The 576,716-nt window shown below is 44.8% G+C and overlaps 1 protein-coding gene across 1 annotated transcript; it reads right to left on the bottom strand.

Annotated features, from left to right (window-relative positions):
- Positions 1–108,795: 108,795 nt before the first annotated feature.
- TCF20 (transcription factor 20) lies at positions 108,796–354,505 on the bottom strand. Its single transcript, XM_030207030.1, is given in 7 exon segments — positions 108,796–109,931; positions 115,706–115,796; positions 139,091–139,140; positions 178,248–178,304; positions 178,307–178,340; positions 264,027–269,548; positions 354,492–354,505. Coding segments are annotated over 5 exon segments (5,697 nt in total). The 5' UTR covers positions 269,535–269,548; positions 354,492–354,505; the 3' UTR covers positions 108,796–109,931; positions 115,706–115,748.
- Between the last annotated feature and the right edge of the window lie 222,211 nt (positions 354,506–576,716).

Raw genomic sequence — 576,716 nt, forward strand, 5'->3', positions numbered from 1 at the left:
CGACCAAGTCTAAGGACGACCATCTCTAAGGACAACCAAATTTCAGGATTTGGGCATCCCTGACAATATTATCGAAATGAAAGATGGACATCCTTCTTGTTTCAAAAATACGGGTTTCTCCGCCCCTGGATGGGGATGTTTTGCGAGGACGTCCTCATCAAAACTTGGACGTCCCTTTTGATTATGCCCCTCCACGTATACCTAGTGGGAGAATGCTTCTAGCCCCTGCAGTCTTATGGCATCACCTTGCTAGCTCTGTTCCTTTAAGCATGAAGTGCCATATGCATCTGCCCTGCCCTAGATTCTCACAGGCTTTGACACTGGCCCACAGCCTGGGCCCTCACATAATTACCTGGAACAGAAAGGAAAGGAGCATATGTTTGTGTTTGACATTTGATAACTCACTGAACTTTTTCAGATCACAGCACTTTACAATTAAAATAATATCAAAGTAAAAATAGCATAAAATTGACAGAAAAGCCTAACACAACCAGACAAGAGCTCATACACTGATTACAGGACCAGCCCTCATGTCTATTCTCATCTATATCAGCCTTGGAGGAGAGTGAAAGAGCCAGCCGGGGGAGGTGGGGGGTTGAGAGCAGAGGGGATTGGCGCAGCTGGAGTGAACAAAAAAAAGAAGATGAGGAAAACCTCTATCTTACAGCTCTGCTCTCTAAGTCCAGGTGGTGTCTCTCTGGTGTTATGCGCCTGTATATCCCTGTCTATCTGAGTGTAGTATAATTTATTTGCCCCAGCAGGCTGCACTGCAGTCTAAGTATGTGGCAAGAAACAATTTTCCTTCTAAATAGCATGAAAGTCCACCTCCCATGGGGATGTGGGTGGCAATATATAACAGGGTGCCTATGTTAAAGTTGTGACCCTAGTAAACTGAGATAACCTTGGTGAATGAACCAGAACTTCAGAGTAATTGCTAAAAGAAAGCAAAGCAATGGCATACATAAATATACAAGTTGCAATGCAAGGAGAACCTCAATCATATGTCAAGTGTGAGATGGAGCAAAACAAATCAGGAAGATAATAATTATATGTACTCTTGAACCCTTCTAGGCAAAAACCCTGTTAATTATACTATTGGTGAATATGGACAAGTACCATAAATCAAAAAAACAATTTGGAACCACTAAACAGCTTACTAAAAAGGAAAAAGGAAAAACACATGCACTGAACATGTTCAAATGACAGTCGGGAAGGTGAATGCAAACCTTTATTCTTTAACCTTGACCGCATTGACTTGACCCATAGACAAAGAGAGTTTTGAAACTTTCACATTCATCATCCGATTGCAACACTGTCAGTGATTTATGTTATTGTATGCCCCTGTAATTTTGTTTATGTTGGCTGGACAAAACGTACGGACAAGACCAGAATCACTCAGCATAAAAGCTGCATCAACAGACAAGTTATTACTGCACCTCTAGTCCAACGTTGGATGATGGCAGAACATACAATTGATGATTTACAATTTTTGTTCTTAAGACAGTGCCAATCAGGTGGTGAGGAAGAGATGTTGATAAAATCCTCTTGCGAACAGAACAACAGTTGCTCATTATATTTGAATTGAACACCATCCAACCCCATGAACTCAATCCAGAAATTGAATATAGATACTTTTATATAGGTTTGCTTTCACTTTGCCAACTTCCTCTTGAGAATAGAATGGTTTATTTTTGAATTGAATATTGTCTAACCCCATGGGTTTAATCTAGAAATCGAATATAGATACCTACACTTTGCCAGCTGTGATCTGATCATGTTCTGTATGCATTTTTTTTTACTTTTTATTGAGAGGTTTAATGGCTCTAAATTGTCTTTTGATTTATGGTCCTTCACCATATTCACCTCTAAATTTATATTATGTAAATGTACTTGACTTGTTTAGTGATTCCAAATCTTCTTTTCACCTTGTCCATATTTATTTATTTATGACATTTATATCCCACATTATCCCAAAGCAAACTCTACTACTGCTACTACTGCTTATCATTCCTATAGCGCTACTAGACGTACGCAGCACTGTACATTTTAATATGAAGAGACAGTCCCTGCTCAACAGAGCTTACATTCTAATTAGGACAGACAAACAGGACAAACAAGAGATAAGGGAATATTAAAGTAAGGATGATAAAATAAGGGTTCTGAACAAGTGAATAAGGGTTAGGAGTTAAAAGCAGCATCAAAAAGGTGGGCTTTTAGCTTAGATTTGAAGACGGCCAGAGATGGAGCTTGACGTACCGGCTCAGGAAGTCTATTCCAGGCATATGGTGCAGCAAGATAAAAGGAATGGAGTCTGGAGTTAGCGGTGGAGGAGAAGGGTGCAGATAAGAGATTTACCCAGTGAATGGAGTTCCCAGGGAGGAATGTAGAGAGAGATGAGAGTGGAGAGGTACTGAGGAGCTGCAGAGTGAATTCACTTATAAGTCAATAAGAGGCATTTGAACTGTATGCAGAAACGGATAGGAAGCCAGTGAAGTGACTTGAGGAGAGGGCTAATATGAGCATAACGACACTGGCGGAATATTAGTCGTGCAGCAGAATTTTGAACAGATTGAAGAGGAGAGAGAGATGGCTAAGTGAGAAACCTGCGAGAAGCAAGTTGCAATAGTCTAAGCGAGAGGTGATAAAAGTGTGCATAAGGGTTCTGGTAGTGTGCTCAGAAAGGAAAGGGAGAATTTTGGTGATATTATAGAGAAAGAAATGACAGGTTTTAGCAGTCTGCTGAATATGTGCAGAGAAGGAGAGGGAGGAGTCGAAGATGACCCCAAGGTTACGAGCTGATGAGACAGGAAGGATGAGAGTGTTATCCACAGAAATAGAGAATGGGGGAGGAGGAGAGGTTGGTTTAGGGGGAAAGATGAGAAGCTCAGTCTTGGTCATGTTTAGTTTCAGATGGTGCTGAGCCATCCAGGCAGCAATGTCAGACAGGCAGGCTGATACTTTGGCCTGGATTTTGGCTGAGATTTCTGGTGTGGAGAGGTAGATCTGGGATCATCAGCGTAAAGATGATACTGAAAACCATGGGATGATATCAGAGTACCAAGGGAGCGCGCTTGTGCAACTTACATTGCACAAGCGCACTCATTTTGCCATTTAATGTTTCTTCGAGCCACAGATGCATGTGTCTTGGCTGCTTTCATCAGGGCGAGTGCCATTTCTCTTTGGTGTGGTCCACTTGAGAAAAGCCCATTGCTTGCTTTAGTAATCTGTTCTGACTAAGGTTTTGGCACGCTTTTGCCTTCAAATTTCCCTTTTGCATGTACCCTCGCTTTGTTCTAGTGTGATTCTGCGATACAGAAGCACATCACTTGGTTGCTTGTGAGGGTGAGTCCTTTTATATTCCCTCACCATTGTTCCTGTGGATGCACAAACATATATCCATCTATCTATTCACTCTTAAGGTGTGTGCACTCAATATTTCATGATATATGGAGGAATACATTTATAGACAACTTTGAAATTCAACAGATGTTCTGAATTTGTCTGTATAAGCCTCCCTGTCATTGGTGTGACCCCTGACGCAGGTGCGGTAGCACCGAAACACGGCTCGTGTCGGGTCTTCCTCCAATCAAATTTGATCATTAAAAGGTTTTTCAATATAAGCTTTGTGTCCCTTTCGTTTTTAAAGGCCCTTTGTGCTGTTTTTTTGCTTGGACTTTGTTTTGTGCTTAGTTCTCTCTCTTTGTTACACTCAAATTTAAGATAAACATTTTTTAAGTTTATACCACTAAAATGTTTTCTGGAATGCCAAATTAGAAAAATAAGGCCAAGCTGAATAATGAGTTACAAAGCATTTTTCACCATAGAAGTGAGCCTTACACTTCCAACTGAAGTAAAAATAAAGAAAACTCAAGGCTTAACCATTTGGCACAGCGGGTGGTTGCCTAGAGCAGAAGCTTCTGGAAGTGGCAAAGAACAGCTGCAATCACACTCCAGAATCATCTGAACTTATAACCTGGATTGGCCACTTTTACCGGGGTAACTTACTTTTGTAAATTGCTCTCATTGACACTGACTTTAACAGGAAGCCTACGTGAAAATTCTAATAATTTTAAATCTTTTGTATAAAGGCAATATATGTGCCTATCTGTGTCTTTCTAAAATAGGCCCCCAGAATCAGCTCCAATAGCATGCACAAGTTATACCTTGTACGAAGCTGCTGTAAATGTGTACCCATGTACAGAATTATATCAAATACACACTCACATCACAACTCTGTCTTCACTGCACTGAAACCATACCCCTGGGAACACCTGCATGTTCTCCTGTAAGTGCATATAGGGGTAAATTCTGTAAGTGGCATTTTAAAAAATTGGTGCTGAAAAAAATAGCGTTGAGCTTAAAGTTAGGCACCACTTATAGAATAGCATTTAGTGCCAGGAACCGTGATTACTTTAGGCACAGCCATTTACACCAACGAAACCCTGTTGTAAATCCATGCACCTAAATTAGGTGTGGATCCCCTAAATTCTATAACACACATAAATTAAAGGAATGCCCAGATCCACCCATGACCCTCCCATGGCCGTGCTCCCTTTTTTCGACCCATGTGTAAAATTTACACATGGATCCCACGCCTAAATTTAGGCTCTTAACTTTTCATTGAAGCCAATTAGCACCAATAATTACTTGTTTAAAATTCCAATTATTGACACTAATGGGCTCATTATTCAATTAAATTGCACACGCAATTTAAATTGCCATTTATAGAATTCGTGGGATAATGACTATGCAATTCTATAAAAGGCCTTTCCTACACATAAAACTGGCTTTGCTTGCAGAAATACTTAATAAAATTGCCAACATTTAAAAGCTCGAAATCCAATATCCCCTGATTTCGTCAACTTCTGCACACAATTTGATGCATTGAATTCAAAGTTGTGTGTGCGAGTTATAGAATACTGCCAGTTATTGTTAAATGAGCTGCTAAGAGGTGCTATCATCCAATAATTGGCTATAATTGGTGTTAATTGGCGCTAACTGGCACTAATTAATATGCTCGTAACTGCCCTTAGTCAGCATTCCACAAATTGAGCGCACACAATCCGTATTGTGCAATTACAAGAGGGGCATGGACCTAGGAGGGGAATGGATGGGTCAGTAGCAAGACCACCACTTAGCCAAGGAAAGAAGACCAACTTTTTCCACATGAAAAACGAGATGAGCAAGGAAAGGTGGAAGATCCAAGTCACAAGATGACCATAAGAGTTTAAAAGTTTATTCTCCAAATTAAAAATAGGATGTGTTGGTATAAATGATCCTACACTGACCATGTTTCAGCTGTGAAGCCTTCTTCAGGGGTTATAGTATGCCCTATCAGACGGACTCTACACTTGTCTTTTGATTGTACACTTGTCTTTAGATTGTTTAGATTGTCTTTAGATTGTACACCTGTCTTTTAGATTGTAAGCTCCTTGAGCAGGGACTGTCCTTCCATGTTAAATTGTACAGCGCTGTGTAACCCTAGTAGCGCTTTAGAAATGTTAAGTAGTAGTAGTAGTAGAAGCCTTCTTCAGGGGTCCTGTAACCAACGCAGCTAGCGCTTGAAAGAAATTCTGATTGAAAAGCAAGATGCATTTTTTACAAAGTCACAAAGAGGGTAATGTCTGCGTGCATAAGTGGTAGACATAGGCACACAGGTTCTATAATACTATTTATTTAGATTTTGCTCACACCTTTTTCAGTAGTAGCTCAAAGTGAGTTACATTCAGGTACACTGGATATTTCTCTGTCCCAGGAGGGCTCACAATCTAAGTTTGTACCTGAGGCAATGGAGGGTTAAGTGACTTGCCCAAGATCACAAGGAGCAGCAGTGGGATTTGAACTGGCCACCTCTGGATTGCAAGACTGGTGCTCTAACCCAGGGGCGTATCTGGAATCCGGCGGTAGGGGGGGCCAGAGCCAGAGAGGGGGGGCACATTTTTGCCTCCCCCCCCCCCCCCCCCGCCGCCGCCTCTCTCCACCCCCTCCCCGCCGTCAACCCTCCCCCGCTGCTTACTTTTGCTGGCGGGGTCCGACCCGCAATCTCCATATTTCGGCTTCCTCCGTGGCCATGTGCTTCCAGGAAGTAACGCTGCAGCGCTGATTCGTTGAATCTAGTTCGGCGTCTGACGTGCTGGGACGTCAGACGCCGAACTAGATTCAACGAATCAGCGCTGCAGCGTTACTTCCTGGAAGCACATGGCCACGGAGGAAGCCGAAATATGGAGATTGCGGGTCGGACCCCGCCAGCAAAAGTAAGCAGCGGGGGAGGGTTGACGGCGGGGAGGGGGGCCAGGGTGAAATCTGCGGGGGCCCAGGCCCCTGTGGCCCCACGCAGATACGCCCCTGCTCTAACCACTAGGCCACTCCTGTGAATTATGTGCCTGTCAGCAGTTAGGAGGGAGCATTTGCACCAGCTATTGAGTTAGTGTATGTGCTCACACCTACAGTTAGGCGCATAACTGCAGATTTACATTAGTATTCTATTGCCGATATAGAATTCATGCTTAGTGCTCATCTTCCCAGCATCTAACTTTAGATGACATGTGGAGCTTACCTCCTATCCCCCTAATTCTATAAAAGTCACCAAAAATTGCATACTTAAATTTAGGTGAACACCAATTTGTGTGCGCAATTTAATTAAATAACAAGCCAATTAACCAATAATTGGTTTCATAACAAGCAATTATTGGCACTAATTAAATTTAAATGCCCTTTGCACACGTAAATGTAGGTGTGGCATCCATGCCTAAAATTTACACAGATTGAAAAAAGGGGGCACAAAAATGGGAGGATCATGGACGTAAGAGAGGAGTTCCTAAAATTAATGTGCATTGTTATAGAATAATGGGAATATATGCCTAATGTAGGTAAGTACATTTGCAACACATTGGTGCAAATGGAGATGGGACAGGTTCCGTGGGATTGGAGAATGGCGGAGGTGGTCCCTCTTCACAAAAGTGGTAATAGGGAAGAAGCTGGAAACTACAGGCCGGTAAGCCTCACTTCGATTATTGGAAAAGTAATGGAAGCCATGCTGAAGGAAAGGATAGTGAATTTCCTGGAAGCAAATAAGTTGCAAGATCCGAGACAACAGGGTTTTACCAAAGGGAAATCGTGCCAAACGAATCTCATTGAATTCTTTGACTGGGTGACCGGAGAATTAAATCAAGGACGTGCTATGGACGTAATCTACTTAGATTTCAGCAAAGCTTTTGACATGGTTCCCCACAGGAGGCTCTTGAATAAACTAGAAGGGCTAAAGATAGGACCCGAAGTGGTGAACTGGAGTAGGAACTGGTTGACGGGCAGATGCCAGAAGGTGGTGTAAATGGAGTTCACTCGCAGGACAGAAAGGTGAGTAGTGGAGTGCCTCAGGGATCGGTGCTGGGGCCGATTCTATTCAATATATTTGTGAGTGATATTGCCAAAGGGTTACAAGGTAAAGTTTGCCTTTTTGCGGATGACACTAAGATTTGCAACAGAGTGGACACCCCGGAGGGAGTGGAAAGCATGGAAAAAGATCTGCGGAAGCTAGAAGAATGGTCTAACGTTTGGCAATTAAAATTCAATGCGAAGAAATGCAAAATGATGCACTTAGGGAGTAGAAATCCACAGGAGACATATGTGTTAGGCGGGGAGAGTCTGATAGGTACGGACAGGGAGAGGGATCTTGGGATCTCTGAGGACCTGAAGGCGACGAAACAGTGTGACAAGGCGGTGGCCGTAGCTAGAAGATTGCTAGGCTGTATAGAGAGAGGTGTGACCAGCAGAAGAAAAGAGGTTTTAATACCCCTGTATAAGACGTTGGTGAGGCCCCACCTGGAGTATTGTGTTCAGTTTTGGAGGCCGTATCTTGTGAAGGATGTGAAAAAAATGGAAGGGGTGCAAAGAAAGGCTACGAGAATGGTATGGGATTTGCGTTGCAAGACGTATGTGGAGAGACTTGCAGACCTGAACATGTATACCCTGGAGGAGAGGAGAAATAGGGTGATATGATACAGACGTTCAAATATTTGAAAGGTATTAATCTGTAAACGAACCTTTTCCGGAGAGGGGAAGGCGATAGAACGAGAAGACATGAAATGAGATTGAAGGGGGGCAGACTCAAGAAAAATGTCAGGAAGTATTTTTTCACTGAGAGAGTGGTGGATGCTTGGAATGCCCTCCCGTGGGAGGTGGTGGAGAGGAAAACGGTAACGGAATTCAAACATGCGTGGGATAAACATAAAGGAATCCTCCTCAGAAGGAAGGGATCCCCAGAAGCTTAGCGGGCGGTGGGAGGCAGGGCTGGTGGTTGGGAGGTGGGGATAGTGCTGGGCAGACTTATACGGTCTGTGCCAGAGCCGGTGGTGGGAGGCGGGGCGAGTGGTTGGGAGGTGGGGATAGTACTGGGCAGACTTATACGGTCTGTGCCCTGAAAAAGACAGGTACAAATCAAGGTAAGGTATACACAAAAAATGACACGTGAGTTTATCTTGTTGGGCAGACTGGGTGGACCGTGCAGGTCTTTTTCTGCCATCATCTACTATGTTAAATGACTATGTTATGTAATTGAGAAAAAATAGTAAAAATTGGTGAAATTATTACTTCAGTAAAAGTTAAAGTAACAAATGTTATCCTGTACTTTTTTACAAGTAAAAGTGAAAAAACTTTTATTGAAGTACAATAACCAGTTACATTTACTTAGGTTCCTGTTTACTAAGCCGTGCTACAGGCATGCTAGCATTTTTAGCGTGCACTAAAAATTAGTGCGTGCTAACACTAGAGGCCCCCTTAGGAATATATAGGTCGGTGTCTCTAGCGTTAGTATGCCAGGATTTCTAGCGTGCACTAAAAACACTAGCACACTTTAGAAAACAGGGCCCTTATTTACTATACAACACTGAATATTGGGGGTAGGGCACAAGGACCCAAGAGTTAATTAGGGGGAGAAGAAAGGGATGCAAGGGTGAAGGTGGTGCCTAATACCAATGCATCAGTCTTAAGAAATCTTTGACCATTTCTTCATTGAAGCAGTAGGGTTATTAAAGTAAAACACATTCATCATTACCTATTACTGAGGAGGGAAATTAATTTCACAGACGATTGAATGCCAGTTCTTCTGGTGGCGAAAATAAAACTAAAGAGAGGTCATATAGTGATGCTGCTGAATCAGCAATTTGGGTATTAAGTAACCAGGTGAAGATCTTTGGAAACACATCAGTATTTCATATGCATCAGATCCTGCCATGTGACCATATTCTACTCAGAGATTATTTTGTTTTGAGAGGATATGTACATTATGATAAAACTGATGCTGACATAGGGGTCCTTTTACAAAAGGGCAGTAGGGCTACCACGTGGATAGCACTACCACCAGGCGTGCCCAGGCACCCTGCAGTAGTTCTGTTTTTGGCCATTTCCCACACTAGAAAAGAATTGTTATTTTCTAGCAGGGGGACGGGGAGTAGGCGTTCCCCGTGGTAATCAGGTAGTTACCCAGTTCCTAACAAGTCTAAAACCCTCCTCCCTGCACCATCGTCTCATCCACGCATTGAGACTCCGGAGCTCTGCCTGTCTCTTGGGTCCTGGCCTCCAATTTTTAAACCGGGTTTGGTGGGCATGTTTGGCAGGCATGTTTGGCCACATCAAGCCTTGATATATCTTTGGCTAGTTTAAAGATAACCAGCTATGTCTGAATATCGACATAGCCAGTTATCTTCAAACCAGCCAGAAAAAAACCCAGATATTCAATGCCGGTCACCGGAAATGGCCCAGCATTGAATATCCAGGTTCAGTGTGGACCATAGGAGACAGCCCAGCTATCTCCCACAGTCTGAATTTTGGGGCCACTGATTTCAGTAAATGCAAACAGAAGGGGAAGGATTAGGGGGAATTGGGGGGATTGAGTGTGAAACTTGAGTGTGTTTCAAGTTTCACTGTTTATATTAGGGTTCAACCACACCGCATTGTTTAGTTTTATCATCTAAAGGTTGGGGGAGGATGGAGGCTGGTATGGCCACCTAGCTTGTTGTTAGGGTTACATCACTGATATACCTCTTTACCACTTTTCAGGCCCGTGCAGCTTAATGTCATAACGTGGAATGTGAGAAACATACATTCATCTGTCAATAGGCAGAAACACTGCAAACTCTTAACAAACAGCAAGCTTCCATCGCCTTCCTGCAGGAAACCCAGTTGGATGCCCGAGAGCATTCTAAGCTTCATCGATGGTGGGTGGGGACTTCCTATGCCTCAAAGGCAGTGGGGAAGAAGGCGGGAGTAATTATCTTGATTAGGAAAGATGTTCATGTGCTGACTCACACAGTTATTACGGATGATTTGGGCCGCTTTGTGTTGACTTTGTTTACCTTGAATGAGCAGAGATTGCTGTTATGTAATATCTATGCTCTGAATACCTTAGATAAGAAATTTTACACCAAGCTGCTTAACCATTTACACACATTTGATCGAGTGCCCATATTGGTTAGGGGAGTGGGACTTTAATGGTGTACTAGATCCTCCCATAGACCATTCCCACCCCAGAGGATGGGACTTGTCTCATAAACAACGAGGAGTATCACTACTATGTGATTTGTTGGACCTGGTGGATGTGTGGCAAGCATTGCATTCCACAGACTGGGATTATACTCATATCTCCCATGCCCACTCTACCATGTCCAGAATAGACTATCTATTGGTCTTGAGAGAGATGTTCCCTCATGTGGTAGCTGCCACCATAGGGCCTATTATTATATCAGATCATGCCTGGGTGGAACTACAGCTGTGTCTTGGAGATTCTGTTGGGGAGGCCTCTCAGTGGAGATATCCAATTAGACTGTATAAAGATGAAAAGTTTTTATCTTTTTTACTCTCTAAGTGGAAAATGTATGTGGAAACCAATCAGGCTCATAGGAACAGTGGCGTACCAAGGGGGGGGGCGGTGGGGGCAGTCCGCCCCGGGTGTCAGTGGGTGGGGGGGTGATCCGCTTCGCTCCCGCTGCTCCCACCCTACCTTTAAAAAAAATTTTTTAAGCGTCGTTGCAGGCAGCGCCTCGCGTCTGCCCTGCAGAAGTAAATCTCTTCGCTTCGAAGTTCGTCGTCGTCGGGCCTCACTATGTCCCGCCCTCCTCTGAGGAAACTTCCTATTTCCGCGAGGGCGGGACATAGTGAGGCCCGACGATGACGAACTTTGAAGCGAAGAGATTTACTTCTGCAGGGCAGACGCGAGGCGCTGCCTGCAACGACGCTTCAACATAATTTTTTTTAAAGGTAGGGTGGGAGCAGGAGAGTCGGGTCGGGGTCCTCAGATGGGAGAGGGGTATTGTGGGGGTTCTCACATGGGGAGGGGGTTTTCATATGGGAGAAGGGGACTGAGTGGGGAGGGGGGTCTCAGATGGGAGAGGGGTGTTGTAGGGGTTCTTACATGGGGAGGGGAGGGGGTTTTATATGGGAGAAGGGGACTGGGGTGGGGAGGGGGTTCTCAGATGGGAGAGGGGTGTTCTGGGGGTTCTTAGATGGGGAGGGGGTTTTCAGATGGGAGAAGGGGACTGGAGTGGGGAGGGGGTTTCCAGATGGGAGAAGGGGACTGGGGTGGGGAGGAGGTTCTCAAATGGGAGAGGAGAGGGGTGTTCTGGGGGTTCTCAGATGGGAGAAGGGGTGGGGAGGTGTTCTCAGATGGGAGGAGGGAAGGGGTTCTCAGATGGGAGGAGGGGGCTCTCAAATGGGAGAAGGGGGCTGGAACTGGGGTCTGAGAAGGGGTCATGATGGAAAATGGGGCATGCCTGGGTCAGGTGGGAGAATGGGTCGGGCTGAAAAGGGGGGCAAGGCATGTGGATGAAGGTGGCTGAAACTGAGGGCTGAAGGAGGGTAGGTGGGATAAGGGGGCTAGTACTGGGACTGGGGGCTGAAATTGTGGGGACTGGGGGCTGAAAAGGAGACAGGGAGAAGTGGCTGGGGCTGAAGCTCAGGACTGGTGATAGAAAAGGGCTGGGGTTGAAACTGGGGGCTAAAAAGGGGACAGGGAGAAGTGGCTGGGGGCTAAAGCTCGGGACTGGTGGGAGACAAGCACTGGGGCTGAAACTGGGGACTGGTGGGATAGTGGGGCTGGAACTAGGGGCTGGAAAAAAGGGGCAGAGAGGGGACAGATCCTGGATGGAAGGGGGAGTGAGAGGGAGGGCAGACCCTAGATGGATGGGAGAGGGAGGGCAAATGGTGGATTGAGCGGACAGAGAGAAAGGGCAGACAGTGGATGGAAGCGATAGAAAGGGCAGAGAGTGAATGGAAGGGGGAGAGAGAGAGGGCAAACAGGGGCAGATGGTGGATGGAAGGGGCAGAGATAGAGGGCAGATGTAGATGGGAGAGAGGACAGACATTGGATGGAGGGGACAGCAGAGAGGGCAGACACTGGATGGCAGAGAGAGAAGAAAGACAGATGCTGGATGGAAGAAAGACAGTGAAAAGAAGATGAGGAAAGCAGAAACCAGAGACAACAAACAGTAAATAAAATATATATTTTTATTTTTTTTGCTTTAGGATAAAGTAGTATTGTAGCTGTGTTAATGTTTATAATAGAACATGTAAACAAGGTAATCTTTTTATTGGACTAATTTTAATACATTTTGGCTAACTTTCGGAGAACAAAACCCCCTTCCTCAGGTCCGGATAGGATATTGTAACAACACTATACTGTATTGACCTGAGGAAGGATGTTTTGGCCTCTGAAAGCTAAATGTATTAGTCCAATAAAATGGTATTATTTTATTTTCTAGATTTGTTTTATTTCTATTTGTTAATTTGTAAAGTGATGATTGGTACTTGTTAGTTTTTTCAAATTTACATCTGCTGTCTTTATGTTTTGCACAGTACTAGGGGACATTTTCTGTTTCTGTGGTGTTGCATTGTATGCAGAGTCTGGCATCTTGGGGGTTCAGTTTAATTTTTGTCTAAATAGAAAGTTTATTATTGCTTATTCTATAGTGGATTAGGGTGTATCTGTGTTTGTGAAAAAGACATGGCTTTCGGTTGGCATTGACTGTGCAAGATGGACGATCTGTGTTATTCTGCCTGGTTTTGTTTTACAGTAGGTGAATTGATGTTCTAGTGCTCACTGTAGTGTTTAAGATGCTTTCCTTTTCCTTGTGTGACTTGTAGAAATTACTGCTTATGGTATGCTAGAATTGCTCTATAGGTCCTGAGTGTTTTGTATTCTCGGCATGCCTAGTACTAGATTTTGGAGAGGGGGGGTGTTAAAAAATTACCAGCCCCGGGTGTCAACTACCCTAGGTACGCCACTGCATAGGAAGACTCCCATTCTTTTTTGAGAAGCTGCTAAAGCAGTCCTTAGGGGTGAGCTGATTGCCTATTCTAGTGATCAGAAGAAGACTCGGTTCCTCAAAGTTTTATGGTTGGAGAGACAAGCCACCTCCTTGAGATGGCAATATGGTAGCAACTCTAATCTTTCCTCCAAGACATGGTTGCTGGGGCTCAAACAGGCTCTAAATGAATTGATACATCAGAATGCTCAAAATTCAGTGGGATATTATAAATACAAATTGTATAGATTTGCAAATAAAGTATAAACTGTGTTGTTTCTGACTTTACTTGTTTTGGACTGCTTTGGGTCCTGTTAATCTGTACATCTGCTGTCTTAGCAGAGTATAGAAGAAAATGATTTATTTATTTCCCAGTTGTGGGAAATAAATAAATATATTGTGTTTCTATATAACATAGGTGTAAATGTATAGTTCAGGCTCTAACTAGCCCTTTTGTAACAGAAAGAAGTACATTATAGCTGCTTGAATTATTACTTGTAAGAAGCAGGAACAGGAGATAGGGGAGGAAGGAGGTTTGTAAAATACTGAGACACAGGAAAACTTTAGTCAGGCCCCAGAGCTGAGATAAACTGTTGCATGAGGCCAGGAGGTGGGGAAATGGACATCTGTGAGATAGCAGAGAACTATGAACAAAGAAACTACAGAGAGGAAGTTAGGGAGGGGGAAGAGAGTGAGAAGTCACAGCTGCTGTTAAACAGAACACTAGCAGACAGACAGGTGACCATCGGCCAATGAGAAAAACTTAGGGGCAGGCACTTGAATGTAACTATAAAATCTGTGGAATCTCAGCAAGAACAAAATGCCCCATTGGATGTTTCTACTTTATTAGAGACTTCTGAAACTGACCAAGCTAGGCCAGCGACTTTGATTGCTACCCTAGCTCTATCATCAGATAAAGCTTGGCTATTTAGATTGTTCTTTAGAAATAAAGACAAATTATTTCTTGGACTTAAAATTAATTTGTTCCCAGATGTTTCAAAGGAAACTCAAAAGAGAAGAAAACAATTTCTTTTATTAAAATCAGCAGTTCTTCAATTGGGAGCCGTATTTTATTTGCGGTTTCCATGTAAATGTGTGATTCGATATAATTTGATGAAGTATGTATTCACAGAACCCTTACAATTAACATCCTTCTTAGCCTCTAAGAATACAATAGGAGTGAAATAAGAAGTTTTCTTTTTCTGTTAGTTCTAGGTATTATTTGATTTTGTTAAATTATTTTCCTTTAGTCACCTCCATGTATTATATCTTGGATTCTCTTTCTGGTGGACTTGAGTAATATATTTCATATTATTATTACTTTTTTGTCTTTATTTTCTTATGTTTTTGTAACTACAGATATCCTGAAATATTTACTTTTCTGTTCAAGGTTATATATCTTGATATATTTTGTAAAATGAATAAATAAAAAAAAAAAAAAAAGAAAAAAAAATAAAAAAAAATCTGTGGAATCTTATAGAACTTGTGTGTGTGTGTGTGTGTGCTGGCTCGCAGTTTAGAGCCGCAGGGACACACATCCATTCTTGCAAGGATGATTTTTGAACAATAAATTGCTTAATTAAGCCTTGGTTCATCAATCTGATTTTGTAAGTCATATTTTTGTATAGGTTCTCAGGTTATTTGGGGGCTATTTTTAACACGCCCTTAGGAATCACCTTTGGGTTTAAAAAGCAAAAACATGTGCATGTAAGAACTGCATAAATGAATTAAAGCAAAGTTTAAAGCAAATGCCATTAACTTATAATACTTGGTAGCAATAATGAAACAGTGATAGAATATTCACATAGCAAGCAGCCTGAGGCAACAGATTTATTTTCCACTGAACATAATTAACTTTGTATAAATTTGGTGGCTAATACTGTGCTGAACTGGACAATTAAGGCATATTTAGACTGACGTTGGACAGAACTTCTGCATGACAGAAACCCTTCCCTCATTATTCAATACCTCTCTGTGAAAGAGTAGTAATAAAATGGTGTGCATTTTTATAATATACCACTGCAATTCATAAAACAAAAGGAGTAACTTCCCACATGCTATCTTTTTCTTTTAATGTAGGCACTGGAAAAAACATATTTTAAATGCTCCCAGGTTTGTAAATGTTTAGGTCTTTTTACCACCTCTCCAAATCTCCATATATCAGTTACCCACAATTTGTAGAGATAAAAGACCAAGGCTACGTGCTTATGAGAAAGTATTTTTATTCACTTACCAAGTATAATGATACAATTAATATTGTCTCATGGGAGGATAAAACTACTGCTTAAATATGCTGGCTGTATCTATCGCTCCAACATACTGGACTGAAACAGCTATTTTTATACACTTGTGTTTAACAATGATTTACAAGCCTTCAGCCAGTTATCTTACTCGGGATCATCTGGTCTTCTTTCAAACCTATATGGTTTCTCTCACCTGCTAAACCACATTCCCATGTTTGTTTATGCTTCCTCCTTTCCCAGGCCTGTTTGCCTGTAAGGATATCAGATCAGATCATAAGTTCCTGGGCCTCACGATTTATGGCCTTTGCCCTTTGACTCTACTATACCCTTTGACTCTACTATGTTTATTATCTACAGGTTCCAACCTAATTCATGTTTAATGTGGGATAAATGTAATAAATAAGTAAATAAATAAATATATAGAAAGTCTGAATGTTGAGCACCTGATTCTCATAACATGATATCTATTTTAGTGGCCCATTACCAGGAAAGAAAGAAATCTCTGCACAAATGTAACAGTGTTAGGGTGTCCCTTTAAATAGCTCCTCCAAATGACACACTGATTATAATTTATAAACAAATTACTACTCTACCTATGAAAAATTATTCCATTATACTTCCTCTGTGTACATCTGTATGCTACACAAGTCAGTATGTTTGAAAATATAAGTGAGATTAAGTAAAAATGCTACCAACAATAAAGAACAATGTGGATGCTATAGCTCATAGGTTTGTTTGCTTTGTTTTGAGTGTATGGCGATGATGGCTATGCAAGGAAGGGGAAACAGAGACTACCCTGTCTTCAACTCCCTCCCTCCTCCCATCCATCTCTCTTCCAGCCCTGGATGTCCTCCCCACACATACCTCGCATTACCCTGGTGGTCTAATCGCTTGCCTCTGGACAGGCAAGGTCCCCATGCTTTCCTCCCACTGCCACTGATCCCTTCTCTGCGGCCGCTTGTTTAAAATGGCCACCGAGAGTTCAAGGAACAGCCTCGCGAGACTGCCACTTGGAGTCTTGGCAGCCATCTTAAACAAGCGGTGGTGCCGGTGAAAGTATCACCGGCAGCAGGCAGGAAAGCATGGGGACCTTTCCTGCACCGAAGCAAGCCACTAGACCACCAGGGTGATGTGAGGTATGTGTGGGGAGGACATCCAGGGCTGGAAGAGAGGTGAATGGGAGGGAGGGAATTGAAGACAGGGTCATCTCTGTTTCCCATTCGCTCCTCGGTTCCATTCCGCTCCTCTCTGCGGGAACCCCGCAGGACCCGGGTCCATCCCCGTGGGATCCCCGTGGACCTTAGTCCATCCCCACAGGATCCCCGCATTCCTTGAGGGGATCCCCATGAGATTCCCGTGGTATCCCGCTATCCCCGTTCCCGTGCAGCTCTCTAGTTCCAACAGAAGATGGATAGATTAGACTAGGGGCCATATGTAAAGAATAGAACAGGAAACATAGTTAAGGAAGTGATATAATGATTTTTATTTTGAAAAGTTAAGTTTTCCACAGTGCAGGAATCCAGATTTCTGACAGGAACATGGTTAGTGTGTGCACATAAGAAGATAGTTTTTCTTCTTTATTTTTCTGTAAAGATAGTCCCAGGTATAGAAGATCATCTCCAGAAGAAGAAAGATTTTTTTTTCTCCCTTTATTTTTGAGTCCCAAGTATAGAAGATCATCTCCTTAAGAAGAAAAGAACAGAAGAAGAAGGGCCGGCCCCAACTCTACAGAGAAAATAAGACATTGGAAATCAGATAAGTGTGCTCCAGCAGTGCATACATAAACAGCACATTTCAAGATACACTTAAAAAGGTGATTTATTTGAACGAAAGATACTGAGTTCAAGCAAGGTATATACTTCCCTGGAAGAAAAGGGGTTTGTTTAGGGTGTTTACCTGCATTAATTTAGGATTAAAAATCCGTTCACCTGAGGGAAGAAATAATTAACCCTTTAAGTTCTGGACTATCTGTACTGAGGGATAAGCTCTCAGAGGTTAATAAATTGTACTACTTTTCTGATACTACTACTACTACTATAAATCACTTATATAGCGCTACCAGCCGTACGCAGCGCTTTACAATTGAACATGAAGAAAGACAGATACTTGTACTGTTTGAAGAAATTTCTTATCTATTGAAGAAATTTCTTATCTAGATAAAGTTGGTTTAAGGGAACTGCCTTTAAAGGAAAACTTTTGTGAAAGAATTTAACTTCTGTTAATTTTAAGATTCGGCTAAGAATTGTTTATCAGATTGTTTACCCTTCAAGGTGCCTGTTCATATCTAATTGCAATTTAACTAAAGGTAAATGGCTACCTTATAACAGATAATCAGTCAGGACAGAATGTAACATCTTTTCTCTGCATACATCCGGCAATCCTATTTCTTTATTGATATTCTATTTCCAACTTCTTTCTTTGAGGAAGAAGGAAAAGGTTCTTTTTTTAGTGTTAAGACCCAATTCAGAAATTGAATCCTGAGGTAATAGGACATTGTGACACTTTAAGCTTTAAATTTAGAATTGGTAAGTAAGGTTTGCTTTTTCTGATGATGGGTCTCCTTACATTAGCTTTAAATTCTAATCTACAGAAGGAACATTTAACCACTGTTGTATAATGTCATGATTTCTCTGACTGCTGTTGACATTTATGAGTTCTGCATAGCTCATCGTTCAGCAGATGAAAACTTTAACAAGGCAGATTCAATTAATGGCTTTCTTCATACTAGTGAGAGGTCACAGGGCTTGTTGGCTGCAAGCAGCTGAGCTTTTCTGCAGGTCTGCAACCCCTTCATCTGCTGGAGCGGGAGGTGGAAATGTATAATCTCTATTCTCCTGTTTGCCATGGAACCGCTGCTGTCTGCTCTATTTCTCTATCCTGTTATATACATCTGAATTATTACTGCTTTTTCTCTTTTCAGTTCAGAGTTCTTACTTTTCAGAATTTGCATTTTTTAATCAACAGTATAATTTAACTTCCTTCTTTATCTTCTCTTACCTGTCCTCTCATTACATCAGTTTGCAGTCCATTTCTTACCTTCTCAAAGGCAGGAGCAGAGCAAGAATATTAAGCACCCTAGGCAGTTTTAGTTGTGCACACACTGTTTTCCGCTACACCCCCCCCCCCCATACTAATACAACCCTATCTACTGGTGGCAGTTCTAGCATAAATAATTATTTATTTATTTATTTATTTTATTTTATTTTATTGCATTTGTATCCCACATTTTCCCACCTCTTTGCAGGCTCAATGTGGCTTACAATACATCATGAATGGTTGAAGTGTGTAGAGAATTGACATATGGTATTACAGAAGGATCTTCCATGATAATGATAAAACATGATAGTAACATTACATAACAAGTAAACATTCTAAGACATGACATTCAAAGAGTAATTCTGTAAGGGGGCTCCTAGATTTAGGTGCTAGGAAACCCTAGTGTCTATTTGAAGCCTATTCTATAAAGTAAAGCTTGTACCTACTTTATTAGAATACTAGCATGTGGCCAAAAATATGCCTAAATTTTGAAGTGCAAATATGTATACCAGCCATAGAGATGGTGTAAATTCTCATGCTTGCAAAAGACCACATAAACATAATATGATTTTATAATCTACATGTAATTATGCAGATCACCTATGCTTTAACCCATGTGAACGCCAACCTGAAAATTACACACCATCACATCTAGAATTCCACTTAACAAGAAACTGTTCCCATACACATATCAATGACTAGAAGACTGACATTTATGAGCATCCTTGCCTTCCAAAATTAAACACCTCCTTATAGAATTAACCCTTCAATGTACACGACATACAAATTCTGGAGTAACCTCAGCAACAGTAACACAGATTCTCTACCACTAGGCAATCTTGATCTAACACAAACCCCAATAAAAAATAGATTCCAAACCTATACAGCAAGCCTACTATACTAAACTGCACCAATTCACAGGACTCAAATCATAAGAATAGCCATTACTGGATCAGAACAATGGTCCATCTAGCCCAGTATCCTGCTTACAACGGTGGCCATCCAGGTCACAAATACCTGGCAGAAACCCCAATAGTAGCAACATTCCATACTACTGATCCCAGGACAAGCAGTGGCTTCCCCATGTCTATCTCAATACCAGACTATGGACTTTTCCTCCAGGAACTTGCCCAAACCTTTTTTAAGCCAAGATATGATAACTGCTGTTACCACTTTCTCTGGCAATGAGTTCCAGTGCTTAAATATTCACTAAGCGAAAAAAATATTTCCCCTATTTGCTTTAAAGTATTTCCATGAAACTTCATTGAGTGTACTATATCTCTTCCTCTGGAGGCCAGTATCTGAAAAGAGGTATTATCAGCCACTGCCATGCATTCCCCTCCCTTACCACCCTCTTCAGTTTCTTGAAACCCTTAAGCAAACTCCCAGGAGTTTGGGTTTCTGCCAGGTACTTGTCACTTGGCTTGGCCACTGTTTGGAAAACAGGATACTGGGATAGATGGACCATTGGTCTGACCCAGTATGACTACTCTTATGTAGGACCTAAAGGTGCAGGAAGCAAAGAGCAGCCAAGCACGTGATGAGTATTTATGGACAAGGGAGAGTGCTTGCTGAGGTCAAGGAGGGCAGGGGGCAAAGTATTTAATGCAATTAATGGATTGGGAGGGGGTAATTTTAACCTCCCACATTATCGAACATAAGTAGTTAATGTACTGGTATTGATACATTGTTGGGGTTCAAAAATACATGTCTTATGGGGTGGGGCACATCTTGCTTGGTTGCCTAGGGCCAATTCAAGGTTTAATCCTGCCATGAAGATAGCTCACTATTGTTTCCTTCATCTACTTACCCACCACCAAGGTAAGGCTCTCTGTTATCTCTTTTTGTGAAGGACCATAACCGTCTTAAAGTTCTCAGGGGCCACAATCATCTCCAAAAGTCTATTGAACAGAGTCTTACATGGATCCACCAAACCTTCTCTCTCTAAGCTCCTTAATATCCTGGGAAGTACCTCTTCTGGTCCCATAACTTTGCAAGTTTTGCAAGTTCCAAATGAGCAGTGTTTATTTCATGAGTGGTGTGGTATCTGCTCTTGCCAACTATCAGTAATCTTTATCTTCAGAGAATAGAACTTAGAAATATTTGCTTAGCATTTCTGTCTTTTTGTCCTAACCTTCCAAGAACTACTTCTTGTCACCTTTCATTCTCCTTTCTCTGACTTACCTGAGAAAAACTGTCAGCTTCTTGTATCGCTTTAGCAATCTGTTCTTCCACTTTCACATTTGCTTTTCTCGTTTCTTTCTTCCCCTCTTTCTACTTTACCAAATAAACTTTCCTTGTGTTCTTATTCTTTAGATCCTTTCGTGTTTCTGAATACTAATCTTTGAATAGGTACATTGAGTCGGAGAAACTTACTGACTTCACGGTAAACCTGGAGGACATAATGGAACAGTTCAGCAAACTGAAGAGTAGCAAATCTCCTGGACTGGATGGTATTCATCCTAGAGTACTGATAGAACTGAAAAATGAGCTTGCGGAGCTACTGCTAGTGATATGCAATTTATCCTTAAAATCGAGCGTGGTACCGGAAGATTGGAGGGTGGCCAATGAAACGCCCATTTTTAAAAAAGGTTCCAGGGGAGATCCGGGAAATTATAGACCGGTGAGTCTGACATCGGTGCCAGGGAAAATGATAGAGGCTATTATTAAAAACAAAATTACAAAGCACATCCAAGGACATGGATTACTGAGACCGAGTCAGCACGGCTTTTGTGTGGGGAAATCTTGCCTGACCAATTTACTTCAATTCTTTGAAGGAGTAAACAAACATGTGGACAAAGGGGTTCCTCAGGGTGGGTGATAGGATTGGGGTCATTTCAAAGGGGGGGGGCAAGGATAGGTCTGAGGGGCCCTGGGGGACATTAGCTTTTCTGCTCCAGTTCAGAGGGTGAGCTACCCTTTCTATGCTCCTCAGATCTGGCAGTAATTTTCTTGCATTGTGCTCCCTTAAAAACCTCTGCTGCCATTTTACTAAGCCACGTAGGTGCCTACGAGTGCCCAACGTGCACCAATTTGGAACTACGCCTGGCTACTGCAAAGCCCGGGTGGTAATTTTATTTTTTACGCTCGTCCACTACGCGTGCCAGAAAATGTCTGGCACACAGCGCTAAAGGGCTGTAATCAGTAGTGTACGCATGCTGACGATTACCACCTGGTTAACGCGGAAGACTTAACCACTAAGTCAATGGGTGGCAGTAAGGTCTCAGGCACAAAATGGAATGTGCCAATTTTTATTTTGCTGCATGTCCATTTTTGGCCAACAAAGAAAAGGTCTTTTTTGCGGGTGCACTGAAAAATGGACCTATGCTCATCCAATACACGCGTCTACACCAGCGCAGGCCATTTTTCCAGTGCACCTTAGTAAAAGGACCCCTCTATGTATCGGGGCGGAATAGCTAAAAGCCTACTTACTATTTATTTTAATATGCTGTTTCTGCAAACATGCTAGCATTGCTCTTGTTTACTGTGCACAGTAGCTTCCTGCATCCCCCCCCCCAGTATTTCCTACTGTGTTTGCTATTTAGCCAGGTTTTTTCCTTGTCATCTGGTCTCTTTTTCTAAACTTTTTTTTTCCCTTTTGTTTTGCAAATATATTTGTTCAGATTTAAGGATGGAGATAAGCTAGCTGTTTGCTTCATATGTCAGCTTGTTTTGAGTATTTGGGTCTGTTGATGTTGCTAAGTACAGTAGAGTCTCGATTATCCGAAGTAAACAGGACTGGCCTATTGTCAGATAATACAGAAAACATGAATGATGCATAAATAAGAGGCCATTTAGCAAGTGTGTTTCAAATATTGTTTATTAACATTATTCAGCAACCAACAAACAACCAACAGTATTGTATTCTTTTTATATCTTCAAGTTTTTGCTCTGTGGACACTACAACTTTTTTCCCTCTTTTGACTTGCCATTTCAAGGAAAACAGGAGTGGAGTAGCCACCTAATGGTTAGTGCAGCAGCCGGAGAACCTGGGGGATTGGGTTCCATTCCCACTGCAGGTTCTTGTGATTCTGGGCAAGTCACTAAACCCTCCATTGCCCCAGGTACAAAATAATTTCCCATATATCAAGTCCTATCCCCTTTCCCTTTCAGGTGAAAAGTCAAACAAATCTAATAACAATAAAAGTGCTGTAAATATTAAAGAAGAAACCAGGTATGTTCAGTTGAGTGGTGGTTGAATGTATCTGCATTTGATAAGGCTGAAATTGGTGAGTGAATAAGGTTAGGATAAATTAACTGCAATAAGTACATAATGCACTATAAGTGGTCAGCTAGAAGATAAATGGTTTAAATTTGAAAAAGCTTTATTGGTTAAGGTCTGTTCTTTTTCAAAAGTTGAACATTTAGATTTTAAAGGCCTGGTAGGTCAAATGTTTTCTTTGAGATAAAGGGAGGGGGGAGTATAGAATTGAAAAGGTCAATGATGGGGTGAAGTACCATATACATAGAGTGGAGGAGTGGCCTAGTGGTTAGGGTGGTGGACTTTGGTCCTGAGGAACTGAGCTCAATTCCCACTTCAGGCACAGGCAGCTCCTTGTGACTCTGGGCAAGTCACTTAACCCTCCATTGCCCCATGTAAGCCGCATTGAGCCTGCCATGAGTGGGAAAGCATGGGGTACAAATGTAACTAAAAATATACTTGTGGCAGACAACCTTTTCTAACTGAATGTTATCAAATTGAAATTGTATATGTGTATTCTTTATGCGGTCATGAATATAAGTGTTGACAAATCAAAAGGTTCCAGACGAGATCTGGTTGGGGCATTAAAGACTAGTAAGCCTGAAACAGATGTTGAGCCAAAATGGTGGAGACTATTATAGAGTATAAAACTCCATATTGTATCTTTGGTGCTATTGACCAATTCCAGAGGGGATATAGTATTATTACTATTTAATCCTTAAAGCTGTGACTGTACTACTAGGGAGGGGGGAGGGGGAAGGCTGTGTGGAGAAGGGAGAAAATGTTAAATCTTGGATGCTGAATAGTATGTTGTTCATATGCAGCATGTTCTGATATTTCAAAATTTTGTAATGTGAAATGTATCGAATATGTTTAACATGCTGGATTTTCAATAAAAATTGTTGAAACATAAAGAAGAAACCAGGAACAATTTATTGTGACCAAGAATCTTACCGAACAATGCTGCCTTTCAAATGAATGCAACATTGAGAAGAAAGACAAAGCCGCGCACATCTGAATGACAATGCTATGACGCCAGTGGAGGCCTGCCAAATGGTCGGATGAGACTACTGTATGCCAAAAGGCTTGTGATGGTGGATCTATTTGTGTTAATTAGTGCTTTGAGGCCCAAACCACATCCAGCTTTGGAGCTATGCAATTGAATCATACACTGGTTCTTATAGATTACCTGGTGACTTTGAAGGAATTCTAAAAATGGCACTGAAAATTTGGAGCCGATAAAACTTGGCGCTGCACAGTATTCTATAACAGACATTCCGGGATTGTTGCCCTATATAGAATAGAGCGTAGCACTGGGATTTCTACTCAGCATTGGGTACAAGGAGTTACACCAACTGAAACCAGGTGTAAATCCCAGCACAGAAGTTGGGTTCAAATCCTGCAAATTCTATAACACTGCACACATTTTAAGGGAACGCCCCTGGCCTGCCCATGTCCCCGCCCTCTTTGCAGATCCGTGGGGAAGCACACACTATTCTGTAACTGGGTGCATAAATGTGTTTTACTAAGGCTAATACTGGGTCAGAGCAATGGTCCATCTAGCCCAGTATCTTTTTTCCAACAGTAGAAAATCCAGGTCACAAGTACCTGGCAGAAACCCAATTAGTAGCAATATTCCATGCTACCAATCCCAGGGCAAGCAGTGACTTCCCCCATGTCTATCCCCCGTGTGTTTTCACACCATTTTGGCACCTTGCATGTGTTATAATACTTTTTCATGCCAAAAATTTGGCACAGTAGTGCTTAACATTCGGTGTCATATATAGAATTCCCCCTATAAGTTAGGTGGTATACCCTTTCTCTGCCCCAATACTATCCAGATAGTTTGGGGGTATTTATTTCGTTTGGCCCTATCCATATAGAGCTGCTGAAAATTCAGCAGTAGCAGACACATATTTTGCGGTGGACAAGTGGAGAGTAATTGTATAACAGGTCACCAAGGTGGAGAGGCCAGCTGGGCGCCTCTTTTCTGGATACACATAGGTGGCCATGGCCATGATTTTAGAAACATATCCATGTGCAAATGCTAAGGATTGATTTGTACACAGAAAGGAAGTGGAACCGTGGATCTGGAAGAGGGATGGGTGAGCTAGTGGCAGGAGTAACAGGAGAAGGACTGGATTGCAGAGTAGAGTGACTGTTCTTTGCTCTACTCCAGGCACAACCCCCTTCCCTGCTTCAGGCTCAACCCCCTTCCCTGCTTCCCTCTTCCTTGGAGTCTGCCTGGACAGGAGGGACTGGAGCAGATGACCCCCGCTGCTCTGGAGTCTGAAAAGGGGGAACTGTTTTCCAGTTTTCAAGGCTGCTCCTCCAGAAATTAAATCCTGGTGCATACCAGTTTCAGAAAACCACTATTTACATATGCAGATCCACACCACACAGAGATTTCAAGAGAATGTTGTTTGTGCAGTGCTAAAATCTACATGTGTATGGAGGAAAAAATCCACATAGGGCTTTACGCCAGCTCAAAGTACATACAGTAAGTACATAAGTATTGCCATACTGGGAAAGACCAAAGGTCCATCAAGCCCAGCATCCTGTTTCCAACAGTTGCCAATCCAGATCACAAATACCTGGCAAGATCCCAAAAAAGTACAAAACATTTTATACTGCTTACCCAGAAATAGTGGATTTTCCCCAAGTCCATTTAATAACAGTCCATGGACTTTTCCTTTAGGAAGCCGTCCAACCCTTTTTTAAACTCCGCTAAGCTAACCGCCTTTACCACATTCTCTGGCAACGAATTCCAGAGTTTAATTACACGTTGAGTGAAGAAACATTTTTCTCCAATTCGTTTTAAATTTACTACATTGTAGCTTCATCGCATGCCCCCTAGTCCTAGTATTTTTGGAAAGCGTGAACAGATGCTTCACATCTACCCGTTCAACTCCACTCATTATTTTATAGGCCTCTATCATATCACCCCTCAGCTGCCTTTTCTCCAAGCTGAAGAGCCCTAGCGCTTTAGCCTTTCCTCATAGGGAAGTCGTCCCATCCCCTTTATCATTTTCGTCGCCCTTCTCTGCACCTTTTCTAATTCCACTATATCTTTTTGAGGCATATAGAGATTTTTTTAAAGTTCTTATTTCAGTCAGGGCTGTACACAAAAGATTATGGGAATCATTGTCCGTAATCGCTTATTGGTTATTTCCACCTCCAAATGAAACCAAGTTAAAACCATGGCCTCAGTTAATGAATTGGTAGTTCTTACACATGTAGGTTTATAAAATGGGGCAGCTACCCACAAAAGTGGAGCTATTTCATGTGGAAATTACAAAATCACCATTTCCCATGTGAGTGCCGACACCTGCTCTAGTCATATACGCTGCTGGGTTTGTGCAGTTTTCTTTTTTCATGTATAAATTTTAGGACAGTTCATGTAATGTGATTAAGCACATTAAGATTTTAACTTGCACTAATAAATTTAACTCCATTGATCGCATCATGCCGCAATCTCCTATAAGAAGGAAGAAAAATGGCTGAAAGTTGAATATGAAAGATGTCATAGGGGAAGAAGTGAAGAAGGGAGGAGGAGAGAAAAGAAATAGGAGAGAGGAGGCCCTGAGTTCAGAGCACAGACAGAGGAACAGAACCAGAGTCAAGGAATAAGATGATTAGAAAAATAAAATCACCAGACAACAAAGGTAAGAAAAATGATTTTATTTTCAGTTTAGTTACTGAAGTACAATATGTCAGTTTTGAGAATTGACATGTGCAGTCTATATTTTGCAGTATACAAGTGAAAATGTGAGGGGGACTCTGTATGCGATTAAGCTCACAATCAAATATTTTCATCGCGATAAAACCTTTTGATTGAAGAACAGCCCTAATAATTTTGTAAAATGGCTGCCTCCACCACACAGACTGGCAAAATACAGATGCGTTCATGCAGGGTATTTTAGAAAAGGCTCTGTATCAGCAAATCTATTTCTACAATACCACTGAAATTGAGCACGTCTCGACCTGGGCATCTCAATTCCAATCTCTTCTGTTCTATGTAAAATGGGTATTCACATGCCTTTAGAAAACTGACCCATAAAAACTGAATAAATTGCAACACTGATATAAACGTACACATCCATTTTATAAAGAACGTTCATATATCTTGATTCCACCTGCTCTCTACCCAAAGTCCACCTCCAAACAAGCCTGCACCAATTTTGTGTCTTCTTGTCATCACACCAGCACTCAATGGTCTTTATAAAATGAGTCCCTAACCCCCAGATTTCAAAAATAGTGCACAAATTTGTGTGCACAAATTAATTGAATAACAAGCCCTTCACTATCAATAATTTGGTGTTAACAACCACTTATTGATGTTAACTGGCACTCATTCAAACTGTAGTAGCGTGTAACTCAAAAGGGTGCGTTCCATGGGTCTGTTGGGGATGTTTCAAAAAGTTGCACTTGGATTTATAGAATACGGCCTGAGCACACCTAACTTGAGCAGCAGCATTTACACCAGGTTTCAGCAGGTGTAAGTCTGCCTTGGGAATTGGCATTAAACACGATTCTATAAAGGATGCACACCCTTTACAGACTCACACTTAGCACCAGTTTTTTTCGGCACTGAATTTTGAGCGTCATTTACTGAATCCAGCCCTAAGCATATAAGTCCCTTTGAATATTGAGCCAATGGCTTTTTCAAGAAGCTTATGCATATTTTTTATTAACCGTTTATGTTCAGGTCTATGTTTTCTCATTTGTCACTCAACTTATTATCTCAATTCACATTTATTTAATACACTATAAATCTTGACAGCTAAGCGGTTTACAATCGGAAATCTAATAGACAAGAAAGGAAATGGGGAGCAGTAAAAGGAAGGCCTAGGTTACATAAGGATATAATTAAACAAACATAGTGGAGGAGAAAGTAAACATAAATTGACGCCATCTAAACCACAAAAGAGAGGGAGGATGTGCTGACAGAACATATGCACAGTGAGACTGTCTGAGTGTGGCTACAGGAACCAGCTCTTTGGTCATGTAGCTTCAGGAAAGGCCTTGGTAATGTAACAGAAAGAACCTCTACATGAAATCATCCAATCAAGCAAGAGGCTGACTAAAGGACGAATCCACCGCTGGAGATAGTGCTTAAAAGACTCTTTTTTACTTGCCTGCATCAGGAGTCTCGTTAATATTCTAAAAAACATAGAAATGTCATGCACAAGTAGTATACATATATGGCAATACATACTATATGTAACAATCAAATTTAAAATATATAAAATGTGTGATAAGAAATAAAATAAAAAAATGAAGACGTATTTTTTTTTTGTTATTTTTGTTACATTTGTACCCCGCGCTTTCCATATCTTTTTTTTTAACTAATGAAATAATAAACAAATAAAATTTGTTCATATGAAAAATTAAAACATCAGTGGACCAACAAGCTTAGTATCAATAAGAGTATTGTATGGCATCTATGGACCACAGCAGTAAAACTTTAAACACCAAATAAACAGTGAAAACACTATAATTTAAAACATGGATCGGACTGCATATATTCATTTAAGTGTGCACCAGGTCAAAACTAAAAAAGTGTGCATAGGTCTGTGAAAGTAAAAAACAAAAGAAAAAAGATAAAGGATAAATTAAAAAAAAAAAGGAAAAAAAACTAACGTGAACATACATACATAGTAACATAGTAGATGACGGCAGAAAAAGACCTGCACGGTCCATCCAGTCTGCCCAACAAAATAAACTCATATGTGCTACTTTTTGTGTATACCTCACCTTGATTTGTACCTGTCCTTTTCAGGGCACAGACCGTATAAGTCAGGATATCACTAAATAACCTTTCTTCTCCTCAACCCCCATTGTACCTGACACACATGAACCTTATTCAACCACAATATCACCTTGTATTTGTTTCTCTACCGGACCTGGCGAATGCCTTTACGGTACTATGTAAGCCACATTGAGCCTGCAAATAGATGGGAAAATGTGGAATACAAATGCAAGAAATAAAATAAATAAATAAATATCCAAAGAGTACATATAAAGATAATTCAAAAAGGAACTAAACATTTTAAGAAAACTATTGTAGGTGCCGCAAAGAAAACAGTAATAGAGAACCATTGAAATAAAGCGAGAACATTAAAGGCTATATTGAAAAAACAGAGGACAGCACCACTTCCCGAAGATATATGCTATGCAAACAAAGCTGCCCAAAAGGCATCTGTTCTATAAAAATGGCAAAACAAAGGGCAGTTGACACTGTCAAATATATACATAGAGAGAGAAAGAGAGATAACTGAGTATATAAAACATATACTGCTAGAAATCCATAAATGACATATAAAAACAACCAGAGACAGCCGAGCAGGAACCAGTGCATTAAAGATCGGCATAACAGTATGAAAGATGATATTCAAAAGAGTCTGACATTAGCATGTGCCACTGCAAACGCTAAAAAGCGAAAACATGTAGCTGCCAAGTAAACTATCACATGAATACAAATCGACAGATTGCCAGCACATCTGAAAAATTCCAAAAAACCTGAATGAATACAAAACATTAAAGCACCTGTGTGTGAATATCGCTAACCAGAGGTGTGCATACAGAAAGGCAGAGACTAAGTAAGGTGAACCAAATACATATGTGCCCACTAAAAAAAAAGTATACTCTCTGCCTGTTTCCTAAAGAGACGACCAAAACAAACAGTGCTTAAAGGGAACTGGCTGAGTATAGAGAAACTTAAATGTGGAAAAAAGGAGCAGAGACCGGCTGTGGAAAAGGCACCAAACCATACATTTCGAAAAACAGCTCAAAAAAAGGCGGATCTGTACATTGCCGCTTAATGTGTAATATAAAGCTATATGACCAGACCATGCATTAAACAGACTGTGGTCAGTAACATTTACCAAGTGAAGATACTGGACAAACCAGCCTTCCCCAATGGAATCTGCTCAGTGTGTGAAAAGAGATACGTCAGCACCGACGTCCATTTAATGGACATCTAATGCATATGAATGAGTGTCCCATACATATGGAGGATGCCCTTATTACTGGGCTAAGCACCTGCTTTAATCTTGTAGTAGTCATGTTAAGCCAATTTACCTCAGACTAAGGAGCCCTTTTTCGAAGCAGCGGTAAACCCACCATGGGCTTACTGCCAGGGCCGCCGAGAGAGGGGGACAAAATTCCCTGGGCCCGGGCCTCCGGGGGGCGGGCCGGCACCGCCGCCGCAGTCCAGCCCGCTCGCCCTCCGTCGCTCCCTGGCATTGAATTTAAGTGCCTCACCTTCGAAGGCACAGCAAGCAGCAGCAGACCACTCCTTCCTTCCGTGTCCCGCCCTCGCCTGATGTAACTTCCGCGAGGGCGGGACACAGAAGGAAGGAGTGGTCTGCCACTGCTTGCTGCACTTTCGAAGGTGAGGCGCTTAAGGTCAGTGCAGAGGGCCTGGGGGTGGAGAGAGGGCCCAGTGGAGGGGGGCCCGGCGACCTCGGGTGGGGGGGCCCGGGGGCGGCCTTGTCCCGGGCCTGGCCCAGTCTCTCGGCGGCCCTGCTTACCGCACACCAATCCGGAACTACCACTGGGCTACCTCAGGAGCACAGCGGTACTTTCGACCCCTAACGCATGCCATTTCTGGCGCTACAAAAATATGTCCTATTTTTGTAGTGCTGGAACTTAAACCAGCAGTACGTGCTGCCCGATTACCGATGGTTAACGCGGGAGCCCCCACCGAAATGGCCGTACAGTAAGTGGTTCATTTCCCGCACATTCATTTCTTTTCCCCCAAAATTGACAGCTTTTTACCTGTTGTGGTAAAAGGGGGCCTCAGCAAGCATCAAAGACATGCGCTGATGCTAGCGCAGGCCACCTTTTACCGCTGCTTCATAAAAGGGCCCCTGAATGCTCTCAGAGCAAGGCAGGACCACCGAGAGACTGAACCGGGCCTGGGGTAGGGCCACCACCGCCAGGCCTGGGGCAGGGCTGCTGCCACCTCCTCCCCCCCCCAAAAAAAATAGTCATCTGATGGCGCCCCCCCCCCCCTCGATCGCTGGTGCTGCCACAACGAATTGAAGTACCTTAGCTGGCGGGGATCCCAAGACCCTGCCAGTAGAAGACATCTTCTTCCTCCAGTGCTGACTGCCTGCCCCTGTGGCTGCTTTTCCTCTCAGAGCATGCTCGGTTTCAAAACCGAGCAGGCGCGCCTGAGAGAAAAAGCAGCCACTCAGCAATGGGCAGAAGAGCAGCACTACAGGAAGCTCAGGGTCCTCCCCAGCCTCCAAGGGGGGCCCGGCACTGGAGTTTTCTCTCTCTTGCTCCTGTTAGGACGTGATCACTCGGGTCCCGTCAGAAGCAGGAGAGAGAGAGAGACCTGGCTGGCGCCAGGTCCCCCTTGGAGGCCCGGGCAATCTTGCCCCCCCTCTTGGCAGCCCTTGAGTAAGATGGTACAAAGACAACTACTAACCACCTCTGAACTTATAATGATTTCAGAGAACTTGATTAGGAAATAATAATGGTTTTGTTTAGGAGAATCAAATATGTTACACAATTCCCAATAAATACTATACTAAAGATGACACAGTAATCAAAGTGCAATAGTAGAATTTTATTGCACAGATGTAAAGTTAAAAATGTTAAATTGTTTAAAATCAGTTAAAACTTGTTTAAAATATTAGAATAAATAATTAAAGCACTTTTCCATTAAAACCATTTAAATTTAAAATCTTGTACTCTGTCTTAGCTGGATCCAGTCACAATATATTCTGCTAAAAACTACTTAAAAAGCAAATGTACATTAAGATGTGCAAGAGTACTCTTCAACAAACAAGTACATGTAAACTTTAGTTCACAAACATTTGGGGACTAAAGTTTACATTTCAGTTAAGGATATTTCTTTGTCTTGCAGATTTAGAACCCAGCATTAAAATTCTTGTCTAGTAAGTATGTATGTGAATGTCTCAGTCTCTGAGAAAATGTTAAAATGTCATTTAAATAATTCTTCTTGCTTTTACTTATCTGTCTTCTTTTCATCTGTTCTTTATCTTCGCCCTATAACTATTCTTAAATAAAATAAAAAGGGCCCTGTTTACAAAGGCGTGCTAGCATTTTTAGCACACACTAAAAATTAGTGCATGCTAATCATATACAGTGGTGGAAATAAGTATTTGATCCCTTGCTGATTTTGTAAGTTTGCCCACTGACAAAGACATGAGCAGCCCATAATTGAAGGGTAGGTTATTGGTAACAGTGAGAGATAGCACATCACAAATTAAATCCGGAAAATCACATTGTGGAAAGTATATGAATTTATTTGCATTCTGCAGAGGGAAATAAGTATTTGATCCCCCACCAACCAGTAAGAGATCTGGCCCCTACAGACCAGGTAGATGCTCCAAATCAACTCGTTACCTGCATGACAGACAGCTGTCGGCAATGGTCACCTGTATGAAAGACACCTGTCCACAGACTCAGTGAATCAGTCAGACTCTAACCTCTACAAAATGGCCAAGAGCAAGGAGCTGTCTAAGGATGTCAGGGACAAGATCATACACCTGCACAAGGCTGGAATGGGCTACAAAACCATCAGTAAGACGCTGGGCGAGAAGGAGACAACTGTTGGTGCCATAGTAAGAAAATGGAAGAAGTACAAAATGACTGTCAATCGACAAAGATCTGGGGCTCCACGCAAAATTTCACCTCGTGGGGTATCCTTGATCATGAGGAAGGTTAGAAATCAGCCTACAACTACAAGGGGGGAACTTGTCAATGATCTCAAGGCAGCTGGGACCACTGTCACCACGAAAACCATTGGTAACACATTACGACATAACGGATTGCAATCCTGCAGTGCCCGCAAGGTCCCCCTGCTCCGGAAGGCACATGTGACGGCCCGTCTGAAGTTTGCCAGTGAACACCTGGATGATGCCGCGAGTGATTGGGAGAAGGTGCTGTGGTCAGATGAGACAAAAATTGAGCTCTTTGGCATGAACTCAACTCGCCGTGTTTGGAGGAAGAGAAATGCTGCCTATGACCCAAAGAACACCGTCCCCACTGTCAAGCATGGAGGTGGAAATGTTATGTTTTGGGGGTGTTTCTCTGCTAAGGGCACAGGACTACTTCACCGCATCAATGGGAGAATGGATGGGGCCATGTACCGTACAATTCTGAGTGACAACCTCCTTCCCTCCGCCAAGGCCTTAAAAATGGGTCGTGGCTGGGTCTTCCAGCATGACAATGACCCAAAACATACAGCCAAGGCAACAAAGGAGTGGCTCAGGAAGAAGCCCATTAGGGTCATGGAGTGGCCTAGCCAGTCACCAGACCTTAATCCCATTGAAAACTTATGGAGGGAGCTGAAGCTGCGAGTTGCCAAGCGACAGCCCAGAACTCTTAATGATTTAGAGATGATCTGCAAAGAGGAGTGGACCAAAATTCCTCCTGACATGTGTGCAAACCTCATCATCAACTACAGAAGACGTCTGACCGCTGTGCTTGCCAACAAGGGTTTTGCCACCAAGTATTAGGTCTTGTTTGCCAGAGGGATTAAATACTTATTTCCCTCTGCAGAATGCAAATAAATTCATATACTTTCCACAATGTGATTTTCCGGATTTAATTTGTGATGTGCTATCTCTCACTGTTACCAATAACCTACCCTTCAATTATGGGCTGCTCATGTCTTTGTCAGTGGGCAAACTTACAAAATCAGCAAGGGATCAAATACTTATTTCCACCACTGTAGATGCCCATAATATTCCTCTGGGCATCTACACGGTTAGCACGCGCTAAAAACGATAGGGCACCTTTGAAAACAGGGCCCAAAGAGTCTGTCTCCTTATATGTGTGCAGCTACAAAATGGAAGCCTGTCCGTTTCATGAGCCTGTACTGTAAATTCTGACCTAAATAAAATAAAATAAATCTCCTGTTCTGGATTCCTGACAAACTTTATTTTAATTTACTTTTCCTAAATCTCTCTATGGATAACAGGTCCTCTTCATGGCTGCTGCAGAGTTTTTTGTTTGTTTGTTTGATTTTTCTTTTAGTGAAGACTCACTTTCACTTACACACACATTGAACCTCAATCCTCACCAAAATGGTGGATTCTCTGGGAGATATAAACTATAATAGATCTTCTTTTGCCTCCCTTGAGCTCAGGTGAATCCTAATTGTTGACTCAGGGCCCCTTTTACAAAGGCACACTGGCGTTTTTAGCGCAAGCTAAAATAAGTGTGCAGTAAACGCCAGAGACGCCCATATATTCCTCCGGGCATCTTTAGCATTTAGCGCACGCTAAAAGGGCCTTTGTAAAATATCCCCCTTAGACTCAGAAACTAACTCAATAGAGAAACTTTGTATGGTTCCCAATTTCTTTCCTTTCTTTAGCTCCCAATTTTAAGCTGAAAATCATTTATATTTTTTTTTCTTCAGGAACAGTACTCTATCAGTTCCATATACAGTTATACAGTATCTCCAATCTTTCAGAATATCTTAACTCTCTTTGGATAACAACAGAATAAATCTGTCAGAAAATATTTTTCTATTCTTCAGAATTTTGAATGAAGTTTCTCACTAAATTATACTTCCTTCAAATATTTCTCATATTTAACATTTAGTACCAAATCCCTTAATCAGAGAAGAATTAAGGTTAAGTTTTTCTTCTCAAAAATTAAATAAACCTCCTCACAGGCTCTAAATATGCATAGTTACTTCACATTCAAACATTTCTTGATTTTTTTTTTTTTTGTTACATTTGTACCCTGCACTTTCCCACTCATGGCAGGCTCAATGTGGCAATGGAGGGTTGTGACTTGCCCAGAGTCACAAGGAGCTGCCTGAAGTGGGAATCAAATGCAGTTCCTCAGGACCAAAGTCCACCACTCTAACCACTAGGCCACTCCTCCACTCAAACATTTATGTTTATTCTTCAAATTTCACTCTCTCAACCAGACACCCTAAGAAACATCTCTTCTCTCTCTAGTGTCTTCCGTTGCTCTCCACAAGGGCTGTTTTTCCCCAGCTCTTTTCTTGACTTGTGCAGCCAATCAGGAAGCAGCTTTCATACAGTTCAAACCTCAGAGACATTCTACATACTATATTTGATTAAAAGTACTACTTAAAACCTTCATTTTTGTTTTCAAACCCCCTGGAACAGCTCACAGCCATACATAAACATGAATTATGTGAAAATCCCAACTTTTAACACCCCAAATTCCCCAAAACTGGTGACTACCAAATCACGACAATCTGCATAAAAATTGGGCCAAATGGGAGCTAGCACACACTTTCCCTAACTCCCAGCACCTCTATTCTTAATTTTGCAAAATTTTTAATGTACTTAAAACATTAAATGTAATTTGCAGGTGTCAGTGCAGCTCTCCCTTGGCGCTACTGAGCATGCTACAACTTCAGGCCATCTCTGAGCTCCTAATAGCCCTCTCCACCTCCCAGCATTCTTCAGGGCTTAATTTATGGGCTTTATCCCATCCGTGATTGCGATTAAAACATTGCCCCTCTGACTCCACACTCATGCTGCTTATTTTTTAAATATTTTTATAATTTTATTGGAGGCACATTGTGTTGGAGTATGATACTTATGATATGATACTTATGCTGACCCAGAATATTTGTTTTCTGACATGCAGAATGTTTGTTTTGACCTGTTGCTACCAGAATATTTGTTTGACAGGTTGCTACCACAACGCTCCGTTGCGGTGAGTAACTCACTACAGGACTGTGCTAAGAAACAAGTCCAAAGGCTGGTGTTTTCATCAGAGGGTGCCTGGGAGAGAGGAATGCAGATTGGCCACGCATTGTTCTGTTCTAGGCACACTTGTTTGTAAGCTGTTATAAAAAGAGGGGAAGCCCTGGCTGAAACAAGCTCTGTACTTGGTTGAGGGACGCCTTGCTAGTTCTGGAATTTTCCCGCAGATCTCTAGGCGGTCATCGGTGCTTCCCCGATTGATGTTGCAGCTCAGATGAAGGCTACAATCCTGTGGTGATGTATGTATAGTGCATAAGAGTGTTATGTAATATGTGGGTGCCTATTGATGTGTGAACTGCATAAGAGTGTTATGTAATATTTGTGTGTCTATTGATGTGTGAATAAACAATCTTTAAAGCAATATCCGAACCCTTGATTTGCTACACACATTAATCCCCTGACTCTGGGAACTTCCCAAAGCCATCAGGGCCTACTCCCAGTTGAGCATGCACGAGTGATGTCATCCATGTTGTCACTGCGCAGTGCGTAATTGTGGTATCTCCCACCATCTTCTTCAGCCCACAGCAGACCTCAAACAAGCCTGGGGTTTTCTTGAATGCTGCCTCCAGCCTCCTGCAACTTCTGGGCAGCCCAGAACATTGCTAATCATGACACAATCACAATTCATATGACGGACCTACCAGCACCATGGGGCCAACACCTCACCCCTCCAAAATGATCCCCTAACCTGAGCAACAGGTAATTTTTAATACAAATATATTTTTTTCCTCTGGTTACATTAAAGAGATGAGTTTTAAGGAGCACTTTGTATTTAAGGTTTCAATAATTTTATTGATGATAAATGCATTAAACAGAACCATAACCATTCAAATCTGGCCTTTAAGTATTGCAACATGCTTGTGAACATAAATGTAGAGAACAGGCCTCATTAATCATCAAGGATTTTGCCTTTTCTCCCCCCCCCCCTCCCCCTCCCCCTCCCTCTAACCTATGGTTCCCAGTAGATAACAATCCAGCGGCTCAAACAGCTCGACTCAACAATTGTCTTATTAGGTTACAAAATACAGTACGTTACCCAGATGACAAGAGGTCCTTATACAGTATTCATTAATCTAGCTATCAAGCCCCATCCCTCTCCTGCCCTCTACCCTCCCATCCCTACCATCCCCCTCCCATACCCTCCTCCTTTAGTGGGCAGAACCAGATTCTCCTTGTGGAGCACTTTGTATTAAAAAAAAGGGAGTTCACACTTAATATCAATTGGAAGAGAATTCTAAAGTGAAGGGGCTACAAAAATGTGAATTGTGGGCTTCTTGCAACTTGATTTGTAAATAAGAGGGTACCATAAACAGTTTTGGTTGGTAAAAACACAACATACTGGGCGCTCCTGGATTCAGGGTCTGACCTGGCTGGAGCCTCCCAGTCTCCATCAGTCCCTTACTTGCTTAGCGCACGGTGCCTCCACCTGGGGAAGAAAAGTGTTAGCGGGTGGGATTACCCTCTTCTCCCCCCAGGAAAATCCAAAACAAGGAGAACTGCTGTGAATAGGGCCGGCTCAGTATGCGGCGGCGGCCAAAAAAGCAAACAGGATGCTAGGAATTATTAGGAAAGGGATGGTGAATAAGACCAAAAATACTATAATGCCTTTGTATCGCTCCATGGTGTGACCTCACTTTGAGTATTGTGTTCAGTTCTGGTCGCCGTATCTCAAAAAAGATATAGCGGAATTAGAAAATGTTTAAAGAAGAGCAACCAAAATGATAAAGGGGATGGAACTCCTCTCGTATGAGGAAAGGCTAAAGAGGTTAGAGCTCTTCAACTTGGAAAAGAGACGGATGAGGGGAGGTATGATTGAGGTCTACAAAATCCTGAGTGGTGTAGAATGAGTAGAAGTAAATCAATTTTTTACTCGTTCCAAAAGTACAAAGACTAGGGGAGAGTTGAGGAAATTACATGGAAATACTTTTGAAACAGGAGGAAATATTTTTTCACTCAATGAATAGTTATGTGTGTTCATTAACTAAAAGCCATTTACACATTTGCTATGATAAATATTTCTTTTGCAGAGGTAGCAACCATTTTTATTTTGTGCCCTTTTTTGTCTACGCAAATATGGTAACCTTGTGCAGGGGTCCCTAGAGGAAATGGAGGCCCCTGCATGTTTTGAATTACTTGACAATTTACATTTACTTTATGAGCAGCCCAGAAGAAAATGTATATCTCTGTTCAGTTTGAAACATCACTATCTGGCAACATGCTGTCCTTATTTCAAGATCATAGAAGCGTATCCAGATTCTAAGAGTCTTAAAACATATCTGCCCCCTTCCTGGACCTTCCTGGAAGTACTCCCTGTAGCCCTGTGTGTTGCAAGATGTCCAAACTGTTCTTAGTTGTGCCTCCTTTTCCTGTCGGGAAGCGGAAGTAAAGTTACATCTACTTCTGTTATATTTTTAACTATCCTTCACCTTTGGGGGGGGGGGGGGGGGAGTTGTTTATTTTTATTTTCTTGCTTCCTCTCTCTGTGTTGTCAGAACCAGCCTTACCAATTGTGGGGGCCCACAGGCAGTCCAGCATGTCCCCTGTCTCTGAATCTCCTACCTTAAAACACGCGTGTCTCCTTAGAGGGCTCAGGGCAACGGCAGCAATTTACATAGGCTGCCTGCTGCCAACCTCAGAGCCTGCTCTGTGCTGCGTCCTGCCCCCTTCTGATGCAACTTCCTGCTTTTATAAGGGCAGGATGCAGCAGAGATACCAAGAAACATTAAATTGTTGATCTGATGTCATTAAAATCGTCCATAGTACCTAATGATTGAAGGGTGGCCAATATAATGCCAGTTTTTTAAAAGGTTTCCAGGGGTGATCCAAGAAATTACAGACTGATAAGCCTGACTTCAGTGCTGGGCAAACTAGTGGAAACTATTATAAAGAATAAAATTACAGAACACATAGACAAACATGGTTTAACGGGACACAGTCAGCATGGGTTCAACCAAGGGAAGTCTTAACTCACCAATTTGCTTCATTTTTTTGAAGGCGTAAATAAACATGTGGATAAAGGTGAGCCGGTCGATGTACTGTATCTGGATTTTCAGAAAGCTTTTGATAAAGTTCCTCATGAAAGACTCCTGAGAAAATTAAAGAGTCATGGAATAGGAGACAACGTTCTGGTGTGGATTAGGAATTGGCTATTGGACAGAAAACAAAAGGAAGGGTTAAAAGGCCATTTTTCTCAATGGAGGAGGGTGAATAGTGAAGTCCCGCAGGGATCTGTACTGGAATCGGTGCTATTTAACATGTTTATAAATGATCTGGAAAATGGAACGACAAGTGAGGTGATAAATTTGCAGATGACACAAAACTATTCAAAATTGTCAAAGCACATGTGGATTGTGAAAAATTGAAGGAAGTCCTTAGGAAACTGGAAGACTGGGCATCCAAATGGCGGCTGAAATTTAATATGGACAAATGCAAAGTGATGCACATTGGGAAGAATAATCCAAATCAGAGTGCACCTTGGGGGTCAGCAGCCAAGAAAAAGATCTAGATGTCATTGTAGATAATAGGCTGACATCTTCTGCCCAATGTGCAGCAGCGGCGTTAGAAAAGGTTCAACTAAGAGTGACCAAAATGATAAAGAGGATAAAACTCCTCTCATATGAAGAAAGGCTAAAGTGGTTAGGCCTCTTCAGGTTGAAAAACAGAAGGCTGAGGGGGGTTATGACTAAGGTCTACAAAATCCTGAGTGGCATAGAACAGGTAAAAGTGAATCGATTTTTCACTCGTTCAAAAAGTGCAAAGGACCAGGAGACACTCAATGAAATTACATGGAAATACTTTTAAAACAAATAAGAGGAAATGCTTTTTCACTCAAAGAATAGTTAAGCTCTGGAACTTGTTGCTGGAAGATGTGGTAACAGCAGTTAGCATATCTGGGTTTTAAAAAAAGGTTTGGACAAGTTCCTGGAGGAAAAGTCCATAGTCTGTTTTTGAGACATGGGAGAAGCCACTGCTTGTCCTGGAATTGGTAGCATGGAATGTTACTACTATTTGGGTTTCTGCCAGGTAGTTGTGACCTGGATTGGTCACTGTTGGAAGCAGGATACTGAGCTAGATGGACCATTGGTCTGACCCAGTATGGCTATTCTTATGTTTGCCCCCAGTTAACATTTTGAAGATCCTAAAGCACCTACTATATTAATACACAATCTTCCATGCATTTCACTGAGCAAACAGGGCAGGTAAAGGGCACCCAGCCTAAAGAGACAGGCATTTTGAATTAGCAGTTCTCTCTAGTATTGACACCAACCTACCTTCTAGTGAATGTCATTCCAATTAATGCTTGTTTTTTTTCTCCTCTCTCTCTCTCTCTCTCTCTGAAGAGAGCTAGGGAATGAAAGTCTGCTAGTAGAGAAGTCATTTGGGAAAGGTCATTGAAAACATCTGAGGTAATAACTGGGTAACTCAGAGGAGCTGTTTCTTGTCAGAGAGAGAGAGAGAGCCACACCATTATGACCCACAGACACGCATAAGAATAAGTTAACTAAGGCTAATTTATGCCAGAAACTGTATTTTCTAAACAGAGAACACTCATATTTTGAGTTGACTAGCTGCTTATAAGAATAGTCTACCTTTCTATATTTAAGGCAGACATATTACAGAAAACTATTAAACCCTATTAAGAAATCTCTTTTGTTCCATGATGATATGCAATTTTAAGACAGGATTTCAGTCCTTGAAGCTGTTTTTACTCGTTCCTTATTACCAACTGTAATGAACAGGTTTTGATCAGTTTTAACTACGTTGATAAGTCATTGATATAATTATATAATTTTCTGCATCCAAAAGCAGGACCAGGGTAGAATTAAAGCAAAGGCAAACTAGACACGTGCCTAAGGCCCAAATATATAGGAGGAGCCCTCTCGGGCGTGCTAATTCATTGGCTTCCAAGGCAGACTTTTGCCCTGGTAAATCATCCGCTGGCAGAAAGAAGGGGGGGGGGGGGGTTATGTTCCAGAGCCAGCACTGTAGAAGATAGTCTGTCTACCCCCCCCCCATACATTGTCCACTGCCATTATGATGGTAAGCATAGGCAGTCGGTGGCCCAACTGTTTGTGGAGGCTAAAGGGGGCGGGGTTAGGGTGTGTCCAGGGGTGGAGCTTAAATCCATAATTGTCTGATAACACACAGAAAAAATAAATAAATAAAAATAAAAGTAACCATTAATACCTTTTATTAAATTTAGATATTAGATATGTATCATATGTCAAAGAATAAAGTGGTTGCTCAAAGCATATACTAAGCACAATCGCTCAACTGCAAAACATTATGCAAAACATTATGCAAAAACACACTCAGAACCTTACTGTACCATAAATATTACACTGGGCAGAACCTAATACACCAATATACCACCCATACGGAAAATGCAGACTGTCAACAATATGAAACAAGGAATCATATCATCACAATTCTCATGTAGAGCCACAAAACACCCTAATTCATGTTTAATGTGGGATAAAATGCCATAAATAAGTAAACAAATATAAACTTTTAATGTTGAGCACCTGATTCTCAAAGTGGACATATTCCAAACACTATAATGAAAATAAAATGATCTTTTCTACCTTTGTTGTCTGGTGACTCTTTCTGATCATGCTGGCCCAGTATCTGATTCTGCTGCTATCTGTCCTCAGTGCAGGTCAGGAAGTCATCCTCGTTAAATATCTCCCTGGCAACCCAGGACACCTCCAGCCAACCCCCCCTGCTCTCCTAGCAGTAAGGTAAACAAATTAAGCCATAAACCAATTTCTACAACTGGTTACACAAGGCTAGAGGGCTTTCACTGCAGCTCCTGCTGTGAGGATGGAGGTAAATCAACAATTTAAACCCCTCAGAGCAGTGGGACTCCACAGCTGATCCATCCTGCTGCAGCAAGGAGGCTTAGCCTCCCCAAGCCTCTTATACCGGGCGTCTATGATGGTAAGCCAAAGGCCCACAACCTCTTTATCTCCAAGTAATTTTAGGTATCCATCAGCACTCTTGAAGCTTGTATTATAAGTTTCCCTTTATCCATAGGCCTGTAGCAGTGCATTTTTTTTCCAGCAAATGTCACTCAATGCTGAGCTCTCTTTCAGGGAGGGGTTTGAATAAAGAAGTAGATTGGGCAGCATTAACTTAAATGTGTGCATGCGCGAATTTAGAAGGTGACATGGTTGCTTCAAATCATTTACACCATCTTGTGCAAGCAGGCAATTTCCTGCCTTGCTAGTGAGTCCATTCTTAGATGATATTTTTTTTTAATTTTTGTTGCTGTTGTTGTTGTTGATTCTAACTACATAAACATTTTTTTTAGGTATCCCCCTGAAGAAGCCATCACTGGTGAAACTAGGATCCAAGTTGGGGATTTGGACTTTGTGATTATACACTTTCTCTATCATTTGTTGGAGCATGTGGTGTGGAAGGCACTATTGTAGCGGATAAGGAAGTCTGAAGATTTCATCGTGTCGATAAGATAAGTGGGCAATAAACTTTTGCCTTTTAATCATTTGAACTGCTAGCTGGACATTCCGCACTTAGTGCGATGATAGAGAACAGTGACCGTTGATCTTCAGCATTTGAGTTGGTCGTGTTGGTTTTTCTGAGCATTAAAATTTTTGTTTTTTAAATATTTGATTTTTGTTATTATAGAAACAACCTGAGTCTTATATACTAATTTCAGTGGTGGGGAGGATCATTTGAAGAACCCACCTCACAATAACCAGGCGCCCCCTGTAGCCATCCAGAGAATCTACAAAAAGGCAGCATTGGTATGCAAAACCTAGGCTCTTTCATTAATACTTGCAGACAATTTTAGTAGGCACAGGAAAATATGCTAGTACTCCGTATCCCTGAGTACCTTTGAAAAAAACACCAGCCCATAGTGACATGATTGCACCCCATCTTTATAGTAACCAATAAAAACTTGTGTATACCTTGGGGGTGGGGGGCAGGAATTATTCAAAGAAGCACTAAGCAAAGTGCACAAACACATTACAATCATATAAAGGTGTTTAATAAAATCAATAAACAAAATAAGACACATAGAAAATAAAAAATAGGCAATGGTTGAAATTCTTAGTTTTAGAAACACCAATCACTTTTTATAACTATGCATTCTATGGTGAGCAGCTAGCGTGCATAACAAAAAACCCAGGGTGTTTAGACACTTTAGGCTTCTTTTACAAAACTCCGCGCGGCAAATGAGAAAAAGTCCATTCAATTTCTATAGGCTTCCTCTCACTTGCTGTGTGGGAATCGCTAGCACAGCTTTGTGAAATGAAACATTTTGAGAGCTTGGGGAAGGGAACTCTCAAACAGACTTCTAGGATGTCATCACATGCACTTGGGAGTCATATAAGCTTGCTGGAGCAAACTGAAAGGGGTGGGTCATTTCCACTGGGACAGGCTGAGGAGCAGTGGGCTGATGAAGCCTTGCAAACAGAACCTATGGAGGTAGGATAACTTTTTTTGAGGGGGTACTGGGGGTACTGAGTACCGGCACCTTTTTCATTGTCTGCTAAAATTGACCCATGATCCCCAAGTTTTAATGAAAGAGCTCAGGCTCTACCAGGGGCGTATCTGCGTGGGGCCACAGGGGCCTGGGCCCCCGCAGATTTCGCCCTGGCCCCCCTCCCCGCCGTCAACCCTCCCCCGCTGCTTACTTTTGCTGGCGCCGAGGTCCGACCCGCAATCTCCGTTTTTCGTCTTCCTCCGTGGCCATGCTTCCAGGAAGTAACGCTGCAGTGCTGATTCGTTGAATCCAGTTCGGCGTCTGACGTCAGACGTCGAACTGGGGTCAACGAATCAGCACTGCAGCGTTACTTCCTGGAAGCATGGCCACGGAGGAAGACGAAAAACGGAGACTGCGGGTCGGGACCTCGGCGCCAGCAAAAGTAAGCAGCGGGGGAGGGTTGACGGCGGGGAGGGGGTGGAGAGAGGCGGCGGCGGCGGCGGGGGGGGGGGGGGAGGGAGGCAAAAATGTGCCCCCCCTCTCTGGCTCTGGCCCCCCCTACCGCCGGATTCCAGATACGCCCCTGGGCTCTACACACCAAATCTGCCTTGTTATAGATTCTGTGACTGGTTGCAGGGGGCCTGGCTGTGGGGTGGGTACCTCAGTGATCACCCCACCCCTGAAGAGTGGCCTGGCATTTGAGTACCGGCATCTATTTTGCTAGAAACAAACGCACTGCCCATAACTGAAAAATTAAACCCAATGGATGTATTAGAACAATGGCAAATACTTACCTGAAAGATTGATTTAATTTATTATTATTTTTTTAATTTCAGCATTTATATCCCACATTTTCCAAAATTAACTTTGGTTCCACGCGGCTTACAATAAAAGTCACAAATAGATTCTCACAATTTGATCACTATAACATCAAATTGGATCAGAGGACAAAGAACAGGTCCTAATCAAAAGTCTTTCAAAACCACAATTACTAACTTCATTAAAACATTTTCTTAAAAGGGGGCTTAGATGTGTCCGAAAGCTTAAATAACTGTTCAAACCTCTTAAATATTTAGGCAGAGAATTAGATTGTAAGCTCTGTCGAGCAGGGACAGTCTCTTCATGTTCAAGTGTACAGTGTTGTGTACATCTAGTAATGCTATAGAAATGATAAGTAGTAGTAAGTAGTAGAGAATTCCACCATTTTGTTCACTGACAACTAAAGCCTGATGAATTCTCTTTAATTTCCACATCATTCAAAACTGTTTTGTTGTAACATTTGCAACCTGTTTTTCAAAAGTCATTTTTTGATCTAAAATGACCCCTAAAACCTTCAAATTTTCCACCAGGAGAAACATAACCCCATCTATGTTAATGTTGGTATACTTTTCCTTGCAATAAGGAAAAGTTACCGCCAGAAACTGTGTTTTCTCTCTAATGTCAGTTTAAATGCTGGAGCCCAGGATTCCATGATATCCACACCTAATCTGATCCTGTCCATTATTTCATTCAGGCCTTTATCAAATGGAATATAGACACATCATCAGCGTATGTAAAGGGATTAAAACCTTTCTTTTGCCAGGATCCTCGCTAAAGGTATCATCGTTATATTAAACAATCTAGGCGAGATAGGTGATCATTGAGGAACCCCACAAACAGCTTTCCAAAAGGATGACATTGTATTCCCCATCATTATTTTCTATAACCTAGATATCAAAAAACCCTTAAACCAGTGGTTCCCAAACGTTTTCAATTCACGGCACCCGTGGAGGAACATTTTCGAAAGGGATGTCCAAGTTGCGATTTGGACGTCCTTGCAAAATGGCAAAATCCAGGGGCGGGGAAACCCCTATTTTTGAAACAAGATGGACATCCATGTTTTGTTTCGAAAACACCGTCAGAGACGTCCAAATCCTTAAATTTGGACGTCCCTAGATTTGGACGTCTCTAGATATGGATGTTTCTGACTTTAGGCAATTTTCAAAACCAAAGACGTCCATGTCAAAAATGTCCAAATGCAAGCCATTTGGGCATAGGAGGAGCCAGCATTTGTAGTGCACTGGTCCCCCTGACATGCCAGGACACCAACCGGGCACCCTGGGGGCACTGCAGTGGTCTTCATAAAATGCTCCCAGGTACATAGCTCCCTTACCTTGTGTGCTGAGCCCCCCAAAACCCACTACCCACAACTGTACACCACTACCATAGCCCTTATGGGTGAAAGGGGGCACCTAGATGTGGGTAAAGTGGGTTTGTGGTGGGTTTTGGAGGGCTCGCTGTTTCCTCCACAAATGCAACAGCTATCCACGATTCTCTCCAGTGGTTATCTGGTCATTTCAGGCACCTTTTTGTGCCTTATTTGTAAAAAAATGCACATCCGGGTGAAAATGTCCGAGTGTTCGTCAGGGACGTTCTTGTTTTTTTCGATTATGGGTCAAAGACGTCCAAGTGTTAGGCAAGCCCAAGTCCCGCCTTCTCTATGCCTCCGAAATACCCCTTGAACTTTGGACGTCCTTGTGACGGACTGCAGTTGGAGACGTCCTAAATTGGGTTTCGATTATACCGATTTGGACGTCCCTGGGAGAAGGATGTCCTTCTTCCGATTTATGTCGAAAGATGGACGTCCTTCTCTTTCGAAAATGAGCCCATTAGTGTCCAAAAAATTTTTTGCAGCATCCCCCCCCCTCCTGGCCACACAGGTCTCTACCCCCCGCAACACACATCATGTCCAATATTTCTCCCTCTCTCCCCCATGCACCATCTCTCCCTTCCCTCCACCCCTATATCCAACACTTCTTCGTCTCTGGCCCCTCTCCCTTCTCCTTGCAGCATCTTCCCTTCCCCTCGACCCTCATATACAAGATTTCACCCCTTCCTCCCTCTCCAACTCATGTCCAACACTTATGCCCCTCATTCCTCTTGCAGCTTTTCTCCTTTCCTCCCCCACTCCCTCCCCACCCCCACAATTCTCCCTCTGCTTGAACAAGTCCCCAGCAGCAACAACGATTCCCACAAGGTGCCTGTTGCTAACCCAGAAGCCTCCCCTTGGTTTCATGATTTTTTAACTTGCCGTTCTTACAGGATCAGAATTAATTATGCTTACTTTTGTTTATCTCTTTCTCTCTGCCAGCTGCGTACAAAATCTCTCTCACCGACGGAGGACCGCTGTTTTCCTGCCACACATGGCTGGGGCAAGCTACCGATCACAGCTCAGCTGTGATTGGTCACAGAGCCTGTCTGGCACCTAAAAGGGTGATCCTGATTTGGAAACAAAGAGCCTCACTCCTTGTTCCCCAATCGGGATTGCCCTTTTAGGAACCAGACAGGCTCTGTGACCAATCACAGCTGAGCTGTGATTGGTAGCTTGCCCCAGCCATAGTGTATATAGGTTTCCTTGAACTTAGCTTTGTTTAAAATATGTTGAAATTAAGCGATGTCCCGGTGCTTGGCTGTGAACCTCCCATCTGCCTTAAACCAACTAAAAACTTCCCCTTCAACTCCAATTTTATCCAACAACTCTAACAGTATAGAGCAGTGATGGCGAACCTTTCAGAGACCGAGTGCCCAAACAGCAACCCAAAATCTAATTATTTATCGCAAAGTGCCAACAGGGTAATTTAACCTGAATAACAGAACTTTAAAAGCATTTGGCATGCTTTTGAATAATTAATGTGATTTTTTTAGTGTACTGGGTACTGCAGAGCCCACCCCCTCTCAGAAACCTGCCTTCATTATATATAAAAATTTCAAATGATCTCAGCTTACCTAAAAAAACGTTGTTAAAAAACAAATTGAAGTCTCGAAATGGATAGTTTCTGATTGTTTGAAAGTAGCTGCTGTGCAGTGAACGCCTTAATATGAAAAACCGCAGAGAAAAGCTACAGTGAAAAATACTGAAGACCAAACCAGTACAAAACGAACCTATGGAGAAATATCAATAAAACTTTCTGAATGCCCTGGGGACTGTAAAGGGGAAAAAAAAGGGGGGGGGGAGAAGAAAAAGGGGATAGCGCTGCTAGGTAGTTATACTGTGGAATTACTGTTGGAAACAATCATTCAAATCGACAGTATTGAAAACAGCTGGTAAGTAGTAAACTCCTTGGAAAGGGAGCACTTGACTCCTCCACTCCAAGATAAGTACTGTGGAGTAATGTGCAAGTGGGCAACTGAGAACTGTATATATATAATTTTCAAGTCAAGCAAGTGTTATTGCTGTGTAAGGGCTGTTTTGGTCACTTCAGATGGCTTAGCAAAAAGAAAAGAAGGACATTGTGGAGAAGATACCTGCTCCTGAGCTGAAGAAACCACCTCCTGCTCACTTTCCGCGGTACTCGGCTCTCCCGCAGGTAGAGATGAACCCGCTACTGTTGCTTGGGGATCCGGAACAATCGACGCTCCCATATCTGACGATTGATTCAGAGCTTCCTGATTCAGAGCCTCCTGGCGAACTGACTCTACTCCACTTCCTTCCTGACCCACGACGCGACCCGGCCGGAGGAGAAGCAGCAGGAACTAGCCCCGCCCCCCGTAGCACAGCATAGGCTGGCGCCGCTGGCCACACCGCCCACCCACATGGCACGTGCCACACACATGTACAAGAGCAGAGCGAATAGCGAGGCTGCCTGCGACTGTCCCCCCTCTCGGCGGCCCTGGCGACTGGGCGCACGTGCCAACAGAGAGGGCTCTGCGTGCCCTCTGTGGCACATGTGCCATAGGTTCGCCATCACTGGTATAGAATGATCAGCCATATCAAAAGCAGATGACATGCTGAATTGTAGAAGAAATGCAAAAACATGGAACTTTTTTCTTGTTTTGAGTGCAAAAACCACCATGACGTGGAGGATAGTCCGTGATTGTTTCTTTTGTCTATCATGGAATCCTGTTTATTCTAGGCTACTTCAGCCTTAAGTACCATCTAAATAACTAATTCAAGGACTGTGTAGTAAACAAGTTGAGTATCTTATTTGCTGTGCAGGAAAAGAGAGACAGAATCCTTGGTCTCATTATGACCTTAATCACCAAAGACTGAAATGGAGAAAAGATTATGAAAGTTTCTAAGGACTGAGAAGCATCCTGAAATAATTTCAATAATTACTTTCCTATTTTATATTTGAATGCTTGAAAATTGAACTGAATTTCACCCTGAGAAGGAAAGGGAGTAAAATTACAGACTACTGCAGCTGAGAATATTTGGGGGAATTAAAGGGTCAACGGTCATGGATTTCACATACTACTTTTCCGTGGTACAACCAAAGTGGTTTACATCTATCATATGCAGGTACTTTGTCCCTAGTGGGCTCACAATCTGAGTTTTTGTACCTGGGACAATGAAGAGTTAAGTGACCTGCCTAAGGTCACAAGGAAGCCACAGTGGGAACAGAACCCAGTTCCCTAGGCTCTCAGTCCACTGCTTCCTTGGTCTGGCTATAGTGGAGTTTGGGTCCTTAACCCTTCTGCCATGTGGCTGGAATACATTATAAATGGAGGAGTGGTCTAGTGGTTAGGGTGGTGGACTTTGGTCCTGGGGAAGTGAGGAACTGAGTTCAATTCCCACTTCAGGCACAGGCAGCTCCTTGTGACTCTGGGCAAGTCACTTAACCTTCCACTGCCACATTGAGCCTGCCATGAGTGGGAAAGCACGGGGTACAAATGTATAAAAAAATACAAAGAAGCCAAGAGATATAAAATAAAGATCTGATGGACCAATATACTTTAAAAGACCCAAAAGCAAGTCATTGCCAGCTGTCCACAGTGGCCAAGAACAGAGCAAAGAACCTAATGAAGGTGGTCTAAAAAAATGATGATGCACAATGTTTTCAGCAACACATAACGAGCAAGGCATATAACGAGCATCATACTAGTACATAGTGGTTCTCTGCATTTATTTGTTGTGCTGGGTTAGTTTTGGTTTGATTTGCTTTTCTTTTCTTTTTGGTATTGAGACTGAATTCCAATAAGGCATTTATCAAGAAATTGGAAGAAAACATGGGCAGCCATTCCAAAATGCTAGACAATTTAAGGTGAATTATTTAGTGTATAGGTTTGAATTTCTGACAGGAGCACTGCAGGAGCCCCATGAAAAGGGAAGACTGCAGCCTATATAGAAAGAGCATTATACTGAGGAGATTCAATTTCAAGATATCCTCTAAGTCATAGCGGGAGAAGCTCTGACTTATTTACATTTTCTAACCCCATTCATAGACTTATGCCTAAGAGGAAGGGAGGATACTGGGCTTCTACCCACCAAACACAGGCTCCCTCCATGTGCCAGACAGACATCTCCGGCTTTGCCTGAGATAATGCTAGGGGTGTTCCAGTTGAAAGGTCACAAATTGCTTGAGTTAGCATTACAGCCAGCAGCCTAGGGCAGGATTCAGTTGTTTACCTCTCCTGTTGGACTTACATCAAGCACGGCAGGTTTGTTGCAAAAGCCACTTCTGGGAGCATGGAAAGCGACCAGCAAGAGGGAACTAATTTGGTGAAACCTGCAGAGTTTATATTGGAGGCAATATGTCTGGCCTGTAAGTCTCTCTATAAGGTTTGCACTGGAGTTATCCATCTATTTAAGTAAATTCCACCAGGTTGCAGAAGTTGGAAGAAGGATATGGTTCTGGTAATAATAAAGTTGAAGATTTAGGAGCTCAAGTTCAGCAGGTAAAACAGACTCAAATTTCATTAGTGCAAGAGAAGATGATTTTACACCCAAAAGTAGATAATTTTGACAAATATTGTATACATTTGAACTTGAGGATTTTGAATTTTCCCCAAATGTTAACTGCTACTCCTAAGGATTTGTTTTACAGATTCTTGAAGGAGATTTTACACTATTCTAATTCTGGTCTTCCTTCTCTACAGAATATATATTTTCTGCCAGTTCCAACTCAGAATCAATCTATTGGCCCTGGTGAACTTCCACTGGTGGGAGTATCCTCTGATAGTTTAAATGTGTCCGAAACTTCTAGAAAGTTTAATGCAGGTGTCCAACCATGGCCCTCGCCAAGTCAGGCTTTCAGGATTTCCCCAATGGATATGCCTGAGATCTATTTGCATACAATGGAGGCAGTGCGTGTAAATAGATATTATGCATATTCAGTGGGGAAATCCTGAAAATGCGACTCGATTGTGGCCCTTGAGGACCGAGGTTGGACAACCCTAGTCTAATGGATGAGGTGACTTCTAGAGCAACCTTATTGGTGTAATCCCCTGGTAAATTAAGTTTGAAAGTTTCCTCAGGGGGATTACTAGATTGCCGTAGAACTCTCCAGAGTCACTGGATTAACACAGTTATTAAGAAATATTTCATTAGAGAATTTCTTTAGTAGTATTTCAGAATATTCCACTATGTTTCTTTTCAAAGTTTGTCATTGATATCTTATTGAAATAAGAAAAAAAAAGCAATATCCTGAAACGGAGCCTCGTTATAGAAGGGGATTTTATCCTGTTTATATCACAGGAGCTCTTTTTTAAATGACAGTTCTATTCTCTGTCAGAACCCTTTTAAACAAGGGTGTTGTATCCTTTTTATATTTTGGGAGCTCTTGCTACAAAAGGTATTGCATCCCAGTTGATGACAACAAAAGAAGCATTCTACCCTGGAACCTTTCACAACGCTGGACTGAGCAAGTGATCCCGATAAACCTGTGCACCCACAAAGTTGTTGCGGATAAAGGTAGGATGGTTGGTGAGAGGGGTTTTGCTGCTTTAAAGAAATTGTATTTTCATGATTTTTTTTTATTATTATTATACCCTGCTCTGAACATTTTTGGAAAGGTGAAAGGAGATGAAATTACAAACTAAGGGCCACTAGCAATTCCCGTGCAGCAAATGAGAGGAAGCCCACAGAAATTGAATGGGCTTCCTCCGATTTACCAAGCAGGAATGGGATCGCTAGCGAGGCTTTCTAAAAGAGGTCCTAAGTAACTAGGATAATGGGTACAAGTCAGGTGAAGGGGAGGAAGGCTGCGTGACGGAAAGTCGGGAAAAGATAGAAAGTCAGACAGATGTAATAACAAAAGAAAAAAACGTATGTTGTTATGTTGTGAAGGTGCAATGGATTACAAATAAGAAGTGGTTCTTTGTTGTGCGTGTGTGTGTGCGTGTGCGCGTGTGTGCGTGTGTGTGTGTGTGTTGTAGCAGAACACTGTGGCTCCACCAAGGGGGGAAATTCTAAACTACTATTCTATAACAGGAGAGCTGTGGGAAAAATCTGTAACCTTATGAGAATTTCAACAGTCTATGCTGCTTGCTGCCTGTATTTTTCAGCACCAATTTTCTCTAGACCCCTGTCACTGAGCAGATGGACAGCTTAGAGCCAGTTCTTCTCTGACCTTTCTGTGAACTTGCTGTTTTCTGGGTTGCCAGGAGGCATAAAAGTTTGCAGCCCAACTAATGCCAAAAACTCACAAAAAATAGTGAAACGATGTAAGGTGAGGAGAACCGGGGGGGGGGGGGGGGGGGGGGGGGGTCCGATGTACTCTGCCTGATTGCCTCCTTCGTTGGTCCATCTCCTCCTCCATGTGTAATGCTCAGCTCAACTGGCTGGCCCTCGTTCTGCATCCCCCCTCCTCTGTGCCTGCCCAACATGGTGATGATAACAGCACATGACATGACTCTTCCACTGCCCTCCCCTAGTCTTCTCCCAGTGGCTGACTGCAATTTGCAATTCTGGAGCTCCATCCAATAGGAGAGACTTATGACTCTCCTATTGGATGGGGTCCCAGAATGGCAAATTGCAGCCAGCCACTGGGAGGGGACGAGGGGAGGGCAGTGGAAGAAGCAGATGCAGTCGCAGGTCACCCAACAATGGCGGAATCATACAAAAATTTGCAACCCATATATGCCTTTTTTTTCCCCAGCAGGTGAGGCAAAATAAATACACAAATGCACGATTAAATCGCGGGGTTGACAACCCTGCCTGCACCTGTCAGGAAATCACATGTCCTGGCATTAAAAGCTTCCAGAGAGGGAAAGAACTAAGAGAACAGTGTATATCTCCTATCAAACTGAGCTCTCTTTTTCATCAAGCACTGCCATTTCCTCCCCTCACCCTCCCCACTGACAGTTTGAACTTCGTGGGTGTGGCTTGGATCTCTTTCAGGGAGAGAAAACTAACAACTTATAGCAGCAGCTTCAGAGAGCATTTTCCATCTCACAGATAGGCTGCAGAGAATACCTTCTCCTGCTTTAGACTTAGCCTGGCCTCAGAATGACATCCTATAGTATATCTCCTATCAAACTGAGCTCTCTTTTTCATCAAGCACTGCCATTTCCTCCCCTCACCCTCCCCACTGACAGTTTGAACTTCGTGGGTGTGGCTTGGATCTCTTTCAGGGAGAGAAAACTAACAACTTATAGCAGCAGCTTCAGAGAGCATTTTCCAACTCACAGATAGGCTGCAGAGAATACCTTCTCCTGCTTTAGACTTAGCCTGGCCTCAGAATGACATCCTATAGTATATCTCCTATCAAACTGAGCTCTCTTTTTCATCCACTGGGAGGGGACGAGGGGAGGGCAGTGGAAGAAGCAGATGCAGTCGCAGGTCACCCAACAATGGCGGAATCATACAAAAATTTGCAACCCATATATGCCTTTTTTTTCCCCAGCAGGTGAGGCAAAATAAATACACAAATGCACGATTAAATCGCGGGGTTGACAACCCTGCCTGCACCTGTCAGGAAATCACATGTCCTGGCATTAAAAGCTTCCAGAGAGGGAAAGAACTAAGAGAACAGTGTATATCTCCTATCAAACTGAGCTCTCTTTTTCATCAAGCACTGCCATTTCCTCCCCTCACCCTCCCCACTGACAGTTTGAACTTCGTGGGTGTGGCTTGGATCTCTTTCAGGGAGAGAAAACTAACAACTTATAGCAGCAGCTTCAGAGAGCATTTTCCATCTCACAGATAGGCTGCAGAGAATACCTTCTCCTGCTTTAGACTTAGCCTGGCCTCAGAATGACATCCTATAGTATATCTCCTATCAAACTGAGCTCTCTTTTTCATCAAGCACTGCCATTTCCTCCCCTCACCCTCCCCACTGACAGTTTGAACTTCGTGGGTGTGGCTTGGATCTCTTTCAGGGGGAGAAAACTAACAACTTATAGCAGCAGCTTCAGAGAGCATTTTCCATCTCACAGATAGGCTGCAGAGAATACCTTCTCCTGCTTTAGACTTAGCCTGGCCTCAGAATGACATCCTATAGTATATCTCCTATCAAACTGAGCTCTCTTTTTCATCAAGCACTGCCATTTCCTCCCCTCACCCTCCCCACTGACAGTTTGAACTTCGTGGGTGTGGCTTGGATCTCTTTCAGGGAGAGAAAACTAACAACTTATAGCAGCAGCTTCAGAGAGCATTTTCCAACTCACAGATAGGCTGCAGAGAATACCTTCTCCTGCTTCCACCCACCCTACCCCTCTACCCACCCACCCCTAGAGTGACATGTCTTATATAACCTCCCTATCAACCCACTCATTACTTTACCTCACCCATTTCTATTCTTCTATCACCTTCTCCAACCAGAGTTACACCTAATCACACTGACCACCCTTCAACATCTTCTGTCCTTCTGTGACTGTTCTCTTGTGCTTGACTGCTTAAATATTTTAAATTTAAATGCTTTACTTTTTGTCTATTAGATTGTAAGCTCTTTGAGCAGGGACTGTCTTTCTTCTGTGTTTGTACAGCGCTGCGTACACTTTGTAGCGCTCTAGAAATGTTAAATAGTAGTAGTAGTAGTAGAAGTCTCTGGAAGCTTGTGGAACAGTAGGAGGGTTTTTGGTAATACGGGGAAGGGCCTGATGGCAGCAGTAGCCTCTCCCCCTTAGTGTTATAAGCCCTCTGCTTGTCTGCCAAATTTGTCTTAGTTTTTATCTCCCACCTTTGACCCATGCCAATAGAGAGATTGCTCCTTCCCAGCCTGATGCAGTAACCTGAATGCAAAATCAGCCTGCTGTACTCCCACGAATTGGCACTTCCAAAGCACTTTCTAAAGCAGCAAGGATTCATGATCAAGGGACAAGTAACAGACCCAAAACCTGGTTGCTGGCTTGTTTTAATGGGCGGTATAGGGAACTTTCCCATCCCTGTGTAGTCCTGGGAAAGAAGAAAGGATTCATTCAGACTACCTGCTGGGTCATCCAGCCATCCTGCCACGTCCCTCCATAGCAGGCAGGAGGGGATTCAATTATTAGACATGTAGATAGCTGGGTGGCTGGTGGACGTGAGGAACACCTGGTCACTTGGCTGCCTGGTGCGAAGGTGGTGAACCTCATGTGTCACCTAGATAGGATTTTAGATAGTGCTGCGGAGCAGTGGCTTAGCCAGACCTGACATTTTGGGTGGGCCCAGAGCTAATATGGGTGGGCACTAGGTGTAAGTAGTGTTTCTTGGGATACTCCTTAATAATGCCTTAGAGTGCACTTGATGATGGATTTCTAAGTAAACAGCCTGAGCTCTCCTGCATTAACACAAACCACATACCTGTTTCATGGAACACCGACATTTTTAAATATAATGATTTTATCCCATATCTTAAACTTGACCAAATATGACTGCTATAAGGCAAACATGTCAATGGCACATATCCTTCAAACTTTGCTTTGTAACAAATGCAAATGCCTGATTAAGCAGTATTCATAAAACAGGTAAATTCTGAAACTGACATTCCCATTTAAAAAGCCAGAGAAGTCAGACTCATATAAATCCCCACACGAACTACATGCACACAGAATCTTTTACATCAGTCACATGCAGAACACAGACCACCCCATATCAACTGCAGAATAAAAGACAAAAAAAATTAGAAATCGCAGAGATGCCAAGAACACAGACCACCCCTTACAAATTGCAGAATAAAACACAAAAAATTAGAAATCACAGAGATGGCAAATTACCCAGTTCCAGGCTTGAGATTTTGTGCAGTCCTGATTTAAACTTTATAACCCAAATCAGTGTGGGATTTGCAGTGCCTGATTCTGCCCATGGAAATCAGTGCTGCAAGTCCCATAACAATGGAGTGGTCAGAAATGCAGGACATTGTATAATGTTTCTTTAATAGATTCTGGCACATGGAAGGACATAGCCACATATCTTTCAACCTTTAAGGTCTCCAATTCAATTACAACAACTCCTTCAGATTTTCTCTCTTTTTGTTGCACCATCACATCGGGTGGAAAGAAAGCATCCCTGCTATACAAAAAAACTTCAGGTTTCATATGCTGATACAGTTGCACCATTAAGGATGTCCTGGGAGGCGGAATTCAGTTTGGATGCGTCAGAATTTGGTACACTTTCTTGGTTAACTCCCTGCGTCCCACTAAGTCAGCAGCGATATCCCAATCCTCATATTTTATATTTCACAAAGCCTATTGGACTCCTGCTTGTGTGGCAAGAATCACTAAGAGTGTCAACTTTAGCTGCTGGTCTTGCCAGGAGAGGGATGTCTCATTAACACATATGGTCTTCTACTGTAAGAACATCAGAGCTTACTGGCAACTTATTTGGACAAGAATGTGTCTTATTTTTCACCTGCCAGAGACTACTGCGCTTTCTTATGAGGTTGTGATCTTACGAGCCTCTTGTCCTAATATCCTCCTTCTGGAGTCCGATAAAAAGTTGTTCAACATACTGTTAGCTGTTGTTCTGCATTTAATTGTCTCCAATTGGAAAAATAATGTGTACCTCAATTATAATGAATGGTGGAGTTACATTTGTGTGATTAGGAAATATGAAACTATTTTGGCCTCTAGGCATCGACGAATTAAGTCTCAGAAGACCTGGGCTCATTTAGATCACTTTTGTAAGGAGCCGCATAGCACCACTTGATTTTGTGTATCCATACTGTGTGTTTCCGGGTATTGCCATGGCTCTTTGATCTTCCTTTGTGTTTATTTGCGGGGGGGGGGGGGGGGTTGTTTGCTTTTGTGTTTATTTTTGAGTTTACCTTTGTATTATCGGTATGAAAAAGCCTTTAATAAACATATTTAAAAAAAAAAGAAAGAAATGCAGGACTGTCCCAAAATCTCCAGCCTGGAACTGTAGCCCGGCATCAACCCTGCCTTTCCCCCTCCCCCATAGTTTGGCATCAGCCGCGGGAGAAAAGGCAGCGACAGCGATCAAAGCAGTGGCATACCTAGGGTAGTTGACACCCGGGGCTGGTCATTTTTAACACCCCCCTCCAAAAGCTAGTACTAGGCATACCGAGAATACAAAACACTCAGGACCTATAGAGCAATTCTAGCATACCATAAGCAGTCATTTCTATAAGTCACACAAGGAAAAGGAAAACATCTTAAACACTCCAGTGAGCACTTGAACATCAATTCACCTATTGTACAACGAAACCAGACAGAATCAGTGGCGTTCCTAGGGGGGGGGGGGCGGTGGGGGCGGTCCACCCCGGGTGCACGCAGCTGGAGGGGGCATGGAATGAACGACGGACAGGCGTGCGCGGCACCCCCCTAGCGGCATGCACCCGGGCGGGGGGTTCTTTCGTGGGGGGGTGTCCTTTCGCCGGGGGGGGGTCGTGCTGCATCCGGGGGGTGCTGCACCTGGGGGCGGGGCGCATCGGCGATCCGCCCCGGGTGTCAGCCCCCCTAGGAACGCCACTGGACAGAATAGTACAGATCGTATATCCTGCACAGTCAATGCCAACTGAAAGCCATGTCTTTTTCACAAACACAGATACACCCTAAACTGAACCCCCAAGATGCCAGACTCTGTATACAATGCAACACCAAAGAAACAGAAAATGTCCCCTAGTACTGTGCAAAATATAAAGACAGTGGATGTAAATTTGAAAAAAACTAACAAATACCAATCACCACTTTACAAATTAACAAATAGAAATAAAACAAATATAGAAAATAAAATAATACCATTTTATTGGACTAATTCATTTAGCTTTCAGAGGCCAAAACCTACGTCCTCAGGTCAATACAGTATAGTGCTGTTACAGTATCCTATCCTGACCTGAGGAAGGGGGTTTTGTTCTCCAAAGGTTAGTCAAAATGTATTAAAATTAGTCAAATAAAAAGATTACCTTATTTGTTTTGTTTTGTTACATTTGTACCCCGCGCTTTCCCACTCATGGCAGGCTCAATGCGACTTACATGGGGCAATGGAGGGTTAAGTGACTTGCCCAGAGTCACAAGGAGCTGCCTGTGCCTGAAGTGGGAATTGTTCTATTTATAAACATTTATTAACACATCTACAATACTACTTAATCCTAAAGCAAAAAAATAAAAATATATATTTTATTTACAGTTTGTTGTCTCTGGTTTGCTTTCCTCATCTTCTTTTCACAGTCTTCCTTCCATCCAGTGTCTGCCCTCTCTGCCGTCCCTTCCATCCACTGTCTGCCTTTCTCTCTGCCCCTTGAATCCACCATTTGCCCTCCCTCTCTCATCCATCCAGGGTCTGCCGTCCCTCTCGCTGCCTCTTCTTTTCGGCCCCCAGTTCCAGCCCCATTATCCCACCTGCCCCTCTTTTTCAGCCCCACTATCCCACCAGTCCCCAGTTTCAGTCCCAGCCCTTTTCTCCCACCAGTCCGGAGCTTCAGCCCCAGCCACTTTTCCCTGTCCTCTTTTCAGCCCCCAGTCTGCACAGTTTCAGCCCCTGCCCCTTTTCAACCCCCAGTTCTAGTACTAGCCCCCTTATCCCACCTACCGTCCTTTTCAGTCCCCAGTTCCCTTCATCCACATGCCTTGCATTAGGGCCCCCCTTTTCAGCCCCAGACCCATTCTCCCACCTGCCCCCTTCTCAGACCCCAGACCCAGTCCCCTTCTCCCATATGAGCCCCTCCCCACCCCTTCTCCCATCTGAGCCCCCCTCCCCGACCCAGTCCCCACCTGCCTACCAGCTCCATCGGCGAGCCAACGACCCTCTTCTGCCACCGGCATCCAGCCTTAAAAAAAAAAAAACCCCGTGAGACGCCTCGCGTCTGCTGTGCTCTGTGCTGCTGTGAAGGCAGCAAATCCCCTTGTCGCGTCGGCCCTTCGTTCACTGTGCCCCGCTCTCTGATGTAACTTCCTTTTTCCGCGAGGGCGGGACACAGTGAAGGAAGGGCCGACACGACAAGGGGATTTGCTGCCTTCACAGCAGCGCAGAGCACAGCAGACACGAGGCGTTTCACCTGGGTTTTTTTTTTTTAAACTGGATGCTGGGAGACAGAAGAGGGTCATCGGCTCGTCGATGGAGCTGGCAGGTAGGGACTGTGGTGCCAGCAGAGCGCACTCCCCCCCACCTGCTGACACTCGGGGTGGGGCGGACATTGGCTGGGCAGGCCTGGACGGAAAGTGGCTGGGCCTGGGCCCGTCCAGGCCCGCCCGTGGCTAAGCCCCTGCTGTGGAGGAGCCAGCTGTCTTGGTACGTGTGGGTACCAATGGCATAGGAATGTGGGAGAGAGGTTCTGGAAACCAAATTTAGGCTCTTAGGTAGAAAGCTCAAATACAGAACCTCTAGGGTAGCATTTTCCAAAATGCTACCTGTTCCACGCGCAGGGCCCAAGAGACAGGATAGCTCTGGAGTCTCAATGCATGGATGAGGCAACGGTGGAGGGGGGAGGGTTTTTAGATTTGTAAGGAACTGGGCAACATTTTGGGGAAGGGGAAACCTATTCTGGAAGGGGAGTTTCAGGGGCATGACATGGCCGTGAAATGAGCAGTGTTAAGTGATGCATGGGTTTTGGGTTGTTTTTTTTTTTTTTTTTTTTGTGATAACAGATATCAAAATGACTGCATGGCACTGGAAAGAAAAATGTGATTTAGACCTGCTTTAAAAGTGTCTAGGTCAAGGGCAAACCTGTCTTTGGATCCATTTGTGAATTTGGAGAGTGGAGAGCTGGAAGTGATCGTTTGTGAGAAAGAGTGGAGAGTTGCTGAATGGTTTGTTACCTTTGTTTGTTTGCCTCAGTCTGAACCTTTTGACCCTCACATTTCCTGCCTTGCCTCCTCTGTGTTTCACCTCTTCAAACCCTTGTTCACACCTGCTAGCCCCGCAGCCACACCCATCTTTTGCTCTTTATCTGGCCCCCTTCCCCCATCAAACCCTCACTGTCCCCAAACCCAGGCATCTCCCATTCTATCCCTCTACCTGCTTGCCTTCTGTCTATCATTGTTGCTCTGTTTGTCCAGTCCCAGTTTGTCACTGGACTGTGTGCTGCTGCTGCTGCTGCTGCTTCTGCTGTGTGTTTTTGTGTGAGGACTGTTGGTATTGTTGGGTCTCACTCGGAGCAGTAGGTGGAGGTGTGCACAGTGGTGTTACTGGGGTTAGTGGGTTGCAGCTGTGGTGGTGGGACACCTGCATGTAGGGTTACCATATATCTGGGTTTCCCCAGACATGTCCTCCTATTGTTGCAGGAATGGATGCATGAATGTGTGATACTTCAGGAGTCAGACAGCACACACCAGTATGAGAGAAAAATCTTCTTTATTTGCCAGCAAACAAAGCAGGACATCAGTTCTAGCTCTCTTCTCTTCTCTTAGCTCTTTGTGTCTTTCTCTCAGCTCTCTGTGTCTTTGTCTCAGCTGCTTCTCTTCTTATGCTGTCTTCTCCTTCTTCTGTCTGTTCCTTCTGTCCTTCTCTTTCTTCTGAGCTCCTTCTGACGTAAACTGCTTCTGCTCCTACTTAAATAGGGTCCTAAGCCCTCCTCCTAGCCTAGCCCCCTTTACTCCCAATTGGTTAAGAAATTGATTGGCTACCTTGCCTCAACCAATCATTACTTTTGAAATATCAGTTACATAGGTTCCAGACATCCTAAACTGACCTCTGACCTGGGGCCCCTTAAGCCAGACATTTGGTCTCTTACATGTTATTATGATTGATTTCTCATATTCCTAGTACTAACTGCTAACTAAACTCTGGCATTCATTAAAGAGGTCAAAAGCCAATCTTAATTAATAGCATACATATCAGGTTATTACTTCCAAGACCATTCCTGCATTTTACCTATAATTAATCAAGGAGAAGAGAGCTGACTAGTTCTGACCTTTTTCACCTCTCAGCTCCATACACAGAACTAGCTAAGACCATAGTTAATTCAAAACACATGTTGATCTCCTCACAGCAGTCTTTGCTTGAAATGTCAGACAAAGAGTAATACAGGATTTAACAGACATTCTACATAGACACAAAACTTATTAATTTACACAGAATACAGCATATTCTAAAATAAGCATAATCAGATATATCTATATCTAAGCTATCTACATATTAAGCACTTCTAAATAGTATTTCAGCCTATTCTTAAACTACAATATGTCATATGTCTGGCTCGTGCCTGCTTACAAAACTATTCAGTAAGCCTAATAATTTACAGATGTGCCAGCTAGCATTGGCAATTCACAAGGGACAGAGTTTCATTTCTCACTGACCTTTCCTAACCTTAGCTCGGCCAAACTAGACTCTAATTAATTCCAGCCTGCATTCCTTCACTACTTTGCTGGCAGAGTGAAAAGAATTCAAACTTCAAGCTTTTAATATCATTTCTTATATATATATAATTATTTCTCAGAGTTAACACTTTCTTTGCCCATGGCTGCCTCATTCCCCCCTTTGAGACTAAAATCAGCTTATGCAGAAATAAGTCTCACATCTCAAACTCTGGAGATTATAGTGATCCTAACTAGGAATAGACTTGTGAATCACCATTACCCTACTTGTTAAGGTTCGACGGCATACTGCCGAAGCACATGAGGCCAAGAAACAAAACAAAAACCCTGCTAAAACTAAGACTATTAGGGAAATGAACAAGGGACGTATCCAGGAGGTCAATGACCACCACCAGGAGGTAAGATCTAACCCTCCTCGGTAATCCTCCACATTAAGGCTAGCCAACTGTAGGACTTTATCCATGGCATGCCTAACTACATGCGTCCTATTTATGACAATAGTACAGCACTCTGAAGAATTTAGCACTGTGCAGAGACCACCCTGGGCTGCAAAGAGATAGTCAAGACCCATACGGTTATACCTAGAAACTATACTTAATTCATTAATTTGATCCTGCAATGCATTGACTACCACGTTCAGCTCATGAACTAAAACATGGAGTAGAGATTGAAGTCTCCGGGTAGCCATACCTAGTTCAGTAATACCCGCTACCGGGCCTCCAATTGGAATCCAGGCTGTGGCAGAAAGGGCTACAAGTCTCTTTTTAGTCAGAGGATAAGTAGAATTAATATACTGGAGGGCTAATTCAATCGCCTCATCCTCTGTGGCAACGGAGGAGGGTAAGGACAAAGCCTCTCGCTTAGAGCGGTGCGGGGATAGCGGCTTAAGAGGAATAACTTTAGGAAAATAATTCAAGGTTACCAATACACAAAAATCATATGTGGAGGGAAGAATCATGTGGAGGACATTATCACAAAGCCAGTAATGACCAAGGAGAGGGTGAGGAAAGTTCCCAATAAATGTTGGCTCAGGCTGGACAGGGTACTTAGGGTGCCCATAATGCGAGCCCCTATCCCAGGGGGAACGAAGACGAAATGGAGACTTTGCACACCATAGGCGCCAATCCCCAATTGTGACAGGCTGCTCATTTGTTAGTAACTCTTCATACCCCGGGGACTTATGAAAGTAGAAAATAAGCTTGGACACTATAGTCTTCTCAGTGGTACGCTTAGGAGCCAGATAATCACCTGGGTCATAATCTACAGGTATGGTAGCAGGGCACATAGGAGTACCTGGAGAAACTACCCACACAGATTCTCCTTTTTCTGGGAGAACATTAGTATAGTTACAGGGAATGGGAAGAACAGTTGAGATGCTTCTTGTTAAACAAAACACTCCAGAAGCTGGATAGGGAGACGTAAAAACTGGCCTTAGAGAAGATTCAGAGGGGGAAGTAGCATTATAAAAGGACCACCAAGTATAATCCTGGCTCCAAGGACCTGAACTCGAAAAGTAGGGAGGTATAAGAGCTGGGAGTTGCACAGGAACAGGAACAGCTGGGACATCTGTGGTATAAGGAGAAAATCGGGAACACACAATACAAGGGGAAGTAATCTTTGCCTGGCTAATTAGTTCCTGGACTGAGTGTAACCAAAGGTTGGAGCGAGTTGGGATATTAGGAACAAGGAGGCAAGGAGTAGAAAACAACAAAAGCATCCAAACTACTAACATTTTCTTTCTTCCTAATCTAAAACAAATACAGCAAACTAATTAAGCAATAATATTTCAACAGTCTGTGCTAATCACAGATTACTCTAATATAGTGTTCTCAGTCTTTGAGTTCTTATACCAGTTGGGATAGACCCTCAACTGACAAGGATCAAGCTTTCAAATTCCAAGAAAGCCAGAATCAGGCAAGAAAGAGTCTCAGTGTGAAGCCGAAGTTCAGCCGCTCCTGCAGTATGCAGTTGACCCTTCTTTTCAGCTAGTAGATTCTTTGGTTCGGGTCAAGCGCAACTTCAATGGCTCCGCTGGATCACTTTCTGCTCTCCACTGTCTAGGCTCCGTCTGATCCGTGCTGGGCTCAGTCTGATCAGCAGACTTAATTCGAGACCAATGGACCCATGGAGTAATCCCTGCGACCTTCACAGCTGTAGGGGTAGAAAGCAAAACAGTAAAAGGTCCTTTCCATCGGGGCCCCAAAGGCTGGAGCTTCCAGTCTTTCACCCAAACTCTATCCCCTGGCAGGAAGGAATGTACCTGAGCCTGGAAGGGGACAGGGTTTATTTCTCTCACATAAGACTGAAGCTCAGAAATTATCTTCCCCAAGAGGGCTACCTGCTCCTGCACCTGGGCAGACCCTAAAATCCCTATGTCTCCCTTAATTCCCTGTAAAATGGCTGGGGGCTTCCCATACACAATTTCAAAGGGAGAGAGGGCTGTTCCTTTAGTTGGGGTGCATCGAAGGCGAAAGAGGGCTAGTGGCAATGCCTGTGGCCATTTCAATTGGGTTTCCTGACAAATCTTTGCTAGGCTATTTTTCAAGGTTCTGTTTGCCCGCTCAACCTGCCCTGAACTCTGGGGACGATAGGCACAATGCAATTTCCAGGTAATGCGCAATGCGCGGGACAGGGCCTGAAGTGTAGCTTCAACAAAGGCGGGACCATTATCTGAACCTATGGCAAGGGGCAGTCCATACCTGGGGATGACATCCCTAAGGAGGGCTCGAGCTACTTCTGTGGCTTTCTCAGTGACTGTAGGATATGCTTCCACCCACCCAGAAAAGGTACAGACCATGACTAAGAGGTATCGGAACCTACCGCTCCTGGGCATTTCTGTGAAGTCTATAACTAGGGACTCAAAGGGTGTTAGACCTCTAGACTGAACTCCTGGTGGAATACGGGGTCCCTGACGAGCATTATTCTGGGCACAGAGAGTACATCGGGCAGAGGCAGTGGCAACCAGACTATCCAATCCTTCCAGCACCACTACTCGACTGAGTAGACGGGCTAGTGCTGTTTTCCCTAAGTGTGATAGGTCATGAGCTTGAGACACTACAGGCCAAGCTAGGTGGCGTGGCACCAGAACTCTGGTATCAGGGAGATGTAACCAGCCATCAGGTCTCCTTACTGCACCTTCTTCTTGAGCCCATTTCTCTTCCACTTGGGTATATATAGGTGTCCATTCTTGCAGTCGGATTTGGAACAGGGGAGTCACAGTACTTGCTGGGGGTCCTCGAGCAGCTTCCTTGGCCACCCGATCAGCATGGCGGTTCCCTCGGGCCACTGGAGTATCTATTCTTTGGTGTCCCCTGCAGTGAATAACAGCTACCTTCTTAGGGGCCCACACAGCCTCTAGCAGCTGAAGTATTTCAGGTCCATACTTAACAGGTTGGCCTGCAGCATTTATGAGTCCCTTTTCCTTATACAAAGCTCCATGAGCATGTAGAGTTGTGAAGGCATATTTGGAATCAGTATAAATGTTGGTTACCAGTCCTGCTGCTAACTCCAGAGCTCGTATGAGGGCCACAAGTTCTGCTTTCTGGGCTGAAGTTCCTTGGGGCAGGGCTCTTGCTTCTATCACCTTGTCCTCTGTCACCACAGCATAGCCTGCCAATCGCTTGGAGTTCTCCACATAACTGCTTCCATCTGTGAAATAAATTACATCTGGGTCCCTCCACGGAACATCTTTAAGATCTGGTCGACTGGAGTACACTTCATCCATAGTTTGGATACAGTCATGATCTGGTGGTCCCTCAGATGCTGGCAAAAGAGTGGCGGGATTAAATGTAGCCACTGTTTCCAGGTGTATCCGTGGATTCTCACACAAGCTGGCTTGGTACTTAACCATACGGTTATTTGTAAACCAGTGGTTGCCCTTATACTCCATGAGGGTGAGAACTGCATGGGGGACTTTAACAACCAGTTCTTGCCCCAAGGTCAACTTATCAGCTTCCTGGACCAGTAAGGCTGTTGCTGCAATGGCCCTCATGCAGGCTGGCCATCCTTTAGCCACTCCATCCAGCTGTTTAGACAGGTATGCAACAGGCCTCTGCCAGGATCCCATCATCTGGGTCAGCACACCCAGAGCAACCCCCTGTCGCTCATGGACATACAGTGAGAAAGGTTTCTCCACATCAGGAAGGCCTAACGCAGGGGCTTGGAGTAGGGCTTTCTTTATGGCAATGAAGGATTGTTGAGCAGTAGGTCCCCATTCAAATGGTTCCTTTTCACCCCCCTTTGTGGCTTGGTAAAGGGGTTTCGCCATCAATGCAAAATTTGGAATCCAAATTCTGCAGAATCCGGCTGCTCCCAGAAATTCCCTAACTTCTCTTCTGGACTTGGGTTGGGGAATTGCAGCTACCGCTTGCTTCCTACTAGCATCCAGTCTCCGACTTCCCTGGGAAATACAGAAGCCCAAATACTTCACTTCTGACTGACAGAGTTGGGCCTTTGAGCGTGAGACCTTATAGCCTGCATCCAAGAGTAGCTCCAGCAATTCTCTAGTAGCCTCAAAACACTCTTCCTGGGTCACTGCTGCAATCAGGAGGTCATCTACATACTGGAGTAAAACTCGCCTGGAAGGCTCAGATTTAAAAGTCTTAAGGTCTTGTCCTAAGGCTGTCCCAAAAATGGTGGGGGAATTCTTGAACCCCTGTGGCAGGCGGGTCCATGTATACTGAAGCTTCCTTCCTGTTACTGGGTTTTCCCATTGAAAGGCAAAAAGCAATTGACTGGCTGGGGCCACCCGAATACAAAAGAAGGCATCTTTTAGATCTAGTGTTGTGAAATGGGTAGCCCCAGAAGGTATCAATCCTAGCAGGACATATGGATTAGGCACTACAGGGTGTAATGAGATAGTGGATTTATTGACCACTCGTAAGTCTTGGACTGGCCGGTAGTCCTCAGTCCCTGGCTTCTGAACTGGCAATAGTGGCGTATTCCATGGAGACTGGCAAGGACGAATAATTCCATGGGATAACAGACGATTCAAATGTGCTTGAATCCCTTCCAGAGCCTTTCTGGGAATTGGGTATTGGCGAAGATGGATTGGCCGGGCATTTGGAAGTAAATCTACATGTACAGGAGGAATATTTCGGGCCAACCCTGGGGGATTATCTTCTGCCCATACCCCACTGACCTGAAAGCTGTCTGCCAGGGGTAGGTCAACTTGGCCATGCGACTGATGCAGCCGCCATTCTTCTTCAAGAGGGCAGCAGAAACTCAATATACCCTTAGGGCTGGATGTTGGGGGCCGAAAGGAGACTGAAGTCTGGCCATCAGAGTCAAAAGAAATTTGGGCCCTAAGCTTGGACAGCAGGTCTCGACCTAACAAAGGGATTGGACAGTCTGGCATATACAAGAATTCATGAGTGACTATGTGTGAGCCTAATTGGCATCTACGGGTTGTCAGGAAAGGCCTCCGGTTCTGCACCCCCGTGGCTCCCACCACTCGGACAGTTTTTCCAGACACAGGCGCTAATCGCTCTGTCACAACAGAATGTTCAGCTCCTGTATCAATCATGAATGGAATTGAGCGGCTCCCTATAGTTAGCTTGACCATAGGTTCCTGGGAGCCCAGTTTGTAGGAACCCGGTCTGTCCTATTCGTCCCATTCTGCCATCTCGGCTATCCCGATGATGTCAGATTCAGCAGGCTCATATCTTCCCTCTCGAACTCGGCCTCGGCTTCCTCGATCTCCTGGTCCCCTTCTCAGTCCCTGGCGCCTCTGGGGGCATTCATCTTTCCAGTGCCCTCTTTCCTTACAATAGGCACACTGGTCCCTCTCCAATCTTGGTCTGGGATTCTCCCCCCTTGGCCGGGATTGATTGAAGGAATCTCGGGGCCTGGCTGGTGGTCCGGGGTCCCACTTTGGCTTCCCATTAGCTAGAGGTCGACCTCGGTTAAGGGTGGAATTAGTAATGGCTGCCGCTAAAAGGTCGGCCTTCTTCTGCATCTTCCGGTCAGCCTCTCGGCGCACCTCCTGATCTCTATTAATGAAAACCTTGGTTGCGATCTCAATTAGCTGGGTGGTATTCATCCCTGCGAATCCCTCCTGACGCTGCAACTTCTTCCGGATATCTGGCATACTCTGGGCCACCAATGCGCTATTCACCATTCTCTGGTTTTCTTGGGCTTCAGGGTCAAATGGGGTGTATGTTCTGTAGGCTTCAATTAGTCGCTCTAGAAAGGCCCCAGGGGATTCAGTTGCCCCTTGGAGAATTTCAGAGACCTTTGCCAGATTAATGGGCCTCTTTATGCCTTTCCTCATACCTTCCAGCAAGTCCCGGCAATAGCCAGACAACAGTTCATAGTGCTGCCCATCATTTGGATCCCAATCTGGAGCTGCGCGAGGAAACCGAGCTCTAACCCATCCCTCTGGATCCTGTGTCCCGTCGGGAACACGCTCTCGCGTGATGGCCTCAGCATTTTGCAAAATCTTCCGCCTCTCCTCAGTTGTGAAGAGGGTCAGGAGAAGTTGTTGACAATCAGTCCAGGTTGGGTTATGGGTGGCCATAATGCTAGTCACTAGGTCCACCACTGCCTGAGGCTTTTCAGTATAAGAGGGGTAATGCGTCTTCCAATTCAGGAGATCAGTGGTTGTGAAGGGTACATACTGATAGGCCTGTGCCTGTATAACCTGACCCTGATTATTAGGATCCGGTCGAGTGGTAGTTACCTGACGAAGTGGCAGAACTCTCGAGGAGGTGGGAATGGAACCTGAGGTAGAGCTAGGAGCTACCCTCCTATCATGCTCAAAGGTAATTGCAGCGGGTCTAACCCATTCAGTGGAGGTAGGTTGAAATCCTGAGGGATGGGGAGGGGTACTCATAGACTGAGAGGTGGTCACAGGTGAGTCAGTCCATTGAAAGGGATGCCGGGCCCCTAATGAGTGGGTAGGGGTACTAGAGGGAGAGGCTGGGCTGTCAGGAGTTGAGGAGTCAGGGAGTGGAACCCAAAACGGGTCTTCAGAGGTTAACAGGAGAGGATTTGGCACAGAAGGGTAGAGGCCAGGTGAAAAGTCCAACCTAGGGTGTGGCAGGTTTGGCACAGGAGGGGAAGAACTATCCGGAGAAGCCTGTGCTGGAGAGGCTTGGGCTGGGCGGCGTGGATCTCTGGGGGTGGCACGGAACCCCAACAATGGGCCATAAGGTGGTGGCTCAAGATCTGAGGGGTCATCAGAGAGTATGGGTTTCTCAGACAGGGTAGGGGCGGAAGCCACCGATTGGGTGGTAGGCTTCCTAGGGCTCTTTCCCTCTTCTAGTTTAGATTTTCTAATCTTTCTTTGAACACGGCCTAACATGAATTTTACTGGGGATCCCATATAAGTTTTCAACCAGGAGGGAGGGTCAGTCACAAGGCTGTCCCAGGAATCTATATAAGGGAGTTGTTCAGAATATTCTGGTTCTCCTACAACTATACTGTAGACCTTCCGGATTACTTCAATATCTAAGCTGCCACTAGGGGGCCACCCCACTCCCATAGATGGCCACTCAACTTCACACAAGGTTCTTAAAGTACCTGAGCTTAAAGTCTGTCCATAGTCATTAATTAAAAAACCTTTTTTAAAATTTCTAAGCATACAATCTAGGGGGGTAACAATTTGTCTAGATGATGTCCCACCCATAATGCTTACAGTTACAACACACAAAAAGGGGGGGAATTTTTGAGAATGCAGTAAGGGGTCTGCACTCTCGAGACACTAGGTAGACAGACAACAATCGCTTCCTTCCGTTGCTGACCAATTGAACTCGCGTTAATTGGAAATGCAGCTATAAGAAGTCCGCACTCATTTAATCATTCACTCATCACACATTCCATACAGAAAATCCCACCCAACAATTTCAGATTTCTCAGATACAGATAAGCTCAAGCGTTTTCGCTTCTAGTCCCCGCGACTAGAAGGTACTAGGGCCTTCGCTGAGAATTGATCAGATTCTCCTTCCTCAATTTTCTTGAGGGGCTGGTTTTACAATTTCCTAGCTAGGATTACAATACAAAATACAGAATACATACCCGGCGAATGTTCTCCAGTCAGTTAGGTGCTGGGATTAATGCAGGATTCAGAATCCCACCGCTGCCACCAAGAATTGTTGCAGGAATGGATGCATGAATGTGTGATACTTCAGGAGTCAGACAGCACACACCAGTATGAGAGAAAAATCTTCTTTATTTGCCAGCAAACAAAGCAGGACATCAGTTCTAGCTCTCTTCTCTTCTCTTAGCTCTTTGTGTCTTTCTCTCAGCTCTCTGTGTCTTTGTCTCAGCTGCTTCTCTTCTTATGCTGTCTTCTCCTTCTTCTGTCTGTTCCTTCTGTCCTTCTCTTTCTTCTGAGCTCCTTCTGACGTAAACTGCTTCTGCTCCTACTTAAATAGGGTCCTAAGCCCTCCTCCTAGCCTAGCCCCCTTTACTCCCAATTGGTTAAGAAATTGATTGGCTACCTTGCCTCAACCAATCATTACTTTTGAAATATCAGTTACATAGGTTCCAGACATCCTAAACTGACCTCTGACCTGGGGCCCCTTAAGCCAGACATTTGGTCTCTTACATGTTATTATGATTGATTTCTCATATTCCTAGTACTAACTGCTAACTAAACTCTGGCATTCATTAAAGAGGTCAAAAGCCAATCTTAATTAATAGCATACATATCAGGTTATTACTTCCAAGACCATTCCTGCATTTTACCTATAATTAATCAAGGAGAAGAGAGCTGACTAGTTCTGACCTTTTTCACCTCTCAGCTCCATACACAGAACTAGCTAAGACCATAGTTAATTCAAAACACATGTTGATCTCCTCACAGCAGTCTTTGCTTGAAATGTCAGACAAAGAGTAATACAGGATTTAACAGACATTCTACATAGACACAAAACTTATTAATTTACACAGAATACAGCATATTCTAAAATAAGCATAATCAGATATATCTATATCTAAGCTATCTACATATTAAGCACTTCTAAATAGTATTTCAGCCTATTCTTAAACTACAATATGTCATATGTCTGGCTCGTGCCTGCTTACAAAACTATTCAGTAAGCCTAATAATTTACAGATGTGCCAGCTAGCATTGGCAATTCACAAGGGACAGAGTTTCATTTCTCACTGACCTTTCCTAACCTTAGCTCGGCCAAACTAGACTCTAATTAATTCCAGCCTGCATTCCTTCACTACTTTGCTGGCAGAGTGAAAAGAATTCAAACTTCAAGCTTTTAATATCATTTCTTATATATATATAATTATTTCTCAGAGTTAACACTTTCTTTGCCCATGGCTGCCTCACTTTCTAGGTGGCTGTCAGGCGTCCAATCATTTTTGTAAATTGTAACAGTTTGTCCAAAGAGTGGCCAAGTCAGGTCACAAGTACCTAGCAGAAACCCAATTAGTAGCAACATTCCATGCTACCAATCCCAGGGCAAGCAGTTGCTTCCCCATGTCTGTCTCAATAGCAGACTATGGATGTTTTCTCCAGGAATTCAAACCTTTCTTAAACCCAGATACACTAACAGCCGTTACTACATCCTTTGGCAATGAGTTTGAGAGCTTAACTATTCGTTGAGTGAAAAAATATTTCCTCCTATTTGTTTTTAAAGTATTTCCATGTAATTTCCTTGAGTGTCCCCCAGTCTTTGTACTTTTGGAATGAGTAAAATATCGAGTTACTTCTACTCATTCTACTCCACTCAGAATTTTGTAGACCTCAGTCATATCTCCCCTCATCTGTCTCTTTTCCAAGCTGAATAGCCCCAACCTCTTTAGCCTTTCCTCATTCAAGAGGCATTCCATCCCCTTTATTATTTTGGTCGCTCTTCTTTGAACCTTTTCTAATTCTGCTACATCATTTTTGAAATACGGCGACCAGAACTGAACGCAATACTCAAGGTGTGGTTGCACCATGGAATGATACAAAAGCATTATAGTATTTTTGGTCTTATTTATCAACCCATTCCTAATAATTTGTAGCGCCCTGTTTGCTTTTTTGGGCGCCGCCACACACTGGGCAGAAGATTTCAGCATATTGTCTACGACAACATCTAGATCTTTTTCTTGAGTGCTGACTCCAAACGTGGACCCCAGCATCGGGTAACTATGATTCGGATTATTCTTCCCAATGTACATCACTTTGCATTTGTCCACTTCAATTTAATCTGCCATTTGGATGCCCAGTCTTCCAATTTCCTAGGGTCTTCCTGCAATTTTTCACAGTCCGCATGTGTTTTAACAACCTTGAATAGTTTTGTGTCATCTGCAAATTTATCACCTCACTCGTCATTCTGATTTCCAGATCATTTATAAATAGATCCAAGTATAGATCCCTGTGGCGCTCCACTATTCACCCTCCTCCATTGAAAGAAATGCCCATTTAACCCAACCCTCTGTTTTCTGTTCAGTAACCAATTCCTAATCCACAACAGAACACTGCCTCCTATCCCATGACTTTTTAGTTTTCCCAGGAGTCTTTCATGAGGAACTTTGGTCAAAAGCTTTCTGGAAATTTATCAACTGGCTCACTTTCATTAACGTGTTTATTCATATCTTCAAAGAAATGAAGCAAATTGGTGAGGCAAGACTTCCCTTGGCTGAAACCATACTGACTCTGTTCCATTAAACCATGCTTTTCTATGTGTTCCGTAATGTTATTCTTTATAATAGTTTCCACTATTTTACCTGACACTGACATCAGGCTTATCAGTCTGTAATTTCCCAGATCACCCCTAGAACCCTTTTTAAAAACTGGCATTACATTGGCCACCCCTCCAATCTTCAGGTAATATAGACGATTTTAACAGGTTACAGATTACTAAGAGCACATAAGCAATTTCATATTTGAGTTCTTTCAGTATCCTTGGATGCATGCCATCCTGTCCAGGTGATTTACTACTCTTTAATTTGTTAATTTGGCACAGTACATCTTCCAGGTTCACTGAGATTTCTTTCAGTTCCTGAAAAAGTTGTTACTTTGAGTTTTTGTCTCTGCAGCAAGTTTCTCTTCATATTGTCTTTTATCCTTCTTTATCAATGCTTTATTTATTTATTTAGATTTTGCTCACACCTTTGTCAGTAGTAGCTCAAGGTGAGTTACATTCAGGTACTCTGGCTGTTTCTCTGTCCCAGGAGGGCTCACAATCTAAGTTTGTACCTGAGGCAATGGAGGGTTAAGTGACTTGCCCAAGATCACAAGGAGCAGCAGTGGGATTTGAACCAGCCACCTCTGGATTGCAAGACCGGTGCTCTAATCACTAGGCCACTCCTCGCATAACTTGCCAGTGCTTGTCCTTTTTTCATTCTTTGCACAACCTGCAAAAAAAAAAAAAGAGAAAGCTCTAACAAGTGCCACATTAAATCTGGGCTTAGTGCACAGGAAAGCTCTGGGTTAAAATTGAGGTAAGCCCAAATTTTACCGCACTTTAATAAAAGAGCCCCAAAGTTATTTCACAGTTAATTAGCTGACTTTTTATACTATCTGCTTCAATCCAAAATTGGAGATGGCAGAATATTAAAGCTTTGAGTAGAACAGAATAGAACAAATGGTTCAAGAGTTATTAAGAGCAGCTGACGGACTGACAAGATGACTTTATAAGAAGAGTTTGCCTGTAGACTAAACAAGAGAAACTAGAAATTGTCATCCCTCTGTCAATTCCTAGGTCTTTTAACCTTTATTTTTTATGGAGGTGGATTTTTTTTAAGGTGGTGAAAAACTGATTAACAGGTATATAAGCAAAATAAACCATAACCAAGCAGCAAGCAGTTCTTTCTATTAAATGAGAGATTATCTGCCTTTTTTGGTACACTGCTGACCTCTAGCGGCTATCTTTACAATTACTCTGTTTGCTTGTAGCTAGAAAAAGTTCAATCGGGCCAATATTCAGTGCTATTTAACTGGTCAGGAATGGTTCCTAGTCGGTTAAATAGCATTTAGCTAGCTAACTGCTAATATTCAGCAGGAGACAGCCAGTTATATCCACTGAAAATTCATGGGTTAGCTCATAGTGGCTAACCGGCTATAATGCGCATATTCAAGCAGCCAAATTGGACCACCTAAATAGCAATCCTATCTTTGGCTGCTATAAACTTAATGGCCAGAAATGAATATTAACTTAGCTAGTTAAGTTTGAGCCAGCCAACCCCCCTACCCCCACACAAAGCTATTCAATGCCAGTCACCAGAAATAGCCCAGCACTAAATATCCAGGGTCTGTGTCAATTGAGGCACTTATGTGGGCTGCCTCCCGCGAGCTGAATATTGGACCTAATGTATTTTATCAACTAAAGTTCATTTTGCTATGTGAAAATATCAAAAGAACTGCTGTTGCTCCTTGTGATTTTAGGCAAGTCACTTAACCCTCCATTTCCATAGGTACAACCTTAAGATTGTGAGCCCTCCATGAACAAGGAAATGCCTAGAGTACCTGAATGTAACTCACCCTGAGATACTACTGAAAACGTTGTGAGATAAATCCAAAGAAATAGACAGACATGCATACAGTGGGCCTCGGTCAATCCCCCCACCCCCTACCTTGGGTTGGAGGAGGGAGGTGGCCTCCCTCTGCCGCCTGCAAAATGGCTGTGCGCAGCCCTGCCCAGTGTATCCTGGGATGTGGTGGGCGGGGCTTCACACCATATAAGGGAGTTTCTTCCTTATATGGTATGAAGCACTGCCCAGTGCATCCCAGGATACACTGGGCAAGGTTGGCACAGCCATTTTGAAGGCGCTGAAGGAAGAGGAGGGAGGTGGCGGAGGGAGGCCACCTCCCTCCTCCAAACCAAGGTAGGGGGATTGACCGCGGCCCACTGAGCCACCAGTGACTTCTTGCCAATGCTGGGGGTGGGGGTTAGGGGGGCTGGAGACCTCCAGCCCCCTGTCGCTGGAGATGGGGTCCTCAGTCACCCACTGGGCCACCAGGGATGTCTGAGAAATGCTGGGAGGGGTTAGGGGGGCTGGAGACCCACTGGATCTCCAGCCCTCCCTGAACCAGCGTGTCACGTTTGGGACCGTTTCCTTGTCTGTGCTCACCTCGCCCTCTGGTGGCCAGACCTGGTGGCTGCAATGGATTGTTTGTTTACTGTCACCCGTTCCAGACTTCAGCCCAGTTCAGTCCAGATCGTCCGGGCTGCCAGAATTGCTTTCCTTGTTTGTACCTGAACAGCACCCGTAGTTGCCTTGTGATTGCTGCAGTTGAGCTTTAGCAGCTGATGGGCTTTAATAATCACCTAGAAACTTCTGCATTTGCCTTTGCATCGTCTAAGGTCCCTGGTATGTGAGTTTGCTCTGTGCACTTCTGCCTAGTCCAGTTTTATTCTGAGTTCTTGCCTGGTTCTTGTTTGTGTGTAGTTAGCTTTGGTTTTATTGTTTAGTTCCTAGTCTTGTTTCTGGTCTGCATTTCCTTGTCTTGTGTCTGTGTTCTTTATTAGTGGCTGCTTGGCAGCTTTTAGTCCTGACTGCCTCCTGTGTTTCTGTCTTAGTGGCTGCCTGGCAGCTTGTAGTCTTGACTCTGTTGTGGGTTTCCTGCTGGTATCCACTTCCTGCCCAGTCCGGTAAGCCCTGCCGGCCACCTGCACCCAGGGGCTCAACTCCTGGGGAAGAGTGGTCAAGTGCAGGTGAAGCCTTGCTCCAGTCCTGTGTTCCAGTCCAAGTGTGTTCCTGCTTTGCTTATCCCTGTCTGCAGTCCCTGCTTTGTGTGTGTGTTAGCCCAGTGCTGGTTGGGGGTGGTTTTGCCTGCCACTGCCGCTCCTTGGCAGCGGCACAAGGGCTCACAAACCTAGTTGCTGCTTTGAGACCTGACACAGTGTCCGTTCCACCATGCTTGGAGCAGGGGTAGTTGAGGTCTGGTGGTCCCATGATCAGAGAGAATTGCATGTTTAAATTTGCATGCAATTATCTCTGATCATAGGTGCGATAAAGCCCCACACTGTTCCAGTGCTATTTTTAGAGTACTGTTTGGAACAGCGTGGGGCTTTTGATCATTTGCCTGCTAGTGCATTAGATCTACATAAACAGCTGCCAAAAGAATCTTATTTTGTAGTAATTGTGCCACTCTTCATTTCATTAAAGCAGCAATGCCATCTGCATTTAACCCTTCAATTTGAAACAGGTGAAATTTCAGGTTTTTTCACTCCTTCATGAATACACTGCAAACAAACTTTTCCGGAGATGGGAAGGTGGTAGAACTAGAGGACATGAATAGAGGTTCAATGGCGCAGACTCAGGAGTAATGTCAGGAAGTATTTTTTCACCGAGAGGGTGGTGGATACATGAAATGCCCTCCTGTGGGAGGTGGTGGAGATGAAAACGGTAATGGAATTCAAATGTGCGTGGGATAAACTGTTTAGAAGGAATGGATCCAGGGAATCTAAGAAGAGATTGGGAAGCAAAACCAGTGCTGGGCAGACTTTTACAATCTGTGCTCTGATCGTGACTGAATAGTTATGGATGAGCTGGAGTGTAAATTTTAAGAGGCTTCGACATTAGGTTCAGAACTTTTAGTACAAGAACCGTGCTAGGCAGACTTCTACAGTCTATGCCCTGAAAATGGCAAGGACAAATCAAACTCGGGTATACATATAAAATATCACATACCATTTAAAATGAGTTTATCTTGTTGGGCAGACTGGATGGACTGTTCAGGTCTTTAGCTGCTGACATTTACTATGTTAAGTCCTCAGCTTGTAATTTTTTAGTCACTGTAAATGGGTAAGGAAGCAACTCTTCCGATTCTGTCACCTGTGTCCATTGACTTTCACTTAGCATCACTTAAGGGTTAGCCATGTCTACAAGAAAAGGTTTCAGGCCAAACAAGTGCTGAATGATTAAGTAGGTACTGCCCCAGTGTGTGGCTTGATCAATAATTGCCGTTTTTCCAGCGCATCTCTTCAAAATGGAATCAACTTTAGGTGTTTTGTCAGCAAACTACTACTACTACTTATCATTTCTATAGCGCTACTAGACATACACAGAACTGTACACTTGAACATGAAGACAGTCCCTGCTCAACAGAGCTTACAATCTAATTACTTTGCTTACCTTACCAATCAGAGCAGCAACATGACCTTATTGCCAGCTGCAGCATGTGCACAGCACAACGCAGAGGGGTCAAGGACTGGCAGAGCCAACAGCCTGTAAACTGCGGCTCCATGAGTGCTCAATGCACCCCATTACTGCTTGGAGGAAGATGAGGGGGGGGGGTGCGCCACTCCAGGTGGCAACCCAGCTAGGTACACCACTGGTGGAAGTTAAGATGTATTAGGGCTTGTTTTGAAATAATGGCACACTTGGACTATTGTTACATTCTATATGTTGGATGTTCATGTATCTGTCTGACCTCGATAACAGACATTGCAGAACACAGCAGCCCAGCTATGGAAAACTTCTAAATTGGAAAGTGCCATGCCATTACTTTGTAATCTCCACTATCTTCTGATAGAGCACACAACTTTTAAGTTATACTGTTTGGTCTTTTTAATCCTATATAGCATTAAAAGGTATAGAGATTATAAATGTAATCTCTATACTTAGCAAGAATTGTATTAGTAATTCTAGATATTATCTGACTTTTCAGTTTCCTTCACCTCAATATATAATTTATAAGATGGAATTTTCTTAACTTCTCTACATCAAGCAGCAAAATGATGGAATATGCTGCCAAAGATTATACCCTATAAGTCTAACTATACAATCTTCCAAAAGCTGTTAAAAACTTGGTTAATTCAGAAGTTTGCATTATTAAAACTAAAAAATTATCACAAATTCAACATAACTATGTATGCTCTATTTGCCCTACTCTTTGTTTATAAGCCACAGTTAACTAAATTTTGGGTATGAGCTGTAATAAATGCAAAGGAGGCAAGTTTTTTTTTTTTAATTGAAAGGAAGCTCTGGAATGAGGGGGGCATAAGTTGAAGGTGAAAGGGGACTGACTTAGGAGTAACCTAAGGAAATACATCTTCATAGAACGGATGGTGAATGCATGGAATGACCTGCCAGCGGAGATCATAGAAATGAAAAGCATGGGACAAGTACATAGGATCTGTAAAGAAGAGGAAAGAATAGTAGATGGCATGACTGGAAAGACCGTCTGGTCTTTGTCTTCATTGATCTCTGCTTCCATTGCCTAGCTTTCTAGTTTATCTCCCATGTCCATTATCACATTTGTCTCCCTTATGTCCCAATGTCTGGTATCTCTTGTATCCCTAGTCCCCCCTCCCCCCATGCCCACTATTTTCTGTCTCCATAATCCTCCCAATGTACAGCTTCTCTCACCAGTCCCTCCCCCTAAAAAAAAATCATATGACACCCTGTCCCATTTATCAGCATCTCTGGCTTCTAATCGTATTTTGCATCTGGTTTAAAAAAACTGATACTTGCCCACAAGACCATTTATAATTGCCACCCTCCTTACCTGGCTTTGCTCATTATTTTCACCTGTTATGCTCTTTAAATATTCTACGAGCATAACTGGATACCGCTAGACACCAAGACTTTTTTTTTCTTGGCACATTCCCTGTAGAATCTCCTTCCATTTACAGATCCAAAAATCTGGACTGCTCAGGGATCGGGACATTTCTGATTTTTGGATTTTTCAGTCCTTTCAAAATTCTATTTTAAGGAAGAATAAAGAGCTGAAAAGGCAAATGTTTTGTTGATTTATTCAATAATAAATACAGAAAACAGGAAAAACACACTCAAGTCTCAAAAATAATGGGTACAGTATGCAGTGTTTATTTGCTCATTTCCACAACTTCTGTTGCATTTGCTGCACTGCTTGTCAATGGAACACTGGTTTGATAGTTTTTCCTTAAATACTTTCGTATATAAGGTTGCTTATGACTTTGTAATTTCTTTGTGATAATTCTGCACCATGTGCACATACATCATGTCTTGAAGACCAAAGTTATGGTTCTGTTCCATTCCATGAATTTCTGTAGTAGCCAGAGATATATTTTTTTTTCAAATTTGTTGACCTGCCAAATACTTCTCTTCTTTCTTATTGGAAGTTGAGTGATATGGTAGCGGTGTTAATCCACTTTTAAAGGTAATAAATAGAAATAAAACATAGAAAGTAAAAGAAAATACCCTTTTTATTGGACTAACAATACATTTTTTGATTAGTTTCAAAGGTAACTCTTCTTCAGATCAGAAATAAGCAAATGTTGATAAACAACAGTATATATGTGAAACACAAGCACATTCCAATGAAAGTCTCACAGGAAGAAGGTGGGGTGGGTAAGGTGAGAAACAGGGGGAGCTGGGTGGATGAGAGACAGAGAGAGATGCATGGTAGATAAGAGGGTAAAAAAGCAGTAGAATTTTGTGGTTTACAATGGGCTAGAAAACCCAAATCTTTGTGAAGTCCTGTCTGGTGGCTGTCAAAATATTTATTCATTTTGACTTCAAAGGTCTTACATTCCTGGATCATCTTAAAGTTTTCGTTTAGTATTCTCACAATAAAATCATTAATACAGTGTTCTGGCTTTGTAAAGTGCCCTGGTTGGCACTGGCATTTTTCATATGATGGCTATGTAAATTAAATCTCATCTTTAGCATCTGGCTTGTTTCTCCAATATAGCACCCTTCTTCACACTTTTTATATTGAATGCCATACACCACATTTGAAGATGAGCACGTGAAGCATTTCTTTTTTTTTTTTTTTAATTTTTTATTTATAAATTTTCTTTTAAATATCAAGCATTACATCTTGAAATACAGAAAAAGACAATTTAGTTTCTTTTTCATAACAATATCAATAAAGGAAAAAGAGGTAGAAATATCAAAAATATAGGATAGGAAATCAATACTTGTCTATAGTCCACAATATCGGGGGGTTATCACAATTTCAAGGAAAAACATATAAATCAAATTTAGAAATCAACTTCCAACTTTAACTTGGCGGTTAGTATAGGCAGGCCAGGTAATATATATTATTTATGGGGTTGAAGTTGTTAGAGTCCCTAATAATGGAGACTGTGGGTCTCTCAGCTTAGCTTCCAAAAAGGAATTCAGTTGTTTCACCTCAAAAAATACATATTTGATTGAATTCAATTTTATCACACACTTGCACGGGAAGTTCAGCCAAAATAATACCCCAAGTTACAAAACCTTTGGTCTCAGTTTGAGGAATTCTTGTCTTTTCTTTTGGGTGGATCTTGAGACGTCGGGATACATTTTAATTTTACAATTTAGGAAATCTGGTCTTTTGTTCAAGAAAAATTGTTTAAGTATCCAGTCTCTATCTGGTTGAAGTATGAAAATCACTTTGAGTGTCGCAGTTGTCAGGCCCTCATTGTCTCCTTCAATAATTTGAGTCAAATCCAAAGTTTGAACATTCATTTCATCTCTTTGCGATAAATCTTTCTTACGAAATGGTTCTACATAGAAAATCTTTGAAATTGGTGGATGTGATTTTTCTGGAATCTTTAAAGCTTCAGTTAAATATTGTTTGAAGGTTATCAATGGTGAAATGGGAATCTGCTTAGGAAAATGTATCAATCTGAGGGCATTGGAACGTTGGTAATTTTCTAATATTTCAATTCTGTTTTGAAGATACAGATTTTCTTTAATTAAGTTAACTTAGTAACATAGTAGATGACGGCAGAAAAAGACTTGCACGGTCCATCCAGTCCGCCCAACAAGACAACTCATATTTGCTGCTTTCCGTGTATACCCTACTTCGACCTGTACCTGTGCTCTTCAGGGCACAGACCGTATAAGTCTGCCCAGCACTATCCCCGCCTCTCAACCACCAGCCCCTCCTCCCACCCACCGGCTCTGGCACAGACCGTATAAGTCTGCCCAGCACTATCCTCACCTCCCAACCACCAGCCCTGCCTCCCAACCACCGGCTCTGGCACAGACCGTACAAGTCTGTCCAGCACTATCCCCGCCTCCCAACCACCAGTCCCGCTGCCCACCACCGGCTCTGGCACAGACCGTATAAGTCTGCCCAGCTCTATCCCTGCCTCCCAACCACCAGCCCCGCCTCCCGATGTTGACTAAGCTCCTGAGGATCCATTCCTTCGGCACAGGATTCCTTTATGCTTATCCCACGGGAGGGCATTCCAAGCATCCACTACTCTCTCCGTGAAAAAATACTTCCTGACATTTTTCTTGAGTCTGCTCCCCTTCAATCTCATTTCATGTCCTCTCGTTCTACCACCTTCCCATCTCTGGAAAAGGTTCGTTTGCGGATTAATACCTTTCAAATATTTGAACGTCTGTATCATATCACCCCTGTTTCTTCTTTCCTCCAGAGTATACATGTTTAGTTCAGCAAGCCTCTCCTCATACGTCTTGTAATGCAAATCCCATACCATTCTTGTAGCTTTTCTTTGCACCGCTTCAATTCTTTTTACATCCTTAACAAGATTTGTTGAGAATTTTTTATTGCAGAGGAATTTACTTCCGTTTCTTTGCCCAGAGATATCAATCTCTTATCCATTTCAGATATCTTTTTTGAATCAGAACTGAATTTCTTATCAAACTGAGTAAACCTTTGTGTAAATGAAGCTTCCAAACCAACAAGTGCTTCCCAAATATTGTCCAACGTAATTTGTTGAGGTTTTTGAGGCAAAAAAGACTTACTTGGAAGTTCCAAGGTAGTAGTTGAAGTTAAGTCCGATTGACCTCCCACTGCTCCTCGTTCTTCCATAGGGACGCAATCTCCTCCACTCGCTCCTGCTGCTTCCGCAGCGGGGCTTGCCGGCGTCTCAGGCGTCGACTCAGCGCCCGTGCCAGGAAACCCTGTTGCATCCTGCGCCTCTGGGGTTCTCTGAGCTGAGTTCAGCGCCACAGCCGGCATAGGAGGGAGATGCCTCATCTCGGGACTGAACGATGTCTCCTGGTCAAGCTGGGGGAATGGGAGACCTCTCCCCAATCCCTCCGGCAGCGATCCCTGTCCCGTCTGCATACCTGGCGAAAAGAAGCGGTCTATTGTTCCTGCTCCAGGTAAAAGAGGAGTAGCAGGCCCTACTCGCGGTTTTCCTCTCCGTTTAGGCATGGTTAAATAAGTAATTGTAGAGAAAATCAGGAGTCAAGAGCGGATATCAGCAGAGCTTCTTTCAATGCCTCCTACACGGCCGCCATCTTAGATCATGAAGGATTTCTTTATGTTTAACATTTTTCTTTTATGAATGACTGTGGGATCCTGTGACATGTTATTGGGGGTTGAAAGTGGCTGCAACTTCATCATCATCTTGTGTGTATACACTCTTCTACTACATCTTCAAGTTGGAGTAGAGGGTTGCCTTCTGGAGCTAAGTTAACAGATGCTAGATGCCTTCTGGCTTATGAGGAAAGCTTCAAAATCTGTCATGAATAACTTTCACCATGCTCTTAGGCTTGACTGCGCTCAATGCAGGTCATGATTGCATCTTTGACTGTAAAACTACATTGAATTCTGTAGGGTTGACATTCTTATTCAACATTGTCATCATTAAAATCATTTTTATATTGACATTTAAAGTTACTTATGTCTCCTTGATCCATGGATTGAATCAGTGAGGTTACATTTGGTGGCAAGTAGCATGCAGAAATATTCCCACAACCAATTTGATTCATACCCTATAGTTGTCAAGAAGTAGCAGGCACTTTGTATTTGCAGGCTTCCCCAAATTTTTTAAGTTGGAACAAACTCATGAACCTTTTGTGAAATATTTTTTTGTCCATCTAAGCATTTCTTTGGACTTTATAGGTTATAGGCAGGTGTACAATTTCTTTAAGGGCTTGGGGGTGCTGAAATTTGCCAATCACCAAAACATTAATTTATGCTGACATGATCCATTCGTACATATAAGAACAGTTAATCTTTCCTTAAGTTTAAAGCCTACACCATTTCATTCTTGGTTTCCAGCCAAAGGTTTTGTGTAAACCCCCATTTTATCAGCATTGTACACTTGAACAGGCGCGAGATCATGATCACTCACCATTTTTTCAAATGTTTCCTTTTTATGCAGCTTGTGTATCAGCCAACTGTTTTTCTCCAGCAATTTCAGAACTTGAAATTCCTAAGCCATTCATCACTAAATACACACTCTGATTCAATGTTCTTTTGTTCCTTACATTGGCCCAGAAATCACCATACCTTCTGATTGTTTTAACAAAAATCATTTGTGCAAAACTTTGCGATTTTCCAATTTTGGCTTATGTAAACTTTCTTTCAGAAATTTTATTGTAAGGTTCAGAGGAGCCTGTCTAGTGCTGAATTTTATTCTTTGCCTTTTTTTTTATATTGTAGAGTGTAAATTTCCCAATGTCATGTTTCCATTAGAATGGCACTGCTCACACCACTTTCTAGTTTCCTATTGGCAGATGATCAAAAGCATCGCACTGTTCCAAACAGAGCTCTATAAACAGAACTGGAACAGCTTGGGCCTTTACTGCCCCTATGATCAGAAATAACAGCATGCAAACACAAGGGCTGGAGGTCCATGGGATCCCCCTGCAACTATAAGACACTGGTGGCCTAGTACCTCCCAACCCAAATTGGTGACATGGGGGCTGGAGGTCCAGTGGACCTCCAGTCCTCCCCCCCCCCCCCCCCCTGACACAAGCCAGTGACTGCGATCCCATTTCACTCCCAAAATATTCTCTGGTGGGCCAGTGGACAAAAACTCAAGCACCCCCCCAACCCAGTGGTCTAACAGCCTACCGCCCAGTACCTTAACAGTGGGGGAGGGAGTATAGTAATACACTCCCTCTTCAAGTGCTGTCTTGAAAATGGCGGTGCCCTGCCCTGCCTAGTGCATCCTTGGAGGAGTATATTTAGCATGCATTTGCATACTACTTGTGGTCAGAGCTCACAAGCATGTTGTTTCTCATGCTTGGGTGCTGTGACCATGGAGCAGTAACAAATGTGGGCACTAGTATGGCACTAATAGCCTCTTGTGCCCATGTTTGCTTCTGATCATCAACCCATTAGTTGTCACTCAATTTCAACGTGTTCTTCCTTCTCTTCACACCACAAAGTTTATCTACTTTAGGAACCATGATTGCTCGAGATCAAACTGGCATCTGTATGGTTCGTGTTGTCACTGTGTAATGTATCCTTAGGGCTGTCAAGGAGATTTTAGTACACACTTAGACTGTTCCCCTTCCAGCATCTCTCCTCCCTAGGCAATCTTACCCTTTCAGCATCTCTCAGTCTGTCCTACCCATGCAGTCTCTTACCCTTCCAGAGTCTCCAGTTTCCAACTGAGAGGCTCAGGCCTCCCCCCCCCCCCCCCCCCCCCCCCCCCGATGGTCTGGCATCTTTCTCCCTCTCTCTTACCCTTCCAGCATCTCCAATTTCCAAAGGAAGGACCCAGGACCTATACCTCCCCTTCCTTCTCTCACCCCTTGGTCTGCCATCTTTCTCCCCATACTCAGCCCTGCCCACAGCTCTCTCATTCTCACCTGTTCTTAAGTCTTCAGTGATGCAGCACCAGCTTTCCCCCTCTGACTTGTCCTGCCCATTCTGATGCAACTTCCTGTTTTAAGAAGGATGGGACAGGGCAGAGTGAAAGACATGGTAGATGCTAGAGACAGACTGCTGCTGTAGCACTGAAGCCATCAGAACAGGCGAGTGTATGAGCGTGATCAGCCAGGTCCAGGAATGAAGAGAGGAATGCTGGACCATGTGTAAGGGGGTGGGGGGGTGGGATTGAATATGCAGACCAGATTATCGGGCGGTGTGGAGGTCCGGATTCTTGGGAGGTCCGTAGTTTTAGACTTATACAGTATAATCCAGCTTTAATCCTCTTTTTCTATGTTTACGAGGGCCATCTTTAGTGAATCAGTCTTGCAGAGGTAAAGATGAAGGAGAGGTCTGCACATGGTCCATGGCAGAAGAATATCAGTGCTGGGAAATTCAGAGCACAACACCTGGGTTGAAGCTGAAGTTACAGGCTGTTGCAAGATTTTGGATTGAACGAGACAAATGGTGGTGCAAGGACTTCCAACCGCAGAAGAGTCAAAGGTGTCACACACTTTCTAATCATGTTGCACCATCAGCCATCTATGCAGTCAGCATTATTGTTAATGACCACTGTGGCACCATACTTCTTTGAATGACTCTTCTGCTCAAAGCAACAGGAGTTTTGTAGGACCACATGTCTTGAGTTAACAAGTCTTAGCTGAGACCTTCACCTGCTTCAAAGAGATACTATACTCCCCTTTTTTTAATAACTTGACTTTTGGCTATGGCATGAGAGAAAGCAAAGTTACGCACCTGTGCAGGTATTCTCCTAGGACAGCAGGCTAAGTATTCTCACAGTTGGGTGATTTACTCATTAAGATGGAACTCCAACACTACCTTAGCAAGGAACTTAGGGTGTGTTTATGCAGAGAACTACTCTATGTTGAAAGTTAGTGCAAGATGGTGGGTCCACTACTAGGGCTTGAAGGTCACCAACTTTGCAAGCTGAAGTGACCACCACCAAAAATATATTCCAGGTCAAATACTTCAGATGACATGAATCAAGTGGTTCAAAAGGAGCTTTCACCAGTTGGGTGAGGACAACATTGAGATCCCATGACACAGTGGGAGGTCTGACGAGGGAGCTTTGTCAACAGCATCTCTCTCATAACTGGAGGCTGTAGAGAATTGAGCTTACCTCCTACATGTTAAGCACTAATGGTGCTGAGATGAACCATTACCGAGTTGGCTTGCAAACCAGACTTAAGAGGTGCAGGAGATAGTTAAGCAGTTTTTGTGTGGGGCAAGTGAGAGTATCTAAGGTCTTTTGCCCTCACACCAGACAGCAAACCTTCTCCACTTAAAAGAGCACACACTTCATATTGGAATCTTTTCTGAAGTCAGCAAGACACACAGACATAAATCTAAGGACCTGAATTCTACACTCTCAACATCCAAGCCATGAGGGCAAAGGATTGGAGGTTGGGATGCAGAAGGGATCCTTTGTTCTATGTGAGGCGGGTCGGAAAACCAATCTCCATGGACCATTATAGGATAACTCTAGAAAAGGAAATAAAATTTGCCTCACCCAATAGGGAGCAATTAAGATCAGAGTTCCCTGGTCTTGGCTGAGTTTCAACAAACTATTCTCTATAAGAAGGAGGATATACATACAGACACCTTCCCTGCAATGTAGGAGAAAGGCATCTAACGCTAGTCTGCCATGTGATTTGAGCCTGAAACAGAACTGGAGGACAGTGTTGTTGAAATGAGTGGTAAAAGATCCACCAAGGGAGTGCCCCATATTCGGAAGGGCTTATGGGCTGTGCCCATGTTGAGACCATTCATGTGGCTGCAAAACCTTGCTTAGTTTATCCACCAGTCTGTTCTCCTTGCTTGCCAGGTTGATGGTTCTAAGGACCATTGCCACATCCCCACTGCCTCCTGACACATGGAGTAAGATCCTGTATGGCCCTGCTTGTTCACACAGAACATTAGAACCTGGTGATTTGTTTGAATGAGAATTTGGTTCTGTAGCCAATGGCGGAAAGCCTTTAGATCATTCCAAATAGCTTTGAACTCAAGGAAGCGGATAAGGTAAGTCGTTTCCCGAGCAGACCCAGTTCAGTATGTGTGAAATCCATCTACATGAACTCCTCCCCCCATCCCAAGTTGGATGCATCTGCTGTTAATACCTTCTGAGGCAGTGGAATTTGGAATGGTAGTCCCCCAGTCAAATTCATCCCAACTGTCTACCAGAGAACAGCCTGAGTAAACTCTGAAGGAGTTTGGATGACATCCACTAGGTTCCCAGCCAATTGAGACAACTGAGAAGCTACAGTCTACTTGGCCTCTTTCAAATAGATTGGAGAACCAGTTTCACATTAGTTTCCAAAAAAGCCTCCAGTGATCTGCATCAACTGATCATCAAACCTCAGGATCAGAAAACTGCAAAATGATGAAACCATAACTGCAATTCTGTGAGTTGAAGTTCATACCTTTTACTTATATTCTCTCTAAATTTCTGATATCCTGTTGAAGCTACCTCTCAATTAAACTTCCAAATAATTTCAAAGGAATGAAATACAGTCATTTGATCTGCATCTCTAGCAAACAGAAATGCCTGTTAGATATTAAATACTGGATTTAAAAACTATTTACCTTTTGTTTAAAGATTTAAAAGTACAAACTATAAATAGAATAAACAGTTCTACTGACTGATTCTATATCTATCAAAGAATCTAAACTTTGCTAGGAAGCAAAACTTCAAAGGCACTCAGACCCTCATCAAGTACTGTCTGCGCATTTAACACAACTGTTAATTGCAGCCAAACTGCCTTTTTATTATATTGAATATCCAGAGAACTCTGAAATCTTACCTACTTTAAACAAGAATGTACTTTGGCCTAGTAAACCAAAGATCATCATACATCCCATTAACCAAAAGGCCACAAACTCAACAGGCAAAACTCTTCCTAGCTATACACACACAAAAACCTGCCTACCACTATTAAGTAACCCCTAAAACCACAATTACAACCACAACTAACAGACCAGTACTTGGAAACTTGGGCCTAATACATGCCAGATCAGCCAACAAAATTTTCCTATGACCCATAATGTCATCAGTGAATACCACTTAGACAGTTTAGGAATTGAGACTTGGCTGGATGAAAACAGAGGCACACACCACTGTCTGAGCTATGCCCCACAGGATTCACTATCTTGCACCAACCAAGACGAGGGAAGCGGGATGGAGGGGTAGCAGTCCTGATCGGAGACGAACTGTGCAGTCTCTATCCCCCACCTGAGTTAGAATGCCTCCTAATCCAGCTGGGAGACACGGAACCAACGTGGCTGCTCATGGTCTACAGAGTACCTCGCAACAATGCATCATCTGTACAAGAGCTACTGAATCTGATGACAGAAGTAACCCTGAGCTATCCTAGGTTACTGATTGTGGGAGACTAACCTACACATTGAAACTCCAGACACCTCTACTGCTGGCTTCTTTGATATGATGGCAGCTCTAGGATTCATTCAGGTGAGCAAATCTTCAAACACAAGGATTTTCTAATCAATTTCTGTATTAAGGACCACATAAAACACATGGGTCCAAATCCAAGTATGGAAGGAAATCCGAGACACAAGAAATCTGACTGCTGATAACTTCCTGGAGGTCTTGTCCTACCCCCATATGGATAGAAAGATGCAATGGCAGCCCCACTATTAGGCCACCTGAGGTGGGGGGGGGGGGGGTGAGGGTCCTCATGCAGCACTCTTAGGAGGCAGCATTGTCCCCCCTTCCCTCTCCAAATCCCTTCACCAAAATCACCTTTTTCTTGTTTTTCAAAAGAAGGCGGTGGCAGCGACTCCCTTAGGTTGCCCTGCCACCAGTCCTGGCCCCTTCTCTCTACTGCAGGCAACCATCCTCCAAGGAAACATGAAATTATGTTAGAGAGGCAGAACCCCCGCAGTAGAAAGGAGCTGGGACTGGCAGCAAGGCAATCTATGGGAGTTGCTGCCGCCACCTTCTTTTGCAAAACAAGAAAAAACAGAATAGGTAATTTCAGAAAAGGGGGTTAGGGAGGGAAGGGGGGAGGTGGTGGAGGAGCCGGAGCAGCAGCTCATTTTCTGTTTCAGGCAGCAGATTATCTTGGTCTGCCCCATGAAAGATGATGACTGTCAGAATAGGTTGATATCTGGAATGCATGCTTCTATAAACATTCCCCATGGTTCTCACCAGAACTAAGCGTCTTTAAGCATCAAGGCCATCAACTTGAAAGAAAATGGCAAAAATCTCACTTAGATGAAGACAGGCTCAACTGTAAGAAAAACATGGCAATGTACCACCAGGCTTTAACAGCCAAAACATACTGAACAAGCTGCAAATTCAAGCAACTATTTAAAATGGTGAACAGCCTACTGCAACCCCAAAACAGAACCAGCCTTGCCAGTCACAACTAACCAGCAATGATTTTGCCACACAATTTAACAACTAAATTAAAGATCCCATCAAGACTTATAGATTGTCCCATCAAAGCTCCCACCAGCTAATTAAGAGAATACGCCCTCTTCCTCATAATGCACATCCATCTAAGGACTCATTCAACCAGTTCAGAGAGGAAGTTCTTGAAAACAATCATGAAAGGCCTACAACCTGCCCTCTTGATCCCTGCCCATCAAAGATAGCACAACGAGCAAGCATAGGCCTCATTGAAAGGGCCACAAAAATTGTTAACACTGAAGAGCAGCTGCCAACAACACTAAAAAGAGCTGTGGTGTGCCCCCTACTGAAAAAGAGCTCACTCGACTAGAAGAAACTCGAAAACTACCAACCGATCTCTAACCTTCCTTTCCTAGCAAAACTTACAGAAAAGATAGTCTGCTTTCAACTTGACGGGCTAACTGAAAGTAATTGGCTAGACCTATGTCAATCTGGCTTCCTGGGTACGGAACAGAGACAGTTCTTGTGTCCCTGCTTGATGATCTGCACAGAAAACATGACAGGGAATCTACCTAGATATTAGTGTTGCTGGATTTCTCAGCCACCTTCTACACTGTGGATCATAATATCATGCTTACAAGACTAGCAGAAACAGGTATCTGTGACAGTATTTACATGGCCCAATACCTATTTGTCAGACAGACAACAATCTGTTCTGCTCAGCAACAGCATATCATTACCTTGGCACTAAACTGTGTAGTGTCACAGGGATCCATATTGTCTCACGTTTTAATTAATATCTACCTCAATCCTCTGGCTGAACTGCTTTGGTCGATGGACATAAAATTCTACATCTATGCTGATGATGTACAACTACTCATGCCCATTGAACCAGATCTACCCACAGCTCTGAGTAAATTGTCTGCCTGCCTAACCGCAACTCAGGAATGGGCAAACAACAACAAACTCTGCCTGAAACCAAGCAAAACAGAGATTCTTTGGCTACCTAACACAAGTGGACAAATACCTGACTTCCAAATACCTTTTGGAAAGTACGAACTCCCCCTAAAATCACAGATCAGGAATATTTGGATACTGCTAGACTCATCACTCACTCTGATCCCAGAAATTCAAACAACTTCAAAAATTGTCCCTATCACCTATGGCAGCTAAGAAATCTCTATCCATATATTGGAAAGATGAGTCTGACCACAATGGTCCATGCCATGATGGCATAGATGTTAGATTATTGTAATGCCCTGTACACTGGTAAAACCAAAAACAGTTTGTATCAGCTCCAAGTAATTCAGAATGCTGCAGCATAACTGATAGAAGTCTGCAAACAGCATGACCACATCACACCTTTCCTGCAAAAACTACACTGGTTAACAGTACCTTACAGGGCTAAATTTAAAACTCTGTTTGATTTTCAAGGCCCAACGACAAAATAGGCCAGAATAAGTTAGTCCTGTATACACTTCTCAAGGATCATCACTAATCTATGCCCTCATCAAAAGAAATTGTATGATGCGATACCCGCCAGTGAGCCTTCTCAGTAGCCAGAGGGGCTACGTATAACTCGAGACTACCTCTACGTCAAGAAGCAGGTAAAAGTCTGGCTCTTCTCCCAAGCCTTTAATATACAGGGTAACTAACTATACACCCATTCTGGATCCGGACTAGCTTGCTACACACACTGTAACTTAGACCAGCTCCTTATATCTTGATTAGCTGTACAAGGAATTTGCCTTTAGTTTAGCCACCCATTTATTTATCCCAACTGATTCTGTACCATGCATCTAAGCTGTATTGTAGAAAAGCATTAGTATCATAGCAATGTTATTTGAATATTCTAACTGTAGGCAGAGGCGTAGCCAGGTTCTGATCTCAGGGGGAGCAGACTTTTGTAAAACAGGCGCCGGTTGGTGTCAGCTAGACAGCAGTGTCTTGTGTTGTTGCTCAGGTGCTATGGCAGGCAATGATTAATACAGGCTGTCTCTGTTGCATCCTGCCTACAAGGAAACAGTAAGTTACATCAGGAGGCAGGACGCAGAAGAGGTCCCTCGACTGGCCAGTGCAGGCAACCTGTCTTCTTAACTACAAAGTAAAAATATTCAGGAATAGCACACACATTCCTTCCACTGCTAGACACCTTGTTTAAATTAGATGGGCTTTTGTTTGTGTGATGACTGGCAAGGAGGTACTCCAGGACTGCCCTAGAACACAAAACTTACCACACCATAACAGTCCTAACCCACCTATCAGAAGAGAGTGCTATATATATTACACTGGACTGTGGAGCACCAATATACCTACTATTGGAAAACTGGAACAAACTACACTGTTACACATTCCTACACAGACACTACATACTAGCAGAATCCTTCACCTCAGTCACACATGCAGAACATGGACAGACCCTCATCTATATAAACATAAGATTAGCCATACTGGGTCAGACCAATGGTCCATCTAGCCCAGTATCCTGTTCCAACAGTGGCCAACCCAGGTCACAAGCACCTGGCAGAAACCCAAATTGTGACAATATTCCATGCCACCAATCAAATACAGAATAGGGAGCCACAAAAAAAAAAAAACCCGCCAACAATAGAATTAAAATAGAGACCCCCCCACTCTCTGTCCAAGGAAGCCAGACTCACAGTGCAATACTAGTAGAAAAGAGACAGAAATGCATTTTCTCCTGTACATTTTACAAAGCAGGTACATCTCAGTCCTTACAAAGTATTAAATAAAATTTTCTACCTTTGTTGTCTGGGAATTTGGCTGGTCCCAGTCTTTTTATCCATATTCCATGAGTCAACCTTACAAATTCTTTTCCAGGCTGGCCTTTCCATTTCTTCTCTCACCTCATAGTAACATAGTAGATGACGGCAGAAAGACCTGCATGGTCCATCTAGTCTGCCCAAGATAAACTCATATCTTGAATTTGTACCTGTCTTTTTCAGGGCACAGACCGTATAAGTCTGCCCAGCAGTATTTCCCGCCTCCCAACCACCAGTCCCGTCTCCGGTACAGACCGTATAAGTCTGCCCTCCCCTATCCTAGCCTCCCAACCACCAACCCCTCTTCCCCCCACCTGCTCCGCCACCCAATTTCAGCTAAGCTTCTGAGGATCCATTCCTGCTGCACAGGATTCCTTTATGCATATCCCACGCATGTTTGAATTCAGTTACCGTTTTCATCTACACCACCTCCCGCGGGAGGGCATTCCAAGCATCCACCACCCTCTCCGTGAAAAAATACTTCCTGACATCTTTTTTGAGTCTGCCCCCCTTCAATCTCATTTCATGTCCTCTCGTTCTACCGCCTTCCCATCTCCGGAAAAGATTTTTTTGCGGATTAATACCTTTCAAGTATTTGAACGTCTGTATCATATCACCCCTGTTCCTCCTTTCCTCCAGGGTATACATGTTCAGGTCAGCAAGTCTTTGGTCATACGTCTTGGAACGCAAATCCCATACCATTCTCGTAGCTTTTCTTTGCACCGCTTCCATTTTTTTAACATCCTTCGCAAGGTACGGCCTCCAAAACTGAACACAATACTCCAGGTGGGGCCTCACCAACGACTTGTACAGGGGCATCAACACTTCCTTTCTTCTGCTGATCACACCTCTCTCTATATACAGCCTAGCAACCTTCTCGCTACGGCCACCGCCCTGTCACACTGTTTCGTCGCCTTCAGATCCTCGGATACTATCACCCCAAGATCCCTCTCCCCCCTCAGTACCTATCAGACTCTCCCCGCCTAACACATACATCTCTCGTGGGTTTCTACTCCCTAAATGCATCACTTTGCATTTCTTCGCATTGAATTTTAATTGCCAAACCTCAGACCATTCTTCTAGCTTCCTCAGATCCCTTTTCATGCTTTCCACTCCCTCCTGGGCGTCCACTCTGTTGCAAATCTTAGTATCATCCGCAAATAGGCAAACTTTACCTTCTAACCCTTCGGCAATGTCACTCACAAATATATTGAACAGAATCGGCCCCAGCACCGATCCCTGAGGCACTCCGCTACTCACCTTTCCCTCCTCCGAGCGAACTCCATTTACCACCACCCTCTGTCGTCTGTCCGTCAACCAGTTCCTAATCCAGTTCACCACTTCGGGACCTATCTTCAGCCCATCTAGTTTATTTAAGAGCCTCCTGTGAGGAACCGTGTCAAAAGCTTTGCTAAAATCTAAGTAGATTACGTCTATAGCACGTCGATGATTCAATTCTCCAGTTACCCAATCAAAGAATTCAATGAGATTCGTTTGGCACAATTTCCCTCTGGTAAAACCATGTTGTCTCGGATCTTGCAGCTTGTTGGCTTCTAGGAAATTCACTATCCTTTCCTTCAGCATGGCTTCCATTACTTTTCCAATAACCGAAGTGAGGCTTACCGGCCTGTAGTTTCCAGCTTCTTCCCTATCACCACTTTTCTGAAGAGGTACCACCTCCGCCGTTCTCCAGTCCCTCGGAACCTCTCCAGTCTCCAAGGATTTATTAAACAAATCTTTAAGAGGACCCGCCAGGACCTCTCTGAGCTCCCTCAATATTCTGGGGTGGATCCCGTCCGGGTCCCATGACTTTGTCCACCTTTAGCTTTCCAAGTTGTTGATACACACTCTCTTCCGTGAACGGTGCTATATCCATTCCATTCTCAGGTGTACTTTTGCCAGTCCCTCGCGGTCCTTCTCCAGGATTTTCTTCAGTGAAAACCGAACAAAAGTATCTATTTAGTAAATTGGCTTTTTCTTCATCATTATCTACATAGCGGTTCGCTGTATCTTTTAGTCTCACAATTCCCTTTTTAGTCCTTCTTCTTTCACTAATATACCTGAAGAAATTTTTGTTGCCCCTCCTTACATTTCTAGCCATTTGTTCTTCCGCTTGCGCCTTCGCCAGACGTACCTCTCTCTTGGCTTCTTTCAGTTTCACCCGGTATTCCTCCCCGTGTTCCTCTTCTTGAGATTTTCTATATTTCTGGAACGCCAACTCTTTAGCCTTTATTTTCTCAGCCACTTGCTTGGAGAACCATATTGGTTTCCTTTTCCTCTTGCTTTTACTTACTCTCCTTACATAAAGGTCTGTGGCCCTATTTATTGCTTCTTTCAGCCTGGACCACTGCCCTTCCACTTCCTGTTCGTCCTCACAGCCCATCATCTCCTTCCTCAGGTATTCCCCCATTTTACTAAAGTCAGCACGCTTGAAATCCAGGACTTTGAGTTTAGAGTGGCCGCCCTCCACTTCAGCTGTTATATCAAACCAAACCGTTTGATGGTCACTGTTTCCCAGATGTGCACATACTCACACATTTGACACACTATCCCCATTTGTGAGCACCAGATCCAGCATCACTCCCTCCCTCGTGGGTTCCGTCACCATCTGTCTGAGCAAAGCACTTTGGAAAGCATCTAAGATCTCTCTACTTCTTTCCGATTTGGCAGATGGAACCTTCCAATCTACATCCGGCAGATTGAAATCTCCCATCAACAGAACCTCTTTTTTCTTTCCTAATTTTTGAATATCTGCAATCAGATCTTTATCTAGTTCCTCTAATTGTGTGTGTGTGGGGGGGGGGGGGGGGGGGGCTGTAGACAACACCCACGTGGACAGAAGTTCTATCCTCTCTTTTTAAGGTGATCCATATCGCTTCTTCTTTTTCCCAGGTCCCTGTCATTTCAGTCGCCATGATATCATTCCTCACATACAGAGCTACTCCTCCACCTTTACGACCCTCTCTATCCTTCCTAAATAGATTATAGCCTGGTATGCTTGCATCCCATTCATGGGAACTGTTGAGCCACGTCTCTGTGATTGCAACAACATCTAAGTCTGCTTCCACCATCAGGGCTTGAAGGTCGTGAACTTTATTGCTTAGACTACGAGCACTTGTGGCCATTGCTTTCCACCTATATTTCTTGGTATGTGTTTTAACATTAGTGATTTGGGGGTGTCTTTTCACTTTGGGTACCTTCATGTCTTTTTGTTCCAACTTTATTGCTTTTTCCTCTGCTTCAGTTCTATTTTCAGGAGTATTACAGTGCTGTAATGGAGCAAAAGAATTCTTTAGTGGCAACACTTGTGCGGGTGGATGCTTCTTTGTCACATGACGAAGTCTGCCTGAGCCTACTGTGAACCATCTGTTCTTATGTGGTTTTATTCTTTGAGGGAGTGGTGAGAAGCTATTTCTCTGTGCAGTCCTAGAAGCTGGTTTAATTGTATCCAATTCTTGCATTACTTTCCTGAGCTCTTGTTTAAAACTAGATAGTTGAAGACAGATAGGGCAAGCTTTAAGTCTCCAGATGATTGGCCTTGAAACTAAAGTACCACAATTATTGCAGAGAATAAAAGTCATCCTGATTTCTTGAATTGGGTATGAACAGGTGTACTTAGTTGGGGTTAACAGTCTGTAAGACTGCCTGTGTATGATTAAGTTAATGAGGTTTGGTTTGTCTATAAATGAGTGGAAAACCCTGGGGTGGGTGGGTGGAATTATAAGTCCCAAGTGCCAGCTAACTACTGTTAAGGCAATTCTCTGGGTGGGACCACAATTTTCAAATGATTTAACTTCCAAATTTGCCCTTAGCCAGCAAGTTGAGAAGTTTGGAATTTAAAAGGTCCAAATTTGTTATACTTTGGAGGAGTTTGCTTCAGGTACAGAGAGGTCAGCACCTGAGCAAAGTTAGACTTCTCTACATCTGTTTGGCACTGATCTTGCATTTTACGACCCCACTATCAAATAGCTGTGTATAGAGCTGCCACAAGATCCAGTTCCAGAAGAGAGATTTTTCAACCAGTCCTAGTGTGAACTCACATCCCAAATTCATATGGGATTTGCAGTCCCTGATTCTACCAATCAAAATCTGTGCTTCAGTACATCCAAAATGACTTAAGAAAATGCACTTGGATCCCTCTACTGTTGTTTGAACAATTTATTTTCTCATTTGCTTTGGTCTCGCTGTCTCTGTTTTTCTCTGTTTCTTCTGCTATTACAGGATCTTTTGCCCATCTGATTTCTTCTGTCTCCAAGTGAACCAACCTTCTTTCCTCTGCACCACTATTTATCCTGTCCAGCATCTCCCTTCTGTGTCCCTTGTCCCTATCCTACCCTCAAGTTCAGCATCTGCCATTTCTGTGTCCCATCTCCCCCCTTTTTCAGAATAAGCCTACCTGGTCTCCTCATCTCTCCCTTTTCTAGCATTTGCCATCCAGGTGTCCCCATCTCTCCCTTTTTCTAGCATTGCCCTGTGTCCCCATCTTTCCCCTTTTTCCAGCACTACCCGTTACCATCTTCTCCCTTTTCCAGCATTATCTCTTTGTCCCCATCTCACCCCTTTTTCACCATTGACCCCATATCTCCATTCCTCCTTCCAGTGGTCTCCTCCTCCCCTTCTCAGTAGTGCCCCTCTGTGTCCCTATCCCCCTCCTTTTCAGTAGTGCCCGTGTCCCCATTTCTTAATTTTCCAGCACTGCCTCTTTGCGTTCCAATGTCCCGCTCCTCTCCCTGTCCAGTATTGACTGTGTCCTTTTCCCTCCCTGTCCAGCATTTACCCTTCTCTCTCCCCATGTTAACCTTCTTCCCCGTCTCTTTCAGCACTCCCCATCCTCCTTGGGGCCACATATCTCCCTGGCCTGCTCCCACAGTCCATCTTCTGGCAGCTCCAAGAAGGTTTAATAGACAGGAGGCCAAGTGACATCAAAATGTTGAAACCAATTAGGCCAATCTCACTTTCCCCTTCCCCACGCAGCTGTCATTGCTGTACTACTACTACTATTTAACTTTTCTAAAGCGCTACCAGGGTTGTGCAGCGCTGTACAATTAACAAAGAAGGACAGTCCCTGCTCAAAAAAGCTTACAATCTAAAGGCCAAAAAGTGTAGTCAATCAAGATTGAGGCAGTCTAGATTTCCTGGATAGAGGTACAATGGTTAGGTGCCAAAAGCGACATTGAAGAGGTGGGCTTTGAGCAAGGATTTGAAGATGGGTAGGGAGGGGGCTTGGCGTATGGGCTCAGGATGAGGCGAGGCAGAAAGGGTGGAGGCTGGAGTTGGCGGAGAAGGGTACTGAGAGGAGGGATTTGTCCTGTGAGCGGAGGTTACAGGTAGGAGCGTAAGGGGAGATGAGGGTAGAGAGGTAGTGAGGGGCTGCAGATTGAGTGCATTTACAGGTTAGTAGGAGAAGCTTGAACTGTATGCGGTACCTGAACGGAAGCCAGTGAAGTGACTTGAGGAGAGGGGTGATATGAGCATATCGGTCTAGGCGGAAGACGCGCAGCAGAGTTCTGAATGGATTGAAGGGGGGGATAGATGGTTAAGTGGGAGGCCAATAAGGGGTAGGTTGCAGTAGTCAAGGCGAGAGGTAATAAGAGAATGGATGAGAGTTCGGGTGGTATGCTCAGAGAGGAAAGGGCGGATTTTGCTGTTATAGAGAAAGAAGCGACAGGTCTTGGCTGTCTGCTGGATAATGGCAGAGGAGAGGGAGGAGTCGAAGATGACTCTGAGGTTGCGGGCAGATGAGACGGGGAGGATGAGGGTGTTATCGACTGAAATAGAGAGTGGGGGGAGATGAGAAGTGGGTTTGGGTGGAAAGACAATGAGCTCAGTCTTGGCCATGTTCAGTTTCAGGTGGCAGTTGGACATCCAGGCAGTAATGTCGGATAAGCAGGCCAATACAACTCTCAAAACAAAGCAAGCAAACCTATGAGCTGCTGCATCCACACTGTCACTCTTTATTGTTAAAAAAAATCCTTTATCCTCCACATTTTAAGACACTGTCTATCCTGCTGGATAGTGACAGCACAAGGAAAGCAAGTTTGGTCCAGTGAAGACTAACTCAAAATAACCTGTTTCTTTGCTGGGCCCTAGTATTACCATATTAAAAATGCAACTATACCATGCCTCTGTAGCTATGTTCCACTAATGTTTAAACATTTCTTGAAAGGATTATATAAACGTAGGATGCATGACTAGGGGCACAAACATACACTTATTTATTCAATATCACAATTGCTCATGTAGAGCTACAAAACAACTTTTTAGGGCAGATCGTTTTCCTTTTATTATCAACCAGATAGAGATAAGAGTTTTCAGTTTTGGCATGATATAAGTCATCACAAGAACAAAATATAAGAAAACCAGTGGACTGAATTAGGGGCTTATAGCCCATTTATGTTTAAACAAAAGAGATCTGCATGAAACAAAATATTTATTTTGATTTATAAAACTACTTGCCCCTAAAACACGTTCAAAACAGAATAATCCCTTTGTGTATCTAAAAGGTAAAAGTCTACAAAACAGATGATGTGATTCCATGTGCCCCAATGAAAGGAGAGTTTAAATCTACTTCCATTTAATTTCAGTATATTCCATCATCTTTATAACACCAGGCTTCCGAAGGCAGATTACAACTACAGTTAAGATGAACCCATCAGGAAACAGGATAGCCTCACTGAAATCTGGACATCTATATATAAGAACAGTGAAAAAAAATAAGCACAAACTATAGAGTTTATAATTGCAGTTTCTACTAGCTACAATAATTTTTGAAGCTGTTTTAGTGATAATTGTTATTTCTTTTCTCATCCACCTTTTAAGATGGAGCAGCATTAAAGAATGACAAGGTGGATGCAGCACCTCATAAGTTTGCTTGCTTTGTTTTGAGTGGGGGAGGAGAGGGATGGAAAGTGGAAACAGATTACAAATTGGCTTCCTTACCCCTTGCTTACAGTGGACTAGATAGGTTCACTTCCACTCTGGTGTTGGGCAGCGCTTTCTCCCTTCTCCATCCCCTCCCGAGTTTTGCATCTTTCTCCCTCTTCTGCCCGCTCTCCCCATCCGCGTGGTCTGGTCACTTTTACTGTCCGAAGCGCCGGTCTCCCTCCAGCACTGGCGGCGATTCCCATAGTCAGCCTTCTGACAGCATGCGTTGTCGGGGCCTCTCCTCAGACACGTCCCGCCTCTGCGGAAAACAGGAAGTTGCAGAGTAGGCGGGACACGCCTGAGGCCCAGATGACGCACGCTGTCAGAAAGCTATGGGAATCGCCAGTGCTGGAGAACGGCGCTTCGGACAGTAAAAGTGACCAGACCACGCGGATGGAGAGAGTGGGCAGAAGAGGCAGGAAAAGACTGGAGCCTTGCTTGGGAGAGGGCAGAAAAAAATATTGGCAAGAGGCCATTTTTTCTACAAACCTTTTTGGGGGAGCAACCGCTTCCCCTGCACCCCACCTAGCTACGCTACTGATTGTAGGCTTAATAGAATTCCATCTCTATTATGATCACATCATATTATATCTGTTATTTGAATTTCAGTGTTGTTAAATGTGTATATTTTTGATCGTTTCATGGTAGTCCTATTATTAGGTTCCAATTTGCTGTTTTCAAGCTTTCCTCTTTCACTGTATTTACATTTATACTTGTTCATTTATATTTTATTTTGTCACATTTATATCCCACATTTTCCCGCATATAGTAGGCTCAAATTGGCTTACAGAGTTCCGGAGAGGTGAGGACAATACATAGTAGTATTTTACTATTGTTATGCTGCTTAACATCAAAGTTTGATGTTAAACTGTACCTACTGTACACTACCTTGGGTGAATCCATGAAGGCGGTTAATAAATCCCAGTAAATAAATAAAACAGAGATGTGCTATGGGAGTGACGTGTACTGTCAAGCTATGTGGCCCACTAATCTCAACATCTGCCGAGCTGTGATCTGTTTGCTGCTTCAGACCTGCGAGGTGAGAGTTATCAAGGCCTCTTCTCTTGTCTGAGGAAGAAAAGCCCGAGCTGAACTAAGAATAGGTGGGACTTGGGGTAGTTTATCATGATCCCTATCAGTTCTAATACCCAAATAAGCTAGGCACACTGACTCTGATGCACCCTCCTGTGATGTGTTCTTGACCAGGCAATTGTCCAAATAAGGAAACAGACTCCCTATCTGTGTAAATGTGTTGATACTACCGCTAGACACTTGGTGAATACCTTAGGAGCTGATGTGAAGCCAAATGGCAGAACGTCATACTGGAGTTGATGTGAAGCCAAATGGCAGAACACAGTATGGTAGTGGTGTTTCCCTTTTCAAAATCTGAGATACTTTGACTGGGAAGTATTGAAATGTGGGTACAGGCATCCTTTAAGTTCAGAGAACATGGTCAATCTTATTCCTGAATCACAGGGTGAAGGGTGCTTTGGGAAATTATCCTGAATTTTTCTTTGAGCAGGAATTTGTTCAGGGCCCCTAGGTCTAGGATGGAATGAAATCCTCCCATTTTCTTAGGAACAAGGAAGTATCTGGAATAGAATCCCTTCCCATTTGCCCCTGGTGGCATGGGACTGTAGCAGGGCAGAGATTTCATCTACAAGAACCTGCTCGTGCTGAGAGCTGATTTAAGATGCTCTCAGTGGACAATTTGGTGGTCTCTGATGCCAATATAGTGTATAATCGAAATGGACTATTTGAAAAACTCACTAGTCGTAAGTTACTAGGGCCCACCTCTGATTGGACAAATTCAGCCTCCCTCCTATCAGTAGTCCGTCCAAGATGATTCTAGCCAGTCGAAAGCTTGTCCTCTGCTTCAACTGAGGTGCTGGCTGGGAATTCTGCAGTCAGAACTGACGAGACCGACAATGCTGGGCCTGGGATTTTTGGGCACAGTGAGAAGGCAGCAGGAACCTACACCTCTGAGAGACGTAAGGTCGCTGTCTAGGTCCACTCATAAACCTCCTAGGAGAGGCTCCAGCTGCAGGTTGCTGAGACAGGGACTGGATGGCATCAGAATGTTTCTTGACAAGGTCATCTAAATGAAGACTCCTATATAATATATCTCGCGTCAAATGTATGTTTAAATTTATAGGGGAAAAGCCTCAATCCCGGCGTGCGCTCCTTGTGTTGTAAAACAACGTAAGGGAGCACCGCCCGATCATCACTGGCTAAAAAACCCCTGTTTAAGTAACCCACTTCTGTTTCCTATTTTTCAAAACAACTTAGATTGATGGTTACTTAGCTTCACTGCTGAAACTCTCTTAAGCAGTAAACCGGAACACAGTCGTCTGAACCCAATCCACGGCCCGACTCAGCCCAAGTTTCGCCTTCTTCCTCAGGGTCCGTGGGTCAATCAGCTGTGTCTATCGAAAAATATAACACATAAATCATATATTTGGCGCTCTTTAGTGCGAACAGTATCGCCTCCAACCTCAACTTCATGCTTCTTACTTCAATCGGCTTTTCGCTTTTCTCAATGTGAACTTTTCAAGATGGCGTCGATATTTATAATGGATGACATCAGACGCTATGTTTGGGCTCCGCCCATCTTCCTGCTGGGCGGGGCTAACTTCCGTAAAACTTCTCCCCCTCAGATCAAGTGTCTGTACCTCACACATTTACAACAGCCACTCTAAGACGGAACTGATCAAAAGAACTGACTCCATTCAATTCTAATGTTTAAACCGTCCGGTTGTAAAGAGTGTAGACGGTATATCCATCTCTGCTCCTGTTGTAGGAGGACCAATCTTCTGTCGCCTCCTTGTATATCCCACTTAATTTGTTGTAAGATGACACATTTAAGCGCGTCAAAAGTGTGATTAAATTCGATGCAATGCATGGCTAAAGGAGCGGTCTTCTTTTGTGTGTTAATGTTGCTCTTATGTTCTGTGAGTCTAATAGTGAATTTCCGTGATGTTTGTCCCACATACACTTTCTGGCAAGGGCATACGATGGCATAAACCACCCATTCTGAGCTACATGTAGTATTTTGATGAAGGATGTGGAGTTTCTTCGTCCTCGGATCTATAAACCCCTTCGTGTTAATCATTATATCACACATGTTGCATTGTCCACAACTTCTATGTCCCACTATCTGGGAATCTGATATGTAAGGTTTTCTAAGAATGGCCGGTGCCAGAATCTCTTTAAGGTTCCTGCCTCGGCTATACGCCAGTCTCAAATTAGTGTTCTGTAGTTCTGGCAGAGTCTGAATTATATGCCAGTTTTTCTTCAATATCTTAGAAAACTGGGTTGCTTCACTTGTGTATTTCAATACACAGGTGACATTATCTTTTCCCTCATCTATCTCTTTTTGTCTGGGAAGGAGAAGATATTCACGGTTGTTGTATTTCGCTCTTCTGTATGCACTCTTAATTACCTTCATTGGATAACCTCTCTCATGTAAACGTCTCCTTAGAATTTTCGATTTCTCTTTAAATTCTATCTCACTGGAACATATGCGTCTGTAACGTAGAAACTGGGATATAGGTAAGCTGTCTTTCAGTTTCTGCGGATGACAGCTGCTATACTCTAAAAATGTATTTCTGTCAGTTGATTTGCGAAACACTGTAGTCTCCAGTTTCTTGTTATTCTTAGTAATTAATACGTCAAGAAAAGACATACTGTAAAGATCTTGTTCATATGTAAAGCGCAGTGTAGGATGACAAGCATTCAAGCATTCTAGCGCCTTCTTCAGTTCTGGTTCAGTTCCTGTCCAAATGCAAAATACATCGTCAATGAATCTTAACCAAATTTTCACTTTCGCGAACCATGTGGACGTATATACATGTTTTTCTTCAAATCTGGCAACAAATAAGTTGGCTATCGAAGGGGCGATAGTCACGCCCATGGCTACCCCAGTTCTCTGTTTAAATAGCCGACCTTCGAATTGGAAGTAATTATTTCTCAAAGCTATAGATGCTAATTCAGTTATAAATTCTGTGGGGACATAAATCGTTTCTCGTGTTTCCAGAAAATGTGTTATTACCTCTAAAGCCTCTTCCTGGGGAATAACGGTGTAAAGGCTAACTACATCCATTGTGACCAATCTCCAGTGATCTTGTAGATCTCCCAGCATTTGCATCCAGCTCAAAAAATCTGTGGTGTCTCTAATATAAGATCTAGTTTCCTGAACAAAAGGGCGTAAAAAGGTATCTACATATATTGATAATGGCTCTAATATGGAGTTCCGGCTAGAGACTATAAATATCGACGCCATCTTGAAAAGTTCACATTGAGAAAAGCGAAAAGCCGATTGAAGTAAGAAGCATGAAGTTGAGGTTGGAGGCGATACTGTTCGCACTAAAGAGCGCCAAATATATGATTTATGTGTTATATTTTTCGATAGACACAGCTGATTGACCCACGGACCCTGAGGAAGAAGGCGAAACTTGGGCTGAGTCGGGCCGTGGATTGGGTTCAGACGACTGTGTTCCGGTTTACTGCTTAAGAGAGTTTCAGCAGTGAAGCTAAGTAACCATCAATCTAAGTTGTTTTGAAAAATAGGAAACAGAAGTGGGTTACTTAAACAGGGGTTTTTTAGCCAGTGATGATCGGGCGGTGCTCCCTTACGTTGTTTTACAACACAAGGAGCGCACGCCGGGATTGAGGCTTTTCCCCTATAAATTTAAACATACATTTGACGCGAGATATATTATATAGGAGTCTTCATTTAGATGATTGTTGATTGTTTTGACTGCCTATAGCTCCAATATTGATTAGTAGTAGGTGTTTCTAGTAAGAGTTTGGAGCACTAAGAATGACCTCACAACCTCAAACGTGGAAGTCTGGACATTGTTTTACCTCTGAACACGTAGAGGGTTCTCTACAAGGGGTATCTTTGCTGCAATTAGAGGACGGGTCGTCCCCCTCAGCTTCATGGAGTGTATTTCAAAATTTGACTCGAAGACTAATTAAAGCAGAACTCCATGGAGCTACCATGATAGAGTATTGCAAGAAGGAATTGATCCCTAGAGGACTAAGGATTAATAAAGAACCGCGATTATTCCTAGAAGATAAAACATTTAAGGACAAGTGGGCAGGAATATTGAATAAATGTTCCTTAGACCTCATGGTTTTGATCATAGATAAAACAAAAGAGGTAGCGACAGAGATTAAGACAGACATAGAAGCCACAATTGATTTACTTAAACAGAGAGAGACGATGGAGAACTTTAATAAACAACAAGATGAATTAAAAATTAAGTTGGATCAATTTAGATACGAAATACAAAGAACAAAAATCAAAAAATTTCACAGAGATGAGAAAGATCTAGCAGATAAAATGATTTATCCTTGGCTACATAGAGAACATGATATACAAAGATCTGCCTTCGAGGAAGGCGGACCAGATACAGTAGATACAGATTCCAGTGCATCCGGAGGTGAAACACGTTTTTTAGGACGAGGGAGAGGCAAAAGAGGACGGAGGAGGGGCAGAGGCAGAGGCCCCCGACGAGGAAACAGACAGGACCGGAGTTATCCCGAAGAACCTATGGATCGACCCCACACACGATCACAACAGTGAAGGAATCGGTAGTAGTGAACCTATCTAGATATAGATTATCTATAGTAGAACAAGAGGTATTGGCTAAAGGCCTAACCTATGTACCAACAGTGACTCACGATTCATTTCAAAGTCGGGTTGATTTAGAAAGATTTTTGAGGAATTTGCATATTAAGGTATTTTTTGCTGGGGATGAAACTAGAGTAGAAACATCTAGGGTAAAACTTAAGTCGAAATGGGTGCCCCCCACTCCCCCCGAACCAGCTATTATTATTTTCAAACAATTAGTCATTAAGGAGTTGGAGCGATTGGAACTTAGAAAAAATAACAAATATTATAATTGTACTTCACAAGAAAGACTAGCGATTGAAGCACTTAGGAACAACACAGAAATAATAATTAGAAAGGCTGACAAGGGAGGAGCTGTAGTTTTGCAGAATAAACAAGACTACATTACAGAGGCATTAAGACAACTTCATAACCCGTTAGATTATGAAGAACTAGAAGCGGACCCCACAGAGAAGTTACAGCAAGAGATCTTTTCGATAACTGGGGTGGGCTTTGCACGTAGTTATATAACACAAAAAGAATTTGCATTTCTAAACAAAAAAGCCCCACGCATTCCAGCCTTTTACACCCTACCTAAAATTCACAAAAGTCTACAGAATCCTCCCGGAAGACCAATAGTCTCTAGCCGGAACTCCATATTAGAGCCATTATCAATATATGTAGATACCTTTTTACGCCCTTTTGTTCAGGAAACTAGATCTTATATTAGAGACACCACAGATTTTTTGAGCCGGATGCAAATGCTGGGAGATCTACAAGATCACTGGAGATTGGTCACAATGGATGTAGTTAGCCTTTACACCGTTATTCCCCAGGAAGAGGCTTTAGAGGTAATAACACATTTTCTGGAAACACGAGAAACGATTTATGTCCCCACAGAATTTATAACTGAATTAGCATCTATAGCTTTGAGAAATAATTACTTCCAATTCGAAGGTCGGCTATTTAAACAGAGAACTGGGGTAGCCATGGGCGTGACTATCGCCCCTTCGATAGCCAACTTATTTGTTGCCAGATTTGAAGAAAAACATGTATATACGTCCACATGGTTCGCGAAAGTGAAAATTTGGTTAAGATTCATTGACGATGTATTTTGCATTTGGACAGGAACTGAACCAGAACTGAAGAAGGCGCTAGAATGCTTGAATGCTTGTCATCCTACACTGCGCTTTACATATGAACAAGATCTTTACAGTATGTCTTTTCTTGACGTATTAATTACTAAGAATAACAAGAAACTGGAGACTACAGTGTTTCGCAAATCAACTGACAGAAATACATTTTTAGAGTATAGCAGCTGTCATCCGCAGAAACTGAAAGACAGCTTACCTATATCCCAGTTTCTACGTTACAGACGCATATGTTCCAGTGAGATAGAATTTAAAGAGAAATCGAAAATTCTAAGGAGACGTTTACATGAGAGAGGTTATCCAATGAAGGTAATTAAGAGTGCATACAGAAGAGCGAAATACAACAACCGTGAATATCTTCTCCTTCCCAGACAAAAAGAGATAGATGAGGGAAAAGATAATGTCACCTGTGTATTGAAATACACAAGTGAAGCAACCCAGTTTTCTAAGATATTGAAGAAAAACTGGCATATAATTCAGACTCTGCCAGAACTACAGAACACTAATTTGAGACTGGCGTATAGCCGAGGCAGGAACCTTAAAGAGATTCTGGCACCGGCCATTCTTAGAAAACCTTACATATCAGATTCCCAGATAGTGGGACATAGAAGTTGTGGACAATGCAACATGTGTGATATAATGATTAACACGAAGGGGTTTATAGATCCGAGGACGAAGAAACTCCACATCCTTCATCAAAATACTACATGTAGCTCAGAATGGGTGGTTTATGCCATCGTATGCCCTTGCCAGAAAGTGTATGTGGGACAAACATCACGGAAATTCACTATTAGACTCACAGAACATAAGAGCAACATTAACACACAAAAGAAGACCGCTCCTTTAGCCATGCATTGCATCGAATTTAATCACACTTTTGACGCGCTTAAATGTGTCATCTTACAACAAATTAAGTGGGATATACAAGGAGGCGACAGAAGATTGGTCCTCCTACAACAGGAGCAGAGATGGATATACCGTCTACACTCTTTACAACCGGACGGTTTAAACATTAGAATTGAATGGAGTCAGTTCTTTTGATCAGTTCCGTCTTAGAGTGGCTGTTGTAAATGTGTGAGGTACAGACACTTGATCTGAGGGGGAGAAGTTTTACGGAAGTTAGCCCCGCCCAGCAGGAAGATGGGCGGAGCCCAAACATAGCGTCTGATGTCATCCATTATAAATATCGACGCCATCTTGAAAAGTTCACATTGAGAAAAGCGAAAAGCCGATTGAAGTAAGAAGCATGAAGTTGAGGTTGGAGGCGATACTGTTCGCACTAAAGAGCGCCAAATATATGATTTATGTGTTATATTTTTCGATAGACACAGCTGATTGACCCACGGACCCTGAGGAAGAAGGCGAAACTTGGGCTGAGTCGGGCCGTGGATTGGGTTCAGACGACTGTGTTCCGGTTTACTGCTTAAGAGAGTTTCAGCAGTGAAGCTAAGTAACCATCAATCTAAGTTGTTTTGAAAAATAGGAAACAGAAGTGGGTTACTTAAACAGGGGTTTTTTAGCCAGTGATGATCGGGCGGTGCTCCCTTACGTTGTTTTACAACACAAGGAGCGCACGCCGGGATTGAGGCTTTTCCCCTATAAATTTAAACATACATTTGACGCGAGATATATTATATAGGAGTCTTCATTTAGATGATTGTTGATTGTTTTGACTGCCTATAGCTCCAATATTGATTAGTAGTAGGTGTTTCTTGACAAGGTCAGCAACATCCTCCACCTCTTCCCCAAAACGATTGTCTCCCTGGCAAGGTACATCCGCCAACCTCTCCTCAACTGTTGGTTCCAGGCCAGACACATGCAGCCATGAGAATCTGCACAGAGTCTGGACAAAATATCAAATGAATCCTAAGTGCCCCTAGCTAGATACTTCCTGCATTCCAATTGCTTTCTGGCCAACTGGCGAAGCTCTGTGCCCTACTCCTGAGGGAGAAAATTTGAAAAGACTTAGTGTACTACATAACAAAGATTTCAAGTAAAGGCTCGTATAGAGCTGGCAGGACTGGATACATGCATTGAGGCCTGAAAAATCTTCCTCCCAATCGAGACTACTGTCCAAGCCTCTCTACCTGATGGAACCGAGGCACGAGTCCTGGAACTCCTAGCTCATTTAAGAGCAGAGAACCAAAGCGTGGTGAGGCAGTTGGGCTCTCTTGAATCCAGGAGCCTTCTGGATATGATACTGTGCGATCTGTACTGAGAGGGGAGATTCCTAGTTTTTCGTCTGTATATCTCTAAAGATAGGGTGAAAGGGTGCAATGGTACTGTGACCCCTTCCTTACGAGGCGACTAATTGTCCAGATAACATCTCTGCCGTAGCTCCTCCTCAGTCTCCATCTTAACTGGGATGGCCAAAGTCATCTCCTTAACGAAACTAGTGAGAGAGATTCTCAGGTGAAGATTTACATCTTTCTCTTGCGGTGGGGAGGGATCAGAAGGGACCCCCACAAGACTCCTCTGAGAAGTAATGAAGGCCTTCTGAATCCCATGAGTGGCCCCAATCAGATGCATCTTTGTACTCAGACCAGGCAAGTCTGTGCCTACCCTGGCTCAGTGGAACCATGTCCATGCCCAGAAGAGCACCGAGGTGCAGTACTACCCTCAGACTCTGGGGTAGTTTCCTTCCCCGACATCAAGAGCAGTGCTGCATGGATCGATGTTGACATCGATACCTTTTGAAGTGCTGATGCAGAGGATCTCTCCACAGGCATGGATGAAGCTTCAGGAAGAATGTGGGACTGATCTGCAGTTAGCACAAGAGCCCTCAATGCCTGAGCAGATGCCAACTGCAGTATCTGCACCAGTTCCTCCCTGCGCATAGCTTGGTACCTCTCATAGAGGGAAGTCATCAACAAAGGCGGTAGAGCCATGACAGAGGCAGACAGATGATATCGGTGCTGAATTGGAAGCGGGAATCTGGCTGCTTGGAGACTTGCACAATGGCACCTCTAACCAAAGAGGGGGAAAACTTCTGGTAACGGCACTTCTCAGGTATTGCCAATGCCCCAGAGCTCCCAGCACCATGCATCAAAGAGGATCAATGCTTATGCTTCTTGGGCTCTCTCTAATACTCACTATCATAGTCCTCCAGTACCTATGAAGACGTTGTCGAACCCATACGTGCCCTCTGTATTGGGTCTGATGCTGACCAGTCTCAGGGCCTTTCAGCAGCTGATGCTGACAGAAGTGGAGAACTCCTCGATGCTGGTGCAGCTCTCAGTGGTTGCTGAAGTTTTAGCAGCCATCGAGTTCAATGCTTCCAGTGCCGATGTTGATGGATTGGCCTTCTGTCCTGACATGCCCTCTGTGTCCTCAGCTGCATTTTTAAACAGAGAACAAGCGTTAGGGTCATGGTTAGGTCCAAGGCACCAGATGCACCGAGAGTGTGGGTCCGTTACTGAAATTACCCAATTACATTGGGTGCAATGTTTGAAGCCACTGGAGGTCTTCTTGGACACCAAGAATCAAGGCCAAAATTAAATTCCTCAATTGTAACCCTCAAAAAGTGGCAACGTTCAAACTGAGGTTAGCACTCCAGCCTAATTGGGCCTAGCAATTTGCAAAAAACAGAGAAAATTTAAAAAGCCAAAAAAAACTAAAAAAAAAAAAAAAAAAAGTTTATAGAGAGGACAAGGGAGGTTTGAACAAAAAACAAAAATAAAGTAAAAATTACTGCAAATAATCACACAGTGAGAACACAATGCCGTCCTTCCTGCTTCATGAAAAAACGAAGACAGACGTGCTAGAGCATTGGGCAAGAAAGCACCAGTGCATGCACTGCTAAAAATTTCTAATCTTCTCACAAGTCAGCATCTGCACCAGGTTTCATAGGATGACATCACCCAACTATGATAATACAACTGGCCTGCCTGTTGTCCTTGAAGATCAGAATTATCCTCCATGGATGATCTGTTCTACTGTGTAAACCAGCCAACTTCTGCACAGAAGTTTCCTTCTGAAGATTCAGAGTCACTCAGCTTCATAATATTCACCGAGAAGAAACAATGCTTTTGGCTATCAGAAAATCTTGCACTCTCACTTTTCGTATCTCTGTGTAGGGCCCTAGGCAGAAGACATATACTTTACAGGTGTCATTGTCTGATAGGGTAGGCACAGAATCCTGACTTATTCTGTGCCGTGAGGCTTATTTAATAGGATTTATTTACCACAGTTTTTAAGAAATTCCCCAAGGCGGTAAATGATCCACACTTAAAAAAAAAAAAATAGAAAGTAATTTTTTAAAGAATCAGTATTTTAAGGGAAATTAAAATGTAAGTAAAAAATAACAGAATGAAATATGATGAAAAAAAATGAAGATCTCAAAAACCTTTAGAGAGCTTTGTTTTACATCTGAATGAAAAAGCAAAACAAAAGCGAGGCTATTGAAAACAAAACACAAAACAGAGAATATTGCAAGGACTGCTGTGTATAGGAAGGGCCACAAATAATCAGAATGCGACATTATTTCTGAGTTCTGGGAAAGCCTTTCCATCTTGGTGCCATCATGCATTTCTTTGGATGATTACATCTTGCTTATTGACAAAACAAATGGTTCCCTGGCTGCTAAAAATTCTAGCATTCAAGTATTTTTTCACACCTGGTTATTACAAAAAGCATGACTTGCATAGTATCTTTGTATCTGGATACACTTATCTTCATAAATCTGAGGGACCCTTTCATTATTTGGTGGTAGGGCAACCGCCAGGTTTGAATGCAGGAAATTGGCCCTACCACTGGGCACGTTGAGGAGCGGGGCAGTAGTTCCTGCTTCCAGCGCTAGGAAAGTTTTAAAAATATTCTACTGCTGGAGCCCTCACCACCTCCTAAATAGGAGGTGGTAAGGGCTCCATCAGCAAATAGCCGCACGCCAATGTGTTTCATTAGCATATGACCATTTACTGGCCCTTTAAAGAAAATTACCTTTCACACACAGCGGTAAAATGTGGCCTCAGCACATACCACCGTGGGCCACCTTTTACCGCTGTTTGGTAAAAGGACCCCTAAAGCTCTGTGATGGATCCTGGCCTATAAGAAGGCGCACTAGAGGCTATGATTCTTCTGCAATGTACATGTAAAAAGAAAACACAAGTAAGGTTAAAATGAACTTTATTAGTTTTTTATTTATATTTTTTCATCTTTACTTTTTTATTTTTTTTTAGTTTTATATTTTTTAAGAAAACTTCTTGAATTTTTCTGTGAAACTGCTACCATAGTTTAAATTTTCCATGGCGAAAGTGAAACCCTTGGGAAAGATGTACTATCCCTTTTGCCATTAAAGCCTTAACAAGAACTTTTAAAAACTTAATTTTTTGGATTTTTTTAAAATATATATAAAATACACAATATACAAAACGTCAAGAGGCCTTGTGGCCTTCCCCAGGCCTACCACTATCTGAGTGGTAGGAATCCAGAGGTGCAATTTAAACCAAGATTCAAGAAGACAGATCCTAGGGATTTAATTTGGGGAAGAAAAGGAAGGAATAAACAGTCATTTGCTCAACACCAAAATAATAGGTCTAGTCTGTCAAATAAATTCATGATTTCAATGATGGTAAACAAGAGATGAATGTCCCTTTACACTCTATAAAATTAAATTTGGTTTCTCTCATGCTCATTAATTTCAGGGTCATATTACCTATAAAATAATCCTTCATAAAAAAAATAAACCAGATTAATATGAAACTTCTTATTTTATATAGTGGGAGGGGTGCAGTTTGTTCTGTTGGTGTTTTTCCTTTCTATTGTAGATGTCTACTCCAACCTCCACAAAAATAAAAACTTTTCACAAGAAAATAAAAGTGTGAAGGCTGCTAAATTTAAAAAGTCATTGGCATTCCATAAAAGCTTTTATGTTTCATGTTTTGTTTGTGTATTTATTATTTTAAATATAGATTTAATCTGGTTAAAAGGGACAGCACATCTTCCCTTTAAAACAAAGTCATTTTGCCAGGCTAAAAAATATATATATGTGTATTTTTTTGTATCCTTCCCCTTCAACTTTCCCTTTCCCCACCCCTCCCACCCCTCCCTCACCCAAATTGTCAGGATGAAATTGTGTCCATGGAAACAGCAGATTCCAGTCTTCAAGATCCCTCTCCTACAATGCCGATAGTCTTGAAAATGATGCAAATGTAGTTCTTTTTTTAAATGAAGGAAGTGCTGGCATTGGACAGACAAACAATGGGTGTGGCTGGACAGCAGGGCAGAAATTTCCACTGGATTGTGAAGGGCCTGCTTTATCTTAACAGCTTCACCTGAAAGACAAAAGAGGTAGTGCCTTCACAGCAAGACAATTAGAAACAGTGCATCCAAAATTTAAAAGGGGGAGGGGGGAAATGAGAACTTATTCTTATCAAAATATGTCAAGACCTAGTTCCCCAAAATACTCTGCCACCAACTCTATAATCACTGTTTTAATAAATACACAGAAGCAAAAACAAACCCACATGTTTCTTTGCCCAAATGTATACAAACCTATGAAAAATTCATTAGGCATATCAGAAAGTCCAATCTTATAAACAAATATGTATGTTTGAGTGTCCAGGAATTTTCCATTCCCAGATATAGCTGTTTGCATATATATTTTTTACGTTATATATTTTACATTTCAAAACTTGTCATCTGGCACTTGCCACTGCCCTATGCATGGTAATATAACCCATCTTAGTGACTGATAACTTTCCCTCTTAACCAGGTAAGTGACAGATAGCCACACATACCCAGATATTCAATGCTAGTGCCCAGATATGGCCCAGCATTAAATATCCAGGCACAATGCTGGAAGTGGCCAAAAAAGTGTTGACTGGCAGCAGCCAAAAAAGACGCTGAACACTGATGGCTAAATATATAACCATGTCAGGTTTTATCATCTGTTTTTAAGATTACATGCAATATTAATAAACAGTGGAAAATGACTTGCTGAATTTCCCTTTTGTTATACATCAGCATCAGAACATCTATGAGTTCACAGCCACATTACTTAACTATTCCCAACTCCTGTTTTTTTCATAGCTCTATAACTAGCTAGCGTTCCACCTGAGGAAGGTCTGTCTTGACCAAAACGCCTTTTTCCAGTATATAGGGCGTTGGGAGCTTTTTGAGAACCTTACAGCGCTGTTTCTGCTTTTTGCTGTTTGAGATAAGTAGTTGCTATTTCATTATATTATATTGTTTTAGTAGCTAATATACTTTGAATGAAAAAAAATAGTAAAAATTAAAATAGGTGCCAGAAGATTTGAGGCAAGTGATTGATGAACTAAGAGGAACTTGGATCTGAAATAGCTGGGGCTATAAGAGATCCGATAGCCCATTATATGTGTATTTGATGCCTCCTTGTCTGTTGGTGTTCCTTTTTGTAGGATATAAGGGTTGAAATAATAGTTTTTGCTTTCCCCTCTTTTTGATGATTTCTGCTATGATCACTGCCATTCTGCTGTTTCTCTTCTACCACTATTTCCTGTTCCCTTGTATCCACGATATCCCACATGATAATTACTTCTTCATTCTCCACAATTCTCCTAGGGTCTAGATAAATTATAAATCTATATAAGGGTCAAGCATAGATATTTTCTGCCATTAGAACTTTGTCATGTAAAAAATACCAAACGCAATTCTGGGTATCCAACAAAAATCGGTTTCAAATTTCAAAATTAGCAAACTATAACAGAAACCCTGATTAGAACTTTAAAGTATTAGAAATATTCTCATTTACTCATATTGTATAAATAATTACTTTTTGTAAAAAGCTCAATAAAATTGTATAAATATTTATTTGTTGTGCTCAGTTTTTTTGGTGTATTGCTGTAGACTAAAAGTCCAAGCTTTGCAGGGACACCACATTTACATCATAGCACATCCTACCTCCATCCTGATCACAATATTTAATTAATGGACAATATCCAGAAAATGATGTTAAAAAACTAATGTTCAAAAAAAATATTGAATAACAGCTACTTAGCTTAGGTAGAGATTGTGCAGAACCAAAGATCTTCTTCCTGCAAAGTTCTTGTCCACTGCAATACTTTTTTCAAAAAAATTACTCCGTTACACGGCCCATGTAGGGAACTAAAATCTATGAACAGTGATTCTTTTGATCTTATGTCTTGCACGGAGTGATTTTTTTGAAAAAAGTATTGCAGTGGACAAGAACTTTGCAGGAACTTTGGTTCTGCACAATCTCTACCTAAGCTAAGGAGCTGTTATTCAATATTTTTCTTGAACATTAGTTTTTTAACATCATTTTCTGGATATTGTCCATTAATTAAATATTGTGATCAGGATGGAGGTAGGATGTGCTATGATGTAAATGTGGTGTCCCTGCAAAGCTTGGACTTTTAGTCCACAGCAATACACCAAAAAAACTGAGCACAACAAATAAATATTTATACAATTTTATTGAGCTTTTTACAAAAAGTAATTATTTATACAATATGAGTAAATGAGAATATTTCTAATACTTTAAAGTTCTAATCAGGGTTTCTGTTATAGTTTGCTAATTAGAACTTTGTCACCAGTTACACAGCGAGTTGTTTTCAGCCTTTTCTCTTAGATAGAGTTGGCCAAAAATTCCATCCCCAAGTTTTCAGCCTCCATTTTCCAGACCAGATCCCTCACACCAGATTTCATTGTATGTTAAATATCCCAGGAAAGAAATAACAAACCTCTCTCAACTTTTCTTTTTTTTTTTAACATATTCTTCAAATGCCCAATTTGAGTTTTACTGAATGATGCATGCCCTTTTTTATTCTTCCAGGTTGACTTTTACTTAAACCCAGTTTAGTATACAGGAGATAAGAATATAAGAACTGCCATAGTAGTGGGTCAGACCAAAAGTCCACCTAGCCCAGTATTCTACTTCAAACTTTGGCCAAGTATCTAGCGAAATCCCACAAGGTAGTAAGATTCCACGCTACCTACCCCAAGGATAAGCAATGACTACCCCCTGGTCCACCTTAATAACTGTTTACAGACTTAGCCTCCAGGAACTGGTCCAAATGATTTTAAAACCCTGCAAAGTGTTTTTCACCACATCCTCTGGCAATGAGTTCCAGCGCTCAAAAACATGGAAAAGAAAATAAGATACCTTTTACATTGGACATAACTTAATACATTTCTTAATTAGCTTTCGAAGGTTGCCCTTCTTCGTCAGATCGGAAATAAGCAAATGTTGGTAGATGACAGTATATATAAGTGAAACATCAAAGCATTTCAGTGACAGTCTAACAGGATGGGGGGTGGATAGGTGAGAGACCGGGAGATATGCATGGGAAGATATTTCTTGGGAAGAAATACGTTTTTCCAATTCCTTAAGCTGAAAAATTCTCCATAGTAGCAGACACAAAATTGACACAAACCTTGCGAGGGCTTCAAGGGCAGTCCATACCGACTCCCCAAAGGTTTAAGAGTGGAATTAGACCAATTAGCGCTTCCGCTCCCTCTTCCTCCATACTTGACTTTGGTGGCTGCTGCACAGTCACATGGGCAGGCTGAACAACTTAAACAGAAACCGACGATTGTCTGGGAGATCCCCTTTCCAGGGTTGAAATCCTCAGTGGATAACCCTGAGCAGGGACTGGCGAAAGCTGCACCTCCAGACCAGGTGGGGACTCCATACTCAACTGAGCAGTTTCCCTCAATCTGCACTGCTCCCGGCAAGGCTGACGAGGACTAAGCAACACTTTGCCCTCTGAGCCAGGGCTCTTCTCCACCCCAATCTTAATACATCTGCATGTTGAGGTGCTGGGCTCTTGAAAGCAGTAACAGTCTGCCTAAGCATCAATGTTGTCTGTTCTGGGCATGAAGGAACCCTCTCTTACCCTTTTCGCTTCGGCATAATAGCACACAATGAGGTTAAGGTAACATGAAAGAGCTAACACAAACGGCCTACTTCTGTACCATCTTGGACACATCCCTTGTTTATTTCTTCCTTTAAAAAAAAATCTTGTTCTCATATTACTTAATGACAGCTTTTTTTCTGACTATAGAGTCTGAAGAACAGAAATCTGGGTTGGTGATTCAAATTCTTCACCTTTTAATTTAATATTTTTACAGGTGAAAATATGAAAAACTGACACTAATGCAATGGGAAGATCTTAGAATAAACAGATAAAAAAGCAAAGGCAATTTCTCCAGTAACCTGTTTTCAATATTTTGCTAAGAAAGATTAAGGATCAGAGAAACTAATATTGATTATAACCAGAGATATTGCTCTACTGAGCTGAAACCATCCAACAGAAACTGGATGTGATGGTGTATGCATGAAATCAAAACTAGTAAGAATTCAAGAAAGCACAGAGGTTTCACAAGTGTGATGGGAAATCTAAGGATCAAACGGGATCTGTGGCACTCGATCTTTTCATTTTGTAGCATACTTTGAAGTTTGGCACATAAACCAAATTTGTCATCACTTTCATTGCCCAATCTCTCCCATTGGCATTTTTTTAACCTCTGTTATGAAGGGTGGTACAACAAATACTAATAAATAAAATACCTGTGGAACCTCATTCTCTGGCTTCATTCCGACATCCAAATATGCAAGGTCAACAGGTCATGCAAGATGTCAGGGTTCCTTGCATTCAGATATCAGATTGAAGCCAGCAGAGGAGAGACACAAATTAAGAAGTACTGCTGTTCTACCCTGATAGCAAAAAAAAAAATACAATTAAATTTAAAAAAGGGGGGTAAATGGGTTGGAGGTAAGGCTACAAAATTTCTGGTGGACGTCTGGGACATTTGTTCTCTGTAATGCTGTGAGCAAATCACTTCACTTTGGTGTGGAGGATGGGGGAATCCAATTGAGTTTCTCCATGGATTATTGCAGTAATCTATTTTCAAACTATACTGAAAATACTTAAAAGCACATTCTTTAAGTTTTGCTAACATAAAACATGTTGGGGCTTGATGGAAAAGCCTCAGGGCTGGCAGGTATATAAGATAATTATACATCAGAGGGGGGAAAAAAATCAAAATTATCCAACACAGCCAAACTATTCCCAACATATAAACGAGATATGTTAAATTCAGCTTATGTACCTGGAGGATGATTTTTACTCCAGGAAGCATAGTGCTACTAAGCTAATATGTACTCACCGAACTGAAAGTAATACACATTTTTCTTCATCTAGGATAGAAGACTATACTAGGGAGAGCAAGGGCTCTTCTTTGAGCTGAAGTGCCTGCCCTTATCCTACTCCTCCCCTCCTATCCTAGAAAATCAGATTGGCTCTTCTTTGTTCTGTTTCCTCCAGGCTCGCCTTCTCTCCTCCTGGCCTCTGCATACTACCTGGGATGAGACTGGTCTGAAGTAGAAAGCCAAGGGCTGTTTTCTGGGGCACTACCCAATAGCAAGACCCATGAGTCCATGCCTAGTCACACCTCTGGCTGTCACCAAGGCACACAGATTGAGAAGCACTGATCTATGATTATTACAACAGAAGGAGGCTGGGCATACTAAATGAGCTACATGGTCCTTATCTGCCATCATATTCTTTGAATAATTAAATTTGGCAATTACTAATCTCAAAGAGAATTTTGGCAATACAGGTTAAAAGGTATTCACTAAGTTATCCAGTATTGTTCTAATTTCTCAGAAACTGCAGTGCTTTCCGAAACGGTGGAACCAGACTGATACGTACATATACCGGGTCTTTATTGCAACTGCAGAGAAATACACGATTTGAGTTTCCAAGTGATCTATGCAGAGGAACATATATAATCAAGGGAAAAAAAAACAACTTACTTCCCAGAGGGATACCTGTACTGCAACAGAAAAAGCGGATTCCAAGGTCAGCTAAGCTATGATAAAGTATGTTACAAATTGAAACACTACGAGAGAGCAAAACAGATTTCTAGACTACACTTTCTATGCCTTCCCTACCCAAGCGCTTGGTTCAACCCCTGCCAATAGAGCCTACAGCAGAAAAACAGGTTATGAGATTTGGTATAGCAAATAATCAGCTGAACAAGTCTCACTGATACTTTAAACAATCAAGGGAACACCTGTAAAAATGAGTGAATCTTTCAGACTCACCTGTGCTTCCAATAATATCCATTTTTACGACAACACTGCCCCCTCACCCCCGCTCCGACTGCTCTGCTGAGACACCTTTCACTGTCTTGGTCTGCAAGGAGGAAACAGGATTGGAAAGAGGTGGGGAAAGATCATGTATAGAGAAGCAAGGAAGTAGATAAACCGTGCATACAGATGAATAGAAAAATGGTATAAAGAACCACGCAGAGGCACGTAGTGAGAGATGGAAAACCAGAAAGGGAGGTTACAGAGGACATAACAAAAGGTAGGAGAAAGAGAAAGGAAAGTTGATATCAGAATCACATTACAAAAAGACGCCCATTCCTGTTTTAGTTTGAGAGACTTTTTAGAGTTTTTGTTATAATGTATTTTGTGACTGACACTATTGCAAACTGTTTTGACTGTCTTTAGAAAAGTGGTATATCAAATGTAGTAAACATCAACAAATAAAATGGTTTGTCTAATGAAGGCATATTTCAAACTTCCCATTTAATAATTCAGCAAGAAGTGAACAGTCATTTTAGACCATTCATTGTTAATTATTATATAGAATTAGAAGGTAGTAAGTTGAAGCCTAGGGAATCAATCAAGCAAGAAAGGCTAGACTACAGAAGATAAGAGTTACTCTAAGGATGGGGTGAGTATGGTGGTCTATTCTGGAGGAATCCTTGTGTGTAACTCACACAATTTTCCATTTTCTCCTATAACTCATCCAGTAAGCTCAACAATGGCAACAGTATCAGTAGCCACATTGTTCCCTGGAGAGAAATGGATTATCTGCAAGCCAAGGGATACAGGAGCTGCTTCTCAATGCCACTCATGTCAGGATTTGAAAATTTCACCTCTGCAGCACATGTAGCTCTTGCAAACACTGATAAACAGGATGTATATGTCTTGCGCCACAGAAGCAGTTTGACCCCCCCCCCCCCCCCCCAAGGGCCTAAAATAAAATCTTGTGGTCTTTGGACAGATCCCATGTGTTAACATGAAAGCAATGCCTGTCCCTCTCCTTAACAAAAACAAAACATTTTTGTTGCCAGACTTGTGTCCAAACTAACTAGTACCAATGTCACTGCAGAACTCTGAGCAAGTTACAGGACCCCTCAACCTTTGCTCTCTCCTTAATGTTTTCTCTCTGTCCCAACCATGGTGCTAACACCTTCGACACTGTCACATGCATGTTAACATTTGACAGTTTTACATCAGTTTATTTAATTAATCAAAATATGTGCTGTTTTTCTTCTGTCTCTCTAACATTAGAGAACAGGCTAGAAAGCATATTTAAAAGTGTTCTGACTTTAAGGTAATAATTACATTCACTCTTTCCACTGCTTTAAAAAGACTACCAAAGAAAACAACTGAAGAAAAGCCATAACCAAATCTTTATTCTAGTGAACAACCTCATGGTGGCACCAAAAGACTAATCAGGGAAAACAGTACATTCCATTTATTTTCAGCCAAATGACATTATCAACAATTTTCCTCTCTCTAAGATTAAGCTGAAGAAGAAAGAACTCCTCCTGAATCGCCTACAACTTGGCTGTTAACCTTTACTTTCACATATCCATGAGGACTAACACAGCAATTAAAATTCTTTACTTCTTCAACAATGGTTTCCGGAAAGGCTTCCCAAGAATAAGAAAAAGGGGCTACAAAGATATAGGTGCCTGCCAAAAGTGGTTTCAGCTGTAAAACAAAGGAATACCAAACAGGATCCAACTAGCCCACAATTATGCTGCATATTTTTCTAGGCACCTTAGTTTGTTTTTTTATTTATTTATTTATTGCACTTGTATCCCAAATTTTCCCACCTATTTGCAGGCTCAATGTGGCTTACAGAGACCTATTATTGAAATGCCATACCAGGGAAAAGAATACAGTTGGTATTGTACAGAAGTTGAGGAAAACAAGAGGATTTGGTCAGGCAGTTATAGAAAAATACATTGTGAATACAGGTAGATAGGTGTTGTTTAGTAGATAATTATGGGTTTTCCTGATAGGCCTTGTTAAAGAGGTAGGTTTTCAGAGATTTGTGGAAGTTAGTTAATTCGTTAATCGTTTTCAAGTGCTTTGGTAGTGAGTTCCACATCTGTGTACCTATGTAGGAAAAGCTGGTCGCGTGTGTTAGTTTGTATTTTACTCCTTTACAGCTGGGGAAGTGTAAGTTAAGAAAGGTGCGGGAGGATCTTTTAACATTTCTGGGTGGCAGGTCCACGAGGTCTAGCATGTAGGTTGGGGCATCTCCGTAAATGATTTTGTGAACAGTCGTGCAGATCTTGAACTTGATACGTTCTTTAAGTGGGAGCCAGTGTAGTTTCTTTCTTAAGGGTTTTGCACTTTCGTATTTTGTTTTTCCAAATATGAGTCTGGCTGCGGTATTCTGTGCTGTTTGAAGTTTCTTGATAGTCTGTTCTTTACAGCCAGCGTAGAGTGCATTGCAATAGTCCAAGTGACTTAATACCATTGACTGTACCAAGTTACGAAAAATGACCCTTGGGAAGAAATGTTTTATTCTTTTGAGTTTCCACATGGAGTGGAACATTTTCTTAGTTGTATTCTTTACGTGAGTTTCAAGTGTGAGATTTCTATCAACTCCCAGAATTTTCAGATTGTCTGAGACGGGGAGGGAGAGGTTTGGGGTGGTTATGGTGGTGAATGTATTTGTGTTGTATTGTGAGGTGAGTATAAAGCATTGTGTTTTTTATGCGTTCAGTTTCAGCTGAAATGCATCCGCCCAGGAGTTCAGGATCTGGAAGCTCTGGTTGATTTCATTGGTGATTTCCTTTAGGTCATGTCTGAATGGGATGTAAACTGTGACATTGTCTGCATATATGTATAGGTTGAGATTCTGATTGTCTAATAGCTTGGCTAGGGGTATCATCATTAGGTTAAAGAGTGTTGGTGAGAGGGGGGAACCTTGAGGGACTCCGCATTCAGGTATCCAAGGGGCTGATGTCGCCTCTTTGGTTGTTACTTGGTATGATCTTGATGTCAGGAATCCTCTAAACCAGTTAAGAATGTTACCTCCAACTCCAAAGTACTCCAGGATGTGTAATAGTATTCCATGGTTGACCATGTCGAAGGCACTGGACATGTCAAATTGTAGGAGGAGTATGTGGTTGCCAGCTGCAATAGTTTGTTTAAATTTATTCATTAATGTTATTAGTACTGTTTCTGTGCTGTAGTTCGATCGAAATCCTGACTGAGATTTGTGTAGTATTGAGTGTTTATTTAGGTGATTAGTGAGTTGTTTTGTCACTACTCCTTCCATAAGTTTGGTTATCAGCGGGATAGATGCTACTGGTCGGTAGTTACTTACGTCACTTGTATTTTTCTTTGCATCTTTAGGTAAAGGAGTAAGTAGAATATTTCCTTTGGGAATAGACCATTTTGTAGCATGTAGTTTATGTGTCTCGTGAGGTCTGTTGTAAATTGTTGAGGGGCAGATCTTATAAGGTTACTAGGACAGATGTCTAATTTGCATTGTGATTTGGCGTACATTTTGAGTGATTGAGAGATATTTTTGGTTGATAGTGGGTCAAAGTTGGTCCATGATCGGTCTGCTGGATATTCCCCATGGATTGGATCAAGACATTCAAGGAGGTTTACGTAATCAATTGTATTGTTGGGTATCATAGTGCGCAGCTTTATAATTTTCTCTTTGAAGTAGTTTGCAAGGTTGTTTGCTGATGGGGTATCTGAGTGGCCTAGTGTTAGGGTGGTGGACTTTGGTCCTGGGGAACTGAGTTCGATTCCCGGCACAGGCAGCTCCCTGTGAATCTGGGCAAGTCACTTAACCCTCCATTGCCCCGTGTAAGCCGCATTGAGCCTGCCATGAGTGGGAAAGCGCGGGGTACAAATGTAACAAAATAAATAAATAAATAAATAATGTTGTTAGAAGTAACCGGTGTGGTATTTAGTAGGTTATTTACGATTTGGAAGAGTTTGTGTGTCATTGTATCCTGGTCCTATTTTAGTTATATAATAAGATCTTTTAGTTTGTCTGATGGCGTATTTGTACTTTCTGTGTAGCTGCTTCCATTCGTGGAGTGTTGAATCATCTCTTTTCTTATTCCATGCTCTTTCCAGTCTTCTGACTTGTGTTTTTAGTTCTTTCAGCTCTTCATTAAACCACGGTATTGAGCTTTTTCTGTGAGAGGTTCTGGTTTGGGGTGGTGCTATGTTATCTAGTATGATTCTGCATCTGTTGTCCCAATCATGGAGGAATTGGGGTGAATCTGTTGATGTTGTCCATTCGTTGTCATAGAATTGTTGCCAAAATATTAGTGGGTCAATTTTGCCTCTCGTGGTGTAGGTTGATTGTTCTTGTTTGTGTTGTGACTGTTTTTTTTCGCCATTGAAGGGAGAGGTTCGCTTTGTAGTGATCGGACCAAAGTATTGCTGTCCATTTTGTTTCTTTTAGTGTAAGTTTAGATCGTGTGAGAATTTGAATGTAATTAAGTCTAGTGTGTGTCCTTTAATGTGCGTGGGTTGCATGTCTGGCCAATGAAGATCCCATAACTGAAGGAAGTCTTTGCATTCATTCACGTTTGTTGAGTTAGTATCTTCAAGGTTGATGTCGCCTACTATAAGAAGGTTTTGGGTAGAGATGCATGTGTTCGAAATGAAATCCATAAAGTGTGTTTGACAATCTTGCCAGTTGCCTGGTGGTCTGTAGAATAGGATGAGGTTTAGGTGGCCCTGTAAGGTTGAGTGGTTAATTCTGACTGAAGCAATTTCAAACTGGGGAAGTATGGATTCGGCTGTTGTTGTGACAGTGAATTGGGATCTATAGATTATAACTATGCCTCCTCCTCTTTTTCCATTCCTTGTCCAGTGAGTGATTTTGTATCCTGGAGGGCATAGTTCTAGGATTATGGGGTCTTTTGAGGTCATGAATCCAGGTTTCGCTTATAAATAGAAAGTTGAGTTTGTCTGTTGTGATCCAGTCGGTTATTGTCGTAGTTTTGTTGACTGCAGATCTGGTATTTATATAGCCCATTTGTATTAGTTGGTGGGGTTCCGTTAGGGTCTGAGATGTGATGATTTTTATTAATTGTCTATTTTCTTGGGATTTGAGGTTGTTGTATCCCTTCTTTTCTTTCTGTTGGTTGTTTCCGTAGGTGGTAGGCTGTCCATTCCATTTTTTTTGTCTTTTGGTTAGGTGTATTGTACTTGGGTTGTGTGGATGGTTCGTATATTGTAGGAAGATCATTGTCTGCGAGAGGGGTTGTCAGTGCGTGGTGAATTAGGTAGAGACAGTAGATGGTTAAGAGTAGTTTGTTTGTGTTCATGTTGACGTTAAGCGTGTTTAGTATTCAATCGTGCGGTTCAGTGTATTACAGAATAGAGCATAGGAGGTGGTTTGTGTGGTCAGCTGTATCAGGTTACAGGTCTAGATTTCGTACAATGCTATAAGATGCATAGTAAGTCATCAAACAATACAATGCTACCGTGACTCACTGATATAGCCCTACCTAGATTATATAGAGTACTGAACTAGAAAGTTAGATACATAAAAGGCATTTAAACAACATTTGGAGGCTAGAGTTCATCAGACGGCTCAATGCTACAATGACTCAATGCTACAATGGCTCAATGCTACAATGGCTCACTGATTTAACCTTGGATAAGTTGTGTAGTATACTGAACTATAAAGTTTGTTCAAGAAGCCCCTCTGCATTCAGCAAATTAAGGAGCTGATTTGTGCAGTTATTTTACCCCACAATATTAAGTTTGTCGGTTCTCAGCTCACTTGTCTTGCCAGTCTCCTCGGCAGGACGGGCTGATAACTGGTTCTGGTGCCGCACGGGGGTCTATTATGGAGGTAGGCCCATCCGAGGATCGTTCAATGGTCCTGGTATGAACGTCGTGTCGGTTGGTCGCTGGCTCGGGGTTCTCGTCGGCTGGATCTCGCTGGTTCTTGTTGGATTGCGGCAGTGATGCTGGTGTGAACTTCGGGTTGGTGGTCTACTGGCTTGGAGGTTCTCGTCGGCTGGTTCTCGTTGGTCTCCGCTGGATCGCAGCACTCCATGTGGAGTGGGTAGGTCGTTGCGATTTAGTTCCGCTCACTTGTTAGTGAGCTTGAGTCGGTGCTAAGGTCATGCAGGTCTGCGTTGTCTTCCTGAGTCCTGGAACAGTGCAGACCAGCGTGTTGTGGCGTGCTGTGGCTCGACTCCGGGGCCACACGGGGAGGGTCGGACCTATTTTTCAGTGGTGGTAAGTGAATAAAAGGTACTTGCCGTTGTGGATTCCCTCAATGAACTGTCGAATTGGTCGGATGAAGGCTGCCATTGATTTGCTGGGTTCGCAACTAGCTGCAGGTCGCGTGTGTAGGCCCTGGCCGCTTCTTGGTATTTTGCGGAGATTCGAACAAAGGGCATCAAACAAAGGGCGTCCGGGACCCGGTTCAGTCCGTTCGGTTGGATCGCGGTAGAGTCGCGGATCTGGTCAGGAGTTGTCGCTGCCGATCTATCGGACTCGGACCGCTTCGTTTGCAGGTCGTTTGGCCTTTTTTAGCTGGTTACGGGTCTATGGAGCTCGCTGCTTCCATGACCCTTAGGTTGCGGCCATTTTAGATTATCTATACTAAGTTATCTATACTAAGTCCTATGGCACTGTAAGTGGCAGGACTGTAGAATACATCACACACACAGTGGCTCCTCCCCCACCACTGCCTGCAGACAGCAGGTAAGACAGTTGTCAGGCTGGTAAAGAGAAGACTGACTGATGTGGAGAAAGTCTAACCTGGGATTTTTTTTCAATCACAAGCTTTGGCAATCAGGCTTAAGAAAGCCAAGAAAGTTTGCAGTTGCTAGGAAACCTGAGTTGGCAGGCAGAGGCAGACAGCAAGGTTGCTAAGGAAACCCAGAGCAAGGTGGCAGCCTGAGACAGAACTAGTTGGTTAGAATGGTGCTTCCCAACTTTGAGCTCAAGGCACACCTACATTAACACAAGTTGAAAAGTGCACACATATCGTGATACAGTGGTATGTCTCCCCTTTCCTCCATTCACGGACAAAGGCATATCTGTGTAGGTGACTCAGATAAAACAGCCATTGTAAAGTGCCTCTCAGTAGGGTAGCAGGAGATGTCTGGATAGAAGGCCATACTGTGCATGACAGATAATATATATGAGGAAGGTATATGTGAATTAACAACATGATGTGTGTGTGTGTGTGTGTGTGTGTGTGTGTGTGTGTGTGTGTGTATATATATAAATAATTTCTTTTCCACAGAAGAGTTTAAAGAGTTTAATTTTTATATGTGAGGAGTTGCATTGCGCAGGCATGTAGGCTTCTTTCTGTGTCACACTTTTCCCTGTCCCTCCCACTCTCTTGCACAATTTCCCCTCCCTAATCTTCACTACCCTCTCTTGCACTTTCCCTTTTTCCCGTTCACCCACCCAAAAACTCTCCCTCCCCTCCTTCCCAGACTTGTATTAGAGGGCAACTGAAATCTCAGAATGGATGCTGCAACCTCCCACAGCAGAGAGGGTGGAGGCTCATGGTGGGGGAGGGGTTCAGTTCCAGCTGAAAATGAACTGGTATTTTTGGCATGAACTGAAGCATACTAAACCCAGATTTTGGGTCATTTTGGAGCCAAAAACAAAATTCAATCAGCCTCTACCTTGCATTCTCTCCTTGCCAACACTTTCTACTCCCTCCGTCCCTTCTTCATTCTTTATCTGTATGTGTCAGACTGATTTTTGTCTTGGCAGTATAATAAGAATTTATGCTGCACTTTTACTGATACATGCTCGGTCCCTATTTGCCGAGAGTGCACCATGGGTCATCACACTGGCCACAGCTTTATCTATCTCGTGGGCCCTCATCACTGAACTTCATTCTCCTTCTCTTCCTCTTAACTCTATCCCTTGTTATGCTCCACCCATCACATCACTCTTCCTCTGTAAACACTTTCCTTCTATTATGCTGTATCCCTCACTTCTTTCCTCCTTTCTAACCCCTCCCCTTCTCTGTTGCTGTTCTCTCTCCTTGCCAGCATGACCTGGGGACCGCAGCCAGCTTTTCATTCCCCTGCTCTTAGAGGTTGAGAAGTCCTATGCAACTGTCTGTGCGTTCACAAACATACAGATGAGATGGATGGACAAATTGACCCCCCTTAAAATGCACTATCACTTAAGTATAACATGCCTAAAATAGGCAGTGTGGCACACCAGCCTCCAGATAGTAAAGATATGGAGAGGACTCCAACAGACAAACAAAAAGAAGAGCTGAAAGCACCCCCAACACACACACATTTTAAAAACAACAGGAAAGAGGGCATGAAAATCCACTGGACATTATAATGAAGCACCATTTAGGGACTCTTGAAATTAAGTAACTGATGTGTGTGTGTGTCATGGCAGGAGGCTCTGGCGACTTGCCTACACCACCATTCTTTAACAGACTTGAGGTACATACATACACACAAGAAAAATGCACACACATAGTATGCAGATACCCACTGCTGATTTTGTTCCTTCAGCTGTTACCTCAAGTTCCTCAACATTTTCAACACTTCCTTGGGTTCAATTTGGCCTTATAGTTATGCATTGAAGAATCTCACCTTGGGAGTCTCTCCTTTCTGCTATTCTTCACATTCTCGGCTATTTTAACCTGTGCACACTGTCCACCTACCTCTGCTCCTTATCTCTCTGCTGTTCACTGTCTACAGACTCCTGCTCCTTCCCTTCTCTTAGCTAGTCGTCATGCAAGGGACTCCTCTTTTTCCCATCCCATCAGTTCTTTGCTGTGAAGAGACCTCCCCAATCCTGGGATCCTGCTTCCTTTATTTTCAAGGGAAAGCAGAAATCTAAGAAACGCAGGCAGCTGGTTTAGTTAGTTACCTCGGCTGCCACTCACATCACTCAGCAAGCCACATGTCATTTGTTTAGGACATGGCAGAGGGAAGGCCCCAAATTCAGGCTGTGTGAATCACTGTCGGGCAGTGCCAATTAAGTTGCAAGTACCATGGCAGAAGTGAGAGAGGCAAAAATCAGATAACTGCCAGACCCGCGGGATGGGGTGTGAGCAGAGGGAAGGGAGAGAATTGCTGGATCAGTGGTGGGGAGGGGGGGGGGGGCAGGAGGGAGGTGCTGGACCTGTGGTGGGGGAGGGGCGGGAGGGAAGTGAGAGAGGTGCTGGGACCCGTGGTGGGAAAGGAAAAGGGTGCTGCCTGTCAATTCAGGACTTGTGATTTTAAAAGGAGACACATACATATACTCAGAAGAGAGTTCCTGCACATTTAAGTCATGACTGTTTCAAATTACTCCGCAATGCTGAAAACAGAGCCTCAATGCTGATCCACACCTAAGCATTAAGCGGTGGTGACTTTATTACATATCTGATCAGACCTGACAGCACACTGTCTGGAAATATTGGGTTAGAGCGATAGGTTGGTCAACAGGGAAAGCAGAGCTGAAATCCTGGTATGGGGAAAAGGGTATGAGACTAGTAATAAAGTTTGCTTCTTTTTTTTTTTTCCTGTTTTCTGTGTTTATCAATAACCTACAGTTCATCTTTTAAACCCAATCTAAGTTACCAAGCACAGAGCAAAATAATGTCACTTATACAGATATATGTCCTCTTCTGTCAGAAAGAAAGTTAAGTGGGACCTTTCCTCTCTACATAGTTTGGTTCTAAGGGGACTGCTTCAAACAGACCCTTTGGAGCTAACCCAGTAATCAGATTGTCCTTAGTAACCTTTGCAACTATTCTACTTCCTCACACCTTAATTAACACCTAATTCAGGTCAGTAGCAGTGTTCTCTCCAGCAGGCAAACAACATAAAATAACTTTTTTAGGACAAACTTTGAGCCTTGCTACTATCCTTTTTAATACTCTTGACTGTTAAGTTTCTACCTCTAGAGAAAGTTCCAGTTTAAAACAAAGGGGCCACACTTCAGCCTCTCCCAGACCGGCAAGTCGTCCAGGACAGATACTTTGACAGCAACTATGCTCTGCTGGAGTCAGTCAAAAGCTTGTCCCTGGTTTGGACTGGGGAGCAGCAGGAGGCCTTAGATGCACGCAGTTATCAGGAACGAGCTTGCTGGGGCTGAGCCTGAGAAAGCTGGCGAGAGGTGGTGGCATGCTTATGCCTCAGAGTAGTAGGCACCCCTCATCAACATGCCAAAAGAATTCCTAGATGAGGAGGCTGATGCAGAAAGCGTCCGGCAGGAGAGAGGAGAAATGGTATAGTATGTTTCTTGATTTGGTCAGCAACCTCCTCAACTTTCTCTCCACAAAGGTTATCCCCCCCCCCCCCCCCCCCCCCCCCCGGCATGGGGCATCCGCTAATCTCTGCTGAATCGCCAGTTCAAAGTTAGAAACACACAACCATGAGAGTTTTCACATTTCTATACTTTCGGCAGAGAGCCAGGATGCCACATGAAAAGTGTCAAAGGCACACCTAGCCAAGAACTAATGACATGCCTTCTGCTGCATGGCCAACTGGCATACCGACTTGGCCTGCTGTGGTGGGAGAGAAATCAGCCAAATCTAGCAACTTGCACACCGAGTCCCGCAAGTACACGCTTGTAAAGAGCTGGAAAGATTGTATACGGGACACGAGCACAGAGGCCTGGAACACCTTCCTCTGAAAGAATTCAAAGTCCTAGCTTCTCTGCTCGGGGGCGCCAAAGCATAATCTCTAGAACTCCTGGCTCTTTTGAGGGCGGAGTGGAGGGGAGGGTTCAGAGGTAACCGTGGGAAGGCATTTAAGCATGCATGGTGGAGCATGTCTCGTGCTTCACAAAGCGCTTGTAAAGCTCATCATAAGTTTCGGACCGAGCAATGCGGGAACGTGTTGCCCACATGAAAGAATTATGAACTGCTTTGTTCTCGGAGAATTGAACTCGCCTATTATTGTGTTCCCCAGTTTGTTAGTCAACCTCCTATTTTCTGTGTCAAAGAGAGGACCCTAACATGTCATTGCACTTTTAGTGGCCTTCAGTCCCTGGGAGCTTTTTATGCAGCCAAGTCAAAAGGACAACTATCTATTCTGGAGTTGTTACTGCTCAGAAAAAGGAGTTCTGTATGCACATCTATCCTACCTGAACCTTAACCTTCCTATAAAATGAGATCTCCTCCTCAGCTAATATTTGGTAGTTTGTACAACTTCACTATTCCTAAATTTCACTAACTTCTCCAAATCCTCAGCAAAAAAAGGAAGTCTGCAAAAGTGGGTCTTTGAAGTCTTATCTGTGGACCAATTGGGCACCATGTGCTGTGTGAGAAAAAGGCGTATGGTTTTATTTTGCAATGGAAATTTACTAACTAGCTTGCAAGAGAACCTAGTATAGATGTGAAAGCATGTGGAAATGTGTGTGTGTGTGTGGGGGGGGGGGGGGGGGGGGGGGGGGGGGGGGGGGGGGGAGCAGCCTTTGTCTAAGGATGAGCTTAACACATGAACAGCCTGATATGTGAGAGAGAGACCAGCAAAGAATAAAAAAACGGGCAGGGTACATAATTTGCACTGGGACTCAACACGGACCAAGCAGATGCCAGACCTGCCCAAACAGACAACACCCTGCCATCTGGTAACAGGTCCTCCTAGCCATGAGGTACAGGACTAGTGTGTGTGACTGCAGTATGATTTTTATTGTATTTTATTCTATGCTTACCTAGTTTGTACATAATTTATTTTTTTTACTCTTTTTGTCAATCAAATTCTCGGATATTGTGACAGTGGTCAAAACTAATGCTGCCACAGATCTGGTCGATATTCTGACAAGGTTATACAAGTCTTGTGCAACATAAACCATACCTGCTTCCAAGTGACTTGTATCTCTTGTACTGTGATCATCTAGCTCTGAGTGTTAAACCAAGTGCAAACAAGCTCTAGACAAATAAGCACTAGACATGGCTGCCTGCAGACCCAGGACTGCTACCACAAAGGCCCGCTTCTATGAAGACTTGAGCTTGTGACCCTGCATATCTTTCAGCACTTTAATGCCCCTCCACAGAGATGGTCATTTTCTTGTTAACCATCATGCCCAAGGTACCCACCTTCAGTAGTTTCAAATTCTTTTCCCCCTCCCACCCAGACCAACAGGTAAAGCTTACTCATGGCCCTGCCTCCACTGAGGCCTGCCTCCAGAGCATCTCAGATCAGGGCTGTATTGCCTGGTACATTTGGAAAAATCTAGTTGCTTACAGGAATCTTACAGAATGTATACCCTAGACCCTTGGACTCTGTGTATAGGGAGCTCAGAAATACTGCAAGATCATAACCAAAAGCTCTTCTCTCCAGAACAGGCAAACCACTGTTGAGTCATCTTTTTCCTCTACAGGGATCATCTCCCTAGTGAATGCCTCTCACCACATACTCTGCATTTTTCCAGTCCAGCCTCATATCAGAGGTCCACAAATATGCCTCCTAGTCCACTCAGATCCCCAAAACAGGCCCTCTGCTTTTCTGTGAAGCCTCCTCTGACATGCTAGGATAGTCCCTGATCACCTGGCCTGAAACGGAGTCTTGCACTTTGCACAATAGAATACGGAGAACAAAACAAATTCTGAAGAAAAATCTCTGCTGCATATTTTGTTCCTGCTCCAGAAAATCCTGGGGGAGTCTGCCAGGACATCTCCCTCCCCAAAGCAACTCCTGCCAGAGAGGGAGAAATAGGGGAGAGATCTGAAGAAAATGGCTGACTAGACAATATAAAGTCCAAGGACTAGCCAGACAGTATTACCAAATCAAAGACAAGGATATTCTTAACACATCATTTACTGGAATAAAATCCACTATGGTTTTCTCAGGGAGCATGTGGCTCCATAAGGAAAACGAGGTACTTGCTGCTTCCTCACCAATCTGAGGTTCTGACTCAGAACATATCCTGACACTGCAACCAATTGGAACACCCAAGCCAAGGCTCCCCCACAGCAAACTAGAGTTCTAGAGGCATATGGTATTCAGAGTTTTGTTGCTGTTGTTGAGACACTCAAAGTATTATATCCCAATCCACAAGCACTCATTTCTGTTTATGGGGTTACCTCTGCTCCTTTTCCTATATGGTGGGGAACCAGGCAGAGATGTTCTCTATCCCCACTTTTATTTGTTCTAACCATAGATTCTGTAGTCTTGGAAATTAAATCTCACCCAGAAATACATAGCTTAGAGATGGGCATCTCCAATTTTAAAATCTCCGCATTTGTGGATGTTGATGGTTCACATCCTTAACTCTCGGACATCTCTTCCAGCTTTGATGGAAGTTTTCGAGTAATACGAGGACTATTCCAGGTTTAAACTGAACTTTACGAAACCTTTAGCGCTGGCATCTAGGCAAGATCTTCAAGATTCTTTGCAAGGTGCTTTCCCTCTTAAATGGGCTGATTTTTCATGCCAATATCTTGAGTAACAGCTCACCATGCATACTTCAGATATATAACGTCTTAATATAGATTGTTTGCTGCGAGGTACTTATGATACACTACTTCGTCTGAGACACCTCTCCTTCAGTCTACACTGTAGAGTTAACCTATTTCAGATGACAGAGTTTCCATGCTGGTTATACACACTTCATATTATTGCCTTTAAAGCTTTTACAAAGGGATGTATGATCTTTGTATAAACTTAATTAAATTTTGTTGGGGTGGGGGGCTAAGCCCAAGATGCCCTTTTGGTTCTTTTGGGCTCTTGGAAAGAGGGGAGGTTTAAGGTATTCCTGACATTAAGAAATACAATCGAGCATGTCTGATGTGCACCATTTGGGGAATTGGCTTTTGGGTATGCAAGATTATACGCCTGTGCTATTGGAGCACCAATATTTTTGACCCTGACATCTTCGATATCTCCTCCATGTCCCCCTGAGCACCTTATCTCCCTCGATTAGATCCAACATTTTCTTCCTTTAGTCACAGTAGATGAATCCATTAACTGATGGGTTGTATCCACCTACCAGCAGGTGGAGACAAGAGAACACTGAAAGCACATGGTGTTCCAGGACGCCCAACTCCCTCTGCCTTCAGTATATGAAACCTGCCCGCTACAAAAGGTAAAAATTACCTGCTTCTCGCTCCGAGCTGTAATGAACTGGTGTCCCAGTGAGCAGCTGCAATAAACGCTGATATAAACGTTGAAATAAACGCCCTTAAAGGATGTCCAAAATTTTTTTTTTTTTTTTTTTGAAAGGAGCCAGCGGGAGGGGGGAGAAAAGGAGGGACCTGGCACCACCAGGTTTGCACTTGCTCAAGAAGAGCCCTCAACCCCAGGTACTCCACAAAACCTAAAGATTAGGCTTGGAGACCTAGCCAGAGCTGCTGCTGTGTGTGACCACCACCTGCTGAGATAGAGAACATACTGAGGAGTTTCCGGCAGCACATGACCACATATAGGGAGGCAAAAGGATTGCTCTCTATCTCCACCTGCTGGTAGATGGACACAACCCACCAGTCTATGGATTGTCAGCATGATATGGAAGCTCTGTTAGGACTGTCTCTTACTTGTGTACCTCTAGTAATGCTATATAAATAAGTAGTAGTAGTAGTAGCAGCAGCAGCAGCCGAGACTCAGGATTACAGCAACCCACAGAGCTCCCTCTTCCTCATAAGGAAATTACCGCTATTGGCAGGGAGATATACCCTGCACTGCTTCTTCACAATAAAGGACCTCTACTTTTGTGTATTTATTTATCTATCCAGCAGAGAAACAGTCAAGGAGGAGGGGGAGAAGAGAAATGGTGAAAAAAAGAAAGGGGAAAATCAAGTGCCAGCAAGACCCATCTAGGATGGGGAGTGACCAATATTCCTCTGGGTAATACTCATGTGTGCTTGTTCCTGGCAGGACCTCAGGATTCCCTCCAACCACAAGGCTCAACCGGGAAACCAGTTCAACTGGGCCCAGGAGCTCCCTTACTACTACTAATCATTTCTTTAGCACTACTAGATACACAGCAGTGCACAAATTATATGCTAGTACTTTCTCTGTGGGCTCACAATGGGAGATTGACTTGCCCAGGATTACAAGAAGCTTCAATGGGAATTGAACCCGGTTCCCCAGGACCTCAGCCCACTGCACTAACCATTAGGCTACTCTTCCACTCAGCAGACCAGTTCAGCCAAATGGAATGACCATCACCATCTGCTGGAGACAGAGAATACTACAGATCTAGGGGCTCCATAGTGCTTCATGGTAGGCCAGAGGTCACAGCTTTGTCTCCATTTGCTGCCTGAAAGGAATCATCCATACATTCTAGACTGGTCTAGTTGATAAGGAAATGTTCTGCCAATGTCTTCACCTCAAGAGGTAACTACGTTCCTGGCACATACACAGGCAGATGATCAAAAGCCCCAAGCTGTTCCAAACAGTCCTCTAAAAATAGCACTGGAACAGCACATGGCATTATTAGACCTATGATCAGAGATAATGACATGCAAATTTAAGCACACAATTATCTCTGATCATGGGGTAGAAGTGCGGGAGAACTGTGCCTGAGCATGCGCTCAGCACAATCCTCCCGCACTTGTTTGACAGGTCTGGGCTGTCAAAATCCCAGACCTGTCAAACACAGGGGCTGGAGGTCCATGGGACCACCAGACCCCAACTACCCCTACTCTGAGCAAGGCAAAATGGGGGCTGGAATTCTGGTCCCCCCAACGACCCCCCCCCCCCCCACGCAGGTTCAAGGAGGGCTGGAGATCCGGTGTGAAGTCCCGCCCAGTGCAAACAGGATATACTGGGCAGGGCGCCACCATTTTGCAGGCGGCGTCGAAGGAAGAGGACGGAGGCAGGCTACCTCCCTCCTCCAACTAAAGGTAGGAGGTGGTGGGAGTTGGGGGCTGGAGACCCACCAGATCTCCAGCCCTCCCTGAACTGTGTGTGTGTGTGTGTGTGGGGGGGGGGGGGGGGGGGGGTCTGTAGCCCACTGGGCCACCAGGGACCTTTTAGAAATGCTGAGGGGAGTTGGGGAGACTGGGGACCACCCGGATCTGCAGCCCTCATTGAACCTGGGGGGAGGGATCGCACTGGACCTCCAGCTCACCGTCGCTGGGGTGGGGGGGGGGGGGGGTCTTCGGTTCCGGGGGGGTTTGCTTCGTTGGGGGGAATGGGGGCCTGCTAGCATGCAAATACATGCTGGACAGGGCTCATCATTCCTCCCCAATGGTCTGCAAACCTTAACGTCAGCTCGGAGATGGTGTAGGGTTTGCTGCAGCCAGCGACTCAATCTTTAGCGTGCTGGTTGCTAATCATTGGGGATGAATAGGTTTAACCCTGCTTTGCATGCTAGTTGCGTTCAGAGCCCTTGAGCGCGTTGTTTCACGCGCTCAGAGACTCTGGTCATGGGGCAGTAGCAAACGCCGGTGCTAGTATGGCACTAACAGCCTCTAGCACCAGCGTTTGCTTCTGATTATCCGTTTGTCAGTGCACAAAAGATTCCAAAAGTGTTGGAGGAAAAAAGACTTACTATTGTCATTACTTAATTGCAGTTGTGTAGAATGAAAGCAGATAGAGATAAGATAACCTGCATAAAGTCATATGGAGTCAGTAAAAGAAAGGATAAGATTTCCATTCCAAAGAGCTCTCTTGACCCCATAGTTCAATGCTGTAACTACAACACACTATCTCCTCCATAAAAAGAGGGAGCATTTCCTTTGGCAGTAGAAATCCTGTGCTTGTCATGGGTAGTAGCAATGCAGGGCTAAGTGACAAACTTCAATCTCCAGCAACTAAGTGCCAGCAATTACCACGTAGCATTATGTGCATGTTAACTTTCCATTAGTCAGTGGATTCATGGCTTTAGGACCAGTTTTATGCAGTACCACCAGATGTTGTGAGCATAATGTGAACCACTGTGGTGCTTTTATGTTAAATTAATGGGTAATAAAAACTCAGTATGTCCATGAAATAATTTAAGTGTTTTGCATCAAAAAATGTGTTCTCAAACATGATTTTTAGTGAATGACATCTATGACAGCTAAATTAAAACCTGCAAAGATTGAAGGAGATCTCTTCATGACTTATAGAGGAACTGGCTTTAAGTTGAACCAAGAGTTTGATTCACACTTCCTTTAGTAGCTGCTTCTGCTGATGGTCATGTTATCTTATCTTGAGGGAGAAGTTACTGTACCACCAGCAATCCCAAGTGAAGATGGGTATATCAGTGGGAGAAGGCAGCAGCTCTCTCTTCTTTCACTTGGTCCACATGGGGTGAACAGCCCCACATTTTTACTTTCCTTTGCTGAAACCTGTCTCACCCTGGGGGAAATTACAAAATCTTGTGCGATTATGTGCAAATTTGTAAACATATATAATCACACAATTCCCTGGTGTGTAATTACAGAGACACTTCTTGCGACTTGGATGTATCTCTTACAAACCCAGGGAGCATAGTCAGCCTTTTTTCTGGAAAAGCATTAAGCTTCTTTTACAAGAAATTTGTTCAAGGTCCTTATGTCTTGGATAGGACAGAGTCCACTGTGAGAATGACTGGAGGAAGAAACAGCCACTGCCAAGAGCTCCATGCTTTATATACCAACAAGGACTGATGTCTTCACCTTTGCTTGACACATGACATTGGAATCGCTCAATGTTGATGTCAATTAAACAGAATGCTTCACTTGGTTTCAAGGGGAATTGACAATTGTTGAGACCAATGGCCTCTATCAATGCTCAATCTCAAGGGGGATCATTAATAGATTCATAGTACTCGTGCAGCTCCAGGTCTTTTGATGTCAATGCCTCCGATACCCTTGGACCTAAAGAGCTCTTTCTGTTGTGTCTTACAAAGACCATTAGGTGTCATCTTCTGACAGGGGGCTCAACTAGGGATATACTATTCAGGCTTGAGGCACAGCACTTGTCAAGTCATTGTTACTATCCTGCTCTACCACATACTTTTGTTGAAGCTATCTAGAGTCTTTGATTTCTGAATCATCAGGCAAAAAAACAGCTACAACAAAATCAAATGGGTCATTGTTTAAAAATGAGACCATACCAAGCTACTACAGGTGCAGTTCCACTAAAAAGGGAAAATTAGGTTCTTACCTTGGTAATTTTCTTTCCTTTAGTCATAGCAGATGAAGCCATTACGTATGGGTTGTGTCCATCAACCAGCAGGGGGAGATAGAGAGCACTCAACTTTTCACAGTGCCTCATGGCCAGCCAGCTCCACTGCCTCTTCAGTATTTGAAGCTTCCAAAGCAGTATGGCAAACCGCAACGGGAATAACGAACTTTCCTCACAGCGAACGATGGCCCCTTAACAAGGGCATGAACTCAAAAGCAGGGAATGAACACATCCTCCTGGAGGGAATAAACTCGTCCTCCTTATTGTATAACTGGAGGGGATACACGCAACCTCCTGGAGGGAATAAACTCATCCTCCAAAACATAAACTGGAGGGAATTGACTCATCCTCCTATAAGTGAACATGAATCCTGAAGACTGTTTTCCAACTTTCTCCCAAGGAAGGAACTTCAAGAAACAAGAACAGAACCTGAAACAGATTCACATCATACAGACAATCATACAGGGAGGTCTCATGGCTTCATCTGCTATGACTAAAGGAAAGAAAATTACCAAGGTAAGAACCTCATTTTCCCTTCCTTGTCATCAAGCAGATGAAGCCATTACGTATGGGATATAACAAAGCAATCCCTATATAGGGTGGGAACATGTCACACCACGCGCTAGCACTTGTGCTCCAAAACGCGCATCCCTCCTAGCAGCCACATCCAGCCTGTAATGTCGGGCAAAAGAGAGCTTAGAAGCCCATGTTGCTGCACTGCATATATCTTGCCGAGCGAGGATATCTCAGTCTGCTGAAGAAGCACGGGACTGGCATTTGAACTTGTCGCCATAAGATCCATCATGGGCTTGCCCCATTTGGCACATATCTGCAGGAATACTTCGTCGGCTAGTTCCCATTCTGCTGGATCGATCTGATGCCTGCTTAGATAATCGGCTTGCACGTTGCTCTGACCTGCAATGTGAGCTGCCGACAGAAACTGAAGATGCAGCTCAGCCCAGTGGCAAATCTGTTCGGCCTGCGCAGCCAGTGCTCTGCACTGAGTGCCGCCTTGTCGATTTATGTAGGCCACTGCTGTCGTGTTGTCCGACATCACTCTGACAGCCAATCCTTCCAGGGTCACTTGAAAGGCCAGAAGCGCCTGAAACACCGCTTTCAACTCCAGGCGGTTGATGGACCACTCCGACTACTCGGGTGTCCATAGTTCCTGGGCATGCTTCCCCTTGCAATGTGCGCCCCAGCCCTTCAGGCTGGCATCTGTCACTACTAGACACCAATCGGGGAGCGCCAGTGGCATTCCTCGCCGCAGCATGCTGTCTGAGAGCCACCACTCCATGCTGAGTCGGGCCGCAGGGAGCCAAGAAAGTCTGCATTGATAATCCTGAGAAACTGGAGACCATCTTTGAAGTAGGAAATACTGTAGAGGTCTCAGGTGCGCTCTTGCCCAGGGCACCACTTCCAATGTGGCTGTCATCGATCCCAGCATCTGGACAATGTCCCAAGCTCGCGGGCGGGGCATCCTCAGGAGCAGACGGACCTGATTCTGAAGCTTGCACCACCTTAGCTCGGGTAGGTATACATAGCCCAAGTCTGTGTCGAACCTGGCCCCCAAATATTCTAGAGATTGTGAGGGGGTCAGGTGACTTTTGGCCATATTGACGACCCAGCCTAGAGATTGAAGTACTGAGACCACTCTGGCTGTAGCTTGATAGCTCTCTGTTACAGAGTCTGCTCTGATGAGCCAGTCATCTAGGTACGGGTGAACCCTGATACCTTCTCACCTGAGCAAAGCAGCTACTACCACCATTACCTTCAAAAAGGTTCGGGGAGCTGTGGCGAGGCCAAAAGGCAAGGCCCGGAACTGGAAATGTTTTCCCAACACCGCAAACCTCAGAAACTTCTGGTGTGGGGGCCAAATTGGTATGTGCAAGTAAGCTTCTTTCAGGTCTAGAGATGTGAGAAACTCTCCTGGCTGTACAGCAGCAATGACGGAGCGCAGGGTTTCCATGTGGAAATGCCGCACTATCAGGGACTTGTTTAATTCTTTTAAGTCCAGAATAGGGCGAAAAGACCCACCTTTTCACAGCACCACAAAGTAGATGGAGTATCGGCCGTAGCCGTGTTCGACGGGAGGTACCGGGGACACGGCCCCTAACTGAATCAGACCTTGCAAAGTCTCCTCTACCGCCGCCCATTTGGCAGCAGAAACGCATCGGGACTCCACAAACACGTCTCTTACTGGGGTGTTGAATTCTATTCTGTAGCCATCTCTGATCAGGTCCAGAACCCACTGATCTGAGGAAATATTGGCCCACTCCTCGGCAAAGAGGGAAAGACGTCCTCTGATGACAGGAAGCGAGGAGGGGGCTGGCGCACCATCACTGAGAGGGTCGCCCCTGAACTCCAGTCCTAGAGCCGGTGGCTGCGGAACGCTTGTCCAAGCGAAAGGAGCTCCTCTGCTGAAAAACGGGCACGAGAAGTGAACCCAGAACGCCCCAGGCGGTACCTTCTAGCGTCACGGAAGCGAGGTCTATAAGAGGAGTGGACCGCCTGGCCCTTGGAGGAAGGCCTCGGCCTATCTTCGGGCAAGTGCTGGGGTTTAGGATCTCCCAGGCCTTTAACAATTTTTTTTCCCACTCCTCACCAAATAGGAGAAGGCCTTGAAAGGGCAACTTCACCAACCTTTGCTTAGAAGCCATGTCCGCTGCCCAATGTCGTAGCCAAAGAAGACGGGGAGCCACCACTGCTACTGCCATTTGTTTAGCCGAAGCTCTGACAATATCATAAAGGGCATCAGCCAAAAAGGACAAGGCCGACTCCAGCCGCGGAGCCACATCCGAGAAGGGCTCCGCTCCATCTCCGAGCTGTTCCACTGCCTGTTGCAACCACGCCTGGCAGGCTCTAGCAGCATAACAACTGCATGCAGATGCCCGAACAGTAAGACCTGCAATTTCAACAGACCGTTTAAGTGCTGCTTCCAGCCTACGGTCTTGTATATCCTTCAGGGCAACTCCTCCTTCCACAGGGAGGGTAGTTCTCTTTGTCACCGCAGTGACTAGGGCATCTACTTTAGGCATTGCAAAGCGAGCCAAACGCTCTTCACGCAGAGGGTATAATTGCCCCAGGCCCTGGAAACTTTCAAAGGTCCCTTGGGGTCAGCCCACTGAGCGGAAATAAGCTCCTGGATGGAGTCATGCAAAGGAAAGGCTCGAGCAGGCTTTTTGGTACTAGCCATCCTAGGATTCACAGAGGAGGCCGTGCCACTGTCAGGCTCTTCAATAGAAAGGACCTGTAGGGCATCTGAAATAAGCGCTGGCAGCTCATCACGGTGGAAAATCCTCACCGCGGAGGGATCATCTAGATCCTGTGGCAATTCTGCACCTGACTCTGGCTCCTCAGACCACGAAGGCCTGCCAGAACTCTCCGAATCCTCACAGCCCGACCACGAGGGGGGGGGGGGGGGGGTTCGAGGTGCACCACAATCTGAAGGGGAATTAGCCCTTCTACGCTTTTCTTTATGCCAATTATCATGGAAAATAGCCTCAGCGGGCAGTCCCAGGCCACAATCCACCGGGGGACGGGGGGACAATAGAAGGGGCCTCAGATGACCCTTGAGGGAGAGCTCTTTTCAGCATGTATGCTTTATGCAATAACACAAATCAGGGGAGAAAAACTCGCCCTGGGCACCCAGATCCCGTCCGGGGCTAGCCGCTCCCTGAATAGCCTCAATTCGAGGTCCCCCCCCCCCCCCCCGGGCTCAGGGCTCTCCGTCTCTACGGAGGCCACGCCATGCGGAGAATTCAAAATGGCGTCCGCTGCCAGCTCTGAGCGGGAAGAATCATCGCTCGCCATGCTCGGGCCGGCTTTTACGCCTGTACAGCACGATTTACAGAGCCCCGCTGCTGATTTGCGCTTGCCACACCGGGAACAGCGCTTTACATTCTCTGCAGCCATCGGCGAAAACGGTGGGAAAATTCAAAATGGCGGTTTCGCGCCAAAAACGCCCCGATCGCGGGCCCACCCCGGAGGAGTTAGAAAACACTCTTACCTCACCGGACCAAGTATCACAGCTTCGGTCCCATAGAAGAATCAAAGGAAAACCTCTGTTCCATTTTTTTTTTTTTTAAGGTTGTGAGGAAAGCAGAGGTAATAAGAACTCCGGAGGCTCAGATGAGTGGGAAAGGCAGGGAAAGGCGAACCAATGTGCCTGCATCCACTGAGTGGGAAAGGACAGGGAAAAGCAAGCTAATATGTCCACATCCACGGGGGCATGGGTAAGGCAGGGAAAGGGCTAACCTATGTGCCTTCAAAGTGAAGCTGCTATAGCCTCTAACACCCCGGCTAACAACTGGCAAGCCAGGAGCCACCCCCAGGCAGATTTTTGATGGAGCTCGAAGAAGCTGCAGACACCCTGCTTGGGGAAATAGAGAATACTGAAGAGGCAGTGGAGCTGGCTGGCCATGAGGCACTGTGAAAAGTTGAGTGCTCTCTATCTCCCCCTGCTGGTTGATGGACACAACCCATACGTAATGGCTTCATCTGCTTGATGACAAGGAATCAAAGATATCACTAGACACAATGAAGAACCTACCTAGACCATTCTAACAAGGAAAATGGATCCCTTTGGTTTCACCTTAACATGGAAAACAATCCTTAACCAATAAGCATTTTACTGACTCGAAACTATGAGAAATCAAGTCAACTGGGTACTGCAGAAGAAACAGAACTGAGGTGGGCCCACATGGCAGGGCAGACACAAGCAGCCCTGCACACATAGGGTTCAATACTGCAGAAATCTTTGAGAGCTTTGATTACTTTTTCTGGCCTGGGCTCTAACAGATCCTCACCCAGGCATAAGGACTACATACCAGCTTTTCCTCAGAAAAACAGCAACATATGCATGGAATTTATACCGACCCCGTTTTCCATGCATACCAAAATGTAATATTTCACAAAGGAAATGCTGATTTCAGCTTTAACCTTCAGGTCAATATATTTTGATAGCCACTAAAAAATTACAATTCATTACCTCAAAATTTGCAAGAGCCAGTGCCAATCTGTTCTTGCATCAAGTAGAAAATAATTGATTTTAAATAGTGTAGTGCCTCACTGTTCAACTCTAGGAAAGAGAATTTAAAGAGCTCTATTTGTGATGAAAAGAAAAATCCTTCACAATTGTTTTTACAGTCATTTTCATAAAAGCAAAGTTACTCCAAATAGGATTATAACAAAAGTATACTTTGAGCATAAGGCCAACAACTGAGGGATAGTAATGTTTCTTAAAAAAAAAAAAAAAGATGCTGGTATTGAAAGATCTAGGTCTAGCTCAGCATGGCTTGTTCTTATGAAATAACCTTAGGGTAAGAATCTTAGAGCTGTCCAGCAAAGGCTGTGCCAATAAAGAAAATGTTCTTACCTTGTGCTTTGGGCATCGCACAGAGAAATTCTCTTCTTTTAGTAAACAATCTGCCAAGGAGGAAAGATAGAATGATTAATTGGAAGAAAAACTTTAGCAAAGTAACAACTTTATGGCACAAATTTCAATGGCAAAGATGGCTTAATAAATGCACAAAATTCATTAGTTTGGTGAAAATCTGTTAGTAGTTTATCACATTGAGGCTCTTATTTCAGAAGCATCCCCAGATGTAAATAGCAGTTTCTAGAAGTATAAAAACATCTCCACGTGTGAAAGTCATTTTAGAAAGGGGGCTATTTACATATGGTGATTCTCAGCATGCTTACATGGCCAGGAGGAGTGGTAGGAGGGAGGGATTCCTCATCTTACGAGAGTCCACTGATAAGAAAAATTGTAGACATCAGCATTTATACCTGTCCTCAGGCATCCAGAGGTTGCCCCCTTCTCTACAAGTTACAACCACCGGCAACAGATGCCCCTCCCCACAATTTCATCTATCCAATCGTCCCCACCCCACCTCCATACATCCAATATTTCAGGTGTTTCATCCTGCAGAACACTGAACACCCCCCCTCAGAGCTTCCCCATATCCAGCAGACTCCCAAACCTCCAGCCTTAAATCAGGAGTCCCTGGTATCTAGCAGAAGTAGGAGCAATGCCTCCAGGGTTGGGGTTTGGGGAGGGGGGTGATGATGGTGGCACAGCCTTGGGGGGGGGTGGGGGGGGGTGGGGCGGGGGTTGTTGTTGCCAGGAGTTGGGTGGACACAATGTGATTGCAGAGGAAGAATGTTAGGAGGTATTTGAGTCCACCAGCCCATGCTTGGTGGAGAGGGATCAGGGCAATGTTGAACCTAGGAGCAAGAATTTCAAAAGCCTGCTCCCATGCATATTTGTTTTCCACACAAGCAGCTTTTTGAAATCACTGCTCCCAATGGATGTGAAAGAAAATACAGTCCTACATCTATTTTACAAGAGGTTCTTCTAAGGACAAGGGCCAAGCCTCTTGTAAAATATACGTAGAAATTCAATCTGGATGTCAATCACCCTATACACGTCCTAAATTAAGGCTTTTAAAATTTCTAAGTATAATTAATCTAAGTTCAAATGCAACCATCTATCTATTGACTTATTTTCCCTACATAGAAGATATTCCTGCAAGAAGAATACATTGCCAGATTTTCCAGCTGCACCCTTTTTCTGCCATAAATGGCATTACAAATTAGTACTCTGTAGAAAAAAAAATGTTAGATTAATTTTCCATGTAAAAACCCATATTCTACAAATATATATATATATATATATATATATAACAGATTTATTTCTATATACTTCCTCCTTTTCCTCTGCCCTCCTGTAGCTCTTATAAAAACTTTCAACTTTTAGCAAAGGTTTTATATACAGTTGTCCCTTTAAATATTTATCCTCCACAGCACCTATGCTTTCACGTGTATCTGTCCACAACTTATTTCATGGCACAACTCTTTTTTGACTCAGCAGTTTCCTTCTGATCCTCTGGGTTTCCAGCTGAATCTGAAACAAGGCCAGTATGTGGAGCCATGAGTTCTCATTTACAACTATAGGGGGATTCGTTTCCTATTTTATATCTTCTCTCAGTTACAGAAATGGCAGTCCCAGGCCAGGGCCATACATCAAAGCACCTTAACAACTTTGCAATCATGGGGCCTAAATCTGGTTATCAGGTGTCACTACTGTGCAATCACCAATTCCCCCTTCCTCATATGTCCCAAGGCTTTGAATGCTGCCTATACAGCAGGACTTGAAAAACACAGTTGCCTAGAGACCCTAGCAACTAAAGGCTGGTGAAGGTAAAATTATGTATAATCATACCTGATAATTTTCTTTCCATTAATCATAGCTGATCAATCCATAGACTGGTGGGTTGTGTCCATCTACCAGCAGGTGGAGATAGAGAGCAAACTTTTGCCTCCCTATATGTGGTCATGTGCTGCCGGAAACTCCTCAGTATGTCGATATCAAAGCTCCATCCGCAGGACTCAGCACTTAGAGAATTACACCCACGAAGGGACACTCTGCCCAGCTCACCACCGCCGAAACGGGGGAGGGGAATTAACCCAGCTCATCCCCACACAAGTGGGGGAGGGGAATCCGTCCAGCTCATCCCCGCGGAGCGGGGGAGGGACACCACACCCGCCGATGCGGGGGGATCTGGCTTATCCTGCAACCGCAACCGCGGGAGGAGCTGACTGACCCTAACACCGCCGAAGCGGGAGGGGTACAAAGCTGCCCTACAGCCGCACGAAGCGGGAGGGAGTGCCGGCAGAATTTATGTCTCAATCCAGCCCCGTAAAACGGAGGGGAGAGGAATGCAGCAGCTCACTGTAACACAAACTCGTCTCAACTCTTGAAGAATCCAAGTGAAAGAACTTGAACACGAAGTCTTTCTGAAATAACTGAAGACTAAACTTGAACCTGAAATGCAACCAGAATAAAAACAGTACAGATATCTGGGAGGGGCTATGGATTGATCAGCTATGATTAATGGAAAGAAAATTATCAGGTATGATTATACATAATTTTACCTTCCATATCATCAAGCTGATCAATCCATAGACTGGTGGGATGTACCGAAGCAGTACTCACCCAGGGCGGGACATTGAAATCCCTGACCTCAACACTGAAGCTCCAAACCGGGCCTCCGCCCGTGCAGCCACAGTCAAACGGTAATGCTTGGAGAATGTATGAGCCGAAGCCCAAGTTGCCGCCTTGCATATCTCTTCCAAGGAGACGGATCCGGCCTCTGCCATCGAGGCCGCCTGAGCTCTCGTGGAGTGAGCCTTCAGCTGGATAGGCGGCACCTTCCCCGCGGCCACATAAGCCGCTGCAATGGCTTCCTTGACCCATCTTGCCACTGTAGGCTTAGCAGCCTGCAGACCCTTACGAGGACCTGCAAACAGGACAAACAGATGATCCGATTTCCGGAAATCATTGGTCACTTCCAAGTATCTGAAGATGACTCGTCTCACATCCAGATATTTAAGAGCAGAGTACTCCTCTGGGTAGTCCTCCCTACGAAAGGAAGGGAGACAGAGCTGCTGATTCACATGGAAGCGAGAAACAATGTTGGGCAGGAAGGAAGGCACTGTGCGAATAGTCACTCCTGCCTCAGTGAACTGCAGAAAAGGCTCTCGACATGAGAGCGCCTGGAGCTCGGAAACTCTTCTGGCTGAAGTGATAGCCACCAAAAAGACTGCTTTCAACGTCAGGTCTTTCAGAGATGCCCTCGACAAGGGTTCAAAAGGCGGCTTCTGCAATGCTCTTAGCACCAGGCACCACTGAGTGCAGAGGAGGGCGCAGGTGATTAACTCCCTTGAGAAAGCGCACCACATCTGGCTGCAAAGCCAGGGAAGCACCCTTCAGGCGGCCCCTGAAGCAAGCCAGAGCCGCTACCTGGACTTTAAGGGAACTGAGCGACAGGCCTTTCTCCAGACCTTCTTGCAGGAACGCCAACACTGAAGAAATTGGAGCAGTGAAGGGAGAAAGTGAGCCTGCTTCACACCATGCTGCAAAGATACGCCAAACCCTGGCGTAAGCAGTAGAGCGTTTCCTCGCTCTCAGCATAGTGGCGATGACCTTGTCTGAGAAGCCCTTCTTCCTCAGACACTGCCGCTCAATAGCCAGGCCGTAAGACCAAAGGGAGAGGGATCCTCCATCACCACGGGACCCTGATGTAACCGGCCCTGCTCCACTGACAGCCGCAGAGGATCGTCGACTGAGAGCCTGATCAAGTCCGCATACCAGGGACGTCTGGGCCAATCCGGACCCACCAGGATTACCCTGCCGGGATGCTTTGCCACCCGGTCTAGCACCCTGCCCAACATGGGCCAGGGCGGGAACACATAGAGGAGCTCTTGTGTCGGCCACTGTTGGAGAAGAGCATCTACTCCCAGGGATCGAGGGTCCCGTCCTCTGCTGAAAAAGCGCGGCACTTGGCAATTGGCCGATGACGCCATCAGATCTAGGCTCGGCTGGCCCCAGCGCTTCGTGATGTCCAAGAACGCCTGAGCAGATAGTTGCCACTCTCCGGGCTCCAAGGTATGGCGACTGAGAAAGTCCTGCCTTGACATTCATGACTCCGGCAATGTGGGCCGCTGAAAGCTGCTCCAGGTTCGCTTCCGCCCACTGGCAAAGACTCATAGCCTCCTTGGCTAGAGGGGCGCTCTTGGTACCTCCCTGGCGGTTGATATAGGCCACAGCCGTGGCATTGTCCGACAGGACCCGTACAGGCTACAACACCAGTACCGGGATGAACTCCAATAACACCAACCGAATGGCTCTGAGTTCCAGGAGGTTGATAGACCACTTGCCTCTGCAGGAGACTAGAGCCCCTGCGCTGTCCTTCCCAAGCAGTGGGCTCCCCAGCCCATCAAAGAGGCGTCTGTCGTGACGACAATCCACTCCGGGGTCACCAGAGGCAATCCTGCAGACAACTTGTCTGTCTGCGTCCACCAGCTCAGCGCCTTGCGCACTGCTGGGTCCACGGGAAGGCGCACAGCATAATCCTCCGACATCGGAGTCCAGCGCAGCAGCAGAGATAGCTGTAGTGGTCTCATATGAGCCCTGGCCCAGGGCACTACTTCCATCGTGGCCGTCATAGAGCCCAACAGCTGCACGTAGTCCCAAGCCCGAATAGGAGAGGCTACTAGGAACTAGTCCACCTGAGCCTGAAGCTTGACAATCCGATTGTTTGGCAGGAACACTCTGCCCACTTGGGTGTCGAATCGAACTCCCAGATACTCCAGGGACTGAGTCGGGCGCAGCTGGCTCTTCTTCCAGTTGATGATCCATCCCAGGGAGCTCACAAGAGCAACTACCCGGTCCATAGCTTTGCCGCACTCTGCATAAGAGGGGGCTCGGATCAACCAGTCGTCCAGATAAGGATGGACTTGTACTCCTTCCTTTAGCAGGAAGGCCGCTATGACCCCCATTACTTTGGAAAAGGTCCGCGGAGCAGTAGCCAACCCGAAAGGGAGGGCTCTGAACTGGAAGTGTCGTCTCAGGACTGTAAAACGCAGAAAGCGTTGGAGAGGAGGCCAGATGGGAATATGCAGGTACGCTTCCTTGATGTCCAAGGAAGCCAAGAACTCTCCTGCCTTCACTGCCGCTATAACAGAGCGGAGAGTCTCCATGCGAAAGTGCCTCACTTTCCAGGCCCGATTGACCCCTTTGAGGTCGAGGATAGGCCGGACAGAACCTCCTTTCTTTGGAACCACAAAGTAAATGGAGTAACGTCCCTTGCCAATCTGATTTTTTGGCACCGGAACGACCGCACCCAGGCGGATCAGGTTGTCCAAGGTCTGCTGCACTGCCACAGCTTGACCGGAGACTTGCAGGGAGAGAGTACAAACCCGTCTCTTAAGGGTTGGCAGAACTCTAGCTTGTAGCCGTCTCTGATGACTTCCAGCACCCACGCGTCTGAAGTTATAGTGGTCCACTCGCCCAGAAACGAGGACAGCCGTCCTCCAATCTGCACTGGGGCGTGGACCAAGGCCCCGTCATTGGGTATGAGACCCTGGGGGAGGACCGGAGGGAGCACCTCCGGGACGGCGGTCTCTGCGAAAGGAATGCTGCTTGGGGGAGAAATTCCTCTTGAAGGAAGAGGGGGCAGAGGAACCCGACTTGCCCGGGCGGTACCGACGGGCTTCCAGCAACCGTCCTCTGGAGGTACCGGGACGAGTACTAGCCCGAGCCCTGACCTCTGGTAATTTCTTGCCCTTAGACGTGCCGAGATCGGTCACGATTTTGTCCAGCTCGACCCCAAAGAGCAGCTTGCCTTTAAAAGGCAATCTAGCCAGGCGGGATTTAGAGGCGTGGTCAGCAGACCAATGTTTCAGCCAAAGCCACCGCCGCGCAGAGACTGTCTGAGCCATGCCTTTAGCTGAGGCTCTCAAGACATCATACAGCAAGTCTGCCAAATAGGCTAAGCCCGATTCCAGGGCCGGCCAATCAGCCCTCAAGGAAAGATCCGAGGGCGAAGCCCGCTGCACCATAGTCAGGCACGCCCTGGCCACATAGGAGCCGCAAACTGAGGCCTGCAAACTTAAAGCAGCTGCCTCAAAGGACGACCTTAAGGCCGCCTCCAATCTTCTGTCTTGGGCGTCCTTTAGGGCCGTGCCACCTTCCACCGGCAACGCCGTTTTCTTAGTCACCGCAGTGATTAAAGAATCCACGGTAGGCCACAGATAGGCCTCACGTTCACTCACAGCCAAAGGATAGAGGCGGGACATAGCCCTAGCCACTTAAAGGCTCGTTTCCGGGACATCCCATTGAGCCGCAATTAAGGTGTGCATGGCATCATGCACGTGGAAGGATCTAGGCGGGCGCTTCGTCCCCAGCATAATGGCAGAGCCAACAGGGGCTGAGGGAGAGACGTCCTCCGGAGAGGAAATCTTCAAAGTGTCCATGGCCTGTAAAAACAGGTTGGGCAAATCCTCTGGGCTAAAAAGCCGCGCTGCAGAGGGGTCATCCGCTCCATCCGAGCGGGGATCTATCTCCTCCAAGGAATCCGCAAAGGACCGTTGGGAGACCTCAGACACGCTGCCCTCATCTACATCGGAGGAGACAAAGTCCTCCAAGGCCTGGAAATCAACCCGAGGGCGTTTACCTCTGGGAACCTCAACCTCTTTATCAGAAGAGGGAGCAGGGGCAGCGTTTTGCATGAGGAAAGCCTGATGCAGCAGCAAAACAAACTCGGGGGAGAAACCCCCCAGACTGTGCACTTCCGCAGCCTGGGCAACAGCCCTAGACGCACTCTCAACCGGCGCTCGCAATAGCGGGGGAGAGACATGCTGCGCATCCAAAATGGCGTCCGGCGCGAAACTCCGCGAAGGAGCCGCGCGGGAAGAACGGCTCTTAACATTAGCCGGTTTTGTGCCGTCGCCCAAATTAAGGGCGTTCATGGCATTAATGTCTCCAACCTCAAGGGCGGCCCCCGAAGAAGCCGTCCGAGCCGCGTGGCCGGCCAAGATGGCGGAGGCGAGGAGCGGGGGATGGGCGTTTATGGCGGGAAAAACCGCCACGCCGGAGGAAGGACCGGGACATTCATCGGTCACTAAACTGTCACCCATCAAGGGCGAATCAGGCTGTAAAACCCCCGCATCCCCTCTAGAAGCGCTCCAGCGATCCGGGGAGCGACCCTTTGCGCCCTCGCCCTCCGACGCCATATGCCACGAGGAGAAGAATCGGGGAACCCCCTGCCCGCTAGAAAAAGGTAAGATTACCTGCTTGCCGCTCCGAGCTGTAACGAACTGGTGTCCCAGTGAGTAGCTGCAATGAACGTTTAAAGAAACGTCGAATTAAACGCCTTTAAAGACGTTTAAAATTTTTTTTTTTTTTTTTTTTTTTTTTAAACGGAGCCAGCGGGAGGGGGGAGAAAAGGAGGGACCTGGCACCACCAGGTTTGCACTTGCTCAAAAGAGCCCTCAACCCCAGGCCTCAACAAAACCTAAGGATTAGGCTTGGAGGCCTAGCCAGAGCTGCTGCTGTGTGTGACCACCACCTGCTGAGATAGAGAACATACTGGGGAGTTTCCGGCAGCACATGACCACATATAGGGAGGCAAAAGTTTGCTCTCTATCTCCACCTGCTGGTAGATGGACACAACCCACCAGTCTATGGATTGATCAGCTTGATATGGAATAGTGCAACGTATGGCTTCAGAAGCTTTTTAAAAAGTACCATGGCAAATGACAGTAGATAAAAACCAGTATGGCCCATCCAGTTTGCCCAGAAATGTGGCTGAAGTTGTACTTGCTGCTCTGTGCAGGCACTGCCTTTTGTTTTTTAGTATTTTAACAGCTGCTCTATACAAGTTACCTTCCTCTATGCAACTTTTTTTTTTTTTTTTAGTGTGAAAGAAATTTAAGCTTTTAATTTGTGTTTTGCCAATCATTTACATGGATGCAGATGGCAGGATATATCACGAGACTACAAATCCCTATAATCCTGTAGTTACCTGTAATAAGCTTTTTCAGAGTACATGTCCAGTTCCCTATGTCTTATGGGACTTTTCCTATTGGCTTGCCTGTTCTAGTTGTTCCCCCTCCCCTTTTCTCTAACTCTCCAGACCTGAAGGAGGATATGCAGTATATTTCCTTTCTGGATCGAAACTGTCTATGCCGTATTCTGTTGTATTATCTTTTCAAGCTATTGTAACTCTATCAAGATTTCACCAGTTTAAAAGTATAAACAGCATTACTCTCAGCGTGCTGTTGAGTTCCTCCCAGCTTCTCTCTCACATAGAGACAGAGCTGGTTCAGAACAGACTCCCAGTTTACAAGTCAAAAACTCTTGTCCAGCACATCTGAACTCTTAAGTTGTGGAAAAATTGCGTCTTACCTGATAAATTTCTTTCCTTTAGTCACAGTATATGAATCCAGAAACTTGTGGGTTATGACCATCTACCAGCAGGTAGAAATGCAGGACAACATGCCTTCTGGTCGTCCTTCAGTATTTCATAACAAAGCAGAAGGTAAACAGCAAGAACTACAAACATGCCCTTCCTCCCAGAGAAGAACTACACAGAACTGATACAGAAAACACGTGAAGAAACAAACCTGAACAGTAACCTGAACAGAGATACCAACAGGAAACAAAGGTAGAAGTCTCCAAGGGCAGGCTTCTGGATTCATATGGTACGACTGAAAGAAAGAAAATCATCAGGTAAGACATTTTTCCTTCCTTGTCGTCCCAGCATATCAATCCAGAAACTTGTAGGATTGTAGCAAAGCAGTCCACAAATACAACTAGCCACGATATCAACCCGATATTGCTTAGCAAAGGTATGCATAGAGGACCAAGTAAGCTGATCTACAAGTCTCATCAAGAGAAAGTGAGACACTCAGCCAACAAGTAGAAAGAACCCTTGTAGAGTGTGCATTTACAAACAGAGGAGGAGGTTTGCCAGAATGAACATAGGCAGAAAAACGGCTTCTCTAATCCACTGAGCAAGCTTAGCCTTTGAGGCGGCATTACCTCATTTGTAACCTCTAGATAACATAGAAGAATCCGAAGACATCCAGAATACGCAAAATGCTATATTCCCGGATGGAAACCCCAGCTTCAGAAAAGCTCAGAAATGGATCCCTAAAGGGCATGGCCTGCAATTCCAAAGTTCTTTGCGCTGTTGTAACAGCCACTAGAAACAGTCATCAACATAAGATCTTTTACTGGACCATTCTTTAATGATTCAACAGGACATTTTCTCAACACTCCAAACACCATAGATTCCACTCAGGACAGGGGGAATACAGAGGAGGTTTGAGGTGATTGACACCTTTAAGAAAGCATACCACGTCAGGATGTGCAGCCAATGAGGAGTTGAACAAACACGCTCTATAACACCACCACTTGAACCTTAAGAGAATTATACACCAGGCTTTTCTTAAAACCTTCCTGTGTGGTGGCTAAGATTTGTGGCAAGGAAGGCAAAAGGTGAGACATCTCTTTTGGAACATTATGCCTCAAAACGTCTTCAACCTCATGCATTTGCTGACGACATAGAATGTTTCCGGGCCTGAAATAAGGTAGAAATAACCTCCTCTGGATAACCCTTCTTTCTTAATCTCAACCTTTCAATAGCCAAGCCATAAGACCAATGGGGGACAGATTTTCCATCTGAATGGGTCTTTGAGACAGAAGAACCTGACTCATGATTTTATCAATTTTCAGCTTTTCAAGTTGTTCATAAACAACTTTCTTTCATGAATCTACACCATTCCCAAATGTATCCTTGGACAATCATCTGCAGACCTTCTCCAGGTTTAAGTCCTTGAGCACCAAACAAAAGAATTTGCAGAGAATTTCCACTTTTCTCTCATTACTTTCTACACATTGGTCCTCAGCACCTTTGAATTTTGTAACTCCAACCTTCCTCCTCTTCCCAATATACCTGAAAAAAGTCTTGTCACTTTGCTGTACATCTTTGGCCATTTTCTTCTGCCCATGCTTATGCCATTATGATGTTTTTGTTTCTTTCAGCTATACATTTACTTTCCTTACACAAAGATCTGTTGCCCTTTTTACAGCCACTATCAGTTCAACCCATTATTTTTCCACTTCCATTACTTCCATCCATCCTGCCAGCTCCTTCTTCAGATACTTCCCTGTTTTATTTGTCAGTGTGTTTGAAATCCAGGACTCTGAGTTTAGTATGACTAGACTACATCTTGGCCTTTATATCAAACAACACTATGTAATGATCCCTACTACCCAGGTGGGCGCCCACCTGGACATTAGAGACATCCCTTTTTCCTAGCAGCTCAAGCTCCAACGAGTGGAGCAACAGTCACCCCAAAGTAGCTGTGCTTTACAAACTAGGCCAGCAGCTTTGCCTTGAGTGGGGGATAATAACAGGGCAAAATCACTGAACACTACCGCAAGCTTCTGCTTACCTGGGCTACCACTAGAAGCCTTTTCTATTTCCTTCCACCCTGATACTGAACAATTATCCTTTCCAGTCCAGAGAAAAGCAATACTTAGCACCTTCAGGAGATATCTACTCCTCTGCCAGCTCCAGCTGAAGCCTGAACTGCATAGGTGCCCCACTATCTGGTAAGAAGATGTTGATCTTTGATGGTTCAAACTGATAAAGGTGGCAGCTGCACAGCAGAAGTGCTGCCCTCAACCTGTGGGCTGAAGACCACTGTGCCAAGGAAGTGCTACAGACAAGCTGATTCTTCCAAGGCTTGCATCTCTTTAGGTGCAACTCCTGCTTCTAGGCTTCAATCTCCTCAGGGGCATCCTCAGCTGACCCAGAGAACAGAAGACCTAATCTAGGATTTGAATCCAGGGTTCTGCACTGGTCCTTGGGCCAATCCAACCCTTATTTTATGCCAAACTTTCTCTTTTCCTGCTAATTTTTATTACTTTTTACTAAAGCAAAACAACCATTACAAAATTAAAAGTAGGAATCATTCAAGAGCCATTGACATTTGCCAGTATGCTGGTTAACAACCGTATCGGTTTATTTTACATAATTTAAGAAATCAATGTGATAGAAGCTTCCTGAACTGACGCCTGGTGTCTGCTCTCCTCTTCCAACCCCTCTTACTTCATTTTATCAACTTGCTGCATTTTTATGCACACTTTTTTGGCTCTACAGTATAGACCAACTATCCTGAAATCAGCAGACTGAACACCTACCTTGTTGCCATGTCAGGTCTGAAAAGTGGTATGCTGATTTATTGACTTGATGCAGTTTATATTAAAATAAAAAAATAAATAAAAATACAATACAGAGTATTAAATTCAACACAGTAATCATTTCTTAAAAGAACAAACATGCCTAGCAGAAAAACTAAAAATGGTAAAAAATACCACAACTACACAAGGACCATAGCAAGGCTATCATATGCAAGATAGCAGTAGAGATAACAGCGTCTCCTACACAAACACCCACTCCAGTAGTGGAGCTGCAAGAACTGGAAATTAAAGAGATTAACAAGGCATCTAGGATGACAGGCTATCTAAATTACATACCGCTACCAAGGACATTGAAGGTTGCCTGGATTCTCAAGCGAGACTCATCCAACATGCTGAGGAAAGAACACCCCGGCAAGAAGACCATGTGTCTGACATCAGTGGCAGAGTGTCTGAGCTGGAAAGGAATTGTAAGGCACTCTATGCACAAGTGGAAGATCAGGAAAACAGAGGCTGCTGGAATAATACTCGGATCATCGGGGTCCAAGAACAAAGAACTGGATGGGCCTTGGCTAAAGGCTGCAAGAATTCATCGAACTGGAGTTTTCAAAGAGGATCGGGGGAAACCTCACCCAGTAAAAGCATGGATTTTCAACTATGCAGAAAAAACACTCAGCTGATAGCCAGATATAAGAACAAACGGGTCATAGTAACACAGTAAATGACGGCAAATATGGTCCATCCAGTCTAACCATGGATTTAAAATATATAAAAATCAAACAAGTATATTGTGGCATATAGCTGAATATCTTTCATTAAAAAATGAATGAAACATGGTTAATGGTTTATATCCATGAACTTTTAGTACAAGAGTGCTGGGTCATGGATATAAACACGCAAAACCTCTGATATTCCAAGATTTTTTTGCAAGGGTCACCAGTCAAAGGAGACTTCTGACCACTATTGAACACAATTGTTTGAACAAGGCATCAATTTTGCTCTACAATATCCACCAAAAATAAAAACGCACGATACCACCACCTTCATACTGGAAACCCCAGATGTGCTGAAGGCCTTTCTCGACAAACATCTAGCATAAGCCCCCCCCCCCCACCCCGGGCTTCACACAGCTCACTTTTAAACCTGAATGTTGACCTTATCTGGGGTAAGGTGAACTGGAATATGACTCTGTTTGCAGCTTTTACAATGGTTTCTACTTTACTATAGCCAAATCTTGGTTATATAAGGCATAATCAACTTGCTTGATCATGGTAACTCTGCTCTGTTTGTATTTTAAGATCTGTGCTGATTTATAAGTGCTGACAATGTGGGGTAAGGATAAATTATCCCATCTGAATAAGTTCTGCCACATGGACTTGGTGGTAACAGCCATGCAAAGCATCAGCCCTCTAGTATGAAAAAAACAGCCATGTGGCAGCAAACAGGAAAAACCTCCACAACAACCTGACACGATCCGTGTTTCAGTGTCGCAAAACGCCTGCCTCAGGGGTCACAAATGGTGTTCTAAAAACAAAAACCCATATAAATCTGTCATACATATATAATAAAACATAAAAACATACTATATTTAAATTAAACAAATATAGATGGAAATGCACAACTTAGCTTTAACCTAAAAATTTTTAAAGGCAGACATATTGTTTGAAAATAGGATATATGTAAACTTAAAAAGTTCAAAAACATTAACAATGGACAATACATGTATATGAAATATACATATATAAAACATTATAAAAAGTATAACATATATTCATTTATGAAAGAAACCAGTGGACCCACACATAAGAAACAATCAAGTATATTAAAGCATATAGCTGAACATCTGTCATTAAAAAATGAATGAAACATGGTAATAGACTTCTATGAAGGTAATGGTACATGGAATATGGACATGCTGTGGAACATGGATTGAGTACAATGTTGAAAACAATAGTAAATAGAGAAATATATAAAAGCAATAAAATATGAAAGCACATAAAAAAATGAAAAATAAAAGAGAAAAAGTTATAGAAAATAGGACCTAGTAAAGCATATGACCAATTTTTGAGGTATAAAAGGGGGAGAGAACCATAGAGAACTAATCTATGGTATTGTACAGGTTGAAAATTGTTTGGTCAGTGTACTCTGTGGTAAGTGCCATTCTAAGTTGCCAACGAACATGCACTCTGTAAAAATAGACACAGAGGGCAAGTAACTAGATTTTATAAAGCAATGCCGTTTACTAATAGGGGGGGGTACCAAGTGTTTCTAAAAGACGAGAGTAAATCGATGCTCCAGGGCAAGCTTATAGATGGCTATGATGGCCAGAAAACAGTGAAAAAAAATTTAAGAGCATCATAAGAAAGATACTACCTTAGATCATACAAGACTCATAAAAATAAGAAATCCCTATACCAGTTCATGGTAAAAAACGAATATAACTAGATGAGAAGGAACCTGAAGAAACGCTTAGAAAAGGCGCCAAAAGTACTAATTAAGAGGCGGCTGCCCTCTAAAAAAAACACATGTCCACATAAAACCTTTTTCAAATAGATGCTGAAGGTCTATGTTCAACATCTATTTGAAAAAGTTTTTACATGTACTTGTAAACCACACATTACATTTGCCCTTTAAAAATACACATGTCCACATAAAACCTTTTTCAAATAGATGCTGAACATAGACCTTCAGCATCTATTTGAAAAAGGTTTTGTGTGACGTGTTTTTTTAGAGGGCAAATGTAATGTGTGATTACAAGTGGAGGAGTGGCCTAGTGGTTAGGGTGGTGGACTTTGGTCCTAGGGAACTGAGTTCAATTCCCACTTCAGGCACAGGCAGCTCCTTGTGACTCTGGGCAAGTCACTTAACCCTCCATTGCCCCATGTAAGCCGCATTGAGCCTGCCATGAGTGGGAAAGCGTGGGGTACAAATGTAACCAAAAAAAAAAAAGTACATGTAAAAACTACTAAACAAATTAGAGGAATGAGGAATGCCCCCCCCCCCCGTGTGGCACAAGATGCAAAGGAAATAGGAGCTGAAAGATGGAGTGCATCTTTGTGGGATTGCTCAACAAATAGAGGGTTTACAACCACTTAGCTTTTTGTGCTTTCATGTTCACTGGGCACATATATCATTCTCAATAGCAATCATGGTAAGGCTTACAAGCCTTTCTTGTGAAATACTTGATCGCAAATAATCTTTTATGATTTTTAACCGTGAAAATGATCGCTCACCACTTGCCAAACTGACAGGAATTGTCAGCAATATTCTTAGAAACAAATTGCTATACATTGCAAAATAAGATAGCAGATGTAAATTCTCAAAGTGGACATATTCCAAACACTAAAATGAAAATAAAATGATTTTTTCCTACCTTTGTCTGGTGACTTTCTTTTTCTGAACATGCTGGCCCAGTATCTAATTCTGCTGCTATCTGTCCTCTTAACTCCGTTTCCAGGGCTTCCTTTCCATTTATTTCTTTACTTTCCTCCTTTCTTCTTCATTTCTTGCTCTAAAATCCATAAGTAAAAGCTGGGTCCTTCGCAGACTTGACTGTCCAGTGGATCCAGCTTCTGCCTATTTTCTCCATGTGCAGTTTTTCTCCTCTCTTCCTTTTCCCTCATCTCATCTTCTTCCTCTCTCTTCCCTCCCTTCCATCCCCAGCATTTCTTCTCTCTCCCTTCCCCTCCATTCATGCGCATCTCCTTCCTCTGTCTTGCCTTCCCTCCCCTCCATCCATGTCCAACAATTCTCTTCTCTCCCCTCCATGTCCAGCAATTTCTCCTCTCCCTGTGCCCTGCCCTCCCATCCATGCCCATCCTTTGTCCCTCTCTGCCCTTCTCCCCTCCTCCATATCCACCAATTCTCCTCTCTCCCCTCCCCTCCATTTCCAGCAATTTGTCCTCTCCCTGGGCCCTGCCCTCCCATCCATGTCCCTCTCCGCCCTTCCCTCCTCCATCCATATCCAGCAATTCTCCTCTCTCACCTCCCCTCATTTCCAGCAATTTGTCCTCTCCCTGGGCCCTGCCCTCCCATCCATGCCCCTCTCTGCCCTTCCCTTACCTCAGCTCCACACCGCCCTGGGGTGGGGCTTTAAATCTTTTACCTCCGACGGTCACAGCAGTTGAGCAGCGTCAATGAAAGCGCTGCCGACGTCTCCAGCCTCCCTTCGCGCTTGCTCGTTCATTCCCTCAGTGTCCCGCCTTCTTCTGACGTCATTTCCTTGCGAGGGCGGGACACTGAGGGAACGAACGAGCGAACGCGAAGGGAGGCTGGAGACGTTGGCAACGCTTTCACTGACGCTGCTCAGCTGCTGCAACCGTCGGAGGTAAAAGATTTAAAGCCCCCAGGGCAGTGCGGAGCTGAGGTAAGCGGCGAGGGTAAGCACCGCGATGGCGCCCCCCTGCGGTGCTTACCCCGCTTACCGTGTTGGCACGGCCCTGCCTCTGTGTCTATTTTTACAGAGTGCATGTTCGTTGGCAACTTTGGTCAGTGTACTCTGTGGTAAGTACCATTCTATTTTCAACCTGTACAATACCATAGATCAGTTCTCTATGATTCTCTCCCCGTTTTATACCTCAAAAATTGGTCATACACTTTACTAGGATCCTTATTTTCTATAACTTTTATTTTTCATTTTTTATGTGCTTTATTTTACTGCTTTTATATATTTCTCTAATTACTATTGTTTCCAACATTGTACTCAATCCATGTTCCATGGTACCATTATTTTCTTAGGAATCTATTACCATGTTTCATTAGTTTTTTTAATGAAAGATGTTCAGCTATATGCTACAGTATACTTGTTTGTTTCTTAGGTATGGGTCCACTGATTTTTTCATAAATGCATATATTTTATATTGTTTTATATATGTATATTATTCCATATACATATATTGTCAATTGTTTTCTTAATATTTTTGAACTTTATATTTTAAAGTTTACATTTTATGTATATCATATTTTCAAACAATATGTCTGCCTTTAACAATTTTTAGGCTAAAGCTAAGCTGTGCATTTCTATCTAAATTTGTTAATTTAAATACAGTATGTTTTTATATATTATACTAGTAAAAAAGCCCCGTTTCTGATGCAAATGAAATGGGGGCTAGCAATGTTTTCTTCTGTGTGCATGTGGGAGTATGTGTGTCCCTGCCCTCTGGCCTCTCCCCCCTCCCCCCTCTGAGTCCTTCACTGTTACAGAGCCAGCGATTTGATTACGTGCTCTGCTGTTTTCCTTCACTGACTGTGTTACAGAGAGGGCGGGGCAGACACTCATAAGGAAACCGGATATCTCGCCCCCTTCACACTTCCGGCTGGAGGCTTCATAGAACGTTGGTGTTGCCTTTTATATAGAGAGATATGTATGGCATTTATATGTTTTTTTAGTACACCATTTGTGACCCCGAGGCAGGCGTTTTGCGACGCCAAAATACGGACCGTGTCAAGTCCTTTATTCAAGCAATCAATAAAGTGCCTTTCAAGCACTATCCCCTGAGTTGGACTTGTCTTTTGGTCAACAGCCATGTGGCTCCATCTCTGAAGTATGTCCTTGGACTACCTGACATGTGCCATTTTGCTTGCTCCCAGGACAGTCACTCACAGAGTCCCTCATGGTGGGCTACAGTACCTGCATGCCAAGGAGCCTGCTTCTTTCTTCTATTTTCTGCACTTTCCACTTAGGTTGATGTGGGAGTTTTCCACAGAGGTTTATGAGTCGGACTAAGTGCAGTGAGGCTTTCTTATTATTATATCTATTACTGAATACACAGACTGGTGGGGAGGGGGACAAATTCATTTTCTGTTGGGTACATTTGGATTTAAGAATGGGAGCTGTGATCGTTTGGGGGTTGCATGTTGGAGGATGTGTATGCGGGAGAATCAGGGTTCTGCTTTTGGTTGGGGGTGGGGACTAGAGAGCTGCACGGTTTCCGTCCCCGCGGGAATCCCGCGGAACCCGCGGGATTCCCGCGGGGACGGAGGCAGTTCCTGCGGGGTTCCCGCGGGGATGGAAGCAGTTCTGCGGGGTTCCCGCGGGGATGGAGGCAGTTCCTGCGGGGTTCCCGCGGGGATGGAACCAGTTCTGTGGGCTTCCCGTGGAAGTGTAAGCTGCACCTGCACCAGCCTCTCATCTACCGAATACCAATTTATTTGAGTGCTGTCTCTTCCTCCTCTTCTTTCTTGCTTTAACAGCATAAATGTGGAAAGTCTTCCATTAAGGAGGTGGTAGAGTCACAAATGATGACGGAATTCAAAAAGGCGTGGGATGAACACAGAGGATCTCTAATTAGAAAATGGAAGTTATATAAAAGCTAACCTTAAATGGCTGCATGTGTGTGGATATGTCAAGTGACACTTAGATGGCGACTCTGGCTGTGATGATCTAGAGCTGATACCTGGCAGACTTGTATGGTCTGTGTCTCATACATGGCAATCTGGTGTAGGATGGGCTGGAAAGGGCTTAGACAGCAACTTCAGTGGCTGGAACATAAGGACAGTGCTGGACAGACTTTTACGGTCTGTCCCACAAATGAGAACATGAATAGGCTGGAGTGAGCTTCGATGGCAACTCCAGCAGTTGGAACATAAGGATGGGGCCAGATAGACTCCTGTGGTCTTTGTTCCAGAAACACGAAAGAAAGACCATAATCAAGTATATAATATCACACTCGTTGATTTAATGATGAATTGATCATGAGTGTGACTATTGGGCAGAGTGGATGGACCGTTCAGGTCTATTTGCTGTCACTTACTATGTTACTGTTAATCCTCTTTGCTCCCAGGCTGGTGCACAGACCTCAGCTCTGACACAGGCACGAGAATCAGATGTCACCTGACCTACTGGCGCGTGCATGTGGCGTGAATGGACTCATCCTCAGCACACACTGCCAGTGAATCAGAGACAAATCTTACATGTGCGCACCAGAGTGTTCCAAGTTCCAACTTCTATTCCTTCCTTGCCTACAGTGCTGTGGCTCAAATCCAGAAAGGGAGCTGACTGGAACTTTCTTTTATGTACTATTAAATTCTTACGGGGATGGGTGGGGATGGGTTAAATTCTTGCGGGGACGGGTTGGAATGGTTTTAATTTTTGCGGGGATGGGTGGGGACGGGTAAGATTCCAGCGGGGATGGGTGGGGACGGGTAAGATTCCAGCAGGGACGGGCGGGGATGGGTAGGATTTCTGTCCCCGTGCAACTCTCTAGTGGGGACTCTTGCCAAGGCATGTACTTGGGAACTACTACTACTACTTAACATTTCTAAAGCGCTACTAGGGTTACGCAGTGCTGTACAATTTAACATAGAGGGACGGTCCCTGCTCAAGGAGCTTACAATCTAAGAACTATTGTATAGGCTCTCTGGAGCAGGCTATTTGGGTGGGCTCAGCTGGAAGGTTTACTCAAAAATATAAATATATACGGTAAGCTGTTTTTTGTTTCTGGCATTGCATAAACATGGTATTGGCTGATCTAAAAATCTTATCTCTCAATGTGGATGGCATACCTTCCCCAGTAAAAAAAAAAAAAAAAAAAGGCAAAATAAAACTAGAATCTTGCAAGCACTTAAAAGAGATCATGTTGATGTTGCACTACTACAAGAGAACTATCTGAATAAAAACAAGCACCTAAAACTCCAAGAAAGATTGGGTTACAGAGCTTTTCTACACTGCATTTAATAGCCATCTGTGTGGAACAGCAATCTTGGTCCATAAGAAACTAGTATTTGTCCAGCATACACTTTATCAGGATTCAGAGGGAAGAGTCATTTTAGTGACTGGAAAGTACCAAGGAGTGAAAGTTTTTTTGTAATATATATATGCATCAAATGTGTACTTACACAAAAGTTTGCTCTCTACCTTCGATGATTACCAGTTGATTGTTGATGGAGATTTCAATTCTAGTAGTGATCCAACCACCAACTGTAATCCCCACCCCCCAACCAAAAACTAGCTTAAAGATCAAGAGGGGAGAGATGTGAATTTATTACCCAATGATTTAGGGGTGCTATATATGTGGCGCATTTTGCATGGTGATGAATGTGACTAGACCTTCTATTCTCATCCCCATGATGTCCATGCTTGGTCCAATAATAAACTACATACTGCGCAAGCAGAAATACAAGATTTTGTATATTTCTATGAATCCCTCTATAATAATGGGTTGTTTGATAAGGAAGCCAGTAACGCTTTCTTCCAATCACTAGACTTACCACGATTATCTAAGGACCAACTGCAAATACTCAATGCTTCCTTTATGGGGAGGGAAGTTCAAAGTATCATCAAGAAACTTAAATTGGCTAAGACTCTGGGGCCGGATGGTCCTGGTATGAATTTTATAAAATATTGCAGGATATAACTGTTTAGTCCTTTATCTCAAAAGACGACCAAGACATGGGCCCTTTTATGAACAACATTTTCATAACTGTCCTGCCAAAGCATGGGAAGGATGCATTACAGGTCGGATCCTATCACCACATTTCCCTTGTGAATCAGGATGTAAAAATCTTGGCCTCCATAGAAGCGTCCAGGCTGAACAGATTTCTCCCTCAACTGATCCATCAAGGACAGGTAGGCTTTGTCCCTGGCCGGTTTGACTTGGCCAATATTTTAAAAGTTCTTTGTATACTTCAGGAAGGTCAGAGCTCCACTAGGAATGAGATCCTGGCTATCCTGGACACAAAAAAAACCTTTACAAGGTGATACAGAATTACTTATTTTGGGTCCTGGAGAGGTTCGGAGTACAGGGAAAGTTTCTAGAGTGGATGAGAGCACTTTACAAACGTCCAACTAATTCTCAATGATTCTCTGGCTCAGGTGATACATTTGAGTAGGGGCACCTGTCAGGGTTGCCCTCCCTCCCATTGGTTTGTCCTTTCCTTAGAACTCCTGGCAGCTAAGATTTGGCAGGATGGCACACAGGGGCATCTAGGTAGGCCAACATGAGTATTGTATCAATATGTTTGCAGATGATATGCTCTTACTTATTGATCAAGCCACTACAAATGTACTCTGTTGTCATGGATATCTGCAAATTCCAGTCCTTCGCGGAGCTGAAAATAAATTCTGCAAAATCAGAAACCTTGCCTATATCCCATTCGTGTGCCTGCAGAACTTTCCCCTTCCATGGGCAGGCATGGGGGATCAAATATTTAGGTGTCTTTCTTAGTGCAAATTTTGATTGGCTACACAGGAAAAATGGGATTGATAAATTAGAGTTTATAAGACAACTTTGCAATAAGAGGAAGGACTTACCCATTAACTTTTTGGGGAAGGTGGCACTGACCAAGATGGCCGTTCTTCCAAAATTGCTGTATCCCCTTCAAATGATTCCTGTATGGGTGGGCCCCAAGGAGGAAAAGCTTTACAGATCGATCACTGGCATATTTAATTGGCACTCTAAGAAACTGAAAATAGGATTTTCTAAGCTAATCTTAGAAATAGGGTATGGGGGTGGGGGTGGGGGTGGTTTGGCTCCTGGACCTACGTTTATATAATGCTGCACCTACGTTTATATAATGCTGCAAACTCTAATGTGGAGGATACATGAATTACACATGAAACGGTTCTATATGCCACAGTTGATTTTTGGGACAGCTGGTGCATGCTCTATGTGATTTTTAATGTTCTGGCATGTAAAGACAAGAGACTAGGGGGCGAATATCTATGTGTAAGCTCTGTGCAGGGGATGGTCCTGGAGGAAGTATAAACTGGGTGGAATGAGTGGATAGACCCCATTTTAACCTTAGTGTGAAAAGCGAAGATACTTACCTGTAGCAGGTATTCTCCGAGGACAGCAGGCTGATTGTTCTCATCGGCAAAAAATTTTGCAAGCTAAAAATAAAAACAAAGTCTATTGAGAGAGTTCCACTGTGCAGGCAGTGCGAACCACGCATGCGCAAACGACTTCCCTCCAGCCGCACGAGCGTGCCTCTTCAGTTTAATCAAAAAGCATATAAACAAGAAACAACAATAACAACAACTCTAAAGGGGAGGAGGGCGGGTTTGTGAGAACAATCAGCCTGCTGTCCTCGGAGAACACCTGCTACAGGTAAGTATCTTCGCTTTCTCCGAGGACAAGCAGGCTGCTTGTTCTCACATGTGGGGTATCCCAACAACAAACACTGGTCAATTGGGCCTCGCAACGGCGAGGACATAACATAGATTGACCTAAAACCAAAACTAACTAACTGAGTGCGCACCCTGGAACAGAATCAAAATGGGTCTAGGGGGGTGCAGTTGGACTCTAAACCCCGAACAGATTCTGCAGCACTGCCTGCCCAAACCGACTGTTGCGTCAGATATCCTGCTGGAGGCAGTAGTGAGATGTGAATGTGTGGACTGATGACCACGTTGCAGCTTTGCAAATCTCTTCAATGGAGGCTGACTTTAAGTGGGCCACTGAAGCAGCCATGGTTCTAACATTATGAGCCGTGACATGACCCTGTAGAGTCAGCCCAGCTTGGGCATAAGTGAAGGAAATGCAATCTGCTAGCCAACTGGAGATTGTGCATTTTCCGATGGCGACTCCCCACCTGTTGCGATCGAAAGAAACAAACAACTGGGCGGACTGCCTGAAGGGCTTTGTCCGCTCCATGTAAAAGACCAATGCTCTCTTGCAGTCCAAGGTATGTAAACTGCTTTCGCCAGGGTGGGTATAAGGATGGGGAAAAAATGTTGGAAAGACAATTGACTGGTTGAGATGGAACTCCAACACCACCTTAGGCAGGAACTTAGGGTGTGTGCGGAGGACTACTCTATTATGATGGTACTTGATATACAGTGCATGCACTACCAAGGCCTGAAGCTCACTGACCCTATGAGCTGAAGTAACAGCCACCAAGAAAATGACCTTCCAGGTCAAGTACTTCAGATCGCAGGAATTCAGTGGCTGAAAAGGAGCTTTCATCAGCTGGGTGAGTACGACATTGAGATCCCATGACACTGGTGGAGGTTTAACTGGGGGCTTTGACAAAAGCAAACCTCTCATGAATCGAACAACTAAAGGCTGTCCAGAGATAGGCTTACCTTCTATACGGCGATAAGCACTAATCGCACTAAGAACTCTTACGGAGTTGGTCTTGAGATCAGAGTCTAACAAGTGTAGAAGGTATTAAAGCAGGGTCTGTGTAGGACAAGAAAGGGGATCTAGGGCCTTGCTGTCACACCAGATGGCAAACCTCCTCCATTTGAAAGAGTAACACCTCTTGGTGGAATCTTTTCTGGAAGCAAGACTTGAGAGATGAATTCTAAGCTCTCAACATCCAGGTCGTGAGAGCCAGAAACTGGAGGTTGGGATATAGAAGCGACCCCTCGTTCTGGGTGATGAGGGTTGGAAAACATTCCAATCTCCACGGTTCCTCGGAGGACAACTCCAGAAGAAGAGGGAACCAAATTTGAAGTGGCCAGAAGGGAGCTATCAGAATCATGGTTCTGCAGTCTTGTTTGAATTTCAGCAAAGTCTTCCCTATTAGAGGTATGGGAGGATACGCATACAGAAGGCCTGTTCCCCAATGCAGGAGAAAGGCATCGGACGCTAGTCTGTCATGGGCCTGAAGATTGGAACAGAAGTGAGGGACCTTGTGATTGATCTGAGTGGCAAAAAGATCCACCGAGGGGGTGCCCCACGCTCGGAAGATCTTGTGGACTACACCCATGTTGAGTGACCACTTGTGAGGTTGCATTAACCTGCTCAGCCTGTCGGCCAGACTGTTTACGTCTGCCAGGTAAGTGGCTTGCAGAAACATGCCGTGATGGTGTGCCCAAAGCCACATCTGGACGGCTTACTGACACAGAGGGCGAGATCCGGTGCCCCCCTGCTTGTTGGTATAATGCATGGCAACCTGATTGTCTGTCTGAATCAATATGATTTGTGGTTGGACAGCCGGTCTCTGAAAGCCTTTAGAGCGTTCCAGATCGCTCGCAATTCCAGGAGATTGACCTGAAGACCCTTTTCCTTAAAGGACCAAGCTCCTTGAGTGTGAAGTCCATCTACATGAGCTCCCCACCCCAGGAGGGATGCATCAGTCGTCAGCACTTTTTGTGGCTGAGGAATTTGGAACGGACGTCCCAAGGTCAAATTGGATCGAATCATCCACCACTGCAAGGAATTCCGAAAGTCAGTGGACAGTTGGATCACATCCTCTACACTTCCTGCAGCTTGATACCACTGGGAAGCTAGGGTCCATTGAGCTGATCTCATGTGCAGGCGTGCCATGGGAGTCACATGGACTTTGGAGGCCATGTGCCCCAGAAGTTTCAACATCTGCTGAGCTGTGATCTGTTGAGACACTCGAACCATGGACATTAGGAAAAGGAGGTTGTCTGCCCTCGCCTTGGGAAGATAAGCTCGAGCTGTCTTTGTGCTCAACATTGCTCCAATGAATTCCAATTTTTGAGATGGGACTTGGAATAATTGATCACGAAACCCAGTAGTTCTAGCACCTGAATAGTCATTCGCATGGACTGTAGAGCGCCTGCCTCTGAGGTGCTCTTCACCAGCCAATCGTCGAGATAAGAGAACACATGCACTCCCAGTCTGTGTAACGAGGCTGAAACTACCGCTAGGCACTTTGTGAACACTCTGGGCCCAGACGCCAGACCAAAGGGCAGTACACAGTTCTGAAAGTGCTGAGTTCCCACCCAAAATTGAAAATACTTCCTGTGAGCTGGGCGTATCGAAATGTGTGTGTAAGCATCCTTTAAGTCCCGAGAGCATAGCCAATCGTTCTCTTGAATCATGGGAACTTTTCTCGAACCAGATATTTGTTCAGGTCCCTTAGGTCTAGGATGGGACACATCCTCCCTGTTTTCTTTTGCACAAGGAAGTACCTGGAATAGAATCCCCGCCCTTCTTCCCCTGGTGGAATGGGTTCGACCACACTGGCCTTTAGAAGGATGGAGAGTTCCTCTGCAAGTACCTGCCTGTGCTGGGAGCTATAAGAATGAGCTTCTGGTGAGCAATTTGGAGGTTTGGATTCCAGATTGAGGGTGTATCCTAACTGGACTATTTGAAGAACCCACCGGTCAGAGGTTATGAGAGGCCACCTTTGGTGAAAAAACATCAACCTCCCTCCTACCGGCAAGTTGTCCGGTAAGGACACTTTTACAGAGGCCCTCGCTTCAGCTGGGGAGCAGAATGGTCCTTAGTCGCACACTGTTGACGAGAACGAGCGCACTAGAGCTGAGCCTGGGTAGGCTGTTGAGAAGCAGGAGTGTACTATGCCTAGAGTAGGTATAGGGGGCACTCCTCCTCCCTCCAAAAAACCTCCTAGATGAGGAGGCAGTATCAGAAGGTGCCCGATGGGAGACAGAATCCATAGCACGCCTTCTGTTGTCTGACCACCTGGCGAAAAGGCTCGGCCTGCTCCTGAGGGAGGGCATCAACCAAGGTAGACAGCTGCCTCACCCAGTTCTGCAAGTGAACGCTCGTGAAGAGCTGGTTAAGACTGGACACAGGAAGTGAGTATAGCGACCTTATATGTCTTCCTCCGAAAAGAATCCAAGGTCCTAGCTTCTCTGCCTGGGGGTGCCGAGGCATAGTCTCTAGTACTCTTGGCTCTCCTGGGGGCGGTCCACCACCATGGAGTTGTGGGGTAACTTGAGACCTCATCAACCCAGGTTCACTGTGGATCCGATACTGGGATCATGGGACCAGACAGAGGGAATGACCAGTTTCGCATAAGGACTTCCCAAAAGTACCTTATGCAAAGGAGCCGTTACTGCCTCCTTAGGTGGAAAGACGTAGTCCAGGACCTCAAGCATCTCAGCCCTGAGCTCATCCTCTACTTCTGCAGGGAATGGAATGGCCTCAGCCATTTCCCATACAAACGATGAAACGGAGAGGCTCTCGGGAGGACACAGTCTCCTTTCGGGTGGAGGGGAAGGTTCAGAAGGAATCCCAAAAGACTCATCAGAGGAAAAGTACCTGGGATCTTCCTTCGACTCCCATGAGCACTCTTCCTCAGTATTGGAAAGCACTTCTGTCAGGGACCTCAGAGACTGAGTCTGCCTCGATGCCGAGGACCGACGTTCTCGATGGTGATGTTGAGGGGCCGACTCCCCCATGGACTGCAGTGAAGCTTCCTCCACCGACGTCGATGGGGAGTTGACCTGGGTGGCAGCCGACACAGGAGCTGCAAGCGGCACCGAGGTCGGGGGTGGGAGGGACACCGCACAGAAGGTGAAGGGCCAGACACAGCTGCAGAAGGTGGCATGGCAGGTGCAAGCACCCTCGACGCCGAAGCACACTGGCGCAGCAGTCCTTCCAGAAGCTCTGGAAATAAGGCCCAGATGCGCTCGTTGAGAGCCGCCATCGGCGAATGCTGGGGGGGGGGTGGGGGGTGGGGGGGGGGGGGGGGGGGGGCAGTGGAGCAGTCTGTGGCAGAATCGGTTGAGATTCAGGAGCAGGAACCGGACTGCTAAGAGGCCGATGCAGAGGTACACATGGCTGCTGAGAGGCCAAGACACACTGAGAGGTGGAGACCCACTCAATGTCTCACTGCTATCTTGAGGCCTGCTGCTGTGCAGGCCCCCCCCAGGACTGTCCATTTTGAGACCTGACCCCGAGGCGATGTGAGGATTCGACGTTGTCCTTGGCAACAAGGAATCTTGGTGACTGGCATTGAGTGAAGGCGAAGAAGCACCATTACCATTCCCCCTTGACACACGGTGCCGGGAGCTCCGGGACGTCGAAGGATTTAGCACCCGAGAAGCATCTGCGCCGGGAGGACCGCTCTCCCTCCATACAGGGTTTCAGGGCTCTGTTCTTTCCTGGTTTTCTTCTTATCTCTCCCAGCGTACCTTTAGTGTATAGTGGATCCTCCTCTACTTCTATCCCACTGTCAGTTGGTGTACCTCGGGGATTTGTCCTGGGACCTCTTCTTTTCTCCGTCTATACTTCTTCCCTTGGTACTCTGATCTCATCCCATGGTTTTCAGTATCATCTTTACGCTGATAACTCCCAGATCTACCTCTCCACACCAGAAATCTCAGCCAAAATCCAGGCCAAAGTATCAGCCTGCCTGTCTGACATTGCTGCCTGGATGTCTCAGCGCCATCTGAAACTAAACATGACCAAGACTGAGCTTCTTATCTTTCCCCCTAAACCAACCTCTTCTCCTCCCCCATTCTCTATTTCTGTGGATAACACTGTCATCCTTCCTATCTCATCAGCTTGTAACCTTGGGGTCATCTTCAACTCCTCCCTCTCCTTCTCTGCACATATTCAGCAGACTGCTAAAACCTGTCGTTTCTTTCTCTATATCATCACAAAAATTCGTCCTTTCCTTTCTGAGCACACTACCAGAACCCTCATCCACACTTTTATCACCTCTCGCTTAGACTATTGCAACTTGCTTCTCACAGGTCTCCCACTTAGCCATCTCTCTCTCCTCTTCAATCTGTTCAAAATTCTGTTGCACGACTAATATTCCGCCAGTGTCGTTATGCCCATATTAGCCCTCTCCTCAAGTCACTTCACTGGCTTCCTATCCGTTTCCGCATACAGTTCAAACTCCTCTTATTGACCTATAAGTGCATTCACTCTGCAGCTTCTCAGTACCTCTCCACTGTCATCTCTCCCTACATTCCTCCCTGGGAACTCCGTTCACTGGGTAAATCTCTCTTATCTGCACCCTTCTCCTCCACTGCTAACTCCAGACTCAATTCCTTTTATCTTGCTGCACCATATGCCTGGAATAGACTTCCTGAGCCGGTATGTCAAGCTCCATCTCTGGCCGTCTTCAAATCTAACTAAAAGCCCACCTTTTTGATGCTGCTTTTAATTCCTAACCCTTATTCACTTGTTCAGAACCCTTATTTTATCACCCTCACTTTAATATTCCCTTTTTTCTTGTTTGTCCTGTCTGTCTGTCCTAATTAGATTGTAAGCTCTGTCGAGCAGGCACTGTCTCTTCATGTTCAAGTGTACAGCGCCGCCGACCTTGGTACCGATGCCAATGGACCGGACAGAGCCCCAAAAAGTTTCTCGCATTGGGCTTCTCGAGCAAGTTGATTCCTTTTCTTCATACGAAGACATAGGGCACAACGAGCTGGTCTACGGTTGGGCCCGAGGCACTGAATACACCAAGAATGGGTATCTGTACCTGAGATGGTCTGGTTGCACCGAGTATAACGTTTGAAGCCGCTGGGACTCTTTGATGACATGGAAGGGAAGGCCGCACCTGCAAAATCAAATGGCTCAATTATGCCTATAAAAAGAGAAAAAAAGGAGAGAACCGGCCGCTACGAAAAATAAAGGGAACTTTAAAAGGGGAAAAAGGAACCTAAGAAAATAAAGGGAGAAACTTTTTTTTTTTAACAAAGTGAAAACAATCTAAACAATAAACCCCAAGTCGAACGCGAAGGCTTTTTCCCGGGCACGAACAGGAGCCTTAGATAAAAACTGCTGCTCCTCACGCGGAAGGTAAAAAACTGAGAAGCACGGCTGCACGATCAGCAAGAAATCAGTCTGCGCGTGCGCGCTGCACACGCACCAGAAGGCTCTGGCAAACTTTTATTTTTTTGCTCTATTATGCCGATTCCTGGGCCAACACGGATCGTCGACCCAGTTGTGAGTATAATCCATCCTGCTTGTCCTCGGAGAATATGCATTACATTTTCAATGTGAAACAATAATTATAGAAACATAATTAATAATTAAGAAAAAGAAATCAAAGTTCCAATTGTATAAGTCTTCACATTCTTTGTTACAGCAAACCCAAATTAGATCCTGCTCAAAATATAGCCTTAAGGTGGCCACAAGTTAAATTGAACTCACTTGCGTCCAATCACAATAGCTGAACTGATCCTAAAATCCTTGATGAAGAATCAAACTGTTCTGTTTTGAAGCAAGTTCTGAACTTGTTTGAAAATGAGCTACTGGAAGAGTGATAGGATAAAAGTGTTCAAAAGGTAGTGATTTGGAGGAAGGCTACATGAAAATGTAAGTGAGTTTGATTATTCCTTGGGGGCAGTAAAATGGAAAACAGTTTAGCTCTACAACATCTCTCTAAAAGTCTGGCCTGCATAGAGGGACGGCAACAAGAAATCCTCTGCTGAAGGAAAGCCATATGATGCAATGCATAGCATTCCAAAGAAACACAAGACACTGTACACATAAGAAGGTGGTTTTCTGGTCTGACACCAAGCAAAAAAATTTATTCACACAATGCTAAGGCGATACAGTGTGACGTAAAAACCTAGTACACCCTTCCCACTATCCCATCCTTATGTGGTAGTGGCACCAATTATATCATAGGGATGCTTGCTTCAACAGGGACAGAGAAGTCTGTGAAAATTAAAGGAAAGAGACGTCATCCTGGGGGGGGGGATGTACCAGATTGTTATAAGCCAGGAACTGGTGGTAAGATTAATTTTTCAGCAGGACACCGGTCCTAAGCACATAAAGCAAAATGAAGTGGCCCAACAAACAACAAAAAAGAGTGAATGTCCTTGAGTAGTCCAGTCAAAAACCCTGGCCCATACCAATAGAAAATCTGTTGCAAGACGTAACTGAAGACTGTATCCCATAGACTTGAGCTATTCTGTAAAGAATGCAGCTTCTGCCACAAAATTGGTAGATACTTATCCTAAGTGACCCATGGCTCTTATTGCTGCAGGCCAACAGGTACTGTCTCAAGGGATGTGCAGACTTGATTTTTTAGCCTTAAATTACCTTTTGAGTGTTTCCTGTAATTCTGTTACCCGTGCAGACATAAGCTGCCAGGCAGGTCGGTTTTGGCTGCCATTTGATCATTGCGCTGACGGTTGGCTCCAGTTGTCTCCCGTTACCCTGACTGACTAGCGAGCTGGAACCGGACTACTTTCGGCAACTGCTTAGTCATCTCGCAGACAGCTGAAACCGGATTACATTGTGTCACTACCTGCACATCGCACTTCCCTTTCCGGGGCTGTTGGTCTGCTTTCTGTTGTCTTTCCCTGCACGCCTCGCTGAATGAGAGTGGATCCGGCGCTGCATCCTTCGCTCTCCATTCCTGCGTTTACAGAGAAGGTGCCCGTCGCGTTGCTAGTCAGTTTGTAACAACTGGTCAGCTGTTTCTTGGAGTTGCAGCGATGGAGATACCTGGCTGTAGTGCCCCAGCGGTTGAGCTGCGGAGGATGACCGTTTGGGCCGCCATATTGATTCTGCTCCGTGACTCCGTCGCTTGGGATGCCTGCCTCCGGCTTCACTTGTTCCACCTGGGCCTGTTGCAGTCCCGACTGGGATCGACTTGCTGGATCCATCTGTGTCAGCCTAGACTTTTATCTTTCCCCTTGGCCCGCCAGGACTTTCGCCGTTCATCTTGCCGCCATTATTTTTTTTCCCCCTTCTTTCCTCTTTTCCCTCTCTAATTACTAAAATGTAACTTTAATGTATTTATTTTAATTGGTCCATTGTAATCCGCTTTGGGGCCGCATCACTGTGGCAAAAGGCAGGGTATAAATGTACTGAAATAAATAAAGTACAGCATATGTTGTGTGGATCACTAAAGCAAACTCCTACTTTAATGAATTTTGAACTGAGCACTGGTATGGATGCTACCAGCAATGATGGTTTAGGTGCCAAATATTTTGACTCTTCCACTGTGTCATATGTATTTTCAGCATCCAGTCATCTGATGACTCTCAAAGCCCAGAGTTTACATCGACAAGGCTGACTAGGATTGTGGATTTCAGCAACAAAACTTTTTTTTTTTTTTTTTGCCATGGCTGCCACTTTTACCACTGATGTCCCTTGAGCCAAGACTTGGGGCAAAAGCAGATCTGGCCTCTTTGTCTTGTAATGTGCTTTATCTAGTGCTATTTTCCATGGCATGATTCTTTTGAACATAACTCAGTCCTCTAACAGGAAAAGGAGTTGATCCATTCTCCATTAGTGATAAGCTATTCAATGGGGAGACATCCAAAGAGGGCATCCATCCTGTAGTCCAAAATGCCAGGCCCTCAGTTGACATTCATATGCAGTTGGTGCAGTCTGGTACATTATGATGTGGTCCAATGAATGCATAAGCAAACAATATTAATATCCAACTGTATCTGAGTTCCGAGAATGCCATATCAGTGTTGTTGGCCAATGTATGGCTGTTTCATTTGCATCTCAGGATAGGCTCAATATTCAAAATGATTTAAAAAGGCAGGAGAGGGCCCTGCCCAGTTAAGTTGTCCTGAGGCAAGTCAGAGCAGATATTCAGCGGCATTTAACCAAGCAGCACACTGGAATATCTGCTCTGACTGCCACTGTACTATCTGGTTAGTGCCAAGGTGGTCCAGGGGCAGAGATGGAGTGAAGCTGGGAGTTATGCAAGGACCTACGATATTCAGTGCCAGTGGCTGCATAGTTAACCAGGCATGCTGGGCTGCATAAACAGTGATCCTAACTTTTCCCAGTTTGTAATGAGGGCATGCCACTGAATATCAGTCATATTTAGCAGCACCAGAAGCCCCAATTATTCAGTGTTGGTGCCCAATAGGACCCAACATCAAACATCCAAGTACAATTTAGCCAACAGCGATCAACATTTAAATAAACATTGGCTGCTGCCGGCTCTAAACATTGACACCCGAGAATCTTGAGCAAGGTTTTCAACTAGATCTTGAAAAAAGTTCCAGATCACCTCCTTATGTGAAATGCTAATCCTCCCCTCTTCCATCTATACTGTTTCAATCTGAAAACCTGACACAGAAACATGAAGGCAGATAAAAGCCAAATGGCTCATCCAGTCTGCCCATCCTCAAATAACCACTAACTCCTCTTTTTCCTAAGGAATCCCACCTTTTCTTAAATTCTGGCACAATCCTTGTCTCTAATGACCTCCACCAGGAGGCCATTCCATGCTCTACCACCCTTTCTGTGAAAGAGTATTTTCTTAGATTTCTCCTAAGTTCATCCTATGCCCTCTCATTCCAGAGTTTTCCTTAATTTGAAAAAGGGTCACCTCCTGTACATTAATGCCACTGAGGTATTTTTTTTTTTTTTTTATAAATCTTGTTTATTCACATCGGTACACAAGGAAACTTAAAACAAACATGTAAAATACAGTATAAATAACCAGTCCTTACAACCAAAACAGTTCCCCTTTTTTCCTTTTTTATTTCCCCCCCTTCCCCCCTTTTACCCTCCCCTCCCTCTATCCCGCCTTCTCCTCCCTTCCCTTGACCTATTACCCCCCCTCCCTTCCCTTACTTTCAAGAGTTTAATATTCTACTTTTTGTCGTTGCAGTCAATGTCTCCCAAAATGGGGCCCATATCTTACAGTAGTCATCTCCTTTTTTGGAAGCTAAGTCCGTAATTCTTCTCCGTTCTAGGGGAACACATGTGGATCATAAGTGCTCTCCACTGCAATATCGTTGGGCTTTCTGGAGACAGCCAAACTTGCAAGATCACCTTTTCCCCCTTTAAGACTGTCCTCTGTAAAAGGTTTCCATGCCAGCCGGTTTATGACTTTGTATTGTAAATCTATGAAATAATTGTCTCGGGGAGTGGTGCCATTTTACTTTCCACATGTCTGACACCTGCTCTGCCAGGGCTTTCCAGAATTTATGTACCTTTTGGCATGACCAAAACATGTGGCCTAGATGAGCATTTGCTAAACCACACTTTGCACAGTCATCATTGTCTCTTAGTGTCGCTTTATAGGCCCTGTGTGGTGATACGTAAAGGCGTAGTATAAACCTATATTGCGTTCTTGTCAGCATGCATTTTCAGTCAATTTATAGGTCCTTTGTACACAAGTTTCCAGCTGTTCCGCTGTAACAGTTACTCCCAAATCTGTTGTCCTCTGTCTCGCTTCTTTGCCATATTCATATTTCTTTACATGTTCCCGAAGAAGGCAGTGAAAGCATTTAAGTGGTATCCGTGTTTGATCATCCAGACCCAACATTATGTTGTATGTCCTCCCAGCTTCCCGCGCTAAGCGATGAGCTGGGAAGGGACTGAATATAGTGCCGTAGTTGCATAAATGCGAATGCATCTTTCTTGTCCAGCTTGAACTCCGTGCACAAATTTTCAAATGGCTTTATCGTACCTTGCTCTGTCACCACATGGAACAGATATCTAACTCCATGTTCCTCCCAGTTCTTGAATATCTTGGACGTGTCCCCCACAGGGAATGCTGGGTTGCCCCTAATTGGTAATAATGGTGAGGACGTCGTGTTCAGTGCATAATGCTTTGTCAACCATCTCCACGTCCGTTGCAGAGGTCGAAAAATTGGAGCCGCCGCCCTCACAGTCTTTTTGGTGTCTGAGGGCATATGCAACCAACTTGCAAAGTGTTGGTGTCGAAACCATTGTGTCTCTGCTTGTGTGTTTGTAAAGTATTCCTTGTTCCGAAACCAGTCGGAGAGGTGCCGCATTGAGCTCGCCATTGAGAAGAGTCTTAGATCAAATAGGCCCAGTCCTCCTTTATCTCGCGGAAGCATGACTCGCTTGATGGACATTCGCGCTCGTTTGCCTTGCCACAGATATTTATTGGAGTTGTTATGTAGCCATCTCTCATCTTTCCCGCTCAGGTACATTGGCAGCATTTGGAAAGCGTAAATCCATGTAGGAAACAGGAATCATGTTATAGAGAGCCACTCGTCCCAAGTGCTTGCCAGCATGGAAGTGTCTTCCCCACTCTGTTCTTCATTTTGTCGATATTTAAGGTGTAAAGTGTTTTGAGGTCAGCCGGAATTTGGACCCCCAAGTATGTTACTGCTCCTGTGCCCATTGTAGTGGAAACGTTACCCTCCCATTCTGTTACTAATTCTGGACCTATAGGGAGGGCTACCGATTTCTGGGTATTCAAGGTGAACCCTGAATGGAACCCAAACTCCTCTATAGTCATTAACAGCCTCGGTAACGATGATTGTGGATTTATCAAGGTTAGAAACAGGTCGTCCGCAAAGGCTAGTACCTTCACAACCTGCACCGGGAACTGAACCCCTTCTATGTCTGGATCCACTGCTATCGTGCGCAGCAGTGGCTCCAAGTATATTAAAAACAATAGTGGGGAATAACGGGCATCCCTGCCTTGTGCCCGCCTGTACCTCATTTAGGAGATTTGACCCCGTTTACTAGAATCCTCCGGCGAGGAGCCTTCATATAGAGTTTTAACTGCTTTTAGAAACCAGCCATCCCCCCCAACATAGGTTAGCACTCGAAACAGATAATCCCAATTAACTTTATCAAAAGCTTTCTCTGCATCGAGACTGGCCATCAGCATCTTGTCCCTTTGTGTCCTTGACTCTGGGCAATTGACAGAAGGACCTTCCTCACATTAATTCCTGATGTCTACCCCTAACAAAGCCCACTTGGTGTTCCCCTATCAACTCCTTCAGCTGAGGTGCTAACCGTTCCAACCAGTACTCGGACCAATATTTTTAAATCTAAGTTAATAAGTGATATTGGGCGGTATGACTCAACTCGGTCTTCCGGCTTACCCGGGCTTGCGGATTAGTGTGTATCATTGCTTCATTTCTCCAGGAGGTGAAGGAGCCCCTCTGCACCACTGCCTCATAGTAATCTACCAATGGCCCACAAATGTGTGCCGGCAAAATCTTGAAGTATTCAGCTGAGAATTCGTCTGGACCCGGGTTGAACCAATGGGAGGGCTTTGAGCAACCGTTTGAATCTCTTGGGCCTGATTGGTCTGGAGAGCATTTCTCGCCCCATTTGTGCCAATTTGGGCATTCCAGAGTCCTCTATATAGTCAATGGTTAGTTGCTCCTCTGGGCTATCACCCCTAGCGTACATCTCAGTGAAATGCTTGTGGAAGGCCTCTGTGATTCCCTCTATATATGAACCCGTGGGCCCTTCCCGGGGAGAATAGATGATACCAGTTTCTAGGCCTTTGCGTTTGTGCCACTTTGGCCAACAATCTACCCCGCCTTATTCCCAAACCTATGGAAATGTAACCGGCTCCCTGTCATCTGTTTTTGGGTCTGTTCATGGATAAGGGAGTTAAGTGCCACCGTTGTGGCCGTTAAGGCATCTCGGTTTTCAGTTGTTGGGTGCTGTATGCATTTATGTTTTACCCTCTTCAACTCCTGCTCTAGGCTGATTATGCCTGCCGCTATCCGTTTTTTTTCCTAGCGCTCATATAAGCTATTATCCCCCCTCTGACCACTGCTTTGGAGGCCTCCCATAGTGTTACTGGGGATGTGCATGTTTCTGCGTTCGTGGCTATATATTGGTCCCATTGCTCTCTAATGTACGTAGCAAATCTTTCATCTTTATAAAGTTATCAATAGAAATCAAACAAAATAAAACATGGAAAAGAAAATAAGATATCTTTTTTATTGGACATAACTTAATACATTTCTTGATTAGCTTTCGAAGGTTGCCCTTCTTCCTCAGATCGGAAATAAGCAAATGTGCTAGCTGACAGTGTATATAAGTGAAAACATTCAAGCATTACTATGACAGTCTGACAGGGTGGGAGGAGGGGGGTGGGTAGGAAAGTATGCATGGGGACATCAAAGCATATCATTGATATTCTAACAGGATGGGTGTGGGCTAGGTGAGGGGAGGGTGATCAACAGAGACATACAGCTTTATGGTTTATAATGGGCTAGGAACCCCAGATCCGTGTTAAGTCCTTTCTGTTAGGTGTTAAAAATATCATCATTCTGACTTCAAAGGTCTTACGTTCTTGTATGGTTTTTAAGTTACCTTTCAGGATTCTCACTGTGAAGTCAAGTGTCCTGGTCCTGTAAAATGTGACCAACAGGCGTGGGAACCCTGCTGGCACCAGTATTGTCATATGATGTCTATGTAATTGAATCTTACCTTAAGCATCTGGCCTGTTTTCTCCAATATAGCCTACTTCCGTTACATTTTTTACACTGAATGATATATACCACATTGGAAGATGAGCAAGTGAAAGATCCCTTTATGTTGAATATCTTTCCTTTGTGGATGACTTTGGGTCCTGTGAAATATTTGGCATAGTTTGCAACTGGATAAATTACAGGGAAGTGTGCCCTTCTGTTCCTTTTCAGTCTGTGATGGAAGTTTACTTCTGATTAGCTTGTGTTTTAAATTGGGTGGCTGTCGGAAGGCCAGTACTGTGGGGATGGGAATATCTCTTTCAGTAATTCATCCTCCTGGAGTATAGGTTGTAGATCTCTTATGATTTTCCTCAGTTTTTCCAGCTCTGGATTGTATGTCACTACAAGCGGGATTCTGTCTGTGGATTTTTTTCTTTTTGTATTGTAGCAGATTCTCCCTGGGTGTTTTGAGGGAGGAGGCAATATTCTTGGAGATTATGTTGGGGTTGTAGCCTGTTTGAAGATTCAGTCAGGCTTTTAAGGGTGTCTGTTTCTGTCCCCTGGGTCAGAGCAGATACGGTGGTATCTTGTGGCTTGGCTGTAAATGATGGATCTTTTGTATGTGAAGGATGGAGCTGGAGTTGTGGAGGTAGCTGCATCTGTCTGTGGGTTTCTTGTATATAGATGTTTGTATACAGCCATCACTGATTGAGACCGTGGTGTCCAAAAATTGACTTTTTCTCTGGGGAGTAGTCAATTTTGAATCTGATTGGTAGGATGGTATGTATTGAAGGCAGAATAAAATGTTTCAGAGTTTCTTCACCCTCCGTCCAAATCATAAAAATGTCATCGATGTAGAGGTTTGGTCTGGTGGTGTATTCAGAAATGTCTCTTCCAGCTCAGCCATAAAAAGGTTGGCATATTGGGTGCTGTCCTGGTGCCCATCGCAGTGCCCATTATTTGCAGATAGATATCATTGTTAAAGTGGAAAGTAGTTGTGAGTTAAAATGAATTTGATTAATTTTGTAATAGTTTTCTGGTGAGTATTGATGGTCCAGTGTGGATTTTTTTTTAGGAGTCTTCCACATGCAGCTATGCCATCCGCATGTGGAATGTTGCTGTATAGCTGATTCTACATCCATCGTGACCAGAAGGGTGTTAGGTGGTAGTTGCTTGATATTTTTCATTTATTCAGAAAGTCTGTGGTGTCTTGTATGAAGCTGTTAGTTTTGTGTACGAGAGGTTTCAGAATTCCCTCTATGAATCCAGATATTTCTTCCGTGAGTGTGCCAATACCTGTATGATTGGTCTGCCAGGGTTTTCCCGGTTTGTGGATCTTGGGTAGCATGTAGAATGTGGCCACGGAAGGTTGATTTGGTATGAGTTTCTTTCACCCAACAGAAAGGGACTTAACAAGGATCTGGGGTTCCTAGCCCATTATAAACCATAAAGCTGTATGTCTCTGTTGATCACCCTTCCCTCACCTATCCACACCCATCCTGTTAGAATATCAATGATATGCTTTGATGTCCCCATGCATACTTCCTACCCACCCCCCTCCTCCCACCCTGTCAGACTGTCATAGTAATGCTTGAATGTTTTCACTTATATACACTGTCAGCTAGCACATTTGCTTATTTCCGATCTGAGGAAGAAGGGCAACCTTCGAAAGCTAATCAAGAAATGTATTAAGTTATGTCCAATAAAAAAGGTATCATCTTATTTTCTTTTCCATGTTTTATTTTGATTTCTATTGATAACCTTAAGAGTGGACTAACACGGCTACCACACTCCTCTATCTTTATAAAGGAAAGAGGGGAAGCTCCATGTATAGCCCTTCTCCCCGGAAATGTCATGTACCACATCTATCCAAATTAATGAATGATCTGGCACTTCCGCGGGGCCTATCTCCACTCGGTCAATTCTAAAAAATAACGATTGGTCCACTAGGACATAATCCAGTCTGGACCACGTCCCGTGGGCTTTTGATTGATGCGTGTAATCTGCGGTGGATGGGTGCAATAACCTCCAGGGGTCCACCAATCCCAACTCTGTTCCCAGCTCCTGCAAACTAGCCCTCTCCTCGAGTTCTCTCCTTCCCGATCGGTCTAATTGTGGGTCCATGACTTTATTAAAATCACCTGCCCATATCCATGGCACGTCCGTGTATTTGAGGCCCAAGGAAATCAGCGTTTGGTAAAACGTGGCTGCATGGGAGTTGGGAGCATACACCGCACACATGTAAACCCGCATTCCCTGTACGTTTAAACTCAACAGCACCACTCTCCCCTCCTTATCTTTATATATCAGTTTAGAGCTACACATCAGGCCTTTTTTTATTAGAATCGCCACCCCACTTCTTTTAACCCCCGAAGACGAGTAATAACATTCTCCCACCCATTTTTGCCTTAGCTTTTCATGTTCTATGTCTGTTAACTTAGTCTCCTGTATGCAGGCTATCGAGGCCTTATGATGTTTAAGCTGATTTAAAATCTTGGTCCTCTTGATGGGAGACGCTATGCCTGAAACATTCCAGGAGATTACTCGTAAAGTGGACTTATGTGCCTAGCTCCTTCTCTGTATCTTCCATCGATTCCCTTTGAGAAGCTACCCCAGGGGCCCAGCCCATCCCCTGTGGTTCTATGCTACCGTTCTCCTGCCCCTTAATTCGCAATACGGATTGACTTTTTTCTTCTTTGACTACAACTCCCGATCCACTGAGGTATTTAAACATCTCTATCATATCCCCCTCTCTCCTGCCTCTCTTCCAGTGTATACATATTGAGGTTCATAATCTTGTCCCTATATGTTTTATAACAGAGACCATCTACCAGTTTTGTAGCTACAATCTAGACCGACTCCATCCTGTGTATATCTTTCTGTAGGTGTGGTCTCCAGAACTGCACACAGTACTCTAAATGGGGCCTCACCAGAGGCTTATACAAGAACACTACCACTTCTTTTTTCCTGCTGGTCATCCCTCTCCTTATGCTCCTGAGCATCCTGACTTTGATCATCGCCTTTTTTTTTTTTTTACCTTTTTGGCCACCTTAAGATCATCAGACACAATCACCCCAAAGTCCTGACCTTCTTTCTAAACAGAAGCACTTCACACCCCCTATATTGTATGCCAATATTCCAGTCATGGGAGTCTTAGCACATGCCTCTGTGACATGTAAACCTACTTCTACCACTAAAGACTCCAGGTCTGATATGTTATTGCCTAATATGATAGTAAAACACAAGGAGAGGAACTGTTTTTTTTTTTTTTTTTTTTTTAACTATGATAAAATAGCTACTACTGTAATGGCTGCTATACTTGAATGTAACTAACTTCAAGCTACCAATGAAAAGATACGAGCTAAATCCAAATAAAAAAATAATGGTATTTATTTAATAGCATTGCTTTGAGTGCTATGCTTATGGTAAACAACTATAAGTTGTGTAACAGTCTGTGGATGTTTGTTCTTTGGGCAGTTAACCAAATACAATAAACTTGAATCTGGCTGAAGTATACCGTATTTTTTGGACTATAAGACGCACCGGACCATAAGACGCACCTAGGTGCTCCGGTGCGTCTTGTCCGAGTTCGGGATCGCCCTCCCCCCGGCCGTCACCATTTCTCCCTACTCACGTCACGCGATCTTCCCTGGTGGTCTAGTGACGTTGGGGCAGGAAAGAGCCCCCTCTTTCCTGCCCAGCGCGCTGCTCTCCGTTCTCCTGTATGCTGCCTGACGGTCTTGGCGAGATTCAAAATGGCTACCGAGAATTGAAGTCTCGGCGGCCATTTTGAATCTCACCGAGACCGTCAGGCTGCATACAGGAGGACGGAGAGCAGCGCGCTGGGCAGGAAAGAGGGGGCTCTTTCCTGCCCCACGTCACTAGACCACCAGGGAAGATCGCGTGACGTGAGTAAGGAGAAGTGGTGACAGGGCCGGGGGGAGGGCGATCCCGAACTCGGGGGGAGGGAGAGCGATCCCGAACTCGGGGGAGGGCGGGAGGGAGGGAAATCGCTACCCTTCTGACTATAAGACGCACCTCCCATTTTCCCTCCCAAATTTTGGGGGAAAAAAGTGCGTCTTATAGTCCGAAAAATACGGTATATGTTTTTTGTAATCCACCTTGATTTAAGGTGGAATATATGCAATTAAAAAAAAAAAAAGTATAACCTTCTATACAGTTGGCACATTGCAAACTTAAAAAAAATAAATTTTAAAATTAAACTGCTCTTACCTGCCTCCATGGCACAGGGGTAATGGTATCGGAAGGAGCAGCCCTTGTTATAGCAGCAAGGGTGGCTCCAGACTCCTGGCAGTGGGAACATTTCTGGAAGAGGAAAAGCAAAAGCATTATTAATGTAATCAGGAACCACTGTCTCTACCACCTTCCCAGCATTTAAGATGAAGCACAGTGCACAGCCTCCTCAAAAACGTGCTGCAATGGTCAATTGTTTGAGTTTTTCAATGTCATCATACTTACATTCCAGCCAGCAAGGAAAAAACTCTGCTTTGGTTGTATGTTAATGTCCTGAAGTCACCTTCTCAGACGACTATGCATTCTTCTCAGCATAAAAATTATGACCATTTTAGCCATAGTTGTGGCTTTCACTTTGTAATGGAGATATTCGGAAAGCAAAGATGCTTGCTTGTTAATAGGTGTACTCTGCAGACAGTAGGGTTAACCAAAGGCACAAGTGGGTGATGTCATCTCATGGCACTTGGACAGTACAGCGCTTACAAAGGCCAGAACTAGTGTAATCCTCTGATCATACACAGAACTTTTCCCACATTCAGCAGTCTCTTCAGTTTGATTAAAGCTTAGAACCAACTCTTGCAGAGATGGATGGGACGATGTGCTTGATTAATCCTGCCGTCTATGGAACACCTATTACAAGGTAAGCCATTTTGCTTTTCTTTGACAAACAAGATTGAATCTGTCATGCAAGAAGGTGACTCCCACATACAGGGTTGCTCCCATGTTTGAGAGAATTCTTTCATTGTTCAAGCACAATTCATGGAAAAGTGTATTCAAGAGCTCAATGATTCATATGGGCATACTGTTCAATACTGCTTGACCCAAGGCACTATCCCTAATTGAGGGTTGGTCCAGGTAGCAGAATGCAGTAAAAGTACAGAACGATTTCAAGACAGCTATCCTAGTGGAAGTGTGCTTTGACAAAGAGAGATAAATCTCATCAAATCAGAGAGAGAGCAGCTTAATTCTAACAGAACTGAATATAGAACAAAAGCTAATCTGCTACCGTATGCTTTGCCACATGAATACTAAATCAGTGGAAGACAAAGATGAGTAAAGCTGTGTAGACTGTTTTTACAGTCTAGATCTGTGGTTCCCAAACCTGGTCCTGAAGGCACCCCAGCCACTTAAGTTTTCAGGATATCCACAATGAATATTCATGAGAAAGACTTCCATGCACTGTCTTCACTGCATGCAAACTGCTCTCATTAATCATTGTCGATATCCTGAAAACCCGACTGGCTGGGGTGCCTCCAGGACCAAGTTTGGGAACCACTGGTCTAGATTGTGGCAGGTTTCTTGTGTTGATACTTATGAGGTTTAGAACAGGAGGTAGGCAAGCTACTTCCTTGCTTGATGTAAAAGTGTGTGACTATCTTTGCTCAAAAGTTAGGGAAGGGCCCATACCACCACCTTATGATAAAAATGTGTGCATACTTCATTCAAAACTAAGACGCAGTTCACAAATCCTTCTGACCAAGGTGACCAACGAAAAGTACCTTCCATGTGAAATACTTTAGAGATAAAGATTTCATCGACTTAAAAGGTGGGTGTGTGAGGTAAGAAAAAAATATTCAGGTTCACTTGGACTGGCGGCTTTTGGATGGGAGATCTGATGTGAAGATACCACCCTCCCCCCATGAATTGCAGACAATGAGATACGGATAAGCTAGAACTCTGAAGTATGTAGGTGTCAAAAAGAAACTCAATACTTGAGGGTGTAAAACAAATCGCCTAATGTAGCCGTATTTCGTCCACTAATAGGGCTGAATCAGGGTGTTTAATACTGTCAAAATGAGGCATGATTTATATATGCAGTTAACCTCTCGGTTTCTACGCAGACTACACTTTTCAAGAGGCTGGACAATCATCAGGAACAGATGGTGCTAAAAGGAAATTCAATCACTCAATCTAACAAAGCTACAATACTAAAAATAGCATATCACCACCACTTTACGATATCATTCTCTAGCATTCAGGACACATTTCTTGAATAGGTGTATTTTTAGGCTGTTTCTGAATTGCATACAATCAGTTGCAGTTAACAGAAGTCCTAGGAACTCCTTATCTAGTCTTGCTGCTTGAAACGAAAGAAGATTGAAAAACAAATAGCAAAGTAAAATTGTTGATAAAGAGGGATAGGCAAAAAACTTAAAATTCCTAGTAGATCTGGTAGAAATATTTAAAGAATAATGAATAGGTATAATGGTGGTGCACCGAAAATTGTCTTAAAAGTTAGACATAAGAATTTTTAAAAGACTCTGGAATATACTGGTAGCCAATGAGTTTTTATGTAGTAAGATAAGAAATATAGGCACCATGTTAAGACATATATAGCTAAATAACTGAAAATCGGAACTAAAAGTAACTCAATTAAAACAATGTGTTATAAAAGTTAGTATAAAAAATATTGTAATTGTAAAAACTTAGAAGACAAAAAATACCAATCCATATACAAAAATACAACTACAAAGGCACTAGATTGGAGACAGTTCATTCAAATGGTTTTTAAAAATATACATACCCAGAAAGGTGTGTTTCAGTAGTTTCACCAAACTGGTTAAACTAAAAATTAGAACTCTGAAGACTCATCCAGACCTATGAAATCCTGATCTTTAAGGACATTACCAAAGTGGAACAGAAAAACAGGATATTTTAAACTTTAACAAATAAGATTAAAAATCTACAGAATCTCTTAGGAGACTCGATTGTTATCAAACTAGCAGATAAAGGTGGTGCGGTCATAGCCTATTTTCCACAGCTAGGGCAAGTGGCTTCCTCACAGAAAGAGAAATTGATTTTTTTCACAGACCTCTATCTAGTTAAACCTACCATTTACATTTTACCAAAAATCCATAAACAAACACTAGGTACACCCATCATTTCTGTGATAGGTTCATTACACGAACCACTTTCCATTTTCGTACACCAATTCCTCAGACCATTTGTTTTCAAAATTCCCTCCAAAATATAGGATTCCGCTGTAATTATGTTCCTTGCTTAGAATTTTAAGATAATGCAGGATACAAATAAATGTTATTAATATTATCAATACTCTTAATAACATGATATGTACAGATAACATACTGCTGGTTACCTTAGATGTGGAATCACTTACACTAATGCCCCTGAAAATGAAGTTCTAGATATTATAAGGAAAACGATAAGTAAGAGAGATTTTTACGTAAGGGCTCCAACTGAATTCATTGTGGAATTGTCTACTTTAGCACTTACAAAAATGTCTTCGAACAAACTTTTCACCAAGTCAAGGGCACTGCTATGGATGTCACTATAGCACCATCAGTAGAAAATCTTTATGTGGCAGATTTTGAAGATCGTTATTTATCAGAACATCCATATAAAAACAACACTGTTCTGTGGAAACAATATAGAAATGACATCCTGATAACATGGAAAGGAACAAAACAGTTTACACAAGTTTGTTGTCTGGCTTAATTAAGACAGCAATTTGAAATTTCAGATGAAATTTGATAAAAACCATATCCCATTTTTAGATATTTTTTTTTGTTACATCTTAATTAGATATAAAAATATAAAAATAACAATCACTGATCTTTACAGAAAACCAACAGATGTCAATAAGTTACTGAACTTCACTAGTAGAACCGTTAAGATTAATTTGTCATATGGCCAGTTTCTAAAACTGAGAAGATATTGCTCTGAACCTCATCAGTTTAAAAACATTCTGCAGAAATGGGAAGTAGTTTTGGGGAAAAGGGTTATCCACCACAATGTACCGACAAAGGCTACAGAAGAATGGCTGCAGTTAATCTTTTAGAATCTACTGAAAAAGTACAGGAGAAAAAGTAGTTTGTACTACACTATTCACACATCAAAGGACATCATCAAGATTTTAAGAAACATTTACATATTGGCCAAAATTTGGATCATTTTTCAGACAGGAAGACTTATGGTGGCATACAAAAGAGAACCCAATCTGAGATGCCCCCCTTGTACATTCAACTCTACCACAACCCACATCTGTTAGATTACCCATGGAACATTTTAAATGCGGTGCTTGTGTAAATATGAAGATGGATACCTTCATACATCCCAGAACAGGAGTACTATTCAAACAGACATTTTTCCAACTGCAAATGTATGGGAAAATTAGGTTCTTACCTTGGTAATTTTCTTTCCTTTAGTCACAGCAGATGAATCCATTAACTGATGGGTTGTATCCACCTACCAGCAGGTGGAGATAGAGAACACTGAAAAACCACAGTGATCCTTGGACGGCTAGCCCCAACTGCCTTCAGTATGAGACTTCCAAAGCAGAGAGTGAACCATAAAGGTAGAATAACAAACTTTCCTCATAGTGAACGAACGCCCCAGAACAGGAGCAATAACCATACAAAGGAGGGATGATCTCAACCTCCTGTACAAGAACATCATGTAGAAATTCTGAGAACTGGTTTCCAACTTCTCCCAATGAGATATATATCTGCATAAAAGATCTGAACAAAAAAAACAAAGTCAGACAGGGAGGGATCATGGATTCATCTGCTGTGACTAAAGGAAAGAAAATTACCAAGGTAAGAACCTAACTTTCCCTTTCTTGTAATCAGCAGCAGATGAATCCATTAACTGATGGGATGTACAAAAGCACTCCCTAAGTAGGGTGGGAACAGGCCACACAGCGAGCAAGCACTTGTGCTCTAAAAATCGCGTCCTGCTCGCTGCAACATGCAGCCTGTAATGCCGGACAAATGAGAGCTGAGAAGCACAAGCAGCTGCACTACAGATCTCTTGAAGACAGAGTGCACCCATTTCAGCCCACGAGAAGGAAATCGCTCGTATGGAATGCGCCGACGTTTCAGGCGGAGACCATCCTGAAAGCAGATACGCAGAAAAAATGACTTCCTTGAGCCAACGGGCTATAGTGGCCTTAGACGCCGAAGTATTGAACCGCAGAACAGACTGTAAAATACCTACATCATTTATATTGGAATTAGCTTCACTGGCATTGAAAAATAATTTTTTCCAATTTGAAGGGAGACTTTTTAAGCAGATAACAGGAGTTGCGATGGGTGTTACTATGGCACCCTCAGTAGCTAATTTGTTTATAGCAGACTTTGAGGAAAAATATGTCTATGTGTCACCATGGTTCAATAAAATCACGTTATGGTTAAGATTCATAGATGACATTTTCTGCCTCTGGACAGGAACGAAAGAGGAACTTGAAGATTTTGAAAAATTTTTGAATCAATGTCACTCCTCTTTAAAATTTACTATGCAATGTGATTAAAAAAAAAAAAACTCTGTCCTTTCTGGATGTCTCTGTCATTAAAACGGATGCAGGATTTCAAACAACCATTTTTTGAAGAGAGACTGATAGAAATACTTTGTTGTATTATGATAGTTGCCACCCAAAAAGTTGAAGGACAGTTTACCCTTTTCACAATTTCTAAGCTACAGACGGATGTGCTCGGATTTATCAGAATATAAATGCAAAGCTAGAGATTTAAGTAGAAGATTGAGAGATAGAGGGTACCCAAGAGAGTGATATAGCAAGCCTATAAAGGGCTAAATACAATAATCGAGAATATCTCCTTATACCTAGGCAGACTACTGAAGAAGATGAACAAGGTGTATAACGTGTGTTTTACGCCATTCTACTATGGCGAATAAGGTTGCTGATGTGATAAGATCTAATTGGCATGTTATTCAGACATTGCCAGGCTTTGAACACAGTAAATTGAGGCTGGCATACAGCAGAGGTCGGAATTTAAAAGAGATTCTTGCTCCTTCAGCTTTAAGACAATTTCCATGTACACAGGAGCAGGGCCGTGCCTAGGGTCTTGGCGCCCCCCCCTGCAGCCTATCAGTTGGCGCCCCCCTGCAGACTATAAGTTGGCGGCGGCGGCCCTCCCCCCCCCCCCTTCTTTCCCCCAACATCCCTTTCTTTTTTTTTTAATTTACCTCCGTGGCGGTTCCGGCAGTGCAGCATCAGGGAAGGAGGCGGCGCTCCCGACGTCTAGCCTTCCCTTCGCTATGTTCCGCCTTCTTCTGACATCATCCTTGACGTCAGAAGAAGGCGGAACACAGCGAAGGGAAGGCTAGAGACGTCGGGAGCGCCGCCTCCTTCCCTGACGCTGCCGGAACCGCCACTACGAAGGTAAATTTAAAAAGAAAAGGGATGTTGCGGGAGGGTGAGCGAGGTGAGCATGGTGCGGCGGCGCCCCCCTACCATGCTTACCTCGCTTACCGTGTTAGCACGGCCCTGCACAGGAGGAGACTGAAAGAGGACACGGAAGATGTGGAGAATGTAGTATGTGTGATATTATGCTGAATATCAATGAGTTTATAGATCCCCAATCGAAGAAAAAATATATTTTACAACAAAGTACTTCTTGTTTATCAGATTGGGTGGTTTACTCTATTATTTGTAGTTGTAATAAACTATATATAGGTCAGACGTCTCTTATTATGCACTAGGTTGATCGAGCATAAAAGCAATATTAATACTAAGAAGATGACAGCACCCTTGGCAGCTCATTGTAATAAGGAAGGGCATTCTTTTGAAAGCCTAAGATGTTTTGTGCTTCAACAACTTAAATGGCATATAGGAGGAGGTGATAAAAACTCCTTTTATTAAGGCAAGAACAACGCTGGATCTTCCGTTTACGTACATTATACCCATTTGGTATAAATACTAAAATAGAATGGAATAAATTCTTTTGAATAGGACGGAAAGTAGTATGACATCATCTGATTGACATCTTGGAGGCTGGGTTTTGAATTGTAGGCGTCTTGACGTCGACCTATATAAATCGCAGCCATTTTTTGAGCAGCTAGAAGTGGAAGCGGACAGATAACGGAGCATTTTGTAAGGATTACTGAATGGAATAATTTTTGAAGTCATGTTCTTGAGAAATTATGCTGATGTGTTATGGTGTGCTTTCCCTACAGATCTTATCAGTCAGATACCACGGACCCTGAGGCAGAATTCGAAACTTGGGCCGAAGTTGGGCCATGGAAGGTGTCTCAGCGACTGTAAAGTTAAAGATAAGTGCATTAAGATCCATTTTTTAAAAATACGGACGGTTCATATCTGTTTACGAGTATTAGAGCAGTAGCCATACTCGTGAAATAAAAGGAGGTTTTTGCCCGTGATGATTTAAGGGACCTCCCTAATGTTGGTTTTATCAACGACGGAGTGTTCCCTTACAATTTGGTTTTTCCTCCTATTTAAAAATCACTTGTATGCATCAGAAGTACTTGAGGATATCATTTATTGGTATATGAACTATTAATTGTTGGATATCCTGGATAGCTCTTTCTTGGGATTTAGACAGATCATAAAGGGCGTCAGCCAAAAATGACAGGGCCGACTCCACCCGCAGGGCAACCCTCAGAGAGGGACCCCGCACCATCCACGGGCTGTTCCACCGCCTGTTGCAACCAGGGAAGACATGCCCAGGCTGCACAGGCACTGCAAATAGACGCCCTTAAGGCAAGGCCCGCAATTTCAAAGGACCGCTTCAGCGCGGATTCCAGCATGTCTTTCAAAGCGACCCCTCCCTCTACTGGGAGAGTGGTCTTTTTAGTCACCGCCTGACCAACGCATCCACTTTAGGCATCCCCAAAGGGGCCAAGTGCTCCTCACTCAGAGGGTAAAGCTGACCCATAGCCCTGGCCACTTTCAAAGGCCCATCGGAGCCAGACCATTGAGCTGAAATAAGCTCTTGGATGGAGTCATGCACCGGATAGGCCCGAGTAGGCTTCTTAGTACTTGCCATCCTAAGATTAACAGAGAAGGCCTCGCCTTCAGCAGGATCATTTTTTTGTTACATTTGTACCCCGCGCTATCCCACTCATGGCAAGCTCAATGCGGCTTACATCAATCGAGAGGGCCTGCAAGGCGTCAGTAAAGAGAGCTGGCAGCTCGTCGCTGTGGAAAATCCGAACCGCATTGGGATCATCCAAATCCAGTGGCAAACAGGCACCCTCCTCTGGATCATCCATCCCTGAGTGCCTGCCAGATCCCTCAGACTCCCCACAGCCCGACCACGGGGAGGAAAAAGGATATGCGCCACTTTCAGACTGGGAATTTACCCGTCTATGTTTAGCGTGTTTCCAACGCTCGGGGGAGGAAATAACATCTGAAGCCCCCGGGGCATCAACACCCAGAGGGAACCCAGGATGCAACGCAGTGTCAGACACCTGCGACAGAGCTCTTTTCAGCATGAAGGCTTTCTCAGGGGAGAAAAACTCACCCTGACCCTCCGCCTCCGAATTAGGAGAAACGGACGTTGGAGCTCCTCTGGCAGCCTCTAAATGAGGCGTCCCTCTGCACTCAGACTCCTCCGCAACTGCGAGGGTCGAGACATGCGGCGCTTCCAAAATGGCGCCTGCTGCCAGCTCCATTGAGCGGGAAGAATCATCGCTCGCCATGCTCGTACTAGTGTGAGCATCTAAGGAGCACGTTTTGCACAGCCCCACTGCTGATCTGCGTTTACCACAATGGGAGCAGCGCTTAACTCCCTCAGCAGCCATCGCCCGACTGGACGGAAATATAGCAGTAAAATGGCGACTTTCACGCCAAAACTTGCCCCGTTTGGAACGGCATCCGCGGGACCTCCCCGGAGGAGCTGGACACCACTCTCACCTCAGAAAACCGCGTCAACGAGCTCCGGTCAAGCTGTACTGAACCAGAATCTCTGGAAAAAGCCTCAGAACAGCCACGCAGTAAAAGAGCACTTTTTTTTTTTAACGCTGTGAGGAAAGTGGGAGGCAGGCAGCAACAGAGGGACTCTGCGAGGACGGGGGAATGGGTAAGGCAGGGAAAGGGCGAGCCTATATGCCTTTAAAGTGGGCACCACCAGCCACAACACCCCTGCTCAACTGGAAAAGCACAGAAGCCACCCCAGGCAGAATCTAGGAGCTGATCAAGCTACGTCCACACCTGCTGGGAGATAGAGAAATATGAAGGCAGTTGGGGCTAGCCACCCAAGGGTCACTGTGGTTTTCCAGTGTTCTCTATCTCCACCTGCTGGTAGGCGGATACAACCCATCAGTTAATGGATTCATCTGCTGCTGATGACAAGGAACAGTGTGATATCTAGCTGTACACCCCCTGTGGACTCCTTTACATTGGTAAAACAAAATGCAGGCTGAACATCAGAATGATAGAACACAGGAGAGCCCTTAAAAGATCAACACAAGGGGGGTCACGTGATGCTTTAAGGCAAGGCAGACGTGGTTCCGCGTTCTCCCAAGCCCCGACTCGATCTTTTATCTAAAAATCCCTGCAAACTACAAGAAAATACTACCACAACTTTGGAATTGCGAGGGGGGGATCATATGGAAAAATACTTCAATTCCCCGAACCAGACAATGGCGCCCAAAAGCTCCAGGAAGGAAAAACAGAAGCCAAAAACGGCAGGCGGCGCTGAGGCAAGTCCGCCGCCTAAAGACTCTACGGTGTTCTCGGCGGAACAGCTGCGGCAGTTGGCGGAGGTAGTTGGAGCAGTGATCGAGCCAAAATGGGACAAAGTACTAGAACGACTTGCGACGATGGAGGCGCTCATCACGGACACAACGAGGAGGACTGGAGAGCTTGAACAGCGGGTATCAGCAGGTAGAGGGACTCTAACTCCCAACACGCAGCAGCTTTAAGCAATCGGAACTAAAATGGAGTCCCTAACAGAGAAATTGGACGAACTTGAGAATAGGTCTTGTCGAGCCAATTTAAGAATCGTGGGCCTACCGGAATCGGTGGGAGCTTCCGTGCTGCCTTCAGTGCTCGAAAAGTGGCTGTCTAAAGAATTCGCTTTAAGGGACCACGCGGGGCCCCTGTGTCTGGAGAGGGCTCACCGCGTGGGTAGGCAGCAAGATGGCCGACGCAACCTGAGAACAGTAATCCTGAAAGTACATAATTATGTACATAAAGAGGAGATTCTAAGGGGATTCCGGATGAAGCGGAATGAAACCAAATTTGATGGTAACCAAATCCTTATCTTTCAAGACTATTCTGCAGCTTTGCAAGAGAAGAGGAAGCTGTTTACCCCATACTGCAAAAGACTGCATGAAATGAGCGTTCAGTTTATGTTGGCCTACCCTGCAGTGTTAAAAGTCAAAGACAATGGTCACTGGAGAGCTCTTGGAACTCCTGAGGAGGCACAGAAGTATGTGCAGCAACTGGAGCTGAAGGACCGGGACGCTGCAGGCAACGGCTGAATTGCACACAGTCAAAGTAATGAACTATATTGATCAGGACTGGAATAATGAGCTGAACTGTTAGAGCTGCAGGGTTGGTATACTGTTTATATACATTAGGAGTCGGGGGCAGGGAGGAGACAAGGAAAACCCCTGGGACCATTTCAATGGGTAGTATATGTGTGGGTTCAAAGGGAAGGGAGGGGGGAGAGGGAAGGGGATTAGGTTAAACAGGAGGGAGGGGAGAGAGGGGGGGAGGGTCATAAGGATGCGTAGTAGTGCTGTGGGAGTGTGTAAGGGTACGAGAGGGGGGATATTATTGGTGAACCACATGGACGTAAGGGGAACCCCTGCTCTGCATGGAAGTTGGATCCCTTGGGGGGAGGGGCTGGCCCCCGGGGATGATCAGAGTAGCAAGTCTGTTATCTCACTTAATTTAATTCTGGTGACTGGCTGATTGCACACAGAAAAATATTCTCCTGGAATGTCTCTGGAATTACACTCCCCGGTGAACGGTACAAAGTATGACACAGTTGAGGCGCAGGGGTGCCACCATCGCATGTCTCCAAGAGACCAAACTTACGGACACTGAACACAAAAAATTAAAGCAACAGTGGGTAGGGGAGTGTTTTTATTCCTCTTCAGGGGGTAAGAAAAGTGGGGTGGCCATTTTAATTAAAAAGGGTATTCCATGTCAGTTCAAATTAATTCACAAGGATGCTGAGGGCCGTATAGTGTTAGTGCAGATGAACCACCAGGGCCAGCAATATTATTTGTGTACGGTGTATGGCCCCAATGAATACAGCCCAAGTTTCTTTCAAACTCTTACTGCCCTAGGCCTTCAACATGCGGACGCTCCCTGGATGTGGGCGGGGGATTTTAACCAAGTACTTAACCCTGCCCTGGACAGATCTTCCCCTAGGGCTTTCCGGAGACTGGGGAGAGGGAAGGGCATAACAGCACTTTGTCACCAACTCCACTTAGTAGACCCTTGGCGGGTGCATAACCCCATCACTAGAGATTACACTCACCAATCTAAAGTCCACCAAACCAGGTCAACAATCGACTATATATTGATTTCCCAGGCTTGGTTCTTTAAGGTCCGGAAGGCTGAGATAGGCCCAGTAGCTGTCTCTGATCACGCAATGATCTGGTTGGCATTGGATCTGGCCGCGGGTGTATCCGGGGTATGACCATGGAGATTTCCGTCATTCTTATACCAAGACAAGCAGTTCATAGAACATTTGCAGACAAAGTGGCAATTTTATGTTGGCACTAATGCCGACTCATGTGATTCCTCAATTACATTCTGGGAGGCCTCTAAGGCTGTTATAAGAGGGGAGGTGATTGCTTTCCTAAGTGCCAGGGCCAAGAGAATGGCTGCAGGGGTGCTCCGCTTAGAAGGGGAGTATAAATTAGCAAAGAAAAAATTCATTGCTGATCCTTCCAGGATAAATAAAGACAAGATGGACGATTCCCTAGTGGTGCTTAATTCTCTTCTCCATGAACAAGCGCAGAAACATCTATCGGCGGGCCGCCTCAAGTTCCAGTGTTTTGGAAACAAATCGGTTAGACTCTTGGCGAGGGTAGCACGGTCGAACACCCCGTGCCAGTTTATCCCCACGATCACCAATCAGCGGGGGTCACAAGTTTCCACCCCACACGCTATTCTAGATGGGTTCCGAGCTTTTTGGGGGGATATGTATGCCACAGGAAAACTGCGAACGTGGGCCCTTGTGAGGATATCTAGACGATGCAGGGATGCCCAAGTTGAGGGTACTACTACTACTTAACATTTCTAGAGCGCTACTAGGGCTACGCAGCGCTGTACAAATTAATAACTAAGGACGGTCCCTGCTCAGAAGAGCTTACAATCTAAAGGACGAAATGTCAAGTTGGGGTAGTCTAGGTTTCCTGAATAGAGGTGTTGTGATTAGGTGCCGAAAGCGACATTGAAGAGGTGGGCTTTGAGCAATGATTTGAAGATGGGTAGGGAGGGGCCTGGCGTATGGGCTCAGGGAGTTTGTTCCAAGCATGGGGTGAGGCGAGGCAAGAAAGGGCGGAGCCTAGAGTTGGCGGGTGGTGGAGAAGGGTACTGAAAGGAGGGATTTGTCTTGAGAGCGGAGGTTACGGGTAGGGACATAAGGGGAGATGAGGGTTAGAGAGGTAAGGAGGGGCTTGCAGATCGAGTGCATTTGTAGGTTAGTAGGAGAAGCTTGAACTGTATGCGGTATCTGATCGGAAGCCAGTGAAGTGACTTGAGGAGAGGGGTGATATGAGTATATCGGTCAAGGCGGAAGATAAGACATGCGGCAGAGTTCTGGAGGACTGAAGGGGGGATAGGTGGCTAAGTGGGAGGCTGGTGAGGAGTAGGTTGCAGTAGTCAAGGCGAGAGGTAATGAGAGAGTGGATGAGAGTTCGGGTGGTGTGCTCAGAGAGGAAGGGGCGAATTTTGCTAATGTTGTAGAGGAAAAAGCGACAGGTCTTGGCTATCTGCTGGATATGCGCAGAGAAAGAGAGGGAGGAGTCGAAGATGACACCGAGGTTGCGGGCAGATGAGACGGGGATGATGAGGGTGTTATCAACTGAGATAGAGAGTGAAGGGAGAAGAGAAGTGGGTTTTGGCTGGGAAAACAATAAGTTCAGTCTTGGCCATGTTCAGTTTCAGGTGGCGGTTGGACATCCAGGCAGCAATTTCGGATAAGCAGGCTGATACTTTGGCCTGGGTTTCCGCAGTGATGTCTGGTGTGGAGATATACAGCTGGGTGTCATCAGCATAAAGATGATAGTGGAAACCATGAGATGAGATCAGGGAGCCTAAGGAAGAGGTATAGATTGAAAAAGGGAGGGGCCCAAGGACAGATCCCTGAGGAACTCCGACAGAGAGCGGGATAGGGGAGGAGGACGAACCATGAGAGTGCACTCTGAAGGTACGATGGGAGAGATAAGAGGAGAACCAGGAGAGGACAGAGCCCTGGAACCCAAAGGAGGACAGTGTGTCAAGAAGTAGGTTGTGATTGACAGTGTCAAAAGTGGCGAATAGGTTGAGGAGGATGAAGATGGAGTAGTGACCTTTGGATTTGGCGAGGAACAGGTCATTGCAGACTTTGCCGTTTCTGTCGAGTATAGGGGGCAAAAGCCGGATTGAAGCGGATCGAGGATGGCATGAGAGGAGAGAAAATCAATGCAGCAGCTGTGAACAGCACGTTCAAGTATCTTGGAGAGGAAGGGTAGGAGGGAAATGGGGCGGTAGTTGGAGGGACAGGTAGGGTCAAGAGATGGTTTTTTGAGGAGTGGTGTGACCACAGCATGCTTGAAGGTGTCTGGGACAGTTGCAGTGGAGAGAGAGAGGTTGAGGATATGACAGATGGTGGGGGTGATAGTAGGAGCGATGGTGCTAATGGTGGGGATGGGGTCTGAGGAACAGGTGGTGGATTTCGAGGAGGAGAGGAGATGGGCGGTTTCCTCTTCGGTGATATCAGGAAAAGAGGAGGCGGCCTGGGATGGTTGGTAGAGAGAGTGGGTTACAGGATGAAGGAGGAGGAGAAGGTTTGGTGGTGAATTCGAGGTTGATCTTCTGGACCTTGTCACGGAAGTAGTCAGCCAGAGATTGAGGAGAGAGTGAGGGGGGGGGGGGGGTGGGAGCAGAGGGCGGCGAAGAGACGATGAGGATTAGAGCTGAGGGAATTAGTCAATTGGGTGTAATAGTCCTGTTTGGCAAGGAATAGGGAGGATTGGAAGGAGGATAGCATGAATTTGAAGTGAATGAAATCAGTATGGGTGTGAGATTTCCTCCAGAGGCGTTCAGCCGAACGGGCGCAGGAGCGAAGGTATCGGGTGCAAGGGGTCAGCCAGGGCTGGGGATTAGTACGCCTTGTGGGACGGGAGATGGACGGTGCAAGGGTGTCTAGAGCAGATGAGATAGTGGCATTGTAAGTGGAGACAGCTATGTCAACAGATTCGGAGGACATGATGGAAGGGAGGAGATCAGAGATACTAGAGGATAAGGTAAGGGGGTCAACAGCCTGGAGATTTCTGGAAGTAGTATTTAGTGTTGGGCGAGAATGAGGGGGAGGGTGCTGAAGTGTGAATGTGATTAGGTGATGGTCAGAGAGAGAAGAAGAGCTGATGCACGGAAATTGGAGGGTGAGCAAGTAGAAGAGAGGACGAGATCAAGACAGTGGCCAGATTTGTGAGTAGGGGTGGAGGAGTTCAGTTGGAGGTTGAAGGAGGAGGTAAGAGTGAGGAACTGAGAAACATATGAGTCGGATGGGTTATCAATGTGTATGTTGAAGTCACCAAGAATGAGGGATGGGGATGAGGGCTCAAGAAAAACGGAGAGCCAGGCATCGAAGTCGGTAAGGAAGGAAGGGAGGGACTTATTAGGGGGGCGGTAAATGACTGCAACTCTGAGTGGCAGTGGGTGGAATAGATGGATGAAGTGAACTTCAAAGGATGAGAAGCAGTGAGAATGAGGTAGGTGGAGAGGTTGAAAACTGCAGGAGGGCGAAAGTAGAAGCCCGACGCCGCCTCCGTGACCAACTGGGCAGGGCGAATGGGAGAAAAGATAGCCTCCGTGGCATAGGGCCGCGATTGAGGCAGAGTCATCAGGGGTGAGCCAGGTTTCAGTTAGGGCGAGCAGTTGAAGGGAATGGGAGATGAAGAGATCATGGGTGAAGGGAAGTTTGTTGCAGATTGAGCAGGCATTCCACAGGGCGCAACAGGCCCTGTCTAAACCACTCCAGGGGACAGAGGTGCAAAAAGTCATCAAGAAGCTAAAGCTGGGGTCTGCCCCAGGGGTAGATGGCTTCTCTAATGAATACTATAAAATCTTGGCACCCCTGCTCTGTGGCCCTGTAGTAGCTTACTATGACAAAGTGATAGACTGGGGTTTTTTTCTCTAAGGGAGAAAAAGAAGCACTTATTACCCTGATTCCCAAACCTGGCAAGCCAATAGACCAGATGGAGTCATATAGACCTATATCTCTCCTCAATGTGGATATAAAAATCTTGGCCAGGATATTAGTGGACAGGTTGGCAATCCACATCCCATCTCTAATAGGGGAACATCAAGTGGGTTTCGTATGGGGCCAGCATGCAGTTACCCATGTGCGGAAAGTATTGTTAGCAATGGCTTACGGGCAGGCTACAGGGGATCCGCTGCTATTAGTGAGTCTTGACGCAGCCAAGGCCTTCGATAAAGTCAACTGGGACTACTTGTTCCAAGCCCTTGAATACATTGGGGTGGGAGGGAGGCTCTTGGCTGCCATAGAGACGCTCTACCGGGGCACCACGGCATGGGTATTGGTCAATGGACTCCGCTTGGATGCTTTTATAGTGGCAAGGGGCACCAGACAGGGGTGTCCCCTGTCCCCATTATTGTTTTTATTGTACTCAGAACCCCTTTTGCGCACTATATTAAAAGATTCCAATATAAAAGGAGTAACATGTCGTGGGAAAGAAATAAGGGTACTTGCCTTTGCAGTTGACCTTTTCTTGACCCTTACTCAGCCTACCATCTCGGTCCCCCATCTAATAGAGGTTATAGAGGAGTTTGGGTTTTTTTCTGGCCTTTCCCTATATTTACATAAATCAGTAGCTCTCCCGGTTCAATCTGTGGTGAGGGAGGAATGGGTGGGGGACTTCCCGTTCCAATGGGCGGAGGGGGTGGTCCGGTTTTTGGGTGTGCTAATCCCATCTGATCTCTCCCGTCTGTCTGAGATAAATCTCGGTCCACTGAAGGATAATTTAGCGACAACACTGCGGGGGGTGGAGGGGGTTACCTCTTTCACTACAAGGATGTATAGCTTTATATAACATGGTCTTGTTCCCTAAGTGGACGTATATTTTACAAATGTTCCCGCTTACTTTGGGTCACAAAGAGGACACATGGCTTAGAAACAGCTCAATGGGTTTTTATGGCAGGGAAAGAGAGCACACATTGGGATTAAGACATTGATGCGGCCGACAGGGAAAGGGGGACTGGGACCCTTGGACCTGAAATTATTTTCGATAGCCAGTTGTTTGCGCCATCTGTCAGCTGGTTCCGATCCACTGAACACTTTTCATGCACTAAAATTGAGACGGCATTGACAGAACCGCTACATTTTGCATACTGGCTACAGGCTCCAACAGACCAGTTACCTCCTCTGGGTCCCTATAAATATATCTTGAATCCTTTGAGGAAAACATGGCACTGGATAAGTAAAACCTATAAGTGGGATAGATTGGTGTCGCCCCTGCTGCCAATTCGAGGTAACCTGGCATTTCCGGAGGGAGGGTCCTCGGCCCTGTTTAAAAAATGGTCAGCGCGGGGGATTCATTTCCTATTCCAGGCAGTAACAGAGCAGGGGTTTATGAAACTGTTTCAGTCCCTATGTGAGGAATTCGGTCTGGAGGGGGGTGATACATTTGCATATTTACAGCTATGGCACTATGTCCAATCCTTGCAGACTGGTTCCCTGGCCAGAGGTGTGTGGGAGTGGCAGGACGATTTGTTGGGGCTGGAGGCGCAGCAGAGAACCCCACTGAAATACTATCATGGCTGCTTGCGGGACTCTAACATCATTGGATACTACTCTCATATGCGCTCGATGGACTCAAGAGCTTCACTGGTGCTTGGAACCGCAACAAATGGAGCTCTGTTTGAAATCGTCCCAGAGAGTGACTGAGAACGCAGCATGGAGAGAGTTGAATTATAAATTCTTGCTGCGCCTTCATGTCTCGCCCCATAGAGCTTTTAGAGCAACCCTGCGAGAGACAGATGATTGTCCTAAATGTACGAGCCCGGGTGCTTCCCTGGGCCACATGTTCTGGTCTTGTCCAGTGGTGCGCTCATTTTGGTTGGCAATGGGCAGACAGGTGTCAGGCATGTGGAGGGTGCGGTGGAGGCATACCCCGGGCCAACTGTTTGATGTCTTTTCGGTGCAGGGACCTCTACCGGAGGGTTTGAGAGCCTTTTTAAGGAGAGCTGTGTTGATGGGAAAAAGAACCATTTTGCAGCAATGGATCACCCGTGAGGCCCCCTGCATATCGCATTGGCATAGTGCCATGATGCAATGCTGCTCGGTGGAGAAACAGAGGGTCCGTGACCTAGCCTCTACAAGGGGAGATCATTTTTGTAAGACTTGGTCACCGTTCTGGGACTCACTAACTCCCACAGCAAAAAGCAGTATTCTGAACTGTTAGGGGAGGGAGGGGAGGGGGAAGAGGGGTGGGGTGGGTAATGGTTAGATGGTTCCTCAATTATTCATAGGTATTGGCATGTGTTGTCTGTTCATTCAGAATTTAGGGAACGTCCCAAAGTGGCCTATACAAGACAGGCCAATATAGGGGAACTACTTAAACGTCACACACGTCAAAATAGCTTGGGTAGACACTCCCCCTGTGGTAGATGTGTATATTGTTGCTATTCAGCAGATATTAGTATAATTAACATCCCACATAGTGATAAAAAATTTTTTCTGCGACAAAATACCACATGCACTAGTGAAAGTGTAGTCTATTGTATATGGTGCCCGTGTGCACTTTTTTACATAGGCCATACAAAAAGACAATTGAAGAATCGTCTGGCGGAACATATTAGTAATTTAAGATTAAAGAAAAAAGAAAGTCCGCTAGTAGCTCATTGGCAGCGATATAATCATACGATAGAACAACTTCAGTGCGCTGTATTGACGCAGATTGTACCTAATAACAGAAGTGGGGACATTAGCGCTCGTCTACTGCAGGTGGAACAGCGATACATCTACACATGGGGTACAGTAGCACCGAATGGCCTCAATTTGGAGGTCGAATGGGTGTGACGATACGACGTTACGTTTGCTCTTATTTGGGTATTTAACGCTGGCTTCCCTGTTCATGTTTGAGTGTTTCCGGTGATGCGGTCCTGGGGCGGAAGTCCGGCCGATTCCCACGCGGTGCGCAGCCTGAGATAACATTATTAGTAAGTGCAATTAAATTGATTTGAAAGACATTTAATATGTAAGTTAGGTTTAAATATACAGGGACATATAGAAGATAAATGGTATTAATGTTCTTGCAGTTGTGGTTCCTCCTGACGAAGGAGACGAAATGCCGATCAGCATCGAGGAACTGGCATAGAGAGATGTTTTCAAACTTGGATACACGCTCCTAGCCTCCATTTTGTGTGGGTTTTGGACATTTTCAGCGATATTTACTCTCAACAAATAACATCACTGTGGTTGGCAGCACAGTCCAACCCTACATACATTTGTTTTGATCGATGCTTTAATGGAACAATGAACAATAGATCACGCGGGTTTCTTTTAGAACCCACGTATATTATGGAAGTAATGATTGAGTACTTGGCATCAGATTAAATTTGTTTTCATGACTTGATGTACTGGTCTTGAGAGAATCACTGATAACCACACATTGTTGTGTATAAATATATGGATGGCAGTAACGTAAGGATATTCAAGTGAAACCATGTTATATAATATATGTAATGGTGAATATATGTAATTGTGTATGAGTGACTGATATATTTATTGTTAATAAAATAAAAGATTGTTTATAAGTTCTGGAGTCTTTAGTGGAGATACATTTGAACTTGTCGCCATAAGATCCATCATGGGCTTGCCCCATTTGGCACATATCTGCAGGAATACTTCGTCTGCTAGATCCCATTCTGCTGGATCGATCTGATGCCTGCTTAGATAATCGGCTTGCACGTTGCTCTGACCTGCAATGTGAGCTGCCGACAGAAACTGAAGATGCAGCTCGGCCCAGTGGCAAATCTGTTCGGCCTGCGCGGCCAGTGCTCTGCACTGAGTGCCGCCTTGTCGATTTATGTAGGCCACTGCTGTCGTGTTGTCCGACATCACTCTGACAGCCAATCCTTCCAGGGTCACTTGAAAGGCCAGAAGCGCCTGAAACACCGCTTTCAACTCCAGGCGGTTGATGGACCACTCCGACTCCTCGGGTGTCCATAGACCCTGGGCATGCTTCCCCTTGCAATGTGCGTCCCAGCCCTTCAGGCTGGCATCTGTCACTACTAGAATCCAATCAGGGAGCGCCAGCAGCATTCCTTGCCGCAGCATGCTGTCTGAGAGCCACCACTCCATGCTGAGTCGGGCAGCAGGGAGCCAAGAAAGTCTGCATTGATAATCCTGAGAAACTGGAGACCATCTTTGAAGTAGGGAATACTGTAGAGGTCTCAGGTGCGCTCTCGCCCAGGGCAACCACTTCCAATGTGGCTACATCGATCCCAGCAGCTGGACAATGTCCAAGCTCGCGGGGCTGGCGGCATCCTCAGGAGCAGACGGACCTGATTCGAAGCTTGCAACGCCTTAGCTCGGGTTAGGTATACATAGCCCGAGTCTGTGTCGAACCTGTCCCCAAAGATATTCTAGAGATTGCGAGGGGGTCAGGTGACTTAGGCCATATTGACGACCCAGCCTAGAGACGGTGAGTACTGAGGACCACTCTGCTGTAGCTTGATAGCTCTCGTTTACAGAGTCTGCTCTGATGAGACAGTCGTCCAGGTATGGGTGAACCCTGATAGCTTCTCGCCTGAGCAAAGCAGCTACCACCACCATTACCTTCAAAAAGGTTCGGGGAGCTGTGGTGAGGCCAAAAGGCAAGGCCCGGAACTGGAAATGTTTTCCCAACACCGCAAACCTCAGAAACTTCTGGTGTGGGGGCCAAATTGTTATGTGCAAGTAAGCTTCTTTCAGGTCTAGAGACGTGAGAAACTCTCCTGGCTGTACAGCAGCAATGACGGAGCGCAGGGTTTCCATGTGGAAATGCCGCACTCTCAGGGACTTAATTCTTTTACGTCCAGAATAGGGCAAAAAGACCCACCTTCTCGCGGCACCACAAAGTAGATGGCTTATCGGCCGTAGCGTGTTCGGCGGGAGGTACCGGGGACACGGCCCCTAACTGAATCAGACCTTGCAAAGTCTCCTCTACTGCCGCCCGTTTGGCGGCAGAACCGCATTGGGACTCCACAAACATGTCTCTTACTGGGGCGTTGAATTCTATTCTGTAGCCATCTCTGATCAGGTCCAGAACCCACTGATCTGAGGAAAATTGGCCCACTCCTCGGCAAGAGGGAAAGACGTCCTCCGATGACAGGAAGCGAGGAGGGGGTCGGCGCACCATCATTGAGAGGGTCGCCCCTGAAGTCCAAGCCTAGAGCCGGTGGCTGCGGAACGCTTGTCCGAGCAAAAGGAGTTCCTCTGCTGAAAAACGGGCACGAGAAGTGAACCCAGCAGAATGCCCCGGGCGGTACCTTCTAGCTTCACGGAAGCGAGGTCTATAAGAGGAGTGGACCACCTGGCCCTTGGAGGAAGGCCTCGGCCTATCTTCGGGCAAGCGCTGGGGTTTAGGATCTCCCAGGCCTTTAACAATTTTTTTTCCAACTCCTCACCAAATAGGAGAAGGCCTTGAAAGGGCAACTTCACCAACCTTTGCTTAGAGGCCATGTCCGCTGCCCAATGTCGTAGCCAAAGAAGACGGCGAGCCACCACTGCTACTGCCATTTGTTTAGCCGAAGCTCTGACATTATCATAAAGGGCATCAGCCAAAAAGGACAAGGCCGACTCCAGCTGCGGAGCCACATCCGAGAAGGGCTCCGCTCCATCTCCGGGCTGTTCCAATGCCTGTTGCAACCACGCCAGGCAGGCTCTAGCAGCATAACAACTGCATGCAGACGCCCAAACAGTAAGACCTGCAATTTCAAAGGACCGTTTAAGTGCTGCTTCCAGCCTACGGTCTTGCATATCCTTCAGGGCAACTCCTCCTTCCACAGGGAGGGTAGTTCTCTTTGTCACCGCAGTGACTAGGGCATCTACTTTAGGCCTTGCAAAGCCAGCCAAATGCTCCTCACGCAGAGGGTATAATTGCCCCATAGCCCTGGAAACTTTCAAAGGTCCCTCAGGGTCAGCCCACTGAGCGGAAATAAGCTCTTGGATGGAGTCATGCAAAGGAAAGGCTACAGCAGGCTTTTTGGTACTAGCCATCCTAGGATTCACAGAGGAGGCCATGCCACTGTCAGGCTCTTCAATAGAAAGGACCTGTAGGGCATCTGCAATAAGCGCTGGCAGCTCATCACGGTGGAAAATCCTCACCGCGGAGGGATCATCCAGATCCTGTGGTAATTCTGCACCTGACTCTGGCTCCTCAGACCACGAAGGCCTGCCAGAACTCTCCGAATCCTCACAGCCCGACCACGAGGGGGGGGGGGGGGGGTTGGAAAGGAGGTGCACCACAATCCGAAGGGGAATTAGCCCTTCTTCGCTTTTCTTTATGCCAATTATCAGGGAAAATAGCCTCAGCGGGCAGTCCCAGGCCACAATCCACCGGGGGGGAGGGGGGGGGGACGACGACAATAGAAGGGGCCTCAGACGACCCTTGAGGGAGAGCTCTTTTCAGCATGTATGCTTTATGCAAAATCAGGGGAGAAAAACTCGCCCTGGGCACCCAGATCCCGTCCGGGGCTAGCTGCTCCCTGAATAGCCTCAATTCGAGGTCCCCCCCCCCCCCCCCCCCCCCCCCCGGGCTCAGGGCTCTCAGTCTCTACGGAGGCCGTGCCATGTGGAGAATTCAAAATGGCGTCCGCTGCCAGCTCTGAGCGGGAAGAGTCATTGCTCGCCATGCTCGGGCGGGCTCTTACGCCTGTACAGCACGATTTACAGAGCCCCACTGCTGATTTGCGCTTGCCACACTGGGAACAGCGCTTTACATTCTCTGCAGCCATCACCGAAAACGGCGGGAAAATTCAAAATGGCGGTTTCGCGCCAAAAACGCCCCGATCGCGGGCCCACCCCGGAGGAGTTACAAAACACTCTTACCTCACCGGACCAAGTATCACAGCTCTGGTCCCATAGAAGAATCAAAGGAAAACCTCTGTTCCATTTTTTTTTTAACGTTTTGAGGAAAGCAGAGGTAATAAGAATTCCGGAGGCTCAGATGAGTGGGAAAGGCAGGGAAAGGTGAGCCAATGTGCCTGCATCCACTGAGTGGGAAAGGACAGGGAAAAGCAAGCTAATATGTCCACATCCACGGGGGCATGGGTAAGGCAGGGAAAGGGCTAACCTATGTGCCTTCAAAGTGAAGCTGCTATAGCTTCTAACACCCCGGCTAACAACTGGCAAGCCAGGAGCCACCCCCAGGCAGATTTTTGATGGAGCTCGAAGAAAGCTGCAGCCACCCTGCTTGGGGAGGCAGAGAATACTTAAGAGGCAGTGGAGTTGGCTGGCCATGAGGCACTGTGAAAAGTTGAGTGCTCTCTATCTCTTCCTGCTGGTTGATGGACACAACCCATACGTATGGCTCATCTGCTTGATGACAAGGAAACAATATTTAATTTAAAAAAAAGATCAACACAAGGCATACCTCTTGTAGAAGATATCAAGTTCTACGTTCTGGATAATCCCACCCTTCCTTGAAGAAGTGGTGATATTGAAAAACTGCTAAGGTCAAGAGAGACTTATTTTTAAGTTCAATACAGTAACTCCGGACAGTCTCAATCAGGAGCTGGATTTATCTGTGTTTCTATAACCTGACATTACAATTACTTCCAAAAGTATCCACTGTCAAGCCAATACTCCTATGTATGTAATCTATAACTACAGTTCTAAGTTTATCAATTCAATTCCACATATACATCTGTAGTTTCTTCTACTTAACTCTTTATTGTAAGGGTCGGCATAATAATCTCCTCTACGACAGAATAAGAGACTGAGCAACACACTGCACAGAATCTCCACTGCCTAAGATGAGTACAATATCTCGTGTAAGAGTAAAGAACAAAATATAGAAAATATAACAACAACAACAAAAAAAATCTTATTAAGTATTGGGACCAATGAAGAACTGGGTATGAAACCTACTTCCCAATTATGAGAGAATTCTCTCAACAAAGTCTACCCTCTGACGGTCCTCAATAACTTACAATAAAGAGTTAAGCAGAAGAAATTACAGATGTATATGTGGAATTGAATTGACATTACAATTACTGCCATATGTTCAATGTCAATTTTTACTTATTTATAAGGCTTTAATATGCTTTTGAACTATTTAACCACACAGGCACTAATCTTAATTTTATAGTTTTTTAGAACAGGGTGTTTTGCTCCAAAACATCTTCTCAATATATTCAGATTTTTAGAGTTTCTGAAGGGCTGCCTCATTTCTTGAGCAAAGCACAACATATACCCTCAGATTCTATACATGCATGCCCAAAACTGGGTGACAATCTAAGATGTACACCAGGGCTTTCTTTGAGGGGGTACTTGGAGGTACTGAGTACCTTTTCCACTGTCTGCTAAAATTGACCTATGGACCCCAAGTTTTAATGGAAGAGCTCAGGCTCTACACACCAATTCTGCCTTGTCATAGATTCTGTGACTGGTTGCAGGGGGCCTGGTTATTGTGGGGTGGGTCCATCAGTTATCAACCCACCCATGAAGGGTGGCCTAGCATTTGAGTACCGGCACCTTTTTTGCTAGAAATAACACACTGTGTGCACCTAATTAAACTAGCCAAGGAGCCAATCAGATCCAACAATGAGGTGTTAATTAGCACTAATTTGGAACTGGGCACATATTTTGTAATATGCTAATTAATAACAATGTGCGCCCAAATCCCAGTGTGCAACCTAAAAGGGGTGTGGTCATGGGAGATGCATGGGGCGTTTCTAAAACGTGTGTGCAGTGTTACACAATACCGGGGATGTGCACCCAAAAGGGGCACCAAGAAGTACACCTGGTTTCAACAGGCGTAAGTCCAGGCGCTCAAATTTGGACACCGAAATCGGCACTCAATACTATTCTATAATGGGCACTCATCTTTGCATGCTCATTATAGAACAGCAATGAGTGACGATTTTTTTTGCCCCTATTTTTGAGCACCATTTACTGAATCTAGGCCATTACATTTTAAGATTATTTTAAGTGATTTCACAACTGTTGAAATCCTAAAACAGCAGTGTTTCGGATCATTTTAATGTTATTCTATTCATGCGCTTTTTGAATACTCTTTGGATATCTCTCTATATAAAAGGCAGCACCAATGTTCTAATGAAGCCTCCAGCCGGAAGTGTGAAGCTGCAGAGATAAATGTCCCTGATGCAGCCCTATTAGTGGGTGAAATGCAGCCACTTCAAGCAACTGGTTTGTTACACCCTCAAGTGTTGATTATTTCCTCTGCTACTTTGGCATCTGCAAACTGCCTTCCTGACTGCTTTCTAAGCTAGAACTCTATCAAGATGACAGGTCGCTTAGGCACTGACATGAACTCAGATATATGCAGACCCAACTTGTAGAGCAGATACAGATATTAGAGTAATGTATTTGGTGGACATTAATGGGCCAATGCTCAGAACCTAATACCAGCACTAGAGCTGATTAGTGTAGGACTAGTGCCAGCATTAATCTGTGAAGCACTTTCAGAGGACTCTGGCATGGGGAACAATGTGTGCACCAAAAATTAGCGAAAATATTATTTAAATGTAATCAAAAAGATGTTAACAAGGTCATTTCTTTAAAATCTTGTTTTTTATTTAATTTGGAAGCAGACGAAAGCCAATGCAAGCCCCTAAGCACTGGTAGCGAGACACAAACGTTTGCAAGTCAGAGCAAATCCAAAAGTGAAAGCACACACTGGCACCCATTTTCTGTGCTTAAATATAAGCTTTTCAGGCAGAAACATTTTTGAAAAGTTATATTTAAAGGTGCAGATGAGTGACGCTGATGTGTGCTTTCCTTCCAGATTTGTCTGGCACATGTTTACAAGATCTCATGTTCCTCCTCTTTGCTTTCAGTCAAACAGCGCGCATATCATTTGCATCTTTTTAAGGTTGAGTACTGGGAAGCTATTTCTCTGCGCTGCTCCCACGGTAATGGTTGAGTGGTGTTTCATATAGTGCCTGAGTTCTGAGCATCAGCCCATAAAAGAGGCCCTGACTTCACATACATTAGAAAACCTTTTCTGTGACACTGATCAATCCTAGTTTTGCTATTCAGATACAGGACAACCTTGAACCTGCCTTTTTAGGGATAGAAACACACACAGCTTGAGCTGTGGTTGAACATAACAGCTTCCTTACAAAGGAAAACCAATTTTGTTGAGGCTACTGTGGCACTATGAGAATTGCCTGCATAGAAATTACTATGGAATACAGAGGAGAGGGAATCCAGGAGCACAGAAGCAAAAGCAAAAAAACAGAAAAAGCACACGGAGCCTTCAGAATAGAGAACGTCTCAATTTCACTTTATTAATCAGACTTTGGCCTTCACAAGGTCAGGTTTTCAGGATTTCCATCATGAATACGCTTGAGATCTATTTGTATACAATAGAGGCACTGCATGCAAATAAATCTTATGCATATTTATTTGGGGAAATCCTGGACTTCAGGACCAAGGTTGGACACCCGCTGCTGTAGAGTTTTGGCTATTAGGGGTATGGAAGGATATGCGCAGGGATTGGGTTTGGTCCTTCCCAGTGCTTTTTTTTGTAGGAAAAAAAGGTGCAGGTACTCATTAGGGGCAGGGTCACCATCTATGGCTCCACCCTTATGGTAGCCACACCCACAGTAGCCACACCCCTTATACCAGCCATGGCGCATATCAACAGGTATCATTGAAAATACTATACTAGTATAGGAGAAAAAAATAACTTGTGATTTTTTTTCATTATAATTTCTATAAGCTGATACAACTCCAGTATACCCAGTGCAAAATAAGACAGCAGATGTAAATTCTCAAAATCGGACATATCCTAAACACTAAAATGAAAATAACATGATTTTTTTTCTACCTTTGTTTTTCTGATCATGTTGGTCCCAGTCTCTGATTCTGCTGCTCTCTATCTGTTCCTTTAACTTCGTTTCCAGGGCTTCCTTTCCAGTTATTTCTTTACTTTTCTCCTTTCTTCTTCCTACATCCATAGTAAAGTTGGGTCCTCCGCGAACTTAACTGGAGGAGGTATAGAGTGGATCCAGCTTTTACCTATCTTCTCCATCCATGTGCAGTTTTACTCCTCTTTTCCCTTTCCCTCATTTCCGTCAGTATGCATCGCCTTCCTCGTCTTCCCTCCCCTCCATCCATATGCATCTCCTTTCTCTCTCTTCCCTCTCATCCATCCATGTCCAGCTTTCTTCCTCTCTGCCCTCTATGTCCAGCATTTCTCCTCTCTCCTCCACTCAATCCATGTTCCTCACTTCCTCTCTCTTCCCTCCCCCTCCATCCATGTCCAGCATTTCAACCCTCTAGTCCATCCATGTCCAGAATTTCTCCTCTCCTCTAAATCTATGTGTATTTCCTCCTCTGTCTTCCCTCCCCTCCATCCATGTCCAGCATTCTCCTCTCCCCCTCCCCTCCATGTTCATCTCACCCCTCCTCTCCATTCATGTCCAGCATTTCAACTCTCTCCCCTCCGTGTCCAGAATTTCTACTCTCTCTCCTAAATCCATGTGCATCTCCTCATGTCTTCCCTCCCCTCCATTCATGTCCAGCATTTCTACTTACTCGCCTTCCCTCGCCTCCATCCATGTCCAGCATTTTGCCTCTCTCCCTTCCCCGCCATCCATGTGCATCTCCTTCCTCTGGCTTTCCTTCCCTCCAACATTTCTCCTGTCTTCCCTGTTCTCCACTCCACCCATGTCCAGCATTTTTCCTCTATCCTCTCTCCTCCATTCATGTGCATTTCCTTTCTGTCTTCCCTCTCATCCATCCATGTCCATCTTTTTTCCTCTCCACCCTCCATGTCTAGCGTTTCTCCTCACTCCTCCACTCCATCCATGTTCATCTCACTTCCTCTCTTCTCTCCCCTCCATCCATGTCCAGAATTTCTCCTCGTTCCCTTAAATCCATGTGTATTTCCTCCTGTCTTCCCTCCCCTCAATCCATGTCCAGCATTTCTCCTCTCCCCTCCCTTCCATGTTCATCTCACTTCCGTTCTCTTCCCTCCTCTCCATCCATGTCCAGCATTTCAACTCTCTCCTCCCGTGTCCAGAATTTCTACTCTTCCCCCTAAATCCATGTGCATCTCCTCCTGTCTTCCCTCCCCTCCATTCATGTCCAGCAATACTACTTATTCCGTCTTCCCTCTCCTCCATTCATGTCCAGCATTTCGCCTCTCTCCCTTCCCCTCCATCCGTGTGCATCTCCATCCTTTCTTCCCTCTCCTCCATGTCAAGCATTTCTCCTGCCCGCCCCTCCATCCATCCATGTCCAGCAACTCTCCCTATCCCCGTCCTCCCCTCCATGTCCAGCGATTCTCCTCTGTCCTCCCCTCCCATGTCCAGCGATTTCTCCTCTCTCCCCTGCCCTCCCCTCCATGTCCAGTGATTCTCCTTTGCCCCCTTATCCTCCCCTCCCCACGATTCTCCGCTGCCCTCCCCTAACCATTCATACCCAGCGATTTCTCCTCTCTCCCCTGCCCTCCCCTCCCATTCATGTCCAGCGGTTCTCCTTTGCCCCATTCTTCCCTCCCATTCATGTCCAGTGATTCGCCCCTGCCTCCACCTGCCCCCCCTTTTCAGCCCCTGAGTTCCAGTTCCAACCCCAGCCCCATCTGCCCATGCTCAGCTCCCCGACAGCCCTCCTTTCTGTTCCTGCCACAGCCCTAAGTTTAAATCTTTTATTTTACCTCAAGTCGCGGCAGTGAAAGCTGTAGGCTCACCTCCAGCTTTCCCTTTCCTCTCAGTGTCCTGCTCTCATGGAAACAGGAAATACATCAGAAGGCGGAACACAGGGGGAAGGGAAGGCTGGAGGCAAGCCTGCTGCTTTCACTGCTGCGACAGTAAAATAAAAGATTTAAATACAGGGTAGCGACAGGAACAGGAAGGAGGGCTATCAGGAAGCTGAGGGCGGGCAAGTGAGCCGGCCCTGGGAAAAAAGGTGCTGGTACGCCATACAGGCGCAAAAAAGCACTGGTCCTTCCTATGGCAAATGTGCCTTGTTGAAGTCAGTTATTGTAATTAGGATAACAAGTAAGGGGTACTCTTACAGAGTTTTAAATACATTTCATTACCTTCTAAGAAGAAAACACTAAATAAATCACACAATATAAAACTAAAGACATTTTTATATTAGGCTAACATCCTTAACAGCTTAGGCAAGTTTTAAATTAATGAAAAACTCAAAAATACTAAGATGGAGTCAGCAGTCCAGCAGCGAGAGGGGTGTTATCTAGTCTTTTGCACTGAGTGTCACACGTATGATTATCTCCTAATTGGTGAGCGGTTATTTGTGTGTGCCCAATGCAAAGAGCTCCTAGCTCTCAGAGAACGTGTCCATTCTCTTGAGGCTAGAGTTACAGCCTTGATGGAGCTGAGTAAGACAGAGTTACATAGAGAAGACCTACAGGGGTGTTGTAGGGAAGTCCCACCTCCAGTCTGGTAGCCCCTGTGCTGCCTTGAAGGAGGGAGGTCTCCTAGAAGGAGAGCATCACCCTGGTGAAGTAGGAAGTACTCCTGTAGCCAGGACATGCCCACCAGGGGATGTAATATCCTCTCACACCGAGGATATGTTTCTAAGTTCTGCCCGTGAGGGAAGGGTTATGACAGCTGTTGTAGTTGGCGATTCGATCAATACGCATATAGATAGCTGGGTGGCTGGTGGACATGAGGATCGCCTGGTACGAAGGTGGCGGACCTCATGCATCATCTAGACAGCATCTTAGATAGTGCTGGGGAGGAGTTGGCTGTCTTGGTACATGTGGGTATCAATGACAGATGAAAATGCTCGAGGGAGGTTCTGGAAGCCAAATTTAGGCTCTTAAAAAGCTCAAATCAAGAAAGCTGAAGTCCAGATCCTAAAGGGTTGCATTTTCAGGGATGCTCCCCCGTTCCATGGGCAGAACCCAAAAGGCAGGCAGAAATCCAATGTCTCAATGTGTGGTTGAAATGATGGTGCAGGAATGAGGGATTTAGATTTGTCAGGAACTGGGCAACAATCTGGGAAAGGGGGAGAATGTTCCAAAAGGATGGGCTCCACCTTAACCTGGATGGAACCAGGCTGCTGACGCTAACTTTTAAAAAGGATATAGAGCAGCTTTTAAACAGCTGATGTGGCTTCCAAGTCACATCTGGCAACCTACCTTTTGGAAGTAGTCATAGGCTTGGAGAAGATCTAGGTCAGAGCCGGTGCCAGAGCCGGTGGCGGGGCTGGTGGTTGGGAGGAGGGGATAGTGCTGGGCAGACTTATACGGTCTACTACTACTACTACTACTTAACATTTCTAAAGCGCTACTAGTCTGTGTCAGAGCCGGTGGTTGGGAGGCGGGGCTGGTGGTTGGGAGGCGGGGATAGTGCTGGGCAGACATATACGGTCTGTGCCCTGAAGAGCACAGGTACAAATCAAAGTAGAATATACACAAAAAGTAGCACATATGAGTTATCTTGTTGGGCAGACTGGATGGACTGTGCAGGTCTTTTTCTGCCGCCATCTACTATGTTACTATGTGACTAGAATTGGGGAGGGGGGGGGGGGGGAGACGACAGTCGCCTAGGAGTGCATGGTTTGGTGTGGAGTATCCTTGAGGGATACTAGTTAAACAGGACATTTAGAGAATCCCAGTAGAGAGGTTTCAACAATGCTTAAAGTAAACCAGGTGTGCTTAATGAGAGAGCAGAATAAAGGATCTGAAGTGCCTAAAAAATAAGATGGGAGAGTTAGAATATATAGCACTAAATGATGAAGTACATATAATAGACATCTCAGAGACTTGGTGGAAAGAGATGATTGGAACACTGTGTTAACAGGGTACAAATTGTATTGCAATGATAGAGGGGATCAAATTGGGGGGGGGGGGGGGAGAGGGGGTTGTGCTATACGTTATGTTCAACGTTTTATTGATGATGAAATAATATGGTATAACAGATACCATAAAATATAAAACTTCAACAGTACAGTGGAACTTCACATATAAGTATTGAACAGACCATCATCACATTTTTATATACTTCCCCCCTCCCCCCACCCTCTCTTTCACCCTCCCTCCCCCCTTCTGTGTATGCCAACCAATATTGGGGATAGTGAGTTTAGGCATTCAGACCATGTGTACTGCCAAGGTAGCTCACAATAGATTAAGGAGCAAACTTCGCCCCCATGGACTAAGTCCTTGTATATATCGGCCCCATATTGACATGAACTGTTTTTTTTTTTCTTTCGGGGCTCCCTTCGCCTCTCTGGCTTCCCAGGTGGCCAACTCATGTATCTGGTTCCTCCAGTGCCAATACACTTCTGTAGAATAGTCTTGTGTGCCACTAAACATACCTTGCGACACCAAACTCTTATTTCCTTTTGCCTGGGTCGCAAAAGCTGCTTTTGTGTCTAAGACATAATGATCCCAGGTTCCACTTACCGAGACCTGTGTTATTTTAGTTAGATAACTTTGGATTTGTCTCCAAAAGGCACATACCCTTGGGCAGCCCCAAAAAACATGGTATAAGTTGTGAGGTGCATGATTGCATTTTACACATCTAGTATCATTTGTGGCCCTCATATATCCCCATTGTTGCCCTGACATATATGCCCGCATAACCACCCTATATCCACACTCTCTTAATCTCTCATCTATAGTGAGTGACGGAATGCGTCCCAGCGTTGCCCCGATGTCCCATACTCTTAATGACCTCCCAGAGTCTCTTTCCCATTTTTGTTTGATGTATCCTAAATTATTTTGTGGATAGCGTGACACTAGTGCTCTTTATAGGATTGAAACTGTCATTCCCGCTATCTCTAGGTTTTGAAAAAATGTGCTTACCAGATGTCCAAGTTTCAGTCTTAGGGCATGCTGGTTTAGATGTAGAATGTAATGCTTAACCTGAGCATAGGCAAAGCGGTCTCCCCAAGCATTCCCTATCTTATCTCGTAATTCCTCAAATGTTAGTAGGCTCCCTTCTGGTCCCATCAGGTCCTCCACCCTTGTGATTCCTTTATTTCCCCATCTTATAAAGGTAGCATTACTCTGCCCTGGTTCAAAATTCGGGTTTCCTTTGAGTGCTAACAGTTCCGATGTTGCTGGTGTGCCCCCCATGTTGACAGCCAGCCTTCTCCAAGCCATGCACATGGGTTGTAACAGTCGACAACGTTTAAACTGGGTCGGAATCTGCCTCTGATTGAGATGTAGGAGGGTAAAATCATAGGGAGCAAAATATTCTCGCTCCACCTCTATTGGCGTAAATATATTTGATTGGCCTATCCAATCTCCTACATGTCTCAGCAGGCAAGCCTGGTTATATAAAGCTATATCAGGCAGTCCCATCCCCCCCCCCCGGTGCCAGCCTCCCAGTAACGCTTTAAACTGCATCTTGGGCTTCTTTTTTCCCCAAGAGAATCTACTGAAAAGTTTTGTGATTGTCGCTAAATCTTTTCATCGTAGCCGACTGGGAAGCGTTTGCATGAGGTATAACCACTTGGGAAATATCACCATTTGGATTAGATTTATCCTGCCCCTCAAGGACAGCGGGAGGCCGTCCCACCCCTCTAGTTTGGTTCTTGTCCCTTCTAACAAAGTGGTGACGTTTAAGTCATGCAATTTCTCCAATTCCATAGTCAGTTTTATCCCTAGGTATTTAAAAGATCCTTCCGCCCAGCTTAGTGGAAAACTTTGATCCCATAATGATTTCACTGTTGCTGAGGAAGCTAAGGCTTCCGACTTAGTCAAATTCAAGCTAAATCCTGCATAGTCACCGTATTCTTTCATCAATTCCATGAGTACCGCAAAAGATGTTCGGGGTTCTGTCAATAATACCAATAGGTCGTCCACAAAAGCCGCTATTTTAAATACGGTCTGACCCACTCGAACACCTTGCACTGTTGGGCTAGCCATTATATCTCGAATCAGCGGGTCCAGTGACAATACAAAGAGTAACGGGGATAATGGGCACCCTTGTCGGGTTCCTCAGCATATCGGGAACTCCTCTGATTCCATCCCATTAACCTTCATCCATGCTTTTGGATTACAATAGAGAGCCCGGACCGCTGTCAGGAATCTACCATCAAACCCATAATTTTCCAGCGTGGAGAACATAAATGGCCAATACACCTTATCGAATGCTTTTTCTGCATCGAAGCTTATAAGCAAAGAGGGGATGTCCTTCCTCCGTCTCTTCTCCAATGCCCCAATTATTTTCCTTAAGTTTTTGGCTATAACTCTGCCCTCTATGAATCCAACTTGCGCTTCGTGCACTAGCTTTGGTAGTACTTTTTTCATTCGATTGGCCATAAATTTTAGCTAATAATTTAATTTCCACATTGAGAAGTGATATGGGGCAATATGACTCTGGTTGTTGTGGGTCTCTACCTGGTTTTGGGAGCACCACTATTTGCGCTACAGACAAGACCTCAGGCACTCGTTCCGCATCCACCATTGTATTAAAATATTTGGTGAGGGTCGGTGCAATGAACGCCCATCATTTTGTAAAATTCTATGCGCATGCCATCGGGACCAGGCGCCTTAAGAAGGATGCCCTGTCTAATAGCCAGTAATACCTCTTCATCTGTAATTGGTTAGTTCAACTTATCCTTTCTTGTTGACTGAGAGGGTTGCGCTATACGTTAAAGAGGAAATTGAATCAAATAAAATAAATATACCACATAACACAGATAGCAACGTGGAATCATTATGGATAGAAATTCCATGTGTGAAGGGAAGGAGTATTCTTGTAGGGCTGTACTACCGTCCCCCAGGACAGAACCAACAGACGGATGAAGAAATGTTTAACAAGATAAGGAAAGTTGGCAAATTGGGCAATGCTATAGAAATGGGTGATTTCAATTACCTCAATATTGACTGGATAAATGTTACATCAGGGAGTGCCAGGGAGAGAACATTTCTAGATGTAATAAACAACTGCTTCTTGGAGCAGCTGGTCCAGGGACCAATGAGAAGGGGAAACATTTTGGATCTGGTCCTTGGTGGCATGCAGGGCATAGTACGAGAGGTGGCCGTGTTGGGTCCCCTGGGAAACAGTGATCATAACATGATCTAGTTTGAGCTACTATCTGGGATGAACTCGCAAAAGAAATCTACTGTAGCTCAATTTAATTTTCAAAAGGGCGACTACAATAAAATGAGGAAAATGGCTAAAAAGAAACTAAAAGGATCAGCTGCAAAGGTTAGGACACTAAATCAACCATGGACGTTATTCAAAAATACCATCTTGGAAGCCCAGTCCAGATGCATTCCACATATTTGCAAAGGAGAAAAGAAGAGAAAACGTCAGACTGCATGGTTAAAAGGTGAAGTAAAAGAGGTCATTACAGCCAAAAGATTGTCTTTCAAAGAATGGAAAAAGGACCCAAATGAAGAAAATAAGAAGCAACATAAGGGAAAAATGATAAGTAGTAGTAGAAGATACTTACCTGTAGCAGGTATTCTCCGAGGACAGCAGGCTGATTGTTCTCACATGTGGGTCATCGTCCGCGGCAGTCAAGGAATCAGTAAACAAATTTTGCAAGCAAAATAAAAATCAAAGACTTTCGGGAAAGTTCCGTCGCGCGGGCAGCACATGCGCGAACGACTTCCCGCCCGCCGTGTGAGCGTGCCTCTTCAGTTTCATCAAAAGGCAATATAAACAAGAAACAACAATAACAACAACCCCAAAAACGAGGAGGGCAGGTTTGTGAGAACAATCAGCCTGCTGTCCTCGGAGAACACCTGCTACAGGTAAGTATCTTCGCTTTCTCAGAGGACAAGCAGGCTGCTTGTTCTCACATGTGGGGTATCCCTACCAACCAGGCTCACTCAAAACAATGAACATTGGTCAACTGGTCCTCGAAACGGTGAGGACAGAACAAAGATTGTCCTGAAACCAAAATCAACAAGCACAGTGCAGCCTGGAACAGAACAAAAATGGGTCTAGGAGGGTGGAGTTGGATTCTAAACCCCAAACAGATTCTGCAGCACTGACTGCCCAAACCGACTGTTGCGTCGGGTAACCTGCTGGAGACAGTAGTGAGATGTGAATGTGTGGACTGATGACCACGTTGCAGCTTTGCAAATCTCCTCAATGGAGGCAGACTAAGTGGGCCACTGACGCAGCCATCGCTCTAACATTATGAACCTTGAAATGGCCCTCTAGAGTCAGCCCAGCTTGGGCATAAGTGAAGGAAATGCAATCTGCTAGCCAATTGAAGATTGTGCATTTTCCGATGGCGACTCCCCTCCTGTTGGGATCGAAAGAAACAAACTGGGCGGACTGTGTCCACTCCACGTCAAAGGCCAATTGCTCTCTTGCAGTCCAAGGTATGCAAACTGATTTCGCCAGGGCGAGTATGAGGACAGGGAAAAAATGTTGGCAAGACAATTGACTGGTTCAGATGGAACTCAGACACCACCTTCGGCAGGAACTTAGGGTATGTCCGGAGGACTACTCTATTATGATGGAACTTGACATACGGTGCATGCACCAACAAGGCCTGAAGCTCACTGACTCTACTGAGCTGAAGTAACAGCAACCAAGAAAATAACCTTCCAGGTCAAGTACTTCAGATGGCAGGAATTCAGTGGCTCAAAAGGAGCTCTCATCAGCTGGGTGAGAATGACGTTGAGATCCCATGACACTGGTGGAGGTTTGACAGGGGGCTCTGACAAAAGCAAACCTCTCATGAATTGAACAACTAAAGGCTGTCCAGAGATAGGCTTACCCTCTGCACGGCAATAAGCACTAATCACACTAAGATGAACTCTTACGGAGTTGGTCTTGAGACCAGACTCTGACAAGTGTAGAAGGTATTCATGCAGGATCTGTGTAGGACAAGAAATAGGATCTAGGACCTTGCTGTCACACCAGACGGCAAACCTCATTCATTTGAAAGAATAACACCACTTGGTGGAATCTTGTCTGGAAGCAAGCAAGAGTCGAGAGACACCCACTGAAAGACCCAAGGAGGCAAATTCTAAGTTCTCAACATCCAGGCCGTGAGAGCCAGGGACTGGAGGTTGGGATGTACAAGCAACCCCTCATTCTGAGTGCTGAGGGTTGGAAAACATTCCAATCTCCACGGTTCCTCGGAGGACAACTCCAGAAGAAGAGGGAACCAAATCTGATGCGGCCAGAAGGGCACTATCAGAATCATGGTTCCGTAGTCTTGTTTGAGTTTCAGTAAAGTCTTCCCTATTAGAGGTATGATACAGAAGGCCTGTTCCCCAATGCAGGAGAAAGGCATCTGACGCTAGTCTGTCATGGGCCTGAAGCCTGGAACAGAACTGAGGGACCTTTGTGATTGATCTGAGTGGCAAAAAGATCCACCGAGGGGGTGCCCCACGCTCGGAAGATCTTGCGGACTACGCCCATGTTCAGAGACCACTCGTGAGGTTGCATTACCCTGCTCAGTCTGTCGGCCAGATTGTTGTTTACGCCTGCAAGACAAGTGGCTTGGATTAACATTCCGTGATGGCGAGCCCTAAGACACATCTGGACGGCTTCCTGACACAGAAGGCGAGATCCGGTGCCCCCCTGTTTGTTGGTATAATACATGGCAACCTGAGTGTCTGTCTGAATCAATATGATTTGGTTGGACAGCCGGGTCTCTGAAAGCCTTTAGATCGTTCCAGAACGCTTGTAATTCCAGGAGATTGATCTGAAGACCTTTTTCCTGAAAAGATGAAGCTCCTTGAGTATGAAGTCCATCTACATGAGCTCCCCACCCAAGAAGGGATGCATCTGTTGTCACCACTTTTAGCGGCTGAGAAATTTGGAACGGACGTCCCAAGGTCAAATTGGATCGAATCGTCCACCACTGTAAGGAATTTCAAAAGTCGCGGACAGTTGGATCACATCCTCTACACTTCCTGCAGCTTGATTAAGCTCGAGCTGTCTTCGTGCTCAACATTGCTCCAATGAATTCCAATTTTTGAACTGGGGTGAGATGGGACTTGGAATAATTGATCACGAAATCCAGTAGTTCTAGCACCTGAATAGTCATTCGCATGGACTGTAGAGCACCTGCCTCTGAGGTGCTCTTCACCAGCCAATTGTCGAGATAAGGGAACACATGCACTCCCACTCTGTGTAGCGATGCTGCGACTACCACTAGGCACTTTGTGAATACTCTGAGCCCAGACGCCAGACCAAAGGGCAGTAAACAGTACTGAAAGTGCTGAGTTCCCACCCGAAATCGAAGATACTTCCTGTGAGCTGAGAGTATCGAGATGTGTGTATAAGCATCCTTTAAGTCCAGAGAGCACAGCCAATCATTCTCTTGAATCATGGGAAGGGTGCCCAAGGAAACCATCCTGAACTTTTCTCAAACCAGATATATGTTCAGGCCCCTTAGGTCTAAGATGGGACGCATCCCCCCTGTTTTCTTTTGCACAAGGAAGTACCTGGAGTAGAATCCCCGCCCTTCTTCCCCTGGTGGAATGGGTTCACCCGCACTGGCCTTTAGAAGGATGGAGAGTTCCTCTGCAAGTACCTGCCTGTGCTGGGAGCTATAAGAATGAGCTTCTGGTGAGCAATTTGGAGGTTTGGATTCCAGATTGAGGGTGTATCCTAACCGGACTATTTGAAGAACCCACCGGGCGGAGGTTACGAGAGGCCACCTTTGGTGAAAAAACATCAACCTCCCCCCTACCAGCAAGTTGTCCGGTACGGACACTTTTACAGAGGATATGCTGAACTGGAGACAGTCAAAAGCCCTGTCCCTTGCTTTTGCTGGGGAGCAGAATGGTCCTTAGTCGCACACTGTTGACGAGAACGAGAGCGTTGGGGCTGAGCCTGGGTAGGCTGCTGAGAAGCAGGAGTGTACCTATGCCTACAGTAGGTATAGGGGGCACTCCTCCTCCCTCCAAAAAACCTCCTAAATGAGGAGGCAGTAGCAGAAGGTGCCCGGTGGGAGAGAGAATCCATAGCATCATTATGCTTCTTGATCTGATCAACTAGATCCTCTACTTTTTCTCCAAAAAGATTGTGCCCCCGGCAAGGAACATCCACCATCCGCTGTTGGACAGAATGATCCAGGTCAGAGACACACAACCATGAGAGACTGCGTATAACTATACCTTGAGCAGCGATTCTGGATGTCACATCAAAAGTACCCCTGGCCAGGAACTTGCGACACGCCTTCTGCTGCCTGACCACCTGGCGAAAAGGCTCAGCCAGCTCCGTAGGGAGTGTCTCAACCAAGCTGGACAGTTGACGTATCGAGTCCCTCAAGTGTACGCTTGTGAAGAGGTGGTATGAATGGATCTTGGCAGTGGGCATAGCGGCCTGATACGCCTTTCTCCCAAGAGTCAAGAGTCCTAGCTTCTCTGCCTGGGGATACCAAAGCATAGTCTCTAGTACTCCTAGCTCTCTTGAAAGAGGAATCCACCACCATGGAATTGTGGGGTAATTGGGACCTCATCAATCCAGGTTCACCATGGATCCAGTATTAGGACTCAGCTTTCTTGGGAACCACAGGGTCAGACAGAGGGGCGGACCAGTTTCGCATAAGGACTTCCTTCAGTACCTTATGCAGAGGGACTGTCACAGCCTCTTTAGGTGGAGAGGAATAATCCAGGACCTCGAGCATCTCAGTCCTGAGCTCATCCTCAACCTCCACAGGGAAGGGAATAGCTGTAGCCATTTCCCGAACAAAGGAGGAAAAAGACAGACTCTCAGGTGGAGATAGTCTTCTTTCCAGTGGAGGGGAAGGGTCAGAGGGAATACCAAAGGACTCATCGGAAGAGAAGTACCTGGGATCTTCCTCTGATTCCCAAGAGCACTCCTGCTCAGTGTCGGATACAACCTGTGTCAAGGTACTTCGACACTGGACCTGCCTCGACGCCAAGGAAAGATGTCCTCTGTGGCGATGCAGAGAAGTCGACGCCCGATCCAACTGCGGCGAAGCTCCCTCCACTGACGTCGAAGGGGAGTTGACCTGGGTGGCAGTCAACGCCGATGCTGCAGGCGGAACCGCAGTTGGAGACCTCACCATAGGAGAAGGACCAGACACCACTGCAGCAGATGTCACGGAAGGCGCAAGCACCCCAGACACCGAAGCTGACTGTCGCAGTAAGCCTTCCAGAAGTTCTGGAAACAAGGCCCGCATACGCTCGAGAGCCGACATCGGAGAATGTTGCGGGGCCGGTGGAACAGACGGTGTCAGAATAAGTGGAGGCTTGGGAGCAGGCTGCCAAGAGACTGACGCATCGGCACCTCCTGTACCAAGGGGGAGCGGTCCTCTGGGCGCCAATGCTTCTCGGGTGCTGACTCTGACGCCCCGGAGCTCCCGGTACCGTGCGTCGAAGGAGAACGATGACGGTGCTTCTTAGCCTTCGCTCAACGCCCTTCGAGACTCCTCGGTACCGATGAGGACATGGAATCCTCATGTCTCCTTGGGGCCGGGTCCAACGAAGGTCGGTCCCGGGGGGGCCTGCATAACAGGAGGCCTCGAGACAGGTGGCGACCCACTCGACTCCTCACTGCTCTCAGTGCGAGTTGGTCTTTCAGCAGCCATTACCTCTCTCCTCGACGTCGATGCCGACGCTGCCGACCTCGGTACCGATGTCGAAGGACCAGACTGAGCCCCAAAAAGCTTCTCTCGTTGAGCCTCTCAAGACTCTTGGGTCTGTTTCTTCATATGAAGACACAGACTACAAGCGGCCGGGCTATGGTCGGGCCCAAGGCACTGGATGCACAAGGCATGGGTATCTGTACCTGAGATGGTCCGGTTGCACCGAGTACAACGTTTGAAGCCGCTGGGTGTCTTCGATGACATGGAAGAAAAAACGGCTTCAGCGAAATCAAACTAATCAATTGTGCCAAAAAGGAAAAAGCACAAAAAAGGAAAAAAAACCCGACCGCGCAGCCCAAAGGCTGGCCATGTCGAAAAAGAAAGAAAACTTTAAAAGTGGACCAAAAGATAAAAAAAACTACGGGAACACTCTTTTGGGTCATTCCATGTCAAGTAGTCTGGTGGTCCCTGTGCAACCATTTCGATGAAATTTTCTGTGAACATTCATACATGTCCCCAATGAACACTGGTAAAGTTTTACGTTCCCTGATGCAATACTTGCTGAGATATGTTTGACCCCATACTGCAGCCTTCTATGGTATGACTCCGAGATTTCGGCAACTTTGAGACACTGTATCTCTGGCAATATTTTTGTTGAGAGAAACAAAACTTGGCCATCTTGTACAACGTTTTGCGCTCTATTAAACAAAATAATAAAAAAAATCTTCATGAGCGATTTCCATGAAGAAAACTTGGAGCAAAATTGGTCCGAAAAATTTGCGGCACGAAAAAATTGTAAAGTTTGGCCTCTGGAATTAAAGGTGTGATAAATGTGAAACTTTGCACACAACAACTTATCAAAACAAGGTTTTCGAATATAAAATTTCATTCTCCTAATATTTTCCATTAGTTCACAAATTGAGTGTAAAGTTGATGGTTTTTGCAAAAACGCCAAAAATAGGGTATTTTTAGCCCTCTTTTACAAAAAAAGACCTTTGGAAACTCTTTTTAATCATTTTCATTAGAAAGAGCATGTTTCAAACCCCTTAAAAAAGTAGGGTTGGTTTTTCATCGCTGGCATATAAGGCCCTAGAAATAGAGACAAAGTTGAGGGCACTTCTCTGAAATCAGACCACTTGACATGGAATGACCATTTTGGTTTTTTTTTTAATCTCTAAGAAAAAAAGAAAATAAAAGCGAAAATCAGTCGCTAAGAGAAGTCTTCTTCCTGGGCCTGACGGATCGCAGTGAAAAAACTGCCGCACCTAACCGCGGAGAAAAAAAGAACGGAAGAGGCATGTTCACGCTGTCCACGCGACGGAACTTTCCCAAAAGACTGATTTTTATTTTGCTTGCAAAATTTGTTTACCGATTCCCTGGGCCGCCGCGGACGACAACCCACAAGCCCTCACCCTTTCTATCCTATCTGAATTAATAATTTTATGACCAGGAGGGCAAAATTTTAGAATATGGGAGTAGGAAGGATCCGGCAACCAAGTTTCAGTAATAAAAATAATACTTGGCTGTCAGTCTGAAATTAAATCCACAATTAAATTGGATTTATTGCAAGCTGAACTTGCATGGAAATAAATGCATTCAGTAATATCTTCTGGACAAAATAGTGTCGAATTCTTCATTGATATCTTAATTAAGTTCTTCTCTTATCAAACCCAACAATCAAGATGCAATTACCTTCTTTGCTGAGGAATTGGTGCTTAGACACCTCCTTAATTTAGTTCAAATTTAATTCAAAGTCTTATAACCCATTGCTTTCAACATAATGTTGTACAGTGCAGGGTACAACAACAAAAATATTATTCAAGACACCTCCACCCACCTACCATACCAAACAAATCTACTCAATTATGGAATCACGCACCCTCATCTGCATAACAACATTGCAGTGGCGTAGGAAGGGGGGGGGCGGTCCGCCCCGGGTGCACACCGCTGGTGGGGGTGTCGGCTCCGCTGGTTCACTGCTCTCTCTGCCCCGGAACAGGTTACTTCCTGTTCCGGGGCAGAAAGAGCAAGGAACCAGCGGAGCCAACGCAGCTCCCAGCGACGTGCACTCGGGGCGGAGCAGCCCTCCTGCCTGTCCCCTTTGGTAAGAATGCGCGCGCCGAGGGTGGTGCGCCATGCTGCACCCCGGGGGGGGGGGGGGGGTGGGTGTGCAGCGGCGAACCGCCCCGGGTGTCAGCTGCCCTCGCTACGGCACTGTAACATTGCCTAAATAAACTACATCTTTATCTACTGAAAACAGCATAATTCTGAAGGATTTTCAAATCCTCTAGTAATTTATTCTCTAACCCAGGAGCCAACCTGCAAAGCGAGGCAAATGTCCACACAAGTCAGAGATCCTTTGTAGATGTAATACCAAATTACGATGACCACTACAGCATAATCGGCGACCTGGTTCATACAATTGCAAAAGTTCCCTCAAACGTTGAGGGTCCAATACCTTGGAAAACACCAAACATACCTTAAAATGAATATGAAGTTCAAGAGGCAGCGATGTGCACTGTAGACTGTTGCTCCTACTCAGACCAGCATGGTAGTGCTGAGAACTTTTGTTGAGAAGTCTTTGCCAGCACTGGTACCTGCTCTTAAAGATGTACAGCACTGCCTTTTTTTATTTAATTTATTTATTTTATTTGTTACATTTGTATTCCACATTTTCCCACCTATTTGCAGGCTCAGTAGTAGGCTTATATAGTACCGTAAAGGCGATCGCCAATTCTGGTATGAACAGATACAAAGTGACGTTGTGGAAGAATGAAGTTCTTGTGTAGCAGTCCCATTAGGGAATCATAGGGAGGAGAGTTAGTTTATGTCTAGTATGAGCTTAGGTTTCGTTGTGTTGCAGGGTTCAGGCATTTAAGTTGGATCGGTAGCATATGCCTTTTTGAACAGGTAAGTTTTTTTGTTGCATTTGTATCCCACATTTTTCCACCTATTTGCAGACTCAATGTGGCTAACAATAATACATCATAACAAGCCAATCAAGATTAGATAAACAATTGATTACATAAAGAACGAGTGTAACAGACATAATGGGTATAATCAATTCAGTAAATCCTTTGAGAATAGTCCATTTTGTAGCATATAATTCATAAGAAGTGTGAGGTCGGATATAAATTGTTGAGGAGCTGAATTTAGAAGCTTGTTAGGGCATATGTCTAGTTTGCAATGGGATTTGGCAAACTTCTTGAGCATTTGGGAGATGGAATCATCCAAAAGTGTATCGAAATTAGTCCAGGTTCTATCTGCTGGATGTTCACCAGGTAATGGGTCTAGACAGTCAATAAATTTTACATAATCTATGGAATAGGTAACGTGAGTCGTAACGTAACAATTTTCTCTTTGAAGTATTTAGCAAGATTATCTCCATGTTTGTGCTATTGGAGATAATCGGTGTGGTATCTAATAGTTTGCTCACTAGTTCGAAGAGTTTTTGTGTATTATTGTAGTCTGGCCCAATTTCATTTTTGTAGTATGCTCTTTTGGTTCGTCTAATAGTATATTTGTATTTTCTTTGAAGATGTTTCCAAGCATTGAATGTGGAGTCTTTCTTTTTAGTGATTTCCAGAAGTTTAGGTGGTCATATGTTGTTTTCACGGCGTTTGGTAACGTGTTCCATAGTTGTGTTCTTATGTAGGAAAAGCTGGATGCATAAGCTGATTTGTATTTGAGTCCTTGGTCACTATGAAGGGATGGGAAATAAAAACATCTAATGAAGATTAACTGCTGGACCACACAAAGTCATGCAGTACCATAACAGATGACAGATAAAGACCAGTATGGTCCATCTAGACTGCCCAGTACGGTGGTTACAGTTGTACCTGCTGCTATGAATAGGTTACCATCCCTTCTATGCCTTGTGGTGTGATGATCATTTAAGTTTTGGATTGATTCCATCCTCTTGCTATATGTGCCTTCTCTCTGCTTATCACATTTGTTTTTGAATTCCATCATGGTTTTTGTCCCTCATCTCACTCTTCGTGAAAAAATATTTCTGTTACTCTTATGTTTACTTCTTTGCAACTTCAATTCATATCCTCTAGTTCTACTGCTTCTCCATCTCTGAAAAATATTTGTTTATATATTAATACCTTTCAAGTACTTAAACATCTGTTTCCTATCTTCCCTGACTCTCATCTCCTCTAGGGTATTCATATTCAGATCTTAAGTCTCTTCCCATATAACTTTTGGTGCAAACCCCATACTATTTTTATTATCTTCTGAGCAGCTTCATGTCCTTAGTGAAATACAGCCTCCAAAACTGAATAGTCCACGTGGGGCCTCACCAAAATCTTGTACAGGGACATCACCACACATCTGTTCTGATGGTTATACCTCTCTCTATACAACCTAGTATTCATCCTGCTTTGGCCACTGCTTTGTCACATTGTTTTGCTACCTTCAGATCTTCAGACACTATCACCCTAAGACCCTTCTTTTGGTCTATACATATTTGTGTCTCACTCCCTACAGCTTCTTGGGATTTCTACACCCCAAGTGCATTACTCTGCAGTTCTGCATTCAATTTTAAATTGCCAAAAATTAGACCATTCTATTTACTTTGTCTACTCCCTATGAGATGTACATTCTATTCCAAATCGTCGTGTCATCAGCAAATAGGCAATTTTTTCCTACAAAACATTTGCCAGTGTCACTCAAAAATTATTGAACAGACATTCTGCTACTCACTTTTCTTTCCTCTGAATGAATTCCATTTACCACTACTCACCAGCTTCTACCCCAGTTGGCCACTTTGGATATTAACTTCAGCCTGCTCAGTTTATTTCAAGCCTCCTATGAGGAACTGTATTAAAAGCTTTGCTGACATTCAAGCAGACTATTATCCAATGCATGTCTTCAATCCAGTTCTCTGGTCACCCGGGTCAAAGAAAATCAACCAGATTGCATCTTCCTTTGGTAAAAATCACACTGCCTTGGACTTTGCTGCCCTTTGGATTCTAGAAAGTTCACAGTTCTTTCCTTGAGCAGCACCCTCCATTACTTTTCCAACCACCAAAGTGAGACTTACCAACTTGTATTTACCCACTTCTTCTCTGTCAGCATTTTTTGTGAAGAGTGATCACATTTGCTCTTCTCTAATCCCGTGAACTTCTCCCATCTTCAATGATCTATTAAACAATTTTTATGAGGATCCACTAGAATCTGAGCTCCTTCAATATCCTGACATGCATCTCATCCAGTTCCATGACTTTCAGTTTTTCAAGTTGTTCATAAACATTTTCTTCCATGAATGGTGTGATATCTGCTCCATTCCCATATTATTATTTGTTACATTTGTATCCCACATTTTCCCACCTATTTGCAGGCTCAATGTGGCTTACATAGTACCGTGGAGGCATTCGCCATCTCCGGCAGAGAAACAAATACAAAGAGTTATTATGGTCGAAGAAGGTTCACGTGTTATAGAAATATTGGGGATTTGCAGAGAGGAAGAGTTATGCAATGTCCGTTTCAGGCTTTGGTTTTGTTGTGTTGCGAGATTTAGGCATTTAGGTTGGGTCGATGGGATATGCCTTTTTGAACAGGTTGGTTTTTAGTGATTTCCAGAAGTTTAGGTGGTCGTACGTTGTTTTCACGGCTTTTGGTACTGCGTTCCACAGTTGTGTGCTGATGTAGGAGAAGCTGGATGCACAAATTAATTTGTATTTGAGTCCTTTGCAGCTTGGGTAATGGAGATTTAGGTATGTTCGTGCTGATCTGATTGTGATTCTTGTTGGTAGGTCTATGAGGTCTGTCATGTAGCCCCGGGCTTCTCCGTAGATAATTTTATGGACCAGGGTGCAGATTTTGAAAGCAATGCATTCTTTGATTGGTAGCCAGTGTAGATTTTCTCAGAGGGGTTTGGCGCTTTCGAATCGCGTTTCCCCAAATATAAGCCTGGTGTCACGTCTGTGGCCGTGCCCTCTCTCAGACTCACCTTATTTCCTGTGGTCAGCTTCTGAGCTGGCTTGTCTGTTCTTTGTGAGTTAGTTCTGTCTCTGTCTCTGTGTGCTGGCTGTATTAGATTGTCGGTGTGCTGTTACCCGTTCCAGATTTCAGCTCAGTTCAGTCCGGATCTTCCAGGCTGCCCGACCCTTAGTTGCCTGGTGATTGTTGCACCTGAGTCTCAGCTGCCTGCTGGGCTTATTAGCCATTTGGAACCTCTCTGCCTTTGCCTTGCGTCTAAGGCCCTGGTATGTTGGTGCTTGTTGCACTTCTGCTAGTCCAGTGTTTGCCTGAGATTCTTGCCTGTTTCTAGTTAGTCTGTATTTAGTTTAGGTTTTGCTTGCTTTCCTTGCCTGGTTTCTTGTTTGTAATTCTGTATTTTGTTTCTGTTTGTCTGTGTTCTGGCTTTGGGGCTGCTTGCAGCTTTTGTTAGTCAGTGTTTGTTCCCTGTTTAGTGGCTGTTCTGCAGCTTTCTGTTCTGCCCTTTAGCTTTCCCTTCCTTGCCCAGTCTCCTGCCTTGCTGCCCATGTTCCTCCCTTTCCCCTCTGACCCTCAGTCCCTGTGCTGCCTTGCTGTTATCCAGTCTTGCCCTATCCAGCAAGTCCTGCCGGCCACCTGAAGCCCAGAGCTCAACTCTGGGTGAAAAGTGGCCAAATGCAGGTGAAGCCTGACTGCTTGCCTGAGATTTGCCTAGTCTCCGGTGTGGGGTGGTTTTGCCTGCCGCTGCCGCTCCTCGGCAGGGGCCCAAGGGCTCACAACCTAGTTTCCAGTTTTGAGAACGTGACACCTGGCTGCTGTGTTTTGAGCAGTTTGAAGTTTCTTTAGGAGGAGTTCTTTGCATTCCGCATATATTCCATTGCAGTAGCCTGCATGGCTTACTACCACTGATTGTATCAAATTGCAAAATGTTTCCCTCAGGAAGAATGGTTTCATACGTTTGAGTTTCCACATTGAGTGGAACATTTTCTTTGTTGTAGAGTTAACTTGGCCTTCAAGTGTAAGGTTACGGTCGATAGTAACGCTGAGGATTTTCAGGCTGAGATAGGGAGGGTGTAGTCTGGGGTGTTTATGCTTGTGGGCTTGTTCGTATTGTGTTGGGATGAGAGGATGAGACAGTGTGTTTTATCGATACTGAGTTTTAGTTGAAATGCATTTGCCCATGAGTCCATGATGTTTAGGCTGAGCTTGATTTCATTGGAGATTTCTGTCAGGTCATGTTTGCAAGGTATGTATATTGTGACGTCGTCTGTGTAGATGAATGGGTTGAGGCCTTAGTTGGCCAAGGACTTGGCTAGTGGTGTCATCATTAGATTGAAGAGGGTCGGTGATAGTGGTGACCCTTGAGGTACTCCGCATTTGGCTTTCCATGGTGATATGTTTGAATTTGATTTCACTTGGTATGTTCTAGTGGTTAGGAAACCCTTGATCCAACTAAGTATGTTTCCATCAATGCCGAAGTGATCTAGGAGTCTTAGTATATTATATATTATTTATTTATTACATTTGTACCTCGTGCTTTCCCACACACAGCAGGTTCAATGCGGCTTACATAGTAAACAGAATTACAAAGTCTTGTAAGAAAAATAATATAATTTGTAATAAGCATAATAATAGTAAGGTTTTTATGGTTTACCATGTCGAATGCACTAGACATGTCGAACTGAAGAAAAGGGAAATGGGACTTGATATACCGCCTTGCTGAGGTTTTTGCAACTACATTCAAAGTGATTTATATATATTCAGGTACTTATTTTGTACCAGGGGCAATGGAGGGTTAAGTGACTTGCCCAGAGTCACAAGGAGCTGCAGTGGGAATCGAACTCAGTTCCCCAGGATCAAAGTCCACTGCACTAAACACTAGGCTACAGGGAGAAGAATGTTTTTGCCTGTTGCTATTTCTTGCTTGAACTTGGCCAGGAGAGTTATGAGTACTGTTTCAATGCTATGGAGGGGGCGAAATCCTGATTGTGATTCATGTAAGATTGAGAATTTGTTCATGTAATCAATGAATTGTTTGGTTACCATGCTTTCCAACAATTTGACTGCTAATGGGATAGATGCTACTGGGCAGTAATTGCTGAGTTCACTTGCCTTTTTCTTGGTATCTTTTGGAATCGGGGTGAGTAGGATGTGGCCATTTTCCTTAGGGAAGAGACCTTGATGGAGCAAGTAGTTCAGGTGGGATGCGAGGTCTGCTATAAAGCGGTCGGGGGCGGATTTTATTAGGTAGCTGGGACATGTATACAATTTGCAGTGGGTGTTGGAGAACTTATAGATCGCATGGGTTACTGTTTCGGTGGTGAGGAGGGCGAAGTTTGACCAGATTCAGTCCGCTGGGTATTCTCCAGGGGTTGGGTCCAGGCCGTTGATGAGGTTTTCGATATCAGTGTTGGCAAGGGGAAGTGTTTTGCGTAGATTTACAATTTTTTCATTGAAATATTTAGCAAGTTTGTCTGCAGGTGGGCTGTCTGTGTTGGTTGAGGTGACCAAGGTGGTGTCTAGTAGTTTGTTTACAAGTTGCTATAATTTCTTCATGTCTTTGTAGTCTGGTCCTACTTTTGTTCTGTAATGACCTTTTGGCCTGTCTTATTGCGTATTTGTATTTTCTTTGTGTTTGTTTCCAAGCGTTGAGCATGTATTTGTCTTTTTTTTTTCCATGCTCTTTCAAGTTTCCTGGATTGTGTTTTTAGTTTTTTCAGTTCGTCGTTGAACCATGGTATTGAGATGCGTCTTCGTGCTGTTCTTGTTTGTAAGGGTGCTATTTCATCTAGTATGTTTCTGCATCTTTTGTCCCAGTTAGAGAGGTAGTGTATGGAGTCCATTTGTGTTGTCCATTCGCTATTATATATTTGCTGCCAGAATGTTTTCAAGTCTATTTGGCCTCTTGTGCTGCTGGTTTTGTGTTCTTGTGTACGGTGTGAGCCCTTCTACCGCCAATTTAGTGAAAGGTTTAGTTTGTAGTGGTTGGTCCATGGTATTTCTGACCATGGACCATTTAGTATCATTAGAGCCATTAACGAGCAAATAGTAAACCCTGGCATGCACTAAAGGCTTCTCCCAGCCATCTTCTGATCACAGTATCAGCTAACGAAAACGGAATGCAGATGAGCAAATTAGTATTATAATGTGTAGAAACCGTATTGTAATGAGATGCACTACCATTTTCCAATTCCCTTACCGTGGAAACCCCTAACAGGAGGTCTGCACAAAAGCTGCAGGAAGACGTCCAGCTCATTGTTAGACGTCCCTGACGAGCACTTGGATGGTTTTTTTCTTCACAGAAGTCCTTCCTAATTAAGCCTGTCTTTAACATGCAAAGCAGTAAACAATGGAAATGTTACAAAAGCGAAGAGCAGTAGCAGTTAAATTAACTGAGGCTCTTTTCAGCATTGTTTCTCTTCTGAGGTTCAGGCTGCTGACAAGTTTCCTGCTTGTCAGGGACGTCCTTTTTTTTTTTTTTTTTTGCGTGAAGGACGTCCATAAAGGACATCCTTGGCATGCGCAGAGCAGCCGGCATAAAGCTTGGCTGCTCTGTGCATGCTCCACCGGCCGACTGGCCGACTGTTTACCAATGGAATAGAGAATGCAAGTGAGCTACAACAAGCAGCTCATTTGCATTCCTTTTCCTTGATGCATGCCCATTCCTTACCGATTCGCTAAGGGAATCAGTAAGGGAAGGGCTTTAATGATTTTTTTAGTGCATCTTCCCCTAAGGCTGGTGCTGGTCCCGTAGAGTGCTTCGACAAACTCCAGTAATTTGGAACATGAGGACAACACTGGGCAGTCTTTTACGGTCTGTGTCCTGCAATCAACAAGACTGATCTGGTTAGGCTGGAGTGGGCTTTCTGTTCTTCCCAACCTTTGATTTCAGCTCTTTCCTTTACAAATTCCAGTTTGCTTCCTTGAAGTCAGGAAGGTGACCATTTTCACAGATTTTACTCTTTGAAGTTCTTAGTTCTGGAGCCTCTCTCTGTCTGGCTTCCTTTGTTCTCAAGCCCTGCTCCCAGATAGGACAAAAGGTATGTTAATCAGGAGTAATTAAGAAAACCCAGGGCTAGCAGGCAGCTGAGCACCATATGGTCCATTTGCCATCCTTAGTGATTCCTGAGGGAGTGGGGAGTTCTCAGAAGTCAGAAGCTGGTTTCATATTAATCTAAGTATGTCCAGCAATCCTGACATCTGGGAAGAAAAGAAGTTATTTGAGATATATAAAGCAGAGCACAGGGCTCTGCTCTCACTTCTCTCTGCACACACCCATCTCCAGTCACCAGAGCCCCAGCTCTGGCCCCCCCTTTCTTCTCCAGCTCTACCCCAAAGCTTTCTCTCCCAGAGCACATGGCTCTTCTTTCTTTCTTTCTCTGCTTCCCCCTTCTTCTCCAGCTGTACCCCAAAGCGTCTCTCTTCCTCTGAACTCCACTATCCTTTCTTTCTCTCATTGATTCTCATCTAAACACACACACAGATACAGCATTTTACTATTTCCCTGTACTAAGTGCTGTGAGCCTATATATATATATATATATATATATATATATATATATATATATATATGCAAATACAATATACTTTCTATATATATCCAAAACCCGTGTGGATTGTGTATTCTTTGGGAACCCATTGCCTCTGTGAACTGGACCCAGCTGCCCCTACGAACCCACTGCCTCTGTGAACTGGACCCGGGACCATACCTAGACAACGAATGCTGACAAGAGTGACACTTGCTACCTTTAGAGAATAGTCAAGTCATGGGAGTCCCATATGTGCCAATTAGAGTCAGATCTTTTTCTTCCTCAATTACTTCTAATAGGAAAACGGGCACACCCAGAACCTCGAGCCAAAGTCTTCAAAGGGCAGGATTTCAGAACAGTGACACCAACTAAAGAAAAGAAATTATCTGGTATGACAATTTCTTCACTTGGCAACAGCTTACACTGTTCTGAACCAGCAGGCCGATGAAAGAGCCTGCAGATGCACTTCTGCCCAGCGGCAGAGACTCGTCACCTCCAGGATAGGATGACTGCCCAACTTCGGGTCCCACCCTGCCTGTTGATGGACACCACCACTGTCGCGTTGTCCAGTATCACTGTGACTGCTTTCCCTTCCAGAAGCAGAGCCAATCAGACCAACCCAGGTCTCCAGGTGGTTGATCGACCAGGTGCCCTATGCAACTTGCCCCAGACAGTGAGCACCCCAGCCAAGGAGTGACATCTGTGGTGACCAGCACCCACAGAGGAGGATCTGGAGGGATTCCCCCCTCCTCAATAGGTTCACTGGACTGTCCCACCAGGCCAGACTGAGCCTGGCCTTGAGCAAAAGTGGAAGACTGAAGTCCTGAGGGGTCAAAGCCCACTGGGATAACAGGGCCTGCTGCAGAGGGCTCATATGAGATCTCGTCCAAGGAATCATCTACAAAGATGCTGCCATGGAACCCAGGAACTGCAAGTAGTCCGAGACTGTGGGTTGTGGAAGCTCACAAACTGTGTCTATGCCCACAGATTTTCCACACTCTCATCAAGGAGAAACACCATACTCCGGCACATGTTGAAGCGAACTTTGAGTCGGAAAGTGATGGCTCATGGGGCAATTCATGACCCAACCCAAGGACTCCAGGAAGGTGACCTGATCACTGGTCTGACTGGCCTCCACTGCCGAGTCTACCCCAATCAGCTAGTCATCCAGGTAGGGGTGAACCCGAACCCTCTGGTGCCAAATGTGCTGCCACCACCTCACCTTAGAAAACATGCATGGCCCTGTAGCCAGGCCAATGGGCAAGGCCTGAAACATGTTTGCCTAGAACACAGAAGCACAGATATCTTCTGCGATGATCCACAATAGGGACATGGAGATAAGCCTCTATGAGATCCAGAGAAGTCAGGAACTCCCCCAGCTGCACCTAGGCTATCACTGAAGGCAACATCTTTATCTGAAAGTGTTGGACCCTGAGACAAGCATTGACCCCTTTAAGGTCCAAGATGGGATGAAAGGAGTCACCCTTCTTCCGGATAGAGGACAATGGAAGTCCTGCGAGGCCGATGCACATCAAGACAAGACAGCCCACTGCAGAGGGCACATAAGAGCCCTTGCCCAAGGCACCACCTCCAGCATAGCAACTATGGAGCACAAGAGCTGCAAGTAATCCTAAATCATGGGCTCCGGGAGATCACACAACCGGTGCAACTGCACCTGGAACTGCTCTGTCCACTCCTCCAGAAGAAAAATCAACCCTCTGACCGTTTCGCAGCAGGCCCCAAGATACAAACAGGAAATGAGACAGAGCAACTTAACTTCCCAGCCCCGGGATTCCAAGAAGGAAAAGACTTGTCAGGTTGCCAAATTGGCCTCCGAAGAAGAGTTGGCCCACATCAGCCAGTCGTCCAGCAGGGGGTGAACCCATCCACCCCAATGCTAGAGGTGCGCAGCCACCCTCTCCATCATCTTGGAAAACATGTAGGTGCCACAGCCAGACCAAAGGGCAAGGACCAAAATTGAAAGTGTCACCCCAACACACAGAAGTGTACATACCTCTTGTGATGATCTGCAATAGGGAAGTGGAGGTAGGCTTCCGTGAAGAACAGGGAAGTCAGGAACTCCCTCCACCTGCACCAAGGCAATGACCAAGTGAAATGTTTCCATCCAGAAGCACTGGACTCACTGGACACCCCATTTTCTAGGCTGCGCTCTGCTGGCAGAACAGGTTCCACCACTCATATAATCACAGAGATGCTGAAGGATAAGAGCAACAGCCTAGCACTTTAGAGCCAAGCCTCAGGGACAGGTCATGAAGGTGTCCAGACCGGATGTACAAACTCCATAACCCACTGATCTGAGGTGATGCCACTCAGTGCAGAAGGCAAATGACCTGCCTCGGACCGGAAGCAAGGAGTGTGGCGTACCCTCATTGGGCAGGTCTAGCGGCTACAGTCCCACTTGAAGGCCCAGTTTGCATGGGGCCTCGAAAGGACGCTAAATGGACCTGAAGCGGCTTGCCTGCCCCCTTAAAGCCAAGGCTTGCTGTGCAACAATGACGCAGCTCACTAAGACAGAGAGCGACGCCTCTCCCATATCCTTCACCAACTTCTCCAAGTCATCAAACAGCAAGCGCCCCCTAAAGGGCAGCTGACTCAAAAGCTTCTAGGAAGCTGCATTTGCACCCAGTAGCAAAGCCACAACTAACAACCACCTCCAAGGCTGCAAGAAGACAGACGGACCACATTGTACAGAACGTCAGCCTAAAAAGGCTGTCCTAGATCTGGGTGAGAAGTCTCAGGGGATCCCCAAGCAACCGCTGGAACCAATGCAGCATAGAGCTACACAACCTCCACAAATAGCCTGAATGCTGGGGTTCCCACTGAAAATACAAAGCAGAGCTACTGCTCCACATTCTTTCTGTGGAGCTCCCTAAGGGCTGAGCCCTTTTGGACCCATACAGATGTTGCCTTTGTGACCACTGTAACCAAGGTGTCTACCTTCAGGAAGGTTGAACACTTCTCAACTTCATACAAATCAAGAGCCCCAGCGATCCCAAGGGGACCATATGAGGACTCAAACTCTGCCATCATCATGCGGATGAGGGCTTATAGAGTGGAAAATAATTTGACAGCCCGCTGCAGGAGGTTTAAGCATAGCAACCTTGTTTAAGAGACAAGACAGCTCCTCACAACAAAAGAGCTGGAACCCATGGGACCGCTCTTCTACAGCCTCCCAAGAGGGAGGGTCCTCAGAACCGGAGTCTATAGAAGACTAGAGCCCAAGAGAACCTCAGAGTCCTTTCCACTTCATCCAAAGGGCCTGGACTCTCCGGAATGACCAGATATATTCTACGGTGCTGAAACCCCAAAGAGGGCCCCCACCGATCCTCTTGGGACCTCCCACCAAGAGAATGAGGATGAGGGTTAGGGCTAGGATTAGGTCTTGCGCAATCATTTGAGTGAAGCTGTGGAGCAAAAAAAAAAAACCCCCACCTGGGCCCCACCGTGCAGATGGACTTGGGGTGGGCAGGAATAAAAAAGCCCATCACATCACCAGAAATGAATTCTCCCTTTGAGTGAATTGAAAGAGATGGTTTCTAAGTGCCAATTTGCCTCGGCAGAAATACTGAGAGGAATGTATCCATTTGAGCTTAAGGGAGGGGAGAGGGGAACAACACATGTAAATTGCTCACAGAGACACAGGTGGTCTAAATGAGCTACATTTACATACTATAAAATAATCTATTATCCCTGCTCAGTTGCTGGTTCTGCATAATGCGCAGCTTGTGCCAGACAGCATGCTCTACCACACAGCAGACACGTGCGAGCTTGCCCAACTGCCTCGGCCTACTTCAGTCTGGGGTTCCAGCCTCTCTCAGCCATCCTTGGCTCTCTCTGGATGTGCCTAGAAGGAAATACCCTACTTAGTTCTTTACAATAACATTAGCCCCTGACAAAGGGCATAAACCTAGCCAAGCGAAAATTAAATTTTTTTTTTTTTTTTAATATGTACGCTCCTGAAGCAAGCACTTTTAGAAAGCCTGGAAGCTACAAGGGGATCCTGTAGGAAGTACACCCAAACAGAGTGAAGGGACAAGAGTGGTGGGGTCCCTCACCCCTCGAGCAAGGCCCCGCTGGACCGAGCCAAAGCCTCACACAGTGGCACTAAATAGTGCAACTGGGATCTGTGGAGCCAAGTTCCGAGCTCAACCAGGTATGGTCCTGTGACCTGGGAGCAGCTGCTAGGCTCGACTATGCTGTGCAGCCAAGGCCAGCAGAGCGGGAGTTAGGAAGGGATAATACCCAATTGTGCAGAACAGTGGAACCGATGCTAAGAAAAAAATGGTTAATTCTTTCACAACCATGCACACCCCTCCCCCCTCATTCACTACTCAATCCCTATTCCTGTTGAGGTAGGTCTTAGCGATTCACATGTACACTTCAGTTTTTTTGGTTATAAATTCTACTGTGAAACCTAGTGACAACCATATAGCTTTCTTTATGGTGGCTATGCATGGCGATATCTAGTTAATGAATCATATAGTTTGCTACTGGATACTAATCAAACAAAATAAAACATGGAAAAGAAATTAAGATGATACCTTTTTTATTGGACATAACTTAATACATTTCTTGATTAGCTTTCGAAGGTTGCCCTTCTTCGTCAGATCGGAAAAACTGAAGAAGGGCAACCTTCGAAAGCTAATCAAGAAATGTATTAAGTTATGTCCAATAAAAAAGGCATCATCATATTTTCTTTTCCATGTTTTATTTTGTTTGATTTCTAGTGATAACCTTTAAGAGTGGACTAACACAGCTACCACACCTCTCTACTGGATACTGTAAGGAAAACCATCTAGACACCCATATTCACATGCCCCTTGCATGCATAAATAAATTATGCAAGTCCCAGTCACATTTAAGCCCCACAGTAAGGATAGGTCTGTGGCTAGTGCAACTGTTGGCATGTAAATGCTAAGTGCATGGATACTGGGTTACATAATTTATCTGGATTTTACTCAAGGTGACTTACATTCAGGTACACTGGGTATTTCTGTTCCTGGAGGGCTCATAATCTAATTTTCTACCTGAGGCAATGGAGGGTTAAGTGAACTTGCACAAGATCACAAGGAGCAGCAGTGAGATTTGAACCGGTCACCTCTGGATGTCAAGGCTGGTGCTCTAACCATTAGGCTACTCCTCCACTCCTATTAGTATTCTATAATGGAGTCTAGGCGCCCAAGTGCCTATATATAGGTAATCTGGGGAAGATTTAAAACTCTAGCACCATTTTTGTAAAATGTTTGCTTAATTTTTTGTATCTTAAAGGCAATCTCATTCATTAAAGCATCTTCTAGCTTGCCCCCAAGGGTGGTCAAGTTTCTTTAAAAAATTTCAGACCCATAACTTTAAAGCAAGAGTTCTGCATTTGCAAAATTGCCTCTTCAAAGAAATTTGTTGGGCTGATTACCTAACGTCAGCTCTGAGCTGGTGTAAGATTACCAGCACTAAGAGAACCCTTGTTCGGGGCACTCTTCTTTGAGCATTGTACTGAACCAAATTACCTAATTTAAATTAGATTAGCATGCTACTTGTGCTAATCTCTTCCATGGTCATTGTTCCCCATGCTACAGCCCTCTGAGCATTCAGCACTAGCAAATGTGGGCACTAGTTCAGGCACTTTCACCCGCAAATGCTTCTGAGCATCAGGGTACCAGTTTCATTTTATTCTTTCCAATAACATTTGGGTACCACTCCATTCAAAATTTTCTAGCTCTCATCACTGTGTACCTTTTCCTTTGATGGGAACTACACAGATACATACACACACATAGCACATGGGTTGAAAAGAATTCTATGACCTATGGTTCACTTGATTTTCATACTTGCTATTCTTTCCAATGCAGAATAGTGAAAAGTAATTATATAGATCTGTTCAGGGCAAAACAACTTTTCTAAAACTGAAGAGAACGGACTCTGTGGAAAGACCCAGAGAAAAGGCAAGTTTAAAAAAAAGAAAGCCAGAATGGACCAGGGGTTCAAGAAATAAAGTTTCTAAAAAATAATTTCTATGGAAGAAGCGATTACAGCAACCATATATTTAACTGTAAAGTCTAATGGTTAGATAAATTACACAGAAGAAATTCTGTCCCATACACCACCCTCCCCAAGGCACAGGAAATAAACAGGGAAAGAGACTGGAAAGAATTCTATGAGCCATATTCTGCTTGTTTTCTCCATTTGTTCAGCTTAGAAATAATCCTCTCTCTATTTCTCTCAATATATATTTAACCAATGACAAAGCTGGATTATTGTAATGCACTCTTGTCTACAATGGCCTGACTACAAAGAGTTTGCACAAGCTTCAGCTAATTCCAAATACTGCAGCAAGACTGACAGAAGTTGCAAGTATTGTTATCACATCACACCATTTCTGCAAAAAAAATTCACTGGCTACCAGTACAATACAGGGCTAAATTTCAAACTCTATACCTAATTTTCAAGGCTCTTAAAGGAAATTGCCAGAGTACTTTAACAGGATATGTTGGAGGTGTGGATGGACTACTGGACAGTGTTGTAATTACAAGCTTGCACTCTCAGCTGCAAACTATACCGGATGAAGTATATTCGTGTTGTTTGGGGGTTGTCGACCCTTTGACTGTGCCTCCATTACACTAGAGTCTCTCCTGCCTAATTTTTTAAAGCTTGTCTTTGGAAGAACAGGCATCCGCCTAGAAGAATGTATTGTCTTCCACGATGGGTTATGTTGCCCCCCTTCATACAAGGGAGCTGTGCTTGTTGAAAGACAGGTGCGGTGATGTAAGAGGTTCGGTGATGTGAGAAGTTATGGTGGAAACACTGAATGACGCAGTTGTTGGTATAGGAGTGCACAGAAGTATTATAGGGTCAAGGTGAAACAAGCGAAGCAACTTTACTATTCTACTCTGATACGAAGTGATGCCTGTCCAGCACATAAAATGATTATTGTGGTCACCGCCTTAACTGAAAAGTATTTGGTTACACAGGCCTCAATTCCTTTAGTAGGTAGTTAGCTAGCTACATTTTTTTGAGGAGAAAACTGTTAGGCTTAGGCAGCCTTTGCTTACAACAATGCAGAGGATATAGTGCTGCCTTCTGGGGGTTACAATGGTGAATGAGGAGCCAAAAGCAGAGTCAGGTACTTATGTCTTCTTTTCAGCCGGTTTTCTTAATCAAGCTTGGGCAAAATTACAACACAGGTGCACAGGTCATTTACAACCATGGACCCTATTCTGCCCGGCTAGCTTTCTATTTTGATTCATGGTGTGTTACCTTTTGTACTGGAGATGATGAACCTCAATTTGGGTGCTGGAGAGTTGCCATCTGAATGGAAACAAGCACTGGTGCGGCCTATTTTAAAAGGGCATCTGATGAACCCGCTTCAACTGGAGAACTATAGGCCTAATTTTATGGCACAATTAGTGGAGAAGGTCATCCTGTCTCAATTGGTACACTTAGTTGAAGCTTCAGATGTTTTACAACCTAGAGAAACCATTTTCTTATGGACATAGTACGTATACCACCTTGGTGAGGTTTGTCAGTGAGGTCCAGGAAATTCTTGATGAGGTGACCTTGTTTTGGTGGTTTTGTTAGATCTTGCCTCCACATTTGATCTGGTGGATTCTTCTCTCCTCTGGGTTGTAGTCCATAGGGCTCCGCAGTACTGTGCTTAAGTGGTAGTCAGAGTTCTTGTCTGGGCGTACGTTTACAGTGGTTGATGGTTTGGAGACTTCTCATCCCCAGCCTTTGGTATTTGAGGTCCTGAAGGGCTCCTCACTTTCGCCTTTATTTATTGTTCAACTTTTCTTTCTCCCTTACTCTAAGTTATAGAACATTGTGGTGTTAGTCCTTACACAAGGGACAATTAGGTTCTTACCATGATAATTTTCTTTCCTTTAGTCATAGCAGATGAAGCCATTACGTATGGGTTGTGTCCATCAACCAGCAGGGGGAGATAGCACTCAATTTTTCACAGTGCCTCATGGCCAGCTAGCTCCACTGCCTCTTCAGTATTTGAAGCTTCCAAAGCAGTATGGCAAACCGCAATGGGAATAACATGAACTTTCCTCACAGCGAACGATGGCCCCTTAACAAGGGCATAAACTCCAAAAAAGGAGGGAATGAACTCATCCTCCTGGAGGGAATAAACTCGTCCTCCACTTTGTATAAACGGAGGGAATACTTGCATCCTCCTGGAGGGAATAAACATCCTCCCAAAACATGAACTGGAGGGAATGAACTCATCCTCCTGTAACTGTAACAAGAATCCTGAAGACTTTTCCCGACTCCCCAAGGAAGGAATATAACTTCAGGAAACAAGAACATCACCTAAAATCAGAATCACTGCAATACAGACAATCATACAGGGAGGGCTCATGGCTTCATCTGCTATGACTAAAGGAAAGAAAATTATCATGGTAAGAACCTAAATTTTCCCTTCCTTGTCATCAAGCAGATGAAGCCATTACTTATGGGATGTAACAAAGCAATCCCTAAATAGGGTGGGAACAAGCCACACCACACGCTAGCACCTGTGCTCCAAAACGCGCATCCCTCCTGGCAGTCACATCCAGCCTGTAATGTCGGGCGAAAGAGAGCTTAGAAGCCCATGTTGCAGCACTGCAAATCTCATGAAGAGATAGTGCTCCAGTTTCCACCCAGGAAGAGGAAAGCGCTCTTGTGGAATGTGCCATAAAGGCTTCAGGCGGAGCCCGGCCAGATAGCAGATATGCAGAAAAGATAGCTTCTTTGAGCCAACGGGCAATAGTGGCTTTAGATGCTTTAAACCCTCTGCGAGGACCTGCAAACAGCACAAAAAGATGATCAGAGGTCCTGAAAGAATTTGTAATTCGCAGATACTGCAACAGAGCCCTGCGCACATCCAAAAGGTGCAACTGCCCAAATGAATCTGGAAACTCCTCCTCAACAAAGGAGGGAAGAAAAACAGGCTGGTTTAGGTGAAACGCTGAAAGCACCTTAGGCATGAAGGAAGGCACGGTCCGAACCATGACCCCGGACTCTGAGAATTGCAGAAAAGGGTCTCTACAGGACAGCGCCTGCAGCTCTGACACCCGTCTCGCCGAGGTAATGGCCACTAAAAAGACGGCCTTCAGTGTCAAATCTTTCTCTGAAGCACGCCGAAACGGTTCAAAGGGAGCCCCCTGAAGGGCCTTCAATACTAAACCCAGGTTCCAAGCTGGACAAGGTGCCCGCACGGGAGGACGGAGCCGAAGCACCCCTCTAAGAAACAGTGCCACATCTGGATGAGCAGCTAAGGACACACCTTCAACCTTGCCACTCAGGGAGGCCAATGCTGCCACTTGCACCCGCAGGAATTATAGGCCAAGCCTTTGTGTACACCATCCTGCAAAAAGTCCAGAATCGGCGAGACAGGAGCCCGCAACAGAGAAAGCGCTCTTGAAACACACCAAGACTTCAAACTGGCGCCAAATCCTGGCATAAGCCACGGAAGTGGAGCGCTTACGGGCCTGCAGGAGAGTGGAAATTACCTTATTTGAGTAGCCTTTATCTCTCAATTGCGCCCTCTCAATCGCCATGCTTGCACCGCCTTTGCTCGGGAAGAAGCACATAGCCCGAGGCTGTGTCGAACCTGGCCCCCAAATATTCTAGAGATTGCGAGGAGGTCAGGTGACTTTTGGCCATGTTGACGACCCAGCCCAGAGATTGAAGGACTAAAACCACTCTGGCTGTAGCTAGATGACTCTCTTTTTCTGAGTCTGCTCTGATGAGCCAGTCGTCTAGGTAATGGTGAACCCGGATCCCCTCTCACCTGAGAAAGGCAGCTATTACCACCATTACCTTGGAGAAGGTTCGGGGAGCTGTGGTGAGGCCAAAAAGCAATGTTTTCCCAACACCGCAAACCACAGAAACTTCTGGTGCGGGGGCCAAATTGGTATGTGCAAGTAAGCTTCTTTCAAGTCCAGAGACGTGAGAAACTCTCCTGGCTGTACCGTCGCAATGACGGAGCGCAGGGTTTCCATGTGAAAATGCCGCACTCTTAAGGACTTGTTTAGCTCTTTTAAGTCCAGGATCAGGCGAAAAGACCCGACTTTTCGTGGCACCACAAATTAAATGGAGTAGCGGCCTAGACCTTGTTCGGCGGGAGGCACCAGGGTCACAGCCCCTATCCGGCACAGACTGTGCAAAGTCTCCTCTACCGCCGCCCGTTTGGCGGCAGAACCACATCGGGACTCCACAAACACGTCTCTCACCGGGGCATCAAATTCTATTCGGTATCCGTCTCTGATCAGGTCCAAGACCCACTGATCTGCGGAGATTTTGACCCACTCCTCGAAAAAGAGGGAAAGTCTTCCTCCGATGACAGGAAATGAGGAGGGGGCCGGCACACCATCATTGAGAGGGTCGCCCCTGAACTCCAGGCCTTGAACCAGCAGCTGCGGAACGTTTGTCCGAGCGAAAAGAGTTTCTCTGCTGAAAGCGGGCACGCAAAGTGAACCCAGCAGCACGCCCCGGGTGGTACCTTCTAGTTTCACGGAAGCGAGGTCTGTAAGAGGAGCGGACCGCCTGACCCTTAGAGGAAGGCTTCGGCCTATCTTCGGGCAAGCGCTGAGGTTTGGAATCCCCCAGGCCTTTAACAATGTTTTCCAGCTCCTCACCAAACAGGAGAAGGCCTTGAAAGGGAAACTTCACCAACCTTTGCTTAGAGGCCATGTCCGCTGCCCAATGTCGTTGCCAAAGAGTGCGGCGAGCCGCCACTGCTACAGCCATTTGTTTAGCCGAAGCTCTGACAATATCAGAAAGGGAGTCAGCCAAAAAGGACAAGGCCGACTCCATCTGTGCAGCCACTTCAGATAAGGTCTCCGCTCCATCACCGGGCTGTTCCACTGCCTGCTGTAACCAAGCCAGGCAGGCTCTAGCAGCATAACAACTGCATGCAGACGACCTAACAGTGAGACCTGCCAAATCAAAGGACCGCTTCAGAGCTGAATCAAGCCTGCGGTCTTGAATATCCTTCAGGGCCACACCTCCTTCCACAGGGAGGGTAGTTCTCTTTGTCACAGCCGTAACCAGGGCATCTACTTTAGGCATTGCAAAGCGAGCCAAATGTTCCTCACTCAGAGGGTATAACTGCCCCATAGCCCTGGCAACCTTCAAAGGTCCCTCGGGGTCAGCCCACTGAGCCGAAATAAGCTCTTGGATGGAGTCATGCAAAGGAAAGGCTCGAGCAGGCTTTCTGGTACTAGCCATCCTTGGATTAACAGAGGAGGCTGTGCCACTCCCAGGATCTTCAATCGAGAGGGCTTGTAAGGCATCTGAAATAAGCGCTGGCAGCTCCTCGCGGTGGAAAATCCTCACCGCAGACCACGGGGGGGGGGGGGGGGGGGGGAGCGCCACACTCAGAAGGGGAATTAGCCCTTCTGCGCTTATCAGGAGGATAAAAAACAGGCAAAGCCAACTCCAAAAGGCCAGGATCCACCAGGGGGGGCAGGCAGAGGGTCCGAATAACCCTGTGGAAGAGCTCTATTAAGCATGTACGCCCTATGCAGCATTAAAACAAAATCAGGGAAGAAAACTGCTCCCTGACCGCCCGGATCCTGCCCAGGGCTATCAGCTCTATTAGCTCCATTATTAGCCTCACCCCACCCCACCCCCCCGGATTCAGGGCTCTCCAACGCAACGGAGGCCGCGCCATGTGGAATATCCAAAATGGCGTCTGCTGCCAGCTCAGAGCGCAAAAGATCGCCACTCGCCATGCTCGGGCTGGCTCTACCGTCTGTACAGCACGAATTACAGAGCCCCGCTGATTTGTGCTTGCCACATTTAGAACAGCGCTTTACAGTCTCCGCAGCCATCGCCGAAAACGGCGGTAAAATTCAGAAATGGCGGTTCGCGCCAACAATGCCCTGATCGCGTGCCCACCCCGGAGGAGTCAGAAAACACTCTTACCTCACTAGACCGAGTATCACAGCTCTGGTCCGGCAGAAGAATCTCAAGAAAAAAAACCTATTTTCCAAGATCACTGCGCTAAAGCGCGACGCAACTTTAATTATTATTATTTTTTTTTTTTTTTAACGCTGTGAGGAAAGCAGAGGCAAAAAGAGGTAAATAAAAACACTCCAGAGGCTTAGATAAGTGGGAAAGGCAGGGAAAGGCGAACCAATGTGCCTGCATCCACTGAGTGGGAAAGGACAGGGAAAAGCAAGCAAATATGTCCACATCCACGAGGGCATTGGTAAGGCAGGGAAAGGGCTAACCTATGTGCCTTAAAGTGAAGCTGCTATAGCCTCTAACACCCCGGCTAACAACTGGCAAGCCAGGAGCCACCCCCAGGCAGATTTCTGATGGAGCTCGAAGAAGCTGCAGCCACCCTGCTTGGGGAGATAGAGAATACTGAAGAGGCAGTGGAACTAGCTGGCCATGAGGCACTGTGAAAAATTGAGTGCTCTCTATCTCCCCCTGCTGGTTGATGGACACAACCCATACGTAATGGCTTCATCTGCTTGATGACAAGGAATATGCTGATGATGATCTTGCTAGCAGCCAGAATTTCCAGCTTTACCCTCGAGTTCAATGGTTTGCAAGAATGTTTATGTCTGATCTCCCGTTGGTTGAGTACTCACCATTTGATAATCAATACCAGTAAGACCGCTGCCTGTTGAGTCATAGGACAGAAAGTTTGTCCTTCCATTCCAGTGACTGTTGGGCGAGTCCGTTTTGGTGGTTGACAACTTTAAGTACCTGGGGGTTGTGGTGGATTATCGTCTTAGTTTTGATGCTCGAGTTACCACAATGGTTTGCAGGGGATATGCTACATTACATAAACTGTGGACTGTAAGGGCCACAGTAAGGGATTATGTGGACAAACAAGCTTTTCATACTTTATTGCGTGCCTTGTTTGTATCTTCCTTAGATTATGCTAATGAAGTTTTAGCAGGCTTGACATCGTTGAACCTTCAAACAATGCAGAATACTGCTATTCATATATTGGGGCAAGCCTATAAACACAAGCATGTGACTCCATTATACCTCCACTTCACTGGCTGCCAGTGTAGTTTAGAATTTTGTTAAAGATATGGGTGCTTGCCCATAAGGTCTTTTACAAAAAGGTTCCACTGCCACTGGAAGAATTACATGTACCTTTTACTCCGCTCGACATCTCAGTTGATCATTCTAGCTCCAAAGAGAACACATTTGGAGTCCAATCTGCGAGGGGCTTTTTACTACTTTGCCCCATTCTTGTGGAATGGGCTCCCACAGACATTGCATGAGGGAACTTCTCTGAAATATTTTATGTTTCAACTTTTTTATTGTATTATCATAATAGCGGACCATTATACAAACACCAAAATTAGTACATATACTTCACAGTCAACTAAGTATAACATCAACAATATTTTTGTAATAATTTCCCCCCCCTTTTTTTCCCTTCCCCCCCCTCCCCATTCCTCCCCTCCAATAAGCTGACATATTATTGTGAAATTATTGACACAAGAAAAGAATAACATCATTTACATAATAAAGTATAATAATATCAGCCTCCATTGTCTTATGTGTTTTCATTTGTTATCCTTCGGTCTCAGCTGTATAATATAACCAATATCACATCTTGATCAAAAGATCCCCCTCCCCCCTATTAACCTATAAATGAGTCTTCTGTTATCACAATTGATACCCAAGAATATTACAGAGTGTTAAGAATTCGACTTCTCCCTCTGTGAGACATCCCATCCAAATAACACCCCCAAATTTTTAGAAAGCGCTCTTTTCGCTTGTATGTCCCTTTTGCCTCTCTCGCTTCCCAAGTAAGCAATTGGTGTACCTGGTTCCGCCAATGCCAGGTCGGAGGGTGTGCAGAGGTCCAGTGCTGCATTATGCATTTTTTGGCAATGAGACATACTTTGCGGCACAGCATTATTTTGTCTTTGTTTAATCTGGGAAAGGTGTCATGTTTATCTAATACTAAACACAGGGGGTTCAATGCTATATCACAATTGACAATTGTAGACAGAAATACAGCTATGTGTCTCCAGTATCTTTTTATTAAAGGGCACACCCATATCGCATGATATAGCGTATTATCTGCCCTCTTACATTTCAGGCAGGTAGCGGTATGGATGCCCCCTGACTTGTATAGTTGTGTCTGGGTAAAATAAGCCCTATGCAGTATACGAAACGCACATTCCCGAAGGCTTGCCCCTCCTACTATTCTGTGTATATCCTGTATTTGTTTTACAATATTCCATCCTGTCAATGCTCTGCCTATATCTGTTTCCCATTTCTGACGAAGTTGGCTAAACTCTCTCCCAGGCATCAGTCCTCACAATTTCAAATGTATGCTGGAGATCGACGGAACCGCTTCGGTTATTTCTTCAAAGAATTTTCTAACTTTCTCACCTAATTGCTTCTTAATCTCGTCTGTATTTAATGTGCGCACATAGTGCGTGAGTTGGCAATGCGCAAAATGATCCCTCCATTGTGCAGTAATTTGCATTTGTGTTACTGCTTTGATATGCCCATCAGCCCCCAGTATATCTTGCATGGTTACTATGCCATTTCTTTCCCATGTGACAAAGGTTTGATTCTCTATCCCCGGCACAAACATCGGGTTGCCCCTAATAGTTAGTAACTCGGTGTTAGAGGGGTCTCCCCCCAGGAGTTTCCCTATATATCTCCACGCTTCCCTGATAGGCTGGAGCAAAACACTATGTTTAAATCTATGGGGGAGTATTTTATTCTGAGTGTGTAATAACGCTATATAATTATATGGGGCAAAGTACACCGTCTCATACTCAAGTGGTGTATGATCCGATGTATTCATTAGCCAATCTCTAACCTGTCGTAGCAAGCAAGCCATATTATAGTATTTAATATTTGGAATCCCCATTCCCCCTTGTCTCCACCCTCCTAGTAGGAATTTCTGTTGAAGTTTGGCCTTTTTCCCAGCCCAACAGAACTTTCTCAGAATTTTATAAAAGTATTTTATGTCAGTTTGCTTGAGTTTTAGTGGTAGAACCTGTAAAACATACAGCCACCTCGGCATTATCACCATCCTTGTTAAACATATCCTCCCTGTCAAAGATATCGTAAGGTTATGCCAAGAATTTAACTGGTGCATGGTCTGCTCTTTGAGTTTGCTAACATTTAAATCATATAGGTCTCTTGTATTTACCAATAGTAGGATGCCTAAATATTTAAAAGATTTAGTTGCCCACTTTAACGGGAAATCTATGGGCCATAAACTATGGGCGTCTGCATTTATAGCTAAGGCCTCTGATTTGTCAAGATTTAACGTGAATCCCGAGTAATCTCCTAACACCCTAAAAATTTCTAATACATTACCCAGCGCTTCTCTTGGGTTCTTTAAAATAATTAGCAAGTCATCTGCAAATGCAGCCACTTTGGACATCTGATGTTGTATGTCCACTCCAGGCACTGCTGGGCAGTCTTGAATATCCCTAATTAGAGGATCCAAATATAATGCAAAAAGTAAGGGCGATAGCGGGCAACCTTGTCTCGTTCCCCTGCCTATATGAATTGCCTCAGATAAATTCCCATTGACCATTACCTGCGCTAGAGGGGCTGCGTATAAAGCTTTAATCGCCTGTACAAACTCGCCTTTTATACCATACCCCTCCATCACCTCATATAAGAAAGACCATTCCACTCTATCGAATGCCTTTTCAGCGTAGAAACTAATCATTAAAGCTTGTTCATTAGTGTGCTCTAAATATTCCAATGATGTCAAAATTCGTCTGAGGTTCTTGGCAACCGACCTGCCCTGCACAAAGCCAACTTGAGCTTCATGGATTATTTTTGGTAGAACACGGCCTAGTCTATTTGCTAAAATGTTTGCGAATAGTTTTGCTTCATGGTTAATAAGCGATATAGGTCGATACGATGTAACTAGTTGCGCATCTCGATTAGGCTTTGGAAACACAATTATACGTGCTAGATTTAAATGCTCAGGTAGTGTGCCATTTGATATCCATTCATTGAACACTTTAGTTAATGTAGGTACAATCGACTCTCCCATTAATTTATAGAATTCTGCTTTGTATCCATCGGGACCTGGCGCTTTGCCCGTCTTGCTGTGTCCTATAGCCCATGTGATCTCATCCTCACTAATCTCCGCGTTCAATAGATTGCGGTCATGTTCATTTATCTGTGGGATCTTAAGGTTTTGAAGATATTGCTTGCCTGATAGTCTTTCCTGTTCTGTGGAGCTATATAAGTGTTGATAATATGTTTTAAATGCCTGTCTAATTTCTTTATTAGAATGTATCAAACTCCCCTCTTGTGTTTTTACACTAGTGATATTTCTGGAAACGTATCTAGGGGCAATAATTCTTGCCAGAAACTTCCCTCCCTTATTCCCAAATTTATATAGTTGGAATCTATAATATGTTTGGGATTTCACTTCCCTGTCGTGAAGTAAGGAATTGAGAGCCGCCTGTATTTCCAGTATCTCCTGTCTAAGTCGAGGGCAAGGATTTAAGCCATATTGTCTATTCACTTCTCGCAACTGTTTCTCAAGTCGCAGGATTTCCCTATCTCTTGCACGTTTGTATTGGGTAGTAAAACTGATAATTTCTCCCCGCAAGACCACTTTTGCAGCTTCCCAAAAATTGGTTGAAGTTGGTACTGTTTCCTCATTAAAATGTTTGTACTCTGCCCATTTCGTTTGTAGATGTTCTCGAAATCTCACATTATTTACTAAATACGTTGGGAACGTCCACCCCCGAAACTTCTCTTCTTCCATCCCCCCTATCCAATTCATATGTACCGTCGCATGATCCGAGATAACGCACGGTCCTATATCAGCGTCTCTAATTGTGGGAAAGAGTGTGCTTGATGTTAATAGGTAATCAATCCTGGAAGAGGTACCATGGGCTCTTGACATATGTGTATATTCTCTGATCCCAGGATGCAGTGTCCTCCAAATATCTATGAGATCTAGTGTGGTGCATAGTTCAGGTAATCCTCTAGTTTGTGTCAGGTGGGTTGTTGCCGGAGGGTGCGAGCGATCTAATTGTGGGTCCCAGGTCATATTAAAATCTCATCCCAGTATTATGGGTAGTGATTCTAAATGTACTATTTTTGCCACCAGTTTTTTGTAAAATTTAAGATCTAGGACATTTGGAGCATATATACTGCCCAGTAAGAGTTTTTGTCTATTAATTGTGACAATAGCTAACACATATCGTCCCTCTGGTTCCTGGATTATCTTATGAATGTGGCTTGCTATTCCTTTTCTAATTAGAATTGCCACTCCCCTTTTTCTCCCCATCGCTGCTGTTGACACACATTCCCCCACCCACCATTTATTCAGCTTAGCATGTTCTTCTGCAGATAAATGTGTCTCTTGTAATAAGGCTATGTCAGCTCTAAGCCGTTGGAGGTGTCTTAAGATTTTTGATCTTTTTATGGGCGAAGGGATGCCTCCAACATTCCATGTAATAACCTTAATTAGTGCGTCTGTTTTGGCCTATTCATCTCCATATTTGCGTGATCTTGATGCCCGAGAGGAGCCAGCCCAGCCTCCAGCCCCCCCCCCCCCCCTATTTCTAATATTCGATCGAGTAGTCTATCCTTCTTTTCAGGTATCATTTCTGTTTTCTGGTAAGTTCTCCTATAGCCCCCCTCCCTCCTCCCCTCCCCTATTCCTTCCCTTTCCCTGTGTATCCCCTCTCCCCCCCTTCTATCCCCTTCTATTCCTATTGGAATTAGGTCACCATCGACGCCTTTCCCTTTTTGTCTGTTCTAATTTGTATTTAGTATATTCGTCATCTTCTATTCATCTTAATTTCCCCCCTCTCCTCCTCATGATCTTCTAGCCACTCTCTGTAGTTCCTACCCTTATATCATTTATCCCCTATCTTATGTGTCTTGCTATTGCTTCCCTCTATATATTAACTCGCTGATGAGTCTTTTATATGTTTTTTTACCCCCTATATCGATTACTAACAGATTTCAAACTTTAACCATACAGTGCAAATTAACTTGAACATCAATGCAGTGTTTTATAATTACTCAACATTCTTCTCTTCATCTCTGTACTATCTGCTATTAGATTAGCTCAGTAAGTCTATGATGGTCATCCTCATAAACTTATATGGTTTTCACAGGCCCAAATCAGTGTTACACCATCTATGTCCCTTTGCTGCCGCGTTGCAGCTTCATTTGTAATCCAAGGCTCCTGTAGTGATAGCATAATCCACTATTTCAATTATAGTCCCACGTGTATGTTGTGGGTCCTTCCAACTAAGCCCCAACATCCACTTTATAGCTCTCTTTAAAGTTGCTTCTTATGTTTTGCTATTTCCACAATAGTTGTATCCATCTTTAATCTGAGATCCTGCAAATCAATTTAATAGTAGCAACGGTACAGCTTGACACATTTATTCATCATACCTTTCTTCGTCTCTGTATTAACTGCTGCCAGATTAGATCAAGATGTTTGTTGTGGTTAAGTTAGTGATCTTAGATGGTTTTCATTGTCCCTCTTCAAAACTGTTCAGTCTGTGTTTCAGTACTGTCTTACTGTATCGTCTTTTGTAATCTCAGTTACCACTATAAACGCAGAATCATCCATTGGGACCATGTTCACAATTGAATACTGTATTTTATCCTTTCTGCATCTTAGTGCTGTTTTCCGCTGTATATGCCCATATCCGTTCTGCTATGTTTAGTTTAACACAGTCTCAACTTTAGAGTGAAAATATTATTTATTACTGTTGTCCTTCTGTTGAGGTTTCTTGAATTTAGTTCCATCAATTGGTGCACTGGTTATTTATCTCCTCTAGTTTTATACTTTCTTCGTGTGGCGTTTCAGTTTTCTCCTTCCAGTTGTTCAAGAAATTCTTTCGCCTCCTCTGCTGTGGTAAATATTTTATTTCCCGTTTGGTGAGTCACTCGCACCTTCGCAGGATACATCAATGCGAATCTAACTTTTCGCTGTATCAGCTCCGAGCACACTGGGGAAAATTTCTTTTGTTGCGCCGCTACCGCGGCCGAGTAATCTTGAAAGCATAATACCTTCCTATTGCCGCTGTGCAGATCTTTTCCGCTTCTCAACGCCTGCAAAATGGCTACCTTGTGGGCAAAATTAAGTATGCGGCATATAACTACCCTGGGCCGCCCTTCTGCTCCCTGCTTAAGACCCAGCCGGTGTGCCCTTTCAATTCGCAACGGGCCCAGCGCAGTCGGCAACTGTAGTTCTTTGGTAAGCCATGTCTCAAGGTATTTGGCCAGGTCTCGTTCTCCCAGGTCTTCAGCGAGCCCTACGAGGCGAAGATTGTTACGCCTCGATCTATTTTCGAGGTCTTCGATTTTGTCAGTGTAAGTAGCGATTAGCTTTTGTAAGCGACTTACTTCTGTTTCCACCTTGTCCACACGATCTTCCGTATCGCTTGCCCGTTGTTGGTATTGCCCCATATCCAATTGTATTTGCGTTACGCTGTTATGTAGTTGTTCCAACTTGTTATCCAGCGCTCCCACCTTTTTCTCTAGGATGGCTTCCAGTGCCTGAGTAACTTCCCCAACAATCTCGGCTGCCCACGTGGATCCAACCGCTGATGTCCCCGGGCTCGCCGGAGCCGCCATCTTGTCATCGGGTGGCAGAGTCTTTTCTCTCTCTTTTCTGGTGATCTTGAATGTCATTCTCCTCCAAAGTAGTAATAAACTTTTCTCCGTTCAAACGCCCTTCTTTTACCTTCGTTTGTGGGGTATTGTATCAAATTTTGACGACGAATTTTTGATAAAGAGTCTAAGGGAAGGCAGGAGCTGCGCAGTTAGCGTCTTCTCCCGCTCATCGCGTCACGTGACCTCCTATGAAATATTTTAAATGGCATCTTTAAGCCTATTATTTTCAGACTGCCTTTGGTCCTTCATTACCTGGGGATTAGGATAGGTGGTTTTTATGATGGGTTTTTAGTAGATATTTTGGTATGTGTGGTCTTGTGTGCTTCAGCTTTTTTCTTTCTTATATTGTAGCTCTTTTCCTTTTCCATTATTATATTATGTACACCACTGTGATCTTGTATAAAGCCAGGCGCTTATATGAAATGAATAGCAACTGTAAACTTACTGATCTCCCTCCAAGGTCACCAAGGTCCTCCAAAGGAATATCCCTAGGCACACCCTTTCAAAAGGGCATCACACAATGTGACACTCACTGGTAGGCCTTCTCTGGAATAGCCCCTACACTTTGGAATGTGCTCTGAAAGGTTTCACTCAACCCAAGACTATCTTTACTTCAGGAAGCAGGTGAAAGCTTGGCTCTTCTCCTAAGCCTTTAATGGAAGGAGCAAATAGCTTGCTGGTCACACACATACAAAAAGGCCAATACTAACTGTACATATTGTAGTAGGATTTGCATATCCACTCCTGAGACTATAAGCATGCACCTTTTTCTAACTTCAACATCAAATTTTCTTTAAATTAGTCCCCTTTGTAAATTTTCTAACCCCTAACACCTTATCTGTCCATGTGTTCCACTTTTGAATAGACAGCAAAGGGTGTAAGCAAATGTTTTGTGTTGACAATTTAAGAAGCAAACTATACCATATTATGTACTGTTATTTAAATAGTTCTACTGCTCTAGCAGTCTATGTTTGAATTATTCTTGATGTACACCATTGGGTGAATTTCTTCAAAAAGGCGGTTAAATAAATCCTAATAGATAAGTAGTTCCAGTTACTAATTGTGCAGTATTAAACAAATAGGGAAAAGCATATAAAATGTTGCTCATGGAATTCTGTTTGTGTGTTATCTACGAGTCCCTCTGACCTAGAGATAAGAAGGGGGATAAGACAGTTTTAATGGAGCAGTTTCAAAACTTTTTTTTGTTTAGAAGGAACAAATAAAGAAATCAAGTGTGATAACGTATTTAACCATTAGATGTCAATGTCAACAGATTTGAAAGGATGGATTTTTAACCATAGATCTCTACCTCACTGCAACAGGTATTGCCATGCTTCTCCAACACTAGTTGACAGTACACACAGCAATCAGAACCAGCTACATAGTTCTCAGATACCATACACAGCAACTATGAAGAAAGCAAGATGAAATGCATATTGAATTGAACAGAGCCAGCCCAGCAGTACCTCCCTCCACCCCCCCCCCCCCCCCCCCGGGTCTTGTTCTATTAACCTTTTGGAGCAAAAGGACCAAGACAGTGCCATGACTAGATGTGTAAATGTCTGCTACCAAGGCCCTGTGAATTTACCTCGTTTCTCTGGTTGTGTTTTTCAATTTAGATGAGCAATACACTCAGTCCCTGAAGCTACTCAGGACCCAGTGAACCAGCATTAGGTTCTTGCTGTGACACCTCAACTGAGGGATGCAAAGGAGGGAGAAGAGGGGAGCACACCCCTACAAAGAAGAGCTGAATTCAGCTCAAGCAGACCACTCCTCCCTGCATCTACTGAAGCAGACAGAGAATGTTGTTTGAGAGAAGGCCCTGCAAGGTGCTTCTTTAGAGCTGTGGTAGAATCACCAGTCAGTTGAGTCAATTCCAGGGTTCATATTTGAAACTTCTACTCTTAGAATTTGAGTTTTATCGCAAAATCACAGCAAAGGACTTTAACAGGACTACATCAGAGGTATTAATGGAGCAAGATCAGTAATGTTTCTTCAACTATTTGGTTTCTACGCTTTTGGTACCTGCCCTGCTCTCAGCCACACCAACTACTTTTAACTTCCCATTCTCTTTTTTTTTTTTCCTTTGTTTGTTTTTCGGTAGACCTTTATTGCCCTAGCTGTTTGCTGGGAGCATAAAGTCTACCAATTTCTTTTTTTTTTTTTGCAAATATCCTACAGGGTAAGCTCATACACACATCCCCCACCCCCCCGGGCCCTGTGGAGGCTTACGCCAACACAGCTCACCAAGCAGAAGCCTATGTGCTAGTGATTGATGCTGCAGAGGGTCAGTACCACTCAGAGCTCAATAGGGGTAAGGGCTATGGCCTGAACCCTAGGAGCAGTACCAGACCAAGGTTTCTACCAAAGGAATGCAGGTCATGGACTGCAACCTGAGGAGAAGAAAACCTGCTGCACCAGTCTAACAAACACCATTTTCTGGAGGTAGAGATATCCTGGCTAGTGACTTAGAAGGATTAATGTTAGTCACCTTAGACATTGAATCACTATACACAAATATCCCACAATTAGAAGCGTTAACCATCATTGAAGAAACCATTAGAGATAGGAAAACTAATATCAGGATCCCTAACCGTCTCATTATGACTTTAGCCACCATAGCTCTCACTAAAAATTATTTTGCCTTCAATGGCAATTTTTACCTACAGATCAAAGGCACAGCTATGGGGGCCAGTATGGCCCCCGATATAGCCAATCTCTATGTGGCTAGATTTGAGAGCTTGTTTCTTGATGACCATCCATATAAAGAAGAGATTAAATTATACAAAAGATATATTGACGACATCTTCATCCTGTGGAAGGGTAACATAGAATCTCTCAATGCGTTCCATAGTTGGCTTAATAGTTTAGACACTAATTTGAAGTTTAAAATACAATCTAGTACTGAATGCATACCATTTTTAGATGTGCTAGTCAGGAAAGAAAAATATTGGCTGACCACATCACTATATAGAAAACCTACAGACCGTAACTGCTATTTACATTATACTAGCTATCATAATCGCGCACTAAAAGACAATTTACCTTTTTGCCAATTTTTGCGACTTAAATGCATATGTGCCAACACAGAAGACTTTTTGGAACAGTCAAAAAATCTCACAGAGAGATTCATTCAAAGGGGATACCCCAAAGCATGTGTTAAAAAAGGTTTCAATAGAGCATGTAATAGAACAAGACAAGATCTCTTACAAACTGGCAATAAGACCAAGGGAACTCCTGAAATTGTATGTAATCTCCGCTTTTCATCATATAGTCATCAATTTAAAGATATCATCAAGAAACATTGGCATATCATACAGACACTTCCCTGCTTTAGCAATATTACACCAACATTTGCTCTCTCCAGGAATTCAAATTTGAAGGACCTTTTAGTTCCTTCTGCCCTTCCAACACTTGATAGAACAGTTGAGGATAAGGTAGGTCATCGTCCGTGCAACAAATGTTCAGTTTGTATACATGCGCTAACTCTTCAAGAATTTGTTCACCCTACTACTAAAAAATGTTATAAACTCAATTTCAATAGCAACTGTCAAACATCAAATGTGGTATATATTATTTTATGTCCATGCAGCCTTATATATGTTGGTAAGACAAGTAGGATGATCAAGGCTAGAATTATAGAACACCGTAGCTGTATCAAGAGACAAATTAAGACAGCACCTCTGGTCGACCATTGGATACAGGCTGAACATAAATATGAAGATATTAAATTTTTCATTTTTAAGACCTTTAAAAGTGGCTGGAGAGGTGGGAACTTAGACAACACACTTTTTAAAGCAGAACAACGTGCTATTTATGAATTAGATTCAATAATCCCGAAAGGTTTGAATAAAGAATTAGAACTCATACATTTTCTATAATATGTATTCATATAATAGTACTAGCTTATATTTTTGAATACATATGCATCCCTTGAACCTGGCTTAAATTTAACTCATCCTCAATATAATTGATTACTAATTCCATTCTCTAAAATATCTTTTTCATCTGGTCAAAATCTTAATTATAATACAATTTTATAATATACACCCATATAATAACTTTGGCTCACTTCTAACAGCATTGCTTTAATTTTTAAAAAAAAATTTTCCCCCTTTTTTCAATTTATTATTTTTCTTTATTTGGTTTAAGCTTTTCAATTTACTAGTTTTCTTTATTTGGTTAAATTTTTAAAATATAAATATATATATATATATAATATCAACATGTGTATACATATAATAGAATGTTTAAATTTTGATTCGGTTCTTTTTACAAAATCAATCATGGCTGATTTATAGTGAAACACTACATAAATCACTTCAGATACGATTCATTTTCTCCTATCAATTACTCCCTTTTCGTATACCCCTTTAAAATCTTTTTTTAAAATGCAAATATATACATTTCATGTTTATATAAATGGAACATTCACTTTTCCATTCATATAACTCTTCATATCTGTCTTTGTTTAAAACTATCAGCTGTACGGTTCTTTCCAACTCATATACATACCGAATTGATTTAGATAGCTCCGATTTGATATCCTAAAATGTTACTATGACATTTACAATTAGCACCCGTTAAAACTTTCAATTTGTTCGGCTCTACAACATCATTACAGGACATGCAAATAGACAGAATTGATGATCGTTTAATTCCAACGGTCATAATTAGCTCTAAATACTAGCACTTTTACTTTTGGTTCTTAGTTTAATCCTCACACACTTAACCATATGTATTTCATTAAAATATAATATCCCATAGACTTGCTCATTTTTATTAGACATCTCTAATTAAAAAATCGGTTATATTTTTGGCGATTTTAATACATGGACGTTCTAAGACATCAAACCCCTCCAACTTCTATTATTTTACATACACCATTAATTGATTGAGACGGTTTAAAGCGTCATTGTGCTTTCTTTCAAACATCGTGAAGCTTAGCCATCATAGGCTCTTATGCGTGGCTTACATCACTCGCGACGTCAGTCCATTCATTATAAATAATAGCTGACTTACCATTGCTGATTTTCAATGTCTATATAGATAACACTGACCAACCCACTTTGATCGCATTAGCGGTAAGTTCTCAATTTTTTTTTTAAATCTTTTTCAAATCTTTTCTTAAGACACTTTCTTGATAAGATTCCGCTTTGTTTTTCAACATTTGCCACTGTTGGCTTTTAATGTACAAGCAAGCCTATGCAGATAAATTTAAAATCTATATTCTTATTTTCTGATAACTTTCTTCATAAGTAACATCCCTATCGGTTTGTTCTTTAAACACACTGTCTGAGTTCAATTAAATAACGTTGTTCGGATCTTATGTTTTTTCCCATTAACTATTTAAATTACTGTCGAACATTAAAGCTAAGATTACTGTGGATATCGCTAGAACAACGGAACCTTTGAAATATGGTCTTATCAACCGCCATCCAAATAGCACCAATGTCAGTATTATTAGCGCTCATCGCGACTATCATCTCCAAGAACACCTTTTCATCTATACACCATATATATCTTAAAATTTATATTAGATTTTTATATTTAAAAAACATCTCGTATGTATATCTTTTTAAGACTACATTTCGAATTGTATTATTCATTTTTGCCCAGATTACCTCACTTTTTCTGTGAGTTTCCTTTGGATGAATACCAGTATAAGCCAGCTTGAAGGTATGATTATTAATTTATATTCATTTAAATTTATTTTCAAAAAATCGGGGTCTGCACAGCTACTTATTACCTTTTTATATATATTTACATATCTATATATACTTATATTTGTATCTCTACATGTACTTAATTATATATACTCTTTTCATTTTTAATATGTCTTATTATTTAATGTAGTATATATCATTACACTTTTTGCATTTTTTCCTGCATGCATATTACATATTATGCATATATTACATATTTTGATTAAATAATATCAAATACATTTTACCTAAATATTATTCTAAATGTAATAGATTTTATTTGATTTTATTCTACTTTTATTTAACAAAACTCATCTGCGATTATATATATTTTATAACCCCCTTTTTTCAAATAAAATGTTGCTCCAAGTTAATTTTATTATACATAATACACTTTTATGTGTTCTCATTATGTTATTATGTTATTATTATACATTTTGTATCCTTGTTTTAGACCCCTGAGGAAGGCCTTTGGCCGAAACATGGACCGTGTTGGGTCACAATAAACGATTTTGGCTTTTACATTTGTGGATTCAGTCTGGTCTTTCTGGACAGCTTCCGCTCACTTTTGTTTTACTTTAGTTCCAGGCTACACCAGCTCTTATACTAGTGAAGTCACAGTTCTCTATCTCCATCTGCTGGTAGGGGGGTGCAACCTATTGGTCTGGACTGGTCTAGCAGGAAAAGGAAGCAGTCATTTTTGCTGCTCAAAGAAAGTGAATGAAGACAAAAATTGAAGACAAAAAATAAAGAAAAATGTAAAAATATTGTGGAATGTTAGAATCCAAACTGGTAAGCAGACGACAGCCAATATAACAGTGATAGAACTAATTTGCCGAAGTGTCAATACCAGGTGGTAGCTGGAGACAAAGAATTGGAAAAGATCATGAAGTACCAGGACTTACAAACTAAAATTGGAAGAATCTTGGGGGGGAGGGGGGGTTAAAGCAATGGTGGTACCAACAACAACTGAAGCTTTGGGAACCACAGAATCTTACAAAAAAAACTTAGAACTGCTAAAACTGGAAGGACTTGCACCTTACCAGCTACAAAAATTTGCATATATGATATAGCAATACCTCTACAATTGTCAGGAATGACAAATTCCAGGAGGACACAACCAGTCAAAAGGCTGTGATAGCTTTTCAAGCACTGATGATACTATGAGATAGTATAAATTTCACAATGACCCCTGCTGCCTGAGGGTCGTCAGTGGGTTGAGATCCCGGGGAACCAAGTTTAATTCCCTCTACAACTCTGTGTGACCCTGGGCAAGGCACTTAACCCTCCGTTGCCTTAGTACAACAGTAGTACAATGTACTACCTAGACTGTGAGTCTAATAGGGACAGACCCAGCAGTACCTGTGAAAATGAAGATGTAAACAGATTAGGTCTAAGCAGTATATAAATACTCTGACACCACCTGAGAAGGAACTTAGGGTGCATGTAAATAACTACTCTGTTGTGATGAAACTTTCTGCAAGATGGATCAGCAACTAGGGCCTGAAGCTCACTGACCCTGCGAGCTGAAGTGACCGCAATCACACACACAACTTTCCAGGTCAGATATTTCAGATGACAAACGTCAAGTGGCTCAAAAGGAGCTTTCATCAAGGAAGCAGCTGGAGACGTCTGAGAGAGGGACTGGAAGGTATCAGTGTGTGGGTTTTTTTTTTTTTTTAATGAGTTCAGCAACCTCTTGTACCTTGTCACCTTGGCAAGGTAGGTCCGCTAATCTCTTGAACTGCAGGTTCCAGGTTGGAGACACCAAGCCATGAGTCTGCACATTTCCACACTTATGGCAAAGAGCCTGGACACAATATCTAAAGTGTCATACCTGCCCCTGGCCAGATATGTCTTGCACACAAGCTGACTCTTGGCCAACTGGCAAAACTCTGTGGCCTGCTCCTGAGGGAGAGAATCCATGAGACTGAGTGCACTCCATACCACAGAAGTCAAGTAAATGCTTGTATAGAGCTGGAAGGTCTGGATGCAAGCAATAAGCATAGATGCCTGATAAAAGTTACTTCCTACTCTAGTCTACAGTCCGGGCCTCTCTACCTGGGGAAGCCAAGGCATGAGTCCTGGAACTTCTGTCTCATTTAAGGGTGGATTTGACTACCAAGGATAAGGGAGGCAATTGCGCCCTTTCAAATCAAGGAGCCTTTTGGATACCATATTACATATCCACCACTTTCCACCTTCTTTGGCACAACTGCCAAAGGAAAATCCCCAGTTTTTCATCACTGCATCCTCCAGGATAAGGTGTAACAGAACTGTGACTCCTTTCCCTTCGGAACAGATTCATAGTCCAAGACAGATAGCACCATAGCCCTGGGCTAGTCCTGTCTCCAACTTAAACGGGATGGCAGAAGCCATCTCCTTAACAAAACCAGTGAAAGACCCTCAGGTGGGTATTTATAATTTTCTTAAGATGAGGAGGGATCAGAAGGGATACCAAATGACTCCTCTGAGAAGTAATGAGGATCCTCCCTCTGACTCAAATGAATGGTCCAGATCAGACTCTTCGAAATACTCTTGATGGACTGATTGAGTCTGCATCTGCCCTGGTTCAGTGGGACCATACCCACAGACTCCATGGAAGTTTCCTCACCAAATGTTGAGGGTGGTACCATATGGGTCAATGTCAATGACCGACAAGGTGTCAAAAACTATGCCATAGGCAGAATCTGGGCCTCAAGAAGGAGCAGAGACTGAGCTGCAGCTGACACATGAGCCCTCAATGCCTGTGCAGAACACAGCGGGAAAATGTAGATACATACCTGTAGTAGGTATTCTTCGAGGACAGCAGGCTATTATTCTCACAACTGGGTCGTCATCCGCGACGGCCCAGGAGACCGGGAAAACAATTTGCACCGCAAAAACAAGAACTTTCCAGAACGCTCTGTCGCGCGGGCCGAACACTCCATGCATGCGCGAATGGCTTCCCGCCTGCGACGCGAGTGTGCCCTCTTCAGTTGAATAAAAAGCAAAAATAGAAATGAAACAACTTCAAAGGGGAGGAGGGTGGGTTTGTGAGAATAATCAGCCTGCTGTCCTCGGAGAATACCTGCTACAGGTATGTATCTACATTTTCTCCAAGGACAAGCAAGCTGGATTATACTCACAACTGGGGTATCCCTAGCCCCCAGGCTCACTCAAAACAATAAACATTGGTCAATTGGGCCTCACAACGGCGAGGACATAACAGAGACTGGCCTGAAAAGAAACACAACTAAGTGAGAGTGCAGCCTGGAACAGAACAGAAATGGGCCAAGGAGGGTGGAATTGGATACTAAACCCCAAACATTCTGCAGCACCGACTGCCCAAACCGACTGTCTCGTTGGGTATCCTGCTGAAGGCAGTAGTGAGATGTGGAAGTGTGGACTGATGATCACGTTGCAGCCTTGCAAGTCTCTTCAATTGAAGCTGACTTCAAGTAAGCCACTGACGCAGCCATGGCTCTGACATTATGAGCCATGACATGGCCCTCTAGAGTCAGCCCAGCTTGGGCATAAGTGAAGGATATGCAATCTGCTAGCCAATTAGAGATTGTGTGTTTTCCGATGGCGACTCCCTCCTGTTGGGATCGAAAGAAACAACTGGGCGGACTGTCTGTAGGGCTTTGTCCGCTCCACGTAAAAGGCCAATGCTCTCTTACAGTCCAAGGTGTGCAACTTGTCTTCACCAGGGTGGGTATGAGGACGGGGAAAGAATGTTGACAAGACAATTGACTGGTTCAGATGGAACTCGGACACCACCTTCGGCAAGAACTTAGGGTGCGTGCGGAGGACTACTCTGTTATGATGAAACTTGATGTAAGGTGCATGCACTACGAGGGCTTGGAGCTCACTGACTCTACGGAACTGAAGTAACAGCCACCAAGAAAATAACCTTCCAGGTCAAGTACTTTACATGACAGGAATTCAGTGGCTGAAAAGGAGCTTTCATCAGCTGGGTGAGAACGATGTTGAGATTCCATGACACTGGTGGAGGTTTGACAGGAGGCTTTGACAAAAGCAAACCTCTCATGAAACAAACTACTAAAGGCTGTCCAGAGACAGGCTGCCCTTCTACATGTTGATGGTAAGCACTGATTGCACTAAGGTGAACCCTTACAGAGTTGGTCTTGAGACCAGACTCTGACAAGTGTAGAAGGTATTCAAGCAGGGTCTGTGTAGGACATGAAAAAGGATCTAGGGTCTTGCTGTCACACCAGATGGCAAACCTCCTCCATTTGAAAGAATAAGACCTTTTCGTGAAATCTTTCCTGGAAGCAAGCAAGACTCGGAAGACACCCTCTGAAAGACCTAAGCAGGCAACTTCTAAGCTCTCAACATCCAAGCTGTGAGAGCCAGAGACTGGAGGTTGGGATGTAGAAGCGACCCCTCGTTCTGGGTGATGAGGGTCGGAAAACTATCTCCACGGTTCTTCGGAGGACAACTCCAGAAGAAGAAGGAACCAGATCTGACAGGGCCAAAAGGGCGCAATCAGAATCATGGTTCCACGATCTTGTTGAGTTTCAGCAAAGTCTTCCCTATCAGAGGTATGAGAGGATACGCATATAGAAGGCCTGTCCCCCAATGTAGGAGAAAGGCATCTGAAGCTAGTCTGTCATGGGACTGGAGTCTGGAACAGAATTGAGGGACTTCGAACATGGACATAGTCCGCAAGATCTTCCAAGGGTTGGGCATCCCCTCGGTGGATCTTTTGCCCCTCAGACCAATCAGAAAGACCACTCGTGAGGTTGCATGATCCTGCTCAACCTGTTCTACAGACTGTTGCTTACGCCTGCCAGATACGTAGCCTGCAGAAACATGCCATGATGTTGCGCCCAAAGCCACATCCAGACGGCTTCCTGACCCAGAGGGCGAGATCCGGTGCCCCCCTGCTTGTTGGTATAATACATACAAACCTGATTGTCTGTTTGAATCAATATGATTTGGATGGACAGCCGATTTCTGAAAGCCTTGAGAGTGTTCCAGATCGCTCGTAATTCCAGGAAGTTGATCTGAAGATCTTTTTCCTGAAAGGACCAAGCTTCTTGAGTGTGAAGCCCATCTACATGAGCTCCCCACCCCAGGAGGGATGCATCTGTTGTCACCACTTTTACCTGCTGAGGAACTTGGAATGGACATCCCAAGGTCAGATTGGATCGAATGGTCCACCATTGAAGGGACCTGCAAAAGTTGGTGGAGAGATGGATTACATTTTCTAGATCCCCTGTGGCCTGGCACCACTGGGAAGCTAGGGTCCATTGAGCTGACCTCATATGTAGGCATGCCATGGGAGTCACATGAACTGTGGAAGCCATGTGCCCTAAAAGTCTCAACATCTGCCGAGCTGTGATCTGTTGAGACGGTCGAGCCAAGGACATTAGTGCCATGAGATTGTCTGCCCTTGTCTGGGGGAGATAAGCTCAAGACGTCCGTGTGTCCAACAGAGCTCCAATGAACTCCTATTTCTGAACCGGGACAAGGTGGGATTTGGGATAATTGATTACAAACCCCAGTAGCTCTAGCAGTCGAATAGTCAACCGCATGGACTGTAGAGCGCCTGCCTCCGAGGTGCTCTTCACCAGCCAATCGTCAAGATAAGGGAAGACATGCACTCCCAGTCTGCGTAGCGATGCTGCGACAACTGCCAGGCACTTTGTGAAGACCCTGGGCGCAGACGCAAGGCCTAAGGGCAGTACACAGTACTGAAAGTGCCGAGTTCCCAACCGAAATTGAAGATACTTCCTGTGAGCTGGGAGTATCGAGATGTGAGTATAGGCATCCTTTAACGTCCAGAGAGCATAGCCAATCGTTTTCCTGAATTATGGGAAGAAGGGTGCCCAGGGAAACCATCCTGAACTTTTCTCGGACTAGGAATTTGTTCAGGGCCCTTAGGTCTAGGATGGGACGCATCCCCCGTTTTCTTCTGCACAAGGAAGTACCTGGAACAGGAGCCAGTCAAAAGCCTGTCCCTTGCTTTTGCTGGGGAGCCCTAGGAGCCTTAGGCGCATGCCGTTGACAGGAACGAGCATGCTGGGACTGAGCCTGGAGAGGCTGCTGAGAAGTAGGAGTGTACCTACACCTATTATAATCATAGGGAGCACTCCTCCTCCCTCCAAAAACCTCCTAGATGAAGAGGTGGTAGCAGAAGACGCCCGGCGGGAGAGATAATCCATAGCATCATGGTGCTTTTTGATCTGATCAACCATGTCCTCTACTTTTTCTCCAAAAAGACTATCCCTCCAGCAAGGAACATCCGCCATTCGCTGCTGGGTTTTATGATCCAGGTCAGAGACACGCAGCCATGAGAGTCTGTGCATCACTATACTTTGAGCAGCTACTTGGGATGCTACATCAAAAGTGTCGTAAGTCTCCCGGAACAGGAATTTGTGACATGCCTTCTGCTGCCTGACCACCTGGTGAAAAGGTTCGGCGAGCTCCGGAGGAAGTGCTTCAACCAAACTGGACAGTTGCCTCACCGAGTTCCACAAGTGGATGCTCGTGTAGAGCTGGTATGTTTGGATCTTGGTGGCAAGCATTGCGGCCTGATACGTTTTCCTCCCAAAAGAATCCAAGGTCCTAGACTCTCTGCCTGGGGGCGCCGAGAGCAGAGTCCACCACCATGGAATCATGAGGAAGTTGGCCCTTCACCATTACAGGCTCTCCATGGACTCTGTACTAGGACTCGGATTTTTGGGGGACGACTGGATTAGAAAGAGGGAACAACCAATTTCGCATAAGAACTTCCCTGAGAGTATTATGCAAGGAGGCTGGTTGCAACCTCAGTAGGCGGAGAAGAATAAGCCAAGACCTCGAGCATTTCGGCCCTGGGCTCATCTACAACCTCCAACCTCCATAGGAAATGGAATGTCCTTAGACATTTCACAAACAAAAGATGAGAAAGAAAGACTCTCAGGTGGAGACATTCTTCTTTCAATTGGTGGAGTAGGGTCAGAGGGAACCCCACATGACTCTTCCTCCGAAAAGTATCTGGGGTCTTCCTCCTCCTCCCACGAGCACTCATCATCGGTATCAGACAAAATCTCCCTAAGAGCAGCCCAAACCCGAGCCTGTCTCGACGTCGACCCCTGCCTTGACTCCGGCGAAGCTTCCTCCATCGATGTCAAGGGGAGTCCACCCGGGTGGCAGCCGACGCCGATACCGGAAGTGGTACCGGGAAAAGGGAGCTCACCACAGGCGGTGGCCCAGATGCCACTTCCGCAGTCGGTACAGAAGGCGCAAGCACCCCCAACACCGAAGCAGACTGGCGCAACCCTTCCAGAAGCTCTGGAAGAAGGGCCCTGATACGCTCGTCGAGAGCTTCCATCGGAAAAGGCTGGGGGCTGGTGCAGGAGTGGGTGGTAGAATCTGAAGGGGCTCGAGAGCCGGTACCAGGCTGCCAGATGACCGACACAAAGGCACTTCCTGTATGGAGGGTGAGCGGTCCTCCCGGCACCGATTCTCGGGTGCTCTCTCGGCTCCCCGGAGCTCTCGGTACTGTGCATGGAAGGAGAACTATGACGGTGCTTCTTAGCCTTCGCTCGACACCCGTCATCGAGACTCCTCGGTACCGAGGAGGACGTGGCATCCACATGCCTCCTCGGGGCCGGGACCGACCTTGGGCCTGCACAGCAGTAGGCCTAGAGATAGGTGGAGACCCACTCGATGCCTCGCTGCTCCCAGCGCGATGCTGTCATTCGGCAGCCATTACCTGCGTACTCGATGTTGATGCTTCCCCTGAAGCCGACATCGCTGCCGCCGACCTTGGTACCGATGTCCATGCAGATGTTGAAGGACCGGACCGATCCACAAAGAGCTTTTCGTGTTGAGCCTCCCGAGACACTTGGGTCCATTTCTTCATTAAAGAGCACAGCTTACACGCAGCTGGCAAATGCTCGGGTCCAAGGCACTGGAGACACCACACGTGAGGGTTGGTACCCGAGATGGTCCGGTTGCAGCGAGTACAACGCTTGAAGCCACTGGGAGTCCTTGATGACATGGACGGAAAAACAGCAGCTGCGAAATTAAAAGACTCGATCGTGCCAAATAAAAAGGCACAAAAAGGGGAAAAATGACCCAGTCGAGCAGCCTAAAGGCAACCGCAACGAAAAAGAAATAGAAACAAACAGGTGAAGAAAAACTAATAAAATAAAGGTAAAAAATACTTTTTTAAAAAATATTTGTTGAAAGACCTACAACCATAAAGTGAAAAAGGGGAGCGGTAAACGCTGAAAAAAGGGTCTATTAAGCCGTAAAAAAAAGAGCGAAAGAAAAATCGTGTCACTCTTAGACGTGGATCAAAGAAAACTGAAGAGGGCACACTCGTGTCATGGGAAGCTGTTCGCGCATGCGCGGAGTGTTCGGCCCGCACGATGGAGCATTCTGGAAAGTTCTTGTTTTTGCTGTGCAAATTTTTTCCCGGTCTCCTGGGCCGTCGCTGAAGACGACCCAGTTGAGAGTATAATCCAGCCTGCTTGTCCTCGGAGAACATATGCACCTGTTCCTCCCCAAGAATGGTCCAGTACCATTCAAAGGCAGGGACTGGCAAAGACTAGGGAGTCGGTCCAGAGATAACCTGGGAAGGTGTCATGTGGAACCGGAAGTGGAAACATGTCTACCTGGAAGCATTTTGGTTACCAGGAATGCCGAAGCCCCGGTGGCTCCTGGCCGTAAGCTTCAAAGAGGACTGATACTGATGCTTCTTAGGCTTCCCTTGATGCTTGGAGTCACAGTCCCTCAGGGCCGATGAGGACTACATTGAACCAATACTTGTCCTCAGTGTTGGGTCCAATGCTGACCGGGGTCCTGGGCCCTGCTATCGGTGCCCTATGTTGAGGGTGGTGAAGGACGTCTGATGCCAACTACCATTTGGAACTACATGGTGTTATGGGTCAATATTTATAAACTGATTTGAGATACCCTTGAAAAGTCTTCATATGCTTGAATGTTTTTCACATTGTCTAAAAAAACTTCAATACAAAATGCATTAAAGTAGGAGTTTCTTGCACTAATCTATACATGTTCTCACTTTTTAAAATGAGAGAACAATTATAGAAATAGTCAAAAAGTAATCATGAAACAAGTATCTTGGTTCCACAAGTCATCTGACTCTTAGCTGTCTTTACAAAAGTTGCCTTAACAAGGCCCATAATAGTTTAAGAGTATGGAGTGAATCTGAAGCAAAGATCTAAACATATCAAAGTTAACGTTTTTGAAAAAACTTTGAGATAAAGTTATTTAGAGGTAGAGATTAGTGGGGAAGGGTAAAAAACTTTGTTGTTGTTTAATTCTTGCTTTACAGTTGGATCTATTTTTGTAAAGTATAAACAGTTTGGTAACATTAAGACAATCTCTATCAGGCTATCTTTCTAAAATCAGAAGCTGTAGATTAAGGAAGGTGACCATGAGGCTTAAGATTGTTTAAGTTTTTATCACTTCATAATACTGTCGTTCAGCATTTCTTTCCAACCTAATGGGTCTAAAATGTCTGTCTGTCTGTCTGTCTGTCAGAATAAAATAACTCTCCAAAAATGTTACAGAATGGGATGAAACTTGGCATGAGAGAAAAACCAGTAAAAAGATACGAGTTTGAAAGTGGGCTAAATCAGACTGGGGATTCCTCCCCCCCCCCCCCCCTCAAAAAAAAAAAAAAAAAAAAAAAAAAAAGACTACAATTTCTTTTAGCTGAAATTTTCCAATTATCCACAAGCAGAAAATTGAGTTAATCCCAATAAAGAAAAATACCTTTGGGGTGGGGGGGATTAAATATGGTAGATCTCTAACTCAATTACACGGCAGATGGGTGGGGGAGTAGTAGAATAAGGGAGCAACAAACAGCTGCCATGTCATGCTTATACGTTTTGGCTTTATGTCTAACCTATTTTAGCACCTATATTAACCATTATTGTCAGTTACCAGATTAAGCAATTTTTGACATCAAGGAAAAAACCTTAACTACAATGGGACATAGAACATGTAACTAACTCCCAAATATTTCACTAAACATTTACAGGAATATCATGGTGGAAAAAAGAAGCCCCCAAATCATGCATCTCTTGAGGCATTAACAACAGTTAACAACACAGTTGAATGGCTTTAACCAAATCTGGAAAATTTCATATTCTTTGCCCCAAAAATAGTGTCTTGAGATTATGGAAATAGACACTTCCTTATTGTCCATACCAGACCAATCTAAAACAAGTGGGTGTTGTGTCCATCAGCCAGCAGATGGAGACAGAAAAATAAAGTAGTTCCGTGTGGTTTGCCCCATAAGGGCACTATGCAAGGATACAATATTTAGTATTTTTCTGTTGACAGAAGATGGCGACAGTTCACAGTGAAAGTTCTGGGCTGGTCAGACCACACTGGCTCCTAAACTTTTGAAACCAGATTTCATATCAAATCATTTTGCTTCCCCTCCCACCCTTGCCCTCCTCAAAAAATAGCAACTTTGGGGGTTAATAGCGATCATGTAAAGTCTATGTGCCATCCACACATAAACCACACTGCTGCCTAACCACCTCACACTGCATAATTTCCCAACCCCCAGATCAATTCTTTAGACACCTCCCCCAACATCCCATTATAACACACATTCCTAGTCCACAAACTGCACCTTCTTGTATCTACTCACATCTCATTAATATTCATAATACCCTCCCCCTCCTCCAAATGTCTACCAAAGCCTACATGTTCTTAGTTCCCAGCTACCTGACTTCCTCCATACCTCTCCCACACTTTACAGAAAAGTACATCACTTCTTGCTCTCACAGAGAGTTTGAGAGAATACCCCTAAGATTCCTAGGGATGTCTGTGGACAGTCCTGCCCCTCTTTTATCCACCAGTTCATTAGTTGGTGTAATGAGCCCAGCCGCTGCTAGTAGGCCAGCTGCTGCAAGGTCAGCTGAGATGACACAATAATAATCTTCTCCTACCACCATGCCCTTTGTGCCCATATCCCATATACATGTTCCTCCTCCCAACCCCATGGTCAAACAATACTATGTGTGTGTTTTAAAGTGAGTACTCTTGGCTGTGGCAGGAAGCCTCAAAAACTGTGATGGAACTATAGAAAAGCAAATTTGGGCAAGCTTGAAGTAAAGACACAGAAAAATATTTTTGGGAAAATACAAAGGTATACACATTTGTTTAAATCAAACAAAATAAGATATTTCATGGACACTACCCATGGATAGGAAAATAATTCCTAGGAGAGAACAGCATTTCATGGTATTTATGACAATATGCAACAGTTTATTTTATTTTTTTACTTCTAACCTTAAAAATGTATCCATACCACCAATAAGTTACTATCTTCATTACTTCTGCCTTAACCAAAATTAGGAAAATTTTAGTACTCACCATTTCTCTAGCTAGTTCCACAGCTTCCTGCAGCCCGTAGAGCCTGCCACAGACCAAGTAGATGCTGCTAGCCCAGAGGACACAAGCCTCGTGAACCCAGAATTCATTGCTGTCTAGAGGTAGTTCTGGAATTTGTATCTCCTGCTCAGGGCCACTGTCTGAAGCGGGGATGGGGTCATTTGAGTCTAAAGAAGTCTTTTCACAACCATCAGTGATTTTTTTGTTACAGGGAAGGGCCGCCGCTGCTGCTGCTCTGGTAACAGACCCCAATGCTGTGCAATCTTCTGAGCGATGTCGCCTTTTAAAGCGGGGGTGGGTAGTTAAGCTCCTCTGCTCCTTTGCCTCCTCCTCAGAGTCTGACTTGGAGGCATCAGAGGCACTTTTGTGTCTAACTTTGACTTTACTCTGTGTTTCTGTGGCTCTCCTGGGAGGGGGATTCTTGGGCAAACTGGCAGCATAATCCTGGGTATAGAAAGGCCCAAAAAGGTCCCCCAGGTTCTTGAAATTTGCCCACTTCCCACACAAGCAGCAGACCAGGTGCCCAAAGACAGTTGACTCTGTCACAACAGGCCCCTGAAGCATAAAAGATGAAGTTGGCAACACTTTGCTGTCAGCATTTGGCTGGGGTGATGTTGACCTCTGACTTTTCCTGCCCCTACCCAACTTATTTTGCTCCTCATCCTCAGCATTAATAATAATACAAGAGGCGCCAATGTCATATTTGTTCTCTACATGGATATAGGGGAAGAAGGACTTGCTTTTGGCATCATTTTTATCTAGCGGCTGACTGGCATATTTTAATTTGATCTCAGGTTCTAAGGGTTCAACTACTGGAGCAGCTTGTTTCACCCTCCGCCTCCTTTGTTGGCCTCTGGGTTTCCTCCTCTCCCTTCTCTGTCTCTTGGGTTTGGGCTCCCCATCTCCTGCTTCCTCTGGTTTGAGATTTTGCTGCTGCTGCTCCTCTTGTGGTGACAGTGGTGGAGAAGGGAGAGAAGGGAGAGAAGGTGGAGGGTGCTGCTGCTGCTGCTGCTGCTTCTTCTGTTTGTTGACACTCCCAATTGGTCTACCCTTCTTCTTTCCTGATGGGAAATAGCCCTTTGGAGGAAATATTTCTTGCTTAGGTGTCACAGCTAAAGCACCTAGATTTTTCTCAGTGAAGTTTGTGTTGGGCTCATTAGCTGAAACCCTTGCAGAGGCATTTTTTAAGTCCAGGTGGGCTAAAGGTTCTGCTTCAGTTAAGGAGCCATCCTGTCTATCCTGACTACAGACAGACTTCTGTAGAGGGGGAGATGAAGTGATCCTCAACAACTCTTTAACAACACTTGCAGAATCCTCAGTTTCACTCATGATTTTATCATCTCTTCTGCACCATTCTTCCACAGATTGAGACAAAGGAACATCAACCTTTGACTCCTGGCACCCTGGTCCTGCCACTGGTTCTCTTTTATTTTTATCTAGTTCCAGCTCCAGAACTTCTCCAGGTCCACAATCCGAGTGGACACTTTTGAGGGAAAGGTAGTCATCAAGTGTGACAGCATCCGCTCCGCTGTCAATACTATTGGATTGCGTGCTTCTTCTGACATTGGGGGAGGTAATTTTCTGAACAATTGCCTCCAGTTTCAGTCCTCGCCCCTTCCGTGGTGGAAGAATTTTAGTCTTGGTGGGGCTGGTAAGGGAAACAGATGGAGAATTCCTCTGGTTGGGGCTGCCAGCATCCTTGGGGTTGTCTTCTTTTGGAGGTGATCTGCCACCATCACAACTCTGAGGGAGACTAGAATAAGAGTTGTGGGCCTTGTCCACCCCTTTTGGCAAAGTAGGCAAGTGTACTTTTTCATCCATATTGTTGTTCTTTGCCTCCTGTGACTGGCGCTTACTAGGGATAGGAGAGATGAATGATCGAACCCTTCGTCTCATGATCAATGGATTTTGATGAGATTGATCCTCTTGACCAGGCAGTTTGTGCCCATTATTTCCAGGTCTAGATAAATCACCACTGGATTCTTCCACTCCTTGTCTATGCTCATCAGTTTGTTGGGCACAGAATTTTTTCTGGCTGGCTGCTCCTTGAGGGCTGGTTTTCTTGACAGGAGGTACCTGATGAGAGAGATCCCAGCCAGACTCTGATGTTGGAAGTTTCTGACTATTGTATTTTTGTTCCACAGTCATGCTTGCAGGAACACAGTCACTTGTCTTATGAGAGCGGCACACATCTTTGTTCCCAGTGTCATGGTAAGTGCCAGACTGGCCATATGGCATTCCTTCTTTGTCATTTTTCAGGGGACTCCTTACACGATCATGGAACTGCTCTTGTCTAGGGCTCTTCCGTGGTCCCTCTTGTCTGTGTTGGGCAGAAAGCATCAATAACTGAGATGAACTACCAACCCAATCCTTGTACTCATCTTGGTAATACATTTGCCTCTTGTAATGGAGTGGAGAATTTAAACCAGAGTGAGGTTCACCAAAGGCACTGGACCTCATGTTGTGATAAACTGAAGCCAAAGATGGATTTTCAGAGTTCTGAAAAAATGAAGAATAGAAGGCCTCCCTGCTGGCTCGATCTGAAAGATTCATCTGTGCAAGCATATTATGTGGATCCCCCAGCCCTCTGCTTCTACCTGGTGACATCTTCAGTTTTTCAGCCAACTCATAAGACTGTGAAGGTGATTTTCCTCTGCTGCCTTCACGACTACCCATCCTACCAGTTGTCCTTCTCAGGGGGGCTGATCTGCCATCCTGAGTGCAGTCTGAAGATGAGTCAACAGCCGAAGCACCAGGGCTGGCATTGCCTCTGGAAGAGTCATGCTTTAAGCCAAAAAAATAGAATAGCTCTGCAGACTTTTTGTTGTTAAGATTGGCTGGTGTCTTAGACTGCTCAAAATCATCTTCCTTCATTGATCCACCCTGGCTCTTCAGTTTGGAGTCCAATGGTACAAGACCTCCTGGGAGAATGACTGACTGGCCTACACCTGGAGTGAGCCTTTCATTTCTCCCTATCCTGGCATCAACCATCCTTTCTTGTGCAGACATAGAAATTTGTCCCATAGAGTGGTGAGTAGTCTGGTCCCGACCAAGCTGCCTAAGTGGGGAGATGTCACATATAACTGATCTCCTCTCTGAAGATGCAGTTCCTGTTTCATGAGCTGTGGTTTGTGCCTCTATATCAAATTTTCTAGGGATGGGATAGTCTGCAAGATTGATCTGCTTCATCTCAGTTGTTCCAGATGACTTCCTCTCCCATGGACCCCAATGAGGGTTCTCTTGAAGGGATCCTACATTTTTGCTAAGAATGTTTCTATTGGGTATTTCATTACTTTGATTAATTAGGATGTTGGGCCTCACAGTGCCTTCTATTGGTGATGGCTCCTGAGTATTCCTTGCATATCTCCTTTCTTGGTGGTGATAGCCTTGTAAAACCTCCTGCAGAAGGCTAGGGAACTTTTCATTTCGACCATGTGAATATTTCTTATCACTGTGCCCTGGAAAGTCACCTCTCTCTTGAATTTTGGGATACTGAGAGAAGCTAGCAACATTTCTTGGCATAGCAGATGTAGACGCATCTTTGTAGCTACAACCCAAAATTCCGGGAGATTTGGAAGGTTCTGCTCTTCCTGAAAAACTTGAAACAACATTGCTGTGGCTAGACTGGTTACCTTCCTCGCCATTGTACTGGGTGGAAATATCACCACTCTTGTTCACTTTTTCAACCTCCTGTTGATGATGTGGTGTAGTCCCAGTCTCTTTCATCCCACTAGCAGCATAAGGTGTTTGAGCAACTGGCATCTCATCCACTACAGGGCCTGTCTTTTCTACTCTGCAAGCCATTGCCTCCCTTGAGACAATCACACCCACAGACTTCTCATTAACTTTTGGGGGATCCACCTTTGATTTTTCTTTTGCCTCTGAACAAGCTTCATCTTCCTCAACCATGGGGCTGGTGATTACTTTGGAAGGCTCACCTTGGCAGCTCTCTGGTGGTGAGGCATTAGCTTTTTCTGAAGTTGTCCCCTTGAGTGTAGTTTCTGAGCTGGTACTTTGTCCACTCAGCTGCCTTACTCTCTCTCCATGGTCCTCAGAACTGCTAGAACAGCCTCCATCTAGAGACTCTGTAAGAGGGGACTTCAGTTGTTCCTCTGCCTGGAATGAAGCCTCTGAATTTGTGCAACTGTCTGTTTTTTTTGAGGATCTCTTCGAGTTCTTCTTATGAGGTACCAAAGCATCTGAAAGCAGCATATGCTGCACTGTATTGGGTAAATTGGCAACCTGGCTGCTCAGGGCACTAAGACTACTTAGCCCTGGATCTGCGAGGCGTTTTTCTGGCAACCCCTCAATCCCAAACCCTTTCAATCCCCCAGAATGAGTGTTGGGGCTAGACATCATTGATGGTGTTGGGCTAAGCTGGGGCATCATCTGCAAGATACGGCTCCTGGATGCTAAAGGCATATTACTCTGCCCACACTGAAGGTTTTCTCCACCTGGCATGAGAGGGGAAGGTGTTGAGCTGCAGCTTGGTGACTGAACTACAGATGCAGCTGGAGATGGGTTAGATATAGGACTGAAATTCTGTTGGAATTGCATAGGTGACCTCACTGGAACATCCGACTGACTGTATTGCCCTGCCTGGCCTTGCAGAGACAACTTGGATGAGTTGGAATACTGCATCATGTGCTGCTGCTGCTGCTGCTGTGCTCCTTGGGACATCTTTGATTGCTCAAAGCTTTTCAACTGCTGTGTGGGATAGTTGTAACTTGACTGGCTCCCATAGGGCTGCGCACCATGGCCATCATATTGTGAGCTAGTGTTGACATAGTCATCATACGCCTGTCCTGATTGGCTGAAGCGCTGTGCTGAGGGAAACGAGGTGGTGGCTGTGGTAGCAGAGGACTGATAGTGCTGGTTAAACTGGCCCACCCGTAGTTGGTATCCAGTAGAAGAAGGCATAGCTGAGGATCGCTGCAACTGCTGCAGGTGGGTAGTACTAGAAGCAGACTGGTTGGTTGTCTGTTGCAAAGGCTGATGGGCTTGGTACAACTGTTGTCTTAGCTGTTGTACTTGCTGTTGGCTGGATGCCTGTTGCTGATACTGTGCACTCCCTGGTGAGAAGGACCCTGTGTAATCTTGCTGGTACTGGGAGATGCTACCTACAGAAGAGTGTTGTGTTGGAAATTGGCCAACATGCCCCTCATTTACATACTGGTTCCCAAAACTACCACTCCCTTGTGGAGGTCCATAGCCTTGAACTGGTCCTGAAGGTCTACGTTGAGAGGTCTGCTGACCAGAAGCTGTATCCTTGCCTGCCAAGTAGTAATATTCCCCAGCCTCTTTACGGTAGCCTTGGTAGCCCTGATGACCGGGGCTTTCAGTTGCCATGGCTGAACCAGCTCCTGTTCCTCCACGACGGCTGCCGAAACTGCTCTGGAACATCTGGGCCTGCTGGCGGGACCCAAACTCTTCTTGAGGGTAGCTTGGCTGGTTTCCGTGGTAACTACTCTGCTCCCGAAAGGACTGCATGCTGTTGGGGCAGCCTGAACATTTTAGAAAACAGAGAAAAAAAAAAAAGTCAGTCAAATCAAATTTGTTTAAATCATCACCTAAAAAATAAAAAAAATATCAGCAAATCTACGTCAACACAACAGTTTTCAAAACATGCATTCAGAATCCTGGAGAACCTACATAGAAGGCTAAGGAAGAACCATATAACTGTCTTTTTCAGTATAAAACAAATGTATATATTCATCTGCAATGCTTTATGATTATTATTAATTGAGGCTAGATGTGTATCTCCATGAAAACAATAAAAGGGCAACACAGTTAGACCACACTCTTGTATCTATCTGGGCACTTGGATAGGAGGACTAAACTGGCTTAAGTCAAATTTCCAGATTTTCATACAGCAGTAAAGCAACAAGAACCAGTGGCCAAACCAAACTGTGGTTAGCAGAGACTACTGGATTTATGTCAAATTTAAACTTTCAGAGCCATACATTTCTTTTCAATGTTTCAGTTACCATTTTGCAGACAAATTATGCCCTACACCTTGTATCATCAACAGGTAGATATTTTTATTCACCATAAACAGATCTGTAACTATCATTCTGTCAGCCAATGTTTACAAACAGACCGTGGGAGATGGTGGAAGCAGTAATACTTGAGAGAAGTACTTTCTGCTCCTCTCTCCAGTGTACCACCTCGCATCACGGTTTCCAGTGGGGTGCTAAGCAACTCCATGAAAGAAAGTAGAGAACATGGTAAGGGAACAGCAAAAGAGAAGAGAAGGGAGCGTCAGCAAAAGAGGAGAATGGGAACAAGAAGAACTGTTCCACTGTTTGGAAAAAGGTTTGGCATAGACGAAAGGGAAGTGCAAGCAGACCTTAGGGCAGTTAAGAATAGCTGTAAATGGAAGGAAGAGGAGAAAGTGATACGTGTAGGTGGGAAAGTCTAAAGGGGAGAAAGCAGCATCAGTCCACCAAAAATCATACAGTAAACTAACTGCAATAATTTTTCAAAAGTGGATTCCAAAACTTGTGTCCAATTTAAATAGTAAAAAGTCATAGTAAACTATCATCCTCCTTTTTGACATTTTAATAATCTGAATCAGAGAGACACAATTTTATTTCCAATCGTTCAAATGGTTATATTCATCTTTTTTTTTTTTTTTGGGGGGGGGGGGGGGGGTATATATATGCCCAATATCTCAAACATATGCATTCCATGCTTCTTACATTAGTATCACAAATGCCAATTTGGTGCCAGCCTTTTTCTTTATATAGAACTTGCGTCAAAATCCTTCAGCATCAACCACAGAATCCAATCAAATTAGCATCATCCATTCAAGTTCAGCATTCAAACCAAATGGACTAACTGTGTGTGTAGCAAATATATCCAGTCTCTTTATGATTCAAATATCACTCAGTTTCTTCCCTCCCATCTCACTGAAACACTATCATCTTTAGTTGGATGATTCTTATCCTGCCAGTTTTGAATAAGACAATTTTATTCACAATGTGGGATTTATTCTCATTCTGCCTCAACTTAATTGCGTAAATATCTTCCAGCATGCACTAACTGACATGGGCACAATTATATAGATGGGAAGTATTTTCTCACATGAACATATCTTGTGCTACATTTTGTCATTTCATCTGTGTATCTTCTCTAACAGGTCCTTCCATAGTATTATCACACCATTACCACCAACCACATTTTTGATGACAATTCAAATTTCTCCATTTTATCTATACCTACCCTGTTGTAATGCAATTGTAGGGGGATCAGAAAAATTATATATGTTGCTGGTTCTGTGAGGACCCACGGGCATGTAAGTCAACAATGCATGGTATGGTACTACAAATATCAACAATTTACTCACTACTTTATCTTTGTGTTGTATAAACAATTTATGTTCAGCATATCATTGTCACTTTCAGGGATACTGGCAACAGAGGTAGCATAGCCTCTGAGAAAACTGTTCCATAAGGGCTCCAGATGGACTTTTAAAACTATCAATGGTATTACAAATTCACAATAGCCTGAGAAATTGGCTTTTGGTACCACTTTCAATTAACATGGATTTCTTATATAAAGAAATGATTAGGAACCTTGTGACTTTTGTCACTAATCAGTGCAAATTTCCACAGTCTACTTTTATTAAGGCAGCTTTGTTATTTTTTTGGATCTGCAGGACTTGTAACAAATGCATGAATCAACATCACTATTTTGATTAGAACTATTGTAATGATCTTTCTTGCAGCCTGCTCAAGTATCAATTAAGGCATCTTCAGTTAGTTCAAAGTACGGAAGCCTGTCTGTTGCCGAATTTAAAACCAACTGATCACAATACTCCAAATTTTGGCAATGCTCCACTTACCACCAGTAGAGTCCCAAACTCACAGTTTAAAGTACTATATTTGATTTTTAAGTCCTTGTTTTAGGATGGTCTGTTATATTTGATGTCACGAATATGAACCTGAAAAACAAATGCAGAGTGGAAGAAAATCCAATCCAAGAAACCAGTCAGAACTCACGGAATGAGGACTTTATTAGGACCCTACACGGTCCATGTTTCGGCTATAAAGCCTTCATCAGGGTTCTAAAAACATAACAAATAGAATGAGAATAATATATATGTTGAAAATTAAAAATTGAAATCATGTTGAACACAACATGGAGAATATTGTCTCAAGTAAGAGCATATTACACATAACATAGAAAACAATGTCTCAAACAAAATAAAAACTGATATTTAAAAACTAATGTTTTAAAACACAGAAAATATAACATTAGCCATGTAAAGTGTCCATATGCCATCTAATGAATTTAATTTAAAACATCTTTAAAATTATATACATACACTATGGCATTTGGATGAACTCACAGAGAATGTCATTTATGTCATCCAGAATATCTCTACAAATCTCTCTATATATTTATTAATCATATATTGCTCCATTTTTGTTACCAGTACAAAAATGCTGGAATATATTAATCATAGTGAACTATATTAATGTATTACTGGTATATATATATATATGTGGGTGTATAAACTAATTCATATTATTGATAAACATAATAAAAATAATAAAAATGCAAATGTATATAATGAAAATGTATGTATATAATTATACGTATAAATCAAAATTGGAATTACAAAAGTTAGAAATTGCAAAAAATATATAATATGGATATTCCAAAAACATACACATACCGATATGCTGATGTTCTATTGAGCATATGATACTACTGGAGCACTGAAAATAACACTGTGAAATGGTAAAGATAAAAGTAAAAAGATGAAATAACAAAATGAACAGTAACAATACCAGACATAACTCTGTGCCAGACATGTCACTTAAAACTAAGTGCTGCTAATTAACCAAAATATGTAATATGCTCTTACTTGAGACAATATTCTCCATGTTGTGTTTAACATGATTTCTACTTTTAATTTTCAACATATATATTATTCTCATTCTATTTGTATGTTATTTTTTAGACCCCTGATGAAGGCTTTATAGCCGAAACACGGACATAAAGTCTATTGGAGTTCTCATTCCGTGAGTTCTGACTGGTTTCTTGGATTGGATTTTCTTCCACTCTGCATTTGTTTTCCTTGTTGGATTTGTGGAAGGTGTGAACACCTTCTTTTTTTCTTCAAGAATATGAACCTACCAGAGAACTGTGTCCTTCACAACACTCTCTGCTTCAGATTCTGGATAGGATTAGGTTACAATCTAATTGTCAATATGCTTTTTCTATGATAAATCACTCCACAATTTAGGACCTACCATCTAACTTGCGTTTTAAAAGTATGTTTTGTGCTTTTAAGAAGACATTGAACCACTTTTGTATCAAATTCCTGCAGTTTATTTTCATGTTTAGTAAGCTGCTCTGTATGAGATCTATTCAAAATAGCAAGTTGTTCAATTTCAGTAGCTTGCCTAACATTTTTCACAGTGAAAGTTTCATATCAGTAGCATTCCACATTATTTTACGTGTAGTTACTTGCGGTTTTGATGAAATGTCTGAAGCAGAACACCTGGCCTCGCCAAAAGCAACGCAGAATCAGTAGTATTAATAGTAGTATGAATTACTTCTGCAAACACTTTGGCTGAAGTCTCAGCTCCAGCCATTCAAGAAATCACACCCTCCTTCAAAGATTCTGCGAGTGGAGCGTCATCTGGAGGCCTGCTTTGCCCTTCAATAGTCTCTGGCAAACATCACAGGGGAAAGGAGGGGGGGCATTCTTTCCTCTTTGGAAGAGGTTTTAACAACTTAGTCAAACAGAAAATTGGAAATTCTAGAGAAAATCAAACATGTTCAAAAAATTTGAGATTTATTTCCCAAAGCAGTCTTCTACATTTCCAGCTAATATGATGTTGAAATACAGGACAGAAGTACTGAAGCATCACCTCCAACCATCATTAGAGCTTACTATGTACCAATTCTTGTCAAAAAAAAATTGTTTCATAATGAAGCTTCACTGAAGTTAAGACAGCTTGGAAAATCCTACGACACTCAGGTAAACTCCTTCAAATCAGACTGAAGTGGCTATTTTGATTGTAATTTTCATGGATCTTAATAACAGAGATTATGTTGTAAGGAGATACTTCTCTCACTCTCAGGAACTTTTGTAATATTAAATTTAAAGTAAAAAAATAAAAATAAAAATAAATTTTGGGCATTTTCTGATGTAGCAAAGGTAATTGAGATGAGTCAATTTTTACTTCTGAGGCCTAGGGTTTTACAGCAGGGTAGTCAGTTCTATCTTAAATTTCCTCGTAAATGTCCAATTTGGTATGATATTATAATATACGTATTTATTGATCCAGTTTAAACTTACATACTAAAACTCCTATATCTTACCCACCTATAGTATCAAGGATGGTAGAATGTCAGGAGATCCTGGGTGAGCCATCTACATATGCTGACTGTTAGCTGGCAAGCTGTCACATTTCATGATTAAAGGCTTTTTCTTTCTTCCTTTGTCTTTCCCATATATAATTACGCTGTCCTCCCCCCCCCCACCCCCCCCCCCCCCCCCACACACACACAAATATTGTTGGCTTGATTAGAGAGTTATACAAGTTATAGTGATTTCCTTATTTATTTTTATACTATTTTACTTATTGTACTCTCAATTGCCCTTGTGTTTGTAACTTTCCAGGTATTGGACCCCTGAATCCAAACTCCTGCACAGTAAAGTAAATTTTGACCTTTAAATTCCAAACGTCTTAACTTTCTGGCTATAGTTATTGGACCCCTGAACCCAAACTCCTGCACAGTAAAGTAAATTCTGACCTTTAAATTCCAAACTTCTCAACTTTCTGGCTATAGGTGAGATACCTGATATTCTCTTTAATTTAATGCTTATTGCTTAATTAATTTGCCCTGTGAAACCTTTTATTTCTTTCTTTTCCTGCCAAGCTCTGATTGATAGAGAGAGAGGAGAGGCTGTTTAAACACCATTGCATTCAATTGAGACTCAAAAGTTACATTTTACACTGCTGAAACTGCTATAATTATTGGGAATATTTAGATTTATATCACCAAGAGGAAAGTTATATTCTAAGACAATTTTAAAAGTTAAATCAATTGAAAATTCTTTGATCAGACTGCCATTTCTGGTCCCCATCTAGAGAATTGCCTTGATAACAGTAGTTAGCTGACACTTTGGGACTTATAATCCCACCCACCCCAGGGTTTTCCACTCATATATAGACAAACCAAACCTCATTACCTTTACTCCTCAATCATACACAGGCAGTTTTGCAGACTGTTAACCCAACATAGTACACCTGTTCATACCCATTTCAACCAATCAGGATGACTTTTATTCTCTGTAATAATTGTGGTGCTTTAGTTTCAAGGCCAATCATCTGGAGACTTAAAGGTTGTCCTATCTGTCTTCAGCTATCTAGTTTACAACAAGAGCTCAGTAAAGTAATGCAAGAATTGTATGCAATTAAAGCAGCTTCTAGAACTACACAGAAAAATAACTTCTCACCACTGCCTCAAAGAATAAAACCACATAAGAACAGATGGTTCACAGTAGGCTCAGGCAGACTTCGTCAGGTGACACAGAAGCATCCACCCACACAAGTGTTGCCACTAAAGAATTCTTTTGCTCCATTACAATACTGTGATGCTCCTGAAAATAGAACTGAGGCAGAGGAAAAAGCAATAAAGTTGGAACAAAAAGACACAAAGGTACCCAAAGTAAAAACACCCCCCCAAAATCACTAATGTTGGAACACATAACAGGAAATATAGATGGAAAGAGATGGACACAAATGCTCATAGTCTAAGCAATAAAGTTCACAACCTTCAAGCCGTGATGTTGGAAGCAGACTTAGATGTTGTTGCAATCACAGAGACGTGGCTCAACGGTTCTCACGAATGGGATGCAAGCATACCAGGCTATAATCTATTTAGGAAGGATAGAGAGGATCGTAAAGGTGGAGGAGTAGCTCTGTATGTGAGGAATGATATCACGGTGACTCAAATGACAGGGACCTGGGGAAAGGAAGAAGCGATATGGATCACCTTAAAAAGAGATGATAGAACCTCTGTCCACGTGGGTGTTGTCTACAGACTCCCGACACAATTAGAGGAACTAGATAAAGATCTGATCGCAGATATTCAAAAATTAGGAAAGAAAAAAAAAAAGAGGTTCTGTTGATGGGAGATTTCAATCTGCCGGATGTAGATTGGAAGGTTCCGTCTGCCAAATCGGAAAGAAGTAGAGAGATCGTGGATGCTTTCCAAAGTGCTCTGCTCAGACAGATGGTGACAGAACCCACGAAGGAGGGAGCGATGCTGGATCTGGTGCTCACAAATGGGGATAGTGTGTCAAATGTCCGAGTGGGTGCACACCTGGGAAGCAGTGACCATCAAACGGTTTGGTTTGATATAACGGCTGAAGTGGAGGGCGGCCACTCTAAACTCAAAAGTCCTGGATTTCAAGCGTGCTGACTTTAATAAAAGGTAAAATTATGTATCATACCTGATAATTTTCTTTCCATTAATCATAGCTGATCAATCCATAGACTGGTGGGTTGTGTCCATCTACCAGCAGGTGGAGATAGAGAGCAATCCTTTTGCCTCCCTATATGTGGTCATGTGCTGCCGGAAACTCCTCAAAATGTCGATATCCAAGCTCCATCCGCAGGATTCAGCACTTAGAGAATTACACCCACAAAGGGACACTCTGCCCAGCTCACCACCGCCGAAACGGGGGAGGGGAATTAACCCAGCTCATCCCCACACAAGTGGGGGAGGGGAATCCGTCCAGCTCATCCCCGCAGAGCGGGGGAGGGACAACACACCCGCCGATGCGGGGGGATCTGGCTTATCCTGCAACCGCAACCGCGGGAGGAGCTGACTGACCCTAACACCGCCGAAGCGGGAGGGGTACAAAGCTGCCCTACTGCCGCACGAAGCGGGAGGGAGCGCCGGCAGAATTTAAGTCTCAATCCAGCCCCGTAAAACGAAGGGGAGAGGAATGCAGCAGCTCACTGTAACACAAATTCGTCTCAACTCTTGAAGAATTCATTGAAAAACTTGAACACGAAGTCCTCCTGAACAGGAACTGAAGACTAAACTTGAACCTGAAATACAACCAGAATATAAACAATACAGATATCTGGGAGGGACTATGGATTGATCAGCTATGATTAATGGAAAGAAAATTATCAAGTATGATACATAATTTTACCTTCCATATCATCATGCTGATCAATCCATAGACTGGTGGGATGTACCGAAGCAGTACTCAACCAGGGCGGGACATTGAAATCCCTGACCGCAACACTGAAGCTCCAAACCGGGCCTCCGCCCGAGCAGCCACAGCCAAGCGGTAATGCCTGGAGAAGGTATGGGCCGATGCCCAAGTTGCCGCCTTGCAAATCTCTTCCAAGGAGACGGACCAGGCCTCTGCCATCGAGGCCGCCTGAGCTCTAGTGGAGTGAGCCTTCAGCTGAATAGGCGGCACCTTCCCCGCGGCCACATAAGCCGCTGCAATGGCTTCCTTGACCCATCTTGCCACTGTAGGCTTAGCAGCCTGCAGACCCTTACGAGGACCTGCAAACAGGACAAACAGATGATCCGATTTCCGGAAATCATTGGTCACTTCCAAGTATCTGATGATGACTAGTCTCACATCCAGATATTTGAGAGCAGAGTATTCCTCTGGGTAGTCCTCCCTACGAAAGGAAGGGAGATAGAGCTGCTGATTCACATGGAAGCGAGAAACAATCTTGGGCAGGAAGGAAGGCACTGTGCGAATAGTCACTCCTGCCTCAGTGAACTGCAGAAAGGGCTCTCGACATGACAGCGCCTGGAGCTCAGAAACTCTTCTGGCTGAAGTGATAGCCACCAAAAAGACTACTTTCAACGTAAGGTCTTTCAGAGATGCCCTCGACAAGGGTTCAAAAGGCGGCTTCTGCAAGGCTCTTAGCACCAGGTTGAGATTCCACGCAGGCACCACTGAGTGCAGAGGAGGGCGCAGGTGATTAACTCCCTTGAGAAAGCGCACCACATCTGGCTGCGAAGCCAGGGAAGCACCCTTCAGGCGGCCCCTGAAGCAAGCCAGAGCCGCTACCTGGACTTTAAGGGAACTGAGCGACAGGCCTTTCTCCAGACCTTCTTGCAGGAACGCCAACACTGAAGAAATTGGAGCAGTGAAGGGAGAAAGTGAGCCTGCTTCACACCACGCTGCAAAGGTACGCCAAACCCTGGCGTAAGCAGTAGAAGTAGAGCGCTTCCTCGCTCTCAGCATAGTGGCGATGACCTTGTCTGAGAAGCCCTTCTTTCTCAGACGCTGCCGCTCAATAGCCAGGCCGTAAGACCAAAGGGGGAGGGATCCTCCATCACCACGGGACCCTGATGTAACAGGCCCTGCTCCACTGGCAGCCGCAGAGGATCGTCGACTGAGAGCCTGATCAAGTCCGCATACCAGGGACGTCTGGGCCAGTCCGGACCCACCAGGATTATCCGGCCCGGATGCTTTGCCACCCGGTCTAGCACCCTGCCCAACATGGGCCAGGGCGGGAACACATAGAGAAGCTCTTGTGTCGGCCACTGTTGGAGAAGAGCATCTACTCCCAGGGATCGAGGGTCCCGTCCTCTGCTGAAAAAGCGCGGCACTTGGCAATTGGCCGATGACGCCATCAGATCTAGGCTCGGCTGGCCCCAGCGCTTCGTGATGTCCAAGAACGCCTGAGCAGATAGCTGCCACTCTCCGGGCTCCAAGGTATGGCGACTGAGAAAGTCCGCCTTGACATTCATGACTCCGGCAATGTGGGCCGCTGACAGCTGTTCCAGGTTCGCTTCCGCCCACTGGCATAGATTCATGGCCTCCTTGGCTAGAGGGGCGCTCTTGGTACCTCCCTGGCGGTTGACATAGGCCACAGCCGTGGCATTGTCCGACAGGACCCGTACTGGCTTCAACGCCAGTACCGGGATGAACTCCAAAAGCGCCAACCGAATGGCTCTGAGTTCCAGGAGGTTGATAGACCACTTTGCCTCTGCAGGAGACCAGAGCCCCTGCGCTGTCCTTCCCAAGCAGTGGGCTCCCCAGCCCGACAAAGAGGCGTCCGTCGTGACGACAATCCACTCCGGGGTCACCAGAGGCATTCCTGCAGACAACTTGTCTGTCTGCATCCACCAGCTCAGCGCCTTGCGCACTGCTGGGTCCAAGGGAAGGCGCACAGCATAATCCTCCGACATCGGAGTCCAGCGCTGCAGCAGAGAGTGTTGTAGTGGTCTCATATGAGCCCTGGCCCAGGGCACTACTTCCATCGTGGCCGTCATAGAGCCCAACAGCTGCACATAGTCCCAAGCCCGAAGAGGAGAGGCTACTAGGAACTGGTCCACCTGAGCCTGAAGCTTGACAATCCGATTGTCTGGCAGGAACACTCTGCCCACTTGGGTGTCGAATCGAATCCCAGATACTCCAGGGACTGAGTCGGGCGCAGCTGGCTTTTCTCCCAGTTGATGATCCACCCCAGGGAGCTCAAATGAACAACCACCCGGTCCACAGCTTTGCCGCACTCTGCATAAGAGGGGGCTCGGATCAACCAGTCGTCCAGATAAGGATGGATTGTACTCCTTCCTTTCGCAGGAAGGCCGCGATGACCACCATTACTTTGGAGAAGGTCCGCGGAGCAGTAGCCAACCCGAAAGGGAGGGCTCTGAACTGGAAGTGTCGGCCCAGGACTGCAAAACGCAGAAAGCGTTGATGAGGAGGCCAGATGGGAATATGCAGGTACGCTTCCTTGATGTCCAAGGAAGCCAAGAACTCTCCTGCCTTCACTGCCGCACTTTCAAGGCCCGATTGACCCCTTTGAGGTCGAGGATAGGCCGGACAGAACCTCCTTTCTTTGGTACCACAAAGTAAATGGAGTAACGTCCCTTGCCAAGCTGATTTTCTGGCACCGGAATGACCGCACCCAGGTGGATGAGATTGTCCAAGGTCTGCTGCACTGCCACAGCTTTGACCGGAGACTTGCAGGGAGAGAGTACAAACCCGTCTCTTAAGGGTCGGCAGAACTCTAACTTGTAGCCGTCTCTGATGACTTCCAGCACCCAAGCGTCTGAAGTTACTCTGGTCCACTCGCCCAGAAACGAGGACAGGCGTCCTCTAATCTGCACTGGGCCATGGACCAGGACCCCGTCATTGGGTACGAGACCCTGGGGGAGGACCGGAGGGCGTACCTCCGGGACGGCGGTCTCTGCGAAAGGAATGCTGCTTTGGGGAGAAGTTCCTTTTGAAGGAAGAGGGGGCAGAGGAGCCCGACTTGCCCGGGCGGTACCGACGGGCTTCCTGAAACCGTCCTCTGGAGATACCGGAGCGAGCACTGGCCCGAGCCCTGACCTCTGGTAACCTCTTGCCCTTAGACGTGCCGAGATTGGTCACGATTTTGTCCAGCTCGACCCCAAAGAGCAGCTTGCCTTTAAAAGGCAACTTAGCCAGGCGGGACTTAGAAGCGTGGTCCGCAGACCAATGTTTCAGCCAAAGCCAGCGCCGCACAGAGACTGTCTGAGCCATGCCTTTAGCCGAGGCTCTCAAGACATCATACAGTAAGTCTGCCAAATAAGCCAAGCCCGATTCCAAGGCCGGCCAGTCAGCCCTCAAGGAAGATCCGAGGGGGAAACCCGCTGCACCATCGTCAGGCACGCCCTGGCCACATAGGAGCCGCAAACTGAGGCCCGCAAACTTAAGGCAGCCGCCTCGAAGGACGACCTTAAAGCCGCTTCCAATCTTCTGTCTTGGGCGTCCTTTAGTGCCGTGCCACCTTCCACCGGCAACGCCGTTTTCTTAGTCACCGCAGTGATTAAAGAATCCACGGTAGGCCAAATAAAGGCCTCACGTTCACTTTCAGGCAAAGGATAGAGGCGGGACATAGCCCTAGCCACTTTGAGGCTCGCTTCCGGGACATCCCATTGAGCCGAAATTAAGGTGTGCATGGCATCATGCACGTGGAAGGTTCTAGGCGGGCGCTTCGTCCCCAGCATAATGGCAGAGCCAACAGGGGCTGAGGGAGAGACGTCCTCTGGCGAGGAAATCTTCAAAATGCTCATGGCCTGCAGTAACAGGTTGGGCAAATCCTCTGAGCGAAAGATCCGCGCTGCAGAGGGGTCATCCGCTCCATCCGAGCAGGAATCCGTCTCCTCCAAGGAATCCCCAAAGGACCGTTGGGAGAACTCAGATACGCTGCCCTCATCTACATCAGAGGAAAGAGCGTCCTCTAAGGCCTGGGAATCCAACCGAGGGCATTTACTTCCGGGGGCCTTCACCCCGTTATCGGACAAGGGAGAAGGGGCAGCGTTTTGCATAAGGAAGGCCTGATGCAGCAGCAAAATAAACTCGGGGGAGAAACCCCCCAGACTGTGTATTTCAGCAGCCTGGGCCACAGCCCTAGACACACCCTCAACCGGCGCTCGCAAGAGCGGGGGAGCAACATGCTGCGCATCCAAGATGGCGTCCGGCGCTTAATTTTAGCCGCTTTTTTGCCGTCGCCCAAATCAAGGGCGGCCATGGCATGAACGTCTCCCAGCTCAAGGGCGGCCCAAGAAGAAGCCGTCCGAGCAGAGTGGCCGGCCAAGATGGCGGAGGCGAGCAGCGGGGGATGGGCGTTTATGGCGGGAAAAACCGCCGCACCGGAGGAAGACCCGGGACACTGACCGGCCTCCAAACTGACACCCAACAAGGGCGAATCAGACTTTAAAACCCCCGCATCCCCGCTAGAAGCGCACACGCGGTCTGGGGAGCGATTCTTCGCGCCCTCGCCCTCCGACGCCATAGGCCACGCGGAGATCAATCGGGGAACCCCCTGCCCGCTATAAAAAGGTAAAAATTACCTGCTTCGCGCTCCGAGCTGTAACGACCTGGTGTCCCAGTGAGTAGCTGCAATAAACGTTTAAATAAATGTCGAAATAAACGCCCTTAAGGACGTCCAAAATTTTTTTTTTTTTTTTAAGGAGCCAGCGGGAGGGGGGAGAAAAGGAGGGACCTGGCGCCACCAGGTTTGCACTTGCTCAAGAAGAGCCCTCAACCCCAGGCACTCAACAAAACCTAAAAATTAGGCTTGGAGGCCTAGCCAGAGCTGCTGCTGTGTGTGACCACCACCTGCTGAGATAGAGAACATACTGAGGAGTTTCCGGCAGCACATGACCACATATAGGGAGGCAAAAGGATTGCTCTCTATCTTCACCTGCTGGTAGATGGACACAACCCACCAGTCTATGGATTGATCAGCATGATGATATGGAATCTATACCGAGGTATCTAATTTTTTGGAAGACCAAACGAGATTAAAAGGTTCAATTAAACTGGGAACTGCATGAATGTTTAATGATAACACTTCAGTCTTAGCGTGATTGATTTTATAACCCGATATTGCGGAGAAGGACTATATCAAACAGAATAATGAGGGTAGTGAAGTCAAAGGATTGGAAATATATAACAATATATCATCAGCATATGCAGAAATTTTGAAATGTATATTTTTATATAATATTCCTGTAATGTTGACACACTACCAACAATTCTCAATTTTAGATTTACAACCAGATATGATGATAGGCAGAAACAAGTTCCATCAGTTATCTGCAAGAGCCTCTGGTTGATATTGAATTTTAGACAATGACCACTGCTCCCTTTAACAGTGCTTTAAGTTGACAACATCTCTATTATTGCACAATTGTTTCAGAGCCATTTGCTCAGCATGGCTCATATTAGAAAGGCTTCCAATGAATAGTAAAAATCTTGTTCAAATTTGTGTAAGATCCCGCAGTATCACATCTCTAAAGGTCAAAAAATTAGAGGAAGGTCTGCTGGTACCACTGAGAGGCTGGACAGATAGATATGAGTATTTGAAGGATTCAAAGAGGAAAAAAAAACACACTTATGCCCAGTGTGCAGCAGCAGCCAAAAAAGCAAAAAGGATAATAGGATTTATTAGGAAAAGGATGAAAAATAAGACAACAATTATTATAATGCCTCTGTATCACTCCATGGTGTGAGCTCATCTTGACTACTGCATTCAATTCTGGTTACCGTCTCAAAAAGATACAGTGGAATTAGAAAAAGTTCAAAGAAGGTATCCAAAATGATAAAGGGGACTGAACTCCTCTCATATGAGGAAAGGCTAAGGAGGTAATGGCTCTTCAGCTTGGAAAAGACAGTTCAAGGAGGATATGATAGAGATCTACAAATCCCCAAGTGGTGTAGAACGGGTAAAAGTGAATCAATTTTTCACTCTTTCAAAAAGTACAACAGACTAGAGGACACTCAAGGAAGTTACATGATAATGCTTTAAAAAAAGAACAGGAGGAAATATTTTTTTCACTCAACGAATAGTTAAGCTCTATAATTCATTGTCAGAGGACGTGGTTACAGCAGCTAACATAGCTGGGTTTGCACAAGTTACTGGAGGAAAATTCCATAGTCTGCTATTGAGATAGACATGGGGGAAGCCACCTAATACTCTGGGATGGGTAATATGTAATCTTGCTACTATTTGGGATTCTTCCTGGTAATTGAGATGTGGATTTGCCATTGTTGGGAAGATGATACTGGGCTAGATGGACCATTGGTCTGACCCAGTATGGCTATTTTTATGTTCTTATGAGCCAAAGATGTAATTTTCAAATAAATTTAACAATAGCTATCGTAGTTCTGAATGGATCATAGAATGTAGCTGGACCACCACTTAAGCCCAAATTCAAAAATTTTCATGCTGTATGATTTGTGAAATGTTTATCACTGAGTGTTTAAAGCATTTGAGATATCATTACAGATCCTTCTTTGGGATCTCTAAATGCAACTCTCCTGGAGCCTATGTTACGCAATCTTCCTAACACTTACTGGAACACCATCTCTGCCCCTATGGTTTTCCCTTGTTGGCAATGCTTCATTACTACTATTTGAAGATTCTTCAGGAGAATCAGACTATTTTTCCTTATTAGTATTATCTTGCTTTGCTTAACCACACAGGGATAAACCATTTGTTAGTAGCCATATTTATCCCTTTTAATTTTCTTGATTTTCTATTGACACAGTGAATACTTAGAATATTTTACTATAGCTCTCATTCTGTTTATCATAATCCTCCATGGAGGAACTGTTTAAACTGATCTTCAATTCAATTTATCTGCCCCTTCAAATCCTGCTCCACTGTTGAGGTTGTCTCCGCAATAAGTATCATCAGATCCAAGTTACATTTATTTAGGATCGCATTCCACCTCTCAAGAACAATTTAATGAAACAAAGCTTTTTGGCTCCTTAATTATTCCTAAATCCCATGGAATCATTTTTAACATACTAGTGTTCCAGTCTCCTATGATTTTACAGATAAGTTTGCTATTTAAATTGGACACAAGTTTGTAATCCACTTTTGAAAAATTAAGTATCACTGAAAATAGTTTACTGTATTTCTGGTAGACCTGTCACAGATCAATGAAGAAATGGGTTCATTACAGTATGATGTAGTTCCAGTTATAGTTAACACTGTGATGGTCCTAAAATAAATATATTTGGCCCAATATTCAGCTGGCAGCGATCAGTGTTTTGCTGACTGCCGCCAGCATTATACCTGCAAATTCAATGCCAGGCCATGACCGGGCTCTGGCACAATTTCTGGGTAAAAAGAACACAGCCAGTTAGGTGCATTATTTGCCATTAAACCGGCTAAGTGCCAACTCTAGCCCCAGACTCCCCTCCCCCCCCCCCCCAAAAAAAAAAAAAAAGCTGATTTCAGATTGGGAGCTAACCAGGAATTTTCAGCCGCATTATCCGGTTAAGAGCCACGTAAATGCCCGGTTAGCCCTGGACTGGTGATTTAAACTGTCAGGAGTCTCCCCTGGACATTTAAATCATTTTGAATATCGGGTCTGTTACATATTCATACACATACAACCCTTTATAATTAGCCTTGTGACATACTTTGGTTACAAAGCAATTTATGGCACTACTAAATGCCAAACGAATTTCCAGCTCTCCTTCTCACCCAATCTGCAGCATAAGCAAGTCTGGTAACCAAAAATGTTTAGCTAGTGCAGTTACATCTGAAATGTCTGATTAAAATCTGTATTACCATTTTGCTTAAATGTATGGTGATATAGGTCACTTAACATTTACCCATTATAAATCAAGCAAGCAACATAATGATTACAAAGACAAATCAGATAGCAGACAATATATAATAGCAAGCAAAATTAACATTTTATTTCTTACATACCTATCAAAACAGTATACACTCAGGTCTACTAGGTATTTTTCTGTCCCTGTAGGCTCACAATCCAAGTCTGTACCTGAGGCAACGGAGGGTTTAAGTGACTTGGCCAAGATCACTAGAAGCTGTGGTGGGGATTTGAATTGGACCCCTGGTTCTCAGTCTGCTGCTGCAACCATTAGGCTGCTCCTCCATGCCAGAATTAACGCATATTCAGATTACCTATGCCTTGAGGACAAGTAATTATTCAGCATGGACTATAAATGCACAAACACCAAATCACAGTATGTGTCAAGCTTCCAATATACTTAAAACCTGAATTCACTCAGTCTGGAAGCAAACACAATATTATAATTTACAAATGAACTGCAGACAAGGAACATTTGCCTGTTTCTGGGGGAAATGCCATTAGTCAGTACAACAGGGAAGAACCAACATAAAGTGAAGAGAAAATTCCACATGCAACTTATCTGTATAATCCTCTTCTCTGCAACTACTATTAAGTGCTACCCTGATCAACTACAGCAGTGGTCGAGAATTTGTGGCCTTTTGTGGCTTCTAGTGTGGCATAATATAGAATTAAATTTTGGGGCATCTCTTTCTTTTATGAGATGTACACAGCACAAGTATATCTAAACAACTGAATGCGCTACAATTGCCCAACACAAAACAGCCAACCACATGCCGGTTAATGTTTTGTGCCTTACTTCCTTCCTAACACCCACTTTCAACAATGAGGCATATTAGATTACTCACAGAGCAGGGAAAAGGCTTTTGAGAAACAACTTCCTCTGCCGATTACGAGAGTTCACGCTAAACTTACATTCAACAAACTAGTACTATAAGCTACAAACTGGGGGATCACGTGATGCATTAAGCAGGTCTGCTGAGTTCAGCTGAAGCTCCAGGACTCTCACCCCTTTAAATATGCAATACTAGCGCTTTCAGCTTGCTTTTCCTGTAAACAGCTGACCAACTTGTTAGCCTACTATATGGACAAATATTTGGAAAAGCTCCCAGCGGCGATGGCTCACAAATCGGCAAAAGAAAAGCTTAAAGCGGTGAACGGAGATGTTAAGATGGAGAACTCGCCTGGTTCCGCGCCAGCGGAGTTTGACTTGTTCAATTTTCTCTCACCAGATAATTTCAGAAACAATGGTAACATCTGAAAAACATACAACCATTTAGGAACAATAAACATGTTATATAAGGCGATATGATCCAACAGAGATATGGGAAAGGCCCTCCAGGACCTTAATCTCTGCTGGGTCTCCCCTCATAGACTTTGAATATTTAACATATATAATTGTGTAAGATCCTCTGGTATCTGTAGTCCCAGTATTTAAGCAATCCCTGTGCTCATTTAAGGGAAAAACCACTGTACCCATGCCTCTGCATGCCCAAAAACAGGGGTTGTGCGATTTATCCAAATTTAACAAAAAGCCTGCATATTGCCCAAAATGCCTCAGACTGGCAAGCAAGTTCTCTACAGAATTAAATGGATCTGTTAATACTACCATCAGATCGTCTGCATAGGATAGAGTTTTAACTTGGTGACTGGAAAGTTACCCCTTTCACTCTCCCCTTTCACTCTATCCAATAAGAAAAGTTTCCGCAGCAATGGCTCTAAAGAAAGTAAGAAAAGTATAAGAGAAAGAGGGGCACCCCTGCCTAGTATCTCTCCCAATAGTAAACTCCTGTTCTCTAATGCCATTGATCAACAGACAAGCCTTTGGTTGATTATATAAGGATTTTATAGCCTGCAAGTACCAGCTGCTAAATCCCATACAAGACAAAGTCTGAAAAAGGTAGTCCCATCCCACCCTATCTGAGGCCTTGTCCGCGTCTAAGCTCACAATCAAGGACTGCATCTTCGTAACTTGGCAGTGAGCCATCGTCAATAACAGTCGATGTACATTGTGTACCGGTTGGCGGTTACGCACAAATCCTACCTGTTCAGAACCAATTAATCTGGGGAGACAGTGGGCCAGTCGCTCAGCTAGTATCCTGGAAAGCAACTTGACAACATTCAGCAGCGATTATTGGACAGTACAAGTTGACATCCTCAGGCGTCTTCCCAGGTTTTAGTATAAGTGTAATCAAAGCAGCGTTAGCATGAGCATGAATAGGAAACCTTCCACTCTCTATCACCTCGTCATAATATGCCAATAACGCACCCAATGCCTGAGGAGAAAGTGCTTTATAATACTCACCTGTAAATCCATCCGGGCCTGGAGCAGCATATAATTTTAACACTTTAATCGCAGCCTGCAGCTCTGATAACTGCAACAGGGCATTTAACAACTTTAACTCTGGCGCTGTCAACTTAGGCAGTCTCACTTCTGACAAATAAGCTGACAGATCCTGAGCATCAGGCGGTGCTTCTGCTGTGTAAAGTGAAGTGAAATGATCTGTGAAAATCCGTGCAATATGTTCTGATTTATTAGTCAGTACTCCCTGCATATCTCGCACTTCTGTCATGGTGCCTAGCCCTCCCCACGTTTTAATAACTCGAGTAAGCATCTTACCCAGTCGATTACCAAAACGGTAAAGTATATACTTGTGGTACAATGCCACGTGAGATTCTTTTTCATGCAACATTGTATTAAGCGCAACTTGTGTAGCATGTAAACTTTCGAACGTCGTTCAGGAGGGTTGCTTGATATAGGCATGTTTAGCCAAAAGCAGTAAAAACCATATTCGACCACCTAAATTTTAGGAAAGTATTAAAAACAAACCTGTTCAGAAAGGCCTACCCCACCGACCCAATATAAAAAACCGGGTTACCAGCAACATAACAAAACCAAAAACAGTAATTGACATTTCCAAACTCTCCTCTTCCTCTCTGTTCCCCTAATGCATCTACCATGTATGAACCTTATTCTACCACAATATCACCTTGAATTTGTTCATATCGGAACTGGCAAACACTGTTACGGTACTATGTAAGCCACATTAAGCCTGCAAATAGGTGGGAAAATGTGGGATACAAATGTAATAAAATAAATAATTGGGATTCCAACTGTAAAATTCCTGCCGCTATGTTTCTTACGAGCCTGCACATACGCTATAATATCTCCTCTAAGAACCGCTTTCGAAACAGACCAATATAATATGGGCTGGTCATTATGTACAGCATTATGAGAATCATATTCAGCCCACTTATCCTGAATATATTTCTGAAAATGGGGGTCTGTTTGTAAATAGGAAGGATAACGCCATCACCAGCCACCTCTCACATCCACTTGCATTTCTATGTCAATCCACGCCAGTAAGTGATCTGAAACCTCTTCTGGGCCTACCACCGCAGACAAGATCAATGTAAAGAGCGCACAGTCCACTAAAATATACTCTAATCTCACCAATGTCCCATAAGCCCTCGAACAATGAGTATAGTCACGTTCACCTGGTTGTAGGGCCTGCAATGTATCTATTAAGTTAAGGGAACTGGTAAAATTACTAAAGGTAGTTGTACGTTTACCTTTTATAGTGTGACGAAGTCAGACTAGAAAAATCCATATTGGGATCGGAGACCAAATTAAAATCCCCTAAGACCAACAAGGGAAGCAAGCTGTACTGCAGGCAATGTTGAAGCAAAGTTTGATTTAAAAAAACAGGATCATGCTGATTAGTGCCACATAAAACTAACATTATAAATTCCGTACCTTGAAGCCATACCCAAAAAAGCAGAAAATTCCCTTCCACTCCCCGTACTAAAGAAGTTTTATGTGGTAACCCTTTTCCAATCAAAACTACAACCCCGCCCCATCTACCCTGTGAGGATGCTGAATACACTTCTGCCACCCATGAATGCTGCAATTTAGCATGCTCCGCCTCCGAGAGGTGCATCTCTTGCAAGCAAGCAATGTCAATCTTATGACGCTTTAACACCTCCAATATTTTGGATTGCTTTACTGGAGAGGTGATACCCCCTACATTCCAGGACGCTATACGAGCAGACATCGGACTTCAAAGAAAACTGCAACAACATGAAATTATTCTGTACTACCTTAAGGACCCCCGATGCCCAGCCTCGCCTGGGTCTTCTTGGCCACATTCCCCTCAACAAAAGTACAATTATTCAAAACGAACCCCCCCCCCCCCCCAACCTGGAGCATTTCTAGTATTAAAACCACAAGTAATCTTGTAGAAACCAACTTCAAATAAGTATGGAAGATCTTTCTAAACATTGCACCCTGCATTCATACCCTAAACTTCCATACTACACCTATTCCTTCTGCAAAATAATACCCCTCCCCTTACCAACCATCCCCCCTAAACCTTCCCAACCCCCTCCCTTAACCCCACACAATCCCAAGACCATTCACCCAGTCTAAAAAGATTCCCAGGTGAATCCAGGGGCCACCAATAATAATGCTAGGCCACCTCCCAACGAGCAAATATATGTATGATAATTAACACTACAGCTGCTACCCACCTGCAAATAAAAGCAGACTAAATATTATATTCATAATAATGTGCTGACTGGCTTTAAAGAAAAAAAGGACAGAAAAAGTCACTGTTTAGGGACAATAATACCATTTTCAGCCAAGGAAGCACACGCCTTTGTTACTGTTTTAAAAGTCTGCCAGCGTCCCTGAATCAAGATTTTCAACTGAGCAGGATACAGCACCATAAATCGGATTCCTTGTTTACTGAGAGCCAGGCACAGCGGATGAAACTTCTGACGCCGCTCCTGCACTGCCCGTGAGAAATCTTGAAAAATCAGAATTTATTTTCCTTCATGCATTAAACTCTCTCCTCAGTCAGAAACCTTGTAAAATTTCCAATTTATGTTGGAAATTCAATAGTTTGATCACCACCACTCTGGGGTGGTTGTGGTCTTCAGTTGGCCGTCCTACACAGTGTGCACGTTCCACCACAAAAGGGCCCATTGAATCAGTACTCGCCATTTCTTTTGCAAGCCAGACTTCCAGCCACATGACCAAATTCCACTCTGGGATACTCTCTGGGAGCCCTACAATCCTCAGATTATTCCGTCTGGAGTGATTCTCCAAATCTTCCAGTTTAGCACAATGTTCTGTAAGTTGCTGATTGAGGCAAACGAGGCTGGGGCTGCATGCACGCGCATCATCCTCCAACGCCAAAACGAGCGTCTCCAAATCCCCCATTCTGATTGCTATCCTATCAAAGAACACTTGAAACATATCTAATTTCTGGGAAATCATCTACCAGCGCAGTTCCATTACCTGCATTATCGCCGTGGTGAGTTGGGCCAGTTGAGCCTCAAACCCAATATAAACTTTTGCATATAGAGCTTATTACCCGGGAGAAGAGAAAAAAAAATTAAGCTGTGGGATTCAGGGCCAGATGCACTAAATTTAACAAGCAAGTAGTAAACCCTGGCATGCAATAAAGACTTTTTTCCGACGACGGTAGCAGCTAACAAAAACGGAATGCAGATGAGCAAATTGTGTAGAAACCCTATTGTAATGAGATGCACTAACCTTTTCCAATTGCCTTAACACTGGAAAATCTAACGAGAGGTTGCGCGGGATTGAAACACTGCTACAAAAGTAAAAAAACAAAAAAAAATTGGGGGGAAAAAAGTCAAGTGCTCGTCAGTGCAATAATAAAAACATCTATTTTGGCCGTCATTCCACCCCCCCTCCCCCGCCCGGAAGACGCCGCCCTGCTCACCCCTTCCGATGCACCACGATCCAGAGGGCAGTGCAGTTGAGGACACCCATCCCAAAAAACGCCCATTTTGGCCACCTTTCCCCCTCTGCAATAATAAAAACGTCTTTTTTGGCAGTGCTCCACTAAGCTGAGAGACCTGGAAGTCCCTGAGCCGAGCTAAACGCGCTGTGATTGGCTCAGCGACTTCCAGGTCTCTCAGCAGAGTGAAGCACTGCCAAAAAAGACGTTTGAGCTGTGAAGAAGTTGCAGGAGATGTTTCTTTTTTTTTTTCTTTGCAGCTCGTCCTGGCAGGCAGGCAGTCTGAGCAACTGCCAGAGGGGAGCTAACCATGCTTCTGGGATTTTTGAAATGCTTTGAAACGGATCGGGTGAGTGTGTCCTTGTTTGAAAGGCTTTGAAACGGATCAGATGAGGGTTTTTGTTGTTGTTTTTTGAGTGAAGGACGTCCTTGGCATGCGCAGAGCAGCCAGCATAACGCTTGGTTGCTCTGCGCATGCTCAACCGGCCGACTGGCCGAGTGTTTACCGATAGAATAGAGAATGCAAGTGAGCTACAACAAGCAGCTCATTTGCATTCCCTTTCCTTAATGCTTCCCCGTGCCTGGACGCTATCTCCTCACAAACCCGGCACAGGCCGATACTAAGAGAAACCACGCGACACGCCTTTTCTGAGTGCGCTGCCAGAAGCAGGAGGGAGAGCTGCCCTTGCGGAGACAAGACAACAGCTTCCTACCGCTCCCCCTGTCACCCAGAAAAGTGCAGCTGCAACCAAAAACTTCAGTGCTTGTAAAATAAGCCTGATTTGTGGGTGGGTGGGCGGGCGGGCGGGCGGGCTCCCCCCCCCCCCCCAATCGGATGGTGCTCTATTCCCTCGAGGACACCGCTTTAAGAAACTCCCAGAGAAGAGGGGGAGAAGGCCAAGGCACCCTAAGGTCAGAGGGGAGTGGGGGAGGGACCCAGGGCCCAGAGTGTGCACCCCAACAGGTACAGGGGACAGAGCCCAAGACCAAGAGCAACTGCTCCTCTCCCAAGACTTTTTTTGTTTGTTTTTTTGAAGATGAAAATTCCAAACCTGCAAGGTCCCCCCAAGGGAACCCTAACTGTAAGAAAGGGGTCAAGACCGGCACACCCACCAATGCGAAGCAGCGTTGCACAGCACACCTACATCTGCTGGGAGACAGAGAGCAGGTCAGGGTTGAATAGTCCCTTACACAAGAGCACTGCTCAATAATTCTCAGTCTCCCTCTGCTGGTAGGAGTGCATAGTACCCACACATCAGAAATGGTATGGAAACCATTAGGAAAGGTATGGAAAACAAAAATGAGGACGTTATAATGCCTTTGTATCGCTCCATGGTGCAACCGCACTTCAAATATTGTGTTCAATTCTGGTCACCACATCTCAAAAAAAGATATAGTGGAATTAGAAAAGGTGCAGAAAAGGGCAACGAACATGATAAAGGGGATGGATCAACTTCCCTATGAGGAAAGGCTAAAGCGGCTAGGGCTCTTCAGCTTGGAGAAAAGGTGACTGAGGGGAGATATAATAGAGGTCTATAAAATAATGAGTGGAGTTGAATGGGTAGACGTGAAGCATCTGTTTAAGCTTTCCAAAAATACTAGGATTAGGGGTCATGCGATGAAGCTACAAAGTAGTACATTTAAAACAAATTGGAGAAAGTTTTTCTTCACTCAAAGTGTAATTAAACTCTGGAATTCATTGCCAGAGAATGTGGTAAAGGCAGTTAGCTTAGCAGAGTTTTAAAAAAAGGTTTGGACAGCTTCCTTAAGGAAAAGTCCATAGACCATTATTAAATTGGACTTGGGGAAAATCCACTATTTCTGGGATAAGCAGTATAAAATGTTTTGTACTTTTTTGTGACCTTGCCAGGTATTTGTGACCTGGATTGGCCACTGTTGGAAACAGGATGTTGGGCTTGATGGACCTTTGGTCTGTCCCAGTATGGCAATACTTATGTACTTATGACTATTGTAATTCCATCTATGCTGGAATTAAATGCGGCCTTCTTAAACTACAAACTGTTCAAAACACAGCTGCCAGTCTTAATTTGTAAAATCACCGCACTTTGCTAAATCTCTCTCGCTCCTTCATAATCTATACTGGTTACCTATAACGAGCAGAATTTAGTTCACGCTATAAGCATTGATCCATCAAATTTTACATGGTACGTCACCATCCTATATAAATGAACTCATTGATTTACCTCCATGCAATGCTTCCATGTCATCCAGAGAATATCTCTCATTACATTTCCCCAGCTACAGAAATGTATCAAAATCTGGAATTCTCTTCCTAAACAAATGAGATACACTAGTGATTATGGGTTATTTCGCTGTTCCAGCGTCTCTGCGTTTAAAAACGCGACGCTTTTTTTTTTTTTTTAAGCTGTGAGGAAAGCAGAGGTATTGAAGACTCCGGAGGCTCAGATGAGTGGGAAAGGCAGGGAAAGGGCGAACCTATATGCCTGCATCCACTGTTGGTGGGTAAGGACAGGGAAAGCAAGGCAATATGTCCACATCCACAGAGGTATGGGTAAGGCAGGGAAAGGGCTAACCTATGTGCCTTTAAAGTGAAGCTGCTATAGCCTCCAACACCCCGGTTAACAACTGGCAAGCCAGGAACCACCTCCCGGCAGATTTTTCTGGAGCTCGAACAAGCTGCAGCCACTCTGCTAAGGGAGATAGAGAATACTGAAGAGGCAGTGGAGCTAGCTGGCCAAGAGGGCACTGTGAAAGTTTGAGTGCTCTCTATCTCCCCTGCTGGTTGATGGACATAACCCATACGTAATGGCTTCATCTGCTTGATGACAAGGAATATCATTTAGTTCCATATATTTCACTTCTTCCTGACGCCTCACTGAATTTGCCCCTATCACTTCCTATATAATACTGTAAGCCACATTGAACCTGAATTTCACTTGGGCTAATGTGGGATAGAAATGCCATAAATAGACTATGACTTGGAGCAGCCGTTAGGCTCAACCACTCTGTGAGGCCGCAGCCAGCGGAGCTACGTCAGAGACAGGAGCACTGTGGGCACGACCTACCACCTGCTGAAGGTAGAGAAAAATACTGGCTTGTTTTAGGGAGCACTTGTTTATGCTGGTGATGTCACTGGCAGAATACCAGTTTCCTGCTGGTAGGAAAGATAACACCCATTTGGGCGGAACGGTGGAGCCAATGCTAAAAAATTAGTTTATTTTTTTGTATCCTGATTACTATATATTTTTTTATAATGCCTTAGTAGCTTCTCTTTAGCCTTGACATGCAGTTTATTTCTGTATTGGTTTTTCTTTCGGAATATATTTTTCAGAAGTTACTTTAAAAAGAAGAAAATTGAATATTATGTTTCCAAACAAGAACATTAGCCGGTAAAGCTGTCTTGCCTCCACTCATCACTTCCTGTTGCAGTATGGGGGCAGGACAGCAAGGCCTTTATCAGCACAGGAGTTCAAAGGGTCCGCAATGCTCAATACTGCTTTTAAATCTGTTGGTATGAAAGGGAGACGCACTGGGCTGTAGGGAAGGCAGCATAGAGATACTGGACTTGGGGGACATGGAAGAAAGGAAGCATGCATGAGTATGAAATAGTGTGAACTAGGAAAAAAATGCCCGTTTCTGAGTGCAATGAAACGGGCGCTAGCAAGGGGCCCCCTCCCTCCGTCCCTCGGAGCTACTTGTGTTACTTGTTCGGGGTTCGCGTTCGCCTCGCGTTTCAGCCCTCGAGTGTTATAGCTCCGCCCTCGACGTCATGACATTTTGACGCGAGGGCGGTGCAGACACTCCAGGGCACAGCGGATATCTCGGGCGCCTCAACTTCCGTGGAGGCTTCAGAACGTTGGGGTTGCCTTTTATATAGAGAGATGTTAGGGGGAAAGGTGAAAGAAGTCATCCCCACCAATATGTGTACTCCTTACCCCCCCCCCCCCCAAAAAAAAAAAAAAAAACCACAAAGCAGTTTCTTTTCTGTTTAATTCCAGAATTTGAGGAAGAGGACAGAAAAAAGGTTGGCATACACAGTCAAAATATCTTCAAAACTGAATGTTTTGTGTGTGACCTAAACCTCAGAAGGCAAAAAAAAAAAAAAAAAAAATTACTGCCACTAATGTAGCCATCTTAATTCCTTTTTTTTTCGGGGGGGGGGGGGGGGGGGGGGGGGTAGGGGGTGTTCATTAGAAATATCCTGTGGAACACTAACAATGCCAAAAGAGGAGGAGCAAGGACTATTTAAAAAAAAAAAAAACGAAATGTAATGGAAAAATGTGTGCTTGACATTGAGTTCTGCCTAAGTATTGATATCATATTTAATGTTTCCTTGAAAGTAATGGACTCTCAGGACAGGAATTGATAGCATTATCATATTAAATGAAGTAATCTGTACTAAATGGAATGACAACATGCTTAGCTAAGGATGAGGTTTCACATGAATCTCTGAAAACCTGGCCAGTTCCCGGGGATGCATTAAGAAACTGTCACTCCTTAGCTACACATCAGCCTTATTCAGTTGAATGAGATCATGTTTATTGGTCAGTATAAAAGCTGGGAGTTAAAGGTGAACAAATAGAGGTCTCAACTAGGAACGGACGTGTTGCCTAGGCCCCTTGTGCCCGCTGGGACACTCTGTTTGGCTGCATCAGGACTTCCCTGCCTCTGACAGGAGATGTCAACTCAAGCGGTAATGTATGGTTTATGATTTACTTACTTGAAAAGTTTATTTAATAACCTTTGACGTCTCTATAGTCTATGTCTCAAAGAGATATACTCAAAAGAACCTAAAGCAGAACAAGAGAGCTGGAATTTTATGTTATGTCTGTAGATAATAAAATGGTTTGCTTTATGATTCTGTATTGTCACTGTGAAGAGATACAATGCACATCAGCATAACAAATATGCGGCCTTAGGAGATCAAAAAGCCACCCCGACTAAAAACGAATAAGATGCAGCAACAACATTTTTAGAAAAGTTATGGGGGGGGGGGGGTGGGGGGGGAGGGTATCAAGTCGAGGCTACTTATAACTAGCACACATACTACGAAGGAACGGGAAGCCTTATAGTGATGCTGACATTATTAGAGTGCACTGCAGATGCAATTTCATCTCTGGATCCATATTCAATAGATAACTACCTAGAAAATAAGGAGATGGGGACACGTAGTTAACCATAGGAACAAGGTGGGGACAAATTGTCATTCTGTGAAAGTTTGAGACCAGCCTAAAAACAGGCTGTTCCAACTAGATGGAACAGTATAAAATGCTAGTATCAATATGCAAAAACTGACAACTGAATTCAATGATAAAACTGCAGAAGCTGCTTTTGGATTTAAATGAAACACTGTTAAATATCATTTGCGTCATCTGCCTTTGATGTGGCAACATGAGTCTTGTCTGCTGATCAGACTCCTACCATCTGCAATGTCCTTCCATCCCGTCTCATCTACTCAAACATCTTACTGTTAATGCAACAGATTCATTTTTGTTGGCATCAAGGAGCATCTTACTGTTCATGCAACAGATTCATTGTTGGCATCAAGGAGCATTTCCAACACTTAGACACTTATTTTCCGGTTCATCCACTGCACAGTGTTGGTTCTCTTCTACACCCACATCTGAAAGACAACCCAATTATCTTCCCAGATGATGTAAACACACAGCCAACCGGATCTTTGAGAAGACTGTAGCAAAACCAGATTGAAATGGAAGGCTCGAGTCCATCAACATCAGCAACTCAGGAGTTCTCTACAATCCACATGCCCAGAAAGCATCACATCTGTGGAAGAGCCCCCCTCCAAAAGAATGATAATGGATGTTATAAGTTTTGTGAGTTATTTTTACGGGACAATGCCTCCTTTGAAAGCTATTGTTAATGAACTGCACAGTTATATTTGAGTGGTGCAGACAACAATGTTTTGATTTTTTTGGAAAAACAAGCAAAAATGTGGGCCAAAACTGGCAAAACTTGCATGTGGGAATCTTGTGCATTCCTGCTACCAGCACATCTTCTGAGAGGCCATTTTCTAGTGTGGAAAGAACTGTGGAAGACAGGAGAGCTAGACTAAATCCTGAGTTGTTGATGACTAATTATTCATCCACATATGAAAAATAAAATAATATAACCGTGCTTCAAAGGGAATTTCGCTCCCCTGCTAGGGTATGCAGAGCAGGTTGCATTTTGTCCCCCTAGACATTTTAACAGGGTGGATTAGGGTTACTTGGGGTACTAAAAGTCAGATAATGTTGGGGTTGGAAGGGTAGAAGGTGGCACCTGGGGATGGAGGGTTTTTTCAGTTGCTCACTGTTTTCTATTTGTAATTTATATATTAATAAAATTATTTAAATATAAAATCAAGTGTTCCAGGCTTGTGCAGATGGGGACAGAGCCCATGGGAACAGAGACAAACTGTCCCCATGTCATTCTCTTCAACTACCTCTATCATAAATCACAATAACAAACCAGTAGAAGGAATTGGCCACAAAGTTCTGAACAGCTTCAGGGTATCTGCCACAGTGAAGGCATTGCTTAGTCCATAGCTTCAGATGAGTCAACAGACATTACCAGTTCCACACATGTTTATGGCACTAAAATATTAAAACAGCAGATTTTCACTGTTATAAGGAGTTGCTAGCTTTAGAAACACTTAAGAGGCAGAGATATAATACTGGTATTTTTGCTATATTCAAAGAGAAATGACGAGCTAGATATCTTAGATGTGTGATCTTAGCATGTGGCTGATGCACCTTCTACAATGGGAAAATGTTAAGGGTTCTTTGCTTTATTACAAAAGGAAATAACTCAGATGTATCAACAATTTAAATAATACACTTGTAAACTACATTAGAGCAAATGCTTTATGCAGACATCATTTTTGAGAAATTGTGCTGAATGACAAAACTGATACTCCGTGCCATTCTTTGCTTCAAAGATAAGTACTACAAAATAATTAGATTTAAGAAAATAGATCACAAGCTTTTTCAAAGAAGAAACAAATCAGGTGAACTTTCACAAAAGATTTTTGCAGAAATGCAGTCTTCTTATATGACTTGAGGACCTGTTTACTAACACTAGAGACAGCCATAGAAATATGTGGGTGTGTCTAGCGATAGTGTGTGCTAAAAAAAAAAAGCTAGTGTGCCTTAGTAAACAGGGCCCTTAATGACAAAGCAAAATTAACTGAATATTTCTTTACAAGGCAAAGTAAAATCCGTAAGTGAAATGTGGGAGAAAATTCAGTCATTCAAGAAACAAATGAATGTTTCTTAAATCTGCACTGGTTAAGTCAGTTAGTCCTGATCATTTTGTCAAGTTGGTAAAAGGTTTAAAGGAACAAAGTGTACATAAAATGCATAATAGGACCCCTCCGAAGGGACACCACCTTGTAGTGGTGGAGGGGCTTCTGTGTTTCAATGACTCAGAGGGCTATGCTGAAGGGTTACCAATATCAGACAGGCCGCTGCGGAGAAACCAGACAAAGAGTGTCCCAAAATAGGGAGAGTGGAAAGATGGTGACCTGAACCTCGTACGCTCAATGGGTTGATGAGTCCTTTGATTAGTGTTGGCGAAGGAGCATCGATGTTCTTGGACCTGGAAACAACTTCATTGCTCCCAAGTCATTTAACCACCATGTCCAAAGGAGTGGAGGAGTGAGTTAGGCGTGTGTGCTGAAACGGAAGTCGTTTACAGCTGAACCCGTGTCGGCAGTGCCACTCCTAAACCCGTAAGAGCTACCAGCTTGGAGTTTTTGGCTCCCGTGGTGGTTACATTGAATATCATCTGGAAGGCGCTCCAGGACCTAACGGTGGTAGTAAATAATTTTGCTTCAGATATAATCTTATTAGTGAGCCACATGGATAATCTAATCGAATCCTTTGAGAATGAAAAATTGATACAGAAAATGAAGTTCTATAGGAGTAGGAAACGGTTAAGATTTTGAAAATGATAATAGACCAGAAAATTTTGAACAAAATGATTATTATTACAGATGATTAATATCGAGATTGTTGTTTTCCCAGAGTTCTGGGTATGACTCCTAAAGTTTTTTTTCCTCTGAAATGATTCCTCTTAGTATATTAATTCAAAAGGAGTGAAGCCTGTGAAACTGGGATTACTTTAATCAGTGGGAATTGGATTAGAGATTCAAGTGTTTGTATTGTTAAATAATTTCTGGTTTTAAAAGAGAAAAAAATGAAATCAGGTGTATTATTTCCACTAATATTGGACAATAAATATGTTTCCAACGAAAATAATTGACTACACACCGTCTTGGGTTTGAAGAAGCCAACCAGACGATCAATGTGGAATTATGATTCAGATAAATAATAACTGGGGATAATCAGGTTAATACCACATTTTCTTTGTTTACTGTTGTTTAATTAATCTCCTTGTCTTGTTTCACTCTCCCTATTTATTTTGTGGTCTAAGAAAGAGAAAGATTGTATATAATCCATTTATCTAGTTCAGATTGTTACAGTCATCTCTGTATTACTGTTTGCAAGTGACCCTTGTAAAATGGAAAATTATAAATAAATGATTTAAAAAATGCATAATAGGAATACAAATGAATAAGTACGTGTTTTTGATTCACTCACTGAAGAGTACAAGGAAAAATTAGTTTCCTAGCCGATAATTTTCTTTTCATTAGTCCCCACAGATCAATCCAGACACAAATGGGTTATGGCAGCCCACCAGCAGGTGGAGACAGAGAGAACGCCAGATTTCTACCATATAGGACCCTGTGCAGCAGACTTCCTTTCAGAATGATTCATGCCAAAGAAGTGACACACCCAAAACATTAGAACAAAAAATCCGCTGCCTCCCAGAACACAACCAACTAGGCGACAAGCCAAACCTAGGCATCTTGCCAGAAACCACTAGTTAGCCGATGCTGTGGAAGCAAAAGATGGCAACCCACCCACAAGAAGGTCCATTAGGACATGTTCAGCAAGGATGCTCATCAGTGAACCAAAATGAATTGTGTAATGTGTTGGTATGTGATTTCTGTCACTGTTTTGTTGTGTGTGTTGTGTGGTGTGTGTGTTGTGTGTGTTGTGTTGTGTGTGTGTGTGTTTTTTTTGTACACTCCTGAAGCCATAGGCGCAGCAAAAGGAATCTTCATGAGCTGCATCCACTGAAGGCCACCTCCCAGAAACAAATGTGAACAGAGCGGGTCTCTGGATTGATCTGTGGGGACTAATGGAAAGAAAATTATCGGGCAAGAAACTAAATTTCCTTCCAGCAGATCAATCCAGAGACGAATGGGATGTAAAAAAAGCAGTCCTCAAGAGGAGTGGGAATCCTCAATCCCCACAGACAGCACCACTGCCCTAAAAGCAGCAACACACCAGGATGTCAAACCGGTCTGCAAATCTCATCAAACACGCCTCCACAAAGGAAGTAGCCATGGCCCTGGTCGAATGGGCCTTCAGCAGAAGCAGCAGAGACTTCCCCGCCAGGATATATGCTGTCGAGATAGCCTCCCAAAGCCAGCCTCCTGAAGCCAGAGGGTGATCATAGCCTTGGACTCAAGATGCCCCTTCTTATGGCCAGAAAACAAGACAAACAGATGATCAGATCTCCAGAAGTCCTTGGTAACTTCCAAGTACCACAGCAGCGCTCTACAAACATCCCGACAGCACAGAGCACGAAAATCTGCAGGGTAGTCCTCCCTATGGAACGAAGGGAGAGAGATCAGCTGATTCAAATGAAAACTGGAGATCACCTTCAGGAGAAATGAGAGCACCGTCTGGAACATGACACACCTCCATAAAATGGAGAAAGGGGTCCTGTCACAAAAGTGCCTGCAATTCCAAAACCTGATGAGCCGACACCAGTGCCACAGACATCAAGGTAAGGTCCTTCAGGGAAGCCTGATCCAATGGCTCAAAAGGAGCTCTCTAAAGCGCCCTGCCACTCAGGACAAACCGAGTATTTGGGGGGGGGGGGGGGGCTCGATTGTTCACCGCATGTAGAAAAAATGGACCACACTCAAATGGGACCACAGAAACAGGTCAAATGCTGCAACCTGCACTTTCAGCAACCCTAGTGTCAAACCTTTCAACAGGCCATTCTGCAGAAATGAAAGAACCTGGCCCGAGAAGCAGCAACCACATTCTGCTCCAAGAACAAGGTATCAAAGGATCTCCAAATGCGGGCATAAGCCACAGACGAGGATTTCTTGCCCAAAGAGAAGAGCACCCCGAAAGGAAAACCAAGCCAACCTTTCCTTACAGTCCGAATCTGCCACCCAATGGCATAGCAAGAGCCACCGCCACACCTTCACGATCAAGGAAATCCCCTTAGCTGACATCTGAATATCATAAAGCAGATCTGTCAAATATGCCAAGTCCAGTTCCCAAGACAGACACAGGCCCAGGCTACAAAGGAACCACAAACCAAAGCCTACAACACAAGCACAGCCACCTCAAAGGAGTTTTTAAGAGCAGATTTCAGCTTCCTGTCCTGAGCATCCTTGAAGGCTGCACTGCCTTCAACCGGCTAAGTGGTCTTCATAGTCACCGCTGTGACAAAAAAATCCACCAACGGCAAGACCTCGAGATCCGCAGTCAGAAGCAGCTACAGCTTAGTCATGGCCTGCGTCGCTAGCAAACCGGCCGCAGGAGTGTCCTACTGAGCAGAAATAAAGACCTTCATGGCCGAATGCACATGAAAGGCCCAAGGGGGACGTTTAATGCCTGTCGGCAACAGATGTTCAGCTACCTCCGAAGAAGGCAGCTCTGGAGAAGAGATCTTGATGGCCTCGAACATCCACCTAATTATTGTAAGCAATTCATCCCGGCGACACAGGCAAGCCGCCATAGGGTCATCCCCGTTACTCAGGGGGGAGCTCCACATCCTCCAGGGAATCCACCATGGAGTGGACAGAAGAAACCAAAAGGGTGGAAGGGACCCCACAAATCACTGCCCAAAAAACATGGAATGTTCATCAAAGTCCATAGGGGTGTCCAAGCACAGTCTCTTAGAGAGCTGAGTGCCCAAAGTCCCCACAGGGGCAAACGAGGAAGAACCACCAGGACCAAAAGGGGGGGGAGGAAGGGGAGGGGGGGAGAGGAGAAAGGCTGGGCAAGAGGTCACCTCATCAGTAAGGCCTGGTGAATAAGAACAAAATCTACGGGGGGGAGGGGGGGGGGAAACCAATGAGGAATATACACCCCCTGCTGCAGACCTCAACGACCCGGGGGGGGGGTACATTTTGGCCCGCCTCCCTGCTGCCACCCTCCCATCACCAATTCTGCCCCCCCCCCCCCCCCCACCAGCTAAGGCGTCTGTCCCGCACTGGTCTTACATTGCTGGTGCCCTGTCCTCCTTTCAGCGTCATGCACGCTCGTTTTAATAAAACTGAGCATGTGCGAGCATGCTCAGTTCCATTAAAACAAGCGTGCACGGCGCTGAAAAACAGGACAAGGCTCCAGCAATGTAAGACCAGTGCATGACAGATGCCTTAGCTGGCAGGGGTTGGGGACCCCCGCCAGCCAAACCGGGGGCCCTGGCCCCCATAGCTATGTCACTGCACCCAAAACATCAGTCAGGCCCTCAGACAAAAATGTGGCCTCCTGTGGGAATAACCGCTGCACATGGCGGCACATCCAAGATGGCGACCAGCGAACCACATGAGCGCTGGTCCGTGAAGCCCACCAAATCGCCCCCGCTGACTCCCCAAATGAACCCAGTCCTTGTCGGGGAGGCCACAGCGTCCAATGACTCCTCCAATGGGGAAGCACTAGCATGCATGCTACAAACATCCGATGCAAATCGCTGGCCACCACACCGGTAGCAGCGCTTCACCCATTCCACAACCATCCGTACTTATAGGAGAAGGACCAGCCGGAGACAGATCAGGAGACACACCATGTGCTGTAGAAATGATGGACCCACAGCCCACACACCTCTGACTCCAACAGCAACCAGCAGTGCCTGCCTGGGAAACTTGCTGTAGAAGAAGATAGGAGATAGCAGGAGAGCTCAGCAGCAAAGGCAACAGAGGAGGCAGGGAGGGACCTGGCATTACCAGGTATACGCTATAGCCCACCGGGCACCCTCAATCCCATGCTCAACAGGCCCAGGGAAGGGCAGGAGCCAGAACTAACAGAGCTGAACAGGAGATGTCCATCCACCTGCTAGATATAAAGAATACTGAAAGGAAGTCTGCTGCACAGGTCCTATATATCAGAGATCTGGCGTTCTCTATCTCCACTTGCTGGTGGGCAAACATAACCCATTCATTTCTGGATTGATATGGGGGACACTATGGAATAAGAGTTTTAAAGATTTTAAAGGCATGATTCCATGCTAATGTTGGCTTTTCAGCCACATATGGTGACTTTTCTCAGGTATACCAAAGAACTTTCAGATGGAGCATCAAGTTTTCGGAGTACAATATTACATTACTTTTTAATAACAAAGTAAATCCTTACAATTACGTTTGTTGCATATGGTAAACAACGTGTATTTTTTTTTTCTTTTTTAAAGATTTTTTTTAATTGTATTACGTTTGATGTGCATTTTGTCATTGGACTTCTGTGCCTAAGTTGGTTAAAATAGTACGACGTACTAAAATAAGCCATCTTCATGGTAGCCCACATCGATAACTTCCCCCCTTAATGACTTCTTCTCTTCCTCGCTTTCATGAATTTTGAGTTGTGGAAGTTCATTTTCTATTCTTTTGTTCAACAGCATCTACATCTACCTAATATACATGTGTATGTTGCACTCTTCTGAGAGATCACTCTGAAATGGAATGTGGCATTCCAATTAGAAAGGGCTCCCCTCTGAGCTACGGCACTGGTTGCTGATGTTACTACACCAGATAGTCAGTCACATACTAAAAATCACACTGCCAAGGTGTACAAGACCCTCAGTGTCAAAACTGGACTTCTGTCTTCTAAGGGTAGAAGGGAGACGTCAGTTCGTGTTCATTGTATAAAAGTGGGTAACATTTCCAAAACAACATGCAACTTTAAATGAACATGGATCCTAAATCCGTAGACACACAGTAAATCTCTCAGCAAAATGCCAAGAGAAAAAGGTATTTTGAGTTGTTTAATAAACATCAACTTGTTGAACTGACGTCTCCCTTGGTTTTTCGGAAGAGCCCTTCTACCCTACTCCTTGGACTTCTGTCTTGCTGGTGCACGTAGGGACTGTGTTATCTACTCTGTGTGGTTGTCTTCAGTCTTCTACACAGAGCTAATATCGATAATGAAAGAAGGGGCAGACAAGTTGATAGAGCAGCAGGCTGAGAACCAGGAAAGCTTGATTCAAATCCCATTGCAGCTCCTTCTGATCTTGGTTAAGTCATTTAACCCTTCACTGCCTCAAGTACAAACTTAAGACTGTGAGACCTTTGGGGACTGGAAAATAGCTACTGTGTCTGAAACTTAACTGACCTTGAGCTACAACTGAAAAAGGCATTAGCTAAACCAAATACCCCAACTGTCAAGAGATTCAAGTCATTTCAACAGGTGCCCTGATTATAGAACCTTAGGTCAATGCCTCTGGGGTCTAGGGTGGTACCAAGATAATGTAAATGTAAAGAACTGAGAGAAATGTCCTAGACATGAAAAAATAATTTATTCCACACTAACAGGCGCCTCATACATGGCCTCCAATAGCTCCCCATATATAACAGGGATCTTCTGTATACAGCAAATCCTTTGGGCATTAAGTGAGCTGTTCTGACTGACCAGAATGCTCTCCTGACAAATACTTGACACACACACCCTGCTATAAAGCGAGGTTACTAACCTGTAGCAGGTATTCTCCGAGGACAGCAGGCTGATTGTTCTCACGATTGGTGACGTCCACGACAGCCCCCAGGATCGGAAGATCTTCCTAACAACAAAAGTTTGCTAGCTCTCGCGTGATCCGTGGGCATCACGCATTCGCGACTGTCTTCCCGCCCGAACGTGCTCCTCAGTCAAATAGAAAGCAAAAGACCAGGGAAGACACAACTCCAAAGGGGAGGTGGGCGGGTATGTGAGAACAATCAGCCTGCTGTCCTCAGAGAATATCTGCTACAGGTTAGTAACCTCGCTTTCTCCGAGGACAAGCAGGCTGCTTGTTCTCACGATTGGGGTATCCCTAGCCCCCAGGCTCACTCAAAATAACAAACATTGGTCAATTGGGCCTCGCAACAGCGAGGATATAACTGAGATTGACCTAAACAGCAACAACTGAGGGTGCAGCCTGAAACAGAATAAAAATGGGCCTAGGGGGGTGGAGTTGAATTCTAAACCCCAAACAGATTCTGTAGCACCGACTGCCCAAACCGACTGTCGCGTCGGGTATCCTGCTGTAGGCAGTAATGAGATGTGAATATGTGGACAGATGACCACGTTGCAGCCTTGCAAATCTCTTCAATAGTGGCTGACTTCAAGTGGGCCACTGACTGACGCTGCCATGGCTCTAACACTATGAGCCGTGACATGACCCTCAAGAGTCAGTCCAGCCTGAGAAAAGTGAAGGAAATGCAATCTGCTAGCCAATTTGAGATGCTGCGTTTCCCGACAGCCACTCCCCTTCTGTTGGGGTCAAAAACAAAACAAACATTTGGGCGGACTGTCTGAAGGGGCTTGTCCGCTCCAGATAGAAGGCCAATGCTCGCTTGCAGTCCAATGTGTGCAACTGACGCTCAGCAGGGCGGGTATGAGGACGGGGAAAAAATGTTGGCAAGACAATTGACTGGTTCAGATGGAACTCCGACACCACCTTCGGCAAGAACTTAGGGTGACTGCGGAGGACTACTCTGTTATGATGAAATTTAGAATAAGGAGCATGAGCTACCAAGGCTTGAAGCTCACCGACTCTACGAGCTGAAGTGACTGTCACCAAGAAAATGACCTTCCAAGTCAAGTACTTCAGATGGCAGGAATTCAGTGGCTCAAAAGGAGGTTTCATCAGCTGGGTGAGAACGACATTGAGATCCCATGACACCGGAGGAGGCTTGATAGGGGGCTTTGAAGCGAACAACTAAAGGCTGTCCCGAGTTAAGCTTACACTCTACACGATAATGAAAAGCACTAATCGCACTAAGATGAACTCTTACAGAGTTGGTCTTAAGACCCGCCTCAGACAAGTGCAGAAGGTATTCAAGCAGGGTCTGTGTAAGACAAGAACGAGGATCTAGGGCCTGGCTGTCACACCAGATGGCAAAACTCTTCCATTTGAAAGCATAACACTTCTTCGTGGAATTTTTCCTGGAAGCAAGCAAGACTCGGGAGACACCCTCAGAAAGACCCAAGGAGGCAAAGTCTACACTCTCAACATCCAGGCCGTGAGAGCCAGGACTGGAGGTTGGTATGCAGAAGCGCCCCCTTGTTCTGAGTGATGAGGGTTGGAAAACACTCCAATCGCCACGGTTCTTCGGAGGACAACTCCAGAAGAAGAGGGAACCAGATCTGACGGGGCCAAAAGGGAGCAATCAGAATCATGGTTCCGCGATCCTGCTTGAGTTTCAGCAAAGTCTTCCCTATCAAGGGTATGGGAGGATACGCATACAGGAGGCCCCTCCCCCACTGCAGGAGAAAGGAATCCGACACTAGTCTGCCGTGGGCCTGAAGTCTGGAACAGAACTGAGGGACCTTGTGATTGGTCTGAGTGGCAAAAAGATCTACCAAGGGGGTGCCCCACACCTGGAAGATCTTGCTGACAACTCTCGAGTTGAGGGACCACTCGTGAGGTTGCATTATCCTGCTCAACCTGTCGGCCAGACTGTTGTTTACGCCAGCCAGGTACTTGATTTGGAGGAACATGCCATACCGGCGAGCCCAAAACCACATCCCGACAGCTTCCTGACACAGGGGGCGAGATCCGGTGCCCCGCTGCTTGTTGATGTAGTACATGGCAACCTGACTGTCTGTCTGAATTTGGATAATTTGGTTGGATAGCCGATCTCTGAAAGCCTTTAGCGCGTTCCAGACCGCTCGTAACTCCAGGAGATTGATTTGAAACCCTGTCTCCTGGAGGGACCAACATCCTTGAGTGTGATGCCCATCGACATGAGCTCCCCACCCCAGGAGAGACATCTGTAGTCAGCACTTTTTGAGGCTGAGGAATTTGAAAGGGACGTCCCAAGGTCAAACTGGAGCAAATTGTCCACCAATGCAGGGATGTGAGAAAATTTGTGGACAGCTGGATTACGTCTTCCAGACATCCCACAGCTTGATACCACTGGAAGGCTAGGGTACATTGAGCTGATCTCATGTGGAGATGGGCCATGGGAGTCATGTGAACCGTGGAGGCCATGTGGCCGAGCAATCTCAACATCTGCCGAGCTGTGATCTGCTGCAACACTCGCACCCAGGAAACAAGGGACAGAAGATTGTCTGCCCTCGCCTTGGGGAGGTAGGCATGAGCCGTCTGGGAGTCCAGCAGAGCTCCTATGAATTCTAGTCTTTGAACTGGAAGAAGGTGGGACTTTGGATAATTTATCACAAACCCTAGTAGCTCCAGGAGTCGAATAGTCACCTGCATGGACTGTAGAGCTCCTGCCTCCGAGGTGTTTTTTACCAGCCAATCATCGAGATATGGGAACAAATGCACTCCCAGTCTGCGTAAAGACGCCGCCACTACCTCCAGGCATTTTGCGAACACTCTGGGTGCAAAGGCGAGACTAAAGGGAAGCACACAGTACTGAAAGTGCCGTGTTCCCAGACGGAATCGAAGATACTGTCTGTGAGCTGGCAGTATCGGGGTGTGAGTATAAGCATCCTTTAAGTTCAGAGAGCATAGCCAATCGTTTTTCTGAATCATGGGAAGAAGGGTGCCCAGGGAAAGCATCCTGAACTTTTCTCGGACCAGGTATTTGTTCAAGGCCCTTAGGTCTAGGATGGGATGCATCCCCCCTGTTTTTTTTTCCACAAGTACCTGGAATAGAATCCCAGCCCTTCCTGCCCCGGTGGCACAGGCTCGACCGCATTGGCGCTGAGAAGGGCGGAGAGTTCCTCTGCAAGTACCTGCTTGTGCTGGAAGCTGAAAGACTGAGCTCCCGGAGGGCAATTTGGAGGTTTTGAAATCAAATTGAGGGCGTATCCTAGCCGGACTATTTGAAGAACCCAACGGTCGGAGGTTACGAGAGGCCACCTTTGGTGAAAAAACTTTAACCTCCCTCCGACCGGCAGATCGTCCGGCAAAGACACTTTTATCTCGGCTATGCTCGCCTGAAGCCAGTCAAAAGCCCGTCCCTTGCTTTTGCTAGGGAGCTGCAGGGGCCCGAGGAGGCGCACGCTGTTGACGCGAACGAGTGCACTGGGGCTTAACCTGACAGGCTGGTGGGCAGGTGGATTGTACCTACGCTTACTATAAGCGTAAGGAGCATTGCTCCTTCCCCCATAAAAACGTCTACCTGTTGAGGTAGATGCTGAAGGCGTCCGGTGGGAGAGCTTGTCGAATGCGGTGTCCCGCTGGTGGAGCCGTTCTACCACCTGTTCAACTTGCTCACCAAAAATATTATCCCCCCGGCAAGGAGCATCCGCAATCCTCTGCTGGACTCTATTCTCCAGGTCAGAGGCACGCAGCCATGAGAGTCTGCACATCACTATACCTTGAGCAGCGGTCCTGGACGCTACATCAAAAGTATCATAGGCACCCCTGGACAGGAATTTCCTACACGCCTTCAACTGCCTGACCACCTCCTGAAAAGGCTTGGCCTGCTCCGACGGGAGCTTATCGAGCAAGTCCTTCAGCTGCCTCACATTGTTCCGCAAGTGGATGCTCGTGTAGAGCTGGTAGGACTGACTCTTGGACACGAGCATAGCAGAATGGTAGGCCTTCCTCCCAAAAGAGTCTAGAGTCTTAGACTCACACCCCGGGGGCGCCAAGGCGTAATCTCTACTACTCTTGGCTTTCTTGAGAGCCGAATCCTCAACTCCAGAGTCATGAGGCAACTGGGTCCTCATCAACTCCGGATCTCCATGGACTCGATACTGGGACTCTTGGGAATGTGGGGGTTACTTAATGGTTTCGCCCAGTTCGCCATCAATGTCTGCTTCAGGACATTATGAAGGGGAACCGTGGACGATTCCTTAGGTGGTGAATGATAGTCCAGGACCTCAAACATCTCAGCCCTGGACTCGTCCTCAGTAACCACTGGGAAATGAATGGCCATAGACATTTCCCGGACAAAGGAGGAGAAAGACAGACTCTTTGGGGGGGGGGGGAAGAAAACTCTCTCTCTGGCGAAGGAGTGGGATCGGAAGGAAGACCACAAGACTCCTCGTCAGAGAAATACCTGGTGTCCTCCTCTGCCTCCCACGAGGTCTCACCGTCGGTATCAGACACAAGTTCATGAACTTCAGTCCGAAGCCGAGCCTGTCTCGACGCCGAGAAACCCGGTCCTCTATGGCGGTGCCGAGAGGAAGACCAGTGCCGGCGGCGACGAAGCTCCCTCCAGCGAAGTCGGCGGGGAGTCATCCTGGGTGGCAGCAGACGCCGATGCCACAAGCGTCCCAGCTCCACAGCGGAGAGCCAACTGCCGCATCTCTCGACGGTACCGCCAGCGCAGGCACCGGCAGTACCGGAGCAGAAAGTCGCAGCAGCCCTTCCAGAATCTCTGGAAGTATGGCTCTGAAGCGCTCGTCCAAAGTGGCTGTCGAGCAAGGCAGTGGGGCCGGTACTGGCGACAAGCTTGAGAACCTGCCTGAGGTGCGGAGGCAGTACCGGGCTATCCAGAGCAGAGCGCATCGACACCTCTTGTATTGACGGCGAGCAGTCCTCCCGGCGTCGACGCTTCACGGGTACCGAATCCTTCAGTGTCCCGGAGCTCTGGGTACCGTGACGAGGAAGACGTGGCATCCAAACGTCTCCTCAGGGCCGGGTCTGAAGGTGGTCGGTCCCGGGGGGCCTGTACCGCAGGAGCCCTCGAGGCAGGTGGAGACCCACTCGATGGCTCACTGCTACCAGCGTGGGATCTCTGGACAGCCATCACCTGCAATCCGGACGTCGGTGCACCCTCCGATGCCGACATCGATACCGGCAATGACCTTGATACTGCTGGCTCCACCGACTTTGAAGTACCGGACGAGGCCCCGAACAAGATGTTCCACTGGGCCAATCTCGCCGCCTGGGTCTTCTTCTTGAGCTGGAGGCACAAAGTACTGGCACTGAAGACACGAAACGTGCCTATCAGTGAGCGAGATCGTCCGATTGCACCACATGCACTTCTTGAAGCCGCTGGCAGGCTTCGAGGACATGGGCGGAAAAATCGCACTGTGAGGTCAAAAGCGATGATGCCAAAAAAAGGGGCAACAAAAAGGGGGGAAAACCCGTACAGGCGGCGAAAAAAAACGCTCACGCAAAGAAAAAGAAACTTACGGAGGAAAAAACTTCTACGATGTAGTGGAACCTTTTTTTTTTATTATTTTTTTTTTTAAACAAACGAACACACGAGGGTAGAAGATAGGCCAAAAAGGCACAAAAACCGCACGAAGAACGCGACGGGGGTCTCTCTGTGGGAGAGAACAAACAAAACACGTCCGTTCTGACCGCGGAAAAAGAGAGACTGATGAGCACGCTTGCGTTCGGGCAGGAAGACGGTGCGTAAGCGCGATGCGCACGGATCACGCGAGAGCTAGCAAACTTTTGTTGCTAAGATGATCTTCCGATCCTGGGGGCTGCCGTGGACGTCACCAATCGTGAGAACAAGCAGCCTGCTTGTCCTCGGAGAATTACAGCTCTACATAAGCCCTACCTGAACACAAAATTGCATTGGTCTGTCATATTTAAAAAGACACAAAAAGAAATGCTGTGTGTAATTAACAGATACAGCTCCCTTTCAATCTCATCTCAAGCAATAAGCAATTGGTGAAGAGGTTGAAAAGGAGCAAAAGCCACTGGATGAGAAAAAACTAACCATTTAAAAAAGAATTACAGAAGCAGCAGGTTGCAATGGGGAGGGGGTTTGCTACTTGCTGGAGACAAAGGCTAGGGAAAACAGTCTGATCTTTGTATAAACAAAAATCTGTTCAAACATTAAAACAAAAGAAAATATGGAGTTTTATACCTGACTGTAGTACACTAAGAAATGGCATAGCACCTTCTCAATTAAAATTCTATAACTGGTGGATATCTACTGGGGGGTTTACTTGTATGCAAAATGGTATGCTTGGATTTTCAGTTGTAAATTAATATTAATGTCTGTTGATGTTTCATGTTCATTCAATACAGACTCACAAAAAAAAATCTACATTTAATAAATCCTAGTGGCATAGTCTTGTGAATATAGGAGGACCCTCTACACAGTACAAATTTGAAAGACAGAACAGAAAGCAGGATTATTATGCTTTTACTTTTCTTTTTTAAGACCTAAACATTTTCACATTGAAATTAAAATGCTATTAGTTTTGCATTAAATTTAAAAAATAAATAGCTGCTCAACTTTCTTAAAAAGGCACACATTTTCTAAAAGGAGTAATAAAAGTGGTACAGTAGACAATAGCAGATGAAGACCAAATGTCAAATTCAGTCTACCCAGTTGTCTTCCACTCGTGTCTCTATTTTAGATATACATTTCCAAACATAAAACATTTTCACCACCCAATGTCTTTTAGCCAGCCTCTCAATCTACCTGTATATCCTCCCCCAACATGTTTAAAGTGTATTTCTGAAGTAGTCATTTTACCTAGGGACTTTAGCCAGACTTATTACAGAACTGTTTAGCAGCCTAGTCCAGTGGTTCTAATTGCTCTGAGGGATACTAATTCACAAACCACTAAGAACTATTAACTGGAGATCAATGCAGCAGGAGCTGCAAGTAATCAATCTGTAAAAACGTCAGTCTCACCTGCTATATTAATGGTGGTAGCACACTCACTCTGCTGTATGAGTGTGCTCAGAAAATACCAGAAAATCATGCTACAAATCCCTGAGGCTATACTCTGGATTCTTTTTAAGATGCAATATGAGCATAACAATTGCAAAAAAAAATAGATGCTATATGGGGAGCTTTCAAGACTAGACAGACAGATCCCTGATAAGGAAACATCTTCTGAAGGCAGTAGCTCAATATTTTTGAAAAGCTCTTGCCCATCATCTGTTGGCAAAGCAACATCAACCAAAAAATAAAAAAGTACAAATGCACATTGAAATCAGTTTTCAAGGCTAAAACACAGCTAGTTTTGCTGCTAGAATACACCTGGCATCAGATAAAAAAGTACAAACACTAAAGTGAGAAAAACAAATGGTGCCACACCACATATAAGTCTTTCCTTTGTCCCATGTATTTCACTGGCACAAGCCTCCACAGCAGATAACTTCAGGGGAAGCACCAGTTTCTATCATGGACTGCCTACATAATGCACAAATTTTCCTTTCCTTTTTTTATACAGTGTTATTTTTTAGTTATAAAATTACTGGAGTTTTAAATTTGGCTATAATTTGTTTTGAAGTTTTGTGGATGAAGTACTGATATGTTAGACTACACATTACTGTTGCAAAGTACAAAAGAAAAGAGAAATAGAGTGAGATTTTCAATATGGTGTTTAAGGAGAAATTAGCTCATACTTGATCACTTTCTTTCCATTAGTGCCAACAGATCAATCTAGAGACTTGTAGGTTATGCCCCCCTACCACAGGTGGAGATAGAGAACGCCAGAGCTCTGCCATATAGCACCCTGTGCAGCAGACTCAGCTCCAGTATAATAGATACCCAAGCAGAGAACCAGTAACAAACAAGAACCAAGCAACCTCATGCCTCCAAAAAAATGTAGAAATATAAGGCATCAGGCAATACGCTCTGGTATGGAAATCCATAGCGCACAACAGGTCAGCCACTGCTGCCCCCACCGACAGCACCAAGAACCCATCCTGCCACAAATGACAAGCACTCAAACAGCCCTGCGCAAATCACACACCCAAGAGCTGGGGTGGGTGGGGGGGGGGGTTTGAGGGGGGGGCGTTTGTTTGTTTGTTTTTTTTTACTTGTATGTATTCACCTTCTAGTCCCATTCATATGGAGGCTTTTCTTTCTTTGTACTGAAAAGAACACTTGCCAGAATTCTATCCTGGTCAACTGAAGGAGAAAGTACCGAGCAACCACCAGTAGAGCAGGTCTCTGGATTGATCTGTTGGGATTAATGGAAAGAAAATTTATTAGGTAAGAACTAATTTCTCCTTCCACAGCGTCCCACAGATCCAGAGACTTGTGGGATGTACTAGAGCAGTCCTCAAGTAGGGTGAGTCCAGCAACAACCAGCCACCAAGACCAATAGCCCGAAAACAGCATCAGCTCTAGCCATGACATCCTGCCAATTGTGACCTGTAAAGGTGTGTACAGAAGAGCATGTTGCCACCCCACAAATGTCATCCACCGACACTGCCTGCACCTCTGCAGTAGGCGGTGACTTCGCAGCCAACAGGTAAGCCAAAGCAATGGCGTCCCTCAGTCACCATGCAAATGTTGCCTTAGATGCCTGAAGGCCCTTCCAAGGCCCTCCGAAGAGCACAAAGAGATGATTTGAGCGCCGGAAGTCGTTGGTAACCTCCAGGTAGCACAAGAGAACCCGGCACACATCTAGACACCGGAGCGACCTACAGCCCTCCGGGTAATGCTCCCACCAAAAGGCTGGAAACGAAATCGGCTGGCTCAGGTGGAAACTGGAGACCTCCTTGGAAGGACAGGGTGGAACGGTCCAAAGCCAAACCCACACCTCTGTAAAGGTGAGAGAAGGATCCCTACAGAACAGGGCCTGCAGCTCAGAAATTCTGGCAGAAGCCATGACCACCAAAAAGACCGTCTTCAACATCAAATCCTGACTCAGCAGCTCAAAGGGCACTCACTGGATAGCCCACAACACCAAGTTGAGCTACCAATCCAGGCAAAAAGGATGCCTGGGCGGATGCAGGTGGTTAACACCACACAGAAAACTAACTACATCAGGGTGCGCCGCAATGGACATCCCTCGCACCAGACCTCAAAAGCAGGCCAAAGCCGCCATTTGCACCTTCAGCGAATTCAGGGCCAATCCTTTCTCCAGACTCTCCTGACAGAAGACTAGAATATCAACCACTGAGGTTGAAAGTGCCCACAATGCCTTGGACGTGCACCATGCCTCAAAGGTCTTCCACACATGAGCGTATGCCGCTGAAGTAAACTTCTTATGGGCCTGAAGCAAGGCGGTAATCACCTCCTCCAGGTAACCCTTCTGACCTGTCCCCTCTCGACAGCCAAGCCAAGAGGGAGAGATCCTCCATCAGGACGGGCCTTGCGCCAGAAGACCGCTGCTGCCCAGCAGGCGAAGTGGACAATTGATCAGGAGACGATCAGGTCCACATACCAGGGCTGGCAAGGCCAGTCCAGCACAATGAGCACCACTAGACCGGAGTGCCAAGGTGGCTGATCATAGGCTAAGCCAGAAAAAAATACAAGAGGACCTCTGCCGGCCACAGCTCAAGTAGAGCATCCAGGCCTCAGATCCCTGTGCCTGCTGAAGAACCAGAAGACTGACATTGTACTCTGTCACCACGAGATTGAATGCTGGTCACCCCTACCAGTCTGTGATCAGAGAGAACGCGAGGAAAGCTCCCACTCCCCAGGATCCAACCAATGATGGCTGAGGAAATCAACCTGCACGTTGAGCTCACCCGCAATATGTGCCGCAGACGCTCCAGGTGTGTCTCTGCCCACTGACAGAGGAGTGTCGCTTCCGTGGCAAAGGAAGCACTCTTCATTCTTCCCTGTCTGTTCATATATAGCACCACCAAGGCATGGTCGGACAGCACCCAAGATGGCTTGTGACACAGCAGGTCCAGAAGACTGACAAAGTTCTCCATACTGCCCTGAGCTCCAGATGACTGATTGGCCATGAAGCTTCCACAGGCAACCCATGTATCTGCACCAACCTCCCCAGGCAGTGGGCCCCCCAGCCCAACAGGCTGGCACCCAACGTCACCACAACCCAGTCCACGGCAGCAAGGGAAACCCCTCTCTGCAGGCTGTTGAAGCAAACCCACCAGTGCATGCTGAAACTGGCTTATGCGGTCCACGGGAGTCTGCAGCAATAGTTACCCTCCAACGGCAACCAGCAGCTCAACAGACAGCTGAAGAGCCCTCATGTGTGCTCGAGCTCACAGCAGAATAACCAACATCGCCGTCATGGAATCCAATAGCTGGACATAATCCCAGGCCAGAGGGGTCGTGATCAGCAGTAGCCTGGAGACCACTGTGCGTCGCTTCAGCTGCCAGCCCTGCGGCAGAAAGACCTTCCCATTCGTGTGTCGAAGACCACCCTGAGATACTCGAGGGACTAATTGGGGGTCAAACGACTCTTATCTAAGTTATCACCCATCCCAAGTATTGAAGCAGCACAACCACCCAGGCTGTCAACTGCACACTCTCTCCCAGGAGGCCCTGATGAGCCAATCGTACAAGTAGGGATGGACTCGAATCCCCTCCCTCCCGAGGAAGGCCACAACCACCATCACCTTGGATAAGGTCCTGGATGAGGTCGCAAGGCCAAACAGCATGGCCTTGAACTGATCGTGGGCTCCCAGCACTGCAAAGCGGAGGAACTTCCAATGGGAAGGCCAGATGGGAATGTGCAGATAAAACCTTGAGGTCCAGGGAAGTCAAGAACTCCACCAGTTGCACTGCCAAGAACACAGACCTCAACGTCTCCATGCGGAAATGACGGACCCTGAACATCCAGTTGACCCTTTTGAGATCCAATACCGGTCGCCAGGCGTCATCCTTCTTCGGAACCTCGAAGAAAATGGAGTAATGCCTTCAAACGGCCTCCAGAAGGAGCAACTCCTGCAGGGTCAACTGCACTTACTGAACCTTACATAAGTACATAAGTAATACCACACTGGGAAAAGACCAAGGGTCCATCGAGCCCAGCATCCTGTCCACGACAGTGGCCAATCCAGGCCAAGGGCACCTGGCAAGCTTCCCAAACGTACAAACATTCTATACATGTTATTCCTGGAACTGTGGATTTTTCCCAAGTCCATTTAGTAGTGGTTTATGGACTTGTCCTTTAGGAAACCGCCTAACCCCTTTTTAAACTCTGCCAAGCTAACCGCCTTCACCACGTTCTCCAGCAACAAATTCCAGAGTTTAATTATGCGTTGGATGAAGAAAACTTTTCTCAGATTTGTTTTAAATTTACTACACTGTAGTTTCATCGCATGCCCCCTAGTCCTAGTATTTTTGGAAAGCGTGAACAGACGCTTCACATCCACCTGTTCCACTCCACTCATTATTTTATACTAGTAAAAAAGCCCCGTTTCTGATGCAAATGAAACGGGGGCTAGCAATGTTTTCTTCTGTGTGCATGTGGCAGTGTGTGTGTCCGTGCCCTCTGGCCTCTCTCCCCTCCCCCCTCTGAGTCTTTCACTGTTACAGAGCCAGCGATTTGATTTCGTGCTCTGCTGTTTTCCTTCACTGACTGTGTTACAGAGAGGGCGGGGCAGACACTCATAGGGAAACCGGATATCTCGCCCCCTTCACACTTCCGGCTGGAGGCTTCATAGAACGTTGGTGTTGCCTTTTATATAGAGAGATACCTCTATCATGTCCCCCCCTCAGCCGTCTCTTCTCCAAGCTGAAAAGCCCTAGCCTCCTTAGTCTTTCTTCATAGGGAAGTCGTCCCATTCCCGCTATCATTTTAGTCGCCCTTCGCTGCACCTTTTCCAATTCTGCTATATCTTTCTTGAGATGCGGTGACCAGAATTGAACACAATACTCAAGGCACAGTCGTACCATGGAGCGATAAAACAGCATTATAACATCCTCACACCTGCTGAACTGCCCCATTACGTTCTCCAGGTTTACCGTGAAGTCAGTAAGTTTCTATGACTCGTCCGCTTGAAATACCATTTCCGACACCGGTATCCCACCTAAATCTTCCTTGGTGAAGACCGAAGCAAAGAATTCATTCAATCTCTCTGCTACGTCTTTATCTTCCTTGATTGCCCCTTTTACCCCTCCGTCATCCAGCGGCCCAACCGATTCTTTTGCCGGCTTCCTGCTTTTAATATACCGAAAAAATTTTTGCTATGTTTTTTTTGTCTCTAATGCTATCTTTTTTTCGTAATCCCTCTTGGCCTTCTTTATCTGCGCGCCTTGCATTTGCTTTGACACTCCTTATACTGCTTCTTGTTATTTTCAGACGGTTCCTCCTTCCATTTTCTGAAGGCGTTTCTTTTAGCCCTAGCAGCTTCCTTCACCTCACTTTTCAACCATGCCGGCTGTCTTTTGGACTTCCGTCTTTCTTTTCTAATTCGTGGAATATGTTTGGCCTGGGCCTCCACGATGGTATTTTTGAACAGCGTCCATGCCTGTTGTACAGTTTATACCCTCTCAGTTGCCCCCCTAAGTCTTTTTTTTACCGTTCTTCTCATTTTATCATAGTCTCCTTTTTTAAAGTTAAACGCTAACGTATTTGACTTCCTGTGTATAGCTACTTCAAGGTTGATATCAAAACTGATCATATTATGATCACTGTTATCAAGTGACCCCAGTACCATAATGTCCCTCACCAGATCATGCGCTCCACTAAGGACCAAGTCTAGAATTTTTGCTTCTCTCGTCGGCTCCTGCACCAGCTGCTCCATAAAGCTGTCTTTGATTTTATCAAGGAATTGTACCTCTCTAGCGTGTCCCGATGTTACATTTATCCAGTCTACATTTGGATAATTGAAGTCACCCATTATTATCACATGATCAAAATGGAACTTCTCATTCTTCCCCCTAAACCCACCTCCCCTCTTCCCCCTTTCTCTCTCTCTGTTAATGGTTCTCACATCCTCCGTCTCCTCGGCTCGTAATCTTGGAGTCATCTTTGATTCCTCTCTCTCCTTCTCTGCACATATTCAACAGGTCACCAAAACCTGTTTCTTTATATACAACATTAGCAAAATTTGGCCCTTCCTTTCTGAATATGCTACCAGAACCCGTATCCACACCCTTGTCGCTTCTCGCTTGGACTATTGCAATTTACTTCTCACTGGTCTTCCGCTCAGCCATCTCTCTCCTCTCCAGTCTGTCCAAAAATCTGCAGCACAACTTATTTTCTGTCAGAAACGTTTTACCCACACTAGCCCACTCCTCAAATCACTTCACTGGCTCCCTGTTCGCTTCCGCATACAGTTTAAACTTCTCTTACTGACCTTTAAATGCATCCACTCTGCAGCCCCCCCATTACCTCTCCACTCTCATCTCTCTCTACATTCCTCCCCGTGAACTCCGCTCACTGGACAAATCTCTCGTCGTCCACCTTCTCCTCCACTGCTAACTCCAGGCTTTGTTCCTTTTCTCTCGCCGCACCTTATGCCTGGAATAGACTTCCTGAACCTATACATCTAACTCCATCTCTACCTGTTTTCAAATCTATGCTGAAAACCCACCTTTTCACTGCTGCTTTTGGCTCCTAGCTACTACTCAATTGCCCTCCCCTTGTCCCTTCCTTCCTTCTCACCCTTTACTCTTCATCACCTATTACTTCATTACCCATTACTTTTCATCACCCGTATTTGTCTCGTCTGTCTGTATTATTTAGATTGTAAGCTCTTTTGAGCAGGGACTGTCGCTTTGTGTCAGGTGTTCAGCGCTGCGTGCGTCTGGTAGCGCTATACAAATGCTAATAATAATAATAATAATAATCACATTGCCCATTTTGTTTGCGTCTCTGATTTCTTTTATCATTTCTGCGTCTACCTGCTCATCCTGGCGAGGTGGACGGTAGTACACTCCTATCACCGTCCTTTTCCCTTTTATACATGGAATTTCAACCCACAATGATTCAAAGGTGTGATCTGTGTCCTGCTGAATTTGTAATCTATCTGAGTCAAGGCTCTCGTTAATATACAATGCTACCACTCCACCAGTCTGGTCCACCCTACCACTACAATATACTTTGTACCCCGGTATGACAGTGTCCCACTTGCAAGGAGACTTGCAAGTGGACTCCGAAAAGAAGTCCAGCAGTTCCCATACCAATTCAAGACGATAACCATCATACACCACTTCCAAGACCTACTGGTCTGAAGTGACTCTGGCCCACTTCTCCAGAAAGAGAAACAAACATCCTCCAACAGTGGGCATGGAGGAATGGGCCAAGACCCTGTCATTGCGAGGCATGGGGGGCTTGTATAGCTCGGGGGCCCGAAGACATGGCAGAGAGTGTCTGTCTCCCCCCGAAAGGGCAGCTGCCATTGTTGATAGCGCTGTCTCGAGAAGGCACCGGACATCCCAGAAATGTACCTTCTGGCATACCGAAACTGTGCCCTCGACTGGGAGGAATGAGGCAGCGACTTTGCCCTTTCCTCTGGGAGCCTCTGGCCCTTAGAAATCAAGATCCTTCACAATCTTAGCCAGCTTACCTCCAAAAGAAGCCCCCCCCCAAAGGGGAGCTTAGCGAGCTATGCCCTGGAAGCAGCATCTGCAGCCCATGCCGCAGCCAAAGCCACAGATATGCAGTCACCGCCAGCGACATCCCTTTCGCCAAGGCACGGAGATCAACATATAACAGGTAGGCCAGACCCACCTCCAAGGATGGCAAAGACTGCAGCGGCTCCACATCCACTGTGGCCCCTTGTACCCAGCTCAAACAAGCCCGAGCTACGCAAGGGCCAGAAACCGCCACCTGCAAGCTAAGCGCATCCACCTCAAAAGGGAGGCTTAAGGAAAGCCTCTAGCCTCCTGTCTTGGATATCCTTGAGGGCCGTCTCACCTTCCACCGTCAGGGTAATCTTACCGTGCAGGTCTTTTTCTGCCGTCATCTACTATGTTACTATGTTATTCACCACGATAATGAGGAAATCCATCTTAGGTAACCTTAAGGACTCCAGATCCCCTGCGGGAAGCAAATAATGCTTGGCCATAGCCATGGCCACTTGCAGTCCTGCTTCCGGTGTCTCCTACTGGTCCAAGACAAGAACCTTCATAGCCGGATGGATATGGAAGGTCTTGGGGGGGGGGGGGGGGCCTCCAAACCCCAGACATCATGGGATGCGCAGCTGCCTCTGATGCCAAGGGTTCCAGTGATGTGATTTTCAGGACCTTCACAATCATGGAGGTCAGCTGTTCCCTCCTGAACAAATAGGCCACACTCTGGGGGCAATTCCCCCTCCTCCAGGGGGTCCTCCAAGGAGCGCCCCTCTGCCAGATCAGAAAATCAGACACACATCGTCAAGTCCCCAGTGAGCTCCAAATGGGCCCTTTTTGGCCCCCAGACCACCGGTACCCCACCTGACGGTGCCCTCTTTAACAGAAACACTTTGTGCATCAGAAGCACAAACTCAGAAGGAAATAGTTTCTACTCCCAGGCCTCCTGAAACTGAAGGGCAAGTGTTGCAGTCCAAACTGGCCTCCCCCTGCACGGGAACAGCACGCAAAGGCGCTTCCAAAATGGTAGCCGCCATGCCACAGGAAACCACCGAGTCCAGTGAAACCACCAACGCGCCCTCCCATGTATCAGGCAATCCCACATTGTCTAGAGAAGCCCCAACTGTCTGAACAGAATCCCAGTGGCAGGCGGTAACCACCCCCCCCCCCCCCCCCAATGCTGCTTTCTGGCTCCCACACCAGGAGCAGTGTTTGACAGACTTGGCCGGTAGTGACATAGGCTTTTTTTTTGTACCCACTCCTTGTAGAGCAGAATCCAGGCAGACACACAGGTGCAAGAAACCGAGAACAACAGCCTTGAACTCTCTGCTTCTCCCAATAACCAAGAGTCAGCCTGAGAAGGGGAAGGCAGGTGGCTAACCCTCTTTTTTTTTTTTTTTTTCATTTAAAGGCAGGAGGTAACCAACAAAGTGAGGCAGGGAGGCATCCACAGAAGGGAGAGAGAGAGATACAGATAGGGAACTAGTGCCACAAGGTGTATCCCGAGCCTGCTAGCTGTCGGCCCCCAGGGATCAACTGACGACCGCAGGCCAGGAACCAGCACCAATTCAGAGACCCATAAGGTATGTGTGACCACTTGCTAGATAGCTCCTGGAGCTGACTCTGCTGCACAGGGTGCTATATGTCGGAGCTCTGGTGTTCTATCTCCTACAAGTCTCTGGATTGATCTGTGGGACGCTATGGAAATCCGATTTTGGACTTTTTGCTGAAAACATCCAAAAATCAAGTGGCAAACATGGCCATTTTCAAAACAGAAAAATATCTCTCACCGTTTTTAAGATGTTTTATACTCAGTGCGGGTTTTTTGGATTTTTGTGACCATTTTTGGAAAAAAAACCATCCAAGGGAAAAATGCACAAAAACAAGTCCCTGGGACATCTGGGGGACCAGCATTCTTAGTACACTGGCCACAGACATCCCAGCAAAGCAGTAGGGCACCCTAGGGAGCGCCACAATAGACTTCACATAAAAGGTCCCAGGTACACATCTCTCTGTTACCCCCCTTACATTGTATGTTGAGCCCTCCAACCCACTACAAACTTTCTATACCCAAGTATATGCAACTGATAGCCCTTATGCCTGCAGGTATCATAAATGTGGGTACAGTAAATTTTGTTGGGTTTTGGAGGGCTCACACCTTCCACCACAAGTGTAACAGTTAAGAATGGGATATGGACTTGGGTCCCCTTCTCTACAGAGCACACTGCACCAACCACTAGGCTACTCTAGGAACCTGTTTGCTGTTCTTAGGACTGGCCATAACATCTGAAGCTATCAGAGACTCATATGTACTGTTTCTTTCACATCTTTGGGGCGGTGGGAGGAAGTCAGTGACCACTGGGGGAGTAAGGAGGTGGGGGTCATGCCTTAATCCCGTAAGTGGTCATCTGGTCATTTATGGCACCTTTTTATGGCTTGGTCGTTATTGAGAGGACCACAAAAGTGGAAAGAACACCAGAATCCCACAGAGTAAACAGAGATACAGAGTGGGAATAGGATCAGGCTCTTCAAAACAGACCAAGGACTCTCAATATGAGATTAGAAACCTTTACTGAGGCTGACTCGACAATACCGTGTTTCAGCACACACGTGCCTGCTTCAGACACCTTGATGAACATGTTACACAATCACATATATTCTTGGCAATGTGTCTTAGGATGCAAACAATGTGGTCTTTATACCCAACAGTCTTTCTAAAGACCATCTTATGTTTACATTCTTATCTACAAGCGATACAGCTCCTTATACTCACCAACAGTCTTTCTAAAGACCACATTGTTTATATCCTAAGACACATCGCCAAGAATACGTGATTGTGTAGCACATTCATCAAGACTCCTGAAGCAGGCATGTATGTGCCAAAACAAGGTATTGCGTTGAGTATAAGGAGCTGCAAAGGTATCTACAAGTGATACAGCTCCTTATATCCACCATCTAAAGACCACCTTATGTTTACATCCTAAGACACATCGCCAAAAATATATGTGATTGTGTAACACATTCATCAAGACTCCTGATGCAGGCATATATGTGCCGAAACAAGGTATTGTGTCAAGTCATCCTCAAAAAATGTTTCCAATCTCATATTGAGTCTCCTTGGTCTGTTTTGAAGAGCCTGATCCTGTTCCCACTGTCTCTCTTAGTCGTTACTGAAATGGATACAGGCCAACAAAACATCCAACTTTTAGCCCTGGACGTCTGTGGAAGTCTGCCGAGGCAGAGGAACAACGAGATAGCCCTTGTAACTCTGGGCAAATCACTTCGCCCTCCACTGCTCCAGGTACAAACTTTGGGCCTCTTATCAAACCGTGCTAGTGGTCCCCAGTGAGGTAATGCCGCTTTGTGACATTTTTTTTTGGACATTTTTCTGTTTAGAAAATGAGCACCATAGAGGGGCATAATCGAACGTGAACGCCTATCTCCATGGGCGTCTATGTCCGAAAACGGGTACGTGAAGAGGCGGGACAGACCGTATTTTCAAAAAAAGGATGTTTTTCAGCTGGGCGTTTGTTTTTTTTTAGCGATAATGGAAACTAAAAACGCCCAGCTCAAAAACGTCCTAATCCGAGCCATTTGGTCGTGGGAGGGGCCACAATTCGTACTACACTCGCCCCCGACATGCCAAAACACCAACTGGGCACCCTAGAGGTCAGTGCGGTGGACTTCAGACAACGTTCCCACATGCATAGCTCCCTTAACACGGGAGCTGAGCACCCAACCCCCCTCCCCCAAAACCCACAAATGTACAACACTACCATAGCTCTTAGGGGTGAAGGGGGCACCTACATGTGGGTACAGTGGGTTTTGGAGACCTCCCATTTACCAGCACAAGTGTTACAGGTAGGGGGGGATGGGCCTGGGTCCACCTGGCTGAAGTGCACTGCAGTACCCACTAGAAGTGCTCCAGGGACCTGCATACACGCAGGCTTCTAGGACTGGTTGCTGCTATATAACATTGGCACACCAGTTGACACCTGAAGACTAATCTCTCCGAAAACATCCTTTATTGGAATAAGCACGCTTACTCACAGTTAACTGCAGATCAGAGGTTGTGCCCCACTAGCAACGAGTCTCCCTGGTACTGAGATTAGCAGTAGGTCAGAGCTGGCAGAATGGTGTACAATGCCCTCTTTCAGCCACATTCAAGGGAAGAACTAAGTTCTGTAACGTGGCTAACATGTGAAAGGGATCTAAAACTGGCTTACAAAAATGGCCACTACCTCATGGACTACCGGAAACAAAACAGGGCACACTCTGACCCAGTAAGCAGGGGGAAAAGCACCATGGGAGTAGAGCCTACCAACTACCAACATCGTGAGCATTTGCCACAAGCTAGTGGAATCTCGGAGCCCAATACCCTACACCCACCACAATTCATTGCTGATGTGACTCTGCAGTGCGCATAACAGAAAAGGTGTCACACTCACCCGAGAGCCACATCAGAACCAGGGAAAGGCTGTCACAGGATAGAACACATTCTGCTGTCATAGAGGTGGGTAAGGCATTTGAGGCTGGCATAGAGGCTGGAAAAAAAGTTATTAAAGTTTTTTTTTTGGTGGGAGGGGGTTAGTGACCACTGGGGGCATACGGGGAGGTCATCCCCGATTCCCTCCGGTGGTCATCTGGGCAGTTGGGGCACTTTTTTGGAACTTGTTCGTGAAAAAAAAAGAATCCAAAAAAAGTGACCCAAAATCGCGGTAAAAATGCCTTTTTTTTTCGATTATCAGCTAAAGACGCCCATCTCTCCTCGGCCGATAACCACGCCCCAGTTCCGCCTTCACCACGCTTCCGACACGCCCCCGTCAACTTTACCCGTTTCCGCGACGGATTGCAGTTGGAAACGCCCAAAATCGGCTTTCGATTATACCGATTTGGGCGCCCACGGGAGAAAGACGCCCATCTCCCGATTTGGGTCGCAATATAGGCGTTTTTCTCTTTCAATTATAAGCAGGATAGTAACCTAACTTTGGTATGTGCATGATCTGTGCAATTAAGATAACACATAGTGAGGCTCATTTTCAAAGCGTATAGACTTACAGTCTTCAAATTTTGGACATAACTATTCACATCTGATAAGCTGAACCCATGCGGAAGGCTCTATTCTGTACAAGTTTTCCAAGAAACCTGACATGTCTTCCATTTTAAATATACTGAAAATATTTCCATTTAGGAGCATAATAAAATGTTTTGATGGTATTCCTATAACGACCCATTCAGTTCCATCACATCCATATTTACAAGAATGAGTACAAAAAATGTTTTCAAAACCAAATTAAATGGAAAACATTTATAGTTTGGTGCAACAAGAAGGAATTTTCCTAATTTGTAATCTTACCTCTAATTTTGCATTATGGAATGTCTGTGCCTATTACTCAGCAACCATGAGGAGAGATGTCTGTGCACTGACCAGAAAGAAGAGAAAGACACATGGCCGCCTCAGACCTTAGCGAGACAAACTGAAAAAGAAAAGTAAATTTTTCTAAACATAAAATTGAAGGAAAAAACTCTAGCATGAAGAAAAAGAAAATGCTTAAAGGTATGTGTTTCCATGAAACACTGCTATTTTTCAGTAAGTGGATTAGCATTTTTAATTTTATTTTGTTACTTCTAACATCTGACTTTGCAAATAAGACCCATTTTTGAACTTCACTCTAGACACCGAGAAACAAGCACTTGGGATGAACACAATAAGAAACTAAAGTTGCTGACCTGTAAGGGAAAATTAGGTTCTTACCGTGATAATTTTCTTTCCTTTAGTCATAGCAGATGAAGCCATCAACCAGCAGAGGGAGATAGAGAGCACACTTTTTTCAGTGCCTCATACCAGCTTGCTCCACTGCCTCTCTTCAGTATTTGAAGCTTCCAAAGCAGTATGGCAAACCGCAATGGGAATAACATGAGCTTTCCTCACAGCGAACGATGACCCTACAACAAAGGGCATTAACTCAGAATGGAGGGAATGAAACATCCTCCCGGAGGGTATAAACTCATCCTCCACTGAGACATAACTGGAGGGAATAAACTCATCCTCCCGGAGGGAATAAACTCATCCTTCAAAACATGAAACTGGAGGGAATTAAGTCATCCTCCTTTAATTGAACAAGAATCCTGAAGACTGTTTTCCGACTTTCTCCCAAGGACGGAATCTCCAGGAAACACGAACAGAACCTGAAATAGATTTACAGCAGATAGCATCAGACAGAGAGGGATCATGGCTGCATCTGCTATGACTAAAGGAAAGAAAATTATCACGGTAAGAACCTAATTTTCCCTTCCTTGTCATCAAGCAGATGCAGCCACTACAGATGGGATGTATCAAAGCAATCCCTAGATAGGGTGGGAACAAGCCACACCACCCGCCAGCACTTGTGCTGCAAAATGTGCGTCCCTCCTGGCAGCCACATCCAGCCTGTAATGTCGGGCAAAAGAGAGCATAGAAGCCCATGTTGCTGCACTACAAATCTCTTGAAGAGAGAGTGCTCCAGTTTCAGCCCAAGAAGAGGAGTGTGGTAGCTGTGTTAGTCCACTCTTAAGGTTATCAATAGAAATCGAACAAAATAAAACATGGAAAAGAAAATAAGATGATACCTTTTTTATTGGACATAACTTAATACATTTCTTGATTAGCTTTCGAAGGTTGCCCTTCTTCGTCCGATCTGACGAAGAAGGGCAACCTTCGAAAGCTAATCAAGAAATGTATTAAGTTATGTCCAATAAAAAAGGTATCATCTTATTTTCTTTTCCATGTTTTATTTTGTTTAGTAACATAGTAACATAGTAGATGACGGCAGAAAAAGACCTGCACGGTCCATCTAGTCTGCCCAACAAGATAAACTCGTACAGTGGGGGAAATAAGTATTTGATCCCTTGCTGATTTTGTAAGTTTGCCCACTGACAAAGACATGAGCAGCCCATAATTGAAGGGTAGGTTATTGGTAACAGTGAGAGATAGCACATCACAAATTAAATCCGGAAAATCACATTGTGGAAAGTATATGAATTTATTTGCATTCTGCAGAGGGAAATAAGTATTTGATCCCCCACCAACCAGTAAGAGATCTGGCCCTTACAGACCAGGTAGATGCTCCAAATCAACTCGTTACCTGCATGACAGACAGCTGTCGGCAATGGTCACCTGTATGAAAGACACCTGTCCACAGACTCAGTGAATCAGTCAGACTCTAACCTCTACAAAATGGCCAAGAGCAAGGAGCTGTCTAAGGATGTCAGGGACAAGATCATACACCTGCACAAGGCTGGAATGGGCTACAAAACCATCAGTAAGACGCTGGGCGAGAAGGAGACAACTGTTGGTGCCATAGTAAGAAAATGGAAGAAGTACAAAATGACTGTCAATCGACAAAGATCTGGAGCTCCACGCAAAATCTCACCTCGTGGGGTATCCTTGATCATGAGGAAGGTTAGAAATCAGCCTACAACTACAAGGGGGGAACTTGTCAATGATCTCAAGGCAGCTGGGACCACTGTCACCACGAAAACCATTGGTAACACATTACGACATAACGGATTGCAATCCTGCAGTGCCCGCAAGGTCCCCCTGCTCCGGAAGGCACATGTGACGGCCCGTCTGAAGTTTGCCAGTGAACACCTGGATGATGCCGAGAGTGATTGGGAGAAGGTGCTGTGGTCAGATGAGACAAAAATTGAGCTCTTTGGCATGAACTCAACTCGCCGTGTTTGGAGGAAGAGAAATGCTGCCTATGACCCAAAGAACACCGTCCCCACTGTCAAGCATGGAGGTGGAAATGTTATGTTTTGGGGGTGTTTCTCTGCTAAGGGCACAGGACTACTTCACCGCATCAATGGGAGAATGGATGGGGCCATGTACCGTACAATTCTGAGTGACAACCTCCTTCCCTCCGCCAGGGCCTTAAAAATGGGTCGTGGCTGGGTCTTCCAGCACGACAATGACCCAAAACATACAGCCAAGGCAACAAAGGAGTGGCTCAGGAAGAAGCACATTAGGGTCATGGAGTGGCCTAGCCAGTCACCAGACCTTAATCCCATTGAAAACTTATGGAGGGAGCTGAAGCTGCGAGTTGCCAAGCGACAGCCCAGAACTCTTAATGATTTAGAGATGATCTGCAAAGAGGAGTGGACCAAAATTCCTCCTGACATGTGTGCAAACCTCATCATCAACTACAGAAGACGTCTGACCGCTGTGCTTGCCAACAAGGGTTTTGCCACCAAGTATTAGGTCTTGTTTGCCAGAGGGATTAAATACTTATTTCCCTCTGCAGAATGCAAATAAATTCATATACTTTCCACAATGTGATTTTCCGGATTTAATTTGTGATGTGCTATCTCTCACTGTTACCAATAACCTACCCTTCAATTATGGGCTGCTCATGTCTTTGTCAGTGGGCAAACTTACAAAATCAGCAAGGGATCAAATACTTATTTCCCCCACTGTATGTGCTACTTCTTGTGTATACCTTACCTTGATTTGAATCTGCCATTTTCAGGACACAGACCATAGAAGTCTTGCCCAGAACTAGCCCCACCACCCAAACACCAGCCCCGCCTCCCAATATCGGCTAAGCTTCTGAGGATCCATTCCTTCTGCACAGGATTCCTTTATGTTTATCCCACGCATGCTTGAATTCCGCTACCGTTTTCATCTCCACCACCTCCTGCAGGAGGGCATTCCAAGTATCTACCACTCTCGCCGTGAAAGAATACTTCCTGACATTTCTTGAGTCTGCCCCCCTTCACTCTCATATCATGTCCTCTCGTTCTACCGCCAGCCCATCTCCGGAAAAGGTTCGCCTGTGGATTAATACCTTTCAAATATTTGAACGTCTGTATCATATCACCCCTGTTTCTCCTTTCCTCCAGGGTATACATGTTCTCTCCTCATACGTCTTGTAATGCAAATCCCATACCATTCTCGTAGCTTTTCTTTGCACCGCTTCCATTTTTTTTTACATCCTTAGCAAGGTACGGCCTCCAGAACTGAACACAATACTCCAGGTAGGCCTTCCTCCCAAAAGAGTCTAGAGTCTTAGATTCACGGCCCGGGGGTGCCGAGGTGTAATCTCTACTACTCTTGGCTTTCTTGAGAGCCAAGTCCACAACTCCAGAATCATGAGGCAACTGAGTCCTCATCAACTCCGGGTCCCCATGGACTCAATACTGGGACTCAACTTTTTTGAGAATGTGGGGGTTACTTAACGGTTTCGTCCAGTTCGCCATCAATGTCTGCTTCAGGACATTATGAAGGGGAACAGTGCACAACTCCTTAGGTGGTGAAGGATAGTCCAGGACCTCGAACATCTCAGCCCTGGGCTCATCCACAGCCTCCATGGGAAATGGAATGTCCCTAGACATTTCCCATACAAAGGATGAAAAAGTAAGACTCTCAGGTGGAGATTGTCTGACTTCAATAGGCGGAGTAGGATCAGAAGGAAGCCCCTGGGAATCTTCCTCCAAAAAATACCTGGGGGTCTTCCTCCTCTCCCCATGAACGCTCCTCCTCGGTGTCGGAAATAAGCTCACGAAGAGCAGCCCGAACCCGATCCTGTCTCGACTTGGAGGATCAACGACCTCGTGGGGGATGTCGAGAAGTCGACCCCTGCCTGGACTCCGGCGAAGCGTCCTCTACCGACGTCGAGGAAGAGTCAACCCAGGTGGTAGCCTGCTCTGGTGCCGCAAGTGGTACCGAGGGCGGGGACCTCCTCACAGGGGATGGGCCAGGCAGCGTCTCAGCAGTAGGCGCAAGCACCTCAGGCACCGAAGCAGGACGGAGCCATGCATCCAGAAGATCTGGAAGAAAGGCCCAGAGACGTTCATCGATAGCTTCCAAGAAGATAGCCCAAGAAGACGAAATTCCTCTAGTGGAATGCGCCTTAAAGGCATCAGGCGGAGGCCGGCCGGCTTAAGCCAGCGGACAATAGTGGCTTTAGACGCTGGAGACCCTCTGCGAGGACCTGATAGCCAAACAAACAGATGATCATAGATCCTGAAAGAGTTAGTAACTCACAGATACTGCAGCAGAGTCCTGCGCACGCCCAACAGGTGCAATTGCCCAAAAGATTCTGGAAACTCCTCCTCGACAAAGGAGGGCAAGAAAATAAGGTGGTTTAGGTGAAACGCTGAAACCACCTTAGGCAAGAAGGAAGGCACGGTCCGAACCGTGACCCCGGATTCTGAAAACTGCCGAAAAGGGTCTCTACAGGACAGCGCCTGGAGCTCTGACACCCGTCTCGCCGAAGTAATGGCCACTAACAAGACGGCCTTCAGTGTCAAATCTTTCTCTGAAGCATGCCGAAGCGGTTCAAAGGGAGCACCCTGAAGGGCCGTCATCACTAGCCCCAGGTTCCAAGCTGGACAAGGTGCACGCACGGGAGGACGGAGCCGAAGCACCCCTCTAAGAAACCGTGCCACATCTGGATGAGCAGCTAAAGACACGCCTTCAACCTTGCCACGCATGGAGGCCAACGCTGCCACTTGCACCCGCAGGGAATTATAGGCCAAGCCTTTTTGTACACCATCCTGCAAAAAGTCCAGAATCGGCGAGACAGGAGCCCGCAGGGGTGTGATCTCTCTGGAAGCACACCAGACTTCAAACTGGCGCCAAATCCTGGCATAAGCCACGGAAGTGGCGCTTGCGGGCTTGCAGGAGAGTGGTAATTACTTTATTGGAATAGCCTCTGCCTCTCAATTGCGCCCTCTCAATCGCCAGGCCATAAGACCAAATCGGCCGGCGTCCTCCATGGTCACCAGACCCTGTGACAACAGGTTGGGAACCAGAGGTAACTGAAGGGGATCCTCTACGAGCATCTGTCGGAGGTCCACATACCAAGGCCTCCTGGGCCAATCCGGGGCGACGAGAACCACTGCTCCTTGATGCAGGAGCACTCGCCCTATCAAGGGCCACGGAGAGAACACATACAGTAGGGCCTGGAGGCCAGGGTTGAGCCAAGGCATCCAACCCTGCCGCACGAGGATCTCTCCGTCTGCTGAAGAAGCACGGGACTTTGGCATTGGTGCTTGTCGCCATTAGATCCATCACAGGCTTGCCCCACTTGGCACATATCTGCATGAACACTTCGTCTGCAAATTCCCACTCCGCTGGATCGATCTGATGCCTGCTTAGATAATCGGCTTGCACGTTGCTCTGACCTGCAATGTGAGCTGCCGACAGAAACTGAAGATGCAGCTCGGCCCACTGGCAATTTTGTTCGGCCTGCGCGGCTAGAGCTCTGCACTGAGTGCCGCCTTGTCGATTTATGTAGGCCACTGCTGTCGTGTTGTCCGACATCACTCTGACAGCCAATCCTTCCAGGGTCATTTGAAAGGCCAGAAGCGCCTGAAACTCCGCTTTCAACTCTAGGCGGTTGATGGACCACTCCGACTCCTCGGGTGTCCATAGACCCTGGGCATGCTTCCCCTTGCAATGTGCGCCCCAGCCTTTCAGACTGGCATCTGTCACCACTAGGCACCAATCGGGGAGCGCCAGCGGCATTCCTCGCCGCAGCATGCTGTCTGAGAGCCACCACTCCATGCTGAGTCGGGCCCGCAGGGAGCCAAGAGAGTCTGCATTGGTAATCCTGAGATACTGGAGACCATCTTTGGAGTAGAGCATACTGTAGAGATCTCAGGTGCGCTCTCGCCCAGGGCACCAGTTCCATGGTGGCCGTCATCGATCCAAGCAGCTGGACAGTGTCCCAAGCTCGCGGGCGGGGCATCCTCAGGAGCAGACGGACCGGATTCTGAAGCTTGCACCGCCTTTGCTCAGGTAGGTACACATACCCCGAGGCTGTGTCGAACATGGCCCCCAAATATTCTAGAGACTGCGAGGGGGTCAGGTGACTTTTGGCCAAATTGACGACCCAGCCCAGAGATTGAAGTACTGAGACCACTCTGGCTTACATGCTGACTCTCTGCAGCAGAGTTTGCTCGAATGAGCCAGTCGTCCAGGTACAGGTGAACCCGAATACCTTCTCGCCTTAGAAAGGCAGCTACTACCACCATAACCTTCGAAAAGGTGCGGGGAGCTGTGGTGAGGCCAAAAGGCAAGGCCCGGAACTAGAAATGCTTTCCCATTACCTCAAACCTCAGAAACTTCTGGTGCAGGGGCCAAATTGGAATGTGCAAGTAAGCTTCTTTCAGGTCCAGAGACGTGAGAAACTCTCCTGGCTGTACCGCCACAATGACGGAGCGCAGGGTTTCCATGTGAAAATGCCACACTCTCAGGGACTTGTTTAATTCTTTTAAGTCCAGAATAGGGCGAAAAGACCCTCCTTTTCGCGGCACCACAAAGTAGATGGAGTAGCAGCCACAGCCGTGTTCGGCGGGAGGTACCGGGGACACGGCCCCTATCTGAATCAGACCTTGTAAAGTCTCCTCTACCGCCGCCCGTTTGGCGGCAGAACCGCATCGGGACTCCACAAACACGTCTCTTACAGGGGCGTCGAATTCTATTCTGTAACCATCTCTGATCAGGTCCAAGACCCACTGATCTGAGGAAATGTTGGCCCACTCCTCGGCAAAGACATCCTCCGATGACAGGACTCGAGGAGACGGTCGGCGCACCATCATTGAGAGGGTCGCCCCTGAACTCCAGGCCTTGAGCCAGTGGCTGTGGAACGTTTGTCCGAGCGAAAGGAGTTCCTCTGCTGAAAACGAGCACAAGAAGTGAACCCAGCAGAACGCCCCGGGCGGTACCTTCGAGCTTCACGGAAGTGAGGTCTGTAAGAGGAGTGGACCGTCGCACCCTTAGAGGAAGGCCTCGGCCTATCTTCGGGCAAGCGCTGGGGTTTAGCCTCACCCAGGCCCTTCACAATTTTCTCCAACTCCTCACCAAACAGGAGAAGGCCTTGAAAGGGCAACTTCACCAACCTTTGCTTAGAGGCCATGTCCGCCGCCCAATGCCGTAGCCAAAGAAGACGGCGAGCCGCCACTGCTACATGTTTAGCCGAAGCTCTGACAATATCATAAAGGGCGTCAGCAAGAAAGGACAAGGCCGACTCCATCCGCGGAGCCACATCTGAAAAGGGCTCCGCTCCATCACCGGGCTGTTCCACTGCCTGTTGCAACCAAGCCAGGCAGGGTCTAGCAGCATAACAACTGCATGCAGACGCCCGAATAGTGAGACCTGCAATTTCAAATTACCGTTTAAATGCCGATTCCAGTCCACGGTCTTGAATATCCTTCAGGGCAACACCTCCTTCAACAGGGAGGGTAGTTCTCTTTGTCACAGCTATGACTAGGGCATCCACTTTAGGCATAGCAAAGCGAGCCATATGCTCCTCACTCAGAGGGTATAATTGCCCCATAGCCCTGGAAACTTTCAAAGGTCCCTCGGGGTCAGCCCATTGAGCCGAAATAAGCTCTTGGATGGAGTCATGCAAAGGAAAGGCTCGAGCAGGCTTTTTGGTACTAGCCATCCTAGGATTCACAGAGGAGGCTGTGCCACTGGCAGGGTCCTCAATAGAGAGAGCCTGCAGGGCATCAGAAATAAGCGCTGGCAGCTCATCATGGTGGAAAATCCTCACCGCGAAGGGATCGTCCAGATCCTGAGTCACTTCTGCACCAGACTCTGGCTTCCTCAGACCATGAAGGCCTGCCAGAGTCCTCCAAATCCTCGCAGCCCAACCACGGGGGGGGGGGGGGGGGGGGGGGGAAGAATGGAGGTGCAGCACCCTCTGAAGGGGAATGAGCCCTTCTACGCTTCATATTCTGCCAATTATCAGGAAATAACGCCTCAGAGGGCATACCCAGGCTAGAATCCACTGGGGGGGGGGGGGGGGGCATTAGAAGAGGCCCATGCCGGGCTTTGTAGGAGAGCTCTTTTAAGCATGTATGCTTTATGCATTAATAAGACAAAATCAGGGGAGAAAAACTCACCCTGGGCACCCGGATCTCTGCCGGGGCTAGTAGCTCCCACATCAGCCTCACTCCGAGGCCTCCCCCCGGGCTCAGGACTCTCCGTCTCAGCGGAGGTCGCGCCATGTGGTAAATTCAAAATGGCGTCCGCTGCCAGCTCAGAGCGCGAAGAATCGTCGCTCGCCATGCTCGGGCCGGCTCTAACGTCTGTACAGCACGATTTACAGAGCCCCACTGCTGATCTGCGCTTGCCACACTTGGAACAGCGCTTTACTGTCTCCGCAGCCATCGCCGAAAACGGCGGTAAAATTCAAAATCGCCCCGATCGCGGGCCCACCCCGGAGGAGTCAGAAAGCACTCTTACCTCACTGGACCGAGTATCACAGCTCCGGTCCCACAGAAAAAGGCAAGGAAAAGCCTCTGTTCCAGTGTCTAAGCGCTTTTTTTTTTTTTTTTTTTTTTTTTTAACGCTGTGAGGAAAGCAGAGGTAAATAGAACTCCTGAGGCTCAGGTGAGTGGGAAAGGCAGGGAAAGGGCGAACCTATGTGCCTGCATCCACTGTTGGTGGGAAAGGACAGGGAAAGCTAAGTAATGTGTCCACATCCACGGAGGTATGGGTAAGGCAGGGAAAGGGCGAACCTATGTGCCTTTAAAGTGAAGCTGCTATAGCCTCCAACACCCCTGCTAACAACTGGCAAAAGCACAGGAGCAACCTCCAGGCAGATTTTAGATGGAGCGCGAAGAAGCTGCAGCCACTCTGCTAGGGGAGATAGAGAATACTGAAGAGAGGCAGTGGAGCAAGCTTATGAGGCACTAAAAAAAGCATGCTCTCTATCGCCCTCTGCTGGTTGATGGACACAACCAATCTGTAATGGCTGCATCTGCTTGATGACAAGGAACAGGGTTCTTTGTAATCAGAAAGATAAGTCACGCTAATGGGCGATGTCCGATGGCGGCAATATAGGCTCTGCTCGTTGAACCCAGAAAGACTAAGTTCTTATGCAGCAGATGGCTTTCCAGCCCTTCTTCAGTCTAGTTCAAAGCTATCACAGATTAATTCCCCAGGATGGAAAGTACACTTCTGTGTGTCTGACTTCTGCTTTCTATGGAGAACCCCATTACGGGTAACTCCACTTTCTTCATCAAGAAGCAGGATGAAAATCAGCAATGAATGAGGAATCCAAAGAGCTGCTTCTGTTGATATGGAGCAATTATAACTTGACATGCGTGCCATTTCTATAATGGCATCTATGCGCCAAGTTGCTATTACAGAACAACAACATAAACCCAAATTGATGCGCCTATATTTATGTTTATGTCAATGTCAGGCCTAAATGGCCATGCCTAAGTGCACCATGCAACACATGTAGCATATACTATCCTTTGGATGACTAAGTTGGAGACACACCTATGGCCTCTATGCTCCAACCATGTGTACACCCCCTTGCAGTTACAGACTAAGGCACCTACATGAGGTTGGAGAGGGGGGTAGATCAAACATCTGTGTGGCATTGCTCAAAGCCACTATCCTCTCAAAAATAACTGTCCCAAGCAGTGCGTGGTGAAAGTATGGACGGAGATTAGTAGTTACTTAGGGATGTCAACCGCATGGTAGTTTTGACAATGTTGGAAAGATTGATGTACCAAATGGTGGCAAGCTTAAAATGTTAAACTTAACGGCCAGTAGGAAGAAGGAGGGGTGGCAAAAGTTTCACTGTAAATAGTTTGAGGCAAGGTTGTTTTTTCCAGGGTTCCTGGAAAGCATGTTGGGTTTGGTAAAGCGAATGCTACATACCTGTAGAAGGTATTCTCCGAGGACAGCAGGCTGATTGTTCTCACTGATGGGGTGACGTCCTCGGCAGCCCCTCCAATCGGAATCTTCCTAGCTAAGACCTTTGCTAGCTCTCGCGCGCACCGCGCATGCGCGGCCGTCTTCCCGCCCGAAACCGGCTCGAGCCGGCCAGTCCAGTATGTAGCAAGACAATACATTTCAAGGGAAGACACAACTCCAAAGGGGAGGCGGGCGGGTTTGTGAGAACAATCAGCCTGCTGTCCTCGGAGAATACCTTCTACAGGTATGTAGCATTCGCTTTCTCCGAGGACAAGCAGGCTGCTTGTTCTCACTGATGGGGTATCCCTAGCCCCCAGGCTCACTCAAAACAACAACCATGGTCAATTGGGCCTCGCAACGGCGAGGACATAACTGAGATTGACCTAAAAAATTACCAACTAACTGAGAGTGCAGCCTGGAACAGAACAAACAGGGCCCTCGGGGGGTGGAGTTGGATCCTAAAGCCCAAACAGGTTCTGAAGAACTGACTGCCCGAACCGACTGTCGCGTCGGGTATCCTGCTGCAGGCAGTAATGAGATGTGAATGTGTGGACAGATGACCACGTCGCAGCTTTGCAAATTTCTTCAATGGAGGCTGACTTCAAGTGGGCTACCGACGCAGCCATGGCTCTGACATTATGAGCCGTGACATGACCCTCAAGAGCCAGCCCCGCCTGGGCGTAAGTGAAGGAAATGCAATCTGCTAGCCAATTGGATATGGTGCGTTTCCCTACAGCCACTCCCCTCCTATTGGGGTCAAAAGAAACAAACAATTGGGCGGACTGTCTGTGGGGCTGTGTCCGCTCCAGGTAGAAGGCCAATGCTCTCTTGCAGTCCAATGTGTGCAGCTGACGTTCAGCAGGGCAGGAATGAGGACGGGGAAAGAATGTTGGCAAGACAATTGACTGGTTCAGATGGAACTCCGACACGACCTTTGGCAAGAACTTAGGGTGAGTGCGGAGGACTACTCTGTTATGATGAAATTTGGTGTAAGGGGCCTGGGCTACCAGGGCCTGAAGCTCACTGACTCTACGAGCTGAAGTAACTGCCACCAGAAAAATGACCTTCCAGGTCAAGTACTTCAGATGGCAGGAATTCAGTGGCTCAAAAGGAGGTTTCATCAGCTGGGTGAGAACGACATTGAGATCCCATGACACTGTAGGAGGCTTGACAGGGGGCTTTGACAAAAGCAAACCTCTCATGAAGCGAACAACTAAAGGCTGTCCTGAGATCGGCTTACCTTCCACATGGTAATGGTATGCACTGATTGCGCTAAGGTGAACTCTTACAGAGTTGGTCTTGAGACCAGACTCAGACAAGTGCAGAAGGTATTCAAGCAGGGTCTGTGTAGGACAAGAGCGAGGAGCTAGGGCCTTGCTGTCACACCAGACGACAAACCTCCTCCACAGAAAGAAGTAACTCCTCTTAGTGGAATCTTTCCTGGAAGCAAGCAAGACGCGGGAGACACCCTCTGACAGACCCAAAGAGGCAAAGTCTACGCTCTCAACATCCAGGCCGTGAGAGCCAGGGACCGGAGGCTGGGATGCAGAAGAGCCCCTTCGTCCTGCGTGATGAGGGTCGGAAAACACTCCAATCTCCACGGTTCTTCGGAGGATAACTCCAGAAGAAGAGGGAACCAGATCTGACGCGGCCAAAAAGGAGCAATCAGAATCATGGTGCCTCGGTCTTGCTTGAGTTTCAACAAAGTCTTTCCCACCAGAGGAATGGGAGGATAAGCATACAGCAGGCCCTCCCCTCAATCCAGGAGGAAGGCATCCGATGCTAGTCTGCCGGGGGCCTGAAGCCTGGAACAGAACTGAGGGACTTTGTGGTTCACTCGAGATGCGAAGAGATCCACCAAGGGGGTGCCCCACGCTTGGAAGATCTGGCGCACCACTCTGGAGTTGAGCGACCACTCGTGAGGTTGCTTAATCCGGCTCAGTCTGTCGGCCAGACTGTTGTTTACGCCTGCCAGATATGTGGCTTGGAGTACCATGCCGAGACGGCGAGCCCAAAGCCACATGCTGACGGCTTCCTGACACAGGGGGCGAGATCCGGTGCCCCCCTGCTTGTTGACATAGTACATGGCAACCTGGTTGTCTGTCTGAATTTGGATAATTTGATGGGACAGCCGATCTCTGAAAGCCTTCAGAGCGTTCCAGATCGCTCGCAACTCCAGGAGATTGATCTGTAGACCGCGTTCCTGGAGGGACCAGCTTCCTTGGGTGTGAAGCCCATCGACATGAGCTCCCCATCCCAGGAGAGACGCATCCGTTGTCAGCACTTTTTGAGGCTGAGGAATTTGGAAAGGACGTCCCAGAGTCAAATTGGACCAGATTGTCCACCAATACAGGGATTCGAGAAAACTCGTGGACAGGTGGATCACGTCTTCTAGACCCCCAGCAGCCTGATACCACTGGGAGGCTAGGGTCCATTGAGCAGATCTCATGTGAAGACGGGCCATGGGAGTCACATGAACTGTGGAGGCCATGTGGCCCAGCAATCTCAACATCTGCCGAGCTGTGATCTGCTGGGACGCTCGCACCCGCGAGACGAGGGACAACAAGTTGTTGGCTCTCGCCTCTGGGAGATAGGCACGAGCCGTCCGAGAATCCAGCAGAGCTCCTATGAATTCGAGTTTCTGCACTGGGAGAAGATGGGACTTTGGGTAATTTATCACAAACCCCAGTAGCTCCAGGAGGCGAATAGTCATCTGCATGGACTGCAGGGCTCCTGCCTCGGATGTGTTCTTCACCAGCCAATCGTCGAGATATGGGAACACGTGCACCCCCAGCCTGCGAAGCGCCGCTGCTACCACAGCTAGGCACTTTGTGAACACCCTGGGCGCAGAGGCGAGCCCAAAGGGTAGCACACAGTACTGGAAGTGGCGTGTGCCCAACTGAAATCGCAGATACTGTCTGTGAGCTGGCAGTATCGGGATGTGTGTGTAGGCATCCTTCAAGTCCAGAGAGCATAGCCAATCGTTTTGCTGAATCATGGGGAGAAGGGTGCCCAGGGAAAGCATCCTGAACTTTTCTTTTACGAGATATCTGTTCAGGGCCCTTAGGTCTAGGATGGGACGCATCCCCCCTGTTTTCTTTTCCACAAGGAAGTACCTGGAATAGAATCCCAGCCCTTCTTGCCCGGATGGCACGGGCTCGACCGCATTGGCGCTGAGAAGGGCGGAGAGTTCCTCTGCAAGTACCTGCTTGTGCTGGAAGCTGTAAGACTGAGCTCCCGGTGGACAATTTGGAGGTTTGGAGGCCAAATTGAGGGTGTATCCTTGCCGGACTAATTGCAGAACCCACTGATCGGAGGTTATGAGAGGCCACCTTTGGTGAAAAGCTTTCAACCTCCCTCCGACTGGCAGGTCGCCCGACACTGACACTTGGATGTCGGCTATGCTCTGCTGGAGCCAGTCAAAAGCTCGCCCCTTGCTTTTGCTGGGGAGCAGCGGGGCCTTGCTGAGGCGCACGCTGCTGACGAGAGCGAGCGCGCTGGGGCTTTGCCTGGGCCGCAGGCTGTCGGGAAGGAGGATTGTACCTACGCTTACCAGAAGTATAGGGAACAGTCTTCCTTCCCCCGAAAAATCGTCTACCTGTAGAGGTAGAAGCTGAAGGCTGCCGGCGGGAGAACTTGTCGAATGCGGTGTCCCGCTGGTGGAGAGACTCTACCACCTGCTCGACTTTTTCTCCAAAAATGTTATCCGCACAGCAAGGCGAGTCCGCAATCCGCTGCTGGATTCTATTCTCCAGGTCGGCGGCACGCAGCCATGAGAGCCTGCGCATCACCACACCTTGAGCAGCGGCCCTGGACGCAACATCAAAAGTGTCATAAACTCCTCTGGCCAGGAATTTTCTGCACGCCTTCAGCTGCCTGACCACCTCCTGAAAAGGCTTGGCTTGCTCAGGGGGAAGAGCATCAACCAAGCCCGCCAACTGTCGCACATTATTCCGCATGTGTATGCTCGTGTAGAGCTGGTAAGACTGAATTTTGGCCACGAGCATAGAGGAATGGTAGGCCTTCCTCCCAAAGGAGTCTAAGGTTCTAGAGTCTTTGCCCGGGGGCGCCGAAGCATGCTCCCTAGAACTCTTAGCCTTCTTTAGGGCCAGATCCACAACTCCAGAGTCGTGAGGCAACTGAGTGCGCATCAGCTCTGGGTCCCCATGGATCCGGTACTGGGACTCGATCTTCTTGGGGATGTGGGGATTAGTTAAAGGTTTGGTCCAGTTCGCCAGCAATGTCTTTTTGAGGACATGGTGCAGGGGAACAGTGGACGCTTCCTTAGGTGGAGAAGGATAGTCCAGGAGCTCAAACATTTCAGCCCTGGGCTCGTCCTCCACAACCACCGGGAAGGGGATGGCCGTAGACATCTCCTGGACAAAGGAAGCAAAAGACAGACTCTCGGGAGGAGAAAGCTGTCTTTCAGGAGAGGGAGTGGGATCAGAAGGTAGACCCTCAGACTCCTCGTCAGAGAAATATCTGGGGTCTTCTTCTTCCTCCCACGAGGCCTCACCCTCGGTGTCAGACACAAGTTCACGGACCTGCGTCTGCAACCGTGCCCGGCTCGACTCCGTGGAGCCACGTCCACGATGGGGGCGTCGAGAGGTAGACTCCCTCGCCCGCATCGGCGAAGCTCCCTCCGCCGACGTAGTCGGGGAGCCCTCCTGGGAGGTGGCCGCAGTCGGCACCGCACGCGGTACCGACGTCGGGGACCTCACCCCGGGCGATGGGCCAGCCGGCGCCACGCTCGACGGTACCGGAGGCGCAAGCACCGCTGGTACCGGAGGGGTAGGGCGCAACAGCTCTCCCAGAATCTCTGGGAGAACGGCCCGGAGGCTCTCGTTCAGAGCGGCTGCAGAGAAAGGCATGGAGGTCGATGCAGGCGTCGACGTCAGAACCTGTTCCGGGCGTGGAGGCTGTTCCGGGCTGTCCAGAGTGGAGCGCATCGACACCTCCTGAACAGAGGGTGAGCGGTCCTCTCGGTGCCGATGCCTGCTGGGTGCCGACTCCCTCGGCGACCCAGAGCTCTCGGTGCCGACGCGGGGAGGGGACCGGTGTCGATGCTTCTTCGACTTCTTCCGAAGCATGTCACCGGAGCTCCCCGGCACCGACGAGGAGGACGTAGAATCCAGCCGTCGCTTCCTCGGGGCCGAGGCCGAAGGAGGTCGGTCTCGGGGGGGCTGTACCGCAGGAGCCCTCAGGGTAGGAGGAGACCCACCCGAGGGCTCACCGCCACCAGCAGGGGAATGGACAGCCCTCACCTGCACTCCACACGATGCACCACCGTCCGACGACATCAGGAGACGAGGTCCCGGTACCACCGACGTCGATGCAGCTATCCGATGTCTCGGCGCCGATGCAGAGGGCCGATGCCTCGATGCACTCGATGCACTGGCAGCCAAGGGAGAAGGTCTGGACGCTGATGACGTCGATGCACACGATGACCCCGGTGCCGATGCCGACGAAGAGCCCGAGAACAAAACGTTCCACTGGGCCAATCTCGCTACTTGAGTCCGCCTTTGTAAGAGGGAACACAGACTACAGTTCTGGGGACGGTGCTCGGCCCCCAGACACTGAAGACACGAAGAGTGCCTATCAGTGAGCGAGATTACCCGGGCGCACTGGGTGCACTTCTTGAAGCCGCTGGAAGGCTTCGATGTCATGGGCGGAAAAATCACGCCGGCGAAGTCAAAATCCGAAATGACGAATTTGGAGCACCAAAACTTTAAGGGAGAAAAATCTCGACCGAGGCCGAAAAGAGGCCTACCCCGACAACGAAAGAAAACTTACCGGGGCAAAAACTGGAAATACGGGAAGAGGCAAACGAAACCCAAGAGGGTTTCCGGAGCACTTTCCGAACGAAAAGAAACTTTTCCGAAGAAAAAACACGTCGAGTAAATAACGGACGCGCGAGGTCGACTCTCCGGGGCTCACCACGGCAAAAAACACAGCCGTACCGAGTGCGGACGAAAGAAGACTGGCCGGCTCGAGCCGGTTTCGGGCGGGAAGACGGCCGCGCATGCGCGGTGCGCGCGGGCGCGCGAGAGCTAGCAAAGGTCTTTGCTAGGAAGATTCCGATTGGAGGGGCTGCCGAGGACGTCACCCCATCAGTGAGAACAAGCAGCCTGCTTGTCCTCGGAGAATACTAGTGTATATTGCTAACTTCTGCAACAAAGGGGTGGGGGGAGGAATTAATACAAAAGTTTGATGACAAATGTAGTAATATGTTTTAACTGAAAAGCCTATTTGTACATGCTCATGTTCTTGTACATTTGGAATGTGGAATATGTTTCCTGTGGAATGTCATCAATAAAAATGATTGAAACAAAGTGAGGATGATAAAATAAGGGTTCTGAACAAGTGAATAAGGGTTAGGAGTTAAAAGCAGCATCAAAAAGGTGGGCGTTTAGCTTAGATTTGAAGACAGCCAGAGATGGAGCTTGACGTACTGGCTCAGGAAGTCTATTCCAGGCATATGGTGCAGCAAGATAAAAGACGCGGAGTCTGGAGTTAGCAGTGGAGGAGAAGGGTGCAGAGAAGAGAGATATACCCAGTGAACAGAGTTCCCGGGGAGGAATGTAGAGAGAGATGACAGTGGAGAGGTACTGAGAAGCTGCAGAGTGAATGCACTTATAGGTCAATAAGAGGAGTTTGAACTGTATGCGGAAACGGATAGGAAGCCAGTGAATTGACTTGAGGAGAGGGCTAATATGAGCATAACGACACTGGCGGAATATTAGTAGTCCAGCAGAATTTTGAACAGATTGAAGAGGAGAGAGATGGCTAAATGGGAGACCTGTGAGAAGCAAGTTGCAATAGTCTAAGCGAGAGGTGATAAAAGTGTGGATGAGGGTTCTGATAGTGTGCTCAGAAAGGAAAGGGCGAATTTTGCTGATATTATAGAGAAAGAAACGACAGGTTTTAGCAGTCTGCTGAATATGTGCAGAGAAGGAGAGGGAGGAGTCGAAGATGACCCGAAAGGTTACGAGCTGAGACAGGAAGGATGAGAGTGTTATCCACAGAAATAGAGAATGGGGGAGGAAGACAGGTTGGTTTAGGGGGAAAGATAAGAAGCTCAGTCTTGGTCATGTTTAGTTTCAGATGGCGCTGAGACATCCAGGCAGCAATATCAGACAGGCAGGCTGATACTTTGGCCTGGATTTCAGCTGAGATTTCTGGTGTGGAGAGGTAGATCCGAGAGTCATCAGCATAAAGATGATACTGAAAACCATGGGATGAGATCAGAGTACCAAGGGAAGAAGTATAGACGGAGAAAATAAGTCGTCCAGGACAGATCCCTGAGGTACACCAACTGACAGTGGGATAGAAGTAGAAGAGGATCCACTAGAGTATACACTAAAGGTACGCTGGAAGAGATAAGAAAAAAACCAGGAAAGAACAGAGCCCTGAAATCCAAGTGAGGACAGCGTATCAAAGAGTAGGCTGTGATCAACAGTGTCAAAAGCAGCAGACAGATCGAGAAGGATGAGGATAGAATAGAGACCTTTGGATCTGGCCAGGAACAGATCATTGGAGACTTTAGCAAGCACAGTTTCAGTTGAATGAGGGGGGCAAAAGCCAGATTGAAGTGGATCAAAAATAGCTTGAAATGAAAGAAAGTCAAGGCAACAGCAGTGAACAGCATGTTCAAGTATCTTGGATAGCAAAGGGAGGAGGGAGATGGGGCGATAGTTGGAAGGACAGGTAGGGTCCAGTGAAGGTTTTTTTTAAGGAGTGGTGTGACTACGGTATGTTTGAAGGCATCAGGAACAGTTGCAGTGGACAGTGAAAGATTGAGGATATGGCAGATAAAAGGGGTGACAGTAGGAGAGATAGTGTTAAGTAGATGGGTGGGAATAGAATCAGAGGAACAGGTAGTTAGTTTCGAGGAGGAAATAAGATGTGCAGTTTCCTCTTCAGTGATTTCAGAAAAGGAAGAAAAGGAGGCAGGGGTTGGAGGGTTGAGAGAATGGACTAAGGGAAGGAGAGGTGGAGGTGACCTGGTTGAGAATTCAAGTTTAATCTTGTGAACCTTATCATGAAAGTACTCAGCCAGAGTCTGGGGGGAAAGTGAAGGAGGGGGGTTGGAGGTGAAGGCACTTTGAGGAGAGAGTTCAGTGTGGCGAAGAGATGTCGAGGGTTTGAGCTAAAAGAATTTGTCAACTGGATGTAATAGTCCTGTTTGGCAAGAGCAGACTGGAATGAGGTCAGCAAGAATTTGAAATGTATGAAGTAAGCATGGGCATGGGATTTCAGCCAAAGGCATTCGGCAGAGCAGGCCCAGGAACGTAGGTAGCGGACTCTAGAGGTCAGCCAAGGCTGGGGTTTGGTACGTTTTACAGAATGAGGAATGGGAGGAGAGAGAGTATCCAGAGCAGAGGAGAGAATAGTATTATAGGAAGAGACAGCCTCATTGACAGACTTAACATAGTAACATAGTAGATGACGGCAGAAAAAGACCTGCACGGTCCATCCAGTCTGCCCAACAAAATAAACTCATATGTGCTACTTTTTGTGTATACCTCACCTTGATTTGTACCTGTCCTTTTCAGGGCACAGACCGTATAAGTCTGCCCAGCACTATCCCCGCCTCCCAACCACCAGCTCCGCCTCCCACCACCGGTTCTGGCACAGACCGTATAAGTCTGCCCAGCACTATCCCCACCTCCCGCCACCGGCTCTGCCACCCAATTTCGGCTAAGCTCCTTAGGATCCATTCCTTCTGAACAGGATTCCTTTATGTTTATCCCTTGGATAACATAGTGGTAGAGAAGAGATTTGAAACACTGGAGGACAGAGTAGAAGGGTCAATAGCCTGAAGATTCCTAAATGTATTGGTTAAGATTGGACGGGACTGGGGAGGAGGGTGTTTAAGTGTGAAAGTTATCAGATGATGGTCAGAAAGAGGAAGAGTTGAGGCACAGAAACTGGAGAGTGAGCAGTTTGAGAAGAGGATAAGATCAAGACAGTGGCCATTCTGGTGAGTGGGGGCACTGGAGTTGAAGATTGAAAGAGGATGTTAAAGCAAGAAACTGCGAAGCATAAGAGTCAGAGGGATCATTAGCATGAATGTTAAAATCCCCAAGAATGAGGGAAGGAGATGAAGGTTCAAGAAAAAAGGAAGAAAGGGACTTATCAGGGGGTCGATAAATTACTGCTACTCGGAGAGGCAGAGGAGCAAATAGACGGATGGAGTGGACTTCGAAGGAAGAAAAACAGTGAGACTGAGGTGGAAGAAGAGGTTGAAATCTACAAGAGGGTGAAAGTAGTAGCTCGACACCACCTCCGCGGCCAACCGGGCGAGGAGTATGGGAGAAAAGATAACCTCCATGGCATAGGGCTGCGACTGAATCAGAGCAAATAAAGGCAATTTTGTGTAGTCCTCTATAGCAAACTGATCTATGTTTGGGATGCCTCAGCAACTGAAGATATGACCAGCCACCAGTACTTGGTGCAGATCCCACTCATGAGGTTCAGAACTTGACTATGTCTGTCTGCTAGGTCTCCTAGGTCCTTATAGTCGCACAGTGGATAGCCAGCCTGTGCTCCCATTTGTTCACATAAAATATGGTCATTTTGATTATTTGAATTAGGATCTGATGACTTGTTGGCAGGGTGAACCCATCCCATAAACAACGTATCTGAATACAATCTCATGTTGGATTAGACATCAGAATTTCAGAATATAGCCACCATTGCAAAACCCTGGCTGTCTAGGACAACACGTGGATAGAGGATTACAGAAGCTGTTGACTGATCCCAATATAATTTAAATGCACTTAAGATATGATACATATGGCGCCAAGCTTTGGGGAGAAGGGGGCATAGAACTAAGGTAGAACTTAACTGATGGGCTGCAAATTAGTGACATTGCAAATTAGCAATAAATCCAAGAGACCGCAGAAAAAGTGATCACTTCCCTGACAGAGTTATCAGCCAACTGTCTAGATAAGGAAAAACAAAGATTACCTAGTGCTAACAGAAGTATTTTTGTGAAGACCCACTGGACCACAGAAAAGCAGAAGAAAACTCTGTACTGGTAGCAGAACCATTTTACCATGGACCTCAGGAACTTTGTGTGTCTAGAACAAATAACATTGTGAGCAAATACATCTCTGAATCCCAATGAGCATAACCAGTCCTTCATGTCTAAAATTTGTTGAGATACCTTTAATATATGTCAAACTGCCCTGTTCCAGAGAACCAAATTCTCTTCTGCAAAATGAGGCCAGGGATCCTGAGTTTACCCAAGCAGAGGCAAACATTTTCCAGGTCTGGTGGAAATGGAGTACATAAGAACATAAGAGTAGCCATACTGGGTCAGACCAATGGTCCATCTAGCTCAGTATCCCAGTGGCCAAACCAGCTCACAAGTACCTGGCAGAATCCCAATTAGTAGCAACATTCCATGCTACCAATCCTGGGGCAAGCAGCTGCCACGCCATGTCTGTCTCAACAGCAAACTATGGACTTTTCCTCCAGGAATTTGTCCAATCCTTTTTTAAACCCAGATAGGCTAACTGCTGTCACCAAATCCTTCAGCAAAGAGTTCCAGAGCTTAACTATTCATTGAGTGAAAAAATGTTCCTCCCATTTGTAGTATTTCTGTGTAACTTCCTTGAGTGTCCCCTAGTCTTTGTACTTTTGGAACAAGTAAAAAAAAATTGATTTACTTCTACTCATTCTGCACCACTCAGGATTTGTAGACCGCAATCATATCTCCCCTCATCCATCTCTTTTCTAAGCTGAAGAGCCCTAACCTGTTTAGCCTTTCATACGACAGGAGTTCCATCCCCTTTATCATTTTGGTCGCTCTTCTTTGAGCCTTTTTTGAGATACAGCGACCAGAACACAATACTCAAAAGTACGACTGCACCATGGAGCGATACAAAGTCTTATTCACCGTCCCTTTCCTAATAATTCTTAGCATCCTGTTTGCTTTTTTGGCTGCCACCACACACTAAGCATAAGATTTCAGCGTATTATCAACGACACCTAGATCTTTTTCTTGAGTGCTGACCTCCAAGGTGGACCCTAGCATCAGGTAACTATGATTCACATTATTCTTTCCAATGTGCATCACCTTGCATTTGTCCACATTAAATTTCATCTGCCATTTGGTTGCCCTGTCTTCCAATATTTCACAGTCCAAATGTGTTTTAACAACCTTAAATAGTTTTGTATCATGTGCAAATTTAATCATCTCATTCATCGTTTCAATTTCCATATAGTTTATAAATATGTTAAATAGAAACACACACACACAGTAGATGGCGGCAGATAAAGACCAATATGGTCCATCCAGTCTGCCCAAAAAGATAAACTCATTACATATTGTATGAAGTGATACATTGCAGGCAAACCTGATCTTGATTTATCTCTAATCAATCCCATTACCGATCCCTGTGGCACTCCACTGTTCACCCTACTTCATTGAGAGAAATGACCATTTAACCCTACCCTCTGTTTTCTGTCCAATAACCAACTCCTAATCTAGTAGTAGCCCTGAAATAACTATTAATATCTGCTTGTTTAAAATTATTCTTACAGCCCTTTAGGAAGAGATGTAATCTGCCTCTCACTATAAAATAGCTGGTTTATTTGTTGTATTTCTATCCCACATTTTCCCACCTATTTGCAGGCTCAATGTGGCTTACAATGTTCCGGGTTAAGCTAAACTGCTTCAAACGTTTGTTCTTAGCTACCCAGTACCTCTCACATGCTTCTGGCTGAGACTACTGCAGTTGCTGAAGCCTCTGATATGATCAAAAGAACCGTGGTAAAGGTAACACCACTTGTAGAATAACTGCTTCCACTGCACTGCAGTAAGGTCTCCAGTAATGGTCAGGCGTTTGGAAGACAAAATAGTGACCTGTAGTAATATCTCCTTGACCTTGGTACCAAACAGAACATCTCTGACACATATTGAGCAAGGTGTTTCAAACTTTACCTCTCAAGACTGCACTTAACAAGGTCATTTTCTTATCTCCAGGCAACATTACCGATGTCCTAGAAATTGTATCAAACACCTCAAAGACAGATCACACCAATAGATTCACAGTTGTGACTATATCAGAAACTTTCTAGGAATTTGTTTTCTTCTGCTGGGAGCAGTTTTGCCTCAGCTGTTAGCTTCTGAATGCACTAATGGAGAAACACAATGTATTGTGGCATGCCTGCTATATATGCACATCCATGTACCTTTGTTTTGCCTATAGCGTCCAAAAGCCTTTGGTCTTTACCTGGCAGGATGTTGGCATGGGTTCTGGAGTGAATTGCCCCCTTCAGGGTCAATTCTACCAAATACCAACTGGTGAGGCAGCTGAACCCCATCAAAAGGTAAAGCAAGAATTGGCCCTGTATTTTATGTCCACTTTTGTTTTGGTTTTTTTTTGGGGGGGGGGGTTAAACTAGGAGGCACAATATGGGATCTGCCACTGTCTCTCAAAAGGTACCAAAAGCCAAATGTGCAGGGATCTGGTTCTAAGCAAGTGGTAAAAGTGTCGGCAATAAACCCAGTACCCCTTCATTTAAGGTCTTAGGAAGTTATGGTGGAGTATTTAATGGCTGGCCCATGAATGCATTATCCACAAGCCATGCAGTGAATATCCAGGGTCAGGGGGTGGCCCCCACCAAGGGGGTAGGGATTGGCTATAGCCTGACTAGTTTGCCAAGCTCTTAATAAAATCATCCTACTGGAGTATCACCCCTAATGATACGAAACCCAGTGCTGGAGGGCATCCAAATGTGCTAATTCGGGTTGTCAGAGGTAGGTGGAGAAACCTGCACCTCTTGAAAAGGCAGTTACTTGTCTTATGCTTGCTCCAGGACTGGCTGAATTGCTTCCTCTCGGTGCAAAAGGGGAAGAATTTTTCAGAAGGTAAAAATTTAGTCTTACCTGCTGCTAGTTTCCTTTCCTCAAGTCCTGCTAGACCAGTCCAGACCAGTGGGTTATGCTCCCCTTCCACTGCAAGGGAGGATCCATGCTCAGGAGCTTGCAGAACCCTCACCCCTGCACACCTGTACAACACAGTATAGGAAGGGAGCAGAACTTGTCTAGCAGGACTCACAGATAAAATTCCTTATTCTCCTAACTAGATCTGTCCAGAACATTAAGATGTACCAAAGCCTTGTCTCATCCCAGGTGGGAAGACATCGCCTCCCTCAAGACTGCTCTTCCAAAAAGCACTGTCCTCATATGCCTGAGCATTCAATTAAGTCTGATGACAAACAAAAAAACGCCACCACTGCTTTCAAATATCTTTTGGAGAAAACACCACTGCCTCGGCTCAGGACGCCACCGCTTGGGCCTTAGCTGAATAAACTAAGGTTCAACAGGGACCTGTCTAATGCATCCTATCCTATATAATAATTCTCACCTCCAACGTTCTGTGCCTGGGACCATGCTCCCTAGGCTGCAGGTGGTCTGCTAGGCAGACACGCACTGACGTCACTGACGTCATGACAGCTGATTCCAAGGCAAGGGGAGGAGTAGGGAAACACGCTGTTTCCCTACTCCTCCCCCTGCCTTGGAATCAGCTGTCACCCCCCGTGCTACGGCCCCCCTCGACCCCCCCCCCACCTTTGTATACTACCTGTGCTGATGGGGGACCCAAACCCCCGACAGCCGAAGTGTTGTTGTGCCCTTCGCGTTCCTTCCTCATCTTCTCTGGAAGTTCCTGTGCATGCGTCTGACGTCAGACGCACGCAGCAGAGGAACTTTCAGAGAAGATGAGGAAGGAACGCGAAGGGCATAACAACACTTCGGCTGTCGGGGGTTTGGGTCCCCCGTCAGCACAGGTAGTACACAACGGCGGCGGGGGGGCGGTTTTTGGCGGTCCGGGGGGGGGGGGGGGGGAGGCGACAGGTTCGCCGAAGGGGGGGCGAGGGGGCCGTAGCGCGGGGGGGGGGGAGGAATTGCCTGCCTAGGGCCCGTTTCCTTGCCTACAGAAACGGGCCTTTTTTACTAGTATTAAATAAGCAGAACCAATGGCCTCCTTAATTCAATTTGCTATAGAGGCTTTTGAAGTCACCTGTCCTCAGCGAGAAACACTGTGAAGAATGAACAAATGATCTGAGTTCCAAAAGAACTGGTCACCTCCAAGTATCTGAGGACTTTCCAAACATCCAGCGTATGAAGAAAACAGCATCCTACAGCATCCTTTACACTGTGCCCGGAAAATGTGGGCAAGCTTATCTCTTGATTCACATGCAATGCCAAGATCACCTTTGATATAAAAAAAAAAAAAAAAGATGAAACTATCCAGAGGGGACACTGCATCCACCAAGGAAGACAGAGCGAATCTCTGCAATTCCAAAATTCCACCAGGAAGACCACCTTTAGGGACAGATCCTTCAGAGGACCTTTACAGAGTGGCTCAAATGGGGAACATGAAGACTCCCAAAATCAAGGTCAAGTCCCAATGAGGACCACTAGCTACAAGGGAGGACAGAGTTGCTAAACTACCTTCAGAAATCTAAACATGCCAAAGCCACTATCTGCATTTTCAAGGAGTTAATGCAACAGACAACTTGAAACCTTCCTGCAGGAAAACCACAAGCTACCAAAATATTTGAGTGTGCATAATTCCCTTTCAAGATTTAAATCTAGGTTGAAAGCCTACTAATTTTCTCTAGTGTATGGGGAGTGATTCTTAGAGCTATATATTCATTGAATTCTGTGGTCCTATTGTTTTTTGTTTTGTCTTTGTTGTTTTTCTTACTGCTCCAACACGAATAATGAAGGGCGGATGGAATAAATATTGGAGTCCACATCAGCCATGTACACACTTTGCAAACCCTAAGCTACACCAAGGAGGTAAAGGCTCTGCACACCAAAAGCATGGACACCACTGCCAAATATCCCTTGCAGACTAGACAGCGCCTCTGAGGGCTAAGCTGTAAGCCAGAAGGGTTCTGGATCTTCCATAACTACTGCCGTTCCCTGGAACAGGAAGGGCTGTCCCACTTGCACATTCACTAAATGTGTACCAGGGTGTTGAGACCAGTCTTGACCTGTTAAAAATACCCACAAAGGATGGCTTGTTGTAGAAGCAAGGCATCAATCCCTTGGGATACCCCACTCCATCTTTATGCAGAAAAATCTGACAGACCTGGCACTGTGAGCTGATCCTATGATACCAGCACCAGCTGGCTCCACTGAGCCACTATCTGTTGAAACACCTAGCCTCCTAGTTCCCACTCTCCTGGATCTAGAACACTGGAGGGCAACCAGGGTCTGAGGGCCACACTCCAGTCAGGTTTTCAAGATTTTCACAACAAAATATGCATGAGATATAGCTGCAGACAATGGAAGTGGTACATGCAAATCAATCTCATGAATATTTGTAGCAAAAATCTTGAAAACCTGACTGGGTTGTGGCCCTTGAGACCCATGGTTGCCCACCCCTGATCTAGAGTGTTACAGCTGAGGAAATCTGTCTAAACATTCTGCATCCCAGCTAAGTGTCTCTCTGCCCATCTGAACAGAAGGGCAATCTCCTCTGTCATTGAGCCATGGCTGGTTCCTCTTTTACCTCTTCATGTATGCAACAGCTGTCGTATTGTCCAATAACACTCTCCCTCCAGAGAGCTCTGGAATGCTAGCAGGGCTAGATGGATCACCCTTGCTTCCAACCTGCTGATGGACCAGGAAGCTTCCAGAGCACGCCACCACCATTATGCCACCTGCTCCTGACAGTAAGCCTCCCAACCACCAAGTCTGGAATCCATCATCATTGCTGCCTACACCAAGGGCTCCAAGAACTATCCCCAGACAATACTCTTGGAGACATCACCAGAGCAACTTCCACACCTCCTCTGGAAGCAAAGTCTTATCTCGTGCTTCTGAGGCTGAAGAGACCATGCAGGTAAGTCTACTCTCTGTAGTGGTCACATGAGAGCTCCTAGCCATAGTACTGGCTCCAACATTGCTGCCTTGTAGCCCAGGACCCAAGACCCTCTGGGCATTATGCAACAAGCAGCTTTTTAACTGGTTCTCCAGCCTAAAGAGCCAATTGTCAACAAAGGGGTGGATTCTTATGCCTTACTTCAGAAGGGAGGTCACCACTAATCACCATGACCTTGGAAAAGTTCCTGAAAGCTGTCACCAAGACAAAAGGAAGTGCTCTGCACTGGAAATGCTGCCCTAGAATGTAAAATGCAGATTCTTACGATGCTCCTGGCAGATCAGAATATGCAAATAGGCTTCCATTAAATCCAGAAATATGAGAAGTCTGCCTTATTGGACAGATTCTATGATTGCAAGGTCTCAATGCAGAATTTGGCACTCTCAGGTGTTAGGTTTGATTGTGAGCCCTTGGACATAGGCCAAGGCATAGGGCAGACCAAGCTCACGCTATACACAGACAAAAGGCTACGAAGCTCGGCACACTCAAGGAGACCAGTGAGCAGCACTAGAAAGGGAAACAGACCAGTAGTACAGGGCGCAAGGCCGAACTGGAACACAAACACACGAAAGGGAAAAAGAACAGAGAGAAGTCCCGGATGGGACTGGCACACAGGCCACAAATACTGCGCCACACACAGTCCCCAATAAAAAGTCACAAGATCAAACAGATACTAATAACAACCAGAATAAGGGAACCCACGCAGAGAGGCAGCTCAAGTTATGCCACACAGCTTATACGAATGAGTGGCCTTCACAGGAGCCAAACAAGAGCTATAGCTAGCATAGGGTAAAAGGGAAACCACACAAAGAAGCAAGGCTGTACCACACAGCCACTCAGATTCACACATCAGAAAAGCAATTCACACAGGTTCAAACAGGAACCACACCCACAGAGAGAACAGTACAGGGCTGTCTACACAAGAGCCAAACAACATATACCGTAGGTAAAGGGTTAAAGCAAACTACACAGAGAAACTGCTCAAGCTACACAGCTTAGACGAGCAGAAATGCTCACAAGAACCAAGCAACAGATACAGCAAGGTAAAGGGTTAACAGGAAACCCAAATGAAGGAAGAAAGCTCCCACGGACTCACCCAGCAAACACAGCAGGAAAGGGTAACGGCTCCCGGCTGAACAGCCAAGCACACTGAGAAGCAGAACACAGCTGAATAGCAGCCAAGCAATCAGAGGGAGCAGACTCCTACAGACTCAAAGAACAAACACAGACAAAAAGAAATCACACTATGCCACAAGCACAAACTATACATAAGCAAGGTAAGCTCATAGCTAAAGGAAATAATGCTAGAGAGTCCTATGCAGGCAGAGGCAGACTTAAATAGGGCCTGGCATTGGACGTCAGCTGCCTCAGATGTCAGCCCAATCCCTGACAAGGCAAATCAGGAGCGAGACCCAGTCGCTACCCTGCCTGCCCCAGTAGGATCATAACAACAGGGCAGCATTTACTCCCTTCAGATCTAGAATTGTGTGAAATGAGCTCCCTTTTTTGGGAACCACAAAATAAACGGGATTACAAACCATGATCACACTCCTCCAGCGGTACTAGAACTACTGTCCTGAGCTGTATAAGATGTGCCAATGTAACAAACCACATCTCTCTTGGCTGGAAACACACAGGGAGAGACCATAAGGCATCAGAGCAGCAACTCCAGAGCACACCCTGCTGAAGTGCCTCCAGAACCCAGCAGTCAAATGTGATGCCCTCTCTAAGGTAAAGCCAGCCCAGTGCCCGGAATGGACCCACTGATCCGCACAGGAATGGCTCTCACCCCCCCCCCCCCCTCCAAGGGGGTACTGCCCCTATCCCAGGGCCTTCGGTTACTCCAATGGAATGAAGACTTCTTGATCTGGTCAAATGAAAACACCTAAGGGAAGGCACAGGCTCTCCATCCAAGAACAAGCCCAATTGTACATAGCACTTCCATTTTCAAAGCCCTAAACTTCCTAGACCTAGGGGTCATCCCATAACTGAAGACACTGCTGGTTACATCATGGCCTAGCCAGAGGCACTGGAAGCAGGTCATGTATCCACATGTCACCAACACTTTTGCCCCATGGAGCATTTCTTAAACCCTAGCTGTTGCAAAATTAAACTTGATGGTCATCTTCACAAAAGAGACTGTCAAAGACGGAAAATGGGAAGGGGGGGGCGGGGTTGTGAGGGATTCGCTTTCGAGATAGAAAAAAAATATATGATATACTAAGATGAAAGCAAATCACTCAGCAGCTCCATGCAATCAAGTTGATTGAGGAATAAGCGTTACACCTCAGCACAGGTGTTGACAAAAACAGACCAACAAAATGTTAGAAAGCAACACTGCACAGAACTGACAATGCTCAAAGACCTTGGCCTTTCTGAGTCCTGAAAGCAGAGCCTATGTCAGTACTTGTGGCCAATTTTCTTTGTGGACAGGCAGAATGAATAAGCCATGCCACCATGTACCCTGTTCTAAGAGGTTCTCAACAAGTTTTTCCCATTTTGAATTAAAGTAAAACTGTATGCACATAAATCTCTGGAAATCAGGTTGATAATTTAGTGGTCCCCTATACAAAATGCAATCAGCAGTAAGCTTTTATACAGAGTTTCATCTCTCTTTTATGATGGCTACTGCACAGTGAAAATGAAATCCAATGCTTGGGATTTGTTTAATTTTTTTTCCCTGCGATGACAACTGTCAGTTAACCCTATCTGGTGTCATTGACTGCCATCACCACAGGAAGCTGTTTCCACTATAAAGGAACTTAAGTGTGAAAGTCCAAATATGACCAGCACAGCAGAAGACGCTACCAAGCCTTAACAGAATTCACACACACACATTAACTCAACATTCACATTTTTGCCAAGACTTATCAGCAGAACATCCTTTCAACTCACCCGGCATAGTGCAGCATCTAAGAATCTGTACTATACTGCATGTTTGCACATCTTTAGAATACAATAGTTATAGCAATGTAATTTTTACTATACAAAGATATTCTGCACGTAACATCTTACAATGGGGCACCATAATAATTGATCGGCAAGGTCATACTTTAGCGACTCAAAAATCACGAGGTCCCTTACTATAATATGAAGTAACGTGTTTTATGATTCTTTGGTTATCCTGACAGGACTATCATAACATGAAAAGCACCTAGTCTTCCTTCCAGAAGCAAAAGGGCTTTTAAAACACATCTCTTCAGATCAGTTGGGCTCCAAAAAGTACAGCCACCTCTGAGATGCACATTACAGCCCCAGATTTCACCACTGGAACACATGGCAGGCTCGGAAATGGGGAAAAGGGCCAGTCTCGCTACTCAATTTCAGCCGGGTAACCTGATGTAAACAAAATGAATACCAGTGACTTGAACCAGGGCAGAGGGTGAAAGACCTGTGCATCATCACCCTGCAAAGGGCTCCGGCGCCCTCTATAGAGAGACAGCCATGCCACCAGCCCAATTAATAGCAACAACAGAAAAGGGAAGGAGACACCTTGCAACAAAAAATATAATATACAAATAAAAAATAAAAAAAAAAAGAAAATAGATCAAACGTAAAGAACGCAGGGCCGGACCACTGTCCTGCCACAAAGTGAGCCAGCGGCAACTTTACCACACAGCGGCCAACTGTCCGCCTCCCGCCGCCACGAGCCCTCTTGGCACCATCCTACTGGAAACGGACGTGACGAGCCCACGCTGCAGAAACACGCACTTTATTTTCAGCCGCCGCGTCCTTTCTCCCACACACAGGCTCAGCGCGGTGATGAGATGTGGGCGGGGCTGGGAGACAGGAAGAAGGGAGGGTGATAAAAACATTCCCTGATGCCCCCCCTCCCGCGCAGGCGCGTGACACCCACCATTGAAACGCGCGCATACACCAGCCACCGCCACTACTAGCTCGCCCCTGCCTGTCACACACACGCGTGCGCAGACGGTGGGAGGACACTAGCTTAAAAAAAAAAAGAAAAAACAATAATTATAAACACCAGAGTAAACAAGCAAACAAAAAGTGAAAGCCCAAGCCCCGGCGACCCCGCCCGTGATCAGAGCTGCGTGAACAGGGCCCATGGCGACTGGTAGTAGTGATGGTGCTGCTTCCTGGCTCTATGCGCCCAGCAGTGATGGATACCCTATCCAGAGGGATGGGAGGTAACAGAAGGGGGGGGGGGGGGCTCCAGTCCGTCGCAGCGAGAGAAGGGTATGCACAGTGCACACGCGCTCATCCCCTCTCCTCTACTGACCTGCGCGGCCACACAATACAGGCCCATTTGCCCCCTCTACATTTTTTCTTCTTCATTCTCCCCAAGACAGGAAATAACTAAGTCACCTGACGGAGGGACAGCCAATAGGCGCAACGAAGGCAAGGGGAGCGAAAAGGGAGGGAGAGAGAGGGAGCGTCGAAACGCATGCTAGGTAATCCTTGGGCTCCCATAATAAGCTCCGTTCTGGGAGTGACGTCCCTGCGTCCCTCCCACCTACTCCTCGAGAAATGGGTTCTGAAATACATGTCACGCACATCATCCACCAAGATAGTACACTCTTCCAGAGCTTTCCAGGCACGTGGGTTCAATCATGCATACTACAGCATACACAACCGATTGGACAGCTACCGGTCGGAAAGAGAAAGGTTACAAAACTTCAAAGGAAGCAAGGAAGTTATAATGTCTCCTTGCATCATTATTATAGAAATTCATAGAATACCTACTGTAGGTCAACAAACTTCTTTGCATTACCTGTCACAAGAATTAACTTTGAAATTTAAAAAAAATTAACACAAAATACAAATGCTTTATTCAAAAGCTCCAGTTTTACTTATTTTCCTTTTTAAGTTTTAAAATTTCTTCTGAAAAGAAGACAATGTCAACCATTACTAGTGAGAAAAAAGTAGGGTTGGGGAAGACGAGAAAGGTGGTAAATTAAAATTACCCTTACTTAGTAAAATCAAAGTTATGCAGATAATGGACTCAATCTAAGTATTCTACCTGAAGCAGTGGAAAGTTAGGTGATGTGCCCAGAGTCACAAGGAGCTGCAAAGAGAATCAAACCCAGGTTCTCAGCCCACTACACTGAGCACTAGGCTACTCATTCTCTTAACCACTTCTCCAAATCCTCATCAAAGAACAACCAACCCGTTAAGGACAAATGGCTGAAGAGGTTCTCAGAGGCCATATTCACCACCCAGTGGCAAAGCCCGAGTCAGCAAGCTAGTTTAAAATTACCCTCCAAATGGGAGACCATGCAATATTTACCACACAGCATAATGGCTAGTAGATATAACTCTCTAAGGTAGGAGACCTTTGATTGACAATCACTGTTGCCAGAAACCTGATTGCATTTTTCACCACATAGGCCTTGACGTGCCAGGGCACAGTATCCAGTACCCAGCAGCAATTACGGATAGTGATGGGTAGGGTTACCATATGGCTCCAGAAAAAGGAGAACGGATTGAGCCAGCCGAGTTTTACTTCCATTGCTTTCAGTAAAACTCGGCTGGCTCAATTACTTCCATTGAAAGCAATGGAAGTAAAACCCGGCTGGCTCAATCCGTCCTCCTTTTTCTGGAGCCATATGGTAACCCTAGTGATGGGGGGAGGGTGGCAAACAGGGGAGGTGCCTGTGAAGAACAATGCATTTTAAACATAGAATAGGAAGGTGAGGGAAACTTTAGATTGGTGGAAAGAAGGTGAAGGCTATTTTTAAAGTAGACTGGGGGAGGGGGTTCAAAGAGAGAGGGAAAATACCAAGCCAGGGTGATGGGAAGAAATGATGGGCCCAGATACAGAGAACAGGGAGGGAGAGAAATGGTAGACAAAGGGATAGGAAAGCGGGAAGAGAAAGGGAGATATGGTGGACTTGGAGTAGTGGGGAGAGAGGGAGAAATGCTGGGTCTTGGGGGGGGTTGGAAGGGGGGATATATGCTGGACAATGGGATGGAAGGGAAGAAATAGATACTGCTACTGCATCAAGTGAGGGGGGAGGAAAGAAGAACAGAAAAGCGAGGGAGTAATACTGGACCATGGCGGGTGGGGAGAGATGTCAAGCAATCAATGAGGTGGACTACAAGAGTAGGAAGAGGGAAGTCTGGAAATAGTGGAACCATGTGTGAGTGGTCAAGGGGGCAGGGCCGTGCCGATGCGGTAAGCGAGGTAAGCGCCGCAGGGGGGCGCCCACCTCTGGAGGGCGCCGCCGCGGTGCTTACCCTCGCCCCGCCGAGGCCTTTAAATCTTTTGGTCGCCCCGGGTGTCACCAGAAAGGGGGGTGCCGCCGCTCCTCCCGCTTATCTTCATCCTGGCACCCCCCCCCCCCGCACCAGCCCTTTAAATTTATTTGCCGACGCGATAGTGAGCGCAGCACCTCGTGTGGAAGTAAAGGAAGCGGATCCGATCATCTCATTGGGCCTTCCCTCACTATCCCGCCCTCCTCTGACGCAACTTCCTATTTCCTCTAGGGCGGGACAGTGCAGGAAGGCCCAATGAGATGATCGGATTCGCTTCTTTTACTTCCACACGAGTGCTGCGCTCGCTATCGCGTCGGCAAACAATTTCTTTTTAAAGACGGGTGGCAGGGAGAAGACGAGGCAGGGTGAGGGTGGGGGACAGATGGGGTGACCGTGAAGGTGGGGGAGGACTCGGATAGCAGAAGGGACTGGGTGGGAGACAGATGGGGTGAGGGGGACTCGGATGGGCAGAAGGGACTGGGTGGGAGACAGATGGGGTGAGGGTGGGGGGCACTTGGATAGCAGAAGGGACTGGGTGGGAGGCAGATGGGGTGAGGGGGACTTGGATGGGCAGAAGGGACTGGGTGGGAGACAGATGGGGTGAGGGTGGGGGGCACTTGGATAGCAGAAGGGACTGGGTGGGAGGCAGATGGGGTGAGGGGGACTCGGATGGGCAGAAGGGACTGGGTGGGAGACAGATGGGGTGAGGGTGGGGGGCACTTGGATAGCAGAAGGGACTGGGTGGGAGGCAGATGGGGTGAGTGGGACTCGGATGGGCAGAAGGGACTGGGTGGGAGACAGATGGGGTGAGGGGGACTCGGATGGGCAGAAGGGACTGGGTGGGAGACAGATGGGGTGATGGTGGGGGGCACTTGGATAGCAGAAGGGACTGGGTGGGAGCCAGATGGGGTGAGGGGGACTCGGATGGGCAGAAGGGACTGGGTGGGAGACAGATGGGGTGAGGGTGGGGGGCACTTGGATAGCAGAAGGGACTGGGAGGGAGACAGATGGGGTGAGGGGGACTCAGATGGGCAGAAGGGACTGGGTGGGAGACAGATGGGAGAAGGGGCATGGAGCTGGAACTGGGGTCTGAAAAGTGAGCAGGAGGGAGAATGGGGTCATGCCTGGGGCAGGGGTGGATGGGAGAATCAATGGATCTGGAACTAGGGGCAGCCGCAGGTGGGAACTGGGAGCCGAAAAGAGGGGGCAGTGAGAGAGGGGGGATAGATCCTGGATGGAATGGGGAGTGAGAGGGAGGGCAGACCCTGAATGGATGGGAGGGGGAAAGAGAGAGGGCAAATGGTGAATCGAAGGAGCAGAGAGAAAGGGCAGACAGTGGATAGAAGGGAGTGAAAGAGCAGACAGTGGATGGAAGGGGGCAGAGATAGAGGGCAAATGCTAGAGGGAAAGGAGAGAGAGAGGGCAGATGGTGGATGGAAGGGGGAGAGAGATGGCAGACTGGGACAGATGGTGGATGGAAGGAGCAGAAATAGAGGGCAGATGTGGATGGAAGGAACATTAGAGAGGGCAGACACTGGAGAGCAGAGAGAGAGCGAAGACAGATGCTGGATGGAAGGAAGACGGTGAAAAGAAGATAAGGAAAGCAGAAACCAAAGACAACAAACTGTAAATATATATTTTTATTATTTTGCTTTAGGATATAGTATTTTAGCTGTGTTAATAAATGTTTATAAATAGAACATGTAAATAAGGTAATCTTTTTATTGGACTAATTTTAATACATTTTGACTTAACTTTCAGAGAACAAAACCCCCTTCCTCAGATCAGGATAGGATACTGTAACAGCACTATACTGTATTGACCTGAGGAAGGAGATTTTGGCCTCTGGAAGCTAAATGTATTAGTCCAATAAAATGGTATTATTTTATTTTCTGTATATGTTTTATTTCTATTTGTTAATTTGTAAAGTGGTGATTGGTATTTGTTAGTTTTTTCAAATTTACATCTGCTGTCTTTATATTTTGCACAGTACTAGGGGACATTTTCTGTTTCTGTGGTGTTGCATTGTATGCAGAGTCTGGCATCGGGGGTTCAGTTTAATTTTTGTCTAAATAGAAAGTTTATGATTACTTATCCTATAGTGGATTAGGGTGTATCTGTGTTTGAAAAAGACATGGCTTTCAGTTGGCATTGACTGTGCAGGATCTACGATCTGTACTATTCTGTCTGGTTTCGTTTTACAATAGGTGAATTGATGTTCTAGTGCTCACTGTAGTGTTTAAGATGCTTTCCTTTTCCTTGTGTGACTCGTAGAAACGACTGCTTATGGTATGGTAAAATTGCTCTATAGGTCGTGAGTGTTTTGTATTCTCGGTATGCCTAGTACTGGATTTGGGGGGGGGGGGGGTGTTAAACAATGACCGGCCCCGGGTGTCAACTACCCTAGCTACGCCACTGCTGCCGACGTCTCCCTTCCCTTGCACTCGTTGGTTCCCTCAGTGTCCCGCCTTCTTCTGACGTCAGAAGAAGGCGGACACTGAGGGAACCAAGAGCGCAAAGGGAAGGGAGACGTCGGCAGCGCTCCGCTTTCACTGACGCTGCTGCGACCGGAAGTAAAAGATTTAAAGGCCCCAGGGTGCGGAGGGAAGGGCAGAGAGGCATGGATGGGAGGGCAGGGCCCAGGGAGAGGACAAATTGCTGGAAGGGGAGGGGAGAGAGGATTGCTGGCTATGGATGGAGGAGGGAAGGGCAGAGAGGGACAAGGATGGACATGGGGCCCAGGGAGAGGACAAATTGCTGGAAATGGAGGGGAGGGGATAGAGGAGGCAAGGATTGCTGGCTATGGATGGAGGAGGGAAGGGCAGAGAGGGACAAGGATGGACATGGGGGCCCAGGGAGAGGACAAATTGCTGGAAATGGAGGGGAGGGGAGAGAGGAGGCTTGCTGGCTATGGATGGAGGAGGGAAGGGCAGAGAGGGCCAAGGATGGACATTGGGGGCCCAGGGAGAGGACAAATTGCTGGAAATGGAGGGGAGGGGAGAGAGGAGGCTTGCTGGCTATGGATGGAGGAGGGAAGGGCAGAGAGGGACAAGAATGGACATGGATGGGAGGGCAGGACCCAGGGAGAGAGGAGAAATTGCTGGAAATGGATATAGAGCAAGAAATGAAGAAGAAAGGAGAAAAGTAAAGAAATAAATGGAAAGGAAGCCCTGGAAATGGAGTTAAGAGGACAGATAGCAGCAGACTCAGATACTGGGCCAGCATGATCGGAAAAAGAAAGTCACCAGACAACAAAAGTAGAAAAAAATTATTTTATTTTCATTTTAGCATTTGGAATATGTCCACTTTGAGAATTTACATCTGCTATCTTATTTTGCAATGTATAGCAATTTGTTTCTAAGAATATTGCTGACAATTCCTTTCAGTGTGGCAAGTGGTGAGCGATCATTTTCATGGGGGGGGCGTGATCATTTTCACGGGGGGGGGGGGCGCCAACTGATAGTCTGCAGGGGGGCACCAGAGACCCTAGGCACGGCCCTGCAAGGGGGGGTGGCAAGAGGATGAGTGAGGAAAATAGTGAGTAGAGATACAGATGTGGTTATAGGGAATAAAAGGAAAAACAGGAGTTTCGGAAAGGAGCGAGATGGGAAATTGGAGAGCTAGGGCCTGAGAAGAGATGATAGGTAGCTGAAGATTAAAAAGAAGAAGGGGAAGAAAGAGGGTGAAATTGGAGTGGACAGAGACAGAAAAGGCTGAAAGGGAAAAATCAATATGTTAGAGACTAGCATAGTGAAGGAATTGAATGAGAGAGAAGAGAGGAGAAAAGAAAAATGGACAGCAGACACTGGAAGGAGAATTAGAAGGAGACAGACCACAAAACAGAGAAGAGAAACTGGGACAAAGATGAATTAAAACAAAATATGTAAACAATGGTAGAAAAAAAGTGCTTTATTTTAAATGTATTTACTGTACTATGTTAGCTTTGGGATATGTGCATCACAGAAGTTTTTGTATTGTATTCAGCGGTATAGATGGCTAATTTAAGGGGGCGGGGCTTCAGCCTAAAATGGATGAGCAGCCTCCAGCCCCCAAAGCAAAATATAAATACCTGAGCTGGCGAGGATCCTCAACTCCCATAATCTGTCATTCTCCCTCTTGCTCCAAACCTGTTTTTACAGTCAGCAGCACTGCACATGCTGCTACTCTCTAACTTGCTGTCTCCCTCGGTAGCGAAGTGTCCTCCCTACAGGAAACAAGAAGTTCCACCAAAGGATGTGGACACTACTGAGGGAGGCTCCATGCTCAGTGCCTGCTGACTGTAAAAGCAGGTTTGGAGGGTCACCAGAGAGAAGGAGAATGAGAGATGCCTGATTGCTGCCATTGGGGGAGATGGGGGGAACAGGAGAAAGAGAAACCTGACCTGGAAGGGAGGAGCTACAAGAGATGTGGAAACAGGGAGGCCCAGTAATCAGCAAATTTATGTTGTTTTACCGTGGGCAAAATGCTGTTTACCGTTTCCGCAGGGCAGTAAAAAGTTTTTCTTCTACAACCAGATGTCCATGTAAGTTTGTCCAATCATTCAGATTTATGATTATCCAGATCACCCCCCTGCTGAGTACAGTCCGGATAATCAGTGTCATACTGTACTGGGCACTAAGCATGAATTCTATATTAGCCAATTACACGTATAATCGCCATTACAGAATACTAGCCTAAGTCTGCATTTTCGCACCTATTTTTAGTCACAAGCATTTAAGCCATGGCAAAGGGTAGCTAAATGCTTATGCGCTAAGGATGTAGAATACTGCTAGTTATGTGCATAACTGTCAGCAATTAAGCGTAACTGCTAGGCACATCCTCCCTCATCCTCCCATGCCCCTCCCACATCCATATCTCCTCCCAGCTGCACGCTAAAGGAATGACACACTAGGTTACAGAATTACAATTAAAAATGCAGTTACATGCACACCATTTAGAACCAATTAACTTCAATTATAGTCTACTGGAAGTTAATTGTTAAATTAGGTACTAACTGGCACTAAGTTACATGCATAACTACCATTATTCTATAGCCTGGGCACGCAACATTTGCACACTAAGAGCTAGATTCTATATTTTAAAAATCAGCACCGAAAAATACCCACTTAAACAGTATTCTATAAGCCGAGCCTAAAGTTTGGCATGGTTTACAGAATAAATGCTTAAATGGAGAATCATGTGTAAATTTAGGAACAGCCATTTAGGCATGGCCATTTCCACCAATGAAAACAGCAAATGCCCGCACCCAAATTTACATGTGGAGCACCATTATTCTGTAATTACGCATGTAACTGAAAACCACACCCCCAATCAACCCCAAAATGCCCATGACCCTCCCATTTCTGTGCCCCCCTTTTTTGGACCATGCATAAATATTAGGTGCAGATCCTGCACCTAACTTTACACACATTAGTCCCAATTAAATCTAATTAGTGCCAATAATTATTTGTTAAAAAGCTTACTTGCACTAATTGGCTCATTCTATTAAATTTGTACACAAACGTTTTGGTGACCTTTATAGAATCAGAGGGTAAGCACAAAAATGTGCATGCAAAATGGAGAAATTAGGTCTTACCTGATAATTTTCTTTCCATTTGTTCTTCACACTACTCCAGGACAAGTGGCATTAGTTCTTCACACTATTCCAGGACAAGTGGGTAGTTATGTCTATCGACCAGCAGGTGGAGATAGAGAATACATAACTGAGCACCACTACGTAGCTCCCTGTTAGCAGCTCAGCTCCTCAGTATCCATCCTCAAACAATAAAACCAGTGGTGTGCTGGAGCCAGCTCGCACCGGCTCACAAGAGCCGCTTGTTAAATTTTGACAGCTCTTGCGAGCCGGTTGTTGTACGGGGCGAGCCGGCTCCATTGCACGAGGTAAGCATGGCAGAATGGCGCCATGCTTACCTCCCCTCCCGCTCCCATCCATGTGTAGCGATGTCCTTCGCCCCCCCATCCTCCCCTGCCGCTCCCATCCGTCAGTTTCAAATACCTGCCTCGAATCGCCGCCTTATTTAAAGCCCTGCTGCCCGTCTCCAGCTGCCTTCCCTGCTTGCTTCTCAGGAGTTCGGTTCGCGCCCTTAAGTCCCGCCTTCTGACGTCATTCTGACGTCATTTCCTTTTCCCGCGGCGGGACTAAGGGCGCGAACCGAACTCCTGAGAAGCAAACAGGGAAGGCAGCTGGAGACGGGCAGCAGGCAGGCCTTAGATAATGCGGCGCTTCGAGGCAGGTAATTGAAACTGACGGATGGGAGCGGCAGGGGAGGATGGGGGTGGGCGAAGGACATCGCTACACATGGATGGGAGCGGGAGGGCAGGGGAGGGAGGAGAACTACTGGGCATGGATGGGCAGAGGGGGGCAGGGGAGAGAACTGCTGGGCATGGATGGGCAGGGGAGAGAACTGCTGGGCATGGATGGGCAGAGGGAGGCAGGGGAGAGAATTGCTGGGCATGGATGGGCAGAGGGGGGCAGGGGAGAGAAGAGAATTGCTGGGTATGGATGGATAGAGAGGGGCAGGGGAGAGAGGAGAGTTTCAGGACATGGAGGGAAGATAGAGGAAGGAGATTAGATGAGGGAAAAGGAAGTGAGGAGAGAAACTGCACATGGATGGAGAAAATAGGCAGAAGCTAGATCCACTGTACAGTTAAGTATGCGGAGGACCAGAAATGAAGAAGAAAGGAGGAAAGAAAAAAAATAAATGGAAAGGAAGCCCTGGAAACGGAGTCAAGGGAACAGAGAGAGCAGCAGAATCAGATACTGGACCAGCATGATCAGAGAAACAAAGTCAGCAGACAACAAAGGTAGAAAAAAAAAAATTTTATTTTCATTATAGTGTTTAGAATATGTCCACTTTGAGAATCAGGTGCTGAACTTTAAAAGTTTATGTTTATTTACTTATTTATGGCATTTTATCCCATATTAAACATGAATTAGATTGGAACCTGGGATCATTTAATTTTTTTTTTCCTGGAGAGAGTAATGTGTTGGCCGCCATCCTCCCTCCCCCCCCCCCCCCCCCCGGGGTATTGCCAGCTTTGCAAAATTTTCTTTTTTGGGGGGGGGGGGCGCAGAGGTGGGTGGGGGGCGCCGAGGTGGACCGGGGAGAGAGCCTGTTAAAAATTTACCAGCACACCACTGAATAAAACACACCTAATCAGGAGCATGGTCAGTAATCAACATATCCAGCCCCAAGAACCATTCAAAGATAAGGCTCCTGGAAAACAGGATACAAAGACAGTACATAGAGCCACCAACAAAGGCTTCACACCACGGGAGGGCTCCTGGAATAGTGTGAAGAACTACTGGAAAGAAAATTATCAGGTAAGACCTAATTTCTCCTTCCATTACGTTCATTTCCACTATTCCAGGACAAGTGGGATGTTCAAAAGCTATCCCTACGAGGGTGGGAAGCCGAATCTGCCATACGCAGAACCGACGCCCCAAATGTAGCTGCTGCCTGAGCGGCACCAGCCATTCTACCACACTTACTGAAGGTATGCAGTGAAGCGTACGCCACTGACCTACAGATAGCCATCAGAGAAGACAACAAAGCCTCCACCCAAGACGTAGCCACACGTCCAGGAGAGCGAGCCTTCAACCTGAGAAGCGCCTCCCAGGTACAGGCTGAGACCACAGCCACCTTCACCCACTGGGCAAAGAAAGGCTTGGGCAACATGAGACCCCCCTGCTGTTTACCAAACAGCCCAATAGGACCAAATGAATGGCGAAAAACATCGGGAACCGTAAAATGCAAGAATGCCCTGCTAAGACCAGAAGCTTCCAAAAAACAGACCGCTGACTATGGAAAAAGACCAACAAACACTAAGGCAAGAAGCATGGTACTGCCCTAAGTGAGACCCCTGCCTCCGAAAAACGGATAAAGGGACCTTCCAAGAGAGAAAGAGACTGACGTTCCGAGAAGCAACAAGTTGACAGAAACACCTCAAAGAACACCGTGGATAAAGAAAGAACTAGACAGGTGTTTAGCCAACTAAGCCATGGTGCCATAGACCGAGGGCCACCTATCAACAGGCTCAAACGAGGAGTGCTGAAACACCCAAGGACCAGAAAAAGAACTCAGTCCAAAAGGAGCAGCTAACCATAGACCGAGGGCCACCTATCAACAGGCTCAAACGAGGAGTGCTGAAGCACCCAAGGACCAGAAAAAGAACTCAGTCCAAAAGGAGCAGCTAACCAAGACTCCTGCAAGCAGCCCGGAAAGCAAGCCAGGACCCCAACTGGACCTATAACACTAGCCCCATGAATTTCCCTCCTGCCAAAAAGCCAGAAAGTGGCCCAGAGAGGATGCAACGGCGACCCAAAACCTAACAGCACGCCAGACTTAGAAACACACTCTGGCAGACGCCGATGAGGAAGAGCGCTTCCCGGCTCGAAGCAGGGAAGCCACCACTTAAAGCGAATAACCTTTCTTCCTCAGCCGAGCCCTCTCCAGGGCCAGGCCGCAGGACCAAAAGAAAGGGGGGAGGGAACTTCCATGGCCACTAGGCCCCGACAGAAAGACCTCGACACTGAGGGAATCACAACGGCTTCCCAACCAGGAGCCTCACAAGATCTGCATACCATGGAAGCCATGGCAAGGCTGGAGACCAGGATCACCCTGCCCCAAAGGTCTGACACTCTCCCCCAGAGCCGGCCTAAAAGCGGCATAGGGGAAGGCATAAGGAGGTCTCTCGCTCAGACACAACCGTCGCAGGGCGAATAGATCCCTAGAGTCCTATGCCCGGCAGTGGCTGAAGCACTAAGGAACTAGGCCACCAGCTGAAAACGGCTCGACCAACCGCTCCCTCTGCTGGAAACCAGAGCGTACCGACTGAGCAAGTCTGTCTCCATATTGAGGGACTCCCGCAAACCAGCCAAAGGCACAACTGAAGTCTCACTGCCCCGTCCATTAACAAGCTGGACTCCCCTGCCAGCAGACTGCTAGGAGTCCCCCCCCCCTGCAAGGCGAAAAAAGGCAACCGCAGCAGGAAAGACCAAAAGGCCCAAACGGCGGCATTCCCAACAGTGGGGCAAAGGCCTCCAGAGCTCAACTCACTGCACGCAGCTCCAGAGGATTAAGGGCCAATGCCCTCCTTGGAGACCAAGAGCCCTGCACCAAGGAACCCCAGCAAAGGGCACTCCCCAGCCCGAGAAGCTGGTATCCATAGACACCACCTCCCAAAGCAGGCTCAAAGAGGACCTTCCCAGGGTCAACGACTGGTGAAGCAGCAACCCCCTCATGCACTGACAGCAAAAGAGCCAGATGCCACCGCCCTCTGAAACCTGAGACCAGCGGCTGAGCAGGGCCCCCTAAAGCGGCCGCTTGAGAGAAGAAGGAACCCCTTCTATAGCCGCTGCCATAGATCTAAGGACCTGCACAAAATATCAGGCCTGTGGCTGGTGACAAAGCAGGAACAGGAAACTTGGAAGCTAACTTAAAGCGCTGTCCCTCTGAAGAAACACTCCTCACTCAAGCTCATCGGGAATAAAAGTTGGAGTGCTGACAACAGCCTGCTCCTGTTGAAATTGAACACCCAAGCCAGACAAAAAGCTGGGGGTGAACCAGCGCTGAAGGGGTCTCAGGCTAGGCAAGAAAAGACCTGGAGTCATCCAGGTACAGGAGAACATAAAAACCTGTCTCCCCACAGAAAGACCGCCACTATGAGCATGACAAAAAGGGTCCTCGGGTCCGACAGAACCAAAAGGGTCCAGAACAGGAATGAACTGCAAAGAGAAAGGTGCCCCAAAGTGGAAAACTGACCACGCAGGCCTTGGCGGTGGCAACCACTACCTACGGCCACAGGCAGAACTGACAGCTTGTGGTGAATGTCAAAGACATACCCTAGGCCAGTGATGGCGAACCTTTTAGAGACCGAGTGCCCAAACAGCAACCCAAAACCGAATTATTTATCGCAAAGTGCCGGTACTCATTATGGGCGGGGTCACCACATATGACTCCACCCCTATGATAGCCACACCCCTTACACCAGCCATGGCGCATATAAACAGACATCATTGAAAATATACTAGTGTAGGAGAAAAAAATAACATGACTTTCTTCCATTATAAATCATTTCTGTAAGCTGTTACAGCTCCAGTATGCCCAGTGCAAAATAAGACAGCAGATGTAAATTCTCCAATTCGACATATTCCAAACACTAAAATGAAAATAAAATGATTTTTCCTACCTTTGTTGTCTGGTGATTTTGTTTTTCTATCCATATTGGTTCTAGTCGCTGATTCTGCTGCTCTCTATCTGTTCTCTTAACTCCGTTTCCAGGGCTTCCTTTCCATTGATTTCTTTACTTTCCTCCTTTCTTCTTCATTTCTTGCCCTCCATCCATGTCCAGCAACCATCCTCTCCCCTCCAGCCACAAATGTCCAGCAGCCCTCCTCTCCCCTCTGCCCTACCTCCCAGCACCCAGCAGCACCAGGCCTCCCTCCCACCCAGCACCCACCATCAGGCTTCCCTCCCACCCAGCACCCACCATCAGGTCTCCATCCCACCCAGCATGCAGCAGGCCTCCCTCCCACCCAGCACCCACCATCAGGCCTCCCTCCCACCCAGCAGCACACAGGCAGCACCAGGCCGGCCGGCCTCCCGCCCTCCCTCCAACCCAACGAGCATCAGGCCGCCCGCCCGTCCGTCCTCCCTCCCTCCCAGCACCAGGAACCCCCCTCCTCCTAAAATTTAAAAAGCGTACCTCCAACCTCCTCAGTCGGGGTTAAGGTGGCCTGCGTCGGCAGCGAAGTGCCTGTGCTTCGCTCGACGCGCCTTTGGCCTTCCCTGTCTCTCAAGCTCTGGTCGAGAGACAGGGAAGACCGAAGGCGCGTCGAGCGAAGCACAGGCGCTTCGCTGCCGCTGCCGACGCACGCCACCTTAACCCCGACTGAGGAGGTACGCTTTTTAAATTTTAGGAGGAGGGGGGTTCCTGGTGCTGGGAGGGAGGGAGGGAGGACGGGCGGGCGGGCTGTTGCTCGTTGCGTTGGAGGGAGGGTGGGAGGAAGGCCGAACTAGGAGGGAGAGTGGGCGGACCAGCGATGGCGACGGCGCGCGTGCCAAGGGAGAGGGCTCTGCGTGCCCTCTCTGGCACGCGTGCCATAGGTTCGCCATCACTGCCCTAGGCCGAAGCCTAAAGAATGTCACACACAGCGTCCACCAGACAGACAAAACGTGCCTCCAACCAGGCAGCCTGGGAACTGCCCCAGGAAACAGACTGATGCTGCCACTACAAACAGGCCCATGCCGCAGCCCTCAACCCAAGACAGCTCGCAGCGGGAACGACAAAGGGCTACCAATAGAAGCCTGCAGCTCCTAATGCAAACACCTCCAAGACGGGCTACAAGGTCTGATTCAGCTTTCCATCTAGCAGATTCCGTGAGGCAATGCTGCCAGCAACCAGGAAGGGAAAATTCAAGGTGACTGCAGACACTGAGTCCAATGTAGGGAAAGGAGCTTCTCCTTCTCCCTGCACTAGAGAAAAGAAGTGGGCCACGGTTCTCCCAACCTGCAGGCCTGAGTCAAGTGCACTGTACATTGTGGTAAACAGGCCCCGAATGACCATTACATGGGGAACACCTTGGACAAGCCCCTGAGACCCTATGCAAGGCTAGCCGCCCGACTCTCCTCCAGAGACCCCCAAGGGTTTCGATATGGGAAGCGCTGCTAGAGCCACCGAAAACGGAGCCGAACTCTCCCTGCTGAAACAGACCGAGCACCCGAGGGTCATCCCCCTCCCCCAGAGGGAGCTCACCCTCCACCTAAGGGCTCTGACAGAGGAGACCCCATAGAGCAGCCCAACTGCAGCAATACAAAATGAAGACTCCATGAGTTATCCACTGCAAACTCCTGTCCCCCAGGAGATGCTAGGGCCACTGGAGAAGGGACTACTTGCACCAACCCAAAGTCTGGCAGAGCAAGAGAACAAGCCCAGAAGGGTAGGCTCTGACTCAGGGCCCCCCCTTGAAAAGATCGCCACTGCTACAGCTGTCTGCACAGGCCCTCTCGCCGGCAGAGAACAAAATGGCTGTCATTCCCGCCTCCCTCTGAGGTGAAGCGCCAAGACGCTGAACTGGGGGCCAGAGCTGAAAGAAACGCATTGCTGCGACTAAGGGTGCTCTGTGTGCATGAGCCCTGACTGAACCCCTCCACTCGGGAACCAGACTGCACATCGTGCAGCAGCCCGAGGAGGAACCCTGCCCGCTGCAAGACGGGCAGCTCCTCGCACTCCCAGTGGGGGCTACCATGAACGAAGGTTGTCGCAGCTCGGGAAAGCATGTGGTGCACCGCGCTACACACTCGCTTGTCTTTCATGCGCTTTTTTTTTTATTGCTTTACTTATATTACACAAGTAATAACTTGTTACATGCAACACAGGGAAACAATACAAATTCAATATGTCTTCACATACAAAGAAAAAAAGGAAAAAACTTTTTGACTTAATTTTTGTTTCGTATTTAACCCTTCCTTAGACCACTAACTTGGGGAGTGACCAAAACATTTAAGGAAATTAAAGTGGAATACAATGAACAAGGAAAGGCCCAGCCCGCCCTACATTAAATCATACAGCCAGCCTATTTAACAGTTGTTAAGTTCTCTGATACCTTCAAAATGGCATTAAAGTCTTGTTCAAATACAAATGATACCAATAATGTGGCCCTTTTTGTTACTTCTGATAATGAGTCCTCCAAAATCAAGGAAATATTTCTTAAATCATCCAATTTCTCCTCTTCCTGGACCTGTTCCATTTCTTCATAAGAACCTACCTGCCTCTTCTTTTCCGGAAGAAAGAATATCTTTTTTTTTTTTTTAACCGGAGCACAGCACAACTCAACCATAAAGCTCTTTTTTTTTTTTTTGTGAGCACAGACACAAATCGCTCCCAAGGACTTCCTGAGGCCCAAAGCACAACAGAGAACACACTAGCCCAGGTCCATGCTCCCAGGGGACACAGCCACCCCCCTGTAACGGCAGGGCACAGCACCACCGGCCCGCCAAACTCACTGTGCTGCCTGCACTGTTCCTTATCTTCTGAAGCAGACTGGTTGCTGAGCAGGCTCCCATAAGAACGCAGAACACTCCAGGGGGGAAAGCATGACAGGGACCCAGCACCATCAGGTATATCTGCCCACTATGCTCAACCGGGAGCCAGTTGACCAACTGGACCAGGAGCAAGGTCTCAGAACCAGAGACAGAGGAAGTCTGTCCATCCACCTGCTGGAGATAGAAGATACTGAGGAGCTGAGCTGCTAACAGGGAGCTATGTAGTGGTGCTCAGTTCTGTATTCTCTATCTCCACCTGCTGGTCGATGGACATAACTACCCACTTGTCCTGGAATAGTGGGAATGTACGTTAGGAGGTATGTATCCTGAAATGATCATTATTATGTCCTGGTGAGTCAATGCCTAGCAGGGCTACAACAAGAGTGTTTGTTAATCTAAGATGTTACTCTATTAAAAGATAGCAGCATTGACCATCATTAATATATTTACATGGCCTTCCATATGGATGCTAAGTTCAAGTTGGCTATCCGTACAGCCTATTTACAAGTACACTCCAACTTTCTTCTCTCCATCATAAGAACATTACCCATACTGGGTCAGACTAAATAGTAACATAGTAACATAGTAGATGACGGCAGAAAAAGACCTGCACAGTCCATCCAGTCTGCCCAACAAGATAACTCATATTTGCTGCTTTTTGTGTATACCCTACTTTGATTTGTACCTGTGATCTTCAGGGCACAGACCGTATAAGTCTGCCCCGCACTATCCCTGCCTCCCAATCACCAGCCCCACCTCCCAACCACCGGCTCTGGCACAGGCACAGACCGTATAAGTCTGCCCAGCACTATCCTCACCTCCCCACCACCAGCCCTGCCTCCCAACCACCGGCTCTGGCACAGACCGTACAAGTCTGTCCAGCACTATCCCCGCCTCCCAACCACCAATCCCGCTTCCCACCACCGGCTCTGGCACAGACCGTATAAGTCTGCCCAGCACTAGCCCCGCCTCCCAACCACCAGTCCCGCTTCCCACCACCGGCTCTGGCACAGACCGTATAAGTCTGCCCAGCACTAGCCCCGCCTCCCAACCACCAGCCCCGCCTCCCGATCTTGACTAAGCTCCTGAGGATCCATTCCTTCGGCACAGGATTCCTTTATGCTTATCCCACGCATGTTTGAATTCCGTTACCGTTTTCATTTCCACCACCTCCCGCGGGAGGGCATTCCAAGCATCCAGTACTCTCTCCGTGAAAAAATACTTCCTGACATTTTTCTTGAGTCTGCCCCCCTTCAATCTCATTTCATGTCCTCTCCTTCTACCACTTTCCCATCTCCGGAAAAGGTTCGTTTGCGGATTAATACCTTTCAAATATTTGAACATCTGTATCATATCACCCCTGTTTCTCCTTTCCTCCAGAGTATACATGTTTAGTTCAGCAAGTCTCTCCTCATACGTCTTGTAACGCAACTCCCATACCATTCTCGTAGCTTTTCTTTGCACCACTTCAATTCTTTTTACATCCTTAACAAGATACGGCCTCCAAAACTGAACACAATACTCCAGGTGGGGCCTCACCAACGACTTATACAGGGGCATCAACACCCCCTTTCTTCTGCTGGTACCACCTCTCTTTATACAGCCTAACAACCTTCTAGCTACTGCCACCGCCTTGTCACACTGTTTCGTTGCCTTCAAATCCTCAGATACTATCACCCCAAGATCCCTCTCTCCGCCCGTACCTATCAGACTCTCCCCGCCTAACACATACGTCTCCCGTGGATTTCTACTTCCTAAGTGCATCACTTTGCATTTCTTCGCATTGAATTTTAATTGCCAAACCTTAGACCATTCTTCTAGCTTCCGTAGGTCCTTTTTCATGTTTTCCACTCCCTCCGGGGTGTCCACTCTGTTACAGATCTTAGTATCATCCGCAAATAGGCAAACTTTACCTTCTAACCCTTCGGCAATGTCACTCACAAATATATTGAACAGAAGCGGCCCCAGCACCGATCCTTGAGGCACTCCACTACTTACCTTTCGCTCCTCCGAGCGAATTCCATTCACCACCACCCTCTGGCGTCTGTCCGTCAACCAGTTCCTAATCCAGTTCACCACTTCAGGTCCTATCTTCAGCCCATCCAGTTTATTTAAGAGTCTCCTGTGGGGAACCGTGTCAAAAGCTTTGCTGAAATCTAAGTAGATTACGTCCATAGCTCGTCCCTGATTCAATTCTCCTGTCACCCAATCAAATGGTCCATCTAGCCCAGTATCCTGCTTCCAACAGTGCCAATCCAGGTCATAAGTACCTGGCAGAAACCCAAATAGTAGCAACATTCCATGCTACTAATTGTGGGGCAGACAGTAGATTCCCCATGTCTGTCTCAATAGCAGACAGTGGACTTTTCCTCCAGGAACTTGACCAAACCACCCAGATATGCTAACTGTTGTTACCATATCCTCCCGCAACAACTTCCCAAGCTTATTCTTTGAGTGAAAAAATATTTCCTCCTATTTGTTTTAAAAGTATTTCCATATAATTCATCGAGTATCCCCTGATCTTTATATTTTTTGAAAGAATGAAAAATTGATTAATTTCTATCTGTTCAACACCACTCAGGATTTTATAGAGTTCAATCATATCACCTCTCAGCTCTCTCTTTTCCAAGCTGAAGAGCCCTAACCTCTTTAGCCTTTCCTCATATGGGAGGAGTTCCATCTCCACTTTTCTTCCTAATGCCCACGTTATGGTTTTTGAGCTGTCATAAGTTGTGTTATTTGGAGGAAGAACAAACAGAATATTTAAACAAGGAAAACAACAAAACTGAAGGTTTGCCTATTCATATCTATTCGTCTTTTCCCTTTTTATTTAGAAGGTGAACCCTTAGCTGAGGAACCCCGTGTATATGGCTCCTTTGTGATCTTCTCATTAGGTTCTTGAACTCACAGCTGACTTAGAATTCCATTGAGATCTGTGAGCTGCAGCAGGCTTTAGTTGGGAACCAACTATCTTGGAGGTTGGATTTTAATCCCAACTTTAGGGAGTAGCGCAAGCTACCAATATATTTTTAGTCACAGATGGGGATCCCCACAGAACGTTTAATACAACAATGACCCCCTGCACTCCGGAATAAGCTAAGTACAACCTGCATTTAAGTGTATTTTTTCCATTCATAAAAAAGAAAAGTTTTTTGTATATTTTAGGAAAGTGGTAGGGAAGAAGGAGTGCAGTGACGTGTTAAGGGTGTCAGCAGTAACATACTGCGCACAAGTTCTGTGACAACGACCCCTCCTACTGAGCACGGTTAGCAATTAAAAAAGAAAAAATCATTGGACACGTGCACTATTTAAATTTTGTTAGGATATTGGTTTCTTTGCATAACGTTTAGTTTTAATTAAAGCAAGCCAAGCATGTACATGTGTAACACGCCTTGAGCATTAGAAGGTGCGGGCTAGACATTTTTATTATTAACAGCAATAATAACAACTATGTATTGAGACCAGACTCTGATGTGCAAGATAGTCAAGCTATTTTTGCATGGACCAAGAAAAAGACCCATTGCCTTGTCTTTACACAACAACCTAGTAGACACCTTCCTAGAAACCAAAGCCTAAGGCACTTTCTAAACAATTCTTACGAATTAGAATTAGGAAACAAGGAACGCAGTCTGCCAAATACAACATGGAAGACAAAACCAAAAGGTAGACATTATGAAGAATACAGTCTTGATTGGTAAATTAAAAGCTCTCAGGAAGTGAACATACAGTGCCCCACATGGCCATTTTTCGCCAGAATTACAGGCTGCATCAGGGGCAATGGTTACTGCGAGTACAAAATAAAAAATAAAAAAAAAAAAAAGAACACTGACACTGACCATAAGAATAAAATATAAATATGAATCCAATTATTAAAAGAAACTCCTTCAAAAACATTTTAAACATGAAGCACAATGCTAAAACTGAATATACCAATTACAAAATAGTCATCATCTAAACTTTAAAAGAAGGGACTGTGAAAACCATCATAGAAGCAGTTTAAAAAGACTGAGAGGCTTACCTAGCCGGTGTAAAACTTCAAAAATCACCTGAGCTGATCCAACTGATAAAATATGGCAAAACCACAAATGCCCACCTTTCTTATTAAGAAAAAACATCTGGGCTAAAAGAAAACTCCAAATGAGATATCAACCTTAAAAATGTAGCATACTCACATGCTTCTGTTCCTGGAAACGTTAGGTAGTCAGCAAAAACATTGTTAGAGTGAGTATTATTCTGCATCGTCAAGAGTTCTGCGACTGCATAAAGTAGGACACCTATTTGCTGGTAATTTTTGTTTTTTTTAGCACACACGTTTAACACTATTTCCCACCAGCTGGTTAGGACTATTCACTTTTAAAAGTCTCTTTTCTTCTCCAAACTTGAAATGTGTGTGTATTGATTTGTTTGCACATATTGTCACAGTTTTTGAAGTTTACATCGTATTAGTACATAAGTACATAAGTATTGCCATACTGGAAAAGACCAAAGGTCCATCAAGCACAACATCCTGTTTCCAACAGTGGCCAATCCAGGCAAGATCCCAAAAAAGTACAAAACATTTTATACCGCTTATCCCAGAAAATGTGGAATATAAATGTGTTAAATAAATATGTGTTCTGTGCTGTTGTTATCAAATAGAACCTTAACTTGTGGTAAGCTTTTGTGTAACCCGCCACACTTATGAGTATGGCATGCCTGTGCCCTAAGTTTATATCTTGCGCAGCACTAAATAGACACTATGGCGGCCTCAACCTTCTATTTGGCTTTCCTCCACACGTTTCACTTTTCTTGCTCTCCCTTATATATTATTTGATGGCATCCTGTCATGCTCTCTTGGATTTCATTCTCAGACCAGTGTTTGGCATAAGGGACTGTAGGTTCTTACTTGTGTGTTTACTATATGTTTTTGGTTTTTTTTTACTTAAAGTTACTTCTGTCATTTAGGTGTGATATTATCTGTGACCATTTTTGGAAAGCTAGTGAATTGAGCAACATCCAACAAAAGGTATTTTATATGTTTGAGCTATCTGTTCAGCTCATACTGTGCATGTCTGTATATTTCACTATTTTCTGTGGTTTATAGACCTTGAGCAATATAGAATAGAGTTATAACTTTTTGTTAGACCAGGATAGTATATATGTGAAACTATATATATATATATATATATATATATATATATATATATATATATATATATATATATATATATAATTATGCAAAATGTAATCCATAACCAATCTGTAACAAATTGTATTTCCAACATTTAACTCATATTGTAAGCCACACTGAACCCGCAAAAAGGTGGGAAAATGTGGGATACAAATGCAATAAATAAATAAATAAAAATATATATAAAATCTTTAATTTCACTTTGACCTTCTTATGATTACTGTTTTACTGTTCTTTTATGGTGATTACCTTTTTATGATTTATTCCCTTATTTATGATGATTGAGGTTTATTATTATACTAGTAAAAAAGCCCCGTTTCTGATGCAAATGAAACGGGGGCTAGCAAGGTTTTCTTCAGAGTGTGCATGTTGGAGTGTCCCTGCCCTCTGCCCTCTCTCTCTCCCCCCTCCGAGTCCAGTCCTTCAGTGTTACGTTTCCTGCTGTGCTGTGTTTATATTACCGAGAGAGTGAGGGCGTCTCTCTCCCCTCCCCCCTCTTGAGTCCTTCACTGTTACAGAGAGAGGGATTTCGTGCTGTGCTGTTTTCCTTCACTCATGGGGAAACCGGATATCTCTGGCGCTTCACACTTCCGGCTGGAGGCTTCATAGAACGTTGGGGTTGCGTTTTATATATATAGATTATTTTTTTTTAACATTAATGTTTTCAAGTATATATGTTTTATGTATGCATTCATTAAATTACACTGTTTCAGGTAACATAGTAAATGACGGCAGATAAAGACCTCTACGGTACATCCAGTCTGCCCAACAAGATAAACTAATTTTACATGGTATGTGATACTTTATATGTATACCCGAGTTTGATTTGTGCTTGCCATTCTCAGGGCACAGACTGTAGAAGTCTGCCCAGCACTGTTCTTGTACTAAGTTCTAAAGCTAACGTCAGAGCCCCTTAAAATTTACACTCAAGGCCATCCCTATTCAGTCTCAATCAGGGCACAGACCATAGAAGTCTGCCCAGCTCCCGTTTTGTTTCCCAATTACCAGCATCGCCACCCAATCTCCGCTAAGATTCCGCAGAACCATTCCTTCTAAACAGGATTCCTTTGTATTTACCCCACGCATGTTTGAATTCCATTACCGTTTTCATCTCCACCATCTTCCGCGGGAGGGCATGCCACATATCCACCACCCTCTCCGTGAAAAAATACTTTCTGACATTAGCCTTGAGTCTGCCCCCCTTCAACCTCAATTCATGTCCTCTAGTTCTACCACCTTCCTGTCTCCAAAAAAGGTTCATTTGCGGATTAATACCTTTCAAATATTTGAACGTCTGTATCATGTCACCCCTGTTTCTCTTTTACTCCAAAGTATACATGTTCAGGTCAGCAAGTCTCTCGTACGGTTTGCAACGCAAATCCCATACCATTTTTGTAGCTTTTCTTTGTACCACTTCCAGTCTTTTTACTTCTTTAGCAAGATATGGCCTCCAAAACTGAACACAATACTCCAAGTAGGGCCTCACCAACGACTTTGTAGAGGGGCATCAACACCTCCTTTCTTCTGCTGGTTATGCCCCTCTCTACGCAGTCTAGCTTCCTTCTGGCCACAGCCGTCGCCTTGTCGCATTGCTTCTTCACCTTTAGATCTTCAGAAACCAACACCTCAAGGTCTCTCTCTCCTGAGTCAAGCTTACTAATCTCTCCCCTCCTATCCAGTATTTTATATTATTTATTCTTTATTGTTGAAAGTGCATATTTGTATGGGTTTTTTTTAATATATTTTTTACTGTGTCTATTTATTGATATTGGCTTGATTTTATTGTATTTTTAGACTCCTGAGGCAGGCATGTCGAGTCATTGAATGTTTTGATAAACTATTTACATATTGAATAGAATATCGTCTAGCTTCTACCTTTTTGTGTCACCTTCACTGTGTTTGGCGCCTTTGTGGAACTGCGAAGGTTCCCGTTCTTCTGTTTTCTTTGTTGGTCAGTAAAAACAAACATGATATGATAGCATAGTTTATATGCACACTGATATCATGCATGCATACATCCAATGTAAAAAAAACATCTTAAGAAGTGATTATGAATCCAAGAACAGGGGTGGTCATATGTTAAAAATCATACTGTCAGCAAAAAAAATGTTTAAAAAGTGACATAAAAGCAGTGCCGACAACTGACTTGCATCGCTAAAACAATCCAAGCCTAAAATCTATAATGAACATCTTGAGATCCTCTAGGATCTATAATAGCTAAAATTGCTGTGAAAAAAAAACATCTAACTGTATTAAAAAACAATAAAAATAAAATACATGGAACTCATTGGAGGCACTCCTGTGCCCAGTGAACTCAGTGTGTTTCTATGACTTTATCAATGCGTTCCAACCACGGAAGAAATCTAAGTGTAAAAAAATTCCATAAAGGAGGAATTGACATCATTGCACAGCATGGCCGCGTGAAAGACTCGCTCCAGGTGATAACCCCCTTTACCTTTTTACAGGAAAAAGAGGAGATGTTTTTCTCACTTACTGTTATTGACTTTTCTTAGGTACAATGTAACTAAGGTTTAACTCCCAGACAAAATGACAAGTTCCATTTAAGGAATCAGAACAGACACGGGGGTTGCCTTCATTCAAGAAACTCACTTATTGTCTAGCTATGAAAGATTGTGCCACCATAAAAAAAATACTCCCTTATACATTTTGCTTCAAACACAATACAGAGGAAAACTAAAAGGAGTCTTGTTAGCTTTTTCTAGGAAACAGCAGTGGATAGTCTAGAAAGTTATACGAGACAAAGAGGGGGCTTTTTTCCCCCCAGGAAGTACGCAGGGTGCTCCAACACCACATGCAAGGTACATTAATTATGGGGAGAGATTTTAATCTCACTCTGGATCCACAGAAAGACAACTCTTACACTTACAGTAAAAAGGAGAGACAGGGTTTCAAGAGTTTTTTTGGCACAATGGGTCTTAGTGGATATTTGGAGGGTATTTTTCCACAAGAGAGGGAACATACATGTTATTCTCCTTTTTATAAAACCAGTTCACGTATTGATTTTGGCTCAGGGATATTTTTCTTCAGAGGAGAGTAAAAGCGATTCAAATTGGGATGAGAACTTGGTCTGATCACTCCCCTTTACAGATGGACTTAGCCCTAGAGTTGGAGTTTGAAAGCATTAGATACTGGCATCTGAATGATGCTATTCTATATAGTGCTAGTAATGTGATCCAATTAGAGAAAGAACTTTTAGAATATATCACTCTCAATGATACTAGAGAGGTGGACCTGCTGACCCTTTGGGAGGGGCATAAGGTAGTAATGAGGGGAAAAATTATAGCGTTACAGGCCTACTTGAAGGTACAACAAGAAAGCACAGAGCCCACTATTCGAACACAGATGGCCAAGTTAGAATTGGAGGCAAAAAATAAATAAATAAATCAGGAGACCGATCCTTAGGGAGGGAGGAAATGCACTCACTAAGATTAGAATTGTGTAAAGTGCAAATGGCAGAGGTGGCGGCCCACCTGCAGCAAGTTCAGCAGGCGCACTATAAATTTGCAAACAAAGCAAGCCAACTATTGGCTCACAAATTGCGTAAGAAAGTGGCCCTAGCCAAGATTAGTGCTATTTCTTGGGAGTGGCGAGCCCAATATTTTGCATATAATAAGAAAATTTTTCCCCACTGGATCCTATTTTCTCCATACTATGATTCATTATGCTCCAGGTTTTAACGCAGGGCGAGAGGATAGTGTCTATGAGTAGTGAGAGGCAAAAGGGCTGGCTACTTTAGGGCAAATTTGGGAAGAGGGTGAGCTACACTCATACCCTGACTTACAAGAGGAGTATGAAACTGCACCATAATTTTTACTATAGACAAATTTGAGATTATATTTTATGTAAAGCTATGGGGAATTTAGCTTAACTGAGACACTTTTAAAACTTTTAGAGCAATTGGGGGTTAGAACAAGCAATTGGGGGACAGGGAGGTAAGAGATGTGTGTCACGAGTATATCAGGATTTACTCCTGTTTTACTCACCCATAGGCTCCTATATGCAATGATGGGAACAAAATTTGGGTAAGGTAATAGAAGAGAAGAAATGGGATATGAGCTTTACATATTTGCTTAAACCCTCTATTAATAGAAAATGGACATAAAATATTGTACAGATGGTTATTATACCCCGCAATGATTGTTTCACATATATCAGGCAGGAACGGGATTATGTTGGAGAAAGTGTGGATTGCTGGGAGATATGTATCCTATATGGTGGACATGTCCTGTTATGCAAAATTACTGGCAGGATATTCATTCCCTGACACAGCAGGTGCTTGGGAGATCTTATCCCTTGGAAGCAGAACATTGGTTATTACACCATAGACCCTTTGGTATAAAAAAAGATCACCACAGTTGGGCTGTACAATTGTTCACGGTAGCCCACTTGACTTTGGCAGCTGAATGGAAGAACACACTGCTTCCCTCCAAATCCACCTATTTCAAGAAAATGGATTATTTTCATCTTATGACGGAACTGGCGGCTATTAAGAATGGACAATTAGACTCTCTTCACAAGACATGGGACAAACATCAAGTATGCCAATCAAACAAGTCTCCAGAGAGCAATTCCGGAGGCCTTGCTGACAATTAAGACAATGAATAACTAGATGTTATAAGTGAGGGGAGAGGGGAGGAAATGTGTTGAAACTAGGCGAAGACTCCAAGGGAGGGAGGGGAAGGGGGGATATGTTTAGGGGATTGTTGATATGCTGAGCTATGATGCTGTATGTTTACTGATCTTTAATAAACTTTTTTTTAAATTCCATAAAACACATGAGAAACATCTTAAAAACATCTAAAAAGATAATGAACCTAATACAAACAGAACTGCTACGCATCATATCTTTCTCTCCTTGGAGAGATGTTTTAAACTATCAGTATGAGGATACTGCTGACCTGCTCCCAGCTAAACCCTGTTTTAAAGATGAAGACGTGTTGGAGGAGTACATTAGTCACTGGGAGGAAGTTGAGTAAAAGGTCTATAAGGATGGACCTCCATACTTCTCGACTACTGCTATAAGAGGATACCTAGAGGACTTTAGAGTGATGAAAGCACCTAAAATGTTTGATAATGATAATGAGGGGCATAATGGAACAGAAACGCCTATCTCCATGGGCGTTTATCTCCGAGAACGGGTCCGTGAAGGGGCGGGGCGGATCGTATTTTTTAAAAGAAAAAGACGCCCATGTTTTATTCGTCAAGGTGTGAGCTGGGCGTTTTTGCTTTTCAGCGATAATGGAATATGAAATCGCCCAGCTCAAAAACGAATAAATCCAAGGCATTTGTTCGTGGGAGGGGCCAGGATTCATAGTGCACTGGTCCCCCTCACATGCCAGGACACCAACCGGGCACCCTAGGGGGCACTTTTACAAAAACCAAATAAAAGGTAAAAGAGCTCCCAGGTGCATAGCACCCTTCCCTTGGGTGTTGAGCCCCCCAAATCCCCCTCAAAACCCACTGCCCACAAGTCTACATCATTACTATAGCCCTAAGAGGTGAAGGGGGGCACCTACATGTGGGTACAGTGGGTTTGGGGGGGTTGGACGACTAGTAGCATTAAGCAGCACAATTGTAACAGGTAGGGGGGGGGATGGGCCTGGGTCCACCTGCCTGACATCCACTGCACCCCCTAACAACTGCTCCAGGGACCTGCATACTGCTGCTTGGGAGGAGGGTATGACATTTGAGGGTGAAAGTAAAAAGTTGTGAAACATCATTTGTTGTGGTGGGAGGGGGTTAGTGACCACTGGGGGAGTCAGGGGAGGTCATCCCCGACTCCCTCTGGGGGTCATCTGGTCATTTAGGGCACTTTTGGGGGCCTTATTCGTCAAAAAACAGGGTCCAGGAAAAGTGTCCTAAATTCTAGCTCAAAACTGTTCCATTATCGGCGAAGGGCGCCCATCTCTGTTCGCCCGATAACCACGCCCCAGTTCCGCCTTCGACACGCCTTCGATACGCCCCCGTCAACTTTGTCCGCATCCGCGACGGAGTGCAGTTGAAAGCGTCCAAAGTTCGGCTTTCGATTATACCGCTTTATTTGTTTTTGTGAGAAGAACGCCCATCTCCCGATTTAGGTCGGAACTTGGGCGTTATTCTCGTTCGATTATAAGCTGGAATGTGTTTTTAAAACAATGGGAATCCATTTAAAATAAATGTTCGTTAGATCTCAGTGTTATTGATAAAAACTGCCAGACAGAAATGTAATGAGGTAAAAGAGGAATTGGATAAAGAGTTAGAATGTCTCAAAAAGAATGATACCTGTTTTGAACTGCTATATGAGGATTATAAAGAGAGTGTGAATGTTTTCACTAAAGAGTTGAAAGCTATGAAATTTGATAAATTCAAAAGAGCAGGACTATAAAGCTGGTACAGTGTATCCTTGGCAAAAGAAAGTAAGGAGTAAAAGTAGACTAGTGCCACAAATCAATATCAAGCATATCCCTAGGCAGGGTCATCCTAGCCCTGGGATTGTAAGAGAAAAAAAAAAAAGATTGCGTAATGCTTCGGATGAGGTGTTTGATCCCTCTGTCTCTTTTTATGCAACTCCTCCAAGGACTAACATCCAGAAACAGGTTTTTCAGATGAGCCAACTTTGGAAACAAAGCCACAAGATACAGGAGTTCAGTCAGGAGAAACACAGGGACCAACACCAACATGTCTTTCAGCAGAGAGGACAAGGAAGGGGCAGGAGGAGAGGGAGAGAGAGAGGAGCATCAGTAAGCACTTACTACAATAGGTCCCACTACTAACTGGACGCCCACAAGAGATGAGTAACATGTTTTGAACCCTGTATATATAACATATCTGATAATACATCTGCCTCATCATCATCTCATGTTCTAAGCAAAGGTTTGTCTTGTTCCCACCCCTGCCTATAATAATTTCAATGTGAGAATAGACCTATACAAATTCACAAGGAGATTAAAAATTATAGACTTTTTTTTGCCAATAATATTGCCAGTGGTACAGACAGATCCATTGTCAAGAGCTCCAATAAATGGAACCCACCAGGCAACAGGACTTTTTTTTTTTAACAACACTAAAGCCCAGAATGCCGTGATCCAGAGACTTGTTCAAGATCATTCTACTGTAATCAAGCCACCAAATAAAGGTGGAGCCGTGGTGGTTATGAATGCAACGTGGACAACAAACAAGAGATTTTTAAACAGCTCCAAGACACTTTTTTATTTCAAACTTAGAGGAGATCCAACTATGGAGATCATGAATGCGATTGACTCACTCATCAAGATAGCTGAGGAGGGTAGATTCCAGACTTCTCAAGAGATTGAATTTCTAAAAGTTAAGAATCCTGTCACACCCACAATTTATATCCTCCCAAAAATACACAAGTCTCTAACCAATCCCCATGGCAGACCAATTGTGGCAGTGATTGGCTCAGTTTTAGAACCATTGTCTATTTTTGTTGACAGATTTTTAAGACATATGATTCCAAAAATTATTTCCTACATTAGAGACTCTGCTGAAGTACAGGTGGTGGGTGAAATACATTTAGTGATATTAGACAGTTGTTGTACACAAACATCCCACAGGATGAAGCCACTGAAGTGATCAGAGATGTGTTCACCAAAGAATGCTTTTGTCACCGCATTCCAGTTGAATTTATAGTTGAATTGGCAGCTATAACCCTGAAGAACTTTTTCTGTTTTGATGGTACTTTTTACCAAAAAGTGAAAGGCATCACTATGGGTGCAACCATGGCATCCTTGGTGGCAAACCTCTATGTTGCAGCATTTGAAAAAGGATTTTTCCAACAAGATCTATCGAATGAACAAATCATTTTATGGAGACGCTATATGAATGACATCATCATGATCTGCAAAGGAACTGAGGAGGAACTCCGAGATTTTCTAAAATATTTTGAATGAATTTGATGTTAATCTCTAATTTCAGGTGTCATTTGATAAAAAATGTGTTCATTTTCTGGACATCTACATTATATATGAGAATGGGACCTTCCAGTGTGATCTATACAGAAAACCAACAGATGTTAAAATATTTACACTTCAGGAGCTGTCATAATTGTACATTGAAGATGAATCTACCATACAGTTTCTGAGTTGTAACTTTTTATTTTTTTTTAAAGAAACAAGTGAATGAGATGGCACGCAGATTTCAATCCAAAGGGTATCCCCTGTGAGGCTAGTACCAAAGGGTACAACAGAGCTGCAGCCGTGACAGGAATACGCTACTACAGCCAAGAAGACGACAACAAAATAGTAAGGTAGTATACACACAGCCATATAAATACCTACCAAGAGGATTTTATGTAAACACTGGCACACTGTTCAGGGGATAGACCATTTCCATAACAGGTACCATGACTGCTCACAAAAAAGGAAGAAATTTGAAAGATATTCTTGTTCATTCTGCACTGCCAGGACACAATCACCAATGGCGTCAAAAACCTGTGGGACATTACAAGTGTGGGTCATGCTCTGTGTACAGAGTCAATATTAATGTTAAGACCTTTGTTCATCCTACAACTGGTGATAGATATGAACTGAGGAGCTTTACTAATTGTAACAGCTCAGGCGTCGTTTATATTGTAGAGTGTCCATGTGGATTGCTTTATATAGGTAAAACTATATGACCTTTAAACAAACATATTTTGGAGCACTCCATAGAGAAGAATCATGAATTTGAAGGTTATTGGGGGTTTTTGTCCTTAGCATGACACGTCTCTCATGAAGAGGGGGAGACTTGGATACAGGGGCGTAGCAGTTTTTATCAATAACACTGAGATCTAACGAACATTTATTTTAAAAAGTGGACAATATATCATACAAATATCTACAATCAATGTCACGTTCTAAAAATAGAGAAAACCTTCATATAGGCAGTATATATTAATGTATACTTAATGATTAAAAACTTGAAAATTTTTTTAAAAATTCATAATAACTAATCAACCTCTGTACTTTTATTAACATAGGGTAAGAGTACCATCTAATAGTGCAGTAAAAATTCTTACTGCACTATTAGATGGTACTCTTACCCTATGTTAATTAAAAAAAAAATTACATGATGATTATGACGAAAAAAAAGCATTTACAATTTTATTACCTGCTGGCTGCTGCTGGGCTGGGCTGGGCTGGGCTGGCAGCTGCTGCTGCTTACCTTGGCAGTAAAGTTATGGAGAGTCGAATGAATCAATTTGAAGAACTTTTCCCAAGCCAATTTTTCCCACATGCAGCTATTTTTTTTTTTTTAGCGGCCTGCCCTCAGATGCCATGAGCGAGCGGACTGAGCGAGAGCGAGGCCCACGTCCAATCATTAGCGCTGCTACCGCTACCGCGTAGGATTGGATGATGGAATCATGGGAAACAACTACGAAGTGCTGCTCGGCCCTGCAAGTGCATTCCCGAAGGTAGGCGCCTAGGCGGTGGGCCGATGTTGTTTGAGCCTGGACTAGAGAGATCAGCTGAGCCTGAGCGGGTGCCCGGCTGCCCGCGACGTGGTACACTAGGCTGCCGCTGCTGCAGTGTGGGTGCGCTTGGGTGATGGACGGGCCTGAGACGAAATTGGGCTGGACTCTGTCGGAGCCTGATCAGCTGAGCCAGAGCGGGTGCGGGTGCCGTCCCTACCCTGCCGTGCTGCTGCTGCAGCAATGTGTGTGGGCTTGGTTCCTAGATAATCTCAAGATGTTCATTATAGATTTTGGGTTAGGATTGTTTTAGAAATGCAAACCAGTTTTCAGCACTGCTTTTATGTTACCTTTAACATTTTTTTTTAACTGCCAATGTGATTTTTAACATGATTTTACATGACCACCACTATTTTTAGATTCATAATCACTTCTTAAGATTTTTTTTTTTTTTACTTTAGATGTTTTCATATTCACTAATAATGCATGACACAATGTGTATAAAAGCTAAGATGTCACACCATGTTTGTTTTTACTCACTACCTAATGTTTCCAGAACAGAAACACGCGAGTATGCCACCTTTTTAAGGCTGATATCTCATTTGACGTTTTCTTTTAGCCCAGGTTTCTTAATAACAATGGTGGGCATTTTTATCTTTGCATTTGTAGTGCTTGCCACATTGTATCAGTTGGACCAGCCCAAGTGATTTTTGAAGTTTTACACCAGCTGGGTAAGCCTCTCGGTCTATTTAAACTGCTTCTATGATGGTTTTCACAGTCCATTCTTTTAAAGTTTTGATGATTACTATTTTTAATTGATATATGCAGTTTATTGAGATGTTTTTTTGTAGAATCATGAGCACAGGTCAGCACCCCCAGCACAGGTCAAAAAGGGCAGAGGCTGACAAGCTGGTGCGACTCTGGAATCTATCAGAGATTGAGAAGCCTGTAATTTATTAAAGAACATAAGCCTGTGTAAACTCAGGAATTTATGATCTATTATGGTACCCTTACGGGCAAGCTGGCATGGGAAAGGTGCAATTATGGATGGACAGAAGAATATGATTTAGCAATTTAAGGGAAAATAGATGGTGAGAACAGAGAACAGAATGATCTCTGAGGAAGATAATGTGAAGCATTGCTTAACACAAAAGGTATATAAACAACTGAACCAGAGCATTACGTTGGAGAGGCAGTGGCAGACCACATGTTTGTGTCCCCAGCTCTCCACATGAGAAACTAGCATTTGTAATTGTAACTTTCTCTTGGTAAGTAATTAAAGAATTGCTTTTCTCAAACACGTGGCCTTCCTAGTCTTTTATCTCTCTAAATTGTGGGTGGTTGGTGTGAGTACTAATTTGGGGGGGTGGTAACAAGACTAGTAATATAAAACATTTTGAAGGAGTTCCTTTTAATAATTGGATTCATGTTTATATTTTATTCTTATGGTCAATGTCCGTATTCTTGTTTTATTTTGTACTCGCAGTAACCATTGCCCATGACGCAGCCTGTAATTCTGGTGAAACATGGCCATGTTGGGCACTGCATGTTCACCTGCTGAGAGCTTTTAATATACCAATAAAGACTGTGTTCTTCATAATGTCTACCTTTCGGTTTTGTCTTCCATGTTGGATTTGGCGGACTGCATGCCTTGTTGTTTTCTAATTCTAATTCATAAAGAATTGTTTAGAAAATGCCTCAGGCTTTGGTTTCTAGAAAGGTGTCTACTAGATTGTGTGAAGACAAGGCAATGGGTCTTTCTTGGTCCATGCAAAAACAGCTCGACTATCTTACACATCAGAGTCTGGTCTCAATACATAGTAGTTATCATCATCATCATAATAAACATTTGTAGCCTGTACCTTCTAATGCTCAAGACGTGTTACAAATGTACATGCTGGGCTTGCTTTAACTAAAGCCTAGTGCAGTTCACAGTTTGTTTGTTTTTTGGGTTTTTTTTACATTTGTACCCCGCGCTTTTCCCACTCATGGCAGGCTCTATGCGGTGGGCAATGGAGGGTTAAGTGACTTGCCCAGAGTCATAAGGAGCTGCCTGTGCCGGGAATCGAACTCAGTTCCTCAGTTCCCCAGAACCAAAGTCCACCACTCTAACCACTAGGCCACTCCTCCATATAATTCTAGGCCAGCTGATGAAAGCCCCCTTTCACCATCTAGATTCTTGTGAGTTCAAGAACCTAATGAGAAGATCACAAAGGAGCCATATACATGGGGTTCCTCAGCTAAGGGTTCACTCTTCAAATAAAAATGAAAATATAAACAGATAAACAGGGAATTCCACTGTTCTCACAGGCTATATTCACCGAACAGCAAAATGTAAGACGAGATAATCCACTGTTTGTGTGACAAGGTTTGCAATACAAAAATCCTGTTACCAGTTTTGCTGTTCCACTTGGTTTACTGGGTAATCATTTACATCTCACTTTTGCTTTTACTTATAACTGGAAGCATCAGATTTAACTAAGTAGTAAAAATTGGTAAATTACTTTGGCAAAATTAACAAATGTTTCCTGTTCTTCTTTACGAGTAAGTGATAAAACTTTTAAGTACAATAACTAGTTACATTTACCTAGTTACTATACAACACTGGAAGCAATGATGCTTAGGTTTAAGTGATAAGGCTTGGATAGGTTTCTGAATGGGCAAATGAGAAGACACCATGAGGGGCATAACTGAACGGGGCACCCAGGTTTTCCTAAGGGCATCCTCGCAGGACGTCCCCACGAAGGGGCGGGGAAACCCGCATTATCTAAACAAGATGGGCGGCCATCTTTTGTTTCGATAATACGGTTGGGGACGCCCAAATCTCAACATTTAGGTCAACCTTAATGGTCGTCCCCGGTTTTCAGCCATAATGGAAACCGAGGACACCCATCTCAGAAATGACCATTTGGTCATGGAAGGAGCCAGCATTCATAGTGCACTGGTCCCCCTCACATTCCAGGACACCAACCGGGCACCCTAGGGGGCACTGCAGTGGACTTCAGAAATTGCTCCCAGGCGCATAGCTCCTTTACCTTGGGTGCTGAGCCCCCCAAAACCCACTACCCACAACTGTACAACACTACCATAGCCCTAAGGGGTGAAGGGGGGCACCTACATGTGGGTACAGTGGGTTTCTGTTGAGTTTTGGAGTGCTCACATTTACCACCACAAGTGTAACAGGTAGGGGGGATGGGCCTGGGTCCACCCGTCTGAAGTGCACTGCACCCACTAAAACTGCTCCAGAGACCTGCATACTGCTGTCAGGGAGCTGGGTATGACATTGGAGAGAGGCAAAAAATATTTTAAAAGGTTTTTTTTTTAGGGTGGGAGGGGGTTGGTGACCACGGGGGGAGTAAGGGGAGGTAATCCCCGATTCCCTCTGGTGGTCATCTGGTCAGTTCGGGCACCATTTTGAGGCTTGGTCGCAAGAAAAAATGGACTAAGTAAAGTCGGTCAAGTGCTCGTCAGGGACGCCCTTCTTTTTTCCATTATTGGCCGAGGACGCCCATGTGTTAAGCACACCCCAGTCCCGCCTTCACTATGCTTCTGACATGCCCCCATGAACTTTGGTCGTCCCCACGACAGAAAGCAGTTGAGGATGCCCAAAAAATGCCGATTTGGGCGACCCTGGGAGAAGGACGCCCATCATACGATTTGTGTTGAAAGATGGGCACCCTTCTCTTTCGAAAATAAGCCTGCATGTGTCACAGTCAAAACAGTGCTAGGAGGATCATAGTTCCTTTCTGTCCAAAGTTTACCAAGATTTTGACTACCAAGTATACTGGACAATAAGTATACAGAAGATCTAACCTCTATGATGGAAAGTGGTATCTGTTGCTAGCTTCCCTTCTTATTTCTTCCAGGAGCAGGAGACCTGTGGCTTTCTGTTGAACAATATCACAAACGGATCTCTCTCAGATATCGAATCATCTTCAAGTGTGATCTACTTATGCCCTCATTCAGAGACTACTACTACTTAACATTTCTAGAGCACTACTAGGGTTACGCAGCGCTGTACAGTTTAACAAAGAAGGACAGTCCCTGCTCAATGGAGCTTACAATCTAAAGGACGAAATGTCAAGTTGGGGCACTCTAGATTTCCTGAACAGAGGTATGGTGGTTAGGTGCTGAAGGCGACATTGGGGGGGGGGGGGTTCAACAGGTTAGGAATAAATTAAGAGTCTCGCCTGCTAATTGCTTTTCTTTAGTCCTACCAGACAGAAAAAAAAAGTCCTGCATGCTTTGCCCTATAAAACACAATGCAGCCATAGATGCTCATTATTTTGACTCACAAAGCAGTGGCCTATATGTTTTCCATGTCTCTTGTTGCCGTATTACTACTACTCATAACATATTGCCAGTAAAACACTTTAAAAAAAACGGTTAAAAAAACGGTTAAAAATGAGGAGAATTTGACTACTAATTAAAGAGTTAAAATAGAGATATTTAAGTATAGTTAAGTGGTCTAATAAATGGATATACATTAGGGAGGGCCTCTGGGCGGGTCTAAGCAGGTAAAACCTAACCTCTCCTTCTTAGCATCCTCACCAGAACCTGTGGGATGTTATCGAAGCAATTCCCAAGATGCCAAACAATTTCAGGTCATAAATGTAGCATGTGGTCGCACTTCTACCTGCACCAATAATGCTTAACAAAAAGGAATAAATCAATCTGTAGCTGTTAAATGCTTGCAACTCCACTCATGAGATCAAACACCTTTACCATCTTAGCAGGTTGCCTCTTTATGATGCATATACTTAAACATTACCTCTGCTACCAGGCAATGATAGAATAGAGATAAGCTATTCCTGAAACTTGCAAGGAGAAAAACCAATCTGCCGAGCCTTGGAAATTCTTTGGTCACTTTAAACTACACAATGAACATGAAGTTCTGCTTTTTGTCTTTAAAATCCTTTATGGTTTTAACCCTGGCCATTCGACTAGTTTTGTTAAAATTTATAATCCTGTATAAAATGTGTGTTCACTTATGGAAACAAAATTGGTTAATCAATCCAAGGCTTTCTGCAAACTGAAAGTTATGGAACAACGATCATTAGTAAGCAAAGGCCTGGAACTTTGGAATTCGATTCCATCTGTCATTCGTAACATTAAAAGAATTATATGACTGACGCAGTTTGAAAACTTGACTGTTTAACAAATTCCTGGTCAAGCCTACTTAATGCCTCATTTTTTTAGAATGTTAGGATTTATAACAGCTGAGGTATTCAGGGTTTGTTTGGGGTTTTTTTGTTCATTTGATTATTTTATTGATTTTTATGTTTTATTTGTATGTATTATTTGCGCTGTATATTGATGCTTCTCTTTTTGTAATCCAATCTGAACTGGCTGGTTGAGTGGAATAGAAAAGATCTGAATTAAGTAAAAATCTGATACCCCTGAAATGAGAACCTAACTTCTTTGGAAGGACAGAATTGTACAGGCCAAGAGTGAGCCATGCACCACTTGTCACAGACAGGTAGAAGATCCCCCAAGATAGATGAGGCCAAGAGCAAGCCCCACACCACTTGTTGTCACAGAGACCCCCCCCCCCCTGAGATAGCCAAGACCCATGCTATCCATACAACCCAGGAAGTATGCCCCACTTCTAGGGAATTCCACACCGTTAAAGAAGGAATGCTCCCTAGCCAAAGATGAAGTCAAAGTAGATGGCATGCGCCCCAGACAGAGCCAGGCTCATTGGCCAAGTCGCAGTGAAGCCCGACTGTCAGTGCCAGAGCTAGGCTAGATGGCTAGCACCAGCGGGAGGCTTGATGGACAAAGCCTGAGTGAAGGTCAACCGACAGAGGCAGAGCAAGGCTGCATGGGCAGGATAGGCTCGACAGCCAAGGCCAGTTCCAAGAGAGGCTTGATGGGCAGAGGTGGAGACAGGTGAAATACACCGGCCCGAGCCGGAGAAGACTCGATAGCTAGAGCCAGAACAAGGCCATGCTCAACGGTCAAAACCTTAGTCAGGCTCAATGGCCAGAGCAAGGCCATGCTCGACGGCCAGAGCCGGAACCACACAAGGCTTGACAGCAAGAGCCAAAACCAGAACCAGGCAAGGCTCGATGGCCAGAGCTAGAGCCATCCCAATGGCCAGGCCAATAGCCGGGCCTGACAGCCAGGGCCAGGCCCAACACAACCAGAGCAGAAGGCAAGCTGCACGGTCAAAGCTGGAACTAGGCTTCAAAATGGAAGCCAAAATCAGGCACAGTGGCCACACGCAGCATGAGGCCCTACAGCCAGATCCGAGAAGCACGGCCAGATCTGAGAAGCAGAGCCAATAAGGAGCAGAAGCTAGGAGCAAAGCTAAAGGTGGAGCTAGGTTCTACCACCCGAGGTGGATCAAGGCTCCACAGGCGAGGGCCGGAGCCAATCCTCACAGGCGGAACCAGAGTTAGTCCATACAACCAAAGCTGAACAGAGATGAAAAGCCTAACAGACACAAAAGCTCTGCCGCCCAAGCTGGATGAGGCTCTACAACCAAACTTGAAATCGTGGGCCAAGGATGAACAATGCTCAACACAAGGAGATGGAGCTACCCAGGACACCCAGAGCTGCAAGCATAACCACTAGACAGTCCCCCCAAGGCTGAGTCAAACCCCTAGGGAAAGAAGAGTCATGCTGACCATGGGCAGGACCACAACCATATCCAGCTGGCCTACAAGAGGAAAGCTGGCAACAGACCACTAGGAAGGAGACATCTCACCCTGAGGCTACCGAACGTCTACAGAAGAATATACTGGCAAGAAGGTACCCTTCTACAAGCGACAGACATAAAAAGGGCAGAAGGACATTCGTGCGCTGCCCGAAAGGATAACCAAAGGAACTAGCACCAAGCACAGCCAAACTGGTGAGCAGCACCTATGAGAGTCAGGGCCCATCATGAAGGTGCAGACAGTAAAGAATGTAAGAGGACTACAAAAGGAAGCCCAAAAGGCACACAGACAGAAAAATAAGGGCCTTAAAGAGACCACATAGGCCAGCAGGGGGCAAAAACAGGAAAGCTGAAGACCAAACAGGCAATTCTCAGAGGTACAAAGGCATTGAGGAAACACAGCCCTAAGGGAACAGGAGAAGGCCACTGACAGAAAGCCCTCCACTACACTACCTGAGAGGATGCTAACACAGCCCAAAGGCAAGAAAATGACACCCAAAGCAACCAGGCAAACCACCACAACAGAAGGCAGTTCAAGAAAAGGATGTCAGCCAAAGACTGGCATTGAGCCCAACAGCTGAAAGAGGACGTCCACAGGAGCACCCCCGAAGGAGGCCAAACATGCAAGCACCCCGAGAGGTCAAAGAGCCGCTATCCAAAGAAGGCTGAAGCCAGCAGAGCATCTCCACCCAAAAAAAAAAAAAAAGAGCGGGAGCCAGAAATGGAGCGCCACAGCACCAAACCGGCAAAAAGAGCCCAAAATAAATGCTGGTGAAAGACCAGTATGCCCACTTTCTGTAGCTTTTTTTTTTTTTAAGTTTTAATAATGTGCACCATCACTAACCAGTACAGGAAATCCACCCCAGTTGTTAAGAGAAAGACCAACAGAAAGGTGAACAGCCTACAACCCCTGAGGCAGGAATCAGCTGGGAGGACAGTCAACAGACAACATGGCACCACAATTGCGCTGGATCCCCCAGGAGTGTCGAGCAGGAACCACTGACGGGACAAAACTGGCCCACCACCAGGAGAGATAAGCACCTGACAAGAGGCCACATGTAACAAGAACTGCAACAGCTATAAAGTAAGTATCCCAGCAATAGCAATATGAACACAGCTTAATACTTGCTGTTTAACTGCCCATCCCTCGAGGAATCCAGAAGCAGGGCCAAGGTGAGCCACAGAATACCTCTGTACACCTGTACTAAGAGCAGGAGAGGAGCTTGGAGGGGAAGGGGGGCAGAAGCCGGAATCACCAGGTGTCACCCCAGCTGAGAAATGATTTCATGCCCACAGGTAAGGCCTTAAGCAGCAGAACTGAGCTCTATTCAGGACACAAGAAATGCACAGGAGGACCCATCTAGAGGGCCAGTTATGCATAACAATTAGTTGGCGATAAATACCCATAATTGGCATTAACAAGCACTACTTGAAGCTAATTTGTATGGGAGATAAATTGTCACCGTTGTGTTCTTTTGACACGGGGATACCACAGGGTTCTTCTGCCTTATCTGCAGTACTTTTTAACACTTATTTGAGGCTTCTGGGGTATCTGCTGCAGTCATTAGGAGTTTCTTTCCACATTTACATGGATTATATTCAGTTTTCTTTCCTGTATTTTCAAGTGTGCATGATGCTTGTTCACAGGATGCAGAATGTGTTTGAGGAGTTTCAGTTATGGTTGCAGCACGATTGCTTCAAGTTGAATGCAAATAAAACAGAATTGCTTTTCATACGTTCTAGTTCTTCTACTGGATTTCCGTATTCTGTTTTTTTTCACAGGTAACTCTGTAAAAGTATCAACTCAGGTACGGACTCTAGGTGTAATGATCGATTCTAGATTTCTTTTTGACCGCAAATTCAGCACCTGCTTCAAACTACATTCTTTAAATTACATCTTTTAAGTAGATTACGTTGTCTACTTTCAGCAGTAGATTTTGTGAGAGTAGTTGAGGCTATGGTGCTAACTGGTCTAGAGTATTGTGTATTTGGAATTACCAGCAACTTGTACCCACTCATTGCAAATTGTGCAGAATTCAGCGGTACGCCTTCTCTTTGGTTTGTTGAAATATGATCACATCTTGGCATACCTAAAGGGGTTGAGATGGCTATCAGTAGCGTCTAGGGTGAAATGTAAGTTCTAGATGTTAGTTCATCATGCTTTGTTTCATGATACTACTGTGTATTCGAAGAATGCTATTCAGTCCTATGTTCCACAAACACAGTTACGGTCAATGAATGCTGGAAATGTAATTGTGCCTGCTATGAATACATTTCGCTTGCATGTGACTAGGAAAGGGTCCTTTTCAATTCCTGGCCCTTCCAAGTGGAATCGATTGCCAGCTAGACTGAAGCACGAGACTCATTTGTTGGCATTTAAACGTCAATTGAAGGCACATTTGTTGTGCTTGGATTTTTCTGCATTTGTTGGATAAGTGTAAGGCTGAAACTTTGGACACATTGCCTGTTTATGAACTATGAAGTCAGTCAAAATGTGATTTCTTTGGTATGTTTTGAGTTGTATGTTTTATGTATTTTACATATGCATATTGTGCCTCGCCCTGGGTAAGGGCGGGTTATAAATAATAAATCTAAAAATTGCATGCGTAACATGCCACTAATTTATAAAAACTACACCTAACTTGTCTTGTGCAAATGCAGGGACGTTCCAACTATTTTTGCACATCCTTTATAGAACGGTTGCATTTATGCACCCAACTGCCGCACTGAGGCACCACCGTTGCATAAGTGGTCATGCCTAAAGTATGGCGTATAACTGCAGACTTATGCTAGTATTCTATAACAGATTTAGTGTGCAACTCTGTCACTATAAAATACTTGCTTAGTGCCTAGCTTTTTTTTTTTTGGGGGGGGGGGGGGTGTATTTACTGACCTATATTGAATTTACCACAAAACGTCCACGACAGCATGAAAAAAAGTTCTACCTTGAACTTTTATGGACCACTGAGCTAGTTTTGCTTGGCATTGATCCTGAAGAACAGATGGATGTAAGAGACCCAGAGACAGAACTGTCTCCTTTGCACACCAGTTGTCAAGATTCAACAATCTGACTAAAAAGCATGGCCAAGACATGCTTCTTGAAACTTCAGAATTCTAAGCTCGTCTGGTCAAAAGTCAAGCTACAAGAGAAAATGTTGTATAAAATGTCAGATTCTCAAGGAAACAGGCCTTGTCCTCAGCCACCTGTAGCAAAGTCCTGATAAACTCCCATTTAGGCGATGGGCTCATATGAATCTTTGGAAAGTTGGTAAGGAACCTTAGTGACTGTAGCATCTGAATGGCTATTTGTGTAACTTCATTTGTCACTGCCTAGCTAATCATTCACACAGGGCAATAAATGTGCTCTCAGTATATTTAAATATGTCATGACAACCAGATATTTAGTGAAAACTCACAAAGCAGAGTGAACACTAAAGGCTAGAATGTGATATCAGACGCTAAGAACTATGCTCCTATTATAAAGGTGAGATAGCTACCTGCAACTAATTTTACTTGAGTTAGCTCACACCCTTTTTATTGATAGTTACAATCAACTGCACTCAGTACTTCCCTATCTTCAGGTAGCCATTTTCTCTGAACGTCAAGGAAGTATGTGCCTATCTCCTTAATTTAGAAGGGAGGGTTCAATGCCTATGGAAATTAACTTGAACCTTTCCTTGTTAAGAAATATACTCAAATCTTTTGTCGGCCATGGGTTGAGTATCCTAGTTTTCTTAAGATTCATCTGGAACAAAATTTTCACCTTCTTTCCTATACTTGGATATGACTGTCTACAGACATCGTCAATTTCTTAGAATGCTATTATGCTTTGAAACCCATACAATCTCTGTGCTATGTTTTACCTGAAAAACAGCTCAAATTTTTTTTAAATTCCCTTTTCTTTTTTTAAGTTGAATAATCCCTCTTATAAGTCTGAGTCAAGTTTAAAGATATTAGGGTTCATAGTGTCAAATTGTTCACCTCCTGAATTACATATTAATGCCTTGAGTAAGAAAACTTTTCTTCTTATGAAGAAACTAGTAAAAGAGGCCAGTTTCAGAGCAAATGAAATGGGCGCTAGCAAGGTTTTCGTCGCCAACACCCCCTCCCTCCCTGGCCAACCCCTTCGTTGTTCTGCCATTGCTCCGCCCCCGTCATGACGTTTGACGCGAGGGCGGAGCCCGGAGCGATGTCCCACCCCCCCTCCGCCTCCCTGTCTCCCTCCCTGCCAACCCGTTCATTGTTCTGCCATTGCTCTGCCCTCGAGGGCGGGGCCCGGAGCGATTTTGGTGGCTTAACCACCACGAACCTTCGAACCTTTTTGAAGGAAGTCAGGGCTTGGCTTCACTGACGTCAGTGTCCTCAGACCGTTGAGGGTGAGTTTTATTATAGTAGAAGATTGTGGAAGATCGGAAACATGTTAACATATCAGGCTTTTAAATTAGTGGTTTAAAGTTTAATTTTAGGGCAACTTTGATTTATTTAGGTTGCCCTAAATTTCTTCTTAGAGATGGCAGACAAAAAATGTTGCTGCTCGATTAATATTTTCAGTTGGTCTCTCCTTTACTAAAGTCTACACTGGCTACCAACCTGACTCGTCTTCCCCTTGTCCCCCCGAGTTACTTTAAAAAACATGTGTCTGGAGTCTAGTACACCCCCACCCCTCCCCCATTAGGGCATAGCCAACTACCAAATAAGGGAAAAATTCACTTATTTGGCACACTGACCCCTGCATGGGATCAGGCATTGCCATCTTCCAAGATGCCAGTGCCATAGGCATGAGCTTGTGGGCATCGCTCCTACTTCTTCCAGATACACTGGGGGGAGGGGGGGGGCACTAGACTGATTTTTTCCCCCAAGTTGGAAAGTAAGGAGAGGAACTGTGTCAGGTCAGGTTAGTGAGTATTTTTGTTTGTTTTTAAATAAGTTGGGGGGGGGAGGGGAATCAGGTAGGGTCAAGAGAGAGGGGTGGGAGATGCCCTAGACAGCAGGGCCATTTTATTTCAAGTAATTTGGGGGGAAGGTCGGTCAGGTCAGCAGGAGGGAGGGTGGCCACTACAGAAAGAGGGATGTCGATTGGAGCATTGGGGGTCATCTTGAAAGAGAAAGTTAAAAAAAAGAAATTGGTGTCTGTGGCCAGCTTATTGGGTTTTCTGCTCTAATGCACAGGGCTAGCCAGTCCTCCTATACCACCTCAGACCTGGCAGTAATTTTCTAGCATTGTGCTTGCTTAAAACGTCTCTGCATCAGGGCAGAATAGCCAACAGTCTGCTTTTATTTTTAATTTACTGTGTGCCAATGGGTACCACATAAGCTATCTCCCATGCCGGACCCATTTCTGCATCATTCGCGCATGTCTACCCCTCATTAACCACGCGTTGAAACCTGTGGTAGCTTTCTGCATCAGCCCCAAAGTCAGGAGTTGAAAGTAGGGGAGAAAAAGGCTGAATTATTAAGAAAACAAGTGAAGAACAAATTTGATATCAAGACCTCTTACTATAATTATGTTTCATCTTCAAATAGCATTACAAAATCTCAAGGAGAATATCCATCCAATTATGCCCGTCTATTTTCTACTGGAGCTGTGTAGACTAAGTACAGTGTCTGAACAGGAGCAGCTTCCAAAGCAATTCAGTTAGCTTCAGGCCTAAATTAATGTTTCTTTCACATTGAAACAAAAAATATTCATATTATGATGGTAGAAAAGATATTTCCACTTTAGTGAACACAGAGCATTAATATTTCCAGGCACCACAATAACAATGTAGGCCTAAAAGATCTCTTGACTTATTATTTTTTTAATAGACTGATTTGTTGCATCTCCGTAAAACACTGGCTTAGACTTGATGACAAAAAAATCTGTATTATATAAATACACAATTTTGAACCTGAAGTAATTTCAAGTATTTGTTTACTTGTACAGGAGTGGAGGAATAGCCTAGTGGTTAGTGCAGCAGACTGTGATCCTGAACTGGTGGCGATTCCCACGGCTGCTCCTCGCGATTCTGATCAAGTCACTTAACCCTCCATTGCCCAAGGTATAAATAAGTACCTGTATATACTATGTAAACTGCTTTAAATATAGTTGCAAAAACCACAGAAAGGTGGTATATCAAGTCCCATCCCCTTATTCTGTTACAGCAGTACAATATGCATCGAAAGGAATACGTTAAAGACTAGCCTCCAAAAGAACAACCAACAATAGCAAACAAACACCCAGAGCCAGGTAACACCAGAATATGACCAAGGGTGTCCACCACAGGCATACCGAAGGAAGCATGTGTTCTCACTGCCCCAATACTGGTTCTTTCAGCTCCTCTGTTTATAACACCATCTCCTAAAATGCAACATGGGTTCTGCAAACAAAGGCAGTGGCAAGACCACCACATTCTTTCATCAACCTCATGGCCCATGCTGTCCACTTTGCACTGCCACTACTACTAGCTTTGGGTTCCTTTTATTAAGGTGTGCCAAAAAGTGGCCTGCATTGGTGTAGACATGTGTACTGGACATGCGCAGGTCCATTTTTCAGTACACCTGCAAAAAAAGCTTTTTTTTTTTTTTTTTTTTTTAAAGCCGAAAATGGACATGCAGTAACATAAAAATTGGCGCGTGTCCATTTTGGGCCTGAGACCTTACCGCCACCCATTCACCTAGCGGTAAGGTTTTACGCGTTAACTGGGCAGTAATCATCAGCATGCATACAATGCCGATTACTGCTCAGTTAGGGCCACGTGCCAAAAATTTTCTGGGGTGCATAGTGGGCACGCGTAGAAAATGAAATTACGGCCCAGGCCACGCAGTAGCCGGGCGGTAGTTCAAAATTGATGCACGTAGGAAGCACTACGTGCCTATGTGGCTCAGTAAAACAGACCCCAAGAACATAAGAATAGTCAGACCAATGGTCCATCTAGCCCAGTATCCTGCTTTCAACAAAGGCCAATCCAGATCACAAGTACCTGGCAGAAACCCAAATAGTACCAACGTTCCATACTACCAATCCCGGAGCAAGCAGTGGCATCTCAATAGCAGACTATGGAGTTTTCCTCCAGGAACTTGCCCAAACCTTTTTTAAACCCAGATACACAACCCGCTGTTATCACATCCTCTGGCAACGAGTTTCAGAGCTTAACTATTTTTTGAGTGAAAAAATATTTCCTCCTATTTGTATTAAAAGTATTTCCATGTAATTTCATTCAGTGTCTCCTAACCTTTGTACTTTTTGAAAGATCTCTTCCCATCCCCGCGGGCTCTGTTCCCATCCCCGTGGTTACTGTGGGTCCCCGTCCCCATGTCATTCTCTACTTACTGTTGCATAACAGGGCGCCCTATTGATACTGCTCCTAAAACAGAAACAAAAAAGCCTGTACATGACATAGGAAACCAAGGGCCCTGTTTACTAAGCCGCACTATAGGCACACTACTGTTTTAGTGCACACTAACGTTAGAGACACCCATAGGAATATATGGGTGTGTCTACCATTTAGCACGCACTAAAAACGCTGACGCACCTTAACAAACAGGGCCGGGCCCCTAATAAATGAAAATATTTGTGACCGTCTCTGGAAAAAAGTGACCAAAATAGAAGATTCAAAATATTGAGAAAGACCAATTTTTCATGTCATGGGTCCATAAGAAGACTGCAAAAAGCTACACGTTTGAACTGCTGTAACTAACTTATTTATTAATTATTATTTTTTCCTCACATAAAAAGATATGGGGTTTGGACTCTTGTATTACAAATTGTTTGCTCTAACAGAATTTAATAAAACCTCATTCTTTGTTTCCAGTGGCTTTAGCCACCTTTTCCCCAGAGATGGTCACATTTGACCTGCACAAGCCTAATATACATATATCTAGAAAGAGGGAGAAAAAAAACCAAAACAAAACAATGAGAACAGACATTTTGCCTATAGCCATACCACCGACTGCATCCAGTGCTGTCTGATCTTGTAAGCCAAGCAGGTTTGGGCTTGCTTAGTGCTTAGAACATATACTTTGCTGTACTTCCAATGAGACTGACTACAATAGCCAGGAGATCCGACCCAGAATCCTCTGCACCAGGAGATCCGACCCAGAATCCTCTGCACCACACAGCAGCAGCCTACGCCATCGGGTAAGCCTACATATTTGTATTTTTTAAACAGATTTCTACAAAGTTATCCAATAATAAAACATATAAATTTATGAACACATTTATTTTTTGACGTTACAAGGTTGATGACAATTTTCTGAACAGTATCCAAGCCTCAGCTTACTTTCCTGAAGACACAATGTCATTTGGCATGCCAGAAACCTAAACCAAACACAGAACTCCAAGAAAAATGAAAGTGTGATGATGTATGGTGAAGATATGCTCCATTGCTATACACAACCCTCACAAATACTGCTCACAAGCATGCAAATTGGGACTTCCATCCCACTTCTACTGCAGCCCCTGTCCCAGTACGTGCAGGACTGTGAACTGATATGCACTCGATGTCTCCCCCCTCCCTTCCGTATAACTAATCTCCTCTAGGCATACATTCCCCCTGCTCTATGTAACTGTGTTGCTAGTTCCTCTTTTTTTATTGTTTATTTCAATAATGTTTTTATTATAATAAAACAAGAAAATACAAACCCCGCCAAAACACTCCCAAATTACACTGAGGTACCACGATGTACCACAAACTCCCCCATCCCCCACAATAAACTCCATAATGAGGGGCACACTGACTCTGCTGTGCCCCCCTTACACCTCAATCCAACTCGCCCCCCACCCCAACACCTCTAACCCTCCTGCTCAACAATGGAAAATAGAAGGGCAAGATGAGTCCACTCCTCTTTCTCTGGATCATAACGTCCATGAAGTCAATCAGCAAATATTTCCCGTTCACAAAGATAACTCACTCTCACCAACCAATCCAACTCTGTAGGACCAGACTTTTTATTTATTTTATTTTTTTAATACAGTGGGCTGCGATCACACTCTTCACTGCCACCAAACATAGGGCCCTGTTTACAAAGTCACATTGTAGGTGCGCTAGCGTTCTTAGCATGCGTTAATGCTAGACACACCCATATGGGTGTCTCTAGAGTTAGCGTGTGCACTAAAAATGCTAGCGCGCCATAGTAAACCGGGCCAATGGTCTTTTAAGGCAAACCCGCCACCTGAGCCCTGCTATATTACTCAGGTCCAAATAGGCATTAGGAGTCAGTGGAAACGTGTTGCCGCTAGTCATTTTTTTGAACCTGATACCCCTATATACCATGCCGGGATAATAATTACCTATACAAGATGATGCATCTTAAAGCAGCAGAGGATGAGGGAGAAAAGGACAAGAGGTGATGAGACAGAAGCTTAGAAAATCACCAGCAGTGTAGAACAGTTAAAATGGGAATATTTTCAAACAAGAGGACAATCCATACTAATGACCAGGAGATTGAAAAAATATATTTATAAAGTATTTTTTCATCCAGTTGTTGAATCTGTGGTTGAAGGATGTGGTCAAGATGACTAGCATGGCAGGATTTTAAAAATCTGGATAAGATTCTGGAGAACTTTATTTAAAAAATAGCCAGGTAGACATGGGTCATCCCTGGAAACGAGCTATGAAAAACAGATCTAGTTTTTATGATCTGATAGGTACTTACGGCCTGGACTGGCCACTATCAGAGACAGGATTCTGGGCTCAACAGACCTTGGGTTGACTCAACGTGGCTTTGTCTTATATTCTAATGAAGAAGGTTGGAAACATGGGACATGTAAGTTGGTTTTGTACTAATTTTCAAGTATGGTTTTTAATAACAATACTGTTGGTGGCAAGTAACTTCTTTACCAGTTTCTTAAAGATTAAATTACTGTTCTCCAGTTACTCTTAAATGTTCACACTAAACCTTATCTATGACTAAAAGTGCCCTAGAGTTCTTCCCTTCTCCAAGTAACAGCAGAAAATACTGCAGCATAATTAATATTTAAATCTCCTTCTTGGCTGTCCCCATGCCCTCTGTTGTGTACACTTCACTGGTTACCAGTGGAAGCTCATATAAAGTAAGTGTTTGTGTTTGAGATTTTGGGCTACACATGGAATAGGCTTTTCATCCCTGTCCTGGAGATAGTCTCGGTACTTAAAGCATTCTAAAAAATTGGTTTCTTTGCAGATGATTATTTACACAAAACAAGTGCACATCATGCACATCAAACTGCTTTTTGGAACCACCACTCTTGTGGACAATATATAGTTGCTTCATGTTTTTCCGATCATCTCTATATATTGTGAAAAGGAAGAGGCTATCCTACCCTGGTTAGGCCCCTAGAGGGCGCTGTTCCCCTAAAATGTCCAGGGAGAAGGGCTGGGTGAGTCACTAAAGGGAGCCAGTAAGGGGTGTATAGCAGGAGGTCGCTAGGACCAAGGAGAGTCCTGGGGATAGAAACAGGTGCAGCAGATTATGGGCTGGGTCCTGTTTGGCCATTAACTACTTAATACCCCACCTGAGTGGTGAGGGAGAGAGGAGAGCTAGCCGCTGCAGAAGAGAGCTGGTAGCTGATGCAGGAGGATCCCCCATGAGAAGTACTGGCTGAGCCCTTTGGACTGGTGGTGCACTGTGTGCAAAGCAAGGAAGCTGGCTGGGGTAAGAAGGCCCTAGAGTGTCAGGTATAAGAACTGTGTGTTACAAGGAAGGACTGTGTGTCCAGGTTACAAGGAAGGACTGAGTGTCCAGGTGCTTAAGCTGGAAGATTGAACTGAGTAGGAAGAAATGTTTAAGCTGGAAGGACTGTTTAAGCTTGTAAAAGTGTTTTAAGCTGGAAGAAGTGTGCCCCAGGAATGGGGAATAAAAGATTTGTATGAGAAATATCCTGTTGGTGAGACCTGACTGTGTTTACCTTTTGAGAAGCAGGTCACCCTGAGCAGAAAGGGGTAGTAGAATAATTTGCATAAAATCTGCATACTGTGAACCAGCTCACCCTGAGTGAAAGAGGGACCTGGGATCCTGAGGTGGGAGCTTCATCTTCACCATAGCCTCATCTTCACAATATAAAAGGCACCACCAACGTTCTATGAAGCCTCCAGCCGGAAGTGTGAAGGGGGAGAGATATCCAGCAAAGCACGAAATCAAATCGCTCTCTCCTGTAACAGTGAAGGACTCAGAGAGGGGAGGGGAGAGAGGGCAGAGAGCAGGGACACACACACTCCCACATGCACACAGAAGAAAACCTTGCTAACCCCCGTTTCATTTGCATCAGAAATGGGTTTTTTTACTAGTAAGTACATAAGTATTGCCATATTGGGACAGACCAAAGGTCCATCAAGCCCAGCATCCTGTTTCCAACGGTGCCCAATCCAGGTCACAAATACCTGGCAAGATCACAAAAAAAGTACAATACATTTTATATTGCTTATCCCAGAAATAAGCAGTGGATTTTCCCCAAGTTCATTTTAATAATGGTCTATGGACTTTTCCTTTAGGAAGCCGTCCAAACCTTTTATAAATCCCACTAAGCTAACCGCCTTTATCACATTCTCTGGTAACAAATTCCAGAGTTTGATTACACATTGAGTGAAGAAAATTTTCTCCAATTCGTTTTAAATTTACTACTTTGTAGCTTCATTCCATGCCACCTAGTCCGAGTATTTTTGAAAAGAGTACAGACGCTTCATGTCTACCCATTCCACTCCACTCATTATTTTATAAACCTCTAGCATGTCTTTTCTCCAAGCTGACAAGTCCTAGCCGCTTCAGCCTTTCCTCATAGAGAAGTTGTCCCATCCCCTTTATCATTTTCCTCGCCCTTGTCTGTAGCTTTTCTAATTCCACTATATCTTTTCTGAGATGCGGAGATCAGAACTGAACACAATATTCGAGATGCAGTCGCATCATGAAGATAGGGTTTCAATGTATCAATGACGCCTACACCCCTTATCTTGGTTGGTGACTCCTAAAGTGGAGCCTTGCATTATGTAGCTATAATTCAGGTTCCTCTTTTCCACATGCATCACTTTGCACTTGCTCACATTAAACGTCATCTGCCATTTAGACGCCCAGTCTCCCAGTCTTGTAAGGTCCTCTTGTAATTTTTCACAATCCTCTTGCGATTTAACAAATTTGAATAGCTTTGTGTCGTCAGCAAATTTAATTACCTCACTAGTTACTCCCATCTCTAGATCCTTTATATATATGTTAAAAAGCAGCAGTCCCAGCAAAGACCCCTAGGGAACTCCACTATCTACCCTTCTCCATTGAGAATACTGACCATTTATCTTTTAACCAGTTTTTAATCCACAATAGGACACTACCTCCTATCTCATGACTCTCCAATTTCTTCTAGAGTCTTTCATGAGGTACTTTGTCAAACACCTTTTGAAAATCCAAATACGCAATATCAACCTGCTCACCTTTATCCACATGTTTGTTCACCCCTTCAAAGAAATGTAACAGATTGGTGAGGCAAGATTTCCCTTCACTAAATCCATGCTTTTGAATATCTTCATTAATTTTGTTCTTTATAATAGTCTCTACCATTTTGCCCAGCACCAATGTCAGGCTCACCGGTCTACAATATCCCCAGATCTCCTCTGGAACCTTCATTTTCAAAAAATCGGCGTTACACTGGCCACCCTCCAATCTTCCGGTACCACGCTAGATTTTAAAGATAAATTACATACTACTAACAATAGTTCCGCAAGTTCATTTTTCAGTTCTATCAATATTCTGGGATGTATACCATCCCGTCCAGGAGATTTGCTACTCTTCAATTTGTCAAACTGCCCCATTACATGCTCCAGGTTTAGAGAGATTTCATTCAGTTTCTCCAACTCGTCAGATTTGAATACCATGTCTGGCACCGGTATCTCTCCCAAATCTTCCTCGGTGAAAACCGAAGCAAAGAATTAATTTAATCTCCCTGCTATGGCTTTCTCTTCCCTGATCACCCCTTTCACCCCTCAGTCATCTAGCGGTCCGATTCTTTTGCCGGCTTCTCGCTTTTAATATACCTAAAAAAAATGTTACTATGAGGCATATTTTCAAAGCACTTTGGGAGGCTAAGTTCCATAGGTTTCTATGGAACTTTGGGAGGCTAAGTGCTTTGAAAATATGCCTCTTTGTGTTTTTGCCTCCAATGCAATCTTTGTTTTCCAAAGTCCCTCTTTGCCTTCCTTATCAGCGCTTTGCATTTGACTTGACATTCCTTATGCTGTTTCTTATTATTTTCAGTCCGTTCCTTCTTCCATTTTCTAAAGGATTTTCTTTTAGCTCCAATAGCTTCCTTCACCTCACTTTTTAACCAAGCTGGCTGTTTGGTGTTCCTTCCTCCTTTTTTAATACATGGAATATATTTGGCCTGGGCTTCTAGGATGGTATTTTTGAACAGCATCCATGCATGATGTAAAGTTTTGACCTTTGCAGCTGCTTCTCTTTTTTTCATCATTCTTCTAATTTTTCCATAGTTTCATGGATTTCCTCTGTATACTTACTCCAAAGCTAATATCAAATCTGATCATATTATGATCACCGTTATCAAGCGACCCCATCACCATTACCTCCCAAACCAGATCATGCGCTTCACTAAGAACTAGGTGTAGAATTTTTCCTTTTCTTGTCGGCTCCTGTACCAGCTGCTCCATAAAGCAGTCCTTGATTTCATAAAGGAATTTTACCTCCCTAGCACGCCCGGATGTTATATTTACCCCGTCAATATTGTGGTAATTGAAATCACCCATTATTATTGTGTTGTCCAGTTTGTTAGCTTCCCTAATTTCCCCTAACATTTCTACATCTGTCTGTTCATCCTGGCCAGGCGGACAGTAGTACACTCCTACCACTATCCTTTTCCCCTTTAGAAATGGAAATTCAATCCATAGGGATTCCAAGATGTGTTTTGTTTCCTACAGAATTTTCAATTTGATTCAAGGCTCTCCTTAACATACAATGCTACCCCCTCCACCAATTTGATCCATCCTATCACTACGCTATAATTTGTACCCTGGTATGACAGTGTCCCACTGGTTATCCTCCTTCCACCAGGTCTCAGAGATGCCTATTATATCTAATATATTCTAACTCTCCCATCTTATTTCTTAGGCGTCTGGCATTCGCATATAGACATTTCAAACTGTTTGTTGTTCCTATTTACATCATGCTCAGCAGTTGACAGTATTAATTTGCAATCTTTTGTCTGATTTTTATTTTTGACACCTCGCTATCAGGATGTCCCATCTTCCCTGGTTTGGTGATATCTTTGAAAGATACCTTATTCCGAACCATGTGCTTTTGAGCGACTGCCGGCCTTCCCCCAGTTTCTAGTTTAAAAGCTGTTCTATCTCCTTTAGACCACAGAGCTGCTTTTGATTTAATTCATCATGACACTTCTGCAGCATCTTTCTGTTTTAGGCATATTTGATTTGGTTTACTCTTGGTTCTGCTCCTACCTCTCTGACTGCATTTTCTGTGTTTCTTGGTCTCTGTCACCTCTGGGCCCAAAACACTCACCTCTGGTGTTCAAGGATGTACTCTTGGACCTATGCTCTAACATATCTTGCTCCCCTGGCCCATTTTTTTCAGAATTTAGGTTTTATATTCTTCATCTAATCTATGCCGACGACATTCAGCTCCTTTATCTTCTTGATACTTACTCCTCTGATAGAAGTAGCAGTAATATAAAAGCTTGATTCTATTTCCCACTGGTTGTCTAATAATGGTTTAAAACTTAACGCTTCTAAATCAGAATTTATTGTTTTCATTGGGAAGACTTCACGTCCTATATCTATCTTTCAATTGATGGGGTTGTCCTACTGTTGAAACACTCCATTAAAGTCCTCATGGTAATTATTGCTGATAAGTCGCTAAACTTCAATGCTCTCAAATTATGAAGAATATTTTTTTTCTTTTTACTCTGAAACAAATTAGTTGTGATCGAGATAATTAGTCAAAGAAGAAGAGTGTGCAAAGAGTTAAAATCAAAATATGCACAAAGTTAGGACCATTTTAACTCATTATCAAGGCCTCTCTCTGCTTTACAATTAATACAAAAGTCTATCAAATTACTGTATAATAAAAGGAAATACAACCATGTGCCCTGTTCTTCTTTCTGCTGAGCACTAGCTTCCAATACCCTTCCGTATCCCATTTAAGATTTTGCTCACTAAACATCAGGTCTACTAATACCAGTAAACTATTCCCCTTTTCCTCTCAAACTGTCTCATTAAATACATTCCTGCAGGTCTCTCCGCTCCTTACAACAAAATCTATTAATTAACCTGTCACATCTTAAGATTCATCTTGATAATACTCGATGTTCATCTTTTTCTCTGATGGCGCCTACATTATGGAACTCACTACCTGTTTATATTAGGCTGGAAACCTCTTTCAATAAATTTGAAAGCCCACCTGAAAACATTTTTGGACTTGGTCAGATATACTGTAATTCAGGTTCCATCCCCCCCCCCCCCCCCCCCACCCCTTTATCTTCTTTTCACTGCCAACTGCGAACTAGTGATGAGCATGGACACCTCTTCTTAGTCTCTTTCCCACCCTTGTGCTTACCCTCTGTTTTATTTTTTCCATTTTTATATAATACTATTGTAATATTTAACTTCCTTTTGTGTTGATGTTATGTCACTTCTCTACCCATTCTTTTTAATTTTAAATTTTGTAAACTGCTTTTATTTTCATTAGAATATGTGGTATATCAAATCTGAACCTTGAAGCGCTGCTTACATTCCAGTCATGCTGCTTTTTCGGAAGTTCCTTCTGTGAAGCTGTTGCAGTTGTCGAGGTGGAGAGCGCAAGCTTTTTCTACAATGGCCCTACGATGGAATAAGTTACCAGGGTGTTTGAGAACCAAGGCAAACTTCAGCCAGTTTCGTAAGAATATGAACAAGATTGTTTTTCCACTTGGAGGGTGGTTGATTTAAAGAGTGTTTTTCTTTCTGCCAGCTGGATGAAAGGGAGGGGGGAGGAAGTGTGTCATGTTCTATTTATATGTATTTTTATTATTCTTATTGTTTTTATTGTATTTTTTGTTGTAAACCATTTTTATTGCTTCACTGAAGCCTATAATCACTATATAAGAATAATAAATAAATAAAATAAACGTAACATGCAAGCTTTCACCAGCAGTTCAGCCCCAGAGCTACTCTTTACGGAATTGTGCTTGGGAAGTATTTAAGTAACCACAAGCAAAATGCTTCCCTATGGTATAAAAACAAAACTTCCATGCTGGGGAATCCATCAGGCAGAAAAAGTCTTTAGAAGAAATTACCAGTTAAGTTGGCAAACTAATTTTATAGTAGAACGTTGTGTACAACTGCTGAATTGACCTACACATCGGACAATTTATTCAAGCTCCATTAACAGAATGTCAGTTAAACAGGTTATGTTTTTAAACAGAGGGAAAAGTAACAAAAGTGAGAGCACCACAAGTCATAATAAAAATCCCCAAAACTTTGAATGGACAAATATTTTAAAAGGAAAAAAAAGGGGGGGACTGCATCCAGCCCCCAAAGTTTGAAGGCACATATCATCCATAAAGTATTAAAATTAAAACAAGCGTGCGGTTAAGCAAATTATACCAGTAGTCCCAATCCACTACAAAATCCCCCCCCCCCCCCCCACACACACACACACCCAAGGCTATAAACAATACATCTAATTTATTTAATGATTTCTACACCACCTTCTCTAATTTTTTCCATGATATTTTTTTATAATTTTTAGAAACACAATAGGAAATGCAAGAAAAAACACATGTGTATGTTACAAACAAAAAGAAGACTTACACACAATATGAACTGAAGTAACAGTGATAAAAGTAACAAGTGAAAAAAGTTACTTCAGAGACTTACATACCAGAAATCTAAACCAACCAAACGTACAACTCTATTTGTCTATTTTAGCTCAATGTTGTTTATTATATATATATATATATATATATATATATATACAGTATAGATAGATAGATAGATAGATAGATAGATAGATAGATAGATAGATATACATACACACACCCACTCACTCATTGGGCATGTTACCATATCTGTGCTCTTCACACCACGAATTCCCAACTCTGCACTTTCCACCAATATCTTGCCCCCCCCCCCCCCCCCCCCAGTTGGAAGAGCTCAGTCCCTCTTTGTAAGATGAACACCTCCCTACCGGGCCTATCTTACAACCCTGGTGGTCCAGGAGCAATCCTTCTACGCTCTTGTCTCCATAGTTAAAATGGCTGCCACGAGTTCCTGCAGCTGCCGCTGAAACTTGTGGCAGCCATTTTACCTAGGGAGACTGCATGGGCAGGAGGATCACTCCTGCCCCAGCTCACAACCAGGGCTGTAAGGTAGGCCTGGGGAGGGAGCCTACAGTGGGTACAGGAGAGGGGTGTTCACCTTACAAGGAGGGACTGCGTGTTTCCAGATGGGGGTCTGGGGGGCAGGACTTGGGACAGAGCCAGCCGTGGCAAGACACCACAACAGGAATGTCCCATGCCACGGGGGGGGGGGGGGGGGGGATTACCAGTACTTAAATATAAACCATCAGTTTATATTCAAGTTAACATTCCCCCCCCCCCCCCCTCGCCACACACACCTTTTTTTAGGGAAAAAATGTTCTCAGTTTATATGCAGATGGGTTTATATTCTAGTATATAAGGTAATAAAATTTACACTAAAATAGAATACAGAAAAGCCTAAAATCAATAATACTTCTTTTGAAAACCAAAATTATTTTCCAAACGCAAATCTAGTGATAATTTTATTCCACTTCTTTGGAGCAGTTTCCCAGAATAATCACTTACAAGTACCCTGTCTCTGAACACTCTGAACAAAAGGAAGCTGGATCCGATTCATATGACTCGTATGCAAAGAATGCAAACTAACCTGTAATTGTTAATAAGATTCCAAATAAAGGCAGCATCCAAAAAAAAAATTAAAAGAAACAAGACATTTTAAATTTGAATCAAGCAATCATGGGTAACCAATGAGAGACTTCAATAATTATCTATCCTATCTAAACCTTAAAAAAAAAAAAAAAAAAAAATCATAGGCAGAAACCTAAATAAAAGCTTACTAGGAAGGCCTAAATACAAAATCCCACTTTTTTTTTTTTTTTTTTTTTTTTGAGGCAGCTTTGCAACCTAAACGCCCTTATCTCTTTAGCATAGCCTTGCTCCTTTTAACCATTTTTTTAAAAGCAAAATTCTCAATGTCTTTTTGTCCTATATGCTGTCCTGGTTAGTCCGTAAGCCCAAACAGCAGAGACACACACACATATATACACACATCTATATAGTCCTACGCATGTTATGTAGCAACTACAGAAATGATAAATAGTAATAGTAGTAGGAGCAACAGAGTTGAGGCTAAACTTAACCTCTCTCCGAAGATAAAACATAAAAGGAGCCGCACATGAAAACCAGATTGCTTCCCAGTCCTTCTACTTTCATCTCCCCTTGGAGCAAGAATGCAAGAGAACTTTATATGCAGATCTAAGCATCCTTGTAAAGAGATCTCACCAGCCTTCCATGAGAAAAAAGGGCCCAAATCAAAACCATCAGTTAACAATCTGAATTGAAGCAGATAAATTTGTAACCAATAAAGTTTGAATATCTATCGACCTGATGTGATCTTTAGGTGTACAGACATTCTGATTACAGTTAATCCAGAACCAACTGCTCATTTTAATGTTTCTTAAGGGCAGTCTTACATACAATGAATTAAACTAGTCATGAACTTATAAGTGTGTGGATCAGAAGATCCTATTACAACAGAAGGGGGCACAGCTGGTAAAATATGATGAAGCAGGACAAATGAGGATCTAGTACAGACCGAGATCTGTGTCTGCACAGTTTAGCCCTGTTTACTAAGGTGCGCTAGCATTTTTAACACGCCTACAATTTTCGCGCGCTAACCGTGTAGGCACTTATAGGAATATTGTAGGCACATACAGGGTTAATGCACGTTAAAACTATAACACGCCTATAATGTGGCTTGGTAAACTGGGCCCTAAGTATGGCATCAAACTCAAATAATTTATTCATGGGTAAGGGTCACACCAGCCAAAACAGGAAAAATATAGGAAATTTAAAAGGTGTTTCTTAATTCACAAAGCCTCTGTCTTGGACAGGTTAAGTTTTGGTTTATTTTAATCCATACCTCCTCCTAACTCTGCTAAACATTGAATTTATGCAACTCCTGTTGTTCTGTGTAGGGCAGAATGCATAGCTGCATACCATCTGTACATATAGGGAGTAATTCTGTAACAGTGTGCCTGTAAATGTGTGCTCCACCCAGGTTGTACCCATATACATGCCCACCTGCAAAATATGTCCTAAGAATATGTGTGCATTTACAGAATAGTGCTTAGGTGCATATCAAGGTTGTGGAGTCAGAAGCAATTTTGGGTACAGTCAGAGTCGGTAAAAACGTACCGACTCCAGTTTTTAAAAAAAGCGTACTCTTATATAAGTATAAAATGATAAAATTACTACATATTATGTTGTACCTTTGTCCTGTTACACTGAGAACAAAAAATTTAAAGTACAATACCAGTAGGAATATGCAAGTACATACCAGAATTCTGAACATTTACTACTACTACTTATCATTTCTAACGTGCTACTAGACGTACGCAGCGCTGTACACTTGAACATGAAGAGACAGTCCCTGCTTGACAGAGTTTACAATCTAATTAGGACAAACAGGACAAACAAGAGATAAGGGAATATTAAAGTGAGGATGATAAAGTAAGGGTTCTGAACAAGTGGGCTTTAAGCTTAGATTTGAAGACGGCCAGAGATGGAGCTTGACGTACCGGCTAATAACTGTTAGCATCTACTGTATCCAATTACCCCCATAGAGTATCTAAAACCCAGAACACAGAGCTTCAAATCAGATGTTTCTTTGGGGTTTTTTGTTTGTTTTGGGGGGAGGGTTGTTTTGTTATTTTACATTGCTTGTAAGTTTGCTGATTTATTTTTGTTGCTTTAAGTCATGGAAACCTATTTCTTCCATAAAGAAGAAGAAGTAGTCAGCAAGGACAGTAATTTTACTGGCTTGGTATTCAAAAGTCACACCCTCTTTTTCCCTCGCATGTGTTTTGTCCATATCAACGTCTGCCATAAACATTGCACGACTTTATAGCTGCAGTTCTCACATAACAGTATTATTGCTGGTAAAGAGAGTTGGACACTGCAGGCAAAAGCACAGACATTACTATTAGTCATTGCAGTAACTGGTACAGAAATGTGAGGAAAAAGGTTTGCCTTTCAATGTTACAGTCCATCTGGTTAGAAGTTCTGGTCCTATTATTGCTGTTTTACACAGTATGCACAACAAGCAAATATTCACCAAGGCAGCTGAAGTATTTGCGTCTGCTCCCATTGTATTTATAAAAGCAGCATATGGAAATATTTCTCTTTTACACCGCAAGAAAAAAACCCCGAGACTATGGGGCCCTTTTTCTAAGCCGCATAAGCATGTAAATACGCCCAATGCGTGCCAAAATGGAGTTACCACCTGGCTGCCGCATGGCTCTTGCGGTAATTTCATTTTTGGCGTGCGTCTGATACACACATCTGAAAAATAATTTTTATTTTCAGATGCACGTATTGGACGCGTGCAAAGTGGCATTTGACACGCGTAGGTCATTACCACTAGATCAATGGCTGGCAGTAAGGTCTCAGACCCAAAGTGGACGCGCGCCAATTTTGATTTTGCCACACATCCATTTTCAGCAAAAATAAGTATTAATAAATGTATTAAGTTATGTCCAATAAAAAAGGTATCATCTTATTTTCTTTTCCATGTTTTATTTTGTTTGATTTCTATGATAACCTTTAAGAGTGGACTAACACGGCTACCACACTCCTCAGCAAAAATAAAAAGGCATTTTTTTGCAGGCGCACACCCAAAACACGCACCTACACTAACACAGGCCATTTTTCAGAGCAACTTAGTAAAAGGACCCCTATGTGAGCAAAGCACTATGCTGCTGTTTGGAAATCTCTTCAAAGAGGCAGACATTAGTTCAGCAACCTGCCAGGGCATAACAAAAGATACCATTTCAACTTGGATGGCAGACTGTATTTGTCAGTGAGCGAACCAGACAGGGATAAAAAGAAACAAGATGACTGAATTGACTTTCTATGGTCTTTAAAGCTGACCACAAACTATCGTCAACAACTCATCCAATTCAGCATGTGAAGTTCAGTTTCTATTATGAACAAACTAGTAAAACATGCCCGTTTCAGGCGCAAGTGAAACGGGCGTAAGCAAGGTTTTCCTCCCGAACCCCCCCCCCTGCTCACCCCTTCAGCGTTGTGAAGGCACTGACCGCCATTGTTGCGGACCTCGTCAACGCACGCCAACGCCACCTTCAATGTGCTGAGTCGTTGGTTGTGAAGCCACCGACGCCATTGCTCCGCCCTCGATGTCATCACGTTTGACGCGAGGGCAGGGCCCCAACACAGTGATTTCGGTGGCTTCACCACCACGAACCCTTCAAACCGGAAGGAAGTGCCCAGAGGAACTGACAGTGACATCAGTGTCCTCAGAACGTTGATGGTGAGTTTTATTATATAGGATAGGGAGGAAAGAATACTGGGAGGATCAATGTTAAAGTTTGGTAGTACCCCAGAAAAGAACTTTGGATGGTTATGGATCACCATATTCTAACAGCACCAAAATAAGTAAGGCAATAAGGACTGGGGTTCACTGACCATTTGTAGTAGCGGTAATGTCCGCGTACAAATTTCCAAATCTTGTACTTGATTTCACAAAAGTTAGATGTTTGAAGGGATCTTAATCCAGCTGGTGTTCCAGCACCAAATCAAGAGGTTTGTCAAAAGCTTTAAATAAAAAAAAGAGACCCCCATATAAATCTCACAACCAGAATAAGCAAAAACTGGGCTTTTCTACAAAAAAAAAAAAAAAAGTGTTGATGTGCACCAACTGCACTAAAAGATTCTGACCAAGTTGATTTTCTTAGAGCGTGGGACAAAAAGGATTTGGGAGACTTTCCCTCACTCCAGATAGCAAACTCCCTCTATTTGAGAACACATGACCTACTAGAAGACTCTATGTAGAAACCAATTCAACATTTGAGAAATCTCCACTGACAAGCCAAGGCTACCAATTTCACTCTCAACATCCAATCTGTAAGGCTATAGACATGATGCTGGGATGCAGTAAAGACTTAGCTTAAGGTTCTCTCCAAGCCCAATAATGAATATCTAATTGGAGATATCCCTTTGGCCCTCATGATCAAAAGCCCCGTGCTGTTCCAAACAGCGCCCTAAAAACAGCGCCAGGACAGCGCAGGGCTTTTCTGCATCGATGATCAAAGATAATGCATGCAAATCTAAGCAGCGCTATTATCTTTGATTATCATGTTGAAGAGCGGGGGCTGCCTAGTGGTTAGGGTGGTGGACTTTGGTCCTGGGGAACTGAGGAACTGAGTTCGATTCTCACTTCAGGCACAGGTAGCTCCTTGTGACTCTGGGCAAGTCTCTTAACCCTCCATTGCCCCATGTAAGCCGCATTGAGCCTGCCATGAGTGGGAAAGCGCGGGATACAAAATGTAACAAAAAAAAAAAAGCCCAAACCTGTCAAACAGCCTGCCGAGGCCCGAACAACGAGGGCTGGAGGCCCGAACAACGGGGGCTGTAGGTCCGGTGGGTCTCCAGCCCCCCCCCCCCCCAAACCCCCACAAAATGTTGTGGCCGCCGGACAAATCAAACCTTCTCCCACCCTGCCACCCAGCGACAGGGGGGGGGTGCAATGGGCGGGGCTGGGTGCCGCCATTTTGAAGCAGCGTCGACTGGAAGAGGAGGGAGGCAGGCATGCTGCGTCCCTCCTCCAACGAAAGGTAGGGGCTGGGAGGGGGGTTGTCACCCACCACGGACCACCAGGGATTGAAAGAACGCTGGGGGGGCAGGAGTTGGGGTGGGCTGGAGGTCCACCGGACCTCCAGCACCCACCCCCCCCCCCCCCCCCCCCGTCGCTGGGTGGCAGGGTGGGAGAGGGTTTGGTTTGGCCGGCAGCAACATTTTGTGGGGGTTGGGGGGGGCTGGAGACCCTCCGGATCTCCAGCCCTCCTTGAACATGGAAGAGGTTGAATCATCGGGGGGACCGGAGGTCCACCGGACCTCCAGCCCCCCCCCCCCCCCCGGGGTCGGTCGCTGGGTGGGAGGGTGGGAGAGCGTTTAGCCGGCGACGGCAATTACATTTTCTGGTGGTTTGGGGGAGGGGGGGCTGGAGACCCACCGGACCTCCAGCCCCCTGTTCGCATTTGGGGGGGAACAGGGGCCTGCCAGCAAGCAACTGCATGCTGGACAGGGCTCACCATTCATCCCCAATGATCCGCAAAGTCTAACGCCAGCTCGGAGCTGGCATTGATTTTGCTGCGGCCAGCAACCCAATCTTTGGCGCGCTGGCCGCTGATCATTGGGGATGAATGTGTTAAGCGCTGATTAGCATGTATTTGCATGCTACTTGCGCTAAGAGCCCTCGAGTGCGTTGTTTCAGGCGCTCGAGGGCTCTGATCACGGGTCGGCTGCAAACTCCGGCGCTAGTATGGCATTAACAGCCTCTAGCGCCGGAATTTGCTTTTGATCATGAGGGCCTATGTGAAATGCAGATCCTTTGACTAAAGGTTTTCGCTACCAGGTACAGGAGGATTAGGTCTCTGCTGCTACTTTCCATTCTAATCTATTCCTGCAACAGAAAACTAACATCTTCCTGTACACAACTGTTGAAAATAACATTTTATTTGAATAGGCCTACACAAATAATTTTAATCTTTCACATACAAATCCAGACATTATTCACAAGGGTCCACCTGATAAAAATAAAAGCCAGTCCAATATATTGAATGCCTTCAGAAACAATAGGAGATCCCTTCACTCTCTGCTTGTTCAAAAAATACTGCCTACATACTTGGTTGTTCTTAAATTGAACCAAGGTCATATGTTGCACATTCATCAAAAGGTTCACTGAACCCAGCATCCTGTCTCAGGGGTCAATCCAGGTAACATGTATCCAGCAGCTCACAAAGAGTAGATCCAATCTCTTGTTGAGATTAAGCGGTGGCTTTCACAAGTCTACATGTCTAAGTAGCAAATCAAGATCAAGTATGCATATGTAGCATCGCATCTTAACGGCCACTGGTTTAAGTTTTTCCCAGTTTACTTTTTCTACTTGCACACCAGTATTTTCGTGCCACAATTCAGTACATAACTGACTTTCACATAAACATTTCTGTGGTGCTCTCATTTTGGCACCATTTTTATGTTTGTTAACCGGTTATAGTGTTTTCAGCCAGATTTTTACATTGTTAACCGGCCACAGTGTCTTAACCAGTTTTTTATAATGTTAACCGATCATACTGTCATAACCGGTTATTGTTAATAACCAGCTATCCACTACATTTAAAAAACAGCTTTTATGTAATGTTAACCGGTCTTCTTTTATTTATTTATTTATATTTTTATGTGGTAATTAGTAACTTTGTCTTCTGTACCAGACATTGCTCTTAGTTGTCTCAGGGCCCCATTTACTAAGACACACTAGCATTTTTAGTATGCGCCTAAAATTAGCATGCACTAAATGTTATGGACACCCATATATTCTTATAGGTGTCTTTAGTGTGCGCCCTCAGTGTCTTAAGGTACCTGTTTTTTATTTATCGGTTTATTATTTACCACCCTAGAAATGCTGTTTTGCTGTTTTATTTATTTATTTTTGTTACATTTGTACACCGCGCTTTCCCACTCATGGCAGGCTCAATGCGGCATACATGGGGCAATGGAAGGTTAAGTGACTTGCCCAGAGTCACAAGGAGCTGCCTGTGCCTGAAGTGGGAATCGAACTCAGTTCCTCAGGACCAAAGTCCACCACCCTAACCACTAGGCCACTCCTCCACTTTTTAGTAGTGACTAGATAATCTGTCTGCTCATCTCTTACTACTGTGATGTTTACCTCTGCCTGTGAGTCACTGTTGTTACATTTATATCCTTTATACTATTATATGGTTACAGTTACATTCTTTTCATAAGCTTTTTACCATATTGTGATAATATTTTGTTACAGTCCACTTTTTCTTTTTATATTCTATGTCTTATATTGCATATATCTATTTTTTTTAGAGATGTATCTTATGTGAAATTATGCATTTTTATTTATTATGTTTTCTTTTCACAAACAGTTGTGCATAGCGACCCCTGAGGCAGGCAGCTGTGGCTGCCTCCACCGAAACACGGCCCGTGTTGGGGCCTCTTGGTTTGGTGCTTTAATAAATCTGCTTTGAACTACATCTCTATGGTGGATTTGGTCATTGTGTCATCCTCTACGCCTGCTTTGGTTTGTGTGTTTGGATTTCTGTAGAGGACGTCTTCCTGCTTCTGCTGTGGACATGTGGAGTAATTTACCATAAATCCTAGTGAGTGCAGCACCAGTATAGTGGTCTACACTAAATCTTATGCCCCTGTTCAAGACATTCTGTTAATCAGACAGTCATCTAGATAGCAAAACAAATGCAATTCCTGTCCCTGTGAATATGCTAGAAAGATTGCTAGGCACTACGCCTATAAAAATGGCAATTTCCAACCTTAATACACCCTGCCTGAATACAAGTCTAAATGCTCCTTTAAAAGGATAACTATTATTCATTTTGGATTTAACTCGCATCTTTTCAATAATACATCAAAACAATTTACATTCAAGCATAATAGATACTTCCCTATCCCTCGAGAGCTTACAATCTAACTGTACCCATAGAAATGAAGAGTTAAGTGGCTCGCTCAAGGTCACAAGTAGAATAAGTGAGATTTGAAGGGCTGGAGCTAGAGCTGGAAAGCATCTGGAGAACAGTCCTTGGGTACCAAGGAAGGTTTGTAGTGCCTTACTTTCTCCAAGGAAATCAGCTATCCTGAACATCCTCTTTAAAGGCCACAGCTATGGTTTTCTGCTGTACTGGCAGCAATGAAAGCTTCAGTTATGGCTACATATGACAGGCCACAAGGGTAGAAAAATTTTAGCCACTATGTTGTCTGGCACCCAAAATTCAACACCCAGATTTAAGCAGAGTCATCACAGCCACCCAGGGACCTGCTAACCTACCAAGTAATGCAAGAATGGAGAGCCTGGAGGAAGGTGAGTGGGAGAAAGATATTAGATAGGAAGGAAAAGTGAAAAGGAGCAAGCCAATCATTGAAACAGCAATGTGATGGATATTTTATTTTACCACCCAAATAAGCCATAGAAAGTAAATGCATCTATACTTCTGGTTTCTGAAGTAAAAGAGTAGCAAACATTTTGTACTTTAGTCTATATCAGTGGATCTTAATCAATGTCTCAGTACACTAGGTGTCCGCCATTGGAAGTCTCGGCGGCCATTTTGAACAGCGATCTGGCAGTGGGGGAGCGTCAGCGCCAGCACCAGCAGCGGGCAGGCAGGACCAGGGATCTTTCCTGCCTGCCCCGAAGAATTAGTTACACAACCTGGGTGGATGAAGGAGGGGCATGTGAGAGAGCAGGGTCGTTGGACATGGGTGGCTGGAGGGGGGGCAGGGGAAGAATAGGGTCGCTGGACATGAGTGGCTGCAGGGGGGGCAGGGGGAGAGTAGGGTCGCTGGACATGGGTGGCTGCAGGGGGGGCAGGGGAGAGGAGGGTCGTTGTTTGATGCGCCGCTCCCTGCCACTTGCTCCGCGTGTTTCCCTACTCCTCCCCCTGCCTGGGAATCAGCTGTGAGTGACATCAGCCTGGGTGGCTGGGGGGGGGGGGAACAGGGGAGAGGAGGGTCGCTGGACATGGGTGGCTGGAGGGAGGGGGTGAGGGGGGTCCTGACACCAGAGAGGTGGGGGTGGAAGGGGGGCCTCACACTCACTCTCTGTCTCTCACATACACTCTGACACACGGAGCCGTGCCAACACGGTAAGCATGGCAGGGGGGGCGCTTCCCTCTGGGGGGCGCCGCCGCACCATGCTCACCTCGCTCGCCCTCCCGCTCCCATTGTTCAACTTCCCGCCCTCTCCCCCCCCCCCCCCCCCCAACATCCCTTTTCTTTTTTTTTCCTTTTTAAATTTACCTCCGTGGCGGTTCCGGCAGCGCAGCGTCAGTGAAGGAGGCGGCGCTCCCAACGTCTCTAGCCTTCCCTTCGCTGTGTTCCGCCTTCTTCTGACATCATTTCCTTGACGTCAGAAGAAGGCGGAACACAGCGAAGGGAAGGCTAGAGACATCGGGAGCGCCGCCTCCTTCACTGACGCTGCGCTGCTGGAACCGCCATGGAGGTAAATTTAAAAAGAAAAAAAAAAGAAAAGGGATGTTGGAGGGAGAGAAGAGGGCGGGCAGTTGAACAATGGGAGCGGAGGGCAGGGGAGAGACGAGAGCATGGATGCGAGGGGGGGTCATGGAAGGGAGAGAGGGGAATTGCTGGAAAAGGGTGAATGGAGGGGGCAGGGGACAGAGGAGCATGGATGGGCATGGATTGGGAGGGCAGGGCTCAGGTAGAGAGGGGAATTGCTGGATAGGGATGAATGGAGGGGGCAGGGGACAGAGGAGCATGGATGGGAGGGCAGGGCTCAGGGAGAGAGGAGAAATTGCTGGACATAGAGGGGAGGGAAGAAAGATGAAGGAGATGAAATGAGGGAAAAGGAAGAGAGGAGAAAAACTGCACATGGATGAAGAAAATAGGCAGAAGCTGAGGACCAGAAATGAAGAAAGGAGGAAAGGAAAGGAAGCCCTGGAAACGGAGTTAAGAGGACAGATAGCAGCAGAATCAGATACTGGGCCAGCATGATCAGAAAAAGAAAGTCACCAGACAACAAAGGTAGAAAAAAATCATTTTATTTTCATTTTAGTGTTTGGAATATGTCCACTTTGAGAACTTACATCTGCTATCTTATTTTGCAATGTATAGCAATTTGTTTCTAAGAATATTGCTGACAATTCCTGTCAGTGTGGCAAGTGGTGAGCGATCATTTTCACGGGGGGGGGGGGGGGCGCCACTGCCAACTGATAGTCTGCAGGGGGGGCGCCAAATGATAGTCTGCAGGGGGGCGCCAGAGACCCTAGGCACGGCCCTGCTGACACACTCTCTGTCTATCACACTCTCCATCTCTCACACACACTCTCTCTGTCAAACATACACTACGAGGAAAACCTTGCTAGCACCCATTTCATTTCTGACAGAAGCGGGCCTTTTTTACTAGTATAAAATATTTTTTATATATTAACTTCCACGAAGAAAATGTGCTCGTTATGATCTGCACCTGTTGAAGGGGGGGGGCAGTTAGGGCTTTTTGTGGATGCAGAGCATGTTTACATTTAATTCATACTGTATTTATTTTATTTCATTTGTATTCCACATTTACACAATCAAATCGGGTTCAATGTATCTAACATATTAAACTAGTACAAATTAAACAGTGACTACATCAGTATAAAAGACTTGTTGGATTAAATTCAACAATGATTAAATAGAATGTGATTTGAAAGAATAATTGTGATTTTTAATTTGGGTTATATTTATTTTATTATGTTTTATTTACTTTATTGTTTGTTTGTAAGCCACATTGAACTTGAGCCTATTTCGGGCTAATGTGGGGTATAAATGTCATGAATGAATAAATAAATAACATTAGTGAAAAAAAATGGAAATGGACACTGCATTATGATTCTTCCTTATGGTGGGGGGGGGGGAGGGGTTCATCTGTAAAAAAGTGTATTAAAAAGAAAGGTTTTTAAAGATTTCCAGAATTTCAAATAATTATGCTCCCATGTCAATAAGGCAGAGAAAGGATAATACAAGACTCCCCTCTAAGCAGCCCCAACTGCAGTCTGAAGTGCCCACAAAAACATACTCTTCCACTGCCTTGCGTTACCTGTTGTTGTTTTTTTTAAGGAGGGGGGGACGGGATGAGGAAGGAGAGAATGCAAGCAACTGAAAGCAAGGGAGGGGAGGAGGAACCTAGCCATCTGCTGGAGATAAAGGAATACTGGCTGACTGAGGAAAGGGACGTTCTATGATAGCAGCAGAGTTCAGTCTTGTTTTCTCATCTTCACCTGCTGGTAGAGGGACATAACCCACTCTTCAGGGACTCATCTGTTGCTAGATATAATGGAATCAGTTTTGTACCACCCAAAATCCACACACTTGAGCAATATGTTAATAAAATCCCATTCCCTCCCACCTACTCATCAAACTGTGAAACAAATGAACAGCACATCCTTTAATGGCATAACAATTACACCCCTAATGAACTGAAAAGCCAGGTCTTCACAGCTTGGTGAAACTGTAAATCCTCTGTCATCACCCTAACATAAGCAGGCAGAGCTCTACCAAAGAGGAGCTATCCCCAAGAAATTCTTTCCTCATTAGCTACTTTACTAAATGATTCAACTGAAGAACAAGAAGACACTGGACTCAAAACAAATTGGTCTTATTGAAAGCAATATAATCTGCTGCTGCCCACACCCCTCAGTGCCCTGAAAATAAAAGAAAGCATTTTAAAATACAACGTATGCTGGTAACTTCACAACCCACTGATAACTAGTGGAACAAGGGGTGCTTATAAATACAATGTTGTAAAAAGAACTCTATTCTTTTTCTTCTATATACTTTTCTTGGAGCTGTAAGGATTTTTTTTTTAGTTGTAATTTTCTTTATCAATCATTTTTCATACAATTTCCATTTCCTGTTTTAATTGACTTTTTTTTTAAAGTTTTATTGCCTGTAGGATTTATTTTAAAAGACTGAACTGAAAAAATGTATTTGAGATCATATTAACAAACAGACATACCAACATCAAAGTTACACATCTCACCTTCTACCCCATTATCCTTGCTGTGATATTCTGAAAGGCTTGACGTCACCTCAAAATCTTAACTAGGAGGCCCAGACACACAAATAAAGGCACTCCAATCTGCAATATAGGAGGAGTGGCCTAGTGGTTAGGGTGGTGGACTCTGGTCCTGGAGAACTGAGGAACTGAGTTCGATTCCCACTTCAGGCACAGGCAGCTCCTTGTGACTCTGGGCAAGTCACTTAACCCTCCATTGCCCCAGGTACAAATAAGTACCTGTATATAATATGTAAGCCGCATTGAGCCTGCCATGAGTGGGAAAGCGCGGGGTACAAATGTAACAAAAAAAAAAAAAAAAAGGATGGAATCCATTTTAAGCAAAACTTAAATGACTTCCTGGCTGGAGTGAAGTTTTGATGGCAGCTTCAGAGGTTAGGAAGTAAGATCAATGCTGGACAGACTTCTACAGTCTGGGGTCCCATAAATGGAAAAGAGATCAGGATCAAGGCTGAAATGGGCTTCGACAACAACTCCAGTGGTTAGGAAATAGACCTGGTACCAGGCAGACTTCCACGATCTCTGCCCCAGAAATAGTAGGGTGAGAAAAACATTAAATATGCCAGTGTTTAATCATGAAGTGAAGCCTGTGCAGAGTTCCAAAAACAACTCTAGTCACCTTGTTGGGCACATTGGATAGACCGTACAGGTCTTCATCTGCAGACATACTATGTTTTCTTTCCCTTCAACAAGGAGAGCAACAGCGGGAGGGCTCTCCATAATTATTGACTCTCTCACACCCTACATTTCTATAAGTGATAAATGGGAGACTACCTGAACAGCATTTTAAAAAGTTTACTAAGTCATTTTCCGTCTCCGAAATGCTGCTATAATGTCTGCCACTGTCACTGCCTGTCTCAGCAAACTGCCAGCCAACCCTCAAGAGTCCAACATGCAAACTCACTAAACACGAGCTGCCAGGAACTAGGGAGGAATTACAGATAAAGGAAAGGCCTGGAAATAGGGGTGGCTTAACCATCAGACACTGGCACAAATTTAATTTAGAGGTTCCCCCGCAGCAATTTCAATTGGTTGCAGGCAGAGGGGGGTGGCGGCACCATTACTGCGGTTGAAGGAAGTAACATAGCAAGGTTCATCAGAGGAATTAGGCTGCTGCTCTAAAGTTGACATTTGCCCCAAGTCTTGCAAACTATCTTCCACAGGCTCTCTCCCACCCCACATGGGAGACCCAGCTTATAGGTCATACATCTGCTCTGCTGGATGATGCATTCCAGAGCCGGAATACTACTTAACTGACTACACAGGAGCCGCCATCGAAGACTGTCTACAGCATCCCTTGGAGCAAAGCAAACAGCCCCAGAGCTCCTCCCGGCACCTCGCAGAGGAGAAACCCAGCAGCCATGGGAAGGGAATGCACAGTCAGTCTTACCTTCGCTGACAGGTTCACCTATCCTGCCACACTCTCCACCACAAATTGAGAAGAAATAGAGCTAAAAACACTCACCCTGCTCACAACAAGCTGTTAACTACTTTCTTATGAAGCTGAGTAGGGGGAAGACTAGAGGGCTGCAGGGGACAGCAACCTGGAGACCTCCAGATATACCCCCTTGAGGAGCCAAACACCTGCTGAGCTCAACTGAGAACCAATTGACTAACTGGGCCAGGTGCAGAATTTTCACAACTTGGAGCGGTGAGGTATGTCCAACCACCTACTGAGATAGAAAATATTAAACAGCTGCAGGGCCTCTCAGGGCTTATGACTCACAGCTCAGTTCTGTATTCTCTTACCTCCACCTGCTGGTCGATGGACTTAACTACCCACAGGTTCTGGAATAGTGGAAATGGATGATAAGGAATGAAGAATTAAATGAGTTGGTCAAAATCATAAGCAGTAGCTATGGGATTTGAACCGTGAGCTCCAACCATTATGATACTTATCTACTCCAGGTTAATTTGCATAGCGTGGTTAACCTGAAAACCAGTCTTATTTTGTGGCTTTCGAGGGGCAAATTGGAGTTCCCTGGTCCCATGGCTGGCCCTGGTAATACTTAGGGAAAGATGGAATTTGATATTACCACCTTTCTGCAGTTACAATCAAAGCACTTAACATATATACAGATATTTATTTTGTACCTAGGGCAATGGACCATTAAGTGACTTGCCCAGTGTCACAAGGAGGTGGTACTCAGCTCACTGCACTAACCATTAGGCTACTTCACTTGCCATATACCTGTTTGCTTGTTTTTTTTTGGGGGGGGATGCAATGCCACCCCTGCTGGCATTCTAACAAAAAAAGTTAAAAATAAAAACGTGAACAATTTCCCACCTTCTAGAAACGTCTAGCTGGTGCTGCATACATTTTTTTTAAAAAAATTTTGCCATTTTCTCCTAGCCTTCTTTGTGTCTGTACTGTCCCTCTTTATCCAGGCTGCAAAAAAAGGTTTCACATCCCCATATCTCATTTCATAACTGCCTTAACACAACTGCATCCAAAGACTTACTTAAAAAAGGGATGATAGCAATTGGGTAATAGGAACTGGGTAAAGAAATGTCTAGTGACCGTTTCTTTAACACCAGCCAAACTACAAATTGCATTAAACTCACCAGTAAAACCCACAGCATCAGTGATAGATTAATTAAAATCACGAATGTATGGGTATAAGTGACTTCTCAGCTTCAAGCGTTTTAAAGGGCAAGATCTAACTCACATGTCAAAGGTTTAAGGCCACCAAACACACACATAACATCAGATTTACTTACAAGTCCAGAACTGTGCCAACTCCCCCTTCCCCATTATCAATAGAAGGAGTTGTTCCAGCTAATCCGTCCATCAGAACCTGCAACCCTTTACCTGCCCAAAAGCAACAGAGCTCAACCAGGAGAGGGGAACGACCAGGACTTATACCAGGTGCAATTGCAGTCAGTTCTCAAACCACAGGGAAAACCAAACACACACACACATTTTAGGTTTTCATACCACAGCACAAATACATGCTATAAGGAATTCCTTCCTGGCACTTTTTGCAGCTGCCTGACTCCCAGGGGGGGAAAAAAAGGGACATATAAGTTACAAGATCATTACTTCAATGTCGTTTTTGCCATGCATTCCATGCAATGAAGCTCCATCCTATCAGCCAAGTCCGAAGAGAACCTAAGCGCTTGTCTTTTCAACACAGCTGGCACTGTAGCCAGCCCACCCATTAGGCAAGACCAGGTAAATCACCTAAGGCAGCAGCTTCTGACACCAAACAGCAACGCTTTAACACGTTTTGCAGTAAGACTTTTTTGGCACGCTGACTGTGCATTTTGGTTAACATCGTTTAGTAAAAGGTCCTCTAAATGAGTAGCTCTTTATGCAGTTCCTGAGACACACCCAACCAGCTGGATTTTCAGGACACTCACAATGAATATGCATTACATGTTCACAATGCAAGTTTATCTCATTTTTTACTTTATTTTAAAACTGATAGCCTGGGGGGAAAGGGGAAAACGGGGGGGAAAATTATTACAAAAATATCGTTGATGTTATATTTAGTTGACTGTGATGTATATATACTCATTTTGGTGTTTGTATAACGGTCTGCTATTACGATAATACAATAAAAAAGTTGAAACATAAAACTGATAGCCTGCGCAATCTACAGTTCTCGGCAGGGTACAAAAACACATACATAATCAAATACATTAAAAAAAACATAAAAACCACATCTGAATGATAGAATCTTATCTATCTCAACAAGTAGGGTGACTTGACTATACAAACTCATTCTGCACCTGGACTAGCTTGCTACACACACTGTAAATTAGATCAGTTCCTAATCTCTTGCTTAACTATACAACAAGCTTGCCTTCAGTTTAGCTAACCATCAAAATTATCCCAACTGACCCTGTACTACGCATCTTGTTCCCATCATATCTGCTATTGGTCCCTCAACTATACGGTTAGCCGTATTGTAGAAAACCTTTAGCATCATATCCGTTAGTTGAATGTCTAATGCACGCTTATTAGGTGTATCATTAGTACAATGCTAACATTATTAAATGTGTATAGTTTTTATATTATTTCATGGTAGTTCTATTATTAGGTTTCAATTTACTATTGTCAAGATTACCTCATTTATTGTATTTATGTTTATTCCTGGTTATTTTGCTATTATTCGGCTGTTAACAAAATTGTAAGTTTTCTGTTAAACTGTACCTGCTGTACACCACCTTGGGTGAATCTCTGCATAAAGGGGGTTAATAAAATCCAATAAATAAAAATCTGCCGCTAAAGCAAAACAATAGGTCCCAACAACCACACAAACTCAATGAAACTGTAACATGATGTCAGTTCAATTGTCAGAATTAAATATGCAGCAGAATTATTGAAATATGTAGAATTGTGCTGAATCAGATACAAATATATATAGCAATACAAAAATACAGCTTTAAAAATATATTTGAAACTGGAGCAGAAACTGGCTTTCAGTTCAAGCCCCTCTTCCCCCTCCCTTTGGGAACACTTAACAGAGACAAAAGGGCACTGCTTCACAGAGATATAAAACTTCCTTCTCCTCCCACTTGAAGGACTGGTAACAAAAGCATGACTAAGGTGGGTACCTGAAGGCTCACCAACATCAAAACACAATTGCAGACAGAGGGTCTGGGAAGGCGTAACTCTAGCTATTGACAACAAAGAACTCAGAGGAAAACCATAAACAAAACATTTGCCTGACATCAGAGGTATACCTGCCCCCTCCCATCAGCTATCAGACATGAAGACGCCAAGACATGTGCAGAAAGGAAAGACTTATAATGTGATCATGTGAACAGACTACAATAACCATAATGCCTTGCAAAATATCCAGTGCAAACAAGGAAGCAAATGATCCAGGACATGCGCCCCCCCATGCTTCTCTGCTAACTATAAAAAGCCTGGAAATAGCCCAGTCAGCCTCTTGGGACCTGCTTCTTCTTGGGATCTGCTGCTCTGGAAACCTGTAGCCCACCTGCCTGCTGTGAGGACCTGCCTCTGCCTCATGGCTCTTCACTGGACTACAGCATGCTCTACAACAAAGACTGTTCTGTAAGTTATAACTTTTGATCTAGATTTGTTACCCTGCTTGCACAGATTCTCTGACGATCTCTTAAGACTCATCTCTCGCTGCAACATTAATTGCTAAAATTGTAACTTAATAAACCCTTTTGAATCTAAATATATAGTGTTCCTGTTCTTTCTTAAACCTGGTAATGCAGGTTAATGTAATCCAATAAATATACTTGATTTCTTTTATTCTTGCAATTGTAAATCATTCTTACCTTATAGGTAAGTGTTGGAGAAATATTAGCGAGTGCTCTAGAGCTCTTTCCCCCAAGATAAATCACTTCTTGTAACAAAACAAGAAATATTTTTACCAGTAGAGAGGGTGGGTAGTTTTCATATGAATCATTTACCAAGATTATTCTAGAATATTTGTTTTGGGACAATCATGATTGATATTTTATTTATTTATTTATTTTTGTTACATTTATACCTCGCGCTTTCCCACTCATGGCAGGCTCAATGCAGCGCGCAATGGAGGGTTAAATGACTTGCCCAGAGTCACAAGGAGCTGCCTGTGCCGGGAATCGAACTCAGTTCCTCAGTTCCCCAGGACCACAGTCCACCACCCTAACCATTAGGTCACTCCTCCAAGGGCCCTAAAGGTTAACTGGGAGGGGGGAGGGATGCAATGCTGGATGTTTGCCTAGGACACTTAATCTTGCACCAGCCCTGACTGGCACATGTTTCAAAAGGGACCACCACCTTACCTTCACTGCCTTATGCAAAGTTGCAAATAATTGCTTCAAGTTATTCTCCACAAGGTGAATTGACTGAAGACAGTAAATACCTTCCCACTATGCAAAAAAAAAATTCTTCAGGCTTAAAAACCCAACATCCCCCAACTTTCACTCCCCAAATCTACAGTTCTCCTCCCCACCACTACCATCTCAAATAAACGTCACTCAAATAAAACCTACCCAGCAAACAACCTACTTAAAAATATTTATAAAAGTGATGCAAACAAGTGCAGGAAAGGGTCATACAAAAGGACTAACCCCTTTGGAAGCGTGCCATCTTAAACTGGATTGAACTGCAGCTAATAGTGGTATTGGCCTTGAAGAGCACTCAAAGCTCACCGGCCCTCCTCTCAATAAAAAGTGCAGATTGCTACTGGTCAGAAAGCAAGATCAAAATTTTAAAAATATATATAATAAAGTAAAACATACAGTGGGGGAAATAAGTATTTGATCCCTTGCTGATTTTGTAAGTTTGCCCACTGACAAAGACATGAGCAGCCCATAATTGAAGGGTAGGTTATTGGTAACAGTGAGAGATAGCACATCACAAATTAAATCCGGAAAATCACATTGTGGAAAGTATATGAATTTATTTGCATTCTGCAGAGGGAAATAAGTATTTGATCCCCCACCAACCAGTAAGAGATCTGGCCCCTACAGACCAGGTAGATGCTCCAAATCAACTCGTTACCTGCATGACAGACAGCTGTCGGCAATGGTCACCTGTATGAAAGACACCTGTCCACAGACTCAGTGAATCAGTCAGACTCTAACCTCTACAAAATGGCCAAGAGCAAGGAGCTGTCTAAGGATGTCAGGGACAAGATCATACACCTGCACAAGGCTGGAATGGGCTACAAAACCATCAGTAAGACGCTGGGCGAGAAGGAGACAACTGTTGGTGCCATAGTAAGAAAATGGAAGAAGTACAAAATGACTGTCAATCGACAAAGATCTGGGGCTCCACGCAAAATCTCACCTCGTGGGGTATCCTTGATCATGAGGAAGGTTAGAAATCAGCCTACAACTACAAGGGGGGAACTTGTCAATGATCTCAAGGCAGCTGGGACCACTGTCACCACGAAAACCATTGGTAACACATTACGACATAACGGATTGCAATCCTGCAGTGCCCGCAAGGTCCCCCTGCTCCGGAAGGCACATGTGACGGCCCGTCTGAAGTTTGCCAGTGAACACCTGGATGATGCCGAGAGTGATTGGGAGAAGGTGCTGTGGTCAAATGAGACAAAAATTGAGCTCTTTGGCATGAACTCAACTCGCCGTGTTTGGAGGAAGAGAAATGCTGCCTATGACCCAAAGAACACCGTCCCCACTGTCAAGCATGGAGGTGGAAATGTTATGTTTTGGGGGTGTTTCTCTGCTAAGGGCACAGGACTACTTCACCGCATCAATGGGAGAATGGATGGGGCCATGTACCGTACAATTCTGAGTGACAACCTCCTTCCCTCCGCCAGGGCCTTAAAAATGGGTCGTGGCTGGGTCTTCCAGCACGACAATGACCCAAAACATACAGCCAAGGCAACAAAGGAGTGGCTCAGGAAGAAGCACATTAGGGTCATGGAGTGGCCTAGCCAGTCACCAGACCTTAATCCCATTGAAAACTTATGGAGGGAGCTGAAGCTGCGAGTTGCCAAGCGACAGCCCAGAACTCTTAATGATTTAGAGATGATCTGCAAAGAGGAGTGGACCAAAATTCCTCCTGACATGTGTGCAAACCTCATCATCAACTACAGAAGACGTCTGACCGCTGTGCTTGCCAACAAGGGTTTTGCCACCAAGTATTAGGTCTTGTTTGCCAGAGGGATCAAATACTTATTTCCCTCTGCAGAATGCAAATAAATTCATATACTTTCCAAAATGTGATTTTCCGGATTTAATTTGTGATGTGCTATCTCTCACTGTTACCAATAACCTACCCTTCAATTATGGGCTGCTCATGTCTTTGTCAGTGGGCAAACTTACAAAATCAGCAAGGGATCAAATACTTATTTCCCCCACTGTACCACAAACATATACACACAAAGTTGGCACAGTTCATATTAATTTTGTCTGAGCCCCTCTTCCCTCTCACGACACTCCTCTCTTTTCATTTGTCTATGTTTTGGATACTGACAAACCAAAAATGTTCCTCTTCAAAACATCCCACAGTGCCACGCTGACCTTCTCCCCCTCAAAATTGACCTTTGTGCACAGAAGGCAAGGGACTTCATTAGTAGAGCATGTGCTGAGGAAACTCAGGGTTGCTTAATGGGCCTGCTTATAAGAATGAGCGATGAAAGAACAAATCCACACGGAAACAGATGTCCAAGATGTTGCTAATCCTCTGTTATTAGTCTCAAAAAGATCAATCATGCTATTTTCTTAAAAAATATTTATATTATTTAAATAATATTTCAAAACTAATCTTATGATGCAGAGACCACAGCTTTTTTACAATCCAAATCTGCTAAACAATTATCAGGCATATTTTCAAAGCACTTAGCCTTCCAAAGTTCCATAGGTTTCTATGGAACTTTGGAAGGCTAAGTGCTTTGAAAATATCCCTGTATGTCTTCCATCAGCAATAGTTTAAGGGCTGCCAGGGATCAATAGTTTGAACTACAACTTTCTCTTGTCGCAAAGACCTGACATTAGTAAAGCACCTGAGAGCATTACTGTTATAATGTCCCTTTTCAGAACTGCCAAAGGTATTCTGGAGAAACAAGTAGGATTTAACACCAATTACAATCAGCTAGAAATTCAGACTGACTCACCACATGCTTACAGTTTCCATGGATGACACCAACTCCACTGGAAAAACTACGGAAGGAGGGGACGGGGCTGCCATTCAGACTGGGAGTAGGCAAATCTACAGTATGAAGCTGTTGCCAACTGTATGTAGTGGCAGCTCTCTTCCATCTCGGCTCTTATGCAGAAGTGAGCAAAGACTGAAAAAGGATGAGAGACTATGGAAGAAAGAGCAGAAGGAATGGTAGTAGGGACTGAAGGACAGGAATAGAGAGTGAAGGCACCATGGTAGAACATGAGGAACAATGCAAACAGGATGAGTTTGTATCAAAAAGGTTTTTTTGCTTTTTTTTAATCATTCATAGATCAAGGTTCTCTGGTTAGAAGTGACTTCATTTGTTGTTTCCTAACAGTCAAACCAAAAAAATAAAACTAGAAATAGAAGGAAACCACAGCATAAACAGTACATAAAAAATTAAAAAGCTTGAGAAAATTTTGAAAAATGTTTTAAGATATTGTAAGAATACATTAGGTCCATCATTACCCAAATAACCTATTTAAAAGTATTTCTAGCTTTATTGAAGCAACTTAACCCCCAAGTATGAGATCAACTAAAGAAAATCACACGTCCTACCAACAAGCCAAACATTCTTCAAGGAGGTGCAGCCAAAATAGCAGCAGCAGAATTGTCAACTTGACAAATACAATGAGTTGTTCCTTAACCAGCATCCAAATTATGCAAGGGTTTAAAAACAAGACAAAGAATTTTCAACTAATCAATATGCAATGATATAAAGGACTGCAGAAATATTGGTCATATAAGCACGCCACTTCACAGCCTGTGCTACTGCAATTCTGAATCAATTACAGCTCTTAATGTATTATTTTGTTCAGAAGATCAATTATAAGAGCATTACTGCATCTTCTGATGCAAACATGAATCACTTTAAATCATTCTTATTCAGATAAGGACATAATTACCTAAAAGCAAAACAGCTTCTACAGACAGGTTTAATATGAGACAACAGATACGTTCTTATTGAGCACATCCTCTAAAGCAGTGGTTCTCAACTAGTGTGTCCCCAAAAGGTGAGAGGTGTGTCACAATATGTTTGGTTTAGACAGCAAAACTGTGTTTCCTTTGCAAGCATCAGTGACTGCAAGCTAGGAAGACCAGCAATCTTGAGAGTCAGGTACTTGAATCCCTATAACTGGTCCCTAGTTCTGTTTCCCCACTACCCCCAATAATAATGCTGCCTCCACCCCCAACTGAAAATGTAGCAGGTCTGCTGTCCATAGATTCCATCTGCTATCTAAATTTTCAATAGTATATTTGCAGGTGTTTGTGTTGCTTCACTGTATCTGACAGTGGAAGAACTTTGTGTTGCTGTTACTGAGGTGACACTACAATTTGAATATATATTTGTTGTACGACTTGTGAGAAATCTAGGACTGAAGTGTTGCACAGAGATTTTTGAAACTGGACAGGCAAATTCATACTAAGCTTACAGTTAAACAATTAAATACTTAGGCATGCTTTTGTTCACCTGTAAATTTTAGAGTTCAGTATGTCACATACACAAACACTGTATGATGTCAGGTATGTCACAATAGAAGGTAAAATTAGTCCTTACCTGATAAGTTTCTTTCCATTAGTCCCAACAGATCAATCCAGAGACTTGTGGGTTATGTCCCTCTACCAGCAGGTGAAGATGGAGATAACGTCAGAGGTTTACTATATGTGGTCATATGCAGCCACTTTAACTTCAGTATTGTCCAAAGCAGTGGAAGATGGAAGAAGAAATCCAACAGTAAGTCCTCTCCTGCCTGCATAAAGCCCATGTAGGCTCCTCAACCGTTCCTGCGGGAGGATAACAGAAGACTTCCTGTTTTGATTTTTTTTTATTTTTTTTGGTTGTAGCCAAAATCAAACGAAGGAATCTGATGAAACTGAAGCAACTAGAAAACAGTCTACCCAGAACAAAAGGCGGGCGTCTGAATTGATCTATTGGGACTAATGGAAAGAAAATTATCAGGTAAGGACTAATTTTACCTTCCACAGCATGCCAGAGATCAATCCAGAGACTTATGGGATGTAGCAAAGCAGTCCTCAAGTGGGGCAGGGTACTACAATCTCAGCAGGCTGGAGAGATGCTCCATAGGGCACAGCCACAGGCACTGCCACGTCAAGCCTGCAATGCCTAGCAAGGGAAGGACAGCAGACCAAGTGGGCGATCTGCAAAAGCCATCCACAGCAGGACAGAGGACCAAATGGCTGAACTGCAAAAGGCAGCCATGGAATCTAGACAGAAAAGGAAGTCAACTGTGCACTGGAAGAAAGCACTGCCACCTGCAACAGGAGAGACTGTACCATAGAGAGGTCAGCTGAAGAAACTGCCTCTCTCAGCCAACGGCCATCACGGCTCTCGAAACCAGATCCCCTCTCTTGCAACCAGCAAGAGGATAGCATGAGGCTATTCCAGGAGGCATTTCTGCTCAGCGGGTCTGGAATCTGATGATTCCAGTGCAGTGTTGGTGTTTCATAAGGAGTCGCCGCCTTCCTGTATACATACCCAAGGCACTCCAAGTTCTGTTTCTGATCCTGCCTCTGATGCATCTGCAAATCATAAAATAACAAGCACTAGAAGACCGCTTCACTCTTTTGCAGTGCATGAGACTATGCAGGAAGTTACTCCTGCTCAGTGGGTCACCCCAGACATTGCCCTGCTATGCCCGCATCTGCCAATCTAAAAATGGCAAGCCAGTGTGGTTTTTGGAAGCTGCATTACCTTCCTAAGGTCCCGAGCAAAGCATGATGCAAACATTTGACCAATGGAACTCGCAAATCACTTCCAAATAGTATAGGAGTACATGGTGAACGTCACAGTAGCGGGAAGAGACAAAGGCTGAATGGGATGGAAGGCAGAAATCACTTTATGAAGGAGAGGGAGGGAGAGAGAGAGAACAAACTTTTGAAATGTCAGTGGAAGGTTGTGTTGAAATCACCTGTTGAGACTAAGCTGGCTTGAAGGGAACCAAAGCTGAAAAGGAACCCCTGAAGTGGTCTGATGCAGAATCAGGCTCCTGGGGGAATGTCCAAGAAAGAGACCCTTGTGCCTATAACTTGAACCTATTCCCAGATCCCCAGACCTCGTAGAAAAAGTAGAATCTGACTTGGGTTGGCACCTGTTGCTGAGGAGCAAAAGGAAGAAAGGACTTCCCAAGCCTAAGTGGAATATCACTCCCCGATACACCAAGGTTTGTGCTGGAAACAACTGACTCTTGGTGACATTGATTACCAATCCTAAGGACTGAAGAAGAGTAGCCATCTTGGATCAAATTTGCAGTCTCTTGATAAAGCCGCAAATCAGCCAATCATGAGGTATGGATGAACCTGCAATCCACCCTCGCAAAGGAAATCTGCCACTACCACCATGACCTTGAAAAAAATGCCCTTGGTAATGTGAAATGGCTGAATGACATGGTCATAAATCGCTAAGTCCTTCTGCAGGAAGGTGTATGGAAATATGTACGTTTCCTTGAGGTCCAGGGAGGCTTGAAACTCTCCTCACCAGACTAAACTATTACATACTACAAGGTTCCCATTGTGAAAGTTGAACTGTAAACACCTTATGACATCCAAACTCAGCAGCTCCTTGGTTGGAACTACCAAGCAAAGGGAACAACTTCCCATTCCCTCAATTGCAACTAGGGACAGTCTTGACTGTGCCTAAAGACAGAAACGTTGGCAAGGTGGCAAGAACTGCCCGATATTTGTGTTTGAGCGTGCATGGAGACTCCAAGAAAAATCTGTAATGGAATGAAAGAAATCCATGTTGTAACCGTGCGACAGAAAAACTAAGACACATGGTCTGAGGCAATCTTGGTCCACTCCTCATGAAACCCATAGAGGAGTCCTGGTATTACGAAACCCGAGGAGTGAACAGAGACTCCATCACCGGGAGATGCAGCAGGCATAGGTAGACCTGAAGCAGAGTTCATTCTGCCAGCAGCAACACAGCTTGTTGAAATGGAAGTGGAAACCCTGAAAGTGATCTTCCTAGCCTCACAAAACTGAATTGCCCCTGGCAATCTCTGAGACTTGGGAGTCCCTCGGGTCTTTACCCAACTGACCTAGATCTTCTCCAAGCCTAAGACTACTTCCAAAAGGTAGGTTGCCAAATGTGACTTGGAAGCCACATCAGCTGTCTGATGCCTAAGCCAGAGCTAATTTCTTGCAGAGGGTCAAGAATTGGCTGGTGTGGCTGTGCATGCACCAGAACTGGCTGTGCATTGGAGACAGCAAGCGCGGCTGAGAACCAGAGCCAGATGGCATAGCAGAATATGGCTGTTTTCACCATTGCGCACTATAGATAGCAAGCTGCAGCGGTATGAAGCAGCACCTCTAGAACTCTGTGCTCACTCTCAGTTGACTGCAAAAACTATTAAGCTACCTCTACACTAAAGTAGTTCCTGGTCCATTCCTCATGAAACGCTAGGTACCCCATACCCGGAAAAAGGTGCAAAAATGCCATAGAAGCAATTAGAGGTACCGGGGACACTAAGGATACCAGGGTGGCTGGGGCTAATATGCAAAATTGTGGCCAGTATCAGTGTGCAAAAAGCCAGAGAACAGCAATCTTTAGTACAAGAGAGTAGCGTTAACTGTTCCAGTCATGCCAGAACTGCTTGGCCAGGCCAGCAGTAAGAGAATGAGACAAAATATGCCCCATTGGAAATATAGATGAGTCCACAGCTTCTAACCAGATTGATAAACCAGCCCTGAACCTATAACCTTCATGATGAAAGGCCAGTTACCCTCTTGAATACAACAGTGTACCCAGAGCAAATGCCATCAGGGCAGCACAGAGGGTGCAGGATTACCATGGAGACCAAGAGAAACATGGGAGGACTGAACTAGCCTCCAAACCAACTCAAAATGTAACACTTCTCAGAGACATGGAATCAACAGCCCTAAACCCAACTCTAACTAAACCCAGCCATGCTCTGAGAAAGGGAAAGAGTAGGATCTTCCCTAATCCTGATCCCTTTCTCCCCTCCATTAATGATGCACACACACCCTGAACCTCCTCGAGGAGGGTACAGAAATATTCTTAGTGCAACCATAAGAGGATGCACCCAAACCATACCAAAGAGGCACAGGAATGTCCACCAAAAGACTTTCAGATAGTCAGTACTTGCCAAGCTGCAGGTTAAGGGTCTCACTGCCACAGAACAGTCGAGTCTACTGGGCCTCTGACCTCACCCTTGGGAAGCTGCAGGAGACCCCCCACAGGAGTCTGCAGGATGAAAAAACACCCCAGGTTGCCTTCTCAGAAGCCCTCGTTCCTTTAAAAAAATACCAAATTTGAAGAAACTGGGAGCGATCCACCCCAGCTCCCCATCATGTCTTCTGAAAAGACTGAACTTAAAACTGCTGGAATCGAAGGCAGATTGGGCCCCAAGAGAGTGCCGGTGTTTCAGCCTTGCCACGTGGTGCAGCTGGAAAGATGGCGTCCTCAGGCACGCTCAAGAAAACAGCTGCCCTGTGCCCGCTAAAACAAGCTGTAAAGGAGCACAACATTCCGTGGAATCAGGCTGTACAGCAGCCTGCAACAGGAGGAGCTCTGGCTTGGGAAACAGCAGCAGCCCAGTGGCTCCCACACCAGGAGCCGCATTTGCTCTCCCCATCAGCACAGGTATGGGGTAAAGACTACTCATCCCCTCGGGAATTGCTGTCGCATGCCAAGTCGGTCCTCACACCCCTCAGCTGATACTGCAAACCGGCATAAGTTCACTGTGTTAGACAAAACAGACTGAGGAGGAGTTTTTTGTGTTTGTTTGTTTGTTTGTTTGTTTTTACAGTGCTAAAACGGCACTTTTTTTTTTTTTTTTTTTTTTTAAATAAGGACAGTAGAGGAGTGGGATGGTGGAGAAAGGGAGGGACCTGGCACCACCAGGTGTGCACCCAAGTCCCAGGACGGGAACACCTCAAACCCCAGAAGCTCGACTAGACCCGGGGGACCAGGCCAGGAGCCAATCAATCCAGAGCTGCACGGTTATAATCATCCACCTGCTAGATAGAATACTGAGGTTAAGGTGGCTGCACATGACCACATATAGTAAACCTCTGAAGTGATATCTATCTCCACCTACTGGTAGAGGGACATAATCCACAAGTCTCTGGATTGATCTATGGGACAACATGGAAGAAAGATTGAGAACCACTGCTCTAAAGTAACATATAAGGGCACACAGAATAAAAACCCCTCTACATATTGATTGGGGGGGGGAATCAATGATCCTCATACACAACAGGTATCCCAATTCACAAAACTCCCATTTTAGCTATTACATGGATGATTTTCTAATACTAAGAATCTATATTAATTTTCCCGAGAGTCCACCTAAATATCAAAACAGAAGAGGAAAATGATAAACCTCTGGAGAAACACCAATTTCTAAAGATTGAAGGGACAACACAAGAATCTCATATTTCAAACTGAGGATCCATCCCTGTGAAATGATGAAAACCACCAGAAATCCCAATTTCCAGAAGCTAATCATTCAAGATGAAAATCTACTGTACAAAAGGCAACACTAAAAATAAGCCCTCCCTTTTCTCAAGATCCAATTTAAAAAAAAAAAAATCAAATAATCCAAACAAAGCCAGCCTGGAAACCATTTTGGATAGGATCCGAACAGTTTCCCATATCGAAATGTTCCAGCTACTGAAGAGAGCATCTTCTCAATCAACTTGCTAGGAAACTAGCCAAAAGGCACTGTAATCAAATGTTATTTTACAAAACTGGGCAAACTGCTGCAATTTTTAGAGAAAGAGAAGTTTATTTTTCTTCTAACAAAGCATTTGCAACAATAAAGTGTTGCTCTTACACCTAAACCAGTTGTTTTCACTAACCACACACAGACCCCCCCCCCCCCCCCCAATCTTTTCCACCAGTCCTGGCTTCCAATCCCACAAGAATCTATCAAAACCCACCACATTCACATGCCTAAACTCAGTGACAACACAAGCTTTTTGATCACTTCATTCATGCACAGCAAGGACCCTCAATCAGTAGCATGGAATGTTGGTACTATATGGATTTCTGCCAGGTACTTGTGACCAGGATTGGCCACCATTAGAAGCAGGATGCTGGGATGGATTTGTCTGCTATTACAATTTAAGAACATAAGAATAGCCATACAGGGTCAGATCAAAGTTGACCATTTTATCTATCAATAATATCGAAAGCCATAATATAATCATTAGCACTATTTAATGTTATATATACACACACACCCCTGTCCCCGCAAGCTCTGTCCTCATCTGCAGAAGCCTCGAACACTTCTGATTTTATATTTAAATCTTTTTATTAAAATATAAAAAGAAACAATATTCTGTGCAATTGTTTATATATCAATGCTTAATGTTTAAAAGGACTTGATAACGCCCCTTCAGAGAACAAATCAGAGCAATGTACAAGTGGAGGAGTGGCCTAGTGGTTAGGGTGGTGGACTTTGGTCTTGGGGAACTGAAGAACTGAGTTTGATTCCCGGCACAAGCAGCTCCTTGTGACTCTGGGCAAGTCACTTAACCCTCCATTGCCTGCTGCATAGAGCCTGCCATGAGTGGGAAAGTGCGGGGTACAAATGTAACAAAAAAAAAAAAATACAAAAATGGGGAAAGAGAAATAAACTACAAAATCTAAATAAAATGTTTTTAAAAAGACAGCATAAGAAGAAATAACTAGAGACAATGAAAGCAGAATACAAGTAATGATAGGACACTACAGGATGCACAGCCAAGTCGGATCACTCATGATGTGGCAAAGGGAAGCGTTCTAAAAAGGGGGGTTAGACTGCTCAGAACGGAGCTTGGGCAGAAGGGGCATTGCAGAAGGATGGAGCAACTGCAAAGAATGCAGAGTGACAAGTGGATTGTAAGTGAGAACAGTGAACGCTGAGTAAGGAAAGTTGAGAGGCAAAAAGTAGAGCGAAGAGCTCTAGAGTTTTGTGTAATGAGAAATAAGTGCAGCCAGGTAAGAAGGAATCCCTGTGTGGAGAACTTTGTAAGCCAGGGTGAGAACCTTAAACTGAATGCAAACGGGGACAGGAAGACAGTGATGTGCAAGAAGGGGGGGAGGGAAGATATGATCTGATCAATGAGCATGAGAAAGTAACCAAATGGCAGTATTCTGAATCATTTGTAAACGTTTAAGGAGAAATTTGGGAAAACCTAGATAAATCATATTACAATAATCAAGGCAGGAGGAGACCAGGGAACAAAGAAGGGTAGCACAAGAATTAGTATCTACGGTATGGCGGACAGAACGGATAGGGTGAAGAGTAGAAACACGCCCACACCATGGAAATCTGTAAAATCAAAAGACAGTTGGGGGTCAAGGGTAACCCCCGAGAATTTAAGGGAAAGAAACTGTTGAATGGGCAAGTTCTTGAGAAGGAAGGTGGCAGACGGGGTGAAGGGATAGGCACGGACGGGGAGAGGGATCTTGGGGTGATAGTATCTGAGGACCTGAAGGCGACGAAACAGTGAGACAAGGCGGTGGCAGTAGCTAGAAGATTGCTAGGCTGTATAGAGAGAGGTGTGACCAGCAGAAGAAAGGAGGTTTTAATGCCCCTGTATAAGACGTTGGTGAGGCCCCACCTGGAGTATTGTGTTCAGTTTTGGAGGCCGTATCTTGCGAAGGATGTTAAAAAAATGGAAGCGGTGCAAAGAAAAGCTACGAGGATGGTATGGGATTTACGTTCCAAGACTTATGAAGAGAGGCTTGCTGACCTGAACATGTACACCCTGGAGGAAAGGAGGAACAGGGGTGATATGATACAGACGTTCAAATATTTGAAAGGTATTAATCCGCAAACGAATCTTTTCAGGAGATGGGAAGGTGATAGAACGAGAGGACATGAAATGAGATTGAAGGGGGGCAGACTCAAGAAAGATGTCAGGAAGTATTTCTTCACGGAGAGGCTGGTGGACGCTTGGAATGCCCTCCCGCGGGAGGTGGTGGAGATGAAAACGGTAACGGAGTTCAAACATGCGTGGGATATGCATAGAGGAATCCTGTGCAGAAGGAATGGATCCTCAGAAGCTTAGCTGAAATTGGGTGGCGGAGCAGTTGGGGGGAAGAGGGGGTGGTGGTTGGGAGGCGAGGATAGGGGAGGGCAGACTTATACGGTCTGTACCAGAGCCGGTGATGGGAGGCGGGACTGGTGGTTGGGAGGCGGGAAATACTGCTGGGCAGACTTATATGGTCTGTGCCCTGAAAAGGACAGGTACAAATTCAAGGTAAGGTATACACATATGAGTTTGTCATGGGCAGACTGGATGGACCATGCAGGTCTTTTTCTGCCGTCATCTACTATGTTACTATGTAACTGTGATCCAGAGTGCAACAGATCAAAGGATTCAAAATGAGAAGGTTAATTGTAAGCCAGTCATCAATTTTATTTAAACATGCTTGGAGAGGTGAAAGATAGAGATTGGAAGAGTTTTGGGGGAAAGACCAGCAGAATGTCATTGATGTAGATACAAAATAAAAAAACAACAACAAGTAACTGTAATAACACCCCCACCACTACTCTCTACCCTTCCAACCCCAACAATAGCTGACTTCTACTACCCCAAGGAACCCTAATCCACCCTATTAAAATGTCCAGGAGTAATACATACAATCCACTCTATATGCCCTAGCAGGGGAGAAATATGCCCTACGAAGCACTATTATGATTTTTTTAATCTGTGGATGAATAAGAAGTCATCAACAATCTCAGGATTCAGTCTAGCTCTCCAGTCTTCCACAGTCCTTCCTGCAATAGAAAATGTCTTCTCAGAAGATGTGCTGGTAGCAGAAATGCACAGAATCCCCCGTGCAAATTTTGCCAGTTTTGGCCAACACTTTTTCTTCTTTTTCCAAAAAATAAACACATTGTTGTCTGCATCACTCGAATATAAATAACTGTCCAATTCATTAACAGCCGTCAAACTACAGAATTTATTTATTGCATTTGTACCCCACATTATCCCACCTTTTTGCAGGCTCAATGTGGCTTACAGAGTGTTGTAATGATATAATCGTTACATGGTTTGAAATACAGTCGGTAGTAAGCTGAAGGTAAAGAGGGTTTAGATGGCAGGTGTTAGGTAAGGTCGTGTGAGAGGTGTTTTTTTTTTTAAATGTACTTGGGTGGTTTAAGGAATGACACAGGCACAAAGTATGTCCCCGTCCCGTCCCCGTGTCATTCTCTAGGCTGTATCCCCAATTAAATCTGCATTATGGAAATGGCGTCATCCAAAAAGCCAAGGTCCAGACCCCTAAGTCTTCATTTCCACCTGCCTCCCGAGACTGCTCACTCCTCTCCACGCAAGCTTTCTGCAGAAGAGCAATTTTTGTACTTAAAAAAAAAAAAATATATATATATATATATATATATATATATATATATATATATATATATATATGAAAACCCATTGCATTTCTTTTCAAAGAAAAAAAAAATAAAACTGATGTTTATGATACAAATTATTCATGGAGCAGTTAGTTCTAGAACTGGCAGGGAGAAAGGGAGCCACATCTAGATCTCCTATTCACACCCCCATACAACCTTAATCAGCACAATTTGAATTGCATTTTTTTTTAAACAGCAAAAAAATAGGCGTGTGTAAAACTTAAAAGGAGAGAGGAGTCGCTTTGGTCTCAGGAGATGGGGTGTGGAGGAATAGTTTAAGGAGGCAAGGATGTTATGTTTCACTGTATGTAAAGTTTCCATGCTTCAGAAAGTGGAACTGCTTCTCCTCTAGCAATGCAGTAGGCCGTTTTTTTTGTTTGTTTTTGTTTTTGTTTTTTTTGGGGGGGGGGGGGGAGCATTAATTTCTCTGGAATCCCAAGTCTAAAATGTCCCATTTTATAACTCAGTGTGTCTTTTTATTGTTTTCCCCCTATGCCAAATTTAATCTCATTCTGTTAAATATGTGGAATTATTTTGTCCCCAAATAAGATATTCTTGGCCCCTTATCCTATCCTATATAATAATTTGCACCTCCAACGTTCTACGTCTGGATGCCTGGGTTCGTAACACAATTCCCATTGGTCCGCCCTCACATCGGAATGTGATGACGTCAGAGGGTTGATCAATGAGAGGGAAGGGAAACCAGCACCAGCCAGCCACAGAACGTTGGAAGTGAGGATTCAATCACAGGAGAATCACCCCCCCTCCGAGTTCCAGGCCCCCCCTCTGCTCCCCTCCGAGTTCCATGCCCCCCTCTCCTCCGAGTTCCAGACCCCGCGCGTCCCTCCCTCTTTCCCCTCCGAGTGGCAGCCCGACCTGCGTTGCCCGCCATCTTCTCCCAGTCCTCCGGCTGACCCTCACTTTCCTGCGTGCCAGCCTGAATTTAAAAGTTCTCACCTCGGGGTCCGCCGGCAGCAGTAAAAGGTGAGCAGGCACAGCGCTTCAGCCTGCCTTCCCTTCTGCCTCAGCTCTGCCTCTGGTCCCGCCCTCATTTCCTGTTTTCGGAAGGGTGGGACCAGAGGCAGAGCTGAGACAGAAGGGAAGGCAGGCTGAAGCGCCGTGTCTGCTCACCTTTTCCTGCTGCCAGCGGACCCCGAGGTAAGAATTTTTTAATTCAGGCCGGCACGCAGGAAGGCAAGGGGCAGGCGGAAGACTGGGAGAAGAGGGCGGGCAACGCACGTCGGGTTGCCACTCAGAGGGGAGAGAGAGAGACAGGGAGGGAGGCGCGGAGGTCTGGAACTCGGAGAAAAGGGGGGGCATGGAACTCTGAGGGGAGGGGAGGCAAGAGAGGGAGGGAGGCATGGGGGTCTGGAACTCGAAGGAGAGGGTGGCATGGAACTCGGAGGGGAGGAGAGGGAAGGAGGGAGCCAAGCTGGAACTCGGAGGATAACCTTGCTAGCACCCATTTCATTTATGCCAGAAACAGGCATGTTTTACTAGTATATGAATAATTTTTCCACCTTCTCTCAGGTTGGAAAGAATAAGAAACTAGGTCTCGATCTTCCAAATATTCACACCTTCTGTTACATTACGTAGGGATGCTTTGTAGCAGTGGAGGCAGAAAGGTTTGTGGTGCAAAGAACAGACAGATCTTGGAGGAAAACCTGTTCCAATCTGCCCACAGACCTGGGATTGTGGAGAAGATTCACCTTTTAGCAGAACAATGATCCTAAGGACAAAGCCAAAGCAACAATGGTATGGGGATCAGAGAATGTCCTTGAGTAAGTTGCAGTCCGGACCTGAAGCCAACAGAAAATCTGTAGCATGACTTGAAGATGGCATCCAGCCACAGATAATTCCCAGCCAAATATTTTGGTTTCCTATTCTTTATTTTTCCAATACTATATTTCTACTCTTGTCCTTTTGTGTTGAAAGTGTTTAGTGATCAACAAAATAACATACTCTATGACCTGTTATTTGAATACATTTTGATCTATTTAGACAATAGGAAATGAAAAATGTACCAGGATGTGAAGACCTTTGCAAAGCACTAATTACTAGAGGGAAAACATTAAGGAAAGCTACTTCCTTTGCATTTCATTTTAAAAAGGGGGGGGGGCAGTGATAACAAGAAGGAAAATTATAAAGAAGCTAAAAGGAATGGCAGCAAAGGTTATAAGTTTGTAAGTAATATGGACACTGTTTAAAAACAGAAATACCATCTTAGAAACCCAGCCCAAATGAAGCCCATGCATTAGAAAAGGTCAACACAAAACATTTCCAACATGGTTAAATGGTGATACCAAAGAGGCTATTAAACCAAAGAGAAAGCCTTTAAAAAATGGAAATTGGATTCAAATGAAGGGTGGGGGGGGGGGGGGGGGAGAGAAAGAACATTAAGAATGGAAAGTTAAATGTAAACTTTTATTAAGGCAGGCCAAGAGTCTGTGAAAAGAAGCTCACCAAAAGAGATGAAAGCTTTACTAAAAACTTTTCAAGAATACTTAAGCCTATGAAGGAGGTGGTTGGCCTGCTCAATGATCAAGAGGTAAGAACAAGGTTTTGCAGAAAAAGAAAACTAAATTAAATGCTTTGCTTTCAGTTATTAACAAAGAAGATATCAGGGAGGCACACCAGAAACACCATGCTGGAGATGATTCAGTGGAAAAGAATTATATCAGAGCTTCCATCTGAGCAGAAAGCATTTTTTTTTTAGCTGGTTTGGTTTTAATAGAGGGAGGAGCTAAAGACATCATCAAGATTTGAAAAGTTGGAGTTTCCTTTTTGAAAGCTGTGTAAAAGACAGGTGATGGCTCGATTCCCCTGACACAGCTATTATGTGAAACGGAGCCCCTGCTGAGAATTTATTAAGTCCTAAGCCTTTATTTGCAGAGGCAAGAAGCAAGCTCTAAGATAAGTGAGATGCAAGTGTTGCCTAGAACACTGCGATACTGGCTAATTTAATAGACTTGGTTCTCACCTTTCATTTCTACTTTGGTTTTCCTGTTTTGGTCTGTGCAGTTCATTAATTTTGAATTATTTTTGATAGTTTGACTCCTCTTGCACATTGGAGTTTATTTTCTGACCAATGATTAAACGAGCATATAACAAATGCAGTTGATGCATACATTGAAGCTCCAATTCCGAGGTCCCCCCTCCCCCTCTATTTGCATATTTTTGTCAGTCACACTGATGTTTGTATTTATTGAATTGCAGAGACCATACGTTATTACTTCTTATAGGTAGAACTTTTTTTTTTTTCAGTTTCTGGATTTGGTGCTGCCTATTCCTCTTATTGTGTGGGCTACTCCTCCACCTTATGCAGGACTGGGAAAGCCACTGCCTTGTGCCTAGGTGTGAGCAGCAAGGAATGGATCTGTGACCTGGACTGGTCATTGTCAAAAGATAAATCTTTGGTCTTACCTAGTATGGCTGTTTATGTTCTTACTAGTGGAACCATGCCCGTTTCCTCAACAATGAAACGGGCCCTAGGAAGGCTGTCATGTAAGCTTTTTTTTTTCTCTCCCCTGCCCTCCCCTCCATGTCCAGCGATTCTCCTCTTCCCTACCCTCCCATCCGTGTCCCGCGATTCTCTCCTCTACTGTCCTCCCATCCCATCCATGTCCATCAATTCTCCTCTGCCCTGCTCTCTCCTCCCCTTCCTCCCTCCCCTCGATGTCCCGCAATTCTCTCCTCTACTGTCCTCCCATCCATTCTCCTCTGCCCTCCCCTCCCCTTCCTCCCTCCCTCCGCGATTCTCTCCTTCCCGCGATTTGTACCTAAACGTTCTCTGGCTGGCGCTGAGTTCCCTTCCCTCTCACTGTTCCGCCCTCTGACGTCATTACGTTTTGACGCGAGGGCAGGGCAATGAGTGGTTATGGATGTTACGAACCCAGGCACCCAGACATAGAACGTTGGAGGTGCAAATTATTATATAGGATTAGCCACCTGAAATAGCCAATGTGGTTTATATGTAGAAATATTTAGAATGTAAAATATTTAACTCAAAAGAACACCTTTTTTTTTTCTAAACACACCCTCACTTGTAGCCAATATATGTTTGTGGATAAAACACAAGTAATATATGCAATGCCCTTTACAACTTGTATTTTCTTTCCAGTTATAGACAATTCTGAGTTAACCAGGGGAAACATTAGATCGGTACTATTTTGGAACAAGATGTAGCAACATTTAAGTAAGCTCTTTATTCCAAATATCTACTCTTTCATCCACTCTCTTCTTTCCTTTTTTACATCCCCCAGCATTTTCAAAAACAAATCAGAAGTTACAGCTGCTAATATGGTTGGAACTTTTGTCATTTTAGGTGAATTCACGCTGAAAGGAAAAATATTTCACATAAATTGAATTAAATAACACTTTAACCATCTTCATTATCACTGCTAGTGCATAATTTTAAAGGATGCTAAAAAGCATTATGACAATCATGTTTTGTACCCCTTCATGATGGAAACCAGAGGCAAAAATTATTTGTAAAAATGTGACAGGGTGTACAGAACTTCTTAAATAGCTTGTGTTACAAAAAGTTATTCAGAGGCGTTTTTTGCCTTGCTTTGTTAATAAGAAAAGTAATTCTATATTGTTAGTACTGAAAACATTCTGAAAAATATGCAACATAAGCCAATGTTTCCTCCACTGATTTGGAATCTTTGCACAACCGTCATGTACTGGAGAGAAAAACTGGCAACACAGACATGAGCTGTCCTGACCCTGCTTACCATGCTTAATGACTGCAAACATTTGGAGAAGCAGCTGGTTGGCCTTGTAGGCTGCTGCTTTTCCTCACATGATAACAGCCCCTGAAAAAAGGCTAGGAGTGCATACAGCCAAGCTGTCTCTTCAATCAGTTAGGACAGCCACCTTTAGCATGGGATAGGAGACCTGGGAATACATTTGGATTCCCATCGAAACATGGAACTGAGAGCAGAAGCACATAAGCACAGCAGGCAGGCAGTCTCCGCAAGATATGCAAATTAGCACATCTGAAAAATCAAAACAGAATGGGGAGAAAAAAAATACCTCCTTCTCTATCTGCACAGCTACTGAAGCTTTCTTCCTATTCTTTTTCCTCTCCAAGGCACACCCTACTAGAAGGCTGATTTGATGAAAGCTGATCCAGGTCCCATTTACTGGGGTCGCTGGCTCTATCCCAGGGCACACAGATTTTAGGCAGCTCACCAGGCAATGCTTCTCTTAAGAGCACCTGCGCTCACCTTCTACCATGTTCCACATGCTGCAGGGAGAAAGCAGGAGCAAGCCTGTCCAATTCACCCTCCCTGGTATCAAGCATCATCTCCCCCCACCCCCGCCAATATGACTCACCAACTCAAAAATAAAAATCCCTGGTATATAGCAGCACCTGCGACCCTTCCTCCAACCAGCATACCTTGAAGAGGTATCAGCAATGCCCACTCCCCCTTGCTTTGGAGCCACCATCTTCAAAATGGTGGCACCTAACCCCGCATGGTGCATCCTGAGACAAACCGCATTGAGTCAGTCTCCACCCAGACTACCAAATAAGGGCAAAATTCCCTTATTTGGCACACTACACTGCTCAGTGCAGCCCAGGATGCACTGCATGGGAGTCAAGCGCTACCATTGTCCAAGATGGCAGCACCAATGCAAGCATGAGCAGGCATCGCTCCTGCCTCTTCATGGTATGCTGGCTTGGGAGAGGGGTGCTGGGGAATGCCACTAGACTACAGGGCATTTATTTCTGAGTTGAGGTGGAGGCCACTAGTCTATTAGGGATGTTTGGGGCCGATACAGAAGCTAAGAGCATGGAGTTCCTCCTTATCCTTCTAGTCTGCCTCAGATCTGGCAGTACATTTATTTCTTGTCCGGCTTTAAAACATTTCTGCATTGCTGCAAACAAGATTATAGCCTTCTTAAGTAATTTTAATATGCTGTACACCGATATCTACCGCACAAGTTAACTACAATGCTGAAATTCTTTCTGCATCGCGCAGCCAGTAATGAGCATGTAGACCACTCATTAACAGCACATTCCTGACCAGATGGTTTTCTGCATTTACTCCAGAGTTAAAGCATCTCCTGACCTGAAGTTACTGGAGATAGCACCTGGGAAATGGAACTGAAGATTATTTTGCAAAAGTAAGGAAAAAGGAGTGGAAAAAAATGATTTAGTTGCCAATCCACTTTGGCACCTAAACTTCAGAATATAGTACCTATCGCTGACCCAGAATCAATAGGAGCTACTGCCAACAGTCCTGAGGAGAGGCTGGCAAGGAAGGTGGTGCAGGAGAAGGCTGCAGAAAAGGGGAGAGAGAAATAAAAAGCAAGCAAATAAACAACAACAACAAAAAAAAGACTACAATTTACAGTGTCTGCACAATTTAAGGAGGAAAAAATAAATAGTCCTTGCCTTTTAAAATTTTTTAGCTGGTCTTTAAAATGTAAGATTTTTTTCAACCATGTCTAGGACTCATTACAAGTCTTTAAATTTTAACTGCTGGTATGTCCCTAAGTTATGCCACTGTCCCAACCTTCAGCATGCCACTCCACCTCCATAAATCATTGATAAAATGGAAGAGGCATGGTTCACACTTGATACTTTACAAAAGCACAATAAAAGAAGAAGCTGGGGGTGGGGGGGCAGGGAGGGAGAGAGATGTGCATGGTCTTCAGAAGACACTACAGATCATCCCACCATTTCAGACTGGTTGCTCGGTTCATCTGCTTTGCTTTCCTTTTCTGTCCTCTTCACTTCCTCTGTTTTTTCATTTTCATCCGATTAATAATTAAGCTGAGACACATGTCAGTGTCCGTGCGGTCAAATACATTCAAAAGGTAAGTATTTGTAATGTCAGTGCCAATTAGGCTTGAACAGCTACAAAACAACTGACTTTGGTCTAAATATGCAATCCCCCCCCCCCCCCCCCAATTTATCCTTTTATTTTTGTTTTCATTTACACAACACTACAAGGATATTTTATGCAGACATAGCAAAAGCACTCTGTGCTCCAAAGACAGAATGGCATACCTGCAGGTTCTCATTAATTAAATAACATTTGGTAAACAATAAAATCAGCGTAACACCCTCTGGAGTATAAACTAACATTACCACTAGATTTTTGTTTTGGTGACTAATAGCTTCAGCCCCATCTGACAATCTGACAATATTGCAGCCCTAGTGAAATCTACCTATATCTGTAATTATGTTTATACTACATGTGTCACAGATACACATGTGACTTGGTCACACCTGGTTCTCTTGCACATCATTTGTGATATTCAGGGCTTTTTTTGAGGGGGGTACTGAGTACCAGCACCTTTTCCATTGTCTGCTAAAATTGACCCATGGTCCCCAAGTTTTAATGAAAGAGCTCAGGCTCTACACACCAATTCTGCCTTGTCATAGGTTCTATGACTAGTTGCCGGGGGCCTGGCTATTGTGGGGTAGGTCCCTCAGTGATCACCCCACCCTTGAAGGGTGGCCTGGCATTTGAGTACCAGCACCTTTTTTGCTAGAAAAAACGCACTGGTGATATTATTATGGCACAAGACAAGAAGTGGCCTAGTGGTTAGGGTGGTGGACTTTGGTCCTGGGGAACTGAGTTCGATTCCCACTTCAGGCACAGGCAGCTCCTTGTGACTCTGGGCAAGTCACTTAACCCTCCATTGTCCCATGTAAGCCGCATTGAGCCTGCCGGGAGTGGGAAACCGCAGGGTACAAATGTAACAAAACAAAACAAAAAAAAGAGCCACAAAGTTTTCTTATTTTAACCTCCTCGTGCATAACTACTGCAAACCCCATTTGAGGAATGATTTTAGCCTTAGCGTCCCCAACACTAAGGATCCTCTGCGTTTGCCCTGTGCTCTTGTGAATAGTTACCAGTCTTTGCCTTCCACCCCCTCCACTGGGAAGGAAATTATATACATACACCATTCTGAAGAGCTACTTTCTAAGGTTACTCCTGAAATGTAACCCTTTCCAGTGTCATGACAGCACATTCTAGGATTTCCTTTCCAGCAGTCAACTACAAACAATTTGGTCTGTACAAAAATGAAAGTTACAGGCAGCTCCTGAGACTTGACAATAATTTTGTGGCGTAGAAAACTTGTGTCACCTAAAGTCTCATGTCCAACAGAGAATCCAATAAAGTTAGGCATTCTGCAGATACACAACCCCAGAAAAGGGGGGGGGGGAGAGAGAGAGAGAAGAACAGCTGCCACCACTGTGGCACCCCTCCCCCCCCCCACCCCACCACCACCACCACCACCCAGACTGGTGCTGTGAATAAGTCTGAAGAGAGTTGCCTGGGCATAAATACCTACTGTACCTGAATGAAACTCACCTTGAGCTACAACTTGAAGGAGGTGTGAGCAGAGCACATCATTCAGTTCCTATTGAATATCAACAACTCAGGTTGAGACTACACAAAAGAATGGATTACTTTTTAAAAAGTAGTGTGTGTTTTGCTGGGGATCTCAGTAGTTTTCTTTGCTGTACAAGCCACTTGGCAGCTAACAAAACAAAAAAGCCAAAAAAACAAAGAAACAAAATATAGAGCATACGCCTCAACAGTAATGTTTGCATGGCCACCTGTCCTATTGCTAGCCGTTCTGAACACAGTGTCTGGGGAACTATCACCTTTGGTAGAGATGTATGTATAGGACCCAAAACTGCAACAGAAATACATTGCTCTATATGGTATTTCTCTCTCCATGAATGTGTAAAATATGTGTTTCCACATGTTTCAGGATGAGGGGGAAGAGAATGAATAATTTACTTTTCATTTCTGCTACCCTCAACTCTTCTTCTAGCTCTCCTATCAGCAACTGAAGTTCCTTTCCTTCTCTAATTATTAATTTCATTGATTGTTAGCCACTGATTATCCTCAATAAAAGGTGGTATATCAAGTGCCTCAAACAATTACTACAAAAACCTTGGGATTAGCCTGCTCCAGAGCACTGTCTGATCTGTCCCTCTCCCCTGCAGTAACAGAGTAGAGTCGGAGGGGGCGGGACAGATCAGAGTGCACTCTGGAGCTGGCTGCAGGTAGCCTAGGAGGATGGCTGCACTGCTGTGGCTCTATAGAAGATACTTTGGAAGGCACACAGCGAGGGGGGTGGGGACTGAGACGCTAAATCTGCAGGTTGGCGGAGGGAGGAGAAGGAGCAATTCTGGATCCCTGAGCTGGAAGGAAGGGGGGGGACAAGAGATGCTGGTCCAGGTGAGGGATGGCTAGAGGGGAGCTTTGACTTATACTTGGGTCACAAGCAAATGCACAAAGCAGAGGTAATCCAGAGAAGGAGCAGACTCAAGGTTCTCCACAAACAGATTTATTGATCACTGACCCGACTTGACCAAGTTTCGACATATGCTTTCATCAAGGGTCAAAGCTTCTCTTTCGTAAAAGCAACTGGATGAAATGAAAACGTATCCAGTGTAGTTTTGTAAAAAAAAATAAAAATAAAAGAGAAGCTTTGACCCCTGATGAGGTATAAGTGCCAAAACTTGGCCAAGTCGGGTCAATGATCAATAAATCTGTTTGTGGATAACCTTGAGTCTGCTTTGTGCATTTGTTTGAGTCTGTAGAGTGTTTTGATTCTGTTTGGTTGCTCTGTTATACTTGGGTCACAGCATTTTGGTCTATATTTAGTTCTAAAACTACCTTCGACTTATACATGACATTGGCTTGTAGACAAGTATATATGGTAAATATCTATTTAAAAAAAAAAAAAGGCATCCACATTTACACAGCCTTGTGCATGTGTCTAGAAAGGGGTTCTCAACCCAATCATTGGGACACACCTGGTCAAAAGTCAGGTTTTCAGGATCTCAATAATGAATAGGGATGAGAGATTTGCATACAAAGGAGAAAGTGCCTGCAGACTGTCTCATGCATATTCATTGTGGATATCCTGAAACTGACTGGCTAAGTATGTCCCGTGACTGAGAACCCCTCAGTCTAGAATGTTTTTTACCTCAATATCTATTTATACTAAGTAAACCACCTTGGTTGTGTTTAACACAGTAGATGGCGGCAGATAAAGACCAGTATGGTCCATCCAGTCTGCCCAACAAGATAAACTCATTATATATGGTATGAAGTGATGCATTGCAGGCATACCCGATCTTGATTGTAAGCTCTTTGAGCAGGGACTGTCTTTCTTCTATGTTTGTACAGCGCTGCGTATGCCTTGTAGCGCTATAGAAATGCTAAATAGTAGTAGTAGTAGTAGTGATTTATCTCTGCCCCATCCAGGGCACAGACTGTAGAAGTCTGCCCAGCACTGTACTTGCTCTAAAATTTCTGAAGTTGTCATAGCCCCTAAAAAACTCAACTCCAGCCCATCCAAGTCTATTCAGCCTCCATCAGGGCACAGACCATAGACGTTTGCTCAGCACTAGCTTTCCTATCAAATTTCCCCTAAGCTTCTTTGGATAAGATCCTTCTAAACAGGATTCTTTTGCGTTTGTCCCATGCATTTTTGAATTCCATTACAGTTTTCATTTCTACCACCTCCAGTGGGAAGGCATTCCAGATATCTACCACCCTCTCAGTGAAAAAATACTTCCCAACATTATTCCTCAGAAAGGTGGTATATTAAGAAATTAATATATATATAAACAAACATAGAACACAAGCACTTATGCATGTAATAGTACATTTACCTGGCAAAAGTCTAGCAGGTAGCCTAACTCAATGTTTCTCAAGTCGAGATATCCACAATGACTACACAAGAGACTGATTTGCACAGACTGTTTCCATTGTATGCAAATCTTTTATGCATATTCATTGTGGATATCCTGAAAACCTGACTGATAAGAGGGTACTCCAGGACCGACTTGAGAAACACTGGCCCCTAGTTTATATAGTGTCACGATTGTGGTCGTGACCCCTCTCAGACTCACCTTATTCCCGGCGGTCCGCTTCTGAGCTGGCTTCTGTCTGTTCTTCCTGAGTTAGTTCTGTCTCTGTCTTTGTGTGCTGGCTGCTTCCAGCATGGCTCTGATTACTCCACTATACTGCACCTGTGTGTGTTAAGCCTCTCTGTGCTTCAGTATGCTTTCTGCCTGTGTTTTGGTTTGTGTTCCTTTTACCCTCTGGTGGCCAGACCTGGTGGCTGCATTGGATTGTCTGTGTGCTGTTTCCCGTTCCAGACTTCAGCCCAGTCCAGTCCGTATCTTCTGGCCTGCCAGACTTGCTTGTCTTATTTGAGCCTGCACAGCACCCGTAGCTGCCTGGTGATTGCTGCAGCTGAATCACAGCTGCTGCTGGGCTTATTAGCCATTTGGAAACTCTCCGCTTTGCCTTTGCATCGTCTAAGGTCCTTGGTATGTTGGGGTGCTGGTGCACTTCTGCCTAGTCCAGTTTATAGTCTGTAATTCTTGCCTGATTCTAGTTTAGTCTTCGTTTAGCTTCTTGTTCTGTATTGCTTATTTCCCAGTCTTGTTTCTTGTTTGTATGTCTTTGTCTAGTTCTTGGTTGCCTGTGTTTCTTGTTCAGTGGCTGCCTGGCAGCTGTCAGTTCTGTCTCCTGGCTATCAGTGCTTGTTCCCTGTTTCCGTGGCTGCTTGCAGCTTTCAGTTCTGTCCCTTGTATGTCTGAGAGTCACTAGTCTAGTATTCTGCCTAGCCTCCCTGTGTATTCTAGTCCCTGTGAGTATCCTGCTGGTATCCAGTTCCGGCCCTGTCCGGCAAGTCCTGCCAGCCACCTGCACCCAGGGGCTCAACTCCTGGGGAAGGATGGCCAGGTGCAGGTGAAGACTAGCCGTCCCTGTCAGAGTTCTGTCTTATCCCTGTGTGGGGTGGTTTTGCCTGCCACTGCCGCTCCTCGGCAGTGGCCCAAGGGCTCACGAACCTAGTTTCTGCTTCGAAAACGTGACATATAGCGCTTAAATGCCAAGGGACATACACATGGGCAGACTGTGGGAAAAGGCTCCCATTTAACACACACAATTTTCAGGATACTGCAAATTACTGCATCACTGCCACATTTATAGCAGGTCTATGACTGGTGTAACTGTGGATGCCTAAATGTTAGGCACACTCGTATACTATAAATGTAAACTGGGTGTTCAGATGCTCTTACAGAAGAGGCTCCTGGCACCTGGAGGCAACCAGCTGTAAACAAATTGCTCCCTTACTAACGCCGAGAAATTTTTAATTTTCTTTGAAAATTAATCCCCCTTAAGACAAGCTTCTATAAATAAGGGCGACTAGCTGTTTGAAAGTATACATTTATGAGCCATCCAGAGAGTCAGATAACATATGCAGTTCAGAACTTGTACGCTTGTTCACAAAACACCTTAAAAACCATTTTGGGGCTGATATTCAAAGCAATTTCACCGGCCATAAACAGCTCCTTGCCAGTTGTTTAGGGCTGTGAATTTTCAGCCAGTTAGTGCTGAACTGAAAACCGGCTATTTGGGAGGTGTTCCAGATGCGGAGTCAGTACTTGGCCGATTGAGTGCAGATGTTCAAATCTTAACCAGCCAGGCAAACTACATAAATAGGACCACATAAAAGTCAGTTCTGTCCTTATGCAGTAACCCATAGCCAGTTAAATGCTGAATAACACACTTAATTGGCTATGTGTTAGCTGGCTCTGGAAACCTAGAATTCAATGCTGGTGCCCAGACATGGTCTGGCATTGAATTTCCAGGTTTGATAGTCAGTGGATATTTATCAGCTGGACTTCCAGACATTTAGATTAATGGTGACCCTGAATATCAGGCTTTCTATATATAGCCTTCAAGGACTAGGGTTGGAGAACTCCTTTATAAAGCAAGACAGACAGTAGTACTTCATGGCCTATCAATATAATCCCCAGTATGCCAGATTATCACTAAAGATGTGATGCAATGAAATGAGCACACAACAGAGCCACATGGAATCACAGTAGATCAATGTTAAGTACAGAGCGCTGAGAGCAATCAATTTCAAAGTGAAACACTGCAGGTCAGCCTTGATCATGTGAAACTTTCTGTGCAACCACACCAAGCTCAAATAATATACTGCTTCTGATCCTGCTGAAGACTGAAGTTTTACCGAGAATCGGATCAGGAAACATATAATTCTTTACACCAACTGAGCAGGAAGAAAATGCCAGGCTGCTTCGCTTCCCCCCCCACCCACCCACACACACACACAAAATTTAAAACCTGCTTCCAGAATATGAATGATATACTGTGTCTTAGAAAAAAAGGAAACAACTTTCTTTAAAATACTGTGGAGTGGAGAAGTAGTCTAGTAGTTAGTGCAGAAAACTTTTATCCTGGGGAACTGGGTTCAATTCCCACTGCAGCTCCTTGCGACTCCGGGCAAGCCACTTAACCCTCCATTACTCCAGGTACAAAATAAGTACCTGTATATAATATGTAAACCACTTTGACTGTAACCACAGAAAGTTAGTATATCAAGTCCCATCCCCTTTCCTACTTGCATCTAGCATATAGACATCAGTGTAGAAGATGGAGGTCTTGCCCTATGCTGCTCACACACAAACATGCTCTACAGCCATACACTATAGCTCTCTAATTTGTGTGATAGAAACACATCATCCCCTTTTATTGAAATAATCATGTAACAATCAAACTACCTCTCTCGGTATCCATTAAGATCTTGACAATGAACATATTTCTAAAATATTTCCAGGCGATCCATCTGCAAACCTAGGCACCCTCGAGATCAGCCACTGGAAAATTACATTACACTCATTGACCTCTGATGACACAAGGCAATGTATAAACAATGACACTTGTGATGTCATAGCTAACACAGCCCAGTAAAATCAACTGTGTCATCTGTGGTTCTCTTGCTGAGGGGGACGTGGGAAAACTACAGGAAAACAGTTTGACACTCATACCAAAAAAAAAAAAAAAAAAAATTTTAAATGTAGGCACATAAAGACTATATGGCTTATCCTGTCTGCCTATCCATGCCAACTACCCTCCCTATCACTCCCTTAAAGATCCCATTTACTTATCCCAAGCTCTCTTGAATTCAGATAGTTTTCATCACCTTTTCCTCCAGGAGGCTGTTCCACAAATTCACAACCCTTTTCACGAAGAAGTATTTCCTCAGGTTACTTCTGTGTCTATCCTTGTTCACCTTCATCCAACGCCCCCTTCATTCCAGAGCCTCCTTTCAACTGAAAGACTCACCTCCTGTGCATTTATGCTGAGTAGGAATCTAAATGTCTCATATCTCTTTTCTCCTGCCTTTCTTCCAAAGTATAAATATTGAGATCTTTAAGTCTATCCCAATACACTTTATGATGAAGACCACTGACCATTTTAGTAGCCGCCAACTGGACCAACTCTATCCTGTATCTTTCTGAAAATGTGGTCTCCAGAATTCTACACAATATTCTAAATGAGGTCTTGCCCAGAGTGTTATACAGGGGCATCACCTCCTTTTTCCTACTGCCCATTCCTCTCCCTATGCACCCAAGCATCCTTCTAGCTTCCACAGTCGCCTTTTCTACCCCTTTGGCCATCTTAAGATCATCACATATGATCACACCCAAGTTCCACTCCTCTTTTGTGCACAAAGTTCATCACCCCCCCCCCCCCCCAAACTGATCCATTCCCTCAGGTTTTTGCAGCCTAATGCATGACCCTGCATTTTTTAGCATTAACTCTAAGCTGCCAAATTACAGATCATTCATTTAGCTTTACTAAGTCCTTCCTCATGTTATCCACACCATCAGGGGTATCTATCCTATTGAAGATTTTGATACCAGAAACACTGTCCCCATTAGTAAGTACTATGGCCCCATCCCACGTGTGTTACATTACCAACTGCTGGAATAGTTCCCCCTGTAGAGAATCCAGAATCTCTCTGCTTCTAAAAGACCCAACAATAGGGATACCCCAATTAACATCTGACATATTAAAGTCACCTATTAGTAGTACTTTTAGTTTGAATGTCTTCAATTCTCTATCCACTTTTGTTTGAGGAGGCCTGTATAATCACACCAATATATGTACATTTGCCATTCCCTCTTTCCAAAATGACCCACAGTGCCTCTGCCTTACCCTGTAGGTTCTACAATTGTGTGGCTTTAACAGTATCTTTAACATACGATGCCGCTCCCCCTCCATTTCTTCCCTGAATAAATTATAGGCCAGTATAACTATATCCCAGTCATGGTTCTTTCTAAACTAGTCTTTGTGATCGCAACCAAATCCAAACCAGCCTCTTCCATCACAGCCTCAAAGTTTCCCATATTTCGGGCATTAGTATATACTGCTTTCCAAATATTGTCCTCCCCCCCCCCCCCCCCCCATTTGTGTAGAGGTATTTAATCCTTCACTTACCTGAGGGCTTATACATACCTGGGGGCTTTGATCACTCTGCCCCAACTAGTTTAAAGCCCTCTTCAGTGTGTTAGCCAGTCTGCTGCTGAAAACACATCTTCCTTTGATAGATGGATACCATCTCTGCTCAGCAGCCCTTGGAAAAGCATCCCATGATCCAGGAAGCCAACATGCTCTCGATGACACCATATGCATCTCCAGGATGCGAGCTTCTCCACTTTGGCCTTTACTCTCAAAAAGGAGGATTGACTAGAACACTACCTGTGCACCTGTCTGCTTCACCCTCTCTCCCAAAGCCATGAAGTCACTTGATTGGCCACTTTTGATATGTTCAGAGGGGTTCCTAGCAGTATCAGTTGTGCCAACATGAATGAGCAGCATTGGATAATAGTCATTAGCCTTGATGAGTCTCAGCAAACCCTCTAACACTTTGAATTTTGGCACCTGGCAGACAGCACACCTCCCAGGACATCATGCCCAGTCTGCAGATGGACACCTCTGTACCCCTCAGATGAGAATTGCCAAACCACCACTACCTTTTGCCTCAGTTGTCAATGATCTAGGAGCCCTGGGGATTTTGAAATCCATTTCCTCCTCTTTCTGGGTTGCTCTCAACTCCACTTCCAGGGCAGTGTATCGGTTCCTCAGTTCAAGAGCAGGTGGAATCATGGTATCAATCCTGCAGGGTCTCGTGATCCAAGTCCAGTTGTCCTCTTTCAGCACAGCTTCTTCCCCACTGCTGGAAATCTCCGATGCCTCAAGAAGCATTTCATCAATGTATTTCTCATTTTTGCTGATGCTTCTGAACCTTGCCACTTCCTCTCTGTTCTTTCACTACTCTCATGAGGGATTGAAGCTGAAGACACCTTGCACATAGAGCCAGCCCCTCTCCTGGTATTTTCTGTCTGCACAAAGGCAGAAGCTGTAACTGGGACAACAGCTTTGGAGACGTGATGTTTCCCAGTCATATCACAGTTGCAGAAGTATCTGTACCTGTAGAAAGAAAACATGAAAAACCCTACCAAAGTGCTTAACTTTTCCTCAGCTGTCCTATAGGCTAAAAGTAGCAGCTGACTTCTTTTCTGTATGGTCTAACACTCAGAAGTGTGGGAACTTCAAAAGAGATTTAAGTCACCTCTTCTTTTGAAATGGAGGTAAAAAAAAGAACTTCTGGAGCAAGCAAGCAAGCAAAAAGCTCCTTAAAGAGAAAATGAAACTAAGTCCTCTCTACTAAGATAAAGAAAAAAAAAATAAAACAGTTTTCCCAGCAATATCAATTAGAATTTAAATAAACCTATTCCTAAAATAAAATCGGGCACAGCACTTGTTGCAAAAAAAAAAAAAAAAACACCCACCACACACTTATCTACAATGTATACCTCCTAATTAACTGGAGAACCTATAAATCAAACAACTTGACAAAAACATTTTTCTATTCCTGCTCAGTTTTCCTTCTGCTCCACAGAGCTTCCAGCTCAATCACAACTGCAATCTACTGTATTTACTCCTGCCAGAATTCTGCACTAAAAAACTCAAAGCTCTGTGCACAAAATTTGCAAATTCTGCAAGTCTGTCATAAATTTAAACAATATTACAGCCCCCCCCCCTGCCAGCACCTGTAGCATCCATCCTTCTCATTTTTGTTTTTAAGATCCCCCTCCCTGCACCCACACCCTATCCATATTTTATCTAGCCCCCCATCTGCACCCACACATACCATCCACTTTTTTACAGCCCCTCCCTCCACAACATCCACTTTTTCTTTACAGCCCCCTTCCCTTCACAGCATCCTTCTCCCCCCCCCAGTCCCTCTCCTCCCTCTACCCAAGGCATCCAACTTTATATTATTTTTTTAAAGCCCCTTTCACCTTTTGTTATAGCTCCCTGCACCCACATGCCATTCTGTATTTTTTTTCAGCTGCCCCTGCACTCACCCCATGAGGTAGGATGACTGGAGGAGAAGCTGCATTGGGAGTACCTCTTTGGGGCAGAAAAGAACCCCACTCTTCCTGCCCGCTGCCACCACTTTTTCCAAATGTTCACCGAGACTTCCTACAGTAGTTTCACAAGATTACCGCTTGAAGTCTCAGCAGCCATTTTGAAGAAGTGGTGACAACGGGCAGGAAAGAGTATGATTCTTTCCTGACCCCGAAGAGGCCACTAGACCACCAGGGTGTGCTGAAGTGGGCCCGGAGAGGGCCCACAAAGGGTCAGGGCAGTGGGGGAACCAGCCAGCTACCCTCAGAGGCAGAGCGCAGATTCTACGCACAAATATACAATTCTGTGCAACTAGGGAATTCTGCACAAATTCTGGCAGATGTATGTATTAAGGCTGTGCCATTTCAAACCTTCATTTGCAGCTACCCAGGGTTTCCCTCTCCCCATTTTTAACCTGCTCCTCCGTCACAATAGTGAAACTTCTGAAGATTAAGTGGACCTATAGTAGCACAATAAAATTGTTGTGTGTGTGTGTGTATATATATATATATATATATATATATATATATATATATATATATATATATATAAAATTTCCATCTATATTACACATGTATGTACACACACACAACGAGCAGGATATAACTGAAAATCAGACAACACACAAAAAGATGTGGCTCTGAAAGAAACCCCTCCCTACAATCATATTCAGAAAGAATAAATCAATTAAAGGACCACATTCTCTAAATTACATTTTTTGGCTTGCTAATTGTTGTTTATTGGGCCTAGTACCTGAAATTCCCCACCCCCAGCTGGTATCAGAGCTAGTTTCATCCTAGTTACCATGGAAACCACAAGGCCGCAGTACCAGTCAGTAGTTTGGATGTGTAATCGACTTTCCTGACGTGATAGACTGCTTGTATGAGAGACTGGCAACATTTGGAGGGGGGGTGCGGAGGCTGCCACTATAGACAAACAGGTCCATGATGAGTAAAGATGAAATGGCATTAAGGTTTTTGAGCCAATATGTAACAGAAGTTTGGGTTGAGGCAATAGAACGATATAGCTGCAGCAGTCAGATTTAATTTGAAACAAATCTGCATTATTGATTTAGAAAGGTAGACAGAGTATATACCAAAGCAAGGGCTTCTTATTAAGAAAAAGCATTTCCATAATTTCCACAGCCACTTTTGCTGTGAAATGCAAGGATGGTTAGAAACAGCAGTTGTGTCAACCAACACAGTCTGTGAAGGAGTAGCCTAAAGGGTAAGTGCAGTGGACCGAGATCTGGGGAAGTGGGTTCAATTCCCACTGCAGCTCCTTGTGATCCTAGGCAAGTCACTTAACCCTACATTTCTCCAGGCACAAAAACTTAGATTGTGAGCCCCTCCCAAAAGCCCTCCATTTTATACATAACTGATATCTGCATGGGGTACTGATGAAGGTCAGCCTACATTTAGTTAAATACATAATTATGAGTAGGGAGTGGTTTTTCCAAGTCTTCACACTTGTCTCCTCAAATTTGTTAAAAAAAAACACCACAGACATGGAAATTCATACTTTGTTAGGGAAACATATGCCAATGTCAATGGCTTTAAAGATGGAATCCAAAATAATTCTGATCTTTCCACTAGAAGTGTAGACTAACTGGCAGCTATTTGAGGAACAGAAAACTTTCTTCTTTTGGTTGTATGAAGTCCTGGGATGAATATCAGCTCTGTACATCTTGTGAAAGGAAAGCGTAGGCTAAAGCAGCGATACTGAAAGCAGTATTGCAGAAGGGCTGCCTGGTCAGGTTTTCCTCTTTGTGGGTGATACGATACCAAAAACAGGGTAGACACCCCTGTTGGCAAGGATAACGCGAGGAAGAACCGAGCAAAGCTTTAAGAATGGTCCAGAATTTGGCAGGTAAGATTTAATTTTTAAAAAATACAGGGTCATGCATTTGGGCTATAAAAACCTGAGGGAAGGTACAGTTTAGGGGGTGAAGTACTTCCGTGCAGAAACAAGCGGTAGAATTTGGATATGATCACACGTGATCTTAATGTGGTCAAATAGGTAGAAAAGTCAACAGCAAAAGAAGGATGCTTGGGTGCATAGGGAGAGGAATGTTCAGCAGGAAAAAGGAGGTGATGATGCCTTTGTATAAGTCTCTAGTGAGTCCTCATTTAGAGTACAATTCTGCAGACTGCACTTTCATCCTGTTTATACTCATGCAGCCGAAACTGAAGAAGTGTTTGTGATGTATTTCTCCTTAGAGTTTCTTTGGAGGACGCAGTTGCGTTTGCAAGTTTAATGATAGATTCTGGACCTTCAAAACCCTTAAGGTGTTTCTGTATGCTGTAATGTTTATGTAGACTCCTGAAGTAGGAGATTCAAGCCGAAACATGGCCCATGTCAAGTCATTTTAGACAACATCCAATAAATTCAGCTTTACGCAACATTTGTTGCTTCTGGTCACCTCTGCTATTTTGCTTTACGTTTTGCTGTATGGAGATTGGTTCTTCTTTTGTTTGTGACTGTATATATCTTTTTTGGAATCAGTCCAGAGAGTGGCTACTAAAATGATCAGTGGCCTTAGTCATAAAGCATATGGGAACAAAGATCTCAGTATGATAGAGAGATTTAAATACCTCCATGGCAGAAATGCATAGGCAGCCAAGTCTCTGGAAAGAGGGGGCATAGGATAAAAGTGAAAGGGGACAGACTCAGGAGTAACTTAAGAAAATACTTCATGGAAGGTGTGTTAAATACATGGATGTGGTAGAAACGAAGACTGTATCTGAATTCAAAACGCTTGAGACAAGCACATAGGATCTCTAAGGGAGAAGAAGGGATAGTAGATGGCATGGATGGGCACACTGCATACGCCATATGGCCTTCACTTGCCTTCATTTTATATTAGGCAATAACTTTTTTACTTTCACTTATTTAAAGCGTTCTTCACTATACTTTTAAATAATTTACTTAAAGTGAAAGTAAAGTTATTGCCCAATATAATACTTTCTGAGTAAAAAGTAAAAGTACCACAACTACAATGAATGCAGCTATTAACATTTTAGAGCTGAACTGAATGGCATATTTTATTATTTGACTGAATACAAATAATGAAATATATTATTTAGCCGAATATGAATACCGAATGCACATAAAAGGCACTGAGCTTTAACATAAATAATAAAAGGAGCAACGTGACATCAGAGATGAAGTGTTTATTTCAGTAGGATTTAGAACAGTAGAGCCCCAGATCATTTGTATTTGAATTTAAATCGCTATTCGGTCAAATACGGCGGAGGGGGGGTCAAGAGGGTCGCAGCAGGGGGATCCAGGGCCAAATCTACGGGGGCCCAAGCTCCCATGGCCCCATGATAACTACACTCCTGGTCTAAGAGAGAGGTGATAAGAGTGTGGATGAGGGTCATTTATAAATATGTTAAAAAGCAGCGGTCCCAGCACAGACCCCTGGGGAACCCCACTAACTATCCTTCTCCATTGAGAATACTGACCATTTAACCCTACTCTCTGTTTTCTATCTTTTAACCAGTTTTTAATCCACAATAGAACACTACCTCCTATCCCATGACTCTCCAGTTTCCTCTGGAGTCTTTCATGAGGTACTCTGTCAAACGCCTTCTGAAAATCAGATACACAATATCAACCGGCTCACCTTTATCCACATGTTTGTTCACCCCTTCAAAGAAATGTAGTAGATTGGTGAGGCAAGATTTCCCATCACTAAATCCATGTTGACTTTGTCTCGTTAATCCATGCTTTTGAATATGCTCTGTAAATTTGTTCAAAGTTCTCCGCTACAGCTTTGTCTTCCCTGATCGCCCCTTTTACTCCTCGGTCATCTAGCGGTCCAACCGATTCTTTTGCCGGCTTCCTGCTTTTAATATACCTAAAAAAGGTTTTCACTATGTGTTTTTGCCTCCAACGCAATCTTTTTTTCGAAGTCCCTCTTAGCCTTCCTTATCAGCGCTTTACATTTGACTTGACATTCCTTAAGCTGTTTCTTATTATTTTCAGTCAGTTCCTTCTTCCATTTTCTAAAGGATTTTCTTTTAGCTCTAATAGCTTCCTTCACCTCATTTTTTAACCATGCCCGCTGTCGTTAGGTCTTCTGTACTTCTTTTTTAATACACGGAATCTATTTGGCCTGGGCTTCCAGGATGGTATTTTTGAACAGCATCCATGCCTGATGTAAATTTTTGACTCTCGCAGCCGCTCCTCTTAAGTTTTTTTTTTTTCACCGTTCTTCTCATTTTATCATAGTCTCCTTTTTTAAAGTTAAACGCTAACATTTGATTTCCTATGTATACTTACTTCAAAGCTAATATCAAATCTGATCATATTATGATCACTGTTATCAAGTGGCCCCAGCACCATTACTTCCCGCACCAGATCATGTGCTCCACTAAGAAGTAGGTCTATAATTTTTCCTTCTCTCGTCGACTCCTGTACCAGCTGCTCCATAAAGCTGTCCTTGATTTCATCAAGGAATTTTACCTCCCTAGCGTGCCCCGATGTTACATTTACCCAGTCAATATCAGGGTAATTGAAATCACCCATTATTATTGTGTTGTCCAGTTTGTTTGCATCCCTAATTTCCTTTAATATTTCTGCATCCGTCTGTTCATCCTGTTCATGCATCTTCCAAACACAGCACAGAGGCCAAAGCTTCCCCCCCCCCTACTGTCCACCCCCACCATGGTTTCTGAGCGAGGCCAATTGGAGGACTCCCCCCACCCCCCCAGGCATGGCTATGAGAGAGGAAGAGCCCCCTTCACGGGAAGTGATCTCTTTAAATAAGCCCTGGTGCAGTAGCAAAACAGATTCCCCAGAAAAGGGCAACCACCCAGGCATCTAAGCAAAAGACCCAAAGGGCTCACCACCTGTGAAGGGCCAGAAACCTGGGAACGAGCATGCCATTCAGATACATGGAGCTCCAAAACGGCTGCCGGTCCCGCAGCAGAAGAAATCTCTCCAGCGTGGGAATCCAATGGCACCAATTACCCTGAAGGGCACATCACCTGGAGAGCAGGAGACATTCTGGGCAGAGTCCCGAAGCTGAACACCACGAACAACAGTGCTTTACCATCAACTGGGTCCAACCATCTGCTGGAGATAGAGGAATATTGACTGACAGAGGACAGGGCCGTCCTGTGTAGAACAGTTCAGCTTCGTTTCCCTTCTCTCTATCTGCTGGTAGATGAATATAACCCGCTCTTCAGGGACTCATCTGTTGCTAGATGTAATGGAAAAATTTATTATTTTATATTCGGGAAAGGAAGAGTTATATTTATTAACCTTTGGGGGTAAATATTAAGTAGTGGTCAGTGTTCTAAGTAAAATGCTGGGTGCAGCATTTAAACTGCGCTTTTAGTGGCGTAGAATATATATGTTGGTTGCTGACTACTATCAAGCTCTCTTTTTAGTTTAGGCCTGCTATTCAGTCATAAATTAATCTATATAGCAGCTAAATATCACCTCAATACAGCTACATTGATGGGTGCTGTCCTTGCTGTAGCCATCTCTCTGCCCCTTCACTATACAAATGGTAATACTGAGGTCAGACTTATTTTCACCCCTGCACTCTCTGTACAGCTTTTCAAAAATAGCTATGGATAAGGATATGTTTAGTGGCCACCAGTAAACAGAGAACTTCTATAGTAACATATAGATAGTAGATGACAGCAGATAAAGACCTATACGGTCCATCCAGTCTGCCCAACAAGATAACTCATTGTATGTAATACTTTATATGTATTCCTGTCATTGATTTGTCCTTGCCATTTTCAGGGCACAGACCACAGAAGTGTGCCCAGCATTGGCTTTGCTTCCCAATTACCAGTGTTGCCACCAATCTCCACTAAGTTTCTGTGGATCCATTCCTTCTAAACAGGATTCCTTTGTGTTTATCCCACGTATTTTTGAATTCTGTTACCGTTTTCATATCCACCTCCACCCCACCACCCCGCAGGAGAGCATTCTGTTCTAGACTGAACCATCAAGCGACTGAAGCAAAGGAAATTTCACCCCTGCCACAAACATGGTGGGGAGGAAGCAATTATTGGAGGTTGCCAGCTCTGGCAAGTACTGTACGGCTCTCTCTTCTGCATGAGCTGATCCTATGGGAATGGACTGTCACCAGCTGTACAGAAGGCAGGGCCACTTACAGCTGTTACCGGAAGTTTCCTTCTCTCACACACAGGCAGAGTGTGACACGGTCAGAATACCAACAATGTAAGACCACTCCAACAGCACTAAACGACGACAGGATACACTAATGGCCAAGGCATCTGCACTTAATCAATGCACAAAGACCATGCTGAAAATTCCTGTACTAAGTTGCATGGCCTTATCACAGCCTTATCACAGGGGTAGGGAAAACAAATCTGCATACGGAGATACCTAGTGGTTGCCAACTCCAAGCAGAAATATACGGAAACCAGAGAAAGAAGGGCCAGCTGTCTAATTCAGGCTTCAAACATAGCAAAGCAGGTGTGTGTGTGTGGGGGGGGGGGGGGGGCATTGGCAATCACTCAGGAGACAGGAACACAGACATATAAAGGAGGAAAGCTATGGGGAAAGGAACAGGAAAAAGTGTAGAGATCCACAGAGGTTTCCAATTCAGCATATGCAAAGAGATGTTGCAATGCAGTCACTTGTCATTTCATACCCCAGACGACCAAAAAAGCACGGGTCAAGCTGTCAGGATAGTCAATAGTGAGGGCCCAAGATGGACAGTGCTGCGGCATCTGTCCATCTCTGCCACCGCCTCCCTCAGTTAAAAAAGAACTCTGGCTTGCGTAACAGAACTCCAGGGAATTCACAAATTCAGGTGCTCTCACTAGTCACCAACATGTTATTCCCCAAAATTTATGGGAGTTTATTTTTAAAAACAGCTGAGGGCAAGCTACATTCTTTATTAATGGGACTCTGTGGAACCCAATTAAACAGTCTCGATTTGTTTTAACACACATACTCCATGCACTCTCACCAGAATCTCCTCCGCTTTCTATGTCTAGGCAAGCAATACTGAATCCTATTTTAAGAGCAGATTAATCCACTCTAGCTTTTACTATGAGCTTGTAGTAGTAGCATTATTAGAAATAAGTAACAGCAGGCAGTTACTCACCATAAGCCAGAACAAGAAGAGGTTTATATTTCATTTAGAAGTTTTTGAAATCCTCCTGGAGGATGGATCATCAATGTAATGCTGGCAGCAGAACTCTAACACGTGTAAAACAGTTGAAAAATGAACTTAATGGAAAGAGAATTTACTTTAAAGAAATAAAGGTAATGTGCACATTTTCTAGTCAATAAAACTAAAAGAATAAAAATATGAAACACATTAAGATAGATTTAGAATGTAGAAGTGGGGTCCAGTGGCACAACCACAAGGAGATTCCCAGCTCAGCCCCTGCTGGGGGATGCTGTGAAGGCAGAGTTCACAGCCCCCCCCCCCCCCCCCCCCCCCCCCAGCCAGGAGGAGCAAGTCCAATCATCACAGAAGGGCAATTTAAGAGCCAAATTTAGGCCTCATGACTGCAGAGTATCAAAGCCCCAGGCAGGGCGTGTAAGCCACAAGGGAAAAAAATATTGCAGCAACTGCGTGGGTCAAATAGGATGTATGCTGATATCCAATTGTTCTTCTCAGTCGAAAATAACAATCCAACTTTAAGATTGAGAAAATGATATCTCAGCATAAATTGTCTCAGAATCTGTTGAAAATAGAGATTATGTCTATAGAAATTTGGATCCATGTTTACTTACAATGTTAGAATACTGTGGAGTCAAACTGACTGTCAAGATATTTGCTTGAAGTTTAGGAGTGTTTTTAGATGAAAATCTGTCTATGCAAGAACAAGTTGTCAATGTTATTACTGAGGTACCAAAATCTGCACATATCTCCCTTGTTTAAAACATTTGCACTGGATGCCTGTTTTGTATCATGTTATGATCAAAGTTCTTGTGTTAATTCATCAGCGAGACTATCCTAACGTTCCTGAATATAGACTGGTAAGCCTGAAGTCGGTGCCGGGCAAAATAGTGGAAATTATAAAGAATAAAATTATAGAACACATAGACAAACATGGTTTAATAGGACTGAGTCAGCATAGGTTCAGTCGAATGAAGTCTTGCCTCACCAATTTGCTTCATGACTTTGAGGGCGTAAATAAATAAACATATGGATAAAGGTGAGCTGGTTGATGTAGTGTATCTAGATTTTCAGAAAGCTTTTGATAAAGTTCCTCATGAGAGGCTCCTGAGAAAAATAAAGAGTTATGGGATAGGAGGAAAGGTTCTGGTGTGGATTAGGAATTGGTTATTGGACAGAAAACAGAAGGTAGGGTTAACTGGTCATTTCTCTCAATGGAGGAGAGTGAACAGTGGAGTGCCGTAGGGATTAGTACTAGGACCGGTACTATTTAACATATTTATAAATAATATGGAAATAGGAACAACAAGTGAGGTGATCAAATTTGCACACGATATGAAACTACTCAAGGTTGTTAAAACACGTGCAGACTGTGGAATATTGTAGGAAAACCTTAGGAAACTGGAAGACTGGGCAGCCAAATGGCAGATGAAATTTAATGTGGACAAATGCAAGGTGATGCACATTGGAAAGAAAAATCTAAATCACAGTTACCCGATGCTAGGGTCCACCTTAGGGGTCAGCGCTCACGAAAAAGATCTAGGTGTCGTCTTAGATCATACACTGAAATCTTCTGCTCAGTGTGCGGTGGAGGCCAAAAACGCAAACCGGATGCTAGGAATTATTAGGAAAGGGATGGTGAATAAGACCGAAATACTATAATGCTCTTGTATTGGTGCATCTGCACCTTGAATATTGCGATCAGTTCTGGTTGCCAGATTCTCAAAAAAGATATAGCGGAATTAGAAAAAGTTCAAAGAAGAGCGACTAAAATGATAAAACGGATGCCTCTCGTATGAGGAAAGGCTAAAGAGGTTAGGGCTCTTCAGCTTGGAAAAAAGAGACAGATGAGGGGAAAAATGATTGAGGTCTACAAAATCCTGAGCGGTGTAGAACGAGTACAAGTAAATCGATTTTTTACTCTTTCCAAAAGTACAAAGACTAGGGGACACTCAAGGAAGTTACATGAAAATACTTTTTAAATAAATAGGAGGAAATATTTTTTCACAATGAAGTTAAGCTCTGGAACACTTTGGCCGAGGTGGTAACAGCGGTTAGTGTATCTGGGTTTAAAGAAGGTTTGGACAAATTCCTGGAGGAAAAGTCCATAGTCTGCTATTGAGACAGACATGGGAAGCATGTAGTATGGGATTTGTAGTATGAAGTGTTGCCACAATTTGGGTTTCTGCCAGGTACTTGTGACCTGGCTTGGCCACTGTTTGGAAAACAGGATACTGGGCTAGATGGATCATTGGTCTGACCCAGTATGGCTACTCTTATATTTTATATGAATATTTTGAAACGTTATCATCCTAATCATCCCTTGTGTTCTGAAAGATTGCAGCAACTATGTTTACCGTCCGTCACCTATGGATTGTCATTATGCTGACACTAGAGCACGTGCATTCTTGATTGCCAGAACTATTCTGTGGAATGGCCTTCCAGGCCATCTGAGATAATGTGGTAATCTCCAGCAATTTAAAAAGCTCCTGAAGACCCACTAGTTTAGAGGCTGAAAAGTGTGTCCATCCACCTGCTGGTGATAGAGAACTGAAAACTGAGCCGAGACATATCTCTTGGCATCTAGTCCAGCGCCTCAGTATTTTCTATCTCCACCTGCTGGCTGATGGACACAGCTATCCATACTAGGTGATCAATGGTCCATCTAGCCCAGTATCCTGCTTCTAACAGTGGCCAATCCAGGTCACAGTACCTGCCAGAAACCCTATTAGTAGCAACATTCCATGCTACCAATGCCAGGGCAAGCAGTGGCTTCCCCCATGTCCATCTGAATAACAAGAGTATGGACATTTCCTCCAGGAACTTGTCCAAATCTTTTTTAAACCCAGATATGCCAACTGCTGTTACCACATCCTCTGGCAACGAGTTCCAGAGCTTAACTATTCTTTCAGTGAAAAAATATTTCCTCCTTTGTTTTAAAATGATTTCCATTTAATTTCATTGAGTGTCCCCCCACAGCACTCATGATTTCAACTCTTTTCCAAGCTGAAGAACCCAAACCTCTTTATCCTTTCCTCATATGGGAGGAATTCCATCCCCTTTATTATTTTGTTCGCTCTTATTTCAGCTTTTTCTAATTCCACTATATCTTTTTTGAGGTACAGCAACTAGAACTGAATGCAATACTCAATGTGAAGTTGCACCATGGAGCGATAAGAGGCATTACAATATTCTTGGTCATATTTTGCATCCCTTTCCTAATAATTCTAACCATACTGTTTGCAAAGACACTTCATGCCACATAAGCAGAAATCTGCTCTCTTTCAGCATTATTTTTTTTTTCAAAGTTCTGTGAGGAGAAGGAAGGAAGGAAGGAGGGAGAGGGGAGAGGGACATGGCACCACCAGGTGTACACCCCAAGTCAGGCACCTCTACTTGTCTAGACACCCTCAAGCTCAACTGAACCAGAGAACAGGAGCCAAAGAAGCAGGAGAAACCAGAATCTTGTGAGAGACCGTCCACCGCATGCTGGAGAGAAAGAGAGAATACCGTACTATGAGCAGAGCTCAGTTTAGTACTATCTCCACCTGCTGGTAGATGGGCATAACCCACAAAATTCTGGATTTGTCTGCTGCTGATGACAAGGAAACAGGCACCATCACCTTTCTTTCTGCTGGTCATACCTCTCCTCCCACTCTTTCTGCTGGTCATACCTCTCTCCTACTGCTGGTTATCCTAATATTCCTCTAGATGCGGAATCTGTATTTTTATACTCTTGTGCTGTCCGGGTCAGACATGATCAGGACAAGCTATGAGGAAAGGCTAAAGCGGCTAGGGCTCTTCAGCTTGGAGAAAAGGTGGCTGAGGGGAGATATGATAGAGGTCTACAAAATAATGAGTGGAGTTGAACAGGTAGATGTGAAGCGTCTGTTCACGCTTTCCAAAAATACTAGGACTAGGGGGCATATGATGAAGCTACAATGTAGTAAATTTAAAATGAATCAGAGAAAATTTTTCTTCACTCAACGTGTAATTAAACTCTGGACTTCGTTGCCAGAGAATGTGGTAAAGGCGGTTAGCTTAGCGGAGTTTTAAAAAGGTTTGGATGGCTTCCTAAAGGAGAAGTCCACAGACCGTTATTAAATGGACTTGGGGAAAATCCACTATTTCTGGGATAAGCAGTATAAAATGTTTTGTACTTTTTAGGATCTTGCCAGGTATTTGTGATCTGGATTGGCCACTGCTGGAAACAGGATGCTGGGCTTGATGGACCTTTGGTCTTTCCCAGTATGGCAATACTTATGTACTAAGTGTACTCCCTTATTTGGTGGGCAGCAGTATCCCATTCTCCCTGTGTGTTCCACTCCCTTGGATTTTGGATCCCAAATGCATGAATCTACTTTTTTGTATTAAAATTTAGCTGCAAAGCACCTCACTGCTCCCCTGTGTTTTCCTAGGCCACATTTTTTTTCACACTATGTAGTCTCTCCATCTTGTTGCAGAAAACTTATCTGCAAGAAAAAAAATCTTCCTGACCAACCCTACTGCTCCAATATTCAACAAAATCAGACCTTGGCCTGCTCCAAGGATCTCCACTTCAGAAGCACCATTTCTGAATACGTAGAGAATTATCAACAAAAAAAAGAATACATTTCAGAAGACAGAAGTATATGATATACAAATATTGTTGTTTTGTAGTCTTACTAGGATAAGGAGTCATTTTCTTGTGGTGAGCATGAACTCATCATTAGTAAATAAACCCCTAAACTAGCCATCACCCCTGTGGTACCTGAGTGTGCCACAACTCCTACAAGGCCAGTTACTCTACCACACATAGTTTTGTATCAGCCCATCAGGCCATGTCAAGTGTTAATGGCAGGCTCAGGAGCCAGCAGAGATGTTCGTGGATGGGTAAGCATGCATAGGCCTTTTACATAGTCCACTGCTATCCTAACACATCAGCCCGTATGCACAATATGTGAGCTAAAGGCTGGTCACTCACAGATCCCAATTCCTACAGTCCAAGCGTATAAGCCAGCGTTTCCCAAACTGTGCACCGCAGCACTCCAATGTGCCGTGGCAAACTCACAGGGGTGCCGCAGGGCAGATGGGAGGTTAACAGGCAAGCGCCTTTCCTCAGTTTTTGCCCCCCCCTCTTCAACTATCGGCACAGCGCGATTAATTTTTTTAAGCAGTGCTGGTACACTGTCAGCAGGAATAGGCTGTTTCAGCCAATCCCGGGGCATTTCTTCAGCCCCCAGGGGCGGGACATGATGAAGAAAGGCCCTGGGATTGGCTGAAGCAGCCTGTTCCTGCCAACGTGAACCACCACTGCTTGTTGTGTGCTTGCTTGCACGCCTTTTCTGTGTGAGTGACTGTGGTTGAGTCTCTCTCCACTCGACGCCAAAAGTGCCAGTGGTGGTTACTGTGCCCCCGTGCCCATCTGACTGTGGCTTCTCCACGGGGCCTGTCCTGTGCCATGCCCCGGCGACAGATGCCAGATGGATGATGTCTCTGGTGGCAGGTCCCCTCCTGATCTGCTCAGAGTCAGAGAGAGCAGATCATCAGGAGAGAGGGACCCATGGTGCTACCAGAGAGGACAGAGCCGGAGGAGCTGCAGAAAGCTTGAATCTGGGATGGAGGGAGCCGGATCAGAAGATCAGATATGAGCTGCTGCAACCACGTTGTTGTTCTTAATTGTTGGTAGCATTTTTATTTAATTTCATTTATATTTTCAAACATGCCAGCCGGCTTGTGCAGCATATGGATGTACTAGAGAAAGTATAACTTTTTATAGGTAGAGTAGAGGAGTGTGGTAGCCGTGTTAGTCCACTCTTAAGGTTATCAATAGAAATCAAACAAAATAAAACATGGAAAAGAAAATAAGATGATACCTTTTTTATTGGACATAACTTAATACATTTCTTGATTAGCTTTCGAAGGTTGCCCTTCTTCCTCAGATCGGAAATAAGCAAATGTGCTAGCTGACAGTGTATATAAGTGAAAACATTCAAGCATTACTATGACAGTCTGACAGGGTGGGAGGAGGGGGATGGGTAGGAAGTATGCATGGGGACATCAAAGCATATCATTGATATTCTAACAGGATGGGTGTGGATAGGTGAGGAGAGGGTGATCAACAGAGACATACAGCTTTATGGTTTATAATGGGCTAGGAACCCCAGATCCTTGTTAAGTCCTTTCTGTTGGGTGTTAAAATATTCAATCATTCTGACTTCAAAGGTCTTACGTTCTTGTATGGTTTTAAAGTTACCTTTCAGGATTCTGACTTCACAGTGAGAATCCTGAAAGGTAACTTTAAAACCATACAAGAACGTAAGACCTTTGAAGTCAGAATGATTGAATATTTTAACACCCAACAGAAAGGACTTAACAAGGATCTGGGGTTCCTAGTCCATTATAAACCAAAAAGCTGTATGTCTCTGTTGATCACCCTCCCCTCACCTATCCACACCCATCCTGTTAGAATATCAATGATATGCTTTGATGTCCCCATGCATACTTCCTACCCACCCCCCTCCTCCCACCCTGTCAGACTGTCATAGTAATGCTTGAATGTTTTCACTTATATACACTGTCAACTAGCACATTTGCTTATTTCCGATCTGAGGAAGAAGGGCAACCTTCGAAAGCTAATCAAGAAATGTATTAAGATATGTCCAATAAAAAAGGTATCATCTTATTTTCTTTTCCATGTTTTATTTTGTTTGATTTCTATTGATAACCTATAGGTAGAGTAGTAATTTGTTATAAATCGTAATCAGTGTGTCACTTGGAGGGGCTGGTTTATAGGGACACCCTAGCAGTGTTATATACGTGCAGAGATTTTTTTTCTCCTGGTAAAGGACCACTAAAACAGACATCCTGTAATCAGAATCAGGTGCTCAACATTCAGTTTCTATCTATCCATTTACTTATTATGGCATTTTATCCCACATTAAACATGAATTAGATTGCAACCTGGGAGGTAAGGAGAGATGCTGCAGGAGGAATGAGGGGCATAAGTGTTGGACATGAGTTGGAAGGGGAGGGGGTGTAATCTTGTATATGGGGTCGAGGGGAGGGTGAGATGCTGCATGGAGAAGGGAGAAATGTTGGATGTAGGGAGAGATGGTACATGGGGAGGGGGGGGTGGGAGAAAGGGAGAAATACTGGACATGATGTGTAGTGGAGGGGGGGCAGTAGAGACCTGTGTGGCCAGGGGGGTGCAGAAAATTACTCAGACACTAAGAGGCATATTTTCAAAGCACTTAGCCTATGGAACTTTGGAAGGCTAAGTGCTTTGAAAATATGCCTCTAAGGGTGCCTTGAACCGAAAAAATTTGGGAACCACCTGTATAAGCAAATCACTCCAAATTTGTGTATATGGAATTTTTTCACTATCTAGGTTTAACATTTATAATACCTCTTTTACATATAATACATCATTTAAACAAAAATCAACCTGAACATGTTTCAGGAGAATGTTTCTGCACAGACCCAAAAACACAAAGAATTTTCTCTCACTATCAAGTATCCTCTCAGTGCAAAAAAGCTATAACTGAAACCTCTAAAGTTTCAGGATCTACTTCCTCAAGTTATGCTAGTTAAACATTGCTACTCTGTACATCAGACTGCTCATGCCAAAAACAACGTAATGAAATGCAAAGCCCGAAATGCAATTGATCTTAAAATGACCTCACACTACTGCAAAAGCACACGTAACAAAATCCAGATTTCTGCATATCTTTGGCAAAGGACCAGAAACAATGACTAACTTTCTTTATTAAACACTCACACACTATTTCCAATGCTGCTTATAGAATATCATCCCTGAACATTACAGTATTGCAGATCTGCTCCCATTCGAGGCAAAGGGTTTGGGAGGGGAAAAGGGACGTTAAATACACATGCACAGACAAATGAGATGAAGCTTTTTTACCCACTCCTGAGAATACCATAGTCCAGTTTCAGAAAAGAATATCCAAGATAATAGTTTATTCTTCCAGTACTGTTTTCATAGCAAATCCTCATCCTTTTCCTACAAATACACACCCCTACACCCCCTCCAGAATTCACTACAGGGTTGTGTTGATTTTCTCTAACACCTCTCCCTCAGGCACACACCTGCAATGAGCTCTGGCAAGCTCCTGGTACAGTGGTCCCAAACCTGGTCCTGGAGGCACCCCAGCCAGTCTGGTTTTCAGGACACTCTCCCCGTCCGTACCTATCAGGCGGGGAGAATCTGATAGGTACGGACGGGGAGAGGGATCTTAGTATCTGAGGATCTGAAGGCAACGAAACAGTGTGACAAGGCGGTGGCCGTAGCTAGAAGGTTGTTAGGCTGTATAGAGAGAGGTGTGACCAGCAGAAGAAAGGGGGTGTTGATGCCCCTGTATAAGTCGTTGGTGAGGCCCCACCTAGAGTATTGTGTTCAGTTTTGGAGGCCGTATCTTGCGAAGGATGTAAAAAGAATTGAAGCGGTGCAAAGAAAAGCTACAAGAATGGTAAGGGATTTGCGTTACAAGACGTATGAGGAGAGACTTGATGACCTGAACATGTATACTCTGTAAGAAAGGAGAAACAGGGGTGATACGATACAGACGTTCAAATATTTGAAAAGTATTAATCCGCAAACGAACCTTTTCCGGAGATGCGAAGGAGGTAGAACGAGAGGACATGAAATGAGATTGAAGGGGGGGCAGACTCAAGAAAAATGTCAGGAAGTATTTTTTCACAGAGAGAATAGTAGATGCTTGGAATGCCCTCCCGCGGGAGGTGGGGGAAATGAAAACGGTAACGGAATTCAAACACGCGTGGGACAAACAAAGGAATCCTGTTCAGAAGGAATGGATCCTAAGGAGCTTAGCCGAGATTGGGTGGCAGAGCCAGTGGCGGGAGGCGGGGATAGTGCTGGGCAGACTTATACGGTCTGTGCCAGAGCCGGTGTTGGGAGGAGGGGCTGGTGGTTGGGACGCGGGGATAGTGCTGGGCAGACTTACACGGTCTGTGCCCTGAAAAGGACAGGTACAAATCAAGGTAAGGTATACACAAAAAGTAGCACATATGAGTTTATCTTGTTGGGCAGACTAGATGGACCGTGCAGGTCTTTTTCTGCCGTCATCTACTATGTTACTATGTAATATTCATGAGAGATTTGCATGCAGTGAAGGCAGTGCATACAAATATCTCTCATGAATATTCATTGTGAGTGTCCTGAAAACCAGACTGGCTGGGGTGCCTCCAGGACCAGGTTTGGGAACTAATGTCCTGGTAGGATGGTGGCCACAGAGCTCCCAACCTACTGCAAAATACAGGCACAATCCCATGCTCATAGGAAAGAGGGCACCTCTGTCCATCCAACAGCATGGAAAATATATCCTGAATGTGGATTTAATAAACTCCCCCAGTGTTAAATCGCCAGGAACAAAATTCATTTACACTGTATCCCCTCTCCCCACTTTATTTTGAAGTGAGGGAAGGAGAAAAACTGGTAAGAGTACAAGAACTCATTTCTATACTCTTGCTAGGGAAGAAAATCCCTTCCCTAGGTAGAGGATGTTCAGAACCTACTGGATCTGTGAATCTGTGTACGGCCACATGGAAGAACCTAGGATGCTCTGCTTCCCAGGCTGGCCGGGAATGCTGTGGAGGCAGCACTCACAGCCCCTGTGGAAGACTTTCCACCACTACTCAAGGGTGGCAACCCATAGCCAGATTTAGGTGTCTATGAGTGCACAGTTCCAGAGGTTCCTCCGGAGAAAGGAAGAGACTGTTCTGAAAGGATAGGCTCCACCTTAAACCGGGATGGAACCAGGCTGCTGGTGCTTATTTAAAAAAAAAAAAAAGAGATAGAAAAGCTTTCTGCCAGAATATGCAACCAGAACTGCCGAATTTGTGGGCATAGCCAGAACATATGGCCCAAAGTTGGGAGGGCGGTAGAACGAGAGGACATGATATGAGAGTGAAGGGGGGCAGACTCAAGAAAAATGTCAGGAAGTATTTTTTCACGGAGAGAGTGGTAGATACTTGGAATGCCCTCCCGCGGGAGGTGGTGGAGATGAAAACGGTAGCGGAATTCAAGCATGCGTGGGATAAACATAAAGGAATCCTGTGCAGAAGAAATGGATCCTCAGAAGCTTAGCCGAGATTGGGAGGCGAGCCTGGTGTTTGGGTGGTGGGGCTAGTTCTGGGCAAGACTTCTACGGTCTGTGTCCTGAAAATGGCAGATACAAATCAAGGTAAGGTATACACAAGAAGTAGCACATATGAGTTTATCTTGTTGGGCAGACTAGATGGACCGTGCAGGTCTTTTTCTGCCGTCATCTACTATGTTACTATGTATGTATGTTGCTAGTTCTGCCCCGCATTTAGGGCACGTCCCTGAACCAAAGCCCGCTCTCTGCACTCTGACCGGCGCCATGTAAGCCCGCAAGGCATACTGTTGTTCCCAATGCCGGGTAAAGGGCGATCTATGTAGAATGGATAGCAGAAAACTCTGAAGCATGTCTCCAGTGAATTCGATCCCCAACTCCTGTGCCCAGCTCCTAGCTATTTTACGGTAGTCAATGTCCTCTACTGTGTCTAGGAGGTGCCTATGGTGAAAACGTAATGGCACCACATTTTGGGATCCCAATGTGAGCGCTGTGAAAAGAATGTCTTGCACATCCTCACTTAGGTTTTCTGCGCCCAGAGAGTGGGCATAGTGCTGCACCTGTACATACGCATAAAGATCTGATGTAGGCAATCCATAGTCTCTCTGTAACTCCTCAAAAGGCTTGATCCGCCCTTCCTCATCCAACAGCTGATAAAGGTATTGAATCCCTTTCTGCCTCCAGTTGACAAATGTCCTTGCCGATGTTCCATCCGGAAAGTCCGGGTTTAAGCTCAGTGAAACAAAGGGAGTGACGGCCGCTGAGAAGTGATGTCTACGACACAACCACCTCCACATCGCTCTCACCGAACACACAAACAGGTTCATCGGGGGCTTTCCAACAGGTCTCCTTTTTGTGGTATGCATTAAGCAGCTTAGGTGCACCTCAGGGGTGATGGAGGCCTCCAGTTGCGTGTCCGTAAACTGTTGACTTCCCACGAGCCAGTCTCTCGCATGTCTCATAGTGCAATAAATAGTTAAATACCTAATGTTGAGTAATCCCATTCCCCCATGCATTTTAGGTTTACATAATACAGCCAATGAAATTCTAGGATGCTTGTTGTTCCACAAGAACTTCCTCAGTATTGCTTGTAATTCCCTTTCCTCTCCCCCCCCCCCCCCCCCCCCCCCCCCCCCCCCAGGTACAGCGGCAGCATCTGAAATCTATATAGCCACTTAGGTGCTATCATCATCTCTCTATATAAAAGGCAACACCAACGTTCTATGAAGCCTCCAGCCGGAAGTGTGAAGGGGGCGAGATATCCGATTTCCCTATGAGTGTCTGCCCCGCCCTCTCTGTAACACAGTCAGTGAAGGAAAACAGCAGAGCACGAAATCAAATCGCTGGCTCTGTAACAGTGAAGGATTCAGAGGGGGGAGGGGACAGCAAAGCACGAAATCAAATCGCTGGCTCTGTAACAGTGAAGGACTCAGAGGGGGGAGGGGAGAGAGGCCAGAGGGCAGGGACACACACACTCCCACATGCACACAGAAGAAAACATTGCTAGCCCCCGTTTCATTTGCATCAGGGGCCTTTTTACTAGTGTTGTATAAGGCTATACGCCCAGCCAAAGAGAGAGGACAGGATCCCCAGATCCCTAGAAGGCGCCTAGTATCCGATAACAGTGGCGTTACATTTTTTTCATACAAGGTAGATAAATTTACAGGAACTACAACACCCAGATATTTTAGCTGTCCCTCCGCCCACTTAAAGTTGTGTCTGAAATTGGGAGTGCCAGAGACTTAGAAATGTTCAGACTAAACCCCGAGAGCCCTCCATATTTCCAAATCTCCTCTAACAGGCAAACCACCGAGATCTGTGGAGCATCTACCAACAGTAGCAAATCATCTGTGTATGCCAACAGTTTCCACACACCACTTCCGACTCTAATTCCCTGAATTCCCAGTTCCCTCTGAACTGCACACAGTAAGGGTTCCAGGAATATCAAGAAAAACAGGGGGGGGGGGGGGGGACAGTGGACAGCACTGACGCGTTCCCTGCCTTATCAGAAATTCTTTGGTCCTTATTCCATTCACCAGCAACTTTGACCGTGGTCCAAGTATAGCATCTGCACTGCCTTCAAAAACCAGCCCTGTAGTCCAATCCACCTTAACGTCTCAAACATAAATGACCACAACACCCTATCGAAGGCTCACTCCGCATCTAAACTAATCACCAGTCCAGAAGGGGCCTTCTCGGGTGACTCCATCATGGCTGCAATCAGTTTCCTCACATTAAGCACAGATTGCCGTCCTCGAACAAATCCCACCTGCTCCTCCCCAATTATAGATGATAGCACCAGCGCTAACTTCTCTGCCAGAACCCGCGACAATATCTTGACGTCTACATTAATCAGCGAAATAGGTCTGTAAGCTGCCGGTTCCGTCAGAACTCTGCCCGGCTTCGGAAGCAAACTAATCAATGCCTCATTAGCGTGCATAGGGAGTTGTTCCTCCTCAATCGCCGCCTCATACAGTTCGATCAGGGGCCCCACTACCTGCATTTTAAAGAATTCGCCCGAAAAAACATCCGGGCCCGGCACCGAATGCATATTCATAGCCTGGGTCGCCTTCATAACCTCCTTGGCATTCAGGGGTGTGTCAAGGGAGCCTAGCTGTTCCTCCGCTAACTGTGGCATTCTCAACCGTTCCAAATATTCCCGAATCCCTTCCCACATATCTGCCTCTGTTTCCCCTCCAGCATATAGTTCCTCAAAATGCTCCCGAAAGATCTCCGCAATTTCCGCCGGGTTAGAAGTACATGCTCCGGATTCTCTACGCATCGTCGACACAAAGTGCGGCCTACGAGCTCCCTTAAGCCTCCCGGCCGATCTCCATACCTACTGAGATTGTATTTCCGCACCACTGTCGACCTCGCGCATCGCTCCTGAAGCAGGTTGTTCAGCTCTATCCTAGCAGCTATAAGGGACTCAAACAAACCCTGGGCGGGATTCTCTGCCTATCTCTGTCTTGACAATTTTACCTTCCTCTCCAACTCTACAACCTTTCACGCTATCTGGCGATTTCTCTGACTCACATACGCAATCACCGCTCCTCGCATGACCACTTTTGCTGTAGACCAAAAAAGACCCGGATTAGCCACGTGCTGACCATTGAATGTTACAAAGTCCTCCCACTTACGAATAAGATATGCGGCAAACTCAGGAGAGGCAAAATGATACGCCGGAAATCGCCAGCATCCTAGCTCACGGAAGTAAGGCTGTGGCTCTATGTCTACCCAGATTAGGGCCAACCGTAGCATTCAGAACCTGGGGAAACAGCTGCTGCGACAGAAAAATGTAGTCTACCCAAGACTGAGTTCGGTGGGCCCTCGAGGTATGTGTAAAATCTCCTTCTTCGTGTAACACCCTCCAAGGGTCCACCTAACCCAGAGCTCTGCAGAAGGTCTCCAGCACACTGGGTGCGGAGGCTCCACCTCTGATCTGTCCCTCTAATCTATCGAGCTGTGGGTCCATAACCTGGTTCATATCCCCAGCAACTATAATAGGGTCAGTCCCATGTCTCTGGCACTCCGCAAAAAGTTTGGCAAAGAATTTTTTCCCGCCTGTCTGTGGTGCGTAGACTGCCACCAGCAATCGCGTCTGACCCTGCAGATTCAGTTGTACCCCCACATAATGTCCTCACTGCCTGCGAACAAGAATTTAGCCTTAATCACAACAGATTTATTTAGTAAGATAGCCACACCCCCACGCCTCCCAACAGCCGAGGAGCAGAATACCCTCCACCCAGTGCCGCTTCAATTTTTGATGCTCTTCTGGAGACAGTCTTATTTCCTGAAAACATGCTATTCCCGCCCTGTGCCTCTTCAGTGCTCCTAAGATCTTTGTCCTTTTGACCGGGGATGTAATCCCACCTACTTTCCAGGATATTAAACGCGTTCCTCCTCCAGGCAAACTAGCCATTGCACCCTGCCATGTTAACTTGAGTGAACATTCTCTTATCTTTCCTCCCCGAGGAGCCCAGCCTCCCCCCGCGGATCACCCCTCTTACTTCGTGCCCCTTCTTCAAATTACCTTGTGTTACATCCTGTCCATACTCACTCTTCCTCACTATTCCCTGCCTTTTCCGCACACGCTTCCTCTCATCCGTCCCAACCCCTAATCCTACCCTCTCCCAACTGTCTTTCCCCACCATCCCTCCCTGCCCCAGACCCCTAAATATCAAACCCATTACTAACGAATGGGTGTAAAGGGCTTCCCGTGTCCCCATGCCCCCGCCCCATCAAATAATAAACATCCCACCAACACTGGAACTATTTCAATATTTCTCATTACAGACCCCCACATACAACATTACCAAATACAAAGGATAGTACACCCCACTTGCACCTTATCTGTTGCCATTTTCTTGTGCTCCATTCTGTCCTCTCTCTTCCAGCTCTTTTACATACTTCTCCGCCTCCAGAATATTATCAAACAGTTTTCATCTCCCTTCGTGCTTAACTTTCAGTATTGCAGGATAAATCAGCAAAATGTCACTTGCATCTCATGCAGCCTCTGACATAACGGGGTGAATCTCTTTCTCTTCTCTTGCAATACAGCCGAGTAGTCTTGAAAGATACGGATCTGGTGTCCGTCGTATTTAATCTCGTTCCTTTTTTGTCGGAATCCTCTCAGTATTTCTTCTTTGTGCACATAGTTGTGTACTTTTAATATCACCGTTCACGGGGACTGCCTGCCATCTTGTCTGCGACCTACACGGTGGGCCCTTTCTAAACAGAGCTTCCCCACATGGTCCGACAATGCAAATTCATCTGGTAGCCACTTTTCTAGTACCGACGAAAGCACCTGATCTCTCACTGATTCGATCACTCACTAATTCTGGCAGTTCAACTATCCTTAGGTTCCCTCGCCGAGACCTGTTCTCTAGGTCATCTAGCTTCGCCGCCAATGCTTTGACTGTGGCAGTCAGTGTTTTTACTTGCTGCACGGCGGGACCTATGGAGTCTTCCACCTCCAAGACCCTCCTCTCCAGCTCCCCAGTTCTTTGGGTAGTGTCTGTGAGGAGTGCTTCTAGGTTTGACACTTGGGCGTACAGTTTCTCAAGCTTCGGTTCCATCGCTGCTCCTACTGCCTTGCTGTAAATAGAGCACTTCCGCACGGTGACGGGCCCTCCTCCGTGCCGCTTGGCGCCTTCACCTTTTCTTTGTCCTTTTTTGCCCCTCTGCTCATCATGCTCCTCGCTGGCGTGCCCAGGTATTTGTCCATTAGGTTCTTCCTTCTTGTTTAAAGTCTCTTGGGGTCTCGATCTTCTGTATTACCAGTGTTTATAGCTTAAATTAGGAAGCCAGGGCCTAAGACAACGCGAGACCACGTCTTCCTCTCTTCAGAGCATCACGTGACCCCCCCCCCCCCCCGCCATGGATTTTAACACAGCAAACGTTTGCGTGCTCATTAATTATAGCATGCCACAGTATTTTCTTTTTTTGTGTGTGTGGTATTTTGTGGCAGAGCTGGAGCTCTACTATGAAATGTACTCAGTGCCCAGTTAAAAGATAGATATATTGAGCAACAAGGAGAGTTTCACTGCCAACATTCAGACTGCTGAAATCATGCCATAAAATGAGAGGAAGGCCAGAAGAGTGTCTAGACTAGGAAAAAGCCAAGAGTAACCCAGTCACTCTGGCTTTTCTCCCATTTTGTATCTGGGGGGGGGGGGGGGGGGGGGGGGGGGGGGGAAGGTAAAATTGTGTATCATACCTGATAATTTTCTTTCCATTAATCATAGCTGATCAATCCATAGACTGGTGGGTTGTGTCCATCTACCAGCAGGTGGAGATAGAGAGCAATCCTTTTGCCTCCCTATATGTGGTCATGTGCTGCCGGAAACTCCTCAGTATGTCGATATCAAAGCTCCATCCGCAGGACTCAGCACTTAGAGAATTACACCCACAAAGGGACACTCTGCCCAGCTCACCACCGCCGAAACGGGGGAGGGGAATTAACCCAGCTCATCCCCACACAAGTGGGGGAGGGGAATCCGTCCAGCTCATCCCCACGGAGCGGGGGAGGGACACCACCCCGCCGATGCGGGGGGATCTGGCTTATCCTGCAACCGCAACCGCGGGAGGAGCTGACTGACCCTAACACCGCCGAAGCGGGAGGGGTACAAAGCTGCCCTACTGCCGCACGAAGCGGGAGGGAGCGCCGGCAGAATTTAAGTCTCAATCCAGCCCCGTAAAACGGAGGGGAGAGGAATGCAGCAGCTCACTGTAACACAAATTCGTCTCAACTCTTAAAGAATCCATTGAAAAACTTGAACACGAAGTCCTCCTGAACAGGAACTGAAGACTAAACTTGAACCTGAAATGCAACCAGAATAAAAACAGTACAGATATCTGGGAGGGGCTATGGATTGATCAGCTATGATTAATGGAAAAAAAATTATCAGGTATGATACATAATTTTACCTTCCATATCATCATGCTGATCAATCCATAGACTGGTGGGATGTACCGAAGCAGTACTCACCCAGGGCGGGACATTGAAATCCCTGACCGCAACACTGAAGCTCCAAACCGGGCCTCCGCCCGAGCAGCCACAGTCAAGCGGTAATGCCTGGAGAAGGTATGGGCCGAAGCCCAAGTTGCCGCCTTGCAAATCTCTTCCAAGGAGACGGACCCGGCCTCTGCCATCGAGGCCGCCTGAGCTCTAGTGGAGTGAGCCTTCAGCTGGATAGGCGGCACCTTCCCCGCGGCCACATAAGCCGCTGCAATGGCTTCCTTGACCCATCTTGCCACTGTAGGCTTAGAAGCCTGCAGACCCTTACGAGGACCTGCAAACAGGACAAACAGATGATCCGATTTCCGGAAATCATTGGTCACTTCCAAGTATCTGATGATGACTCGTCTCACATCCAGATATTTGAGAGCAGAGTATTCCTCTGGGTAGTGCTCCCTACGAAAGGAAGGGAGACAGAGCTGCTGATTCACATGGAAGCGAGAAACAATCTTGGGCAGGAAGGAAGGCACTGTGCGAATAGTCACTCCTGCCTCAGTGAACTGCAGAAAAGGCTCTCGACATGAGAGTGCCTGGAGCTCGGAAACTCTTCTGGCTGAAGTGATAGCCACCAAAAAGACTGCTTTCAACGTCAGGTCTTTCAGAGATGCCCTAGACAAGGGTTCAAAAGGCGGCTTCTGCAAGGCTCTTAACACCAGGTTGAGATTCCACGCAGGCACCACTGAGTGCAGAGGAGGGCGCAGGTGATTAACTCCCTTGAGAAAGCGCACCACATCTGGCTGCGAAGCCAGGGAAGCACCCTTCAGGCGGCCCCTGAAGCAAGCCAGAGCCGCTACCTGGACTTTAAGGGAACTGAGCGACAGGCCTTTCTCCAGACCTTCTTGCAGGAACGCCAACACTGAAGAAATTGGAGCAGTGAAGGGAGAAAGTGAGCCTGCTTCACACCACGCTGCAAAAGTACGCCAAACCCTGGCGTAAGCAGTAGAAGTAGAGCGCTTCCTCGCTCTCAGCATAGTGGCGATGACCTTGTCTGAGAAGCCCTTCTTTCTCAGACGCTGCCGCTCAATAGCCAGGCCGTAAGACCAAAGGGGGAGGGATCCTCCATCACCACGGGACCCTGATGTAACAGGCCCTGCTCCACTGGCAGCCGCAGAGGATCGTCGACTGAGAGCCTGATCAAGTCCGCATACCAGGGACGTCTGGGCCAGTCCGGACCCACCAGGATTATCCGGCCCGGATGCTTTGCCACCCGGTCTAGCACCCTGCCCAACATGGGCCAGGGCGGGAACACATAGAGAAGCTCTTGTGTCGGCCACTGTTGGAGAAGAGCATCTACTCCCGGGGATCGAGGGTCCCGTCCTCTGCTGAAAAAGCGCGGCACTTGGCAATTGGCCGATGACGCCATCAGATCTAGGCTCGGCTGGCCCCAGCGCTTCGTGATGTCCAAGAACGCCTGAGCAGATAGCTGCCACTCTCCGGGCTCCAAGGTATGGCGACTGAGAAAGTCCGCCTTGACATTCATGACTCCGGCAATGTGGGCCGCTGACAGCTGTTCCAGGTTCGCTTCCGCCCACTGGCATAGATTCATGGCCTCCTTGGCTAGAGGGGCGCTCTTGGTACCTCCCTGGCGGTTGACATAGGCCACATCCGTGGCATTGTCCGACAGGACCCGTACTGGCTTCAACGCCAGTACCGGGATGAACTCCAAAAGCGCCAACCGAATGGCTCTGAGTTCCAGGAGGTTGATAGACCACTTTGCCTCTGCAGGAGACCAGAGCCCCTGCGCTGTCCTTCCCAAGCAGTGGGCTCCCCAGCCCGACAAAGAGGCGTCCGTCGTGACGACAATCCACTCCAGGGTCACCAGAGGCATTCCTGCCGACAACTTGTCTGTCTGCATCCACCAGCTCAGCGCCTTGCGCACTGCTGGGTCCAAGGGAAGGCGCACAGCATAATCTCCGACATCGGAGTCCAGCACTGCAGCAGAGAGTGTTGTAGTGGTCTCATATGAGCCCTGGCCCAGGGCACTACTTCCATCGTGGCCGTCATAGAGCCCAACAGCTGCACATAGTCCCAAGCCCGAAGAGGAGAGGCTACTAGGAACTGGTCCACCTGAGCCTGAAGCTTGACAATCCGATTGTCTGGCAGGAACACTCTGCCCACTTGGGTGTCGAATCGAACTCCCAGATACTCCAGGGACTGAGTCGGGCGCAGCTGGCTCTTCTCCCAGTTGATGATCCATCCCAGGGAGCTCAAAAGAGCAACCACCCAGTCCACAGCTTTGCCGCACTCTGCATAAGAGGGGGCTCGGATCAACCAGTCATCCAGATAAGGATGGACTTGTACTCCTTCCTTTCGCAGGAAGGCCGCGATGACCACCATTACTTTGGAGAAGGTCCGCGGAGCAGTAGCCAACCCGAAAGGGAGGGCTCTGAACTGGAAGTGTCGGCCCAGGACTGCAAAACGCAGAAAGCGTTGATGAGGAGGCCAGATGGGAATATGCAGGTACGCTTCCTTGATGTCCAAGGAAGCCAAGAACTCTCCTGCCTTCACTGCCGCTATAACAGAGCGGAGAGTCTCCATGCGAAAGTGCCGCACTTGCAAGGCCCGATTGACCCCTTTGAGGTCGAGGATAGGCCGGACAGAACCTCCTTTCTTTGGTACCACAAAGTAAATGGAGTAACGTCCCTTGCCAGTCTGATTTTCTGGCACCGGAACGACCGCACCCAGGCGGATCAGGTTGTCCAAGGTCTGCTGCACTGCCACAGCTTTGACCGGAGACTTGCAGGGAGAGAGTACAAACCCGTCTCTTAAGGGTTGGCAGAACTCTAACTTGTAGCCGTCTCTGATGACTTCCAGCACCCAAGCGTCTGAAGTTACTTTGTTCCACTCGCCCAGAAATGAGGACAGGCGTCCTCCAATCTGCACTGGGCCATGGACCAAGACCCCGTCATTGGGTACGAGACCCTGGGGGAGGACCGGAGGGCGTACCTCCGGGATGGCGGTCTCTGCGAAAGGAATGCTGCTTGGGGGAGAAGTTCCTTTTGAAGGAAGAGGGGGCAGAGGAGCCCGACTTGCCCGGGCGGTACCGACGGGCTTCTTGAAACCGTCCTCTGGAGATACCGGGGCGAGCACTGGCCCGAGCCCTGACCTCTGGTAACCTCTTGCCCTTAGACGTGCCGAGATCGGTCACGATTTTGTCCAGCTCGACCCCAAAGAGCAGCTTGCCTTTAAAAGGCAACTTAGCCAGGCGGGACTTAGAGGCGTGGTCCGCAGACCAATGTTTCAGCCAAAGCCAGCGCCGCACAGAGACTGTCTGAGCCATGCCTTTAGCCGAGGCTCTCAAGACATCATACAGTAAGTCTGCCAAATAAGCCAAGCCCGATTCCAGGGCCGGCCAGTCAGCCCTCAAGGAAGGATCCGAGGGGGAAGCCCGCTGCACCAACGTCAGGCACGCCCTGGCCACATAGGAGCCGCAAACTGAGGCCTGCAAACTTAAGGCAGCCGCCTCGAAGGACGACCTTAAAGCCGCTTCCAATCTTCTGTCTTGGGCGTCCTTTAGTGCCGTGCCACCTTCCACCGGCAACGCCGTTTTCTTAGTCACCGCAGTGATTAAAGAATCCACGGTAGGCCAAACAAAGGCCTCACGCTCACTTTCAGGCAAAGGATAGAGGCAGGACATAGCCCTAGCCACTTTGAGGCTCGCTTCCGGGACATCCCAATGAGCCGAAATTAAGGTGTGCATGGCATCATGCACGTGGAAGGTTCTAGGCGGGCGCTTCGTCCCCAGCATAATGGCGGAGCCAACAGGGGCTGAGGGAGAGACGTCCTCCGGAGAGGAAATCTTCAAAATGCTCATGGCCTGCAATAACAGGTTGGGCAAATCCTCTGAGCGAAAGATCCGCGCTGCAGAGGGGTCATCCGCTCCATCCGAGCGGGAATCCGTCTCCTCCAAGGAATCCCCAAAGGACCGTTGGGAGAACTCAGATACGCTGCCCTCATCTACATCAGAGGAAACAGCGTCCTCTAAGGCCTGGGCATCCACCCGAGGGCGTTTACTTCCGGGGGCCTCAACCCCTTTATCGGACAAGGGAGAAGGGGCAGCGTTCTGCATAAGGAAGGCCTGATGCAGCAGCAAAATAAACTCGGGGGAGAAACCCCCCAAACTATGCAATTCAGCAGCCTGGGCCACAGCCCTAGACGCACCCTCAACCGGTGCTCGCAAGAGCGGGGGAGAACCATGCTGCGCATCCAAGCGACACTCCGCGAAGGAGCCGCGCGGGAAGAACGGCGCTTAACTTTAGCCGCTTTTTTTGCCGTCGCCCAAATCAAGGGCGGCCATGGCATGAACGTCTCCCAGCTCAAGGGCGGCCCAAGAAGAAGCCGTCCGAGCAGAGTGGCCGGCCAAGATGGCGGAGGCGAGCTGCGGGGGATGGGCGTTTATGGCGGGAAAAACCGCCGCGCCGGAGGAAGACCCGGGACACTGACCGGCCTCCAAACTGACACCCAACAAGGGCGAATCAGACTTTAAAACCCCCGCATCCCCGCTAGAAGCGCACACGCGGTCCGGGGAGCGATTCTTCGCGCCCTCGCCCTCCGACGCCATAGGCCACGTGGAGATCAATCGGGGAACCCCCTGCCCGCTATAAAAAGGTAAAAATTACCTGCTTCTCGCTCCGAGCTGTAACGACCTGGTGTCCCAGTGAGTAGCTGCAATAAACGCCCTTAAGGACGTTCAAAAATTTTTTTTTTTTTTTTTAACGGAGCCGGCGGGAGGGGGAGAAAAGGAGGGACCTGGCGCCACCAGGTTTGCACTTGCTCAAGAAGAGCCCTCAACCCCAGGCACTCAACAAAACCTAAAAATTAGGCTTGGAGGCCTAGCCAGAGCTGCTGCTGTGTGTGACCACCACCTGCTGAGATAGAGAACATACTGGGGAGTTTCCGGCAGCACATGACCACATATAGGGAGGCAAAAGGATTGCTCTCTATCTCCACCTGCTGGTAGATGGACACAACCCACCAGTCTATGGATTGATCAGCATGATGATATGGAAGAAGTTATTTAAGTGAATTAAAACCTTCATGCACTTGGTCCTGGGTAGGGAGGAAAGACAGCTGCCACACATGTAGCCTAACCAAAAGAATGGCAAAAAGCCACTATCTCGAAGATATCCCACCAGTCCTGAAAAGCCACATGCAACTCCTAGTCATGACATCTGGGAAAGTGTGGGAATATGTGTATAAAAAAAATGAAGGGGGAAGAAAAGATTTTACAAACTGTTAGAATAGGAATTTATGACAACTGAATCTTTATGTGGTTTAACAAAAAATGAATAAAAACAAAATCGAGAATGGTACCCCATCCAAACAGGCAACAGAAAAGACAGGTGGGGGTGGGAAGGCATACTTTTAACATTGCTCCCTCTGCTCCCAGTGCGTCAATGATTAGAAAGAGGAGACCAGCAGAGCAGCTGCATTGTTCCCAGTTTGTCTTCTGATTAAAAGAGTTTCTGTCACAAAGATAATGAACAAGGAAGGAGTCTTCCCTTGCTTACTCAGGGCCTGGCTTGTCCAAGTTCCCATGGGCTGCATGAAAGGTCCAACTGCATCTGAAGTTCTTTCCAGCTGAGGTGGATGAGGGTCCAGGCAATGAATGACTTGTGCTGTATTTCTTTTGTGATTGCAGCTCTGAATCTCAGAACCTCATGTCAGTCACTTTAATCTGCATCTGACTCCCTTGGACAAAATCCCTATTTATCTACAAATCTGCTCCACTACTGATATTAAAAAAAAAAAAAAAAAAGTTTCCAAGGGAAATGTTTTGCAACCTGCATGCTTAGCCATTTCTGATATTACTTACATTAACTTACCTTGTGCTTATATCTAAATGTGGAGAGTGTAAAGATGATTGAATTATTAGGTTTTAGAATAGTATTCCAGTTCAACTTTGTCAGGATAATTTTTTTTTTTTTTTTTTTTTTTTTTTTAAGAAAAACTCTTAAAACCTATTTGGACAGTGATTGTGATTTATAGTTATTTGATCGAAAGGACTTTTTAATGTAATAGGCTCTGTGATATGTTAATGTAAATTCCTTCTACCCTCCCCATAACACAGTTACCGTATTTTTCGGACTATAAGACGCACCGGACCATAAGACGCACCTAGGTTTTAGAGGAGGGAAAGAGGAAAAAAAAAATTTTCCTCTTTCCCTCCTCTAAAACCTAGGTGCTCTGCTCCGGTGCGTCTTGTCCGGGTTTCGGACCTCCGTTCCAGTACTTACATGATTCCATGTGCCCTGGTGGTCTAGTGACGTCGGGGCAGGAAAGAGCCCCCTCTTTCCTGCCCATCGCGCTGCTCTCCGTGCTTCTCAATGCTTTCTGATGGTCTCGGCGATATTCAAAATGGCCGCCGAGATTCTCGGCGGCCATTTTGAATCTCGCCGAGACCGTCAGAAAGCATTGAGGAGCACGGAGAGCAGCGCGATGGGCAGGAAAGAGGGGGCTCTTTCCTGCCCCGACGTCACTAGACCACCAGGGCACATGGAATCATGTAAGTACTGGAACGGAGGTCCGAAAACGCTACCTTCGGACTATAAGACGCACCCCCCATTTTCCTCCCAAATTTTGGGGGAAAAAAGTGCGTCTTATAGTCCGAAAAATACGGTACCTTGCTCTGCTTCCTCCTAACAACCCTCCCCATGGCAGTCACCTTGTTCTGCCCCCCCCAACCTCATTTTGACACTCTCGCCTTGCTCTGCCCCCCCCCCCCCAACCTCATCTTGGCACTCTCACCTTGCTCTGCCCCAGTCCCTCAAGGTACACAGCTTCCTCTGCCTGCACCCTCTCCCCATGGCACTCACCTTGCTTTGCCCCCTCCCACAAGGCACATTCACTTTGCTGTGCTCAAATCCCACCCTCCCCATGATACACATCTGGCATCAGCTACTTTCTCCCTCTCCCCTGCAGAGATCACTCGGCAGGAAGAAAAGGAACTAAACCACTGCTCATCAGGTCACTTCCTCCTCCTCTGCCAGCTTAGACCCAACTGTGTAAGTGAACCGCATGGAACAGGAAAAGGAGATGAGGGGGGGAAAAAAAACAGGTCAGACTCACCTGATCTCCTCCCAAGACCCACCCCACAAAAAAAGTTCCTCGATGGCCAGGTGGGTCCCAAATCACCCAATGCTCCTGACCCTCTCTCTCCCACTACCAACACCACAAAACAATCCCTGATAGCCCAAATGGCCCCTGGTGGGGGAACAGGACGAGGGGCCATTTGGGCTCCTTGTACCTCCCAGCCCCCTCCCCCAACACTACCAAAAATACCCTGAAGGCCCAAGTGGACCCTCCAAACCCCTTCCCCAGCCTCATCCTGGAAAATGATGGTGCATCACCACCACTGGGGTCAGTTTGCCAAATACGGAAATTACTACCTGATTTGGCAGGCTGACCCTGGAGTCTGGCAAATAAAGCAAGGATTCCTTTTATTTGGTAGGTTGACTCCATGAGGTGCATCCAAGTGCTACCATTTTCCAAAACAGAAACACAAAAGGATCTGGGCTTGGGGGAAGGAGACGGGAGTCACATGAGCCACCAGGACTCAAATATTCTGAAGCAAAGAAAGGGACTGGGACTTGATATATATCGTCTTTGTGTTTACACAAAACTGGTTTACATATTATATACAGGTACTTATTTTGTAACTGGGGCAATGGAGGGTTAAGTGATTTGCCCAGAGTCACAGGGAGATGCAATGGGAATCAGACCCAGTTCCTCTGGTTCTCAGACTACTGCACTAACCATTAAAGCTACGCCTCCACTCCGAACAGCCACACTTCACTTCAGATGACCCTTTAGCTCCTGCACTGCATCTTTATAGCAGCCTGGTCTAGCATAAACATTCAGCACTACAAAAGAGTAAGAAGAAGGGAAAATTAGGTTCTTACTTTGGTAATTTTCTTTCCTTTAGTCATAGCAGATGAAGCCATTACGTATGGGTTATGTCCATCAACCAGCAGGGGAGATAGAGAGCACTCAAACTTTCACAGTGCCTCATGGCCAGCCAGCTCCACTGCCTCTTCAGTATTTGAAGCTTCCAAAGCAGTATGGCAAACCGCAATGGGAATAACATGAACTTTCCTCACAGCGAACGATGGCCCCTTAACAAGGGCATGAACTCAAAAGGAGGGAATGAACACATCCTCCTGGAGGGAATAAACTCGTCCTCCTTATTGTATAAATGGAGGGGATACACGCAACCTCCTGGAGGGAATAAACTCATCCTCCAAAACATAAACTGGAGGGAATGGACTCATCCTCCTATAAGTGAACATGAATCCTGAAGACTGTTTTCCAACTTTCTCCCAAGGAAGGAACTTCAGGAAACAAGAACAGAACCTGAAACAGATTCACAGCATACAGACAATCATACAGGGAGGGCTCATGGCTTCATCTGCTATGACTAAAGGAAAGAAAATTACCAAGGTAAGAACCTAATTTTCCCTTCCTTGTCATCAAGCAGATGAAGCCATTACGTATGGGATGTAACAAAGCAATCCCTATATAGGGTGGGAACAGGTCACACCACGCGCTAGCACTTGTGCTCCAAAACGCGCATCCCTCCTAGCAGCCACATCCAGCCTGTAATGTCGGGCAAAAGAGAGCTTAGAAGCCCATGTTGCTGCACTGCATATCTTTTGACGAGAGAGTGCTCCAGTTTCAGCCCAAGAGGAAGAAATCGCTCTGGTAGAATGCGCCTTAAAGGCTACAGGCGGAGACCGGCCAGCAAGCAGATAAGCTGAAAAGATAGTTTCTTTCAGCCAGCGGGCAATAGTGGCTTTAGACTCTGGAGACCCTCTGCGAGGACCTGATAGCAAAACAAACAGATGATCATAGATCCTGAAAGAGATAGTAACTCGCAGATACTGCAGCAGAGTCCTGCGCACATCCAACAGGTGCAACTGCCCAAAAGATTCTGGAAACTCCTCCTTATCAAAGGAGGGCAAGAAAATAGGCTGGTTTAGGTGAAACGCTGAAACCACCTTAGGCATGAAGGAAGGCACGGTCCGAACTGTGACCCCGGACTCTGAGAATTGCAGAAAGGGGTCTGTACAGGACAGCGCCTGGAGCTCTGACACCCGTCTCGCCGAAGTAATGGCCACAAGAAAAACGGCCTTTAATGTCAAATCTTTCTCCGATGCTCGCCGAAGTGGCTCAAAAGGAGAAGCCTGCAGGGCCTTCAAAACTAGCCCCAGGTTCCAAGCTGGACAGTGTGCTCGCACGGAAGGCCGGAGCCGAAGCACCCCACTAAGAAACCGTGCCACATCTGGATGAGCAGCTAAAGACATGCCTTCAACCTTCCCACGAAGGGAGGCCAACGCTGCCACTTGCACCCGCAGGGAATTATAGGCCAAGCCTATTTGTACACCATCCTGCAAAAAGTCCAGAATCGGCGAGACAGGAGCCCGCATGGGTGTGATCGCTTTTGAAGCACACCAAGACTCAAACTGGCGCCAAATCCTGGCACAAGCCACGGAAGTGGAACACTTGCGGGCCTGCAGGAGAGTGGAAATGACTGTGTTTGAATAGCCTTTGTCCCTCAATTGCACCCTCTCAATCGCCATGCCATAAGACCAAAGCGGCAGGCGTCCTCCATGGCTACCGGGCCCTGTGACAACAGGTTCAGTACCAGAGGTAAAGGAAGGGGAGCCTCCACTAGCATCTGTCGGAGGTCCGCATACCAAGGCCTACTGGACCAATCCGGGGCAATGAGGACCACTTCTCCTGGGTGCAGCCGAATCCGCAGGAGCACGCACCCTATCAAGGGCCAAGGAGGGAACACATATAGTAGGCCTGGAGGCCAGGGCTGAGTCAAAGCATCCAACCCTGTCGAGCGAGGATCTCTCCGTCTGCTGAAGCACGGGACTTTGACATTTGAACTTGTCGCCATAAGATCCATCACGGGCTTCCCCCTTTTTGCACATTTCTGCAGGAATACTTCGTCTACTAGTTCCCATTCTGCTGGATCGATCTGATGCCTGCTTAGATAATCGGCTTGCACGTTGCTCTGACCTGCAATGTGAGCTGCCAACAGAAACTGAAGATGCAGCTCGGCCCAGTGGCAAATCTGTTCGGCCTGCGCGGCCAGTGCTCTGCACTGAGTGCCGCCTTGTCGATTTATGTAGGCCACTGCTGTCGTGTTGTCCGACATCACTCTGACAGCCAATCCTTCCAGGGTCACTTGAAAGGTCAGAAGCGCCTGAAACACTGCTTTCAACTCCAGGCGGTTGATGGACCACTCCGACTCCTCGGGTGTCCATAGGCCCTGGGCATGCTTCCCCTGGCAATGTGCGCCCCAGCCCTTCAGGCTGGCATCTGTCACTACTAGACACCAATCGAGGAGCGCCAGCGGCATTCCTCACCGCAGCATGCTGTCTGAGAGCCACCACTCCATGCTGAGTCGGGCCGCAGGGAGCCAAGAAAGTCTGCATTGATAATCCTGAGAATCTTTGAAGTAGGGATTACTGTAGAGGTCTCAGGTGCGCTCTCGCCCAGGGCACCACTTCCAATGTGGCTGTCATCGATCCCAGCAGCTGGACAATGTCCCAAGCTCGCGGGCGGGGCATCCTCAGGAGCAGACGGTCCTGATTCTGAAGCTTGCACCGCCTTAGCTCGGGTAGGTATACATAGCCCGAGTCTGTGTCGAACCTGGCCCCCAAATATTCTAGAGACTGCGAGGGGGTCAGGTGACTTTTGGCCATATTGACGACCCAGCCCAGAGATTGAAGTACTGAGACCACTCTGGCTGTAGCTTGATAGCTCTCTGTTACAGAGTCTGCTCTGATGAGCCAGTCATCTAGGTACGGGTGAACCCTGATACCTTCTCGCTTGAGCAAAGCAGCTACTACCACCATTACCTTCAAAAAGGCTCAGGGAGCTGTGGCGAGGCCAAAAGGCAAGGCCCGGAACTGGAAATGTTTTCCCAACAATGCAAACCTCAGAAACTTCTGGTGCAGGGGCCAAATTGGTATGTGCAAGTAAGCTTCTTTCAGGTCTAGAGACGTGAGAAACTCTCCTGGCTGTTACGCCGCAATGACGGAGCGCAGGGTTTCCATGTGGAAATGCCGCACTCTCAGGGACTTGTTTAATTCTTTTATGTCCAGAATAGGGCGAAAAGACCCACCTTTTCGCGGCACCACAAAGTAGATGGAGTATTGGCCGTAGCCATGTTCGGCGGGAGGTACCGGGGACACGGCCTCTAACTGAATCAGACCTTGCAAAGTCTCCTCTACCGCCGCCCGTTTGGCGGCAGAACCGCATCGGGACTCCACAAACACGTCTCTTACTGGGGCATTGAATTCTATTCTGTAGCCATCTCTGATCAGGTCCAGAACCCACTGATCTGAGGAAATATTGGCCCACTCCTCGGCAAAGAGGGAAAGACGTCCTCTGATGACAGGAAGCAAGGAGGGGGCCGGCGCACCATCATTGAGAGGGTCGCCCCTGAACTCCAGGCCTTGAGCCAGTGGCTGCGGAACGCTTGTCCGAGCGAAAGGAGTTCCTCTGCTGAAAAACGGGCACGAGAAGTGAACCCAGCAGAACGCCCGGGCGGTACCTTCTAGCTTCACGGAAGCGAGGTCTATAAGAGGAGTGGACCGCCTGGCCCTTGGAGGAAGGCCTCGGCCTATCTTCGGGCAAGCGCTGGGGTTTAGGATCTCCCAGGCCTTTAACAATTTTTTTTTCCAACTCCTCACCAAATAGGAGAAGGCCTTGAAAGGGCAACTTCACCAACCTTTGCTTAGAGGCCATGCCCGCTGCCCAATGTCGTAGCCAAATAAGACGGCGAGCCGCCACTGCTACTGCCATTTGTTTAGCCGAAGCTCTGACAATATCAGAAAGGGCATCAGCCAAAAAGGACAAGGCCGACTCCAGCCACGGAGCCACATCCGAGAAGGGCTCCGCTCCATCTCCGGGCTGTTCCACTGCCTATTGCAACCACACCAGGCAGGCTCTAGCAACATAACAACTGCATGCAGACACCCGAACAGTAAGACCTGCAATTTCAAAGGACCATTTAAGTGCTGCTTCCAGCCTACGGTCTTGTATATCCTTCAGGGCAACTGCTCCTTCCACAGGGAGGGTAGTTCTCTTTGTCACCGCAGTGACTAGGGCATCTACTTTAGGCATTGCAAAGCGAGCCAAATGCTCCTCACGCAGAGGGTATAATTGCCCCATAGCCCTGGAAACTTTCAAAGGTCCCTCGGGGTCAGCCCAATGAGCGGAAATAAGCTCTTGGATGAAGTCATGCAAAGGAAAAGCTCGAGCAGGCTTTTTGGTACTAGCCATCCTAGGATTCACAGAGGAGGCCTTGCCACTGTCAGGCTCTTCAACAGAAAGGACCTGTAGGGCACCTGAAATAAGCGCTGGCAGCTCATCACGGTGGAAAATCCTCACCGCGGAGGGATCATCCAGATCCTGTGGTAATTCTGCACCTGACTGGCTCCTCAGACCATGAAGGCCTGCCAGAACTCTCCGAATCCTCACAGCCCGACCAAGGGGGGGGGGAGGAGGTGCACCACAATCTGAAGGGGAATTAGCCCTTCTACGCTTTCTTTATGCCAATTATCAGGGAAAATAGCCTCAGCGGGCAGTCCCAGGCCAGAATCCACCGGGGGGGGACAATAGAAGGGGCCTCAGATGACCCTTGAGGGAGAGCTCTTTTCAGCATGTATGCTTTATGCAATAACACAAAATCAGGGGAGAAAAACTCGCCCTGGGCACCCAGATCCCGTCCGGGGCTAGCCGCTCCCTGAATAGCCTCAATTCGAGGTCCCCCCCCCCCCCCCGGGCTCAGGGCTCTCCGTCTCTACGGAGGCCGCGCCATGCGGAGAATTCAAAATGGCATCCGCTGCCAGCTCTGAGCGGGAAGAATCATTGCTCGCCATGCTCGGGCCGGCTCTTACACCTGTACAGCACGATTTACAGAGCCCCGCTGCTGATTTGCGCTTGCCACACCGGGAACACTGCTTTACATTCTCTGCAGCCATCGCTGAAAACGGCGGGAAAATTCAAAATGGCGGTTTCGCGCCAAAAACGCCCCAATCGCGGGCCCACCCCAGAGGAGTTAGAAAACACTCTTACCTCACCAAACCGAGTATCACAGCTCCGGTCCCATAGAAGTATCAAAGGAAAACCACTGTTCCATTTTTTTTTTTTTAAACGCTGTAAGGAAAGCAGAGGTAATAAGAACTCCGGAGGCTCAGATGAGTGGGAAAGGCGAACCAATGTGCCTGCATCCACTGCGTGGGAAAGGACAGGGAAAAGCAAGCAAATATGTCCACATCCACGGGGGCATGGGTAAGGCAGGGAAAGGGCTAACCTATGCGCCTTCAAAGTGAAGCTGCTATAGCCTCTAACACCCCGGCAAGCCAGGAGCCACCCCCCAGGCAGATTTTTGATGGAGCTCGAAGAAGCTGCAGCCACCCTGCTTGGGGAGATAGAGAATACTGAAGAGGCAGTGGAGCTGGCTTGCCATGAGACACTGTGAAAAGTTGAGTGCTCTCTATCTCCCCCTGCTGGTTGATGGACACAACCCATACGTAATGGCGTCATCTGCTTGATGACAAGGAACAGGAGATTTTAGCACAAGCTACCCTCCCCCACCCAAACACACACACCAGGTGCAATATTTTATACAACAATCTACATGCATTTTGCATAGCCACTGTGCTACCTTTAGCAAAGTGGCTTTAGCCAGATTCCCTGCATTCATTCATCTTTCTTTCTGCACCTAGAGTAAGGTTAACAGAAGACAATGAAGAGTAAACTGCTACACTAAATGACAACACTGCTTACTGCGCTGCCCCAGGAAGAGAAACTCCCTGATCACTGAGGGTTGCTCAAAAGGCGAACACGGCCGCTAGAGGACATTAGCTTCAGACTAGCGCCCACGTTTGTCTGCATCCCAGGATCGGAGCTGGCAAGCGCATATAACAATGAGCTCACTGGCTCTGAACACTAATAATGTACAAATGCATGCAAAACAGAGACATTAGTATTCCTCCCCAATGCTCAGCGGGCAGCAAGCCAAACAAGGGCGCTGCTCCCACGGCAAACCCTACGCCAGCACTGTAAAATTTGCACCAGAATAGCGCAGAGAAATAACACCCCTATGATCAAAGCTAATAGCATGCAAATATGCAAATTTATGTCCGCCATTAGCTTTGATCATTGGGGTATTCTGCGCCCAAGGCACAATCCTTCTGCAGACGTTGTCTGACAAATCCGGGCTAACAGACCTGTCAAACCAGCCTGAACAGTAGCTGGAAGTCCGTGGGACTTCCAGACCCTCCCCCTGACAAAAGAGGCTGGACTCCCTGACACCCCCCACATACACACAAGCACCCCCTTAGCCGCACCCTCCCTCCTACCCTAGCCTGGTGGTCTACTGCTCCCCAAACCCCATCCCCTGTACCTGGAAGCAGGAGGGAGTAAGCACTCCTTGGTCCTGCAAGTGCTGCCTCAATGTCAGCGTCTTTCCCAGTACATCCTGGGATGCACTGGGCGGGGCTTCAGTACCATCTAAGGGAGAAGCTGGTAGGGTAAAAGACAGAAAGGAACAAGAAGCCGGGGAAGGAATGAGACAAGGGAAATGGGAAGCTAGTGGAAAGGAGGATATGGAAAGCTGATAGGTAAGTGAAAATAAAATGACAGGAGGTAGATAAAAGTTATAAAAAAAAAAAAAGAATGGATGGTTAAAAGGATGGAGAAATTTAAATGGATAGAGAGAGGCAGAAAATAAAATGGAGGAAATAGCAAACAGGGAAAGATGCATATGTCAGAGACAGATGTAGGTATAGAATGGAAGACAAAAGGAGAAATGGCAAAAGAACAAAAGACAGAAGAAAGTAAACAAGAGAGACTGAGATCAATGATGTGCTATACTTAATAAATGTTCATTAGATTGATGATGATCTTGCTATTTGAGACTTTTAAGAAAAAGAATGAGACATGAACCTTACCCATAACAACACATTGAAAAATAAGAATGAGAATTTTGAATTTGTGATGGACAATGTCAAACATATAGATAATTTTAGAAGAGAAATCAAAAGGGTTAAAATTGATCAATTAATACGCTGCCTTTGTATAATCATTTGTATCGTATCTATCCATGGGCTAAATCAAAGGTGCTCCCATGTCTGCCTAGACCTTTTACATCTACATCCACTCAGTGGCTCCCTTATATGGTACTGAAGCCCTGCCCTGTGCATCCCAGCATACACCAGGGAGGGGTGGGGACGGCGCCGCCATTTTGAGTGCTCACTCCCTTCCTTCTGTACAAACTCTGCTGCTAAAAGGGAACATCCTTCCCACGGTCTAGTCTTCATAGTGTTAAAACAATGCCAATTGTTTTAATGCCTGCTGAGCGCACTCCCCATCATCATCACAAAAAAAAAAAATCCCTAATGCCACCACTATGTGCAGTAGGGTATAGTGGGAATTCATGCTTTACAGCTGCTAAACATTTTGGCCCGATACCCACTTACTTTCTCCATCCTTAGGTTCCACTCCTCTGCAGAGTCTGTTTTGGAGCGGTGTCAACCTTCTGTGACACCACATAGAAAAAAAGGAGAAGGCAAGGCAGCACCTCAAGGGTTACAAAGCTGCCTACATGGTGCCTTATGGGAATAAACTAGAATTAAATTGAAACCATTTTTATTTATTGATTGATTGTGATTTATTAACTGCCTTATTAAGGGATTCACCCAAGGTGGTGTACAGCAGGTACAAATTAACAAAAAAACTTACAATTTTTAACAACAATTTTTTTAACAGCATAATAGTAAAAATGACCAAATATAAACAAATACATTAGGTTAACCTGAGAACACCAAATTAAAACTTAATAGGACTATCATGGAACAGTATCAAAAATATACACATTTAACAGAACAGAAATTCAAATAAGAGATATAATACTATGTCAGCATAATACTACTGAAACATCTAATAAGCACACAGAGAATTCAACATATGATGTCAATGCTTTTCTAGAACACACCTTACCATGAAGCCGAGTGGCCAAGTGCAGATATATAGATGGGAACAAGATGGATGGTACAGAGTCAACTGGGATAAATAGATAGGTGGCTAAACTCTAGGCAAGTTCTTCGTATAGTTATATAAGGAATTGGTCTAAGTTACAGTGTGTGTAACAAGCTAGTCCAGGAGCAGAGTGGGATACAGTCACCCTATATATTAATGCAGTGGTTCCCAAACCTGGTCCTGGAGGAACCCCAACTAGTTAGGTTTTCAGGATATCCACAATAAAGTCATGAGGGGGATCTGCATGCAGTGGAGGTAGTGCATGCAAATACCTCTCATGAATATTCATTGTGGACATCCTGAAAACCCAACTGGCTGGGGTGCCTCCAGGACCAGGTATGGGAACCACTGTATTAAAGGCTTGGAAGAAGAGTCAGGCTTTCACCTGCTTCCTGAAGTACAGGTAGTCTCAAGTTAGATACCTTTTTTTTTTTTTTTTTTTTTTGGGGGGGGGGGGTTGGTTGATAATATCTATCCAACAACCTTCACAAATTTCAAGCAGCTGTATTTAAGTGTAGTAGCCTTAATAACCACATCTCACATGGTAAATGCCATACAGGGATAGAAGAACCACTGAAACTTCTTAACCAGAGAATATCTAGGTTAAAATCATACAAAGTACTGCAACCTCCCTCAGCTGGAACTGAGCTTCATCTACACCTCTATTTCCTACAGTTCAACACTCAAAATTACTGGCAAGAGGAAGGAGGTGAAGCAGCAGGAACACTGCTGGCTCACAATCTAATTTGTTTCCGCTGATGCCCCTTAGCCACAACCGGCATCCCAAAAGCCTCTAACATACCTAACTGGAACCCAAATTAGCATAAATGGCCCATCATTTCACAGACAACTTTTGCTTTTACATTCAAATTCGCTGGACCTCATCTTTTTGCTGGTCAAAAGAAAAGCAACAAGGCAGGCACAGGGGCGTAGCCGGACACCCAAATTTGGGTGGGCCTGGGCCCAAGATGGGTGGGCAGAACTCCGCCTTGTCCCACAAGTGATTTGGTCTCTCCCTCTCTTGCCTGCATGCCATATGGTCTCTCAAACATCCGCCCTTCGCTGAATACCTTTTAAATAGCAGATTTTCACCAACAGCGAGCAGCAACTAATACACACTGCTCATGCTGGCCCCACAGCCTTTCCTCTGATGCAACTTCCTGTTTCCGCATAGGCGGGAATACATCAAAGGGAAGGCCTCGGGGGCTGGTGCGAACAGTATGTATCAGTTGCTGCAGGCAGATATCTGCTATTTAAAAGGTATGCAGGAGGGACAGTTGGGAGTTTTTGGCTGGTGGGGCTTGAGAATCCCTGCCAGCCACATTATAGATGTGCTGCTACTGGGTGGGCCTGAACCGAAAGTGGATGGGCCTGGGCCCACCCGAGCCCACCCTTGGCTACGCCACTGGGCAGGCAGCAAGCATTAGTGAGCAGGGAGCAACCTTGCCCACTTCTGGTTCTGGGTGGGGACAGCAGAGGTGGTTTTTTTTATTATTATTTGTATATAATGCTCAGGTGCATTCATATCATACCTTTACATCATGGTGCTCTTCAGAAAAAGAATCCAACTAAAAATAAGATGCTTTAGCCTTCTCCATCGCCCTATCAGCCCCTCAGGCAGCCATCCCACAAAGACACAGAGGGACAAGGCAAACTGGTTTTACTCATTTGGATTGTCTTTCCAAAGCTCACAGGTAGTCCTGAAGCATAAAGGTTTCAGCCAGGAATTTACAGCAAAACCATCAAGATAAATCTCTCACACAAAAAAAAAAAAACCCCTAAGGAGGACTGGCAAGAGAAAACACTTCATCTAACACTACTGAGAGAATTACCAAAGTCCAGTCATACTTTCCCTGTGAATTTTATATCTGAAATTAAGCAAACCCGGACCTCACAAACCCTAAAGAACATTGGTACATTTAGCTGAAAGTACAGACCAAGAGCCCAGTAATAATCGTGATTTTAAGAAATCCAGACTGGAGTAAATGAGACTGCCAAACAGAATTTATGGGAAAAATAAAACTACAAAAGCCTAAGCCTGCATGGCTACTGTACTTGATCCGACAAGTACTTGTGACCTGGATTGGCCACTGTTGGAAACAGGATACTGTGCTGGACCACCAATCTGACCCAGTATGACTTCATTCTCAGATAAGAACATAAACACACACACAACACACATACACACCAAACCATCTAGTGGACTCACAATTTAGTAACCAGCTACTTTCCCATGGGCTAAGCATTTCCTTCACCGACACAGAATAGGAGGGACTTAGTGCATGTGGTCCAAAGAGCAAAAACCCCAGAAAAGGTTCATAAAACTGGTCTGAACCAGCTCACAGTATATTTAAAAAGGTATTCATGAATACAAGAAACAACTTGCTAAAATGACTGGGGTGTTAAATGCAATGGATTACTCTTCCCTGGGCACAGTTAAGGAGTGTGTGTTCATTATTGGAAGCTGCTCAATCCCTCACTGCACCAGAATTGGCACCCATGTCCCTCTCATTTGCTCAGAAAGAGGAACCCCCCTCCCCCAGTATGCCAAAACCTTCTGTACGCAAAAATAAATAAATCAAATGAGTGGAGGAATAGCCTAGTAGTGGTTAGTGCAGCAGACTTTGATCCTGGGGAACAGGGTTCCATTCCCACTGAAGCTCCTTGCAACTCTGGGCAAGTCACTTAACCCTCCATTGCCCCATGTACAAATAAGTACCTGTATATACTATGCAAACTGCTTTGAATATAGTTGGAAAAAAAAAAAAAGAAAACCCAGAAAGGCAGCATATCAAGAAGTCCCATTCCCTTTCCCTATATGCAAGAGTGCTAAAGACAAAAGAAAAAAAATGGATTAGAAGACGACCCTCAAACCATCTGTACAGTCAGAAAAAAAAAAAAGAAAGGAAGTGTCATCTTCCTTTCAGTTTTCAGCATCCAGATGTCGAAAACCTCTGCTCCTCCCCCCCTTAAAAAAAAAAAAAGAGATAGACTACCACCAAAAAATTGGAGCTGGATAACATGCTCAAATTCTTTTGTACAACAGTGCTACTGAAAACACTGCAGGAACATGGTTTCCAAAACATCATCCCTTATTTATATCACCTAGAGAGCGACTGGGAAGAATAATTCACTGGAGACAGAGCAGGGCATTTGCATAATAAATGCAAAGTTCCTTTGGATGCTGGCAGCCGGAGCGGATCAGCTCTCCAGGACTGCAGTGCCAGCTGACAGGGAAATCCCCGGCACGCTGCGCTCGGCCCTTTAGGAGAAGAGCAGAGGCAGGGAGGGAGCCTGAGGATGAAGTCAGGTCACGTCACGTCAACACCAATCACATCTTCGCGCCTACCTAGGAACCAGCCTGCGGCAGTGGGGTCTCCAACAACACGGAGAGAGAGATTTATCTGATCAGGCGAAAAGGCGCCCTAGAGAAAAGCAGGCACAACTGCAGCGGAGGCACGTTCAGCGTACTGTAACACAACATGACAACTGCACATGGAAATCCAATTTCACCAGTCACTCTGCTACCCCGCCCAGTCAGCTGAATAGACTGGGACGGCCCTCCTTAATGCTGCTGAACCCTCACTAACAGCTTGATGTGCTAAATGATTTTTTTTTTTTTTCAAATGTTGTGTCTACAGCAAAACGTTGAGTACATCCACAAACCGAGCACATGCCTAGCACCCCCACTGACAAGTGTACTCAGCATGCAAGAGGTCAGGGTTGCAAAGCTAGAGGTGTCCCGATATTTTCAGTTTAGCCCTCTGCAGCACTGTTTCTCAAACCTGTCCTGGGGGGCAGTCACCAGTCTGGTTTTCAGGATATCCACACCCACCCTGTTAGAATACCAATGATATGCTTTGATGTCCCCATGCATACTTCCTACCCACCCCCATCCTCCCACCCTGTCAGACTGTCATAGCAATGCTTGAATGTTCTCACTTATATACACTGTCAGCTAGCACATTTGCTTATTTCCGATCTGACGAAGAAGGGCAACCTTCGAAAGCTAATCAAGAAATGTATTAAGTTATGTCCAATAAAAAAGGTATCATCTTATTTTCTTTTCCATGTTTTATTTTGTTTGATTTCTATTGATAACCTTAAGAGTGGACTAACACGGCTACCACACTCCTCTACTCAGGATATCCAGAATGAATATGCATGAGCGCAGTTTGCCTGCCTGTCACCTCCCTTATAATGCAAATATTTCCGGCTACGCCTAATGAATATGCATGACAAATATTTGCATATAATGGAGGTGGCAGGCATGCATATTCATTAGGGATATCCTGAAACACAGACTGTCAGGTGGTCATCCCAGGGCAGGTTTGAGACTGGTGCTCTACAGATTTCCATCCCCACCACCAGCATTCAAAAAATGGTCAAACAAAACATTTCATAACCAGAAACAGCAAACACGCTGGTGCTAGGCCAGGTCTGTGGTAATGCTCAAAGCACAGTTCAGGTATGGGGGGGGAGGGACTAGACCCAGGGGACCAGGCCAGGAGCCAATCAATCCAGAGCTCCACGGTTAGGACCATCCACCTACTAGAGAGAGAGAATACTGAAGTTAAGGTGGCTGAACAGGACCACATATAGTAAAGTCTGAAGTTCTCTCTATCTCCACCTGCTGGTAGAGGGACATAACCCACAAGACTCTGGATTGATCTGTGGGATGCTATAGAAACAGACGTGATCAACTATGATCAGATTCATACTTTATTAAGAAGTTTAGACTCTTCTGTAAAAGTGACCACCTTTATGCAACCCTCAAGAATACATTCCTCACTTGTGGGCTGATGCTGAAAACCTAACACTGGCTCTAGAGGTGATTTAGCACCAGACTAACACTGGTGTCAATGTGTGCAGAGTGCTCTGACAGCTCTAGTGCTGGAAGCAACATGCGCACCAAAGATTAGCGCAAACTGCATTTAAATGTAGGCAAACTGATGTAGATGAAATTAGCTATTTCCTCCAATGCTCAGAAAAAAAAAGCACTGAAAGCCTACCACCAGCGTCAATTCAAGGTCGCATTGAGAGATCAGAGGATTACTTTTTTATTAAAATAATAAGCATTTAAGAACATTTCACAGGATAAACATCCAAACTATCATTTGTATCTAGATTCACGATATTGAGTTATCCCCAGCTACCCATCACCTTAATTTATCCCTACAACAAACCCCATATTATCCCCCTCCCTAGCCCCTTCCCTGCAAAACTCTTAAGAATGTTGGGTTAAACTGGCAAAGTGTGTTCATAGATCAGAAGAGGATTTCCTATTCAAATCTGAAAGAGGGAAGAAGCCCATGCAAGCCTCTGACTGCCGGTAGCGAGGAAGAAATGTGTGGGAGTCCGAGCAAACCCGAAAGTGGAAGCAAACATTGGTGTCCGTTTTCTGTGCCTAAATATAAGCATTTAAAGTTTAAAATATATATATATATATATATATATATCTGAAAAGCTATATTTAAGGAGCAGCAGGACAGCACTGATGCATGCCTGCACACAAGAGCTTTGCTTAATGTAAAACTCTTGTGCACATGCACCAGGCATGTTCCTCTCCCTTGCACAGCACACACATGATTTGCATGCTGTTAATGGTCAGCATTTGGAAGTTATTTTAGTGCACTGGTTCCTATAGAACCAGAGTTTTGAGCAATGTGGCCCATTAGGGTGAAGTCACAACTGTGCCCCATCCCACCCTCACACCTCCCAGCAGAAGTCTTAAGAGTTTAGTTGTTCTTGCTCAACCTATTAAATACAATCAAGACGGTTTATAATGGTTCAACTCAAAATAAAAAAAAAGTATTTAGGGACTGTGCTGTTTCAGAAGAGAGGGCTCAGTTCAAATGCTGTTTCAAAAGGCAGCTTCCCAGACCTTCTGCTGTATGCCAAATCAGCCTGGAACAGAGCAAGGACTGGAAGAGGGTAGCACCCAGATTCAAAACTCTCTTAACAGCTGGACAGGGCAATGCATGTCTCATGTTACACTGCCCTGCTCAGGGTCATCACAATGGATCACTCAACAGGGCTATTTTGCTTTAAAATTAGAGGCATAGAATGGACTGCATGTTTCCGGAACCTCCTACACCCATTCTAATTTCAGAAATGCATTTTGGACTAGGAGCCCACCATACACATACATCAGCCAATAAGAAGATCAACAGCTTATCCAGGGCACTTGCAAAATTTAGGAAGTCAGTCCCCACAGCACAGGCTGAACCTGCTTGGCTGGCTTCACTCATTACCTTGTTGTGGTTAAATAACAGTCTGCCAAGGTCATTTCTACAACTTTTCCCTCCCTCTACCAACCTCCAGTGCAGGGCACCTCTGGCACAACCACCATTACCTGTACTAGGAAAACACAGAAAGTTCCAAGTCATCATCAGTGGACCCTTTTAGAAGGAACAGAGAACAAGGAGCCCCAAGTCACTTAACCCTCCATTGCCCCATGTAAGCCGCATTGAGCCTGCCATGAGTGGGAAAGCACGGGGTAACAAAAAAAAAAAACTGGAGTCACCCCCTGCAGCAAGACATAGGAAGAACCACATAAGGAAAAAAAGGAGCAGGATGCGCAAGATGAGAAATGCTCAACCCAGAACTAAAAGGAGTCTAGGTCCACAGGTATGGAAGAAGTAAAAAAAACAACAAAAATTTTTACCTACACGGCATCTCTGATCCCTGCCCCACCACTGGTAGATCCTGAAAATTTGGTGTCGATAGGACATCAATGGGACAATCCTTAAAAGACTGCTCAAATTTGAGCGCCAAAATGCCTGGTGCTGAGCACAAATTCTAACACGGCATCTGGGTGCCCAGATTCCATTACAGAATAGAGCAGTGGTTACCAAACCTGGTCCTGGAGGCACACAGGTCAGGTTTTCAGGATATTTACAATGAATATTCATGAGAGGTTTGCATGCATTGCCTTCACCGATTCGGCGCGCCCTTTACAGAATCATGCTTAGCAATGATTTTTTTTCAGTGCCAAATTTTGAGCACCATTTACTGAACCCAGCCCTATGCGTGTACATGCCAGGCACAACCATGTACCTCCTCGTGTGAACGCCCCCTTGCAGTTATACACGATGCGATCTGCATGTTCAGTCTAAATACCGCTGAGCGCGCATATCACACTTACACATGTAATTACATTCACATACATGCATAAGTGCTGGCACTCTGTTATCTTACATTTAGGCAATGAGGTTACAGAATCAGCGAGCAAATGCACAAGTCATTAGAGGGCTACACATACCAAGTGAACTCGTAAGCCTTGTTTTCTTTCAGAAAGTAAGGGTGACAAGAGAAGAGGACCAGGGGCAAAGAAAGACGAAGGGGTGTACTCTGCTAAAGGAGAGCTGGGATGGAAGAATGGTCCACCTTTGTTTAGTAGCGAAAGGGTGGTGGGAGAACCCTGCTCTTGAGATTTCCTCACCAGACTCCACACACAGTCTCTGATGCCACAGGTCAAAATTGCAGGCCCTCTATAATACAGGGCCATAGTAAGCAGGAAGGCATCCCAGGGACTGCGTCTGGGTGAAGCTGTGCTCCTTTTGGTTCCTGTCCGGAAGCGAGATGGGTACAGGGCGAGATGTGCAGCAGTTCCTTAACCGAGCGGCTCAGCGCAGCCCTGTCTTTACAAACCTCTCTCCATGGCAACAGTGAGGAGCTATGTGCAGGCAGCTCACGTCAAAGCCAACTCTTCGCCGAGCTAATTACACATCTCATACACATACACAATGAATACAATACACAGCACAGCAGAAATACGCGAGACACTGAACGTACAACTCAGGATGTGCAAGGACGGTCTCTGGCATACAGTGCCTTTACAATCAGGGCCTGAGGAAGAGGCATATAATGGAGACTATGACCCGGGGGGGGGGGGGGGGGGGGCAGGGAAGTAAACAGTGGCAGGTATGAGTGGACAGTGGCGGTCAGAGGCAAAAGACGGCCCTTAAAACCCACCTCTTTTCTACTTGCTTTTCTCCTCCTGCCTAATTCTCCTTTGTATGTCACTTTTGCTGCTTCTCATTTGCCTCTCGCTTGTCTTTCTGTCCTACTGCTTGCTTTTAAACTGCTGATTTTTATAGTTGTATAAAATTTGTTTTCTTTTAACCATTCAGTTTTTATCATTAACTGCCTAGTTGCCTTTGTGCGGTATATCAAATGTACACAATACCATGTCCCCACTTAAGCATACACAGGTCTCTCCCAGACTTATATATATGGAAGATATATTAATCCAGTTACCGACAGCAAACAGGACAAAGAGCGTGAGCAGTAAATTTGAGAAACAGAGATCATACTCCACATATCCTGACTTAGGCCCTCATGATCAAAAGCTAACTCCGGCGCTAGAGGCTGTTAACGCCATACTAGCACTGGAGTTTGCTGCCGACCTGGAGCACCTGAAACAACGCACTCAAGGGCTCTTAGCGCAAGTAGCATGCAAATGCATGCTAAACAGCGCTTAACGCATTCATCCCCAATGATCAGCGTCCAGCGCGCCAAAGATTGGGTCGCTGGCCTCGGCAAAATCAACGCCAGCTCTGAGCTGGCGTTAGACTTTGCGGATCATTGGGGAGGAATGGTGAGCCCTGTCCAGCATACAGTTGCATGTTGGCAGGCCCCCGTTCTCCCCCAAAGCAAACACAAACAAGGGGCTGGAGGTCCGGTGGACATCCGGTAACCCCCGATGATCCCACCCCCCCCCCCCATGTTCAGGGAGGGCTGGAGATCCAGTGGGTCTCCAGCCCCCCCCCCCCAAACCCCCAGAAATTGTGAAGTGGCCGCCTCCAGCCAAACGCGGCCACTTCACAATTTCTGGAGGTTTGGGGGAGCTGGAGACCCACCGGATCTCCAGCCCTCCCTGAACATGGAGGGGGTGGGATCATCGGGGGGACCGGAGGTCCACTGGACCTCCAGCCCCCCCCCCCCGAGTGGGAGGGTGGGAGAGGGTTTGGCCACCGGCGGCCACGATGTTTTCTGGGGGTTTGGGGGGGCTGGAGACCCACCGGACCTCCAGCCCCTGTCGTTCGGGCCTCGGGGCAGGCTGTTTGACAGGTTTGGGCTTTTGACAGCCCAGACCTGTCAAACAAGTGCAGGAGGATTGTGATGAGCACATGCTCGGCACAATTCGCCCGCACTTCTACATGATAATCAAAGATAATTGCGCTGCCTATATTTACATGCATTATCTTTGTTCATCTATGCAGTAAAGCCCTGCGCTGTTCCAGTGCTATTTTTAGAGCGCTGTTCGGAACAGCGCGGGGCTTTGGATCATGAGGGCCTTAGAGAGTAAGGTTCATCCCCATCATGGTATGTGCAAAACTAACCCATTTGGAGAAATAGCTCCTCTTCTTCCCCCCCCCCCCCCCCCCCCCCCCCCCCCAGAGAAAGAGGAACAAGGCAGGCCAGAAACCTAAAGGTGAAATACAGAAGGGTGTGGGGGCATGAGGGAAAAACACAGGAACCAAGACACTTATTTCCCTGGTTCACTGACAGGACCTTTGCTACTCGAAATGTTGCAAAAAAAAAAAAAAGTCTGGGTGGGATTCTACACAATATAAAAATCGACAAACCTCAATTAAAAACCTCCCTGCACATGCCACACCCGGTATATTCAAATTTTCTCTTCCTTCCATCCAAGCTAATCAGTGCAAGATGCTGCCCACTGGAGCCGAGGATCCTCAAGAGTGTGGGCACTGGGAAGGCTGGAAACCAGTTCACTCACAGTCACTGTAGCAGACCAGAGCCCTTCCTCTCACATGTTTAACAGGAGGAGACTGGGCCTGCAACAGGGTCTGCAAGTATCCGCCAGATCACGGCCCTCTGTGCAAGGAGACCCTGTTTCTAGTTCTATTCCAGAAAGCAGTGCCCTGCAAACCCTGCCAAGGAAGCATCGGAGGAACACAAGTATGGGGGAGAAAGGGGGGCAGCTGTTCTCACAGCTTTAAAATACACTGCTCATATTTGCCAGCAATAACATTCATGAAAATATACATTTCCACATATTTTGGTGAAACGGGTTAATTTGTATAATTCTGCTATCCTGCAAAGCAAACCTAGTTCCAGCTCTTAGTAGCAGAGCTTGGGGTGCTTGCCTGCCTTCTAGAATTCCTGCTCTGGCCCAGAAATTTCTAGAATTTTCCAGCTTCTGATTAATATATCAACTGCAGAAAGCAATTAGATACAGAGAGGCTCTACTAATCAACTTTGAAAGCACGACCAGCCATAGGAAATGCTGAACAGAGAGGGGGAGAGAGAGACTGTTCTAGACAGCTTATGATCTAACATACGTGACAAAAGAGACAATCTGCAAGAATGTGTTTATTATAGACACGTTGCAAGAATGTGTTTATTATAGACACGTGATCACAATTTGAAAGAAGCCTCCAAAATTATGATTTATTGGGCTGGACTGGAATATAGCTATAGCGCAGTGGTTCTGAATCCCGACACACCCAACCAGTTAGGATTTCAGAATACCCAGAGTGAATAAGTATGCAAATCTATCTCATGCAATGGAGGAAGTGCATGCAAATCTCTCATATGCACATTCACTGTGGGTATCCTACAATCCTGAGTTGCTGAGTGTGTCCTGAGGACTGGGATGAGAACACCCTGCTATAGAGGGAGTCTGACACAAGAAGTCTGTTCCTGGCAAACAGTACAGCACTGGAAGCTGGCAGTGGAGAAGAAAGGCACAGGAAGGGTGATAGTGATGCAGAGTGGATACATTTGTAAGTCAGAGACTCTTGAACTGTACACACCTAAATCTGTTACCTGACCATAAAGTTATACAGTATTATCGATAAATTCAGGCCTCCTCCCAAGCAGGGAAGTGATAAGTTTCCTGTGGCCTCTGCAACAGAGTGCATAAATTTCACCCACAGCCTAGCCCATGCCAGACAGCCCTGTACACACTGCATCAGCGTGTCCCTTCCAACAACTCAGAAGAAGTCTGCTCTTCCCAAACCAGAAAGACATGCATAAGCATGCACCGTAACAGAGCACCTCAAAAAGGCAGAATTTCTTCCAGGAAAGAATTGTAAACCCTGCTCACAAACTGCTAGTTAATTCCTGTGCTGCGGTTAGGGCAGACAGACAACAGGGAAGTCTACTCAGCATGATGGGACTGTGAACAGGTGCACATTCAGAGCCCTCTTTGCCCCTGCTCCCTCCTTCTCCAAATTGCCCCTTCAAGGGTGGGGGGAGGAGGGGGAAAGACACTTACCAGAGATAAATAAAAGACGCAGGAGTCCAGGCTCCTGAAGTGGGGACAAAGGGAGAGAGGTGGATCTGGATTTAGCCCCCAACTTAGTAATATTTTAAGGTGATTTAACATTATGTTTAAATCTGGTAATTAAACTTGGGAAGTTATAGTACTTGTTCATTATTTTATATGTATAACAATAACAAAATATTCCAAGTACATTTTTTTTAAATAACAACCTTCTCCCCCACCCATAAAAATACAACTGCATCTAGAACTTCTAGTAGCACCACGTCAATTTTCCATGGGCTACTAGTATGACAACCAAAAAACCCTAGATGTCTACCAACAGGTAGAGAAGCATGTACAGCAAAACAGGAGTAGGCAACACGAGTAACTGTGTTCTTATACTCCTGCCGACTTTGCCGGTCGCTCACGTCAAACAATTTGTATTGAACAATCAAATAAAGATACATTCAACATCCAAACATGCAACTTGTTCATGGTTTTGTACAATAACACCCCAATGGCAAGTTACATTACGGTTTCCCTATCCCAGAGGCCTTGCAATCAAAGGGGGCAGGTAGAGGTAGGCAGCCAGACTCTGTTACAGAATGTGGTAAATGTGTATCGGTGTGCCTAAATATAGCTGCACCCACTCGCCTAAGGGTGGGAAGCAATGGATATAGCATACAGTACTCTACAAGCTGCGGACATTTTAGGATGACATGTCCATCTCTGGCCTATGCTCCGTCCATGTGTACTATAAAACTTATGTACAGTATACCCATACAGAATAGGGTTTAGGGTTCCTGCGCGCATAACTGCTATTTTCTCTACACTTACATGCTAGGCCCGAGCCAGTGCAGGCACACAGTTATAGACTTGGATGCAGCCTAAAAGTCCCGTGTGACTGACTGGCTCCATGGAATGATGGTGGCATCAGCGGGTTTTTATGGGTAGATATCCCTGCTTCTATTTATTCTTATTTCTGCTCATTTGATTCTATGCTTTTCCCACGTTAAAGCATGTTGCAATATAAGATTCAATAAATCAGTAAAGTCACTTTTGCATAAGGGATTTTGGATTTAGCCAATACCCGTTTCACTTGTAACTCAAGGTGAGTTATGTTAAGATACAGTGGGTAGCTCTCTGTCTCTGAAAGGCTTACAATCCAACAGGCCCTTTAATTAGAGCCTGACATGTGCCAAATGCTAACAAGCCCATGAATAAATATAGGCAGAGATGATATACCCATAAAAGCCTGATGCCACCATCGTCCCATGGAGACAGACAGTTACACAGGACTTTAGGCTCTATCCAAGAGAAAATATGAAAGCAAGCTTTCTCTATTCAGCTGGGACAGAGCCTGGAGTTGTCACCTTTTAGAAGGGGGTGGGTGGAAGACAACAAACTTCCAACTTCACCACCTATAAACATAATAATTTTACAGGATTTACTAACTTTTTTGTGTGTGTGTGTGTGTGTGTGTGTGTGTTGAAGACCAGAAGTTTGGCTCACATTTAACAGAACCCTCAGCCACTTACAATTTGTACCCCTTGATCTCCAGAACTTCCCACAAGAAAACAGGCTTACAAACATGCCGCATTTCTAATGCTTCTCAGCGGCCTGTGGCCTGCAACATCTTCCAAAAAATTAGAGGCAATACTGAAAACTCAATTATCCTTTCCTTTTTGTGTATGTGAAGGGTGTGGGGGGGGGGGGGGGGGGAAGGATCCAGCAAAAACCTCTAAAAACAAATTTCAGTCCGATTCCAACAAGCTCCAATTTTGTGGAAACATCTAAAATGCAGTCTTTGGGTTCGGGAAGGGAAGGGGAGGGGAGGGAGGGAGATGAGATTTATTTTAAAGGTAGCTGTACTTGTAAAAAAAAAAAAAAAAAAATTTTTTTTTAATTGGGGGGGGGGGAACTTAGAACTGAGTTAAAAATTCAACGAATATTTGACTACACAATCATCAGTGTGCTCTGTATATATATTTGTTGGGTTTTTTTTGGGTGGGGGGTTATGCTTTGCTGATCATCACTACTCTAAGCACATCTACAGCAATCCATTTAATGTGTGAATACAGAACAAACAGATGGTATGATGGCTCTGGAAAGTGGGGATTCTTAATATCAGAGGGGGGGATGACAACGTGCAAGCTTTCCATTGTAGAAAAAATATAAAAGATTTTTCAAAAAAGGGCGGGACCAAGCCAACAGTGTCATTAAGAAAGGCAAGAAACAGGCTAGCTGATTGCTAGATTTATCAACTAGATTTATCTGTTTCATTTATCAACTACTGCTTGAACAAAAAAAAAAAAAAAAAAAAGACTTCACAAATTTGTTTTTATCCTTTCCCACCACTATTTTTCATAATATTCTGTACTACTAAGATACAGTTCTAGCCTCACAAGAATTTTCCTCATGTTTAACCCACCGGCATTGCAGAAATCAGTAACCAGGCGGCCAATAAGAAACAAACAAAAAAAAAAACTGATCTGGTCACCAGTTTTCATTTGTAAGTGACCACAACACTTCAGAGACAGTGAAAAAAAAAAAAACCATCCAGTGGCCAATGGCAACCATAAAATACGATTTGGCCGCCCACTATTCATCAGTAGGTGACCTAATGACCACCAAGCTCCTGAGGGGTTTCTGCCACTCTGCACATTTCCACATAAATCACTGCACAGACAGGCCACAGCCGGTCAGTCTCAATCCTCAGCCCTCACAGCTTGTCTGGCCTACAAAGATAGTGGCTTCAGTTCACAAACTTTTGAACACCCCTAGAAATCTCGAAATCTCTCTTTAAAAATATTAGGGGGGAAAAAAAAAACATTTTTATCAGCTAAGAAGCAACAGCAACCATCAAGGCCTCAACAATCATTATTCAAGCATCTTAAAAAATGAATAAGAGGACCTTTCACTAAGCTGCATAAGGTGCAATCGGACACCTAATGCAGCAAACATGGCCTAAGACGAGATGCACTAAAGCATCCTGTGTTAGCACACAAAAGGGCCTCTTACCAAGCCGCGCCAGTGGTTCCCACGTGGCATTGCTGACAGAGCCCATTCAAAGTGAATGGACTTTGTCAGCATTACCAAACTAGAAACCACTAGCGCTGCTTGACAAAAAAAGGTCCAAAGATAACAAAAACCAACCGCATGGTAATTTTTTTTTTTTTGGAGAAGGCGTGCCAGGGACAGAGAACGGACATGAATAAGCTATTCAGCTAGCACGCTGACATTAGTGCACGCTAACTGAATAATGCAGACTTAACACAGGAGCCCTTACCACCTCCCAAATAGGAAGTGGGAAGTGCTCCCACAATAACTTTATTTGTAATTCTGTTCAATATATTTGTGAGTGATATTGCCAAAGTTGTAGAAGGTAAAGATTGCTTTTTGCGGATGACACTAAGATTTGTAACACAGTGGACACCCGGGAGTGAAAAACATGAAAAAGGATCTGCGGAAGCTAGAAGAATGGTCTAAGGTTTGGCAATTAAAATTCAATGCGAAAAAATGCAAAGTGATGCACTTAGGGAGTAGAAATCCACGGGAGACGTATGTGTTAGGCGGTGAGAGTCTGATATATACGGATGGGGAGAGGGATCTTGGGGTGATAGCATGAGGATCTGAAGGTGAGGAAACAGTGACAAGGCTGTGGCTGTAGCTAGAAGGTTACTAGGCTGTATAGAGAGAGGTGTGACCAGCAGAAGAAAAGAGGTTTTAATGTCCCTGTATAAGCAGTTGGTGAGGCCCCACCTGGAGTATTGTGTTCAGTTTTGGAGTCTGTATCTTGCTAAGGACGTAAAAAGAATTGAAGTGGTGCAAAGAAAAGCTACAAGAATGGTATGGGCTTTGCATTAAAAGACGTATGAGGAGAGACTTGCTGACCTGAACATGTATACCCTGGAGGAAAGGAGAAACAGGAGTGATATGATACAGACATTCAAATATTTGAAAGGTATTAATCCACAAACGAACCTTTTCTGGAGATGGGAAGGCGGTAGATCTAGAGGACATGAAATGAGATTGAAGGGGGGCAGACTCAAGAAAAATGTAAGGAAGTATACTTTCATGGAGAGAGTGGTGGATACTTGGAATGCCTTCCCACGGGAGGTGGTGAAGATGAAAACGGTAACGGAATTCAAACATGCGTGGGATAAACATAAAGGAATGCTGTTCAGAAGGAATGGATCCTCAGAAGCTTAACCGAGATTGGGTGGCAGAGCCAGTGGTGGGAGGCAGGGCTAGTGCTGGGCAGACTTCTACAGTCTGTGCCATGAAAATGGCAGATACAAATCAAGGTAAGGTAAACACAAAAAGTAGCACATATGAGTTTATCTTGTTGGGCAGATTGGATGGACCGAGCAGGTGTTTTTTCTGCCTTCATCTACTATGTTACTATGCAATGGAAACACACTAATGCTGACATTACAATACGGCCAGAAATTCAACAATTAGAAAAATGCCTACTTTACAGCTGCAGTAGAAATAGGTTTAGCAAACAGGAAAGCCCCACCTTAGGGCACACTAAGCCCATTTAGAGTCAGAGTTTAGCAAAAGGGCCCCTAAACCTTTCACTTTACCCTCCTCACATCTGGATTAGTCAAGAAACTCAAAACATCTACTGGGCCAGGGAGTTTGCAAGAAAGCTACCCATCATTAATAGCCAAGGTTGAAGCCTTGACAACAGGCACTGGGCTTGCACAGTTAAAACTTACACTAAGCCAACCCTTTATCCCCCTCAATATATGTATTAACTTGTTTCCAATATATCCCTTTTTTTCTTTTCAGCAAATGCTACACACCACCCTGAGGAACATACCCAGTTTAATCCCCGTTCCTGAGTTAGCAAATTCATAGCTATCCCCCAGTGGAATACTGGGGGTGGTGGAAGGAGAATCAGGGTAATTTTTCAAGGGTGACCCCCTAGTAGCTAGATTCTAAGTCCACGATTACAGGGTTTTGGAAAAACGATGGTGATCCCCCTCACCCGGACCGCCACTGCAATGATCAGTGTTGGAATACAGAAAATATGGTGGGGGGGGGGGGAGGGAAAATCCCTTGGTAGTTGAAAATGAAAGCTCATGCTGAGCCCAGCCCTGGCTCTGAGCTAAAAGTATAAGAAAGTGGGAAGAAACTGTCAGGGGCAAAAAGAAATGAAGACATCCCAAAAACACAGCTGCCAGTGCACACCTCTTATGCCAAAAGGGCCAAGTTGGCCAAGCCTGTTTTTCCAGAGTGTAAATCTCCAGGTGGCATACAAGGACAGGCCACACATTCAAATGTACAGCAATTAACTTGAAAAACAAATTCCAAATTCAAATCCATCCTAGGTATATGAATTAATATTATCAAGCACATATGTGAACACCAGACAAAGAAACGCTAAACCTTATCACACTGGCCCTGAAATAAAGCATTACCTCTCTGAAAGGGGCACTTCCCGGTGGGTAATGACCCAGGTGCAGAAGACAGGAATTGGAGTTTCAGGTCTCCACCATGCTGATGCATTACAGCTATAGACCAACATGTGGACAGTTTGTCCCGTAGGCTCTGTCCCCATCTGCACAAGCCTCTAACACTTATGATTTTATATTTAAACCTTTTTAAAAGGAATAATATCCTGTGCAACTGTTTATAAATCACAAACAGAAATTGAGAACGTGCGAGCAACTATAATAACTCCCCCTCCAATCACCTTCTACCCTTCCAACCCCAACAATAACAGACTTCAACTACCCCAAGGAACCCTATTCCACCCTATTAAAATGTCCAGAGGTACAAAATGCAACCCGCTCTGTATGTCCTAATGGAGAGAAAATATGCCCTATGAAGCACTGTTATGATATTTTTTTAATCTGTGGATGAATAAGTCATCAACAAACTCAGGATTCAGTCGAGCTCTTCTGTCTTCCACAGTCCTTCTCACAATAGAAGACGTCCTCTCATATGATGTGCTAATAGCAGGAAAGGACAGGAGCCCCCATGCAAGAACTTTTGGGACAGAACTTTTGCTCGTTTTTCAAAAAAAAACAAAAAACATTGTTGTCTGCATTAGAGAATGACAGGGAATGAGAAGAAAGTTTGTCCCTGTCCCCATGTCATTCTCTAATTACTGCACATAATAAAAGGCTGGGATACTGAAAACTGGCAGGAGTAGGAGAGCCGAGCAACCCAGCAAACAAGAAAAACATCACCTTCAACCTCTTTCAAAACCATCCAAAATTTACTCCTAGATCACTGGTGCTGTTTTAAAGGAATACGGAACAGAAAGAAAAATGTATTTTGGAACAAACACCACTCTCCTATGTGCAAAAGCAGCTTCCTGATGTCTGGGGCAGAGTGCCTTCTTCCCTTCCCATCAGAGCAGCAGCCAGCGAGATCATTCGGCCTTCCAGATCCAGAGCTCCAGATTTCTGCACTAATCCCCACATGCCAGAGCACTTACTGGCAGAGACAGCCCAAGCCAAGGCACCAAAGCTGGTTGTGAATTGCCTGGCTTGTGCATTCCACTCTTGCCAAGCCTATCAAGTACTCCTACAAGCCCATGAAAACCTGCTCATCAGGGAACAACAACCAGAGCTTTCCTGATCGTTTATCGTTTATTTACTGTACCGTCACTTATTGCATCAGCAAATCAAAACTGTTTACATTATAAAAATATACATTTAAAACACACAAAAAAAAAAACAACTAAGAAATCCAGTTTTTGATAGGAAAGCACAAAACAGAAACATCTACACTGAAGAAACTAAACAAATGTGATGCCATTCATACAGAAACCAAAAATTATAAATGCTGCATTATAAAACTGAACATCCTTTATATCTATTTGATATTCTTTCTCCTTATCATGTGATGTTTTCAAATACACTCTGAAAAAAAATACGTCTTTTTTTTTTTAATTTGCGAAAGCAAGTGTATGATTCTTCTATTCTAATTGCTTTTGGAAGGCAGTTCCACAGTGTAGGGGATTAAAAAAAAAAGAAAGCTGAAGTCATCCCCTTCCCAACTAGTTGCACTCAATGACCAGCTGGCTTAAGAAACTAGCCAGAAGATTAATATATGCAAGGGCCCTTTTACTAAAGCTTAGTGTGCGCTAATTCCAAAATCAAAATGGTAAAGGCTAAGCAGTTCGTAAGGCTTCCCATCAAGCCACGCTAGCGGTTCCCAGTGCAATTTCGGCAAAGACCATTCACTTTGAATGGCCACAGTCGGCACTGCCACGCAGCTTGATAAAAGAGGCCCTTAGTGCACTCTAAGCTTTAGTAAAAGGGCCCCACAATTCTCCTTAATTTTCCAACCTTTAGAAAATCACTTGTAAAGCATGTACACTAGCAGACTATTCTATAACCAACTTGAATTAACAATCTAACAATTTTGAAAAAAAAAATAATAAATAAAAAGCCCACTTTATTTAAATGGTGAAGAAGTGTGCAAAAGTGAGCTGTGAAAACAAATGTATCAGGTTTTTGTTTTTTTGTAAACTAAGGGCCCTGTTTACTAAGTCGCACTATAGGCACGCTAGCGTTTCTATCGTGTGCTAAAAATTAACGCACACTAACACTAGAGACACCCATAGGAATATATGGGTGTCTCTAGCGTTTAGCGCGTGCTAATTTTAGTACGCGCTAAAAATGCTAGCACACCTTAATAAACAGGACCCTAAATTGTTTGAGGATTTTTTTTTTTAAAGCATTCAAACCTTAATATTTCAAACTGTGACCTGCCAAATCTAGAACACACCCATATACATTTCTAACAGGAAGGAGTCAACAAAGGACATATTTTACTGGTTATCACATTTTTATTTCAACCATCGCCATGCTGAAAATAAGCCTTCATAATTCTACTTTGATTTTGGCAAACTCACTCATTATCACATGTTATCTGTACCAGCAGTACCCATTACATAAAATGGGCCCTGTGGCAGATATCACTAATAATTAGGGCCCTGGTTACAAAAGGCGTGTGCAAGCATTTTTCATGCGTGCTAAAATTAGCGAACACTGTGTAGATGCCAATATTCCTATGGGTGTACAAAGTTATCGCTAATTTTTAGCGCGCATTAAAAACGCTAGCGTGCCTTTGTAAACAGGGCCCTTAGCAAATGACCCGCTACTGCTTTAAATAAGCAACTGGAATCCACTCCTTAAAAACCTGGGCCTACCTCAATTTTTCTAGGCCACAGTCCAGACACTATAAACCAACTCCGGGAGAACGACAAATTCTCAGATTTCTGCTGGGGAATTTTATGTTGTGCAATTATTTAATCATAATTATTATTTAATTAGTTAATGCAATTAGTTAATCCTATTTAAACCTCATACAATCAATGGTCCTAAGTCACACAGATTACTGTAATGCAACCTACGCAGGATGTAAAGAACATCTTGCTAAAAACTCCAGACCACCCAAAACACAGCTGCCAGGCTGATATTTGGTAAATCACACTTCGAAAGTGCCAAACCTCTCCGAGAAAAGCTGCACTAGCTCCCAATCAAAGAACGGATGATCTTCAAAATTTGCACCTTTGTCCACAAAATAATCTACGGCGAAGTCCCAGGATACATGACAGACCTAACAGATCTACCAACCAGAAACAGAATTGGATCATCACGTATATCTAAACTTACATTACCCAAACTGCAAAGGACTTAAAATATAAAACAACCTACGCATCCAGTTTCTCCTACGTAAGCGCACAACTATGGAATGGACTCCCAAAAGTTGTAAAAACAACCCATGACCACCTAAACTTCAGGAAATCACTAAAAACCAACCTCTTCAAAAAGGCTTACCCCACTGACCCAATGTAAATCCCTACACCCAGCAATATAGCACAACCAATGATCGTACTGGACAACATACAGTCTTCATCCAACCTTCACAGTGCCTGACACACATATACCTCATCTGACCACAAAACAACCTTGTATTTGTTATTAACCGATTGGCGAACGCCTTTTGGTACTATGTAAGCCACACTGAGCCTGCAAATAGGTGGGAAAATGTGGGGTACAAATGTAACAAATAAATAAAATTATTTAATCCTCTCCTAACATACTGTAAAGTGTTTTGATAAAATTCAATGGCAGTACATTCATCTAAGACAGGGATCCTCAACCTAGTAAAGCAGGCTTTTGGGATACCCACAATGAATATACAAGAGACACATTTGCACACAATGGCAGCAGTGCAAATTTATACCGTGTATATATTTATTGTGGGTATCCTGAAAACCTGACTGGCTAGGTGTGTCCCAAAGGCTGATCTAAGAGCAGAGCTGCCTAGTTACCTAGGGCCAGGATGAAGACTTATTAACCATTCCTAGGTTTTGAACTTGCACCCCAAAGCAGCATGAGATTTATAGTCCACAATTCTAGCCATTGAAATCTATGCTGTGGGTCCCATAATGCACTAGGATAGACTCTACCTCTTGGAATCAACTTGGCAGCTCTGTCCCACAAAGGTCAAGCTAGCTGCTTTAATTATATATATTACTTATTTTATTTATTTGTTACATTTGTATCCCACCTCTTTGCAGGCTCAATGTGGCTTACATAGTACCGTAAACGGCGTTAACCGATTCCAGTATGAACAAATACAAGGTATGAACAATTACAAGGTAATTTTATGGTAGAATGAGGTACATTTATGCTAGAGACAATTGGGGAGAACTTAGAGAGGGAGAAGGAAAAGTTAGGATATATCCATTACGGTCTTTGGTTACATTGAGGCATATTTTCAAAGCACTTTGGGAGGCTAAGTTCCATAGGTTTCTATGGAACTTTGGGAGGCTAAGTGCTTTGAAAATGAGCCTCATAGAGGCTCATTTTCAAAGCACTTAGCCTCCCAAAGTTCCATAGAAACCTATGGAACTTAGCCTCCCAAAGTGCTTTGAAAATATGCCTCATAGTGTCACAGGTTCCAGGTTTTTTATGTTGGGTCAGTGTGATATGCCCTTCTGAACAGATCTGTTTTTAATGCTTTCCGGAAATTCAGGTGGTCGAGCATAGTTTTTATTACTTTTGGTAGTGCGTTCCACAGTTGTGCGCTCAAGTAGGAAAAACTGGATGCATAAGTGGATTTATATTTGAGGCCAGTACACATTCACATCACAAGGTTTATCAGGAAAAGCAGGGCAGTTCTGGCTACTTCTTACCTTTTTCTAACTACAAACGCTCAATAAAATAAACAAATAGTTCGTAAATCAGTGTTCAGCTACAGCAGCCATCTGCAAAGCCTTGTGAATAAAAATATTTATTTTTAAATAAACTGTCCATGCCTTCCAACACAGAAAAATATGTAGATACCCAGCTATTTAAACTTTACTTGAATAACAAATATACAATTGTACTTGAAAAGAACTTCAGCAGTAAGATAAAGGAAAAAGCAAGCAACAATGTGGGCTCATTTTTATTTCTTTTTGGGAAATGTGGAAATCTCCAGAAAACAGGGCTACCATATATGAATGCCAGTCCTGGCTTTCATGCAAAGCAAAGCTAGTGTATTATGGGACCTGCAACACTGATTTCTATGGGTAGTATCCATGACTACAGATCCCACACTGCTTTGGGATACAAATTAAAAACTAGGGGCAAGATGCACGAAACTTAACAAGCCAGCAATGTGGTTTTTAAACTGGTCCTAGCCAGTTTAGCACGCAAGTAGTAAACCGGGACATGCACAAAGGGTTCTCAGAGCCATTTTCCTGTCACGGTAGCAGCTAACGAAAGCAGAACACAAATGAGCTAATTACTATTATAATGTGAATGCGATGCACTACCATTTCTGACCCCATGTACCGTGGAAAACCTAACAGGAGGTTTGCACCTCTCGTTGGGGCTGCTGTGAGCGGGACCGATGCAGAGGAAGATGCCCATTGCAAAAATCGGAAGAGAAGTGCTCGTCAGGGACGTCCTTTCAAGGGCCTAACACTTGGACATCTTTCACTCAAAAAAAAAAAAAAAAAAGAGGACGTCCCTGATGAACACTTGGACGTTTTTTTTCTTCAGATTTTGTGATGGGCATCCTTCTCTTGGACGTGTTTTTCTTATGTGCCCAAAAACCACCGGAGAGAAGAATCGGACATCGGGACGTGCAAGAATGCCCAAATCAAAACTATTTGGACATCCCTTTCGATTATGCCCCGCCAGGCCTCTCAGCCAATCACAGCGCGTTTAGCTGTCAGCTAAAAGCACTGTGATTGGCTGAGAGTGACCTGGAGGGGCATAATCGAAAGGGATGTCCAAATAGTTTTGATTTGGACGTCCTTGTACGTCCCGATCCCCGATTCTCTCTGGCGGTGTTCTTGGACGTGTTTTTATTACGTGCCTGAAATGACCACCGCCGGAGAGAATCAGGGATCAGGACGTGCGAGGATGCCCAAATCGAAACTATTTGGACATCCCTTTCGATTATGCCCCTCTCTCAGACAATCACAGCACGTTTACCTGACACCAGGTGACAGCTAAACTCGCGGTGATTGGCTGAGTCCTGGAGGTGCATAATCGAAAGGGACGCCCAAATAGTTTCGATTTGGACGTCCTCGCACGTCCCAATCCCCGATTCTCTCCAGCGTGGACATTTCGGGCACGTAAGAAAAACACATCCAAGAGAAGGGTGACCATCACAAAATCTGATGGGAAAAACGTCCAAGTGCTCATCAGGGACATCCTTTTAAGTAGACATGTATGAAGTCATCTTTGGCATGTGCAGAGCAGCAGCATAACGATTGGCTGCTCTGCGCATGCTCAGCTGGCCGACTGGCTTCCCCTCCTTAGGAAGGAAATCACGTGCAAATTAGCTAACAGCAAGCAGCTCATTTGCATGCGATTTCCTTCATGCATGCCCGTTTTTTACCGATTTGCTAAGGGATCGGTAAGGGAAGGGCTCTTTCCGTGGAGTTAGTGCATCTGGCTCTAGAACTGGCCAGTCTCCCTCCTAGAACCGGCAGGAGAACTTGGCAGCTCTGGGCAAAGCCACTTCTCCACTTGTTTGCTACTAGAAAGAGCTACAGGCGCTCAGGGCTTCCATAAACATATATAACCATCATCAAAATACAGGCGCTTTGGGTACACTTTTCAATGGGAGTAAAGGTTTTCCAACATCGTTTTCACTTTCAGATCCTATTTTGGCTACTATATAAAAGAAGGCGGGACCAGAATGTGCAATAAGGCAATGCCAAGGAAAAGGGCTTATTTGGCGTCCAGAAGGAGTTGTTTGGATGCCTGTCTCTTTAAGAACAGAGGGACGGCGGCTCAAGAACTGTGAAATTGGATCCAGCTCGTACATGGCGCTTCCCACCCTTGAAATAATCCAGCCAAACCTTTCAACCGTTTTCAGGGACGAGGTGGAGGCCTTAGGTTTTATAATGGAATGCAAACAAAAAAATACTTCCGAAATAGAAGCCCTTCATCCATCCCAAATAAACAGCACCAAGCAGAACGAAATATTGCCATCCCTATTATTTCCCCTCTACTAAAGTCTTTACCCAAAACAGATCCTAAGCTTTCCTCCTCTATGGCTACTTTCGATCTCGGGCATCTCTCTCACACTTCCTACCTTCCAGCAAAGAAAACCAACAATTCTTAGAAAACTTCCCTTTTGGGGAGGGGGAGTTCCGATTTTTAAGATCCTACATTGCCAGCACAGAAATAAAGCAGTGTAGGAAGCGAGATGGAAGAGAATTTCTTACACCTCCCCTCGCAAAAGAAACAGAAAAGACATGAAAAATCAACATTTAATCACAAAGCAAAAGGATCCACCAGCACCCCCAAATGCTGCCACTGGTAGGGACTCAGGGCTAGAATTCTCCCGGAGCGTTCTATGGGACGTGCTGTATGGGAGCCACCGCCCGGCACTCACCTCCTCCTGCAGCTTACGAGCCCAGCTCTCTCTCTTTCTGGGGCTCTGGACGCACTCCCGTCCCCTGGCTCATAGGATCCCCCCCTCTCTTTAGTGAAATTTGTTCTTTTCTTTCTCTCCGCTGCGCTGCTCTCTCGGCTCGAAACAATCAAGTCTCAATGTGTCAGGCCTAACTGGCTGATCGCTGAGGGACTCTTTGGGAGGGAGTGTGTTGTTTTTGAAGGTGATAAGGTGCTCTGGGTTCCTGCAGTCATGCCTTTGGAAAGAGGTGGAGACTGGCCAGGGTGTCAAAGAGCCCCGCCCATTCTTTTCCCCCCTTGCTTCCTCCCCTCCACAGTGGATTCAATCAAAGTAGAGGGTAGTACATGAAGCTCCGCTGAGATTTAATCTTTATTCATCTTTGGTACATACTGATCCCTTAAATTATCAGTATGCCTTGAATTTTCACTTATCACACAAGGGCTTCTTTCTGACTTACTAGGTAGGGGGTGTATGAATGCCATAAAGGAGCCAATGTTATAATTTTAAAAAGCAGCCTTATTACACCGGAGCTTCAGTAAGCACTTGAGAACGTGCTTTATCTTATTTGTCATTCCTGAATCATAAATAGTAGATCCGTTTTCCTTCCCGCTCTTCTCTCCTTACACACAAACACAGTGTAACTAAGCCGAAACATGACGGCAGATAAAGGCCAAATGGCCCATCCAGTCTGCCAATCCTCCACAACAACCACTAACTCTTCCTTTTCCTAAGGGATCCCACGTGCTTGTCCCACGCTTTCTTTTAAAAATCTAACACAATCCTCAAAAGTATCACTTTATCATTGCATTTTCAAAACCTAGACATTCTGTTTTTCTATTTTAGTAATATAACGTATCAAAAGAATTTATAGCCAAGTGCATTTTATTCAGATGCTATCCTCAAATGTCACAATTTTTATAACTCATTATATATACATTTATAGCAGCCTGGAAGAGCCTGATCTATGTAGTCCTGCTTTCTGTTTAGTTACCCCCCCCCCCCCCTGTTTACTAAGCCGACACAGCCCAGTTCGGTTGTGTCTGCATTGCTGCAGCTTAGTAAACAGGGGGGGGGGGGCGGTTAGGTTGTTATCCATTGAGAATTTGCTGGTACCACGTGTGGCTAGGTTTAGGCTGCTGCTTAGGGCCTCTCAGTCAAAGAGTCTCTGCAACTGCACTTAAAGAACATATCTTTTAAAAAGAAAGACAAGCTATTAAAAGTGAATCATCAATCCCTGATTATTTTGTTCTTAAAACTCTTGAAAAGTTAAAATAAAGGTCACAATTACTTGTAAAGACAATTTGTGGAATGAATGTCAACATTGTTAACTTGACAGCAACCTCATGTTTTGAAGCATGACAATAACTCAAAGAATGAAAGAAAAAAAAAGATAGAAGAACAAATAGAGTCTCCCTGAGGGATGTTTTTCATCTGGTGGAGAATTTGTGCCTAATTTGCTCAGCAAGGTTGATCCAGCCCTGGGTTTAGCAGGAACTTGAAGTTTTTATTTTCTAATTGCATTCCCTGTTCTGGGGAACTCTCAACCATTTGGGCTTTCAGGTTAGCCACTCTGAATATGAATGAGATGCAGCAGCTTGTTAGCATTTTCACACTCTGTACATTTTTCACATTCTACTATCTAAAAATTAATGTATCAAAGTTTTACTGATCCACACAACATACTCTACACTTTCAGGGGCTGATGCAGAAAGGCTCATGATCGATTATGGGTGTTAAAGGATCTTCAAGGGAATCTACATTTCGACTGAGATATCACAATCTGTCTAGAGAGCAAAGAAATACCTTGATGGAATTGCAGACAGATGAAATCATCATAATCATGCAGGCAGATAAGGGAGGTGGGGTGGTGATCCATGATAAATGTGATTATTTAAGAGAAGCTAAGAGGCAGTTGCAGGATGTTCAATTTTGTAGACGATTGGAGGGTGATCCTACAAGTCAATATATGGACTCCATGAAACAGATGTTATATTTGGCTTTTCAACAAGGTATTTTGTCTAATACATTTCAACTCAAACTCAACTCAGAAAAAAACACACTGTCTCATCCTCTCATCTCAATACAGCACGAACAAGCCCACCAACATAAACACCACTGACTACACCCTCCCCGTCTCAGAAAGCCTGAAAATTCTTGGAGTTACAATTGACCATAACCTCACGCTAGAGAACCAAGCAAAATCTACAACAAAGAAAATGTTCCATTCAATGTGGAAACTCAAACATGTGAAACCTTTTTTCCCGAGGGAAGTATTCCACAATCTGATACAATCCATGGTACTAAGCCATCTAGACTATTGCAACAGAATCTATGTGGGATGCAAAGAACAAATCATAAAGAAACTCCAAACTTCTCAAAACACAGCAGCCAGGCTCATATTTGGCGAAACGAGATTCAACAATGCCAAACCCCTACGAGAAAAATTGCATTGATTCCCAATCAAAGAACGTATTGTGTTCAAAATCTGCACCCTGGTACACAAAATTATCTACGGTGAAGCGCTGGGATACATGACTGACCTCATAGACCTACCAACCAGAAACACTACAAGATCATCACGAACTTACCTAAATCTCCACTACCCAAGTTGCAAAGGTCTAAAATATAAAACAACCTATGCATCCAGCTTCTCCTATATAAGCACGCAACTATGGAATGCATTACCAAGCGCCTTGAAAACAACTTATGACCACTTAAACTTCCAGAAAGCACTAAAAACTAACCTGTTCATAAAGGCATACCCTAATGATCCAACCTAAATGCCTGAACCCTGCAACACAACGAAACTGAAACCATACTGGAAATAACTAACCCTTCGTCCTCTTTACGATCCCCAAATGTTTTTGTCACACATGAACTTTACCCTACTACAACTTCACTCTGTATTTTGTTCATACCAGAATTGGCGATCACCTAATGGTATTATGTAAGCCACATTGAGCCTGCAAAAAGTTGGGAAAATGTGGGATACAAATGTAACAAATAATAAGGAATATCAATATTTGTTTTGCCAGCACCCGGTTGTGCCTCTGATCTATTTTGTTCCTAAGATTCATAAATCTTTACAGCAGCCCCCTAGCAGACCAATTGTGTCTGGCAGGGGCTCGTTGTTTGAGCCACTTTCACAGTACTTGGATCACTGCCTTCAGCCCAGGGTGAGCCAGTCACAATCATATGTGTGAGGCTCATCTCATCTTTTGCAAATATTAAGTCAGATTGAGTTACTGGAGGGTCAGCAGCCCATTGTAGTTACCATGGATGTTACAGCCCTGTACACTAGTGTGCCTCAAGGTGCTATATTGAGACTCATTCATCGGGAATGTCAACAGTTATCGTTATCTCTGGAACATTTTCCGTTTTTAAATCAACTGGCGCAGTTAGTGATTATTAAAATGTATTTTATGTTTCAGAAGGAATATTTTTTGCAAATCAAGGGGGTAGCCATGGGAGCATCTGTGGCTCCCCCAGTAGCCTGCCTTTATATGTTAGATTTTGAAAATCGTTTTGTTTATCAGTCACCTTATATGACATCTACAGCCTTGTGGAAGCGATATTTTTTTGATATTTTCTTAATTTGGGTAGGTAAGTTTAGCTCCCTGCAACAGTTTTTTTATGATGTCAGTGGGAGAGATCCTCACATACAATTTACTTGGCAGAATGGAGAGGTGTAAGGGAGTGAGTGAGGTAAGGGTAGGACCCACTCCCTTACCCCTGCAGTTTAGCACCTTCCCACAGGTGGCGCTGGACTGTAGAAGCTGAGCCTGCAAGGGGAGGGGGGTATTAAAAGCTCCGAGGACAGAACAGATGGTAGCCCCAATACAGAGGCTTTAGGTGCAGGAGCAAGAAGAAAGCCCCGACACAGAGGCCCAGAGAATAGGGTAAGGAGAGAGAATTATAGCATGCCCAAGGTAGGAAGGTCACTTTTTGCAGTGTTTACTTAACCTGTGATGGTAGTATTTGGAGCAGAGTCCACGTGGATTATATACATAATATAAGTAGAGTATTGAAGTGAGCCTGCTAGGAGCAGTCCCAAGGAGTACTAGCAAGTGTGAGCTAACAGAAATGAACTTCAGGATACCTAAGGCAAGGAAGTTTCTTTTTTGTGTGAAATGAATGTCACTTGCATCTGTGACAGTAACAGATTTTTGGTCAATTGATAAAGACTTTTCTTTTCTTTTGATTGACCTTGTCTGCTGCCTGTGTCTGTGAAGGGTCATTGCCTGGCCGCTAGTCCATGCTATCACAAGGGGATACAGTAAATTTTCTAGATATTCAGATTTAATATATTCAAGGGCAGTTCCACACACATTGGCATTGTAAAACAACAGATAGGAACACACTATAGAAGTTTCCATCCACAGAAATTGAGGGATAATGTACCTGTTGGACAATTCCTGATAATTAAAAGATTATGTTCAGTTTCAAATGATTTTTTTTTCAAGTAGCCCAAATGAGAGCTAATTTTTTTCCACAGAGATATCCAAGCTAAATAGTATATAGAGCTATTAAGAACCTTCAATGTTCATAGAGAATGATTCTCTCATGCAGGGAACAGTTAGAGAGACTTACATGTGTGTTGCCATATTTTTCTCAAGTTTCATGAGTTGAGCAGTTAATATACAAATATTGGAATATATTATCATACAAATATTGGAATACAGTATATCCAACGTTCGAACAGATCCTCAGGTTTGCATTTACATGGGGGAAAAAATTTGGGTGCATTAGTGAGAAGACCTCCTTTAGAGAGAGGGATTGTGGTGAAGTCAGGGGCCATTCAGTTTGTGGCCATTGTGTGTATTACATAAATACATAAGTACATAAGTATTGCCAGACCAAAGGTCCATCAAGCCCAGCATCCTGTTTCCAAGAGTGGCCAATCCAGGTCACAAATACCTGGCAAGATCCCAAAAAAGTACAAAACATGTTATACTGCTTATCCCAGAAATAGTGGATTTTCCCCAAGTCCAATTTAATAATGGTCTATGGACTTTTCCTTTAGGAAGCCGTCCAAACATTTTTTAAACTTTGCTAAGCTAACCGCCTTTACCACATTCTCTGGCAACGAATTCCAGAGTTTAATTACATGTTGAGTGAAGAAATATTTTCTCCAATTCGTTTTAAATTTACTACTTTGTAGCTTCATCGCATGCCCCTTAGTCCTAGTATTTTTGGAAAGCGTAAACAGACACTTCACATCTACCCATTCAACTCTACTCATTACTTTATAGACCTCTATCATATCTCCCCTCAGCCACCTTTTCTCCAAGCTGAAGAGCCCTAGCCACTTTAGCCTTTCCTCATAGGGAAGTCGTCCCTTCCCCTTTATCATTTTCGTCGCCTTTCTCTGTACGTTTTCTACTACTACTACTACTACTACTTATCACTTCTATAGCGCTACAAGGCATACGCAGCGCTTTACATCATACGTGAAAAAGACAGTCCCTGCTCAAAGAGCTCACAATCTAAATAGGACAAACACACAGATAGAACACCTAAGAGGTAAGGGAATTAAAGAGAGTGGGGATAAAAGGGTAGATAAAAGGGTATAGGGCAAGTGAGTAGTGGTTAGGAGTCAAAAGCAGTGTTAAAGAGGTGGGCTTTTAGCCTGGATTTGAAAACGGCCAAAGATGGGGCTAGATGTACAGGCTCAGGAAGTCGTGAGGTGCAGCGAGATAAAAGGAACGGAGTCTGCACTTATAGGTCAGTAAGAGAAGTTTGAATTTAATGCGGAAACGGATAGGGAGCCAGTGAAGTGGCTTGAGAAGAGGGCTGATGTGAGCATAGCAACTCTGGCGGAAAATTCCACTATATCTTTTTTGAGATGCGGCGACCAGAATTGAATGCAATATTCGAGGTGCGGTCGCACCATGGAGCGATACAAAGGCATTATAACATCCTCATTTTTGTTTTCCATTCCTTTCCTAATAATACCTAACATTCTATTTGCTTTCTTAGCTGCAGCAGCACACTGAGCAGAAGGTTTCAACGTATCATCAACGACGACACCTAGATCCCTTTCTTGGTCTGTGACTCCTAACGTGGAACCTTACATGACGTAGCTATAATTCGGGTTCCTCTTTCCCACATGCATCACTTTGCACTTGCTCACATTAAACGTCGTCTGCCATTTAGACTCCCAGTCTCGTAAGGTCCTCTTGTAATTTTTCACAATCCTGCGATTTAACCACTTTGAATAACTTTGTGTCATCCTCAAATTTAATTACCACTAGTTACTCCCATATCTAGGTCATTTATAAATATGTTAAAAAGCAGTGGTCCCAGCACAGACCCCTGGGGAACCCCACTAGCTACCCTTCTCCATTGAGAATACTGACCATTTAACCCTACTCTCTGTTTTCTATCTTTTAACTAGTTTTTAACCCACAATAGAGCACTACCTCCTATCCCATGACTCTCCAATTTCCTCTGGAGCCTTTCATGAGGTACTTTGTCAAACGCTTTCTGAAAATCCAGATACACAATATCAACCAGCTCACCTTTATCCACATGTTTGTTCACCCCTTCAAAGAAATGTAGTAGATTGGTGAGGCAAGATTTCCCTTCACTAAATCCATGTTGGCTTTGTCTCATTAATCCATGCTTTTGAATATGTTCTGTAATTTTGTTCTTTATAATAGTCTCTACCATTTTTCCCGGCACTGACGTCAGACTCACTGGTCTATAATTTCCCGGATCTCCCCTGGAACCTTTTTAAAAAATTGGCGTTACATTGCCATTATGCTTTAATTTATTTAATTTAAATTTTAATTGTTTATGTATTTAATTAATTAATTCATTCATTCATACTTGCATACCATCCAAAAATCATCCAAAAATTAGTTTTGGTTCAATGTGACTTACATTTAACAGTTGTTAAAGATTACATTGATTCAGTTACATTTACAAGGTTGTATGGTGCTGTGTTTTACAGTGGTTGGCAAGATTATTGTTAGTGCGTATGGAATAGTCATTGGGTTTCATGAGAAGATATGTCTTAGTTAATTTCTTAAATTAAAAGATGTGTTAGGGTTGTGTTGTGTATTGGTGTTCCAGAATGATTAGTGCATATTTTACTCATAGAATTTCCTGAAGAAGTAGGTCTTTAGGTCTTTTCTGAACTGGAGGTAGTTTGTGATGCTTCTTATGACTATGGGAATTGAGTTCCACCATTTTGAGCCCAGGTAGCTAAATCCTGCCGTGTAGGTGGACTTGTATGTTTTTGCAGTTGGGCAGATGAAGTAGTAGGCAACCTCTGGCTCCTGGTTTTGCACTTCTTGGTGATAGTTTGATCATGTCTAGCATGCCAAACAGTATTTTGAAGATGATTTTGTTGGTTTTGAAAAATAGTCTGGCCTTGATTAGGAGCAATGTAGCATTATGAGTAGTGGGGTTGTGTCATGTCCTCTACCTCAATGCAAGCGGCGTCCTTGGGCTGCGCGGGGTCCCGTCGACACGCACACTTGACTGACACTGCCTGAGCCCTGTGTGTGTAGTCCTTTCTGGGTTTCTTCAGAGAGCGGTGGTTGCAGGCTTCTTAATTGCTGTACTTTCATGCACCTGTTTCTGCTCTCTCTCTCTCTCTCTCTCTCTGCCTGGCGTCCAGGCTCCTTGATTGGTTTGCTTCCACCCACCTGGGTCTGCTCTTCCTCTGCCTGACTTCTCTTGCTTCTCTCCTATTGGTCTTCCGGTTCCTCCTTCCCCTGCTCTTGTCTTGTGGCTGTGCCCCTTCTCCCTGCTGATGTCAGATGCCAGCATTTTATCAGCTGAGCTCTCCCTGGACTCCATGCTTCGGCTTCTACTTTGGTAGGTGTTTCTAACTCTGTAGTCTGCTTCTTATCTACTGGTCCCTTGTTGCTGACTTTGCCTGTACCTGGATTACCCTTCTGCCTGCCGCCTGCCTACTGACTTGCCTGTACCTGGATTACTCTCTTGCCTGCCACCTGCCTACTGACTTTCGCCTGCATCTGGATTACTCTCTTGCCTGCCGCCTGCCTACTGACTTTCGCCTGCATCTGGATCAGTGGCGTAGCCAAGGGTGGGCCCGGGTGGGCCCGAGCCCACCCGCTTTGGGCTCGGGCCCACCCAGTAGCAGCACACCTATGATGTGGCTGGCAGGGATCCCCAAGCCCCACCAGTCAAACTCCCAACAATTGTCTCTCCTGCATACCTTGTAAATAGCAGATCTTCACCTGCAGCGGCCCCACAGCCTTCCCTCTGACGTATTTCTGCCTATGCAGAAACAGGAAGTTGCATCAGAGGGAAGGATGTGGGGTCAACATGAGCATTGTGTATTAGCTGCTGCTTGCCGCTGGTGAAAATCTGCTATTTAAAAGGTATGCAGAGGATGGGGGATGTTTGAGAGATCATATGGCATGCAGGCAAGAGAGGAAGAGACCAAATCACTTGTGAGACATGGCAGAGTTCTTCTGCCCACCAATCTTGGGCCCAGGCCCACCCAAAATTGGGTGTCTGGCTATGCCCCTGATCTGAACTACTCTCTTGCCTGCCGCCTGCCTACTGACTTTCGCCTGTACCTGGATGACTCTCTTGCCTACCACCTGCCTACTGACTTTTGCCTCTACCTGGATTATTCTCTTGCCTGCCGCCTGCCTACTGATTTGCCTGTACCTGGATTACTCTCTTGCCTACTGACTGCTGCTTGTATCTGGATTGCTGTCTTGACCTGCTGCCTGCCTGGCCAATACATTCATCACCCCGCTTCCAGCTTCGTCCCGTAAGTCCTGCAGGCCACCTGCACCTAGGGGCTCAACCTCTGGGGAACGGCGGTCAGTGCAGATGAAACCCGGGGTTGTCCAGCCACCAAGCAGAACCTGGTCCGAGTACTGGGCTCATCAGTGCTCTACTTGGTACAATAACTCACAAGTCTGACAGGTTGCTCTATCATTTTAAACTTTTTGAAAATCTTGCTGCTGTGTTTTGGATGGTCGGCAATGATCGTAGTATGTTTTCTTTGCAGCCTACATATGCTGCATTACAGTAGTCTAGTTGGGACAATATCAGTATCTGTACTACAAGGCGGAATGACTGTCTCTGATTCTTCTCAGTTTCCATAGTGTTTTGAGGCTTTTTGATGTGATTGCAGCAACTTGGTCTTCAAGGATCAGATGTTTGTCAAGAATGATTCCTAGTATTTTTATTTGTGTTTTGATTGTGTAAGATTGTGTAAGATTGTTGATCTATTATAAGGTTTTAGTAAGAAGTGGGATTGTGCTGGCTGGATAAAACCAGGAGTTTGGTTTTGTCTCGGTTCACTTTAAGTAGTTGTGGTCCAGTTTTCCATGAGGCTGAGTCCTTTTTTGGCCTTTTTCAGTATCGGTGTGATGCTGTTATTGAAAGGTATGTATCACTGACAGAGTAGTATATGGTATTAAGTGCCCTTGTGATAAGTGGTATTTAGGTCAAACTAAAAGATCTATTAAGCAGATAATAGCCCAACTTCTGAGCAATTTGCGAGTCAACAGGAATGAAGCACCCCTTGTAGATCATTGGCGCTTAAGAGAACATAGTGTTCAAGATCTGTGCTTTGTAGTTCTTCAGCAAATTCAGTTGTTGAGGGGTGGGGGTGTTGCAGCATTGTTGACTAGAACAGAGCAGTGATTTATTTTCAGGTGGAATACAATTGAGCCTTTTGGTCTCAATAAGGAAACTGAGCATCATTAGACACCAATGGGATCAGTAGTGAGTTCACAATTAGGGTAACTTCCAGTCTGGAGTAGTCCGTGAAAATGTATTAAGAGTCACGATTGGATAAGATGTTAGCTTGATTTGGTTAGCTTGGTTTGGTAAACAGTGTATTTTATTTATTGGTATGATGTTTTGCAGTTCAGTCTCCTGAAGATTCCATTTAGGTGATATATGTGATAATGTCGGTGTGGAGGGGCATAATCGAAAGGGATGCCCAAGTTTTGCTGAGGATGTCCTTGCAAAATGTCCCGGTGGAGGGGTGGGGAAACCCATATTATCGAAACAAGATGGACGTCCATCCTGAAATTTAGGTCATCCTTAGAGATGGTCATCCCTAGACTTGGTCATTTCTGATTTTTGGCGATAATGGAAACCAAGGATGCCCATCTCAGAAACTACCAAATGCAAGCCCTTTGGTCGTGGGAGAAGCCAGCATTCGTAGTGCACTAGTCCCCCCTGACATGCCTGGACACCAACCGGGCACCCTAGGGGGCACTGCAATGGACTTCATAAATTGCTCCCAGGTTCATAGCTCCCTTACCTTGTGTGCTGAGCCCCCCCAAATCCCCTCCCCAAAAACCCACAACTGTACACCACTACCATAGCCCTTACAGGTGAAGGGGGGCACCTAGATGTGGGTACAGTGGGGTTTTTAGTGGGTTTTGGAGGGCTCACATTTACCACCACAAGTGTAACAGGTAGTGGGAGGGGATGGGCCTGGGTCCGCCTGCCTGAAGTGCACTTCACCCACTAAAACTGCTTCAGGGACCTGCACACTGCTGTGATGGACCTGAGTATGACATTTGAGGCTGGCAAAAAATATTTTAAAGCTGTTTTTTTAGGGTGGGAGGGGGTTAGTGACCACTGGGGGAGTAAGGGTAGGTCATCCCTGATTCTCTCTGGTGGTCATCTGGTCAGTTTGGGCACCTTTTTATGCCTTGGTCGTAAAAAAAACAGGACCAGGTAACGTCGTCCAAGTGCTCATCAGGGACACCCTTTTTTTTCCATTATGGGTCGAAGACGTCCATGTGTTAGGCACGCCCAAGTCCCACCTTCGCTATGCCTCCGACACTCTCCCGTGAACTTTGGTGACGGAAAGCAGTTGTGGATGCCCAAAATCAGCTTTCGATTATACCGATTTGGGCAACCCTGTGAGAAGGACGCCCATCTTCCGATTTGTGTCGAAAGATGAGCATCCTTCTCTTTCGAAAATGAACCTGTTTGTCTCCTATAGACGCCATTGTGGTGAAACATGAGATCATGTTGGGACTAATAACATTGAATCCAAGTTTCAGCATGAGTATTTCCCTGACTTTGTATCAGCTATTGTGGTAATATTGATGCTCAACAGATGTGATTGGAATGATCCTTAGGAATGACATAAGTGGCAAACAACAGTAAGGATTACATCAAATTAACTTTCCTTTTGAGAGCTGCAAGTGTTGCTAAGGACTGTTAGAGAGAAGGGTTCTTACAAGAGTTGTGCTGTTCTATTATTTGTATGTTCTCTGCAAATTAAGTATTACTCAATAATAGGGAGTACTGTTGTCCACTATTGGGGTGTTGGAAGAATGTTTGAGCTTGAATTAATAGCTAGATAGTCAGTGAGGTAATTTTAACATATGTATTTTTATTAATAAAGATTTTGAATTGGTGTATAATGGTGATTAAGGTTTAATGATTTCTATATATTAAAGTTCTTTGAGAGGAGATGCTGTTATCTTGCCACCAATGTTGCTGATACTTTGACCTAAGTCTGGTGCAGTTAGTTACAACATTTGCAATCGTATGATGCACATACAGCAGAACTAATTTGCATAATGTCTGCTTGTTGATTAACAGGACCCCTGACGAAGGCTTGCGTGCCAAAACACGGCACATGTCGGATATATCTTAATAGTGCCTCCTTTATGCAACTTTTGGAGAATGAAACTTTTCTATAGAACCTCTTGGGATTTGTTTATGGTGTCTTCCACTCATTTTTTTTAAATTTTTTTTAATTTTTGGCATTTTGTGGAATTCTTGCTTTCCTGTTTTTGTGCTTTGTGTGTTCCTATTTAGAAATATTACAAAAGCAATCAAAGGTTTGGAAATCACTGCCCTACTGCAGAGTGATATTCATTTTCAGTCCTCGAGAGCCTCAAATGGCCCAGCATTTCAGGAAATCCCTGATAATTATGTGGAAAAGATTTGTGTACATATTACTTCCATTTTAGACAAATCTGTCTCATGCATGTTCATTAGGGACATCCTGAAAATTCAACTCATTTGTGGTCCTCAAGGACCTGAAGTAAATACCATTGGTAGGTGTTTTATGTTTTGTTTTTCTTGGACTCGCTTGATGCTTTTTGAACCTTGGGAAGTCACTTCACTCTTTATTGCCTTAGACCCCTATTTACTAGCCCTTGGTAAAATAGCACATTTGCATTTTATTTTACCATGTGAAAATCATCACAGAATTCACTAACCTATAGTGTACTAATGTACCATAGATTAATGAATTCCACAGAAAATTTGGTTTTGCATTGCCACATTCCTAGCCACAGTAAGGAACATGGTTGGGTCCAGTGTCTTTCAAAGGGTCAGGCCACTAAAGTAAATATACTGAAATTTCCTCTAATTCTTAATCTGTTAAACAAATTGTCTGGCTCCCTGATAGATATATAGTTTGGAATGTCCCCATCCCTTTTATTCAGTACAAACCCCTCTCAACCTAACTTCCCATCCTTTTCTCCCTTTTTCTAAACTTTAGGGTGTCACTGCCCCCCTCTCCCCAACCTCTGACACTTACTGCATGATCCCTGAGGTCTAGTAAGGGACAGTCCTGTCCCTGCTATTACTCTCATCCAAAATTGCAGTAGTCTAATGAGTCCCAATTTGCTGGAGGCAGCCTGACTGGTCTCTTTTGTTCTCTGGGCACTGGCCCTATAACATGCTGCCAGATTGGATAAGTCATAAGTTAATCAATTATTTAAATGAGACACAACTTTAAAAAATGGTGTGAATTAAATGCAGTAATAATGTGACAACCGATCAAAAGCATGTGAATATAAGATTGAAGAAATAAATAAAAAAACAATAAATAAGGATTAAAAAATAATGAAGAATGCATAGAGAATATATTTGTAAAAAATAAAAATAAAATCCTCGCCCTGAGCAAAAAGATATCTATATTCATGGTCTTATATATAAGACAGCAAGTAAAGTATTTAAAATAATCAAATAAAGAAGTATTATAATACACTAATATATGAAATTAAGTTTATTGCAAGTTGATGAATAATAAATTTAAAAAATAATAAAAATTAAAAAGTGAATCAAAAATGAAAAATATAAATAATGACTAAAAAAGGATGAAATAAATAAAATGAATAAAATTTAAATATGAAAAACATAAAACATATTATATTAGATATGGGTGTTATGTATATCTCAAATTCAAAGAAATACAGATAGATCTGTTTCCATATTTAGATCATCTGGATATAAGGTCTATAATTCAAAAATAAATTGTTGTTCTCTTTTCAAGAGAAAGTTATCAGCCAATCTTCCTCGTCAACTACTCTTGTAGACAAATATGACACAAAAGCGTAATTCTTCAAAGCGGTGTCCTAGATTCTTTGAATGTGATACCAATGGTTTTTCAAGTGCATTCCTTTTTAAAGCACTTTTATGTTCAATGATTCTTATACTAAATTGTCTCTTGGTTTTACCTATATATGCTAACCCACATGGACAGATCGCGACATAGATGACATTTTTGGTTTTGCAATTTGAAAACTCTTTGAGATGAATACTTTTATTGGATGATGGAATGTGGACAACATTAGTTTTCATGCTGACATTACATACTGAGCAAGATCCATAAGGATAATGCCCATCCGCTAAATTTCTTACTGTTGTAGATACATTACACATCATTGATGGAACCAACATGTCTTTGAGGTTTTTTTTCGCGTTTAAAAGCTACGAGTAATTCTTTATTATTGAGAGATGAGACTCCATGTAGTAAATACCAATGTTTCCTGATGATCTTGACAATTGGGTTAGACGTGGTTGAACGGAAGTGTACATACAATCTTACAATCTTGATTGCCATGCGAAGAATGTGACAAAGAAAATGTTTTTTTTGCAATGTGGAAGCTGAAAAGAGTGAAACCTTTTTTCCCAAGGGAAGTATTCCACAAGCTAGTGCAATCACTTGTACTGAGCCATCTGGATTACTGTAACTCCATTTTCGCAGGATGTAAAGAAAAAACCATTAAGAAACTCCAGACTGCTCAAAACACCGCAGCTAGACTCATATTCGGAAAGGTGAAATATGAGAGTGCCAAACCCCTCAGAGAAAAATTACACTGGCTTCCACTGAAAGATCGAATTGCATTCAAAATTTGCACCTTAACCCATAAAATCATCCATGGAGAAACCCCATCATACATGTCAGACCTAATTGACTTACCAGCACAAAATATCAAAAGTTCATCACGTACCTTCCTAAACCTCCACTACCCCAATTGCAGAGGGCTCAAATACAAATCATTACACGCATCTACCTTCACATATCTCTGCACAAAATCATGGAATAAACTACCGAATGCTATAAAAACAGCGCGTGACTTGACAGCCTTCTGGAAGTTATTGAAGATGCACCTGTTTAAAGAGACTTACAATAAGAATCCTCCTTAATGACTTGATTCCATTCTATATCTAAACCAACTAATACTGATCCCTTCTAATTTGATTATGTTAATCATATTATCACTATTGGTCATTATATCTTACCTGTTTTATTTTGTGTTATATAAATCATTCTACTGACCTATTTACCTAATTTCTTACACAGTAATATGTTAAATTAGACCAAACCCTTACTCTATTTATGACTATACCTTTTGAAAGTCACATTGAGCCTGCAAATAGGTGGGGAAATGTGGGGTACAAATGCAGCAAATAAATAAATAAAATAATTTTTCTTCCTCTTAACTGGTTGCAATAATGTTGATCTTGATAAACTTTATGCTCTCTTGAATCCTTCATTGATATGCTTAAGCGGATATCCTTTTTCATAAAAACGTTTGGTCATATCTACCGACCTAAAATGATAGGTACACACTTAACACAAATCATGTTAACACCATTTGACACTTTGGCATTTTAATCCCCACCAGCCGAATGATCTGATCAAGTTTGAATCTGTTTCTGTGCGTGCATCTGACGTCCTGCACGTACAATGTGCAGGACGTCAGACGCACGCACAGAAACTTGATCAGATCATTCAGCAAGCAACGCCGCACGGCCGAGGAGAGAACTTCGGCTGGCGGGGTTTGGGGTCCCTCGCCAGCAAAGGTACATGACAACGGCGGGGGAGGGTTGGCAGTGGGAAGTGGGGGTCGAGAGGGTCGCGGCAGGGGGGGTCCAGGGCCAGATCTACAGGGGCCCAGGACCCCATGGCCCCATAGTAGCTATGCCCCAGCTCAGCAGTACCAATGATGCAATTCAAAATAAGTAATTCCAAAAGCAAAAAACGTTCCACAAAGAAAAACAAGCAGTTCAAAGAAAACAAGCACTTTCAAACAGGCAGTTCAAACAAGCAGTTTAGAAATCCCATCAGCAGTTCAAAGGCAGAGAGCCCCCAGGGGCCCCCTCCCTCCTCTGGCCAGCTCTGTCTCCTGGCTTCCTCCCACGACCCCATCACTCCCTGGCTCCTTCATGATAGCCACTGCCTTCCCTTGTTTACCAAGACCCCGCACCAAGCGGTTACCTGCTGTCTAAACCTTTTACTTGTGGATCTTGCCAGAGCTGCAATCTCCATCGGCTCCTCTTGCTTCAGTTGTTCCTCCTTTCCTTCCCCCTTCCATTCCATGGGCTCCTTGCCCTACCCATTCCCCAGCTGATCCTCCTCCCCCTGATTAGCTCTGCTTAGAGGCTCCCCCTCCATTCCTGGCCTCCCCTCTGTGTCTTGGGTTTCACCTTTACCTGCCTTTCCCTTAGGCTCCACTGGGGGCTGGTGGGATAGGAAGTCTTTGATCTGTTGTAAGACTTCCTCAAGGGCTACTGGGAATTGTAGTTTTTACCCTGCCTCCAGCCCTCTGGGGAAAATGATCTATGCTTTCTCCTGACATGTGGAACTCCCTGAGCTAAGAATCTGGGTTGTCCCCTCTTCTGGGCCTTATCTTCTCCGCCGGTACCCCCCCCCCCCCTCTCTCTGTTCCCTTATCCCCTTCTTCACAATGCAAAACAAGCCAAAAAGTAGGGAGACATGCAGTCTACACACACTGACATCTCCAACGATCAGAACAGGGTCAGAGCTGCCTGCTCTGGGTTAAATGAACAGCATTGTGCAACGCTGACATGTACCACTAGGGGTCAAGCTGCCAAATAAGGGAGCATCCTGGTAGCCTATGGTGCTTTGCCAGTATGGTCCTGGAATTTCTGGGAATCCTGAACTTCTTTGTCTAGGATCCAGGATGGACCACCACACCCAGAAACCCCAGTTTTGGGAACCACACTGGCACAGCACCATAGAGTAACAACCCCAGAAATGTAAGTTAATTGTACTCCATCTCTGACCTTGGAATTAAATTTCAGGTATGCATATGGAGATAGGATGAGGAGGAGAGCAGGAGCTGGGGTGCCAGAAGCATCATAACCCCCATCCACTCACTCAGGCCTCCAGCAACTCAGAATCCCTCGATTCAGTCATTCTCCCAGCATTCCCACCACTTATAACCCCCACCACTCAGAATCCCCTCATTCAGTCATTCCTCCAGCATTCCTACCATGTATAACCCCTTCCACTCAAGCAGGCCTCCAGACAGTCAGAATCCCCCCCATTCAGTAATAACCCCAGCATTCCCACCACTTATATAACCCCATCACTCAGAGTCATTCAGTCCCCTGCCACTCAACCCCCATCTATTCACCGACAATTGCTCAAATCACCCTATCTCTAAAAACCTCTCTTCTACTCACTCAGTGCCTCCCCATCTACTTATTTAACCCCCACCACTCATCACTTCTCCATCCAATCATTCATCCAGACCCTCCATCCACTCAGCCACTCAACTCCCACTGTCACTCATCTCTTTCCCATTCATTGACTGAGCCATACCATTCATAATTCCCTTGTAAAATGAGGGCTAAAAGCATTTTACATTTACAAAAAACATATAATACAGAGGGCCTGATATTCAGCGCCAGTGTGTTTCTTCTAGCAAAAAAGGTGCTGGTACTCAAATGTCAGGCCACCCTTCAGGGGTGGGGTGATCACTGAGGGGCTCACCCTACAATAGCCAGGACCCCTGCAACCAGTCACAGAATCTATGACAAGGCAGAATTGGTGTGTAGAGCCGGAGCTCGTTCATTAAAACTTGGGGACCTTGGGTCAATTTTAGCACACAATGGAAAAGGTGCCGATACTCAGTACCCCCAAGTACCCCCTCAAAAAAGCCCTGTTCAGCGCTATTTAACCAGCCAGGAATAACTCCTGGCCGGTTAAATAGCACTTAGCTGACGAACAGGGCCGGTCTTAGGCAGAGGCGACCAAGGCGGCCGCATAGGGCCCCGCGCAGCGCGCCTCAACTCTGCCTCACTCCGACCGACCCCTGCTCGGACGACCGCATCATGATCCCGCTCGGCCGCCGCCGCTCTGCTCCCGCCACGTTGCAGCACGGTGCCCACCCCCCGCTGAGCCCGCCGTCAGCAGCCTCCCGCCTCCCCGGACCCCGACAGTTGCACCGACGGCCCTGACAGACAGTTGCAGCGCCAGCACAACGGCCCCGGCTTCCGACAGAGAGTTGCAGCGATGGCTCACCCCAGCGTTTCACTTCCCGCTCAATGTCCCGCCTTCTGATGAGGTATTTCCTGTTTGGCGGGCGGGAGTCACTGAGCGGGAAAGCTGCCTGGAGCCTGGTTGGAGGTGAGCTGGTGTGCGAGTGAGTGTGACTTAAAAATAAATAAAGACAGTCAAGTGGAGCTCGAGCTGGAGCAAGTTTGTGTCACTGCAAGCCAGGTATGATGATAACTTTTCTTATAAGGAAAAAAGAAGTTTCAAACCCCTTTTGTGCCATTTTAAAGGTAAATACTATTGCAGTAGTCTATTATTCTCCCACCAGTGATTAAGTCAAAATTCAGTGTTTTATGAAGGGCAGTGACAGGAAAAGATCAAGAGGTTAGCTAAAGTGGTGCGTGTATGTGAGGGGTGGGGACAAGGGCAAGTGGAGAGGGCTAGTAGTGTCAGACTTTACTGTTAATTTGCCCAAAGTTATTGAAAACCTAAAGAATCCCAAGTGGGCAGACTAAAAATTGTCCATCTAAAGGTACTTATCTTGCTAAGCTGGCCAGATCATGTGTATTTAGGAGAATTTGAGTTTCCAAAGCAAATAGCATTGTAGCCTCAAGAAAGAGGGGCATTTCTCTAAGCATGTTCAGCTTAGGAGAGGAAAAGAGCACATATAAAATCCATTTCCAAGGAACCTTTTTAAATTAAAAAATAGGGGAATTTGAAAGTACAGGATCTTTTCTTAGTATTTTTCCTTTATTCTCCTTTGTTATGAGAATTGGAACTACTAACTGTAGTGGACTTGAACTGAATTTCTGGGGAGGGGGGGTTCATGATAGCATTGGGCTTATTATTTCAATCAGTTTTTTTTGTACAAGTTGTACAAGTTTAGCTTCATTTGTCTTTATTTGAAATTGAATAAATAAAAAATTTTCTAAAAATTGAATAATCTTATCAATGGGGTGGAGCTAGGGTGGGGGGGAGCTATGGTGGGGGCGGGGCTAGGGTGGGGAGGGTCCCCACCAAATTGGTCTGCACAGGGCCCCGCACTTGCTAAGACCGGCCCTGCTGACGAAGCCCTAATATTCAGCATGAGATAGCCAGTTATCTCTGCTAAGTGTTAGCGCTTAACGCATAAGGCCAGATTCTATATAAGGCATCTAAAAACTCTGCACGGAATACATTTCTGCCTGTAAGTGGCACCTATATAGAGACGTGGTATATCGAATACACTTAGTTGATATCACAACGCTTAAAACTATGCACATCCATTTACACCAAGGGAAATGTGATGAAATGCTGCTGTGAAAATGTAGACTCAGAGGGGCATATTCTATAACAGTGCATGTAAATTTTGGAATACCCATGAAATGCCCATTTCCCCACCCATAATCATGCCCCTTTTTGGCTGTGTGCATTACAATTTAGGCGCAGTGTGTTACAGAATACGCTTAGTGAATTGTGCATGTAAGTTATAATTAATGCCAATCAGTGCTCATAATTGCTCATTGAGACCTGTAATCAATGCTGATTAACTTGTTAAGCCAATTAATTTATGCACTTTGTTATAGAATACGCTTGGATTTCGGTGTGGAACACTAGGCACGCTAAATAGAATCCGGGGATTAGCAGCTAACCAGCTATATTGCGCAATATAGCTGGCTATCCACAAATATTCAAGCATTGGTCGACTTAGTTTAACAGGCAAATAGGACTGCCTAAATAGTAGTCCTATCTTTGCCCATTAACTTAACCAGCCAGCGCTGAATATTCACATAGTTAAACTACAGCCAGCTAAAACAATCATTAGATTTTCAACGCCGGTCACAGGAAATAGCCCAGTATTGAATATCAGGGGTCAGTGCTGCCTGTCACCAGATGAATATTGGGGGAAGAGTGAGTGACCAACTGTACCAGGAAACTTCTCACAGAAATATAATTTCTCTTCTTCTTAATCATCAATACTGCAAATCACTTTACATCAGTATAACTGTATAACAATATCATTCTATTACTCCTCACTACAGCTGTTACGTTCAGGGTAGTAAGCCCTTGGTTCATAGAAGCAGTCTATGATAGACTGAATCCTAGCAGGCAGAATACAGGACAGGCCCAACTAGGCCATGGTCTGGAACAATGTCTTTGTGAGTGGGCTCATGAGAAGACTCTAGTTTCTGGACTTAGTCTCTTCTCATGAACCCACTCATACAGGTGACTGCTGGAAGCTGTACTAGATAAATGCTGGAAGCAGTACTGAAACCTCCTCATGCAGACAAATGCTGGAAGCTGTACTGGAACCCACTTACACAGATAAATGCTGGAAGCTGTACTGGAACCCACTAACACAGATGGAAGGCTGAACTAACTAGACAGTGAGAGCAGCAGGAATGCGTCTCAGGACCCACAGTAACAAGACAGCAGCTAGGGCGGCTAACTATGTAAGAGCTATAGTATGTATGGAGGAAATCTCCCTAGCCAAGTCTATAACAATCTAGAAAATTTAGGAGATTTTAAACAATAAGTATCTAAGGGTCTGACCCAAAAACAGAGGAAAAGGCCTCGAGAAGCCCCCAGCAAGTCATAGACCTCAGGGGCTGGGCTTCTTCATCATCGGCCAGAAAAACCTCTGTATAAAACCTCTCTCTGGTTTTATAAAATGTTATCTTCTTTTACTATCTCACTTTTTATTTTTTGTTTTCTCAATTTTTAATTTTTATCCTTCTGTATACCACTTTAGTACACCAAATTAAACATCAGATATTACTTAGCTTTATCTGATGTTCCAGCATACGGATCAGTACAGCATATAAATCAGTTCAACATGCCGACCACGACCAACGATGGCCGTCGTTTCGATGACCTGCCTCAGGGTACAGTGGTCCGTGTTTATGATTTCCGCAATGCAAGAGCGTCAGAGTAGAGGTAGCCGGGCTTAAGTCCAGTTCCTGGTGTTTGATGTCATTGAGTATGCGCCGGTGCAGAACAAGTCCCGTGATGCGTGTTGGAACTCCTCCCACTGTGTGTCAGCAGCACAACCCCAGCTCCAGAGAAGGCTCCTCCCACTGATCACGACCAGAGATGCAGAGTCACGGTAGGACCGTGACAACAACAAAAGGCTCACTGAAACAGATCCGTTTTTAAGTGTTTTCTGAAATCTAATGTAATAGAAGTCAACCTTAAATATGATGGCAGAGAATTCCACAGTAACAGTTCCTCAACAGAGAATATTCTTGCTCTGGTTTCACATAGTTGAGCATACTTTACATTTTGTACATCTATCATGCATTGATTTACAGATTGTATTGATGAAGGAGGTTGATGTGGAGGCAGATTTTAGAAAGCACATCCAAGTCAGTACTTCACTAATGAACATCAATTTCTCATGTATTTTAGAACAGGGTCTGCCAACACAGAGCCTGTTCTAAAAAATATAAGAAATGGACTTCCATGTGCTGGTTCCATCCAGCAAGAACAGCCATTTTACAAGCTTAAATGTCAAAACTATGAAGTGGGCAAAACAAGGGGCATGGATATCTCTGTTGTAGCATAGCAATGTCCTTGTTATGAAATGGCCCCTCAGAATTCTATGGTAGAAGAGTGGCCTAATGATTAGAGCAGCTGGTTACAAACCAGCGCAGAGACTAGAGGATCCAGTTCAAATCTCAGTGCAGTCCTTTGTAAGTTTATTTTCTTTCTTTTTTATTTGTTTTTAATTGTGAGCCCTCCAGGCAGTGGCATATTTATTCCTGGTGTGTGTGTTGCATATGCAGTGAACCCCCTGTCAGACCAATCCCCTACCCGTACCTTAATGTCTCTCCAGTCTTTGTCCAGTCAGTGGCTCTCATAGCTTGCCTGTGGCCTGCCCCAGAACTTCCTGTTTTGTGAAGAGCGGGATGGTTCACAGAGAAAGCCTCAGTGCAGGCCGCAGGCAGTCTTTGTGCAGGGCTGATGTTGGGGGGGGGGGGGGGAGGGAATAGGGCTACTGCCCTGGACCCCACAGCTCCAGGGGGCTCCGTGTACTGGCATGTGTTTCCCTCCGCTCCTGTCTTCCTCACCCAGCAATTCAGACATGCTGCTTTTGGCCTCCTCCTACTACTACTACGTAACACTTCTAAAGCGCTACTAGGGTTACGCAGCACTGTACAGTTTAACAAAGAAACAGTTCTTCTCCTCTGCCACGGTCCACACAAGTAGAAACAGGAAGTTGCACCAGAAGTGGGGCAGACTGTGGCAGAGAGAGAGAGAGCACCAAGAAGACCAAAAGTAGCATGTCAACCCTCTGCTGGCAACCCTGTTCAATGAAAAATGTATTTACTGGTGGGGAGGGGGGGGGGTGAATGCCGCACTGAGACAGAGGAGGGGGGAATGCTGGACTGAGGGTGGGGTAAGAAATAATGGGCCCAGAAACAGAGGAGAGGGAGAGAGATGGAAAACAATAGGATGGAGGGAGGGAGGGAAGAGAAAGGGAGAGAAGTTGGATGGGACTTGGTGCAGAGGGAGGGAGAGAGAGAGATACTGGATGGGAGGGCAGTTGCAAAGAGAAAGGGAGAGGTGGTGTTCTCAGGGGTGGTGGGAAGGGAGAGAGGGAGAGAAGTTGGGAAGAGAAAGGGAGAGGTGGTGGACCTGGAGTGGTGGGGAGGGAGGGAGAGAGTGAAGTTGGGAGGAGAAAGGGAGAGATGGTGGACCTTGAGGTGGTGGGGAGGGAGGGAGGAAGAGATGGTGGACCTGGGGGTGGCTGGGAGGGAGGGAGGGCAAGGGGTGGAGGGAAAGGGACAGGGAGATATCAGGCAATGAGACTGGGGTGGACTACAAGAGTAGAGAGAGGGAGAGGAGATTCTAGAAATCTTGGAACCATGTGGGAGAGGTCAAAAGAGGGGGGTAGCAAGAAGATGAGTGAGAGGAGAATAATGAGTACAGAGGTAGAAATGTGGTAATGAGAAGTAATTGAAGGCGATAGGAGACTGGGAAAGGAGTGAGATGGGAAATGGAAGAGCTAGAGACTGAGAAGAGATGGAAAATTGATAGGTAGACAAAAATTAAAAACAATAAGGGTGTGAGACAGAGGCAGAAAAGGAAAGAAAAAAGGAAGGAAATAGCTGAAAGGGAAAATCAATATGTTAGAGACAGGTATAGTTGGGGAATGGAGAGAAGAGAAGGGAAAAGGAAAATGGACAGCAGACACTGGAATGAGAATTAGCAGAAGACAGACAAGAAAGCAGAAAGAGAAAAACTGGGACCAAGATGATCAAAAAATCAAAATGTCCAGACAACAAAAGTAGAAAAAAGTGGTTTATTTTGAATTTATTAACTAGAATATGTTAGCTTTGGGATATGTGCATCACAGAGGGTTTTTGTATTGTATTTAGAGGCATAGCCAGATGACTGATTTGATGGTGGTGGTGGTGGTGATGGTGGGGGTTTGAGCTCAAAATGGGTGGACACCATATTTTCTCCCCACGCAAATACAAACTATAAATATTTGAGCTGGCGGGAATCCCAAAGTAGAGAGTTGCATAGGGACAGAAATCTTACCCATCCCTGCTGGAATCTTACCTGTCCCCACCGGTCCCCACTGGAATCTTACCCATCCCCACAAGAATTTAACCCATCCTCGCAAGAATTTAACCCATCCCCACCCATCCCCGCAAGAATTTAATGGTACATAAAAGAAAATTCTGGTCAGCTCTCTCAGTCTGTCTCTGGATTTGAACCACAGCACTGCAGGCAAGGAAGGAACGAAAATTGGCATTTGGAACACTTTGGTGCGCACATGTAAGATTTGTCTCCTATTCACTGGCACTGTGTGTTGAGAGGTTGCCACATGCACACGCCAGTAGGTCAGGTGACATCTGAAGCTCCTGCCTGTGTCAGAGCTGAGGTCTGTGCATCAGACTGTGAGTAGAGATGATTAATAGTAACATAGTGACGGCAAATAAATACCTGAACGGTCCATCCAGTCTGCCCAATAGTCAAACTCATTATCAGTTCATGATTAAATCAACGAGCGTGATATTATATACTTGATTATGGTCTTTCTTTGGAGTGCGATGAAGATAGAGACACCCATTATATTCCTATGGGTGTCTCTAGTGTTAGCACATGCTAATTTTTAGCACATGCTAAAAGGTTTGCACGCCTACAGCGCGGCTTAGTAAACAGGACCCTTCAAGTTTTTTATGTGTGGTAGCAATGGTGGATAGGGAAATCAGGGGAGGGGCAGAGAGGAGAGGGGATTGAGGGTCCCGTGCTTAATTTCTGCCCTGGGCCTCAGCATGTCTAAAACCGATCTGCCTACTAGTGTTGCTGCCACTACCTGGGTGAAGACTGAAGTGGAGCAGATGATTTTAAGGTACTAGCAGAGGGAGGGGGTTGTGCGAGGGGGGGGGGCAGGGGACCCCTGCTAAAAATTTATGCCTATGTCACTGCCTCCAAGGATACAAAAAATACCTACTGCGACTTGCCAGTAGAGAACTGCTCCATTTTAGCACCTTTCTGTAACTTGTATGTGACAAGTAACAGATCTAAATCCAGTAATTCATCTGAAATCAGAGTTGGAAGTCCATATTTTGGCCCCTCCCTAGTCCAGCCAAAACATGCCCAGACCACGCTTCCTTGCCATATGGACGTTCTGCAGTTCTGGACACCTATCTGCTACTTTTTTTTTTGTATTATTTTATAATTTGCAAAATATCACACAAGCAACATACACTTGCTACGGAAAAACAGAGAAGAAACCTAAACAAGTAACAATCTAATTAAGCAAATCTTCATCAATCTCTTTCTTAGACCACCAAAACAAGGTGAAAAGACCTGAAATTACAAATGGAAAATACAGAGGAAAAAACAAAGTATATTCTGTAACACGCTTAGGGCCCTGTTTACTAAGCCGCTTTATAGGCGCGGTAGTGTGTTTAACGCGCATTAACTATGTATGTGCTTACAATATCCCTATAGGCGCCTACAAAGTTAAGCGCTAATTGTAGGCGCGTTATAAATGCTAACATGCCTTAGTAACAGGGCCCTTAATCTTCAAGCTACATTATTATAAATCCAACCAGCTATTAACACCACTAGAGAGTTTGTTAAGGTCCAGAAAAGTACGCCTCGAATAAACTTCCTGAGCCCCTATGTCTTGCCCCATCCTTGGCCACCTTTAAACCTAGACTGAAAGCCCACCTCTTTAACATTGCTTTTGACTTGTAACCACTTGTAACCACTTGCCTCCACCTACTCTCCTCTCCTCCTTCCTGTACACATTAATTGATTTGATTTGCTTACTTTATTTTTTGTCTATTAGATTGTAAGCTCTTTGAGCAGGGACTGTCTTTCTTCTATGTTTGTGCAGCGCTGCGTACTCCTTGTAGCGCTATAGAAATGATAAATAGTAGTAGTAGTAGTAGTACTCATTTAAGCTGGAACGAAAAAGGTGTACTTGATACCTAAACAACGAACTAAACACTTGCACGGGTAAGCTAATGAAAAGGTACCACCCAAATTCTTTGTCTCTGTACACATCACCAAAAACTCCTTTCTTCTATCTTGAGTTGCCTTCGTCATGTCAGGATATATCCACAGTTTTTGTCCACAAAAACTCACTTAAGAATTACAAAAATACATTTTCATTACAGCATTCAAGTCTTGCTCAAAAAACAAATGAAACTAATTAAGTAGCATATAATGTGTATAGCACTGCGTACATCTAGTAGTGTTATAGAAATGATTATTATTAGTAGTAGTAGTACTCTTTCAGGGACATCAGATAATTAATACATTTTAAGGCATTGTCATCTTGAGCTTGTACTTGATGACCCACAGCAGATCCCTTTGTATCCCTTGAGGGACTTGGCAAGTAGTAAATCTTGTTAAACAGAGGTATAGCATTTAAAGGATACTTTACAATCGCAACAAGATATTTTTGAAAGAATTGAATAGAATCTAAACCAACTGCTTTTGGGAAATTAAGTATTCGTAAGTTCAATCTTCAATTAAAATTTTCACGCTGTTCAAATTTACGTTGTATCATAGTTCTCTCAGTAACTATTGTAGAGACAATGGCTTTAAGTTCTTTAATCTCTGACTGGGTCTGCTGAAAAAAACTCAATGCCATCTTGTTTAACCTTCTCAACAGATTGTGATAACAAGCCAAACTTACCGGCCAGACCAGAAATTTCACTTGAAGCATTGCTAACCATCAAGTCCAACTTCTTCAGGGCCTTCCAGATTACCTCTAGATTCACCGCCATGGGTTCAAGCAGTTGAGCTGTATCCACTGATGTCTCATTCTCGGCAGTTAGCTCCACAGCATCTCTGCACCCCTCCACCATGCCTCCAGGTTCTGATACAGTGACATCTGCTTCTGGAGCACCTACGCACAAGGTGCAGACTGCTGCTAGACACAGCAGTGTAGCAGATGCTGGAGGGGACAGAAATATGTCTTTCCCCAGTAGTATGGATGCTCCCTCGCTTAGACTCAGAGCAGGGTCCTCTTCTCTTGACAAATCTTGAAGGTGCTTGGAGGCGTACTGCTCAAGTGTTTGCTGGACAGGGGAGGAAGTTTGGGCCAGCATGGGAAAAGCCTTCAAAGCACCCTTCCGCTTGGTATGAGGCATAATCGCAAAGGGGAAACAGCAAGAAAACCAGAAATGCCAAGCAGGTATGGAGTTTTAAAACTAGCATGCCGCCATCTTGGCCACTCCCCCTCTATATGCTACTTTTATAAAATCTGGATTTGGACATCCATGCAATATGGATATCTAAACGCTGGCTTTCAGACATCCAAAACACAGAGATTCTAAAATAAGGGCCACAGTCAAAGTAATGAAGCTAAAGTAATTGACACCTCATTACTCCCATTTTTTTGTACCAGCAGTAATATTTTAAATTTAACTTGATATTCAGTTGGCAACTAATGCAGAGATTTCAATAAAGGTATTACTGGATCTAATAAAATATATAGCGGAATTAGGAAAGGTACAGAAAAGGGCGACAACAATGATAAAGAGGATGAGGCAACTTCCCTTTGAGGAAAGGCTAAAGAAGCTAGGGCTCTTCGGCTTGGAGAACAGACGGCTGAGAGGAAATATGATAGAGGTCTATAAAATACTGAGTGGAGTGGGTAGACATGAATCACTTGTTTACTTTTTTGTCAAAATTACAAGGGAGCACGAAATGAAGCTACTAAGCAGTAAATTTAAAACAAATTGGAGAAAATATTTCTTCACTCAACATATAATTAAACTCTGGAATTTGTTGCCAGAGAATGTGGTAAAAGCAGTTAGCTTAGCAGGGTTTAGAAATGATTTGGGAAAGGGAAATGGAACTTGATATACCACATTGTTTTTTTGCAACTACATTCAAAGCGGTTTAGATATATTCAGGTACTTATTTTGTACCAGGGGCAAATGGAGGGTTAAGTGACTTGCCCAGAGTCACAAGGAGCTGTAGTGGGAATTGAACTCAATTCCCCAGGATCAAAGTCCATTGCACTAACCACTAGGCTACTCCTCCATAAGCCATTATTAAGATGGACTTGGGAAAATCCACTGCTTATTTGTAGGAGAAGCAACATAAAATCTGTTTTACTCTTTTGAGATCTTGCCAGGTATTTGTCACCTGGATTGGCCACTGTTGTAAGCAGGATACTGGGCTTGATGGACCTTCAGTCTGTAAGTGTGTGGAAACGCTTATGTTCAGATCATCTTCCTCCCATTGGTTAAAGAGTGTAAAATCACTTGGACTGGATGGTATACATGCAAAGTGCTTGAAAGAACTGAAAAATAAAATAGCAGACCTATTGTTAATAATTTGTACATTATCATTAAAATCATTTATGGTGCCTGATATTGGAGGATGACCAACATAACATAATTTTCTAAAAGAATTTCAGGCACGACCTAGGAAACTATAACTATGAGAGATAACGGAGAATACAAATGTTTATTTAAACAATTAATTCCACTGTAAATACTTGTTTTCAAATAATGTCTAAAGCCCAGAAATAACAAAATTCTTGTATTTCCAGAGTGATCATCCATATTCTCAGTATTTACATTATTGCAGGATCAGCTGAGATTTAAACATTTTTGTAAAGCAATCAGTCAGTTTATCAAGCAGGTTATTTGAATGGAGTTATCCTCAAAATGTAATTTTAAAAGCATACATTAAAACATTATACAACAATAGAGACTTACTGAATCAATCAAAACAGTAAAAGGAAAATGATAATTCCATTACATGTGTTTTAGGTATAAGAAGGTTCCTTGGTTCAGGGTAGTCCACTTTCAGTATAACACCCCAGATCCCCACGGAACACTTATTTTATTCCAGTCCTTTTCCTCTCTTCAGTCAGAACATGCACACCAGTGGCGGAGTCACGAGGGGGTCTCAGGGGCTTGTGTCCCTCACTTTGGGCTCAGGCTCACCCCAATATTGTAACATCCATTGAATGACTGGTGGTGATGCCCAAACCCCACCAGCTGATAAGGTCCACTGCCCAAATCCCCCCATGCTGCCTGAGGAATGAGGAAGCTTTTTAGTTGCTGATGCTGTGTTGGGAAAAATATTAGTGGGGCCATGGCCTTTGTGGCCCACCCATTCCGCTGCCTATGCTAAGGTTGTATAGCATTGGATAAACACTGTAGAGCACATACCTCACATCATCTGTGTCTGTGATATTGGAAGGGAGGGATTTCCCAGTTGCTGGGCAAACCTGCATAAATGAATAGTCTCTTCAGAAGGTAAGGGTTTACTGGTTTCTGGGCAAACCTTTTCGCTTCACAAACCTTTACAGCATCTCTCTTCAAGGATCCTATTCCACATAGACTGTAAACAAGGGAACCTTTCCCCACTATACCTTCTCTTGTAGTTCTGTGGGTTGGTGCTTTTCTGTCTCTTTCTCTTCTTCCTTCAGTTTGTGGCTCACAAGCCTAGATTCACTCTTTGCTTCAGGCAAAGGTGACAGGGAGTGATAAAGAGGACATGCTGGATGGAAGAGGGGAAATAGAGGAGATGGATGGAAAAGGGAGAGAAAGAGGAGATGTTGATTGGAAGGAGAGAGAGAGAGAGAGAGAGAGAGAGAGAGAGAGAGAGAGAGAGAGAACTGCTGGGGAAGGAGCCTTAGGGAGGTAGCAAATTGGGCAGGCAGCCAGGTAAGAAGTGAGCCGGGGGGGGGGGGGGGGGGGTCACTGGCGAGGAGAGGAAGATACAATTTCTTTTTGCTCCTGCCCTGAATTCGAGGCAGGCAGGAGGTACTGACAGAGGAGTCAGGAGAAGGTCATGGTTGGGCTGGGGAGGCTTAGCCTCCCCAAGCCTCTTATACGGGGTGCCTATGAAAGGCCAGCAGATCTGAAGCCTGGTGGCCATGTAGCAACCTACCGTGTTTCCCCGAAAATAAGACACTATCTTATATTAATTTTTGCCCCCCAAAATGCGCTAGGTCTTATTTTCAGAGGCTGTCTTATTTTTCGGGGAAACATCGGGGTTGGCCCGCCCGCCCTCCGTCACTCCTGGAACTAACCTTAAACACCTCCTTTCACCTTCGCAGCAAGCAGCAGCAGGGCAGGCCACTCCTTCCTTCCGTGCCCTGCCCTCACCTGACGTAACGTCCGCGAGGGCAGGGCACGGAAGAAAGGCGAGGTCTGCCCTGCTACTGCTTGCTGCGAAGGTGAAATGAGGCGTTTAAGGTTAGTTCCGGGAGCGACGGAGGGTGGGTGGAGGGGGGGCCCAGCGACCTCGGGTGGGGGGGGGGGCGGCCTTGCCCGGCTCTCAGCGGCCCTGCTTTCAAACAAAAATTTGCTAGGTCTTACTTTCGGGGGAAGCCTTATATCTACCAATTCAGGAAAACCTCTACTAGGTCTTATTTTCGGGGGATGTCTTACTTTCGGGGAAACAGGGTACCAAAAAAATTGATAGGCAAATCATTTAATGCTGAATATCTCTGTTCACATGGTCAACAAGAACATGCTGGACCAGGGCCACCGAGAGACATAACTGAGCCTGGGGCAGAACCAGACTGCCGCAAACGCCACCCCCACCCCCCACCCCCACCGCCGTTCGCACCCACATGCACCCTTACCTTTCTGTCTTTGCCTTCAAGGGGGGGGGGGGCAGGGCCCGGCGCTGGCAAGCTGCTTCCTGCTTGCCTGCTCCCACGGTCTGTCCTCTCCTGCTCCTGTCTGTGCCAGGAGTCAGGACCCGGATGATTGCATTATCACGATATCGTGCTAATGCAATCATCCAGGTCCTGGGCAGCACGTAGGAGCAGGGGAGGACAGACCCAGAAGCAGGCAGCAATAAGCAACTTGCCAGCTCTGGGGGCCTCCCCCCTCGGCAGCCCTGTGCTGGACTAGGGAGCTAGATCTGTCTGGGAGCCAAGTGTTAAAGTACTTGCATATATTTCCAGAATACTGCAAATATTGTTCTGTTTAATATGTTGTATTAATTTGGTGCATTATTTTGATATTTTTGGCATTGTAATTCCTGGAGTATATTCAGTGTGCATGTAACCATCCTTAACAGTGGAACTGGAGAGCCAGCTGATACAGTTTATTTATTTATTTATTACATTTGTACCCTGCGCTTTCCCACACACAGCAGGTTCAGTATGGCTTACATAGTAAACAGAATTACAAAATTTTGTAAGGAGAATATTACAAACTGTAATAAACATAGTAATAGTAAGGTTTTAAGATAGTTGCAGCGGAGCTGTATCAGCTGTCTTAAGGACTAGTACTTGCAGTATTTAAAAGTGCCCCACTGTCCTTTTACTGCTGACATAGGTGTTGCTCCACACTCCAAGGATTTTAACTTGCTCCTGTTCCATTGCACTCTGCTACATACCCCACCCTAACCCCACCTATACCTTGACCCTAGCCCCACCCCATAACCTCACCTAACCCTGCCCACTTTAGACTTCCCAAACAGCTGAGTCACTGACTGCCTTTGCCTGGGAGACTTCCTCTCTATAGTTCAAGGCCTAGCTGGCCATGAAGAGAGGCAATAAACATGCCATTTTCACAAACAACTCAGGACAAATTAGGCCACCAAAATAGCTGGAATATCTTTGGCTGGTTAAAATTTAACTGACTAGTGCTGATATTGGCTTGGCCAGTTACATTTAAATCGGCCAGAAAACACCTGGATGTTCAACGCCGGTCACCTGAAATGGAAGTGCAGGGTCATGCCTCTTCTTACTCAAGAGAAGCTTCCAGAAGTAGTCTGAATTTCTTGCAAATGTCTGAGATCTTTTTTAGGTAAACCCTGGTATAACGCATTGTAATAAATGTGGTTAGTAACTGGTGAATCTGAGTGACCAAAAGTTTTTCCTGAAGATAGGGATGAAGTGGGCAGAGCATATGCAAATTTACAGATGAATTTCTCACTACAGCTAAAATATATATGTAATCCCTATTGTGCCTGGTGAGCACCAGGGTGTGTTACTTTAGTTGTTTTTTTGAACTGTGTTGTGAGGTTAGGGCTGGGACCAGCAAGCTGGGAAGCACTGAAAATCCACTCACGCAGGACTCTTCTCTCTTTCTCTCTTAATGAAATAGTCCAAGCCAAAATGCAAGCTCTAAACCAAAACTTTTACTTTCTTCAGATAAACTTCAGACAATGTACAACAGAAACTATATACAACAGTAGTAAAGTAGAAAAAAATGCTTTTAACACGTACAGTCTTTTTGTGGATTTGTTCCATGAGACGCTCTGTGCAAATTATTATTATTAGCATTTGTATAGCGCTACCAGACGCACGCAGCACTGAACACTTGACACAGAGAGTCCCCTTTAGATTCCATGGGCAGTTGTGCACCTTCTGAAATATCTGCTTCTCAGATAGTCAGTTTGCCGGCCTAGTGTATGCCTCTGAAAGGTCATACTCATCTCCTTTACAGTAATTGGGCTGAAGTGCATGAGAGCATTCTCCCCACTAGATTCACTATCACTCAGGCCTGGAATACCAGATTTATCTTTATTCAGAACACTATTATTTGATAAACTTACAACCTAAGTTCTCTTGACATCCTGAATTTTGTCACTAAAAAATTGCCCCCAAATCTCCTGCTGTCAGGAATGGGAAATATTCTTAGATGAAATCCTGTGGCTAGTAAGTGTTTTAACTGTCTGAGCCAAACTCTTAACTTATTCATATATGTAAAGCAGTGGCGTTCCTAGCCTGGATGACACCCGGGGCGCATAGCCGATGCGCCCCCCCCCCGGGTACAGCGCACCCCCCCTGCGAAATTACACCTCCCCCCCCTGGTGAAATGACACCCCCCCCAGGGTGCACGCTGCTGAGGGGCGTGCCGCGGCGCGTGCCTGTCGGCTTCAAGTTCGCTAACTTCGCTCGTTCGCTGCCGCTCCCTCTGCCCCGGAACAGGAAGTAAAATACGGATTAAGTCAATCCAGGTTTGGAAGTAAAATACGGATTGAGTCAATCCAGGTTTTACTTCCATTGCTTACTATCACCTATGGATTATCATTATGCTGACACTAGAGCACATACATTCTTGATTGCCGGAACTATTCTGTGGAATGCCCTTCCAGGCCATCTGAGATTATGTGGTAATCTCCAGCAATTTAAAAAGCTTCTGAAGACCCACTATTTTTCAATATTTAAAATGACTGGGAGAGAGGCTGAAAAGTGTGTCCATCCACATGCTGGAGACAGAAAATACTGAGGAGCTGGACTAGATGCCAAGAGATATGCCTCGGCTCTGGGATGGTGAATAAGTCCGAAAATACTATAATGCCCTTGTATTGGTGCGTCCGCACCTTGAATATTGTGATCAGTTCTGGTTGCCATATTCTCAAAAAAGATATAGCAGAATTAGAAAAAGTTCAAAGAAGAGTGACTAAAATGATAAAAGGAATGGAACTCCTCTCGTATGAGGAAAGGCTAAAGAGGTTAGGGCTCTTCAGCTTGGAAAAGAGACGAATGGGGGGGAAATATGATTGAGGTCTACAAAATCCTGAGCGGTGTAGAACGAGTAGAAGTAAATCGATTTTTTACTCGTTCCAAAAGTACAAAAACTAGGGGACACTCAAGGGAGTTACATGGAAATACTTTTAAAACAAATAGGAGGAAATATTTTTTCACTCAAAGAATAGTTAAGCTCTGGAACTTGCTGCCAGAGGGTTTGGTAACAGGGGTTAGCGTATCTGGGTTTAAAAAGAGGTTTGGACAAATTCCTGGAGGAAAAGTCCGTAATTTGCTATTGAGACAAACATGGGGAAGCAACTGCTTGCCCCAGGATTGGTAGCATGGAATGTTGCTACTAATTGTGACCTTGGCCACTGTTTGGAAACAGGATACTGAGCAAGATGGACCATTGGTCTGACCCAGTATGGCTACTCTTATATTCTTATATCTTGTCAAATCTGCGAGTACAGTAGCAGAACGTAACAATGGCGTCTAGCCGAGTCTGTGCAGTAAATATGCATTACTTACATTTTGCTCTGTTCAGGGGGAAATGCATTTCTGTTTTTCTTTTTTCAGTGTTAACAGTCTAGTATTTCCATTTATTCTGCATATTTGATTCTAATTTGCTAGTTGATGATCTATGCTTTTCATGTGTAACTGGAGTTAGGGATTCTGTTAACATGTGTGTAGGAATCTGTAGCAGTTCCGCATGTCCTCTTTTCTCAGCAGGAGGTGTACCACTGACTTAACATAGGTAGGGCTGGTACATTTTGAGTTCTTGAGCTTGATGTTTACGTTATTTGAGGTTAATATACTGCTTTTCTTAAAACATAGCAAAACAACAGGAAATAGTGAAAGGAACACCATTTATCAGGACAGGAGAGAGAAAAATAGGTAGATAAGGAGACAGGACAAGACCATGGAAGACACACAAACCATCATACCCCTCCTATGACATTTCAAACTGAAGATTGGGAGGAAGAGGTGGCCCGAAGGTGGCCAGCTCCGTTTCACTTCTACAGCTTCTTCAGGGGCTGTGCTTTGACATTTACTGATTCCCAAGGATGTTGTCATTCATTTCAGTGTACACGTGGAGGAGCATAATCGAACAGCGATGCCCATCTCTAAGGACGTACCGGCGAAGGGGCGGGGAAACTCTTATTATCGAAACAAGATGGGCGTCCATCTTTCGGTACGATAATACAGTCGGGGACGCCCAAATCTCAACAATTAGGTCGACCTTAGAGATGGTCGACCTAAATGTTGAGATGGTCAACCTTAGAGATGGTCGTCCCCGGTTTTTAGCCATAATGGAAACCGAGGACGCCCATCTCAAAAACAACCAAATCCAAGGCATTTGGTCGTGGGAGGAGCCAGCATTCGTAGTGCACTGGTCCCCCTCACATGCCAGGACACCAACCGGGCACCCTAGGGGGCACTGCAGTGGACTTCACAAATTGCTCCCAGGTGCATAGTTCCCTTACCTTCGGTGCTGAGCCCCCCAACCCCCCCCCCAAACCCACTCCCCACAACTGTATACCACTACCATAGCCCTAAGTGGGTGAAGGGGGGCACCTACTGTACATGTGGGTACAGTGGGTTTCTGGTGGGTTTTGAAGGGCTCACATTTACCAGCACAAGTGTAACAGGTAGGGGGGGATGGGCCTGGGTCCACCTGCCTGAAGTGCACTGCACCCACTAAAACTGCTCCAGGGACCTGCATACTGCTGTCAGGGAGCTGGGTATGACATTTGAGGGTGGCATAGAGGCTGGAAAAATTTTTTTTTTTAAATTTTATTTTTAGGGTGGGAGGGGGTTGGTGACCACTGGAGGAGTAAGGGGAGATCATCCCCGATTCCCTCTGGTGGTCATCTGGTCAGTTTGGGCATCTTTATGAGGCTTGGTCGTGAAACAAAATAGACCAAGTAAAGTTGACCAAATGCTCGTCAGGGACACCCTTCTTTTTTTCATTGTGGGTCGAGGACGTCCATGTGTTAGGCACGCCCAAGTCCCGCCTTCGCTCCACCTCCGACACGCCCCTGTGAACTTTGGTCGTCCCCGCGACGGACTGTAATTGAGGGCACCCAAAATCGGCTTTTGATTTTGCCGATTTGGGTGACCCTGAGAGAAGGACGCCCATCTCCCGATTTGTGTCGAAAGATGGGCACCCTTCTCTTTCGAAAATGCCCCTAATGGCATCCTATATGTCGTGCTCAACAGCAATAAGATTAACATAAGTGTTTTTGGAATAAATAATGAATAAAAGTTATTTGCAGTAAGAAACTGAAACAAATATACAAAAAACAAATATATGTTTTAAACTAAGGACTAAAATTTAATAAATAAAAATGGATTAAAACATTTGAAAAATAAACTACGAGGTTTTAAGACCAATGATGATCACCACAACCCTAGTGAAAGACACTAGAACTTAAGTCGGTGTTCGGGTGTAATGATGTCTTTTCCTCGTGTTAGTAAGATTAGTAATATATATCTTGCATCAATACTGGATGCTTCAACATTTTTGCCTTTTTAAAATGGACATGTTTTCCTGTTTGAAAATTGCTGTTGGACATCCTACTTTTGGGCCCTCCCTAGTCCTGCCCAAAACATGCCTCCTTGCTATTTGGATGAAGTGCAGTGTGAAACATCCAAATTATTCCTTTCCAAAATCGGGATATGAAAGTTTTTAGCAGATGGACATTTTGTAAGGCATTCTGGGGTGTCCATCTGCTTTGAACAGTGCCGCTGAGAGGTGGGACGGGGAGAGGGGCGCTGGGATCTGCTCCTGACGGGACCCAGGTGATCGCGTCCTGACAGGAGCAGGAGAGACAAAACTCCGGTGCCGGGCCCCCCTTAGAGGCTATGGAGCAGACATAGGGTTTCAGGGTTTCTGGTTTGGCTGGCGGGGGTTCCCAAGCCCCACCAGCAGAAAGCCTTCCTCTAGCACTGTTCTCCACTGCAGTGCCTGCCCTGTGGCTGCTTTTCCCTCACGTCACGCATGCTCAGCATATGCAATGTGAGGGGAAAAGCAGCTTTAGGGCAGGCAATGCAGTAGAGAACAGCACTGGAGGAACGAGAAAGGCTTCTGCTGGCGGGGCTTGGGGACCCCCGCCAGCCAAGGTATGTGGAATTGGGGCAGGGGACATGGAGGTGGGGCAAAATGTGCCCCCTCTTTGGGTTCTGGCCTACCTCCAATTTTTGTAGTCTGGCTACGCGGTGGTCCGGGGGGTGGCAGTGGCGATCCTAGGGAAGGGCCCGGCTCAGTCTCTTGGCGGCCATGGCTTTGAAATTGAGCACTTAAGTGTTTAAGAAGACAGTTAGGGAGACCCACACACACCATGCTGGAATAGACAAGATGAGAAGTTTCTGAAGCATAAAGAAGAGTAAGTTGTGAAGGGGCATCAAGAATACTGCATATTGATCTAAATTGGTGCAACGCCCAGAAACATTGACAGACTGCAGATGCTATTTGAGGTGCAAATGTTAAACATTGATCAATGAAAGCTCCCAGATAAGGAAATGATTCTGTTACATGTAATGCTGAGCCTAAAAGGTTAAGAGACACAGAAGGTGGAGTTTTGCTGGTCAGTGATTCAGCAGGCAATGGATTTACATGGACTGAGAACAAGGTAGTTGGAAATCGGAAGCCAGCCACATTGTATCAAGACAATATTGGAACTGAGATTTAAGGGGGGATTTAAGGGGGTTGGGTGGGTTTTGGAAGGCTCCCATTTACCACCACAAGTGTAACAGGTAGGGGGGATAGGCCTGGGTCCACCTGTCTGAAGTGCACTGCACCCACTAAAAACTGCTCCATGGATTTGCATACTGCTATCAGGGAGCTGGGTATGACATTTGAGGCTGGCATAGAGGCTGGCAAAAAAGGTGTTTTTGTTGTTTTTTTTTGGTGGGAGGGGGTTGGTGACCACTGGGTGAGTAAGGGGAGGTCATCCCTGATTCCCTCCGGTGGTCATCTGGTCAATTGGGGTTCCTTTTTGAAGCTTGGTCGTGAAAAAAAAAGGGACCAAGTAAATCCGGTGAAATGCTCGTCAAGTCTGGCTTTTTTTCCCCATTATCGGGCGAAGCGCTACTTTATATGTATACCTGACCTTGATTTGTATTTACCATTTTCAGGGCACAGACCGTAGAAGTCTACCCAGTACTAGCCCCGCCTCCCAACCATCGGTGCTAACACCCAATCTCCGCTAAACTTCTGAGGATCCATTCCTTCTGAACAGGATTCCTTTATGTTTATCCCACGCATTTTTGAATTCTGTTACCGTTTTCATCTCCACCACTTCCCATGGGAGGGCATTCCAAGTATCCACCACTCTCTCCGTGAAAAAAATACTTCCTGACATTTTTCTTGAGTCTGCCCCCCTTCAACCTCAGTTCATGTCCTCTAGTTCTACTGCCTTCTCATTTCCGGAACAGGTTCATTTGTGGATTAATACTTTTCAAATATTTGAACGTCTGTATCATATCATCCCTGTTTCTCCTTACCTCCAGGGTATACATGTTCAGGTCAACAAGTCTCTCCTCATACGTTTTGTAACGCAAATCCCATACCATTTTTGTATTATTATTATTATTATCTTATTATTAAAGAATCTGTTTATTAAAGATCAAAAACCTCCCTTTCCCCTGTATTCCTAAAATCATCAGATGAATGAACACTAAAAAACAACAAACATAGTGCCCAGCTGTCCATCCATCCCAGCGCTCCCTGTCTCAACCTTCCTTCCCTTCTCATATACCTATGCAGACAATCCTCCCCTACTCCGAAACTTGTTTAAAACTTGACCATGGGCAATTGGTGAAATTGAATCCAAATAGGGAGTCCAGATAGTTAAAAAGCATTTCTGTCATTTAGGGTAATTACAGGCACCATAAGATTCCCAAAGCATCAATGCATATAATTTATTTTGGCAGTACCAAAATGTAGGCAGGGAGTCTGTAACCAGTAATTCAATATGCATTTTGTACCCAAAATAATTGCCTTTCCCAAAAAAGTATGCTCCCCCTTTCCTCTGGAACCCATTAGTAAGGATCAATTAAATAGATAAATGCAAGGGATGTCGCAGAAGGCATTGCAGATAGTTGAGAAGAACAACCCAAAATGCCCGAATCTTCCTACAATACCATAAGCCGTGGGCAAGTGTATTATCCTGATCCTTACATTTCAAGCAACACGCAGAAGCTGCACAACCCACTTGGAAAGCTCTACTCTGGAAAAAATATGCGCGATGAATCACCCAATATCAACATTCTTGCAGTTTGGCTTGATGAACCAAAGTCTTAATTCAGGTAATCAGAGCAGGGCCAATCGCACAGATCAAAGGCCTCGCCAGTCCAAGCTGCTTGCAAGGAAGTATAAACAGTAGTGGATTGATGTTGAAGCAACAGTTTATTAAACCAAGAGATAGAAATTTGGCCTAAGGCATCACCCTCCAAAAAAGCCCTCAATCTGGCTGGGAAAAGTGGGAGCAAACTGCTAGGCGGCAAACTATGAAAATAACTGATAAGTTGGATGTACGCAAAACAGTCTGACTGCAGAAAAGAAAACCACTGTTGCAGTTCCTCATAAAAGAAAAGAGAGCCATCTTCTCGTAATTAGCACTTGTCTCTAATTACTCTATGCCCTTTGATCTCCACTGGTGAAACACCGTTTTTGCCCACCAGGTGGAGCAGTATACTACTCTGTGGATTCTGATCACAGAGAAGAAGCAACTCCCTCCATAAATACCACAAAGGACACCGCAAAAGACTATTTTTGACCCGCAGGGGAAGCTGAGAAGACTGAGCAAGCAACAAAGCTACAGAATGCAAGGCCTTAAGTAAACTTGTTCAAAAGAAAGATCTGTATAGCAAGTATATTCTAGCACCCAGTCCCTCAAATACCTCAATAAACAGGCCTGATTGTAAATTTTGATATCTTGCATACCCAGACTCCCTGGCTCCAGTTCCCAATCAGATAATGCCAACGCAGTTTGGTCTTCCAGACAGCCTAAAAGAATGTACTCAACAGTTGTTGCAAAGCCTTAATATCTTTCCACAATAACCGAAGTGGAAGAGACTGAAGGACGTAGAGCCAACGCGGGAAGATGATCATAATAATAATTGAATTCTACCCATCAAAGAAAGGCAAATGAGCCCAAAGTACCAGTTGCGTACGTGTGCCTTGAAGAAGTTTGTGAACTGATAGTGTAATATATGGTAACATATATTAAATGTTTTTTTCCCTGAGGATCTGGTGGGGGGGGGGGGGGGGGGGGCTGTTCCAGGGTTTTGGTGGATGCTGCTGGCTGGAAAAGGTTTAAAGTTAGTTTGGAAATTATTAATGGAGTTAGGTGAAGTGTGAGATGTTTCTTAAATGTGGTTTTATTTTAAAAGAAGTAAACCATGATTAGGTGGGGATTGTACTTTAAAATGTTCCTTACTGTTTTGGGTACAAGTCAGGTTAAAATTAACTTTGAAATTCTCTATGTAGTAAGTTTTGCATTTACTTCTGTGGGGGAGGGAGATTCCAAGCAGATAGGAAAAAAAAAACAGTCTTTAGCTGACAAGCTGATTGGTTGAGGGCAGGGTTGCCAGATGGGCGGTTTTCCTGCCCAATTGGGCAGTTTTCCGCAACCCGCCGCGGGAAACTTTTGCCCGCGGCGGGTTGCGGTTTTTTGGGCTTGTTTTTTTTTTCGCACGGGTTTTGGGCGGTTTTTCGGCGACAGAGGCAGGGTTTGGTGACGTATTGGGCGGGGCGAGGTGACGTATTGGGCGGGGCGATGACGGCGGGGGCGGGGTGATGACGGAAGGGGTGGGGTTGATGACGGCGGGGGTGGGGGTGATGACGGAAGGGGCGGGGTTGATGACGGCGGGGGTGGGGTGATGACGGAAGGGATGGGGTGTGTGTGGTTTTTGGGCGGGTTTTGGGCAACACTGGTTGAGGGATGTCAGGTGTTCCTCTGGGGGGGGGGTGAGTTGCCAGGGAGACTGCTGAGCAGATAGAGCTAAGGAAGACTGGGAAAGAAAAAATGTATGGTGGTGTGTGTGTAATGTAAGAGGAATAAAAGTATATTTTATGAGTTTAAAGTGAAATGTGACATTGAAAAAGGGTACTTTGATATTGAAAGTGAGCTGAGGTGAGTGTGAATGTTCCAGTATAACACTGAATTTCCAGAGATAAGTGCTTTACCATTTTAGGGTGAGAGAGGCTTTGATTTGTGGTGGGAATTGTACTACACGAGAAAGACTATCAGGGTGTCAGGAAAAAAATGTGTAAGGATTTTGGAAGGACTGAGAGGTGAATCTGATATTTGGAGAAAGTTGCTAGTAGGCAATGTCTGTGTGGAAGGTGTTTTGTGCACATGTTCTGATTGCAGAACAAGGTTTGAGGTGGCAGATTAAGCTCTGCTTTTGTATGAGTGTGCTGTATGCTCCAGATTGATCTGATAGCTATGCAGAGTAATATTATGTATTTGAGTGGGGCTTGTGAGATGAAATGTTGAAACATCATTGGAATAGGGAGTGTGTACTGTGTGATGGTTCTGAATGCAGTGCTGAAGCCTGCTGGATTTTAGACTAGGGAAACAACGGTGAGAAATAGGCTGTGAAGTGAGTACTCCTTTAACTTATTTTATTTCAATTAGAGAGTTTGGCCACAGTATTGAGAACTGATTAATTGTCACCAGAGTGGAGTCTGTTCCTGAAGAAGCCCAGGGAGTTTTAAGTTTTGCACCCAGTTATTTTCTTTATAAGTGAGGTTTAGGGAGAAGAGATCGGTGAATTATCCTCTGCCGGATTTCCAGCTGAGCTCCAACGCAAGAAAGACATCACCTAAATAAATTCAATTACAGCTAAGTGACATTGCCAAGGGTGTTGAAAGAAATATATTATTTTTTCACAACATCTTAAGGGAAAACTAAAGAACAGAACAACATCAAATATAAAAAAAATCCATGTTTTCCTGACTTGCCTAAGTGTTCTGGGTTCAAGTGAGATCCCTGCAGAAACATCCATAATACCCATAAAGACTAAAATTCTGACATCAATAGCAAGGAAAGAGTATTAAAACAACTATCTGATTTTGATATAAAGACTGTTTAAATATTTATCTGAAAAGGTTCTTTTCTGCCTTTTTAGGTGATTTTGTTGAAAGAAACAGAAAAAGTAAAGGGTATAAATGTAGTTCTACATTTGAATGTTGAATATGTTATTGCAGTTCTATTAAGCCACACACTAATTGTGAATTTGAGTTTATTTGAATTAAAATTTGTTTGCATTTGTATTCAATAAAGAAAAAGATAATTTGCAAATCTGAAGGGGAGGTTCTTCCAGTTCAGGAACAAATCCTAAATTTAGCTTCTTTTCCTCCTTTATTCTTTGAGAGTAAAGGACGAGGTTAGTTTATTTGTTCCACTCCCTCGGCTGTGAGTGTGTGTTCCCTGGATATTCGCCACGACTACAAACATCAGCTATCTGGGAGCACATCACTACAGTCCAGCCGAGAAGGGTGGTAACAATAGATTTGAGATGGATCCATAGACAAGCATATACCTAGATAATGAAACCCATTTAAGAAGGAAAGATGGCCCCCAACTCTGGCACAATTCTGCTGTCCCTGCCAATGCTTCCGGCTTATCAAGATTCAATTTGAACCCTGCAAAATCCCCATATTCTCTAACACTCTCAAGCAAAATCGGAAGGGATTTCTGGGGTTCCTTAAGATAGACCAACAAATCGTCTGCAAATGCCACTATATTAAAGTCACTACCTCCCACCTGAAATCCCATGATCTATGGATTTGCCTGTATCTCTCTAATTAGCTCCCAAGTCCATCTTTATAATTGCTTATGGACGTTTCTTTCAGGAGATTAACCAAACCTTTTTAAAACCCTGCTAAGCTAACTGCTTTAACCACTTTCTCTGGCAACAAATTCTAGTCTAATTACACGTTGAATGAAGAAATATTTTCTCTGGTTTGTGTTGCCATGCTATATAGTGGAATCCTGTTCCTGGACACAGCATCTCTTTGGAGCTTCACTGAGATCTGTCTTACCTAACTATGCAGTGGTCTTGTGTCTTGTGTTCTTTCAATGAAAAGCTTGGAGTTCAACCTGCTGCTGCAACCTAGTGGTTAGCGCAGCAGCCTTACAAGCTACAGAACCAGATTAAAGTCCCACTGTAGCAGCTGTACCAACTTCTATCAGAACCTATTTTCCTTTGTAGCACAGACCCATTTGTGGGAGCTTTTCTGTGAGATGCCTCTCTGACAACCTTCTTTAGCAAAGTTTGGCATAGAGGTCCTGAGCAAAATAAAAGGACAGCACAGGACACTTATATTAACAAAAAAACTCTTTTATATAAAATATACAGAATATATTGTAACAATATGTTATGTTGTGTTATGTTATGTTATATCAGACTTATCACCCTCCAACTCCCTTGAGATTCAAGGCAAGCTCCAAGAAAGAAAACTGATTACAAAACATCAGGAGTGTACAAAAAATCAATAAAAAGATTACTATTAAAAACAAAAACTACATAACATTCTAAACTAAACTAAGAACTGCTAAACTCAAAATACATGTTTTCAAAGCTTTATGAAATGAATAATAATACTTCATCAAAAGTACTTCTAAAGGAAGATTATTCCATAAATGCACAGCCAGAAACAAAAAAGAGTGGGAAAATAAAAATGTAAAAACTATATTCATCAATAGAACATAATAAAAAATTATGATTAAAACAAGAAAAATAAAAACGTGTAAAAAATAATATATAAAACTATTTACACAAAACAAAAAGGGTTAGGGGAGGGGGACGGAACACTGTGGCCAAAAGGGGAGGGGAGGGAGGTCACCCCAAGAGCTCCAGGAGCTGCCTCAGGAGGTGAGGCAGACTTAGGGTGCTGGGAGGGGTAGGGTGTACCCTTGACCATGCTGAAGCCTCTCCACAGCAGCCTCCAGTGCCCATATGGTCAATGGCCTCCGGCATCATAGCCAGCTTCTCCAGCACAGCATCAATTCCAGATGTAGGTGCAGGCAAAGGAGGGGCTGCAGCTGCCCCTGGAATTAGCAGAGCCTGTGCTCTCTGTTGTGGGGGAGATGGGAAATGGTGATGTAGGTCATTGTCCTCTCCCTCAGAGGGGACATTTCCATCCTGAGGGTGGTCCTGCAGCTCCTGGGGTGGCACAGAGGTGCTGGGGTGGGCATAGAAAGGGGGTATGATGAGGTAGGGGAGGTTGAGGCTGCAGTCTGGCCCTGCTCCTTCTCCTCCTCCGTAGACATCTCCTTCCCAGATGTCTCCTCTTCCTCCCTAGGAACTGGCCCTGCAGCATCAAGTCCAGGGAGTGCTGCAGCTGGTGTTTCAGCTACAAAGGTGGAGAACATAGACAGTGATTACAGTCATTCTCTCCATCAGCTGCACTATTGACTCTAACATATTCCAAGGTAGGCATTGTATTTTGGGAACAAGCCATGGTATATAGGGGTTAGGGACAAACCTTTGCCTATTGGTTATATTTTGCCTCCTGCTGTTTACAGTAGCCCTGTTAGAGTGGTCAGGTATGGCAATAGCTCATTCAGCAACTCCCTTTTTCCAGGATGTGGGCCTGCTGCCTACAGGTACTTGTGGTGCTATGCTACACCCAGACCTGCCAAGTCTCCCGCATTCAGGAGACTCCCGCTTTGGCGGGTCATCTCCCATACTCCCGCCAAAGCGGGAAAGTCTTCCACTGAGACGCGGCGTTGGCAGCTCCCCCTTCCACCCAGTATTAATTTCCTGACCATTGCTGCTTCTCCTCTTCAGCAGTAATGTGTTAGCTGTGTTAATAAAGTTTGATAAATGCAAATAAAACACAAAATAGAAAATAAGGTGATACCTTCACTGACTTTAAAACATTTTTGATTAGCTTTCAGAGACCAACACTTCCTTCCTCAGGTCAGGAGAGGATACCATAATAGCATTATACTGACCTGAGGCAGGAGGTTTTGGCCTCTGAAAGCTAATTGAAAAGGGTATTAGGCTATTAAATAAAATATTTTCTGAAATCGCCGTGGGTTTGAGGTGTGCCAAGGGGCGGAGCCATGTAAAGTGGGTGGAGCCAATGCAAAGTGGTGCGGGGATGGGGGCGTGTACTAAAATCTCCCTCTCAAAAATTGGGACACCTTGGCAGCTCTGTACACCTGGCCTAGGCACCTTTACCATACCAGAGGACCTTAATGTACACCTGTACTTTGTGGCATCATAGATGAGTACCTGTCCCCATGTGGCTGCCAAAGAGATGTGGAGAGGAAGTCAGTGGTGTGTGCATTTGACACTACAATGTTACTCACCTGCCTCTGCCTCTAGCTGGCGTCTCACTCCCTGGAAGTAGTCGTGCTTGTGCTGGCTCTTTTTCCTCAGATCCTCCATCTGTATGAAACAAGGGATGGGAAGGGAGAGGCTGTCCTGTTTCGGTTATTGGTAAGCCCTTAGGTTCCCTGAGGCCCGGTAAGACCTCCGAGGACCGCCGCGCACCCCGAATCTTCACCCGCGGCGACCGCCGTTCACCGAGGGTTGAGCCCCCAGCTGCAGGCGGCCAGCAGGACTGCTGGAACCGCAGGGTGACGGTCGGCCTGGCAGATAGTCAGCAACTCAGTCTCTAAAGGGCCGCTAGCAAGGACGGCTAGCGTAAAAAGGAACACAGCCTCTGAAGGTGGCTAGCGAGGACGGCTAGCTGAAGAGGACACAGTCTCGGGAGGTGGCTAGCAAGGACGGCTAGCTGAAGAGAACACAATCTCTGGAGGTGGCTAGCAAGGAGGGCTAGCCGCAGAGGACACAATCTTTGGAGGTGGCTAGCAAGGGCGGCTAGCTGAAGAAAACACAGTCTCAGGAGGTGGCTAGCAAGGACGGCTAGCTGGAGAGAACACAATCTCTGGAGGTGGCTAGCAAGGACGGCTAGCTGCAGAGGACCCAATCTTTGGAGGTGGCTAGCAAGGACGGCTAGCTGAAGAAAACACAGTCTCTGGAGGTGGCTAGCAAGGACGGCTAGCTGGAAAGGACACAGTCTCTGGAGGTGGCTAGCAAGGACGGCTAGCTGAAGAGGACCCAGTCTCTGGAGGTGGCTAGCAAGGACGGCTAGCTGAAGAGGACCCAGTCTCTGGAGGTGGCTAGCAAGGATGGCTAGCTGAAGAGGACACAGTCTCTGGAGGTGGCTAGCAAGGACGGCTAGCTGGAGAGGACACAGTCTTTGTAGGTGGCTAGCAAGGGCGGCTAGCGAAGAGGACACAATCTCTGGAGGTGGCGATTCCGATCCACTGCGTGGGCGTCTGACGAACGAAACGGAAGCACTGACTCTTCCTGTTTTGTGGTTTAAATCTCCCGCCTGTTCCTCCCTTTCTAGCAGAGGAACCAATCCCCTAAGCTCTGGCAGACAAGGCTCGCCTGGATAGGCCAGGCCACCTTGCAGGCGGAGTCTTTCGTTGCACTGCGCCAATCCGGCGCGAGTAGGCGGAGCTGGCTCGCTGGTCTGCGCTGAGCCAGGAAGACGACGCCGCCGACGCCGCCATCTTGGCCGGCGTGCTCCCTTCTCCGAGGCCGGCGTTCGCTCCAGCGGTTCGCCGGCCTCGGAGCGGCTCGCGGCAGCGCCAGCCCCATCGGCGACTCGTCCCTGCCGCCCTGGATCCCGTGGCCTCCGCCGATCTTCGCCCCCCGCGTTGGGAGCCACGGTAAGGACCCGGACCCAGGACGGGACAGAGGCAGAGAGAGGTTGAGTGGCAGGTGTCATGAACGCATGGAAAGTGAGCCCTTGAGCTGCCGGTGGACACTGGATAACGGCAGGTGAACATGAAGCACACGATGGAGTCTTTCAAATAGCAGCAGAGCAAGATGGTGGTCAGCAGTCCTCCCTGAGCCAATTTCAGAACTATAGGTCCTCCTGGAGTCAGGGATGTCCTGGACCATGTACCCATGGTCCGGTTCTTCTGACACAGTACATGATATCGGAGCTTGAGGAGGTTCCTTAACAAGATTCCAAGCCAAAGCCTGAATCTTGGTTGCAGTAAGCAAACAAATCTTCCTCTGAAGGCTCCCTCCCAGTTGGAGATTTGCTGCATTCTTGCTCTCTTGACACGGAGGACTTGTCTCAGCTTGCTGGCTGCTCAGGGCAGATCTTAGCCAAAACCCACTGGTCCGGGCGGATCATCTGAAATGCTGGTAGTGGCTAGGGTGATAGCGGACATCTCGGACTCCAAGCAATGTTGATCACAGGTCTCGGACTTCATGTAATGTGGATCACAGGTGTCACTTCAGGCAGAAATTTTACCTCTCTCCCAGTCTAAAGCCGGGTTGTGTTTCTGTAGCTTTATGAAAAACTGACGGACATATAGAGTGATATCTTCCCTGTGGTTACCAATACACAGGCATGGTGGAACTGTCTGGGTTTTCAGACATCCTTGGATATTCCCATAGACTAAGGAGACCAGAATCTTAGACAAATTCTGGGTGGGAATTTTGAAATGCCAGACTAGAGTTTCATCTATGAAGTTTCTGCCTGCTCCAGAATCCAGGAGGACCTCAACATTTTTCTCTCCTTGATCTAGATTGGTATTAGAAATAGAGTACTAGAAATTGGGACCCCTTGGCAGCTCTATATTAAGGAGATCCTTGAATCAAATAGATTTATATTTAAATCATTTTTATTAAGTTTCAAAAGGAACAAGACATGTCATGAAGAAACCATCTGCAAAAACATTCCAAAACAGGTACAAGGGACCTTCCCAACATTCCTTCCCTATCCGAATCCCTTGATCCCTCCCCAAAATCCTCCCTTCCCCCCTCCCCCCCCCCCCCCATTCCCCCCGAACTGTCTCTGTTCTTTACAAGGAGTCTGAGTCACACGGATCCTGTCCAACAACGTATTCAATTCAGTATTCTGCTTCTTGCTGCTGGCTGCAATGTATCCCAGAAGTTCGCCCACGTTTTCTCTAAACTCCTGCCCTCTTTGGAGGCAAAGTTTTTAACTCCACATCTTTCTAGTTTTAGTAGTTCAATCATCTGCGTCCTCCAAACGCTTATTGGCGGGGTTACTGTTTCTCGCCAGTTCAATAGTATAGTCTTTTTCCAAGTCAACACTGCTCGTCTGAGAAAAGAGGTGAATCCCGGAACTGTGGGTGTCGACTCTTTGTAGACTCCAAAGAGCAGCAATGGATGTTTCTGTATGGTACGACCCCAGTAGGTTTGAGTTTCAGCCAGTACCCAGGACCAGAAGTCCGCTATGTTAGGGCAGTGCCAAAACATGTGACCAAGAGGCATATTTTCAAAGCACTTAGCCTCCCAAAGTTCCATAGAAACCTATGGAACTTAGCCTCCCAAAGTGCTTTGAAAATATGCCTCCAAGTGTTGCAACTAATTGTCCACATCTGGGGCACGCCCCAGAGTCACCAAACCCCGCCTTCAGCGCTCTTGATGGAGAAATATACAGCCTCATCGCAAATTTATACTGTAACTCCCAATGACGCGTGTAGATTGCGCCACTCTGGGCTGAACGAAGAAAGTCTTTGAATATCTCTGGTGTTACTTCAATCTCCAAGTCTCTGGCCCAGGCCTGTGCTCTGCTAATGTAATCAATGTCCTCTGTGGAGTCCTGGAGGAACCTGTGGTGATATCGGAGGGGCACGGAGTTTTGGGCTCCAAGAGTCATAGCCGTATTTAAGGTGTCTTGTACATCTTCACTAAGGTTAATCCAGCCCAGGGCTTTCAGGTAGTGCTGTATCTGCAGATATGCAAAATGATCAGTCTGAGCCAAATGGTGTTCTCGTTTAAGCTCCGCAAAGGGGCGTATTTTCCCTTCTTCAGTCAGAAGTTGGTACAAATAAAGTATTCCTCTGTCTCTCCAACGCTTAAAGGACACCGAGGAGGAACCCTCTGGAAAGTCCGGGTTGTGGTATAATGGCAGAAAAGGAGTCACCTTCCAATCAAAGTGGTGTCTCCTGCAGAGCCACCTCCACGCTGCCCGTGCTGATGTAACTAAGGGGTTGTTCCCTACTCTGGCAGCTATCTCCCTTCCAGGTGCATGTAACAGCCAGCCTAAATGTGCATGGGGAGAGAGGGACATCTCCAGTCGTGTATTAGAAAAGTCTTTCTGCCCCGTCAACCAATCCCTTATGTGTCTCATTGAGCACGCCACTGTAAGGTACCTGATATTTAGCAGTCCCATCCTGCCATGAGCTCTGGGCTTCTGAATAATGTGTAGTGGGAGTCTGGGTTTCTTCCCCTGCCACAGAAAAGCCTGTATCACTCCATTCAGAACCCGCTCCTCCCTCCGTCTCAAATATAGTGGCAGCATCTGGAACAGGTAAAGCCACTTGGGCACTATCATCATGTTTAATAGTCCAATGCGGCCCGATAGGGACAGTGGGAATGCCCCCCAGAGCTGCAATGTGCGTTTCGTCTGTGCCAACAATGGGAGGACATTCCTGTCATATAGCAGCCCTTTGTCAGAGGGGATCACCACACCGAGATATTTCAAATAGATTTAAAATTCTGCAGGAAACAAAACACTTCTTGGAATCACTGTGGATTGAAATTCCATTTGTAAAGGGGAAAAGGATAGTGATAGGAGTGTACTACCGTCCGCCTGGCCAGGATGAACAGACGGAGGCAGAAATGTTAAAGGAAATTAGGGATGTAAACAAACTGGGCAACACAATAATAATGGGTGATTTCAAGTACGCTGATATTGACTGGGTAAAGGTAACATCGGGGCACGCTAGGAAGGTAAAATTCCTTGATGAAATCAAGGACTGCTTTATGGAGCAGCTGGTACAGGAGCCGACGAGAGAAGAAAAAATTCTAGACCTAGTCCTTAGTGGAGCGCATGATCTGGTGTGGGAGGTAATGGTGCTGGGGCCATTTGATAACAGTGATCATAATATGATCGGATTTGATATTAGCTTTGAAGTAAGTATACATAGGAAATCAAATACGATAGCGTTTAACTTTAAAAAAGGAGACTGATAAAATGAGAACGATGAAAAAAAAAACTTAGAGAAGCGGCTGCGAGGGTCAAAATTTACATCAGGGTGTGGATGCTGTTCAAAAACACCATCCTGGAAGCCCAGGCTAAATAGATTCAGCGTATTAAAAAAAGAAGAACGGAAGACCAAGCGACAGCGGGCATGGTTAAAAAGTGAGGTGAAGGAAGCTATTAGAGCTAAAAGAAAATTCTTCAGAAAATGGAAGAAGGAACCAACTGAAAATAATAAGAAACAGCATAAGGAATGTCAAGTCAAATGCAAAGCGCTGATAAGGAAGGCTAAGAGGGACTTTGAAAAAAAGATTGCGTTGGAGGCAAAAACACATAGTAAACATTTTTTTAGGTATATTAAAATTAGGAAGCCGGCAAAAGAATCAGTTGAACCGCTAGATGACTGAGGAGTAAAAGGGGCGATCAGGGAAGACAAAGCCATAGCGGAGAAATTAAATGAATTCTTTGCTTCGGTCTTCACCGAGGAAGATTTGGGTGGGATACCGGTGCCAGAAATGGTATTCAAAGCTGACGAATCAGAGAAACTTAATGAATTTGCTGTAAACCTGGAGGATGTAATGGGGCAGTTCTACAAACTGAAGAGTAGCAAATCTCCTGGACCGGATAGTATTCATCCCAGAATACTGATAGAACTGAAAAATGAACTTGCGGAGCTATTGTTAGTAATATGTAATTTATCCTTAAAATCGAGCGTGGTACCGGAAGATTGGAGGGTGGCCAATGTAATGCCGATTTTTAAAAAAGGTTCCAGAGGAGATCCGGGAAATTATAGACTGCTGAGTCTGACGTCGGTGCCGGGCAAAATGGTAGAGACTATTATACAGAACAAAATTACAGAGCATATTCAAAAGCATGGATTAATGAGGCAAAGTCAACATGGATTTAGTGAAGGGAAATCTTGCCTCACCAATCTACTACATTTCTTTGAAGAGGTGAACAAACATGTGGATAAATGTGAGCCGCTTGATATTGTGTATCTGGATTTTCAGAAGGCGTTTGACAAAGTACCTCATGAAAGACTCCAGAGGAAATTGGAGAGTCGTGGGATAGGAGGTAATGTTCTATTGTGGATTAAAATCTGATTAAAAAATAAAAAACAGAGAGTAGGGTTAAATGGTCAGTATTCTCAATGGAGAAGGGTAGATAGTGGGGTTCCCCAGGGGTCTGTGCCTGAAGTGCACTGCACCTACTAAAACTGCTCCAGGGACCTGCATACTGCTGTCATGGAGCTGGGTATGACATTTGAGGCTGGCATAGAAGCTGGCAAAAAAAAATTGTAAGTTTTTTTTTTGGGTGGGAGGGGGTTGGTGTCCACTGGGGGAGTAAGGGGAGGTAATCCCCGATTCCCTCTGGTGGTCCTCTGGTGGTCATCTGGTCAGTTCGGGCACATTTTTGAGGCTTGGTTGCAAGAATGGACCAAGAAAAGTCGGCCACGTGCTCGTCAGGGACGCTCTTCTTTTTTCCATTATCGGCCGAGGACGCCCATGTGTTAGGCACACCCCAGTCCCGCCTTCGCTAAGCTGCTGACACGTCTCCATGAACTTTGGTCATCTCCGCGATGGAAAGCAGTTGAGGATGCCCAAAATCGGCTTTCGATTATGCCGATTTGGGTGACCCTGAGAGAAGGACGTCCATCTCCTGATTTGTGTTGGAAGATGGGCGCCCTTCTCTTTCGAAAATAAGCCTGATAGTGGAATTAGAAAAGGTACAGAGAAGGGCGACAAAATGATAAAGGGGATGGAATAACTTCCCTATGAGGAAATGCTAAAGTTGAACGGGTATGTGTGAAGCATCTGTTTACGCTTTCCAAAAATACTAGGACTAGGGGGCATGCGATGAAGCTACAATGTAGTAAATTTAAAATGAATCACAGAAAATGTTTCTTCATTCAACGTGTAATTAAACTCTGGAATTTGTTGCCAGAGAATGTGGTAAAGGCGGTTAGCTTAGCGGAGTTTTAAAAAGGTTTGGATGGCTTCCTAAAGGAAAAGTCCTTAGACCATTATTAAATGGACCTGGGGAAAATCCACTATTTCTGGGATAAGCAGTATTTTTTTTATTTTTATTTTTGTTACATTTGTACCCCGCGCTTTCCCACTCATGGCAGGCTCAATGCGGCTTACATGTATAGAATGTTTTGTAATTTTTTGGGATCTTGCCAGGTATTTGTGACCTGGATTGGCCACTGTTGGAAACAGGATGCTGGGCTTGATGGACCTTTGGTCTTTCCCAGTATGGCAATACTTATGTACTTATGAAACCCCGGGGGTTGATTTCAGCACCTCACCCCTGGCCAGAACTAGACTAGAAGAACCAGGCTTGTTGGGGCATTTTTATATGTAATGGCCTTTCTCACCACAATATAGGCATAGATTCAGGGTCCACCACCTCTGCTTCTCTTGTACAGAGATGGGAGAGTGGTCCACCTGCATGGGTTCTTTGTGATCGGGCAGTGGGGTACTGGTAGCTAGGTATCTTCAAAGTCATCCTTTCTGAGGAGCTCTATTCTTGGGCTTATTCTTGGAAGTGGATATCTGTCATTTTACAAACACCAATGAGGTCATCCAATGTGGTTGGGAGGTCTCACCTAGCCAGCTCATCTTTGATTTGGGGTGCCAACCCCTGCCAGAAGGCCACAACAAGGCTCTCATTATTCCAACTCAGCTCTGAAGCCAAGACGTAGAACTGAATAGCATAATCACCCAGGGTCTGTGTCCCCTGTTTTAATCTAAGGAGCTTGGAAACTGCTGATGTGACTTTCCCCGGCTCCTCAAAAACTCTCTTGAATTGTCCCTAGAAACTGTGGAGCTCATCAAGCACTGAGTTGTTCAGCTCCCAGAGTGGAGATGCCTACACTAGAGCTTGGTTGGACAACAAGGAAATAACATAGGCCACCCGGGCCCTATTGGAAGAGAAGTCTCTAGCTTGCAGCTCAAAAATGATCTGACACTGGTTGATGAACCCTCTGCAATCCCTGGGGTTCCTATGATATCTTTGTCGTGCCACAAGCGAATACCAGGAGATGTGGACGCAGGAGCCGGAGCATGGTCTGGAGGGGAAGAAGCCGATATCTGGGATGCTGCAGACATCTGTTGATCCAGGTGATTGATCAGAGCTTGAACAACCCCTGCAAGTTGCTGGAACTAATCCATGCGAGTAGCCAGGTCTTGGACTGAACCTGGAGAGCCAGTTGCTGAAGAAGCCGCAAGGTGAGCTCATGACCTTTACAATCTGTCGTGAACTCAGGGAAGGTGAGCCCTTGGGCTGCCGGCGGACACCGGCTAGTGGTAGGAAGCCACCAGGGCTAGGCACAGGACTAGGCAGGGCAAGCTCAGACAAAGGAGACAGGCAAGGCAGGCTTGGACTGAGACAGGTAGGCAAGGAAGACTCAAATTGGAGACGGGCAAATAGGGCTGGAACTGGAGACAGGCAAGCAGGGTTTGGAGCTGGAGACAGACAAGGCAAGTCTTGGAGCTGGAGATGAGGCAGGGCTAGAGCTGGAGACGAAGCACTGCTTGGAGTTGGAGACAAAGCAAGGCTTGGAGCTGGAGATGAGGCAAGGCTGGAGCTGGAGATGAGTTAGGGCTTGGATCTGGAGACAAGGCAGGGCTGGGAAGGCAAGCTAGGCCGGAGACAGACAGGCAAAGCATGCTGGACCGGAGGTAAACATGTCAGAAGCAGGGCCAAACAAGAGGCAAGGAAACAGGAACTGCAACACACGCAAGGAATCCAAGGTGAACTGTGTTTCGAAGGCCGTGCAGGAACACCAGTGCCTTAATTAAAAAGGCCCCCAACAGGAAGTAGGGCCTTCCCCTGAACATCTGTCACTTCTGTGACCGGCCTTTTAAAGTTGAGTCTTTGGAGCACGTGCATGCGCCTAAGGATACCAGCCTCTGCCGGCACAGCGTCCTGCACGAGAGGCCACCCGATGGGGTGCCCTGATGTGAATTGCATGTGGACTGATCCCCTTACAGAGAGATCATCGGGGAACCAGGAAGGTAAGTCGGTGTCTGGACACGGCCATGGTCGTGACAACATGACAGATGTTTCACAATGCTACCTAGCTATTCACATTGGGGATTGACATTACTGTGTTGCATGACTCCTGCTATCTCCACCTTCATATGCCACAGTGTAGATTGCCTTGCTGATGTCTGTATGTTTGCCTTATGACATGGGGAAAGAGGTTGCTGTGGTGGCTTATTTCTAGCTCAGGACGTATAATCTTACACTTTGACATGAACATGCTGCCCTCCTAATGGATCATTACAAATGCCTGAGATGTGATGCTGTGTAGCAGATGAGTTAACCTTGTAGTTTTGTTCAAGGGTGGTGGGTTCAAATCCCAATACTAGTACCCGTCTCCTTGAACTGTTTATTTCAACCTCCATTGCCACAGATACAGAAGTGGCATACAAACAGTGGTTTCTTGTACTGGGGTTATATAGCTGACTGATGTAATCAGTAACCTTATTGTGCTTGCATTTACCTCCCTAAGGAAGAAGGCTTGCTGATTGAAGGTTGGCAGTGAGCTTTTGCCAGGTCCTACTATATTTATTATACCTCCTCCTCTGGTGCCCTGGGATGATGAACAGCTTGTGGGGCATATGCAGGATGAGCCTGGCCAGCAGAAGAGTGTCATGGTCCAAAACATTTGGCTGCCTTCTTCCTGTAGCCATTTTGCATAGTGTCCCTGTGCACATGACATCATCATCATACATTACCGCAGTGATGTTGGTGCTGATTTCCATGTGGAATATCAGTGTAAAAATATAAGCGTTGACGGATCAGTGCATGTTTTTTTTTGGCACAGAAATTGGCTCTAAGCACGACTCTATAAAGTGTGCTTATCTCGGTGCGTCCCTTATAGAATCGTGCTTAGCACTTATTTTTTTCGGCACTGATTTTTCGCTGCCTTTTATAGAATTGGGTCCAAAGTGTGTGCCATTTTGAAGTGTATGTACTTACATCTGCATATATGCTGCATGATCTTATAAAAGACCTTTTCTGCATGTAAAACTGGCTTTACCTGTCGGAAAACCCTTTATAAAATGGCCCCTTAATGTTTCTTTTTTTCTTTCTTGCTGATGTTATTCATCTTTCTGACCCATTTGGAGATATGTGTTAGGAGAACGTTCTGAATCTAAAACAGCATTTGGATTAGATAGCAGAATGAATCCATATGAGTTATTTGCAGCTGAACCCAAGTAAGATTTGAAGCTTTATGGCTTCACAAACCATCTGTGACTGTTCCTGAACCACTGAAATTTGTAGAGGGCCATTTGCTCAATTAGGGATGTACATAGACAAGACAAATGTGGTTAGTTTTATGTTTTTCATGAATTTTTCTTGATGTTTCGGTGTTTCACACATTTATTTTAATAGGGAATTTCTAGCACACACTAAATTGATTTAAGGTACACTAACCAGTGAAGAAAGGCATGCTGAGTTGATCAGTATGTGTTAAATCAATTTAGCATGCACTACATTTTCTTTAAGACACACTAATGAACTCTTACTTTTTATGACATGAAAGTCACCCATTGTCAACATTTTGGATCTGAGATTGTAGTCACCTTTTTCCCTGATGTCAGGCCAGCTCTAGCGTACCTAGGGCTGGGCGGTTTGTCCTGGGTGCCGGCAGAAAGGGGGTATGTGAGCATGCACATGGCTGTTGGCTCGGCTGGTCCCCTATCCTGGAACAGGAAGTTGACATCAGAGGGGGCAGGGAACCAGTACGGCAAACAGCCACATGCCTGCTTTGCACACCCCTTTGCTTGGAGGAGGGGTGTATGTGCTGCCCAGGGGGTGTGCTCCGCCCCAGGTGCCATGTAAGGTAGGTATGCCACTGATGGCCAAGTCAGACACCAGGGATTCTGGGTCTAGGCTGTGCATTTTCACCTGAAACAGATGCCTTTCCCTTCAGATTCAGCCCTCTAGTACTCAGAGGCTTCCAAGACTTGGAACACAAGCCCGGAGCATTCCATACTGAGGCACAGTAGACCCCCAGTTGCCAGAAGGAGACCGGAAATGGGCTGGAGCAGAGTAACACCCTGGTAAGAACTAGTAGGGCAATCTTGTACAACCGGAACACGACCAAAAACATCAGGCAGATTAGTGATCAGAAAACAGGTTGGCAAAGCAGTTTCACATACAGAAGGCAGGCAAGCAGGCAAGAGTCTATTAGGGAATACCAGCAGAAATATAGCCCTCAGGAGCTCCCAAGTGAGACTTATCCAGGATTTAAATATGCACAGGGGCCCAATCAGAGAAGATGGATTCCTAAGAACCAATCAAACCAGAGTGCATCCCCTATGGGCCAATTGGGGTAACCTGCATAATCAGGCTGTGTCTAGGAGCAGTTTAAAAGGCAGGAAGAGGCCACAGCTCACCAGTGTTGCCAAAACCGCCCAATTGGGCGGTTTTCCGCGACCCGCCGCGGGAAATTTTTGCCCATGGCGGGTCGCGGTTTTTTGGGCTTCTTTTTTCTTTTCCGCGGTTTTTCGGGCGGTTTTTTTTGGCCGCGGGGGGCGGGGCTAGTGACGTTTTGGGGCGGGGTTAGTGATGTTTTGGGCGGGGCCGATGACGGGGGAGGCGGGCCGATGACGTGAGAGGCGGGGCCGATGACGGGGGAGGCGGGGCCGGTGACGGCGGGGGCGGGGTTGATGACGCGGGGGTGGGGGTGTCAGGGGCGGGGTTTGAGTTTGGGCGGGTTTTGGGCTGTTTTTACGCTAGATTGGGTGGGAAAAAAATTTTCCACCTGGCAACACTGCAGCTCACTCCCTATGCAAGGGGAGCATGT

Source organism: Microcaecilia unicolor, chromosome 1, assembly GCF_901765095.1.
Source record: "Microcaecilia unicolor chromosome 1, aMicUni1.1, whole genome shotgun sequence".
NCBI classification, from domain to species: domain Eukaryota; kingdom Metazoa; phylum Chordata; class Amphibia; order Gymnophiona; family Siphonopidae; genus Microcaecilia; species Microcaecilia unicolor.